At 40.7% G+C, this 576,716-nt stretch overlaps 3 protein-coding genes and 5 long non-coding RNA genes across 25 annotated transcripts in view; 2 read left to right on the top strand and 6 right to left on the bottom strand.

Moving 5' to 3' along the window:
• Positions 1 to 99,678, bottom strand: part of ZDHHC14 (zDHHC palmitoyltransferase 14) — a 107,952-nt gene extending 8,274 nt beyond the window's left edge. The window contains exons 1-8 of one of the 4 annotated variants that reach the window (XM_084513011.1): positions 98,966 to 99,678; positions 42,756 to 42,928; positions 28,116 to 28,274; positions 15,455 to 15,592; positions 11,838 to 11,886; positions 7,275 to 7,377; positions 5,511 to 5,620; positions 2,072 to 2,174 (exon numbers count right to left, since the gene is read on the bottom strand). In XM_084513011.1, the coding sequence (XP_084369137.1) occupies positions 2,072 to 2,174; positions 5,511 to 5,620; positions 7,275 to 7,377; positions 11,838 to 11,886; positions 15,455 to 15,592; positions 28,116 to 28,274; positions 42,756 to 42,928; positions 98,966 to 99,216 (1,086 nt within the window). In that variant the 5' untranslated portion in view covers positions 99,217 to 99,678. The remainder of the gene's footprint in view (positions 1 to 2,071; positions 2,175 to 5,510; positions 5,621 to 7,274; positions 7,378 to 11,837; positions 11,887 to 15,454; positions 15,593 to 28,115; positions 28,275 to 42,755; positions 42,929 to 98,965) is intronic. The other 3 variants (XM_084513009.1, XM_084513012.1, XM_084513010.1) reach the window with 3 other exon arrangements.
• Positions 99,679 to 103,225: 3,547 nt separating this feature from the next.
• On the bottom strand, positions 103,226 to 107,182 carry LOC311433363. Its single transcript, XR_014690710.1, has 3 exons — positions 106,923 to 107,182; positions 105,170 to 105,460; positions 103,226 to 104,010 (listed from the first exon to the last, which is right to left on the bottom strand). It is a non-coding gene; the product is annotated as an uncharacterized lncRNA (long non-coding RNA).
• An 11,198-nt stretch (positions 107,183 to 118,380) lies between these two features.
• TMEM242 (transmembrane protein 242) lies at positions 118,381 to 139,772 on the top strand. Of its 3 annotated transcripts, none has more exons than XM_084515798.1 (4): positions 118,381 to 118,545; positions 119,813 to 119,913; positions 124,571 to 124,708; positions 127,332 to 128,072. In XM_084515798.1, exons 1-4 carry the CDS (start codon positions 118,428 to 118,430, stop codon positions 127,473 to 127,475), a joined length of 501 nt encoding a protein of 166 aa, XP_084371924.1. In that variant the 5' UTR covers positions 118,381 to 118,427; the 3' UTR covers positions 127,476 to 128,072. The 3 variants fall into 3 exon arrangements, with proteins under 3 accessions (XP_084371924.1, XP_084371925.1, XP_084371926.1); XM_084515799.1 differs by lacking the exon at positions 127,332 to 128,072 and adding an exon at positions 138,053 to 138,614 and having other exon boundaries at positions 118,382 to 118,545; XM_084515800.1 differs by lacking the exon at positions 127,332 to 128,072 and adding an exon at positions 138,647 to 139,772 and having other exon boundaries at positions 118,387 to 118,545.
• LOC311435135 lies at positions 124,460 to 183,005 on the bottom strand. The gene is made up of 3 exons (XR_014691953.1): positions 182,819 to 183,005; positions 127,066 to 127,164; positions 124,460 to 124,899 (listed from the first exon to the last, which is right to left on the bottom strand). It is a non-coding gene; the product is annotated as an uncharacterized lncRNA (long non-coding RNA).
• LOC311435137 lies at positions 145,503 to 176,353 on the bottom strand. The gene is made up of 2 exons (XR_014691955.1): positions 176,094 to 176,353; positions 145,503 to 146,582 (listed from the first exon to the last, which is right to left on the bottom strand). It is a non-coding gene; the product is annotated as an uncharacterized lncRNA (long non-coding RNA).
• A 7,891-nt stretch (positions 183,006 to 190,896) lies between the features above and the next one.
• LOC311435286 lies at positions 190,897 to 195,356 on the top strand. 7 transcript variants are annotated; one of them, XR_014692030.1, is made up of 6 exons: positions 190,897 to 190,972; positions 191,456 to 191,600; positions 192,221 to 192,284; positions 193,300 to 193,444; positions 194,507 to 194,660; positions 195,224 to 195,356. It is a non-coding gene; the product is annotated as an uncharacterized lncRNA (long non-coding RNA). The 7 variants fall into 7 exon arrangements; XR_014692028.1 differs by lacking the exon at positions 192,221 to 192,284; XR_014692029.1 differs by lacking the exon at positions 193,300 to 193,444.
• Positions 195,357 to 196,740: 1,384 nt separating this feature from the next.
• ARID1B (AT-rich interaction domain 1B) lies at positions 196,741 to 519,238 on the bottom strand. 7 transcript variants are annotated; one of them, XM_084515775.1, is made up of 22 exons: positions 517,197 to 519,237; positions 486,735 to 486,929; positions 438,144 to 438,284; positions 418,673 to 418,783; positions 343,569 to 343,610; positions 296,223 to 296,466; positions 279,983 to 280,072; positions 263,863 to 264,042; positions 257,045 to 257,372; positions 238,872 to 239,017; positions 231,223 to 231,332; positions 230,311 to 230,469; positions 224,645 to 224,854; positions 220,900 to 221,104; positions 212,844 to 212,982; positions 211,425 to 211,597; positions 209,709 to 209,859; positions 208,590 to 208,706; positions 206,905 to 207,001; positions 202,898 to 203,687; positions 201,850 to 201,980; positions 196,741 to 199,834 (listed from the first exon to the last, which is right to left on the bottom strand). In XM_084515775.1, the coding sequence occupies exons 1-22, from the start codon at positions 519,021 to 519,023 to the stop codon at positions 198,125 to 198,127; spliced, it is 7,296 nt and encodes a 2,431-aa protein (XP_084371901.1). In that variant the 5' UTR covers positions 519,024 to 519,237; the 3' UTR covers positions 196,741 to 198,124. The 7 variants fall into 7 exon arrangements, with proteins under 7 accessions (XP_084371901.1, XP_084371906.1, XP_084371903.1 ...); XM_084515780.1 differs by lacking the exon at positions 230,311 to 230,469 and having other exon boundaries at positions 517,197 to 519,238; XM_084515777.1 differs by lacking the exon at positions 279,983 to 280,072 and having other exon boundaries at positions 517,197 to 519,238.
• A 46,846-nt stretch (positions 519,239 to 566,084) lies between these two features.
• LOC311433565 overlaps positions 566,085 to 576,716 on the bottom strand; it is a 23,022-nt gene continuing 12,390 nt past the window's right edge. Inside the window, exon 3 of the long non-coding RNA XR_014690824.1 lies at positions 566,085 to 567,245. This is a non-coding gene — a long non-coding RNA (uncharacterized lncRNA). The remainder of the gene's footprint in view (positions 567,246 to 576,716) is intronic.

The following is a 576,716-nucleotide window of genomic DNA, read 5'->3' as shown; positions in this document are numbered from 1 at the left end:
GGTAACCAAGCAGAATGGATGAAAGCTAAGCTAGCAGTAAGGTGAATTAATTTTGTTTACACACCCAAAAAAGTCCCATTATGTGGATGAGATCGAGATCTTAACTGCGGATTAGGGAAATCAGTTTTGTTGTTTGCTGCTTTATGAGACAGGAAAGAGAAGAACAAAGATAGGTACAAGGTCCACTGAGAAGAGCAAAAACATCCACCTTAGAAAAAAAAGAAAAAGGGAAATGTGAAACAAGAACAAATAAAAGGCAAAGTTATGTTCCACTGCACTGCTGCCAGCAGGAAACACATTTATAATTTCTTATGCTTCAAACAATTCAGGAAAGAATGTAAGATTTTAAATAGGGAAGAGAAAACAGTGCTAGAGATATTAAGCAGGTCTTTAACAGTTTGCAACATAACTAAAGAGAAATTTTAACACTAATATGCAGCTGCTACTAGAATCTGACTGGTCTTCCATAGAGACCAGGAATAACACCCTGGGGTGAAATGGTATCACTGTCTCAAAGAGTTCCTCCATACAAGACATGGCCTGTTACATTTCTAAAACTTCTTTTGTGAGATCATTTTCAGGAATGAAAGCCGCACATTTCAAAGCATCTCTAATAACTGTTAAAGAACCTAAACCTTTCTTGGCGTAAGTACCAATATAAGAATATAAGAAGTTAAAATCCCTGAAGAAATGCATTTGCGTATTTACAGGTACTACCCTCGAAAATCATAACAGCTGCCTGTTTGACGAAGTAATACCATAAAAGATTTCTCAGTTTCTAGAGACAAATTTAGACAATCTTCTATCTAACTGAAAAAAAGATTTGCTCATTAACATCTCATAATGATAGTATCTTCTTACAATGTGAGTTTAATTGCTATAATGTTAAGATAATTTAATGCTAAGAACTTACTGAGGGCTTATGATCATAAATAATTAGTCTTGACAAAGTCAGGAAGTTTGGGTAAACCCTGGAAGACCTCAGGCTATTTTTAAGTTTTGCTTTCTTTTCCTTCTTTTAACTTCCCCTTCTCTTTTCAGGGTTACTTTTTTGAGAAAAATTTGCACAAAGCATTACCTTGTTCTACACAAATGCATCTCACTGAAGATTCAGACTTAATGTGTCCCTAATACATTTTCTCATTAAGGAGACTAACTAATCTTCCATTTAATTCTCAAAATAATAAGCAGAAACAGGTTAGCAACTAGAGTAAAATTTTTATACCAGTTTATCAGCAACACTAAAACTATCTGTCTGGGAAGATGTTAGAAGGCTTTGTGGCCTCCTCCTTGTGGCAGAGGAAGGGGGTACATAACTCATGGCTTCTTGGACAAAATCTTAGAACCCATGATAACGTAAAGATATGTGGAAAACAATTCAGAAGTAGGCACATATGTAAGATTCTTGCCTTTGGAAAAAGATCTCTTTCAGTTATTCTCCTTGGCACTGGAAATCCTAGCCTCCATTATAATAGCCATTGCTACCAGCAAAACAAATCCAAAAACTAGCAGTAAAAACTATTGGCACGGTTTCAGAAATGTTTAAAAGTTTTGTTGTTACAACACAGTTGCCATGTTTTGTTCATTGGAAGTTCAGTGTTCTCCTGCTCTTTATTCAATACACTTCTCTTCCTTTTTGTTCATCTTTGCTTTTTAGAGCACGTTAGTCTACACACACCTGCAGCGTACAAGCGAAGGAGGAAACACAGTACGAGAAAAGTGCTGCATCAAATAACAATCAGTTGGAAAGTGATGAACCAGAGCAAGTCCATAATACTTGAATATTCCAGTTCAAAACATAGCACATGTCAACAGTACAAGTCAAAATGCCAGTATATTCAATAAATCAGCAGTGTAGAAAAACTTTTTTTAAGAATCCATGAGCATTAACTATTACACTTTGTGAAACACATTTAAAAAAGCCTTGTTTTTCTTTCTTTACTGTTAATAAACAAGTCATTCTACCCAGTGTCAGCTGTATCCAGTTAGTTATTACTTGATTAGTTCACATGAAAGTGGAGAAGGAAAACATTCACAGGGATCTTGACGAACACTATGGGATGATTCCTACCATGTTGCTCTGAGATTGTGTAGCCCCATACATAGTGATGCCATTTGATGGTCCTGCTAATTGGGGTGTATCTGGTTGTATAAATCCTCTTCTGTCAATTAAACTATGGAATAATCAAAATAAAGAAAAAAAGAATTAGAAATATTTCAGATCAATAACTCTGCAATTAAAGAAAAAAATAATAGCACACAACAAACGTTAACGCACTACCAATAACTTCCAATGTCCCTTTTAATCAACTGAAGAAGTGTAAGACTTCATTTCTACTCATCATCAAGGTAAGCACTTCCCTGCAATATTACTCTCCATATAGTTATAATGTGCTGCTACTCCTCTGGAGGTTTATCAGAGACAAAAAATTTAAAAGCTGACCAGCAGGTACTATGAAAACATGCATTTTAAACCACAGGTGTGAAAACAAATTTTAAATTACAAATCTCATTAGTGCATTTTGATTCAGAATCTATTCTAAAGTTTTTGTTTTTGTTTTAATTATTATTCTGTTCCTAAACCTCAAAATCAAAGCTCAAGTCCAAAAATACTGATTTCTTAACAGCTAATTAACCACAACATTTAGAAAGAAAGAAAGAGGAACTTTTGTTCAGACAACTTACTTGCCAGGTGCTTCATGACAGCTATCTAACACTGCTCATAGTGCTCCACTATTCTTATCAAAGTGGTGTACTCATAAGAAATTTGAAGAAAAAGAAGAGGGTTTGTGGAGAAATTAGTAGAAAGAAGTAAGAATCTACATAAGATTATAAAAAAAAAACAATGAATGGAATGACCTGATGTAGCTAAAATTCCACATACAATTTTTCCCTCAGTTTGAAAAATGTAAGAGTTACTATGGTTTTGACATTTAATAATTATATAAAAAGCTGAATGTACAGACACTAGTACTGTGTTCTACATGTGGATTAGCTCATATCACTTCTACTCAAAACAAAAACTTTTCAGAACTTTTTTTTTGTTTATGCTTCAATTCAAAGATGTTTTAATTAAATATAATTTCAATTATAGTTCCATACATTTTTAACTCATAAATGACAATGTTATTTTCCTGTGTCATGAACAGTGTTGCTTTCCATCTGGAAAACTGCAAGCTTCAGAAATCAAGAATGCTGTAAAATTTTAACACACACACACCAAGAAAAAGAAAAAAGGAATATCCCTTTTTAACCCAGGATAACAAATTTTAACTGGAGGTTTAATCCTTCCTGTTACTAAAACATAAGGTGTATTTTAAGACATTCCTGTTGTAAGAGCTAAAGTCAGCATAGAATTGGTTTTATCTGCTGATTTATGGAACCTCTAAATCCCCTCTAGGTCAAGATAGCCTCAATTTTAAATGATAAGAACAGGACGTACAGAAAAATCTAAGGCGTTTCTCCTCTCCAAAGCCAATGATGTATCCACCACTCAAAAAACAATTTAAGCTCTTGTCATGAAGCTCTGCAGAACACGTTTTTAATGTACATTCAAAACACTTAGAAATCCATCTGAAATTAAAATCTGTCTTGTGGAAAGCACTCCTTCCAAAATCAGATGCTTGAAAAAAGTGTGTTATTATATTAGATCACTAGTTAGACCTATGTTGACAGCTATGAATCAAATTAAGATTTCAAAGTTACTGTTGAGAACTTGTAAAATGCACTCTGAATTTGCTAGCATGCGTTTCTAATGAGAAACATGATATTTAAAGGAAGTGAATTTTAAATCATTATCTCAATTTGCAATCCATTTTCAAAGGCACTTGAATCTTTTGCATTTTAAGCTGCAATCACTAATAAGCTATTTTACAGTTATTTAACGAAAAAAAAAAAAAAAAAAACTTGAATATGTAGTGATTTGGCATGCACCTGAGATTAAATACTTCAGAGTGATCTCGTACACAAGTGGAAGATTAGATTCTTTGCTAGATTTCAAATCAGGAAGGAGCAAGAACCAAGAAAAAAGTAAGGCTATAACTTTTGTTTTGAAGTAAAAAAAAAATTATAGTCACAAAATATCTCCCTGCAGAAACTCTATGTTTACTTTATCATCTAAAAGAAATTATATTAGTATATGAAATTTAGGAAAAAAATGCACAACCTCTGTAAAAACATAGGAGCCAGTGCCACTCTGGTTTATTGTGTGTGGTAATTGTATCAGTCAAAGCAGTTATTTCAAGCAGTAAGAAACATTATATACTTTTAATAACTATCTCCATGTGAAGTTAAAAGGATTTCAAGTAAGGCCTTGAGTTTTTATGTCACATAATTCTATGAAAAGCAAAAAAGCAGGAATAAAGGGTTGGCTTCTTACACCATCCCCAGAGGCAGGAAGCAGAGGCAGGGTTACTCTTTACAGGGATTACTGCGTTAACACAGTACGAGGAAATCATATCTCAGGTATCTATCTCCTTAGGAAAAGATGCCAGCCTCTCCTGCTGACCTCCTGCTGCTCTGTGGAAGAATCTCTGGTATTCACAAGAGCAAAGACAGAAATCCCACTTCCAGTGAAGCACCTTTGCCTCTGCCATTTCCTCTTTCTTTCTCAATAGTACAGACTCATACCTACATTATTCCAGACAAAGCAAACCAGCTTCAACAGACGAGTACTGTCACAAAAATAATCTATAAAATGAAAGCCATTTTCTACAGAGGAACTAGGCCTCTGCTGTACACTTATTAGATGAGCTATCTAATCACTGGGCACTGAAGTAAGAAGAAAAAGTTGTGTCTTTCCTGATGCCAGTGTTTTTTTCCTCTAGTGTTAACTGTCTTATATTTAATTCAAGATGAAAAAAAACAAAAACAAAAACATAAAAACATATGCAACCTTGACTGTACAGATGTTTTGGATCTGTAAAGTGAAAAATATATGCAGCAGAAAAGAACCGGTAAGCTTTCTGTGGAATTACTTTGGTTTAAGAGAACCAAAATCATCTTGGTGTATAAATGTTAAGAGTAGTACTAATAAAAAATATTGTACATTTAAATAAAGGAGTTCTGAGTGAAAAGGCAATAAAAACAATTATCAAACTAGTTGTAGAATCAAGGTTCCAATGTATCGCTCTGTTAGATCCATGTCACATTTGTTAGATATATACAAGTCTAATTAACTTTCAATAGCCCATCATGCAACATCTAATTATTACATTTTTTTTTTTATTGCCAGCAGTTACTAACTGCAGTGGCAAAGGTTCAAAGAAGAAGTTTATTTTAATTTCAGACATCAACCTTAAATCCACATATTTTACAGGATCTGATCACTAACTTAGTCTAACCACAGTTTACTGTCTCTTTAATACTGAAGAACAGATTTACTTTACACTTCTAACCGACAGTAAAACAAAACATTATTTTAGTTGAGTAAAGTCAAGAAGTCTGAAAGAATATTTTTGTATCGATCATCATGTCTTCATTTACACTAACAATATTTTTGATACTCTTACCTTGGAGAGAGGGGCCCACAGAGTGCAGCACAGCAATTAGTAAAGATGTTGCCATAACTGTATGGATTATAGTTTTCTTTACCTCTTTTATTTGACCATGATCCTTTAATCTGAAGAGATATGAACAAGACGCATCACATGTAATACAATATGGAAAATGACAGAGGCAATTTAAGGGTTACCAAAGCAGCAGCATGCTGCTTACATCAGAGGCAGACCAGAGAAAACCCATGATTACACTTTCCTAACAGCTTTGGACTGTTATGAAAGCTGAAACCTAAAATCTTACAAGCAAGCACAGGCTTTACCTCAATAGATTTAGACAGCCCAAAATCTCAAAGGACCAATATACTCACAGCAGGAATTTCAGCATCTGAACATGTTTTGCATAATGGTCTATGCTTAATTTTACAAATATTACAGCCTGTTCTACAGAAGAGGTTTGACTGCAACATACCATTATAGCCAGCAATAGAGCACTTGTTTCCCATACCCTTGGGTAACTTCTCAAGCTGTCCAATACCACACAACATCATTTGCTCCTACAGCCCACAAATGGTTCTAAAATATTATGGAGTAATTGCAGTCATTACTGCCTTTTAGTCCATACTATGCCTTCTTTTAGACAATCTTACTTTTCTGTTTGTGAGGTGCTTGAGAGCCTGGGTAATATACCTTACTGTATTCAGCTGGAAATGTGTGCCTTAAATGAAGTTACAGAGGAGTTTACTTGAAATTCAGACATGTTACACTGCTACAGTTCCCTACTCTCTGACTTTCAACAGTCCATAAGAAATTTGAGAGCTCCTTGGTTGGATACCTGATACAGAGGTACAATTCATTCCTTGCCTGCTTGCTAAGTTTTTCCTGGTTGACTGGTATTTTTTTCAAGTTTATAATTGTAACTGTGAACTTAAAATAATAACAAAACACAGATTTGACAGTCCCAAAGATGCTACTTCTACATTCAAAAAATACCTATGAGAAAAGTACAACAAATTACACTAATCTTAAATTTACAGTAATTTGTTAGATTATTTGCTCAGTTCCAACATGCTTTCTAACATTAGCTAACTAGCTTTATTTCCTTCTTTCATCAATTTCCTATCTCACCTGTTAGTAAAGGAAAGACATATCAAGCCTCCACACATAGTTAAATATAATTTCACACTAAAACAACAGAAACCTATGTGCAAAATAGGACAACTGTAGGAATGAGAAAGTTGACCTTTGAATTAATTACATACTCCTTACTAGAGGTTTTAGATCTTAGAGTGACAAAGAATTTCAAACGAAAAATATGATTAAAGATGAAATTTTAGAAAATGTTGAATTCTCAAAATTAAAGTAAGTGATTTTTGAGTCAAATGGTATTTAGGACTCCAGGTAAAGAAAAATGCTGAAAATTTAGTAGTTTTCTACTGAACTGAAGCATATGAAATATACTCATTTCTTTATCTTCTCTTTTCTGTACTACATTTCCTATTTCAAGGTACAGGTCCTGGGGGTGTACATCATAATGGACACACTGTGTAACCACTACGTCTTCAAGCCACAACTACAGAACATAAGAGCTCTTCTCATATTTTGAATCAAGCATGACCAGGTTACTTCCTTCTTTACTAGTCAGTCATTCTCAAAACTATGCACCTATGAGTGGAGCGCTCTGAGAATTATGGAGAAAAACTGCATATGATTAAAATTAGAGATCTTCTCATCACTACAATATAGAAACATGTATGTAGAAATATACTATGAACTTACATCTTCATTTGTTGTTTGATTGGAGCTGATCAAATACGTGTGAAAACCTGAGAGGCCTACAATGGACCATACAGAGAAAAAACACACCACCGCTTCCAACACAGTAATTGAAAGTCAAGGAAATATATGCAAATGCAAAAAAAAAAAAAAAAAAAGATATTATATCCAATAACAAGCAGTTACAATCACAAAGTTCAGGGTAGTCAACTTCTAGTCCCCAGCTGTTTCGAGATCTTTAGGGCACTTCAAAGGGGTCAGCAAAAGCCAGACTCAGAAAAGCAAACCTATTGTCAGTGCTTCAGTGCACAGACCACTGTGCACCACTGACAGCAGCAAATGTTTAAGGATCTGCACACTGAAAAAGGACAAACTACTGAGTGGCTCTGATCTCAACTGCTGAAATTCAAACTTACACGTTCATTCTGTAAATGTCATCACACTTCTTTTAAGATAGGTACATATGGGTATGTATGTTCTCATAAAATACGAAGTCAGAAAACTGTGTCCCAGTTTTATTTATCTAACTGTCCTGTCTTTCTTCTGTTACTGTGATTAAGATGCAAAACATGATGCTAACACTAGCATCAAAGTGCATTAGTCCAACTAAAATACAAAATTCACTTGCTCTCTCAACCCCCCCTGGATGTATAACAACTGAATACATTCTACTCTATAACTGTGGGGGTGTCCAAATGGCCCAGCCTTGGCAAATAGCCAGGACAACTGTTAAGCTTGTGAGCATAAACAAAATCACAGAATGGTTTGGGTTGGAAGGGACCTTAAAGACCATTTAATTATAACCCCCTGCCGTGGGCAGGGATACCTCCCACCAGCCCAGGTTGCCCAAAGCCCCATCCAGCCTGGCCTTGAACACCTCCAGGCATGGGGCATCCACAGCTTCTCTGGGCAGCCTGTGCCAGGGCCTCACCACCCTCTGAGTGAAGAATTTCTTCCTTGTATCTACTCTCAACCTACCCTCCCCTTCAGTCTAAAATATCTACCCCCTGTCCTACTACTACAGGCCCTAGTAAAAAGTCTGTCATTCTTGTAGGCCCCAATTTAACTTTTGAAAGGCTGGAATAAGGTCTCTCAGAGCCCTTCCTTCTTTAGGATGAACAACTCCAACTCTCTCAGCCTTAGTTAGGTTAGGCTTAAATACTTGAGGTAGGCTTGAATACTCAGAACTGTACAGTATTTGTCCAGAACTGATAGACTGGGAACCCGACTATTGATCACTGGCTAATTATATGTCATCAGTGAATCACTAAGCTGCTTCAACCCTGGTTTGGTTTAAACTCCATGAACTGAACGTTTTTTCAATGCAAGAGTAACCTTTACCTTTCCTAATTTCTCCCAGTGGGAACAATGCAAATGAAAAGCACAGAATTACCTTCCTAAATTTAGTATAAAAGTTAAAAAGAAAAAACAAGCTATGCTATTAGATTGTCTGTTTTTCATCTTGCATCTGTTACTCCTTTTATTTGCTTTTAAACTGCTTCTGTTTTCACTCCTTATAAACTGCATAACCTGAATGCCACAAAGAAGTAACTACATTTTAATAGATTGTTATACTAAGAAAGTCAGTCAGCACCCAGTGTTGCATACTTACTACAGTTTATATAATTCCTTTAACTCTAAAGGAGTCATCATCTTAACAGTAAGATAACAAAGCAGCTTCTAAACTTCATATACTCAGGCAAAAAGAGCAAATTTCTATGGAAGGTTTTATAGACTGTTTCCTTCTTGCTTTTTTTTAATCATTATTATTTTTTATTTTTATTTAGTTTCATTTACCTACAATAGACATGAACACAGAATACATTTGCTTCTAGAATGCTATTTTCTGCAACCCTTAAATAGTGAACTTTTTTAGGGAGCATGAATCAAAAGCAGAAAAGGTTTTGGTTGCTAGAAAAATTGATAGAATAAATCAGTTAGAACAAGACAACGGGAAAAGAATAAGATAAAAATAATCTGTACACTAACTGTATGCTAACCTTTAAAGAAGCCAGTTTCCAAGACAACAGTAATTCAAAATATTCCAGAACAAGGACACAGCCTTAAAAGATACAAATAACATTCTTACCACTGAAGCTATCAACAGAAGAGAAATATGACAGATCCTCACCATTATACAGAGACACAGGCTGGAAAATACATGGATGGACATAATTGCAATAAAATATCCTAATACTAGTTAACAGTGAAGAGTCTTGTACTGAATGTCTGCTCTGACCTAATGAATTGGGAAATACATGAATTGCCTGTATAATTTTAAAGTGGTTTAGAAAACAGAAAAGAGCTGTTTGCTTTATTACCCAATCTGTTTCAACAGCAGCCAAATGACCAAAGTGCACTGCTGAGCAGCATGTTCTGACTACTCTGTCATCTCCTCCTCAAACCATGTGGAGAGTCAAACCAACACAAGCTAGCAAATTACTCTCAGTTGGCTGTGCAACTGCCATAGCTTAAAGCAAGGAGAATAGCTGAGAAAGGCTAAGGAAGCAGATTGCTGTTAGCAGGCAGTTCAGAAAGTGTAAAAAAGCCCCCCAAAATTGGACACAATACAAGTCCAACTAATTGGGCTTCGAGAGGGTAGAAATTGTAAGGACTGCTCAGTAGAATCTACACACCAAGACCAAGAGGATGAATCACTTGGTCAGAAGAGGAAGCTGAGAGGGAGAGATGCTCTCTGCAGCCTCATCAGAAGAATGAGCACACCAGTAACAACATATTTTGTGCCAGGATTACACTCCAGAGGGTCAAATTACAAAAGTTAGTCTCCTACTGACAGAGAAGGGAATTTATCAGACTTCTTTTTGGATCTCAGTTTGAGGAACTGGAAGATGCACTTAGTCACATTGTCTAAACTTTTGGGCAGACCTGTGCGGTGCCAGGAGTTGGACTTGGTGATCCTTATGGGTCCCTTCCAACTCGGGATATTCTATGATTCTATGATCGCTAGAGCAGGTGGTTTTATGTTAGCTTAGCATGACTAAGTCTGTTAAATTAAAAAGCAATACAAAAAAAACCCAACAATATTCTCAATATAAAGCATAATATGGTATCTTGCACAGGCTTTTTAGCAATACAGACATGCAATGTTCTCCGTGTCTGAATGAACTGATGCAACATTCCCAATACCATTCAGACAATTTAATTTTTTACTGCTCTGAATTGTAACCAAACTATTAAATTGTCCAACGTGTCACTATCAAACCAGGCCATTTCAACAAGATTCACTACAGAGCCTGTCAAATTGGCACATCCCAATGCAAATTATGAACAAGCAGCCTATTGTTCCTGTACAAGGGTTCTCAAATGCGTAGTCAATTACCTTTTGATTTAAGGACAATTGAAAGCTATTCTTGTTTGAACAACATCTGAAAGAATAATCTTTTGTAAGAAGTAATTGTAACAGTTTTATTTGGAAGCTACTGTTGTACTACTTAGAATGGTTTGTTTGTGGTTTGTAAAATTATTTGCACACTAAGAAAATTTAAACACTGGTTTAGCTAAAAAGGAAGTTCGCAGCTCATTGGCTCTACCTAACAAACACACATTAAAGAAAATCGTATCTATAGAATTTGTAGAATTTGACACTTGGAAAATCTACCTGGAAAGAGTGGTTCACCTTTATATACAGCTAGAAATGACTGAACAAACAGGAAGGGAGTTTCTTTCCACCTACTGTCAAAAAGAGAAAAGTTTATGATGCGCAGAGTCCAGAAGATGTTTTCTTGGCAGAAGTACAGAAAAGAATTATTTTTATAATAGCTTTGTGAGAGGTGCAAACTGCCTATTCTGACATAAACCATTCAAAACATATCCGTAAGTGTGAAGGTTACAGTCTGTACAGAAATGTAAGGAAGAAATTAAGGAGAATTTGTCAGCTTCCCATTTTTCTGTTATGTTAGCTGCTTTCAGGTAGGGTGGTCAGGAAGATCCTTTTCCATTCTCACTCAGTGGAAAATATACAAAAAGCTCCCGTGAAATGATAAATAGAACACTGGGCATTTAGAGAATAGTAGTGCCCCAGTACGCTTGTGCTTACTTCTATGTAACTTAACAGAAGTTAACACTTGAAAGTGACTTCTCTAAAAACAGTAAATCAATGTAAAAATACTTCTAGTAACTGAACTCTTCAGACACAGTTATTTCACAATCTACTTTTTCTATTCTGATAAGAATCAGCCATCTCAGATATTTTTTACTGTAAGAGCAGAAGAATCTTTTAATAATTCAAATGAAACCATAGAATGGACATAATGTGAAATATATTAATGAATTCCACCACAAATACTGGAACGTATTTCCCTCACACACGAAAACTATAGACCTTTGTTATGGGTACTGCTTACAAAAGACGATGAATAAGAAAAACCCAGACTAGTCGCTTTCCTACTTCTAACATGTGGTGAGAAATCCTGTTGTGCAAGAAGTGATGAAATCATTAATTGATAAAATCCCAAATGTACATATCCAACAGCAACAACAAAACAAAAACACATCTCAGATATTACATTACAATAAGATCTAAAAGGTGTTTCTATGAAAGGATATCTTGCAGGACTGTCCTTGAGGGCATTGAGGAACCCTGTTTGTTGAGAACCTGTAGGAACAGAACCCAAATTACCAACTCAGTAAGAAATTGGACTACAGGCTGTTTTCACCATAGTGCATACACAGTATTTGAAGAGCAACTGAATAATTGTAGTATAGAGTTTACTAATGTGAATCTGAGATTATGTTATTCAGCAGCAACAAATCAGAAAAAAAAAAACAACAACTTGTGCATGTTATCAGGTCTAACACCTGCAGAATATTTTCTCAGTAGTACCAATTTGATGCACACATACTTTCCTTTGAACAAGACTTCTGATTATCCTTGATCTTTTTAGACTTAATATTGAAACAAAAAAATGTAAGCTATTTCTTTTATTTTGGAATACCAGTTTTCAAAAGCAGCCTCTTGACTTGGAAAATTTGCACCAAAAACCCAGATTCTCAGTTTTTGCTCCTTTATTCTGGGAACAGCACAAATTCTCCAGACTATAATTCTGCTCCCACTACACCTGTGTAGAAGTTTCTTTTATTCCCTCCCCTCCTTTAGTAGCTGCTAATTGCCTCTGGAAAATAAAAGATATCTAGCAGCTGAAAAGAACTCCAGAAGAGCATGCTCCAATGATCTGGAGATGGAGAGTTCAGTTCCACAACCATGAGATATTTATCAAAAAGGGCAATTTGACTGCTGGCTGATATATATATGCAGCAAGTGAATTTGTAGAAATTGACTCAGTGTCACATAAGACACATACTTGTTGCATTTTACTATGCAATTAAAATTATACAAATGCATCAAGTTGAAAGCATTTCCCCTTAGCTAAATCCATCTGAAGGTTTGTCTGGGGAGAGAAGAATCCTGATTAATCAAGATGCCTTTCAAACAAAAGAGAAAAGTGTGTATATCCTGATATCTGACCTGTGCAGTCAATTTTACTATTTATCATTAAAAAGGGAACGTTACTTACCTTGTATTTTGAGTCTTTTCAGACTCTCATAACTTGGTCTTAGCCTCATGGCACAAGATTAGTGGAACTTTCCCCTACCTTCTTACTATTTTTAGGATCCTTAATGGCAATGGCAGCAGGTAATTGTGATCTCTATTCCCTACTGCTGGTCACACTCTTACAAGCAGTTCCCAGTGTATCAGAAGGGGAAGTTCCCTCACCCCAACATAGAGCTGAAGTACTGATACCTCAAACAAAGATGAAAAACTGAAGACATACTAGCATTGAAAATGTTTTAAGCTTGGGGAGATGGAAGAAAATCTCTTGCAAGTAAATACCTTTCAATTAGCTGACTTACAAAGTCTATTTATTATCTTTAATAACACTATGTGCAAAGATTGTTAATCCTGGAAAGGGCAAATATCCAAGGGATGTCTTGAAAATAAGGCCACAGAAAATAATAAGTTTGCTGCATCTCGTATCTCATTACCACATGGGTTTACCAAAAAAAAATATTAAAGTGGCAGCATGGAAGACTTATAAAAAAATTAAACAGATTTCAACAACTTGTCTATATCAAGAGATATTTAAAATAAAATAGGTTTCCTATGTAATCAACAAGGTCAGAGAAGGAACTTCTCTATTAGGATGAACTATAAAAGATTAAAAAAAAAAAACAACACACACACAAATGCCTTCAAGTTGCTTGGAAACATCCCTCAGTCCCTTCTCAAAAGGATATTCTCCAAAGGCATTCTGCCCAATACGTGCTGAATACTTTTTTGACACAGTCAAGAATATATTAGATAAATTTGAATGCTGAACTTGAAGCTCAGCTGTAGTAAACATCAAGAAACTACTCACAGTTTATACCTGCTCCCATTGCCTTTGAGGACCATACAGTCTTTAGAATTAGGGCCTTTTTTCTGTCTCATCCAAGGTAGATAAACCTCCATAGTACGAATGTTTTACAACTGATAGACATGTTTGCATTTAACATTTACTGTATGCTACCTCTAACAACTATACAAAGCTAAAGTTCTTCTCAGCCACAGAGGCAAAATTAATCTCTCTGATCTTTGTCTAATTCACACTTAAAATTAGATATGGATGCTGTGAAGTAAAAATCCACTAGATAAATCAACATGACATACAAAATATGAGATATTGGCATAATATTGCTAATTCTTATGCTGAAAACTGCAAAAAAAATATTGTAGTTTTTGTGAAATAAAGGTAGATTAGCTTCAAAAGTAGCTTTATATCGTCAGACCAATTGTTTTCAACTGGTGAATTTTAGCAAAGTAAGGTGATAAAAAACATGCTGATGCCTTAACTGTAAAAGGTATGCAAACACATGTATGCCCAAATAAATTTTGATTATTAACGGAAAGTGTTCTCTTTCCAGTAGTTACTTTTCCCTTTTAAGCAATAGGGTAGTTTTTTGTCTTCTCTTTAAACTAGCATTAGAAAGGCCTTATCTGGCAGTGAGAACAACTTGCTGATCCAGACTCCCCAAAATCACTGCCCCTAGCTCTAGTGCTACATTTCTGAACTGTGTGACAGCCACTTTTTGTGTACTTTTGCCCTTCTTTTGTGAGGCACAAACAAGAGTAGTAGTTGTGTTTTTCAAATATAAACTTTCATCCCTTCACAGCATAAATTATTTAGGACATTACACATAATCTGGCATATTTTTCAATATTCTCTAAATATTCAGCATTCTCTAAATATTGCCATTATCAAGTTAGCTCTATAAATGTGTTATAAACTAGAATTATTATTTGTATCAGGTTTCCATTGTAACAAAGAATAGAAAGAAATGAAAAGATCACATTTCCAAAATGACTGAAGAAATACTGTTCAAGGCAGTATCCTATATAATTAGTGAAATATTTTGATGTGTCCTAATAAAAATGGATTAAAACCCCCTACTATATACAAAAGGACTTCTTTTTATGACCATTCATAACCTGTTACCACAAATCAGATCGTCATCATACAGGAGCTAACACAATTTGTTACGTGTTAAAACAACAAAAACCAAAATAACAAAAATGAACACCCAAAAGTCTGGGAAATATCTTCTTTAAACCAAATTCAGAATACAAATAAAGATCAATCTCAAACTCATGAATATTAATCTACCTATAGCTTATCTGATTCACTCCATTATAAATTGGTCATTCTCAGAATGTCATGCAAATGAAAGTAACATGTTAAAAATAGGATAGAGAAAGATGTAAAACTGAACAGCGAACAAAAAAATATAAAATAGGTCAAAACTAGTTTCTTATAGTTTATCTTTTTGCTTGGATGACAACTGATCTATACTTAATCTTAAAAAAAAAAGTTCCTTGGGAAAATGATGCTAACTGTATACTTAGACATGCAGTATATGTGCTGCTTTTCCAATAAACTGCCTATAAAAGGACAAAAAAGATCAAAAAATTAACACTCTATTAAGGTAAAGTCAATGCTAGATCAATGACTACCATGACCAGGGTCTGCTACAGACCAGAGTGGGAGTCACTGGGGGTTGTGAAGCTTCAGAGAAAAGGCAAATAAATAAATAAATAAACAAACCCTGAATGATCAAAAGATTAACTTAAAAGTAAAAAACTCAAGTAAATGGCTACATACGTAATCTGATTTCACCAGCATACTTACGAAGGATGACGTGGGTGATAACGAATGCAAATATAAAGACTGTCAGAAAGGACAGAGATAAAATAAACATATAAAAAAATCTGTAGTTTCTTTTCCCCACACAGTTGCCTACCCAGGGACAGTGGTGATCAAACCGTTCTGAAATGAGAGGCAGAAGAAAAAAATGGAAAACAATTAATAAAATGCTGTTTACTTGGAAAAAAGCTCTCTGAATACTTTATTAAAACTCACGATTTAATTGGCATTTGCAGCTAGCCCCAGAGAAATTCTTATTTAGAAGGGAAAAAGAAAAGAAAAAGGAATATTGTAATGAAACCTTAAAGCTCTTAAATAAATTAAAGTATGAGGTGAGCTCCCATTGAACTTGCAGCATTATTATGATAAATTGTGCAGTCAGACCAAAAAGCTTATATTTATCCACTGTTACACAGAACAGTACCAACTCAATTGCATTTTTTTCAAAGCAAGGATATTTTCTTCCAGTGACTCTCCTACTCAGAATTAGTTTTCGTATTTATATCTGTCACAATGACACCTGACTTTAGTGCCCACTACCATCCCCTACCATTAATTATGGCGCATGAAATATTCACACCTCCCACTTTTATTTTTACCGTTTTACTCCAAGTATTTTCCATTCCAGACCACTTATTTTTCAACTCAGAGTTGACACTGCCTTATAGCAGTTTAGAACAGTAAAACCATTCACACAAACCATTTTTCAAGCATTAAGATTTAGGCAACCTTCTAAAATTTGCTTATACTTTTCTTTACTAAGCCAAACCCTTTCCCTTTATTTCACTGAGAGGTTAATGAGGACAGGAGTTCAGCATCGAGCGTCCCAAACACCAGTGCTGGAAAACAGCAGCGGGACCAGTGAGCCCTGCAGCTCCAGGCAGCCGGGAACCTCCTCGTCCCAAAACTCTGGGTAATGAAAATGGAGCGATTGTCAGGAAACAAAAGGGCCTTTCGTAACTGGAGAGATTACACTGCCATAATGTCAGAATTTTAAATTTCTAATCAAATCCAAGATCATAACACATGACAGATGCTCTCATGCTGACTGACTCTCACCCTCTGATCCTCATCCAAGCCCTGTTTTGTTTTCTATGACTTTTATGCTTCCATTGACGTACAATATCAAACTATTTGTAATTGCACAGGAAAGGCAAGCTATAAATTTGAAGTCCTTAAGCTCTATGTTAAAAAGGCACATCTGTTCAAACACACCAGTTTATTTTAACTATGGCTTTATGTTAAAGACCTACATGGGAGGTTTTCCTTGAAGGATGTATTTAGGATTATCTCCATTTAGAAAAAAAAAAGAAATGAAAACAACAGGCACAACAGATTTCTGAGTTCACCAGACTTTCGGGTTTTTTAATGGTTTTGTGTAACAGATGTTTGGACCACATGTTTCTGCCATAAATCTGTTTCAAATTCCAGTGGGGCTATTCAAGGTGAAGTTGCTGAACTTACTTAGTATAAGGCTTCAGAAACACTTTGATTTAGAGAGACTTATAAGAATACCAAGAATTAAATACCTCCAATATCTAAATGAGTTGGCAATTTATTCAGTGGAATACACTGGTATTTCCAAAATAAGTAGCCACTGTATTTCAATAGTGCTGATTTTTACATTTTGCTTCTGAATGAGTCCTTATTGTCTGATAAACACTTTACTTCATTTAATGGGTACCTACTATAAAACATGAGCAAGTAATACCATAAAGAAAAATACAGTTACAGAGCCTTCTATAAAGTATAATCCCAGGGTACTTTTGCACCCTAATGCTTCAGGAAAAATAAAATAAAAAAATAAATCATGACATGTCTTTGGAAAATGAATTCCATACATACACATTAATTCTCTTCTATGCTCACACAGTAGGAATCAACAAATTCTACTGACAGAAAGCTCAGTTTCTAGCTGTGAAATAATATTTAAATATATGTATATGTTTGATGAATGCAGATAAATGCACACATACAAACACACATGCAAATACACACACTCATATGCAGGTGCATACACATAAACATATACTTCTTAATAGAGACTGTATTTTAACTTACTCGCCTCTCCTCTCTATTTCTGTCTTCAGATGTTTTTGGTAGGCTGAAAGCTCTGATTGCTCAGTAAATACCTTGTTCAAATTGTGGAGCCAAGTAACTACCAAATAACTACCTAGTATATTTATAAAGCAGAAGTGGACAGAAAAGGCTAGTTGAGAAAAACATCACTATAGTGCTAAATGTGAAACAAGTCTAACAAAGCAAGAGAAGTACTAGAGGATTTATGTGAGTTCTGAATAAACCAGGCCTCATTTTTCCCAGACAGTCATAAAACACAAAGGGATGTGACATTTATGGTATAATGCCACAAAATAGTATCTTAAATAGCAAGGGATTAGAAAACAGCCAATCCTGGCAAAATGAACAGACACATACTAAGCAGAAACTCCTACCACTGTTGAGAAATATAAACTCTCTTAAGACTAGAGCTCTTTCTTCTTCCTTGCAAAAAGAACTAACTTAATAAGTATCAATGAAGAAATAAAGTATCATCAAGTTCCCTTCCAGAAGCCTGCAAACTGAACAAACAACAATTTGGAAAAGGAAGCTTTTGCCTTTGGTCTGGACAATTCTGGTAACAAAAATTAAGATTCACCTTTATAGAGAAATGAGATAAACAACAATGCTGAGAGAAGCTGTGAATTCTGGCCCTTGTGAACCAAAAATGCAGGGCAAATAGAAATACAACTGATTCATATTATGAAGAATCATGGACTGTTTGGAGGTGATGGTTGTGGTTTTGGCTTGAATTTATAGGGTATCCTGGCATAGTTGCTGTATTTATACACTTATGCCAAACTTAATGTAAAAATGTTTGCAGCAAATGAAAAAAAAAATACAATTTTTTTCATTTACAAATGAAAAAAAAATTACAAAATACTGCTAATACAAGCTCTTGTTAATAGAAAGTATATTAGAACTGTTAATGACGAAAGAAGGAAGCTATAAGGTCTGGAGTCTGTCTATCGAAGCATCTCAGGAACAAAGCAGCTTTGACAGATCATCGTCATGCACTCAATTTTAAGTGAATAAGCCAGGTATCTGCTTCAGGATGTGGTATGGTGTTACAGCCATAATAACCTAATAGAGAACTACTGAAAAAGACGTTCTTGCTTCTCCTCTTCTGGAAATCCTGTGAACTACCTCTTGTCTGTGTGTTCGTGGTTCTCCTTCCACAGACCAAGGCTGGTGTATGTTTACCCTATTGGGGGCTGGTTCACAGCATTAGACTATATTAAAACTAGCATTAATTTTCTGTCGCTTAGCTCCCCAAACCAGCTCATCACACAGTATCAAACACTGAAGCTGACACAAGTGAAGAAGAACGAAGACACTGTCAGGGAAGGGGTGACCCTTTCTGAAGCAGCTCAGTGTTAATTCAGCTCAGCTCTAACATCAACCTTACCACTGGTTAACACTTGCCAGGATTGCAGGAGAAATTCAGTTTTAATGAATTTTTCAGTGTCTGAGAACAAAAGCAGATATAAACAGAAGAGACTGAAAAAATATGTGAACAGTTTATAAGGTGTAAAAGGGAGACAGGTAAATGGAGACTAGAAGTGCTGGTGTAAAGACCACAGAAAATGAAAGACGTAAGAAACCTCATGAGATGTCAGCAAACCTCCAACAGTGACTTTATTTTACCAGTTTGTCCCAAGTGATCTAACTCGGAATTTGGCTAACGACTTAGGCTAACCAGCACCTTTGTAACTAAAGCCCAAGTGTGAGGCCTCACAGGGTCACTGAGCCAACCTAAAAGCTCAGTAGCAATGAAAGAGGTGGTCCCGTGCTGCCCTTCCCGTCACCTCATCCCACTTCCTTCTTTCATTGTCTAAGCTGCTGCTGAGTCAGCTCAGTTCACCCAACTGGCAGGAAAGAAAAAAAGGAAATTATTTTGTTGGTTGCTCAGTGAGTAAAGCTGGCTTACCAGTGGCTGTGTTACTAAGGGCTGTATGAATGGGCACAAAGGCCAGAATCACATGAGAAGGGGAAAAAAGGAGGAAGTTCAGATGATGTTGCCCTAGAAGTGGTGAGCTGCCGGTATGACCCAGTGGTCTCATTGAAACTCATCCAGTGATATATGGGATTCGGACCACGTAGAAGAACACACAACTTACATCCTGCTTTAGACATTTCTCTCGCTTTTTAACTTTTCTGAAATATTTAGATCTGATAACTTGCTTAAGAAACGTTAACTGCTGAATATCACAGATAAAACCAAAAATGAAAACATCTCCCATTTTAATAAGCAGTGGAGCACTTGGGCCTTATTGACACAGTGCATTTCCTTTAGAAGCCACATGGAAGCTTGTTCATTGATGCTCAGAAGCAAAGAGCCAAGCCTCTGCTTTTCCACAGCACAGCATGGAGACTCCTTAAGTCCTTAAATGCTCAGCTTCCACTTTTCAATCCCTGAGCTCCAGGAAACCATGTACAAAATGACTCTAAAGCTTTCTTCCTTCTTTCAAAGCACTCAATAAAAGCTTTCTAACTTACCAAGAACAAAAAAGGTGTTTTTACACAGAAATTTTACAGGCCAGCCTAGTCCTTCAGCTTACAGCTTTTGTTGTCTGGATGCATTGTGATTTCAGAAACATTTATTATTTATGAACTGCTTCCTTTTGCCTTTGCTCAACTGGATCCCTGCACACCAAAATATGTTTTCCAAAGCTTAATGTGAAGGCAGGTCTAAGGAAGACAAAAGGTCTACAGGTACAAAACCACCCAGGTCACATTAAATTGCAGATTCCAGTGAGCACAGGTCAGAATTCACTTGGCAATTCCCCCATCTCATTAAATTAAAGCATCGCATAGCAAAGACACAAACCTTAGGCATTCACTGAATGTTTACTGTGCTTTGTTTAGCACATGAAAACACGCACACTAGGATGGGGAAGGGTCAACAGCCTGCTATTCAAATTTTGTGACAGTCAAACTCACATTCCAACTCAAGTAACCAAGAGAGCTCTAATTGAAATTACTTTTGATAGTAGCAGGACAAGATAGGACCACAAGATCCTTTGTTCTGGATGCACACTGAGCAATTATACAGGGCTACCAACACATCTGCACATATTTATTATAATGACAATTACAGCTCTTTGTAGAACTGTGATGTCATAATATGACCACATCTATTTATGTTTCTTGACTTTGTATGACAAAGGCTATTTTCAGAATTTGGTTGCTCTTGAAATGCTAAGGAACACAAATTAGTTTTGTTTTTTTTTTTTTTTAATTACAAAAAGTGTTTTTCCTTCTAAGATACAGTAATCCAATCCCAGCAGCCTGAATCATGTACACATGCACAAAAACAAATACAACCATGGCATTAAAGCCTTTACAGTCAGTTTAACATAGCTAATAAAAAGTCTTGTATCCATTCTTCATAGAATGGATACAAGATACATATATTCATAAAAACTATCCTTAGATCAGCTGTTTCGTTCCATTGACTTAAAAGTCCTTACTCATAAGAAAATTATTCTTATTAAAAAGACTGATGGGACCTACCATCAACTGGTAACAGCATTTTGCATCACTTAATATGTACAACATTCACCTGTGAGACCGTCATTCTCCTAACAATGCCTTTGCTGTTACTTCAACATAAATTTCTAATCCAATTTCAACTGAAGTGAATAACAGAAGACTGATTGCAAGTTACATTCATATGCACGCTGATGTTATTTTAGAACATCTGTTAGGGACAACGCACAATAGGTCCCTTAAACCACCAAGCTTTAGTACTTTTGTATTCTGATCCCCAATCAAAACACCCCAAGAAAGCAAAATGGAACAGGGGGAACCTCCAGGCCTCAAGTTTACACTAAGGAGATACACACCAAAGGTTTACTCCAGATTACCTTCTAGACACTAGACTGATCTCTACAAAGTGAAACAGCAACGTAACATTGTGGAAAATAGGCCTCCTTAATTAATTAAATAAATTAATAATGTGCATGGATATTTATACCAAAAAGTCATTCAGAAATGCAAATGCAAGGGATACTCAGCACATTTTACAACTGTGTAAGCACTACCCCAGAAATCTAAGCTATTTGGGTGGACATTTAAGAAAATCATTTGCAATGCCAAGTTTTTCCACTCTAATCAACTTCAATAGTGGCAGACTAATGTTACTCACAAAAAGAAAATAAACATGCTTAATTTTGTTAATAAAAAATAACGATTTACTAGGAAAACATCCAAACATTGCCTTAGCATGCTCATAGTAATTAAACTATACTGTCACATAGCTCACTTCACTGTTACCTCCAATAATCAATGTTGACTAATTAACAATAAATCCTGTTGACTGCAAGCACACTAATGGTGACATTTTCAAAGTCAGCAGCAGCAGTTCAGAATAAGAATGCACAGCAAAGGACCTCGCTGCTTAACCATCTTCTCCTTGTATACATGCTTTTGTAAATATGCTAAGTTACACATAAATATAACAAATTAGGAGCCATAAAATTGCCAGACACACACAAATCATGAAGGAGGAGAGCTCAAAAAAAACCCAACTCATTCCTAAGGTAAGTGCGGTATCCATGCATCAACCTCTACAAAGTTCATGGCTTTATTCCTCTTTTATTCTACTGTAAAGCATTTTTTTTTAATTACACATTTCTACCATTGCCTTCTAATCCCTTAACCATCTTTTAACATGTTATTGCACCAATGTAAATATTGGTTATTTATTTCAGTTTTAATAATATTCTTTTGTATTTTCTCCTAGATATCTCTCTCTCTCTCTCTTTCCCCCCCCCCCCCCCCCCTCAGAAGTCTCTACTCTGACTTCTGAGATTTACAGCATCATTCACATACTCAGGGATTTTGATAATCTCTGCTCTTTTGTCCATATGCAGACTAACACCTTAGCTATAATATATTTCTCTAAAGTAACCTTAGACACCATCCCCTGGTTTTAAAGAGACTTTCTGCCCAGTGCTTTGGCCTAAACTTAAAATAAATAAAACAATCTCTTTGACACACATACCATGCTCCCTGAACTCGAAATTACATCTGGTATGTAGATGGCACACTCATAAACAAATAATATACAATGTCTGGAAATGCTGCTGTGTGCTCCATCTGGCAGCCTCTTCGGTGCCCCAAAATGGTAGCACACCTTCAACAAAAAGAGACAAACTCAATTCTCACCTGTGAAAACTGGAGAGAAAACTAAAGAGAGGGAGAAAAAGGAAAAAAGGACATAGAAGCCTTGTAGTTTTAACAGCTGAGCTAAAGAGTCACTTTTCAAGACCTGGAGCTAAGGCTTAACGGATTCAAAAAATCAGGCCCCATAATGAAGTGAAAATTACACTCTTTTTCATAGCAGTACTTCATAGCTTTATCTAAACCCAGGAAATGTAAGAAAAGAAATAGGCAAAGGTCATGAAAAGGCTTTGACAGCAAAAGGAGAGATAATAAGGGAATGAAGGAAGAGTGCTACAGAATGGAATTAAACCCAAGCAAAATGAAGCCCTGACATCAAGTGAATGTACATTGGTTATAAAGGACCAGGAAAGCTTGGGCAAATTACTCACAGACACAGCGTCAGTGTTATAAAAAACCAAAACCTTACAATGCTACCCCTCAGCCTGCTTTTGAAGAAACTAGTGTTTTCCAGGCATGGTGGTGTCTGGAATGATGTCTGGGAAGAGCTGCTCCCAGACCCCACTGGTAATTCTGTCTACGTCTTGCATCACATGTTAGATGTTATGTACATTTTAATCAATAATTCCCCATCTTAAGAAAAAAAAAATTACAACATTGATGCTTGACTATGGAAGCTATTTTTTAGAACAGTGATTTTTATCCAGAATCTGCTGTTTGGCATACTGCTCTGTACATGACACACAGTATTTTCAAAACAATACATCTATGTAATCCAGCCAGGATCAGAAACAAGATTATAGCTACAACTGCCTAGTCAAAATGCTTTAGGGAAGTGATGATTTAACCAGAAAGGGGGTGTCTATCTGCTTCTAATATAGCATGTTTTCTGGTTTTGTTTTTTACACAGAAACCATTTGCTCTTGCTTATGTAATCCACTGCTTTGTCTTCCTCAACAGCTCATTGATTCTGATCAACAAAACCACTAAAATATCCTCAATGTCCTAGACCAATCTGTACTATATTTTACTAGTTTTTAATCAAATACTCCTTTGTATGTTTAAGGACCTTAGTAATACAACTCACTTTTAGCTTTCCAAGATTGGGTTAAAAAGGATAATTTACCATTGATGTATATCCTCATATATTCAAATATGGTTTTGATTATCAAAGGACCAGCAGTTTTATTATATTTTGACCTCCAGTAAAAAAAGTTTGACTTTGTTTCTCCCTTCTCCCAAGGATCTAGCTTCTTTTTTTCCCTGGCATGCTCCCCACTGTAACATCTAGCTTCTAAGAGAAACCCAAGCTAATAAAACAATATTTCCTTTTCATCAACACCCCCAGAAAGTAGCATACATAATTTTACAGTTGGATATAAAATAATTAATACTTTTTGCTAACTGTATAATATATGGTTAAAGGAATCAAAAAAGAAAGGAAACTAAGCTCAAAGACTTAGATTTTCTAGACTCACCTTTAAGTCTTTACATAACACCCAATTTCTTCAACTGTAAGAACATAAAAACTGGAAAAAACAACCCAGATCGCTGCCAGCCTAATAAAATCTTGACACTTGTTTTCATGTTTAGGATCTTTAGAAAAGCAACCAAACTTACAAGTGAGAAGAATCCTATTTCCTACAGAAAACAGAACCATTGATAGGATTTTTGAAGAGGGATACCTCAAATCCATCAAGAACTACGGAAAACAAAGTGTTAACCCTCAAATGCTCAAGAAAGCCTATTTTGAAAATTTCTGAAAGCGTGAGAATATTCTGCAGGAAGTATCACTGCATGCTTGCCCTCTTCTCTTCTTCCCTGGGGATCCACTCTGGCCATGGCAGGAAACAGGCTGCTGCACCAACTGAAACCTTTGGTCTAGCTTAGCATGCCATTCTCATGCTCATAATGGATCTCTGAAAAATCAAATTGATTTCTTAGTAATCCTAAGGAAAACATTTCAAAGAGAGGCCATCTTCAAAACTTTGAGCTTTCAATCATTTCTGGAAAAAGTCACTTGCGTTGAAAGAAACACAGTGGAACCTGACAAGAGAAGCTATCTTTGTCCATGAATCACACACAAATATATGACATACTTTTTTTTTTTTTTTTTTTTTTAAGGAATAAATAAATAAGGACAAATTCTCTTTTAGGAATATAAATGGTGGTTCTTGTCTTCTAACATACTGGATTTTTGCCTTGGTCTAAGCCAGTTACTTTGCTCGATAGGCAAAACTGTGGCATGTGAATACAAAGAAAGCTTTAGACATCTAGTTTTTGGACTAAGTTGATTTACTGCTTGGCTAATCATCAGGCACTGGTTTTGCTTAGTCATTCCATACTATACTTGGGGAAATAGTTTGGAAACAATCAACTGCCTCTTGTTCAGCTTTTATTATAAAAATAAAATTATAGAAAATTAATAATTAATAAAATTATTAATAATTAATAAAATTATAGAAAATTATCAAAAAAGAAAGTTGCTGTTGAAATGACCATAAATATAAAGAAAAAGTAATTTCAGAAGCAAACCTAACAATTACCTTTTTAATAGCATCAGATAAAGCATCAACATTCAGTTGTCAAAACTCAGCAATAACTAGGCCAAGCTGAGAAGTTGAGATTATTCCTTTTTTTTTCTCCTTTAGCTCTTGTGCTTATACGTACATTATTTTAAATTTGCATATAATTTTTAAGCAATGTATTGTACACAGAAAGCCCTCAAGGGGCTAACTTCCAGCTGCCACTCATAAAGGAAGTTAAAAAAAAAACTAGTCAGGAATACATCCATGATGTTTGTGTGAGGGAAACTGACCAAATTTTTGAAGGCATTACATACAAATGCAACAAACTGCATTTGTATGAAAATCCGTATTTTTCTGGATACTACTATGAAAACATGGTAAAGCTAAAGGAGTTTGAAATTGCTACTGTAAGTACAATGCTAATTAGGTAGTTTTTTCAAATCCATTATTTTTGTGTAAACAAACTACATGGTTACATATAAAAATGAGTGATAAAATGAAAATCAGAACCAGTGCCAAGAAGTAATGGATAGGCTTACTGGAAAGGTAGTACTACTAATAATGGGGGAAAAACATGAATTAGTTTCTGCAGGTACTGACATGTTAAAAACACTTCTAAGGATTCCTTAAAGGAAAAAAGCATCAACAGAAAACACTGAATGAAAGAACCTTTCTGTCATACTGCATTAAATTGTCCAGTATCATAAAACACCTTTAGGGAAAGGTAGTAAGTTGTTTTTTTATAGTGTAATCAGTGCTGGTTTGAAGAAAGACTCCATTCCTTTATCACACACTCTCTGTAGTTAATTATTATGCAGCAAAAGCGTCAGGAACTAACAAGAAGGTAAAAATGAATGCGTAAGCATATTGGTAGTGGGTTGCAAACATAAGTTACTCAAGTATCCGTAGATGTATGAAGCAGGAGTATTTTTGCACTAGTTTAATTAAGGAATGAGCAAATTATAGTGACACAAGAACACTCAAACATATTGTAAGATAGGTTAAACTAAAATTAAATAAAAGCATTATCATATAGACAATGCTGACTCTTAAGAATGGAAGCAAACCTCATAACATATATTCTGAGTAACTGTACACTCTTGCATAGTTAAGTCTTTCAAAGTATGTGAGTAATCCAATTCTGTTGACATCCATTTTTCATATAAAATTGGTTACAAATACTTATAGATTTCACTTATTACATTAAATCCACGTGAACACTTGTATGACAAATGCCTTCACGTAGACAGGAAATGAGTACTATGTAATATACCCTGAAAAGTCACAGTTTATCATAATTCTCATTATAAAAGCTGATGAGAAAAAACACAGGAAATTCATTCAAATAAATGAATTATTAAAAAAAAAAAAAAAAAAAAAGCTTTAAATCAAATGTTTTTTTAAATCAAAAAAGCTTTAAATCTTGTGTAAGAACAAATTGCAATCATCTCACCTATTTTATGAGTAGAAAAATCTAATCCTGTTGGATACAGTTATCACTTATATGAGTCACTTGGCTCAGCCTCTTTTCTGATATATATATTCATACAAATTCACAGCTGTTGCTTCGATACAGATAAAATCAGAAGATAGAAACTGTCTTAAGCTGGTTTCCCCCCCTCCATCACCAATTATTTCTTAGACTACAAAATTTAATATCAAAAGGACAGATTGCACATAACCTGTAGAGAAAGTCATTGTTTGTTTATTAAGATAGCCAAAACGTTATCTTAAAATAGGTATGCATGGGAGGGTTGCTCTTATTTATGATGGATTCTCTTGATGAGGACAATAGTATTTATTTACTGCACTGGCCAACAGCTGCATTTTCATGTTGTCAGTTTTTTTGAGCAATACCACCCCACTATAATATCCAGGTTACAAATTTGATACGATACTTTCCTGAAGAGTTGTCAACTGCAATTCATAAACATTCCTCCTTGCCACGTCCAACAGCTTTTACAACACTTAGAAAACTCTAACAGCAGCAACACTTATTTACTGAGGGAACCATCTACAGATACCAACTGATGGCACAAGGCCAAAAGGCTACACATCTCGCTCTCATGTAAGCGTACTCACTCCATGAATATCATCTACATATGAAACTGTGATTCTTCCAGTGACTGCTTTATATCTAAAAATATCACTGCTGAATGCTGCAATTACATCTCTCAGCTGGAGACATCTTGCTACATTATTTTCTTGAATGCATAAGATCCAGGCTCAACGGCGTGCTAATCAGCTGCACTAAACTCTAAATGGGATCTAATTAACTAGAAAACTACTCAGATTTGATTGGTGGTTCTTCTTTTTTTTTTTTTTTTTTTTTAAGTTTGCTTTTAAATCCAAGCATATCTTAATCACCTTGCGTGCCCTCCAAAGCAACAGTCATGAAAAAGACGAGATGTTCAGAAGGAGAAAAAGCCCCTATCATTACAAAATATCCTTAGGTCCTGACATCATCTATTTAGCTTCTAAATAGCATGCTCATCCAGTAATTTCATACGGATTCTGACTTTAAAATTCCTAGTCTTAAAACATTTCAAAGGTATGAATTACCTATGGTGTGTGTTCTGGTCAGAGTGTAACCCTAGCCATTTGAACTATGCCTTGCAGAATTGGTCGTAAATTACAGGGAGAAGTATCTCCTTGTCTGCAATTTAGTTTGGGGAAGGAAACAATCCTGAGACTCATGCAAAACTCAAATCCCCCTGCACTGGAAAGTTCTCCTCCTCCTCTGCCTCCTCTCAAGCTCTTAACGTTTAACAGAGTTTGTAGGAAAAAGGCTGAACACAGCAAGTGACCTCATGAGTAATTTTGTCACTAACGCTTCTTTTGTCTCTAATATTGAAAGTATTCAAAACATATAAGCAACTAAATCGAACATATGCCATAGCTTTTTTTTTTTTTTTTTTTTTTTTTTTACTCACCTACGCAGTTATCACAAAGGCTGCAATGTGAGGCACGAGGTGGGCGGAAAATCTTGCAAGTAAAACAGTATTTTAGTTTCACTGTCTGTCCATTGATGATCACTTCTTTTGTTCTGGGAGGGGGGCGGTATCCTCCTGAACTGGAGCCATTTGCAATATCTAAACATGGAAATGCAACACATTAAGTTTTGCACACAAATTATGCTGTATACACATAATCAGTCTTGATGGCAATCTGTAGCAAGTCTCAAATTTATATGAACTCCATATTAATAGACTTAAACTACATTTTTTTTCCTTCTCATTCTCCTAAAATAAGAACTTGTACAGAAAGCAAAGAGATGATCACAAGCAGCATCCATAACCAACTAATTTGAATTAAAGAGAAAAAAAGAAACACTCAAATCCAAGTCTCAAAAGCTGAAAGCTACCTAGATCACCAAATTTCTGTCATATCCCCTAGTAGTTCATGAAGAATACATTACAGACAACTATGGCTATTGGTACAGGATGGTTGAAAACAGATGTTTTTCCAAATACTTTATTTAGTTTGACCTTGAAAGATAAGTTTGCTCCAAGGAAGATACTCATCTCTGAAAATGAGAGTGGACTGACCAGCAAGAAAGGAAAACATTTCAGATGGCAATTGCAAGAACTTCCTCTGGACAAGTTCTCTCATTAAATTCATTAATTTTGGGGGGAACTTGGTAATTAGTCTTTTCTTGACAGGTGCTGTTCTTCAAAATAAGAAAAGCTACCTTTTAAACAGGAATTTACTTTAAATAATCATAAAAAACCCTAACTTTTTAATCCTGAAAGAGGAAATAACAGAGGTTGTAGGCCCAACCTGGTACAGCATCTATGCATTTACTTAAGCATTAGCAGCACTGTCACCAGATCTAGGCATATGGTGTAAGTAAGACCAACCAATCATCATTTTAACATCTCAAACACTGGTACAATGGAGCACATCTACAGATCTTGCTTTTCTGACATTAAAAATCTACCCCCCAATTTTACTTTTATAAAATTTGAAGTTTTTTTTTTTTCTCCCTCCCCTCCTCCCCCAAAATAATTTCCAACCAGCTCATGGGGTAAAAGTGGTGGGGTTTCGGCTTTCTTTTTGATTTTAGAGCTTCAGCATTCGTTTTTCCAGTAACTAAAGGACTGATTAGGCTACTTCAAAGTTCAGTTCTGTCCTTTAAATGCTCCCAAGCTGAGCTATGTACTGTGACAAGTGAACATGTACAAACAGTACTTTTCTCTTCACACACCCGTTCTCATACAATCACAATCAAATAAGACCACAGAACCGACAAAACAATTTTTACTTTCTGACAGGAAGATCAGTAAAGCCAATAGGAAAACAAAGATAATTATTTTCCAGTACGTGACTGAAACTGCATTGCAAAGTCAGGGTCACCTGCACAGTTGCTTTAACGTGTCCCAGCCTGCTCACCCACTCACTAAGCATGCATCAGTAGGAGTATCTGTGGGATGCCACTGTGAATTTGACCACTGAAACAACTGCACTTCAGAAAACTTTCTTGGAGAAGGTGGATGGAAGGAAGCAATAGCTGCACATATGGGAACCAAGATATGAAGCATTCCTGAGGGGAAAGAAGTGGTGGGTACTGAAGAAACAGCTGCTGAGACCCTCCTGAGGTGTGAGGATCCTGTTGGATCTGCCCCACTCCCTGCTCTGTTGCTGGGATGCTGAGCCAGGCCCTATGATCTGCACGTGGAAGCAGAGGTTGCTGTGTGGCTCCCCCAGCAATCGATAATACTGATTTTGACCTCAAGGCCAGTACTACTTGCCATAGTATTTATGATTTAATAAGTATTGCACTGTAAGCTACTAGTGTGGCTGTATGTCGAAGCATATTTCTACAATAAAAGTTGTTCGATGTGCAATATGGACATTATCTTAAGTTTCCTAGTTTTTTCATGCTTCTGCTGCTTAAAAGAAACTTAGTCAAATGACTGATTTTAAAGCACTCTAAGCAGATACATGAATTTGATGAGGTCAGTAGGAGTAATTTAATTTCTTCAGGTTACATCGAGAACCATTTTTTGCGTGCGTATTGTTGCCCTTATTACACATTGGTTTGAATCAAGTAACTTTTTGTTTTTGTTTTCTTATTCAAAACTAAGCTGAAAAGACATTCTTCTGAGGGTGTAGCATAAGTGCACTTATACTGTATAAAGCTTTGCGGAGACACAGGGAAAACAGGGAAGAATTTCTTATAATTGTGGAGTTATGTTTAAAGAAAATCTTTCATATTTACAGAGAACACTTTTTCTCTGTAGAACAAGTTATATGCTTTGTGAAATGGGGAAATAACTTGTAGGAGGAGTAGTAGTCCTCATGAGACAATATCATGCTTTTTAGGGGAGAAACTGTCAAAAGTCATGGTTATGAAAATCCTCTATTGCTGATTTTAGTTGCTATCACTGTAAATGATAAATATGCTTCCATGTGCCATACCTTCAGTGATATCATCATACGGAGGCTTGTAATACCCTTAGTCTTTATATAAATCCATGGACCTTATAAAGCACAGGGTTATGTTCATTTCTGACAATAAGGGTCAAGACAGACTACTAAGATGTGAACACAAATGTAGGTCATTAGCCCTAGTTTAGTTTTCATCCAAACATGTTCATGACTACTAGTTCATTGATAAAGCAATGTTTTCCATTTGATACTTTGAGAGTCAAACTGAGGTATACAATTGCAGCTTTCAATAGTGTTTAGAAATCCTAATGCACTGAATTTTGTGAAATAACACTAACTGTTTTTTTTTTCTCTCAGAGAATGTTACTTGGAAATGACTTTCAAATCACAGTCTAGGTGAATTCGCTGTTTCCCCCTCATGAATCATTTATTCATAAAAAATCCACAGCAACTAAAAAAACAAACAAACAAACAAACAAAAAACTTTCAGAAGTTCAGAAAGTCCCCTGTATTTACTTTATTTTAAAATGTGCTCTGGCAGAATCTCAAAGGCAACTTTCCTTTCCTCTGGTGCAAAAGGGAGACTACTGGCCAGTCTGTTACACTTACAATGCTGGTTTTCTAACAGGATTTCCTTCCTAACCTGTGCCATGAAGTTCAAGTTCACAGAGACAGCCAATCCCAGCTCTCTAACTGAGGCAAATTAATCTGAAAATCCAAGTGCAAAAGCTGATGCAAATTAAATTAATGAAAACAGTCTTGCTGATTTTCCATGGAGTCAGAATTTTCCCCACGATCCTAAATTGCACAATCAAACCTGAAAGACTCAGTCATTCTGTTTATTAACTTTTTTTTTTTTTTTTTTTTCTGGAAACAACAACCGGGCAAAGTCAAATGTGTTTGGATTTAATCAGATTTATCTACCCTGCGTGTGCAAAACATGCCTTGTCCTCGTCTCACAATGATTTTCAGACTGCAATTAATCTTCAGTTGGACTGCTCATACTTGTGTTCTAACACAGGCAAATCTTTTAATATACGTGGTCCCTTTAATGTATAATGAGATTAACCTTCACAGAATCACCTTCCCCAAATAAACCTCCGTTTGACCACTGCTTTTTACATTTTTCTCTTCCAATCCACTACTGATGCAGTTAGGCAAGCTATTTTACAAGAAGGGTAAAATTCTTCCACTAATGGAATTGCCTTCCATCCTCCATGGTACTTTGCTGTGATAAATTTTATAAAACTTATCTAGCAGCATTAAATGTTGATGCACTAGATGGGGCTCCATCATTTTCATTTTAGGGAAAAAACAAACAAACAAACAAAAAAAACAACACACACACACACAAAGGACACGATCCATATCCTTGTAGGACCAAGGTACCTGAACTGCTGCAAGAAACTTGCTTCATGTATTTAATGGAGACAGCAGTCCCAAAACCTTCTAATATATAACATACTCCACGTACTTCTCTCAAACTATAAGACTAATTACTAATGTGAAGTGCTGTTTAGATGAGAGACAGAAGCCGGAATTTTGTGTACATACAGGATCCTTCCACTCAAACATTTGCTATTTTGGTCAATTTTCCTAAGATCTTAGGAACATACACTCACACTCTAAAAGGTCTCTCCACATTTTCTTGATACAAACATACCAATGCAAGGTTTACTGTTAACTGTAAAGTGACAATTTCAATCTTTTATCATTAGAAAAATTAGTACCTATGAATATTTGTAATGTTTCCTACTGAGGAAAACAGAAGGCAATGAGAAACCTTTGTGTATGACCTACAACATCTGAAGAACAACAACAAATCAAAAATCTGCAAAAATATAAAATTCCTCTAAGAAATGTCTTCTCTGTGTTGAACCATGTTGAACATTCTCTGTTGAATTTAAGCTACGTATTCAACAATTGGAGGTTCAAGAGGAAGAGTCATTTTACAAAGTGAAAAGAACTGAAATAACATTTGTCTGTTTCCAGACAGTAATCTCAGGGACAAACAATACTGGGAACCTGGCTTAGACAGCCACTAGCAGCTGCTAACTGCATTCTTCACATAATTCTTCATCTGATAGGCAACAAGAAATACTGACCAAGTACTGCTCCCAACTTTAGATAAAAGACTTACTGCCTTGACTTTGGAAAACGCTACACGTTATTTTCTGAAGAGCTGTACTGCATCACCTTCTTTAGGTCTAAAATTAGAATCATAGAATCATAGAATATCCTGAGTTGGAAGGGACCCTTAAGGATCATCAAGTCCAACTCTCGACACCGCACAGGTCTACCCAAAAGTTCAGACCATGTGCCTAAGTTCACAGTCCAATCTCTTCTTAAATTCAGACAGGCTCGGTGCAGTGACCACTTCCCTGGAGAGCCTGTTCCAGTGTGCAACCACCCTCTCTGTGAAGAACCCCCTCCTGACGTCCAGCCTAAATTTCCCCTGCCTCAGCTTAACCCCGTTCCCGCGGGTCCTGTCACTAGTGTTAATGGAGAAAAGGTCTCCTGCCTCTCGACACCCCCTTACGAGGAAGTTGTAGACTGTGATGAGGTCTCCCCTCAGCCTCCTCTTCTCCAGGCTGAACAGGCCCAGTGACCTCAGCCGTTCCTCGTACGTCTTCCCCTCAAGGCCTTTCACCATCTTCGTAGCCCTCCTCTGGACACTTTCCAACAGTTTCATGTCCTTTTTATACTGTGGTGCCCAGAACTGCACACAGTACTCGAGGTGAGGCCGCACCAGCGCAGAGTAGAGCGGGACAATCACCTCCCTTGACCTACTAGCGATGCCGTGCTTGATGCACCCCAGGACACGGTTGGCCCTCCTGGCTGCCAGGGCACACTGCTGGCTCATATTCAACTTGCTGTCTACCACGACCCCCAGATCCCTCTCTTCTAGGCTGCTCTCCAGCGTCTCATCGCCCAGTCTGTACATGCAGCCAGGGTTTCCCCGTCCCAGGTGCAGGACCCGGCAAATTATGTGAAATGTATTCTCACTCCCAGAAGTAAATGTAATCTTCAGTGATTTGCTGAGGGAAAGAAGCATTGAGTCCAAGAGCGTTCTGAAAGACTTGTTTAATGTACAGTGTAGTTTTATTAGATTTATTTTATGAATGTTGTTTAAAGCATGCAATATCAGGCATGACAGTTAAGCTGGTATCCCATCTTGGGAGAAAGGGGAAAACATAAGCAAGTTGCACTCATAAGCAGTATTTCTTTAGGCTATTGTGCAATTCTCTGAAATGCCTATGTTGTGGTGGCCACACAGATTTAATTTTACAAGGCTCTAAGGAAATCAGACTGTGCATTTCAAAACAAATGAAAGACAGGAGAGGGAACTGCGGAGAAGTCTCAAATGCAGTCTTAAGCATCAATGAAAACGAGAGAGACAAAACAAAAGGAACCCTCAGAGATGGCATGCTGATGTAGCTAACATATTGAGTTTGGGGCTTTTGGAAGGACAAGAAAGAAAGTGAGCAGAAACCAAACTGCTTCTACAGAATAAATTGCGAGGATACACATAAGTTAAAGACAGTTACCCTGAAGAAAATTCCCAAGTATTTCTCATTATATATGGGCTTTTTTAAGGAAAGAAAGGAAGGAAAAATCAAAGTGGCCATCTTTTTATTTATCTGCACCACTCATCTGATGCAAATAAATACAAATATTGTAGAAGAATTGTTAAATCTTACATGCATCAAGTGTACAAATGATTTCCCATCTGTAAAACCCATTCCGATGGGTTTGGTTATTCTTTCACACCTTCATATTTAGAAGTATATATCTTAGAAACATTTTTTTTTTCAATTTTTGAAGACCACTCCACACTAAATGAATCACAAATGACAAAAATTATGACTGCAAAGAGGTTATGAAATTCCAAGTGATAAAGATTTGTGAAATTCAGTGTTGATAATGCAATGTAATGCACACAGGACTAAACAAATCTATTTATTACGCTATAAAAATGTATCTTGGAACTACTGTGGCCATTACAAAAGAAAAGCTGCTCAATACTCAAGTGTGGTTAAAAAGCAATGAACGGTAGAAAATATGATGGGCTGGTGTTATACTAATGCACAATGCTTCTTTATACTGAAGACTTACAGAATCCTGCTTCCTGCATCTTAAGTGATATAGAAGCAATAAAAAAGAAATAAAACAGAAAAATTGGAAAAGATCAAATGTGTGGAACAGCTTTCGTACCAGAGAAGATTACACAAATAATGCATTCTCAGGCTTGAGAAGAGATGACTGATTGAAGATGTAAAATAGAAAAAGAAAAAGCACAGGAGCAACTGTTCAACGTCAGGAAAAGAATTACTTGGTGTCAAATGAAATAATCAGGCAGCACTTAAAAAGAAGCAGCAGTACTTCTTGTCTAACTTGCAAACTCAAAATCTAAATAGCATTCCAAGTTTCATCAACTTCAGAAAAAAAAAAAGACAAATTAATAAAGAACAAAACCCTATTAAAAAAATAAATATATATATACAACCCTTAACTTCAGAAGTCCCTAATCTGTAGGTTATGGGGAGCAATGAGGGTACAGCAGGGCTCCTCAATTCGTTCAGTTCACGTCACTTGTCACTATCACAGATCACACATCAGGCGAGATGGACTACTGATCTGGTCATGTAGGGCTGCTCCTGGTTTCATGTTCCCATAGATACAACAGCCCTTCTCAATACAGTATGTTATGGGATCACAGAACCCACGCTTATAAACACCGTGAAAAAAATACAATTGTTTTCTTTTCCAAGGCAACACCATAAAAGTTTTTTTCATGAAAATTATAATTAAGTAAAAATACTATGTAAACAAGTTTAGTTTCTCATTTGGAAAAAAAAAATATTAATAGGTCCTGCTGCATTTGACTAAGATTATGGCGCTTTAATAGTAAATAACTACATTATCTCCACTGATTTTGCATGATACGAATCTCATGCACCTAGTTGCTTCTGTTCTATATTATGAGAAAAATATACACTGTTTTAAGACCTATGCTTCTTTCCACTCCTAGGCCAAACAAATACAAACATATTCTTAAATATTTCCTCATAGGTCATGTTTTCTTTGTTTCTCTTTCTTGCTGTCTTCCTCTTGAGCATCTACACATCAGGTAAAAAAAATGGACAGTGAACTGAGCCTTCATTATGACTAAGTAGTGCAGAATGGTACCTCTCCTGGTTTATATATGATTATTCTTCTCATGCATCACCAAACAATTTTCCCTTTTTATCATGGAATCACAATCTGATTGTGGATAAAACTCACGTCCCCTTTTACTCTACCATTCACTAGCTAGAATCCTTTTTGTATTTGATTTGCATTTCTAATCATACATTCTTTACTTGTTCGTTACATTTGCTAAGACTATTTAGAGTATAAAAAAATCAATCAATCAATCACTTGCAAATCCCCCCAGCCCAGCATCATCTTCAGAGTCAAGCATATTCCCTTTTTCTTGAGCCCATAATCAGTCTCTGCAACATCATACTTTATCACTTACTGTTTGCCACTGAGAGTATATTTTTGGAAAGGTGCTCACTGACTTTGTTGTAACTTCATCTAGACCTTATTTCCAAAATCTGCATGGAAAAAATCCTATGCAGGACCATATCAAGAGCTCTGTTACAGTCAAAATCTAGCTTATCTGCTTCTTCTTTTCCACTAAGACAGTTACTCCCTCAACGAAGGGCATTGTTTCAGTTACAATTGACTTTTCTTGAAATACTATGCTGCTCATTTCAAGCCTTAAATGGCCACAACCCCACTGCAGCCCCAATTCTTAGAGCTTTATCATTTCAGTTTACCCTGTCTTTCCAGAGATTAAATAGTTTCCAGAAATATAATAGATACCCATATAGTACAATATCTAATAGACAGATATACATACAGCATAGTAGATAATTTATTTTGCCTTTTTTTTTTTTTTTAACCCTCTTAACTACTATTTTCCTCACTGACCTGCATTTCCTATCAGCAGGCTGTGCAGTTTCTCTCCTGAGATCAAAGCAGTGTTGAATACTTCAGATTCCCCTCTGGTAATCTCTCATTTCCAAATTATCTAGCATGCATTCAGCTTCTTTCTTCCTCTAACGGAGGCCATCCTGTCATCTTCTAATGTTCCTAGCTAGTTTTAACAAACATTTCTTTCCCTACTTTTGACTTTCTGACACTTTTACTACAGGCTCGTGCCTGTAGTAAAATTTTGACTCATCTTTGAAATTGTCTCCATTTCTGATATAAGTACTTTTTGTACTATTTTGGCCATCTTTTTATTTATCTGCATTACTCATCCAATGAAAATAAATAAAAATATTGTAGAAGATAACAGTAGTACAGCCAGAATGGCCTCTGACTACTCTTCCCAACCCATCTCTCTATATGAGCATAGCTTGCTGGTTTGCATTTAAAATAAAATATCAATATAATAGTTATGAAAATATTTTTCAATAACAGAGCTCTCTTTCACTTTGGGGATATTCTTAATTTTATGCAATTCCTTTTGCAGAAGGATTCATTAAAATTATCAAACTTATTATTCTCCATAAGATTTGCCATAAGCCCTCATGTTTGGGAACTTGAGCCCCAGACTCCACACTTGCTGTCAGTATAGTTCCTCATTTCAAGACTCTGTTGGCCCTTTTTGGAAGACCACCAGTTTTGCTGCTAAAGAAAAGACCATGTTTTTGATCAGCTCAGTGGTCTGTGCCTGTGAAGCAAGTTTTGTGCTACCATATTTTTTTTAAAGCAAATTTAAAAGCAAGTTCTGAAACACCCCCACACGGAAACATCTTGAGTCCCCTAATCAACTTTTTAATATTATCCTGGATGCTAGAAAAAAAAAATCACCAAATTTATACTTTTCATTTTGCTATCTAAATCTCTGTATCTGACAGTCACTTTCTGTGAGGCAGAAATTATTATTGTCAGCCGCTTATTTGAAATGATCTGTTTCCTGACATAGATGAATGTGTCTTTGAACACAGGGGAAATAAACAATTATCTGAACAGGAACTGCTGCCTGTATTTTGGATTAAAGCTGGGACCTTATTCTAGGAAAAAGATTCCATGAGAGAGCTTAAATGAAACTAGACAGCAACACTGATTAGGAAAAACTATCAAATGAATACTTCATTATATTTTTTTCTGTATTTTTAAACATTTAACATCAACAACAAAAGACTTGGTAAGTTTTTGTACTCTAAGGTATGGTTTTTATTGTGAAGTTTGCAGATGCTTGAGTTAGATGATTCAACTACTTCAGAAACTCAGATGAACAGCAAACACGTTAATACCGCTGTCATAGAGACTTTTAAGAAAGGAGCTGAAACATGGCACAGGCTGAAGCCTTTGAGCTTGGCACACAACTTTTTCTGTACAAATCTTGGCAGACAGGGCACAAGGAGGGTCATAATTCATATATCTGCAGCAGCAGCTTGTTACAAGCTACAGAGTTAACTTTCATATTTCTTTACTGTAGAGCACAGAAGTACTCCACCACTCCAGAGAAGCCAAGGATGCCACATTCGATGAGAAGTGGGTTCACTGGAGACTGCTGCCAGTGAGCACTTGGGGCAAGGAACCTGGCTCTGCTTCCCACTACCTCAACACAAAAGAGGAGGTGAGTCATAGAAGCAGGGCTGAGCAGAAATAGAAGAAAGAGAGTAGATCTCAGGGTGGATGTGCCTAACAGATGCAACAGGAATAAGAGGAAGAAGAGAGCTACAAAAAGGGCTCAGCACCAGAAAGCATGGGATGCTCCACAAACAGGAACCAAAACCCACTGGTAAAGCATGCCCTCAGCCTACCCTACTGTCAAGGCATAGATCGTGCCATGAAGGAATCGCTTATCAGTTATTTTAATAGCCCTGCGGACTGAAGGAAATTACAGAAAGAAATAAAAATTATTAATAAACATTGTTTATAAATCAAGTAGTCCCCAAATGATATTAAGGTAAGTGGGCTAGAGATCATCTGTCCAACCTGAATTTGAACCCATCAAGAATATCTTTTGTAAATATAATAATTAATTCCATGACATTGTTTTGGATCTCTATTTTTACTAAAGCCTGTTAGAACCAGCCACCACTGCTCTCCAACATACATGTCTAATCCAGCCCGGAAAAATTCACTCTTCGCTTTTCATTTTGACAAGCACATACATAAAACCCACAAAAACACCGTGCTGAGACGGACAAGCAAGTTGCTGCAGGTCGCAAGCTTCCCCAGTTCAGCCCCATAGTCCCTACCAGTCTGTGCAGGTGTTCTCTGCCAACACTGGGAATGAGCACAGCTCCCCCCACCCAGCAGCTGACACCTGATGGTGGATGCCAGGAGCAAAGGTCTGGAAGTAAAAGGCCCTCACAGACATACTACAGACCTTTTCCAAACAACCATGAAACACACGTATGTGTATGATGTTTTTTTTTTTTTTAGGTTCAAGCAAGTTAAAACAGTCTTTAAAAGTTTTAAACTTTTACATGTTAAATGTACTGTTGTGACTGGAGGCAGCTAGTGTGCCTTACTGTAGTGTTGCACCCATATTAAGTTCACACAGAAGCTTTTTCAATGAGTAACAGGAATCAACATTTTTATAGCGAATTTCTGAAACCGTTAAAGTTGTCAGCAGCACAGGAAACAATTTAGGATGGGAAGGTGCCAGCCCTCTAAACTAGAGGAATGCTAAGAAGCTCCTTCCCTCACTGCCCTCCAGAATAAAAGAAAGTAATAAATTAAACTTTTATAATTATCTGGGAAACAATCCCAGCCCTGTGTCTGGGGGAACTCCGTAAACAGAGACCAGTGAAAGTATGTGAATAAAGCCCAAAGGAAACAAAAGCTATCAATAGCTAGGAATGCTGTTGTAAGGAACCAAATTTAAATCAAACCCTGAAGCAATGGAGATCTCCAGGAATCTTCCGAGTTTGAATAACGCCCGGAGCACTAGCAACTAGCTGCTTTATTTGCCTGTGTGATAGAAAAGCTAGGGTTTTGTTTGCACAGTATCTGAATAAAAAATCCTGGGTGCGGTCACCGCTTTCCTTCATTTGGAGCAGAGGGACACCAACCAACTCTCCCAGCCAGCCAAAGCACTGCTTGGAACAACCTGTGGTAACTTGTTTCTGTGTCAAGGCCCTCATAACAAGAAGCACATTGTTACAGTGCTGCCTTCTGCCTTATCTCTCCAGGGTTTTACTATTCAAAGAACATGTATCTCCTCCTTTTGGATTCTTTTTTGCATCTTTATAACCAGTGGATTAAGAAAATGCATCTAAGACACTTTCTGTGCCAACTAGCAAGCATTCAAAATACCTGATCCTTCAAACGGGGACAAGAACACACCCAGTTGGTATTCATAAGCTTGTTTATATTCCTGCTGCTCTATAAAAACAGAGAATTAAATTGAACATCATAAAAACCCTAAAGTGACTATTACACCACAGCCGTTTCAAAACCATAGATTCAATTAAGTATTACATATATGAATACTGGATATAAAACCTGAAGAATTCATTTGCTGTGCTTCAACTGGGGCAATCCCTTAATAAAAGCATATTTAAAACATGAGCTCCAGAATGCCCCTGCATTTCACCAAGTAGCTGGGTATAGTAGTGAAAAATACCTGTCACAGCAAGATAGCTAAATGCTAATAGCTACACTTCAACAGCTTGCTTGCAATCTCTTTTAACAGACCACTATCATTATTACCTTTATATGTAATTACAGAAAAGGTGCATTTCCATGAGAAAGCCTGGCTGCTTTACATAAAATGAACAGGCTATACAAGTTTTTGTTCAGAACAATTTTTTTCCCTCATCTGCACCATCATTATTATTGCAGGTAGATAATCAGAGAGTAAATTTCAGTAGCACCTTCATTAATGGATTTTAATTTCATTTTCCTTAACCGTTTCAAGAAATTCAAAGAAAGACACAGAAAAGGAAAAGCACCTTAGGAAGTGACAGTGCCTAAATGGATACCACTGTTCTTCCCAGCTTTTCTTACTCTCCTCTCTATTTCTCTCAAATGAAGGTGTAAAAACCTGTTGTCTGGGAGAATTTTATGTCATTAGTTTTGAAACAGTTTAAAGAATTACAGCTATGATTTTCTATAGCTGAACTCTCAGTCATCAGTGTAGGTGGCTCAATTCAAAGCACCAAACCTGCCTTTCTCTTCTAAACTGCGGACCATTTTATTTTACACAGCACACTCTTCTCAGAAGGGTAAGCAACAGAAGGGTTATTCTTACTTTAACCAGAGTTAAGATAACTTTCCTCACCAAATACCAAATTCTTCACACACAGCTACGCTCTGACTTTTCCTTACAATGACCTCACATTAGAGTAGGCACAAATTCTTCTCCATCTGGCTAGATGTCACCTTCTTCCTGTCATGGCAACGTCAGCTGGCTCTGGGTTCTGCACAATTACTCCAAGCAATGAATAAAAACAATACAGATTGTCTTACTGAAATATGAATGCCAACAGAACACTCTGTTTTTAAAAAGCTATACTGGATCTAAAAAAATTGGTGAACTGCACATCAGACTTCGCAAACCCATAGGGGAAACATTTCTTCTCACGAAGTTCAACCCCCCAAAAGCCTCAAACCTACACATAGAATACAAGGAGCAAGTAAAAAATAGCTGCTGTACCTAGTATGTTGCAAAAGCATTGGCTTCACTTCACTGAAGTACACAAAATGCTGTTTATTATACAAACCCCTTTCTATCCTATGGCTTAGCAGACTGTAGCAGCTGAGTTCAGCACCTTCCAAATCCGGTGAAAGAAAATGATCTCACTGTAGCGACCACCAATAAATTCATCACTTTATTTTGAAATTCTACTTCTTAAAATAATCCATAGCAAAGGTAAAATTCTTAAGTGGAATGCATAGCTTCAGGATGCCTACATCATGCCTGCACTCTTATCAGCTGAGTCTAAGGAAACTAATGCCATACTGATGTGAACATTTGCTGTGTTGACATGAGTTCCCTTGTCATTCCTCACTTACCAGCATGGTTCAGTGTTGATTTTGGTGTGTACAAACCATGTTTGATTTCTGAAGAAACAAAACCAGAACTTCTGCTACACATATGCACCAGATGAGCTCTATGCCAAATCATGGTACAAGTCCAAACCAATGACTTTGCCCCTCACACATTTTCACCAGTGTGTTGTGGAGGACAATTAGTCTAGAGAATGAGACAAAACCTTGTCTGAAAGCAAACCACTCAAATTCACACACTATAGATGCAACAGACTTAGTCCACTCTTTTGCTTTTACTGCCTTCAGTTATTTGTCATGGTATACAAAGTCTAAGATTGCACTAAATACTGTATCAGGGACCCCACAGGTGGTACTCCTGTGCTTGCATACACCTGTTACCTGTCTTTTCAATTATGAGTAAGAGTTCCTCTGAAATGACTTCAGATTGTATGATTTCCAATGGCTACCATTTCAAAGGAGATATAGTAGCCATTAGTAACCTTTAGTAGTCTACTACAAAAATAAGCAAACTGTTCTATGAAGCAGCGCTGCAAACTTACCCTGTGTTTTCTTATCTAGGTAGCATATTCATGCCATTTAGTGTACCTGTAGGAATTCCACAACTAGAATTTAGTTGTCAATTCTCTTGATAAATGAGGCTGATCAAAATCTAGTTCACTGTCCTTTAATTGTGCAGGCTTTACACAGATACTGAAGTACAACCTTCCCAAGATTACATCAACTTATAACACTGTATATTAATACAGAGACTTATCTGACCCTTTCACAATATAAATAATTAAATTCTGTTAAACTCTGATGGTACATTACTTTAAAAGATGCACAACTTCACAACCTTTGCAATATCAGCTGGCTTGCCAAAAACACTTTAAAAAGTATTCACTTGTGCATTACAGGGAAACTTCCACCATACCTGCTGAAAAGTATTTACAGTAAGAACTATCACTCTCCAGGTTCAGTATTTTGTTTACTGCCTTTCTTAGTTAAGAGCTGATCAACCATCTTTCCACAGGAATCACTGCAGTGTCATCAGACATGGCAACTCCAGGATAATTACTGTGGCAAGATAGGAGTAACTCTTCCCAGGAGGAGAGCAGCACGCTACCTTCACACAGCACATACACCCTCGGGAGGAAAGCGAAGAGACAACAGACCTTCATTGTTACCTATTTGTCTCTCTAGATCTGCTGCTTCATCTGGTGTTGCGCGTGGGAGGACACCAGGATCACTGAAACTAGTACGCAGCAGGGTCCCCATCACGAAAAAGAAAAGAATCCCACCAATTGCAGGTATAGCAGGTGTAATCTTCTCTGATAAATACGGACAACTGGAAAAAGAAAAAAGATTAAACAATCAATAACAAATAATGCAACTTGTTCTCAACAACTGTTTACCATCATAAATGCATATCAAGAATTCACTTTCTCACACAGATATATTGCTTTCTTTGGAACATTTAAGAAAGCTGACATTTCTCTTTCTGTTCTTGACACTTCTGAAATTTCTCATAATCTGTTCAGTATAATACAGGTTGAAACAGCATAGCAATAATCTTCCTAATATGCAATACATGCATTTACATAAGAAAATGTTTTTATTACAGGATATTATGAGCTAATATATTTACTGCCAACTTGCATGAATTCAATATGCAAAGAGAGGGAGGGGAAGAAGGGACAGGAAGTAGACTGAAAATATTCAGCCATGAAGAGTAAAGCAGATAACATGATGAAATAATACAAACTAAAAATGTAATTAAATCTAGTTCATCAAAAAGAAGGTGTTCAAGATCTTAACACCTGTGGCACATTCCTATAACAGTCTTGTTATGTATCAATATTATAACACCAGGGTGGTGTCCCAAAGCCTGCTAATTCTCTTAATCCATTTCTTGCAGCTTAATAAGCTTGTTTACTCATTTGCAAAGTAAGGTAAATGTAATGAGAGTGCACTGCAACACACCTGGAAACAAATAATCCAGCTGGTCTAGGGCAGCATCCACAGCCCTTTACCAGCACAGGCTCTATAGTTACCAGATTTGCAATATAATTACAGGTTTTAAAATTATATAACAGTTTTATCAATTTTCCTCTGTATTTCACATGTAGTAAAAACAGAGCAGACAGCAACATCAGAATCTATGCAATGTATAAATATAAACATCTCTTTATGGTTGTGCAAAAGGAATGTGGGCATATGAAAACTTAGATATTGCACAGTACACCACCGGTTACACTGGGTCATACAATAAGCACTGTAGGATCATCTCAGAAAATGCAGAATGAACACTCTCTTCTTAGCGCCTCTATTAAGCAGAAGGGACACAACACACAGATTGCTTCATGTATTTCTGATGTCTGCATGAGGAGTCATAACATAAGCCTAAAAATGACACAAGCCTAACACCAACAAGCTCTGGGCCTGAGGGCTTTGTCTCCAGTTTCCAGGTATCAATCAAGTTTAATTATCATCGTCTTCCCTCTTTCTGTTTGCCGCCCTAAACGATGATTCAGACGTGCCAGCTTCTGCACTGCATGTTATCCTCAGTGGGATGTTAACTCTGAGCAAGTGATGACAATGTCAACTTCACTGCCCATCACTTCAGCTGATAGGAAAAGCGCTTCCTTTCCCTCCCCATCCCATCAACTACCACGTACCAAGCATTTATCTTACTGCACCATCCCATTAAATGCGCTTGGATGCTTCATAGTACATTGGGTTTAATGGATACAAGCCCAAATACATTACATGGCACATCATGTGGTCCACCCTGTGGTGGACCACCCTTTCACCCTACATGAATGTAATATTACTGGCAACAAAATATTAAACAGACAACTGGGCATTAAAATTAAGAAGAGGGACGGGGGGAATTCATAGACAGGATAGATTGTTTAGATACTTGGGAACACACTTGAAAATGCACACTTCTCAGAAATCTGTTTCCAAGAGCCAGATCCACGAAACCAGTGCTAAGGGAAGCAGCAGCAAGACAGCTGCTAGATGTAGGCCTTGTTCCCTTACCCTCAGAGAAGCCAGTCAGAATGAACAACCAAAAGGAAGCTTTCACAGCACACAAACACCCTACTGCTCATTTCGTTTCTTGCCACAAAGGATCATTGAAATCAAAACTACTGTAATACGCTCAGACAAGAGTACAAATATGCTGCAAGAACGTATTTTTAAAAGGATTAGGGGGAGCATGTACATTAATGAATGCTAAATATAGCACAGTGCTCTTATTCTTCTACTGCATTATTCATTACACATACCAAAGAAACTGCAACTGTGCTGAAGTTTGTTGACCAAACAAGAGCTGTATGTGTGTGAAAGGCACCCAGGAGGTAATCTGAGGGTAGCATGGTAGGTGCAATACGGTTTAGACACCAGTGCAAAAATAGCAGCATTGTCAACCTACACAGCTTACATCTCAACTTCTCAGCGATACGCACAGAGCAGAAACTGAAGGGCCATCTGAATAGTAAGGTGTTTTGTTTTAACAGTAACTTCATATGGAATTGGTAGAAAGAACCAATTCCTCTACTGAAATACTGTGAAAACCTTGCATTGCTGGAAAATGATGCTTTCACTACAGGAAAAAATACATGAAAACGTCTGTGCCTTGCTGAATCACAGTCCATCTCCAAAGAGAAAACATTCACAAAGCTCTGCACACTCTTCACCATATGCAACTGTAAAGTAATCTTCTCCTAAAGGTGTTTCCAGGGTATAAAACCTTGAAATTTATTAACTTCAGCTTGGAATTGTTTCTGTACTTCATGCCTGCTAAAAAGGATTGAAGATGTGATCTTTGGCAGTAATAACCAAACAATGCTCCATGAGTTCAGAAATTAATTCAAACTGAAAAAACAGCCTGTACAGAGATTCGGATAGGAAGCCCAGACAGGAGCATTCAGTCTAGTCTGACCTAAATAGCAACAGGCCCTATAATATTACATGGGCCTGCAGACAATGACATCTACCTTTTAGAAAGGCCCAATTAATTTTCCCAATTCAGGTAAATTCAAAGAAACAGAAAGAGTATACATCATTTGCTTTCTGCATTTGACAGCACCCTGTGTAGCCCTTTTTTCTGTGAATGAATATGAAGACAGATAATAAGAGATCACAGACATCTCTGGGAAGACAAGTTCATATGGACTTTCTGCCCCAGACTTTGGAGGGTGAGAAAAGTACAGCTAAGTATGTTCCCTTTGACTAAGCATTTTTTCTTTTTTTTTTTTTTTCTTTTTTTCTGGGGGGGGGGCGGGGGGGAGGCTATTAAAAAGTAAATCCATTAAAACAGCTACAAATTAAAAATTTGGATTTTAGCTCAAAACTATCAATACATCTGTAGAAATGCACTTGCATGTATAGAACTTGTATTTGCATATTCATATAACAAATGCATTTGTACTGGTACATTAAGTTCAATGTTATTTTAAGCAATTTATTTAAGCTATTTAAATTATCTATCATTCTACTTTCAGAACGGCCAAACACTATACACAAAAAAAAAGCATCATTTTGAGTATTTGCTCAAATTCCTTAATTAATTTGCTTCAGTTGAGTTTGTATCCCATTAGGGATTAGAGCTTTCCTCATATATTATTGAAAATTTCTTTCTGGATGGTGTTTTCAGATATGTTTTTTCCAAGTAAATATTAGCAGATATTTCCTGACAGCAAATTTCAGAACTTCCAAACACCGTCAGTCCCCTGCTGGCAGCACCATCGGTGACAAAGCAGCATGAAAACAAATCCCTGTCCCCCACATCAGCACAGCAAGTACAGACAAATCTTTTAACCTCATCTCTTGGTAACCACTAGACATGAACTAACATCCTCACTTTATATCTTAGACTCAGGAAAACAATTAGCCTTAATCAGTATTTGTAGTGATAGCACAGAACAAGTACAGATAGGGGCCATCCGAGAAAATACATTTTTAGGACATATTTTGTGGCCAGAGATCCCACTACAAATGCTATTGTAGAAATGACTTCCTCAGAGAACCATGCTTGGTTTGTACATAGCAACGAGTAATACATCCTAAAGTTTCAATTTATTTAATAAGGTTTTTAATTAATTAAGGCTTTGTACAGATCATCCCTGGGTTTTGCCTGGCTTCTCAGCTCCTTTTTTGAAGCATCATGTGAAAGTTTGCATGAGTGTAGGAGGGAAATAAAATCTGCTGGAAGACTAGTCTGTCACAGCTAGATAAAAATAAAAACACGCTGGCATTTAAGAGATAATTATCAAGTATCGTGCCCGCGAATGAAGGATGCAGAAGAACAACAAAAGTAATTCTTATCACCCAGCAACCCTCTTAACTGCATAAGCACGCTCCCTGTGGCTACCAAGATGAGCAGAAAAATACACGTAGTAACTGTATTGAAGTGTGCGCACACTGGGAATCCTACAATTTTTGAGCTCTTTCACTAGAAAATGGAAAAACAAAAGAAACCTGCTTCAGGCCTGTCCTGGAAAGATAAAGGCTTTTCTGAACAGTTCACTGACAGTCATTGTTATTCACTGATGGGGAGATATAATAAATGACAACTCTATCCAGTACAAATAATGGATACTTAGGCTGTCTAACTTGGAGAGAAACTCCATAGTTACAAAAAAATAATAATAATAATAATAAAAAAAAAAATATATATATATATATAGCCACTCCTACAGAATAGAAAGAGACAAGGCTCTATACCTCTGAGAAACTTGCTGACCTGAGATCTTATTTATTATTTACCAAGTTGGCAGACAAAAAACAATGAAAACATAGATTTTATGTAAAGATGTACCATCACAATTATACTAGTTTAAAAAATAGAGAGAGATCTATAAGCTTGTTTGGTGAGACCAATAATAGGGTACTATATGTCAAGCTTTTCACAGACATAAAACTCTTTGCAGCAGACATTAAAAAATATGTGCTCCACAGGAAAAGCATAATATAGTAAGTATAGTAGGACCATGTACCATCAAGCAAAAAATTACCAACTGCTCATTTTCCTCCATCAGCAATTGAATTTCTGTTTTGACAGGTATTGCCTACTTACTGTACTAATAAATATTGATGTGTGGGTGCTGTCCAATGCCAAGAAAAAAAACTTGCACTAAGTTCAGTTCCACATGTTAAAAGCTAACTTCTAAATGAGACCCTGTTGCTTTCCTTAAATTAACCCAAGGGGTTTGCTTGCCCTCCCACTCTTATTTATGGCTTCTCTCAACTTCCCCTTCCTTTCACCTCCACTGCATCACTGCTCCAAGTCACTCAGTCCAGTGCTTCTGACCTGATGTCAACATAAATCTTTGTCATGTTCTTTTGTGAGCCAAGTCAGTTTACTAAAATGTAAGAAAACTGTTCCATTTTGTTGATGTCTGTCTGACAAATCACATATGCTCTTGGAAAAGTCTCCAGAGCACCAATGTTAGCATAAGGCAGGAGAAACAGAAGTACATACCAAAACTAGGAGACAGAAGCTTGGATTGAGAAAGAAGACCTTAATTTCAGCAGCAGCCAGTAAGCTTTTCATTCTGACTGCTGCCTTTTTTGAAACATTCATCTCTTTCAATTTACAGATGGCAACAGAGTGCCTATATAGATAGATCAAAGACAAATCCAGACTCTGGACTAGAACAGCAGAAACGCCTTATAATCTAGTTTTCTAATGACAAGTTACCAGTTCAAAGACAGCAGCCAAAGACGTGCATGTAGACCACAGCACAGGGAGACAGGGAAAGATGTGAGGATGGGTGAAACACGAGGGTACAGCAAGAACCTTGAAGGCTGTCCCCCCAACAAAGGATGACAAATGGGACAGAGGGAATTATCAGAGTGAAGTAATTTCACTGTTCTAGGGTTGTAGGCTTCTGTCTTTTTAATTGTTTTCCACCAGGGTTTGGATCAGGCCCAGTGGTTTTCAGGCAGGACCACAGTGATGAAGTTGGGCCGAAATGAAGCCAGCCAGTCAGTTTGTGGGCTGAGGTCTGGATCAGGCGGCTCCATGGCCAGCCAAAGCATGGCTGTGGTTGAGCCAGACTCTGCAACAGCTCAACAGGGACTTAAGGCCCTAAGGCTGAACTTCAGTAGACCTCCTGAGCCCATGGGGGTGGAGGAGAGACCCCAGGTGACGCTAGTCAGGACCATTAGGGCCTGTTGGTGCACTCAGGGTCCTGACAGAACCCATGAACCCAGCTGTAGAGGGACACTCCCTGTGAGATGGCTGGATGATGTTACACACCTGTGCTATGAAGGCTGCATTTGTGCTGACAAACTAGCTAATAGGTGTTGGGAAGCCCATCTTTCCTCTCTCTCCTCTCTGTCCTCTCAGTTTACTCTATGCAACGAGAACAGCACATTTCTATATGAAAAATCATTTTTGTATGGACAGTGTTGTTCGTGGTCAAGACGGTAAGAAGTAAAATCAAACGCAGACATAAGAAGATTGCCAAATTAATTTACTACAGAAAATACCAAAACAATCTTAAAGACTGCCGCATCTAAAGCAGAGTTAATTTTATTGCATCTCTGCACTGTAACTTCTAAAAGTGAGGAAAAACATGAACATTTTTGTAAATTTAAGATTTATCAAAACATTTCATGGTAGCAGCTCCTCAGTCAGTATTTTTTGGGATGCTCATGTTTTCACCCTCAACCCAGAAATTCCAGAATCCTACAACTACCTCTTTGAAAGGACCTTATTTTAAAGTTAAGGTGAAAAAACTCTTCAGAAACATCTGACAAGAAAAAAAAAATACAGTTAGAAACAACATGCTGTGCATTAACCAGCTTATGGTTGATTCCTCATAAGTATGCTCTTGGTACACAGAAAATGTAATGCAATTTGAGTACAGATTAGTCTAACTAATGTTACATGAAGTGCCTAACAAGATTAGCTAGAGAAGTTCTGCATTAGTTTCCTCCATCTGCCTGATACTTTTATACAGCCTTTAAAATTCCTATCTGAATTTTTGAAAGATTAAGGAAGAGACAGACTATATTCAATGGGACTTGAAATGTGCTTAGAAATTTGATTTATTTCATTCTTCTTTGTGCTTTGAACTATTTGGAATATCACAGAATCACAGATTGGTTGAGGTTGGGAGGTACCTCTGGAGGCCATCTGGTCCAGCCCCCTGCTCAGGCAGGGCCACCTAGAGCAGGTTGCTCAGGATCACGTCCAAGCAGCTTTCGAAGATCTCCAAGGAGGGTGACTCTACAACTTCTCTGGGCAATCTATCATACCCTTCTTGACTTCAGAATGGTTAATAAAATTCAAAAACTTGTTTGATAAAATAGCACAACAAATATCACTCCTCTAATACTTGCATAATTCCAAAGCCAGGAAATTTGGTATCAGCATTCCAAACATGTAAGGACTATGGAAAAAAACAATAGCTAACAAAAGACTGAATGACAGCAGAAAAGAAAGGAATAGAGAGAATTTTATCTCCTGTAAAATCCCCAAAATATTATACCGTAATCATAAAATTGTATGTTTTATTGAATAGTTTCAGACAAAAGCATTTAGCCTTGCTTGAATGCTTTACCACTTATTCTATACTTTAAGATAACAGACGGACCTTAGTTTTTCTGTATTTGTTATAATGCTTGGGGGCAACTCCACTTAATTTTAATTCTAATTAACAATCATTTTTTAAGTGGGCATACATACAGAGTATCCGTAATTATATGGTGCATACAAGCATCCCAGACTTTACCAGCACTTAGAAGTTATTACTTTAAAAAAAGATCAATATGATGAAATTGTGCAGATTACAGAACAGCATGATCTTTAAGCCTAATAAATTAGATACTTTAGAAGTTCTCTCAAAACCAGTGAAAAATAAAGTTAGCTAAATGCTATCCTGAACTGCAAAAACTCAACAACCAGTCTTGAAAGTTCACGTGAAAACCTGACACAGTTTGGTCTTTAACACTGATGTCAAAACACCTGAGCAATTTCCTAAGGTAAAAGATCTACAGAAACCTCTCTCTCCCTTGCTCAAACCAGCAAGTGTTCAATGGAACTGTTAGCCTCACTCATTCCATTTAGTGCATTACCATTGGAAACAGATCTACACTGGCTGAATTTTGATGGAGAGGTTTAGATGAAGCTAAGCAAGCACTGTAGTTTATGACATTGTGTAAGATAAACCACAAGCTCCCTCTACAAGTAAAGGTCTTAGCAATCTATTGTAGCAGATATGCAACAATCAAAGTAATACCCTTGTGTGATCTCCCAATTTTCATTGCTACATGAATCAACTCTAATGAACCACTGTCAAACTTCAAAGCTGGGACAGAAAATGCATAACGCAAAAAGAGGCTTCTACAAAACAGATGTGGTTATTGAAGCTCCTACAAGGGCAATTAAATTTTATTTTGTTATTTAGAGAAGGAGCTTTGTTTGTACTAAACAATTTTAAGATACTGATTGCATCAGCTGTTGGACAGAAATTTCAAAGCAAGGTAGTAAGAAAACGGGAAATATCTAACTAACTACATCAAGAGCCTAAGTCTTACCAGCTTCTTTATGGAAAGCCAATGCATATATGACATATCCTTGAAAGACAAACTTAGAAAAAGCAAGTCTTCCAACCACGCAGCAAACAGAGGCTTTCTTTTTTTCAATTTCTGCTCACTGACTAATTACTTGAGAAGCTAGAAATGTATCTGTACTTTAATTCTGTTTTTGCATGCTGCTAAAGGTCTGGTTTCCATAGTAAAAAACTACCAATTAATAAATTCTATTAGGGGTACAAGATCTCAATTTGTTTTAAACAGCTCATGTAGAACACTTGTTTTTCCTGTTATGCTTCATATTACTTCCTTATTATTTCTTATTATTTCCTGTTATGTGATTTTCTAATTAAACCATCAGTTTAATCCTAAGTACTTATGAACACAAATGAAAACCGGGCCAAAACAAAGGGAAATGTCTCGTGTGTGATAACCACAAGTTCCTGAAGAACAAACTTTCAGGTGATTTTCCACTGGATTCTCTGGATATCGAAACCTATGCAAGTAAACTGCTCCCAGACAGCAGGCACTGAGCTTCCAACAAGAAACATTTTGTGTTCGCCCTGCTAAATGACCAAATGTAAAGCCTAACTCTTGCTAAAATGCAAAAAACAAACAAACAAACAAAAAACTCACACATTTGTTTCCTGCTATTTTTCAATGTCACAGCACGATGATGAAATGAGTGCCAGTCATCCAGGAAGGATGGATGAGTTGAATTGCCATTTTCAGAGGCACTCAAGCACTATGTGAGTGAGCTTAGCTATAAAATGAAATCCTAGATAAAGTCGTAAGGGCCTAAGGATACCATATCCAGTGTCCTAGAAGGATTTTATTTTCTTACTCTCGTTTTCCCCCCTGCGCTTCTGCATAATTGCCAGTCTTTTGCACAGAATACACAAAATAAAGTTTTAATACTTTTCCCCTGTATTTTAGATTAAAGATAACTACTCAGTGGAATGCACTAAACCAGAAGCCTTTGCATTTTGTTGAAAAACAGAGCTAAGCTTCACAGACACAGCACTTCCTGAGGCTCCTTTACTTATCAAAAAATAAAAGAAAGAAAGAGAGAGGACTGAAGATCCTGCCCACACTACATATCAGAAGTGTACAACACATTGTTATAAATAAAGCAACTAGGAGCATAAGACAAGGAGAAGCACAACAACAAAAAGAGTTTAAACCTTATCTTTCCCAAAAGAAGCAAGGTTAAGTAGCAGCAATTCAGTGAACTGGTCATCCTTCCAACAGTCTTAAAAGGCACGTTTACACTAACCTCACAGGCTTGGGTTTTGCTAAGTGCTGACAGAGTTGTACCTGAAATGGCATCCTCTTTTCCTGCACTGCCTCCTCACAGCATCACCAGAGCTCTCTTATCCCAGCCTAAGCACTCGCTGGACAAGCAGACTGGCATCCTACAGGCTACTTCAGATTTAAAAAAACAAAACCCAAAACCTAATTGGCACGCATCATGCCAAAGCAATGCCAGCTCTTTATATCTAAATCCATATCTAAAATGAGTCAATTTAAATATAAATAAATTGCAAGACTGGTTTGAGGCAAATCTGTTCTTTCATGGAAAAAATAATGCACCCAAAGCTTCACCGACACACAAAGTTCTACCACTACAAATATTTTGGTTAGCAAGATGTAATTTAAACAACTAGTAATAGCCTTTTATTATTTTGCATTACAACTGAGGTTTGTATGCAAGTCACATGAGTCCAGGCATTAAAACTTTAAGAAATACTATACCCTGCAAGATTGCTTCTAAATCAGAGTTAGCAATGTCATAGCATTTCATTATCTCCAGGGATGTGAGGAGAAAAGGAATATTGCTCCGAGTGCAGAAATATTTGTATCTGATTTTTTTCTTTTTTTTAAAGGATGAGATAAAATGCTCTGTAGAGACTTTTATGTTAAATATTCAGTTACCAAACCTAAATAACCATGTTCACATTTAAAATCAGTAGCTTTAGCACATCATGTTTTTCTCTGAAGTTCCAAAAATACACTAAGAACAGGTCCTTTCTTCTTGACAAAGACCACTGACTGAAATTTTTCATTCCCTATAGTATAATTCACCAAATGTTACTTCTACCACAAACCAAATCTGATTTATATAACCCATTTAAATAAGGGAAATATTTTCCAGCATATTTTCTCTTAAGCCAACTAAATCAAGAAATAAATAAAAAGGAAAAATAGACCTAAAGTTATAACAGGTTTTATTTTTAAAGTTATAAATGGAATGAAAATCGTTCATATTAATGGTTAAAAGTTGAGAGTATCACAGAAGATTCTGTAACAAGCCAAACAGCAAAAAAAAAAATAAAAAAAAAATCCACATTTAATAGAATGACTTTCATAGAAATGTCAGTCACTGAGGAACCATAGGTACTTTACAGCTAGGTGCTGCACATTAACTAAATATTTTGACTGCTAATGCATATAAAAAGACCTGAATGGAAGATGGACAATAAAGAAATGCCCAGATTTTACACTGTTTCTCAAAAACATTACACTTAAAATTCCCCCTCGGATAAGTATTTAAATTATGTCCTATGGATTTTTTGCTTTCTAGTATTTCATTAAAACTTTCCTAATTGAGTTGTTATTGCAATTTTGTTCAGTAATTACCACCAAACCCAAATTTTAATATAAATTGAACCACAGCATCACAGGTAGCAGAGAATAACAAACTGCCACCCTTCCTCAGAGGTGTAATTTACTTCTTCAATTTAATGTCTGCTTATTTTTGTCAGACTGCCAAAAAATGTGTCACAAGAAGGTGAAGCAAGCAATGAAGGTCTTTATTATACCCATTGTAACTGTAAATTTCTACCTTTTTCTTTCAGCATGTTAATTACATAACCTGTTACTGCCTATACAACACAATCCCAAGGCCCACAGAAAGACCGCTGCTTCTGCCACTATTTATACTGAAATTTTAGTAGATGATTTTGCAAGTGGAATAATGTGATCGCTACCCCTAAGGCTAGCCAGCCACGAAAAAAACAGAGCAAAGCTCAGTTACTTTATTGTTCCCAGAATAATCCCTAGGGAGTTGCAACACAAGACTTGCTCTCTGGCTCGCCACTGTCCAGTGCGCTCCGTTGTCCGCCCAGCCTCAGATGATGCTGGCAAACCAGGCAAACACCTCTGCAGCTCTTGGGCTGCACTTCGGCATATTCATGAAGACAGGAAAGCAGTTTGATAGAAATGGAGATCTTTTGACTACATAAGACTGAGTCTTCCAAGTGCTGGCTTCACGAGCCCCATCTTCTGCCAGTGGTTTGTCTTCAGCCAGGTTTGCCTTCCTTTCTCCAGCCTCTCCCAAGCTCACAGCAACAGACCCTAAACAGGAGGAAGTTCCACAGTTTGGTAATTTTCTGCAGTTGTTTTCTTCTAGCCTGTCCTCTGATTAAGTCTATTCTCCACAGAAATGTTTGCCTTTGGGGTCTGCAAAACAAAATGCTGCATTCAAAGAGACGACCTACCTCTAAGAATAAGAAATGTGCTGGTTATTTCAATAAAAATTATCCATAATCATTAACAACTAATGATTAATAATTACTTAAACACATAATTGATACCAAATTTATTATTTTGTCAATTTGTTTACTCCAACTTGAGATAGTTGGCCTAAATGAAATGGTAACGCCCTGCATGTTCTTCCTCCTTCCTCCCTGTGCCCATCCAAACGTGAGTCAAACTTCAGGTGAGGTCTGGAGCTGCCCTTCGTTTTTCAGTAGCTTTCCTGGGTTAAGGTACAATGTAATGGGGATTTACAGCATATTCTGTCTGTGCGTTCAGAAAGGAGAGACCTTGGTGCATCATGCTCCTGGTTATAGGGAGTCTCAGCATAAGAAGGAAAGCTTCACACAGACACAAGCTGACAGCGTGTATACGCTCTTCAAAGAAGAACAGATGAGATTTCACACCTGACAAGATACTTGGAGTCTATATGTCAAATACTATGAAAGGGTGGGTTTTTTTTGTTTGTTTCTAAGGAACACTTGGAACTCCAAAGAAATATTTAAATCCTAGGACAACTTCATACTTACTTCCAAATATTACTTACTACAACTTAGGAAACTTTTGTTTTGATTGTTTTCATTTATAGGAACCTGCAAAGTAGTTTTCAAGGTTATAATTTGAAAGAAAAACCTGAAGAAACATCTTAATTGAGGTCACCAATGGAAAAATAAAAGTGTTGTAAAAACATGGCGTAGGTAAAGTACAAAAAATGATAGTATTTTAGTGTGTATAAGCGTTATGCAAATGCTCACAATGAGCATGCGATAACGCAAATTGTATGAAAGATGTGTGAAAGACACATACAACAGGGCAGCAGCAGCAGAAGTAATTTCTGTTTACAAATGAAAAGACCAGGAGCACAACATTCTATTTCTTCTCAAGTATAGAAAAACCCTTTTCCAGCCAAAGCACAGGTAAGTATTCTGCTTTGCAAATGAAGTAAAGCATTCTTTATTCCAAGACTTTGCTTTGTCTGCAGAGGAAAAAAAAGAACAGAAATAGAAGAACAAGGACGAATGGACTATCATGCAAGCAACCTTAAATCAAAACACAGCTGTAAATCTAATTTTAGGTCTATTGAACTTGACATTACAAGCTTAAATAATATTATGTGCACTTATTCCTCCAAGAGCAATTATTCTGCCCTCTTATACTTGAAAACAAAACTTTCCTTTTCACATCGATTAAACAATAATGTTACCTAGTGTCTCATTATCCTGAAAAGTATCAAACCCTCAAAGGATTCACAGGTATGAAGCACACATCACATAATCCATCATATCACCGTGGACACATTCACAAATCAAAACCCAGAAGCCACACGAGGCAACTGTACTACTTATTTGATGAACTGAGTACTGAATTTGTGCTTGTTTATTTTTTTAAAGCTCTTCTTAAAGTAATAAACCAAACTATTCTCACTACTGGACCACTTCCATACTTTTCTCCTGCTTGACACTGTCAGATACCTTTCCTTTCTCTCTGTAGAAAGAAAGCTTCTTACTAGCAGACAAAAGCTTCTTTTTTAATCCTTTCAGCAAAATCTTGTTAGGACTGAAGACTACACAGCTTACAGACAGCAGACATGATCCTAAACTACACACTATAATCTACGGAGAAATTCACATTTCAAATGTATACTAATTAAAATTCTAAACATTGCATTTTGCCCTGGATTGCAAAACAACTTCGCTATCATCTCTGTCCCAAATACATACTAACCATCTATTAACTTGTTTAAAACATGCAGAAAACAGGAGATGGAGGGGGGATTGAAGTAAATATGCAAGAGCAGAGTGCAGTTTTCTATTCAGAAAAGCTAGAAATCTCAAGAGTGCCGAAGGCCAAGCTGTTGGTATAACTGCATCCATGCCCAACAAAAAAATTAATGTAACCATCTCGGAACTGAAATTAAACAGAATCACAGAACGGTTTGGGGTCATAGCCATTAATTCATATGAGGCCCATTATTGGTGTCCAGGTCCAGACAAGCACCAAGATAAGACCTCTGTGCATTTTTATTCCATCTGTTAGAACAGTGAATAGCCATTAAAATGAAATAAATATTCTGTATCTGCTAAGCTTGAGTTCCAGGCTTGTGTTTCGGGCTCATGTACTGCACGGAAGGGTAAAATGAGCTCCCTGTGAACGTCCCCAGGTCAGCACAAATCTCACCCTTTGCACTCAACGCATTATGTTGTTTCTCCACAGCAGTAATAATTATTCACAACGTCTTTATTTGGTTCAGTAACCTAGAAAATGTAAACACTTATTCTACAAGCCTGTTCTAAACCAGGATAAGGTCCCAGTTTCAAAAAGCAGCATCTAGGTACATGATTGCTACTGACTGCAATTGGACCTAGATGCCAACATAAATCTAATCCGTGAATCTGATCTAATCCATCCGCTACGAACCCCTTCTCCTCCTTTTCTGGCAATATACATACACACATCATCATACTAATTGGAATAAAATTGTGTCCGCAACTTGATGTTCCCAAACTTAGCACCTAGCTAGATATTAAGACCAACAAAATGGAATAAAATGGAATGTCCTCTGAGACTGAGGTCCATAAACTGAATGACCTGCGTTTCTGCTGCGCATAAAGAATAATCATCACAAAATTTTCACAGTAATTACAGCTACATTAAAAACTGCAATAAAACCATAAATGAAACAACCTTTAAAATAGAAGAGACAAAAATGACCCCAAAATTTATTTATTTATTTTTTAAGAAAGATGAATAAAAGCAAATACTTTTATATAGATTCTTTTATTGGTTTAAATGCTACTTCTTCACCAAAACACACTCTCTAAAGCAAAGGACTTGTGCTCTTTCCTTCATTTTCCTGTACCGTTCTTGAAAAGCTGGAGACATTGCTCTTGTTAAACTCTTCCCACCTATCGCTGAAGATAAAAGAAGTTAAACCTTAAAACTGTAAGAAAATAAAATTTGTAATTCTGAAGGATTATTTCTATTTCACTTAAGACTAAAATAAAAAATAAAAATAAAAATCTCCATGCTAAGCACATCCAACAAGTGTAAGTGAAGTGTAGACCAAGGCCCTGGAAACATGGCTGGCCAAAGGTGATGTGCTGCAGTCAAACTGGTATAAGAAAAAGCCTAGATTAGGGAAGCAAACTTTAAAAAGTATTGAAAATATATGGCTTAAACACCAGTTGTTAGTGCATTCCTGTGAATATCCTGCATTGCAATCAGCTCTATTTTGTATATGACATTATACTACTCATGCTAAAATTAGCTAAGACTATATATTCTTTCAAAAAACAAAGCAGCATTCCTTATTTTTTGATCTATTCTGCGCTCAGATGCTTGTAGCTTAGCCAACCCTCTACAGCTGCCTCGACACCATGCCAGTGAGTCCACTTCCTCAGCCGTTCTGTGCTTAGGAAAGAATCCCCGTTCTGTGCTTAGGAAAGAATCCCCGGAGACCCCAGGAGCATTGCGCAAACAATGCCGCGGCCTCTAACTGCTCCTAAATGCAATATCCATCTTTGCTTCTTTTGTCTCTCTCGAAGGGCGGAGAATGTAGGCTTTGGACTTCGTTTTTGGTTGATGAAATGATGTTTTGTTTTCTCTCAAAAGGGTGATGGATTAACCTAAGAAAGACCATTCAAGACAGGTCAGCAGCAGTTCGGTGGATAGGACAGGACCAGAAATCAAATCCTCTTCCCGGATCTGCCAGGAATCTGTTGTGTGACCTTGAGCAAAGCCAACTCACCTAATATCCCTTCATTTTTTTGGAATATACACCTATCCAGGACACAAGCAAGACAGGATTAAGTATGTGCCAAATTCCGTATGACTATAAAAATACACACGTGCACCAGTTATTTATTTTCAGTGGTTTTTTGCTTCTTTTTTTTTTTTTCTGTTTTGTTTTTGTATTTGCTGCCAATGAATCCTGATCATGGTCTTGGACTCTACTGTACAAAAACACTGTCCAAGCAACAAGCAGATCAGCTGGAATCTCTAGGCAATACTGAATTACAAATAATTGTTAACAGGATACACAGCTTGGCTTATACAATACAATAGGAACGAAAAGGGAGGAGGACTTAAAATAGAAACTCCATATGTTACTGTGCTGATTATTAGTTGTCTCAGGAAAAACCTACTGGGGTTACAAAAAAATAAGAAAATACATGGAACAAGAAGCATTTCAGCCTCTCATAAAGAGACAGGGTGTAAACCTTTATAAGTTTAAATCATATTTTCTAAAATGATACTGAATCAGACTCAGGCTTAGAACTTAACTGGTTTGCCAAAACATTCACTTAATAGGAACCTGATGTTGACAGATATGTTAGCAATAGTTTCTTTCCAAATATAGCCAGTGCATGTCTGTCAAATATTTTAGACAATAGTTCTGCGGAAATTACTTTAAAATTCTGGGGGGGGGAAGTTTCTTGAGATACTTTAATTCTCTCTTTTTTTTTTTTTTTTAATGTGAAATGAGTGATCTTGAGAAACATACATGTTCCAAGAAAGTATCTTCATAAAAAAGCCCTAAACTTTCTGGATTACAATACCTGGGCCATGAAATAATCAAATATTAAGTATTTACCACTGCGAAGAGTAGCAGTAGTCTCTACAGACCACAGTGATTTCCTCCCCCAGCATGCTGACAGAGACTAACTCTGTTGACAGTGCCAGCTTAAGCTCCTTTTCCTCTCGCCCAGCCCAGCCATTTCCACCCCTGCCTTGTGCTGACACAAATGTTTTTGCAGCTACACGGTGAATAGGAAACGGTCCCGACTGACACCCTCCCCAGGAAAAAAGGAAGAGCAGGAAGTGTGCTAGGGCAACTGGTTACATGGATGGTGAAAACTTTTTGGTTCTCATTGTTTTAGTTTTGTCTCTCAAATTTCAGATTGTTAATAAATAGTTTATCAACAGCCTTCAAAGATCTGAAATCACCTTCAGGCAAATTGTAAATATACCCATAGCAAAGAAAAACAGCAAAATGCTCATTGGCAAAATCAGATCTCTCCATCTGATTGAAACATGCCATAGGACTGAGTACAGCCTGACAGTGTACTAAGTACTGTGCAGTAACATTACAAGGTACAGCCATAATCCCTGAAGTATTCTACATACACACTGCACCTGCAAGAATCGAATAATCTAACAAAAATCTTTAAAGGGAAGCGGCAGATATTAATAAAGCCTAATCAATTATTTACCAAGCAGTACTTGCTGCGTGCCATAATTTAGATGATTAAAGAAACAACTCACATCCTTACATCCCAGTCTTTTCCACAAACTGGACTTCACTGTCTGTGGAGTGAAGAGACCAACCCCACTGCTAGGGTTCAAGAGTCCCAAGCGTTGTCCTTCAACCCTCCCCTGTGCACATCAGACTTTAGAAAGAGTGCCTTGTTCATGTTGAAATGGATCCTTCAGAAGGTAACAACAATACAGCTGCCTGGGGAAGCATCCTGATGATCAGTTCTCACAAATAAAAATGAAACTTCTTTTCATAGTTAGCCTGCAAGCCTACCTCGGCACCTGACAAATACTTCAGTGCTCCAGCTGTGCAGTCTCCAACCAGGGGACCATTCCCTCTGCTCAGCAGGGAAACAACTACAGAGATGACTACACCTCAGAGGCTCTTTAGACGTGAGGATGTCATAACTCCACAATTTTAATGATCCCAATCTGGCAGGAAAGAACAATATCCAAGTGTTATAGACCTATAATGAAGAGAGAAAAATCTTTTTTTTTTTTTTTAAGGCATTTTCAATGCGGCACTGAAAGCTTCATTTTTGTTCCTTTCAGCACTGTTTCTTTCTCCAACAAAAGCAAATTTTGAGCGACAGAAAAGTACATTTCCCTCTCTGCCCTGCAGCTCACTCCGTGAGTGTGCAATCAATGACAAAGTCTTAAATGGGAAAGAGAAAGAGAAAAAACGACATTGCAGTGAATGATGAATGCCATACAAAAATATATGTCCTTGTATAGCCTCGAGCTTCAAAACAAGGCAAGTAAGATCCCTGAACAAATGCAAACATTCAAGAGACAGACAATCCTTTGTTACCAAAATTCGCTTTTCTTTGAGTATCTCTGGCAACTACATGCATACCACCACTGCTGTTTTATTAAGTGACATGATATTAAGTTAATTAGGTCAGCACAATTGAATATGACCGGCAAGCACTGTCCTGTTATAAAGTGTACAAAAATATGCTTCATAAAAAGACCGATTCAGATTATGAATTTTATATGTTATGCAGTTATATGCTTATATGTTATCAGGTGAGCTTTGTAAATTCTTTCAACTTCTATTACAATTTTTCTGGCACCTGTTTTTTGTTTGGTCTGACAATGGAGAATGGAAACTATCAATTGCACTTTGGGCTTTAACAAAGTCTCATCTGCACTCCTCAGTTGCATCATCTTAATTAAAGGCAGGATTTAAAGCAAGTTGAAGCAGCTTTATACCCTATAGGCAAATCACCAATCCACTTCAAGCTAATTTATGTGCAATTCAGTAAACCAAAGCAAAAATGTCTACAACAGCCATTATGTAGAAGGTATGGAAACTCCCCCCTGCATGTACAGGCTGAAACTTAAATGAACTTTTCATGTAAAGTTAGCATCATGTCAGGTTTGGGGATTATATGAGCCCCAAAGGGTTTTTTTGTTTTCACACCCAAGGCAAGTCAGGAAGACAACTGAGGGCTGAGGAATTCTCCAGCTACAAGGAGAGCACAGGAAGAGGTCCTCGTATCAGTGGGAGCTGTAGTCATAGCTGCAGTTCGTGAAGAAACTGAACATGATCTTTCAGGAGAGGTTAGAGAGCAATGATGGACATTTGCACTTGAATGTAAGAACCCAGGAAGACACAATGCAAAAAGTTAGAAGTACTGGTTCAGGGTATCAAATTCACACCCTAAAGAAACTACAGAAAAAGGTACTAGGATGTCAATGTGAAAGCTGAAGGGTGTATGGTATTCAGGAAAGTCAGACACTGAAGCGACTAGCAATGTGTTTCCAACTAGAAAAAAGGGTTCCTTGCATAAAGCACAATTAGCTTTGGTCAGAATCACTTAGGGAAATGACTGTTTAAAAAGGTTACTTTCAGTACTGCTAATGGGTCACAGCAATTGGGCTGGGAGATGAATAGAGGTTAAAAGAAAAAAAATCTCATTTTCACAAATAGACCAAAAAACAACCAGTATCAACAGTAGTGTTCCTGATAGGCAAAGGCTTCTTCAATGAAAAAGCACTGCTCTAACTAAGAAGCAATGTTAATTACAATATGGTTTTAGATTGCAGGAAGGACTTTACAGAGGAACAGGTCATAGAAAATAAATTGGTATTAAAGTGACTCATTTTTTAACCACTGAAATTAAATGAACAGATAAAACCATCTGATTTGAGATTGTGCCATGCTCTACTGTGGGGCTGATAATCCAGAAAACTGAAAAAGCAGTGTATTAAAGCAGAAATTGCATAGGAAGATTTCATAACAAAACGATGAAATTAGTTATGTTATCATATGACTAGCAAGTAGCAAAAAAATGGATTTATGAAAACAATTCAGGCAAACCTATAACTCTAAATTTGCCCTAAATACCACTAAAAAGCTTTGGAATGTCTTTTGAAAGAAAGAACTGCAGAAACAGAAAGTACACAGAGATATACTACAAGGTGGCTCAATATCTGCCTTTGATGAGATTAAAAAAATACCTAGACGAAGCAGATGCAATCCCACCTACTCTATCTAAACTTAAGTAAAAAAGAGTATGATATAATCCCACCTGAAGGAGAATGATGACTGTACAACAGTGGTAAGCGGGTACAAGACTTGGTAGAGAGAGAATGATGATGGTGATACCATAAGGTGAACTACCAGGATTGAATAAGTGTACTCACAGAGCTCTTCAAGTGTCAGCAGCAGTTTTACTGACACAATAAAATTGGAGCATGCGTGCTAAATGTTTTTAGTGCACAGAACACCCCAGAGGACTGGATATTAAACACAGGGAAATTAATCACTATAGCACAAAGACTGGGGCAATTCTCACAGAGAGCAACAGAAGACATTTCTGCCGTGCTGTGGTGACTCATGTCCTAGACATGACAGGAAGAGTGATAGAGGGAACAGGGAGCCTCTGGGCCACCGACGAGGATGTGGCCATTAAGGCACCAAACGTGATGACAGACAAGAGCAAGGAAATGACACAAAAAGTTATGCACAGCAGTGGTGACACTGGACTACTGTATTTCGGTGTGTCCTGTCTGTGTTTGTTTTCAGGTGTGTGTTTGCCCATGTAACTGCTTACATTCCTGAGCACCCAGGCTGGCATAACACCACGGTCATATGCTGCTCTGGAAAGACTGCTGGTATTGTCATTCACTGCTTGAAAGAAAAGAGACTTGCTATTCGCATATTTTACATTGCTGAGAGTTCATCAAGTGCAACCACAGATACAGAGATAGAAAAGTGCAGACGGTGTATTTGAGGACACAGGAAGGAGGAATACATCCCTTATTTCAAATAACTCGAACAGCAAACACAGGGCTTTCCTTCCTTTTTCGCTGAGATACAGGCAGGCCATTCAGCAGACTCCTAACAAAAGGAACTACTCATCTTTGAGAGAACCTCTCATTTAAGCTTTACAGCATTTAGGATAAACAGACACCAACCAAACCACTGAAGTAACTTAGTTTTAATACTCCTACACAGAACACAAAGACAGGCCTATAAACCCAAAACTCTAGAAATCGAAAATGCAAGGCTACAAACCAAGAGGCTCTTGTTTTACTTCTATCCACAAGACTTCAAATATTCAGATGCTTGCTGGTGGATACAGAACAAGGACAACAGAGCTGAAATAAAGACTGCCAGATACTCAAAATGGCACTAACCACTGTGTAACACGCCCAAAATAGAAATGGGACAACCAAAGTCCCATCTCACACCACTATTCTTCCTGCATTTACTTCTCAGCTGAGGTGAACAAATGATAATTAAGTCAATGTGTAAAATCAGTTATACTCCAGTGACACACATTAACTTGGATTTCTTCACTATTAAAACTACCGAAGATACTCCTACTCTTTGTCCTATCCAGATCTACATTCACACTGTCTAAATCCAAATCGTACCCCATTTTGCAAGGACCTACACAGTATCCCAAAACTTCATGCTGCTCAGACTTGCCAAAAATCTCTATCTCACCTAAATCATAAGCGATGCTCGCATCAGGAGAATGATTCATTAAAATTAAGACACTGTCAGGAGCTTACCTATTGGAGGAATCTAGGAGAGTGAGAAATTTCTGAAGAGCATCATCCATTATTTTTACTTACACAACCACATTTTAACTATAGCTGGTTTTGCAATTTCAATTTTCCATGCATAAGTCATCAAAACATCAGTGTGAAGTACTGAGTGTGTATCTGACAGCCTGCTTCAATGACTTTGTGTCAAATTAGTACAATTTTTAAAGCAGATTACTGATCCTAGATTACTGCTACACTAAAGAACCCTAATTTATTAAAAGGACTGTTATGAAGAAAAGTTGATTTAAATAGACACAGAAATCAGCATCACCAGAAACAGCTGTTTACATCCAATTTTATGCAGAAGAAAAAATACAGGAAGATAAAAATATTTTCTCAGATTACTAAGTGATTACATATACACAATAATATGCAAGTGATGCATATACATAATATAAAACAAGCCATTGCCTACAGAAAATTATGTATTCTGTAAAGTACCCCAAAAACTGGCAATTAAAAAGTCAGTATTTCTGACTTATAGTAAATAAAGTGAGTTAGGGAAAGGTACAAGTTGATTACACTTATTCAGATTAGCATTTTGTGATAAGAGATAAAAGTATGTTATTGGCAATTGTTTGAAAACCCGCAAAAAAACTACTATTAAATAGCAGTATTTTAGATAATGATTAAGTTGTATAAAAATAGTGAAACGTTGCCTCTAAGAAATATTCAGGGATAATGGTAAAGCTGCACGTTTACATACCTTTTGCATAACCGAAGGAACTATTCTCATCTAGGGTGGCCCACAAAGATGACCAAAGGACTGCAGAACCTGCCCTGTGGGGAAAGGCTGAAGAAGTTTGGTCTTTTCACTCTGGAGAATAAAAGGCTCAGGAGGGACCTCAGCACAGTATTCCAGTACTTAAAGGATGGCTACAAAAAGGAGAGAGGCTCTCTCTTCACAAGGAGCAAGAGGTATAAGCTGCACTGGGAGAGGTTTTATTCTGATATAAGAATTTATATATTTCTTGCTGGGAAAGCAGCTCAGCAGGCTGCAAGCAATCCAGGAGACTTGTGGACTGAGTGTGTTGAGGATAGCTTCCTGACAATTGACAAATTGACAAACCAACCAGAGGAGAAGTGTCACTGGACTCGGTGCTCATGAATACAGATCAACTCATGAAAGAGGCTGAGATTGGAGGCTGCCTGGGCTACAGCAGCCATGCCCTGGTTGAGTTCATGACCTCAAGGAACATGGGCCTGGCAAAGTTCAAAGACAGGGCCCTGAACTTCTGAAAAGTGAGCTTCCAGCTGCTTTAAGAATTAGTGGATGAGATCCCTTGGGACAGTGTCCTTACAGACAGGGGAACAGATCAGAGCTGGCAGCTCTTTAAGGACACTTTTCTTAGAGTGCAAGAGCTCTCCATCTCCAGGTGTAAGAAATCAAGCAGGGAAGGAGGAAGCCACATGGCTGAGCAAGGACCTGCTGGGCAAATTGAGGTGTGAGAAGGAAACACGTGGACAATGGAAGCAGGGACACGTGGCCTGGAAAAGTACAGGGATACATACTGTCTGCATGTGTAGGGGTTCTCTGTCTTCACTGGCAGTGAAACTTCCCCTGTCTCTCAAGGCCCTGGAACTAGGCGATCTTTAAGGTCCCTCCCAGCCCAAACCTTTCTGTGATATTCTCTCACTGAGCATGAAATTCATCCCTAGCAGACAACCAACACACAACAAATAATGCATTTAAAGTCTTTTTTCAAGTACTGCATTTGCTTGATGCTCACTCCTAAGTGAAGAAATCTAGCTGTAAGAGCAGCCACCATTTTAAAGCAATAAGCCATTAAGTAAGCATTTCTCCTCGATATTTTATTTTGCTTCCTCAAAACCACTTCAAACTGTTATTTTTACTCCTGATATTGCTGGACACAGCTAAGAGCTTAGAAGAACACGTTACTTATAAATAACACTTTCACTCTCAACATATTACATCACACTAAAACCAAAACAATCAGAAAAGCTGACAACCACACACCAGATACAATCAGTGTACACCAAATACGGCACAACATAATATGCTAAACTAAATATCCAATCTCGAGGAACTTCTCATCTACAGAAGACTGGTCTTTTACTAAAGCTTCCAGACGTGACGGCCAAGGTTACAGAAGTTTCAGCTCCTGCCAAGCATCTTCACTGATCTCCATAATAGGCTGGATGCCTTGGCAAAATGGGGAATGAAAACACGCCTTTTGCACCAGGAATTATTCTGTTGTGCAAAGCATGAATTAAAATCACCTCTGAATTCTTCTGCAATAGTTGTATGTGTAGATCTCGACCCCAAGGAGTTCACTAAACTTCTTCATGCACTCATGGGTCTCATAGAAAACACGCTTTTCAGGATCATATATACATACACAGATTTACAGGAGTTGTACATTCTGTACAGAATTACTTATATGCATATATGCTTCTGTACATGCAAATGTACACACGTATGCATGTATATTCTCACAGCCTCAGGAAAGTTAAAAACTATTTCCATGGCAACTACATCTAACTATGGAATAAGCTGAAAGTTAATTCAAAGTTTTATGTCTGAAAACCAGTGAAGACAGATTACACCAGCATTTGCTACTCCAGAAGAACTAGAGAAACTAGAGGAAGACAAGGAATCAAAGTAGAGATTTGGCACCGGCAGTTCCATTGTCAAGCATATTTTATTTATTTATTTATTTTTTTACCAACAATATAAAGCTGACCTAACCCTCTACAAGAGGGAAGTTGACAAAAATGTACTAAAAATAATATTTGAGAAGTGGTTATCAAAAAACTTGCAGCTTCTGACCTTTATTAAGCTGTGTGTCTGAGCATCAGTGGGAGTCCTTACTGATTGATTGAGGGCTACGCATTCCTAAATTCATACTATGGTGCTACTAATAATAATCAGAAAGGACATTCTGAGTAAGAAAAATATATTTGTCCTGAGCATAGCAGAGCTGGAATTCTCTTCTCTTCCAGGCCATCTGATTGAGAATAGTCACTAGAAACATTTCTGAAACTGTTGGTTCACCAGAACTAACTATTCCAAAGTGCAATTGGTTTAAAAACCTCAAGTTTGCTGCACAATGGCATTGATACAAGTCAAAGGAAGTAAAATTGATAGCATGACCCCACAAGTACATAAGTCATATTCTTCTTTGGCTATAGAAAGTCCATTAAAAAAGTTGTATCTTAAAGTCTATCTTCAAAATAAGAAAATATAATTGGATTATTAAAAAGGTCAAATGTAAAAAAAAAAAATAATAAATCTGATTAGTGAACGTAAATGCCTTTTTACTTTGGAATACGAGTGATATATTCCAGAACAAATATTTTCATTTCTTTCACTATCACAGCTTTCCAAAATACCACCAGGTTGTGATTTTTGTGTGTGTGTGTGGCTAAAAATAAATGTACTGTGAATCATCAAGCCATTACACAGCACTTCCTGGGCTCTACTAATTCAGCCAAAGAATTGCCATTTTCATCCTTTCTAGAGCCACTTTCTGTAGAGTGCAGGCATTTCAAAGCATCAATTAAAGCTGCAATCTCTGTGAACTTATCCAGCATTAACATATGGCTGTAAATTTACAACTCCTGTACAAAGCAATCCTCCAGATAAGGCTTTGCTAAATTTGTGCCTATGTTTTACTACAAAGTATCCAATATCAGAAATAATGCACTGTACAGGAAGAACAAAATTGCCAGGCTGCAGTCTGTATTATGAAAACAAGGGGAAAAATGGCACAGAGCACCACATAGACGATGAAATTGGATACAGAAAAGGTTGCCAAAGCAGGCATAATATAAAACACTAATGTAATACTGTGTGTTATTAGAAACAAACAAACCCTTCACATTTTAACCCATACAGAAAGATGGAATTTTTCTTTACTGTTATCTTCATTTTCCACTTGCTTCACTGAAAGCCCTTGGGATATTTTGGTGGAACGTCCTCTTACAGGTTTTAAATTTTAAACTAAAATTTTAACTCTTAAAACCACTGCCTTTTCGTAAAGCTTTATATTTTTTGCATATACTATATAACAATTTCCAATTGTGGACAAGACAATGCTTTTAAACCCTTGTTATATGCTGGTCTTCCTCCAGTGAAAACTGTAAGGAAAGACCTTAAGATGTTCCTGAATTAACTCTGCTCTCTGCCCACCTTGTTACATCAGCCGTCAATGGGGTCTTACCCAAAAAAGCTAATTAAAAAACCTGGCAGGAAGAGACCTATACAATGCTGATCTGGAACTTGTTAAGAGGATTTATTTACAGCAGTGCTGCCTATTGGAGTTAAATCCTTCCCCAAAAGATGTATATTGACCTACAAATTATGTAGCAAAGGTTCCTTTATCTTAACACTGCAGACACATTACCCTACAGACTTGTATAAAACAGCCATAAAAAAGGAAGGGGGGGAAAAATATAGGGAAATTGAAAGCAGCTTCTTTTCTGTACATTAAATCCTGTATGCAGACTTCAGCTTGAAATCAGTTTGCTCCAATTATGCTGTATCTTTTCCTATACTAAAAGGCCACATATTTTGTTTTTAAAGAAAAAAAAATAAATTATTTCTGTTACTATTATTTTAGAAATAATATTTTTATTTTTTGCTATCACCTGCATTAACACTGATCACAAAGATTAGTTCAGCTGTTGGGGAAATGAAGAAAAGACTGAAAAAAAAAAACAGAACTAATATTGATTCCTCGTTCTAATCTCTTTGAAAGTTGGATTTTTCAAGTGAAGTTTACAAATAAATTTATGAGTAGCTTGCATCTTGATATACTTAATCCAGGGAAAACTGTTTGCCCAGAGAGGCTGTGAAGTCTCCTTCTCTGAAGATATTCAAGACCCACCTGGAAGCCATCCTGCGCAATGTGCTCTAGGTGATCCTGCTCGGCAGTGGGGTTGGACCAGATGATCTCCAGAGGTCCCTTCCAACCTCAACCATTCTGTGATTCTGTGAAAAAATCTCCGGAATCTACTCCATTTTCCTATCTTTGATCACAGAATAGTAATAGTTTAAGAGAAGAAACATGATAAAAGATAGCAGGAAAACAACTTTGACACAGACCATGTGTTCAGAAGTGAGGACAATTGGGAGCCATGAGAAAACTGAACAGAGGAAGGAAATATTTGGAGCAACAAATGCGAATTCTTTTATAACGTGTATGCCTATTGAAAGGGAAAAATATTAATAAAAAGGCTACCGAATATCTGTATTTTCTGATGTTTTAGACATGGAGAGCCTTGACAGAGAGCACAGCAGGTTACAGTAGGATGCTCTACGCGAGAGCTCCATTTTCCATCTTCCCAACTAAAAATGCTCCTGCTGGGAAAAATTTCTCACAACTTAATTAACAGCAAGTTTAATATAGAGCCTCTGAAGTACACTGGCGGTTTGCATAGAGAGTAGAATCATCAAAACAAGGAGGATATAAGCAGCAGAGGGCACGAATGCTGCTCGGCACACACAAAATACGGGTGCACTGCCAGCTGGAAGGGAGGGGATGTGACCTCACGGCTCGGCTGGGTGCAACCTCCACCGCTCAGAGCTGGCCCACCCAGCCGCAGGATGGTATCAGATGGACGACGGGTTCTTTCCTAAACATTCAAGCTACTTTCTGGATGCCGACGGAGTTATTTCTGGAATTATGAAAATTTTTACAAATCTCTTCCCATGACCTTCCTGACATTCAAACTCCGATGAATAGCTCCCACACTGGAGTGCTCATTCTGAGAAGGAAATTTCATGTTCCTTTTCCTTACTGGCAGATAAGTTATGGATTGTCCGCAGCAATGATTTACCACAATGTACAAACACAGTGGCATATCAGCCATTTGTTCTCAATTCAAAAATGCCTGGCCCTTTTTTTCTGGCATGACCCTTTTTTTTCCAACCCAACATCAGACCTTGTCAAAATAAACTCTGAAATCCTGATCTGTACCATATCTCACGAATGTCATAGGTTCTGTAGGCTATTCCTGGAGTTATACAATTGCAAATGAAAAACATTAAGTTGCAAAACCAAGCTCTCCAAAGTCAACAAATAACAAAGGCATTGCCAGAAACAACACGCAAAATGCTTGGGATCCTTAATTTGCCCTGTGTGTATACATTACAATTTAAGTTTTTAATTATACGATCACGTCCTATCTCCCCTACAAGACTGCTCCTTGATTCAGTTGAAAAATAAATAAAAACACAAACAAGAAACACCAAACAACAACAAAAATCCTCAATATTTTTACCAAGCAACTACTCAATATTTTATTTTCTTCTGGCATTCAAAACGTAGCCCAAGACCTTACACACTGAGCGCTATTCAGGTATTTCTATGAAGGTGAAATCCTCAGCTTCCTGGTGTGATATTCCACAACACTCATTGTTATAGCAACTCAACATCTTGTAAAACACTGTCCTTGAAATACATCTATGAAATCTACAGAGCATTACCCCATGATTTGAGATGGGACAATTCAAGCACAAAAAAAAACAAGGCATATTTTCCAGACCAGGAAGCCTTGCGTAGTATTTTCACTATAGAAGCATAGAAAGGTTTGGGTTGGAAGGAACCTTAAAGATAAGCTAGTCCAACCCCCTATAAAAGTTGTACTTTATGCTTAGTCAGCACAAAATCACCATTAATTCAATTGCAGCTGAGACCACACAGCATGCAAATTTATGTTCCAGGTTCTTCAGCTAAACCAAAGGAAAAATGCAAGTAGTGACCACCTACAGAAATTCTGGTTTTAAGTGATTCCTCATAAGAACACTGGAGAAGGTAGGAATGAGTCCAGCTTTCAGCACTGCACTGAGCTGTACTCTGTAATTCAATTCTAAAGTCAAGTTGATGATATGGCTGGTAGTCCCAGGCTCCTCAAATACATACTTGGACAAAAAAAAAATGTAGGTCACCACACTAAAAATAAGAGGATCACATAAGAAAGGCTGAAATTTTGTAATGGGTGGGGCAGGAACCAACACACAGAAAACTAGAGTTAGTTTTGGTTTAGAGTACCAAAACCTACACCCTGAAAGCAACCTGCACCTCAATGCAACTGTATGCCAAACAGAAAAATCCTCCATATTTGATACCATATTACTACCAAGCAGGGCACATTTCAGCAACTCAAAAATGGACTGACAGGAGCACTCTCATAACAAAGCAGCGAGGCATGCCAGCCAATGCAACGCTTTTTTCAGTACACGTCCAGTGTGGGAAATGCCAAGCACCACAGTCACACACAGCTGACATGCAACAACCTAATGCAGATTAAAAAAAAAAACAGCAAAACAAAACAAAACTTTTGGAGAACATCATGAAAAACTTAAGCTAGAGAGGTTCTAGATGCTCTTGGGACAGCACATGTTAAAATAACAATACCATTCGAAAACTATTAACACCTGATAGCTAAGGTTTGTGTTAAGCAGTAGCAGGACCGGGTAACAGAAGCTCTGTGCTGGGACTAGTTTCAAAGAGAAGGGCATTCAAGAGGAAGCTCTGAACGAATCATGTTGTTATTATTTCATTAATCTCCATAATTTTATAAAAAGCTTGTACTAGATGGAACTACAACAAAACCTTTTAACTTCAGTCAGTTTGTGACTTTTGTACTATATCTACACATCCCATGTAAATGCCAAAGGGAATAACAGAACTCCCGAGAACCAAAACACATTACATGGAATTAAAACTAAGAACATGCAGCTGTTTTTAGTCATACACATTTTTATAATAAAGACAGAGCTGTAAAAACTGTTATTAGCCCAAGAAGATCAATTTTAAATCACTGTTATAATAAAGAAATACATTTAAATCTTTTGCTTGCTTGTTTTTAAAGGAGCTCAAGTAATTATCAGAATAAAACTAGCACAAAATTAGTGTCACCTTCATCCCTTGATGTCTTTAAATGGAGGATGAACATCTTTAGCTAAGCACAAACTGCATTTTGGTCAGTTAAGTCAAAAGGCTCATTAGGACAACTGGATGAAACAAAGACGTGTAGTATGTAAAGATGTGCAGACCGGATGACTTAATATTCTCTTCTGCACATAAAACAGTATCAAGAACTGTCCCAAAGGAAACCATACAATAAACACATCATTACGATCAATTAAACCATGCTCACATTCATTAATCTAAGTGTTCCTCACTGTCCTCATTGCTCCTCTCTAGAGGTGTTATCACAAGGCAGAATAGCCAGATGAATGGCCTATATCTTCCTCCTTTATTCCTCATCTTCAATGCAATCTGCTGCATACTTGAACTTACCCCTTCTCTGTAACTTGCTTACACGCACTGCTCTTTAAAAAACAAGTGTTAATGATAAGTAAGCAGTGTTTGTTTTGTTTTGTTCTTTTCATTACTTTTCCCAATTAGACTGTTTTATGTCAACAGGCAGCAGCAGCCTTACTTGTGGACATGGCACTTAGGAACATGGTTTATTGGTAGACTTGGTAGTGTTTGGCTGATGGCTGTAATTGATGATTTAGGGGTCTTTTCAAACCTGAATGATTCTGAATCTACTGCAATACACAAACCATGTCTTCTCATCAAAACAGTATCTGTCTCTCTCAGCTCCTAACGCAAAGTCAGGTTACTCTCAGAGAACAGAGCAGCACCTGTGCTGTTAGCAAGCAAAAAAAAACTGCATTCAAAGCTAGATAATCATTTTGAAATACATTTATTCTTCGTGGTATTCTCTGTGAAACATAATATTGTATCCATGTCTCTTGCTGAAGAATCTCAAGCGATCACACTTCTAATGCAAAGTGATCGTTAGGCCTAAAAAGTATTTAAAGTACTTGTGACCAGCTTCAGAAGGGTGTTTAAGGCATCCCTGATTCCAGCACAATGCCAGGTGTCTACATATCTCTATGGATCAGAGTCTATCTGTAGACAAAGACATAAGTTTATTTTGTCGTTCTGTAGAAATAAACAACAGTAGCATGATATAGGACATTCTTTATTTCAAATAGAAATCTCATTAATACGTCACAAGCAGCAGCTTCAAAATCTGAAGTTACCAGAAGGACAGGGAATGATGCGAAAATAAAGGGTGTAAGATCCCTGTTCAGGCCAAGTGGATGATACACACTTGCTGAAAACAAACTTGCCAATTGCTCTGTCCTCTACAGAACTCAATACCATTAAATCCAGGCAGTGGAGAAAAAGTGATGAAAATCTGCATGCCACTACTCAGGTTCGTGTTAAAATTTCATTTAACTGGTAAGTTCAGAGCACTCTTGAGGTCTCCTGTTAAACCAAAAATGTGGCAGTTGGGAGATTAAATGCTTCAGTCAAACACACATCAAAGCATAAACTGCAAAGGGACGCCTGTCTCTGCACAACTCTTATAAAATAGAAAAGAAAAAAGCAGGTAACTAAATTAAAAAACAAACAAACAAACAAACAAACAAAAAAAAAACACCCTATGTCAGTCATCTACAGTAGTTTCTGTCTCAGGTCACCAATCCAATCTTTGCAACAGTCACAGAATTCCTTGGCTGGGCAGGATGTGCAATTACTGAGTTCTCATGCATACATTTTAGATTAATTTAGACCGTATACAAAGCAACATCCAAAAGCATACATAAATTTTTCTGAGAAGGAGACAGACTGACTATTACATGTGGCCTAAAGCTGAGATTTTAATCTGCCACCTCAAAGCATCTCAGTAATTATTTTGCTACTGAAACAAAATACATGATTTAGGGAACAAAGACACAAAGAAGAACCCCAAACCATTGCATTTAGTGTATCATTCTCACAAGGAAAAAAAAAAACAAAAACAACACACTATTGAAACCAGTATCAATCTTTCACATATTTCTTTGTTTATGGTGTGTGGATCTGCTACTTAGCACACATCCTCTTTCCACTCAGGCTGGCACAACAGTCATAAATGTAGGAGTAGGATATTTGGGCTTTCTGTTTTTCAAAAATCCTTTTTAAAGCTTCCAGCTAATTATCTGCCTCCATTTAAAAGGAAAATATGCAACAGCACATTAGTTTTGCAGTAAATTTTACTTGTGTATTTTCACCTCACCTGGAAACATCTGGTACAATATGTGCATCTATACAAAGTTAATTCAAAATCCTCTGGTGGCTGTTTCCACCACATAAGGAAGGCGAGGAAGAACTGAAACAAAATTATACTATTTTCATCTCAGCTTTTCTAAGGACCATGGTGTCCATGGTCCTTTCTCTCAGCTTCTTTCTATAACTTCCAAAAGACCTGGACAAACCTGCCATCTGATTTTGACAATGTATAAAGGAGTGAAGGATATCTAAAAGCTTGTTTGCTCTAATCAAAAAAAAAAAGATAGAGAAGACAAACAAATTAGCAGTCCACCAAAACAACAGCTGCTGCCTGGTTATCTTTTGTACAGGAGATACTGTGGGAACAAGGATACAAGGCCACTTGTGGAAGGTATCATATCTGAGGGTTCTCTAGAGAAACAAGGGCATGGCATTTTCATGGAGAGAAGGGTAAGCTGTTCTGAAAGGATTTGTAGATGATGAGGGGAAGAAAAAAAAAAAAAAAAAAGCACCAACACTTCACTATTTCCCCCACATGAAAATCCACTTGTCCTAGAAAAATGACTCAAAATGCTCCAAGAAATGTTTTCTCTTCCAGCCAGAAACTAACTTGGGAACTGTAGCAAAGTTAAGTCCAATTTGTTGCACTGCCTTCTTGACAGAATAACTGTTTCCCATAAACAAATGCTGGTTTTCAAAAATTTCTTTCCCCTACAACACAAGAGCACCGAAGGGTTAGAAATGTAACTTGTTCAAACAACACGTTTAGGTCTTTAATAGTCAATCCGAATTTTGCAATGCTGTTTTCTATAAGCATTGAGGAAAACACAGCCAAAGTCACAACTGTACTGTAATTCTCAATAATAATCACGTCTCCATCCATACACTTTAATACTAAAAAGCAGAAGATCTTATTAGAGGATTATTCATTTCTGGTTTCATTTCTGGTATCTGTATCATTCCTTTGGAAATTTCCTTGGGGGAAGCACGTGCCTGGTTATGGCACTGCCATCACACTGAAAACACTGCTTTCACACTTAAGCTAAAAGGCACAAATACTAATTACAAAAGCAAGTTAGGTTTGTTGGTGCAGGTCACAGTAAAGTATTATACAATCACAGACACGTCTATGTCACTAAATGTAGACATACCTATTAGACAAAGGGTACAGACTATGAAAAAATAAAAAACAGGTCCTGGTTTGTCTACATGTTTTGTTTTAATCTCAAAAGGGAGAAAGCAGGAAATGCTGTCAATTGCTATAAAAAAATCCTTCAATCTTTAAATCTCTAGCAATATCATCAAAATACATCTATGATTTTTCTCTGGCTATTGCAAGACTTTCAAGTACTGTTTGGTTTATCCTGCCATGCCCCTTTCTTGTTAACAAAACTGAAAGAAAAACGTAACTTAGAGAATAGCTTGCTATCTGAGCAATCAACACTGCTTTCACAGAAATCCTGTTAAATTGCATCTCTAGTCAGCTGTCAATAAAAACAAGACACTAAATCTTATCCCAAAGTGGTATGAATATTTAAGTCTGAGTTTAAACTACATCTTACTTCCCATTTAAGTTGCACATTTACAAAAAATGAAAGGGCACCATTGCATTTCTTTTAGTATTACCACTCTAGACATGATATTTATGAAAAAGGAAACTCCCATGTAAGCAAACATCTGTTTGTATGGTGAAACGTTTCCAGTATTTGTATTAAATGAACTCTGGAAGCTATTATAATCCACGTAGACCATTCCCTAGTAAGACTTTATCTAATCTCTTCTACAAATAACTCCATTTATATTGCTGTTAATACTCCACTTAGTGTATATATGTTACATAATTAGCATTATTCCTTCCAATAGGCCAAAGATAAAAGTTATCACCTAAGAAACAAAACTTACTAGAGTAAGTATTTATCGGAGCATATGTTTTAAGAGTAATGAAAGTCCTATTAATAGGTAATAAAAAAGTTGATTAAACATATAAAAACCTAACATGATTCTGATTATTGTGAAACTTTGGAAATAGGATGATATATTTGGCTGTCTTTCCATGAAGTTTAATTTAAGGTAACATCTTGCACTGCAAGAAGTGAGGAACCAATTTTGTTGACAAGGCTAGATTTCTGAAATAAAAGACTGTGCCAAAGCAGGCCACTCGTCTCTTACTCTCTAGAAATGACTGACACATCCCCCAAAATAAATTGGAGTAATTTCTCCTTTGGCAGGAGTTATTCACATCTCTGCTGACTATAACAAAGCAAAGTGTTTGCTTTTTCACATAAGCAACCATCCAAGAGCAGATTTTGATAATTACAGTACTCAGAAGAACCCACGGGTCAGGACTTTTCACACTTAGGCTCTCTGAAAAGCAGTGCTGAAAAGCACCGTTTATAAAAATAAATAAATAAATAAATAAATACAACTGCTCCACAAGATTGCTTTATCCACTTCATGGTCTTGCTGTCATGTCCTTCAGTTCTGACCACACAGTACAGATTAACTGTGGATGGGACTGCTCAAGAATCTGCAACCAGAGGTCAGGTTCTGCAGATGGCAGTCAAATAAAATAGCCAAAAAATGAGTTTTCTTTCACATCCAAATGTAGACTTTATATCCATACAGTCAAACTCAAAGAAGCACTATCACCTATAAACATTTTGACAAATGTATAGCATGTCTTCTGTGAAGATATTTCCTGTACACCTTCCCATGAGTTAGCAGCAGGCATTTTACACACCCTTCTTCATCTATAGATGACTAAGTCCCAGCAGGCTTCTGGCAGGCCACCAAAAGCAAACTGCTGTGCAAATAGCAGGGCAGCTAGGGGCTACGTGAACAAAGCGCTCAAGCAGTGTGCTTCTCTCTGCCTATACGCACGACCAAACCCTCCTGCTGTTACTGCCATCACACATGAGGAAATGCAAATTGGAGAGCTGCATTTGTGGCATCCGATTTACAGTGACCATCGCTCAACGCCAACAAACCAGAAATCCGTAGGAAGTAGGTTTACTGCTCCTAGTGATCAAAGGGGAAGTGGGGAAAGGAGATAAATGGTGCTTTCTCTGAGTCATGCAACGCCTGAGTTGACGGTTGGATATCCGGAAGAAAATCTCAGAGAACGAGGCTGAGACATCAGGTTAGGCGCCAGAAGTGTCTAACCAGCCATCTGCACAGGCAGATGTATCTGAATTATTGTCACCACAAGGACAGCAGTGGGCTTTGTTATTCTGCCTTTCATGACCATTTACATCTAGTTCTGACTGTAACATACCTTGGTTGTTCTGTCGAGGTTTTGAAGGGAATTGTTCGTGTACTGTTTTTTTTTTTCCCCTCTGTATTTTATCTTTGGGTTATCTCATCCACAAATAAAAATTGAAAACAGCATGGATTGTGACTTCAAAAGCTGCTGACAGGACAAGGCAAACAATGCAACTGTGAAAATTGTTCTTTTGTTTCAGTGGCCTCTTCTTGGAAGTCTTGTACAAGAGACATGCTAGAAACAGAAGAATAATTCCATGCATGCTACTTATATCCCAAATAGCTGTCATCCAAAAATGAATAAAATTAATCACAAGAAGCCAACTGGTGAGGATGTAAGACACTAGGACATGTGCAAAAGAGATTTTGGAGCTTATTTGATATGCTCCTCATTATCCACTATAAAGGAAGACCCAGATCTATATAAACAATGTCTTCGCTCAACCAGACAAGATGCAAAGTATGAGACCTCCTCAAAGACCAACCACAAAGTAATGATAGAATCATTTAGGTGGATCTAAGATCATCTGGTCCAACCTTTAACCTAGCACTGCCATGTCCATGATTACACCATGTCTCTAAGCACTACAAAGACCTCCAGGGATGGTAGAATCACAGAATCACAGAATTTCTAGGTTGGAAGAGACCTCAAGATCATCGAGTCCAACCTCTGACCTAACGCTAGCAGTCCCCACTAAACCATATCCCTAAGATGGTGACCCAACCACTTCCCTGGGCAGCCTGCTCCATTGCTTCACAGACTTTTCAGTGAAGAAGTTTTTCCTAAAATCCATCCTAAATCTCCCCTGGTGCAACTTGAGGCCATTTCCTCTTGTCTTATCACTTAGTGCTAGGGGGAAGAGCCCAATCCCCACCTCGCTACAGCCTCCTTTAAGGTAATTGTAGAGCATAACATCTCCCCTGAGCCTCCTTTTCTCCAGGCTAAACAACCCCAGCTCCCTCAGATACAGATATTCAGAGAGGACTATATCACAAATGAATATCAGAAAGGTCTTTTACATCAAAAGAAAAATCCTTGGCAACATACAAAAAGCTGTATAATGCAAAGCCATTAAAGTTAGAAAGGATCCTTGCAGGATTTCAAAAGAAGGCAAGAACAGACAGCGTGAACTTCCTCATCAAAAGGTCCGTGCAACTGCCTTGAACATGACAGCAATTGTAAACCTAACCAACAACTTGATATTTAAATATTAGTTTATAAAAAAAAATAACCACCACATTGTTGGTTTCATAACATTCTGTCCTAGACCAAAGGAGTTAATCTCTCTCTTTTTTTTGCAAAAATCTACAATATTTGAGCAAGTATTTTGCATCTTTCAATGCGAATGAAACTGGCAAATACTCGAGAGATGCTATACTTTCTCTTTTACAAGCATACAGCAATGACACAGACTTATTTTTTATTATTATTTTTTACTGTTTTAGAAAACACTTAATGACAATCAAAGGAGATTTGGAAACTAACTGTGCTGGTTTCCAAAATAGCCTAGAGCTACTCACCCTCCAGAATCAAACTACGTACGGTTGGTAAATCTCACACATAAAACCCAAGGGCTGTCAAACGAGGAAGATAAAATAATCACTCTGGTGACTACATTTCTGATCTAAAATAATGAAGACATAATTCTGTCACTATGAAATGACACAGACGATTTTCCAAAGAATTTTACTAAGCACATTATACATTCCTAGAACATGGACTAGAGTTAAAATAAGGCAGTGTGAAAACACAGCTAATAGAGCAGACTTGAAGTGTACCATAATAACTGCTCTAAATCACATGCCAGTCAGATTCATTATGGTTATTTAAATCTTGCATCAACAAAAACCAGAATATATAATGAAATAGGTTTTTATAAACTACTGCCTACTGGTTTATACTGGTTTAAAGGTGCTGAGAGATCAAGATATTTTTAATGTATACAGTTTTCATAGAATCATAAAGGTTGGAAAAGACACTAAGATCATCTGGCCAACCATCAGCTCATCTGAAGTTATATACTTCAGAATATTTCCATACAATAAAAATTACTACATAATTTTCTTTCAATTAAAATGAAGTATTTATGATAATATATTTAAATCCACTTCAGAGGTCTTTTTAAGTACGCTTAATATTCACAAACACTTAAATTTTTTGAAATCTAAATACCCTGATAGTCAGTGTTTTTTTTTAACTGTAAATTTGAAATACTGAATGCAAACACTTAATTACACAGGAAAAAAATGAGATCCCAAAGATGTACAAAACAAGAGATCCAGAGGTGGCTGCTTAAATGTCCAAATTAATTATTAGAATACAAAAATTATGTATAAGAATTACAGCCATACCACTCAATCCAAAAGTGTCTTCTTGCTCCCAAATTGCCCCAACAGCAATTTAAGAGGTTATTTCCCATAAAAACCCTGACAAGTTGTCCCCAAAATACTTCAAGAGTTTAAGAGAGAAGCAAGCTCCCTTATGCTTGCCATTGTGGATCACTCTACTGTCCTCCCAGTCAATTCGGGACTGTTCTGGCTTTTGATTGCCAGTACTTTCATCGTTCATCTTCCTCTAACTCAAAGTTGCCTTATTCAATTGAGGTTTCCATTATTCGTTCTCATTCCATTGTTAACATTAGATAGGTAAGCCTGCTTAGACATGTTAAAAAAAAAAAAAAAAACAAAACACAAACAAACAAAAAACTAAGTAATCGTTCATTTCAATTCATATGCTCAGTACTGTAAACAGTAATCAGGATGGATTCCATGACTACTTTATGTAGGTCAAAACAAGAATTCATGGTTTCACACTCTTCATTTTTAAACTCCCTCTCACAAGCACTACTGAAACTCGCTGGATAATACATATTTTACTTTTAAAAATCACATATTTAAAGCTCAGTGTACCACATGAGCCACATAACTGCTTTGCAAGTTTTTCAGGTTTCATGTCCCATCTTTTATTTCAGTTCAATATATTTAAGATGCCAGATCACACCATTTCTAATAAGGCGACTGTGGCAGAAGAATCCCTTTTCAGGCCATTAGGACAAGACGGAGTGGCCTCATGTTGCAATAGAAGGGAAGAGGTTCAGGTTGGAAATGAGGAGTCATTTCTTCTCAGAAAGAGCAGTCAGGCACTGGAACTGGTTGCCCAGGGAGGTGGTGAAGTCACCATCCCTGGAGATGTTCAGGGAAAGGTTGGACTTGGTGCTTAAGGACATGGTTTAGTGGGTGACATTGGTGGAAGGGGATGGTTGGACCAGCTGATTTTGGAGGTGTTTTCCAACCTTAATGATTCTATGATTTTAAAATGGCTGCAGGTAACAGACTTTTCCCTGCTGTGTGTCAAGAAAGCTGGTAAGCAGACAGACAGCAACTCCAGGGTTCACTAGAAACTATGCCTGAGCTATCTGAGAAATCAGGTAGGCAGGAACTAAACACTACTCTGATTACTTGGTCCAATCTACCCCTAGTGGAGCATGATTTTTCCAACTAATAAAAAAATATTTAACTGGTTGATCAATATGAAAACAGAAGAGTACGTGCTTTATAATAAAGTCAGATTTTTCTATTGTATGCAGCAGGACTGGAAAACACCATCTGGTCAGTTTGGTAACCTACTAAATTTTTCATGTCATTCTCCACTAATTACCTTTCCTAAGACACCAGTGAATATTTATAGATTGATTTATTCCCACACTAATAGTTGATGACAACTCCAAACTCTAGATTTTAGGTTCATTTTATAACTATTTTATGAGTCACCAATAGTCCTCCCCCTTCCTGGAGAAGTTAACAAGTTCTTTTTAAGGTTGCCTGTGCATGGTGACGGTTACAACATATGAAGTGTGAACCCGTGAATTGACAAATTACATTCTACTCAATACAAAGTACAGATGTTTTCCTCTCCCCACCCCTAAAACCGGTGCATTATTAATAAAGTCATGAAAAGGAACAGCTTCAGCTAATATCCTTCTGATGTTTTATGGATATATTCCTGAGTAATAGCAATGCAGTGACCTTTGGAAGCTACCCTTCTCCAGGGAAAGATCAGCTGTATGGGAACAACCTCAGATAAAGCTTCAACTAGCCTGCTTTGTGAAAACTTCTAATGGTGACAATTCCACAATCTGCCTAGGAAATTTATTTCAGTCCTTATCCATCCTTACACTTGGAAAGGGTTTTTTCCCCCTAACATCTGCTAACCTCTAACCTGAATATTTCCTGCTGCAACTCCAAGTCAGAGCTCCCTGCCACATCCCGAGCAACGTGTTGAAGTTTTTATCATCATCCTTCTGCATATCCAAAGGCAATCCCCATAACTCTCTCAGCACAGTCCTCTCTAAAAGAAAACCTCAAAAGACATGACTTTTTGAGGTACATGGGGTGTGGGAGGAGTGAAGGGGACGAGAAAGAAGAAATTCTCATGACAAAGAAGCTGCCAGTTTGTTTCTTTAGAGAACCTGGTAGGTTCTCTAATTCTAAGAAAAATAGAAGGGAAGAGGTTCAGAAAATTGCAATTAAAAAATTCAAGGCATTTCTCAGCTTAACAAACTGATTTATCATCTATTGAAGAGAAGCAGTACCCAAGGGAAGGCTTTATTACCTTCCCTTGGTTCCCTTCATTACCTTACCTTCATTACCTGGCGGCTGTACATCACCCCAAGCACAAGGACTACAAGGGATGAGACAATTCTCCTGTAAAAGCAACAGGAACAAGCACGTGTTCATGTAATTAAGTACATGCCAGTTCTAATCTACAGTAATAGTTTGCACTGATGCTAACAGCATTTAACTCTTTTTGTACACATTGTAAGCATTGCCTGTGAATTGTTTAAAATATGTTGAGATTTCAGTTCAGTAGTTTAAGAGAACTGCACTCCAGTCTGAAAAGGATAACTCGACATAAGCTGGTCTCTGCATGGGTTCCTATTGCCATATCAGTCATAGTTCAGCAACCCTGAAAGAGATGGCCACTTGTCTCCAACAGATTTCTCTTTAGACCACTTCTTTTTTATTGTTTTGGACAAAGCAGAGCACAGATAATTTGTTGAACTGCTATCCTGAATCTAACCAAGCAATGCTGCAAGGAGAAATTTACTATTTTGGGGAGTTTCATTTGACTAGGCTGGCCCAGCTAGCAGAGTACAAACTGAAAACAGAGTTTCTGAAGAACAATTTAAAGCTTGAGCATGTGAAAAGAGCCTGAAGAAACAAAAAATCGGGAAGATAACATCTTCAAACACAGTGCATTCCAAAAGATATTTTTGGCTGCAATAAACAAGACCTTGAAGTTGGCCTTCAATTTGTAGCATGAATTGTGCTACAAAACCACATTTCCAGAACGCTGCATTTCAGACACTTCTCAGGAAAGGATGCACTATGTTCTTCCCCAGCCAAAAGGAATATATATAGAGAGATATATAACTGGGGCTGCATTTCCAGTGGTCCTTTTCTTCTTTGGGAAGATTCAACCTTGTGTCAAACTCCAGTCTACAGGTGCACCTTTATTAACGTGGTGACATAGTTCTAGTCACAAACATAACATGACATCTAAAGATATGCAGGTGATTGGATGCAAGCTTTCCCAGAAGCTAGCTTCCATTTCAAATTAAGTCACAAACAGTGCTTAAATTTCATTGATATTGCACCCTAAGAACAAGACAGTCCCTTTAAAATTCTGTTTTCAAATAGAGAAAAAAGTTTGCTTCTGGGTAATATTTTTGCTTAAAGAAAAATTCCAGTGGAACCTGCCAGCACAAGCGAAGGCTGCATTCAGCTTCCTTAGGGTATGCTCCTCTTTCATTTTTTACAGCTGCTGAAACCTCCTCAGTGTCCTGAGGGTCCTTGCTTTAAGTGAGGGCAGGCAGTGGCACAATATTGGACACGAAAGGTCGGTAGTTCTGAAACACATTCACTCCCCCTGGTCAGAAAGAAGCCTGGACATCGTGACCTTCAGAGCAAGGTTCATCGTTTTTCCCAGGCTTTGTGCAAGAAAAATAAACCCCAGATGGCAGAGAGCCTTGATAACTAGCTAAGGAAGCAGCCAGTGCCAATCCTATTGCAAAAACAAAACATAACACCAAACCATAGTGCAATAATGTAATAATAACAACAAACAGCAAAGCAAAAGTCACTTTGCTACTCACTCCTGCCAGCTGCTTAGTATAAACTAGTTGTTGTACCTTTTGGTTAACACAGCTGAGGAAAATCTCACACATGCTAGGCCAGTGCTGTCACTGGAGAACAAGGCTGACCTCCTCCGCTTCCTACGCTGGCAAATGAACTTTGCTCCATTTCAGCCAACAGCGCTATCAGAAGGTGGAGTCGTCTTACAAACTGAAAACAAATTTAGGACCATTACGTATGGCAGCAGCAAGGTGCCTTCAAAAGTGTGCATCAGAATAAAACACAAGAGAGACCCCTCTGTCATCTGCCAATAAACGCCCTAGAGTTCATTATTTCATTCATAAAAATGACAACCATTTAGGCTGATTTTTTCATCCTCTGTGTCATGGCTTTGCACCTTGGTTTCAGCCACACCTTTAATAACTTTACTAACCTAATAGTGGGTTTTCCAACAGAAAATGCCAGGTAGCTTGAAATCAAACTTGCCTATTGTTCCAAACACATAACTGTACCGTGTTTGCTCTGCACTGTGCAAACTGCAAGAAATCAGCCGAATTACACAAAACATACTTATTTTGCATTTATGCTTTTATACTACCTCGAGAAGGAGCACAGTCGCATTCCAGCTTGCAAGGTGCGCAGAAGGCACACGCACTGCTCTGCCTTGGGGAGCACAAGGTCAGAAAAAGCATTCTGAATTAACAGCGAAAGACAAAGTTTTGCAGACTCCTGCCTACATATAACAAAGACGCAGAATAATCCACTGTCTCATCTGTAATGCAACCTACAAGCCTGCCCTCTAGGTCTGTCCCTCGTGAGGACATCTTTGGCCAGAGCCACAGAGCTTCACTGTCAGAAGAGATTAGCACAAGAGAAATGAGGAGCGGTAAGAAAAGTATTTCAGGACTGAAAAACACCCACAAAAGATTTTGAAACTCTACAGCACCACTGGTATTATTGTCCTTAACAGCTGCCTTTTCTGACCTACTCTTGATATATATATATATATAAATATATATAAATATATATATATGCTCACATATACATAAATAACCAAACTCCAAAACCAGTAAAACATTGAAGATATACATATCATACCGTCACTTCCAGACTTTTCAATTCTGTGCTGATGAACCAGGACTGCCTGTGCATCTCCATAAGCCATTTCAGCACTCATATCTAATACACATAACCCATAGCAAACATGACTTAGAAGCACCTGTTTAACCTTTTCTTGGCAGGATCCCCATCAAACATGCTCATCTCCCCATCCAGATGGTTAGCAGTACTGGAAAACAATCATACAAGTTCTAAATTTTTAGGCTGTGTCTATTTTAATCAACTCCTCATGTTTCAGCTTAGGAACAATGAAAACACTTCAGCCTCACTCTCAACTTCCATGTGCTAAAACAATCCTACAGGGCTTGGACTGCAAAGAAGCCTTACACACGAAAACTGCTTTCTGCACACAGAGCACACGTTTGGAGGCCAAGTACAATCTGGCATTTCTGCCTTGCAATAATTCTCTCTTTCCCTTTCCGTAACCTCATGCCTTGAGAATGTCCCCCTTTTCACAATTCAGAGATCTGATAACAGGACAAGCTTACTATTCACATTTATTACATCCTTTTATTTGGCTGGGATTTTCCCTCAAACAGTTATTGCACCATTCACTTTAATATGTAATGTATCTTCTGTATACAGCATGTATTACATGGTTTACTTTAACGCAATTTTTACAACTGGGAAGTATTTGCATTTTGCTCATTAAGAAATATCAGTAAGAACGCTTTGGGACTGTACCTGAACTGCAAGGAAAAATCTTTCACTTAATCTGATGAACTGTCAGCCTGTACTCCTTTACTGCTGAATTTTAATACTGTCCTACACTGCAACAAGAATTTACTGGGGAAGTCATATTCAGGCTTTCTTTTAGAAGCATTTTGTTTTCCCATACAATATATTTCCCATTAATACACTAGATTTTGATTTATGCCTCAGTTATATCTCATGGTAACACCTTCCCTTCTATTCACAAGTCTATTATTGCCGTGTTTATTTTTCATTTTTAGCCTCTACCAAGAGATATGTTGGTAGGACAGAATACACAAACATTAGCATTTCAGGTGCAACGTAGTTTACGTATCTTGCTGTGTAGTTTAAAACACAACATGCTGGACACATAACCAATAACTTAAAAATCCACTATGAGTATCAAAAGTTATGGCTAGCTTATTTATAGGTACTAACCAAATGTGGACATGCAACTCTCCCTGAAGTAAGTGAAATTATTTTTCAAAACCAAATACTAGAGCAGATGTGCCAGCTCCACCCCACTACTTATTTTTTTCCTTCAAACCATTCTACAGGCATTGAAAAATCTTCTGAAATTGTCAGCGTCACCCTTTTCATCTTTCGGAATATGAAGGCAAGAGGAGCTGGCTTAGAGACGCACTCATTCTGGAAGCACAGCACAGCTCTTATCTGGCAAGATCGACTTCAGTGGCAAGTTTCCATGCTCCTTAAGTCTTTGACCTTTATTTTGCAGTCAAAAAATACTTGCAATAAAGCTGAAATTAAAAGCTTATTTCAACAGTGAGTTACCTTTGCAACAGATGTTGCCTCAATCAATCTCTTTGTATAGAGCTGAGAAGTTACGAACCCTATGTTCTCCCTCCACAGACGACATTTCTTTGCTGTAACGTCTAGCACCAACAATTGCTTAAAAAAGTTTCAGAAGAGAAAATAAACATACTTTTGCCAAGAACAATCCAGTATTAGGTAATATCACACCTCCAGACTATCATTTAGCAACCTGAGCTGTTGGTTAAAGTCTTCTAGGCTGCAATAACAGAAAGGTATGCGCGTGGGGAGGGGCATGTTTATCTTCCCATCAAGCTGGATGTTGGCGCACTACAGCCTCACTTACTGGGATCCAAGCACGTCAGCTGCCTTCCTCGTATCAGGCTGCTTTGGTTTTCCTCGTTCACAGCCAAATGCCTGTTTCCCAGACTCCTCAAGTGCGAGCTGAGAAAAAAAAGCAAAATATTTTATCCCGCCCCATTTGTATACACTTTCCTCTGAAATGCCTTTCCACTCCCAGGACACACTGTCTGATGCACTCAAGTATTGGAAGAGAGCTTCCAGCAACTGGCATTAGAAACCAGCACACAGGGCAGACTGTTCTTAAAAGGGTCCGGGGTTCCTTACATCAGAGCAAAAACATCTTTTACTTTAAAGGCAAACACTCACAGCAGTGGTTGAAACTCTTCTTAGCCTCCCCAGCCCAGGCTAAAGAAAAGAGCCTTCTAAGCCTCGTGCCTTGTAAAAGAAGAGTGATTATCCTCTCAAGGTCTTATATTGAATTAGATTCATCTCTGTCAGATTTCAGTCCACAGCTTTTTGCCCGTCTCCTGCTCTATAGACGATTCCTTCTGCTCTGATTAGTTTTAGGTGTCTTATTTAACAAAACCATTTTAAAGGCCAATTCTTTTATTGCACTGTGAATAGAGACATCCACTCCAACTGTCTCTCGCATGCAGACCGTTCAATTCTCCATTAACTGCTTTACGATTCTTCCTCCATCCTCCTAAGGTTAAACTTTCAACATTAACAATACCAATCAAACCAAGAAAACAAAAAACACCCAACTACACAGCTGAATGAAACAGGCAATTTCCCTGGGTCATTTGCTGTCTTATCTGAAGCGTGGCAAAAACGGCAAGGATTATGAAAATACTCCTTTCCTGGTTCAGCTTAGCATATATTTTGAGCTAACTCAGCTGTTTTCACACAAAAGCAGGTGAAGAAGTGCTCGTGCAGCCTTTTCCATGGGCTTTCTTATTGAAGCCATGCAATACATTGGCCGCACAGTCTGGCTGCGGGGAACTGAGAGACTACACGGGCAGGGATGCTGGAAGAATTGCATCAGATATTGCCTCTGTGTTGTGTTACAGAATTGGGTATAGTGTTTTTAACAAACAAACAAAAAAAATAATAAAATACAAAGAGCAAGACATGAACAACTAAAAAGCACTTGATGTGTTATTTAAAAGATGCTACAATTCATTTTCCTTCAGAAATGGAATACAGTGAAGTAGTCAAACTTCAGTCAAACAAGCAGACAATTTTAATCTGTGTGGGCAGAAGGGGCAGATTGGCTTTCTGCAGGAAGGGAACTTCCTGAACTGGTTCACCATTGGGTGGGGTAAGAGCAGAGCCAGGCAAGAGAAGTAACATCTAAGGCCTGGAAAAGTGGAAGAGGTGGCTCCATCCTTCTCAGCAGCCCATGGCCATTAGATTGGTCTTGCTGCAACTGAATCTGCTAAACAGAGAGGTTGTTTCTATGAACTGCTCCAAAACTTTGCTTTAATTCATGAACAGTAAGAATGGGGTCCCTGTCCCCATTAGAAAATAGAAAAAAAAAAAAAAAAAAAAAAAAGGGCAGAAGGTCTACAGGTATGAAGACCACCCTGAAAAACAGTGCTTTAAGTATGTGGTACAGAGAGTTGTGGAGAGATGTGCCTTTGGCTTGCACCAGCCCCAGAGAAACTTAACAGTGCTGTCACAGCATGTAGAAGTTCAGTGTATTTCACACAAATAAAATACATTCTGCTTCCCTTATACTTTCTCTGCTTTTAATTTTATTTGTAATAGTTTTTAATACAGAACTGGACACCTTAGTAGAATTATTTACTTTTTTAAGCAAATCAATGTTTTAAAGAAGTTTGGATTAATCTGACATCCCATGTGGTACCCTGCCCCAAAGATAACAAATTCAGCCCTAGCAGCTTTTCAGACAAACCATTTCATCATTTACGTCTGAGAGCCCAGAAGCTGAATGTGCGATCGATTAAGGTGCAGGGCTCAGTCTGAAGCTAGAGATGTCCAAGAGCAGGCTGGAGAAGGATGCTGAACCTGCAGAATGTGAACAACTGTTTGCACTGGCTCAAGCACTGAGAGAAAGACCCCCTGATTTTACACAGCTGCACAATGATAGAGGCAAATGCAACATAAATCACAAATACTCATGGGAAAAAGCATGTGTTCATTCCCTTCCACATGACAAAGGGAAAAAAAAAATAAGTCTTTTGCCTTCAGCTTTACTCCCTCCCTACCCCTTCCACAACAACAGCACTATTGGGCTATTAAAAGCAAACAAGTGGCTACGGAAGTTAGATGGGAGGAAAGAAAAGTTTACAAAGTTTAAGTGAGATACAGACAAACTGATGAACACAACGTACCATTGCAACAATTGCATTCAGGGACGCTCTTCAAGAGTGAAATTGATTTTATTTAAAATTGCTGCTGCTGTTTATTTGGTAAAACACCAATACAATTCAGCATAAACCAGATGGATAGCAGAAGACAAAACTTGATGGGGTAAGTCAAAGAGGTAAGTAGGTAAGTCAAAGAAAGCAGGAAAAAAAAACACACCAGAATTCTTGGAAAATGTGCTTTGAACTGAGAAAGCTTTATTCTTTTTTTTTTTTTTTTAAAGGGGGTAGAAAGAAGAACTATGACATTTCACTTCTAAAGTCTTAAGTTTTATAGGACTGAGGCTAAAATTCAAATCCTACGACTAGATTATGCTGAACTAAGTTCTCATGAAATATGCATGTAGTAATCGGGTTCTTAGTTCTTAGGAACTAAAACAAGATTAACATTATCTCCCTACATACATCTTTTTCTGTCTTACAGGGAGAAGTTCTCAGAATTACCATGGATAATACAGAATGGCTGAGGCAGGAAGGGACCTCTGGCTATCACTTACTCCAACCCCTCCGCTGAAAGCAGGAGCAGCTAGATGAGACTGCTCAGCTCTGTAGCTGGTCACATTTCAGCATCTCCACAGCCTCTCTAGGCAACCTGTGCTCTCTGGGCAAACAAAAACAAACAAACAACAAAACACCTGTTTCTCATGTTTAAATGTTACTTCATTTTGATTTCATTGCCTCTTGTCTTGTCATTGGTCACCGCTGAGTGGTGTTACATTTTGTTTTGTTTTTGTCATTTTAACTTCCCCTCCTGCAGTCAGGTACTTACATACACTTTAATAATATCCCTCCAAGTCTTCTCTTCCCCAGGGTAATCCAGCGAGGCAAACCAGAAGTGAATATGCTTTTTACACAGCATACTCCAATCTTTATAGCATACCATACAACACGTTTTATGCATCCGTCTACTCAGAGCAATGATCCAAGTTTACTTTGTTTCCCCACCCAGTGCTTGCCCAGCCCTGGAGAGAGCTCAAATCTTGTCCAATGCTAAAAGTATCTTAAAAGTTGTATTTTGTCACCATATAGAAGCATTATGAGTGGCAGCCCTGAATAAACCATGTACACATGAAGAAAGTTTATTGCAGAATAGAAATACTGATGCAAGAGAAATCAATACCAGCTTTTACTCTTCTTCTACTTGCTTTTAGCTGTTTTGCATAGCTCCACCTGAGGAAAAAAAATAAATAATAATTCCTCCACATTCCATTACAACACTAGGAAGCCCTTTTTACCAAATAAGACAGTGGAACATCTGCATAGATAGCTATGCCATGAAAACCCACACCATGAATGCAAACAAGCACACCAATGAAATTTAAGTATGGGCTGCTCTTACACTTGTTTTTTCCCCTCAAACATAGCATTGATAACCAGTGTGGTATCTGACAAGTGTACTGGACATACACAAGCAGGACTGCTGTTCCCTGACATCCAGACATCTCAATGGGGAGGGTACACGAAATGTATTGCTATCAGTAACAAAAGTTTTGTATAGGGTCAGTCTCATTTCTATTCCTTTTTCAATGGGAAAACAAAAACTTCAGCCCCTTGCCAATGGCGTTTAACCTACATCCATAACTCCTAGTAATATACTGAGTGATTATACCACAATAATAAATTCTAGCATATCTGTTCCATACTCTTAATTTCTTAGGAACCAAGATGTATTGATAGGTATAACAAGCATATAATAAAAATATAGTGATTTCATACATTCACTCAGTACAAACAATGTAACAGTTATCTTGCATTTAAACTCTAACATGAAATTCCCAAACTGCAGATTTTGCACGTGTTAACTTCCAAGTTCAGAGTCTCAGTTTTCAGTTTAATTCTCCACGTTATACTGAATCTCCTGCAAGTGTTTTCATTAAAAGAGCAGAGCTACCGCACGTTCACCACAATAAATGCATTCTGCCAGTATTCACTGCAGTAACCACCTTCAGGGGAGGGCAGGAGTGGAAAAACAAAACAAAAACAGCTGTGATCTCATTAGCCAAGCTCATTAGGTAAGACCTCATTAGCCACCATCCCACAATAATGTGCATAAACCCTGCAGACACTAATGAAAAGGAAGCAATCACGGACCAAAAGCCAAATAATCATATAGCACTGCAGCCCACTGTCAACCAAGCAGTTAAAGTGCTGGAATGAAATTGGGCACGATGCTCAGCGAGGCACAGCTGAAATCCCACGGTCAGGCTTCTCAAGCACAGAGCATCCCTCGCCTCACGCCAACAGCACAAACAGGAGCTCTGGGTGCTTCAAAGCCTCTTCCAGGACAAGGATGTACAACTGAGTAAGCAAGAGCGTGTCTAAAACAAAGCTGAAACTCCAAAACGCTTCAGCTTTCCTTCTGATAATTTGGCCTAAGAGGTCCTTAAGTAAATTTTCAATATGAGTAACTTTTAATATGTCCACAGCATGAGAAAAACAAAAATTTATTTTTGGCTATTACACATTGACTTTATCTTGATTTTGGTCTGTTTCTTTGGTTTGTAAACTGTTTAACCGCTGTACAGTTTTTGTATTAAGTTCTAAAAAAACATACTATAATTATACAGAGTTTAATAAATTCTGCTATTCCCAGCTGACTTCAGCGAATTTTTCCCTGTTTTCACCAAAAGAAAGATGAGCAGTGGCGTCATCCACAAACCTTTGTCAGGAGCCTGGAACTTTAGTGATCATCAGCTTCACTTCACTATGAGAATCACCAGTCAGGCTAACAAAAATTTCCTAGATAGTGTTGATATAACAGTTTAAGCATTTTAAAATTATCATTATTATCATTAATGTCCCAGTATTTCAAGACAATTTTTCTTTTAAACCAGGCTATTTTGAAACAACCACACAGCTTAGGAAGTTAAAAATACTCTCACAGCTTTCTCTTCTTCTGCAGTCATCTTCAATTTCTCATTACTTCGTTCACATTTTAATGTTCAGACAAGCAGTTTAAATCTGCACTAGCACAGAGCCCCTTTCAAGCAGAAAGACAGTATAAAAGGCTTTGTTTTGATGTTGTTTTAAGTACCTAAGAAGTATAACTTATCTGTTAAAAAGGAATTTATGTTTTGAAATGTCCAGTTCAAATTTCAGCGTATCAGTTCCTACTGAATCTATAAATGAGTCTAGACATTTTTTAACAAAATATTTTTTCTGCCCAAAAAAGGAGTGAAAAGACTACTTTTGTTCAAGTCCTACAAAGACTAATAATTTATCTTTTCACTCTAAAAGGATGACAACTCCTCAGCCATCCAAAGGCCAGCTCATCGTCTGTATACTTTATATTTTGTATGAAATGCCATTTACAAAACAGTAATGCAACACAGCTATTACAAAAAATAAATCATGTAACAACACAGGTATTTTATCCACTACGAACCCAAATTTTAAAATGAGTAAAAGGAACACTTTACAGGAAGCTAAAAATGTAATATGGTCCCTGAGAAACTGACTTAAAAAAAATGGAAAAAAAATAAACAACAAATTTCCTTCAAACAAAGTATGAAAATTACTGAGGGGTGGACTTCAGGAGTCCCAGATCACGTCACACGGGAATGCTAGCCTTCTAAGAAACAGTAATAGAACTTATTTTTTTCCAGTAACGTAAATCTAACGTGATTGTCCCCATACTAGTCTGTAGAACACACTCACTACCCACTTGTTAACATAAAGGAGCAGCAGATTTGGATTTCTCTACTCAGAGAAATCCAAACCAAAACAGACACACTATACAGATTACGTGGATATAAACATCCAGCTTCTGAGTGATGAATTGAAATAGATTTTTAATCAAACAACTTCCACAAATTTATAAGTCTAATCTCACAGTTTGGAGGCTGAAGATGTACAGAAGTATTATGCATGAGCAATGGATACTTGAAGATATAAGGGTAAGAAAGCAACCAAACTTCTGAAATGACCTGTTTCTCACTCTGCAATGGATATCAAGAATCGAAGCTGAGAATTTACACCTACCTACAGCAACCACGCTGAGCGACAACAAAAGCAGCAAACTGTCCCCCGTCAGACTGCTGTGGCATTTTCACTCTTCCTTTAGGAGAAAGGGACATCAAGCAAAGAGGACCACAGACCTTCACATTTCGCTCCACAGATGCGCATGCATCAATGATCAAAAGCCATACAGTAAGTTCCTCGAGGTCCTGAGAGGACACAGTATCTGAGGAGCCAACATTACTTCCCACACACAGCTATATTCTCTATTTTCATGTCCCTCCACCCCCACAAAGAAAAGGGGGAAAAAAAAGTGGAGAAGCTGAAGCTGAAATGTAAGTAGAACACCAAGTGAGAAAGGAGTAAATTAAAAGATCAAAAATCATGTTTAAAATCATGTTTAAAAGATTATTTCTCTATGGAGCAATATAAGGCCATCAAAAAAATGTAATAATAAAAAGCTGCTTATCATTTCACCATCTTTTGGAAAAGGAGTTAAAATGTTACAAAACCATAAAATGCCTCTGCAGTTTCAGAGGAACTAGAGAATGCATGACTTCCAAAAATAGGAGAGGTTATCCTTCTGTTATGCTCATAGAATTTTACTCTGGGAAAAAAAATGAAGAATTTAATAATTATCCATTTCCAGATAAAAAGACCTAGCCTTGAAACACAGAAGTGCATGGCCTAATATCACATGCTACTGGTATATTTCCAGGTTAAAAGGATTTCATTTTGTATCATATAATTCATTCAAAGCAGGTTTAAAAGCTTAAACAAGCTTACCTGCTCAGTGAAGTGCTACATTGAAACAGGCTAAACCAAAACTGCTATCTTTTGACCAGAGAGAAACTATAGGTGAAATACTCCCACAGAACCCTGAAAAACTAAGAATATATGAAGCAAGCAAGCTTTTTGCAATTAAGGAAAGGAAAAATCAGCTGTCAAGGAAAACAGCATTAAATAGACTTTGCCCCTGAAAGATATTTGATTCTGACAGTTAATATTTTCAGGGTAAATTAAGTGCAAAGAATAAACAACACCTGGTCAGAATGCATTAGCAATTTGCCATATCATTTGGTAGATCTATATAAACTACGTACAAAAAGTAAACCCGAAGGATTAGGCTTATTGCATTCCATGTCTTTTTCACTAACGTGGCAAAACGAGAAATGGAAATATTGCTCTGTTTTCATTTTAATTACATTTTTTTGAACAACAAACACTGGGGGGAAAAAATGCCTATTCATCATTGCTTTTGCCTACGCCGTTAAGCACTACTGAGCGGCCTTCCATATAGGAAGGGATGCAGTTCTCCATTGAGCAATCACTTTAGTTTCTAGGTCGTAATTTTCACTTTAAAGGCCATCTTGACATCTTCAGCAGGAAGTGTCCTGCAAGCTTACAGTAGCCGCTAACAGCTGAAGTCAGAACTGGTAGCGCTTCCTTCTAAGCAACACGCCGTGTACTTACATCCTACAATGACCACGTCCTTCACCTACACATCATAAAAGCAGCCAAAGAAAGAAGAAGGAGGTTACTAGATGGAGCACGTGCCACCTACTTGGAATTCAGCCTCACACTGAGAATCCGCATCTTGTAAGAGCAGGAAGCACAAGCCATGAGACGAAGATGCCTGTTGATGCCACGGAGAAAACACTCAGCTTGCTGACATGGGTGTTTACACACGGAGGCTCATCACAGCGAGCAGCACCACTTCACCGCCGCGTGTGCTGGAGGAGCTCAATATTGAACCACCTACACCGCATCAGAAAGGGTGACTCACGAACGTCCTCCAGTCACACTGGTTTTCAAAGCAGGAGGGCTGGAAGAGGTTGCCAGCAGCCATAAGAGCAGATAGGAAGCAATGATTTGTACACACACATGCGCATGCACAATCTCAGTTTAAACGATTTTCCAACATCCACCTTTGGGAAAAGGGTGCAATTAGACAAATGCCCACCAAAATCACACTTTAACTAGCTCAGAAAAAACTCTCTAGTTGGTTGAATCAGTGCAAGCGTCAAATTATATCAGGAGTGATAGTGCTGTGACTCACAGTTACAGAGAAAAGAGCTGCACTGCTTCAGCCCTGCCGGCACCCAGCCATCTGCTCCAACCTTCTCCGAGTTACTGACCCTGCAACAGAGCTGACAGAAGAAAACCTGACTGTGCCCGAGCCAGTTCTGTTCCATCAGCATCCCCGCTCACATCTACCTTTCATCGGAAGCCTGAACCGAAACAGGTCCAGTGCAGACACGTTCCCTCTGTGCCTGCTCCAAGGAGGAGCTGTGCTGGCAGCCAGGGGCAGCTCACAGCAGCAGAGCTCACAGCCCATCCATCACAGCTCCGAACTAGTGAGGCTTCTGCATCCATATGAGACTTGCCATTTAACAAGATGCCTGTTTTACACATCCTCCTGCGTTAAATATGCCATCCAGCCTCCTCGTTGCTTTTCTGTAACCTACAGTAGCCCAAATGACCCTAAGCATGAAGGACTCTCCTCTCTTTCGAGGATGCATACCTAGCTGAATAAAAGAAGTAAGTATGAAGTGCCTTAATTTTGCCTGTCTTTATTGCACCAATAAAGGGCTTTACATATATGCAAATACAGTGGTTGAATGGACTAGGCACAGCAGCAATACCTGCCCTTCAGTTACTGATGCCATCTTTGCTCTGGGGAAAGGAATTTGTTTTCCAAACTTGTCATGCAGATACTTAAACATGAGCACTGAATAATTATTTTTTTAAAAAAAAACTGTGTCTCTGTGTAAGGGGGCAAGGCAAAGCAAAGTCCATCATTGAGCCAAATTTGCAAGAAAAAAAAAAAAAAAGAAAATCATTATAAGGTTAGTCAGGAACTGCATTTCCAAGACAAAGTAACATACCCAAATTTTAAAGACAGATTGAAGTAAATTGTGGTGCTTAATCCTGAGCATTTTCAAATAGACGGAATTTTTAAGAGTACCTCAAGCACAACATCTCTGCTGGGTCCCCAAAGTACTTGCAATACATCACGTTATATTTAATAGACAGGTTACAGAAATAAAACTGCTTATTTGCATTTCCTTCCTTCAGAAGCAAGGGAAGATGCAGCAATTAGATTGCAACTGCTTGGAAGCTTAAGGTGTTGTTTTGTGTTTGTTTTTTGTTGGTGGTGGTGGTTGGTTTTTAAAGCAAAATTTCTTTTACCTCTTTGCAAATGAAAAATAATAGTGAAATGACAAAAGGAAGAAGTAGTGATGCACCTGGAATACTGGGGAGAAAAACACCAACAGAGAGAAAGGAATAAAAACAGCAGAAAGCAGGAAGTGGAAAAAAAAAGTAGGCAGGAAAAAGCACAGAAGCATAAATATGAAAAAATGTGAAGATTACAAAGGCACAATTCAAAGTCAAAAGCTACGCAGGTCAAGATGTGTTTGCTTTTGGAGAGCTACAATTTGTTGATTCAGTAAAATGCATTTCTACCCTGGAGATGAGTCGAAAGCACATGAAATAGCTCTGGATGAATGGGTATCAGAGCAAAATATGAGGTACAGGAAGAGACGACGTTAGAGGAACAAAAGAAGCCAGAAGGACACAGAACAAGTGTTTGTTAGCACGACTCTCTCAGAGATCAGCTGCCAGGTTCACCTCTTTCCCAGTCCCCCTCTTCACTGCCTGCAACTGGGGAATGACTTGGGATGTCAGTACCCATTTTCCAGTTTCCAAAATCCAAGTGCACAAAGTCCTTCCTTCCAACTGTAGCAAAGAACAATTTGAAGAACACACACAGTATCTTCCTCTTCACTGAGAGCTTCACCTTACAGTTCAGACACACAAGGCATATACCCATTTAAAAATCACTTGGGCCCACGTGTACAGAAAGGACGGAAGCACTTTGCTCTCACATTCTGGAAGTGGCTGGTTGAGGAGCAGCTTCCTTACAAAATCAGTTAAATAACAGAAGTGACATTCAAACAACTGGAGACCTTCTCAGCTGATCAATAAGTAGCAACTTCAGACCACTAACAAGAGATACAATGAGAAACTGCTTCAGAATAACACTTTTTAAGCAAGGAAAGTCCCCTTTTTCCTTTATAACCTTACCAAGCATTTGTAGTTCAAACACTGCAAATATGCTGAGCACCATTCCCAGTCTCAGAGTTTGAGGGATTTGGTGGTGTTGTTTTTTTTTTTTTGTTTTATTTTGTCTTCAGAGGATGCACAGTAATTCCAGCATAAGTGCTTTTTAAACACCAAACCTACCTTATCATTATTGTACAAATTAAATACCATTGCTGCCCTCTATTTTTAATTTCCTTGAAAGAAGAGTGCGAGTGATACAAGAATGACTCAAGAGCAGTACACATGCTTTTGCTCATACAGTTACGTAAAGCCAGAGATTTCTCCTTGCTTCAGACTTCTGGTTAGAAAAAGCACCAGTTTGGTATCAAAATGCTGTACCTTGACTCCAAACATGGTCCATCACATACAGTTACACTGCAGATAAGCTCAAAGCCACAACACCAGTTGGAGCATTCGAGTCTCACAGAGCACATAACTCACAGAGGTAATGAAATCAGGTGACAGAGAGCTAGCGGCTCACCCTGCCCTAGCAGTTCTGAATCACGCAACTACAGAGAATATTTCTCTCTGAAGGATCGAATTGTTAAAACACATAAATAAGCCGTACATGGTGGTTTGGCAAATAGATTTTACAACCATGACTATAAAACATTACACTTCCAATCCTACGTTTACATTCTGGTGCTTATGGGAAGTCCAGCACTTGCCTTTGGAGGCTCTAGTGAAGGTGATGAGACCACACACAGATACAAGTGTCAGCCCACACGGAAAACCTTTCCAAAATTAGGCCTAATCATGCCAACCAGAACAGAGTAGCAGCCAGTCCTGATGCAATACTACCAGCAGACACCTTTGAAACCCGTTTAAAAACAGGAAAGTAAGTGCACGTGCAGTAAATGGATACCATCATCCACTGTGCCATTGCAATTACTCGAAGGATGCTCAAGAAGTTTCATAATGCCTGCAGGAGATGTACAATGAATCACTCCTCTAGCATCACCAGGAGCCCATTGAAGACAGTTCACCTGAGGAATTCACAGACACCTTTTCCGGTCACACGGCTTTAGACTCTGATCACCTGCTGAGCATTTCTACCTTCTTAAATGCTACCAGTATGTAACAGTTGTCTTCTACATCTAACTGGCACAAGTCAGAGTTTGCTAACGTTGCTATCTCTCTCTTTAAAGGCAACAAGCAGTAATCTATGTTCAACTGTATCTTTATTTTCCTGCCACAAACCACAAATCAAGCTAGGATAGTTTTAAAACAGGTGAAGCAGGATGATATCTTTAAAAAGAAGTCAGTAGTTCCTATAGCAAGTATTTTGCAGTCTGAGCACCGTTGTAACTCAGTGCTTTAAATAACTAAATAAAAGGTGAACTGCATTTTACATATCAAGTACCTAATTCTTTATTAGCATGCATACTTAATTTAGCTGCTCCATATAAATTTAGCTGCTGCATATAATTGCGAAAAATCAGTACGTTAGATTTGCTGGCACTGTGTCTTCACTTGATGGAGATGAAAAAGATTCCTGAAAACTCACAGCAACAGAGAAAAAGGCCCTAGGAGGATGCCAGAAACCTCCTTAAAAAATGAATCCAAAACTGTAAGGCAAACATTGCTTACAATAAGACCAACCTGACATACAACAAGTTACCATCACAAACAAAGTAATGCTGTTACCTAGTGGTGAAAAGCTAGGTACATACAAAATTGTATAGCTCTGCCTTTTCTTTATTTAACTAATCTGGAATTCTTGTCCACAAGCTATTAAATGACTTCGAGAAGGAAAAGACAGGAAAAAAAGCCTGATTTATGAACTAACAAAAAGCATTGCTTTCCTCGCACTCTGTGCGGTTCTGTGGCAAAAGGTCAGTATTTCTGCACCTGCCAGTTTTGATTCTAATCAGTTACCGACGGACAAGCAGCTACCTCATTTCCTGACCGTCCCAAACCTGTTGTTTTACGCTCCTCTTGCAGCAAGAGCTGCAAACCTGCAGTATAAAAGCCGTACCACCTCCATCCGAGTTTTCCGCGGAGCTCAGTGAGGGAAGCAGGACCGTGTGCCCCTCAGCACCTCACCAGAGCACGCTCTCAGTTACATAAACCGACGGTAGCCGATTTCAGCCAGCACCCCCTGTGACATCTGGATAAGTGTGTTTATGTTGCTTTCGGTCAGCAAGTAAATAGCTACAGGAAGAGAGCGGGGACATGACAGGCGTGAACGTCACTTACTCAAACGCAAAGAAGAGTCCGCTGGTGACCAGGATGAGCACGAGAGTCAGGTAGAAGACTCCAGTCTGCCGAGCCATCATGATCCTCCCATTGCAGAAGAACTTGTTCCTTCCAGGGAAAACCTCCCATTTCCTCCTGGGAGCTGTTTTCTTTTTCTTGTGGGGAGACTCCATGGGAGACGAGGAGCTGTGCGTGCTGATCTGGCTGTACTCGCAGTCTTTCATGGGCCCGCTGCCACCTCCAGGAGTCATCAAGAGAAAGTAAGACGTGGGGCGAGCCCCACCGGAGAGGAGCTGCGGTGTCTGCAGGGCGGGCAGAGCCGCTCCCGGCCGAGGCAGCCCCGCTAGCAGGCGGGCAGGGGGTGCGGCGGGCAGACCCCGCCGGGCTCCTCGCAGCCCGCAGCCGTCATGCTGGCAGTGCCGGGCGGCAGGCAGCCGGCCTTCCCCCGCCCGCCGCCGGGCAGCACAAGCCTGGCTCGGAAGGGCGAGAGGAAAAAAAAAATAATAATAAAACAAGGTTTATGAAGCGGTGAGGGGCTGTCCGGGCTGATCGCGGAGCCGGAGGGCTGCTCCTTCCTGCCCGCACGCTGCCTGCAGGAGCGGCTCCGCCAGCACAGCCTCCTCGGGGACCGCTCCCCGGGGAGCCCCGCGGAGCCTCAGGGCCGGGGCTGGGGCTGGGGCCGGGGCTGAGGCTGGGGCTGGGGCCGGGCCGGGGCCCGGCAGGCGGCGGCTGCCCGCCGGCTCCTCATCCCCCCGCCCCGCCGCGTCCCCGCCTCACGCCCCGCGCCCCGGGCGGCGCCGGCTGCCCGAGCCCCCGCCTCCCCCCGCGGCGCGGCTCCTCGCAGCGAGGGCGGAGCGGGCAGAGGGGCGGAGGGCGCCGCCGCCGCCGCCGGGAGAGCTGCGCCGGGACCCCGCCGGCCCCTTACCATCCTCCCCGCCCTCTACCCGGGCTCATCCCCCGCCGCCAGCCGCCTCTTCATCCCGACCGCGGAGGGGAAGCGGAGCGGCGGGCGGAGCCCCCCCCGTCCTGCTGCCCGACCGCCCGCCCGACTGCGCCGCCCTGGCCGCCCCCCCTCGCAACCGGCCGCCCCCGCGCGCGCGGTTGCCTCCCCTCGGCCCCAGCAGGGCGAGGTGTGCGGGGGGGAGCGCCGGGCCGCGCGGGACCACCCTCCCCCCGCCCGCTGGGAGTTGTAGTTTGGCTGCCCCCCTCCGCCCGGCGTCCCCCAAGGAGGGGAGGGCGGCGGCGGGGACTACAGCTCCCGGCGTGCCCCGCGAGCCCTGCGGGGGGCGGGGCGGAGCAGTGGGGGCGCTGAGGCGGCTCCGCCCGACCCCAAATCCCCCCGGGCCGGGGCAGCCCTGCCCTGCCCTGCCCTGCCCTGGGCACGGCCGCGGCAGCCCCAGCAGCCACAAGGCGTGCCCATCACGTTTCCAAATAAATTGGGCTCTGTTACAGCACAGCCCCACGTGGCTGAGGGCTGGCCCTAGGGGAGACACCGAAAAGCCAGCGGTGTGTGGGGGCAGCGGTTTCTTAATTCCACGTCTAATGTTGCAGATATTTATCCCTTTAATTCAATAAACTAATTATTTATCCGTAAAGAATGACTGATGACAAAGGAACTTTGGCATCCCCTTCTTATTTATTTATTGTATTTATTTATTTACAGTAGGTGCTGCTGCACTGTTCCTTTCCATACCCTCCTCCTCCCCCCCACTTACTGCCAGCAGTTTGCCTGCTACCTCCTAACTTACACATACCGACAACTTTCATTCTTTGACATGTTCTTTATGAATAACTGGTGAGCTTTCTTCCTGTCTTCATGAATACAGCACCAATACATGACAGAAAGAAGGCTGCTGATAGAAACGTGATTCACTGACAAGCGTTTCAGTCTTCATCAGGTTTTTATTAGCGCGTTGCTGGAGATCTGTACTCTGACAATATTAATGATTGTATGATGTGAAACGGCTCTGTTCTCTCCTGAGGTTATGAAATATTTCAGGCATTCAGAAAACAGAGCAAACAGTTTATGTAAAAATGTCATTGTTGGCTTATCTTCATTGGTAGCACTCGGCTAATTTCAGAAACACTCTTCAGAAACAAAACATTTGCAAACAATACCAGCACCTCATTCAAGCTGCTATCTACTCCATGGTATTTCACTTGGGTTTTGTTTAAGACACTGTGGTTGTAAAGCTAATTGAGAGACGTAAAAGAATCTGAGGAGTGCCCGAACAGATAATTTGAAAAGTAAAACTCAAGAGTGGAAGTCCAACTTCTACTACTTTCAATAGGCAATGTATTTTGGCTCTTAGTGCTACCCGTGGTACTTTCCACACAGAAAGCCTGTACCACTCCCTAATCAGTACCAGTCCTGCCTTGGAATTCAGAGTATGATCCTTTTGCAAATAATGTTAAGACAGCATCAACACCTTTTTAAAATTGCTTTTAATATCACTTGAAATCTCCTGTACAAAGGTATTTTATACAACTAATAGTTACCATTTGATGGTATTTTTCAAAGCATTTTTTATAGTTCATTCGTAATGTTAATGAAACTCGTTTTGAGGCACCAAATAGATTAAATCATAAACACAGTAGGTAGAACGAATAGGTTCCCTATTCATAAAGCTTTGTAGGCTCACGTGTTCTGGTATGTACTTTTCAATTTCTTATCTGTGACGGAGGTTGATCTCATGCAATGGAAGAATATGGTGCAGCAACAGATACTTAGTGAAGAGAAAAAAAACTATCTTTTTGTTGAGAAAATGACAATGAAAGAGTTGTTACCACTGAAACTTCCTCTCTCTTACCCTGTCTTCTGTGTGGAGGTGTCACAAGGGCAAGTCTTAAAACATCAGCTAATTTGCTGAGAAAAATCATCCTTATGTGTACAGTATGTTGCCATGTTTCATGACAGAATTAGCTTGACAATGGTGTAAACATAATCAGAACAGGTATTTAAATGATTAAATAATCACAAAATTAAAAATTTTAGAATTTTGAACATAAGATGTCTGTACTCCACACATCCTACATTGCCAAACCAATACTTCTAATGAAAAAAGAGGAGGAAATAGCAGGTATTGAACTGAAAGATCCAATATTCTCACAGATGGAAAGACATCAAGGCACTGCCACAGACATGGTTTCTAGGGACATTTTTCAAATCTTTCACAATTAGTTTTTGGAAATACTAAGAGTTTTCTTCTTTTTCCCCTCAACAAACATTTTTCTCATTTTTCACTGATGTTTTTCAAAAGTAACTCTCTACCACTGCTTGGCCAACAAGCCAAGCAATTTTAGCTTCTTACCAATACCAACCATTTCTTTTGTGAAAGTACTTCATTTCCTTAAAAATATTTGGGGTAAGACTGGAAATATTACTAAATTTCGTAAAAGTTGCCAAACAGCTTTGGAGGAAAAGTTATTTTGTTTTTGTTTTCCCATTACTCCTCTGAGAAGCTAAATAGATCAGTTTTCTACTTTTAATATTATCTATTTAAAAAAAAAAAAAAAAGCTTAGTTTTGTTAAAATCATTATATTTCTCTAAAAAATGTAAGCTAAATATTTTGCAAAATATAAAATAATTTTGTGTTTTTTTTTTTTTTTTTTTTTTTTTTGTCAAGAAAACTGAAAATGAAATTACGTACACAACTTCAGTACCAATAGCACTAACTTTCTTTGAAATGACAGATTTGTTTTTCAGATAGGCCACATTCCCAGAGAAAACTGTCCAACTCATGACCATTGAATTTAAAATTGTCAGTGCAGTAAGTCCTAAGAGACTAGATATTCGGCACGATGAACAGTAAAAAATAAAAATAAAAAATAAGAAGTGAGAGTGAGACACTGAACATCAGAATCACTATCTAAGGAATCAAAAAAGTAAACAGAGGTTGTTACTTCTATGACAAGATCAGCTTCAACAGGTTCAAAAAGCTTACAAGTGTCTCTTAAGTCTTGCTATTGAAAGAGCAATGTGTCAATTTCTCTTTTGAAGCACTGGAAAAAATACTTATTTATAACTTGAATGTCTGAAATGGCTTAATCATAGAGAATCTGGAATATTTCTACAGTTTTTCAACTTACAACTTTGGCTTCTTAGCATATGGCTTCACTGCTTTGGATAGAATTCAGAATCTATGGATATTTTCATTTATTCCAGCAGAAGATGATCATAATTCTCCTTAAAAATGCAATTAAAATCCAAAAGTTTTCAGAATTGGGCATGCTTCCACAATCAATAACTGCTTCCAAAGTTCAAGAGATACAGCCTCAAAATCTTACAATTCCAACTGAAAAAACAAACACAAGCGTTGTGTGTGGTCATTACCGTGGTATTTTAACCCGATTTAAGAGTCCTTCTTGCACTAATTTGAGCAAAAGAAAGACAAAAAATTTGTTCGTTTTGGGAAGTTCACATAACATGCAAGTAAAGAAAAAGAAAGGACCAAGAGAGTGAAGTTACAGGAGGAAAATCTCTTTCCACTGTTATCAGTGTTGGAGAACATAAAATGATGAGCCAGGAAAATAATTTTCCTACTTAAATCCTTAAATCTTAAATCCTGCATTAGTGTAGTGGAGTGAATTATATTTTGTTTGTAGTTTTGCTGCCATGTGAAGAGCCTTGCATTCGTCATTGCTTGAAGCAGAGCAGCTCCGTTTTATCGGTCGGTGCTATACAGAAATTTCTATACACTCCCCCAAAGGTCTGTAATAAGGATATTTTACTGATTCTCGAATAACGGGGTTTGTACAGCTCTATCCTAATCCCAGATCACCAAACCGTTACCTTTTGTACTGTAAACTTCCTCTTTAAAACCACACTTTTTTTTTTTTTTTTTTCTTTTTCACAATACGTACAGGAAATGAGCTTAGTTTTCAGAGAAGTCAGCATTTGATCATGGGTCATGCCCATCTGTATGCTCCTCACAGCACATATGCTTTCTGTTTTCTTGGTGACTCCTCCACGGACTGGAAATTCCTTGTCTTGGAGATAGGCCTCGCTTCTCCTGTGCAGCACATTCAATATTGAAACAAGTGCCTGTGGGAGGAACGGATGCAAGGAAGCTAGATTTCCTTTCCCATCACAATAACCTTGTGATGAGGAGAATAACACTCTCTGAAACTGACAGTGAAGGGTGGCAGTTGTCCTGTCCTCTTCTCTGACCCTTCCACCCACTCGTGTATTTCCACCCTCTCGCTTGCAGTCTCTCCACTGCTTATCAGGCTTTTTGCTGAACTGTCTTGGCACAGAGGTATCAGCAGAAAAAATACCCCCCCTTTTTTTTTTTTTTTTCTCTCTTTTTCAATTCCCCTTAATTTTCTGCCACCTTATCATGTTGGAACTACTCATCAGAGGACATGACAAAGCATCCAGGACTGTCACAAGGGAGGGGCAGGAGGAACACATTGCCCTGCAAAAGGGAAGTGAAAGAGGAAAGAGGAGAACAAAGGGGCAGGGAGCAGGACTGCAGCCAGCAGTTGGATAGGGCTAGGCTGCCCCTGGACTTCAGGCTTAGCCAGACCTGCTCATAGGGGCATCCCCTAGGTCCTGGCAAAAAGTGAGAGGAGACAACACACAGCTTAAAAGCAGAAAAGGAAGGGAGAGCGTGATCTTCCCCTGCTGGGTGGTGGTGAACTGTTAGATAAGCTCAGGCTTATCATTAAGACTTGTTGAGGGTGGCAATATATAGTGACCAAGTTCTCCCCACAGCATTGGCATTAATCGTCTTTCTCTCTCTCATCGATTTTTAGGAAACTTTTAAAAATTTAATTATACCTGAAACTTCTACCCTTTTTCCTATTTACTTGAGCAAGTTACAGTGTCTTTAGAGAGAGCGGGGAAGTCTCACCAATGCTTTATACCGTTGTGTGAGTCCATTGAGAAAGGAAACCAACAAAAGCCACCACCACCACCACCAGTACACACCTGCAAATGCTCCTGTAATTAATGTGGTGCTGTCCACTACAATTGTTTTAAGTAACCAAAACAATAAAAATAGTAAAAATGTTTTGGGTTGGAGTTCTTTAAATAATATCTCTTGCTTAAAATAATATCCCTTTTACAGGTGGTGTGTTTTTGTTTTTTTTTTAACTCCTGTTTCCTACCGTGGGTTATAGAAGGGACGAGACTCTTGGTAGATCAAAGCATAACCACAAAGATGCTCAAGTTTATCTCATCTATGACCTTTTCTCCCCACCTCTGTGCATGTTTCCTGGCTGCTGCTTCCTTTCTCTTCTCTGCTGCCCCAGCGAAGAGCCTCTTGCATTGCTGTGGAAAGGCAGCTCGTGTTCTGCAGTGTAGAGCAGGAAAGCACTGTCACCCAGCTCCTGCCGGAGCATGACGCTCATTTAGAGAAAAGCCTCTGTTGTAATTGCAGTCGTGGGCTGCTTCGCTGTTTTGAACTCCACACTTCAAGCAGCCATGGCTGTCAGTGGAACACATCTGTAACGCGTTGATGCGGAGTAACACAGAGTGCATAACAGTTTTCCTTGGAGGAATTAGGCCATTAGAGACTTCTGAAAATCCCAGAGGGGGGCTATCTGCATCATTGAATGCTTAACTAGGCCATCTGAAAATGGAGCTAACTGCTTTTGAAAATCTCTTTAATGCTTCATTGTCACAATTCAATGTCATTAACTGGGAAGATTCAGCATTATATCATTGCTTTTCTCTCACTCCCTTCTTTTCTTTCCCGTATTCCTTTCCCTGCCTTCAACTTGGTTTTATGTCTCTTCTACACCTGCCTTCCCCCACCACATATACTTTCCTCCAGCAAACAGCAAGGTCTTGGGTTTTGTACCCATCTCTCTTCCCCACCTTCTGCCATAAAACAATGAGCAAAAATAAAAAGGGAGAACAGGTCATTTTACACCTCAGAAAGCTATTGTTTTCAGGACAATAAGCCGTGACAGACACAGGGGTGCAGTAAGGACCAAATTAATGTTGAATTTGGAAGGCCTACCTCCTTTCCCCCACCCCCCATGGAATAAGAAACTTATACTTTATACTCTCAAATATGAATATTCAATGAGCTCTGTCAACAAAGGGCTAGACATGACTCATGAATCATACGGCTGACAACACTGCAGTAGAGAAAGGAAGTCTGACAATTAACAGAAATGTGACACAGATGATATACAAGTGTGGTCAGAGACATAAAACAAACACATTTTCCCTGTGTCTTTGTTCATTTATTTACTACATTGTTCATTCACGTATTTCTGCGAACACATAAATGGATGGGCTTCGCTCTTCTCAGAAGCTTGTGACATCAGAAATTTAGCAATTACTTATACTAGTACTGAATGCAACTTTTTCAGATGGAAATGTCCTTTTCAATTCATAGAAGTTTATTTCATACCACAATGAGTACAGTGGCTCACTTTTAAGTGTTCTCAGAAGCTTGCATTCTTCAGATATGCCCAAGTTGGCCTCATAAGACATATTTCTATTTTTTCCTGTAAGACTATTATCCATTAATTCTTTTTTCGAACTAAATGGAACGGAAAAGACATGGGATTACATATATGGTTAAGACAAAGTTTTGACCAAGATTTTGAGAATGATTTGTAAAGGCTTTAGAACATCTGCTTTTCACACCAAAATAGGAGAATGAGTTTATATTTTTTTGTGTAATTAGTTTATACTAATCTAGTAGCATTCATATAAATTAATTCTGATGAGCAAATGGCAGCCTGTAACATAATCACATCTTAAACCAATAAAACTGTAAGCATCAAATCCAAGAAATCCGTTCAGAATTCTAAAGAAAATTATTCATGCAATAAATAATATGCAAAGATTACACTTGAAAGCTTTATAATACTAACAGGAATAAAACAGAAATAAAACAAAACAAAATAAAAACAGAAACATTAGCTTCAGAAAAAAATAAAGCTGGGAGAACAATTTAAACTCAGATTTGATGTAAAGGCAATGAAGTTGCTTACCAGTAACCAGAGTCCCTCCCTCTGTGAAATCCACATATTCATTCGTAGCACAAGTGTTTGTAAGTAGAAACTGGAGAAATCTTTCTACTTTCTGTGAAGAACTTATAAAAACCTTCTGGTAATTAAAGGCAGCTAACAAGAAAGATGAGGGGGGACTCTATGATAAAGTGTAGTGATAGGCCAAGAGTAATGGTTTTAATCTAAAAGAAGGTAGATTTAGATTAGATATAGGGAACAAATTCTTCATGATGAGGGCACTAGCACAGGCTGCCCAGAGAAACTGTGAATGCCCCATCCCTGGAGGTGCTCAAGGCCAGGCTGGATGGGGCTTTGGGCAACCTGTTCTGGTGGGAGGTGTCCCTGCCCATGGCAGGGGGGTGGAACTGGGTGGGCTTTAAGATCCCTTCCAACCCAAACCATTCTGTGATTCTGTGATTCTATGACTTCAGCTAAGCAGATTACACCCAGCCCTGCCTTCCCTTCAGCTCTGGGCAAATGAAGTGGAACATCCTACATCAGTTGTCTCTCAGCCACAGAACCTCTAGTGACCATCAACATCGGGGGGGGGGGGGACGGAGGGGACGGACGACACTGCAGGAGGAGGTTGCTTGTGTGAATGTCTGAGTTTGGAGAGCTTCATTTACTAGTAAATAGGCTCCCCTTTTAACTTTGAGATAACTTTGTGACAACTTCAATAGATTGTAGAAATTTATAAACTGTGTGCATGCATAGAAGAAGGAAGTTTCCAAACACACGTAATGAGAAGTCTGAGTCCTTCAGGCAAACAATGTCAGCCCTGTGTGCCTCTGAGGTGGTAAAGCCACTGGCTGAAGCTTCAGGTGGCTGCTCAGAGCTGAGGAGTAGGGGCTGATGACATAAAGACAGGAAATATTAAGCACCTGGAGCCCGTGGGATAAGTTGCAGGTGGATTGTTAGGAATAACTTACATAAAAGAAAATCTTGGAGGTATATCATCTGTAAAAAACTGCATTTCTCCACTTTCGGAAGTAACTGCACCAGAAGGAGTTGTCTACATGAATGCTGTCAAGGAACAAATTACCAGTGGCATGAAGAGGTAGCTCATGGTGTTCATGAGAACCTGCTTTAGCCCCTGTTTTTTGTGATTCTTATCCAGGCCAACTGGTACAGACCAGCTTTTTCTCTACCTACCACAGCTTTATTATGCACCATGCAGAACACTCAGCAATTGTCTGCTCTAACCACAGTACCTAACCACAACATATTGCTCAGAATAAGCCTAACACACACTGGTAACCTTTGCATAGCACACACTGTGAGCACACCCCACCTGCTGTTGTTTTCCTTGCTGCAGGTGCCACTGTACCTTCTCCTTGTGCAACAGCTCAGGAAAACATGACAGCATTTCAGGTCTCTTCCAAGCCTGCTAGGTCCAGGTAAGTCATCCTCAGATGTCACCTCTCCACATGTTGCCAAAGCTTCTACGTTTACATGAAGTAGAATATTTATTCATTTATTTACTGTTTTGAGGACATATTTACTGTTTTGAGGACAACAACCAATGCTTCATGACTTATGAGGTTTTGCATCTTGGAGACCAACAGTCTTCACAGCACCGTGCCATATAGCTGGGCTCTATATCTGGGCTCTGTATATGAGCTGAGCAGCAGATAATCAAGAATTCTTGGCCAGAGGAAGCCACATGTAAGATTCCTGTCTGAGTTAGCACCTGCCATTCAGCGCTAGCAATCTGGGCACCCATGCATATTCAGGAGGCAGCTGCTGTAGTTCAGCTTTCGCAGATCCAAGGTGGGTCTGCTTGCAGTCAAGATCTTCAAGGCCACTGCCCAATGCCTGTATTCCCATACAACCTTCTTCAGCAACACTGAAAATGTTGTCAGCTCTTTGCCCAGTGTGGATTCCCCTGTTACAGGGAACAAAAGATGAGATTCACGCTCCCAGCAGCTGCCTCTCTATGGTGCTTATAATTGCAGTAGGAGAGAAGCTATCATTGTCATTTTCAGCTCTTCACTCTTCCAAAGTGGGTAGCTGGCACTCTCCCCCTTTGCAGAACCTGGGCTTCTGCAAAGCCAGGAAGCCTGTGTTTATTTCAGGCATTGCAGCATTTTTATCTTGGATGAAGTGCCCCTTCCCAGCCAAGCTGCACATGTGCAGTGTCGCAAGTGACCGTGACCTCAGCTCGCTGCCCACGTGGCCTGCTTTCTCTCATCAGAAGCCAGTTCCTACAGTCTGCAAGAACCCCTGTGACCTGATGTATCTCTGTATGAAAGAGGTGGTGAACTCTTAGATATGGATTATTCCCATGAGTGTATGTCTTTCAGTCCATATATATCCATCTCAGTACTGCTGCTGCCTCCAAGCAGTCCTGAGCACAAATTTCCTTCCTTCCTCTGCTCCTCCTCAGGAACACAAAAGCACCTCTTTGCACAAAAAGACCCCCACTTTCTTTTCCCACCCACTCTCAAAGTCATGAAAAGCACCACATTCTCTCCTCCACACCAACCCACCTCAAGTATACAACTCTCCATCTCCTTAACCATCATAATCTTAACTTTCCTCCTATCTCTGAGCAGGTGGCAGGTTCAGGAATGCTCTTTGCACAGGCCAGCATCAAAGCTTGTGGTCAAGGCTCTTATATGAACAAAACCCAAGTTCTCAGGCATGTGGACGGTATCCCATTGCTTTGCTGCCCACCCCGTACCCCTTCTGGACCAAAGCAGCCCATATTCCCTGCCATCCCACTCAAGGATGTCAGCCCTGGAACTGAGATCAGGGAAAGCAATGCAAAGAGCCCCTCAAGTCCTCACCTGGTACCTGCCTAGAACATGCAATTTGCAGCCTGGGGAGATGCTGTGGAAGCAGAAGCTCCTATTCCAGGTGGGAAGAGGCAACTTAGGTCCTGAAGTCCTGACCAATATCCCCAGGAGCTGTTAGCCTGAACATTTACCTGAAATGCACCAAAGATGCCTCTGTGTGCATTTGGAGTACAGTTCACACAGCACAAGGATAAAATTAAATTTTGGGAGAGGGAATCAGCATTAGACAGCTGGAAACATAGGAATGCTGCAGCAGGAATCCCAGCTGGCCAAAAAACAAGTACACAAAGAGCAGTACTGTGTTGCTTGAATAAAATCTTTGATCATGAAATCCCTTCTCTCTGTTGAGTGGCAGAGGACTGAAATGGATGTGAACAAGCACCATCTCAGATGAATAGCAGCCAAACGTATGGGCAGGGCAGAAGCATGCCTCCTATAGACACTCAAATTTCTCCCATCTGTAGTGAGAGGACGTAAGTACTGCATAGCTTGAAGACAGAAATACAGCTGGCAAGGACATAACTCTCTTGTGCTAGGTCAGGATTTGAAATGAGTTTTTATTGCAATGGTATGGTTTGAAGGAAGTTTTTAGATTTCAAGAGTTTTCAAGAGAGAAAGGAATTCACTGGAGAGTGAAATTTTGCAAAATTCAGCTTAAAGGAAACCACAGATTTTGTAATTTCTAAAAATTATTAAAAACACTTTTTTTTTTTTTTTTTTAAAGATATGCTTTATTCAATATTGAGTTAGAGAGGGAATACTAAAGTTTTTAATTGGTAAGGCTTTTAAATTTTGTATTGTAGCCCAATGGTTAACAACTTAATTTAAAAGTTACTAAAATGTATATTTTTGTAAGTATAAACCAAAGTTCCTCCCATCCCTAGCAACTCCATTTGACTGTACTGTAAGATTGTTTATATAATAAACTGATTGAAATTCATTTTTTCAGGGGAACATATGTTACACTGCTGCTTGAACATTTGAAAGCTTAGCTTGCTAGAGGAACTCTGAGAAATTGTGGCTGTGGCTGTAGCTCTTTGCTGTCCTGGAGGGCCTGCTGCACCCAGGGATGGAGGTGGAGTGCTACGTGGAGCAAAGGCAAACTAGATTATAGTGTACATCACCAGTAGACATCATCTGTGTGTCTAGGTGCTACTTTTGTGCCCCCAAAGATATCTGAGGCCAGATAAGGTAGTCATGTCCCTGTCCATCCAGAGCAGCGAATGCTACGACCCTGGAATTTATAAATTTCTGAATTAATGTTTAATTTTCTGTCACAGATAAAACTAGGAAGATTCTCTTCAGTTATTCCTTCTTCCTTGCAACTCTCCTCTACTTCATATCAGGCAGCAGTAGTCTTTCCTATCAGTTCAAGAGATCACCTGTCTTCACCTGAACAGGTTTTGTTAGGTTTTTTGTTTGTTTCCTCCCTCTTGCTGAGCAGAATGCACTTGAAATGTCAGCTGTGAATCAGAAACCCTAGGCTGGTTGGAAGTTTCTGCACCTTTCTGTTTTGTCAAATAGGTCCAGCTGACTTAGACCTTCTGGGGTTTCATATACCCTCTAACAGAGCAAAATCCCTGTGTTTGCCTGGCATGACACCAGATGTCATAAAATGTGCCTGATACACGTGGGCACATCCAGCATGTGGGCAAGTGTACGCAGCCTGCACCCTCATGCTGGGAGCTATGCCCCCAGCTGACCTCCTGACCAACGAGGCTTCTGTGGGGCAGATAAAATGGCCTGGTCAGCCACATCCTGACCCAAGGGCTTGTTGTAACAGGGCCATAGCTTAAAACAGATTTCAAAGAGATGGAAATCCCGACATTAAAAAAAAATAAATTAATCATACTTTCAGCTCTGTGAATGCAGCAAAGCGCTTCTAAAATTAAGTATTCCTGTTTCTTTCTCTAGTCACTCATTTTATCTATTTTGTAGCTGTCTTTAAGTGTTAACTTTGTGAGCAAAGCAGAGAGGCTTAGAAAAGAAGGTCTGCAGAGGGTCAAAAAATACACAGCATTTTTCTAGAGAACAAAAAGCCTTGTCCAACAAACGCAGAAGGAGATGAGATGCCAGTGGTTAGTTTTAAGCTTTATTTCTGGTCTAAAACCAAAGACCTCTTTATAGCCTAATAGAATTATAGACTCGAGTCTACCATTAATAGCATGCATGGCGCCAGAGTAATAAAAAATGGAAATTCATTGTCTAAGAATGATTTACAAAGTACAGTAATTCATGTCAGAGTTTCCACAACATTATGGTTCTCAAAAAAATCTCAGGTCCAACTAACTACCAGTGTTCAGTTAGACATTGATCCTTTAATGAATGCATGCACTTTACTGATTTTACTTTGGCAATGTTACAAGCATGGAATTGAGAGAGAGAGAGAGAGAGAGAGAGAGAAAATATGTGCCGTGAAATATTCAGCAACATTTCTGGTCTGCTTTGTACTTGGGATCTTTAAGTTATTCATTTCATCTTTCCACCCTCTGGGAGAAATCTGTACCACAGAACATGTAAACTTCTGAAAAAATACACATTTTTTAATGTTGACTTCTTCAGAAATTGTAATAAATAGACGTGAGCAAGCAAAGATCAGATTTAAGGACTGTTTTAGCAATAGGCTTTATTTAGGATGACCATGAATAAAAATAATGCATAGAGAACATTAATTAGCCCATTTTCTACCATATGTCCACAGTGTCCCTGTAGCTCACACCAAGTGAGCTTCCGCACTTCTTTTTAACCATGCACATTTAGTTGTAATGGTTCAGCTCGTCTTCAGTCATCAATAGGGAGCCTTGTTACTATGGTGACAGACAGATGGATTAATGCAATGTTTAGAGAGATACAGCAGTGCCGAATTTTGATATATACAGTAAGCGCTAATGTACTGCATACACGAGAGGGCATGCATGCAGAAAATCCCAGGGACAGTCTTCCGTATGCACGGAGAGGGCTCTGACACAAAATTCCCATTATCTTGACAGAAAGTGGCCATCTATCTCCCACTTACAACCTTCAAAAACGGCCTGTTGCAGGCAGGGACAGTTGCTTTCGAAACTTAAAATGAATGTCTACCGAGGCCTGCTGGAAAAGGCTGCTGTCAACACCTAACAAGTAAGCTGTATATATTAGGCCACGGAGCTACTGGTCATCTGAGAGTCATTATCCGTAATCCACTGCCTGAAGTGCAGGCTGACACTTTCAGCTGAGCCCGCTACATCGGCCTGTTTGCTTTACTCACTGTGGCTCTCACTGATGAGGAAGAAATGCTAGGTATACAAAAATGATGGGATTTTTCCCGAGCACAGGCAGAGTGCATGTAGAGTAATTCTTCCTAGCAACTTTCACGCTTCCTTTTCTCTCAGACCTTAATGACCGGCACCTTCAGCACCCATCTCACCCCCTTCCCTAGAGCTGCTAATGAGCTTTCCTGTTTTTAGATTATTAGCTTAATGGCTTGTGTCTTGCAAAAATCCTCAGACAGAGATGAAATTGCTATAGGAATAAGATGTGACAGTTATGCTATGAAACCCTGCCAATTATGCTATGAATTCCCCAGCTCACAGAACTATTAGTTGCATAGTTGATTTTATTCTCTGTGCAATGTTTGAACCATCCCATTATTGCAGAACATCACTGCAGAAAGCTGTGATAAGCAACTAAATTCACTGAAAAGTCAGGTATTTTTAAAAGGCAGGTTGACCTACAGGCTGAAATTCTGGCACAAACGTGGCACTTTTAGAAATATTCTAAATGGGAAATCAAAAGCGCTTTATCCAGATCACACTATTAATTTATGCTACAAGAATAATTTAATTAGAAACGTTTTTCACCCATCTACACAAAGTGATAATTATCATTCATCATGAGCCTAATATTCAGCTCTCCTCCCAGGCCTTTTTTTTTAATTGTAATATTAACTATAGCAATTAAGCTCTGTGAATGACCGCAAAAAGGGCCTTTGGATATAATCTTCGCTGAAGCTGATTAGGAGAAGTATACATTTCATATTCATGCCAATTAATTTTGTGGCTGGGTTTCTCGGCGGGTGATGTACTATATGAGTCAATTTGATATTGGCCATCGCCCAACGACAAATAAAACACCAGCCCAATCCCTTTCCCGAGTGTTTTGCAACATGTACCACCTCCGAAGGCCCCCAGACCAATGTAGCTGGCCTCATGAGGACACCCAGTGGCATGGGCTGGGCACAGCAGCTCTCCTCCTGGCCCATCCAGACATCATCCACTTCTGAAAATGGCCCTGGAGATGCTCCTGCTGCTGAGCGTTGGCCCATGACGGTAGTGTGTTCCCCCGGCACTGGAAGGCATCATAATTTGGTGAGTTAGATCTGAATCAGATGAAAATGAGCCAAGTTTGCTACCACTCTTATGCAGCCTCTCTGACTAGCTCACGCGGGGTTTTCAGGGGAATGTGCCTGGCTGTACCAAGCCACCCAGGGTGACAGGGAACCCTGGAGGTCTCCAGCCCAGCCTCCTCTCCAAGCAGGGTCAGCTGAGAGCTCAGGCCAGGTTACTCAGGGCTTTAACTTTAATCTGAGCCTGACTGCCCTTATGAGGGACAGTCATGGGGACCTGTTTGAGCGGTGGACTCAGAGGTACCCAGTGAAGCCCACAGCTGGAAACACACTCACAGGATACATAACCCTACATATTGGGCTGTCACCAAGAGGTCTCTTCTGTCCACAGACTTTTCTCCACAGAAAACCTTGATTCCAGGCTATTGCCAGGTGACAACAGCTCACCATCTAACCTTTGTTACCAGACCACCTTTGTTACTTCAGGTCAGACATATAGGCAGAGTGGCTGAGTCTGAAGTCCCAGACCATGCTTTATGGGCACCACGGCAATAATAAATTATTTTTTTGCTATTTCTTTTTTTGAAATTAATCAGACGTACATTTTTCTCTGGGCCATGTTAAAGGCTTTTCTAGCACTGCAAAATAATTATAAAAGTTGATAGATAATATTTCATTCTGTAATGAAATACATACTGAAATCCTTAAAGACATGGTATCCCACAAAAAATAATAATAATTAAAAAAAAAAAAGAGCTCATAAATATTTGCTGGGTCCCTAAAGCAATGGTAACATCACAGGAATTGATTTGTTTCTGTAGTTAAGAAGGGAATGTGGGCACAGCCAAAGAGATGAGAGCATATTTCATTTGCAGAGAAAGAGCATTCTAAACATTGAGCAGGTAATAAAACTTGTAGTTTAGTAAGGGATAAGAACAGAAAATAAGTAGAAACACTTATGTGCAAGAAGCCCCTGCGATGTCCTCAGAACCATCCTCCAGAAACCTGTATCTCCTGAAGCCCCAAATGCCAGTCATCACTCCCCAGGAGCTCCCCAAGTGTCCCCACCTCTGCAGAGCCACATGAACACAGTCCAAGACATGTGACAGCCCCAACATGTGATATCAACATCTCTGAAATGTGCAGTGTGCCTCTGATCAGCCTTAATGTCATCACATGAGTGCTAATTTGGGATTTTTAACTGGAGCTCTGGCCACACTGCCAGTGGGACTTCTGCCATTTACTGAACTGTGGCCAGGCTCTGGCCTTACAAATACAGGACACTGTGGTGTCAATGCAACAGTCAGTCTTGTCCTAGGTTAAGCCTGACCTACCGAATAACCAAAAAGTGAAATAAAAAAAAGAATCATTTTATCTTCTGCAGAAGTAAATGGTAAGGTCGAAAATCAGACTTGTGCTGAAGGAGATGACCAGATATCTGGGGATCTATCTTCCCAGCCTATTCTTTTGCCAAAGAACTACAGCAAAACTTTGTGCAAACTGATCGATTTCTTCACTTCCTCTTCTCTAAATGGAAAAATACCCCTCACATAAATCTGTGAAGCTAGCTCAATCAATATTTTTGAAGCATCTTCTGTTTCTCAGATGCAAGGCTCTTACTATAATTGTTCTTAAGTCTGACAAATGATCATTGACTTTGTCAGGATATCTGTGTCTAAATCCTATAAATCATTATTCAGTGACCAGATCTTTCCTAAAAGAGATCTGAGGACTTACTCTCAGCATGGGAATTTCAGACACCAAAGTCTTAAGAAAGGCACAACAGTAACCAGCTTATTTCTTATTACCATAAAACCAGAAACTATGGTAGAAACAAAATCATAGTTGCAGAATGCTTCCCTTTCTTGTCCAATAGACCAGAAAATTGATCTGAAATGCTTAACCAGCTTCCTCATGCCTCCTTCTGTACACAAAGCTAAGGGTGCCCTGTATTTTCAGGAATATCAAAGCTTTCATAAATACAGGAAATGACCCAACTCAGTCAAAGAGCAAGACTCAACTCACCCGAGAGCTAGCAAGCAGCTCAACTGCTGTATTTTCTCTCCTTCCAAAACCAGCATTTGGCTCCTTTTAAAATTCTTTTACATAATTAAATTCTGTTAGCGAACATGTCATTTTAACCAGTATTCAAATCAACCTCCTGTAAGCTTTGAATTGGATTTTCTATCTCCAAGCCTGATGCTGTGCTTCATCTGCCAACTTCCTCTGCAGTGGTACTGAAGGCTGCTCTGAATACATACTATAAGACAGTTGGATAGTTCAGTAAATATATTTATTTTGTCCCCATGAGCTTATAAACTAGCTCTTTTTCTTCTAAAGATCTGGATGTCAACCCTGGTCCTCAAGTGAAACCAGCCCTCAGCGTGAATTGCTGGTGTTCTCCTGTCACTGTGCACTCCTGCACAATTAGCCATCTGTCTGCTCGTAAGAAGACGTGGAGCAGGAGAAACACAGGTCAGGACTGAAATATTTTTCAGCATTACATTAAGAAGTTTGCACACAGTGTTCTTATTTCTTGGGTTAGCTGCTTATAGGCAGGAATACCACATATTCACAAGGATTATTTAAAAACAAACAAAACACAACACCAAAAAAAAAAAAAAAAGAAAGAAAAAAGAACTTAGGGAATGCCTTTATGCAAACCTGTTTCTTCTGTATATTTCTTAAATTTATTTTCTTCCTTGTGCTCTTGCTTTTTGTGTTTCCATACCTCACCCTCATAAATACTGTATGCTTTATGAACTTCCTTAAGAGAGGCACTGTGTTACCAATTTTTCATGAAAACCCAAGGGTTGATGTAAAAATCATAAACACAACTTCAGAATCATGGATGCAGATTTACACATACTTTGAAGCTGAAAATTTTGGTTGCTTCATACCGTCTGCTTTTGCCTTACCATTTATTTTTTATAATAAAAGAGGACCACAGAAGGAAGTCTACCATCCACCATTGCTTTGCTGTGAAACTTGGCATCCTGGCCATTGCAAACTTTAACAAATATTAAACATGCACACAGTGCCTGAACCTTGCAATTATCATTTACTGATGTTGTCTAAATTCAGACTTGTAGTCAAATTAAATTAGTAAAAAGTAATGCATTTTTCAATCCTACCATCACCTATATAACCTTATTTGCATATATATTTTCATGCCCTCGTTTTAGGAAGATTTTAATATTTGATACTAGAATCATAAAAATCAGTCTTTCAGAAAAATGTCTGTTTTTAGAGAAAGATAACTGAATTTCAGAAAAGACAATGGGTTAATTCTGAGTAGCTACAGTCTGTTCACTTGTGTACTGTAACAGTGACTGAGAAGGAATAAGAAGAGAAAACGCAAGGCTTCTGTGTAAATTATATTTCAAAGGAGAACAAGAAAAGATTAATATTGCAAACTAGGTGGACACAATTCTGCTGAATGTTTTTTTTTTTTTTAAAGCAAGACAATTTATTTTACAACACTAGGAATTTTAAGTTACTCAGCAAGACAGAGTGGGTTTCATGGGTTTTATGCCCTACTTTTAAGTCTTTGTGAATGATTAATAGAGACAGATCTTATCTGACTCTCTTAAAGATAGATTCCTGGCATTGTTCAAACCAAGATTAAATAACACCATTATTCCTTTTCTCATCTTTCTCCCTTGTCCTGGAGATTTGAAAGAAAGTGATGTGTTGATTGATGTGAACTCAAAGAAACTATCTTGAAAAGACAATCCAGGACTTTACCATCAAGGACAAAAAAAGAGGTTATTATCCCAACAGTTCAATGATTCTCCTTGCAGGTATCTGAGTGATCTGGGCACAATTTACACTCAAAATGTATGTATGCTGTTGTTTTAGTGTTATGCATACTAATGACATCTAAATACTTTATATGACCGTATACACTTCAGCTTTAAGATACAATACAAATATTATTTTTATTATTATATATGTATATACAGAGAGAGAGCTCGTGTTTCTCTCCCAGCTGCTCCTTCATGCCCAAACGCCGTGCAGCCGGCGCAGCACACGCCCTGCCAGGAAAGGCTCCGGGTTGGCTTTCACAAGCCCTGCGACCAGGAAGTTTCCCAAAATACTCCATTTTTCGCCTAGCAACCCAATCCCCCGCAGTGAGCCGCTCGGGTACAAACTCCAGAGGCTCACGGGGAGGTGCGCTGAGGGAAGCCGGGGAGGGAACACCCGGGGGGGGACTGCGCTCGGCCGCCTCCTTGCCAGAAAAGGCTGGTGTTCAGAGGCTGGAGGAGGAAGAGGAGGAGGAGAAGGAGGAGGAAGGGCGGCTGCCTGTCCCTGCCCTCCTCCTTCCCTTCCGGGTTAGCCACCGCCGCCGCCTCCTGCCGGGCCATGGGGGACGCCCCGCAGGGCGCCGCGGCGGCTCCGCTGGACGCAGGGCTGGGACCGGCCCTGCCCCGGGGAGCCGGGAGCACTGCGGCCGCCCAGGACGAGGTCTTCCTCATCAAAGGTGCGGGGATCGGTAGCGAGGAGGAGCCGGCCCGCGATGGCCCCGGCCCGGGCTGGCCCCGGCCGAGGATCAGAGCCCCCCGGGGCGCCCCCGCTGCCGCTCCGGCTCCGCCGGGGCTGGGGACCCGCGCCCGCTGCCCCCGGGGGCGCTGAGGGGAGGCCCCGGCCCCAGGCACGCGTGGAGGTCCGCCTCTGCTGAGGGCAGGAGCTGATAAAAACCCGTGGTTGTTTCCGAAATCAGGGAAAAAAAAATCACAACCAGGTTGCTGGTTAGTAGACCCTGAAGTGTAAAAGGCAGCGGGCGTCCCGTATGCTGACACTGCCTGAGGTACCTCACGTGCTTCAGTGACATGATTACAGCAAACTTCCTCATCAACAGTAACAGCCTAATTAATTTTTGAAAACTGGGCCCTAGCATAAGAATGTTTTGCTTCTTGCTTTCTATTCAGGCCATTTGATTTTTAAACCTGACTGCTGTTTATTTTTTTTTTACCCAGCACAGGCTGGGTGTCAGTGGTCACAAAATAAGAACATGTAGTCCCCTAAAGAGGGGATTTCAGTATGAACCAGATGCTTTTGTACAGTGCACCCAATCTGGTGCATCTTTCTCTTAAAAGCGATCTGGCTGTGGCTACACATGCCTTTCTGATGCAAGAAGCAGAGGGACCAATGGACCCATGTAACTTTGGAAACACTGAAGAACTGAAAGTGAGGGGTGCTCTGTGTCTTGGGAAAACTCATGCCTTTTTATTATTATTATTTTGAAATAGAGCATTAGAACAGAAAACGGACAAAACCAGAGAAGTGTTGCTTACAGAATGGTTTTCTGAGGTACTCACGGATTTCTCAGATGTCTCTTCGAAGTATCGAATGATGCAGCAGAAGAATTGCATACATCTTCCTCTGGAGAAGGGCAAGGCACAGTGATAGAGCAAGGTGATTTTAGTAACCTGGCTCTGGAGTGAGAGAGGCTGCTGAGGGAGCAGTGGACATTTGGAAGTACTGTGAAAAGGCATTCTGGGATGCAAAAGACTTCTGCATTCTGTGCTTCACAAATAAACACTTGCTATTCGTTGTCAAAGTGCTCTATTTCAAAAATAATTGTCCTACTTGCTGTACTGAGTTAATGTAAATAATTTGGACAACATCCTTTCCCTTCAGCACATGCTGACATTCTCATTTTTCAGTTATTTTCAAAACAGGTTTTTACTATTTTTCACCCTAGAAAACAAAATCTTAATTTTTATTTCTTAAACTTTTCTCGGCAGGTGGAATTTTTCTGGGTACTGTCGCAACAGCAGGAATGATAGCAGGTTTTGGCACCACACTTGCCATGACAAAAAAGAAGAATCCAAACTGGTTCAGTAAGGTTTGTTCCTTTTAAACTATTTTCCAGTTGTGATACACAGAAAAAAATGCAAAAAATTGCTTATAAAAATGTTGATACATGTAGAACTTGGCTGTCCAAAGTTGATGGTAAGAGCACTAGACCTTAAATTAAGTCATTAGGAGTAGTAATAGTTTAAAAAATCAATTCAGAGTTGGTGCTGCTAAATACTTTAGTGCTTGAGATTAGTTGAAATAAAACAACATTAAGCTTACACTGTTAGCTTTAATCATACTACTGCTATACAATGCAATGTAATCAATGATCTATTTTTATCCTGTGATGTGAACATCCTTCAGTCATGAGCCTCAGCGATCCAACTTATCATGCAGTCCTGTGGTGCTATCATGAATTGGGAAGAGAGGAAACTATGGAGTAACAGTGGGATGGAGAGGCAGAAAGCCTGTAAGATGTGGAATACATAATATGAAAAAAATAAAACACTGTGAGAGGTTGTTCCATGGGTTATAAGAATGTATTACAATAAAGAAGTTCTCTTTTTTAACTTCTTTTTTAAAGTCCTTTATCTTGGACACAGCATTTTTCCAGATACTGTATATTCTTGGCTGTCAGACCTGTCCTGTTAGCACTGTGATTTAATCAAGAGTGACATTACATTGACATCCTAAAATACATTTGCTGGAAGTGGCTCCATACGATACATACCATTTAAACTTTTACTGAAAACCAGTATCTGTTACTATCTGCGCAAATGAATTTTAGCAATTTGCTAGGAAAAAAATATGATTCCTGGGTTCCTTAACTTTAATACTGCAAAGTGTAGAAAGAAGGCGTTTTGTCAAGGTACTTGTAGGTGAGCAATTTCAAAAGGGAAGACTAGACTTAGAGAACGTCTGTAGAGGCTCTCTGAAGTTTTGTTACCAAAGAGGTAAAGTTTTGCGGTAGCATTCTTACTTAAATGTAGACTTACTGCAGGTAATTTCCTATTATATTTAATAACACATTATGCATAAGAATAGAAGTGTACCTATGAATACCTAAAGATGATCGCATCCTTATTAGATGCTTAATGTCTAAACAGTATTTTATTCCATTTAAGATGAGGCCATAGCTTGGCAGGTACGTCAGGCAAACATAAGCCAGCAGTGCTGTTCAAAGAAGTAACCCAACCATCCCAGAATTAATGCTGGAAAGAAATAAAAGACCCATTCTTTCAACATCTTTGCTGGTTTGCGCTACCTTTTGTGCCAGTGAAACCACAGCATACAAGTCAGAGTAGAAACAAGCAAATGTGACATGGTCTGGGACCAATTTAAATAGTTTGATGGGAGCAAAAATAGCAATTTAATAGAGGAGTTGTAGCATCACAGCATCATGATTGCTTTCATATTTTGAGAAAGCAACAGTATGAGACCCTAGTCTTGCAGAATGGCATTGATGTTACCAGCAAGAGATAAGGCTGAAATTGAACTTATTGTACCTCCTTCATGGCAGTGGACTTAACTAAGCACCATAAGAATTTGTAGAACCAGAGCCCCATATTTACTTTGAAATGAGGCTACATAATCCTGTTTTGTGAATGACTGCAGAGGCTTTCAATTAAGAATTGAAATTTCAATTGTTTGGGGATGTGTGTGTTAAAATTAAATGGTCATATGCAGCAGCTTCGCTATGAGAAGCATCCAATTTTACCAGCATTTAGTCAGGTGTTTAATTTTACAGTGGGTTAGGTCATATAAAGCAGTGAACACCCTGAACAGTCAACCAAAGCAGTTGAACTTAACATTCATTTATTTTAAGCACTGCTTCCTTTCAGATACATTCATATACACAAGAGAACGTTTACAGGATTGAGGCCTGGGTCTGGAAAAAAAAAAAAAAAGTCATTTCTTTTTCTCCCATTTCCTGCTCGTATTTCCCAGAAAAAAAAAAATACAGTGTGGAGCATATATTTTGGCATTGGTTAATAGCTGATTTTTTGAATCAAAGAGTTATCCTTTGTTTTCTCTTCATTACTGCTCCTATACCGGGGAAAAAATCTGTACATAGAATAACAGGTTTATGAATAAAAATGTTCTTTTTGTTGGTGATGCCTTTTTCTCCCGTGATATCATACTAGTTTACTCTTGTCATCTTATTTTTAGCAGTTCATTAATCAGGATTCTCGATGCTTCGAACACAGTATCTGATAATCATATGACAAATTGTGGTGTTTACAGAGATCTTTATATTTAATAACACCGAAGAATCAAGCTTTTGACCAAACACGGTTTGACTGCTGTCAGTAAAACCAAGTCAACTGTTTCTACATAGCACTTATTTTTTTCTGGGACAATCAAGCATTTAAATAGCATTCGAGTTTTTTTTGCCAGCAATTTTCACAGATAATGACTTCTATTTAAAGATTCTGTGTAGAGGTTATTTTTGTCCATTCTTTTTCCATCTTCCAAGTGGGAGAAGTTCTTCTACATGTTGTGTATGTTTAGACTCTTGAGGCAGGAAAACATCAGAAATAATCATCAGCATTTTTAGATCTACTCAACACAATCTCTACCAAAGAAGTTAAGAAAGTTCATTAGCTGTGGTAAGGAAATAATAGGACGTGGTTTAATGGTGTAACTAGAGATCTCCCAAGTTGGTGTCCATGCTCATATGTGTATGTATACACACATGCTTACAGAGCAGTGTTTCGTTACCAGCTTCCACTTTGGGGATGTCCAAATCAGAATAAATAAGGATCAAGACAGATTTTGCTCATGCCCTTTGCAAGTGTGTATTTGTCCTTGGTAACTGGCTAGAACTAAATCCAAAGGACAAGCGTTAGTACTGAGCACTATCTTAGGATCACTTCAACATTTTGATAAATACAAAGCCAAGAGGAAAAAAAAAAATTGATGCTTCTTCATTGATCAAATACCACACTGATAAGCATTGTTCATGTGCTGAACTTTATCAAAGAAGAAAGAGCAATTAAAAAAAAGTCTTAACAGAGAATGCAGAAGATTTTTTCCTACCTTTTGTGATAAACAGAGAAGTGCAGTTCTTTAAAATAATTTTCCTCTAACACGTCAGATCTTTCATAGAATGGCTCAGGTCGGAAGGGACCTTAAAGCCCACCCAGTTCCAGACACCTCCCCCCAGACCAGGCTGCCCAAAGCCCCGTCCAGCCTGGCCTTGAGCACCTCCAGGGATGGGGCAGCCACAGCCTCTCTGGGCAGCCTGTGCCAGGGCCTCACCGCCTTCACAGTGAAGGATTTCCTCCTAACATATGGTCTAAATTGCCCCTCTTTTAGTTTGAAATCTTCCCACAAGTTAATTTTTAGTCACTTGCACATTTTAGACTACAAGTGAAAGAACTCTTTACTGATTATATTTGTATGCCTGTACTCTCATTAATTTACCTCTGAGCAATATTTTTTATTTTATTTTATTTTTTTATTTAATACCCAGTACGTAAGTAGGACTATTCAGTTGTGTGAGGACCACAGATGCCAGTCTTTAGTTGTTACCTTCTTAAATCTATGTTTCTATGTGAAGAATTGAACAGTGATCCTTCTGAGGGGGAAAAAAACACAAACCCTTTTACTGACATTTACCACTAGGAGTGAGAGGATTACATCCTACTGCTGTTACAGCCTACACAGACTGAAGCTCTCCTGCAGCAGATAAGTAGAGAGAAGTGGGCAGTGTGATCCGAGAACGGCTGGCTAGCAGCAAACACGTGGTGTGAATTGATTGATGTAAGCCAGCACACGTTTGTGCACTTCATAGCTGCACTGTGCCCTGATGTGCTGCAACTGAAAAGGTTTAATCGTGGTTGGGACTCAGTTGTGGTTGAGGCTCCTTTCTTCTTGGCCTGAGATGACATCCCCAAGTGTTTTTGTTTTCAGGACACATCTCATGGAAGACTCTCAAGGAGCAGAATCATAAGAACACCCACTCTTATTTCTGAGAAAAATGGAAGTATGAACACTGAATAGCATTATCTTTGTTACCACTTAGTGAACTCCGCAGGGGATGGGGTTTAACGTTGCTGCTTATTCTTTTCAAAAAAATTCCTAAACAGTTTCTAGACCTCCTTCAGAATTCCGCCTCTCAAAAATCAGTCCTTCAGTCACAGTTATATTCTGCCTCAAACTGAAAGCTACATAGGTTCATCCAGTTTTCTCATTCGCTACTTTAGGAGTGCAGGTAAAAACATAATAGACTGAAGGCCTTGACCTGCTCATACTCCTCCTCTCCTCCCCCAGTAAAAAGTACCAAAATCAGTTTTGTAAAATGATTATGTTCTGATGTTTGTAGCATAAGGGCTTTTGATCCACTTCGGGGTTCTGATCCTGAGCCAGTTTTGTATTTTGAGTGGTGGGATACCTGCCAGATTCTTGTGCTCTTGAAACACTTCATTTCGATGTTTCTGGGTAATAAAAATTATCCCCAGGTGCTACTGGTAGCCATGAAAGCTGTTCCTGGTGAGGAAGCAGCTTATACACCTACTTTGTGTCTGTTTGGGCCTGCCAGCATCCATAACAAGAGCTTCTGTGGCCACACTACTACAGCTGGCAGGACAGGAAATATTATAGAGCACTAAGTTAAACATTTTAGTATTTTTTTTTTTGTTTGTTTGTTTTTTTAAATCAACTATCATTCAATTTGTCTTGATCACTGTTTTTGCTCCTAGGGTATTACTGCCACAGCTGCATTACCAGAGAGTGGTTCATCATTGGCCTTACGAGCCCTAGGATGGGGCTCACTCTATGCCTGGTGCGGAGTTGGATTGCTAAGTTTTGCCATCTGGAAGGCGCTGGGTGTTCACAGTGTGAGTAGCAAGCATGATCCTCTCAAATACCATATTTTTCCTTGAATCAGTCATCTTGGAGTGTCATCTCTATACTACAGCCTGGCAGTACTCCTTCATTCCCCAGATGTAGAGTGACTAACCTGAGGGCTCTGCAGTCTGGAAAGTCATTCTTGCATCTTCCCAAGTGGGATGTTGTGGGAAGAGACAACCTGGGGGGAAGAACAGTTTTGTCCTGTTTATGTTTATTTACACAGATGTTTCAGATTCTTCAGAAAAGAGTCAGTGTTCTACTGCAGAGACTAAAATAGTAGCAGTAAGCTTTCTGTATCCTTTGCTTACAGAATTGAAGGCTACCCCCAAATCCTATCTTTAGAGCTGCCTGTTTATTTGTTCAAGGTCCATTTTCTGCATCAGGACATGAGGGACATAAAAGCTGAGAGGAAGACAGCTTTCTTTCTAGTGGGTTTCTGTAAGGGGCAAAGGGGCAGAAGACATGTAACAGAGCACTATTCCACCACATGCCATGTCAAGGCAAAGAAACTCGGGAAGCATCTGTATGTCTCAAGGGGCCAAGGCTATCTTTAGCCAAGTGCTTATGTTCCAGTGTTTCACAGCGTTGAGTGTGAACACTAGAGTTCATGTAAGCATTTTGGTTTGCCCCTAGTAACGAGCCCATGACTGAAGAGTTCCCCTGCAGCTGTTTGGCAGAGCTGTCTACATCCTTTTAAGGGGTAGGAATGAATAGACTTCCTCTACTTTCTGTGACAAATTAATTCTATATTCAGCAAAGCATTTCATGCTCTCCAGACACTAAAAGAAGCAAGATATTACTTCATCCTGATGCTCATTAATAGCTTTATTCAAGTTCTCACTTCTTGTCCACTCTGCCAATGCATCCTGCGGGTTACCATTTGGGTCCCAGCATACAATCACATCTTCCCTGGTCTCCAATGTTGAATCTCACTAAGAGCCATTAAATGCAGGCAAAACACAACAAAGCATAGCAGGACACAGGATGCAGCATTTTGTTTATACTCAAGCCCTTGTCAGGCTATGGTGGAATAGCAGAAAAGGGGTAACAAGAGTGGGAATACCAATTTATGCTCTCTGCATGCTGACCTACAACAGTCCACTCAATTTACTGTCAGTATATCATCGTCCAAGAGGATTCATTCTGCTAGAGTATTTCTGGCCCTGCCAAAGGATAGCAAAATATGACTCTAGTCAGCAGTTTCCATTTACTGTTGGTCAGTAAGCTTAATTTTTATTGTCTTTGAGAAATGCTGACCTGGACCCACAGTTGCTTGCTTTTCTCGTGAGACCACTTTCCTTTAGACTGTATGACAGGAAACAATGGCATAAACTTGAGATGGCCAAGTCCCAGGACATGTCACAGTCTGACAGGGAGCTTCCTGACAGCAGCGGTTCTTGGGTATTAAGCACGCAGCACAGGGCACAGCCTTTTAGCAACTAGTTGAACGCTCCCAGTCAAAAAGTCATTCCTTATTTTATTCTGCGTTATATTAGTGTTGAAAGGAAATAGGAGTAACTCTTAAAAAGCTGCTGAAAATGCGTGTTGGTAGTGGTTTCTGTTGTAGGCTGCTCACATTTTACAACATGGCACAGTTAGAACTGCAGACACTGAAGGAAGCAGATTTCTGTCAAGACCCTTTGGCCACCCATGATTTTGAACAGCTGTGTCCCTGCTTTCTACTGACATATCTATTGCTTTCATTATAGACTTTTAAATGCCAGCTGCAGGAAAGAAACTAGTTTGATAGTACTAAAAAACAAAAATCGGCATTTGTAAATTGACTGTCATGCGTTTCTTTATCCTGTTTTACCTTATGTCTGTTAAAATCAAACATAAATGTTTAAAGTAGCTAAAGGTGCAAAATCAAAAGTGTTAAAAATGAAATACTCTGACCAAAGAGAAGAGATTCTAGAAATGTTCTTAACTGTAAAGAACAAGTCATTTTTGATTGTCGTTGACACTTTTTGTGTACTATTTTAACATAACAATCAGAGCAAATATTGACTCATAAAAGATATTTCATGGGGTAACACAATACATTTGAAAATTCTTCATTGCTGTCACATAAACAGAGATAATATACTAGTGACTGGTCAGTTACAATACTAACTTTTAAGGACCCATATTAAATGCATTCATTGTATCTAATAGTTATTAGATAATTCCCCAAATAAATCAAGTTTAATTTGTATGAACTATTTACTGGAGTTATCACTTAGCAAAATAAAGTTTCTTTATGTATTTTCAGACCTCAGAAGCCATTCCTGATTTTACACTAAGCTCCACATTTCAAATTTTAATTTCAGTTCACCACTTTGAAAAGAGGCTCTTACAGGCTTACCTGAATAAAAACATCTTATGTCTTCAGTGTAATTGAATGCTGTGAGTTCAGTTGCACAGTAATGGTTGCAGGTTCCAAAGTACCATAGACCTGTAGAAACTGAAATTATAATTTCAATTGAAGGATGATGTACATAGATTTTAAATCTGTGACTTCAAAGCAAACTTTAACCTCTGAAAGCACTGTATTATACATGACCGCAGGGAAAGCTTGATTCATTTTGATGCCAGGAACCTGTGAGATCTTAATAACTAAACTTTTGGCAGCTGGACAAAGAGAAGAAGAGCTTGCTGCCCTGCCCCTTCACCTTACTGCCTTTAACAGCAACCAGCTGCCTTTGGGACCTGCTAATTAGCGATCTGGCCCTGCTGCTATCCTCTCTCAGCTGGGCACCAACTTCATTTGTTTAAGAGCTACTGGTAATATTAGTAACAATATTATGACAGCTCATATGGTGTTTAAATATTAAGTTGTTAAGCATAATAAAGTTCTAATTGTAAACACCACAGATGTTTCATTTAGCAAAAAAGAAGCTGCGTCTGTCACACATAAAAATGCATTAGCTCCAGCGTGTTCTCAAATTCATTGTCAGCACTGTCCTTGTGAGTGTCTGGGTGGGATCTCAGTGAAAAAAGGACTGACTTTCACGTACAGTTTGGAGGGGAGTTCTGAGTCAACTAAAACTGAGCTGCTCTGTGGTTTGATGCCTAATACCATCTCAGGGAGTAAAGCACAAGAAGCCACAGTGGAAAATCAGGTGTGATGGGTTGGAGATCTCAAAGCAATAGCTCTCTGGCCATTGACACTATTGAGCAGTTTTCCCCCTGACTGATCATCCACATAAACTGCTGAAGTTCATGCACACCAGAGCTTGCTCGGACTTTCAAGGAGAAGCAGAGCTGGGCAGTGAAGTTGGAGAAGTTCAGCAAATGATGTGCTGCGTGCTTTGAATCACTTTAGCCATGCACTGGTTTGTAGTGGTGGGCCACTTAACTGGTGTCCATCACTTGTAATCAGTGTGCTTGCCATTCATCCATTTTGATCATATTTGTGCCCATAGGATAAGTGGTAAGCATCTTCCACTCACCTGGAAAGACAAAACTAAAACCAGCAATGAGGCTGGTACAATTTCTTTTTCCTTTTTTTTTTTTTTTTTAAAGAAACTAAAAAAAGTCTGTATTATAATATTATGATTCCTATCTGTCAAGTGCCTGCCTGTTATGCCCTCCTGGGCAAAGCAGGGTCCCCATAGGGGTTGGTGTGCAGGAGGGCAGTGGCTATAGGCTCCGCTGCACACAGGGGCCAGGGGACTTGGGTATATATGTGTATAGTTTGTCTCACTTGCACTGCAGCTACATCTGCTGGCGGCAGGAGAGAACATCAGCACGTTCAATGTCTAGGAATAAGCCAGTTTTATTTTTCACGCTTATTGAACGAGTGTTTTTAATTGCCTTATAATGGCCTGTTTTCTTAAACAAGTATGACTGCAGTGGCAAATGCATTTGCCCCTGGTTAGAGCCCAGAAGAGCGCTTTTCATTTTGTATCACTGCCAAAATACTGTGATTTTTAACATTCAGGGACGTGGTCCCTGTGAGCATCAATTATCAACGGGACAGGGTGATTGATAAAGATACGTATGACTGTAAGCTTTGTGACTGTTTAAATTATCTTGTCATCACTTACAAAGTCAGAGATGGAACGACAAGAACAAACCGGCACGATATTTCCTTGATAAGTTATAATTGCTGTAATTAATCTGCGTCTGTGGTTCTGGAGCAGCGTTGCGAGTACTCAGCAGTTCGTGTTGTGGAAGGAAACTGGAACTGCAGTGTCGTGAAAGTGCTTTGTCCTTACGCCTCCTGACTCAGCCTGCTTTTGCTGGAGAAGCCAGCACAGAGCAGTCACTGCTGAGATCTGTTCTGGACACTAGGATGATGCTCCAGCGTTGGTGATACTAAGTTTTTATTTAATCTTTGTGGTTTATTGGTTCTTAAAACAGTGCTGTGACGATGCCTACTTCCAGCTCTTAAGTGGCTTTATTGTTAAGGGTGGTTCCCCGTAGCTGTACAGCCTACTGATTTTATGCTAGCATGAAAACCCAGGAATGACAGCGAGCCACTGATCTTTATATCTCGGAAAGGGATATAAAAGATTTTATGCTGTCTCAGGATGGGCTGTTAATATCCCCTGACTGCAGTTATCACTGTTGAAATCTTAGAATATCCTGGTAAGTAATAAACCCTCGTAAATTCCTGGGAACTGTTATCCCTAAACTGAGAAGTGATGGGTCAGTGAGGACTTGGGCTGAAAATGGTTTAAATTTTGTTTTTCATTAACGTGAAAGAGAAATCTTCATTTTCAGGACGTAGGAGCTTATGGTTATCTATTTTTACATTGTACCCCGTGCAGAAATTATCTAGCTGTCATTAACACTTAGAATGACTTTTTTAACTCGCTTCCCACAATTTCTTAGGAAAATACTTTCAAGTAGGTCCACCTTCGACTACCTCAGGGCCTAGCAGCTCTGTATTAGTAAGTGTCATCAAACAACATCAAACAGGTCAGTGAAGCAGTTTGGGTCTGGGGACACCTACAACCATATCTAGGGGATTTTTAAAATCTGGACTGACTCTAGCCTTGTCCCATGGCATGGGTATGTCCCATGTCCCTTGGGTAGCACCGTCTCTTTCAGGGACAGACTGGTCTTAGGTCTCAGGTCGTCATGTATTATTACAGTAGGCTTGTGTAGTTACTTGTGCTGAAATAAAACCTTTCAGTATCTAAAACCATAGGGTTACCAGAGGTGAGAAGTAACTGATCAAAAAGGAAGTGGCACAGACTCTTTTATAAATCATTTTCTAATGATAAATTGTCTGAACATTGTGGTGTTTAAACAGTTCTGATCTTATCTCCATCCATGAAGGCACAGAGTGCAGCAATGCAAACCGTGTCTGTGAGTACACTGTTAAAAAACTTGGTAAAATTGGTGGTCACAGAATAGTCCTGGAAACTTGGAGGAAAAAAAAAAAACACGTCTCTGAATGAGGCCCAAAATCTATTGTTTTGTTTCTGTAATATTACTTCACATTAAACACTTTAATTAAGCTAAAGTTATAATAAAACTGTAAAATCTGAATTAAAAGTCTAATGCAGAGCAGACTTGCTCGAGCAAATACAGTTTGAGTGATTTATCTGGTCTGTCCCCTGCCTTCCCTGCTGCTTAAACATGTCTTTTTAAAGGCAGAAACGTGACATGTTAGAAGTCTGTACAAGCAGGATGCACACCATGGTGTTCCCTTGCTTTATCTGGTGAGTGAAACGGGAAGGGACTACTTTTGTAAAATAAATGATTCCTCATTTTTTGAAAAAGACCTTTTTGACTCATCCCTCTGTCCCCAAGTGCTTTTTTCTTACTCCTCAACCTCTGACTTTAGAGGGTTTACATAGTCTGATTCCCCTGTAGCTGACTGTCATGAATACATTGTTTACATTTATCCATATATTGCATTCGGTCTGCTTATTTTAGAGGGATAACTGATGGTGATAATCACATTAAGCTGAATTCCACTTTCCTTACAATATGGCCGCCGTTTATCAGCAGTACCAAATAACTTGGAAAAATGTTTCACAGTTTTCTAGAAGTTACAGTTAACTTCTGAACCTTTATTTTAAATAAGCAGGGTTTTCTTTTTAATTAAATACTTACAGCTACAGAATACTTGACAACTACTAAAACATACCTCTGAATGCCTGTTGGTATTATTATGTTTTTTACATACCAGCAATTACAAGCCTTTTTTTTTTTCTTTGAAGCAGAACAATGCTTCAGCACTTGCACACTGAGGCATTCAACAATTAACAAATGAGACAGAATGTGCTTTAAGAGCCCTTTTGCTCTCCATGCCCTCAGTAAATTAGGTTTTATTTCCTCAGAAATAAAAGCATTTGTTCTCCCATAGGAAAAAGGGTTGGGATGATTCATCTGTAGGTTTGAGAGATCGTGTCTTGTTGCTTATATATCTGTTCTATGGAAAGCTGGGAAAATACTGAGAAGAATTGCCTAGTAATTTGTGACTAATATAGTTACAAAATATTAGTTTATCATTTTTATGGTGACTCCTAATGAAATATCCTCTTTTTCATTGATCTTAACTTTTAAAATATTAACAGCCTAACACAATCGCACAGCTGTGTAGAGACATCTAAAACAATTAGAAATGATACGGAGAATATATGCCTGCCATGGTTTTCTGGTAGGGACAATTCCTAGGCGGGCTGCTTTTCTCTAGAGGAAACCTAGCCTCTAAATCACCATTTTAAGTATAACAATATTAGCATCCCCTCGGCTATTTTGGGAGATACTTGATATAATTTTGTGGGACTATATTCATAGGTACAATATAAATACAAAAGAATATTGGGTTTAAGGGTGGATGATTTTCAGAAATGAAATGAGAACATGGAGAAATTGTCTTCACGAATTACTGGGTTTAGCATCCATAAACAGTACTACTACCTACAGATCTCAACCAACTATAGACATATTGCAGAGGCTTACATTTTTATGCTATTTCATAAATAGCATATGCAGCTATATAATATAAAATATATATATATATAAAAATAAAGTATAAAATATATAAAAGAAATGTTGCCATAAAAGCATTACATCTCCTAGAATCATCATAGAGTCATTCTAGATGTTTTTTACTATTAGTTTTTAATTTTCCTTATATTTAATCCCCGCCTATTCATGACTTTTCTAGTCCTTATCGTGCTTATGTTTGATTGCACAATAAAATCTTTTCTTTCCTATTTCATGATCACGGAACTCAAAATAATTCAAATTTGCCCTTTTTTTTTGACATTGTTTTACTTCCTCAATACTTGAATTCCAGATTTTAGAAAGAAGATGGAGTACTAGTACAAGTTAGCACTTCCTCCTCCTGTTTATACACAGTTTTTCTGTACTGCTTGTATTGCCTAATTAGTTTGGGGAGGAGAAGACTTGCCTCCACACATATGTACTGCTAGCTTTTTGCAGAAGAAGTAAAAAGAAAAAAACAAGGAACCTGTGAACTTCACTGTGTACTTGGTAGAGCAGAATGCTTATTCAAGGAATAAGACCATCATTTTCTTCCTGGAAAGCCGCTACATCTGCATTATCAGTAGGGACAGCTGTAAGGAAGTATTTCAAGAACACAGGAAGGCTGTAGCAGTAGCTTTCTTGAGGAATTATTTTACTGTGTCTTGGAAGAGACTTGTGGCTGTCAGCTGCCAACAACCTGTTAGGAAGGCAGACAGAATACGGCAGCGTTCAGACTTTGGTCTGAAATTGCCTCCGTGGAGCAGCTCCAGGCCTCTGGAAGTGTGCAGGTGGATCAGCGCGCTTCTTGGCTGCATGTAATGCAAACTACATGCGTATAACTAAAGTCTGAATAAAAGTTTATCTGACTGGTGTGAATTCCTCATGCTACATCTCAGTACCATGGGGTCTTGTGCTTCATGAAGTGTGGCAGGATGGCAGTGCCTGCTCACCATATGCTTCTGTGGTCTAGGAGCCAAGCTGCTGTGCTGGACTGAAGGTACCCCGTCGTCCCCATCTTTGTGCAACATGATGGGTCGCTTGTGTGCAGTTCAGCACTGTTCCAGGCATTATTGCTTAAGAACAGGGCTTTAGTTTTGTGCTGGCTCTTTTCTCAGCCATGAATCTCACTTGTGGCTGATGCGTGCTGTGAATTCCTGGACATACAGAGGAAAAAAATTACTCAGGTTACTTTTTTCAGGAACTACCTACTTGCATGCAATTCATGTTTTTCATTTAATTCAGAAATCCAAATTACAGCACACAAGAGCGTATACAGTGGGGACGCTCATCCTGATGCTTCGGGTCCATTAACCAACATGCTTTATACATTTAGATATTTAACTATCTTAAATTTTAGATTACATTAATTTTTCAAATTGCCCCGGGTGACTAAGGAGCAATGAGTAATACGCAATAATAGACTAATCATGTGGATGTTCTTTTCAGGCACCCAGATTAGAAAGTAAGATTTTACAGAAATAAACGGCAAGTTCCTCAGTGATTTCAAAAATTTTTCACTCCATTTTTCTGCATGGCGTGAAAGCCTTTTGCAGTATAGCCCAAACTTTGTACCATTATTTTTATTTTGAAGCCTGGCACAGCATCGCTGGAATCAATGGGAATGGGCTTGAGAATGAAACACTAACATCATCCTGTTTGAGATATCATATACTACAAAAACACTAGCTCTTGGCCTTCCACTTCAGAAAAATCAACTGGGAAATGTACAGAAATTTAAAGTAGGCATATATCTCTGAAGCTAAGGAGAGCTTCTCCAGAAAATGAAGTGCTTTTTTTTTTTTTTTTTTTTTTGTTCTGAATAGTCAGAACACTGGGATTGCCTTTGCCAGTGAAGTGTAAGACCTAACAATATGGACCAGAGCACTGTTTCCTATGCTTGCCCTGCACCGAGTGCTCCGTTTTACCTTGGCAGTCGGGGAATCGCCTGCAGCTGGCAGGCTGTCGGTCCTGCACTTGGAGTGCTGTAAGGGCTTGGTGCTCACTGTTTTCTGCAAATAACTTGCTATTTCTGCATGCAGGCTTTGGTAAGTGTTTGATAACAAGGGTGACAGCAATCATTTTTAAGATTTGGAAAATGGTGGCCAGAACAATCCTCGCTGATGCCCTTAAACCCGGGGCAACCTGTCTCAGCTTCATGTCTTGCGAGGTGGAAGGTGGCTGATGAGGACATGTGGCACGGACACACCGTATCCAGCCGATACTCCAGTTCAGGGCATCTAATCCCATTTCACTTGGAAGCTAATGTAAGCAGTTCCTACTGGTACAAGTACTAAAATAGGAAGCTAATAATTCCTAGAATCTGGGTTGGCCTATTACGAATGTCAGACATTAAAGAGAACATTTCTTCATAAAACTTTCATTCTAGGATTCAAATAGACTCTTTTAGCCCCTCTTCCATTCATTTTAATATGAACGGCCACGTAAGTGCTCTCAGTAATAGTGCTCTCCCAATTTTTGTGTGACATTCTGTCAACGATGTACATTAAAAAGACATTATTAAATGGAAGATGCTTTTAGGTCCCCATATTTTTGCCACCTGAGGCAGGATCATTAGGTTAAGATAAGAAAATAACAGTGATCTGTAGCTATTACAGATTATTTAATGCAGTAAGGTAGATGATACCCTTTTAGAAAGAAGCCTGACAGTCAGAGGTGGAACAGTTACTGTAATTTATTTGGCAGGAAAAAACAGCGTCAAGCTTTGCAATATCTATGATAAAAAAAAAATAAAAATCACTGGAATGAAATTGACTTCAGAGAGTTGCCTCCAGGAAGAGCGAATGCTGGAATGTTAAATCAAGAGATGTGCTACAAATCGTTCGTGTACCACTAGGTGCAGGAGCAGGATTTGAGAGAGTGGTCTGTGGTCCTGAAGGCAGCAGAAGGAGGTGGAATACGTTCAGCTTTTAGTGCTCGGTTTACTCTGCTATTAATCAGAGACATTATTACAGTTGAACTGAGAACCCCAGGGTCCATGTGGCTGGCAATAATAAAGAGGCAGCCATTTCAGTGAATTACTTCAAAACATTCCAGTGGTTAGTGGATAGCGTATTAGCTTTGCTAATTAAATTAACACTTTTTGAATTGAGACCAGTGGCATGTGTATTTGGGAATCTGGAGAAAATACAGAAGATTTCTGGGTCGGAGAGGGGAGAGCAGATCTTCCAAATGGGATGTCTGCTGAAAAAAAAAGGCAAGGCAAGACATGGATTTGCAACTGCTGTGTTTCCTTGTCAAGAAAGTGCAGTATTCATAGGATATAAAGCTAAATTTATCATTTTCACAAGAATATGACCACAGCGTAGGAGGCTGAATGGATACCAGGAAATCCATTTCATGGCAGGATAGCTAACTCATCACTAGTGAAAAATGTTTGCCTTCACTACAAGGATCCTCTGAAGCTGTGAGTTACTCTGAAGGCCAAATGAGGTTAAGTACAGGTTGGCCAGGCAAGGCCAACATACTCAGCTCATGGTCTCTGACTGAAAGAAGTCACAGCCTAAAAGTTGGTAAGACAAGGGTTCATAAGCAGACAGACATTGTCACTGGGAGAGAAGAGGGAGGAACTCTGGGTTGCTGTTTCCCTGGTTATTTATGTGTGCATACACCGGTGCCACCCGTCAGAGAAAAGCTGGGTTTTGGTTGTCCCCATGCATTTAGGTAGTGTGGGAAGTGAGCTGTAGGGGAGCTCTGAGTGCAGGGAGGACACTGGCCAGGATTTACAAGTACATTTAGTTTGTGCAACAAGCACAAACATGGAAATGGAGGAAGAAACTGAAAAGCTGGTGATATTAGTGGAACAGAAGAGAAACCTTAGAAGTCCAAATCAAAGCCCTAATGAAGTCCTATAGTGCAGTTTCATACTGGAGGAAGAGAGAGAAATTAAAAGTCCATAAGTAGTACTACTTACATCTATTACTCAGAAACTGTTGTGGAGAGAAATAGTAGGGTGCAGGATCATTTAACTTGCATAGTAATTTAAGTAAGAGTTGTAGCTGTGACATTTGTCTTGTGAACAATCTGTCCATGGTTAAATAGACTGTGAAGACACCATGTATAGCTTAGGCCCATGCCAGTCTCCGTGGATAATGCCTTTCTTAAACAGCTGACACCCTAAACCGTAATGCTGAAGGGACAGTGCACAGTGGTGATCAGCTTGGCTTTCATTAATGTGGCTCACTGTCCAGAGTGGGAATCACAAAAGAAGAAAGTTTGTGGAATAATGTAAAACATTGTCAAACCTGTGAACTGCAATACAAAACTACTTTGTGCCAAAGAGGGTCATGGAAAAGGACACGGATGCTTGCAAGAGAGGAAGTGATCAATGAGACAGTGCCATCACCTGCAAAGTGCTTTTACAAATAAGCATTAGAATCTACGGAGATAAGGCTGAGGAAATTTTTCAAGGGGTCTTAAAACCCAAAAAAAAAAAAAAAAAAAAAAAAAAAAAAAAAAAAAAGGACATTGACATTGAACAGATCAAATTTTGTCCATGTGTTAAAGGAAAATTGCTTTTCTAGAAAATGAGTTGCTTTTACCTGCAGAACATAAATTAGCATTCTGAATGGAGAGAAAAAATCTGCATGTTTTTAAATCTGCAGTAGCTAGCAGTGTTTTAGTGCTTTCTAAATAAATACTTTTTTTTTTTTTTTTCTTCCTTCAGAATAAACCTGTAGTGTTTTATTTCCCAGAAAAGATTGCTTTGTGCATTTAAGGACTAGGCTTTGACATATTTGTAATTATGAGTTAGCTGTTAGAGTGAGGCAGCGCTGTAGTTCACTGAACGGCTTCCCTACCCATCATCCTTTTTTGGAGACCTTATGTAACTGCTTTTAGTTTTCCTTTGGTATCTTGTGTTGTCAGTGGAGTAATAGAGGTGTCCTGCAGGGCTAAAAATAAATTGAAAATCAGAGTTTAGAAGCAGCCGAAAAAAAAAAGCAACAACAAAAAAGGATGAGAAACAGATTACACCAGATCATATAAAATGACCATAAAAATGGTATAAAATGTTTATTTCCAGTTTTACCAACTGAGCTATGGCAGATCAGGTTAGGATCTGACTATTCCTATGTTATCAAACACCCAGAGAATACTTAGAGTGAGATGAGAGAGCTTGGTTCACTCTCTAGGAAGTAAAAAATATTAAGTATGTTAAATACTTGCCACATGTCAGAGATCTCAGGTAACTTACTTACAGAAGACTAGAAAAAAAGTTTGGGGCAAAACAAAGTTCCTAAAGCATTTCATACTGTAAATACTTGTATTCAATTGTCAGCAATTGTGTAATGTAATTTTGGCTGTTCTCCTACATTGTCTGTGATACTGTGTTTAGGGTCTTTGTAAAAAAAAAGCTACAAAAGCTTTTTAGGTTTAACTAAGTTGCAAAGATATTAGGTTAGTAACTATTGTGTTGAGTGCCAAGATTAAAAAAAAAAAGAAAGAAAAGAAAAAAGAAAAAGAAAAATCAACAACAAACAGCGACAAACCAAGAAATCAATCAAAACAGCTATCTGATCAAAATAAAATGTAAAGCAGAGAGCGGATTACTTTTTGCATAAGAACAAAGGATAAAACTAAAAGGATAATTTGGCTCTGAATTTTCCTCCTACTTCATATAACATGTATTTTTATTTAATTAGCAGTCCCTAGGCATTTTTACTCAAAAATGTGGAATCTAAAATGTTTTCCTCCATCATAATTAATTATTTTCTTAGCAAAGATTTTTAAAATTTCTTTGTAAACAGTTTCTTTCCTTGTATCAGCTGTAATTTGAATAATTGCATTCCAGCAAGTACCAGTTGTCTGCTAGAATTATTCATACACAGAAGGGCCTGGATAGAAAACACCCATAGCTATTTGTTAAAAAACTGATGACCCATAACACACAAAAGTTTGGTGTATAAGAGAAGATGTCTGTTTGGCTGCTTAGAATATACAGATCTCTTGGAACCCCTCCATGGGACATAGTGCTTGAGACAGCATTTTGTCTTGAAGATGTCATTGCATCTGTATTTTAATACCACACATCCTGTCTCCTGTGCTTGAATGTCATAGATTCTGTAGTTTCCTAAAAATAGTAGTTCAGATCTTCCCCTCTACATCCTGCTCTTCATGCAACAGGATTTGTACTGATTTGATTCTTCTATGTCTATCCTTAAAAATATACTACATGTAAAAATATTGGAAGAGAGGTACCTGCTAAATCTAAACAATATCTTCAAATACAAGTGATTTTTAAAGGAATTAAACCTCAGTTTTGGCTTGCCAGGAAAATCGAATCAAACATTGGTGATAGAATGGTTGCCATAAATATAGATTTGGTGATTGGTTTTAATGTCAACACCGAATATAAAACCAGCAATCTTTCTCTTCTATAGCAGACAATTTACCAACAAAGAAAGAAAAGCATGGTCCTACGTGTAGTTGTGAATCTTATTTTCCTTCCTACTAATATACAAATTTTGTTTTGTCACCATACTGTTGGATAAACCTCAGGTGAGCTTTTCTTTAAACTTCCTTAAAAATTCTTGAATAGACCTGGTGACTCTTTTATCCATAGCAAGTGTAGAATAAGGCACTGAAGTCAAAATATGGGCATGTTCTATTGAAGTAATTTTCCTATAAACAAACAAAAAAAAATTAAATTTGTGTGTATATACATATACACACACACACACACACATAATAGTTCATCTAATGGTAGTGAATCATTCAGGCAACTGGTCCAAATTAGGCACCCCAGCATAGTGCTTTAGAAGTGGGGATTGTTGTGGGTCTCTATACTTTTTTTCACTTAGTTGAACCAGCATATTCAGAGGGAATGTCTTAATTCGCTGTAATTTTTAAGGCCTTTTTGCCTCTTCTTTACCTCACACAGACCTATTTTGTGGAGTAAGCCCAGGTTTCATGGTACTACTTTATTTGCTACTTATTAACAGCTGACAGCTTTTATTTTTTTATCTCTTTTATAGATGAAAGAATTCCGAACTAAAATGCAATCAATGTTTCCAGCAATTCCTAAAACTAGTGAGGCCACTGTTGAATGGGAAGACTTACTTAAATCAAAGTGAAAGAATCGGAAGCATTTGGAGATGGCTCTTTCAGCAAGAACAAGTAGCAAAGTGTCCCATATGAAAAAAAGAGAAGAAAGCTCAGACTGAGCAAGTTACTGGCCCAGTCCACTGAACTTGGGGATGCCAGTTAACATCTAAGAGCAAGAGAATTAAAATAATTATTTATACTGTACTTCTTCAGCATGTTTGGTATAGTTGATATGGGAGGAACTGAACCGTCTGAGACAAGTTTGATTCAACTGGAAAAAAGACTGTATCTTATGAAGACTTAAAGAAGAAACTAACCTTGGTAATAAGTATGAGGACAAAACCCCAATAAACTCCTATCATATCCACCTTTTAAGAGAAATTTTAGGGAATTTCCCTAGGAAACAACGGTACTTTCAGTGCCATTTACATGTACCATTAGGAATATAAACATAAGACAGTTACAAAAGATACATTAATGAGCCTGAAGGTAAAGCACACAGTGCACTCTGCTAAAAATAGAGGAGATATTTAAAGTTGTAACAGAGAAAGTGTCTAAACCAAGCTATTTTTATATGTCTGATGGGAAAGTTTAAATACTTCCAATAGGGAAGTAATGATCTACTGAGCTCCTCCGTAGAGCAGCAGCAGAGATCTCAACAAAGTACACTCTTTTTTCTCAGTAGTAGCCTTTTTATTGGATCCTACAGTTGTGAATCTGCAAAAAGCCTCTACTATATTTGTATGGAAATGTTAAGTGTTAGGTGAAAAAAACTTTGTATTTCAGTGGTTCCTGTGGCTCTTCTATTAGGAAAAATAATGTGTCATTTTCCAAACTGCAGTAATCTCATGTATTGTGGGTGTAAACTAGGAAGAATAATGTCTCAAACATTGTATTTGCAGAACTGTAGATCTGTAAAATTGCAGAAATTAAAAAAAATATATACCATCAGTGAACAATCCTTTGTTGAATGCTCAATTATCATTTTTTTTTTATTAATTGTGCACAGTCCAATTAAGGCAGCTGTCAGATTTAATAAAGTCCTCTTCAAACCTGTCCTTTGTGATTAAATCTTTATATTCTTAGGAAAAAATGTTTTTTTTAAAAAAAGCTTTAAATGTCAGATGAATAATAGAGAAATACGGTTTTCCTACAAAACGTGACAGCACCAGAATAATATCTTCAAAGCAGCTGATGTATAATAGTTGACATCTTTTCCATGGCTCGATGTTTGTAATCCAATATGAAATAAATTGTGGTGAATACTGCCATCCTATGCATATGAACAATGGCACTGCTTTCATATTTCTATTTGCATGCAGAGGGATGCCTGCAGTGCCTATGCATACACAGATCAGTAATATTGCTGAGTTACCAAGTTTAACAAGAAGGTCTGCCATTAAAACTGATCAAGTACCGAACTGAAGTAAATAAATGCAGATCTCATGATGCCAACTAAAGGTTGGTCACCTTAAGTTTGTAAAGTGGGGTTCAGGTCACTTGGCTTTATCTGCACAAAATAACTTTTGGTAAAATCTCATCTAAATTAGTCATCCAAGTTGCCTGCACCGTCGATTTGAGAAAGACAGGACTGGTCAGGGGGCAACTCACTCTGCACTAAAGCGAACAGCTGCTCCTGGAATTTTACAAAGCATCTGAACTGTGCCAGCTGCCTCTGAAAAGAGTCACTCTGCTCTAGCTTACCTCCCATCACTTCAGTGACTACACGAGAGCACAGCTCGGGAAAAACCCTTAAGAAAAATGAGTCGTTTTCTAGCTCTAGAGTTTCCTAGTTTTCTAGCACAGAGTCCTGAGGGTTAGATGAGTGCTAGTCCTGGCACAAGAGAGCTGTCCCTTCTGGTAATGGTTAACCACTGGGTGAGTCTAACTACATTACAAAAGAATTCCCTTATGACAGATAGGGTGAATTAAATCTGGAGGTGTCCAGTTATACGTACATCAGATATACATATATCAGATGATGTCTTCCAAAGATTTGAACCTAGTGAAGTTAGCAGACAAATATTTAAAATAGAATCACACTGGTAGGCCAAGTGGAGAGTCATCTGGTAAATCTGTGTTAAGGTTGAACATAAAACGTCTCCCAAAGAGTGAGTGAGGAATTAAGATAATATTATTACAAGCTTGATTGTATGCTATGGGCTGGAAATGTTTATCTTTTTTGTTTGTTTGTTTGTTTGTTTTTCCTAGATGAAGGCTTAGATAGAAGAGTCAGAGCATAATTTAAAAGTAAATCAAGTCTCAATCTACAGGAAAAACATGGGAGGCCTTGAATTTCTTTCTTGCACTGTGCAGTTCTTTTCACTAGGTGGACATGCTGTTGGTTTGGGGATGTTGCTTATTTTCTTTTTCTGAAAATATTTGGCACAGCTACTGGAACCAAAAGAAAACCCTAGAAAATGCCATTCTCTGTACAAATTGAAGGGAAAAGTACGTAGTATACCAATAGCAGATAAATATCACAGTGTATGTAGTTATTGCAACTGAGCAAATAAAATTAAGCTAAATGCAACAACAGATAATACAAATAAAAAAGTAATTAAGTTTTCAAGATTTATATACTAGAAGTAGACACTAAAACAAAAAAGTTATTGGGTCCAGTGGCTCCTTAATTGCTTCCTCTTTTATTTTAAAAATATTTTATCTTTTACTTTCTTTCTCCATCAAGGGAGTATATGAATGAAACTTGGAAAAGGAAGTTTATTTTCATTATCAACTTTTCCTGTGCAAAGAGTTGCACTAAATAAAGGGATGTTTGCAACACTGCTATTAAAAGTGGGTAATAGAGCACAGCCACAATGAGCTTCATTGTCACTTTTCAGTGGGCTTCTGTTTCATTTACTCTGTTTTTCACCAACTTTCTGGGCACACTTAGTTATAAGAATAATGGAGGCCACATGTGTTCCTAAAATTAGCCTGCAGGCTAATCCTTAATAATCCATGAGCTCCCTCCATGCTGCTGTGTTGTTTAGAAGATGAAGGAGATGTGGGAACAGGGTGATGAAGAGAACGGTATGGAAAATGGCTGTGCAAGAAACCCCGATGTGCAGGCTCCACTGCCCTTCATGTGGTTCTGAAGAAAGCCTCTGCAACACCTCCAGCCCCAAGGTCAGTAACAGTGTCTTTGCTGTAAAAGGTGGCAAATGAAAACAAACTGGAACTACTGCTTGTTTAATTTGCTCCACTGCCCACTCTGGCAAAAACGTCTCAGGGGCTTTTGCTGTGATTTTTGTCACCTACAGCATCTGCTGACTTAAACCAGACTCCTCAGAGCTCATCGTTTTCGAAAATTCAGGTCACCTAACATACACACAGGAGGAGTAGCCTTCGATATTTAGGCTGTCATTCAAAAATCTCCAGAGAGCTAAGTGCCTGAAACTCAATTAAGGCTGAAGAGCTGAATCAACACTGCCAGAGTTTGGGCTGGCGGTTGCAAAATTCCTGGATGTTTTAAGCCTGATAGGCCAGAAAACAATCCCATCTGGGCCAATGGTCTATTTCAGCAATCAGGATTAAGCTGACAAGTTTTCTGTGATTTGTCTATTTCTTTAATAGCAAGAACATATTGTTAAATTAGCTAATGGGAAGAAAAATGTTTACCAGTTAATGCGATGCTTTATGTGGAGCACCATCTGTGTATTGTCTGCTGAACGTCCCTGGATGCAGAAGAGAGGAAATCGTACAGAATTTCAACCTTGTCTTCTCTACTGTCATTATCTTGGGCAAGTATGGTAAACAATCATATTTATCTTCTGGAGCATATAGAGTTTTAATCAACCTATTAGCCAGGATGACATTTTTCACAGACGTTGGAAGGTACAAAAAAGACATTATCTCCCCATATGCAATCCAATTCATGGCACTGAGCACTAGAAAACTAGACCAGAATGAACGAGACAAGTTGTTTTTCCCTTCACATCTAAATAAAGCTATTTGAAGGGACTTTAGTCAAGCAAACTTGGGGACTCACCATAAAATTCTGGAAGGAAACAGAAAAATCAGCTTTTGTAGACTGCAAAACAGAAAGTGTAAGAGAAAGTTTTAATCCTTCATGTCCAAAAATCACCCTTTTCTGTTTGGTTGGACACATTTCTCTGGGGGAGGTTTTGCTATTATTTGAGACTCATGAAAACTGGTTCAGTTATTCATCAGTCTGACAACTGGGAATTGTACTTTCCTTCCAGTCTGATGTGTTTTATTCTGATCATCAGCAAAGCAGGGAGGAGACATTTTACAATCAACAATTTGGATATGGGAACAATTCTTCTCCTCTGCTGCTAGCCCTGTATTATAAAGTAATGAGAGTGAGAAGGCAGTACTGGCTGTAGAGGGTTGTGACAAAACACACGTTTACTTTTTGACTAAGCAGTGATTGCCTAGCAGTGCCTTGTACCACTGCTACAAATGCGCCAAAGTAAAACCATAGAAACATAGTAAAAACATAGAAACACGACAATTTTGTGACCAAGGTATTCACTTAGGATACTAAAAGGTAAAGCTCAAGAATAATTAACAGAAAGAGGGACAGCTTTCAGAGTGGAGATGGGGGTCTCCTGCTTGGGATACACCCCAGGACAGCCTCCTGGGACATGGAGACCTGTTTCAAATTTTATGCTTTCTGCTTTGCTCTTAGTTTGTGCTTTTTCCTTACAAAGAAATAAATAATAGAGCAAATAGACTGGGAACATTTGTTTTCATGGTTGGGTGGATTCTTCTAGTATGGAAACATTTCCTATATTCTCCCTGAAAAGAAACGTCTTCAGCTGAAGACTGAACTTTTAAAATCCTGTACCACTGGACTAGATTTACATTCTTCTCTTCTGTAAGGCCTCTGGAGTTCTTGCAAGCACTAGCAACTGATTAAGCCCAGTTCCTGTTTACTGTGCTTCCCCTTGGCTGTTGGACTAGGACTTTATATTGATAAAGTGTAGCAGACAGTTTATTGTTCTCTATTCTGCTTGGCTACACAGCTTATTTATTATTTGTTATGACTTATCTCAAGAATAATGTGTAGATGATATACAGAAAGTCTGGGGTTCACCTGTATATCTGGGTCTGGCTCATTGCTTTCACACTAAGTTGCTCTACAGAGACAAGCATAGATCCATAATAGTTCTGTTTACTTCTCCTTCCCCTTTAATTTAGATTTGCTTATTTAATTATTTATTTTGCTTTAGAAAGAATGGAGTAAAAAAAAAAAAAAAAAAAAGACAAGTGATATTAGATGTGTGGATTTTTGGATGCTCACAGTGAGAGCTTTAGTGATGATGGATAACCAGCCAATATTGACCCACAATTTTTGCAGCACTTTAAAGAAGAAAGATTTTCAGATTGGGCACACAGGGTCACTTGTCCTTTTTTTTTTTTTAAATTATTATTTAATTTTGGCTTATTACATTACGTAATACATCTATGTTTATGTTCTGCGTGACCATAGCATGAATCTAACATAAAGAGCTATTTTTGTGGGTCACAGGTTTATTTAAATGCCATTTATGAGATCACACTATGAAGGAAAAAATTAAAAATAAAAATGCAGTGATCCTGTTGAAAAATGAAAGTTCACATATCAGGGATGACTTACTTTATGCCAAGCACTAGGTCTGATACCAAAGGACAAGGTAGTCAAAGCCCATGTTACATGCAGCTGATTCTTTCCAAGGAATGCACTGGATTTATTCTCCTAATTCCTGCAGACATCTACAGAAACACAATGAAATTCTCAATATTTGAACATTTGATTTAAGTGCAATGTAAACTGTACTTCAGACAAACGTACCAGAAACTGTATAATTAAATACATATGCTTTTTAGGCCAATTGCTAGTGTATACTCACAAATGATAATAATTTTGCTAGCAGACTGACAAGTCACAATAGAAACACTTATGTTTTGAGTTAAGTTAAGCTGATTTTCCCTCTGTGTTGTTAAGCAGCATTCCTCCTCTCCAAAACTTTCTTCTCTGGGCCCTCAAAAAAAGAGTAAAAGTTTTCTCTGCACCAGCTTTTGTCTGCAAATAGAAGGATGTTGCAGAAAAGGTTTTGCGTCCTGGTCAGAAGCATGTGGCACTTGGCTGGCCCAACCTCAAGCCAGCTGCAACATGGTGGGTTGTTAGGGTTTTCTTTTGGTTTTTGAGTTTCTTTAAAGCTGAAACTTTGAAGCTCAAAATCCTCAGAAGGAACAGAAAGAGAAAGCTCATGCAAACAAATACCACTGATCTTTACACAGCTTTGATCTCTTATATATCTATAGTGCCTTTCATCATGAAGGAGCCCAATAAGATTTATAAACTGCCTTCAAAGAGAAATCTCTTATCCTCTATATCACAACGTGCACACCACTGAAAACCAGTCTTCAGAGTAGATGATGACCCATAGCATAATGTATATTAACAAGCAGGAGAATAATTAACCGATACCGAAGAATACATTATTTGGTGGGATCTGCAATACCAGAGAAAATAGTAAAGGCCTTACTTTTTAATGCACACTTACCTAAACTGAAAAGAGAGGCATCTCTGAGGGACTCATAGGAACCACACGGGCCCAATGTCAGCACTGTCACCTCAGTCCCCAATGTTACCTCAGTTTGAATTAGCCATTATGTTTGGTTAGTTTGAGACTGCATCCTGGCAGGGCTTTGCCCTGTGAAAGTTTCTAAGGAGAAAAGGCACAGACAGGACCCTGGCAGTTTCTATACACATGTACATATGCAGGGGCGCACACACATGCACAGCGTGACACCTGAAGCCTCAGTACATGCACGTGTGACTGGGAAGGCTGCTCCTGTGCTCATCCCAGGCCTCAGGTCTCCTCAGCTTTCCACACTACAAGCGCCCCAACGCCCCTCTACCCTTCAAGACCCTGCAGGGCAGACAGCACATGTGGAGATGTGGTGGTGAGCAGAGAGGATCTGACCATGAGGGACAGAACAGCCCTTTGGGAACCATTTTGGGTTCCTGGGTGCGATAACTCTAACCCTGGGATGGCTCAGCAGGTGTTTCACGCTCTGAGCTACGTTGATCTATCATCAGAACAGGAGCTTCTGCATTGCTTCTAAACATCCGCTGGCATCCCACAAGACTTCGGCACAGAACATTTTATGAGCACATTTCTCTTCTCTCTCCACATCTCTCTTGGCCTCAGGGAGCCCAGCTCAAACAGCTCCTCTCCCTCCTTTCCATTAGCCAGAATCCTTGATTAACTGAGCCTCCAACTGCCTGAAAATTGCAGGCTCCCTTGAAGACTTTCAGGTAATTGCAGTCTCTACTGCATTTCAAAGCTAAAGCTTAGGTTACTCAGCCATCTCCATAATGTCTGATCAATGAAGTGATCAATTAGGAATGGGAAAATGAGCTATAGTACAGCAAGAGGAATGGCTAATGACCTAACATGGAGAAGTCTTTTAATCTCTGGCGTCCATGACTGCATGCCAGCCTGCTCCTTCACAGAGCCAGAAGGGTCATGGAAAATTGAAAATTGTCATTTAAAAAAAAAAAAAAAAAAGAGAACAAATGGGCAAAGGATAAAAAAACAATTAAAACTAGAAGTGTGTTATAAGGACCTAGAGAGGGCTCAGGAAAAATTCCAAATGTTTGTTTAACTGATACATGAGATTGTTTGCCCTAGTAACTGTGTCTCTGTTTGATATGTATGAGGCTTTGAATATTTTATAACAGTGATGGCTGTGTTCACTTAAAGGCAGCTGCTTAAAAAATTTAGAATTCCAGAAAACACTTTGTCTTTCAACTCAGCATTATGTAATGTTTCAGGCTTGATACCCATTTTCTTTGAAGGCTTTTCCTACTGATAGCATCAGAAGTGTCATCCAGGAAAGATGTTTCATCTAAAAAAAAAAAAAAAAGCAAAAAAACTGTTGTTGGGTCTTTTTGGTTTTGTTTTGTTTTCTTTTTTATTCTGCTGACAGATAATGAGTGTTAATGCTTCATCTGAAACAAAAAATGATAGCTGAATTGGAAGAGTGCTAGAGAGGAGGGCACTGGGGAACACATTTGTGAGCCATCACACAAATTCTCAGAGAAGCCCAGGCAGAAATTCAGAACATCACATCTTAATAGAACATAATGTACTCCAGAAAGAGTAGAGATAATGTATCCTAATGTATTCAATATTTGCCTTTGATGTAAGCTTAAGCATTATTCCATATGTTTTACTCCATCACTAAATTAATTTTGGTTGGAAACCATCGCACATTAATTATCAAATATGACTAAGCTCCAGCTCACTTGTTTTCCTAGGTTATTTGATGTCTGCTGTGAGACGATTACATTGCAGAATTTTGTTTATAATAGCTGTGGCTAACATATTAACAGTGACTCTGCCAGATTTGCTGGCTATCAGGCACACACATAGCTCAGCTGTTTGGGAGGAGAGGCTATAGGAAGGGAAAGACCTGAGCCTCTTCAGAAATTTTGCACATGTTTAGGATCTTCTCTAAAATAAAACAGAATAACTAAGAATCTATTTTCTTTACAGGGAATGAGACAACCTGTTTGGACCAAACATTTCACTTAATGAATGACAATTACTGCAAGCAAACACTTGCTTGGGTAAAGAAGGCAGAAATTAATTTAAAAAAATATTCTCTGTATTACAGACCACTTCCCGACCTAATGCCGTACTTTGTTTTGAACAGCTTTTATGTGAATTTTCAAGAACATTTTAAATAATAGATGTGCCATAATTACAGCCTGTGTTTCTTATGAGAGGGGGTTTTACTATTCAGATCTTGTCATTTTAAGATCAAAAGATTTCTATTTCAGAACTGTCTTCCTTGCTGAGCTCTAGACAGACAGAATACTTCGTGAGTTGCCACATCCTTAGCTGTTTTAAGCTCTGTTACCATTAAACTAAATACACGTTCCTGAAAATCCCTTATTACACAAGCAGCTTTTTTGCCCTGTTGCCCACAATATTTAATAGAGAAGCCCATATTCCCTCCTAAAAAAATCTAGGGATTGTCTTGTGAGAGGGATACTAGAGGGTTTTCATCTAAAGCCAACTATTGAAAACAACTGATCTAACTGTAGAACTTCAATTTTTATCTGTTTACTTAATCATGTGTATATCCTTTTTTTAAAATTTATTTTCATTTTATTTTTTTTATTATTTTTTTGGCAATGTTTCATGATGTCTTTTTGATCACCAGAGATCCCTGAATTACATGACAGCAATACTTCATTATAGTCTAAGAAACTACGAGGCAAAATATATAAATCAGATTTTCTAAAGATTTTTATTGTTGTTAACCAAGAGAAAGTTTCATCAAGAGAAAGTAGCGGTTCTGCCAAATGACCAAAAATAAATGTTCATAAATCTAGATCCTGTTGTATGAACAACAGCTCATCCAATCTGCCTCGTTAGTCAGCTGTGCAGAACTTACACCTGCTCACACGTAGGGGAGGCAGTGTTCAGGCTGTGAGGAGGTAGTGTCATAGCTAGCACGCGGCTGTTCAAATTCAAGGCCAAAATACAAAAGCAGACTGAGTGCAATCACAGCAATAATCACACAAACTGTTTGCAAAAGCTTCAGCCCAAAATTTTCAAGGGCAAAATCTCTCCAGAGTGTTGATTTTTTCCTATTATGTGTCACTTTAAATGTTGTTAAGAAAACAGACTGCTTCCAAGTGTGGGCTCTGACAAATGAGATGTTTTGGATCAGAATGGAGCTGTATTAGTTCTACTCATGACCTGTCTCTGTTGATGTGCCAGCCTTGATCCATTTGCTTAATCCTCATTAAAATTCCTGCTAGCTTCACTTAAGGTTTTAATGGAACATTCATTTAAGGGGATGTTGCTGCAGGGAAAAGTAGCCCCTATGCCTTCTCTTCCTGAAGCCACATATTGCTGCACTTTGCCATCCCCTCCTCTGAGCTAGCAGCATCAGTTGTGCAGCTGAGTAACAGAACAAATCAGAGGAGATTCAAGCTGAAAGGCAATGTCTCCCCACAGGTTTATTTCCCAGCTGCTCTGCTTTCCTGACTGAGTACATCCCAGCTCCTCAGCTTGTGCTGGCACAGTGCACGAGGTAGGGAAGGGATAGGGACTACTTTTGAGCAGGACTGAAATGCCAGGCAAACCATGGTCTTAGTGAAGACAGATCTGGAGCCTTTGCCTGTAAAAATCATGACCCTAAAGAACAGGAAATCCCATTGCAATTCTGCATGGTTACATAAACTAAATTCTGCAGGCTTTAATCACTACGCACCAAAACTTTTTTGAAAGGCAAAGCTCAATCCACTGAAACATAAAGCTTTAGATGGGTGAATGACAAGAAAGGGAGAAGGATGTGACAATGGCAGAGGTACAAGGATTAATTTTTTGAAAATCATTTTGAAAAATATACCTGACCAAAGTATTATGTTATGAGCATCAGAATCTAATCTTGTAAGACAATGTTTGGAATTAACTTTTACTTCTTATTTTTATTTTTATCATCCTGCTGGCAATCTGTTAGCATTATTCCACTTTACATTTAAAAAAGCCTTCTCATCCATAGCAGATGTTCAGTTTTTCTCCATGTATGTTCTGTAATTCCTCTTAACTCTACTAATAGGCATTATATTCTCAGAATTACAAGTTTTCTTATAATACCTCCATCGTGTCTGTAGTATCCTCTTAAAATCTGCTGAAAGCTTCTACTGCCATTTTCCCTATTTTGAAAAAACAGCATTCAAATATCCTCACTTTTGCAGTATGGGCAGTGGCTGTAATTCCTGGAGTCTCTACTCATTCTGAAATATAAAGTTGAAAGCCTTAACTGGCTTTAATAACTCCAAGTTGTCACAAAAGAAATGGGTTGGCTGTTCACATGGTAAAGAAAAATCTGAGCATGAAATACATATCTGATACTACTTACACTTGCCCTGAAATAGTTTTTTTTTTTTTTTCTATTTTGCATCATATGATAGAAGTCAATATGTGTGATTAATGGCATAAAAAGTAAGGGAAGTATCACAGAATGCCATTTTGTGTCCTGCCAGCCAAATGAACCCATTGGATGCATGCCTCCCATACGATAGGTAGTGGTACGAAAGGTCATATAGTGCAGCAAAACTGCTCCTTAAGTTTTAATTTTTCTAAAACTGGCATTGCCTTTAATATATTTGCTAGCATTTTCTATTCTCCACCTCTACATTCTATTCTTTTTAATAAAATAGTTAGACAGGTAGGCTTTGCACCAATGGCTGTTGGCAAAAACAAGGGTAGAAAGAGCAGAGAAAAGAAGAAATGGATGTTTGCAGTGGGTGAAGAACTTGGATTGACTGAAGGCCCCAATAAGACCAAAATCTTTGTAAAGGACACTATCTCTTCCTGAAGACACACAAACTAAAGTAAAAGATGTCCAGAGTTTGCTGTTTTACACAACACTGCCTGGTCAGAGGCAACACCACAGTTACACAAGTAAGAGTCAGCCAGTTATTAGTTGGTATTGCAGATTTCTGAAAACTGCTGCCTCCTTGGAGGGAATTTTCCAGTGGATACATTTGAAGCCACCCCCAGAGGCCACCCCTGAATCACTGCTGCCTAACAATTAAGGTTTCTTCAACACTACTTGCTCTCAGTCATCTGCATATCCTAGCTTCCATACCTTCGCAGATTTGTCCTTCTACATTCTCAAATAGACTTTGTTCTGATTTCTTAACAGCTAAAACAGCACAGCTGAAACCACGGCTAGCATGATACAAGCTGCCTCTGCCCCCCTGCTTGCTGGAGGAGTCCAGCCGCCCCACTTATTTCTGCATCTGCTCTTATCCCCACTGCCACTCCCAGCAGGGGCACGAGGGAGGTCTGCAACCTGTGCAGAGCCTGGCTGAATGCTGCAAGGGAAGTGATGAGGAGAGCAATTTTAACCATGAATATCCTAATGAAGCTCCTGTGTTGACCTTACACACTTCTGATTAAGCAAATATGCAAATGCAGAGCAGTTCAGAGCTGGATTAACATTCAAAGATTTTTAAAAAGCTACTGTGGCTACATGCAGAGTGACCTTTAGGCCTGCTCAAGTCAGTTAGAATGCAGATGGGGAAAAAGAAAGACATTATAAAGACAGGCTCCATCTCTCTCTCTCTCTCTCTCTTTTTTTTTTTTTTTTCCTTTGAATCTTACAGCCACCATAAAATGGGCCACTGGAGGAACTAAGTATCCAGATCAAGGTTTTACAACTGATGTAGTTTCAGGGCAAGAGATTATTCTGCATCATACCTGGGGATGTCTCTGCCAGTACCTTCCAAAACCAAAAAGTTAACAGAGAGTTTGATCATATCTTGTGGGTTTTGTGCTTTAAAAGATGAAATAGGATAGCTGGTAGGTAAGGATCCAGAGATGGCTTCCCACAGTGCAACTAAGACTCAGAGGGGATCAGGAAATCCAGGGTAAGTAGCATGCTCACCTCATGGTCATAGGAAGGCCATTCCAGGCAACTCTGAGGAATCTACCCTCTTCTACCAGCTGGTGTTCAGAAAGTGAGTATTAGGAGCAAACCCTCTTCTCTTTAGTTAGAGAAAACATCTGTGATGAGGAGATACTCCGTTTGTGCTGTCAGGTGCTATGGTGTTTATATACAGTGGTCTGAGCTGTGGCGTCAAGGCGGGATACCAAGATCCACAGATGCCAGAAGGCAGTTCAAGTCTCATTCTGATAAAAGAAGAGGCTAGACATGGAAAACTACAGGAAGGGAAAGGTTAACAAACACTGTGCCAAGATTTTATGTTAGAACCATCTTTCTCTCAGCAAGTTTTCATTGCCATTCATAGTCAACTGCTCTCACTACAAACACACACCATATTTCTAGGAACATGGCAGTGGAAGAGACCTCATGGGTTCCCAAGACCCTGTGGCTGCAAAAGCCACATTATATTCCCCATTTCCTAAATCAGAGATTTTTGTTGGTGCTGTTCTCACTATTCCCACTGAAAAGCTCTTCTAACAGGGTTCCCTGATAACTGGGATCTCTCTTTTAATTTCCAGCTTCATTGCATTCATAGCTACCTTATCCCATTTGTTCTGAAACCTGACTTTGTCTAATTATTTCCTAAGGCCCATTTTTGTATCAATGTATTGAACTTTCACTAAAAATATTACTTCAGAAGACACCTTAACAATGAAAAATAGTGAAGCAGAATGATACTATAAACCAGGCGATATCCTGTATTTGTATAAACTGTCCTGACTTTAATATTAATGTATATTTTGCCTAGGAATTTAAAAAAAACTTTTCATTCATTTTCAGGCTAGACATGAAAACAAATAACTGTGATAAAAGGCTATGAATATATCCATAGAAAACACATGTGGAACTACACTTTTAGATAACATTTCTGCCATTTTTTCTCAGAAAACATGAAGAGAAGGAGAAGAGAAGGAGAAGAGAAAATTTCCTGTTCTAATTTCCCCTAATATTTTATTAAAAACACTTCTACACTCTTGATCCTATTATAATCATGTGTCTTAATGTAGTATTGTCCATTACTTTTTATTTTTTGCATCATTCATCAAGATGTTACTAAGTTTTGAAGGTCTCGTGGAATATATTTATTTACCTGGTGCATACTTGGGGTTTCAGAACATCTTTACATAGTTGGCAACAAAGTTTTATAATACAGTGCTTTATTTTCTTGCTTTGGAGATAAATAATAAGGATCAAAATTTACGACGGCTCAAAATACTATGTAATGTTCTCAGTAATTTGTTCAAGCTACAGCTAAAAGGCCTAATACCCATTTTTTGTATCTTTGAAGCAATCACACAAGCTTTTTGAATCTACTGACTCTTTGCATGTGCTAGTAATTTTGGAAAGGTTTAGTAGTTATTTTCCAATACTTTGATAAATCAAAGGAAAATAAAAACTTTGACAATGATAACAAGAGCATTTAAAAGCAATAACATGATGCTGTAAGGGGAGCATGCTTCCCTTCTGCTCAGGGAAGTAAAAATAATTCATTTTTTCTGCTAATGATAGAACATTTTTTTTCCTGTGGTTTAATCCCCATCAAGATTTATCTAAAAACTCAAGGAATAAAAATCTGCCACATTTTATTCATTTTATAATGACAGACTTCACATAGGCTCTAAGGCAAATTCTAAAATAGCTCAGACTAATACAATACCAGGCCTGAGTTCTGCAAGAAAGCTGACTGGTCTGTGTTTATAGCAAACCTGAAGATGAATTTTCATTTGAAAATGTGAAACTGAATTTTGTACCTTTACAGGTAGTGGGTCTTCATACTATAAGTATCCTGCTTTATTTCTGCCCAATATGAGAAATTTATATTGCAACAGTGGGATAAATATGGCTGATTGTGCTATGAAGTCTGCTTATGAAGTCTGTAAACCAGAATTAAATACTCCTTATGAAGTCTGGAAACCAGAGTTAAATACTCCTTTTTGAAAACAGTCTATGCTTTAAGAAAAAGAAGAAAACAAAACCAAAAAACCCACCAACAATGGGGCTTTATGAGACATAATTGGGATCAACAGAAATTACTGTAATTCTGAGATATGTTCTATAGTTTTTTAAACCATCCTTTAGTGTTCTGTACCAAAGGCATAATTATACATTAAATTATAGCAGATGGCACCAGAAACCTGTAGAAGCATCATTTGTTAATATATTCTGCTGGGCTTATCCATCAAGGTAGTGAAAGTTGGCATAAATTACACTTTCTTTTGGCTCTTTGGCATGTTGATTGCATTGTGTTACATTCTCTCTGGATTGTACTCTATTCTTACTCTGTAAACTATGACTAAAAAGTCATCTTGCTTAAACCTAATTCAGAAACAGTGAAATCTTTGCATGTCAGAGCCAGAAGCCCCAACGGCTGGTAAGAATCTTAAACGTGTCCACTCAGCTCCTCTTCCTTCTGAACTAGGCAGCCACCCCAAAAAGGGTAGGCTGCCAAGAAGGCAGACTGGGGAGAGTCTGAAGGGAAAGAATGAAAACTAGAAGTGGAATCAGATCCAAGTGGATCCTTTCCATGCAAGTAAACACCAGATGCATGAAAGTCAGCATTTGGATCGGCTCGTTCTGGTGGCGTGGGGCTGAGATGGAGATAAGACGGGCTATGTGCAGTGCCACCACCACGTAGCAGTCCTTCTCCCTGTCCCCTGCCTGGGCACAACATAGACTTGCTTCTCGGGAGGAAAAAAGAGGCAGCCATGTTACCTGCCAGTTACGAGATCAAATTTAGAGCGAGACTTTGAAAACGGTCCTGTACTCTTTGTTTGCTCAGCACCTCTGTGCAATAGCCTCCAGTGTTTGCAGCCACATAACCGAGCTTCCCGCTACAAAGCCCCTCAACAGTGCAGGGAAACAGCAATGCACTTAACTGCAGAAACCTGGGCGAGAGGTAACCTTGTCATGTTTTGTTTGCAGAGCCTTGCAAAGAAGCCAGAGATACCTCTTAGAAGCTGTGTCTTTCGCAGGGGCGGCAGTTAAGGCATCACTGCAGCTGGCATTCAGAGTAAGGGAAGTTGGGGAGCAGGACGGTAAATCCTTACCATTGTTACCTACAGTTAGTCTGGGAGAAGTTGCTCAGACGGGTATTAAGAAAACTAAGCTGTAATGTACCTGTTCTCCAGCAGAGGGTAGCATTCGTATATGGAAAAATGCACCTCCAAAAAGTGCTTTCTGCCGCATATTTTAGAAAAGCTGGGAATCTCAGCCTTTTCCCTTCTAATTAGTTCATAGGTAGATGAACTAATCATCCAATCATCCAATCCTGAACACTTAATAAAATATGGAAAAGTATTATATTAAAAAAGTTAAGTCAAGATTTAAGATTACACATTTAAATGAAAATTATCAGCAATGAAATAATTAAGATTCCAGAAGCAAAGTTGCCTTGAACTCTATATCTAGCTTTCTGCATATTTTAGAATGCAGACAGTATTAGAACATTGATTATCGTGATGATTAAATATAGACCATTTAGGAGCATCTAAATCAATCAATCCCAATCAGAGATGGGGACCTCAATGCAGAAGGTGTTGAACACACACTTGTGTATGTATATCTGTGTGTATAGCAGATCAATGAGACAATGTGTGTTCCAGCAGACACATACCTGAGCAGCTTTATTAAGTCCTCTAGGCCCCTGATTTTTTAAAAAGTAGTGGGAAAATAATCAATTCATACAAAGCAGCTAAATTAATATGATTCTCTGAGCCTTCTCTTTTCTTTTCTTTCTTTTTTTTTTTTTTTTTTTACCCCGCGTTTCATCTCTGCAGTTTCATTCTTTCAGTAATGTAATCTGGCTGCATTAATATATGGCAGAATTTAGCCGGTGTATAGGCACTGAGCCACACCAGAGCTACTCTGCTTATCTGTGCCCCTTCTCCCTTCTAGCTTCTAGCTGTCACTTAGTCTGAATTTATGCCTTTACAACGTGATAGTGCTTAACTTTACAAACAGGGTGGTGCCACCCACTATAAAGATGCTGGAAGACAGGCAGGTGGTTTGGATGTTCCAGTCACAATACACAGATGATTAATCTACAAGGCTGCCATCCTCTCCAAGATGAGAGCTGATTAGGAGATCAAGAAAGATTTCGGGAAGGGTTGCAACATAAAGGGAAGTTAAAGGGACAATTGCTGTTGCTTGAAGCAAAAGCCATGTTTTAAGAGGCTGAATTAACCTCTGGACTTCTGGAGTGCACCCATAGCTGTGTGAGATTTTTCACTCTGTCACACCTGCTTTCCATAGATGTAATTCTTGGTAATGGGTAGAAGCTGACTGACTGAGCAGAGAACAAACTTGCGAATTTTATGTATGGTTTTGTGACACTGACTATCAAATTTACCGATCTTGTGGTTTTTGCCATACTGCAAAATCATGATAAAACATGAATCACAGTGCAACCTGTGGAGATGAGAATATAGCATAAAATGGATTTCTGCTGTGTCTTTTTGATAAAAAAAGATATCGATGTGAAAAAAACTCAAAAATTCAATTGGCTGTGTATGCAACACTTCAGTGTTCAGAATAATAAAGGTCTACACACTTCTAATATATCTGAGAAAAGAAAAAGATCTGTTGAAAAACTAGGGTTTAATATCCAGGTCAGTGATATTTTATTCCAAAATCTGCAGCACTAACTTCATCCATGTGACAAAAATTCTCTTGATTTCAATGTGAACAATCCTGTAGAAGGGTTTGCAAAACCAGGGCCTGAGGATGAATAGAAAAGGGAAATTAGAAGTTAATTGAAAGGAAAACAGATGTTGAAGAAAGATGGGCAACAAAAACATACAGAAAGAGAGAGAGAATAAACAAAATAACTGGAAAAAAAGGAGGGGGAAAAAAAGAAGGATGACATGGAAAAAAAGAAAACAATTTGATGCAATATATATTGTGGAATTTAGACATGTTTCATAAATACATTATCTAGATAGCTCAGAAAACCACATACATGTCATTGCATTCTTTTCTGCTGAAAATGTCTGTTTTAAATGTATGGTATTTGTAATCTAATGATCACAGTAGTTTAAAATCCCCCCAATGTGATAAAGTAAAATGCTGCTTATTTGCTTCTTTTATACTCTAGCACTTCTTCCTTTTAGTTATTACTTTTCCTTCCCCAAGAACTCCAATTAAAGAACAGAAAATCTGATATACTCAAATGTTAGCTTTTTCAAACCTGCAGGTGCACCTGTGCCCCCAAAAGCTCATCTGATTTTTCCAGTTCCAACTGGTCCAATGAAAGATAACAGCTCTGCCTGGAAATTTTGTCCTGCATACAGCGAAATATCAGTGTGATGTGCTGTGACCTTCCTTTTTTCCTCCTGATGCATTCAAAGTTTCTTACACATTCCACAGGCCTTGCAGGTGCCTTAATGACTCTATCCCACAGTGACACCTGGCTTCCCCCAAACCTACTTTCAGCCTGTTCTTTATCCTTTTTTTTTTTTTTTTTTTTAGATACTCTGGGGCTCCCCACCCCAGCTACCTTCCAGTGCACAGAGTACAAATGACCTCTCTCAACTTGTGCTCCTCCTGTTCCCCAAATCCCTTGCCTGTTCTGTCACCTCCTTTGACGTATCACACTTGGAATACAAGCTCTCAGAGACTCATTGTGTATTCTTTCTCACTCGCTTGTACAGCACTGAATAAAGTGGTACCTGGATCCTTAGTCAAGGTTCCTGTGTATTATTATGATCATACAAATAGGCTACTGGGAAAATGTAGAAAGTTCTTCTTTCAGAGACTGCAATTAGTTAAGGATGAATATGTTCATCCTTATAAGTGGTACATTCATTCACATAAGTGCTGGAGTCATATCAATTAGGCTAATTCACTTGAGTAAAGTTATACTTAAGTATTTGTAGGACTGAAGCTACACTTCCATTGAGAACTCTACCTTTGACAATTATCACAAACACCTACATGTTGCTACAGGGGAAAACTCAAATTAAATTGCAATCTGTTATAGATAATAGAGATGAGAATGCTCCCAGTCCACAATTCTGAGACATCCAAGGAAAAAGCATCTGCAAGAAAAATATTCAATTACCACCCTTTCCTCACAAAGGAATACAAGGCTCAAGAAACCCAACAACTTAAAGAACAAAAACAATGTTGGAATTGTTCTCTGAAAGAGACTGGCCACACAACCCACCTGCAAAAAACTCCACAAAGACATTTGATAAGCTTGCCATGCAGAAGGCTTATCCTTTTTTTTTTTTTTTTTTGAGGTAGAGGATGATTTTAGCCTTGAATCACATACTCCTTTAAGAGGCAGAAATAATGAAGTGAAAAACAAAATTAAGAAGCTTCAGTATGCATGCAGGAAAATCTACTTCACTAGAGAAGGAGAGAAAAAGAAATGAACTCTTCTGCTAAACTCATTTGTCATTCCTTGCAGAATACCTTGCAGAGGCAAGGCATACAGGATCTTGTGCTGTCCATGGAGGCTCCGAACACAGCGAAGGACATGGCTTTATTGATATCTTGTTTTTACTTTCACCTCTGCAATGGCACAGATTGTATCAGAAAGTTTTAAAAGCAAAATAGAGGTTAGATCCATTTTCGATACTCTAAATTAAAAGAATAAATGAATCACCCAACTGTAGTTAATGGGCAATTAACATAATTCTGGTCCGGTGTAGCTGAAAGATAATGAAAAAGCTGATTGCAAATGAACCAGCAGTAATGTGGGAGGTCATAATAGTCCCATAACTCTGAATGAGAAACCAATTTCTCCTCTAACACTAGATGCTTTGATTGGTGAAGGGCTTTATCATACTATGAAATTTGCCCATGATAGTGTGAGATATATAAAAAAAAAAAAAAAAAAAAAGCTTCTGCTGTGCAAGGAGTGGATGGCTTACAGAGCAGGTAATCTGAGCAACTACATGAGCCTGTACTAGCTATCATAAACTAGAGGGTAATTAGGAGTGCAATGGTGAATAGAGAGGAGAGAAGCATATATCTGAGTAATGAGTTCACAACTGTACTACAACAGGGCAACACACCACCAGGGGAAATGCAGCAGGGTGTCAGACTCTGCTCCAGCCTGGAGACTGGATGTGCTGATGCCCTCTAACTTGGCCCACCTCCTGGAGACTGCCTAATCTCTTTGTGCTCAATTTGTTCTTAGTTAAGGAAGGAGTAATGGGGTGGGATGAATTCCACCCACAATGCTTTTCTCTTCTCTCCACTTACCATCTATGTCCTGATCCTATTAAAACTTAAGATCTTGTTCAGCAAACTGTCATCAGATAAAGTAAATTACATTTAATGCTAGTGGTAATGCTCTGAAAATCAAGAGAACAATTGTGTCTAGGGCAAGGACCGCCTCTTTCCCTAGAATTTTAAGTAAATCTATATTTAGCCCCTTTGTGGCTTTTGAGGGGGAAAAAAGGTAATCATGTTAGAACACTGTAATGGTAAATGAATCTATGTCCTAGAAGCAGATGGCACATTAATAGGGTGAAGACACAGAGAAAAAGAGAGCTAACCCTCAAAACTGTCTTTGTTTTTGTTGTTTTTCATCATTGTTCCTATGTCTTTTTTACCAGTCTGAATAAAATAACAGTAGATTTAATACAGAGGACTTAATCCTAATGCCAGACTTTATATCATGGCAAATCAATAGGTTATTGCTGCATTATGTTATGTGTAAAATAGATAAGGTAAATAGATAAATTGACAGCACTTAACACTCAGAAATATTTAGCATAGCAGAGTGCACAGGTTGCAAATGACTGTTCTAGGTAGATTTTTATGTCACCTTTTGCACCACTGTCCTAATGCTAAACTAAGGTGGTAACAGAAGTCACTCAGTCATTTGAGATGACTTAATCTTCCTGGCATGCAGGGATACATGCAACTCTGACAAGGAATCACCAATGCATATGCTGCCAGTCAGAGTCAGTAGGTACCTCTAGTTCATTCACTCAGATTGGTATAACCACCTTTGTGGGGCCTGTAACATAATAAATAGAATTGGGTTCATCATGGAAAAAGCATATATACCAACTAACATATTACTATCTCTCCTGCCCAACCATCTATATAACACCTCTCAGGAAAAAAAAAAAAAAATCAGTATTAGTTTAAGTAAGGGCAGGTAATAACTTTAATTCACTCGGGAAAATCAACATTGCTTTTATAACGGAGTGTCTTATCTTCCAAGCTTACTGGAGTTCTCTACAGAGATTGATGCATATATGGATGGTGTTTATTCAGCCGACATAATCTATGTAGATCTCCAAAGGACTTCTACAGGATCCTTCACAAAAGTTTTTTAAGAAAGCTAGGCAGTGGTGGAACAAAGGGAAAGATGTCTGTATGGATAACAAACTAGTTAAAGGATAGGGCATAGAGAGGAAAACTGAAGAGGTGTTTTTTCAACAGGGTGCATTCCACCCTTGGAGTTGCAATGGGGTCTGATCTGGCACCTGAGACAGTCAAGGCTTCACAAATCATTGGGGAAAGTGGGTGAGAAGTGAGTTCAGGAAGTCTGATGGTGATACAGAGTTACTCGAGGTAGCAAGGACAAGCAGTGGCCAAGAGAAAAAAAAAAAAAAAAACACCTTATGAGGTTGAGTGGCTGAGCAACTAAATGGCAAATGAAATTCAATGCAGATAAATGGAAAGCAATGCATGTTGGAAAAACAGTTCTAACTCCACATATTAATATGATGGAGTTGATCATTACCAATTAGGAGATAGATCTGGTCTTATGATAGATAGTCTTATGAAAATGTCAACCCGATGCTCAATAGCAGTCAAGAAGGAAAGTCAAATGTTAAGAAATTATTAGGAAATAAATGGAGAACAAAACAGAGAACATCACTGTGCTGCTATGGAAAAGAATCACTCAAGCCCAGGTTGAATACTTTGTGCTGAATACCATCCTGTCTCTTTTCAAAGGGATACAGGTAAAAGGGGACATTTCAGAGGAAAGCAACAAAGATGGCAGGAAACTGTAGAGCAGCCTTCATGTTATGAAAAGTTACTCAGCAACTACAACAGGGGATGCTAGCACATTTAATTCTGGAAAAAGTATGACCTGTAAGAACATGACAGAAGCCTGAGAAATGATGAATAGAATGGAGAAGATGGATCTTGATCCTTCCCATAAGAGAACTGGGGAACATAGAATTAAGATAGTAGGAACTGTATTCAGAACAAACATAAGTACTTCTTTGTGCAGTAAGTGGTTAATTCACTGCTTGCTGATGCTGTAGATGCATGAAATAAATGGGGATACTATACAAGTAGGAGAGTTACTGAAAATACAGAGACCACGTCAATTCAGGATGTCCCTTGAGGTGGGCATTGCTGGAGGCTGGGAGAGCAGAAAGAGGAAACGTCACGCAGAGACAGGTGATGGGCTAGAAGTGCCTTTGGTCTTACTAGTAAGAGCGCTCAGTATGATCTTACCTTCTAACAGATAGCCCCATCTGGGATATTAAAAATCTGGTTGACTGACTAAAATGAGAGAGGAAAAATAACACACGTGACATGATTCAGAGAAGTGGTAGGCTTCTCAAACTTTATGTCAATACTGATTAAGGATAACTAGTAGCTACAGAAGTAAGCCCTTTAAGAAAATTATATAGCTTCACATATTTCTTAACTCATATCAATCAATCTCATCGTTTTCTTACTACATTAACAGGACACTTCTTCTAACAGAGAGAGATACTTTTCCTCCTCCTGCTTTCCAATGAATTATGACAGAGATCACCTCATCTGGTGATCTGGGACAATTTGCCAGGCTCTCCCATAATCTTCCAGTGTATTCTCTATCTTGAAGAAATATTTATACTTTGTTCACTATAATGAAATCTGAATGATTTCAGATAATGAAGCCAACTGGGAAAGAAGAAAATGATCTATATTTGAACGAAGACTTGGGGGGGATGACACTATATAAAAGAGACTTGAATGTTATAAAGATGACATCACCAGATGGAGCTGTTACTTACAGTCCTCTAAATTCTCTTTCTTTGAATGCAGGGACCTTCTTGATTTTAAGACCTATATACTGCTTAATTTTATGGAATAATTTCTGTACACCGGACTGTGGGAAGCAGCAGGGCAGTTCACTCCCTGTCCCAGTCAGCGTCTCTGCCAGAGCCGTTACTCTGGAAACTCTTTGGTGCTTCTCAATGAAGAAATTGCCTGAACCCTGACTACTCTTTACACAAAGAAAATACTACAGGTGTAGTGTAAATAAAGTATCCTACACAAGTACAACAACCAGTGTCTTCCACACTGATTTCACCCTATAATGGCAAGCTCACCTGCAAGGCTCTATATCCATCGCTGCTTTGGCAGCAAGACAAGCAGCTACAGCAGACCCATACACAACCTTATCGATTCTATCTCTCCTCCTGGTCTTTCCAGAACACTGCTTGAGATGGGAGCCTCTCTCCCATTTTTCTTGCTATAGATCTGCTTATTCTTTCTGTTATCAGTGCTCCCAATATGCATTATCTCTGTGCATTATCGGTTACAACAAAGCCAAAAGAAGAAAAGCTCTCACTGTAAAATATTAAACTTAAAAAACTGGCTTATCTGATCAAAAGCTTTGGCTCTTTCCCAGGGAAAGAGCAGCCTTTGGTTTATTGCCCAGAGAGAAGCCTATTCTTATTAATCAAGGCACCTCAGCGCATTATTCAATGAACAGCCATGCTTAGTGAAACCGGCCTGGTTGCTGCCTCTGTGGCACTTGCTGTATTTAGAGAAGAGACTGTAGAGACTGTATTTAGAGAAGGTATCACAACCTTGGCAAAAACAATCTCCTCTTCGTTAAATTCTTGCCTGTACCAGAAGCCATCACAAGGCTTTAAATTCTATTTTGGAATTCTATTTTTAGAGTTCAAGTGGGATTTATATGGTGCTTCGACCTGACACAAGCTTTCTGCACAAGGCTGAATTTAGCCTTGTATGTCCTCACAGCTGAAATTGCTGACTATAAGAAATTGAGGAGGGCTTGTTCTACATGTGTCTAATAGGCTACTGTGTATCTTAAATGTAGGACTTCCATGATGACTAAAATTTCACCAAATGCTTGTAGCACGATAAAAAAGACAAATGATGTTTGCAAGTTCAGCTCTCATTGTCAGCAGCATCTGTGCTTCTTTAGTGACTGCTGCAGAAAAATACCAAAACCTTATTTTAAGAGTAAATGAAAGAAGATTCCCAGATTATTTACAACTAAGAAAACTGTCCCCTTTTCAGCCTAGTGTATGATCATGCTGCCGTCAGCCCTGGCTCCCTTCCCTTGCATAAATTTTGAACAGTTGGCCAACTTAGAAGGGCACGGGGGAGAAGTCTCATGGATATTAAGCTTCTTTGAGTTTCACTAGGTAGGGGAGAGAGATTACTAATATCCCACTGACAGAAACATGTTTAAGCCATATCAGATACTAGGGAAGGCAAACAGGAGCATAGCAAGACATAAATATAGAAAATCAGATGACGTTGATTTTGTCGCTCAAGGATAGTATGGACAGAACAGACAAATGGGAGATCAAGATCTATTTGCTCACAAAGTTGTTAGTTTTTTGTGCTGTAATATTTGTGGTTCCAGGTGCAGATGCAAACTGGGCAGCTGTGGATGTAAACCCTTAATATAAAAATATGGATTAAAGAATCAGTCTTGAATGTCTTGCCTAAGTTCAACCAATGACGGGAACAATTACAAACGCTGCTTCAAACTGCCTGGTCTAGATAAATTTCTGTTCCAAGCCTGAGCTGAGGTAATGAAAAATATTCCCAGGATGGTCTCAATTTCATAACTACACATTAGGCATAAACAAGAAAAAAACAAAACACCGCACACACACAAAACAAAACATGAAATGAAGCCAAACCATTCACAGCAGTAGAATAAAGCAATGAAGAATGACAAAACCAATGAAGAAATCCACAATGTGTTTGCCTGCGCCTCACAGTAATTAATGCTTTTTGAGATATTAGATAAACTTTTCTTTGTTGTAATAGAAACAGATTTCCCAGATCTCCTATTTCAGCTCTCAAGCTCCACCTTTTCCCAGCTTTGTCTGAAATTAGCCACATTTTCTACCACTTTAATAAACGTGGAATACAATTTGGAAATTATCTGTTTGCATCAGCACTGGCAATGAACAATAGCTCAAATTTTGAGAGTCAAGGCTTCAATAATAAGGCCTGATTTCCTTAGCAATCAGATGCATACACATGCATACACACACACGCACGCACGCACACCACATGTCTTTGTGAATAGGGCCCAAAACAGCTGCAACCTTCCAGAAATTAATTGGATTCTGGATCATTTGCATTTTTATATAGTATACCAACAAAAGATGGAGATAGCAAGTTTATTAATGTGAAAAAAGAGAGAGAGACAGAGAGGGAGGGAAAGTGAGCATTTTGGTTGAACCGCTAATCCAAATTTTAATACACGCAGTTCCCATTCACCTTACAATGCTGCAGCAGATCCTCTAAGGTGGAAATTGATATGCAGGTCTAAACTGCAGGCAGCTGTTAAGGACTCCTACTGATGCCTAGGGCCTTTACAGTTCCTCATCTGGGTAGGCATTATGATTTGATAATGGCCATTTTCAGACAACACCCAAGGCAATTCCAGGATTTGCTGTCACAATAGACACACTGAAAATAAAGTCAGTGTAAATAGATTAAGAAATTGACAGAATAACAAGGCAGAAAGAATTAGAATGAATACACAAATGGCAGATGACAACTCAATGCATTGTGCTGCAGAGATGGGATAAGGAAAGTGGAGCTGGAGGATTTATCTGCTGACTGTATGCCTTCAACCTGCTTCCTGACTGTGTGGATGTTTATTTCAGTGAGAAATGAAATCTTTATTAGGAGATTTCTTATCTCTCTTGCTGCCCATTGAAAAACTTCCTTTCTGCTCAACTGAAAGCTCCTGATCTGTAGGGTGCCCAAGAAAGGTAAATATTTTTCAGGTACACAGCTAGTGATGAGGGGGCAAAATTGACACCCCCACTCCACTTGGGAACAGGAATAAGTACTGAGGACTCAGTGGCCCTCAACTCCTATGGGTGTTGAGGTGAACATCAGGTGACCAGGGCTTTATATTACATGATTCATTTACAATTTTTTTTGCAAACCTTTATCAGAGTTTTTTTTTTTTTTTTTTTTTTTTTTTTTTTTTTGTTTTTGTTTTTTTTTTGTTTTTTTGTTTTTTTTTTTTTTGGGGGGGAGGTGGGGAGGTGTAGTGCATGAACTTACCTGTGGAATCCCTTATTTAATGTCTTTTCTTCTGCTATAAATAGATGGAGTTTCATTGATTCATTTTTAATGTGATTGAGATTTAATCTCTGCCGAACAGATGGAGAAAAAAACACCTCCTAGCTCTGCTCAACCCAGCCTAAACAACCAAATCATACGTGAGTAAACCAGGTACCAGACTAATTTGTGAAATACTGAATATGACTTCATGTGCAGAATAACTGTGACTATCAAATCGTTTATTGGATGCTCTGTGCATGGTAGACCCAGAACACATTGAAAGATGGACTATTGGTTGAGGACAGTAGGTTGTTGGGTAAGGAAGGGAGAAGAACTGCTACAAGGATGAAAATGAAACTCAGTGCTGTGTTAGTGCTCAGCTGGGTAAGGATCCAGGGAACTTCAATTCTATGTCAGTGCAGTAAGTGCTTCCCAGGACTGTAAGACACGGAGCACAACTTTTCTCTTGGCTCATGGAAAATAAACTGGATGGGAGCACACAGTAAGCCAGAGCATATAGCAGTGAAATGTCCATCTACTTCGACTATGGCAGAGCTTTGATTGGTACCAAAGGAGACACTGAGGTAAAGGGCACTGCTGGGAGGAAGAAATACAGAATAACCTCTTCCCCCGTGGAGCTACGAAAGCAGCAAGTTGCATCCTTGAGTAACCTGCCCAGCTCTACTGTTTCCTTCAAGCCCTTCCCTATTTACCTGTTTTTCTAAAATCACTGAGAAGCCTTAAAAAGCCTCTGGCACTTGAACAAGGCAAATTCTGAGCCCTCAGTGCAGGGTATTCACCCAACACATCTTGGGTAATCTGGCAGGAGCTTAGGCTCATCTTGAATAAAATACTTAGTTTTGCTTGACTTCATGGGTATTAAGCCAGTACTTAATTAAAAAGACAGTGTTGTATTGAATAAGGAACAAGATTGTATGTGTGGTTTACATAAATAATAATTAAATCTTTTGTGATTTTATACATACTTATTATCTTACGTGAATCTCATGTATGTAACTTTTCCATCAAATTCTGTAACATAATGAAACAACCTTTCATTTCCCTACCTTTTTCTTCCTTTCCTTCCTCCACATTTCTTTTCCCCAGTAAGGAGCATCCTACATTTTCTGTGGTTTGACCACTTCTGTATAAAGTTTGACCACTTCTTCTATATAAACTTTGACTGCAGCCCCCACTTATATCACAGATCCTTCCTTTTCTTTTTCATTTTCTCTTTGTTTTCTTCCCTCAGGTGTTGTTTTTCATCCTCCCTTTTGGTTGTTCTTAACCACTCCCGTTTCGCCCCACTACCCTTTTTCTCTATTTCTCTCCTCTTATTCTGCTTAAATTACAACCACTCTTTATTCAGTTTTTATACTGAGCATCTATGGACCGTGGTCTTCCCCATTAATTTGTGTACCCAAATCCTACAAGGTTAGAAAAAGAGAAGGTGATTTTAGCTTTGGCCAGAGAAATGAGAAATCAGGCATCAAGAAGGAAGTGAAAGGGATGACCTGCCACAGAGCCTTCCAGCATGGGGAAGAACGAAGTAGTAACAGTTAAGAAAGGAAGAGGAAGGAAGAGAAGATTTCCATGAAGAATGTGGGAAAAGAACAGAAAACAAGGCAGTGGGGACGAAATACAGTGATACTATTTTTCTTCCCAGGTTCAGTGTTCCTTCATTTTTGAAGGACCTGAAGCTGCAAGGAGTGCAGAACTCCATTTTGCTGTAAATCAATCCTGTTAAATGAAATACCTTCATTATAGCTAGCATGCCAACATTTAGAAATGAATCAGAACCATGGCCAACATCTTTCTGGCTGAATAAACAGATATAGCGAGACACATTACTGAATGATAAAGTATCTCAGCACACACCAAGCCCTTATTTATCTATTTTTGTTACCCTTAGCAGAAAGCCTGCCAAGGTATTCTGATAGGACCAAAAATCCAGGAAAGCAATACTTTTATAACTAGGCAAATCTTTTCCATGGCACAAATCACTGTATTTGTACTGCCTAGGGACTTGCTAATTTTCTGCTTTTGAGACAGACAAGAAATGCAAGAAGTGTAAGCTTGACATCCTGGCCCCAGTGAAGCCAAAAGCAGTACCTCCATTTAACTTCTATGGGGCTAAGAACAGCTAATTTCTAACTGAAAGGGAGCTGACTGAGTGCAGTCTCTGTGATCTAATTTAGATGGATTCAAACAGCACCAGAGGAAAAATGGCAGAAAGCTGATTAATATTAGGGCAGGAATGATGCAGAAACTACAGGTAGGGCAAGAAAGGTCCCGAGATGAGAGAGTGGGGGAGAAGGGATGCAGATAGGAGTGGAAAAGGAGCAGAAGAGGATCAAACATGTCAGGAGCTGCAGATGAGGAGAAAAAAAAAGGGCATAGTTAATGAAGACTCAGAGCCACTATATGCAAAGTAAAGATGGTTGCCATCAGGTAGGCTGAACTGAGGGCCCTGACAGGAAAGGGTGAGACCTTTGTGTCTATGGAAAGAGAGAGGTATTCTGTGTTTGTGCTTGGAACCTGACACAATATCATCATAGCTCTGCATCTGCTCACTTCGTAACTATAAAATCCATTGTGTTTGTTCATTTTTGCTTGTTTGTTTTTCGAAAAGTATGAAACTTAGTTAAATTTTAAATATTCAACATTTATAGCACTCATCTTCTGTATGTCAATGGCGCCACAGTTGAAGTCTCTCTGGAGACTGCCTCCTCTGGGATGAGGAGGCAATAGCAGGGGCAGCTCTGCTCACATGAGCAGCTGTATTTCACCTGTTAAAATCTTGCAATGCTTCTCCAAGCAGAAACACAAATATTAACCTGCTGCTTCACTAGGCAATATAAATTTATTAAATTATTTTATTTTCCATATTGAGAAAGCACTAATAAAGCACTGATTTCTCTCCCTGAGAGGTAGCAAGAGAGAAAAGTTGTTAAATCATCAGAAACAAACCCTGGTAACAGAGAACTGCATTTGATATTCATTTTCTATTGTCCAGTCAGAACTATTTTATATTCCCAATGGACAGGTCACCTGCTAATCCTTCTGGGAGTATACTTCATTATTCCTAATGTCTTAACTTTACGGTAAGGTAATACTTCTTTCTCCTGAGCATCTACATCCTTTAAACATTTGCAGCTTGTTACAGTTCATCCCAGTTACCCTTTCACAAAGTTGCGTGGACATGGCTGTGTTAATTTTTCCAGGCTGGTTCATCTTCCTGTTGTCCTTCTCAAGATTTCCCTTAGTTTACCAGTTGTGCTCCACCAACATGCTAAATCAAACACATGCCCAGTACTCTAGCCAGGCTACAACAAAACTGCACACAGAGGGCTATTAAGACAGTGCTCAGTGATGCACAGCTTTTGCACATGCAGCCTGAAATTATGCCACGCTTCATTGCAACTGTGTTATGCTACATATGCATGCTTAATTTTCTGTTCACTATTACCTCTTAACAATATGGAAGACAGTGGTATAAGGCTATTCAGCTGATTTACACCCTTTCTGAGCAAGGCTTGAATGCTGATAATGATGTCATTAAAAAAAATCTGAAATCTGAATTGAGCTACTGGGGACTTCACCCAGAAATTCTTTTTTTCCTTTTTTTTTTTTTTTTTTTTTTTTTTTTTAAGGGCTGTTATATTATGAGAGGTCTGAAGTTTAGCAAAATATTTACCTTTTGGAGCTAACAGTTTCACTTAATGGAAATCAGGTTTTTGCTTTGCACATTTCAAAGAAAGCCTGCTTAGATCTTAAGCTACCTGAACAAAAGAAACAGTTTTTTTTTTTTTTTTTTTTTTTTTACTAATTAGTAAACAATTCTAATGCTCCAGTGGACATGGCTAATTCAAGAAGGACTTGAAATTAAAGACTAAAATTGGGATTGTACATAGGCTTGGTAAAGAGTTTATACAGTGCACTCTTGGGACATTATCAACGGTGCATTGTTGCATACAAAAGTGAAAATTCTGACAGTAAATACATACCTAGGATCTTTCAAAATGCTACTTATCAGAAGAAAATACTCCTTAAATAAATAAGCATAGATTATTTCAAATAGAGTACTGTGCTACCAGCCACAGCTTTTTATACCATTCTTCCTTCAGATGCACAGAGGAGGATCTGGCTGGAACAATCTGCAGATGATGGAACATCCACACAGTGTGGACTGCTTCATTACTATTTGTATATCATTTTAGAGAAAAGATGAGAAGGGGCTAAGAAGGAATATTTCTTCCTTCAGTACCTTTGCACTACTCCTCTGCAAAGGGGGGAATGCTTTAGCAGCATGGATGATTGCCTTAAGAAGATGCAAGAGCAGCAGATGTACCGATACTACCACTGAATTAGCTTCCTTCAACAGCATGGACAACAGCAGCTATCCATGTTTGCCTGGGACCCTTGGTATACAGCCAGATGGATAGCTCATGCAGAAGTCTAACTCACATTGCACTGCATTTCACTGCTGTTATTAAAGTTATGGTTGCTCAGGAAGCAATTAGTCCTTGTTATAGTATAGACACTGAGACTATGCAGAAAGCAAAACACAGTCCTTGATCAGTCAACCCTTCCTTGATCCTTGTCACAGCCTCTCCTACATTGACTTTCTGCTCCAAACACTAGTGGTTGCAGTCCAGGAACAATGCCTTCTGGCTGCATGTTCTCTTCCTTTCAGATAAAGGAGATATGATCTGCTCAAGACACTCTGTAGATGAGAAACTTACAGTGCAATGTCAGCTAGTTCTTTAGTGTTTCTGAATTATTTTCAGATAAGAGATGCCATAGAATTCAGATTATTATTAGTTCCTTAATCTGGCTTGAAGCTGGTAAAGCTAACAGTTTCACAGGCCAAGCCATCTTCCCCATAGATTTAGAAGACAGGTTTGTGCATAATCTAGGCTTAAACCAAGTTTGCCTCTGCCACTACAGGCAGCCCAGCCCATATTTAAATCAAAACTGCATGGAATAGTACGTTTTATGCCAAAGTAATAAAAACTGTAATGAGACACACACAAACACATATCCCTATCACAACATATCTACACTGTGTCCTAGGCATACTTTTAATCTACGTCTAACTTTTTAGTAGTGACGAAGCACCTTTCAGTCATTACTAGAGCCATTAATTTAAGTATCAGCGTTGTCTGGATGTACTGTTCTCCTACAGTGCCTAGGATGTCCATGCAGCCATTGATTTAAGAGACAATATCACTTGCTTCCAAGTTTATGAGGCAATAAACAGCTCCCGCATATTGATGAATGTGGAGGTGTTTGCTCAGCACATTTGCAGGGGACGTTTATTACCCAAGTGCTGTGCTTTAAAAGCAAATGAAATTGCAACTATTCTCACTTTCTTCTGTTGGGGGGAAGGGAGAAAAATACTGTTGTTTTTAATTTGTTCCTCCACTTTCCCTCCTCCTGTGACTCATTAAAATGACTGACACAGCCATGGACATTTCCTTCATCTGTGCAGTTGACGACTACAGGCATTTTTACTTTGGTGGCTTTGCATGAAACTGCTTTAGAAGAGGGTGCAATTGTCAGAATACCAAAGAGACGTGACTAAGATGATCCCTTAGTGCTTTATTACCCTATTATTCCTTTCCAAGGGATTAAATTAGTTCATCAGCATAACCACACAGAGTTGTTAACCCTACAATAATTCTCAGTGTTCTGTCCACATAATATAAGCATGAAATAATTTTAATCTACATAAAAGGGATCATGCGAATGTCAATGATTAAAAGATGAGTCTTTGGATTGTACACCTGGCAAAACACTTCTTGGAATCTGAACTCCTTTTAAGTGTATGGTATTGGGAAGGAAGAGAGGGTGGAGGGAAAAGATGAGATTGATTGCAAAGCTGCATGCCAACTGAGTTGTTATGAGGATGCCAAACAGAGAAAGCAATCCGTGAAAAATGTATTAAATTATCAAAAACACAAAACTGATTTATAGCTGCTGTAATTTCTCCCTTGCTCTTTGTTCCTATAAAAAGGATGTTAGGGAAAATATTTTCTTACAAGAAAATGTTTCTAGCTGTTATTAAAATATATACCGATATTTAAAGTTATTTTCTTTAACTAGGTTAGGAATTAAAAAGAAAGATAATTGAATGATAAGTATGAATACAAAATCTAAGGAACCAAACAAATATTTTCCAAAATCCTTGAGTAAAATTGACCATGGAATCTTCTGGCTTGTATGAGAAGTCTTTAATCTAAATAGCAGCAGATCTGTTGTTTTAAGAAAAGGATCTTTGAAACTTCTAGCAGAGCAGACAATTCATTTTTTATCCTTCCAATATGAGATTAAAGAAAAAAATATCAACTTCAAATATTTCATAATGCACATTACCTTTCTTCACCATTTTTCTCATTGTGTTCTTTTCTAATTTAAGACTTAGATATGCAAATCTATATTCATTTAGATATACCTTTTAATCTGGGTAGTAGTCCCATTAAAATCAACGGGACACATGCTTAGGACAAGCCAGCCATTAGCACTGCTATGCCAGTAGGCTGTCAGAGGTCATTCTTTTCCTTGGTGTTTGAAAAATGCCTTCAACACATCAGGAGGTGTAAAAATTGTAACATTAAGAATTAATACTTATATTTAAAAGAAGAAAAACCTTTGTTGGTCTTACTTAACTAGCCCTCATTTACACTGTTAAAGTTTCTGCCACTCCTGCTTTAATCCATATACTTGGTCTTTTCCATTATGGTCCTTTTCTCTCTAATGCATTTTCTCCTGCTTTTGGTTGTCCTGATTTTTTATTTTTTCTTTAATTTTACCCTGAATTTTATCTTCCGTTCTCATTTGACAAAGTAAATTTGTTAAGGAGAAGAAAAGGAAACTTCAAGTTACGCTGATATCTGTTCGGTTACTGTGATCTTTTGCAAACATATTTCAATTTACTCAGCTTGTACTGTCTTCTGCTTTCCCATGGCTGTGTGTTAAAGGGTAGTCCCTACAAAGGAGATGGGGAATGGGGAGTCTGTTTCATTTGCAAATCAACTGACAAGATTTAGTTTACATTATTAGCTTGGTAATGTTAGCTTATCATACATTATGAATTATGGAAATTAGAAGGAACAAGTCTTCTAACAGGTTTTGACAACATCACTGATTGCTGCCTGGGGTGTTTATGGGCATAGGATAGGGGTGGTCATTGAAAATTGGTTATTTAGATTCTGCTTTAACATACCTGAACTGGCTGGAAAACATGTATTACAGAAAGTCAAGAAACTGAAAGTGATGTTTTTCCATGCCTATTGGAATTACTTAAACAAGTCATGACAATAATGGTACCTGTGGCCCAGTTTGGAAATTGGAGTGAAAATGAGTGTCATCATAAATGGTTTAAGCTAGCTCTAATTACCTCAAGTGTGAAACAAAACACATGAAAAAAGTTTTATCTATCTCTCTATATATAAAATATATATAAATATATAATATATAATATGTAATATATATATATATATATATATATAAGATATATATAAATAAAACTGTATCCTGTTCTATAACAATTGGATGACCTCTGAGAACTGATAAAGGAAGAAGGTACAGTTACTTTCTTTCTGAAAGATGTTTTAAAGATGACCACTGCTTCCTATTTCTCTTTCTGGCCACCCTATTGATCATTTCTTCTCAATGGAATGGGAGCAAAGCAACATTCTCTTCAGGAAGGATAACAATGGCTTTTGAAACTGTGTGCTGGATAGAAACATCAAGAAGGAGCAAATGATGACAGCAACTAGCGTTTGCTAGAAAGTACTGTTATCAACATCCCATGCAGAAGAAAGGGCGATGGAAGTATTTTTGGAAAGGTCATTCTGAGTGTTTTGGCTGGTATCTCTGTCCCAGTGAAAAAAATAGGAACAGCAGAGATTTTGAGTGAGGATCAGGTCTTTTGTGGATATTCTGTGCCAGCCTCTGCTAGAGGAAACAAGAATTGTATACCTTTTCCTTCCATCTCTTCTCTGCAAAGGGTCTCAAATACAAGCAATGCACTGTACGCAGTAAGCTTCAATTTCAGGGAAAGTTTGAAAAGCCTGTAATATTCTGTGTGAAGGTTATTAGGTGTTCCCCAAAAATCTCATGTTGAGTGACTAATTGCTGGCAGCAGACACATTTCTAATGAATTTTAACACAAATTATTTCAATACACTCTTTCTTTGTCTGAAATTTTATATGTAATCTCTTGTATTTGTATGTGCAGTTTGGCCTAAGGGGCGAGCTAGTGCTGGCAGCTAAACTAACTCAAGAAACCCTTTTTATAAAAGGGAGAAAGGAGTGATACAATCAGGTATGTTTTCTAATGCTTAGATATTAAAAACACATTCTTTGGAGATAGACTCCAAACACAGAACAAACATAGGTGATATACAGACTCAAAATTGCCAAGTCTGTCTTCCCAGCCTGTTCTATGCCCCAAAAAGTCTTCTCCACTCTTCTGTTCCCCACTGAGGCCAAGCAAGCACCTGGTATCTCTACCTGTAGTTGGAGAATTCCTCATGGCACGCAACCTAAGTTTGAATGATGCCCTAACATGAAGCCTTTTGCTAGTGAAGGGAACTCGTGCTCTTCCAGCTATTTCATTTGTATAAAGGGCCTTGATAAAGCCTTCCTTTTAGCCAGAATTAGGGGTGTTCAGCACACCTTTATCTACAGCTGTCGTGGCCTAGAGATCACAGGCTTGCTTAACAGCAGCCAGCTTGCTTGACAGCAGTCACTGACACTTTCCAGCACAGCAATATTGTATCCAGCCACAATATCATATATGATTTCATTTCAAAGCCCTTTTGTTCCTGCAGGGGTCCCATCAAGCAAAGCATACACCAAAAGTATAAATTCATAGAAAACACTGGCTCCCTGCATGAATGAGAGATATGTGTTAAAGCAGAAAAATAAAAAGGAATTATATCTGTCATGCTGCTTATGTGTGATTTTCATATTTATTAGCATAATCAGATTTATGATTATTCTTATGTATCTCTTCAGAAGCACGGCTGACAATTATTTAATTTTTTAATAGTAAAAAGAGGAGATCTCTCAAGCAGCAGGTGAAGAGGCCAAGAGCCTAGCTTTGTGACAGAGCAGTACTTCAAAACCATGTCTGCTGTGCAAGAATGACACTTTGGATGAGCCAGGACACATGAGAAGTGTGTACATACTGTAGTACTCTAGAGGCTCTGAAAGGAGAGAAGTCCCTTCCTTACTAACTTGGGAAGCTTTGCCTGCTGGATTTATTCACTCTGCCCCACACCCTCACCCCAGACATCAACCCCCCCACACTTTCCTCCTGAAAACAGCTGCACTTTTGATGTGTTTTTAATACCATTTGTTATTTCCTGGGCAAAGCTGAACTGTAGCTCACCCTCCAAAAAAAGCAGACGTAGACCTATAAAAACTATCTTGCTATAAAGGACTCTATAAAACAGTATGTTTTAATTGCTTCCTGGTTTCAGCAAACTGTTTTATACTGAAAGTTAACATTAGGTTGACACTTAACTTCTTTGGGCTTTTTATTATTTTAAAACATAAATTATCAGAAGCTATTTATTTTAGCATTTGTTTTCATGAATGGAGGTAGCATTTGTGTGACTGATTAAGCATTTCAAAAAGCAGTACAACCTACCCCAGTTTTTAATTAGTTGCACAAATTATCACCAAGCACCGTAAATTTAATGTCATCTCTTTTACGCTAACAAAATAAATACTGAGCAGGTAATAACACATTTGTATGGATCGACCGAGTATCCTGTGGGTAGGTTACTATTACTCTCATTTTGGAAGCAGGGAGATGTGATTGAAGGAGATGCCCAGGGTGATGCACCCAGCTGATGGCTTGAGCTCTGAATCAGCGAGACTGACAACTTGGGAAATGGAGATATTTGGCTTTGTGCAGCGACGACCAGAGCTTTCCTCCCCCCTCTTCATACAGAACCATTGCAGAATCACAAATATGATCAGCTCAGAAATTACTGCCTGTTTCTTGTATTTTTTCCAAGAAGCAGTCTGTTTGTTTTGAATGTCTAACAATGTTTTGGTGCTCAGCCAGGTAAGTCTTACCCTTAATAACCTATCTTCTCACAGATTTTGAGCCTGTAATATGGCTACTAAAAATGTATTTAAATGGTTTATTAACTGAGAGACTCTTCTGAAACCTGCGCTACAACAAATTGGTATCATTCTGCAGAGAAAGATATACAGTAGTTTCTGCACAGAGGGCTGAGGCACTGTTTATCTCTCAAATGGGATATCGGCTCATGAGGTTAAAATCAACCAAGTGAATTTTTACATTATAGATTCTTGAAAGAATCAGATGAAAACTGATGACACCCAAGTGGACTGGAAGCATGCATTCTGCTTAGTCAGTCATAGCCTGCTCCCATATCATGTGGAAAAGAAAACCACAGCTGATCCGTAAGCACAAGAGGGTTGGCAGATAGTTTGATACGTCTAGGTTTTGGAAAGAATTGCTTCACGTTTTTGCTGGTGGAAGATCGGAAAGTACAAAGGAAAACAGTATGTTACTTAAAGGTAAGTCAGCACCCTATGAAAAACAGCAAAAAACCTGCCTGATGTGAAGACCTAACCCTTTTCCTGGAGCAGTCAAAACTTTACAGCAGAAGCAACACCGAAACTGCATCGCTAATGATCTTTTCCTATAACAAGCACTCTTCCAGGCCATGCGTTTTGACAGATGAGCGCCGACAGCCCTAGCTGCAGCAGCTTAGGATGTTTTCCCCAGTGCTTGTCTGGATGCAGCTCTCTGCTGCTCCATGTCAGCCCAGCTCAGCACCACGTACGGAGCTCATACTAGAACAGCAGGACGTGAACCAAGCTGGTTGAGACGTGGGCACACGCTGCCTGCAGAGCCCACAGCCTGTGGTGGAGGCCTAGGCCCTGCGCCCTCCCAGCCCCAGCCTGCCTGAGCCTGCCTGCTGAATTCACCCGGGCGCGCAGCAATTCGGAGGCTTAACTGCAGCCCCTGTAGGCAAGAGCTTTCAGCTGCCAAATATTATGCAGGCTCCCCGATGGGCTCGGCAGCCTATGTCAAACCCTGCGAGGCTGTAGTTACCATCACGCTGCAATCACGTAGCTGAACTGCAGGCTACAATTGCACCTTAAGAGGAGCAGCGCTGAGAGAACATAACAGATCTGTCTAGCATACAGTGCTGTCTCTTAACGGCAGGTGCCTAGGGCAGAATATAACAACGCAGGTTGTTATATAAAGCCAGAGGTAGCATCGCAAACTCCTCTTGTAGGAATCTGGCTAATTGCTTTTTGAACTCAAATAAACTTCAGACTTCTACATGAGTCCAAGGAGGCCAGAACTGTAACATTGTTTTTTAACAGAAGTATCTCATTTTGTTGCTTTCAGTAACCCATTTGCTAGTGCCAAGAGCAGCACCTGCCCCTCAGACTGGAAAACATGAGGGCTCCCAGTCCACCTCCCCACATCTCAGGCAGGTTCACAGGTCTGGATCGGCACCAGTTTCAGGCACTGCTCCCTTAGCTGAACCAACCCAGTCCAGCAATTTCTCCCATGGTAGCCATTCCCCACCTTTCCTCACTCCCATCACCTACCTTGCTAGGTGGGTAGCGCTCCCTCACCTTCATGCCACAGGGACCAGGGTGACCGTGATACCCACATGCAGCTTCTGCCCCTCCATGTCCCCTAGCCACACTCTGGGCACAGGAATCTTTCCACCTCCAGCAGAGGGGTGAAGGCTCCTTGCGGGGATGGGGACTCAGTAAATGAACCCTTCGAGTTAAATTGTGAGTCTGTGCTATGTTAGACATACTAACAGTCTGAGAAAAAGAAGAAGGAAAAACTAAGAAGTGACTACAAGCACACACTCTGCTCACCAGATGCTTGGCCCACTGGGTTAAATTCACTAAATTAACAAGATTATTTCCACCTGAACAAACTATTCATTCCTATTATTGCTAGTTAAAAGGAAAGGCTGCAGGATGTGTGCTTGTCACAGAAAGCAGTTGACCCACTTAGCTCTCAAGTTAAGAAATAAATACTGTACGTGTCTTTCCTAGGCTGTGGATCCAAAGGAAAAGGAGAAAGCCAAGGTATAAAGCTGAAACAAATGTCACCAGGCTGTGCAGCTCAGAGCATTAGGAGCAAACAGTGCGTGAAAGCATGATTGTTTTACATCTTCAACCAGATGTAAATTTGTCACTGTTGGGTCAGGGTTACATCTTCAGTTTCTGTGTTGTGTAATTACAGTGTTTAAATGCAGAACAATCTAATGTGCTGATAGCTCACTCATTTGTGTGGCACCATTTAAAACAGTGCATAATACAACTTTGAAAAGTTTGTGAGAGAATTTACTGTTATATAGATACCATCTGTCCAAAGTCCATGAGTTAAAATGTACTGGCCTCATATGTCACATGGTCTTAGTAAAATGTGGTTTATTTTTTCCTCTCCCGCATCTGAAGTTAGAGAGAATCCTGAAATCTCTGTTTTGCCAATACACATGTAAAGTGAATCAACCACCAAAGAGACAAACAAAAAAGACCAACAAGAAACAGCAAAATAGCAAACAAAGATCCAACAACTCAGAAACATTGGGTTGGGTTCCAAGAAACTATGAGATGGTATTACAAATTATTAGGTTAAACAATAAAGATAATTTGGAGTCTTCCAAATAAGGATAATAAGGAGTCTGTCAGTAAAGTAGGGATTCTATTTTAATGTTTATTTTTTCAGCAATAGTGAGTTGAAAAAGTTAACTTTTCAAAAGAAAGCTTACTGCCTGATTCCAGAAACTACAGCCTTAAGAAAAACAAAAACAACAACAACAAAAAAAGCGCTGTAAAAGTAGTGAAGTTCTAGGGGATGACACTGTGACACCAGCCAAGGTCCAAGTCATGTGGTGTTTCACTTGGCTTAGCATTTCCAGCTGATGCAGTAAAAACTGTAAGATCCAGCTATTAGTAAACTAGTGAAGCAAAGATGGATGTTAGTGTCAGCCATTAGATCAGGTAACAGGTACTCTGGATTTTAATTTCACTTTCAGTATATTTCATGTTTCTTCTTTTCTCTCTCCCCTCCTGAATAAGCTTTTTGAGACTGGCAGTACGTATTCTGGGAATGACTGTGCCTTTGTGTTTATAGCCTCAAGAGGAAAACTGTAGCTGTGGGGAGTTTGTATCTAGTGAATTCTCTTTTCAGAAAATGAAATGGGAATCTGCAAACTTTGAATGGAGTGCTGGAAAAAAATAATAATGCAAAAACCAAAACAATGCTGTTACTAAGCATGAAAAAGCCCATAAGAGAAAGGCACTGCAGGGAATTTTTAGCCCTCAAAGAATTGTAGCCAGACACACTTACAGTTAATATAGTCAAGCTAAACACTTCTACAAAGCATTATTTTAACAGTGTAACAGTGTCCGTAGTAATTCTTCATCATAAATCAGCCATGTCATTTTACTAACCTATTTCAGTGGTGTTTTCTTGGCCATCAGAGGTCAAATCATTTACCAATTTTGTAATATTACTAAATTAATAAAGATGCATAATCTAGAAAGTCGTGAATAATAAAAATAATCTAATCTTTTCTGTGTAAACAGAGTATATCTACTTTAAAATAAGAGGAACTTTTCATTACCTACAAATTTGTAAAGCTCTCTCCTCCAAGGTGTCAGAAACCAGAAAAAGCAAGGATCTTGCACTCTGTAGGATTTATGTATGGAAAAGACATATGGTTTGCATAATTATTCCCACCACCACCCTGACCCAATGCTATGGAGAAATATAAAGTAAGCAATATCACCCCTCAGCTTTCTACAAGCTTCTCCAAACTTTAAAAATTATAATTACAAATGTCTATCAAATAATTATACTATAAGAAATATTAAATGTGGTCTTAATTTTTATTTTTGTCCCTAGAAAACATATTTTTTACATTGGAACTGAGGGCAAACATCTAACATATAAAATATTTCAGAGTTTTTTAATTATGAAAGGAGAAATGTAATTAGTCATAATTATTCTAGGGATCAGTCTTTCTCAATTAAACCCGCAATTTATATATTTCCTGGAGGAGATACTGAAATGTCTCAGATCTCAGTAGATTAAATTCTGTATGTAAAAAAAAGCTCTATAAAAGGTTGTCACAGAGCAAAGCACGGGCTCTGTTTAAACTATTCCTGAAGATAGTAATGCTCAAATGTTGCAGCTTGGAGTAGAATAAACTTTCTGAAGATGATGTGCCCTGTTCTACTGCAGGCTCTGCCAGTGGTAAACGGGACTTGAAGAGAGAGGGCAAAGGGAATGCGTTTTGACTCTGGACCATCTTTATCTCTTGATCTCTGTGCTGGCAGGCACTCGCCTCTATATGTAGTTAGCTTCCTGGACTACTGATAGCATATGTTGCAAGAACTCAATTTTTAAATATTGCCAGCAGTTCTGAGAGTAAAGACTCTCTTTTACTGTGGGAAAAGCAACTCTATAGAGAATGAAAGAATAAACTAAAACACGATGATTGTAGACACAGAATAGTTAAACCCTTCACAGCTTTGATAAATATGGAGGAGGTGTCTTTTATTCTATCCCACCCATAAGATTTGTCGATATAGAGAATCACAGCTAGACTCAGGAACATTTTCTAGAAATGTGTTTTACCCAGAACCGTATTTAATCATTCTGTTCACAGAGGGGGACACTTTTCAGCGGCATACAGATCGAACTACTTTTCTGTTGCTTCTCTTAGATCAGCATCCTGAAGCATTGACTTGTGATGCACATGGAGTAAGAAAGCAACAATGACCCCACACTACATATGAGATATTTAATAATATGTAGTTATTAAAACATGTTTGAACATCTAGTATGATCAAAGACAACAATAAATGGACTCTGACTTGGTGTACTTCACTTTACACTGTCTATGGATGCTTCTGTAAGTACTTTAAATTTGCCTTGATTTGCTTTCAGAAGGTTTTACAATGTATTTTTGTAGGATTTCATCATTGCTAGGCCAAACTCTGATTAAGCATCCAAGGCACATAACCAAAATGAGATCTGTTTGCAGAAAAACACTTGTTTTTGTGAGATGCAGTTAGAAAGTGAAGAATGGAAATATCTAGATGGAAATCAGTTTATCATACTGTCACACATGTAACTCCCAGGTTATCTGTAAAACCCCCAAACACCGGTTAGTATCTGTGTAGGTAATATGTCTGTGTGTAAACAGTACAAGGGGAAGTTTATCCCAGAGGGAGACTTCTTAAATAGCTTTTCCATTTTTAATCCCCTGTAACATTTTCTTCCTTTGCCAATAGTTCCTTGTTTTTACCTCTGATTTTGAACACATTATTTGGAAGTGCAGATTATCCAATAATATGAGCTACCAGAAGATATATTTATATATTTATTCATTTATTTAAAGGAATGGGTTTTTTAAAGTACCAGTTATCTGAAGCACGGGATGTGGAAGGAAATGTGGGTAATTCTCTCAATCTCTGTATCAGTGTGCTTGAAATTTAGGAATCCAGTACTCAGCTCTCTTGGTCAGGTTGTAATTTCAGATACTGCTGGGCAGCTATCTGAATCTCTCTGCATGTTTACGTGGCCTATCCCCACATGCTGACAGGTTCACACCTGTAAATCTGATTAGCAGACAATGTTTGACTTGATTAGTCAAGTGCAAAGCTCAATGCAGTCAGACATTTGAAATTCAAGATTTCCTGGAGCTGTGTTAATAGATTTGAGACCTGAGCAGTGTGCAAATGAAACGACAGGAGCCACACATTCTTCAGACAGTATTTCAGTTCTTCATGTTCAGGGAGTACTGAATCAGGGACTGTTTGGAAGTGACATGTCCCTCCCTCACTTGTTCCTCTTGCCTTGGGACAGTGGTTTGCAATCAGAGCTTTTCTGCACCTTCTTTGAACAGAAAGTAGTGAATTTTTGTAATGCTAACCAGCAAATTCCCATTTCCTATTGACTACTGCCTGTGCGTTTGATATCTCTGAAGGTCTAAAGGCTGCTTTCAGATTATTCCTTCACATGAGAAAAAGCACTATATTCTCCATCCAACCTTTCATAAGGCTTATCTATCTGCAGTCTCTAAGCTCAGCCTCTTGTTTTCTTATTGCTTTTCCATTCCTGTGACTCCCATTTCTCCTCAAATTGATGTCAATGCAAAACCTTCTTTCTTTTCTAACACTCTGTCTCAGTGGAGCATTTGTGATACCACACATTATGAATGCTCTGTGAAATCAGTTTCAGAGTAATGATATGCTATGTATGCTTAGAAACGCACTTATGTTTCCAAATGTCTCCTTGCATATTATTAAGGTTAGTGAACCAAGAAGATGAGTACTTCTGTCACCATAAGGATGATACACATAAGAAGATATACATGACTATAGATACAGACCAGTTATAGTCTGGGAGAAAGCCAGGGAAGGATTGTCATTTATTATTTAAACCTACCCAAGCTGCACATTGTATTTTACTGTACAGTATCAAGACATTGATCCTTGCCCCTTTGTCCTACAGAACCTGTAACATGAGGGAAATTAACACTGCACTGAAATAATTGCTCTATTACAAGCCCTTAATACTGACACAGTTTGCAGGAAGTAAAGGAAGATTTATTTCCATGCACTACACTCTGTAACACACCACAGTGAGCAGTCTCAGGAATAAGCTATGTTCTCTGGTACCATATGTGAAATGTGGTACATCCATGTCTAGATACAGTTATCTGCATGCAGACTCTCAGAATATTGTCCTAAATTAGGCCAAAAATATCTTCCGGGAGTAACAGGACATTATGACAGGACAAAGTAATGGTGGAAGGAAGAAATCAATAAATACAAAGAAAGGCTGAAAATGGCTTTGGGGTGAGAAGAGTTATTCCCACAGGAAGACAATTTGCATTGATTTAATTTCTGACATGCTTTGTTTTCAAGATTTGTAATGATCTATACTATTACTATTTGTTCTAAAGCATTGTCAGAAGGCCTGAACAAAGACATGAGTAAGCAAGAATGGGAAAGACAAATTCTACTGTCTGCATGCCATCTGTGAGGGGCAGAAATCACCTATAGGCATGAAAACACGAACTAGATAAACAGGGTAAGCGGAAGGCTGGAGCAGAACAGAGTTCAGAGAGCAGCAGCTGAGAGGAGAACAGGGGGACTGAGCAGGAAAATCAGACACAGAGCTTTAATAATCATTGACCTTGCACTAAACAGCACAGGAAAAAGGCAGCACTCCAAAGATTTAATACAGGGCAAAACCAACAGGGCTAGCATGCACACTATATTCTCCTATCCATTTCTCCCCAGCCATATTAGCGTCCCATCTCTGGTATCTTAAATTTACTCTTCCCTTCCCCCAGACAGCAGTCCTCTCTTTCTCTCTCTCTCTCCCCCTCCTGAATCCCATCTCTGTGAAACCCACAGGGTAGCATCTATAACCAAACCAACATTTTCTTAACATGAGAAGACTATTTACCAATGAAAAATTGTAAATTTTGAGAAGACATCTAAAAAAAAATAAATAAAAAACCCCACAACCCTAAAATTACAAGACTGTATTTTTTAAACAGAGAAAATCCTTGGAATAGCTGGCTTTCATTTGGCGCTTGTGTGAATGCACAAATGAATATCAAAAGACTTCCCTGCATCATTTGCTTTATCACAGAGCAGCCACTGGGAAACTTAGCACAGATTTCAGTGGATTGCATTAAGACCAATGCACACTCCACTACCATCATTTTGCATAACACAAGGCTATTTCAGCATTTATTTTCAGAACAAAGTACTCCTTGCGTACGAACACTTTCACAATGAAGCCCATATTTTTATGACAGCAATCTCAGGGACTCACTTCCCTCTGCTACTCACTTTCACCTACCCTGCTTCCTTTCTCACATCTCCCAACACACACGAGAAGGCACTGTGGTCTGTAAGGGTGATGCACCCGGTGCCCCCAGTCACAGAACAGGGTAGGAAGTGGTGCACTGCTGCGGGAGAGCATGTGCTTGCACAGTACCACAGTCTCTCTCTCCTCTTCTGTTACCCCATGCATTGGGTGAATCTGCTCAGTGGATCAAAGTATCGATCACCAGAGGAAGCACCAGTGCTCTACTGTACTCCACAAATGCACACGATGTGGTGGTATATGGAAGAAAAGAATGTCCTCTGTTCTCAGATCAAGATGCCAATGCACATTTCCCACCTCCACTGACCCAGCGCCCCCTTCATGATTCATCATTCTTCCTCCAAAAGTGACACACAAACTTCTCTCACCCAGGCCTCCTTCTCCTCTGAGTTACCTGGACCCTCGTGTCCTCTGCAGGGAAATCCTGCCTCCCCTCCTGAAGAAGTATGCCTGCAGGTTGCACAGTAAGCTCAGACACACACACAAAACCTAGCCCCGGGAAGGCACGAGGCATCACTGAAGCAGGTCACCTTCCCAGCCGGGAAGAATTGCTACCATTCTGCTGCTGCAGTAGTTTGCATGAGAGCTCAGATCACCTGATCCAGGCAAAATCAGCCAGGCTAGTGTAAACAGCTGAAATATGCAGTGAGAATTTTCCTGTCTCATTTTATTCGAAGCAGATGAGGGAGAGCTCGCACAGCAGGGCAGCGGTGATGGCACAGCACAGGAAAGGGGCAGCAACAGGCAGTCGATGGGTAGAGATGGCTTCAATCAGAGCTGTCTGCAACACCAACATCTGCGGTTCGGTCATTTGTCAGAACAGCCAGTGTTTGTCAACACGGTCAACAAGGGCATTTGTCAAAGCACAACTCTGCCGAGTTCCCAGAGGTCTCGTTCTTTTACATGAACTTCCGTAACACACGTGGGGGAATAAAAATGACGTTCTTGTCATTGCGAGAATAAATTCATTAAAGGTTAGAGCAAAATCCAAAACAATTACAAGGAAGCATTTACCTCTCCACAGATAGCATCTCTCTGTTATATTTGCCAGCAATTTGGAAAACTAATTAAAATAATGGATTATTGTACTCAATGTTTTAAACTAATCAGTAATGTTAACACGCTATGCATTTTCTCTTTCCTATAAACACTATTTTTAAAAGCCTTCCTAAATTGACACTTTTAAATAAAAATAATTTTCTTGCTCTTTTTAATTATTTCTAATCCAGCATATAATAAAGCTTAGCTTGCTGGTACTTGCATGAGTACTAGAAAGCACAGGTCATTGGGCCTGGGTAGCTGAGGGTGTTTAATAGCCCAGAGTATCTTTTTCCAAGGAGAAATGTCAGACTCTGATCTCATGATATTGATGTACAAATGCAGGTTCATCGACCGGTACAGAATCCCATTAACTCAAATGGGGCTTTACGCAGGCATCTGCCCTACTAGCAAGAATCGAGAACTTTATGATTGGAACCCAGCTCCTGAACAACAGGAGTTCGCATCTCATAACCTCCTTCCTCCGCCGTGCCCCTTTCCCATGTTGTCATACTGCTGATGGATTCAGGAGATTCAGGGGAAAAAAAGATGCAGGAATTTACTTTTAGTCCGCAGACCGACTCTTCTCTGACATTACTTGAAGTGTGCTTTTTGGGTAACCCAATAACACCTATGAAGTGACTCGGTCTCTGGATAAATATTGGCACTAGATCCCTAGGAAGGAAAGTGTTTTTTTTTTTTTTTTTGTTTTTAAATAAAGTTTTTTTAGATACCAAATAGGAAATGTTTTCAAGTGGTTGACCTTCCAATAGGGCCAAACACCCTTCAGGTGTCCCCAGGTGAGCTTTTCAGAGGAGAAGCCCACTAACCTTATGGTCAGCCTTGAACACCTCCCCTCAGGGTGGTTTTCACAAAGAATACATCCATGTGCACTCTGCTCAAAACATCTGTCTCTTATTCTTGCTCGAGAACTAAACTTAAGTAAGGGAAAGAGATACTCAGCTGAGCTATAAATTATGAATAGCTCTTCAGTGAATTGAACTTTGAAGCTTAAATAACAGAGCAGTGAAAGTCTGGAAAAGTAAAAGATGTACAATTTTAATTTAGTGCTACCCCAAAAACTCAGTTAAAACATTTAAACATCTTTATTTACTTTAGCTAGAATCTTCAATAGACCAAAAGTGTCTCTCGGGAATCAGCAAAGTGTTCTGCAAGATCTGAAGAAGAACTGGGGGGAGAAGGCAATGGGGGGGGTCTATTCACACTTCAAAGAGTTTCCTTCAATGACACTATTTCAGAATAAGACTTACAAAATATTTATTATTTATACATTTAGTTATTTAAACAAATATCATGTATTACTTAGCTGAGAACAAAGAGAGTTTGAAACTTTATTTTTATGCTGTAAAGAAATTAAAAGCCTGTTGGACTTAAGTATCCTTTGACATTCTTTTCTCCTTTTAAAGAGATTTTTTTCAAACTAAAGACAAAAAAAGAATGTCAAGTTCTCACCTCTCTGTTGAGGTTCAAAGATTTTTTTCTCCTTCATTTTGGTAGTATTTTGTGTGGTAAGTATCTTATCAAATGAAGGTTGTGCTTGTTTGAATTTCAATGAAAATAAGTTACTGAATTTCAATGAAAATAAGTTACAAGTAAGAAGCCAGAAGTAAGAAATCCATGTTGAGAGTGCTAATTTTTACACTTTAGATAGTTACCCTAAAGTCTGCTAAAAGAACAGAAACATAAAGTGGAAAAAAAAAAAAAAAAAAAAAAAAAAAAAGCAACAACAACAACAAAACAAGAAAAAAAAAAATGATATAACTTTGCTGTTTCACTATGTCACATCATTTAAAAGCTTCAGAAAATAGGAAATGCTTTCTAAAGCCAGGGTATCTAAAGGTGTCCCGTGGCCACAGCTATTATCTGTGGGCAGAAAGATGGCACAAAAGTGCCAGGAAATATTTTTTTAAGTTTCTGCATATTAATCAAATTTGGTAAATTTTTTAAGCATATACTGAACTTCAAAAATATGCCTGAATTTATCTTACAGGTATATGACTTCAGTATGTTCTTGATGCTGTCCTGAGTTGGCTCCTGAGTCTGCAACAACCTATTACAGTCGTACTTTTTTGGTCTTCCTTACTTCAGGCCCCTTTCTGTATCTCCAAATCATTTCTATGTATTTGAAAACACTGATTGTGGGAGAATTGACTTTAATCCCTTCACTTGCCTGGTATGGCAAATATTCCCACAACACATGATAATATAAGTGGGACCTTAGTCTGGCTTTTTGTCATTTTGCTAAGTAACTGTCTCTTGTAAGGTGGCAGTGAATGGCATCACTTAGAAGAGCTTTCTAGGATAGGACCAGCATCTGTGAAAGGCTTGGGCTGGTCAGCACGTTAAGGAAAATCAGCCAGTACCTTTTCTTTATGATGAACACAGCAAAACAGCCCCAAAGGTGCTAAGTTTCATTTTGACTGGGACAGGGTAACCAACCTTTCAGAAGAAAACTACCTGCCAGATGTGACAGGTGTAAAAACCAGTGCCAGTACGCACCCCCCCTGTGCCCACTGGGTCCTGCAGGCACCCAGAGGTGAACGAGCCAGCGGGCGGCTGCCTTCCCGCAGCTCCCAGCCCAGCGCCGGAGGTGGGTGTGCAGCAATTTCTGTGCAAACGCCGGCTGTGAAGGTGAGTTCCCATGGCCTACCTGAAATGGCAGTGGGAAACCAGAAGCGCTGTAATGGCGTGTTGCATATTTCAGTGTAACTTCAGTGGAATCAGAGGCTATTGATTAACTTTATGGCTACATGTCAGCTAGACTAAAAATTTATGGCAGGCCAGACCCGAGTTTATGTGCCACTGAGACAGAGTGCGTCTGCCAGCAGGGAACTGTAAAGCTCTGAATTCCCCAGCGCTGTAACCAGGTGAAGCAAAGGCACTGCTGGTTACCTGCTGCTATGCTAACGTGGCTTGTACAGCTCATACAGCTGACAAGGAACTCCTAGAAAAATGGTAATGCCTTGGCAGTAGTGTGCTCAGCTCCATCCAGACTATCGTAATGTTCACTTGCCTTTTCTTTGCTTGAAATAACATTTATCACTGCTTAGGGAGTACTGATAGCAGAGATTTTAGTAAGCTTCTCCATCACATTCCCCTTTACTTCCTTCTGTTACTCCTTTCCCTGATGAGATGGTCAACACTTTTTTTTTTTTTTTTTTTTTTTTGGATTAAAGTTTGTGTTTTCTCAATCAGGGATTGCACTTTCAGCACAATCAACAAGTTTTGTAGAATTATAGTAATAATTTTCTGCTTTCTATTATATTTTTATTAGGGGAAAAATTCAGAACAAACCAACTGAATTTAATGTTTTGTTTTGATCACGTTTAATACGTTTGGATCTTCTTGGTGGACATAATAACTTACATTATTATTTTGATTAACTTCCCATCTTTCTCTATAACATTAAATATCAGTGTTGCAGTTGCATTATAGACACATTACCTATTACTATTCAGTGCTGAAGCAACACATTTTTTATTTATCGGTGCTTCAAAATTACAAAAAGCCTTGCAACCTGTGTCTTAACAAAACAGTTTCCTTCCTTTATTCAGGACTTGCTTCAAAACTGGAGAACACTCTCTGGAATATAAGAAATAAAGTTAGAATCATATAGGCTTTCCTTCTAGTTATAAAAACCTCAGTTACTGAAATCTCTGCACTGAAAACTGTGTTGCTATTTCCACTTACTGTTGTTCTGAGAAGTTTGATTGATTCAGCCTTCTCTTACTTCATGACAAATTAACAAAACACAGAAGGGTTCTCTTAACATGATGGATGCATTATCTGATTCAAAGTCCAAAGAACCCACAACTTCCAGGGTGAGTGTCATGCAAGGATGGTTTCAGTTAACACATCTATTTTAACAATGGAAGAGCATTGTAAGGGCAAACCCAGGCAGAGTGATTAGCAGTGGGCAAGCCACGCACCAGCTTGTGCCCTGAGGTCCTTTAAACTCTTGTCAACTTTCCTTCAGGCTAGGAAGAGAAGAGCTAGGGAGAGGCTCAGAGTGCTGCAAACCTTTTTATGCCTCACAAAGAGTATTATAAGGAATGGCAGTCTATACAGAGCCCTGTGGTTGAAACGGTGCATATAAGCAGAGCTTCCACGGGGGGTGTAAAGACTGATCCATACCATTTCATACTCCCTCAGATTATGTTGTGGAGGAAGATGTTTGGATAGAAAGCAGTCAGTATATGCTTTTTCATCTAGACTTAGATCTCAGAGTCTATACAGAGACCTTTGCTATTTCAGGCAGGTTGTATTTATTTACTTAGCAAATTCCCATCACTTTATTTGTTGTATGTTGCTGCAACTACATCGTGTTTCTAGTAAAAAAGTATCCTGCTCTGCAGCCACACAGTACCTTGAGACATAGAAATGTCAAAATACTACACCACTTCATTTGTTACTATACCGTTAAAGGCAGAATGAGTCACTGTTAATTTGATTATTTTCAAAACAGTACTGAAATTCCCCCAAATGTTAAAAAATTGGAAGATACAGTAATATCGTGTATTTTTAACTTTGACTTGTCTGCAGCTGATGATGCTTATACTAACTTTAGTAAATACCACTGCCTAACAGCTCATTAGAAAATGAAAGTTTGTCTTCAGGTGATTGTTCTGCTTGCATTCGTCATAATTTACTATAGCAAAATCACTGTTTGATCTCGAGTGATGTACAATAAATGTTACCACTTGGTTTTTCCTTGTCACCCAGAGTTTCAGAACAACAGGAGATATTTCTGTCAACTTTTGATTCTATGAAAATGAAGGGGTGTGTCTATAATACATCACCATGCCGATGAAAGTCTTAAAATGTTATGTATTATCAGATACTTACACAGAGGAGGTGAGGACTGCAGTTTTTAATATATTAAGTATGATAAAATGATTCTTTCAGTGAATGACTACTACTCATACTTCTTTCATTATGAGTTTTTTTTTTTTTTTTTTTTTTTTTTTAATTAGAACAAGCTGAACTTGAACAAGCTTAAGTTTAATGTAGTTTGTTAATTGCTGGGTTACTGATGAAAAAAGCTTTGGTCGTAAACAGAGTTCTTACATAAACACATTCTCATGAAAGGAAAAAATAATAATTCACAGCTATACATAAGCGTTTCCACCCGCCTCCCCATTTTGAGTTGCATCGAACAAACATTGCCCTCAACTTGATCCTTTTCTGAAGAAAATAAAACGGAATAACATTGACTTGCCAGGAAATCACCAACATTATTCAGCTGATGAAATTTGATTAGAGAGCTGTATCAGGGCTGTGCAACACCTGCAGACTGTGCTGTGCTGAGCCCCTTGGGCCGGCACCCCCTGCCTGACGGCCCCCGGAGGCTCTGGTGGCTGCTTGTGCCTCAGAGGCAGCAGCAGCAGCGGCAATATTTTCCCTATGTAAATAGAGTTGGACAGCTTGCCGAAACCTGCTAAATATTGATTCTGCTAAGACTTTGAATTAAAGTTAATTTAAATAGTACATGTAAAGAGTTTTATGAATTGATTTCAAATAACAAAGATGTATTGAAAAAGCATTAAGCCCGAGTACCATTTTAAACAATGAATTTAAGCGTATGGTAATTGAATTACGGGTTTGAGCGCAGCTGAAACACAGGCTTGAGGGGGAAAGGCAGGCTGTGCTGGGTGAAACAAAGGCTCCCCAAAAAGAAAACTGTCCTGGGTGTCAGGCGGGTGCCCCTGCTCCCTGAGGGTCCCCGGGTAGGCAGTGTGTGGGACCACCATATGGTTAGCCCCACATGAAGGCTGCTGTGGAGGCCAGCAGAAGGTTCTGGAAGGTGGGCTGAAGGTATGGGGCAGGACATGAGGAGCACAAAAGGGCTGCTCCACTCCGGTGGGGAGCAGGCCTCGCGTGTGCGGCCAAGGGGAGCCATCTTGCTGGGCATCCTTGTCATCACCCATGTCACTGATATGGGGAGAAAAGCCAACAAATAATTAAAAATTGAAAGTAGGGAACAACCCTCCCTCCAAGGATCCCTGCTACTTCCAGCCCTGAGGCACAGAGTGCTGCTGCCGGAGAGAAAATGTGGAGTTTATACAAATAAGGGGGTTACCACCTTCCTTCCGTGCCTGCTCCATGGTGGCCCTGCTGTCCAAAAGCGCAGCCATGTCCTTCTGGGTGCTGTGCCACCTGTGTGGCTGCTCCCCTGCCCAGGAAGGAAAGGCAATGAGAAGCCTTCCTCCTGTTCTTGCAGTAGGCACTGCACTTTCACAAATGGCAGGCCCAGACGTTGACAACCAACCAAACAGCACAGACTAGACTGCCAGCATTAGAAGAAGCTCATGGGAGTTGTGCAATCTCCTTAGATCATGATTTATCACTGTATTTTGTGGCACCTTTTCAGCATGAGTCTATCATGCTAGCATCACCTCGTCTACTTGTACCTGGGGCAAGAAGCTGTGCTGCACTTTGTGCAGTCAGGATGAAGGTGCAGTGCCGCTCAGCTCTCTCTTATGCTAGGTATTGGGATGCTCTGGGGGGTAAATCAAATCAACCAGCTCCTGGAGAGTTTGCAGCCAGCAGCAAATCACCATAGTTCATAGTACGATGGGTGAATAATTCTCTGAGTGTACAGTCATAGCAGCTGTCAAAATGTCCTGGGTAAAAAACAAAAACAAAAACAAAAACAAGCAAACCCAACACCTGAACACATCAACCATTTAACCCGTTTTGCCTCAACTACGTTAGAAGCAGTACCACTAGCAGTAGTGCTGTCATGTTTGCAGGGGATAATAACTTCTAGGAGGAACAGGCTGGGGATGATAACCTCCTCAGGCAAGGCCACAGTCAGGAGAGCAGACCTGACTGCAGCTGAAGATAAAATGAGCTGATGAAAGAAGATTCCTGCTATTTCCCAGTTCAAGTGAATAAATTCTAATATTGACTTCCATTAGGCTATATAACTTCCAGAGTACAAAGGCAGGGAAACTGATATGCCAGGAGATTTATTTCAGGACTAATGCCAGCACATACCACAGTAGTTGGCTTTATAAAAAGACACTTTCTGTCTGCAGACTAACATAAGCAGACACAGGTAAACATGCCCAGTGTGAGCACCTGTGTGAGCTACCTGCTAACTCTGTTTGCAGTTATGGCAATGAATCGCAACCCTCCCCAGTGGAGTCCAGCAGGCTGCATGGGTGGGGACCCAGTGTGAGCACACAGACAGGCTCACTACACGTGCACGATCCCAGCTCTGCTGGTGGTGCAGACCAGCACAACTCCACAGGCTCCTCCAGGAGGTCACTGCCCCAGCCTAGCTGGGGATTCTGGCCCTCATGGACTGGAAAGCTCAATCTGACTTCAGCTCTTCAGGTAGTGAGTACATGCAGCTGTGGCTTCCTTGAAGTCAAAATAATGATACCAGCTGCATTTATGCATTATTACCATTCTTCTTACTGGCAGAAATGGGCACAGTGCCTCAGAGCATGTTTGGACTTAACCATCTTCTGTATAAATGAAGGTATTTAATGAAATTGGTCTTTATGTACACAATACTTATTGGCATATTTTCCTCTTTATGCCCTACATAAAAAATATATCTCAACCGATGGTCTGCTAGTCAATGTCTTGGTTCTGGGGTTTTCCTTTCCTAGACAAGGTATGGATGTTGTGGAAGGCAGGAATATGCCAGGCTGATAAATACGTGTCAGCCACTTGGGGCACAGAATAAGCTGTGGCTGAGCTGACATGGAGGCCATAATATTATTTTCACAGGGTACACTGGTCATGCATCTAAGTGCTTTTAAACTGGCAGTTTTATTGATATTCAAAGAAAACTATTTACCCCAAAGACCCTATATAACAGAAAAGCCGAGGAGGTTATAGTTGCTGACTGGAAAGGCTGGGTATTCATGCTTACCAAAAGTAACATGCCCATCTTTTGAAGAGGTGTAGAAATGTAAGATGTATGATGAAGCTTTTTTTCTTTACCTCTCCTTGACAGATCTCAACCACCTCCACACTGTTAAGGCTGGCAAATGATTGTAGTCACTTTTTCCTGCAGGATAAGAACCTTCAGGGGATGCTGCTGTCTCAAGAACTGGTTATAAAATCCAGCACAATGAATAAACCTCTCTATATACCAAAAGGTATCGATAACAGACAAAATCCAGGCAATTCGGTAACTTAAAAATCAGGATTCTGTATTTGTTACTGATGCTTAGGGGAAGGGAAGAAAGCAACATGAGTGGCTTAGGGAATAAATGTTAGGGAAAATGAAAAAAAAAAAAAATAAAAAAAAAAGAATGAAAGAGAAGCACTTTTTTTTTTTTTTTCTCCTGCCCTGTTCTATTAGGAGCTATGACAGTGAAACATGCATGGCTATAGAAAATGGGTGGAAATATGGGGAATAGAATGTTGTAAGTGGTTACAGGATATTGATAACAAATAACATGTTAGTAAAAGTCTCTGTCTTTCCTAACAATATATAGAATATATAGAGCTAGTTCTGCTGATGAAGCCTTGTTGTACGTGTTATTTCTCACTTGCTGTGTCTCATTGCTACAGTGCTTCATCTTTCACATAAAAAGAAAAACCAAGAATAATCTTTTATAAGAAGTCCATTGTAATCTTTAGTAGTAGTGGTACAACTAATAGGATATTGTTTCTTTGTGAGTTCTCTTAGATTTAGTAGTTAACTTTGCAGTTTTGTATTATAATGACAGTAAAACATGTACTAGATTTATTTATTTTTCTTTGTTCTTCTCAGTTGCAGCTGTATATATAGAGCTGAGAAACAAATTGCTACATGTAGAGTGGAACTGCATCGTGGAGTAAGCTTTTCCTAGCATGTGTCTAACAGTTTTCGTGTTAGATAATGATGTATCTTTCTGCTGGCATGATTATATATAAACTTGCCTTTTAAACATACTCCATAGTGGAGCAGAAGTCAGAATGTTTGTCCTTCAGGAGTCTCTTTGCAAACCTGAATAAACATTACAGAGATGCCTGAGCCATTTGGGATTTGCTCTGCTAGCTAGGCAATTCCACCCCATCACCCTTTTAATGTAAATAACTATCCTTAATTAATGGAAATGCAATATATACTAAATGTAATGACAGACTGAGTAAATTAACAAATGCAGGGCAAGATGTTGTAACTCTGCTGAAGGCATTGGATGAGGATCTTGTCCATTCATCTCGTAAGTTTAGGCCAGTTAAAAACAATGTGAAGTAAAAAGCATTTTTAGACTGTACAACCATGCTGAAATGAAATACGTTTTAGATTTCTGTTAGAATAAATAACTGGAAGCACAAACCAAGTCATTTAGGCATGTAGCTAGTTAGATCTCGTAAGCAGTCCAAAATATGTGTACCCACAGTTGCTGACGGTTACAGAAAGGAAGGCCAGGATTTGAAAACCCTTTTCTGATGATGCACAAATAAACAAATGAGCATGAATTTAACAACAAAGTCAATATTAATCCTTCCCCATTCCTGCTGTCCTGGAGATTTGAAAGGTAAACATAATTAAGGAAAAATTAAATTTACCAGCCTGCATGTGGCAGCTCATCTTTTCGTTTTCCTTCCCTTCCTCTTCTCCCCCCACCTCTTAAAATCTTTTTACTTCCTTCATCTTTATACCAACCACCAATGAAATGCCAAATTATCTTGGCTTGGTTTAATTACATGTTTCTTTGGAACGACCCAAATGTGAAAACAGTGATGCAGCAGGGACACAGGATGCTTTTCTTTTAGCTTGGTCTTCATATTCTGCCTCCCTTTCTCCAAGTGGCCACGTCTTTCTCCTTGCTCCTTCCTCAGTACTTCTCTCGCTCTTTTCTTCAGATTCAACCATCCCTATAAATATCTTTGTGATGGATAGAGGGAAAGGAATTGGACATGAGAGATGTAAGATTTCATCAGAAAAAGGAAGTGGGAGAGCCCCCAGGAACTTCACAAATTATCCTGAAGAAAATTAAACTTGCCAATGGTATGGGACCATATTCTAGCTTTTTGTAATTGCACTCTGTACGTGGTTCCTGTATTTTTAGTTTACTGTTGCTTTTGTTTCCATTTTATCCCATCTGTCTCCACCTGCATTTACTTGTTCGTGACTTGGAACATAAACTTCTTGCAGCAGGGACTACTTCGTGGTTTTGTGTGTGGTTTCCACATATACGGTGTTACCACGTTGATGGTGACAGAAATAGCAGTCATCATCCCTCTCTGAAGAATTTGTTTCAAAACCTGAGACTATTCTCCTGCTTAATATAAAGAAAAAACTGAATTTTGTGATCGTAACAATGTTATTGCAGCGTTGGGGCAATAGGTGTGTATTACTTCTTAGGATACAGCAATAGCGAGGTAATGAAGCAGCACACAGCTTCTTGAACGGGTGACCTAGCGTGTGCCACCTCACTTCGCTTGCCAAGTTCCAGTTCAGTTCTGTGTTACCTTGGTCATCTGCACTGTGGATGTTTACAGCCCTTCCTCTTTTCCAGGGGGGAAGGAGGAAGCAGTGAGGGATTTCTTCTCTGCCCCTGAGTAACACTGAACAGCAGCTTCTGAACGAAGCAGCAGCGTGAAGCAGTGACAAAGGGTTAAAGCAAAGGCTGAAATGAACTCCTGCACCTCTCCCTGCAACACCTGGACCTGTATTGGATGGAAGTGTTTTCGTCAAAATTGTCAGCTTCACTCGATTCCCTGTCACTAAGCAGTATTTTCATATTATTATAAAGTAAGAGGTCTGTTCTAAATATCACTGTGAAAATGTTCTGAGTGAGTCCTTCATGTGAAAGACAAACATATGCATTTGCTACAGTATTTCTCTGTGTAATTAAATCTTCTGGAGGTGTCCAGGGCAAAAAGATAACGGACCCACAGAAGTGATGTATGGCACAGAAGTCACCAATTGTGGTGTAAAATACCTGAACAAGATGGAAGAGAAAGTGCAAAGGCTTTTAAATGTGGGTGAATTTTTCTTCCACATCCTTCCTTTTGGATAGTTGAAAATGGTGTTTCTGAGCAGCTTTTTTTTTTTTTTTTTTTTTAGGACATTGTAGGAAATCGTAAAATCATTTAGATTGGAAAAGACCTTCAAGATCATCAAGCCCATCCATCAAGCTGACCTACGCTAATAAGAAACAAAAACATATTTTGCTGCCAAAAGGGATAGTCATCTTTTAGCTCCTGATGTGATTCTAAAGGTCAGTGAGATTCAGGGACTCCATGTATCTCAGTGCTGCTATTTTAATCTATAAGCAATTAGTTGCTCGGTCCTGCCAAACAATGGGTAGCTTATTGATACAGTCAAATACTTGTGGGTTTGATTATTGCCTAAGATACTAATTGGTTGCTTTCCCCAAAGCAACTTGTCATGGCTTTAGAACGTCAAATATCACACCCTCTTGTTAGCACTAGTCTGAACTTTGCTACACAGCACCTGTGATCACATCAGCACAAAAATGTAAAAAATTTTAACTGTAAAATTAAATATCTCTTGTAGGAAAGATACAAACAGCGGCTCAAACTTGTTCAGGATTCAGTCAGAACATGCTAAGTTCACAAGTCTCACGAGTAGTTCTCCAAAGGCTTAAGGAAACATTAGGAAGAGATGTGAAATCATAAATTGACAACAGAGAGGAGTTCTTACATTTTGCCTTTCTTCTGATAAATGTGTTGTAATATTAACCAGTGATTTAAATAATTTACTGTTACTACCGTAAATCACATTCAGGCAGCACCTGTATTATTAACCTTTCCTTTCCAGCCTTCCAGTTCCCCAGGCAGTTCTACTCCTTGGTCCACCTGGAAGCGTGGCAGCAATGCTCCATACAGATGGACATCATGTAGCTGGCTGGCTAGATGGATTTTTTTCCCCCCATCACATTGTTTAACCAGGCTCAGAGCAGTCCTGAATGACATTAAAGCTCTGGCTCTGACAGCTCACAAGTGTTTTGCCACAGGTGTGGTTTTTCCCCCAGAGATCTCTGGGTCTGAATGCTGAAGAGAAAAGAGCATAGGCTCAAGATGTCCTTGACAAGAAAGGGGTGAGTATTGCTCTGCAGAGGGTTTGTTTAACAGCTTGCTTGTATCCACAGGGTAATATCAAGCTGTAAAATGTTAGTAAGAAATGGGTTTAGTAGGGGATACTACTTCTACACTGCCTAGTATTAAGCTGTAAAAATCACCCCAGAAATATGCCTCCTTCTGTGATGAAGAGTTACAGGTGGGTTATAATTCACCACCTATTTCTGAATGCTTTGTTACGCAAGAGAAAGAAAGACCGCTGCAGCAGGCGATGTGGGAGTGGAGAGATCACTGAATAAGAAAAGCTAGAAGGAGAAATTACTTTTCGTGACTCTAGGGAGTCACGTTTCAAACTCGGCTTATAATTGTATATACTTTACCTGTCTCTGAAATTCTTTTACATATATTAATGTTATAGCGATCCGTATGAGCACGATGGGCAGTATGCCAAAGGGGGATGTAATTTTCAACTACCTCCGCACTGTGATTGGAGAGGGGAGGAGGATGTCCACTAACAGTGTAATTATGTGGCAATTCCGGAGAAATTGATTATTATTAGCTTTTTATGATCACACTAACAAAGTCAATGATCCAAGATGAAACAGCAAAAATTAGTGCTTGAACAATATTCAGCAACAAGATATCACCAGGTGAGAGTGGAAACCAGATAGTTCCTGAAACTGAAATGGCCATCTCCCACCAACTGCAGCCATGGATGTGCTCTGTTAAAGCCTGATCCACTTTACCAGGGAAATCCCAGGATGAGAGGCCATGTAAGTATGCAATGACACATACAGTATCGAGAAGTGGGGGGGTGTTTATTCTAAATACCCACATCACTGGGGTATTTGCACCTTTAACCAACAGAGAGAATTACAGGTAGTGAATACAGATCATTTTCTTCAAGTTGGTTATTGCTTTAACAAAATCTTCTGTCACTTTTTCTAACATCCATCTTCAGCCCCTCCCAAACGCAGCACTGAGACTGGATACCTGCACGGTCAGGACTATTTGCCCCTTTGAGGCTCTGTGGTTTTATAAATAATAATTAGAAACACTTCTCTGTGATTTGAGAAGGTTTTTCTAAAACGAGAGCAAGTTGCTAGAATACTTGAACAGCAGAGTAATATTTCCGAAGGTCATAATAATAAAGGAGGGGAAAGAGAATAATCATTATTGCTCTTTCTTGCAATTAGTCTGCTTTCCGATATCCCACATTGCAACTAGAACATTATTCAAGAACACCCATCACAGTGCTTAACAAGATTTAATGTACATTTATTCTTAACATGTGGAACATATAAAGATTTTATACTGAATAAATGAAATTCATTAAGCCAGAGGAAAAGGAGGAATTTACATCAAGTTTTTTTCTTTTTTAACTACATTATCTTGAAATACAAATGCAGATTCTTGTCACTGAAAAATCTTTGAAGTTGTGTTTCTTCCTTTTTTTTTCCTGTATATATTTTTTTTGTCTGTAGACTGGTAACCATTTTCTTAAATCAATCCATACGTAACCATTTCCACACCTTGATTTATAAAGCAAATTGTGATCGGCTGCTCTCCCGAAATAGAGCATGACTTTATACATACAGAAACTTGTACATTACCCTCAGTTGTTGGTTTTCTGTGTTGGGTTTTTTCTTTTTTCTTTTTTTTTTCTTTTATTATTTTTTGGAGATATGGCCCAAATGAAAGAAAAAATAATTCTACTATCACTTTGTAGATACCACATCATGAAAAAGAAACTAAAAACTTTGTACTAAAAAAAAAAAATGAGGGTATGTTTAATGTACAACTTCTATATACATCACGGCCCTTAGGCAATAAAAAAATATTTTAAAAAATGATTAAAGGAATCGTGAAGAACTGTCATTGTGGAAGGTCAAAAAAAAAAAAAAACAGATGTAGACAAGACAGTTCTGGTGAGGAAGCAATTGATGTTTATCATCAGGTTTTGTTTAAAAATCTTTTAACTTGAATTTTTTGTTTTGTTTTGCTCCTAGCCTAATGTAACCATTTCTCCTGAGGAGAAACCCATATCGTTTTGTATTTTGACTACTGACTGACACCCTCCTTGATCCCCTACACCTACATCACTAGAATCTTCTATTGCACAGAGCTTTGGGTGATGGTATACAAGTTTTTTTTTTTTATTTTTTCCTTATTTGAAAAAATAAAACACACAGGAACTTGGTATGTTGGTTATTTTTCACCTTTTCGTTTCAAAGTGGTGAGATTTTTTTCCATCATACAATGGTTTGCCATAACATTTTTTTTAAAAAGTCACTAGTTCGCTTCCCAAAAAATATGCAATACAAACATGGAAAAGAACATTGAAAAGGATAATCTATGGAAAAAAAAAAAAAGTGTGACCTTTGAATGTACTAGACAGCAACTTTGGTTAAAAAAAATAAAATAAAAAGATGTACTTATACACATAGACAGCAAATATTAATTTCATAACTGTTCAAATTAATAATTTCTTTAATTCCCAATTGGTAAATAGTGAATGGGGCAGAGGAGCAAAGATTCTTTTTTTTTCCTTCTTCCTACATTGGATAAACAAGAACAGAAAACAGCCAGTTATATGTGACCCTCTAATCTCCACTCACACATGCTTGGCTTCTCACTTATGTCATAACTGCCCGATCTGAAAAAGTACATCACAGATGACAGATGCAACCAGAGAGTTCAGGACAGCAGATATTGAGATATCCAGCAAACGACCCTCGTGCAAAAGGAACTCTGAGCGGTTCTCGTCCACTCTAGCCATGGCCAGCAAGGCCTTGGCTGCCCTGCACATCATGTCTACGCTAGGCGGCTCCAGAGGCGGAGGCTGCATGTGCATGAGGTTATGCTGGCTCTGCTGGTACTGGGCCATGGTGACCCCATCCTCCAGGAAGCTTATCAAGTTTCCGATGCTTCCCTTCTGCACAGCTATTGCCCTTGCTGCTAATGTGTCCCCCTGGGCAAGGTTCGATAAGAGCGCCATGGACATTTCTCGGCAGACCGGGTTTTTGCGATCCCCAACGTACCTAACTAAAGTAGCGTAGAGTTTCTCCTGACGACTGAATGGGGGGGTGGCCAAGATAAGGTCCACATTATTGTCCTGGATACTGAGCTTACACAGGGTCTCCAGCACAAGTCTCTGAGGCGAAAGAACTGAGTTGGGCCCCACGGTTGGAAAAGGATCCTGTGCCTCCGCAGACGGGCACACCATCCAGTGCAGCAAGCCATCCAAAATTGGCAAACAGATGCTTTCTGTGTAAGCAGACAAGTCTAGCTGCCCAGAAATGTTGGCTAATGTGACCAATGTATTATCCCTCAAGACCTCGAGGCAGTCCCACCACCACTCATCCTTGCTGCAGGCCACCCCTTTGTCCTCCTCTTCCTCCTTCTCGTAAGTCTGCGGCGCTCGCTTTCTTTCTGGATGCTCATGGTGAAGAAGGATCAACTTTCCCAGGATCAGCACCAAGCCTGGATGTTTGGACATTTCGGTGTCATTGCCAGGCACAAAAGACAAGCTACGGACGATATTTGACACACAGATGCAGCGTTTGGCCAAGGAGTCTTGCCAGTGAGTTATGGTGCATAGAGGAGTCTCATCCCGGCTCCTTGGCTCATCCTCTAGCAGTTTAATATTCCGGTGGCTTTTGGCTTGATGGATCCCAAAGGGAAATTTACTGCTCTCTGTTTGGGAACCAGAGTTTGAGTCTTCAGGCAATGCTCCTGGCCGGGCTGAGAGGACATCGTCAATGGTTGCTGTTATACTTTTTTCTTGCTGTTCCTCAGATTCGCCTTTCCCCTCGAGGTCCTTCTTTTTGCTTGGAGAGTTCAAGGGAGGAGGGGCTTTCCTGCGTGGAGGAATCTCCATCTTGCTTTCAAAGTGAGTCTGGATATGCTCAGTTGTGTCACCACCACCAAGCTGCCAGTGGAGAAGTCCACTATCAAATTCCTGAACGCGTCCAAGTTTGTCAGATCGGTCAACCACAAATAGATTATTTTTCTTTACAATCTTTATTGGCAGCTTGTCAAATTTACTGGCTTGTTTTGGCCTCTCACTTGGATCAGCAATGGCACCAGGAGTGGAAAAAACAATGCTTTTTTCTTCTTCTACCTTTTCATCATCCCCCTCCTCCTCCTCTTCATCAAAATAGTCAATACATTCGTCGTTCTCCTCTTTTCCAGTATCCTCTGCCATGGACTGGCTATCATCTTTCTTGGCTGCTTTGTGATCAAGTGCTTTGTGACCTGGATCTCCCACTTCATATTCCATAAGGATTCCAAAAATGTCAATCAGGCATTTTCTAAAATATTCTACTAAAAGCTCTAGAAATCCAGACAACTAAGGGGAGAAGAAAGGAAGAAAGAAAGAAACAAAAAACAGATAAACATTTTTGTCTGCATGGGATTTTACTAGGAACACCAAAGCATACATCTGTGAATATTTCCCTCCTCCTGCTGTGGACTCGTGGCTAAGCCCTGTATGGCAGAAGTTATTAAAGGAAATTCTTTTAGTTTCTGTCCCATCAGTATATAATGTCAGACTATCATGGCTCCAATTGCTTAAACTATAACAGCTATGAGACGTACAATACTTCTATTCATGTGCCTCCTTTAAGCTGCAGTAGACACCTAGCCTCGCTGTTCTGTCCCCTGGGAAGTGCCTAGTATTCTTTATTGTCTGTTCAGAGCACTGAAGTTTCACACTTGCCTTGCTTTTCTGAATTGTACTTTTATTCGAATCCCGAAGTTGATGATTCTTCTCCTTTGCCTCAGTCTCTACAACCAACTGTTCTGTAGGAATCTGCAGTTCGGGTTCAAGGAACTAACATCCTAGATTAATATCCCACCTCTACTAGAATGGTTCTCTTTTTGCCTGGCAGTATTTTAAAATTGTTATTGGAGCCTGGTGCTGGAAGTCATCCTTCAGAAACAGTTTTCATTTAGCTTTAATCCTCTTAATTAACTTGTAATCATTTTCTCATGGAAAGGCAGTAGTTGGACTTGGTGCTAATTATCCTCAGTGGCTTTATTATTAAAAATTCTTTACTGTTATGATATATTCAGCCTGATTGTCTGCCTTTTAATGGTTGTTTTAATTGTAGACTAATAGGTGTTCAACAAAATGTATCCCTTTGTCCATTCCGAATTCTCTAGCCACTGCCAAATCCCCCAAAGAATTAAGAACAAACAAATCCTTATGAACTGCAGGAATTATCAGTCATCATAAGGAGTCCTGACTGCCATTGGAAATTGTGTTCAAGGCAAAAGTAACCCCCCAAAAATCTAAAATAATCTGGTATTCTGTGTAATTTGCACAAGGTGCATTGATGCAATCTCTAATAGAGAGAATTCAGGTGAGATTCGCCTCGCTTAACCCCAAACACCTGCAACAGTTACACACCTAACCTAATTGTCTAGATTCCTTTTATAGTCCATGATCTTTTAGAGGCCATTTCTAGGGTATGATTCATCTGACCTATTTTAGATCTCTACTTTAGGATGAGATGAATCATGCTATAGATATCCCTTGTTCTAAAGTTAGGTGGGATGAAATGTACCATCTATGTCTGTGTTTAAAAAAAAAAAGGTCATTATATTTAAAAAATGATGAGTTACACTATTAGTAACCAAGGAATGAATGGAGCAGGGAAACTGAATATTTCATTTGCACAAATTTTAAATTATGTGCATTATCAGCATACCCTCTATTACTGCCACCTAACAGGCCAATGGGTAGAGCAGGGCTGAAAAATTCTAGGAGGTAGTGAGGCAAAAGCATACGCTGTTAAATGGCACGTTACTTGTGTCCTGTGGACAAACAGTGGGTTTTAGCCTTTAAATCATCTTATAAATCTGAAATTTCTGTACAAACCTAATTTACTGGAAGAAGAAGTGAAACAAAAAATAGGTGATTCAGAAAATCTTACAGCTTAGTATGGGACTACTGAGTCAGACAAATAGTGACTGAAAGGCAGTCTCAAGTAGATTTAACATTGTTCTGCAATGCCTTTTCTTGGAAACAGCACAAGATTACTACCATATTGCTGTTTTCTGGGATTGTCCTTGAGCTACAACAAATGTGAATTTACACATCAGTCTTCTGCCAGTGATAAAACTCTTACATTCCTATGTGTCCCTTTCTAGAGATATCCTCCCTTTTGAACTTATTTCCCCTATTCTAGCCTCAAGCATGTTTTGTTGCTCACTGTTACCAATAATCACAAATGGAACTTTTGCAATATTCAGTTTTATGTTGATTATGATCAATTTTAAGAGACTTCAGCATTTTTATATGTATTGTATTGGCGCTTGTTTTCCTTGGAAGGCTGAGAGGTATATTGCTTTCCCACCTACCTGAGAGAGGTTGAAAGTAGCGACAGTGCTGTCATCATACAGAAGAATATTAATAGTGTCTAGCGCCCAGGTACTTTCAGCCAAAAGACCAGATTTAAGAGACATCATCACTCTCCAGGCCTCAGGAGTTACTGGAGAAAGAAAGGATAAAAGCAAAACAGTATTAGTGCATACTTGCAGTCTGTTAATGAGTTTTGAAAGAACAAGCTGTGACATTCTGAGGGTGAAAAATACAAATGAAACAGTTACCGAAACATTGCTTGTTTAAAACCCTGGTTTCACCACTTAGCTTCATTCTGTTTTTCTGTAACTGCTGCTTAGACTTAATTCTGGAGAATGTCTTAACAGGGCCATTCTTCCTACTTTGCTGAAGATGAAGTCATCTTACAAACTTTTGAGAAGTTGTCCAAAGCAAACAATCCATAAATACAAGTAGAATACTCTGTCAGGAGTATGGGAATTTCAAGTATGAGAACTTGAATGTGTGAAACGTAACAGGAATTCAAGATAAGTAGATACTTGGGAAAGAATATGGGGAGAAAAAAAAAAAAAAAGACAAATAATATGGAATGAATAAATGGGCCACTCAAGGAAGGCAGACACTGTAAGTACACAGCGGAACAGCATTAGCTCTGTTGTGAGCGTCCACGGGACAAGAATGTAGAAATGTTGCACTGGTGATTTAACAAACACTCTGATGGAACTGTCAACACATAACCTTTGGAAGTCTGAGAGAAGCTTCATTTTTAATGCAAATGTGCATTTTTTGACACCCCTGCTCTCCATATTAAAAACTGATTTAATTCCAGGTCAGATTTGCTGGGCTGAGTTTTAGGTATCATCCTCATGATGCATATGTTATTACATTTTTATTTAACATTATCACATAATAGTTATCAACGTTAACTATTTGTCAAAATAGGTTTAAAACAATAACAAACAAATAAAAAATGAATAAAATAAATAAAAACAGATAAAAAATAAAATAAAAATCAAAGTCCCTTTTTCACAACCTGTTTCGGTATTTGGCTTTTGTTTTGATGCTTACCAATATCTTTTGAGGTAATCTTTCGTCTTGGTTTTAAGACTGGTTGCGATGCTTCTACAGAGCCTGGGGGGAAGGTGATTTCTCGCCTAATCGGTGGTGGTTGGGGTGGAGGTCCTGTGACCTGTGACACCGGAACTGTGGGTATAACCTTTTGCATCTTCATGGAGGGTAGGAAGGGAGACTTGCTTGGAGACATACGGTTTTCCAAAGAGCGCTGGAAGGATGCTGGACTTGGAGCTCTAGAGATGTGATTTGGCATAGAGGGTGGCGTCTGGTAGGATGACTGAGGAGGTCTAGTGATAGGCTGCATGGAGGCTGAGGATGACATATAAGAAGGCTGACGTTGGTTGACATGAGAAGGCCACTGACTCTCGTGGTTTATCCTCTGGTCAGGTACCATCATATCATCAGTGCGATTCATCCCTGGATACGGCGGGGCCTGTGCAGGGCCTCCTGGACCTTGCCTGTTCTGGTAAGGGTAAGGCATATCGTTTCGTGTTGGCCACATGTTCTGCTGAGGACCTTCACTGGAGGATGACGACTGCATGGGGCCACCAATCATCTGGGGAGGTATTCCGTGCTGCTGCATTTGCCCTGGGCCCTGCATCCTCTCCCTGTTATACGGATACGGATACTGTCCCTGCATGGGCCTCCTGTCAGGCCCAGTGTAAGCATTGCTGTACTGGTTGTACATCTCCTGTTGCTGGTTGCCGTACTGCATGTTATACATATCCCCTTCATGGCGCTTGGCTGGGGGCCCATACATGCCATCCATGTGTCGCTTGTAGTTCTGGAAAAAAGAAAAAAAAGGGAAGAAGATTTGTCACTTTTGCTCCATACACAATCAAATAGATCGTCTGGAAGCTCATTTAAAAAGCTGAAGGCTCCTCATTCTGGAAGGATCATGCTGCTTCCAGTCAGGCACACACTGCTAGTTAGGCTTGATCGAGGGCTTTCTTTTTAAGCCTCTGTTGTGCTGCGTTTGTAACTTAATATTGACAGGAAACTTATCCTTGGGCTGAATTTTCTTATGCTTGCTCTTGTTTTCCCCCTTTCCCCTTCCTTTCCTATCTGTCAGATAAAATTCCATTGACCATTTAAGACACGCATAGAAAGGCAGCAGTCCTCACCAACTAAGATATTTTCACTCTTTTTTTATGCTTAGTCCTCTAAGAAGACAAATTTTAAAACAAAACCACTCAATGACTTAATCTCTTCAAGGGACAAGCACTGAATGAACTCTTAAAATAACAGGATATGCCACAAGCATGTAAGGTTGAAACACCAGATTATGACAGAGCATAAGCTACACACAATATCTATACTATTAGGAGAAAAACTCTCCTTCATTTGTTACTCTGCATAATTCCTGGAAACACGGTCCTGCTTGGGCAACCAGCCCTCCTTCCCTAATCATCCTAAGCACGTTTAATTTCATGTGAGATTATTTTAAAAGCCGGTCACATCCCAACATTCTACTCGAGTTTATGCAGGTTCTTACACTGCTGATCAGTGATGAATGAAGCAATGTAACTAACAGCTGCCACCCATGGTTTATTCCGTCTTTGTTTCTCACCCTCTCAACTGGGGAATGTTGTGTGAGGTAAGCTGTTACACTGTGGGGGGAGACGAGCTGGTTTTAAATCATACGAGTTTGTTTGGATTTAAGACAGCAGGACAAAAATAAAGATGTTGCAATTTGAGGGGAAAGTGGTAAAGTTTGCAGGGGTCCTTGAATCCTTTGGGAATTTGTTGCACAGTTCAAACCACTCCGAATGCAGCATTTGTATTAAAGGGGCAATTTTTGAATATATGATCTATGGTAAATTCAAAGTTATGGCTCCCCTGGTATCTATATCTACATATAGATAAAATTCAGTATGTATTCAATATGGGTCAGTTAAAACAGCCCTGGGATTCATAAACTCATCTTCCAACTTTGGTGCACATAAAAATGCAACTGCTGCATTGCTCAAAAGTATTTTTTATTTCTTTTTAACTTGCTGTAGAGCTGTCTGGCTGTTTGAGAATAACCTTTTCAGCCTTACATAAGCTACTTGCTGTGGCAAATTCCACGCTTTGGGCCAATTCATACATTGAGAACTGACTTGGTAGTTGCCACATCTAAGAAGGTGTTTGTTTTACCTGAGTGATTCAGAATGCTTAAAGCAGACACTTGGGAATGAAGCACGTGCCTTTATAAAAGCTGTTCCATGCTCTTGTCTATGTAGTGGCAACTACAGTGGCAAGTACATCCTGCTTTATGCCTAAAGGTAAGCAGTGCGGAGGGCAGTGGTGCACCTGATTCCCCCTCCTGTGTAAAGGTTCAGTGGGTTGACCGAGGCTACACAATGTGCCTCTCTCCACTGGGAAAGTGGAATTGTGAGATCTTGCAACAGACAAAAAGACACCAACACCGGTCACCTGCTGTGTAATAACTCTCAGGCTACAAGCATTCATACAGGAATTGAAAAAAGTGGCTCAAAGTGCTTCATTAGCCCCAGGGGTTCATGCTCCAAGCACCTCCTTCCCAGTCATTCCCTAGCCTTCAGGCTGCAGATAAGGCTTTGAAAGGGCCATTTTTCACATTCCTCTTGAACGCTACAGAGTGAAACTTAGGACATAGAGTAAGGAAGGGGCAACCTGATTCCCAGCTAAGTGGAAAGGGGGAATCCTCCGGGAGTGGGAGCCCCCTCTGGGAGGGGCCAAGGCCAGGATTCTCGCCCTTCATTCTTCAATGCTTTTTTGCATTCACGCTTGAATGAATGCATTTTGCATTCAAGAGGCATTATACAAAGCACATGAACAGCACTAGGGACAGGACCAAATATATATATACACACACACACAAATTTAAGCTGCCTTCTTGCTTAAATGAACATGTAGTTAATATATAACCTACATACGTTAGCATGGAATATCTCAAACTGTTCTGTTATGCATCTTTGCAATTTCCCCATTAAATCATCTCAGCTGCTAGTATATGCTCATTGAAAAGAACAGCACATTACTTTTTTGATGATGCTATTTTAGAGACGTTTGAACCAAAGAGATAGGTAAGAAATTGAACATTTTAAGCCTTTTTAGTACAATGTAACCTAAAAGCTCTTTTTTCTCTTTCCTAAATTTCCTAGTAAAACTCTACCCCAAGCTGAAAAGGACTATTTGGAACTGTCTGAAAACAAGTTTACATTCTGACATTGTATTATACGGAAATGCTTTCTACTTTGGAAGCTAATTTTGATTACTGTATAACTGGAACTCGTAACATGCAAGATGAAACTCTGACCTTGTTGAAGTCAGTGTAGTTTTGCTATTGACTTACAAGAAGGGATTTCACCCACAAGGTAGTAATGATGCATCTTACAAAAACCTTAAATTTGTGTATCATTTGCATTTTCGAAGACTTTACACTGAGAGACTGAAATGTACAAAACGTTTAAGTTATTTTTAACACTAATAACACCTCTCATGTATTGGTAACATATTACTTGAGAGAACACACAGGGAATATACCATCTGATATATATTAAAGATAGGTAATGCACATGACCACAACATTCAAAATAATTGCGAGTACTGCATGATTTACTCTGTTCCGGTTTTCTGTTGGGTTCACTTGGCTGCATGACATAATTTGAGGCCCTTCAACCTGCCAGTCAAGCAGCTTTCCTATTTGTTTCTGAAAGTGAGGCAGCATCACTTTACTAGCCTATGAGTTATACTTTCCCAGTCTGCTGGTTATTAACTTGGGACATTCACTTGATACACATCCAAAGCCACAGAACATCTGTTAAAATTTATGCTCTTTCAGTGTTATGAACATATTCTCCTATAGCTGCATATACACTGCTTGTCCATATGGGCTGTGATTCTGACCAGAACTACAGTGCTCCTTTGTGCCAAAAGACATACATTCTATAAACAATGTTTTGAGTGTATACAGAACTTTGGGGTGACATTTATTAAACAAATATTATGAATATAACTGTTTCCCCTTTTCCTACCTGCTGCTGTGGATACATTCCAGGTTGATGTCCTCCATATGGTGGCTGTCCTGAGGGAGGTCCTTGTCCTGGATACTGCTGCCCGTACGGTTCATGCCTAAAATGAAGCATTCAAATCAACACTTAGAGCTGATGGAATTTCCAAGCCACCAGGAAAAGGAAATTGCTCTGATGATCTTGCACGTTGAAGATATTTGGAAACACAGTGAAGGTACAGTGTGGTATGGTCCCGAGCCTAGTGCAGTAAGCTCTGCTGGAGCTGGCAGTCAAAGGAAGGAGGTAAAGCAGATAGAAGGAAGGAGAAGCAATGAAGATGCAGCAGAGAGATTTAGGGGTAGCTGTCAGGAATGGAAACAGAGTATGGTCAGCAAAGAGGTAAGACAGGTAGCTACAGTGACGCTGGGAACCAGTTGTAGCAGGACAAGTACTTGATGTATAGCTCAGATGTTGCGAGTCAAGATGCTTGTGTTTAAAGAGTAGATCTCCATGAAGACTATTTCCTGGATTAAAAATGTTATCAACTTAGAGGTATGCAAGTTTGGTATATAATCAATACCTAACTGCTGATTTAAAGTGAAATTCTGTGATTCTAAATTTAGTTGGACCACAGTGACAGAAAGTTAGTATAAATATCATTATATTACAATATGTAACATTTAAACATGTTATCACTGAGTGAAAACAGTACTTTTATGATTTTGCTAAAATTCATTTAATTTTTAATTAAAGCTACATAAATGAAGCATACACACAGGAGGCAGAATTGAGCTGCACTTGGAAACTTACCTGTGGCCCCTTATGACCTCTGAGGGGCACTGCAGTGCAACTGCAGCATTTTTAGCATCTCTGAATGAAATTTAATTTGCTGAAATGAAGTGCTTGGAAAGTATTTAGACTGAAAAATTAACACTGTATTGCAGACCAGTATGTCAGTAATTCCACTCTGTACATTACCAGTAAGAACATAGCTACCATTTGAGTATAATTATGGAAGTAATATATCACAGAGAGTCAGAGAAATAAAGGAAATAAAGAAGACTGGGGAACTTGATGCATTAAAAGATCTCATGGGACATGGCTTTTCCAAAAACACAGAAAATTTACAGTTTTTGTGCGTTGACCAGAGTGAAAGCAATAGCTGCTTAGTATTTCCTAAAATTATCATGTGGATGGAGAGAAAATACCTAATGACAGTTAAAAGAACAATATACCTGATAGGAACTGTCTACACTTGTCAAAGATTTTATGTGCTACACGATAAAAATGTGCAAAGGTACACGTACATTATATACATAAGGAAACATTTTCTAAATGTTAGTTTTGTTAGCCACAGAATAACCACAATCCAAATGAAGCTGTGGAAGCTTCAGAATTGGTGTCATTTGATGCTGCACTGGAGAACTTGGGGCTATAATAAATGTTCAGTTCAGTGTTGGCAGGGAGATACATAAGACAGTATGTATACTCCTTTTCTAACGTCTATGATGCTATAGCTACACAAAGCCAACTGATTCTCCCAAGCCTCTGTACCCCCAAGAAGCTGAACCAAAGGTAAAAGCCTAAATAAGAATAGAGAAAGCATAAGCAACACCAAGAGGCCGCATATTCTATGTGCTCCCACAGAGGCTGCTAGCACTCATTAGCTGGTTATTGCAGATATTACAAACAGAGAAATCAGTGTTCACCTTTGCTGGCCAGGGTAACGATTAGGAGAGTACATGCTTGGGTCACTGTTTGAAGGCACCATGTTGCTTTGACCAGGTGGTCCCATACTGCCTTCAGGACCCAGCCCATGATCCGACCTAAAAAATGACAAAGGAAACCTCATTCTGTAAAAAGCACTTATTCTCCAAAATTGCCAAGAAAACAAAACACACCCCTTAAAGAAAACATTTGCTTGACTTATCACCTTCCGCTGGAAACTTTAATCTCACTGACTCCCCAGCAATATGACCTGTTGAACATGACAGTTGTGTTTGCCTACACACCCACTACATCAAACTATGGGTGAAAACTCTACTCCGCTGTTACACTTAAAAGTCCAACACTGCATCACTTTGGCTACCACCAGGAAACAAAAAAGGAAGCTAAAGTACACAATCCAATGAGAATAAAAGTGGGAATATAGCCAGAGCTGCAAAACCTACTGGAATGCTTGATAAAATACAAACAGTCTCAAACCTCTCTGCTTGCTATGTAACAATGCTCATTCATCAGTGATTTCACTGTTTTTTTCTTTATTATTATTTTTTCCAAAGGCTTTCCCAGCATAAACAAAAGAGAACCAAATTTATTCTTGCTTACTTCACTGAAAGGCAAACTTACTAGGGTCCTGATGGACACGCTGAAAGACTAGTGCCTCTACAGCTCAGACAACAGACTCCAGAATTTCCAAAGACAATCCACTAACAGACCACAAACCAAACACAGTTAGGCTGTTTGTTTTGTTTTTCAAAAAAAGCCCACCAACAACTGTTTAGGTGAAAACATGGCAAGAAGACTAGCTCAAGTGCTACTTTACATCATCACAGCCCAGCCCAGCCGCCAGCTGAAGGCAGCTGCCAAACACACCATTTGCTGATCTGCTGCAGCTTGAGTGACTTCTGAAGTGTAACAATTCCTCTTTATTAGTTCCTGTGAACAGCTAGACACTGTCACTACCAATGGTTTAACTCCCAGTGATTTAGCAAGATGCTGTAGGAAATACAGGCCGATATGTTCTCTGCAAGGTGAGATGGGAAAATGAGAAGGGGAGATGATTGTTTTCATTAATGGGCTTTCCTTTCTCCTAAAGATTAACTCACCTCCTGTCATAGCCACTTCCATAAGAGAACTGCTGTCGCTGGCTCATGCTCATGTTGGACATCGCTCCAGATGGACTCTGGTTATACATATCCTGTATTCCACTGTTGGGCATTTGTCCAGGGGTCATGAAAGGCTCATTGCTTCCAGGCACTGAAACAGTAAAGGAAATTAAATATATTATTCTGGGTGTTTGAAGATATCTTTTTATTAAATGATATATTTTAAAATAATGTTCAGATCCCTAACACTGCCAAGGAGAATTAGCTGGTGTCTGACAAGCTCTCCAGGGCCTGATGAAAACACATGAAGCAGCACCACTACCAAGATGATGGTTATAATATTATATAGGAGCTGCAAACAAAGAAAGTAATCTCATCATATCGAGCTGAACTCAACAGGCACCAAGGCAGCTTCTTCCCTGTGGTCTTTATAGCTGAAGATGAACTTGCTCTTACTCTTTTCACCCCAAACAATGCTAAATATGACCGCAAACATGAACCCTACAAACAGATGAAAGCAAGTCTCATAGTTTGAATTATAAAGCTGTAGGGATTAGGTTCTGCTTTTTCTCATAAAGCACTTATATACCTACATATATCAGAACTTGCTTACTGAAGGAATAAGCCCACTTAATCTCAGATGGATATAACAACTAAAATGAATCTAAGACAGAGAGGACCTTCCCCTTACTCTAACCATCTTGTGCTAGTCTCCACAGTCTAGGAGAAAGGATTTAAAGGAAAGGTTTGAAAAATCACATCAGGCTAACTATCTCTTTTAACATATCTCCTCGACTCATCACATATCAGGCAGTTGGGCTCAATCCTTGTATGTCCCTTTCAACCCTTCCATTCCATTCCATTCCATTCCATTCCATTCCATTCCATTCCATTCCATTCCGTAAAATTCTTCCCTTGATTTATGGGCCTCTTCTTCCTATGTCTCTCCTTTGCTCTCTTTGTGATTCCACTTCTTAATTTCATCTCCTCCATCTACTTTTCTCTTTGAAGCCATTGTGAGCCCTACTTGTGTTCTTTCCTCCCACTTTCCTATATACAAGGTATGCAAGACTGATTCATTTTAAGCACATTTTATAGAATCCACAAATACACCTGTAGGTTAAGTGCCCAAAAGGATAAGAGTCAGGTTTGACATTAATTTTAATTTTTGCTTTCTAAAAAATGAACAACCTTTGAGCATGTTTATCACTTTTTTTCAAGGGTTGTCTAAGGGAGAAAAAAACTAGCTTTCCTATTCTGAAAAATATGTAAACAGACAGACAACATAAGGAGACTTGCTCAGTTCCACACAGTGAATTTCCAGTTCAGCCCTACTACAACCAGGCCTGTTGCTTCTGAGTTTCATATTCTAACAATGAAGTCCAGGATCTGATTTGCAGAGTAGCTAACCACCTTCAAGAAGCATACTGCACTGCATAAAATCTTACCCTAGGAATTTATGCCATCGTTCCTGAAATGTGTTCCTAGAAACAGTTTCAGGAAACAGTTAAGTTCCTCTAAAATACACAATATGACTCTGAGAGGGGGAAATATGATCAGAGCAGAATGAAACACAATTGCACTGCATCTCTCTTTTTGCTATAAGCATGCCATTTTGCCAGTGTTAGAATCAGCAAAGTGTGCAGCTCATTCTGATGACTAGAATACCCTGATTAAATCGATGTAAGAACACTTAAACTCCCACAAAGAAAATACCTTTTCTCATTCCACCGAAAGGATCTTTATTCGGCTCATATGGCATCCTTCCCATCATATCTGGCATGTTTATTCCCTGCTGGTATGGTGCATTTGGCGTCATGGAGTTTCGCTTCGGGAATGCTGAATCACTTACATCAGAAAAGGGATCGTGCACACTAACTGCGCTGTTTCTAGAAGAGGAGAAAAAAGAGGCATTAACATCACCATAGATTTGTAAGAACTGTGAAAACAGACTGGACTATAATATGCCTAGTCCATGATGCTGTCTTCAGCAGTGCAGCACATACCTGAGGAAGATGCAAACAACTTTCACCATCATTAAAAAATCTACCCATTTTTTTCCCCACGCTTATCTGACTACTTACATTAAAGACCAGTGTTTTTCATCTAATTCAACTGCGCATGTTCCTATTAGTCATGTAGAAGTCTAAACTTTTCTGAAATTTCACTAAGCTGTTGTCCTCACAAGCACAGGTTAATTATATGCTGTGTAAAAATAGTATTACTGTTGATCAGTTTCAAATTTACCAATTGAAAGGTAATGACTGTAAGGTTACCAATTTACCATTCCCTTGCTCTCCTACTAAAGACTAAACAGCTACATTTGATTTACCTCCCAAATACCATTTCCTGTTATATGCAGAGGCACTAACTTTTATGGCTGCAGCCAGCTTTATTCTGAAGCCCTTACAAATTTGGCTTGGAAAATGGATTTTCACTATTAACTAGCAGATTTATTCTTAATGCAAAAGAAAATGTTTTTCACAGTGGAAGAAAACTCAGCCTGAATTACAGATGATTAAGAAATTTCTGGTTATCCTTTCCGAGCTATTGGAGATGAAGAAAAAAGAATCTATGTATGTTAAGTTCTGAATGATTCTGTAAATAGTTCAAAGCTCAGGTTCCTGCTGAAGTCAACGAGAACTTTTTTTTGCTGGACGTCCGTGGGCTAAGGATTCTTTATGAATGGAGAGAAGACTTCAGATCAAGCTGGCCTGAACGGCTTATAGGATAGACAACTGAAAGGGATCTCTCTGTCCATCCAGCTGAATACTCTGCTACCTCACTGTTATTGTAATACTTATTTGAAAATTGGACCTGTATACCCAAGAAGCAAGGCTGTAGTTCTGAGCTGGTGCTGCTGGGTTCCACATTCCTCCCCACTCTTAACATATTCACATTCTCTCCTTTGCACTGGTGCTTGCTTGATTTTTCTCTGATGTTTAGAAAGCTAATGCAGCTCCTACTCCTTCCTCCCTTTCCCAATCTCCTCTCCAAAGAGAGATGATTTTCTGCCACTTCTAAGGCTGGACTGGTTCAACACAGAATCAAATGAGTTCCTGAGCAGATGGGAAAAGGCTTAAGCTGTTGTAGAACTACAGCGTAAGAGAAAATGAAGCAAAGCTCTTCTCATACCTGCCACCCTGCATAGGTGTCATCTGTCCATGAGGTGTTGATGCTGGTGTTGGGGGCTTCAAATCGCCTGGCACTTCTGTCATGGAATTACTACCAGTAGACTGTGGAGTCTGTGGACCTTGTAAGGAACCAGAATTAGCTGGGAGATGAAAGAAAAAAGGAAATATTAAAAGGTAGAAGCCAAATTACTGTGGAAATAATAATCATCAGTGAGAGAAACTGGTTCTTTCCCCCATGAGCCTGCTTATACCATGCATCTCAATACTTTATAACTTCCACAGATCCTCTGAGATCAAGATGTGCTGTGCAATAATAGCCATCATCTTTCCTAGAACCATGAATTAAATCTGATGCCTGAAGCAACATGAATAGAAATCATCTAGATGAAGGATCATTTAAAACAGAGGTCAGAGATACAGACTTAATTGTCTATAGTTTACAACAGAGTAAATGAAAGGTTGTTCTTTGGCACAGCTTCTTTATATAATCACTACCACAACACAGACATTCATAAGGCAAATTTCAGCCAGAAGCTTCTCCTACAAATTTAAACTGCTGTATTAATATAAGAACATAATTTCATTTACTACTAGAAGGCAGACATTTCTGAGGTGAAACATGGCAAATGGTTGGTGGCATGCTGCAACTCTGTGTCAGTTTTGAGACAGCATGGCAAAAGATTGTGTTCCAGAAATGCAAAAGACAATCTGGGATAAGCAGAAAGCAACCACTGGAAGTAGAATACGAACAGGAGCTGTGGCACACATTCCTATTAAAATTGTAAAAGTAGCAAAATACAACTTAACAAAATGTAGCTAGGGGCACCTCAGAGCATGTGTAACAAGACCAGGTCAGTTCTGCAAAGCCACCTATTTCACCTGCGAAAACTTTTAGGTTGAGGTCTCAGAGAGTAGTAGTGTACCTGCACTACTGTCCTCCTCAACCATGGTGAATACCTATAATCCTGATGTGACAACGAGTGGAGAAATCATGGACTGTTCTATTCCAACAGCAAAAAGAGCATTAAATGAATACATCACATAAGCTAATGGTAAAACACGTTCAGACCAGTCTTTTAAAGTACACACTTGAAATTACTCTTTTTGTATGAATACTGAGCGGATTATCCCCCCCACTCCAAATATTTGATGTGGTATTTTTCTGATTTAGAAGGCAGTAGAAGGGTATCATTAACAGTGTCTAAACCTTGGATCAGACTGGCCTTGTCTGCTTGTTTGGTGCTCGTAGCAGGAATTCGTCCCGAGAAGTTGTAGGGTCAAGTCTATGGATGCAATTTTCAAACAGAAAAAATCACAGACCTAATAGACTTAGAAAGACATGGCTTTGACTTGAGAGGTCTTTTTTTTTCTTTTCTTTTTTCTTTTCTTATGAACTGTCACGTAAGCATTTTATAGTGCCTGACTATCTACGTTCAACAGCCAATTAACAAAACTTTATAAATTACTGTTAGAGGAAAAATTGCAAGAAGCAGTATGGGCTTTTCTTCTGCATGTGAAAGAGAGAGTAGTTTATAATTGACTCAGACTCCTAGAACACTCATCATCTTGACAGGCAGAGCTTGTTTTTAACTGAAGAACACCCTTTTTATGTGTTTCATTTATATCTGTAACACATGTTCCACTATCTGGAAATCAGTCTCAGTAGCAAGTGCATATGTAAAATGCACATTTTGTAGACCATGTTGTTCCTGTCCTCAACTTTCTAAGGCATGTTTGGATTGCGCTCACATAGAAATGACGTTCAAAAAAAGTTCAAGAAAAGCTCTCTGATTGCATTAGTACAGTAACAACAACATTTGCGACAATTCAGGCTACAGTTGACTGAAGGCTTTAGTGCTATAATGAAACAAATCCATGAAATAATAAAGCAGATCTTCATGTTCACATAAAATGAACCCTTTGTATATATGACCCCCTGAGCAACACAGGACCATTCTCTTGTCCTTTTGTATTTCAAGGCCTATTCTGCTTTAAACATAGTTCTAGATTACTTCTAAAAAGCTCGAAGGCATTTCTGAGTTGTCACACACCATCTTGTCATATTAGAGCTATGTAAGCAAATATCTTAGTTTATCCATACACGTACTGTAAAACATGATATTGCTTCACCCTGCACATTTCTCTTATGAGTGGCTCTTATGCAGCAATTAAGTTCTTCCTTATTCTACCTGAGCAAAAACCGAATTCATATCTAAAGTAAACCGAAATAAAACAAGCAAAATATTCTTTCATTATTTATGGGCTGCTAGAATACATTGTATCTTTATTAGGAATAATGTGGTTTTTAGAAACCTCTTCAAGGAAAGATTTAAAAACAGAAGGATGTCCAACAGAGAACCTGCAAGTTAAATTTCTGTCTGCTGGGTGGTAGTTATAGTTATTGGCCCTGACCCTGACCCCCTGCTCAACAACTGTTTATAAATATCTGAAAAATGGAAGGTAAATACTATTACAAGAAGTGCCAAGTTTCTGGTATTGCTTTGTGAACGTGCTTTGCCCTAGGTCCCTGCTGGGTAAGGCACACTTACCCCAGACTAGGGCCTGCAATGGTTTCAACCTCTGGATCAGGTCATCAGCTAACAAGACGAGCCCAGGAGTGGGTATGACCTACATTCTTTAAGTAATGTAACTCTTTCTTGTAGGATGTGATTTTCAGTTTCTTAAACATTTACCATGCTTCAGACAATCACAAGGAAGTTATCCAGATGGATCTTCCCCTCAAGCTATTTTTTTTGCTTGCTCCTGTAGAAATTTCATGTGCAATACTGGGCATATGAGTGAAATTATTTTTTTTTCACAAGAGGTTCTTAGATGTGTGGTCCTTTCCTCAGAGAGTCTCTTTAGAGATGTTGATTTGTGGCTAGGCAGAACACAATAAAGCAACAGGTGAGATCATGTAAAGGGTGATACATGGCAAAACTTAGAAAACTGGCACCCAGAATGAGCTGATATTCATGATGTAAATTTTTTTGGTGGCTCAGCTCTTCATCTGTAGAACAGGAATCATACTCCTTTTCCTCTCAGACGGATATTGCAAAGGTTGATCGATGCTTTTAAAGCCCTCAAATACAATTAAAATGAGGACCAAAAGAAAAAAAAACAAACAAACAAGGAGTAAAGTTATAATTCTCTGTTTGAGGCTGTCTGAAAACTGTGGTACAGTTATTGAAAGGTGAGGGTAACACAAAATACTGAATAACTTCTCATTTGTTGAACATTTGTTTATTTTGTGCACTGAATGACACAGACATTTCACAGAAAAAATATCAGTGTGACCGCATGATTAAGAGTGTATTGAACTGTAGATGCACAAGGAAACATAATTAAGGTTACAAAGACTATATCTCACTTTTGGCATTTCTTAACTTTTGAGCACTAGGCTTTGCAACAAAAAGATATGCTTTGACCAGTTTTTGGATATAGTATGTGCACACACTAAATGCAGATTACTTATGTTCCCTCACACATACTAATACATTTCACACACATTGCTATTAGCAATGTTTTCTAGTTTTCAAGGATATGGAAACAACCCTCTTCTTTGTAAGAAAGCGACATATTCCTTTCTTCATGTTTTACCTTAGATTTTACATTTGTTAATCTGTTCTCTGAAGTCCTTATTCTTGCAGGTATTTTATTATGCTAGCCGTTTCGTTTTGATCGTGGACATCCTGAAACAGAAGCCCTATCTTTTAAAGTGCTTTCTAAGCTTCAGTACTAAGCAAAGAATGAATAAGGAAGACAAACACTAATGTTCTTTTAGAATAGGTAATCTCTGTGTACATGACTGCAGCTGACTTGTGGACGTCCAGGAAAAAAACCTATGTATACATAGCTAATGAATTCTTCATCTCACGTCCATGTCTAAGTGATGCTTCTCTCTCAAGTGTCATAGCAGATCTGTAAGAGTATGCTTTTAGGAATTTAAAATCCATCCAAAAGGAAATAAAAGGAGCATTTCTGTTAGTGAGAAGTAAAGTCCTACAAACTCTTCCCGCAGTTCACTCAGCGGCAGCACGGAATTGCAGGACTGCCACAGCTTTTTCCTTGCAAAGCCCGAATGGCAGCACAGGCTGCTTTAAGGAAAGACCCTTGATTTACCAGAAAGACGCAGTTAAAAAAATAAATATATAAAAAAGATTTCTCTTGCCAGCAATTTTTTCCCTCCAGGAAAAAAAAAAAAAAGAATTCAACCTCTTGAAACGCCATTAATAGGAGGCCTGACGCGCTCTCTAGGATATCCCTACCTTTTGCCAGAAGCTACAAATGTATACTCTAAAGTAAACAATGGGAAGGTTACTGAAGGTTAAGCACATTCGCATACTTCAGAGCGAGCAGCCAGCCGCCACGCTGGGAAGATAATTCACACAGCACGAGCCCCGTGCCCCAGTTTGGCCGGGCTGGGGGCCGCTGGCTGCGGCTGGGCCCCCCCGGCGGGGCGTGGGGGCACCTCTGCCTGCCCCCACGTCCTCTGACCCCTCGCCCATCCGTCTTCCATGGGGATTCCTCGGCTGGCCTGGTGGCACGCTGCGTGGCATCACCTGCCCGCTAATAACAGCAGGGCGGTCGGCCACCCGCCGCCGAAGAGGGATGGGTTTGGTTCTGGGGCCACTCACTGAAGGGCTGTGTCGCGCCGTGTCCCCCCCGCTGTCCCTCTCCCCAGGGCCTGCTTCTCCGCTGCCAGGGAATCTTTCAGTTCAGGACTTGCCACTGGATTTGTCCATTTGGGTCAAAACTATCAAATGCTCATGATGGGAAGCGCATTTTGTCTTTGTACCCACTTCTGGAAAGTACTGGAGCCCCAGAAGGATGCTTACGAAGGCCTACAGTGCCTTTCTCTCCAAAGGAATGCCTTCACAGCAAAATAACACCCAACAGTTGGCATGGACCTTGGCACAGACACAACAGCCAGGACACAGGGCCAGCAGGGGTCCTCTAATAGCTAGTCTGGCATTAGGCATCTGCTGGTGGTGTCCACCACGGTGGTACTACCTCACCCCGACAGACCCAAAGTGTGATATCAAGGTCTCAGCCTACCACAAGCACGTCTCCAGCTTGCACAGCCTCGGAGCAGTGCAAGACACACTGCAACACCTTCAGGCCCCCACCTCTGCCTGGCGGTTTTCTGAAAGGACAGAAGAGGCTCCAACAGTACTATAGAGCCAGGACGTTTATTACAATAGGCAGCTAATCCTATCACTACTGCCTTGGCTACAGTGCCAACGCTGGCTACTCTGACTCCCTTTTTCAACTTCATATAATTGCTGACACTACCCTGAATTGCACTGTACACAGCACTAAACTATTCTCTCCTTTACATATCATTTACCTTATTAGAGTTAATGATGTAAAAACCAAAAGTGATGGGAATTCCCAAATACAAGCAAATGGACTAACACACGAACCCACACTGCTGCATCGCAGTCCCCCAGATTTGCCTTGCACATCACAACCTTTTCCCGACCAGGTTCTTCTGCTGGGCTCTGCTTCCTATGGTTTTTGCACTGTTTCTCATGGACAAAGTACAACACCCCCTCTCTGAGACAAATCCCCCTGCTTTTTTATCAAATTACCCAAGCACTAATGCTGCCAACTACTTCTATGCAAATGGTGTCTGCTTCAAAGTGGTTCTGCCTGCACTGAGCTAACTGCACAACAGAGGCTAATGGTTAAAAGGAGGACCTTACGAGGCTGCTGTTCCATGTTGTACCGGGCTCCTGCTCCCTCTGAATGCCAAAGAGTAACAGATTATCTAAAGTACATCCACAACTCTACTTCTTTTGTGCAGTTAAAATGTTAATGTTGGTATAAACCAAAGAAAAAGGAGTGAGAAAAAAAAAGCTGACTATTAAAAAGAACAGGCTTGCACTCTGCAGCATCTATACCTCAGCGGGATTTCATGTACTAAAGCTGATACACACTGGGAAAGCCTTTCTGCGTACAGAAGTGCAGTCCATTCAGTGACACGAGTTCTTTTCTAGCCAACAAAACAAACCTTGAGATCTTTGCTTGCTTCCCCCTCTTCCAGTCTCTATGTCCTGCTGTGTTTTTATCTTAGAAAAATAGTTTCAGTTCTCCTCATAGGCAGCTTCCTTGAATGTTATGATAAATTTAAACTCGGACTTTATCATTTTAATCTGTGGCATCGTGACACAAAAGGACGCTGTAAAAATGGTACGTCTGGTGTTTCTGTTCCTTTGTTTCCAGTCTACGTATTTAAATAAGGATTCTTCATCTCAAAGTTCAACCGATTCACAGGATTTGTCCCCGAACAAACTGCTGAGCGCAGTGTTGGAGGCGGACGGGCAAGGGAGGAGAGAGCAAAGCACAATACCCTTTCATTTTTAGTACTGCTTCTTAGTTTTAGAAAGAGATTAATTTCCTCCTGACACTCCTTAGCAAGTCTAAACAGTTTCACTCCCCTTACCAGCCTTCTTGGGAATGAGAGGCAAATGCAACATCTTATAATTTTTGCAGTGGGGCACACTCTGGACTTGCTATGCTCATTTCAGACTGATAAACATTTGGACTATAGGCTTTACCTCTTGTACTACGTGTTTTTCTTCACATTCTGAAATTACCTTGCAAAGTCATCTAGTTATCTTCTATATTAAATTATCAACACTGAGGTACCTGATAACTGTAGGTATTAATGAGGAAGTGGAACTATTTAAAGTATTACACAAGGAGATGTATCTAGGAGTGTTTAACACTAAACATTGCCCCAAATCCTTAAACCAAATACATCATGCTGAAAAAGATTTAAGCTTTATTTCCTTATCTTCTTCTGTAGTGACAAAGCGTTATCATATGAAATGATCTTGTAAAGGCCAGAACTGTGTTATATGATGATAAAGGCTTTTGCAAATTTTGTGGTATCCATGGTAGGAGTTTTCCAACTGGGGAGATACAGCCAGCAAAATACCTCAAGAGCTTGCTGGGTCCCCCACTCTCCACCTCCCATTTTCAGCCAGTGAACCGAAATAACAGAAATTAAGTCATTAAATACTTTTCCAATATTGCCTTCTAACATACGGAACTGCTATCAACATTCCAGAATTATGTTCTCTTGGCAATAACAGAAGGCGGTCTACCTAGCAGTAAATGTGAAAGCTGGTATTAGCAAAATTATTTTGTTGCTCAGAAAAGTCTAATAACCAGCAAATCACAGGAAAATTTTTCAGAAGTCAACTTAATAGACTAATACTTACAACACCTTTTCCTATATGCTTAAAATGTCACTGCTAAAGAATTTTCCTGTGTTGAATATCAATCATGACTATCAAATCTTGCAAGTCTCAAGTTAAATTAATTTAGAAAGAAACCACACTGTACACGCAAAAAGAATGGCCCAAATCAATCAATTCACGTTCTGATTTTTCAGAGAAGATAAAAATGGTGATGCTAACAACTTATCTGACATGCAGGATTAACAACAACAGAATAGAGAGCGTGCCTCCAGACTACAATGTCTGGCCGTGGGGATACACCATACTCTCAGCTCCCTCCATCTGCCACACATTCAAGGCGAGCCACATCAGAGCAACCATCTGAGATCCACTCATTAGCCCAGCATCTGCCATCCTGCCTCCAACTGAAGTTTTACCGAGCAACAGCCACGCTGAAAATGCAGCTTCAGAGCCACAGCAATGAAGGTGCAGGCAGGAGGGCCTCATCTTTAGATAAATGGAAACTCCTCCTGGGGCTGGCTGCCTCGTGTGTTACAGCACGAGCACGTCCCCGCAGAATGCTATCGTTTTTACTGGAACAGCTTAACTCTTTGAATCTTAGAGATATGATGGTACATGCACCTTGAGCAAAGACTAGATACATAACCGTGGATGGCTCCTCAGAGTTAAATCTGACTCAACTCAGGAGCCGGTTCAAGTTGGAAAACAAGATGCCAACAACATATTTATCCTCGCAGTTTGTCTAATATTAGCAAGACATGCTTCTAAATATAAAAACTGCAACCTAGTGAATATCTTGCGCATTTAAAAATGGTTGTGTAAGAGGCTGCAGTTTTTCCTACTTACCAGGAGATGGCGGCTGAATCTTAGGTTGTTTCTTGGTATCTCCAGTGCTGAAGACTTCTGGAGGGGGCTCCTCCCCTCGCTCGATCTTGCACTCGAAGGCAAACAGGTACTGAATGTATTGTTTTTTCAGGGAGCTGGCTGCACTGCTCGAAGTGCCAACGTTCAATGTTGTTGCCAGCTCACGCCACTTCTTGTTTTTATTAACCTAGCACAAGAAATGGCAGAATCATTGGTTTGCAGCAGACTGGTTTGTTTAAAAGTCAGGAGACAAAAGAAAAAAAAAAAAAGTACTTAATGTCTTGGTTTACTTTTTTTTTTTTTTATTTTTATTATTATTTTCCTCTTCTAACTAATGCTCATTACTCCCACACGAAGTAATGCATAGACAGCATTTACAGTTATAAAACCATTAAGGAACCTGCTGATAGCTACATAAAAAGCTTTGCTTGTTGAGAGTCTTCTGCATGGTGCATCTTTTAAATGCCTTGCACTCTTCCAGGGCCTGTGCTCTTCAGTTAGCAATTTATCTCCCAGCAAATGCACGCTCACTCTTGCTCTGACACCCACCCACACCCACCCCATTCTAATTAAAAAGCAGCTTCTAAAAACTAATTTAAAAAGCAATAACAGCGCTATTCTGCAATTTAAGTGTTTGAGCACCGATATGAAAAATATTTTTTCTCTCCAAACTAGCCACCAGCTGTCAGACAGTTTAGCCTGTAATTCCTGGCTCGAGTCCTTTCACTTTAGGGCATCTTGCAGGGACAGATCAATGATCCTTTAGCTAGATGAGAGGCAGAGTGAAGTGAGGCCCCTTCATTAATTAAGGCAGACTTCAAACACGCAGGACTAGCCCGGCAGTACCCTGTATTACATTGCTGACTGCACAGCTCCACTACGAGCCTTGTTTGCAGTGCAATGCTGAGAATATCCAAAGAATCTGTTCCTGAGTTCTTCAAACACAGCTGATCTGCAGTAACAGCTCAGTTCATTTGTCATCCTGGATGATGCCACTGGCTCACTCAGCTGTACCAGTCGTAGCAGACTATTTTGCTGTAACACCTGATGCCCCAAAGTTCATTCAGCCAGTTGTGCAATTGCTAGGTATGATCCTAGGAGGGGAGACAGCACTGAAATAAAAGAGCTATGAACATCTGAGCATCTGGGCTGATGCTGGGGCAGAATCCTGATTCTTGCATGCCATGATACCTTGTACTTGCCCTGAGGCCTTGTACTTGCCCTGAGGCCTGAGATTTTCTGATTCCAGCTTTACTTTTCTAGTTACAATGGTTATCATTAGCCATACTGTTCTCGTGCCTTTATGCCAGCAGAAGAAATGTTTCTTACATTTCTCTCTGTGTTTAATAACATCATAATTGCTGCCAGTCAGCGAAGATATTTTGGGGATAGCATTAATAGTAGGCAGGTTGGCATGGCTGTATGAAGTGTTTTTATTTCTCTGGTAGATCCTGCAAGAACTCAGGAGTTAAAGGAGAAGAGATTTTCATAAACTGCCCCTGCTGAGGCTTGAAATCCAGTTACACAGCCCTTTGTGCCTACTGACTTACAGCTAAGTTGTATGTAATGAACACATTGTATAATGCAAACAGGAACATTCATGCCTAAATGCCCACTGTACTGGCATTTAAAAGAAGACTGCCAGCAGCTGGTCTGTTCATGTTGGGACCCCATCAGCTGCACGTATTCAGAGAACATGTACTGCTGCTGCTCAGCTACGTTCCCTGTCACTTTCTGGGCAGAATCAGGAGATGCAGAGCGTAGCAGCTGGAGCAACAACTTTTTAGAAGAACATCACTCGGATGCATTTAAATAAATCTCATCAAGCAAAGCACTTTGCCTCTCAGTAGGCCCGAACAGATAAACACGGTGATCATTCATGTGGGCATACCAGCAAAAACAGAAGCCTTTACTTTCAATGTCAATTCTTATCAGTACTGAAGCACACAAATTTGTAACTCAAGATCCTTCAAAAATCAGGCTAAGTGAACAGCATCTATTCTTTGGCAATGCATAATGTCTATCATTGCAAATTAACACTGAGTGTCTCAAAATAAAATACATTTCCATGTGATAAGCAAACATTAACAATTCTCCAGAACATCCCATGTGTCCCCCTTGCTTTATTTTTGATACCGAGTCAGGCTACGGGCGCAATCTCGCTGTATGAGGCAGAGCAGCTGCATGATACGATTTACCTGTAATAAAGTTTCTGAGCTAAAAGTAATCAAATCTTTATGATGCTGGGGGGCATGAGCTGATCACTAAAAATGTCAGGATACCATCTCTTACCCATATATAGCATTTAACAACTGGCAAGGTGAACTATATTAGGTTTCTCTGCCTTCCTCTAGTAACAGCAATAGCTAGCATTTCTGGACTTGAAGGGCCAATGATCTAATTCAGTAGTCAGGTCCTGTGTTGTGAAGTGTACCATTAAACACGGCAGTAAAAATGGTACTAATTGATGTTGGAAGTTTCTTTCCTGAACTAACCAGATAAATCATTAAGATGTACTCTCTTTCTGATGATCTAATTTGATTTCCATATTTTTGACTTAATATTTTATAATTAGTGTAAAATTATATATACATATATATACCATTAAATACTACACAGATATTTATCTATACACCTGTCTTTAAGACCTAGTCTTGCAAAGCACTGAACATCCACAGACATTTTTAAATCCACAGAAATTACGGGTCTCAGCATTTCACAGTAGCTTCTAGCATCTAGCCAGACTGATCCTGTAGATGCAAAGGATGTTTAGTAAGCATCAGGAAAGGGCAGATAATATCAAATACAAAAGCTAAGTCTGCAAATGCTGACCATTTACTCCTGCTTTCCCTTTTGATGGTGCTAGTCAAAAAACATTTAGTTTTGCTCTGTGGTGGTCAATTATACAGAACCTTACGTAAGTTATTTCCACATATCCTTTTGCCAGAGTTCCAGTTAACCGGTGAGAACACAAACGAAAGTTTCTCCCATCTGTGGCACACCAAATAAGCTCAGCAGGAAGAACAAGGCCAGAGAAATTCGTATATTCTGTATTACAACATTGCACTTTTTTGTTTTCAGCTCTTCTATTTTCCTTTTCCTTTCTCTCAATTAAGTATATCACCTTTTCTTTGTAATGATTACGCTTGTAAGGCAAATCTAAATATCCTGAAAGTGCTTTCCAAACACGAGGAGAGCACAGTCTCTGCTTAAGACACAATTGTACTGTGTAGAGACAATTGGAGATGAAAGATTTGAGAAGAAGAACGATTTTCAAGAATCTCTCTGCCACTTTTCTGGAGAAATGAACTGATTTGTCCCAGAGGCAGCATACCTATCTGGGAAGGATGGATTTCAAAATCTCCTTTTTCTTTCAGCTGAATTCCTTTCAGCTCTATCATCTGTTTTTTTACATGTGACTTTGATGCAATGGCCTTTTTCTCTTCTGTTTTCTTAGCAGCACTACTGGATTCCCCTGAACAGGTACCCTGAACAGGCAACAGCTTCATCTGTCTACAGAGCTGGTCAATTTTGATTCAAACAGTAGGCTTTTAGAACAATTATGCAGCCAAAGATGAGCTCCAGACAAATAGAAAAGCGTTAATATGTTGAAACTCTACTTCAACTCTATTGTCAGGGCTGAGAATGAAGTTGTGTAACTAGCAGGAAATATTCTGGAAAATTATGTATTGCCTCTTCAGAAGGTTGACTTTTAAGCACTTCTCACCTGTGCTAAACCTCCAATCTCTTTGACACAGACATACAGCCTGAACAGGTCCAAGGGCTTCTTGCCCACAGCTGGCAGACTGGCCACAGGTGTGCCCCTCTCCTCCATGAATGTGAGGTACCGGTCTACCCACATCTTGCGCTCTGGTTCGTTTCCTAGTTCATAGACTTTTGTGATCTTCTCTCCAGTTGTGGTAGAGGAACTTGATTTCTGAATTGCAAAAAGAAAAAAAAAAGTTGGGGGAAGGGTGGGAGGGGGAGGGAAAAGAAAGTAAGAAACTCACAACATTGAAAAAGAGAAGATGTCAAACAAACTAAAGCTATCACACAACAGTCAGGAATGAAGGCTACTAGTTCAGGCACAAACAGTACATTCTGTCCATATACTGAAAATTCAGCTTTTTAATTAAAAGGGCCCAAACTCCCCATTTTCATGTTTCTTTCACTGATCTGAACTTTGGATCCCAGAAGGCAAGTTTCTGATGTTGTCTCATTTCATTTTAATAACAGGTAGTTCTCACATAGTCCTTCACGTCCACTTATCTTAAAGTGCTTTGCAAGCAGTGATTTGGGCAAAATAAAACAAACTTGTCCCACTCAACTCATCTTAATCCTAAAAACGAATGAAATGAACACTCTGCCTTTCTACCCAAAGAGTGGCTAGAAAACCTAAAAGTCTTCCACCAGAACAGGAAATGCAGAAGAATATCCTAAAGCATGAATTATGGCAATCTAGTACACTAGGGATTGTACTTGATTTAGAGTCATAAATGGCAATGCTTTACTGTCTGTTCATACCACTGCTGGTCAACAGAAAGAAGATAAATGCCTACAGTACAAGGAGATTGGTGGCAAAACTCGTTGTGAATTGTGAATTAGCTGCCTGAGCCAGTAATGCTCATGAGTGGCTACTACTCTCCACTCTTGAATGAGGACAGAAGATGGTCATTTCATATGACCTGCCTAGAGAAGAAGAGTGTGTATATGACCTGGGGAAAAGCAGGATTCAGAGCAATCAGAGATGAGCCACAGGAAAACTGAAAGAGGTGGAAAGAGCAGAATACTTTCATATGTGGCAGAAGTGCAGGAGTGAAGCCCTTCTGCTGCTGCTGTTCTGGCTTTACAGCTAACAAAAGCTCATGCTATCCTGATGTCCTTTTCTTCTCAATCTAGAGATGGCAGAAAGCACTGAGGCTGCCACAGGGGCTGGAACACAGATCTTCTCACCATATCTTCTTTTTCCATCTGCGAGCTGGGCTTTGTGCCACACGTGGATGGACCAGGCACTGAGGTGCCTCTGGTCAGACGATGGAGAGGGGCTGTTGGTACTGCAGGAAGACCCTCCTGCTCGCACAGGGTGAAGAGATCTGCTCAGCACTGCGAGATGGAGTGGCTCAGAATTAAACACAAGAGAGAAAGATTGATACGAAGCTTTGGGAAAGGAGCCAAACACATGAAGGGAAACATACGCTTTCTATCTATGTAGCAAAATCCTAATCTTGGTTGTTGATTGCAGTAGACACTTCAAAATCATCTAGTCAATCACTCTTTCCCTTCTTTGCCTTCCCTTACTTTGAACAGGAGACAGTAGTACTCTGAAGTAATCAGTACCTTATTTCTAGTCGAACACTTCTCAACAAGACCCTGGACGTACCTCACGGGTGCTACAGAGCCACCCACTTGTCCTCGTCCCCACACAGCACTGGTGAGGGCTGGCGCTCCACACCATGAAAGATGTGGTGTGGCAGCATCCAACTGCCAAGGACTCTAAAAGCACTGCCACCATTCATCTTGCACATTAGCCTGGAAAATATGACAGGCTCTGTATCTCTCTCCAGCTGAAACTTGGCAATACTGGAGGGGAGCCAGGAGAAAGGGAACACGAAGCCAGGAGGGGGTGACCCAGCAGTTCCATAAGCCATTGCTGTTCTTTCCAGTGAATGGATATTCCTTTTAATTAAATAAATAGCCTCCTGTAAGGTTTTCTGCCTCCTTTGCAGTAGTCCTTCCTACAGAGAGACACTACTACCTTCTTCACTTAGAAATAAGACACACTCCTGAATCAGATTCAGTTGTGTTACAGATCCTGTGATGCCAGCGTCGAGGCTGAACTCTAAGAGGCTGGCAGGAAAGTTTTCTGACATGAGTCCTGCAGATTTTGATTATGCAATGGAAACACAAACTGACTCTGTAATGGCAAACACTTTACTCAAAGCATCACTTGCCATGTATTTGGGTGTTTCAGTAAATCAGTATAACTCTTTTCAACAAATATACTTTGTCAAGGATTTATTTGGTGGTGGGTGGGAAGTGGGCAGTAGGCAAGTCCTATTGCTACTAATTTGATTTCGTAATGAAAACACGATCACAGACTTGAACAGCAGAATAAACTAATGCTACTCCTCTACCAACTGCAGCAATAACAAAGTTACTCTACTGTTCATCAGCACTAGCATTAATTTTAATCTTACACCTAAGATGCTAGAGAACTCCTATACAAGTCAAGGTGGGAAATTCCAGCTTTTACCCAGCAAATTTTGTATGGCCTTTTATTTTAACATACAAGGCAACAAAGAAGTTTCTATTTCACTTTTACGGTAGTTCACTATTAAGAATGTTCAGGTTTCCCAGTTTTACATTTTATTTTTCTATGCACTAAGATTCTCTCTTTCAAATCAGATTCAGAGCAGAATGGAGACCAGTTAAGAATTTTTCATTCTGTGTTCTTCCACTGTATGTCTCAAATAATGTTGCTTTTCAGCAATGTGGCAGCAGGCTCTAAAATGACAGTATAATCTGAAAACTTTTCACAGCTTACAGAAGGTAAGAAGTGTTTCTTACTGTGTGAGCTTTCAGGTTGTCAGGCTTTGTAAAATGGGTGCAATTTTCTTCTAAAATGAAATGTTAACTTTAGAAGAATGCACTGGAGGGAAAAATGCTATTCCTCAAGAGTAAAGATCTTTTTCTCTTCTCTATTTTTTATAAATGTAAACATATAAAAATGACAGATGTGTGCAAGCTAGTCTACACACAAACAAACTCTGGATCCACATGGGCACATTCAGCTGGAAGACTAAATTTGCCTATAGGTCAATGTTAACCCCTGGAAAATAGGGAGTTATTACAAGATGATACCATTAACTGATTGTTAGCTCAAGTGAGGGCATAGCAGGCAATGCTGGAAGAACACAGATCATGAACATTTATTTTGTAAAGTTTGTTGATTATTTGGGTGATAAAAGAATGCTGGTGCAATCCCGTAGCACACACCTTCACTGACTTGGTGGTATCCTGTTCTGCCCTCATTTCCCAGTCATTCTACAGATATGGCTGGCTATGTTTAAATGGGTGATTAAAACCACCCCCAACAAAGAATGTGGATACCAAAGCCAATTCCTCTATTAAATTTCCCTCAGCTCATACTTTATTTTCAATACCTATCCCCTACTGAAGTTGTATATCTCTAATACAGACCCTTGCATGCTGAGGCTACATAATCCTTGTGTTGGAGTGACCCTGCATAGTGCAGACCCACTTTCAAATTATCTGCTAAAGGATTTGAAGATTCTCAGACTGTCAGGGATGAACGCTACATGTAAAATTAGCAGAGCAGAAATGTCCTTTTACCTATACACCTCAAGAGCCCACACAACATAACACAAAACAGTTCCTTCTTTACATTTTGTTATGGCTCAGTTCCATTAAGAACTGCTGAAAGAGAGGATCCGCTTGGTAGGATCACAGGGACGTTGTGAGTCCATTCACCTTTGCTTTTATCCTCTGCTGGAATGGAGAAGTTGTAGCCCAAGAAGCAGCTCTGGGATTTAACGAACAAATTTGGCCTGTTTTCAAGTGTAACAAAACGCCTGCAATCAATCTTCCAGTCTATGTCAGGCTGCTGTTGGAAGTCGATGAAGTTATCCAATACACTGGCCTTCATAGGTAAGAAGAGATCAGCTAATTTACAGCACTCGTTTTTCCATCATTCCAAAGCACTGTATTTATCCCTACCAAGAACCTAGCTGAAGCTAAAGATGTAGCAGCACTTGAAGGGAAGGGCATTCAGAAGAGAGGCTTTTACATTGAAACCGCAAAATTTCTCCGTTCACTTTTCCCAGCACTGTACTCTGCCATATTTGTGAGGGAAGAAAACTCTGCATATCTTCACAATGGCTCTAGGATACGTTGTGCAGTTTTTACAGTGAGCTCAGGAATGCATTGCAGAAGGACTTGATGGGTCAGACAGCCTATGCAATAGCTCTCTTGCTTTCCTCCAGAAAACCTACCTAAAAACGCCATTACAAAGAAAACGAATCCCGTTTTTGGTACTACCCTCTTAGAAACACTGTTAAGAATGAGACTTTGTGGGAACAAGTAACACCAGCTGCCTTCTGAGACCCAAAGTTGCTGCCAAATAAACATCAAAACATCGAGGTGGTACATTTCATGCCACGCTGCCCCTCTGCTCAGGGCATTCACATCTGGCTTTTGGATGGGTAGATCTTTGTTACTCCAATTGGCCTTCCTCCGTTTTTAAGACATATTCTGTAACATATCACTTTGAGAAAACTGAATTGTTATCAAAGAATTGTTGCTATTTTAAGTGAACATCAACATTGGAAAAAAAAACACACTTTATATTTCTCAAAAAATATTGCAGTATTTTTCTACAGAGAAACTATTATCATTATTATTTTTAGCAGAAAGAAAATAATAGAACAACATACATTTTCCTATTAAAAAACGCCAAAAGCAAAAATGGCCAAGTAGACATTTGCTTCCCATAGGCCATATAGTCTTATGTCAACATTCTCTTTTCTATATATGTCTATATATGCACATAGATTGCTCTATGTGCATATATATATATATGACATTTATTTTTTTAGTTCCATGCATATCTCTCAGGTTTTTCTTGTACGAGAATGACTAAACATTATTCACCTAAAAATAGTTTTCTAAGAACATACACACACCAGTTTTATTCTACCCACAATCTGGGTTATTTCTAAATAATTGAAAGAAGCAAATCAGAAACAATTTTGTTTTAGATCATATCCTGAGAACCTAATACATGTATTTCCACATACACAATTCAAAATATAAAATGTTTTGAAAATATACATGGCAGCTTTTTTGTGGTGCAAAGTCTACAATTCAAACTTTCACGTATCTTTTTTTTCCCCCCATTTCCTCCCTTCCCTCCTCCCGGCCCCAAATAACACTAGCAAAGACAAATGCAGCAACCAGAGTGAAGACAGTTGTGTGAAGGAGTTTGGGCCCAGGAACAGAAATGGATTTGTCCTTAACAACACAGTCCGCATGCTTGGAAGCTGATGCATTAACAGGATGTTTTCTTCACAACAACTGCTGTATTACCAGACAGCACACTTGCATGATGCACGCAATTTTACTCTTTCTTATTTCAAAGTACTGTTGGGACAAATTTTGCCCTTGGATAAGCATGCTCGGGCCCCACTGAAGCCAGGCAGTGGAACTTACAGTCATGTGTCCGAGAGCAGAATTTGTACCCAGTGTTATAAAGAAAGAAAACTGTTTAGTGGATAAATAATGAAGAAAAGGAATTTATAAAACAAACAAGCAAGCATTAAAATATAATTAATTACAAAAAAATAAACAAAAACCAAAAAAACCAGAGCCACTTACAGGGCTTGATGGAGTCTTTGGCCAGCCTGGGCTGCTAATGCTATCACTTTCATCTCCATGAAATGAGGAGATGCTAGCAGAGCTTGGGGACATTGGGGAAGGGACTGGCAGGTTGCCTGGGGTTGGGGGCTGAGAAATACCCTGAGAGCTGTAGCTATCCTGTGGTAGAGGAATAAAAAAAAAATAATATGACAAAGGCAGGGCAAACTTTATTAAAAACAAAAAAAAATACATCCAGTTTAACAGACTGACCAATTTTTTATATATAAAATATATATAAACAGAGAGACACATACAGAAAACACACACATATATAAATATATTTATATATATATATAAAGTATTAAAGCAACATTCTTAATTAGTATAATTTGGAAAGTTTGCTGGATGCTTGGCTAAAGTCACTAAGCCACCATGCTTATTTCAAGCTCACATGGAATGCTAAGCATGGGTTTCCCCTTATGAAAGAAAGAAAAAAACCACAAGCTGTTCACCTTATTTTATCAAATAAGGCAGGAAAGCAAAATATTAAAGTATGTTGCTGCTGCTGAGGCGGCCAAAACAGGAAGCTATAACTGAAGGCAGAGAAAAATGGCTGCAAGGATTAAAACCAGGCAAGACCCTTCTTCCCCACCCACCTGGCACAGCCGAATCCCCACGCAACTTTTGGCTTGGGATGCTTTGCCCCCGCAAGTTAAAATGCCGTAAGAACTAGTAACTTTCAGATCCACACAATGAAGTGAAAAAAAAAAAAAGAAATAATAAAAAAAAAAGAAACAAACAAAGAGATTGCACGTGAATGGAAAGGCATGCAGGAGAGAACAGAAGTGGGTAGGCCAAAACCAGAAGATGGAGACAACACAGCAGACTCCTGCGGGCTGAACCAACACCACGTGCGGAGGTGGTAAATACCTTTGACTTGCTCTCGGGTTGAGGGGCTCCTTCTTCTTTGCCATCTGCTTTGAGAGGAAGGGGTAGTTTGGACTCACCGGGTGTCATCATATCTGCAAGACCCATAGGTGCTAATCGAAAACAGGAGAAACAGTTAAGCATGACTGTGCTTGGCTCGGTAGGAAAAAAACGCTTCCTGCTGCCAGCCTGTGGCCACACGTGAAGCAGAGGTTATCCCACCTCCGTCCTCTTATCCTAGCATCCGGAAACCTGCACACCTCTTCAGTGGGAGTGAGGAAATAAAAGGAAAGCGAGGAAATAAAAGAAAAAAGAACAAAGGGAGAATGCAAGCACCACACAACAACGATAAAAAACACTTTACGGAGGAAAATTTGTTTCTCATGGCGCTGCTGGTCTGCAGCTACCCAAGGACATTTTACCAGTACAGTTTACCAGACCAGCAGACTACCTCAGTTACTCCTGCACTTTCCCTTTAGCAATAGACTAACGGAGACGAAAATGACGTAGATTTTACTTTCAATTTTGAATCCGAGAAAAAGGCTGGACTTCCCAATTGCGCTTCTGCATTAAGACTGGCGTCCAGCAGGTAATTGCTGCCCCGACTATCTTCAGGACGAGTTGCTCAGCCTTGTGAGCTTTAACTACAGAATTACAAGCTGCAAACTCTGCTCTGAGAAACAGCAGTCAACTTTCCCCCTCCTGCCAAAATGAGGTGGGACTATAATGAACGCACAAATGTCTTTCCCTGATAATGGCACGCAGTTGCTTCCCAGGGGTGTGAGGAGTTTAAGTTTTTTTTTATATATATATTTGAAGATGCGAGTGCTAAGTATAGTATTATTGCTGCAGAGCTGCTGGGTTCCTGGATTTCTAGAAAGATGGAAGAAGAAACATTCAGATAAATACAGAGAAAATACTGGGCAGAGCAGATGCTAGGAGGTGCCATGACACTGAATCAATGCAAATAACCAAAGAACAACAGCAAGACACCAGGCGATTCTTTTCCTGCAGAAAACCATGTGCACAGCATTTATGAAAGGCTGGATTATCTTCCCTCCCTCTCCCTCTTTTTTTCTCCCCCTCATGTCCTGCTTTCAAAGAAGGATCTGAGATAAGAAAAACATAGGCTAGGATAACCTATAAAGAAAGGAAAAAGGAAAAAATACATATCCCAAGCTCACAAATTTTAAGAATCAGCAAAGCATCGTTGCTTAAAAAAAATAAAAAAGGGGAAAAAAATAAGAATGTGATCATTACCAGACCTAGTGTGCCTCTGCAAAATGACAATGCTGGCTCACACTAGGCAGCAGGCACACTGCGTAGCAAGCCAAAGAGAGGAGGGGGAAAAGAAGCTTTAAAAATGCTTCACAGATTGCCCACTACAAAATGATTATTGCACATATTCATGTATTACTATGTTTTAGAAAATAATTAGTTTTAATTACAGCAGTGAGAGCATGAGCAGGACTCTGGCGAATACGCTGGCAAGCTTTGCAGTGCTAATTTGCTAATATCTTTAGCATCACTGCAGGTTGAGACTATGGGTCTGCCAAAAAAACCTACCCAGCCATGTGCCATGTGAGTTTACAACTGTATGCTCAATATTCAGCTTTGAACTGCTGGTGTTTTTCATGGGCACATTTTCTTGTTTTTTCAAAGCACATTTGTAGCCCAATCAAGCCCTTAAAGTCATCACAACACATAAATCATAATTGAGCTTAAAAAAAAAAATTTACTTGCAATACTTAAGACTTCAAGAATTGAACAAAAAGCCTTTTTCAAGTGATGCAGCTGCAGAGAAAATCTATTGGGATCAGCTAAAAATGCTGTTATTTTTATGTATGTGTGTGAAACCTCAACAAAACAGCCAAGCAATATTATACTGGGAAGCCAGCATCCACTACGCATGTGATTTGTATGCATTTTGCCCTTACACTGTTTGGAGAGTTGGGGCAGCTTGTGACCATTATGGAGTGAAGAATGGCAGCCTAACACATTTTAGTTTTGAATTCTTCAGTTTTAAAAAAAGTTACTTTTCTTTCAGAGATTTTTTTTTAAATGTACATAGCAAAATGGTCAAATGTATGCCACAGTCTGGTTTCAAACTGGGATGCAAAACTGTTATACAAAATCCATTTTAACACATATCATGCTGTGAAAGTGCTAAAAAGACATCTTAGTTTTAGTTAAAAGCAAGCCAAAAATGACCCTTCTCCTCTCAAGCTATTTTGGAGAGGTCAAACAAAGTAAAGTTAACGACACTTCTTCACCAGCGTTCTGCATGGCTAAATCCTCTGTTGATCTCTCACTGTTATCTAGGTTGGCACATTGTATTTCTATTGTGAAAGAATAGCATAATTCTGCCCATTCCTGGTAGTCCTGTTTCCATCAGAGCTCCTTTATAAAATCTCTTCCAGCGAGGTTTCAATTAACATCTCATGTAAAGGGCAAGGGACTCTGGTCTGCAATGAACCACATATTCTGACTATATTATTCAGGTTTGGGAATGTAAAAACACCAGTTCATTTTGTGTACTGCGTATTTCTTGTTTTGTGGTATTTGCATATATAATTTTGTCTCTATCAGGAGTTGGAGACTATTATGAAGAAATTAATATGGCTTCACAAATCTGTTCCACTTTCTGTTCTAAATTATTTTCTTCATCTACATCACTTTCTATTCTAAAGAGGAGAACTGCACGGGTTTTACTAGCAAACTGTAAGGTCTCCCTATAGCTTTTACCTAACATGTTTCCACAGCTACTTTTCCATCCACTGTTGAAATGCTGTTTCATAACTTCTTGCAAACGTATTCTCCAGTGATTTGCAAACAGACACTCCTTCACTTTTTAGCAAAGCAGTACAGCAAGAACATTGTTTTGACCCTTTCTGAGCAGTGAAATACTGTTATTGTCACAAAAGTGCTAAATTAAGACATGCTCTCTTTCTACATAGGTACTAATAATTCTGTGTGTGAAGTACAGACCGAAAGATAAAACATTCTAGAGAAGAGGATAACAGGGAAATTTTGACTTAAAAAGTGCTGTAGCATACTGTGAATAGGTCTCAAATACTAGCCTCTGGCTTATTAGAAGAATTTAAGAGCTAGAATGGTTTCAAAAAGCAAGTATGGGTCAAGGTCCTGAATTAACTATTCCACGCTGAATTTAATGTACTCAAAGGCATATATTGACAAGAGTGAAACTGCAGCAAAGTATTCTTTTTTGCTAAAGGCTGCACTATCAGTCCCAGAAGATGATGAAATACTGTAAGAGCAGCAATACACAAACATTGTTTTTCTCTTTATTGCTAGTGCAGTAACAAATCACGCTCTACAAAACAGAATATTACATCCTTTGTAAGACATTTCTCCCTCCCTCCTGCCCCTAGCACTCTCCCTCCAAAAAAAAAAAACAACAAAAAAAAAGAAACAAAGAAAAAGCAGAGAATTTATGACTCATATGGAGCTGGCAAAAGAATCCCCACTGCTTTTATACCCCAAAAAAACAACACAACAGAGCAGGGACAACAGCAGAACAGCATTGCCTAACATCCTGCCATAACTGACCATTGCCCTGTGGGTAGAAGTACAGCCGAGGATGCTAGGGCTCCTTGTTGTGAAATGGGTGTGCAGGCAGCCAAGGATGTCAGCGCCACCCCTCCTTTCTGCCTACCAACCCTCTGGACTGTGGGATGACAAGTGCATGAGTTTTGGGATGTGGGTACGTGTACTGTAAGAGCTGGCTTGGCTTACAGTTACACGGTGACCACCAAATTATGGTCATTGCCTGTATGGGCTACAGGTGATGCGATATTTAACCTGCTACCAACTACTGGTGTCCTCTGAAAACTGTGTTTAAATGTACATTATAGAATAGCTCACATGGAGGTACGTGTCAGGGAAAAAAAAAGGAAAATAAATGGAGTTCTTCATTCTTCTGAAAAATGAAAACCAACCAAGCCGCAAAACAGAGAAAAACAATTTAGATTTCTAAAAAATGCTTCACATTTATAAATATAATTGCTGTTTCTATCAGGGGTTCAGCCAAATAAACACAAAGTCAAAAATACATTTTATATAAAAATGTAAACGTTGTATCTGTTTTTAAGAGTGTCCTTTTAATTCCTTTACTTTTTTTAGAGCTTCACGTTGTAAGTATTCCAATGTTCAAAATTTACTGGGAATAACAAAACCCAGAAAAATGAAAGGTTTGGGCAGAACAGAGGTATGGCCAGTATGAATGCTCCAAAAGAGGTTTTGGATGCCACTCTGTGCGAGTACAATATTGAAATCTATGAGATACAAACTCCATATTACTTCTTTTTAAAGCTAATTTTCGCAAGAATTACCAAGGTTAGCAGCGTGAACTTGTTATTTCATTGATGTTGGTTTTGCAAGTTTCCTTTTATTATATTTTTATTATATTTTTAAAGCCCAAATTTAAAAAAACGGAGGGGAAAAATATATAAATTATGTATGAGAATGTGAACCCCTGTATAACAAGAGGACAGTGGAGTTTATACCATTTCTCTGTATGGCAGCTTGTTCCATAATTGTGGGAGGATTCTGGCACTTGTTCTTGAAGCTTTTGGTATTGTTATGGATGGGATACTCTATCAGAAGGATCCGTCTGCTTTAATCTCATAATTTCTGTGTTCCTAAACTGCTCTACATCATCTAAAGCTGGTGATGTGTTCTTTGATCCACAGTCACTGCTGAAATACCAGGATGTTAAACTGCACCACGCTATTCCTTTTGATAATGATATTAATTAAATAATAATAATAATAATAAAATAAGGTCAACTGGTAATGAGGAGTTATAAATACTAATAAAAACAGGTGGCAAAAAGTGTTATACTCAGCTGTACTGAAGCTCTACAACCACGTAAATTCCAAACAGCATCTGCAATCTTCCTGTGTTTTACAGAGCAAAACCTAAAACTGACTGCATTTGATTACAACAAATAAACCAAAACCTACCTTCCATCCCCAAAACAGGCAACGTAATTGCACTCTCAAACCCCAGAAAACCAAGAAATGAACTTCTCCGTGTTGCTTACCTTATTTTTTCACTGGCCTGTTACTGAAACAACAGTTGTTCATGCTCAGTGCATGTCAGAAAGGTAACCCTCTCACTTGACTCCACCAGCAGCTACTGAGTTGCTTTTTTTGGCCCTACACACTGACTGAACCCTGTTTTTCCTGGCTGTTGTAGCTTTAAACTAGTGGGAAAAAGAGCCAGATAGCGGCGTTGGTCTTTGTGTCACAGATAATGCTGCTTTCGGCCTGTAAGCAGGCACCATCTGCATGTTCTCCATCTCATCAAATGCAGTGCATGGGCAAGAGCGGAGCCTGCAGTGCTCCCCTGGCTCAAGACAATATCATTTTAAGTCCTGTATTGACACTTGTCTTAAGCTCAGCCCTTCATTTCTTTGACCCAAGCAGAATGACGTGTCAGCATATGGGCAATGGCAGCGTTCCCACTGCATGTGCCCCCAGCAGTGTATCCACGCCTCATTTTCTCTTTTTTCCCCTCTGCACCGCCACGCTCCGTGCTGTTGGAGGCCAGCCGTGTAAAGCAATAGAGTGCAATCTAGATGCGTGTCTGCTCACACACAGAGGAGAGGAGGTGCACTGAACTCCTCCGGTTCATCTCATACTTACTTTCTATTGGGTAATCTTTGAATTAATAAAACTGGAACAAAAGAAAACCTCACAAATGCACTGGCAGAAAAAAAAAACCCTGATAAATGTTTAAATTATTAAAAATCCAATATTTCAGAATGCATAACACAATAAAAAGAGTATGACTACCCCATACAAAAGACTGCTAGGATAAATGGCCTTGCATTGAACAGATTTCCACTGTATGAAATAACGAATGGCTGAATTATCTGAACAAAAAAACCTCTGTGAATCTTCCTTTAAACTGGTTATTCCTTAGGAATACATAAATCTTCTTAGGCAAGGCACTCTGCCATCTGTTTGCTGTTGGTTATTTTTGCAGCTCTGGGGGCCAAAGGAAAAGGGGGAAAAATTACTTCTGCTAATAGCAAAACAGAATTTATAGCACAGTTTCAATGCTCAGAAGTAATTTTATTTCAGCAAGCCAGACAAAACACATAACTACACAAACAAAACATAATATTACCTGGGACAGCTCTGGTGGGGGAAAAGCAAGCTATTATCTAATGGTCTTTTCAATAGCTTTTCCCTCTTCATCCAGACAGTACAAGTGTGCTGTCTGGACTAACCAATGGCTTTCAAGCAAGACTGAAAAAAGCCCTTTTGGTCTTTTTTTTTTTTTCTTTTTTTAAGATTAAAAAAAAAAAAAAAAGCTTGCTGATTAACAGCTTCTATTCAGTTTCTTTTGCTAACAAAGATGTAACATCATATTCTCGAAAAAGTAAGACACCCTCAAGTATCTTGGGAGCTCCTAAACACAGGAAAGAAGCCCTCTGGACATACTAGACACTACAATTTCACATGGGCCATTTTCTGCCTAAGAAACAGAGGCATATGAAATTGAGAGGAAGGAAAGGCAGGGAAGGAGGCAAAGGATGAAGGAATGGAACAGGCTACATGGTGCAGAGAGGAAGATACTGAAACACAGGCTCTTGGTAATACGCAACTTAAGCAACAAGGTATCTGTAAAGAAATAAACTAAGTAGAAGCACATACAACTAAGAAATCAAATCACCTTAGCATAGCTCTTCAGCTTTCAAAAATACTTTAAAAAACTAATTTTCAAAAAAGGCTAATGTAATCAGTAAAGCATGCACCGAAACTCCACGACTGGAAGATCCACCTTAGGGTTACTGAAACTCCATCCGAACCCTCCCTCATCAAAGAATTGGTCTTTACTGAAGTATGATCTCAATAGGAGATAATTGTTAGGACGTGAAGCTGAATAAGGACAATGAAGCGTATTTGCACAGCAGTATATTCACCTGTCTTCGAAGATGCACACAAATCTGTAAATAATTCTGAATTCACAAGTCACAATATGAAAGATAAATCCAACATCTACGTTAAATATGCTTTGTTTGCAGAAGGAAACTATGATTAAATTTCATATACTGATATTTAAATAAGTAAGTGAAGAAATTCTATAGATGGTTATATGAATTTTGGAAACAGAAAATAAGGCCTATATTTTCAGAACAGAGTAATTATTTTAAGTGCCCAACTTACAGCATCTTCAAGTCAGAGCAGGTGCACATCTCTGTTTTTAAAAAACAGCACCACATTAAATAACTCAAATTGCAATCTTAGGAAGCAAGACACTGAAAAGCAACAGCAGCCTCTTCAGAGATGAGGCTTTTCTCCTTCCTCCTCTTGCAGACACACACACACAAATATACATAATACTTGCTAGTCAACACCTACGTCAAACTGGGTCCGAGTGTTGCTATAACTTTCAAAACATTGTACTCATCTACATGCTGTGCGAAAGGACTTCATGAAAAATGCATGAGTTACTGTACAAAAAAACGCAAATACCTTAGCCTAGTTTCCAATCACTCCAAACTACCCCGGTAGGGGCGAATCGAATGAAGAAGGCTATCCTCTGCCATCAGCTCAGGGCTGGTACCTTTAAACAAGTTTTTGGAGGAAGGCCACTCCTGAAACGCTACCCACCATTACCTGTGGAACTGTTCACCATGTTAGGTGCCATGCTGTATGGAGGAGCCTGCGGGTTCATCAAGCCAGAGCTGTTGTTCATCGGCTGCGTGTAGGGGGAGCTGGATCCCATAATACCGCTTTGATTCATGGCAGGAAAATTGCCTTGCCTACGAGAAGAAAAAGCACACACACACAGTCTCATTACGTACCTCATCGCTGAAGATACTGTGGTTTGTCACAGAATACATCTCCTATTGTTTGCAAATAGCTAAGGAGAAGGCACGCAATTAGTTCATTTTACCTACATGGGGAGCTATTAGTCTTGAATTAGTCACTGTGTATCTGAGACAGAATTGGACTGAACATAAATTTCAAGAAATGTATATGGTGTTTTTATATGTCACAACCTATCAGCACAAAAATACAGCTCATATTATTTACCCTAGACAGCAACGTGATCAGGAGTCAAAATTAGAACCTAGGTTTGGTATATAAAAATTTCAGAGTGAATGAAAGTTTTGACCATTTAACAGAAATCCTTGCCTGCCATGGCTCAAAATGCAATGAAATGACCAGAAGAAAAATGGGTGCCATAGAATCTCTTTCAGATCTCTTTATCTGATGTTATCAAACACACCTTGTTTCCTGTAAACACTGCCAGTCTCAGGGTTCAAGAGAGAAAACCAACTGCATATGAAAAGTTATCTTGAGTGTAACTTCATGACCAGAAGTGGCATTCACAAAAGTCCCAATGAAATCATACAAATGTAAATTCCTGCTTCTCTTCTTCAAAACAGAGTTTTTTCTTAATAACACAACAGATGTTCCTGTTTCCGGTACTGATTTAGGGCCCAAAGTCATAGTCATTTAGCAAATGCCATTAAAATGACCACAGACCTGACTGCAGCACTGAATAAAATACCCATCTTGTCTGTGCTGTTCAGGTTCAACCTTCCAAAAAACTATGTACGTACAATGCACTGTTGAAGGAAGAAACCTTTCAAAACCAAAAAGTTAATCATGTATCTGTATGATGCTATCATAACAGAGCTTTAAGTTTGTCTGAAAAATGGAAGAAATTCTCCACATCTTCACATGTGAAGATTTCAGATGAAATATTTCTGAGGACTAAACCTTAGATACTTTTTAGAACTTCGGTAGCTAAGTACACCTGAAAATGATTTCGCAAACTGTTTAGAGAAACTGAGGTGCAAGAAAGAAAATAATCAAACCCAAGTAAGCAGAGTAATCCAATGCAATGCTTCACTCAACCTCAAAAATAGCCTTTTGCTCTTTTCATTCACAATACAATTACCTACCTTTTCTTGGTACCATTAAAGATGATATAGTTTTATGATACCTATATGAGTATATAGTTATATGTATATATTTGTATGCATAAATAAAAAGACATGCACAAATATACTTACTTTTATATTCATAGCCTATATAGGAAAATACAAAATTCAGACCTCTTTCTTCAATGTACCCCTGTGAATTTATGGTGTTTTTCAAAGAAGTAAGATTAAAAAGGAAGCAACCCCACCCCCCTTCCCCTTCCATAGCTTTGGTACCTGTCTGCTTTTTTCACCCCCCAAAGAAAACCAGAACAATTTAATGTTATTAAATAATAGGCAGTGAAAGTTGTTGTAGGAAGACACAGTTTTGGTATAAATTCTGCTGTTCATTATTGTACAGTATTCAAACAAAATGGACAATCCCCCCCAAACCAACAACCCTGAATTACTTCAATGGCTTCTCGTCTTCCCCAAACTCAAGGCAGGTTCTTAACACAATTGGTAGAAATGGATTTTTTTTTTTCTTTAGGAGGTAGAGAAGGAAGACCATTAAAGCACTATTTGGCCTAATTTTTCTTGGCACATTGTGAATTTCTTCAAAGGAAAAGAGAATGTGTTATCTAAATAAAGCATCTTTTTCCAAGTCAGTTTTGTCCTTTGCTCTCTGAAGACAAACTTTTCTTCACTCTTGCAAAGAGGCAAAGGATTTCTTTTGATATGAAGGAGACAACTGCCATACAATGTCATTTCCCTGATGAAGCTTGTAATGTGTAGTGGAGGGAAAAGATTTAAAATGCACAGTGGTGCAATGCTCCAAGGGAAAATTACAAAGGGAAAAGAGAAGAGGAGGACCATTTGGCAACAACTTTAAAAGATTTCAGTCATACAAGCAAGCTTTTCTTATGTAAATATTGTATCTTCCTATACCCCTCCCCCTTTTCTAGCTGAAAATTGTATTTCAACCAATGCAGTGAACTGAAAAGTTCTTTCCATGCTGGATAAGTGAGCTCCTTCCCATTACTGGGAAAAGATATAAGCACAGATGAAGAAAGTGTGCAAGTGCATTTTTATGTTTTAAAAAAGAAATAATAGATTTTGAAAGGTTCTTTTGTGGAGTGAGGATGGGATTCTGGAAAAGACAGAAGTCTCTCCAGGTATCTGTCTCTCCAGTGTCCTTCATTTGCTTTAAAAATACACAGGAGACTTGTACCTTGCAGGTAAGCTGAAATTGGTCTCGACCTACTAATATTTCAACGCTATTACTTCCTATAGCATGTATATCTTCTAAGCTGTGGGGCTGTTCATTGTCTCAAATTGAGGTACAACCTATTTCATGTTACCCACTATGGACATCAATCTCAATTGTAGCTCATGAAAGCACACTGCTGTACAACAGCTCTAAATCAAGAAGTAGGAAACTATTTCCAGTTTAGACAGAGTGGAAATTAAATAAAAGGAATATACTTGCTTTGGTCAGGACAGCAAGAAAACAACCAAAGTCTAAAAAAAATTGCTTCCGTACCCTGAAAGACCTGAATGGCAGAGCCTAATTCTGAAATTTCATCTGGCAAGGCAATGACTTTCCCTTTCATCCTCCCATGTAATGCCACACTTAGAAGGCAGACGGCTCTCAATCTCTAGAAAGGGCCCCCAGCAAGAGAAAAGACTCAGCACCATCCCTTGCCCAACTTCATTCTTCCCCCATTCCTTATCACAGCACTGACAAGGGCATGCATGAGCTAATTCAGCAACTTCGAAAGGCGACAACCTGTAAAAGTAAATATTAAATTATTCTGAGATCGGGTACAGTGTGCAGTACAGAGTTCCTCCACATATTATTCTGCTCTATGATGGCCTGGAATGGAAAGTTTCTTTAGAGAGAAATAATCAGGTATTACTTCAGCCTTTAATTCTCACTCCACAGTGGGCCTCCTTTGAGTAAAGACTGCCAACTGTGACAAACTGTGCTGCATCAGTGCTATAATATGAAGTGGAGTCCATTAAGAACTGAGCTGAGATCACCAAACTCATTTTGATTAACCTCCAGGTCACTAAACACTTATAAATATGTTACACAGCAGCTGCTAAACATATTTATATATGCTTAAGGTCACAGCATCATCTGTTGGTTGTTGGAGTTAAGTCAAAAATCTTATGTTTCCTTCTGTGCTGCTTTTAGTAAAGGAATATCCAACACACTATTTAAGAAGTAGTTATCTCAAAGTATACTACCAGACCCTCTCCTACACATCTCAATTCCCTCCCCCATTTTTCTGGAAGGCTAAACAAAAATGAAGTCTATTAAAAACTGTTTGCTGTACACGTAGTGACATCTAATGGCAAAAATTCAACTGACTGGCTATGAATTCTATAGCTGAACAAACCCCATTAAATATAGGACTTCACAGTATTTACCACATAAACGCCAATGGTTGGGTTGCTTAGGAATAACACAAGTGATAATTAGGAATAATAGGAAGAAATTAAGAAACAGTTATGTGAGCATAATAAAAAATGTCTTCATGGTGAGATGTGGCTATCCTCCAAGGGAGTGAACTAAACCCCAGTACTTGACCCTTTTGCACACAGAGAACACAACACATTAGAAGATGTAATGGTCAGAGAAATCCTGCATTATGTATGTGCTAGATGACCTGTCAGGTATTTTCCAGCTCTAACTTCTCTAATACTGTGATCCCAGATCACTTATTTTTCCCCATTTAGATGAAAAAGCAGCTGGCTAATACAAATTTAGGATTATGCTATCAGTTTAAACACCATACTTAAGCCTACACATTTCTTCTTTCTGCTCTACTGTTACAAGATGTCCATGTGTTCTGCAAATAGATGAGATTAAAAATGGGAAGGGGGTAGGATCTGCTTGCTACTCTGTTGTGAATTTACTAATTTACAGCACTTGCATAACATCAGAGCCAGTTGATACGCTCGAAGAAAGGGCTGCCACCCTGGGGGACCTAGAGAGGCTGGAGGAATGGGCTGACGGGAACCTTATGAAATTCAACGATGACAGGTACACCTCACAAGGAAGAGCCCCCTGCAGCGATGCTGGCCGGGGCTTGACGGGGGTGAGCAGCTTTGCTGAAAAGGCCCTGGGGGTGCTGGCAGACAGAGAGCTGAGCATGAGCCAGCAGTGTGCCCTGGCAGCAAAGAGGGCCAGCAACATCCTGGGCTGTGTGACCAGGAGCACAGCCAGAGGTGAAGAGAACTGATCTTCTTCCTTTATGCAGCACTCACTAGGCTGCATCTAGAGTATATCACCTCCCCAGTAAAGGAGAGAATGATAAACTGGAGTAACTTTCACAGAGGGCCCTTAAGAGAAAACCCTTTTCCCAGTGAAAAGTCTGGCATTGGATCAGGTGGCCTAGAGAAGTCATGCAGACTCTGTCCTTGGAGGTTTTCAAGACCTGAGTGGATAAAGCCCTGAGCTCTCAGGTGAGCCTGCAGTGAGGAAGAGGTTGGACCAGACACTTCCTGAGGTCCCTTCCAGCCTGAATGACCCTGTGGCCCTTCACTGTCATCTTCATTGTGCTGCTGATGGTCTGGTATACTATCAGGTCCAACATAAAAATGGTCAAATTCAAAACATTCCCTTTTAAGAAGGTCGTGTTCTGCTTTTTTGTTTTCCTTCATTTGCAATCTACCCGAAGCTTAATCTGCACTTAATCTATTTTCTCTGCAAAACAAGTAGCACCAGATCTAATTGTGACTTCTGAGCTAATGCAGAAGTCCACGTATTTGTAAAGAGGGGATGACATGCAAGATCTGGTCATCGTTAAAAAGCACAACAAAGAAATTGTAAGAAAGAAAGAAGAGCACTGACAGTACAAAGAAGCACACATTTCAACAGGCAACTGACTACAAAATGGAGCCCGGAGGTAGGTCCAGCTTAGCTATGGACCTCCCTTTCTCAGAAGGACAAGAAATGAAAACTCAACTTTCTGTATGGAAACACATCCAAGATACAGACGTGGGGCCTCTCAGCCAGGTCTGTTCAAGGGATGGGAGGGATTCACAGGGGAGCCTCAAAAGCAGGGCGCTGTGAGAGAGGGGCCTTCCCTCAGCTCCACTGCTTGGGCGCGCTGCCAAGGGCCGGCCGCAAGGCCCCAGGCTGGCAGCATGGGACAGAGAGGTGACAAGGCAGGAGTGGTGCTGGAGGCGTGTGGGGCCCACAGTTGTCTCCGTGGCCATGTGGGGTGGGAAGGGAGCGGCTGTGGTCTCTGCGAGGCTGGCGGTGCTCCCGGGGCGGGGAGTGGCTGGTGTGAACTCGCCATCCTTGTCCCAGCCTCCGTGATGGGTCGGCAGGGGACACCACCAGGGAGACCTGCAGGAATGAGCTCTGGTCGGGAAGATCCGCCACCAAGTCACACGTGTCCCGGCAGCCACAAGCTTGCACCTAGGATTATTTGGACGCCTCTGCATTGTGCTGCCTGATGCTTTCCACAGTACTGTGTAAGGCAGCGATTTCCCTCAGCTATCCAGCCTTAGGCACTGGACCTGAAAAATTACCCTCTTACCGTGACCTGGCCACCTGAGCAATCGGTTGCTGAGGGGAAAAAAAAAAAAAAAAAAAAAGAAAAAAGGAAAAAAAAAGGCCCACAAGATCATGGGAGTTTGCCATTCTCGCTCCAGATCTTTAACCTACATTGGTTTTGCAACGAATGCACTGTAGTATCTCCGGGGAGTAATTTGTGTAAACATTTTAAAAGGAACATTTTTTTTTTAATGCTGACACACTGCTAAGGTGGCTACTTGATTACAAACTGTGAAAATGACTGCGTTAGGCTGCGCTCACAAATCACAGTGTACTGACCAAATTGCCCTGTGCTTATCTGTGCCAGGTCTGCAGCACGACAATATTTCCTCTCTCTTTTAAATGTCAAAGTATGATTTGGGGGGTTGTTATTTAAACACACTGACCTGCACAATAACTAGAAGTACTTTATTTAAATCTGTCTTGAGCTGGGACTAGCCTTAAGCGCTTATAATCTGTCATACTTTGACACCAAATGGATTATTATAATGAGAGTAATTCGGGAGTGAGACCTGCAAATGCTTTCTCCCTGGAGAATTGACACGTAAACATGTGCATGCAGATACATATGCTCTTTTGTTATGGATTTTCCTTCTTGCTGTATTATGAGCTTCCTTGGAGAAGTGAAACCATTTCTGTCATCGGGGGATAGGGGAGAACTGGAGGAGGGAGAAGAGAGCAAGGGAATATAAAAAGCAATGTTGCTTGCTTTGCTCTGCCTGGAAGTTCATCAGTGAGTCATCACTGTTACCAAAGGCCAACACACACGAAATCTGAATACTGTCTTGAAAAGCTATAAAAAGGCATTAAAGGCAATTCCCATGTAAATAAAACAAACACATTCAAAATACCACATATGAAAGCTAAGTATCTTCCTCTCTCGTTAGCTGCTACTATAAATGTACTAACCTGGATTTCCATTTCCTCCCTTTGTTCAGCAGGGAAGCTCACCACTTGCAATAACAAAGTTTTAGAAAAGCAGCCATGAAAGCTGGTGATGTGACAGGTGTTAGCTCTGCCATGAGGCTTTTGATGAAATCCATTTTTCAGGTTAGAAGGAGAAAGAGAATTTTATACTTATGTGTGTGCATGCGTGAAAAGGGAGGCCAAGGCTCTGAAATGCACATGACACTGACAAAACACCATGAAACAAAAATGAAAAATCATACAGATTTGTACTCTGTGTGTGTGTGTGTCTGTCTGCTGACACCTGGTACACAGAACGAACACCAGACTGTTTTGTACAATGACAAGACCTAAAAGGCAATGCTAAAAATGGGGAATAATTTTCTAGCATCATAATTATATGATAGTGCACATCACCTTGTAATCCACTGCATGCAATCTGACCAAGTAAACTGCCTTTTCTTGGTCTGACTGATCTAAAGATTATTGCATAGCATACATTTTTGGAAGAATAGCAGAAATAGCTTTTCTAAATATACTCCTTTTCTTCTTATTATGCAAATATTTTTGCCTTTAGCATCATCATCATTATTTATATTTCACTAAGAAACAGCCAAGGAGGAAAAAAGAACTAAAAAATTAGTTGCTCCTATCAGACTGATTTGATGCTTAGTCCCCTCAGAAAAGCAGCCACAAAACTGTATGTTTGTTTATGTGCTATTATCATCACATTAACCATTTTTGCAGTGAAAACATCTGCCTGACAGGCTACCTTTCTTGACACTTACTTAAAGCCCAATAAAACATAAGAGTGTCACACCGCATCAAACACTGGAAGAGCAACAGAAGAGGCATATGTAATTCATGAATATTGATGCTAATAACAATACAGCTACACAACATTTGTACTGCTGAATGCAAGTTAAAATCAGAATAAATGTCTCTATCCCATTTTACAGATAACGAAAACTGAGGAAGAAATCCAAGATTAGTAAGAGTCTAAAATACAGCCAGAAGAATACGAAAGTAGTTGAATACAATGAGGAAAACAGCACAAGCCCACAGAAACAAATCCTTAACTTCATTTGATCCTACTGATATAAGGGTGTGTGACTGAAAGACGTGATGGATATTTAGTGAAATACAGTAGTATTTTTTTTTTTATAGAGCTCCTTCTGTGTTAATTAGTCTTTTTGGTCTGAATTTCACAGTGACTGCAGCATTTGGTCGCCAGTCTTCAAACCCCCAGGGATTCCCTGAAATGCCTTTATTAAACAGCATTCTTACAATTGCAGCAAGACCTCCACACTTGAGTTTATTTGTATAAGAACAAAGTCCTCTGTAGTCATTGCAGCCTCTGCTAGATAAATGCAATATAATGCTGTGTGACAGAAAACACAGGACTACTGAAAAGCAGGCCAAGTCCAATGGCTTGTAATCCCATCGAAGCTCTGCTCTTAGTGACCCCTGCCTACCTGCCTGACAATGTGGATTTAAACTGCAGCTCTCAAGGCAGCTGCTTGCACCTGTCCCCTTCAGATAGAATGTCTCTGCACTAAAAGGAGATGCATTTCTGAGCCCAAGTGTGTGATGGGTGAAAGAGGGATGCTGTACAGCAAGCAGAAGCATGCAGAAACTGTGTTTCTAGAAAAAAAAAGAAAAAAGAGTAAAAAAAAAAAAAAAAAAAAAAAAGGCCTTCTATGCATGATGCAGCCAAGCTGAATCAGAATGGCATGAAGGGTGATTTAGCCCGGTGTGACTTGATATCAAAGTGAGGAATGACTCATATGACTCTCTCACTATGTACCTTCTATTTTTGTGCATGTTTATAAATAGCTTTATTAAGAAGTCGGAAGGCCCTATGAACTCTCTCCCAGAATGATGACTTGAAAGTGGGTAAGAGTCTGTTCCCAGTACACTCATAGCTAGGAGGTCACCAAAGCGTGGTGCTAAAAAGCTACAGGAAGCTAAGGACACACTGTGTATTTCATCGATTCAGGCTCCTCTGGTGTGGCACCACCTCCGAGAGGCTTGACTCCTGTGCTCCCTGCTCTTTCATCTTGGGATGTGATTCTCTTGCTGCCTCTCACCTCATCCTTGCAACGCTCAGTCATATTCTCGTACTGCTTTTGAGCACCACTCAGCTCCACTGAGCTCACTGTTCTGGCAACCAGCTGAAAATCTAATAAAATCCTGATCATTTCATGCCAGCTCCTCAATGTATCTTTTCATAGTAAATGTCATCTGGCTGACAGCACGCTGAACACAACTGTGCATGTGCAGCAGCATGGAGAGGAAGTTCTCCAAAGGGATTTCCCAGCAGACACATTTTCACTTACCTATCTTTGCCCAATAGCCTGGAGCTATTACATGTTTATCAATATTATTACTACCACTACTACCATCAGTCTCAGCATTTTGGCACTCCAGACAGTTTCACAACAGCAGTGTGGTGCATATGTCAACATAGTTTCAGCTGGCTCTTTTCTTCATCTTTGGCTCAGAAGATGCCTGAAACCTACTGTGACAACTGCAACAGGTATTTAATGTGTTAGTGAAAATGGTGGCTCTCATAAAAAAAAAAAAAGAAACAAGAAATAAAATAATAATAAAAAAAACACTACCTTACTGCTGTTAACTGTTTAATATGATTCTTACAAAGTTACTTGTATGGCAAATTTGAACAGATGCTCCCCAGCCGAGCTCTATTACTGAAGTGAAGGGCTCTTCCCATTCATATTTCCCAAGGTAGCATTGCTAAAAATTATTTAATGTTCTTTCAATGATCACCATTGTAAAACAGCGTAAAACCTTAAAACCACTGTAAAACCTGAAACCCGCCTACCATTTTTTATGTCTCTCACTGTCTGTTGCAAAAACCCTAGACTGTTCAGTCACAGCCTTGTACTTGCAGAATATATGTGCCAAATCACACATGGCAGTCATGGCATTAGCTTTCTTCATGAGTCCCATTAAACAGATGGCTATTCTCCTGTTTTCTTCTGACTAGTTCTGTGATTTTAACTAGTAGACAAAAAGACAAACAAAGTGAAAATCTGGTTTCCTCACCTGAAGCATTTCTTGCCAACCAAAGAATGAGCATTCGACCTAAAGTTCTCCTGTATTTTTTACTTTTATATAAAAAATAATTAATGAAGTACTCCATTCTTAATACCCTGAAGATCATGTTTTGAAGTACAGAATTTCTAAGTAACGTCTGATTCAGAGGCAAAATGTTAATAAACTAGAGCCCTACACTGCTATTTTGTTTCAAAACAGTACTTCTATAGAGGACAACAGCTCTCCTAAATAACCAAATCAAGCCAAAAATAATCCTGACATGATAATAATCAAATTAGAATCGTCTCTGAGACGACTGAAAATTCTCATTCGTGATTCTGAAAATCACCCTTCCTTCCCAACATACTCCCACTTTCACAATTTACAAATTGTTACTTTCCAAAGGAGGGAAGGAGTAGGACTCTTGAGGTCTGTGGTTAATCTCTAATGGCATGAACAGCATACAGCAGTCTACTTGATTGATGAGTAACCAAAATAGAAAAAAACGTCTCCCCAAATCACTGGTTGCCTGCATGAGCTCTGCAGTATGGTGACATTCAGGGCTCCAAAATGATGGATTTACCTTTTAGTGAAACAAAATTCCAGATAAAAACATATTTCTCTCAGTCTCCCACAAGAAATGGCTTTGGTTGGCTCAGCACGTAAAGTTTCTTCCCATCCTTACACAATTTTATCAGCGATTTTGAGCCGATCTACAAAATGCATCTTCATTTAAAAAAAAATAATCAGAAAAGAGTTTTTCCAGCTTCCCCTTTGCTATAGTAAATGCATACAAGCTAAGTCATGCTTCACCCCTCCTAATACGTTGCAGAAACAATCCAAGTATGGTTCTGCTTCAAAAAGCAAAACATGAGGAAAGGAAGTGCCCTTTCAAAAAAACAAAGAATAAAAACCCCATAGCTTGATCTAAACGACTGTTTCTTGTGAAGACAGAAGAAGCATGGGCCTAGAAATTACAGTTACAGGAATCATTAATATTTGGACTTCAAATCACACACAAAGTTGACACAGAGAGAAAATATCCCACCCCTTGCTGCAGCCACCCCCAGGTGGAGCAAGCGCAGGAGGTGCTCTCAGCTCACAGCAACACCATACAGTCACTTCGGGCAAGAGGCAACAGTGCTTCATCCAATTAAACTATACAGGGACCCTTTTTATTTCATTTTATTTTATTTTGGAAGCCAAAATGCAGTTTCACTGACTGGAATTTATTGCTTGGATATTCAAAGAATACCAGATAGCAAGGGAGGGCTTATTTCAATGAAATCTGTCAGGATCCCTAAAGAGATCTTTGGAGGGGTGGGATGGGGGGCAAACAACCCGACACCTTGAGGCTTGGGAACTGGGAATGGGCTGAATTTGAACAGGAGTGATTCCTTCCCGGTAACTGCATGTGAATGCTAACTAAAAGACTGGGCAGAAAGAGCCTTTCTGCCAGGGGCTTATTTCAAAGACAACAGATAACGCACCCCAGTGCTGGCTCCAATTATGGCTTCCAGTCCTATCTTGGCCTCGTTTACTTTGGGGATTTCACAGTGGGCAGCCTTTCATCTAGAAGAAGCCTGGTTTGAATAAGCAAAGAAACTTGAATGAGTACTTAACCTTCCTGCACTCCAGCGCACTTCCCAGCAGAGAACAGCACCTCCAAGCTTAAAAGGAAAAGGGAAAACAATGGAAAATACATGCTCTCTCCAGGGATTAAAGACATGAAGTTTTATTGTAGCACTTCAAGTCTTCCTGCTACATAACTACAGCTTTTTAAAATCACAATTAGAATTTTAAACTCAAAGTTTCAAGATCAAGAAGGCTAGACTGGAAAATACTGCATAGAAATTGACAGGATCTAGGATGTTAAACACCTGAAAGAGTTCTGTTTTTTATTTATATTATTCTTTTTTAAAAATTTATTTGCAATTTTCGCCTTGATCTTTTTCCTTTTGACATTTTAATGCACCGTGTCCATTACTATATTTCCTCACCAGTACCTTCTAGTCCATCAGCAGTGCTGCATTACCCTGCCGTTGGAGAAAATAATATGGAAAAAGTGCTTTGCTGGCACCAGCGACATGGAGTATGAATTATACATACATAGCAGCAGAGAAACGCTGATGGAAGGTTAGGCTGTGGATGTGTGCGAGCGTGCGTGTGCATATATACACACACAGGCTGTAAAGAAGACATATAGAATACATGTTTTTATCTTATTTACACTAATTTTAACTGTCTCTGTACAACAGAAACCCTCTAATATCATTGCAGCTTTTTGAGATCAGTTTGAGGACTGAATACAAACTTACCTATATTATTTTCAGCTCACCACGATGAGGCTGTAGTATGTACTCTCACTGTCCTGAACAAGTACTGAGAGCCAGTCATGGGCTCCTGGCATGGCTATGGGCTTAATTATCCATTAACTATGGACAAAACAGTATGCCTTTTCATTAGAAAGGAAAAACATCTGATAAACTTAAGATGATAAAACAAATATTTTAAAGATTTCATTTTATAAAGGGATGGATGTAAAACCTATTCATATACAACTGCACACATTCCTCATGGGTAAGACCAAAAGCAACTATATATTTTTTCCTCAGGTTGTGGGATCTCTGCATGTGGGGTTCTCCCAAAAGTTTCGAGGCTATTGGCCTTGGAGTCCTTTTTATACTGAAGCTGAAGGAGCTTGTCAAAGACCTACACAAAGGGTAAGGAGCCTTAAGATGATGGCAGTGGGCAGGTTGCTGCACTAGATTATTCTACCAATCTCTTTGCTTCCCCCCTCGCCAAGTAAATAAGCAGCAAGAACTAAAATCCATAGGCAATCTGTCCTTCCAGTGTCCTTACACAAAATGCAGAGAGTAATCCTAGAAAGACTGCCACTAGATTGCCACTCTTGTCAAGCGTCCCCCAGGACTTTACTTATGTCTTTACTTCTCTCTTAATACACCTAATACCAAATTCTAGCACAGTATAGAAAGTTTTGGGTTCTGTGACTGAAGGGCAGATTGATCAGCTAGTATGATCCTGCAGCCCTTGTTTTCCCTGAATTTGGGGGAACAACTCACGTCAGAGCCAGCCCCGTGGCTCCAAGAAGCCTTACTTAGTGGTACTAGACTCTAAGGGCTTCAGTGCTCCTGAGGACTTGTCAGGTCAAGCTGCCAGTGAACTAAAAATCTGGAAGTTAAAAAATCTACTTCTCTGCAGCTGGACGGGAACTTCAGAGTTTTTATGTTTTAGAATCACAGGAAGCACACACATATATGTATCATCTATGATTACTCACCTTTTGTAATGCACTTTGCTCAAATTATGGTGAACCAACTGCTGAGCAGTTTAGACAGAACCACATTTTAAAGTGCCTAAAAATATGTCAAAGCAATGCAACACCATAGATTACTACAGAGACCGAACACCATCTCTCAGGTGGCATAGGGAACAGTGAACAATAATGTTAATATCCATCTTAGAGTTAGCAACCCGATCACCAGGATTTAAAATGGCCAGAGGTTGCAAATAGCTAAGCTGGATCCCAATTCCTCTCTTTAATAAACTACTATGTCTAAATTGTCTTCTCTAAAATCAATGAAATTGAATTCTAAATTCATTCAATCTATATTTAAAAAAATTGCTTTAATTTACAAAATTGGAACATGCAATCCCAAGAAGCATATTAAAATAGAATTCACTGAGTTCAGAAACACTGCATTCAAAGATAGGATTGCTCCTCTTGTAGGCACATCAAAACTCATTTTAAAGTAATTAGTTCAGGTATTGATAACTGTAGTTGCACCAGCAAAAGGCTCACTTACCCATCCAGTTGGATGTGTACTTTACTGCCAGCTAGTACAGAATTAAGTCTTCCTAAGGCCACGCTGCTTACAGTGTTATTAGATGGCTATTTCACAACCATTTCTTTTTCATTTCCATTATACCACAGTCACATCTTCAACTGCTAAGACATACTCCGAATGACACTCCCTGCTGGCAGAGACGTACTGAACATGATGTTGACAAGCATGTAGCTCCAGAAACGTCTATTGACTTCACTTGTCAAACTAACAATCAATTCTCTTAACGTCTGTACTGCGCATTTACTGTTGTAGTAAACATAAAAGCTCACAGTGAACACACAGTTCCCAGAAGTTTCAAGATGGGCATCCACAGACTGAGGAACTCATAACTGGCTAGAGTTTAGAGAAGATACTGGCTAAATTTGCTGCCCTTCACATCCCCACTAGCAGAGAAAATGCTATCTTGTTTGTTTAAAATGCTTGATTTTACTGAAGGATCACTGCGTTGCAAGTCTGTACACACATAAATACTTATATATCACTATAAATATATCTATCGTTGCACAAACTATAGTGTGCTAAAAGATTTAATGTTTTGAAACCATCTTGTCTTTAGAGGTCTCCACTGAGTTGTGACCTCCAACAACAGAACCAGCCCCTGGTGTCCTGGGCAGCACTAACAGAAGTTAACAAAAGTATTTGCTTGGAGTTCAGTGGATGTATTAGGCCCTCAAAGTACAGTCTCTATCAGTCAACAGGTGTGTTGCAACCAAGACACAAAAAGGAAAACACAATTTTGCAGTTCCTTCACACTGTCTTCCTGAAAGTAAGTAGAATTACAATACAGAGTATTAGAGAGATATTTTGCATTGCCTGTTGCAAACTGTTACCCAGACCATGCTTAAACATCCTTGGCAGTGTGAAACTACAGATATTGCTGGTCCAACAAAGAGATCTCTGAAAGACTTCTCTTTCTTTTAGCCTGACGTGAGATCTCATGTGGGAAATGCTGGCCTGGGTGCACAGGAGGCTAGTACATTGTAAAATTTTAGGTTGCAGGAAAGGTGTTCTGTGGCTGAAGGAAGCAATCCAAACTTAACATAGAGCTGATCTCCTGGTGAGGTCAAAGGCTAACTCACATGGTGTAAACCTACCATCTTCCACATCCACTGCTTCTATTTTCATATTTTTATCTTTCCTAAATCAGAGTAGTGGTCTGTGCTGATGATGATGCCTAGGTATAACCAGCTGACACTCAGATCTTGATCATCCAGCCCTTGTTAACTAACATTGATTTTCTGCCCCAGTGGAAGTGATTTCATTCTGATGCATGCCATTTAAATTCATTTTACACAGCTGCTTAATGTGGCTTGGCAAAGCAGAGGCAAACCAGCTTTCTATGTCTAAATGAGACTCCTGAGTTGGTAAAGGACAAATCCTGTGGATTAGCAGCTGAAGATAAATTTCTCTCCCCTATTGATACTTGGCTACTGATTCAACAAGTTGACCTTGAAGGGGATCACCACCAACTTGTACAGAAATACTGCTGTGTAACCATGACTCTGACACAACCATTTCATTTTCCCCTTAATTCCACATAGAGGGGTGTATTTTGTGGTAATGAAAACCCAACAGTTTGTGAACTCTACAGCTGAATCTTATCAACTCAAGACATACAAAGAAAAAGGCTGGATATTATTCAAGCATTTTGGCATATAACAGTAGATGTCTTTTCAATTAGAGAAAATAGCATGGTGCAAGTTTTCTCCCATTTCATTGATTTTTGCCTTTTAAACAGAAGAACCAGAAGACTTCTGTTTTCATTTTTTGTTTTGCTTTTTTACTTTTTCATGTGCACTTACATATATGAATGATGTTATTAATGAAAAGAGAAAAAAAAAAAAAACAACAACAACAAAAAAAAACCAACACAACACAAACAAAAGCAGCTATAGAAAACTGGTGATTAAAACTTGTTAATAACCATGAAGGCAGCAGTAATCTGGGTATTACAGATTTCCTACGGAGGTAATAAATGAAGTAATCTGATGGCAGGGAAGTCCATGAAACTTGAATCTCGAGTGAAATTAGACAAGGTTGTGAGCAAGCAACAGGATAGAAATCCGTGCAGATACATTCTCCCTGTGCTTTAACTTATAACATGGTTACAAAATCATAGTTGGAAGAACTTTACTGAAAAAACAGTAGCTACATTTCAGGGCATGTTTTGGTCCGAATACCTAAGGCTCTTAAAAATCCTTCCAGCTACTGGCTGAAATTTTTCAAAGATGTTCACACTCAATTACAGTGCAATAAAACTTCAAAGAAATTTCAAAACTTCAAAATCCCATTAAGAAATCCTGTCATCACTTCTGCAGTAGATCATGTCAGAAAGGTATCACACTTTGGGGGAGTGGCCCACTGCTGAGACCATAATGACAAAAACATTAACAAGTCAGGAGAATGATGTTTGCACAGCCCTGCTGCGAGGCAAAAACATGGGGTGTCCGCCAGCCCTAGCCTGGCTGGGATAAGCAGGCGACCTAATGTATGGTGGCCTAAAGCAGAACAAAAGAACAGCCTCTTTGGATTTGCTCGGTATCACAAATACGAATCACTGACAAGTACTTTCTTTCCATGTACAAGAGAAGGAGGACTTGCAGGAATTGCCAGAAGCCATTGTGCTTTCTCCCCTTCAGATGGCTTGAGATTGAGGGGAAAACAGTGTGCTTGCAGCCTTGTGGCATCTGAGGGGGGTGACAGGTTTTGCTCAATTTGCAGTTTATAAATGGCCCCATATATAGCCAGTATTTGCAATAGGTATTTGATGACTGCATTTCCTCTACAGGTGCTGGATCACTGGAATGAGCATTCTGTGATGAAAAGGCTCCGAAATGGTGTATTTTTGCCCAGGCAAAGCTAGAATCCAAAAGCAGTTCTACAAAACTGACGGGAGGAAGGTGTGAGAGATAGGAGTGGCGATGGGTTAATCTAGTTTTTGATCAAACACAACACACTATGCCCGAAGTGTAAGCTGAATCACAACCAAATACCTTGTACTTATTACAAATCAAGTCTTGCTGCAAACACCAACAAATATGTCCTTTTCCTTTCATTATGTGATTATAAAGAAAGTGTCCCTGCAGCTGCAGCGATGGCCCGTTTATTCCTTCTTGCCTGACCTATCAGCTTACAGCCTAACCAGCCAGCCAGAAGCAGACTCCTGTAAATCTGACCAGACAGGCCCGTTAAAACTCCCACCACAAGCAAGAGACTGCTGGTTCACAAATATCTGCAGAAGCATGGTCTATTTTAAAGGAGCGTGGTTCTGTCTCTCAGAAGAAGAACATGAAGTACACTAAATTTACTGTTATTGTTTCAGAAGTTTGCTGTTGCTTATCGCTAGAAGCCACCTGCCTTCCAAACTCACAAAGCAAGAAAGCAACAGATAGGGGGGACACATTAACTTGCTATTTTTGTTTCTACATTGTGCCTTGGAATCACAGCAACTCTGGTGTCCAGAAACACTGGTCTTGAATAATAAATACCTGTATGTGTGTATGTGCACATGTGTATGCATATGCATAAATGAATGCAAGATGCTTGATATGCACACGCATAAACTCGCTTACCAGAACAGTGCAACCAGCTTTGTGTAATTCTCAAATGTAATGGAACATCTTTTAACAGAAAAAAAAAAAAAAAAAAAAGATAATAAATACAGCAGGAATTATTTCAGTCCAGGGAAATGTGGAAATTACTTCATCCGAAAATTTCCCAGAAAATATGATTTCACTGTAAGTACTCAGTCATCTTAATAACCATGGACAGAAAAATGCCTTTGCCAAAATCCACGCACAAATGGCAGTGTGCAGTTATGCTGCTCAAAGGGGAGACAAGAAGCCAGACAGTGGCTCCAGCCTCCAAAATCCTGAATTTGCAGGTTCTCTCATACAGATGCATAGGTGGCAGTTATCAACTCCAGATAACTACATATTGATTTTATGCCTCCTTCTGCCTTTCCCCTCCAGCTGCTCCCCTCAGCATGCCTGCCTAGGAACAGGAACATCCCATAGAAGAGAACTGTCATCGTGGCTGCCACTCACACGTGGGCAGTAAGCACAAGACTTGATGGGCAGCTTCATAAGCTTCCTTACTCCCTGGCAAGGGCAAGCTGCCAGGGACGTGCTGGCCCTCTCTCTACCAAAGATCAAATACACATATCCAGCTCATGGGTTTCAAGTTGTACAGGGCTTGTTTTCAGCTCCTAATGTCACCACAGCCCTGTGGGTTTTCCTAAAGCCTACGGTGCCAAGAACCAAAATGGAAGTGGCTCTCATCTTCATCATCACAGCTGCTTTTTGAGAGTGTAACTCAAATATCCAACAGCATGCTTTCCCCTTGCATTTAAAGAAAATATTCTTCCCACGCACCATCTCCTCTCAGAGACAGGGGCACAGACAGAACATGTATAAATGCGTATGTGTGCACCTCTACAGCATTGTTGCTTCAGAAATGATAAAGAAAAGCACTGCCACTTGTTTCAACTCCTTTCACCTGGTTGCATACCTGCTCTGAGCGGAGTTCGCAGCAGCCTGCATCACTGCAGCAGCCGCCTCCTGTGCCTTACGGTTCACAGATGGCATGGGTGGGCCCATCCCGGGGCCTCCCTGCTGAGACATGCCAGGAGAATTGGGGGTCATACTGCTCATGTTTCCAGGAAATGGTCTGCTCTGCATCCCAGCTGATGGCATCCGTCCCAGGGGCATGGTACTACAAGGCTGGCTTGGCCCCTGTCCATGCATCTGACTGTTGGCATTTATACCCATGCCGGGTCCTGGGCCACTGTAGCTTGTGTTGGGCACGCCAGTGTATGTTGGTGGTCTGGAGTAGTTTCCTAAACAAAATGATAAAAAGAACAGAGAATAACATTAAGCTTTTGAGCAAATATTTCTGTTTAGGACATCAGCAGCCGCAGAAGTGACACATATGAACTGAAGGGAACCACGCAGGACCCAAGTCAGAGCGACTTTGTCACCGTGAGGACAGGCACACAACGAACAAGCTGCCCAAAGATGCTGTTCTGATTCCCCCGAGACCCATCTGGATAAAGTCCTGAGTAACCTGCTCTGATCTTACATCTGACTCTGATTAGAATACAAGGTTGGCCTAGAAAATCTCCTGAGCACCTTTCCAACCTGAATTATCCTATGAACATCATTTCCACGTACCCTTCAACATTTTCTGCCTAATAAACATCATGGGATAACAGCAAATACAGAAAACCGTGGCCTCCAGAGGGTTAACAACACAGCACACAGTACAAAAACGCCTTGTGCAGTCGAGATACACAGCATGTAAGAAACCCATTACAAAAGCTCAAGAGAGAGACTTACTTTTGTAATTTTATGTCCTCGTTCTTCATCTTCCTGCAATTTCTGCAACAGGCTATTCTCACTGGATCCTTGCTCCTAACCATTCTGTCCATTTGTGTCGGAGATGCTCCGGACTGACCTATTGCCAGGCCCTCAGGAACATTCCCGCTCCCTCCCACCCTTACCCTGGTGAAAAGCTTGGCTCTGCCAGCAAAGAGCGTCTTAGCTCACAGTGCAGCTCTTCTGGGGAAACTAGTATTACAGGAGTAATCACCAATACTACAAAGATGCTAATATAAAGGGGTGCCTTATGAGGGATGGCATGAAAACCTGGCTGACCCCAGTCTCCATTGTCACAGGAACAAACTACCCCACTTTCAGCAGCTTAAACTGAGTACGTGATTACCTGAGTACTGACTTTCCTATCATATTGAGAGCTAAAAAAAGAGTAAGTATGGCATTCAGTGTTTTAGAAACAAATCCAAACAGCATGAGAAAAGAAAAAAAAATGGTAAAGATACGACAGAAAAGTATTTTAAGAGACAGATCGCATTACACTACTTCAGTCATCAGATTTGACTCGTCTTTATTTCCATCTCGTCCAGATTAGTGGAAATGTGACCCATTCCCTCCCTGCGGGATGCCTCCGAGCAGAGTTTCCTGACTACCCTTAGATATTCCCACGCTCGTTTGAGGGCGGCAGCCAGTGGACTCTTCCTGAGCGTGGAAATCAGCTACATCTTTCCTCAGGCCTCAGCTACCAGGCAGAGGAGTCAGCGGCATGCAACTCCTGTTTATATTTAAAATAAATATATTCATTCAGCATTTGAATGCGCACATAATTAATTCATATGCTCCTGCTGCTGTGCTTTGGCTAATCCTCCCCTCCTCCCCACCCAGCAACTGACTCACTCTGGTACAAGTTCTCTTCAGCAAAAACATGTGTGACCTACGCTTTCCAAGGAAATGGAACAATGCTTCACTTCAGCTTTAGAAACCAAATTTGTCCATGCATTTTTTTTTTTTGCAGAAAGGTCCACGATATGTGGTTTAACAGAGATGAAAGGCTCCAGATTCAGCTGTGCGCTGACTTCAGACCGCCCTGCCTTTTCTTCTCCTCCTCTAGGCTCAGCTGCTGCCAGCTGACCGTTTGCTGTGCAGCGAGCCATCGCTCCTAACCAGAGTTTTGTTTGCTGAGACCTGCCCAAGCCACCCCTCTGATCCAACATATGTGCCTGTATGTGCCCACAAACCGAAGGGCTCGTTAGTTTCTTACTGCTCTGCTTAGTGTTAAACCTGTAACACAGAACTCGGATGCTGCTCTGCTTTCCCAGTTGCTTTCTGCAAGAAAAATACAACGCAGTAAGATGGAGTATATGTACGCTCGAGGATTACATGCACCCAGTTAACACATTTTATGTACGTGCTATTAGAAACACTGCTTCCAAAAGTGAAGCAAATGCACTCCCTGCACTAGCAGACCTGATATCCATAATCACTGGGAGCTACTGTCAGTCCAATTTACATAAAGCCAATTTGTTTTGTCAGTTCAGCTCTACAAAGTACAGTTCAGCAGCACACTTGGAGGAGCAAACACCAGTGCTAAATACTATTGCTGTTTTGATGCTATTTTGAATTGGGACATAAAATCTCTTCTTTCATGTTTTGGCTTCTCCAGCATAAGCACAACAGAGAAAAAAAAGCAGTGGAATCTTCTCCACAAAAATATGTGGCTCGGTTAAAATAGCTCCTAATCATTCCTCTCCAGGGATACGCGTCCAAGAGCACAGGGAAGTGGTATCTTCTCAGTAAGGAAAACAAGTTTCAATGTTTTTTTCCATGTTTTTTTTTCCTAAGCATTTCCTCAATACCTCAAGTACTCGCTATTCTTATACCTTTCCCAGACCACAAAAAAAAAAGGCAAAATAAAAGCCAAACAAAACACAAGAGGAACTGCCAGGAATGAGGAGCGCAATCTTATTTCCATGTTTCTCTAATAGATTAGTAATTTGTTGGCAGTGGCTTTGACAGAAAACAGATGGATGCAGCATTAAACACAATGAATGCAGCAGATGCTAGGCCAGCCCACATCAGCTGGACGTGTCAGGCAGCCAAGTCCAAGAGCCCACACTTTTCAAGTGGGTACAAGCCTGGCAACAGCGGCTGTACAATACCACTGAACAACTCCTCCCCTCCATATCAAAGGGATTTTTGATTCCAGCTCCCCCAGCCAGAGCAGAATTGTGCCCACAGACACGGTGTCTCAAATGAATCAGAAAAAAACAACATGGTAACTGGAATCAGGAGGAAAAAAAAGCAGCATAGTGAAGATAAAACATGAAAAAGCCTACTAACAACCTGCCAAAGACAGATGTTCATGCTTACTGCTGAAACTTCAGTCCACTTTGTCCAGGTTTGCTGAACAAAGTGCTCTGATACCTTGCCATTTCTAGGGCAGCCAAAGAGAGGGCAATGTGAGAACTGCCTGCTAGCTTTGCTCTCTGCTTTAGGGACAGAGGTCACATTCATGGTATTAAAAATAGTATCTAAAAGACATTTTAGAATTGTTTATATGTTCACTTAACCACCAAGTTTTCCCCATACAGATACAGACAATTAAAATATATTGTGCTGAATTTCTTGTAAAGTATTTCACCTAGGGGGCTTCAGTATGTGTGGCTGGTTTTTAAGTCTTAACTCCACAGCCTGTAGCATGTGTGGGACTGAACTCGGAGGCCCAGACTCTCAAGATAGTTAGGGCAGCTCATCCTTAAGATGCTACCACTTTGAAAACCTAGGCTCTTGAAATCAGGGGGAGCAAGATACCAGAGTGCTTCTGTGAAATGAGTTCAACATTAAAGTTACAGTCCAACATTAAAGGTTACAAAGCACAAATACGCATTCATATTACTTTACCACAAACAAAAGGGCGTTTAACTTACCGTGAAGTTTAGGGGTTTGGGTTCAAATACATTCACTAGTGGTTCTTCTCTTTGTTATACCCAAACAGAACAGTGTTACTGCTGAATTCAGCAGGAAAAGGTAGGGAGATGGGATGCATTTCCGACAGCTTTTACTGATCTGCAGTAAGTTTTTTCTCTGCCCTAGTCTTAAAAGATCCAACTGACTGTAGTATCTGACTGCTCTCCGGAGTGCATTTAAAGGACATTTTGCTGTGACAGCAGTTTGATACTCGGGTCATAGTCCAGAGCTTCATTAGCTCACAAGCTAGATGTTGCCCAAATACAAAACAGAAAGGCTGTTTCTTTCAGCTCCGATTCTCACTTTGCTTCTTTTTATTCTTGGGGACAGAAAACTGCTGGGAGTTTACCAAAAATTAAACTACTGTTCTGTACTCTATCCTCCTGTTTTATATCACAGACATACAGAAGTGTGCAGCCAAAGCCATTTTTTATTTTTGTGGGAAATGCTTTCACAGCATTGGGCTAGGTCCCCGGTCCAGAACTGCTTCCTGGGCAAATATGTTTTACTCTTCTTACAGATATAAATGTCATGTAAACACACAAAGAACAAATAAATCAACTATATGCATCTGATGGATCATTCTGCTCTTGTGAACTGTGGGTTAATTCTTCCAACTCAACCTTACTGGTGTAGTCTTCACTACAACGAGCAATTCCATTGCAGAGAAAGACAGCAGACTTAAGTGTTACTTTCCAGGACTGAACACAGCAAAATACAACATTTACATGTAGACTATGTTTAAACTCAACATTTAAGCTTAATGTCACAAAATGCTTTGACACATATATAAAAATATAAGTAGTCCTGTCCAACTCAGCTAATGCTTAACAATAATTTGGAGGAAGGTCTATGTGAGCAAAATGAGAAAAGCAAACAAAATCCTTGAGAATGATTGTAGTTTAATAATTTAAGAAGTAGTTTGCAACCCAGGTGATTTTTAATATATTTGTTATTTTGGCAATAAAAAGTAAATGGGGATACAGTATTATAAATTCATCAACACTGGCATATAATTGTGCTTTGTAAGAGGGTATGTTAGAGATGCAATTACAGATTGCTTTCATTAAAAATGAAAAATGCTATTAAAATCTTAAATCCAGGTAAGTACATGACTGAAATATCACCATATTCATCCCAGTATTTTATTAATGGTCACATTAGCCCAGTGAAAACGCAGTATTCTTCTGCTCTATTTGTTACCTGTAGAGCTTAAAGCCTGCAGGGCCCTAATTTTATGATGACCAGTGCATGGGATCACCAGTACTCTTCGAGAGCTGGCAGAAGAACATGCTTTTCATCCATCACACTATTCACCAGACCCCTCTGAAACGGCCTGTTAATGACAATGATGCTCATTTTCTTCCTGCCCCTCAAGTTCACTTTTTAATAGCCGTTTCTTCCTGACCGCGACCCATAAAATCATTACATAGGCACTTTCATCTACAGCGAGAGGAAAAGAACTGCTGAACTCAAGCAAAAAAGAAAGTAGTATTCGGCGTGTTACTTAAATGCATTGATTTAGTACAAAAACCTTTCCACTCAATCAGTGTGGATGGCTAATGTTTTACTGCACTTGACACCCACTATTCCCATGGTTCGGAATCTCAGCAGCAGCCGTACAGCTGGAAGTCAGGATAGCACATCATAAATCCACTGGATTTTTACCAGTTAAGCTAGTTGCTCTCTGTGCAGATAAAAATAAGCACTTGGACAGCATTTTATGGCCACAAAACGCTTTCCAAATAAAAGGAAAGCACCAGTCAACTGGAGTTGGGTAATTAATCTTCACACATGGCTATAAGGCATTGCTAGCCCCATTTTACAGTTAAGGAAAGCAAAGCAGAGAAATGAATCTACTTGCCTAAGTTGAACGATGGAGTAAAAGGCAGAGCCAAAATTAGAAAGTAGGAGAGTTTGGCTTGTAGCCCTGTGCTCAGAAGACTAAAACAAATGCAATCCAGAGATGAAAAAGAAAGGAACATTGCATAGGGCAGCAAGACGCCCTTCAAACAACAGAACTAGTTCTCAGAAACCCTGGAGACTGAAATAGCCATCCTTGCTAGCACGGGCAAGCCACTGGGCCCTTATGGAATTTCCCATTTCTGGTTCCAATACTTTTTGAGGATTTTCAGTAAGAAAGAAATAGTAGGAATTGCTGAAATACGAGAGGTTCTTGATGTACCTTTAAAGAAAATACTTCCCCTTATATATTCTGCAGCTTGACTTGAAGTTCGTTAAACCTCTAAACAGATGCATACTTTATAGAGGTTATCCATTAAAGGCAAAACAACAGACAAGTTCAAGGTTGCATGCATTGAATGTCCAGGGGCAGAAATTGTTTCTTCTGTTTTTGTTTTAGTCCTTCAACAGTTTTGTCAAACAAGCAAAATAAAAGGAACTGTCTCTCTCAGTCTGAAGGGTTAGTTAAAATTCACAAACCGTATGCATTAGAGCTCAATATTATATTCCCACAGTAGCCACTGTATTATTATGCTCGTTAGAAGACTTTAACCCTCGCAGTCGCTGCACTATCTCAGATTGGCCTTGGGATTCCATCTAAGAAAAGAAGTCCTATTTTGGGATTGGCGTTCGGACCCTTATTCCATGTGTGGTCAATTAGACATCGCAGACATGACATGCTAGGCCTCCTAAACAATGGCCCTGGCAATGCAACAGATTCATCACTTCCTTGATCAGTTTATCGTAACTATTTTTATACAAAGGTGCTAATAACAGAAACAGCTTCTTCCACAAGGTGTAGCACCATCTCTGAATGTTCTGAATGACTTTTTTAATGTTTTTTTTGGTTGTTGTTTGTTTGTTTGTTTTTTGTTTGTTTGTTTGTTTGTTTTAAAGGACAGGGCATGGGGGTGTTGGGTGTATGTGGATTTTATTTATTTATTTATATTTTTAATAAGTCACATACCTACCTGTCTTCTTATATACATGATACATTTCTCATTATTTTTTTTACAAACACATACATGTATATGAAATTATGATACATATTAACAGCAAGGATTTTACCTTGTGGTCCATACTGGCTCATCTGAGGCCCATAAGTACCACTTGAATTACTCTGCTGAAAGCTACCAATTCCAGGATGCACTTGGCCTCCAGGTGAGGGGTGTGGTGACATGGAAGGTCCAGTTTGTTGAGGTCCATACTGTGACATTTGGGGGTTCCTCTGTATGCCTGCCATAAAACCTAAATGGAAAAAAGCACCAAAGTAAAATTTAATATTAAAGTGACTGTTCTTTATTTAAGAAATCCTTGACATTCCAGAGACAAACAAAAACCAAACAAAACTTCTTAGTTATTTTCAGACCAAAGATATCCAGAAAACCAGTAGTGTTCATACAACAGAAATAAATGCACCTCAAAATCAGCAAAGCTCTCTTAGTAACCACAACTTGTATACAAGCTTCACAAGCTTTTAGTTGTAAAAGAAAGATAGGGGAGTCCTGCTTAGTTACAAATGGCTGCTGATTTTAAAACTAGAATGACCTCTAGAAGAAAACAAAAAAGGCAAATGTCTGCATTAATAAATAGTAGTGAATTTGTCTGATGACTGTTGATAGTAATATCATAGCTTCCAAAAATATAGTTTGCTACTAAAATGCATACCTTGAGCCTACAAAAGTCCACTGTATTTTTTTCTATTGCCCACACATTCTCAGAAGCTAAAATTTCCCTTTATGTGAAAACCAGCCAAACCAGCCAGAAAAAAGGTCATTTTGACATGTATTTGTGCCCTAGGACCTTCCTCCAGTCTGTCACCAGCATGTCTGTACTGCATTCTCTCTTCTTTCTCCTTTCATAAATGTATTAATGAATCCCAATTTAATTTAAGGTTCAAAAGCTGCAGCAAAGACCTAGTAAAATGCTATAAAATCTGGAAACTTCATATAAAGGAACAGAACCAACCCTATTAAATGAGAGGCAGAAGAAGGTTTTTCTGTTTATTCTTTTTAGTTTTCGTAAAATGGGAGAAATCCTGCAATCCTGCCCATGAACCATCTATGAAGGGATGTTGGTTTTGTAGTATTTCACCCTGTTAAGTTTTAGTGTTGCTTTCAATGTTGAAGAGGACGTACTGAGGAGACAGTAAGTTATTTTCCTGTTTCTTGAGGAAATCCACTTTCTTTCCTGTTCTGTTCGCATATTAAATTTCATCTTCGTATTTCTGTGGGGCAAAACAGGGGTATGCAGAGGCACGGCATTTGCTCTGCTGCACCCGGCTCCACGCAAGGCCTCCTGACGGCTCGCCCTTGCCCAGGGGAGCGTGAGGTACCACACGTTGCTGGGAGGTAAGAAAACGTGCACGAGCAAATCTGCGTTTGGCCTGCCTTGAAGCTTGTCCAGGCACCCCTGCTTTGCCACAGCAGAGGGATGAAACAGTGTTTGTGGATGCCTGTTTCCTCTTCCCTCCAGTGCTTTAAGTGGAGCGTGTGTGCGGAGGGATGAAGCTGAAAGCCGAGGGAGACACCTGGCCTGTCAGCACTGGTTGGGCCTCTCCTCCCATCGGGTAACAACAAAACCCCCGACAGTCAGCGGACAACTGGAGGCTGCTGATAGGAATGGTTAGAAAAAGCAGAATAAAAAATCTTATTTTTTGAACTACTTGCATTAGTGTGATCAAACTAGCAGCTGAAAACACAAAGGTACTACAGCTGCTGTGACTGGCGAGCTGCCTCCGCCACCCATGGGCCTGCAGGCAGCTCAAAGACCTCCCTTGAGGAGAAGACCACAGCTCTGGTGAGCACGTCCCAAATGGGAAGGGTTAAGTTTCTTGTCCTAGCACTGCTGCCACTGATGTGACACCAGGTGAAAGACCTGCCTTGCTTTCTCCATGTTGCTAGCCTGTTTGCAAGCCAGTGACAAAGCGCTTTACACAACAGGACAGGATCTTGAGGTTGTACAAATGAAAAAAGTGGTGTGTACTTCACCAGGAATTAGGAGCTGAGTTTAAACAAAATATATAGTATATAGTTTTTGAGCCCTCCACAACCTTTCCTTCCATTAACATGTTTCTCCAGCCACCAAAACTCCATCAGAGACAGTAAGCTCAATGCCACAAGTTGTAAGGAAAGAAATGAGCACGAGGATGGCCTTGCTACAACTGGTACACACTTCTTTTGTACTATGAACAATTCAACTCATAACACGCTTAAACTCTAACAACCGTAACTTTGGGTAGAATATACACAGTTTTCCTGACCTCAGGAAACTGTGAAGTCAGAGCTCGGCACCTGCTCTGGAGGAAGCCCAGCTGTGCTCACTGGGAGAGGGCAAGCCAAGTAACTGAAGGAGAAATGGAGGCTTGGAAACTAGCAAATATTGGCATTCACACTTCTCTACACTTCTGTAAAGAAAAACTCATATCAACTTCTCCATTTAGCTTGATTTTGAAACAGACCCTTCTTTTCTCTAAAATAGTTCTACTTTCACACAAATCTTATTATAAAGCCTATGTCTGCTTCTGACAGTACTGTAACTAATTTAAAAACCTAATACAATCGTATGTCTGTAGGAAATAAATGCTCACATTCCAGACACACACACACCATATATATATTACACTCACGGGATCCATTTAAATGAAAAATTTTGTACTGGTCACACTAAGTTTTTTATTATAAAGATAGTAAACTCAGTCCTGTATCTAGTAAGAAGTGAGTGTTTTCTGTTCACCATGGGCCTTTTAATCTATGAGAGAGAACTCTGCAAGCATTGTGTTAGTGATAGAAGGTTTTCAGCCCAGTTATCACAAGCCATACTTTTCTTAACACTGCAAGGATGGATGACACATTGACAAGCTATAGCTTGCATGGGTTGTAATGATTTCCAGGTGATGCTGAGGAACTGCTAGTCTTTGAGTCTAGTGGAGAACATGGACATCAGTTTTAGCCAGCTCTGCTGTTGTCAGAACAGCTCCTGAAGGGACTGGAGTAATAAATGGAATAAATGTTTCCACCCCAATGACCTCTTCTTCAGGAAAATTCTTCTCATCTGTTTCCGATGCTGTGGAGTGCACTGCCAGGCTATGTGTACAGTCATAAATAAAACACATCAGGTGCACTCCCTGGCCTAGAGAGCGGTGTGGGACACTTGTGTCCATTTGGCTAAACCCCTCCACTCAGTCCTGGCAGTACTGTCCATGTGCCTCTTGTACGCAGTCCTTGTTCTGCTTCATCTCTGCCCTGGGCTGTGGCTCAGGAAGCACACACAGGCATGGGCCAAAAGCATGCCATGCCAGTAATTACACAGCAGAGATAACTGTGTGATACTACCCAGGCCCATGCTCTGACTACAGTTTATACAGATGCTGCAGCAGAGGTGGAGCAGGTAAGCTCTGGGGCTTGGATTAAAACAAACAGAACAGGCTCCTTAACTGCATTTGACATGAAGCACCAGTGTCATCATCCCAGAGGGTGTGAGACTGTGCTCAAATGAGGTTGGCTTTGCCATCTTCTCTTGAGCATGGACAGGTGGAGAATTAACAAAAAAGGAAGCCTGAAATGCAGGAAGAATATCTGTGCCATATTACTGTCTGTACGTTATGTTGAAACACGGCCTTAAAATAGGATCTGCTCCAACCTCTTCCCAGAGAGCAGAGGAGTTATTTCAGTTACAGATATGACATGGAGAAGAAGGTAGACCAGGTCCATAATGTGATCTGAATTCCCTTAGAACAGAGATGACTCTATCCTCATCTATCTCAGTGAGGGCACAGTAAATCTTCAGAGATCAGTGCATGTGTCTGAAGCGCTTCAAGTACGTGCAGAAAGCTCAGATGTCTGAGAGAGAAAAAGGGTTCCTGGTCAAGACGTTAACATGCTTGCATCAGAAAGAGAAAACAACATCAATTCTAGAAATCTGATCAGAAATGAAAGGGAGCAGCTGGCATACATTCATTTTTCTTTATTTACACACATTTTCCCTAGTGTTCAACTTCATTTTATAACCGATACAAACAGAAATAAATTTTCTTTCCAGAAAATTAGATCTAAGATAAAGTTTGCTTTTGTAAAGAAAGGAAGTAGGATTACATTAGAAATGCACTGGAGTAAAGGCGGTGGAATGATTAAACAGCCAGACTGCATCTCACATGTCAACCTCTATGACAACAGGGTGTTTTTTTCTTGTCATTGTTTTTTAAAGAAATTGATAGGAAACAGCCAGGAGTTAGGGCTTTAAAAATTGCAACAGAAACATGCTCATCAGTGAGCAAACCTACTCCCTTCCCCTAATGTTAGTGATAAAAGAGGTACAGATGATGCTTTGCTTGCCATCACAACAAGAGATTACTTACCAAGAAAACACTTGAGTGGAATTCAGCAAACTAAGCTATTTCAGGAGTAGCTGAATATATTGAGCCTTCCAGAAGTACTCTCATATTCTAGCTATTTTTATACTATATTCATACACCTAAAGAAAGATCTTTTTATTAGAACCCAATTGAAGTTGTAAAGCCATCTTTGCTTATTTTTTTCTCAGTTACAAATGAAACAGTAGCATTCTATTAACAATTAGCTCACTATTATTAATGATAATGCGTTTGTAAGTTCTGATAGAACATACATACAATGTTTCAAAACAGTCACATAGCAGCATATTTATCTTCTTCCTTTTTGGCAAAACGCAGAGATATAATACACAATAGATAAAGCTTATGATATTTGTGAGCGAAGTGTTTCTTCTCCTTTGAGGAGGAAAAAGACAAAAATGAACTTCCCAATGTCCTATGTATTACTAAACACCTTTTAGCACACATCATATAGCTAATATCATATACGGTGCCTTTGTAAAACATCTGAAATCTTTTTCCCTTATGCACAGATATACATAAAAGAGATTAAAAACAGTGAGTTACTAGACTTTCAAGAAATTATGCACTAAGGCTCTCTTAATTACATTTGTACAATGACCAATACAAAATCATCTGCTGAATACGATCTCTTTAGCATTAACCATGAAAAAACTCTATAGAATGTGCTGGGTGTTGATGTAAAGTCCGAAATGGATTCTTCTGATCTTTTAAAGTCTTGGCTTGAATATGAAAAAGCCCTTCCAGGAAAGCAAGAGCTAAAATGCAAAGGAAGCGACTGCAAAGTAACAAGTTATTGTACATCTGCTGATAGACAGTAACTCTCTACTGGCACACACTTAACCCACAGTCAATGAGAGGTCTTTTGATTTAGCCAGGAGTAGTTCATTGATTTTCATGAATGACTTAAAACTGAAAACACACACAACACTTATTCATTTTAAGCTCAGAAAAACTTTGGAGTTTACAGCAACAGCAGATCATCATTAAATTACAAATCTGATAAATAAAAAATGAGGTAAGATACAACTTGCCATGGTACTTTGCAAAAAAGGTACTTACATGAGAAAAAAAAATACTTCAGGCTATTGCTTATTGCTCTTTTTAGCAAGGTATGGCTAGTGGAAGAGCATGGGACCAAAACAACCCAGGAACAATTCTGACCTGGGCAAAGGAAAGTTCCTCTTTTCTGAGGGCAGATGCTAAGGAAGGGGCTAGGCCCACTTACTGCTCTGGAAATCATGGAGTGAGGAAAGCAGAAACATGTTGGATACATTTTCTAAACATCAAATAATTACAGAAAAATAACATGAAATTCTCTACTTAGCAGTCAGCTCAGAAGAATTAAATGTGAAAAGAGAGTTGGTTTTCGCTACCGATAAAGGAAAAACTTGCAGGAGGTGTAGGGGGGAAATCACACAAACTACCAATGCTTAGTATGTTAGCATGGCACTGACCGGTACCCCTGAGAAAAAAGAGCAAATGTTTGCACACTCGTGACACAGTTCCTGGCAGAGATTCCTTCCTCAGACAGCCATCTGGGCTGTATTCACTGTCCCAGGATTTCCAGAACACAAGAGAATTGAGATGGATCTAGAGCAGCAAACTGCAAATGCAGCTTGTCCTTAGGTAAACAACACTGGGTGAGAAGTAGCAGGATAGAGCTGAACAAACAAAGAAGAATTTTCTGTGCAATTAATGTAATAAAATTTGGCATGCTGTTACCGTGGAAGGACGCTCAGGAATATCACAGCTAGTCTGCAGCTCTCCCTAGCTTGCCCATCTCAGATGGCAAGTCTCAGGTGGCACCTCAGCTGAGGAGGTCTTTGGACTGGGTTTTTGCCCTGCCCACAGTCATCACCTCAGAGCACCCTGAGGAAACACCCGGCAGAACAAGATCAAACACTAACAGAGTTTCTGTAATTGAAAGAGTTTGTTACTGTTGCAGGAACTGGAGATACCAGGACCTTAACTGTGAAGCCAGGTTGTCTGCACAGACTGGTGATGGTACCACAGTGGCCTTCTAACAGTGTGGTCAACACCGGAGTGGCTCATTAAAAAGGAATACTTATGAGGGATACTTAGATATTGGGGGAAAAAAATCTAACCTGTCAGAAATTTTATATAAGACTAAACAAAGAACAGTGATGAAGAATCTGAGGAAGGTTTGACCCATCTACCAGAATGCAGCCCAAGTCAACCCAGTGAAGCCATGTAGGTGGCATAAGAGAACTGGCCTCCAGAGTCACAGGATTTCTTCACGTTAAAGATGATGTACTTTTCTCAGCTCCTATTCTCACTTTCTTGATGATAGCCTTATGAAAATATGTCCAGCTGGACTGGTGACAGTATATACAAAACCTGTGTTTGTCATGCATGTAACATACAGCTTAGTGATATACACAACAGGGTGATGGCTTGGTGAGCCCGAATAGATCAGTTTCTGGAGCGTAAACCTCATTTAGATGATGTAAATATTAATTCTCAATATTTCTGTCCAGTTAATAGGATGGTTAAAAAAAAAATCCAATAAAACACCTTCACAAACAGATGGCAAACAAGATTCTGATCCATATTTAGCACAGCTAAGTTACAGCACTGCGCCAATAAAATATCTTTGGATGGCTCTGGTATGAGCCTGTTAGATGCGTCCTAAGCAGCAACAGTGACATGGGTAATGCACAGGTAGTGACTGCACTAGAGCTCTGCTAATATCCCTGCCACCAAGTGAACATTTCTGCTGAGAAGGAACCTGTACAACTGAAGGGTAGCAGCATTAAAGAATGCACTCAGACCACTGACACTGGAGAAATTAAGAGGCTGATTCTTTAGTCTTTAAAGAAGGCTAATGATCTTCTTGATATATACATTTTTTACTTTTATAAAAGCTACAAAAAAATCATATTCCTCACTTCTTTTTCCAATCACAGTCTATTAAAAAAAAGAAAAAAAAAAGTTTTGCTTTGTTGTTTTCCCATTAACTGCAAAAAAAAAAAAAATAATAATTTCTACATTGGGCAATTTCTTCACGAACCATAAAGCCTTTCCTTCTTCTCCAAGTGCTCAGGATGCTACCAAAAACACGCAAAGCTCTCTGGGCCAGAGCATTCTCTGGGCCAGAATAACAGCAACAGGATTTCTCTTTTGTACCTGGACGATCTATTTTCACATTGGCATCAGTCTGCAGAATGATTGCCACATTTCTTCACACCCATTTGATGACATTTCTTTGCGTACATAAAATAGCAATTTTGGAAAACATCACTTTAGCAAAATTGGTGCTTCCTGCAAAGAGCACTGAGGTATTTCTTCCTTTTCACAAAAGGATCAATGTTCTATTTAAGAAAAAGCACTGGACTGGTTCTATTTATTTTTAAAGTATTTTCTTATTATGCTTCATTATGTATCTTACAGACTCTTCACTGTGTATTTGTCTGACTGCTTCTCTTCACAATGTGAATAGCTTTGGGGAAGATGGAAACTAATGACCTAGCTAAGGTTTTAACCCAGACCCCCTGGTGTTTTACCAGCTGTGCTATTAGGTTAACTGGCTGAATCTCCCCTGCTTCCCTCTCTCTGATATTACAAAACCCTGTCTATGTATAGCACGCAATAATGTTTAAAATTTTCCCACCCCTAAACCTCCCTCAGCTACTGCCTAGCCTTGAAATTCATATAATCTATCACTGATAAATTAGAATCTGGGGAAGGATCAGACAGATTACCCATATGGTAGCTAGAGAAGAAATATCTAACCTTTCCTAATGCAAACCTTGCCTAATGCTCTCTGATGTAAATTTTAAGTTCAGAGAAGGAAAGACATTTGCGGAGATGTTGATAAACAGAGAGACCAAAACCTCATTGCTCATCCAGTGTCTTACACATAATTTGTTACTGTAACGTGCCCTTATGCAAGATGCTTTTACTATGGTGCTTGGAAAATCAGGGTAATGGTGAATTGCAGTACAAAAGCAACCCCCCCACACACCTCCCCAGCTGAAGCAAATCCTCGATTTCACTGGGTAGCTTGGGCTGCTGGAATTAATCTGAGCAGCAACGTGAAAAACCTGAGGAGCCTGCCTGCTTTATACAATCAACATTTGTCTAAGTTTCCCTAATAACATGCATACTTATGAAAATCACGGAGGAGAGCAAAGAAGGAACAGCATTTTTCAATGTGTAATGTGCAAGGCCTGCAGGCTTAATGGTCTAAATTTCAGGTTTGAAAAATTTAACCTCCCCAGAGACTCCTGTTCAAAGGTTCCATGGCTCAACTCAGATCTTCCTTTTCATGAAGTAAATATATTGAATACCGTGAGATATATATGGATTTTGTGGACACGACTAAAATACATACAGCGTCTCATTTCTGTCTTGCATGCACGTAAAATAAATCATAATATTTTTCAAAAATACAAAATCAGCATGTTGTCCTCAGTCCCAAATGTCTTCGTCTTGATCTTATTTTACCATGAGTTATGATTCGACTGATTCTTCCATTCCTTGATTTGCAGCTGTTCCCTGACGAGTGTTTATTCTGCAGCCTTTTGGGATCCTTTGGGATGAAAAGAACTATCTAGTGTTAGCTATTAATACACACATTATTATATAGATTTCAGCTCACTGCCCTACATATGAACTTAAAAAGACATAAAGGACCTTAGATCAGAAGTTCTTTATTTTTAGAGGAGCTTCATAAAAAGGTTAACCCAGGTGCTGAGGGAGCAGGGCGTCCTTGAAGCAATGATGCTGTTACGCAGGCAGAGCACAGGTGGCTGGGAGTTTTATAGGCTGCGATGGGAGGCTGTCCCAAGGAAAGGGACGGTGCTCACAGCTCTGCAGCGAGCCTGGTGGCAGGAACATTGGGTGACACTTTGTCAGCTTCTTCATCGGTGGCGGCTTGCGGCTTACTTCACTCCCTGAGCCCAGGGGCAGGGAATCTGAAGTCTGCCTAATGAAGTCAGTGGAAACTTTTCTATTGAGAAGCCTCTGCGCTGGCAACTATATAAACTCTCTCAGAATAATTCAATTCTACTCCCTAATCTCAAAAAGAGAATCCCCAATTTAGTTTAAAAAATGAAATAAAGATTCATCCCCAAGTATAACAAGATTTAACATCAGCAAGAAGAAAGCAATGACCAGCTGCTAGTATACAGAATTTGCTTGGGAGGCCTGACTCCAGGTTTTGAATGTACAGATATTATTATCTACTTCAAATCCTACTTCTGCAGGTTTGCTTTCTCCCAGAGTGCCTTATCACATGCAAATCATACCCTGTCCTCTTGCAGATAGCCAGGGCTGCTGCATAGTTAGTGTACACCACAACTAATCAGATCAACCTAAAGCTGGCTCTGGCTGGTGTATGTCTGAAATCCAAGTACAGCCTGCAACCAACATCCTGAAATGGTGGCTGATTCCTTTAAGAATTAACCTGGTTTGGCACAGTAGTATCACCCCAAATACTTTCAAAATACTTTCAAAGCCAGAAAAGCAAGTCTTCCTTCAACGCATGACAGACGAACAGGCACAAAACTCTTCTCTCCCACAGCTCTGTGTGAGAACCAGCAACCTGAGACCCCAAAGATCTTGATTCTTCATTGTAAGGCACATGCATTGCACACCAAAGGCTTACACTGGTGTGTGATGCAGTACACTACAACAGGTACAAAAATGGGGCTTTTGGATGCTACTGCAATAAAAACAGCAAAGAAGTGTGTTTACATTAAAAAAACAGCAAACAAAAGCCCTGCTCCTCAGACCAACACATTTCAAATGAAAGGAAGATTAAATTACTTTTTTATATCTAAGTTAAAGCATCAGGACTTTTTCAATCAATTTAAAAAAAAAAAAGTAAAAAAAAAAAAAAAAAAAAAAAAAAGATGGACTGATGCTTTTGAAGACTTGATAAATTTAGTGCTCACTGAACCGAGAAACTAACGTAACTTTTTGAGTCACTGAAGAAGTTCAGTGCATGGCCCTGCCTTCACATCCAGATCAACTCCGTATGTTCCTGCGCATCCTTCAGAAGAAGTGGAGATGGGAGTGCTGATATGGTCTGTCACATCACTTGCGATGGAAGAGATGTTTTACACGGCTAACCTTGTAATGGAATAATTCCCTCAAAAGACATGTGACATCTTCAACTACAGCCTACTTTTTCTCCTTACACGAAGCACTTCGCTGGCTGTTGAGGGCACAATTCATCTAACCCCAGCTTTCTGGGAATGAAGATTTTTCTCCCAGCCTGGCACGGTGTTCCTGTATACCAGCTGGAGCTTAGCTCCTCTGTACTGACCCACTTGGAGAACACTATGTGCAGAAGAGGCACTCAAACATACCTGTGGCTTTGCACTCAGTGCATGTCTCAAGCATCTTTCTTTAAGAGCCTGAAACACTTCAGTCTACATCAAGTAAACTTATTACCAAGTCTGATTTAACCTTAAGTGGTGTCATCGTTAACATGGCAAGCAGAAGAATTTTAATGACAAGAATCATTTTATTCTCTAGCTCCTCAGTGCTCTGAATAGATCCCAAATCCCCAAATGAGAGCAAAAAATGTATTCGCAGGGAAAAAGTCTTTTTAAGATCTAAAAGCAAACTATAGTATCTTTTTTGTTGCAATAAGAATTCTTTGATCTATTTTCTTCCTTCTAGTTTCCTTTTTTTTTTTTTTTTTAAGAAGAAAATAGATTTCAGGGAAAAGAATCTCTACCATCAAATGTCAGTATTAAACCATAAATCTGATCAGAAATTGTAGGGGCAAAATACCAGATTGGTATTCTGTGTCTTCAATGCAGGAAAAAACATTTATATTTTGTTAGATATATGACAGTGGAATTTATGTGATGGCCGTGTACAAATAAGCATGCCCACAAACCAGTTCAAGGGGATAAAAATACCTGCGTGAAATCCAATGGGCAAATTAGGAAATTGTAGTTACAGAAATTCAGTTGCTACTTAGTGTTTATAGGGAAGCACAAAGAGAACATCAAAATGCCTGATCACATCCCATCTGTTACTACCTCTTGCTGGATAACATCTTGGCTGCCAAAAAAGCTATTTAAATTTACTATATTGCAGCTACTGATAAATATCACTTCTGTGAAGGTATAATACTAAATAAGGTCTAGATCTGAGGATAAAGCTTACAAGCACTTGTGTCAAAAAGATCCCAATTTTGCTTAGTGTAACACCTGTACTCCTACAAGCCTGTTCTTACTCCTTGTCCCTGTTTGTGATATGTTTTTCATAGAGCATGTAACTGTACAACAATCCTTAGATCGTGTCAACAGCAGAAAGAAATAAACAGCCAGAATGGAAAGGATGACAAAAAGAAGAAAAGAAAAAAAAAAAAAAGAAAAAAAAAAAGGAAAAGAAAAAATAGAAAAAAAAGAAAAGGTACTGGGAGAAGGTGATGGAGAAGAGCAAGGCTACTCAACAATTTTGGAGGTGCTTACTCCGGGCACTTTCTGCACAGATCTGACAGGCACAGAATGGTGCCATGAAACTGCCTCCAGCTACAGAATACATTTTCCAGCACATCACAGCAGCTGCAACGGCATCAATTCTGCTTGCAATCCATGTCCAAACAGAAAAGTTCTCAGTGGTCCTATTTCAGCATATCTCAAGGACTAATTAAATCCTCATTACTATCTTCTAATTATTCCAGTGCTCTGGGATTTCACTGAGCAAGTCCCCAATGGTGCATTAGATGAAAAGGGTTAAATAACCTGTGTTGATTTTGAGGCTCCAGATCTATTTCAGACCTTTAGCATATCATCAGCATTATCATGAATATTTAACTACATACCGCTGTGAAAATTATAAGGGGAAAACAATTAAAGATTTTTTAAAAATTAATTCTGACCCATATACATTTGCACTAATAAATAAGGCTTCTTTAAGTATCCCCATTATGAGGGTGCTTGCTGGAGTAATAATGCAAAGTCATTAACTGTTTCCATTAAATTCAATGGTTTTCAGGAGCTCCCAATTCACTATTTTAATATGAGATTGAAACTGGACGTGTGGATACACAACTTGAAAAGCATGAAAAATATTACTTAAAATTGGTATGTTTTCTATGCTTTTTCAAAATTAGGTAAGGAACCATTCATTTCTCCCAGAGTGAAAGTGTTTCAGCATTACTGTGACACGTTTTCTCCTATTAGTGTTTACTTATGTGAATATCCATATACCATCTCCTAATGGACATCTCCCTTAGCTTGCAAAACTAAGAGTGGGAGTATAAACTAAAGGTCAGGATAGCAGACTTCCTTTTCACACTTCAGGAAACTAGTTCAGGGGGTTAATTCGGATATGCTGGCTTCTGTTTCATCCATACAGACACCTTCTGGCCCACAGAGTAGTTTTAGCTATTGAGCACATCCTCAAAGAGCAGCTTCCAAAACTGCAGCGGATCAGGCAGGTTGGTACAGTTGAGAATAGGGAACATAAGTCCCTGTACTTCAAGTATTCGCCAGATGGGTACAACGCGTATCGCTGCTTCTCTGCCTCTAGGGGCTGATGTAACTAAAGTTTGTAAATACAAAAAACAAAAAAAATCTACTTCTGGTCACAATAAAGAAAAAGCTGGAGTAGCTATATGAGAAACAAAGAGCAAAACATGGATCCCTCCCAGCAGTAAGTTTCAATGACTAGCTTCAACGAGCACGACTACATTTTCACGTGTTATTCCCTAGTAATGGTAACTGCTGGGATTCAGCAGCAGATAAACGCATGTGTAGGTAGGTGAGCCAGCATCGTTCCTCCTGCTTCTCCAAGAGCCTTCTGACCCCAACCCTGCACAGCCTGCTCTTTCTGTCTCCACAGCTCTCTGACTCCAACAGTTACCTACGTGATATGGGTCTAACTTCAAGCTCCACTACTGTGAAAGTCTTGTGAGTTGAGACATAGGTTATACACATATAAAATTACAAGGAATTTCTTATTGTAGATGATGCATGTTGGTAGAACTGAAATAGTTTCATTGACTGGGCATTGAACATCAGTAACTGGTGACCGCTTCTGGGATGAGAAGTAGGCTACCTACAACAGCATGTTCACTGGATCCGAATGTACCAGTTTGACATGAATAAAATTCAAATTATTTTTAAAACGTACGCACTTTGATGCAATCATTACAAAAAGTATGTAATAAGCTATATAAAAGTAAGCTAAGAGCACAGAAAATCCAGTCTCCCAAGAAATTCCTATTACTGTACATACGTACACACCTTGCCACCTTTACTCCTCTCACACACAGAATGTACATGTAAAAATTCGCTCATTGCTTCATACTGCACTGTATGACAGGGATGTATAGCCTCAGGCAGGCAAACATAAGAAATCCCAGCTGGGTGCTGAGTAACCGTGGATAACGTAGGATAAAATATAATCAAACACTTCAATAATAAAGATGTGTAAACTTAGTGGTTCAAGGTAGTAGTTTAGCATCCAGAAGTGCTACAGTTCATACTCCACCTGATAATCAAATTTCACAATATCTGATAGATAACATTTTTTTTTTCCAAACATTGAGAGCAAAGGATTCTCTTCAGGAAACTGTTAGCAACCTGTTGTTCATTCAATTATCTCTCTAAATAAGGAAAGAAATGTTACACAAAGTACTAAAACAAATAACTTTACCTTATCCTATGAAGGGTCTCTAGGCTTTTTTTTTTTTTTTTTTGTAGAAAGTGCATCAGTAAGCCATGAGTTTAAATTACTGTAACAGATGCCTATGGATCAGGTGTCCTTAGCAGCAACGATTTTCTGCTCAGGTTTTTATCAGTAAATGACAAGCACCTTCCCTTTGAGTCCCCATTACTCCCCCTCCTTCCTGTCTTCAAGTTCAGTGGAAACCAGTTCAAGCAAGCAAAGGAATCAACTAATGTAACAGCCTTTTTAAAAGGTGAAGTTTTCCATTTCAAAGGAGCCTCTAATCAATGACAGGGCGCAAAAGGGAATGCACACATGTTTATGCACGTATCGCGCAGACTTTAGAGAAGCTTTGGGGAACATGTTCTGCAAAATCAATATAACCTAGCTAGTTACAAATTTCATATCTTCTGCATGAAACAAATGAACTTCCTGTACAAGATGGGTCACAAGGATCACGCATATTACACCAGATTCTACATGTGAAATGTGAAAAAATTATGTGTTAACATTCCCAAACACATTTCCTCTAAGAACATACCCACAATTATCCCCCCCATAGATGAAGAACAACACTACATCAACCTATAAATTTTATTTTCCTTGCTGTTATATACTTGTTTGACTTCCCAGTTTTAGTAGCTGTCTTCTAACTTTTACTTCTGCATGCCCCTCTGTCTCCCCTGACCACATACTGACACCCAGTTTTGTTCTGTAAGAACAGTCAAAGGGTTCAACCAAACCGTACAGCTTGGTCAGATCCGCCTAACTCATCCCCCAAGGCCAGGTGAGGAACACACACTAACACTTATTGCTGAGCAGCACCACATTTAGTGCCAACACCCAATCATGCCAAGAAATGCACACATCTTTCTGAGATGCTTGGGTCTTCAAAGCCTCAACCTGATCCACTCCCACTGTCTTGTGACATTCTGTCCTACAAAACATAACACTTCTGTACCGGGTAATGAGGCCACTCTTCTTCACCAAGCACGTACATTACTCTAAAACAGATTTTAGGTCCCTGCACTAACTATGTATAAAGAATGACCTGCAAAGGAAATAAAATAAATGAATCAAACGTGGAATTTTCTATTTAATGTTCTCATTAATCAGCATTCCTGGAGGAGGTGACATCCAACACAGAAAAATAGCAAAAATTAGGACTCTTTCCTCCTCTTTGTGAATCCTCTTAGTTTCTCCTGGATGCTGTCCCAGAAATTTGTCATTCTGTGAGTTCAACTTGTTTCACTGTGAGAAAACTTCTAGTATTTATGGTATCCCCATATGGTGCTACTTGGAATATTTCTGGTAGCAAGACATTTTAGGAGGGGCATTTCATAAATAACTCCATGTTTATCACAGTTATCATGTGTCTGTTTTGCAAGCTTGTTGCTGGCACATGTTAACCACTGCATGGACAGGATGCCCAGTTTACAGCAGTTGATCATATGGCCCTGTGAGAAGCCTGTAACAATTCTTTTTTTTTTGTGAGCTAGGGAGGAAGGAGGCAAAAGGAAAAAGGGCTTAACATTTACAAACAGTAACATTAAGAAAAAATATTTCTCCGTTTATTTTGGTGAGCGCTTGCTAGGAAGCAGTGTTTTAGAACAGTGCTGCTGCCTGCAAGGTTTTTCCTTGTAGAATTTCCAAATCTTTGAACTATTTGACCTAAATAGTTGATTTCCCTTTATATTTAAAGATATTTTTATTTCTAGAACTGGCTAGAGCACTAGCTATCATGTCCGTGCAAAGACATCAGAGACGAGAATTCTAAGAACAGTATCAAAACTACAGTGCTTGTAGCTACTAAAATTTCTATAGTACTTTCTATAGATCTCAATTCCAAGACAGACAACAAAAAGTTGAATTTTCTAGGACATAAATCAATCATTTACAGAAAACTGCTTTTATACTCCGGGTATTCACTGTATTTTAAAAAGACCTTGTTTCCAGTTATGTTTTGGTAAAACCTGCTATTCAATTGCTCTTTCCCCAGAGAAGGAAACCCCCAGAGGCTTTTAAAATAAGGATTGTCATTATTTTCTCTGGGAAAAGGAAAAAAAATACCAGGAAATCTCATATTACTAATATGCATCTTAAAATGAAGACTGAACTTGGCACCAACTATAAAAAAGACCCAAACACCTAACAAACCTCGGTCCTGTGGCATTGGTGACTGGCTCAAAGCAGGGTGGGAGCTGGATTCTGACTGGCTGCCAGGAGGCTGTGGTGGCATCTGACTGCCTGTAACACACAGAGAAGAAAGGGAAAATAGACTTGCTTTTAACATTGCAATGCACAAAACCAAGCCTTGCTGCATTTTTAAACCACTTAACATCAAAGAAAGTACCAGCTGTATAAGTTAAAAACAGAGCTCAACAGGTTCAGCTTTTTTCTTTTTTTTTTTTTTTTTTTTTTCTTTTCTTCGTTTTTTTTTTTTTTTTGCTTTGGAAACCCACGGAGGAAAGATGCATAAACATATTTAGCAACAGGCATGGTGGAATGTACAATTTTGTATTGAGCGAGTTCCCAACCTCACCGACATGATCCAATTTATAGCTGCAAATCTCCTGACACATATTTCTGTTAGAGAGTTTAACAAAATCCAAGTCTGCTGAACAATAGGGCTCATCCTGCCGAGCTTAAACTGGCCTCCAGCCAGGCAGACATGGCCCACTGCCAGCAATATTACCAATGAAAAATTCAGTCAATACAAAAATGACTAACAACAATAAAAAGTATTTCAATGAATCAGTGGTTTTAATGTTATTTGAATGTCCACACAGAACATGGGAATAAAGAGTAATACGTAGGTGCACATGGTAAACGTGAAGCATGTTTGAAAGGGAGCAGACAGCAAAGGGGTATCTTATTATTCAAACAAGGCAAAGGGAAGATATTTGCTTACCGAAATATCCATCCAGAACAGACAGGCTCATTTCTATGGCCTCGTTCAAAGACACCCCCAGTTTACCCACAGCTGTCTACCCACCCAAAGAGGAAGAATGGCTCACACAATGCTGCCTGTGAGGCTTAGGACACTAAATCTTCCCTTTCAATAGTGCTACGCGGTGTTTAAAGCAGGTGCTCATTGAAGTCCTTTCTCTGGGCCACAATTCAACGCCGTGTCCAGCACGGGGCCCTCGCCACCCCCATTGCACTGCTACAGCTTGGCAGCGGCTTTGTACCCAACAGGAGGAGGAAGACCAAGAGCTGGGCATCTCCCGGCCTCCTGGTCACTGCTGGTTTGAGATGCCTCTGCTCTCGACAGCCAAAGCAGCTTGAAGACCACCTCAGGTTAGGCAGCAAGTATATATTTTAAGCACTTAGCCACTGCAGTGACGAGCATGGTATAAATAGCAGCAGACAGATTTATATCCCTCATCCTCAGAAACTGCTCAGATTGTTTTCCGTTTAAAAGAAATGGAAAGAATAAAAACACATGAAATAGATTTGTGCCTGCTGAGAATCATTTCCTCGTGCTTAGCAGCCACCCTTTTTTAATGGCTGAGGCGAGGATCCTGTGGCTATTTCTGGAGCTGGGAGCAGAGCTGAAGGAGAGCCAGCAGGGGTTGCTCTTTCTTTAGAGCTACGAAGTGCCCAAAGCTGGAAATAAAACCGAGGAAAGGGGATGTGCCTGCCCTGCCCTTCCCTGCCCTGCTGCTTCCCGGCCTCAGAGCCACCAGCTATGGCGGGCCTGCGTACTGGAGCCAAAGCAATGAGAGGACTGCGATGAACAAAAGGAAAATCCATAAAATGTAGGGTGTGACCACCTGCTAACTACTCCGCTGAGGTGCCTCTACGCTAGAAAACATGACGGGCAACACGAGCATGAGCGGCTGTGACAACAGCCTCAGAGACGCAGATGCTGGGCTGGAGGCCCAACGATGCCACGCGGTGCCTGCAGCTCCGGGATCCACGGCCTGGCTGGGTGCCCCAGGGCGTGTGACCATAACCCACCGGCTTGTTTCGATGCCGATCATGGGCGGGCTGTGGCAACAGTACGTGCCTGCACTGTACCAAACACCTTCTGCTTGACAGAAAGGATTGGGTGGCTCGAACTGTAAACAAGCAGTAGCGCCATGCTAACGCGGCGAGCTGCCACTGCCACCGCGCGTGCCTGAGGCACCGCGATCAGACAGCACTTCCAGTAAATCTTGACTGTGGCTTTTTTTTTTTCCTGAAAACCATGTAAGATTTTTCAAAATGCTTAATAGTAGAGGCAGAGGTACTCCTGATTGCACCCCGCAGCTCCCAGTGGAACCCCCACCAGGTGGAGGCCTGGCAAACTTTAAGAGACATTAATATTGCATGGACGATCTGTACTAGGCAACATATTTTGACTACATTTATAGCAGGTCTTTAACTTTTTGCATTGATAATAAGTTCAATTATCTGGCAGGAGCCTTATCCTGCACATGCAGATGTGCAAGCGCAGACAGGGAAGTCAAGCTCTAGAACTGAGCATATACGGCATGTTACAAAGAAATCATTTTCATCTGCATCCTTTGGGAATCCAACCTCAGGAGCTTTGCAAATTCACTGAAATTGTTTGTAACCTCTGTAAACATTAATGCTATTTTAGTTCACTTTTTAAAGTTTGCATTCTGTTTTTTGTTGTTGTTCTTTGTTTGTTTGTTTGTGCTTGGTATTGAAAGAAACTGGAAACCAAAGATGTTGTTTCACACAAGAAAACAATGTCATAAACAAGTCAACCAACTCTACACATATTCAAACAAGGAATGAATTTGCAACAGAAGTGGCCATTATGTTAATTATCAGTGGGTACTACAAATTATCCAGGTGCTGGACATGTGGAATACTGCACAAAAATATTTTCAGTTGGCCTGTCATTTTACCCTTAGAAGTGATCCGAAAGGTAAAAGGAAGTTAAGCACCCAAATACCTTTGAAGGCTTGAACTGAACTCTTAATTTGGATATCTAACTCCTATTGATTGGGAGTGGATGACGGGACTTTTAAAATCCTTTGAAGATCCTGTCTGCCATGCTTTCAAAGTTCCTTTGTCAAGAAAAGAAATGACCTTAAGGATTTTTTTATTTCTTTCCTTTAAATGATATTAATCCTCCTCCCTTTTAGCCTACTGGTACTTGTAGCTGGTATTCTTGGAAGCTGCTTTAAATTATACACAAACAGACTTTTGTGTTTTATTACGGAAAAAAAACTTCTACAAAAGAAAACAATCTATTTTCTTTTTAAACATCATTTCTACGGCTATGTAAGAGGAAAAAAAAAACAAAACACAAGTTTTTTCACTGACAGACTATTGCCTCTTTTGACCTAATGGTACGCAGATGGAAGTTTAAACAGGAATGCCCTTTTCCCATGCTTTGTATAGTACTGTTATCACACTGCTGAGATACTCTACCTGCCAAAACTTCTGCAAAGTAAACACTACTGATGTTTCACAATATTTTTCTTATGCAAAATCACAGCAAATACAATAATGCCTGTTAAAAGGATATATCTTTTTTCTTTTTTGTTTTAATAAAGTAAACTCAGTTGAAGAGGTGAGAGAATTTGAACTACTTAATGACATAGTTATAAGCTGGTTTTCTATTTCAAAAATTATTTTAGAAATGCTTTTAAACATTTTGCATGAAGCTTTGTAAATCTGTGCCTGAAATAGAAGAGACTGCATTGTACCTTTGGAAAAGGTGGTCTGAGAAAAGCACTAAATGGTGATTGCATTATAGCGGTAGCCATGAAATTTGCAGTTAAAGTGTAAAAAGCAAATTCCTTAGAGCCAACATAGCAAAAAAGAGCAGACCTTTGATATCCTGCTGGGGAGGGGTCCTTATGATGAATTACTGCCCAAATCAGTAACGTTTTGAAACATGCTGAGGGCTCTCTGTTCCCATCAATGTAATGACACTGGAGGATGCTTGGTAGCAGTGCTCGGTACCGCTCTGGACAATACCTCACAGAATTGCGCCTGAACAATTGAATCAAGAAAGCACTTCAGTGATAACAGGTTCCCCCTGGGAAATTACTGGTTAAAGAGGGAAGGAGGGATATCAGTACAAGAATTTTAAGATGCGTGAGGAACTGGGAAATGGGGACCAGGGGGACTGATCACAGGAACAGACTGAGTTGAAAGGGGAACATCAGGCTGTAGGAAAGTCAGAAGTTAAAGATCTTGTGGGTTGTATTTGGGCCAATTCTCAATCTAATTTAGGAATTAAATGCTAGGACTCTATTAAAGACATTGGTTAACTACTAAGTAGGGAAGCATAGTCGATAACATAGATGATCAAAATACTATCTAGGAAACTGGACCACCCTTTGTATTGGAGTAACGAAAATGCAAAGATAAATTCTTACAGACCAGAAAGAGGCCTTTTCTAACTGAAAAGCTATAGGATTATCTATTATAAATGGGAGAAGGCAAGGAGGGAAAATCCGACTATATTTTTTGATAATTACAACTAACCATTTGCTGTCACCCTGAATCAAAAAATATATATATATATTATTAGGATGAATTAGGAGAATTATTTCCAGTGGAGGTAAGGAAACATAATGCCATTGCTGATGTGCCATTGCTGAGCCCTCATGCACACAAAATTAAAAAAAGCCTAATGCTAACTGGAACGGGAACTGAGAATGGCTATGAGCATGACATGACAGGAGGCTGAAGGAGGGCGTATTAGTGAGCATGGCAAAAAGTAAAGCTGTTATTTTGTGCCGTCTTTTTAAAAATGTATTTGCAGCTAAATATCAGGGAGGGAAAAGAGCACAATGTTTAGGATGATAATCAAACCATTACTGGAATTTGAAACAACTTCCTTTTAGGAATAATGAGGTCCAGGAAACCTAGTGAGTATTAAGATGAAACCTGATAAAATAATGGGATTATATCACAGTCAATGTGACTGTAAAGGCTCGCGGACCGGAAGGGACACTCGGTCTCAGATCCCTACATCAGAAATGAAAGATCATAAATAGGCTTCTGTATGGGACTGCTTTAAATGGGCTTTTCAGGAAATTGGAAGTGAGGTGCAAATGACCTCAAAGGAAAGAAGTTTTTCTATGGGCAGCATAAAGGGAGACCGATCATGTGGTTTGTGTTATCTCTTTCATCTTACAGAGCCTATGACCTCTAAAGAAGAAAGATTATTTTCTTCCTTAATTTATGCATTGTAACCAAGCTTCCTGTTGTATCATCAGTATTTTTAAAGTGACGTACCCATCTGAACAAAACCCAAGTGTTGCCTGCATTTCCTCAAATTAAGAAGCACGAAATATTAAAGCCTTCCTTGTATCCACATGGTAACAGATACTTTAAAAGGTCAGCAGCGTGAAGACCCTTGCAGATTTGCAGACCATATCTTGGCTACCCACACCGCCAGGGTTATGCTGCACCACCTGGGAGGGAAATGCAGGCACCTGTGCTCAAACCAAGCCTTCTGGCTCCTCTCAGCACTGTGCTGCAGCTAACAACAGCACTGGCAATCCACTGCTGCCTTCTCATGCAGCTAATTTCCACCTCTGCGACCCGGGAGCTCCGGAGGAGCCTGGAGCCCTCCAGCCTTGGGGTGGTTTTGGCTGCTGGCTGTGCGGCTGCCTGAAGGTGAGACCGCAAGCAGCCAATTTATTCCACTGCAGCAACGCAAAGTGGCTGCAAGTGTGGAGATTGTCAACTTCAGCCACATTTAGGGATGTTCCACATTGCAAAGTTATCAAAAATATTGTTGGCTCGGCCCTGATTTTCCACATTGCCTCTTAAAACAAATGCATCATTCTCCAAAGTCACTGGATTCACAAACATACATGAGTATCGCTCACAAGCCAATTAAAATCATCAAAAGGTAAAAATATTCTCAAAGTACGTAATTCTAACTGCTAATCCTCGGAAGTTACACTCCATGTTCTTCTTCATATTTGTATTACATTCAGTGTGTCAAGGACTGGGTTCTGATCACAGATAACACAGAGGTCACCGTAACTTAAGGGCTAAATTACTCTAAAATCTGCATTCAAAAATATGCAACAGTGAGTTACGGTGTCCCACTGAACCTTAGCTCTGACTCTTCTCCACACATATGCAACAGCATAAACATCTTTATTTCATGACCAGGAGCTACTTGTTTGACATGATATAACATTCAATTCTAAAACAAAGATGACACTGACAGGACAAGGTAGCTATTCAGGATCTTGTTTCATCCTCATTATTCAGCGTGTGGTCCCAGGGTATTACTTATGGAACACCATCCAAATGTCACCCTTGCTACAGAATTATTCATTGCATTATAGACCATTTTCTTGTTAAAAAAAAAAAAATAAAAGGGGGAGAGAATTCTGTGGCTGAAGCTGGTATCCGCCAAATTGGCTGTCCATGTTTTATTCCCAGGTTGTATAACCCCTGAGTAAGGTATGAAGACTGTTAAGAAATACTCAGGAGTATAAAGTGAAATAATTGCTAGTACCACCTAAACCGACAATGGGCTGAGTGTCAAGTTGCAGGAAAGCAAATATTGCCCCGCAGGCAAAAGCTTTCTTTGCTTGGGAGGGAAAGGGAGCAGCAGAGCCGCAGCAGGAGGCCCCGTTTCATCTACACCCCATCCAGCAGCCACCTCGGCGTTTGGACCGAAGTGAAGCACCGCGGCAGCACCACCGATTTTTTTTATTTTTTTTTCCCTGAGATTTTGGCGAGAAGCCCGAAGTCAGCTGTCAATAGAAAATTTCAAAAGGCTGCGACTCATCCAGATCCGAATGGATTTTCAGCAGGCCACAGAGAGCACCTGTCTGCTTGACAACTATTGTTCCTCTCCAGCAAATTTCGAAATCCTGCTGCAGACCAGGAAAGCACCTAGAGCCCCTCAAAATTAAGGGCACGCCATTTATTTATTTATATAAGCGAAGGCGTAAGTCAGCCTAAACCTAGGGATCACTGCTTCCCTATCCTCAGTAACACCCCTCCTAGCCCTGTAATTTCACTTTACAGTTATGAGAAGTTTCATTTCGGGGGATCAAATTCTTTCGACTCCCACCTCCGCCTAACTCCGCGCTCATTTAATGCATTATTTCCAGGAAGCTCGGGAGAGTTCACAGCACACGGTATTTCTGCTGGAGGCCAATCCAGACTCGCGCAGCCCAGGATAGCAACCAGTTAAATCTTCTCTAATCCCTGCATTCAGAAATGGTGGCTCACGGAGGCTGGAACGCAGGAACTGAATAGAAGCGGCAAGCTCGTATTTCTCTCACCAGGCCAAATTAATAAAAACAAAACCTGATTTCTCCTCCTCATTTTCCTATTCTTCCTCCTCCCCAATATTTTTCCTCTTTCAAACACTTTTTTTTTGTTTGAGAAGCTTAATGTTTGGCTGCCTTCTGAAGAAACGGGCACAGTGACAGATGAAAGACTGTATTCAGCGTATAATTCAGAATAGGAAAAAATCGACCGCTGTGCATTTAAGATTCTAACAACCTTGCAATTTTGTATAGCCGTTTTCCCCAACCCGTTCTTTTGAAGAAATCTGCTTTTATTCTGTTAATAACTAACCACAGTTGCAGCAGCATGGATCCGATTAGCAGTTCTTACGGTACAAAGGAGAAGGGGGGGAGGGCTGTGAACAGGGTTGCCAATTTGTCCACCTGGGTCCCCAGGAGAAAGATTAGATGAGGCGCTTGCTCCTTTTTTCCCCACTCGCTCACTGCTCCGCACTAGACAGACCTCTTCAAAGCTCAGCCACTGACTTCATTTTTTTTTTTTTCTTTTTCCTAAAGTCTCATTTAACCGCCCCGCCACATGTTTTGCACTCTGTGCCACCGCGTCCCTCCAAAGCAACGCTGCAAATTGGGATGCGAGGGGGCTGGAGAGGCTGCAGCAGCAGCTCGCCCCCCCCCCCGCCCCCCCCAGCGCATTCTCTCACACCTCCACAGTGCCTTTGAATTGCTTTTAGATTTTCCAAGCTGTATTTTCTGAAATCGGTGTAAAACAGCGAGAGAAGCGTCTGTGTGCGTTAGTGACTGATCCAAGCCCTGGAACCGCACCGTATTTCTTACCCTGTCCCTTTAAGCCTTTCATAAAAACGATAGCTTTGCTCGCGTTTAGACTGAAAGGCTGCATGGATTTAGTCATTCGTAATTACTTGGGACGTGACATTACATGTTTGTTAATGCAAAAAGCATATGCTTCAGCTGGAGAAAAAACATTCTCAACTTCTTTATAAAATGTCAATTACCCAGAATATAAAACTGCTATTGATGCAAGTGCTAAATAACTAGAAGCTCTTAACAAAGGAGAGGGCAGTATTTCCTCACTGTATCTTGCTCATTTCTTCCTTCCAGAAACGAAACCTACCCTGTCACACACCTGAAACTTAAAGCACAGAATTTCCATTTAGGAAGTAAATCCAAGTTCCAAAGAAAGAATTTTTCATTATCCCTGCCCATCATCCTCTAAGCTTCGTTTATTACTACAAGGAAAGTTTTTCTCTAAACTGTTCCTCGTTGTGTCTACCCGCTTGAAGAGCCTGGGAAGCACAAGAAACTTCCAGTATCTGCCACCTAACAGAAACCTTCAGCCCTGATTTTATTATCGCCAAATTTTATCAAAACCATATATCAGCTTTCATTCGTAATATTTCCGGTGTAAAATCATGCAAGATGCCAAAGAGATGGTAAACATGAAATAAAATTGCATTTCTTAATCCGTATTCCTTTTTTCTTTGATCCGTCTCCATGCAGGAATTGTTCCGAATCAATATTAATCATCAGGTGGCGTTAGCTCTGGTGGAGTTTCACTCCTCCCTGCTTCTCAGCCTCTCAAGTTCAGGCAGGTAGGTGGAAAGTGGAGCAGAGCTGATATGTGGCAACGAACTATTTTGCCTGTCCTGCCTGCTACTTCTTGTACTACTCCAGCGCCTGTGATTAACAGGCATTTAAGTAGTAAAATGCGTGCGCTCTCATTAATCCTATCCTCAAAAGGAACAAACCCTCCTAAGACGACCTGTAGCTTCTCTTATTGCATGAGAATGCACGTTGCACAGCCAGCGCAGTTCTCAGGGAAGAGGGGGAAATGGCGAGTTGCATGCAAAAAGGCAGAAAGCACCTGGAGGCAACCCAGCCTCCAACAAACATTTGGTGGGTCTGATCTTCCTGAAGACAAGATCTATCATGCCATATTCCATCTTGCCCAACAGCGATAAGCTCCCCAGCCCGCTGCAGCAGCAGAGCGGTTGGTTCCCCACGCATTTTTCACCAGCTGGGAACTTTCCTCCGGGTCGCTCCCTCCCTCCGCAAGGTCGCTCGCCCCGCCTGCCGCCTGCCGCCACCGCTCCCGTGTCACTTGCTGCTTGGAAGGGGGAGGATCAACGTTAGCAACCCCTGCTTATATCATTTATAAACATGCAGATGTGGATTATTAAAGATTAATGCATTTTGGGATTGGTGTCGGCATTCCGTTTGTCTCACGCCGAAACCAATTCTGTTCTTCATTAGTCAACGACAACCCGCATCACCCTGTTGTGGAAGAAAAATCAAAGGTGCAAGCGTGAATTGAGAATAAGTGATGAAACTGATTACTAAGAAACTTAACGGCTGTAATCAATCAACACATCACAATAATTTGAGTCCACTGTTATCTGGGGATGGGGAGCAAACAGCAAGGCTCGCTGTCAGAGCCAGTTGCTCTCTCCTGTTTACTTTCCGAAAACCCACTTGGCAATTCCAACTCCGTATCTACCTACGGAGCAAAGCTGTCAAAGAGCCGTCCGAAGCCTTCAACAGTTCAACCCGCATAAGCTCGGTCCCTAAGGAGGAGAGAGAACACCTTGCTTTTCATTATTTTGTTTTATAAAAATTATCTGCAGGTAGTAGAAATGTTCTCTTTTTGAGGCTAAATGCCTGTTTTCTAGCTGAGCTAGAATTAATTCAAGCCACCTTTGCAATTATTCAGGTTCCTTCTTCGAAGGAGGGATGTAACACGTAGCTGTCTAGTCAGTTCTGACACTAACCATGAAGTACGAAGGACGCTTTAAATATCTCTAATGGCAGTGATACACAGCCCACATTAACCCTGAAAAACTAACAGCCCACCCCACCACAGGAACAAGCCACTTAGTCCATTTACGCTGGTTTTATCTGTGTAGAACAGCCATCTTTCAACATCAACAAAAAACTTCCAATGGGAACCTGAGAGACTTCCCATTCACCGATCAATCACTGCTTAATATTGCAAAGGAGGAGGGAGTGAAAGACAACCTTTTAATTAATGATAACACACAAATTAATGCTCTATTTGCAACACAGAAAAGAAATAAAGAGGTAAAGAGGATCGATGTTTGTGTAGGCAAATAAGAATGACAGGAAAAAAATAATCAAACTTTCAAAACCAAATATACACTATCTTAAATTTCTGGAAAAAAACACACATAAGTGGGCTTCACAAAAAAGAAATAAATGAATGGGTCAGTGATTACATGTAAACAGCAATAGCTCAGTGACAGCCTTAAAGTATACAAACATATCTGTCAAATCTTGGCGGCTCTGGTGAGTCTATTTGAATTTTGCCATGTGAACCAGAGCGCATGCATAATTATGCAAAGATTTTAATTGGATTTCGACAGTCGCCTTGCTCCAGGTGGATTCGTAGCAGCGCAGGGCCAGCGGTGAGTCACGGAGCTTCAAGAAGCGGCCTGCTGCACGCACGCTGCCAGGGCACGCTCATCAGCTGCTGCCCCAGATGTTTTGCAATGGCCAGGATGGCGAAAACAGGCCTGGCAGGAGGCCGGGGAGACAAATAATGAACGGGACAAAGCATGGCCAGGGGGAGGTGCGTGGAGTTGTCTGTCTGGGGCAGGTTGACGTGGAGGGTTTGCAGGGTGCTGGATGAGCCCCTGTGCTGTGCTCGGTGGCCCCTGCGGGATGGTGAGCCACGGGGCAATAGCAGGCACCAGCAGTCTCATCTCACACAGCAACTAAAAGCCAGAACTGCACTGTCTGGCTGTGAAATGTAAATGGTGACAAAGCAGATATTAAGCAAGTGAAAACATTACAAACTGAGAAATGAAAGCTACTGCTGAAAACCACCACCCAGGGCATGCTGGGTTTGGTGATATTTTTGGTTTGTTTGTTTGTTTTTTTTCTATCCAAAGCTTAACTCAGCAATGATGAAAAACAGCAGGTTGATGGCTCTGGAATATGAAACCCTCTATTGTAAGGAAAATACAACAGGAGGAACTCGAACAGCATGTCTCTGTCGCATTTCCTTTCCTGCACCTGTTCTGGGAAGACCACCTCTGCAGAGAAGGACACCTCCCTGATCTCTCTGACCAGCTTGCAAGGAAGAGAGCAGCTTTGCCACTGCCTTCTGTAGCTCCTCAAGAAAATAGACTGAGACTATTTGCTTATTTCATGATGCCCTGAACCAACAGGTTGTTAATCAGTCGTGACCCAGGCTGAATTCTAATAGGTAACACAGGTTAGATGCTCCGTATCCTAGAATCGATGCCTCCAGACAGAGTGCTTAAAGCTTACGTGTTTTTCTTCCTCTTAAAATAAAGAAAAACTCTATGTGTTGTTCAAACCTTTCAAAAGAAAGCGTTTTAAATGATTGTTATGTGAAACATCCATGTATTTCATTCATAAGCATTCTAGATTTGCAAAACTGCTGAATAGATGTTTTGTGCACTAGTAGTGATTAAGAACATGGCTACGTCAATGGCATTTTGTGTCCTGTTTTTTTTTCTGGTCTCGATGCCAATGAACAGCATGCATCTTCCTTGCAACAAGCTGTTGCAAGGTTTTTGCCTCCGGAGAAGCCAAGGGGGAAATATTGATAGATGTATTAAAATAATCTTTCTAGACAGGGGGACCACGGCCATTTTACAAGGATATAACCCTCACTTGTGTTTTGCAGCTCTGTTAAGGTATCTGTAATACTTCAACAAAGAGAACAGCATTGCAAATTCACTTTCATATGGTAGTCTTCTCTCCCTCAGTGTTTGAGAAGGGTCCATGCTGAATAATGCACCCGTAGCTGTGGTCAATGGAGCAAGCATGTGGAACAGCTCTATGCCAAGCAAAAGATTTTTTCAAATTCTTGTTTAAAGCAAGATCAGTCTAATCGGCTTGTCTTGCTGCAGCCATTTCTGGAAACATGACAATTATAAGGCTTCTCCTTTGATACAGCATGAAATAAAGCATTGTTCCTATTCCGATTTTTGCTTTAAAATGTCCTTTAAGACTATGACAGATGAACCATTACTCATTTTTTATTCTCTCTCTCACTACTTGCTTCATCAGCCTATCCACCGCACATTGACTAACATGCACACTGAGGCAAGAAGTCCTGGTACAGCCCCCTCTGGGCACCCCATTCCCCTTTTGCTCCTTTTTTTTGCCTGGAGTGCTACCGTAATTCTGTCCACGACGGGAAGGGAAGCAGAGAGCAGAGCTGGTCGCTGAACGGCACACATCCACTGCCTCATGCAAGTGTCCGAACTAGGAACCTGCGGGACTGTTAATCAGAGGAGGGTGCTCACCACTGGTCAGCATAAATCAAGGTGACTGACAGAAGCATTCCTAAGTGAGAGCAGCCACACATGGATTTCTTCCCGAAAACTGTAACTCCAGCTGCATTCAGCCTCCTTTGTGCAAGAGGACATCAATATAATTGTAATAATAAGAAGTACCGTGCAGTTGACGCTTAGCAGAGTGAAAATAACCTTGTTTGTTCAGAAAGTAAATGTAATAAAAGTGCAAGGCAAAATACTGATCTATGTGAAAATACTTTTATATATTTCTAAAGACAGCATTTGCTATTTATTAGTAGTGTAGCATATTCTGATTTTCAATATAAATAAAAATTGCTGCAGAGGTTTAAAAATAATCTAATCTCTTAACTCATACAAAATCTGCTCATCCATCATGGGTTAAGGGATCCCTGGCCTATCAGCAATCTTCCGCACAACTCTCAATATTAAAAATTTTTGCTGCTTGCACCACAAGGGAGAAAGAGCTGACAAAAGCCTTTGGCCGGTGAGATCAAAACTGGGGATGCTTGAGGGGGAGAAAGTGTAGTTTAGCTTATTTACATTTTTGCTTTCTTAGTAAACCGGAATGGTTGGAGCAGGAGGCATAAAAAAAAAAAAAAAAAAAAAAAAGTGAAATTAACATCTACTAAATCTTCTGGCAACAGCAGTGCATTTTGATGATGTGCTGTGTCAGCTTCCACTAATGGTTTAGGGTTGAATCAGGCACAGTTCAAGACCTAGAGCAGTGCAGGGCATCGCATCTCATTTTTTGGAAGAACATGTACCCTAATTACAAAGATGGCTACAAAATAAAGAGACCGGGGATTCTGGCAAAGCAGAATAATGATCCACTTAACAGGGAATCAGAATACCATTTTACATCTTTAAAAATCATAAAAGAGTAAGATTTCAGTTCTGTAACAAAAATGTGTCTGAAAGAGAATTTTGAGAGAAAATGGTTAACAATTCTCTTTCCAAACTAAACACGGCAAAGTTGCTTTTTCTGCTCTTAGGGGTTAATCTCCCCGATCTATTCCAGTAACGTGCACGGAAACAAAGGCTGTATATGTGTGCCACTTACCACACGAAATATCTGTCCAGTATTTCAAAGAGTACAGGAAGGAAATGCCCACTGAGCTAGGGATGTGCCAAAGCCCGTGTTGCCTGTGCCAGTCCCTTCCCATGAAATTCACAATGTGTGATAGAAAGCAATACGGGAAGGCAGATTTGCGGTGGGGTGGGGAAGCGGCTTAAACAGGCAGTGGAACCGAGTCAGCCATTTGGGAGGTTTATTAAGGGGCTGCCTGTTTGTCTGCCCTTTTGATGTTAAATTAGTCGTCAGTTTTGTTGCAGCGAAGGAGGCATCGGGAAAAGGATGCTTCTCTTCCAGCAAACCCTGGGAAAGCAACACCTTTATTTTAACGGCCTTCCCACCAAGAACCCCCTGCAACATTTTGGCTTTCCCCAGCCATAGCTATCAGCAACACAACAGCTGCTCATTTTACAATGACTTGCTGGAGAGAGAATGATTGAAAGAGCCAATCTATGTCACATGGAGAAGCTGTGGCACAACATCGCAGGAGGTAATAGGAGAGGAATGAGGTCAGAACAAACAAGGGTAGGGTGAGAAGGCAGAGGAAAATAGCAGCGAACAAAATTATTGAAGGAGAGATGCTAGACTACACAATGTATGTTTAAAAACAGCTACAACAGCCCCAGAAATGCAAACAAGCTCCGGATTAGTTTTTTCCAGTGCCTCATGAATATGGCAGATGGGAAAAGCCACAAAACCCCAGTAACGAAGCGCAATGGTGGGAATGCAGTTAGGTGAACGGGGAGAGGGATGAGCACGGCGTCGCTCACATGGCTTGGAAACCTGAGCACCCAGCAGCGTCCCACTAGTCACGGGGTTTTAAATAGCAGCTTTACTCATTTCATTCTGTAGCTTGAGAGAAGCAGCAGCAGCAGCAGAGCTAATGCAGCTGCCTGGTTTTCTTCTGAAGACAGCGATGCATTAGCTCTCACCTGAGAGCTCACCTTTAGCAAAACAGCTACAGAGAGCGGGAATTGGCCCGAGCTGGCGAACCAGCAGCAGGCGATTTTGATTTAGTGCCATTCATAAAAACGCTTCCTGAGGAAGAGGTGCTTTGTGTTACTGTAACAGACTAGAAAATTGGCATTCAAAATGGTGACACGGTCTGTATGAAGAGCTAATACTTTTCATTAGGCCAGTCACAAAAACAAGCTTTTGGGCTCAGCTGAAGCGAAGTGACTCTAACCCTGACCTTTCAGCCCAAAGCCCTTCTATTTTTACCCCAAAGGAATTAACTGGTTTGATAAAAGTTATTACTTTTCCCTACAAACTGTCCTGCTTACATCCTTATCTGTCATGGTTACAATAAAGCTATTTTCAACTTCACAACACTCTCCCTGTATTCAGCAACCAGGCTGCTAAAATATCCATCAATTTATTTGCCTGAATCTGACTGTTCAGAGATATGCAAAATTTAATCAAGCCGAGATTTTCCCAAGAAATCAGAACATCAGTCTGCAAACAGAAGCCAAGACTTCCTGTAAAGCCAACAAATCTGGGTCCTGACTGTAAAGCGCAAGGATTAGTTCAGGCTGCGGGAACTATTACCTTTCCTCCTAGGTGGACTATTTGACTTCACTCAACAACAGGGACAGGCTTTGATGCCACACAGTGGGAGCTGTGCCGCGAATACAGGGTCACCACCCTTCCTGTAATGCACAGGGCTCCTGTCCCATCGCTCTTCCTGCTGTTCCTGCCCCACCTGAGCACATCCTGCCAGCCCAAGTGGCTGGAGAGGAAAGAAATGACTGCAGGGCATGTGTGCAGCATCAGGGCTTGACACACTCATTTAGGATGCAACCTTCATGCGCATGCTGAGCTTACTCCCCTTTGCTTATCTAGCTTGACCTCTGTTTATACTTAGGCACGGACATTTCACTCACATACCTTTGTACTGAATACCAAAACACACACTGCTCACTACATCTTAACTTGCATCTGGTCTACAGCACATCTAATGAATAGACATTACTATTTTTGTTTTTTAACTGAGCTCCATCGCTTATTTTTTGTGTTTTTTCAGCTACTGATATCACCCCAGGGTAGTGCTAGCACTGTTCTATTCTTAGCATTCAAAATATCAGAAAACAATAAAAAAATGAGCATCAGAAAGGGAACAAACTCATCTTAAATACCAAACATGCCATTTTTTTCTTCTGGGTACCTTAAAAAATTTTCACAAATTTCTGAACGTACATTAATGATCTTGTGTCAACTCTACGTGGCACAAAAGAGCAAGTGGCAAACACGCCACCATCATTTACATTACTTTTAGTGGAGCTGAATTCCTAGTAAAATGTTGACCTTTGCAAATATAAATTAATATCTCATAAGAAATATTGTATTCAAATTTTACCCCAAATAACATTTTCTTAACACAGGGTTGGAAAACCTCTGCCTCATACTAAGGGGTCTTAAGCCACCATACAACTCCAAGAGCTGAAGACAACAAAAATACACAGTAAAAATAAAAATGGGACCCTGCAAGTAACAGAGGAATGTGACAGATGGATGATAAATGAACCAAACACAAAAATTAGGATCAATTATTTGGACTGGCCCATGAATAAGACATTTAACAAATACACATGTGGAGTCACGTTCAGAATTTTGAGAGCTCTGAGGGCTTGGTAGCGGAAATTATCCCTGCTTTATTTATGCATTCTTTTTTTTCAGAAAAAGACCCTGAAAACGCAAGATTTTCCTAAACTGATGAATTATCAATCTAAACGTATTTTTTCTTTAACATATATAATTATAAACCTTTGTATTGATTTTATTTGTTGGAACAAGCTTACCTGGAATACTTGCTGGAGAAATGGGACCAGACCTCGACTGGTTGCTTCCAACAGGAGAGCCTACAGGGGAAGGCGATGGGCCCCCAGGGATGCCAGAGAGATGTGGAGAAGCATGAGGGGAGAATGGAGACTGTGCGGGGTTGCTCTGCTCCCCTTGGCTGCTTGTAGAGCCTGATGCGCTAACAGCTGAGCTCAGCGTTGCTTCAGTTCCAGTCGGCAAGTCATCAATGGATCCAGACAGATCCTGAGGAAAAAGGAGAAAGAACCTAAGTAAAAACTAATACACGAGCCTCAGGACACGAGAACTGGCATGGTGACGAGGTCCATTTGTTTACTTATTACAGCAGATAACTAAGAGGTTTTCTTTAATGCTGGTTCATGTAGTTAAATGATGGTAGAAAATGAGGATAGTACATACAATTCTCGGTTTAATCTCTAATTCTTTTGAGAAAAAGAACAAGCAAGGGTAACAAATGAATTGGAACCAAATTCATTCAACATTGAATTTAACCTTTTCCATCTGGATTAAGCTTTCAAAATTAATCCCACAAATTCTGCCTGAGCATACTAAAGCTAATGAAAATGATACATCAGTTTCACTTTCACACAGTATTTCATTTTGGGGTTTGCTCCCGTTAGAATCACAGCTTATTCACTTCCCTCTTTAAACCATCACTAGAATGACAGAAGAAGGGTATAAAATGTGCAGCCTTCCTAATACTCGTGTTCAGTTCCTTTGCCTTGCAGACGAGAGACAAAAACAAGGCCCAGCCCTGTGCAGCAACACAGGACCCACTGGCCACCTAGGAGTAAGGAAGGCTGCTTCTCTACTTCCACCATATCTACTTCCATCAGTTTGACTAGCATCCAAGCTCACAGTTTCTCTACAATTTTATTTGAGTGCACTGCGAAACAGCTGTTTCGTTTCAGTTCATAACTGTTGCATTTTCAATGTTTTCAATGAGAAATTTCCTCCAGTGGTCAAAGCACATCTCAATTCTAACTACAAGTTGCTGGGCACATTCCCTAAAGCTATAGTTAACACTGTTCTTTGGATCTGTGGGAGTAATTTGCTTTTAAATCATTGTAAAATCAGATAAGAAGAAACAAGAATGTTGTGACAAAGCAAGTATGTGCCCCTTAACTCTCAGGAAAAATGTTAATTCCTGAGCATGACAAAAAGATCTCAAGCAAACAAAAAAGCACAAAGATAGCTGCGCCTCCATCAGCTGTTGGTGAGGCACAAGTTAGGGAGCACACTGCTATTTCTATTAGTGAATTAAGGCAGAGAGCTATTTCACAGATAAAACAAATCATGAAATGACCTTTGGGGCTTCAAGTAATTGAGATGACACAGAGCATGTTGCTTTTGTTGATAGTTATTTCATTTGTCTGACTCATGCAAGTTGTTCCACTGGAGACAAAGGGACCAGAGACTTGAGGAGTGAAAAGACAGCTGGGCTTTGCCTGGGCAAGGAGCTCAAGAAGCAACAACTTAGTGCTATCTCACCTTTATCACAAAAATAAAGTTATTTTTTGGAGTTACGCAACCTGGACAAGATTCGAAGTGGTGTATTCAGAATGAGTGCTGCCTGATCCCCGTTAGAAGGGGCTCCCAGTTAGTCTCCCCTAATAGACAGTCAGTCTTCCAAGGCATGGACATAGTAGGATTAGCAGTTTAAACACCAGGAGCATTCATAAAAACCCACCTAGAATGCTATGTGCTATTCCCCCTTTGCATAAAGGTGTACTTAAATACAGCTGGCCCAACTTAGCTCTATCCAGGACACCTCACAGACTGTATTTCCAAATGTGAATTAGACACAATACTTCAGGCACAGCTCTCACCACAGCTTCATTTTGCTTTTTCCAACAAGCACAAAATTGTATTTGTATTTCATTAGGCATATGAAAAACAAAGATTGAAGTTTTCGAAGTTAATTTACGTGTGAACTCTGCATTCACTTGAGAATAGAGTTCCAAGTCCCTACAAATGGAAATTTAATTGTGATGCTGGCAATAAACCATTTTCATTGTCTCTTTTCTGAAACTATTAACTTTAGGAAATGTAAACACTGCCGTTTGATGCTGCATACAGTAACGCCAGGGATTTTCACAGGAGAAGGTACCTGACAAACAGGTAAGCAATTACTGCTTCTCCATACATCACACGGCATTCTTATAAATGGAATCAAATCGCTGCTGTCGTAACGTGTAACAAACGCTGCAGGAAGTGCTGATGAAACAAATGCTGCTGAAAAGCATGTAATGAAACCCCGAAAGCCGAATGCCGCAGAAGAGAGCATATTCAAAATGAACACAAATTCTGCGTAAAAAAATAGACGGGCACCCAACTGATATAAGGTAGTGAAAGCGCATGGTTTTATGTTTGGAATAACAAAGTTTTTAAATGGTGTTTGGATTAAAGTGTTCACTTGCTGCAGTAAGCCACAGGGTACTTGAAAAAACAGCAAACCAAAATAAGGGAAACCCATGAAGCAGTTAGTAGTGTCCATGAGGAAATCATCTCTGCAGAGATTGAGGCAAACCTTGCCCGTTCAGCCCAGCACCTCCCTGGCTTGCTGCGTGTGGCTGTGGGAGCACGCAAGGCCAGGACGAAGCTCATTTCTCCACAGGCCGCATCATGGCTCCTCGTTCCGCTAATCTCCCGTGGGGGTGGCGTGACTGACAAGTCCCAGGCATTTCCTCAAGTCCATGCCTTCAAGGGATTTCCTCACGAACCTGATGCAACTCATTCATAAAAGCAGAAAAGAAGGGAAGAGGAAAGCTTCTGTGATGCCAGCCAACCTGAAGAGCCACCCTGCGCCACCCTGCCCCCAGAAATGGTGGGCGCAGCAGCCAGGCAGGCCCTAGTCACGGCGCGCCTCACAGCAGCACGAGCAGCAGGATTTCTTTTCGAGGCCAGGAAACACACAGGGACACGTCCAATTCATCGAACTCATCTGCCGAGGGTGTTATCATGGCAACAGGATCAACCAGATCAATCGCAAACGCTGATAATAAGGCTGTTCCCAGGGGCATGAAGGGCTCTTGTCTATCCGGATGCCTGCGCGACGCTCCACAACCTCTACTTTGTGTTACAGGGGGCTAAAATGAGAATCATCTGCCCCTCTGCGCAGTTTGTGAACCATTATTGTGTGTTTTTTCCTAACCTGTGCTTCATGGCCTTACCTAGTCTTTTAAGGCAGAAAGCATGAGTAGGTGAGCAACCGGGAAACTTCCAGTACACAAAGGCTTTAGAAACACCTCTGTTATCCACAAAAGCTAATTGGGAAATTAAAGAGCAGCAGAAGAAAGACTTTATGTGAAGCACCTGGACCGAAAGAGCACAAGTTGGCTTTCTGTTCTCCTATTATCAGTATTTTAATGCCTGCTTTTCCCTCAGTGTAGCAGAACAGTAATGAAGTCCTGCCACTTCCACATCACAAACATTTATTTGTAGAGAAGATATTGTACATGTACACATCATATATGTAAATTATATGGATTTACTTGCATTTACTTAGCATATCCATACGTAAAGCTATTAAAAAGCCTGCTAATAAGAGAAATTCACAGTGGTTTAAGCATACAGCCTAGTTAACAAAGAAGCTCTGTAACTAATACTCCTCTAGAGGACAATTTAGTCAGCAGGGCACCAACTCTATTCTTCTTTTATAAGTACTATCAGATCTATGATGCCTGTAAAGAACAGAGAGACCTTACTTACTGCATCTCATTCAAACCAAGGCACCTTCAAGCTACAGTGCTTCCATTTATCTTGTTGGAAAGTTGGCAGGTTAGGTAATTGCAGGGATTCTTTTAAGGGGCTGAAGTCCCCATACCCTAAGGCATGTCTTAAATTCTGCCTCTTTTCAGAGGTTTTATCTGGTAAGCACTCATTTCTTTGAGTAAAACGTAGCAGGTCTAGAATTACCAGAAAACTCTTGTTATACAGTTCTTGTACAATATATACCTGGTTCTTGTACAATAATTTTACTGCTCTTGCCTATGGTATTGGTATGGCTGTATTTTCAAATGTGATACCAAATCTAAGGAAAAAGAGAGGGAAGACAATTTTTTTTTTTCTCCATCACATATCCATATCAAAATTCTGTATTCTCTGTCATCTTTACATTCTGTATTATTCAGGACAGCTTTCCAAGTTCATTTCGAGATTACACCTTGATTATAAACTGAAATGTCCCTATGCAGGAGTTCTCTCTTTCAGTTAAGTGTTTTATCTCTATCTTCACTTCTAGCCTCACCTTCCACCCATGCACAACCTTTATCCTTGTCCCTGTGACAAGTACAAGAGCTAAAATGAACAGGATCACATTGTGCTCAGGATTATAATGTTATGCCTTCCTGGTGGTATGATCTTATCAGGCTGACAAGAGAGCCACTCTTGGAATAGCACACCAATTTACAATTGCAGCACAGCCAGCAAGGGGTAGAAGGAAGTAAACTGCACAGAGGCACGAAACCCACAGCTACCTGCAAACAGAGCACATGAAAAAACACACAGACATTCATATATAATAATATAATACAATGTAATATAATATAATCTTATCCAAGGAGTATTCCTCGATCCAATAAATAGCAAGGAGGAGACTTCAGTAACTTGCTAACACCACCACGATTTTACACACGGAGTGTGACAGGATTAGAGCACTCACTACGGAGCAAAAATTTACACTGCAAACACTTCATGCAGTTGCTGGTTTTGCTCAGGAGTGTCCCAGCAGCCATAAAACATAAACAAGATTTTACTGGAGGAATCCCTTGCTAAATACCCACAGCTGAAAAACGATGAGTGCTTCCTCTGAAGTCAGTAAAACTGAAAAGTGCCCAACAGGTCTAGCAGATAGCCAGAGCCTTGCTAAATGATGTCCCACACTGCTAAATGACTGCTTAAATTCACTGACAGATTTCTGGGGTTTGGGGGTCTCTCAATGGGTTTCTGCATAGCGTATACAGCCCCGGGGTTATTTAAACTTAAAGCTGCCTGCCTGCATGGCCCGAGCCACCCTTACTCCACCCAGGCCTTTCTGTGGTGTTTTTGTTAGGACGGGGGACAATACTGCTTAAAAGGCAGAGTAACGCACGAAATATTCATCGCCTCAACGCGAGTCACCGCTTTAGCAGTGAAATTATATATACACACAAACATATTTTACATATAAGTATGTAAATATACATTCACGCAGACATCCACTTGGCTATTGTTTTGGAACCACGGGGGATTATGAACAATATGCTCTGTAATTGAGATTAACTTTGAACAAATCATTTGGCTGACACACACACACATACGCGCACAAAGAAAAAACCCACAATAGCTCTGTTTAAATTTCAAGATATTTGTAAGACCTCTTTTCATCACAAAGAAGCCTATAATAGCACGTTTCAAGAAGACTTCCAAAGGCCCTGCTGGTCACATTGTCTAGACAGCAAGCGAGCTAACAGCCTCCTGCTTCCTGCGCAACTGGGAAAACACACAGGCACCGAGCCATGGGGACGAGGAAAACCCCAAAAACCCCTTAGTGGTCAGAGCCTCCCACCCCCTCAACAGGTGTCCTCCCGCCAGGCCAGATGCATTGTGAATATGCTAAACATATTTAATGCACATCCTTAAAAAATCTTGTTTAATGGGACACGCGTTGGAACAAACCCAAACTTTGACAATATTTGGGCAGAGGTACTTTTTAGCTAGCCATGGTGCTTGGCAGACCTACTTCATCCCACTTACTGTACTTCAGTGTTGTTAAATAAATTTTAACTTTAACCCGTCTATAGTAAACTACTTGTGCAATAGTCTAGATGAAGAAAATTCTAAGTATATGGTAAAAACACTAGCCTCTTGCAGTAATTTTAGTCCCAAATTCCTTAAAACAGCTGGTATGTTGTAAGGGCTCCTATCAGCATCAAATACCTTCTCTGAGAAGTTACACAGGGAAGTCCCCCAGGATGCAAAACCTTCCACCAAGCCCTGTACTCACTTAAGCAACTGAGAAAGAGTATAAGCAAATAATGCAGTGCCAGTGCTCAGCCTTCTTTCTTTTCAAGCTGTGGGATTCTGGAATCACACCAGTGTTACAGAAATTATCTACAGAAAGACAACCTGGGAAAGCAGATTCAAGTCACAGCTTACTACCTAATCACTAAGCAAATGACTGTTTTGGACAGTTCTTGCTTTTAATTTGGATATGAAATTAATTCCCAGTCTTAAAAAAGTCCCTCTGGTTAAAGCAGCACGGAAAATATTTGTTTCTAAGAAAAGTGAGTCCTAATAAGTAAATACTTGCAGAGAGCGAGGAAAGAACAAAGGAGGGCTGATACTTTTTTTATTATTTTTTATTTTTTTAACTCAAGCTGATATGAATTTCTGTGCTGACTTTAACTGACCTGGGTTTTCTCTGAACATTCACTGAATGGGAAGTTTCATCTGGCAAATGTAAGTAGACTCAGTGCAAAGTCAGAAACTAAGAGCTATACCACTATTTATTTTATTTAAGGTATCCCCTGGTCCAGAGCACACATGATGAGGCAGTGTGCAGCCTCAATGGTTGAGACCTGGGGAGAGCTGACGGCAGGACCTGGCCCTGTTTTGCTCACTCACACACCACAAAGACCTCACGGGCTGCTTGCACAGGGCCACCTCACCTGCTGCCTTTCTACACGGGAGACAGAGAAGCCATTCAGGAGGCAGCAGCCGACTATTTCTTCCCGAGCACAGATAAGTTTGGGCACCCGAGCTGTTAGGACTACGCGGGAGGAGAGGCTGTGGCTGCAGGCATTCCTCCCTGCATGTGTGCCCACAGGCCTGGCTGCCACCCAAACTGAGAGCACAATCTTCTTCTCCTTGATATGGCATCTCACAGTGGCAAGCGATTTCCAATCCATTTTAAAAAGACAGAATTGTTTCTTGCTACATTTGCTTGACAAGCAAGGGATCTCTGTTAGCACGACAACTTTAATTCAAATGTAAAATCCAAACCAAACAACTGTTGACCTGATACAGATGTCCAAGAAGAAAAGTAGGGTCTGACCATGGCAAATTCACTCCAGTGCTCGTATCTGGATGGTTTTGGACCACACTGCACAAACTGCTAGACCCTATAATTTCAAAAAGTACATTAATTTTTTAGGAATTAATCCTAGCATAAACCTGTGTCTATCCAGGGCAAAGCTTCTTTTTGTGCATTTTAAACTACTGTATGTATTTTTAACTATTTTGAACTATATTGGGAGTTTCTCTCCATTTCTTTGGATGACATATGATTGGTTTATACCCTTGAGGTTCCTGCAAATCCAAACCCATACGAATTGATCAGCTACCACGTTACAGCAATCTAACCAGCTTGTGATATGCCCATGACACGAGACTAGAAGAGGTTGTGAAGACAGATACGGTCACACTCCTGTGCTTGCACTGCTCCACGCTGCGATCTGACTTGCTCGTCCAGACGAGAGCTTTACAGCAGAAACAACTTAGGGCAATTAGAAATTCAGAACCGACATGGTAGCCTCGAGAATGACACAAAAGCACGGCCAGCTACACACCTTGCTGGCAGTGCTGCGTGCCCGGCATTATGTGGTCCGCAGTTCCCTGGCAGTTAATGGGATGGGGGCTCCTGAGGTCTCCAGCTGCATCACAAAAGCTCCTCATGCCATAAAAAAGTTGATACTTTACAAACATCGACTCCCATGTATGAAACAATAAATAGTAATGACCCATGTGCTATCAAAGCAAATTGACAAAGCCTAGCAAGGACTGTAAACAGGTAAGATGCAGAGCTTGTCTGACAACAATACTTTTTTATATCGGAAGTAAACAGTAAATCTCCAGAACAGGAAAACAATAACACGGCATCTCTCAGGATACAAACCTCACTGTTTATCTCTGAAGCAGAATGCTTAGCACGTAGAATTTCTGGGAATAAAATTTAAAAACAAACAGCCAGGAACCCTTAGGAGCCATTTGTTTCCTCGGTATTATAGCAAAGAAAAATTCTCAGCCAACAACTCTCGTAGCTACAGCAAATAAATTATCAACATTTAAAACACCCAAATCAATGAAAACAACAAACTGCCGCCAAGTCTAGGAAAGAAAAGTTGAATTTGCGTAACAGCGACCTAATAAAATCTGCTCGCGCTCATACTACCACTCATTCAGCTTCCTCAGTGTCAATATTAAACATACACAAACACAAAATCCCTGCCATTACAGCTAAGTTTTTTCATTTGAAGAACAACGAGGTAAGATGTAACTTCCTTCCTTTGCACCTCATTGGGTTACATCCATTTTCTAGACCATGTCCTACTTCCCCATGGGAAAGACAGGCTCAATTGGTAGGATAAAACAGAAAATAAGCAGACTGAAGGTGAATAGGCATTAATCTAGAACCTTTCAAGCTCTTTGGTGCTTATTTTGGAGATCACCATCCTCCTTCAGTAGGCTTAAAATCTGCATGGCCACTGGACAGCCGCACTGCTGGTCAGTCCAACCTGCTTCTGCTTCTGTCCTGACCCTACACTGAACCAAGCATCACAAAGCCACAAGGAAAACACCGCATGCCTCTTCCTCCCCCTCCCGTTACTTGCTCTGCTTTCACAATTGGCTTTGAGAGCAATCTGAACAAGCAGGCAAGAGGAGGAATACTGAGTCACAAGACAGGCGAGTATCAATTTGGACAAAAGGGTATGAGACAGAACAGAACAAGACATTACCAAAAGAATATATGGGTCAGTAGGTCTGAAAAAGACCTAAAATTTCGGCAGGAGCAGCAGCGACATGAATGAGGAATTATTACTTACTCCCTTTATTCCTTTTACTTTGGCTCCCATGCTCGTGGAAGCTTGCAGCACAGGCAGTCAGAAATAGACCATCTGTCTCGAGACTATGTATTCAAAAACCCGAGACTTTGCAGGTGCAGCTCAAACAAGAAGCAAATATCACTTCAGGATACCACGGCATGAAATGTGATAAAATTCACAGTATGTCTATACTGCAGCATGCCTACACTTGATTGCAGCGCCGAGACTCTCAACAGGTCTGCGAAGGGCAGCTCTGGTAGGAGAAGCTCTTTCATTATGGCCACACAGCCTCGCACAGCTCGATGTACCCTATGTCTACTACTACTGTTTACTCCTGCATCACAACACACCCGTCTTGCAATTATAAGTTAATGTCTTTCCATACCTGCTTCTCAGATTACCCCATACTGCATTCAGGAGGCATCAGCCAGGCTGTTAAAATAAGTTTGGACCTACGATATAATTTGATTTGGAGATCTGGAGTTGAGAAACCAGAAGAAGTGTTGGTCCAACAATCAATCGCCCGCTGATCACTGAAGACAGACCTTTCCACCCCACGGTAAAGTAGGCACGTTGATAACAAGTGAGCTGCTCTGATAGCCTGAAGCTGTATGTGGACCACAATAAAGAGCAGAATAACTGATGAACCTGTACACCCAAGGTTTAAAAGCTCTTGATCTACAGCACTTGCCTTTTTTTGGCATATTAATACCCTTTGTAGGACTCATGGTTTGATAAAGGAGGTGTCCCAGCAGGTGAGCGTGAGAATGAAGATTTACAAAACACAGTTTTCCATTAGCTCGGGGACTGTGCATGCATCATAGTGTGCCTCTCTTCTCTCTCCCCCACAAATCTGTGTAACCAAATACCGCAATTACACAAGATGGTAAATAAGCCAGAGACACATCTTGAACTTCAAAAACACAAGTGCTCCGCTAACTTTTCACCTCTTCCTCTTTAATCACATGCTGAAAGCAGGTAAAAACGCATACACTAAGAACAGTGGTAGATGTTAGAAATGCCTTTTTTTTTTTTTAAGAGACTGAATAAAGAGACTTGCCTCAGAGAACAGCATTAATTAACAAAGTCTCATTTAACAAAACTGGAACTAACTGGATATGCTGTGCTATACTGGTGGGGCAGGCAGAAATTAGTGTCACAATGTTCTCCACAATAAATTCAGCTGAATTTGCCTCTCCAGACTCATTCTCTTGGCATCATGCAGGACTCTCTCACGCTTCTCCCTCCTGGGCTTCCTTTCGTTTTTCTGAAGCTAACACGACTCCAGGGGTGCCCAGTTCAACGACCAGCAGAGCACAAACAAACGGGGCTGATCGCTTCACGCACACCCACGTGTACACAAACTGCTTGCTCCTTTCTGAGGTTTATGGGCCATAACAGCAAAATCAAATGATTATGCTTCAAGAGCTGTTCGCTCACCCCTCCTACCTTTTCATTTCCAAGTAACCTGGGAAAAGGATGGCAGATGAAATTCGAGGCAGTAATAAGGCAGAAGAAACTTTCAGCTCTTTTCTCACACGCACTAGCTAGAACCAGATTCCCTAATCACCCCAAATTCTGTAGGCCACATCTCCTCACCATAATTCAGTCCTGGCTGGGCACACTATTGTGCAAAATAATTGAGCTGCAAGGGAACATGATATTTTGAGATGATACGGCTTTAACAGACTTGGGTAGAACTCACATTTCAGAAACCTCTGTATAAATTTCAAAAGGCTTTTGAAATCTTAGAAAGGTGTCTCGGCCTCAGATTTCTTTTGAAATAGTATCTTGATTACACTAGTAGGAAGGATAACTTGTAGTGCTTCCTCCAATTAAGCTTTAAGAAAAAAATCTCAAAGGCCAATACCCTCCCCTGCCTCCTGTTAAGCATGCTGTCCTAGACGTGGTTCACAAATGTTGTTTTCTGGGTGGGAAGGGTTATCTCGAGGCTAAGGCAACAACATGGTTGTCCTAATCACTGAATGCATTACGCCAATCTTTATCCAGCAGGTTTGCAATTTTAGGCACACTTCTGAACTCCAACACGTGAGGACAAACAGGAAAAGTCGCTACATAAGTCTTAAACCATATCGACTATGAAATCTATGGGGAAAAAATGCCAATTACTGTTGTTCTTTAATTACTAGATTTTAGAAAGAGAAGACTTCAATGGTGGATTGTGAAAGCCAGCTTTCTGTGAGTTTCTGAGTACCTCAGCATGCTTGAAAGCTGCATTTTTTTTTCTTGTCTTAGAAAATACAAGGAGTCCCAAGATCTGCTAGACAAAGCTTTCAATGAGACTGTTCCTCCAAAACTTTTCTTGCCTTGAGGAAGGAGGCTGGTATTACATTGAACTACAAATCAATGCAATTCTAATAAACACACTGTGAAAAAACTCCAAGAAAGCCGAGCGAGGATGTGCAATGTACAGCATCAGCCAAAATGTGGCTGCTGCTCCCTGGACGACGATGAGTGGTCTACTTGGCAGTGCCATATTGAACAGGAGATCCCCACCTCCCCCACTGTGCGTTACCCTGCCCTGGACCTGAGGTGCCAGTTGTCCTTTCCCAACACCTGCCAGGCCTTGGACCTGCTGCAGTTCCCTCCAGCAAGTACCACTGTGGTACCACAAAGCCCACAAAGACCTTGTGGATTTTGCACTTGGAAGTCACTGGTATGAAAGATTTGTAACCAGAGTTAACAGAAAACTCTCCCCACCGAAGTCCACTCTACCCATACTGAATTTCGAGGGTGTTCATGCAGAGTGAGAAAAAACATGCCAGGTAATGTGACAGAGAAAAGGTAGAAATAAAGGGCTATATTGGAAATAAAGGTGGAACCTCCTTTGAAAGAGGGCCTGCAAGGCCCTTGTAAGGCGGTGCTCATTTCCCTTCCTCTCCTGCTGCTGGAAACCCCCATGCCACACACAGCAGATGCTGAACCACCGTCCACATCCGCATCCCAGTCATTGCATGATGAAGCCAAGACAGATTTTAGCCCTGCAAGAACTTCAGGTGCTTCCCCACCTCCTGCTGATGCTCTAACTTTCCAACCTGTGTTCGAGCACTGCAACGGAGCTCAGGGAGCAGGGTTGAGAGGTCTGCGGAGGCACGCGTGTGACAGAAAGATGGGCAAAGAGCCAACTGCATCACATCACAGTTTGTAAGAGATACAGCCTGAGAAGGATATGGGTCTTAGCCTGATCAAAGTTTTGCTCTGTGGCTTCTAAAGTCGTTGCTGCTTAGCTGCAGTGCTGCCTGAGCACTCATTCTAGCCGCCTGTTCGTGCTCTTCCATGCCAAGAAGATTATGGATGGGGCATCATTTCTATACTGCTGTCTTTCTGTAAAAGACAAACCAAAACACTACCTTTCTCACAACTTTTCTTACAAAGATCTAACTGATGAACTATCAAAGAAAAGCTCATTTCATCCTCTGAGTTATTCAGTAGAAAGACCACCAAAAAAGGGGGGAAAAAGCAAATCAGTAGGTTGGGTTGTCACAAAGTCCCAAAACAAGTCTGAAGGGTGATTGGCAGAATAAACGAATGTACCAAAGGAACAAACAGTCTTACGAATTAAGTAAAGAAATAAATAAAGAGAAAAAAAAAAAAAAACATGTAAAAATTTCAACAATCACGCCAATCTGTTAGGAGCTGTACCACTGCCAGTTAGTGGGCCTCAGGGCTCCGTAGGATTTCTCAGCACAGTGCCAAACTCCAGCAATATTGTTATGGTTAGAAAGGAATTTCTCACAAGAGCTAACAAAGGCAGAAGGTCATAAATAAACACAGCAGGATTGCCTTGTCAGTTCTCATTATTAGCGCTGCAGGCACTTGCTTTTCTATGGGCTGCTCACAGGTTCATTTAAGTGTAAGAGCTCCTCCTCAGAATTTCACATACTCATAAATAACGAAAACATTTCTTAACTCACGGAAGAATAGCACATCTAAGTTATTTTTTTATTTTATTTTATTACTGTTTTTCAAACACACAGAAGCACATGTGCACGAGCTTCCTATAGCTCTGCTGTCCGTACATCCACAGGCATGCTTCCCAAACTGACTGGAAGCTTAGGCGCAGTTAACCCAGCACTGCAGCATCCTTTTACGCTGGCCTTCATTACACCGCCCAGGCATCCGCCTGACTCCAGCCATAATGAACAAGAAGAACTTTCTTACTGTAATAATGGTCACCAGCATTACGTCTGGGCAGGAAATGAGGCTGAGCTCCTAAACCGATCCTGACGTGCATTACAAAACGAGGAAAGCACAGCTGTGTGATCATTATTGCAATTATAAAATGACATTTAGAGTTAACTTCTTTTTGTTTCTGAATTTTAAAGCGGAGAGGGGACAGTACCAGTGATTCTAGGGGTACAAACAAGCAAAAAACAGAAGGGAAAAGTTCTCAATATTTCAAGTGCCAGTCCTTTATCTCCTGTCAAAAGTTAACAAACAGGCAAGTGAAAGCATCTTACCTCTTCCATACGCATGTGTACCTATCTATACATATACATACACATATATATATGTGAACAAAAAGTGAGATTTGTGTAAAACTAGAAATAATTTAAATAAATTTACACTACAATGTAGTGCATACTGATTCCAAGATGCATATGTAGGGCTTTTCAGAATATTACATTAAACTTAAGTACCAGCAATGCTATCTCCAGAATATTTTTATTTTCTATTTATTATGCTGGAATATACCTGTGAAGACTTGAAGAAAGCCCAAAGGTTCACAACCTTGGAAACAGTGCCGTTATGTTAAACACAAGTAAATGAGCAGGCCTCATGCACAGCCCGTCTGCTCCAGAGCAGGTGACACGGGATGCCTGACCACAGGCAGACCACCGCTCCATCACGGTCACTTTCAGTACCTGAGAGGTGTGTGTGGGGGGACATAATTACCCACCTGCCAGGAAAACCCAAACACTGCTCCCTTTTGAGAACTGTACTCAACACCAAAGTACACTTCAGCTTCCTTGCGTGGACATAATGAAATGGCCATATCTACTTTTCCGGCGGGTAAAACCTGACCAACGTGACTATCACTGCGATCTGCGCGGTTTCAAATCCCCACCTTTTAAAACAGATTGCATGACTGAATGACTGGCGAAAGCCCTGACGCCTTGTATGCTTTCTGCGAGGAGCTCAGGAAAATCATTTTCCTCCCAGCCTGCTTCCTGGCCCACCGTCTCCTATCAAAGGCAGCCGGGTTGTTAGTACTGACGCGCTACAGCGGAAAAGCCGTGTTCAAAGAGCTGCTCCCCTCAGCTGCGCGGCCCGTTCATTACACGCCATTCATCACCATAAACATCAAAAGCTGGAGCAGCTCCTGCGAATGGAAGTTCTCCACATTTCCTTTTACAGACCGCAGGTCGGCTCTCCTCCTCCTCCTCCTCTTCCTCCTCGGTGCTCAGAGCGGTTCCGTGCCCTCCCAGCCGGCCGCTCCTGCCTGCGCTGCCCGCCCCGACACGGCCGAGCAGGGCCCTCCCGCACGCTGCTGTGCGAGGAGCTATTTTCCAAATTGCTTACCCTTTTAAGCTGGCTTCCACCAGACACAATACCGGAGGTGTTACAAAAGCAGATTTCTTTCTGCACACCGGCAATTGTGTACTTCTCAGCTCCAGCCTGCTGGAGAGGAGAGAGCCGCTGGAAGTGAAAGAAGCTGGAATAAAAGATAATTGATTCCAGCTGGTTACTTTCTCGGCCTCCCTCTATCACCAGACAAGGTGCAGCCACAGCACAGGATGCGCTGTAATCCCTTCTGCAAGCACGGAAACCGAGACCCGTTTGTGTTTCCAGCGCCTTCTCTTCAGGGCCGCCCAGAGGTCCCTGGCTCTGCAGCACCTCATGTTGGGCCCTCGGCTGCGACACGCAGCTCCCTGCAGGCAGCACTCACGGGGCCGGGACATGACATGGGCACACAAAGGCACAGGACATGGGCACACAAAGGCGTGGGACATGGATGTGCCATCTGGATGTGTTGAGCATGGCAAGGAGCAGCACGGTGATGCCTCCCAGCCTGGCAGATCTCAAGCTCACGTGTTTCGGAGAGAGGGATACCCTAACCACAATAGCACTTACACGTTTCTTTCCTTGATTTTTTTTTTCATTAATATTTTAAAATCATTTACATTTGATCAAGACACTCTGATCAAGACATGTTTATTTCTCTGCAAACGCTCCTCTGCCACCGATTTTGACAGAAGAGCTAGGTTTTGGCCCACCGACTCAAACATGCACTTGGGTTAATGTTTCGTCCCTCATGAATTATTCCAGAAGGGAAGCACCCCGTATGCAAGTCAGAACGCGGCTCCAGGCTACCAAGTCCGGAGCAGAAGAGGAGAATCTCTCTGCTGGGTAATTGCAGGCACACGTGGACGAGCTTCTAATCAGCAGAGGGAAATTTCCCCTCTGCAGTTGCTATTGAAGGCAGGAACCCAGCCTGGGCTCTGAATCATCTTCCACAGCAGCTCGTGGCTGTGGAGGGAGCGCTTTGAAGTTGCACTGAAAAGAACTTCACGTTTTGCAGATTAATCTATCCCTCCCTTCCCCCCCTTCTTTTTGTACAATTTGTTTTACACTTCAGTATTTGTGGTCGTATTTCAGTAGTACAACACTCACAGCTTTTTGACATTTTTGGTATTTTAAGCTTATATTATATTTAAGTTCACCATGCTCAGAATTTGAGGATAGAAAAAAAAATGTTTCAAGGGCTACAGATTTCTAAACTGAGTCATTAAATGCTTTCTCATGTTAAGCATTATATTTCATTACCATAAACACGCTATTGTGGAGTTTTTTCTCTAGAATCAGGAAATAATTATTTTGTACATTCTGGAAAAGGTCACCGTACATTCCTGTTGAGTTTAAGAGCGTGAAAAAATTATGCAAAAGAAAGTTGAGAAAGTGAAAAAAAGAGCAGCGGTGTATTTCCTGAAAAAAATATGGAGGTATTTCTGGTTACAAAATATCATTTGTTATATTTCTATCAAAGAAAACTGCAAGGACAAACTAAAAAGGTGAACCGACTACTCTTAAAAAATTATGACTCTGCCGAAAGATCACAAATGTCAAGTTAGTGTCAGAGTGTTGGCTCCACTGACTTCTCACGATTTTAATTTTACTTTTTAAATGGAGAAAAGAGGAGAGAAAGGGAGAAGTCATCATCAGACTAAGTCCATCCTGCCTAGCCTTAATTTTTTAAGCTAAAAAAAGCCCAAACTCTGTCCATGATCTGTATTGGTTTGTACCTGACCACTTCAGCCGTCCCTGACACTTGACCTGCTTCTGAAAAGCAAGAAGTCCAATTTAAGCCGACGGTCCTGCGGGGAGGTAATGGTTTGACCCTTGGTCCCTCCACCACAACCGTTCCAATTCTCTAATGATTTCCCTGCAGGGTTCATTTACCAGTTCTGGGTCAAAGACCAGCGCATCCATGAAGACAAGGGGCAGCACAAGCACTGCATGATGGATTTGAAAATAAGTGCATCGTAAAGGAAACCTCCATCAATTAGGGATGGCCTTTGAATTCAAAACAAAAGGAAGCAAAGAGCAAATCATAATGTCTACTCTGTTCACTTCAACAGCACACAGATACATACATTAGAGATTTATTTTAGCCTAGGTGCAGACCCAGCAATCATCCTAGGACAAACAGTGCCCGTTCATCCTCAGATGAGGCAGCCTTTCTATCCTTAGTAGCGGGGAAGTTGAAAGGATTCACTGCTTGATTCCAAACAAGCTTCTGTTGTATCTGAGCACTTCACTATCACACACCTGGTGACTCTAGACAGAAACATCAAGACTTGCAGTAACTATGAAGTAAAAGATCATCCAGATGTCATTCTGCTTTTGATTTTTTATCTTCTGTCTTATTTTACCTTTACAGGAAAGAGCAAAATTATCAGTTACGAGTACTGCTTCTCCAACCATCCGTTTCCAGGCACAGATTAAAAGTAGATGCATTATTTATTTATTTATTTATTTACTTGTCCAGTGGTCCTCCACATTGAAATTTATTATGTGCTTTTTTAGAAAGACAGGTATGAGGAAGTAGAGTTAGCAGTACAAAAGGAGATGCAGTAAGGGCACAGAAATATGAACCCTGAAAGATGTGCTTGTTCCTAATGAAAGATGGAGGGGAAAAGAGGGGAAAAATTACGTCCCTTCTTACCAGCAAACATGCAAATTAAAATAAATACGAGAATACTAAAAATAACTCTCTTAAGAAGGTTTCCACTATTCAAAAGCGATCAGGCAAGGCCATGGTAACAGCTCAGCTGATGCCCGTCTTCAGAAGCTCTGGCCATGCAGAGCTAATAAATGCAGATTACTTGTAACAACAAGGGAGGGAAGCTATATGCACACATGCATATTTTGGTGATACAGACTTAGACTGGGAATAGAGAGAAAATGATCATGACAACAATGCAATATCCCCACTTTTTAAAGCATCTTCTATTTGCACAATCCAAATTTAAAAGCTATGTAAAAACCCCCAGTACTGAGCCTGCCCGTCAGGCTTGCTGACCTTGAATCTCCTGAAATACCTCCCTAAGCATTTAGCATTCTCACTCCTATTATGGCAAAACTGAGGACTGGGCAACAAACCCTGGAATCTAATTGAGTGAGTTTTGTATATGTGACCAGGCTGGCTGAGAACAAATTCTTGCTGCCAACCACTCCATATGTGACAGGAAAACTTCTGCTAATAAAAGCCATATTGATGTACTTGTTAACGATTTGAACACCACAGTAATTGAATTTAAACCAGGTAACTATGCACCAGGGTTATATTTTGCTCTACCAGCCTACCTCCTCCATCTCCTCTGCCCCTGCGCTGCTTAAAAGCAGCTGGAATAGTTTTACACCACCACCCTTCCCATCACAACCCTGTTGCCATTACAGGAGCTCAGGGAGCCTGGCATTTGAGCAGTTCATTTGAAGTGCTCTTAACTGCTTTTCTGAAAGAACAAAGCAGTTTTATAACTCTTCTCTATAAAAACAGAAGGCACTTATCTGATGGCTTCTCTTATTTTCAGTCCACCAATAAGTGACACCGGTATGCTAGAAGTGGCTACCGCCATGGAGACAAAGTCTGTCCATCCCTCATTGGGATCAATCACATCAATGTTTCTGTGATGGTTTTTTATTTGTTTTTCATTTTGTTGTTAAATTAAAAAGGATCAATGTAAAAAAAAAGCACCCCCACAAACCACTCAAGCCCCAGTACAAAAAGTACTTTAACGCAAAAGGTTCTTGATTTCCTCATCAGCACCATTATTTGAAAGCTGAATTATTAAATGGACACCATTAGAGAAAGACAAGTTTTCAGTAATCTTTTTTAAAGTAGTAATCCTTCCCCCCCCTGCCCTATTTTTCATCAATTAAATTTAATTTTCCTGTGAGTCAACACAAGGGAATTGTCAATAAAAGCCTGATGGAGCAAACCTTTCCAGAGGCCCTTAAGCCAAGCGGCTTCAGCTTACAATCAGGATACAACCTGTATTCAGAGAAACCCTTACTACACCTCCACCTCTGCTCAGAAGTGTGGTTTTGCAACCTATCTTTTGGGCTGGTAACACTTTGCTCATGCGATTGTATGCAAAGAATGGCACACTACAAGCTATATTGGAAATAAATGACCAGTTTGTTTGTTTTAACTGGGACTGAATTACTCTGTGTACACCTCGTTTATCTCATGCAGACCACAATTCACGATAGCCATTTATTCAAACAAATTCTGCACCTGATGAACTCCACATTGGTGAGCTCCTACAGCAAAGAACCTGAAGGCCTTTCCCTCATACAAGTTCCCCTTCGTCCCTCAGTTCAGGTGGGAACAGAATAACAGATAGTTTTCTTTTACTCCACACCAGGCCTGAGGCCATACAGGAATCATACATGTTACAACGGGCTTGTACAACATTTGGGCATCTTCTCTGTGGATTGATAGCTTGTCTGCAGAGAGGTGAACTTATCACGGTCCTGCTTAGCGTAGACATCCGGACAAGCAGTTGGCAGCAAGGTTTCTTCTGCACTAATTACATTCTTTTCCAAAAGTTCACCCTGCCTGGGTGTCCAGGTAATTGCAATTAAGGCAGGAATCTGGTAATTAGAAATTCAAGCGCCCTGCCAAGAACAATACACTTCCTCTTAACGTGCTGCCCAAAGAACTAATTCACTTGGAAAGGACAGAAGCTGATGTGAAGTGGCAGAATAGATGTTGATTAAGCAACAACCACAGAAATAAATTCCCTTCCCCCTAAAATCAAATTCATTACATCTCATTTAGACTCCTAGAAAGTGTTTTATTGCCTTTGAAACATTTAAAATAAATGAGAACTCAGAATTTCAGACCTCCGAACAGAAGCATTTTCTGCTCACCAGCTCCAGAGACTGTCTGGTGAGAACTGCAGGAACATTTTTTTCCAAGCCGCACATCCAGCTGGTTTGTACTTCCCTTCAATCTCCCACCAAAATGCTAACTTTGTATCATGACTCAGCACCTACTTCTCACAGACATTATTCACTACATACCAAATCACTCAGTAACCACCCGAGCATGTTCAACACAGAACAACATTTCATTAAAAACGAAAGTATAAAGCAAAGCCACCCAATATACCACTTCCACTGGATACTAGCTATCTTACACTGTATACTAGTTTCCTCTTTCTGGAAACAAGAAGGCTTTTTCCACTGGAGATAAGGAAACTGTTCAATTTTCACCTGCATACTTTGCACTGTATTACATTAACTAACAAAAGTGTAAATTCTAGTATAGATGTTATACTAACATCTGGTAACTTTCATCAGTAGTGTCTAGAGGCAAACATCAGCTTCCAGCCTCCAGCAGAATTCAGGTTCACTTAAAATAATTTCTCATGTGAAGGAGCAGTTCCAGCACTCACACACTGAGCAGTCCCACCCACCTTCTTTTTGAAGCATTTGGTTCTGGTCACTGTCAGTCACAGAACAGATTAAATAGTCTCTCATGATAGGTCCAGCAGGATTATTATTATTATTTTTAAGGTGTTGAAATGTGACTGACCAGCAAGTCAATCACCAGGCACAGATATAGCTGATCTGGCCAGTATACTGAGGTGACTACAGAAGGTTCACAAAGCTACACGTTCAACAGACCTTTACTTCTTACTTATGAATGGCTTCAAAAACCAGACATTTTCCCTTCTTCTTCCTCCTCTGTTTAATTTTAACCAAGAAAGCAGGTACAGCTTACATCTAGCTGTTTCTAGCCTATTCTTCCCACCTCTCTCCTGTTCATTCTGCAAAGCAAACCCTGATGAATCAACTCAGCCATTGCTCCTCTCTGGCTTTTCTGAGGAAGAGAACATGCTCAGAGGGTGCTTATGATCTTGGGATCCGCTTACACAGAAGAATAAAATCAAGCGGCAAAAGTAATTAAAAATACCTTAACAACATAATTGGTCCAAAATAAAATGGATTTTGAATATTCTGGCACTTAAATTGTTGAAAGCATTATTTAAACAGAAATAATGACAGCAGGTAGATAACTGCATTGTTTTTTAATCTGTCAGCTAAACGAGGAATATTGTTCTTAAAGTCTAGACTTCCACATCACATGCTTTAAAATCCATAGATTTACAACATACCACTAAACCTTTATCTACCGAAATTACTTTCATTATAGTTTTAATTTAAGTCACGTGGCAAACAAGGTTAAAACTGTCTGACGGGATCAACAGATAAAGAACTGCATAGGAGTAGAGTCCAGAATGCCATACTCACATTTTTCTACAGAGAATCAATGTAAGAGGTTTCCGTCCAAACCTAAGCCCTGGAATCACGAGCCTGGCTGTAGACACAGCACTGCCTATTCATTTTAATATAGCTAAATAATTTCAAATTTAAATAAGGAAGGATCTGGGCCAATGCTGTTTAGAATTATTTAAAAATATGGGGAGGGGGAAGAATTTTTACTCTCTCTTGAAAGAAAAACCTACATGAAGTCCATGTCTGTGCTAGATGACTCAAGGAAAGTGCTCTCCCTAGTCCCGCTCTTAGTGGTTCCATAATAACTTCTTCTGGATGACACTGCTACCTCTTCTAATTAGCTACCTAGGCATAATCAAAGGAGCTTCTGCTTCCTCATCCTGCGTTTCACCCACTAGAGGCTTCAATAAGCTCTCACAACTGGGATTGATCTAGGGATCAAAAAACTAACACAAGCATAACTCACATAATTCAGAATGCACTTCACAAATGGAGACTACAGCCGTGCCATAAAATGTATATAGAGCCCTGATGGAAAACTATGAAAAAGAAAGGATGCTTTGAAATTCTCAAGATTTGTTGTTGGTTTGCTTTCATAAAGCATTATAAGATCAGTTCCGTCGCCTCCCCCTTTCTCCAACGTTTTTAAGTCTAAGAAATTACTCAGTTCTCTCATGACCTCTGTTTCTTATTGCCTTAGTGGGTTTCGAAGATTCTTTAGATCATACCCAGACATAACTACTAAAGGAACAAGCTGAGATCATCAAAACCTTATGACTGAAACACTGAAAACAAAATAAAATGTACAGTTTTCACCGCCCACCCCAGAAGTACATCAAGTGCACAGTAAGAAAAGCCTACGGTAAGAAATTACCTCTCACGCGCTGCAGCAAAGCCTTGGGAGCTAATAATACAAGAAATAAAACTGCTGTTTTGATTGATAGATCTGTTAAAGTTTCTTATCGCTGATTTCCAATGTCAGTCAAATATGTTTCATCTTTTATCAGTAACAAAATAAAGTTATTTTTGCCTTGGAATCTGAATTATAGATACTTAAATGTAGAGAAATAACACTAAGCCAAGCAACAATTGAGGACTAATATCTTCCAATTGACCTAACAATATATTTAAAAAAAAAAACACAAAGATCAACTATTATGAGCGAACATTGTGTTCTTTCCTATGATTAATTTCAGCTGATCATAAGCAAGGTGTTTAGTTCAGGTATTGTGTTCTTTGTTTTATGTTAATCTTCCCATCTGTTCTTATCACAGAATCACAGAATCACAGAATTTTCTAGGTTGGAAGAGACCTCAAGGTCATCGAGTCCAACCTCCAACCTAACGCTAACAGCCCTCCACTAAACCATATCCCTAAGCTGTACATCTAAGCGTCTTTTGAAGACTTCCAGGGATGGTGACTCCACCACTTCCCTGGGCAGCCTGTTCCAATGCCTCACAACCCTTTCTGTAAAGAAGTTCTTCCTAACATCTAACCTAAAACTCCCCTGGCTCAACTTAAGCCCATTCCCCCTCGTCCTGTCACCAGGCACGTGGGAGAACAGGCCAACCCCCACCTCGCTACAGCCTCCTTTAAGGTATCTGTAAAGAGCAATAAGGTCACCCCTGAGCCTCCTCTTCTCCAGGCTGAACAAGCCCAGCTCCCTCAGCCGCTCCTCGTAGGACTTGTTCTCCAGGCCCCTCACCAGCTTCGTCGCCCTTCTCTGCACCCGCTCAAGCACCTCGATGTCCTTCTTGTAGCGAGGGGCCCAAAACTGAACACAGTACTCGAGGTGCGGCCTCACCAGAGCTGAGTACAGGGGGACGATCACCTCCCTAGCCCTGCTGGTCACGCTGTTCCTGATACAAGCCAGGATGCCGTTGGCCTTCTTGGCCACCTGAGCACACTGCTGGCTCATATTCAGCCGACTGTCCACCATCACTCCCAGGTCCTTCTCTGCCTGGCAGCTTTCCAACCATTCCTCTCCCAGCCTGTAGCTCTGCTTGGGGTTATTGCGCCCCAGGTGCAGGACCCGGCACTTGGCCTTGTTAAACTTCATGCAGTTGACCTCAGCCCATCGGTCCAGCCTATCCAGATCCTCCTGCAGAGCTTTCCTACCCTCAAGCAGATCGACACACGCACCTAACTTGGTGTCATCTGCAAACTTACTGAGGGTGCACTCAATGCCCTCGTCCAGATCATCGATGAAGATATTAAAGAGGACCGGCCCCAGCACCGAGCCCTGGGGGACGCCACTAGTGACTGGCCTCCAACTGGACTTGGCTCCATTCACCACGACTCTTTGGGCCCGGCTATCCAGCCAGTTTCTAACCCAACGAAGCGTGTGCCAGTCCAAGCCTAGGGCAGCCAGTTTCTTGAGGAGAATGCTGGTAGGAGAATTATGGTAGGAGAATTATGGTAGGTATCTCATAGAGCACAGACAAAAAAATAAATAAATTCTCTGATAGACAGGCATTTGCATCACGCTGTAACACAGAAATTAATGTATTCAGTGTTCATGTAACTTTATGCAACCATATATGCATACAAATATACATACAATATATATAACGGAGACAAATGTTTTAATTGGCAAAGCTGGGTACTGAAAAATGCGTCACTTGCAGCTTCACTGTTGTATGGTAAGTGATTTTTATTTTCTTGGGTAAGTTAAAATTTATTGTTCAATAAGAATGAAAATCCTTTAAACTGCATGCTGATTTCATAGTTACAACACGCTGAAAGTCATCTGATGCTTTGCACATGGCATAGTGCAGTGCGTGAAAATAATGCTTTCCAGGGAATTTGGACTAGAAAAGACTAGAAAAAAGAAGTTAGTATTATCCTGCTTGTGTGAATACACGCACTTACACGGAAGGACATGAACAGCTCACTGGGCACACGCAGTTGGACAGGATCACTTCACTGCCTGTGCGATGCACAAGCGAGCAGGACGGGGCCCCAGTCCCCTCCCCACTGCAGGGGGTCATTGCAACCTGGGCTGCTACGGAAACTGCAAAAACCCACAAACCACAAAAACAGCAGATGGATTTCGACCCCCCCAAAGGTGTTATCTGCCATGTTAGAAAATGCCAGATGCTACGTAGGCACCACGTTCAGACAGCTCTCCTGCTTCTGCAGATACTCCCTGGTCCCCGAGGTGCGGCATCACGCTCCTGCTCCCTTCTCTGCCAGCTCCCTCTCCTCCTCTGTGTGCTGTCAGACCAGCACCACAGCTTACACCGGGGCAGTTTCGGACCACACGGACTCTGGAGCATGAAGATGTGGCGGCTGTAGCGAGCCACATGTGGCTGACGGACGGCAGCAGGCCCAGCGCTGTCCGTGAGGCCTGGCGGTGTGACCGCGGGGCCTGCATCCCTCGGGGCAAAGTCACTCCCTCCCTTCCACGTCCTGTTACCAACCAAGTCACGTAGAATAAACTTCCTCCTATAACATCTTTAAAAATGGCTAATAAGGGATTTTTAAAAGTCAGATTTTTCTATATAACACTCCATAAAACAATAACGTTAGAGCATTTTACTACTTCTTTCTTCAAAGATGCACGGCTTTCCTGAGAGCTGCATCCATTCAGCTGGTGGAAAGGAGCCAAGGCGCAACCAGAAGCACTCGCATTTTGAAATCCAAGTGGTCATTTTACAAAAATTATATTAAGCAGCACATAGCAATATAAATCGCTCCATAAAAGCGGCATACTGCCTTATAAACTGCTCTTTTAAAACCAACTTAACAAAAAAAAAAAAAAATTAAGTTAACAATGGGCTGCACAGCTGTAAAATAAGTTGCCAATCCCTGACTAAGATGATGAAAAGCAGCCATAAAGAAATTTTGGTGAACTGCAGCAAGTATGAGAAGACAAGGTGACAATTATATTTGGGGAAGTGATCGGGCCCCGTAGACCCCACTTCAGCAGTGGAGTAGTGCATCTGTCTAAAGCTGGCATCCAGCTCAATGGGCATGATATTCTAGTCAAATCCATCATCATTCAATAATAATGGCTTGAGAGCCATTATTTTCTGAAAAAATGTACTACAATGGACAAGCAGCAGCCTCACAGCAGTTAGACTGGCTCAGGGAGAAGTCAGCCACACAGGAGATCATTTCCTCCATTTTATAAAGGTTCAGTCCCAATACACACAGATGCCTTATTTTTCTAGAACATTAGTACTGAATTGCAATGGTGTAATGGTGGGGTAATAGTCTCCATCAATCTGCTTTTTTAAAAAATTAATATTAATTTTTAAAAAATGAAGTACTGCAAGTCTCCGTGTTTCTACAAAGCCTGAATTCATGCATCCATTTCCATGGAACTTAGGAGGTTATTCTTTCAACTGCATTTTGGGATGCTCACGACAAACTCTCTGCTAAGAGGATGTACACACAAAACTGCAAATCGAAGGGCCTTCTCAAAAAAATATCCCACGCACGTTCATGGAACAGACTCCAAATGTTTTTCTAAACCACGGGCAAAGGCCCATGTCCTGACACTGTAACTGGAAAGAATGCCACAAGGGGTAAATTACTACGGTTGCCTTCATTGTTTTTCACAAGGTAATTTTTTTAGAAGAAGATGCTGTTTCTAATGACCTTCCCACCCAAAAGGGTAAGAGCTTTGTCACTTGTGAGTTATTTGTATACTCTTGCTAATTGTATTGCTACACTCCTCCAATCATTATGAATATTCATTTTATCTCACTCCTCTCTGTGTGCACTTATTAACTGTATAACACATATACCCAAGAGATTTTATATGTGTATATATGTATATATGTGAGTGATGTTATTTATGTAAATCTATATCTGACCTATGCACACAAAAAACACAATATTCAGCAGTGGTACTGCAGTCCTCAGGAATAAGGAACTGCCAGAGAAATTGAAACAGTTCCAAATTACCAAATATCACCTCAAATAAAAACAGCTCCTTTAACAACAATTATTTTTTAAATTTTTTTTGGCAAGGATATGAACTCACTGAGCATTTCTTATCATTACTGCTATTATTATTTACTGAACACTAAACTGTGTTTTGTCTTATATATTTAAATTAAGAGAGTAAGCTGCCTGAAAGATCTCGTCTTGTTGTGTTTCCTTCTATCTGCTGCTACAGTTTTAAAGCACATTTTCCTTTATTTCACTTTTCCACAAGCCATAAAAAAACTCATTTCTAATTCATCCGTTCGTTCAGCTTAACCTCTCTTCTCAGCAATTAAAGCACTCTGCGCATCCCTCATCTATCACACAGCCAGCTAAATAATGCATTGCGTCCTCCGCTCATCTTTTATCATCCCAAATGACAGGTATTAGCATATCTCCCCAGTCAATTACAGTGCAGCGGAATAATCACAGCATAATTGGGCGAAAGCCACTCTAATCACCAACCCTGCAAACTCGCAGAATAAAAACTGAGTGGCAGTTCAGACAGGCCTTGCTCTTGTCCATGACTCTAGCCAACAAGCTTGGCAGGTCTCCATTTCCTTCTGCCTTTTAAAACTTATTCTTCAGGGCTAAACTTCGCAGCACATACACACACAACTAATTTTGTTTCCTTCAAGGAGGACCGTGCAGGTTGATAAAAATTACCAAAAAGCTATTTGCTAACAAACGGAAGCTTGTAACATAGCATGCCTATTTTCTGCCCTTCAGATCATCCAGCCGGGCTCCGCTCCACAGACTAGCTTTGACAGATGGGTTTGTTGCTTGAGGTGGAAACTTTTACATTTCATGTTAGAGCAAGCAGAATTTCTTTTCCTTCAAGTATAAAGGTTTTAGTAGATCTAACACGGTTAGGTACTGTTTTAGATGGTACTGCTTACTGCAGATATTACCTTCTGTTTTTCAATGCTAGCAAGATGCCCACAAAGCCTCATTTTTAGTTGCTGTGTTTTTAAAACATCTGAATTAAAATCCTATATATATATATATATATATATATGAATATATATGTATATATATATATGTATGTATACATATATATATATTTATACATATGAACATAAAACAAATGCTTAATTTGTTAAACAAATAAACACAGGTAAATTGACATCAAACTGCTGTCTCCCGTGGTCAATCTGAGCAAATGGGAGCATCAACAAAAACCCTCCACAGTAACAGACCCCTGGATGTGTGCTCTTCCAGCAGCTCTCAAACTGGTGCCTCAGCGTCCAGCTGAGGTGGATCCCTGCTCCAACACCTCCCTGCTCCAGGTCTCGAGAGCCATACGCCAATGCGACCACTCGTGGACATTGGGGTGGGACCACCCATGGCCTGGGATCTGCTCACCCTACAGGGCAAGGGTGTGCCAGCCCCACACAGCTTGGGATCTTCTGAACAGAAGGAAGTTTAGGGCATGCAAAGTACCTGGGGAAACCAGGACGTGTGTTTAAAAGAAAGTTGTTGACAATACTACCTCAGCACAGCTGAAATTTTCAAATGTATTGCAAATGTGGGGAAAGCTGTCTGAAATCCAATGGACGAATTCTCTTCTTCGACATCTAAGGGAGATTTATGATCCATGTGCTGTTGTCATTGGTGGTAGCACATTTTGGTTGTGTGTATTTAGGTGACTTTTCTGTCATTTACCACTTCAGCCCCAAAGACAGAATGAAAAGCTACCGAAGAAAGCGGGCAATTAGACTTCTAGCCAGACCATCAGTGCGGTGCCTTCCTGCTGCTTGTACAGGATTATGCATGGCCACTATAAGGTCAAATTGCACTAAATGAGGAAAAGACTTTCTGGAAGCAAGGTTTAGGCAAGTTATGTACCTGTTTCAGTATAAACAGAGGGGGTTGCTTTTACCTCCTTCTGCTAAATGGTTGAGATCTTACTCATTATTTTAGCTAGAACGCAACATCCTAATTCAAACATAGCTTTTAATGTTTCATTTTCTTCCTAACCTCCTCCTGTCCCCCATAACTGCTTTCCCTAAATCACTTTCAAATCCCTACCTTATCTAATTGTAATTTCTTTGTAGTCAACAGAATTACAGCAGATACATTTAATCAGTGGTGATCTTCCCATTCCTGCTTCCCAAAATGGAGCTGAACAAGACAAGGACTTCTTTAAAAAAAAAAACACAAACTCATCTTGTACAGTGTCTCATCATACAGCTCTGTGTGCCAGCACTGCCAAGCAATGAAACTAGGCAAACAATTTGGTATTAAACTACTGTTGCAAAGCCAGGGAGAGAAGAACAGAAGCTCGTGTATTTACAGAACAAAGACTCTCCTTACCCCACGTCTCCCACAAAGCCTAACCTCCTGAACTACACCTGCTTGCCACGCTCAGGCTGCTGCAGCTACAGCACGCAGCGAGAAGGGGGAAGAGAGGCTCGCAGCTGTTTGACACTTTGGAAATGCTGGTGGAGGATTCTTGGACTCCTTCCCCTCGACGGAGATGAGTGCCCACAAAGATGAGGCAATTATTCAGCTTTCAGTGCTGCTTCTTTCTTTTGTGCCACTGAGGAGCCTCCCAGGGCCAAAGCCTGTCTCTTCTGCTAAGTGCTGAAGAGCAAAAGGCATACAAGCTGTACCATTCCAACTCCTTTCATCTCAAGTCTTTTCTCATTCTCATTTTTGCTTAAAAAATAAGCACAGGGTGGCTATACAAATACAATTTTCACTGTTTTTGAAGTCCCGGTGTTACCGTTGCGTCTCCTTCCAAGTCTGCTTACTTCATACAAATAGATAGATGATCCTTTCCAGACTCCAACTTATTACCTCTTATAATGTCAGGCACTGTGCTCTCAACAGATTCACTGAAAATGATGTGAGCTGGGAAGAAGCCAATCAACAGGGGGAAAGAAAAAAAAAAAAAGCCATTAAAAATTGGCTTTAACTCTTGGCTTTGAACTGATAGAAAGATTAAAAAAAAAAAAAGAATTTTTTTTTCTTCTTCTGTGATTGTTGATTTCACTCCTCCTCTTCTGTATAAAACCCAGAGAGCTGAATGAAGGCTGGTCAACTAGGTCATAACAGGTTATGTTGGAAAAAAAACACCCCTAAGTTAGATGCTGTTACAGGAACCTTTATAAAGCCCTACATACGCTGCTTTTCTTTCTGCACTGTATTTACTGCTCATAAAAAGTGTTCAGTAGCTATTGAGAAGAGGTCTCTTCATTTCTGCAATGTAAGAAAAGAGTGGCCTCACCCAACGAGCTTCCCCAACACTGCCCCTCACAACTCCCTGTGCTAAAGAGAGGCATCTTCTGTTTTGTTCTCCCCTTTTATCTTCCTGTTACCCTGAAGATCACTATCTAGTTTTAGGAAATTAATAACTTCACTGTGAAGGAACAGACTAAGACCAAACACAATTTTGCAGATGTCAGAAGAATTTTTAAATGGATAATTCTGGAAAAAATACAAAAAGCGAGGGATTTGGCAGCCTACAACAGAAAGCTTTCCCAGGAACTGATGAAGTATTTGGAGGTGCAAGCAGCCCTGTTAGTGTGCTTCACTTACACAGATGACAGCAGATCCAGCTGGGGCAATTCGGGGCTGTTCCACGTCTACCTCACCACTTCGCTGCTTTTACAGAGAATTCATTGTAAGAAAATGTAAACATGCCCCCAAAATGCCTGAACCCAAACTGAACCCATGTTTTAAGCTGTGATCTGTGACTGCCTGGACTACTGCAGTGTATTTCCATCTGTCGTAAGATTGGCAGCTTCTGCCAGTCAGCAGCCAGGGGTAGTAACACCCTGCGCTTGTGTCATAACATTTGTCAAAACACCTCCTGGTAGGCACCTAATCTGAAGAGCTGCAGAGATCCTCAAAACCCCAGAGCGTTCTACAACGCTGTGTTACGCCCTGGCTGATCCCAGCTGACCAGAAGAAGCAAACCAAAAGGAGGCTCATCACAGGGTGGTGTCATCAAAATGTTAGTCTAAGCTCCGTGTGTCACCTCCTTAATGGCGTTTCCAGGCACAGATCGTATTTCGTATTTTTGAGAAATGGATAATCCACCTCGTAACGACATCCAAAACCATGGGCAGGGAAAGGCTCTGGAATATGAAAGATTCTGGAAACAGTAGCTGTTAGGACAAGATGAACCTCAGATGGACAGAGAACATGCCATACAAATCCCTCCAGCAACATCTAGAATGAAAACCTGCTTAAAAAGAAATTTCCAAATCTACGTTATTTGGAACAACCAACAACCGAACTTCAGAAACATTTCCTTTCATCCAAGACCGTGATCCTGCAAGCAACGAATGGATCACGTTCCACCAAGACTTCCTAGAGACGCAGTATTTTAATGCCTTCAGGCTGCCTGCACATTTCTATCCAGCAAGGGAATTTCTGTGTTGAGGTTTCAAGAGTGCAAATGTGACATGCTGCAGCTGCCTTGCACATTATGAGATATGTTCTTGTACTTCTGGACAATGCTTGTCTGCCAAACTATAAAAACAGAGAGACATAAGCTATACAGCACTGTAGTCAGAGAAGCAAGCTTGGGAGAAAAAATAGGAGTGAAATAGAGTGTATCACCCAACTCAGCTCTACAGCAATGCAGGGAATTCTGTAATTAGTCTTTGCTTCTCTGAACACCATTCTCCTGGTAGTAGACATCACTGTGGTGTTTGAGTGCAAAAGACTGGTCTGCAGAAAAGGCACACTAGATAAATCCACAGGCTGATGGGAAGATGTGTTCTTAGGTGGAAGGTTTTAGTGGAGAACCATAACCTGTGACTCCAACTAGAATTTAAGGACTGCTGATGTGTGTGGATTTGCAAAGGTGCTGGGAGCAGAGCAATTCTCTCCTGGGAGCAAATTCTTTGTATCCTCTCTATGGTTGGTCCTGGAGGAACAGAAGAAATACAGTCCCTTCCTCCTCAACTGCACTGGCTTCTGTTTAGCAAGGGAGGCAGCAGTATCCCTTTATCACTGAACTTTTATGATCATCGTAGTTCTATAATTTATGTGAAAGTCAGGTTCGCATTTGTTTTGTAGACCTGAGAAATGTTAAAATACCACAATTTTTATTAAAATACTTTTCTTCCTTTTATTCCAACAGATCTTACAACCCTAGTGCTTATTTATCTTTTCCAAGAATGCTCTAATAGTGTAATAATTATGACCTATGTTCAATTGACTTGACGACTAATGAGCCTTCTGTAACCCAAGCAAAAATCCCATAAGCTTTGATAAATTGCGTAGATGTAACGTCGAAGCAACGCTCAGCCACTACTTCTCCAGAGTGGAACAGAACTGGTGAGACAATGCTGGGAGCACAAATTCATTCGCTAGGATTTTGTTTTCCACTGTGAATTTAACACATGCTCCTGCTCCTTGTTTCATAGGAGGAGATGGGGAAAATATGCATTCATGTTCCAGCCCCCAGATATGAGAGGAAGGTTGGAAACAACAGGGACCTCTTGCAATTTAGAAGATTTCTCTGCTAGCTGTCTTCTACTGTTACCAGAAAAGATGCCTCATTCTTTCCATGGCTCTTTCACCACAGCCACACCTATGACATGGGGACACAAATGCCTCAAAGGTAACAGCATTTGCCATCAAAGGGAAAATATGGTTGTTTTGAGGTCTCTTTGCAGACCATTCTACATGTAGCTCTTGTCATCCCCTATCTGTGCATGAATGAAAGGGCAAAGCAGGCACGTTGTTCTTTCATTTAGTATACATATGCTATCAAGGAAATGATCTAATCTTTGGTTATCTAGGACTTTCAGAATCCATATTATTAAATAACCTACATCTTCTTAAAGAAAGGTTAGCAAAATTTCTGTTTTCTTTTATAAACAACGTTAAAGAAATTAGGAAAATCAATAAAGTAACTGAATTCAAGGAATAGTCACAACAAATACTTTCTCTGGATGGAATCATTAAAAACTGTTTGTGGCCTCCTCTCTGGAAAACATTCCAAAACCCAGAGAATGTCAGGATAACATTTTGGAATCAGACACCTACTCATCACATGAGATACTTTACAATTTCCTTGCAAACTAGTTCAAGACATTAACAAGCGTTTTTTTTTAGTGAAGATGATATACAGCTACAGAACAAAAAATGCTAACGTAGGTCCCTTTTAAAACCGCTTCTCCTGTAAAATATTGCTTGCTTTCTGGTTTGCAACATCATATTTATTTAAGAATATAAACCATTTGTAATCCCTTTAATAGCAATTCCTTGATGGTGATGTGCTAGAGAAATATAAATAATAATTAGAAAGTAAAGCATTTTTGAATCCCAGAAATCCTATGTGCAGATTTTGAATATACTTCAAATGTCAAACTAACCTTCAAACTGCACTTTAAAAAAAAAAAAAAAAAAAAGAGCTGTCTTTCTGTTGTTGCACAGTGACTCAAAACCAAGAACTTTTCTTTGCTCCAACAATGGCACGTGCCAGCTTTGGGACTGAGACAAGCACCAGTAGGTACAAAATGGACCTAAGGCATAGAAGTCTTTGGTTTTGTTACTTCAGCTTGCACACAGAGAGCTCAACAGATAGGCTGGCAGAACTTTGTATACATAAGCCTTTTGCAATATCTTCTCAATGAAAGCATGAAAATTGAGAGTATATGCATAAAGAAGTCATAAAATTGACAGAAAACCAGCTTAGCTTCTCCACGTACATTTCATTGCACAAACTTTAGTGTACAGTTGGGAAGCTGTGACTTTGAAATGCTAACAGACAAACTATTTCTAGTTATATGGGGGTACTTGGTCTAGGTATTTTGGGGATATTTTTCATAAAAAAAAATAAAAAAAGGAAAAAACAATTATAGAAACAACCCTTAAAATTATTTTTATTAATAAAATGACAAGGGGTCAAAAACAATTACAGAAGGCAACCTGCTCTTAAGTTGATTAGCCCAGATGTCAAAATAGTCACATTTTGCTTTTACTGGATGTTTTTCCAGCAAAGCAAATCCACCCTCTTTTAGACCAAGTATCACATACAAGCGTATATATGCAAATATGTACACTTCAATCTACTGACTGGTGTTTGATCAATTTAAATAGATGAGTGGCTCACTTAAACTCTCTGCACTTTGAGGTTACATGTCCCATTATGTACTGAGCTTGTTGGCATTTGGAATATTACATTTAGAAAAAAAAAAAAAAAACAAAAAACATATTATTTCACATCTCCTTCAAGTTACTAAAATATTTAGGCGTAAGATATTCCCCATCTAGATATGGGCATAAATCAAAGAATATGACAAGAAACTTGCTTCCAACACCAGCCCTTCTCTGCTCCTTTCATCTCCGCACCAAAACACGGAAAGGAGATGAGCCTTAAGGGCAGCAAGCCCTGGGTGAGACAGTCCAAGTCTGCTGAAGTATGCAAGGAGATGCACTCAGATGACCACACGTATTTCAGTGTAGCAAAAACCATCTTTCACTTCTAAATTAGAACACGCTGAACTCAAATAACTTTGCAGAGCAAAATTGGAAGTGCAAGACTAAAATAAGAAGAGACAATTTTAACCAGAAGAAAGATCTGGAAATCTGTACTGATCTCAGAGGCTTTTTTTTTTTATTATTCTCTTAACCTTAAATATGTGCCAATAGGAAAAAACTGAACGCTAACCTTTCTTCTCTCGTAAGTATAGCAATTATCTGGGCCTCACCAAAAGCCCTTTTCAAATTTCGCATGCCACGGCCCCCAGATCTGGAGAGACTTCTGGCTCCCCATAGCTTTCTATATTTGAAAAGTTCCTCTAACTGAGGGGATTAGGGCCTCATATTTAGGGTCACATATTTAGAGCCAATCAGGAGCACACTGCTTTGAGGCTCTGTTTGAAAAGAAGAAACTGAAGGGCCAAAGCAGGGACAACACGAGCTAGGTACACTAGCTGGTCATCAGACAAAAATCATCGAAGCCTACAAAACCGAGTGAAACGGCAGCAAGCTAAGGATGTAAGAAAGTCAGAAAAATCCCCCTCTGCTTGCATACACCAAATGTCCGTGACAAGGCCTCCTTGGCAGGGCCCGGGGACCTCACCCTCACCCAGCTGCTGACCCTGCCCCACGCGTGGTGCAACACCGTGAGATCACTGTACACATCGCCGCAGAGGAGCTGTGGCTGTAGTTGCAGCAGGAAAAAAAAAAAAAAAAAAAAAAAAAGAAAGAAAAGAAAAGGAACCAGATGACAACACACAAACGGTTGTTCTTAATTACTCGTAATTATATCGCAAGGTCATCTAATACTCTAGGAATAGCTGCAGAAGGAATGCATTACACCCTTCTGAAGCAACCCTCTGCTGGACTGAAGATTTTGTTGTGCGTGTTCAACTCCCCGCTCACAATCCCACAGAAATCAGGCCTGTGGTGTAGGACAGCCATTTTACCACAACTCCGGTAAGGACGGGCCCTGCAGATGGAGAAGCTGCCATGGCAGGGCCTGTGGCCACCTCGCCTCAGGCACGAGGCAAGCACGGCTACCTTCTGCTGGGGGTCCCACCAAGCTTGGGGGCCATCTTCGGCTACCATGAGCTGTCACAGAAAAGGGTGACCAGAGCCAGCGCCAGCAGTACAGCAGTGCCTTCAAATGGCGCCGACTGCCACTAAAGCTAGAGGGCGAGTTGTTCACAGATCGTGTAGCCCTGCACATCCAGAGGGGCCTGAAACACCAATGGGACCGGTGCCATGCCATGTACACGTGTGCCTAGCGATAATGCCACTCACACCACTTTGTAACCCTCTGCTTCAGCACCAAAACCATGAAAACCACGAACCCAAGCCTGCCAAGGCCCGGCGGTGCTGGAGCACCGAGCGACCGCTTCACGCCCAGGCTGTGCTGTGGCCTCCCTTATGCTGCTCTGAAAATCCTTACGGGAGGACTCGGTGCTCAGCTACGGCAAGAACTGGCTCAGAAAATACTGCGGGATCGGCAATTATCCCTGCCTTCAATCCATTCAAAGAGCCTGCCAAAAAAGAGAAACTAAAGAACTAAATATAAATCCTCAGGAAATAAAAGTATACATAGATACATGTATATAAATACACAGCTCTGAGCATATACGTTCACATATATTTGCGTAAAAATACCATTTTGAGTACTTTAATAGAAACAAGCACAAATTGATTTAAATTAATCTCTGAACATACTGGAGAGCCAGCACAGTAATTAACTGTGTTATTTATTAATTATTATAACCATACCAACTGTCCTTTCTCTTCATCTCTCCAATAAAAACAATTCATTCCTAATCCATTCCAGTCACAGCAACCCTTATGAAACGTTACATAAGGTAATAAAATAGCTCCAGTTTTAGGGCCGCAGTATCCATTTCTAGCCTTCAATCACTTGTGTCAGATTATAATCTCCAGTGAAGAGGTCTGCGGTATTTGAACAATCCAATACCTCCACTGGCACATGCAAGCAGGCTAAAAGATTGTTTTTTCAAATTACACAGCAATATACTCTGACTAGGAGATTGGTCACGGAACAAGCTAAATCTGCATGAAGGAGAAAGACTGAAAGAGCTGGGGGGGCGCAGGGAGGGAGGATGCAGTAAGCAGTATCAGGAAAATGAAAACAGAATTGAAAAAGGGAGAAGGACCACAGGAATGTACCTTAGTTGAAAAGGTTTCTAGCAATATCTGCCGGCAGTTTCTTTTAATCTGTGCAACTAGATGTTATTCTACAGCAATCAACAGTTTGAGTGGGCATAAAATAGAGAATTTCTAATAGTTTAGATCATCACAGGATATAAAACACAACTGAAATGCATTTCCATGTGCTAAATTCAGCAATGATTACTGCCATCCAATTGCTTGTATAGCATACTCTGACTATTATGGTGGCAGGCATGGGGAATACGGAGCAAAAAGGAAGGTAGAAATATGTTGATTCAGATTACCACTTACTGAATTTGCTTTTGCTTTGCTAGTATATTGTTAAATCTTTTTTTGTGCTTCACAGAAAGATACACATTTTTAAGATGGCTGGTCATAGCAAGCTCTTTATTTTGTTTTTGTTTTTAAATGGCCATAATTTGCACACCCTGACACCTGCTGATTTCATGCCCTGCCTTTTCCCGTCAAAGCCCATTCTCAGCTCTCCACACGAGGAAATCTCATTTATCAAAATTCTGTTAGTGTAAGGGGAAGGGCTATGCTGAGCTGAGCCATGGCCTTCATTAAACATGCAGAACATAAACTGCTGACACTAAGCACAGTCAACTTGCAGCGCAGCAGAAGAGGGGAAAAAAAAAGAAGAAAAAAGAAGAGCAATGAGACAGAAGCAATGGTATGATGGTGAGATGGGAATAAAAGCCAGTTTTGCAAAGCATTTAAGTCGCACTGAAGTCATTGAGATTTAATCACAGACCTGAAGTTAAGCATGCGCTTAACTTTGCCAAACAGAAATAGATCACTAAATTATGAATGGATCATTCTATTTCTATTTCAAGGAACACGGACACTTTGTTCTCCAGACCATTCCCTAAGGGAATGAAAAAGGTGAGGGGGAAAAGGGTAACAAGAAGGAGAAAACAGTCCCCTCTTCAACTCAAAATACTGGTCTGGATAGAGGAACCGTACGTTCTGCTTAATATGATGAGACAAAAAAGGTTGGTATCCATCATTTCGGTTCATTTGGAGAGAAAAAAAGCGATCACCATTATGTTCACTGATTTCAACAGGGTAGCAAAAACAGTTGCTCTGAACAGGAAGGAAGAAAAATTTGTAAATTTGGAAGAGGAAAGCATGAAAACAGAAATGCATTAAGAATCGACATTAGGGTTGAGGGGGAACAAAGTGGCTTTTGAAATTTTCAATTCAGCTACTGTTCTTGATTTTTTTTCCCCTTTAATTCTCAAAGATAGCTGTGTAATGCTGCCTACAATAGAAGCTTGAATTTAATAGGCACGAAGCAGAAGGTGTGTAGCATTTTCCTCTGATCACAAGGAACAAGCACTTAGCTGTAAGAGAGATCCACAATGAGTCACTGCAGGGAGGAATCAAATGCATCACAGGTACATGTAAGCCTTTTTTATTATTATTGTTCCAACTGAAAACACATTATAACTTACAGACCTAGGGAAAAAAAAAACACACACTTTAAACCTCCTAGTCCTATAAAAATACGTAATATCCCAATCATATATACTGGCATTCATACAGCTTCAGTGGAGGCTGAGGGAGGTGCAAGGGGGAGTGGGGAAAGAAGGTCAACCCTTTCTCTGTAAGCTTTTTTTTTTTTTTTTTTCTATTTATCAATAAGCTAAGATAATCATTTGAAGTTGAAGCTGTCTAAATACCAAAAGGAATGATTTTCCATCAAGTTTCAAAGAGCAGCTAAAAGCTATTTTAATATCCATTATCTGAAAAAATAATATCATATTAACATTTTCTGAGACTCTGACATCTCTTCAAATAGTTCTTCAAAGTTAATCTGAAATTAAAAGTACCATAAAATTAATGGCCAGATTCTGCTACCCTCTCCTGTATCATCACATTCCAGAAAGACAGAATTTCAGCATTTAGCTCCCATCAACCAACTCTTAACATAATACGAATTTTTCTTACATCTTTCGGGGCTCTGTGTACGTGTAGTTTAGACAGAACAGAAAGTAGACACACTTGTGGCTATGGGGCATGCACATTAATCATTCCCCAGAAGTAATTTCTGTAGATTTTTTTTTTAAACACACATTGCATACACTTAACAGAAATCAATAGCTGCTTTCATAGTAAAAAGATCTCATAGTGGTGTTTTTCATAACATCACCTACAAACCAGAATGGAATGGCCCATTTCTTAAACCTTGTCGTTGGATTTGGAACCAGTGCCATATTTTCAGCTGTTTTACCTTTATTCTGGTGAACGAGACGCTGCAGCCTGCCATATAAAGCTGCACGCCACATGGCACCATTCAACAGCATATCTAGGTCAGCTTGCATTTTTAATGTGCTCCATTAGCTTTCCCCTTGCTCACTGTATCAAGTTTAAACTTCTTCTCACTTTCAAACCTTTGCATAACTAAGCCTGGCAGCACACAGGATCCTAAGAGTATCGTGACTGTCTGCAACATTTCTTCCACCAAAGACATCCATTCTAATGCTACTTAATTTCCTGGATTTCAAGCCATTTCCAAGCACAGCATCTCCAGATTTCTCCTTCAAGACTCTCTTCCACAACATTACTGGTAAAAAAAAAAAAAAAAAAAAAAAAAAAAAAAAAGATTTTACTTAAAAAAATAAAAAAGCTTTAGCTACCATAATTCCTTCCTCAGCAGTACTTGGGGCAGCTTAACAACTGTGACCTTGGCAGCTTTCTGCACACACTACAGCTAAAAAACTAAGAGTTAATAACCATATAAACACCCATAGCTACATTACTGTAAAGCTTTTGCATGCAATCTTATGTGCTATAATGATATTTAGTCACTTAGCTGCTACAAAAGCCAGTTCCACACGATTCACTTCATTGCTTGCCTTCATAAACAGCAGTTAGACATTTCTCAAAATACCTTTATTAATTTTTAAATTAGTACACATCCCGACTCTGTTCTCACAAGTGTTTCCAAGGCGTGCATCCCTCCACCGGAGCACAGCCCTTGCACAAGGATTAGCGTTGTAAAACCACTCTAGATATAGGTTACATTTACGGGGTAATCAGTTCATCTGCTCTGACACGAGGAATAATACTGAGAGAAGTTTCACAGAAGGCTGGGGAAGATTCAAATGGATCTTGATAAAGAGGTGGGGGGGAATCAGCTGGTGGAATGAAAACAGAGTCACATTAAATTGAACGGCAGGGATGATGCTCATTGTGCTCCAGATTAAAATGTTAAGGCAAGTTTTACTACAGAGACTATAAATCTGTCTGCTTTCTGTTTCAGGTGGTATCAAGGATTCTGTAGTAGAATTGCAAAACACACAGAAGGATTATTACACCAGAACTATAGCACAACTGTTTACACGCATGTAATAAGCAATTAAAAGTATTGCAATAGTATGGAAATTACGCCTGAGCCATGTGTAATTTTGATCCTCCTATGTAACGAAAATACATTATTAAGATCCAATATAATTCGCCGCTCACCAAGAAAACCAAAGAAATGACCTTGAAAAACGAGATCTTCCAGTGTCATTCGAACCCAACACAATTATTCATCAAGATCCCTAATTCACTAAAAAACCACGTCTCACACAAAGAATTCCTTAAAAAACAAAGCCAAACCAAAACCAAACAAAAAAAAATACAACACAATGGAATAATTGAAGCTTCGAAGTTATTAAATGTTTTTTTTTGCGAAAGAAATGTATGTTCAGCTGAAACTCAAGCTGATGCAGTATTGTCACTGTTTCTCCCTCTGTGAAACCCATGGCACGTCACCAGTACTTTTTCACGCACAGCACGGTTCTGAAGCATGATACACACCTGACCTCATCCCTGAAAAAAAGGGAAACCGAATCCGAAATCACATCTGTCTACCCAACAACTTTCTCACGTTCCTCTCTGCAATTTCTGCTCCGCAAACCTAGTATTAGTTTTAACAAGCTGACTATGCAATCAGCGTAAGCAGCCGCATCGCACATCATCTGAATCCTTCTGTACGTGAATCCCCGTTTCGTGCTGTTGGAGAGAAATACCGCCCCAAAAAACAAACGAATGAACAGCAGGGAAATTAAGAAAGTTGTGGTTTCTTTGTTGTCGTGGGTTTCAGTCGCAAGACCAACAGGAGCAGGCTTCCTGCACCAAGGTGGGGTTCCTGGCTCCGGGCAGCAGTTCTGGTCGCACCAGTTATGCAGTCAGGGAGAAATTTGCAGAAGAAAAAAAGAAATCTGGTCTAACCTGCTCTCCTAATCAAGAAAGAGCAGCCAGGTATTTGCAAGCGCTCTGTCCTGCCCTCCTCCCACCCCCAAACAAAGAGACCACCTGCCTAAACATTTATTTAAAATGTGCAGGTATTTACAAGCAAGCGCTGCGTTCCAGTTGTCAGATGAGCTCTCGGTGAATCTGATATTCCCTCCAAGTCCAAAACAGCCGTATAAATCACGCGGGCCACACAGGACTGCAAAGGGCCCGCGCTATCGCACCAGCAGCATCCTGGTTACAGTTTAACAGCCTGCAGTTCAGCTGCACGCTGCCAGGAACACAAAGCTGAGCTAAATGCTGGCAAACCAGGGGGGGAACGTGGGGCTGCAAGGTCTCAGCACCCCACCAATTAAGAGTGTGGAGTAACAGAGGAAAGACTGAGAAAATAAATCTCCCTCCCCCCCTTTTTTTTTGTTGTTGGTGGTGGTAATTCTCATTGCTGCACTGTAGGGACTGATGCGAAATGGTGGGTTCAGCCAGACCCTCAAGCTGACGGGTGTTCCCATCAGGAGAAGAGCACCAGATGCTTTTGGGGTGTTTCTACAGATCCTAGCAAAGGGCTAACCCCCCGTGCACATCGCAAGGCAGCTCCTCGAGCCAGGACCGAAGCAGGCGGCCGCTGCCACGAGCGCTGGCTGGTCAGGGGCTGCAGCAGCACATATGAACAAAGCGTCAGCTTGAGTCAGCGCAGAAACACAGCAGAAATACTGAGGGAAGGGGGATGCACGTCACCAGAAAGGCATAAAGAGTTGCAGACGTCGCTTCAGGAAAAACTGGGCGATGTCCCGAGTCGCACACACGCGTGTTTAGGAAAGCTGCGTGCCAGTCGCTGATCCCTCGGACTCTCCAAAGGGCAGCGGCAGCTCTCAGCTTCCACCACAAAGCCACGCATGGTCCCAGCCACATCTTGGTGATACAGACTCCGCAGCATTGCTGGTGATGGCTGCTCACCATGTTCCTGTTCTTAAAGTAGAGATGATACGGGAAGAAAGCCAGCAGTTCATTTATTTATTTATTTTTTTAGCGCTAGTTCCCAGCTGATGGCAAACCACGCGACAGCATGGTTTGAGGACTCGGAGGCAGGGGTGATGCTCAGCAGCTCTGCTCACACCAGCCCTCCGCAGTGCACTCAGAGGAGCTTTTGGAAAGCAGAGCACTTCCACAGCCCCATGCCAGCTGCCCAAGCCTAACCCTGAGGCCGCCAGTATTTATTCTGCAAGCATCAGTAGCTGCTTCACACGGAAAAGGAGCATTGGGCAAGTATTTATCAGTATTTTGGGTCACCGGAGAGGCGTCTAGCAGAAGAAACAAGGGAATAAATATATCTAGGAAAAAGCTCAGCATGCTGTCCCCTCATAGGGACACTGCCACAGGAGGCAGTTCCCCCCTAAAGCCTTGCCTCGACTTCCCTGAGACTGCAGTGCAGGAGTGCGTGCGCAGGCAGCATCGCTGACTGGGACAGAGCGCAGGGAGCAAAGGGGCAGCTGCTGCCGTGCCATTTATCCAGCACGCCTGGACACTGCCACATTTGGGGGTTCCCAGCTAATGTGGCTTTCTTTCCTCTCCTGTGCATCATTTCATCCTCTCTTCCCCATGTACGGTTTTTTTTGCAGTTGTCCACATCCACCACCACCACGTGATGAGCCAATAAAACCTCTCTTTTTTCCATATCCTCCCATAAAACTTTAAAATCCTGAAAAAAAAATACCAGAGAGATCTCCTGAGGCTGAAATTCCCAAACATTATAACTACTGATTCTGCAGGTGAAGCTTCCAGACCACGATCGCCATCACTCAGCCCTGAGATTTCTTGGGTTGCCCCGAATACCCTGGCAGTGAGATGCATAGGTCCAGGCAGGAACATGCTGAAATTGCTGCTACTCGCTTAGCCATAACCACTGCAAACCGCTTTGGCTCCTCTGTAAGGGGCCCCTGAGCCCCGCTGAGAGCCCTAAAAGAGCACCGTATTCCCTGCTATGGTGCCCTTCTCTCCCCTTAAAAACCAGCTGGCACAAAGGGCATTCAGGAGGCTTCAGCAAGCCTAAAACACAGCTTTAAAATGGCTCAGAGGAAGAAGGCTGGGAAATCCTTTTAGTCATCTCCGAACACCTCCGATAACACAACTCCACAAAGAGAACAGCAGCGACAGAGCTGGTGAAACATGTAATCCTAATTTTGCTCTGAGCAGCGAAACAGAAGTTACTGGAGGCTAGTATGAATATCTACTCTTTCTGAGCTGAAACAAATCCAAAAACTTATTTACAAGCCCCCGGATTCCTACCTAAGTCAACAGTGCACAGGCAGATGTAAATGAGGGCTCATTTCTCTGTATTTTCCTATATACTAAACACACACATAGACACTCCAAGTGTCAACATATCAAGACAGAGATAATTCAGACACTTGAAAACATCCTCTTCTGAAAAGGATTAATTGGCTTTAAAACAATTTAATTTGGCTTTGAAGATGCAACTTGCAGAAGCAGCCACCAGATGGCAGAAGCAGAGGCTGCTCGGAGACTTCAACAAAAGAAAGCTGTCTTAAACAAGGCAAGCATTAAAAGAAAACAATTTTTATGCCTACTTTTTCTTCTTCTTGAATAACTTCTTTCCTCCTTCCTTCCAGGAATTAAGTGCTATTTTGTGCCAATCGATCTAGTTCAAATCTCCAAAAAATAAAGATGGAAAAATTAACAAACACCAAAATCTCTCGAGAACACATTTTCTCAATTTTCTCAAATGGCATCGCTACTCCATCTCGCAGCTCAAGGCTTCCGTGTTATGGATACCGCTACAACAACAGTTTCCTTCTAGATTTGCACCGTCATAACTCACGGTCAGCCACTAAATGTATTCTCTTTGGTGTCCTACGCTTCAAAGCAGGAAGCTGACACGTAGCTACACCGCACAGCAGCTGAATTTCCCCTCGGGATTTGAACTTCTGGTAGCTGGGGCTGTGAGAATAAGCAGGCTACAGGAGATGCAGTGTGGTGCGCTGAGTGTTGCAATACAGCACCGTTTGCAAGGTGGAGGAAAGAGAAAAATACAAATAAAAGCTTAGTGAACTCGAGTACAAGTAGCATGGTTGGGAGCCAAAAAGAGGTTTCAGTCCTGAGCACATGTGATTCTTAAAATTGTATATCCTGTGTCGGAGAGGGAGCACTGGAAAAATGCATCCCAGCCGCAGGTATTTGAAAAGACTTAGGAGCTGCCTCCCTCAACAACTTCCAGAGTTATTAAATTAGGGAGGCGAGGTCACCGCTTTCTGCTGCGTCACGGAACCAAAACGCGGCCACGTCCACGAGCAGCGCCCACAGCCCCGCAGCATGGACACCGCCACGTCGGGAATGCCACCCTCACTGCGTCTCTCTAGCAGAACGGTGGCTCCATGGCACGGATTTCCCTGTCGAAGAGAAATCTTTCCTCCTGGACTTGTCTTCTCCGAAGCAACCGTAAAACCCCTCCGCCAGCGAGCGCGTCCATCGGGAGCGAGGTCGGGGCTCCTGGAGCCCAGCAGCGCGGCCCCAGCAGCGCCCAGGTGAAGCTGGCTCCGACGTGAAGACGGCGCCAGACGCAGTGCTGCAGATAATTGTGCCTCCGCACGGCAGCAACACCCCCCTTGCAACACAGGCAAGGCTTTCTCGCCTGCCCCTGCTTTTAAATGACACCTGCGAATCGCTAATCCAGTCGCCGCTGATTTCCATATGTCAAATTACAATCCCAACTTGTGCGCAGCAACATAATAGTAATGATTAAGCCAATTACATCACAACACAGCTTAAAAGCACACACAATGGACGGATTAGAGCCGGCGACCAAACACGAGCGCCCTGTTCTGGCTGGAGCTCCCCTGCTGCGGGAGCATCGGCGGCTCCCGTCCCCTCGCCCCGAGCCTCCTGACAGGTCTGCCACCAGCACGGTGCCCTGCAGCAGTGTCACGCCACGCCACAGGCTCTGCCAAAAGGGCTGCAGCACCCAAGGGTGGCTGGCACCTCTGCCGAGAGGCCGGCATGCATGGGAGAGGCGGCATCGCCCTCCCGGGCTGGGCCAGGCCGCTGCTACCCAGACAGATTTGGGTCAGGTCAGCGCTGGCAGCAAAAGTTGTGGGGAAAGGGAGGGGAAGAGAATAGGAAACTAAGCACCGACTGGAAAACAGCCTGGCATCTCCTTCCCCAGGTAGGGAAGGAGACATCGATTTTAGCCCACCTGGAGTACGTACCGCCAGCTTTCCACACTGCCACGCCAACCAATGCCAACGTGGGACTCCTACAACAAGGTGTGGATTAAATCTTTACATCACGACCAACCTCTCAGACTCTGGTTTTCCATTCTAACTGAGGGATTAAAATGCCGTGATGAGAACTGAGCACCTAAATCTCAGGATTTAAGAAATTCAGACATGGGTATTTTCATTCGTCCATTGCCTTGGTGTTTGTGTTGGTGTTGTTCACAATGGTTAAACCTTTTACCTCTTATTTCTGCTCTGTGCACCTTATTCTTTTTTCCCTTTCTTTTTCACATCTTTGTATCCCTCCTAATTTTCTCTGCCATCTGGGAGCACTGGTCCCATCTGCTAAAATCTGTCCTCCTATTCCAGCTAAAACCAACACAAAATAAATCGGAACTGTTAGCATTTTACATGTCATCATTAGGCTCTAATAAGATTAACGGGACTGAAAGGGCTTCCAACTTTTAAATACATCCCTGCGTGCTGACTGCAGACCCAGGCAGACACCGCTCCATCCGGTCACTCTTATTCTACCTGAGTTTCTCGGCAGCCCCGGGTTCAAAGAAAATTCCTGTATGTGCAAGCTGGCACTGGGCAGAAGCTGAATGAACCGTGCCCACCTGTTAGGTCTGTCCCACATCACCTACCACCTGCTGGGTGGTCATTTCCCCAGGTCTCTCCATTAACAGCCACACACATCACAGCCACTCTAAATACTGAAGCTGAAAGATCAGTCAAAAGCTGGATTAATTTTTTTTCCCTTTAAGGAACAACCATGCATACAAACGCACACACAAACACGTGTATAAATAAAACTGAACACCACATGTTCCATCTTCCAAAATGCTATTACGGCACGCTAACAGCTTACCCCTTCTGCAAAATTAGCTGCAAAGAAAGCTGAATGCTTTTGCTTCCTGCCATTCAACCGAAGGAGAGGTTTGGACAGTAACACTGTCGAATTTGTGAGTCTTCATACTCAAACGACACCTTTTATTTAAACTGCTTACACTTAAAAAAAGTTGGTATTAAAAACATCATTTTTTTCTAACAAATTCCATCTATTTCATCTTTGTTTTGGGAAGACCACTTTCTGATTAAAACAGTGAGGCGGAGGGACCATTTTGAAGGACTTATTACCAGTGGTCTGCGATTTGCACCTGTTCTGTGCTTGCAGAGCAAAAACAAGCTCTGGCACTTCAAGGTACCTCTCCTCTGGGTTTGTTGACAGTGTGAAACAATGGCTTTTGTTTTAATTTTCTTTGCTAAAATTAAAAAAAAAAATCTTTTGCCTGATCAAAATGCATATCCTACATCAAAGACCCTCTGCAGCTGATTTCTACACGTGCTTATCCTCCTCATCAAAGACTCCAAAGACTGCATCATCCAGATCCTCACTTCCCAGATGATAACTATGGTGAGACTGAACAATGTTGTGCTGTCTCATTCAGCGTGTTTTCCTGGGAAACGGCCCCACTCGCTGCCAGCATGCATATTTACCATGAAATGAAAAACAAGGAGAATTTAAGACTAACAGATAACATTGTAAGTTCTTTCTGCAGTTTAGAATTATTATTTTTTTAAACAGTATTTGGTATCTACAGGAAACACAGCCTGTCAACAACCCTAAAACTAAGCGATAAGCATTTAAGGGTTGGTGGAATGGATATAGTCAAAAACAGAGTCACCCTCTGCCACACATTATGCTTCTCCTTACGCATACGGAAGGGATTTAAAATGCTAGAAGCTGAAGCACGTGCTGTGCCCCAAAACATCAAGATAGCTCCCCAGTAATCTGCATTAGACCTGGAGGGAAATTCAGGCTAAAAACGTGTACTGAGGAAAGCATTACAATTGTGTGAACTACAACCTTACATCCTCCTCAACTATGTTACATGGTAGTCGCCATATAAACTGATTTTCTGAGTTATAAACTAAAAAACACTACTTTTATTTTTTTAAAATATGCTTTAAAAATGTGCTTAGATGTACTTCCCATGACTGCACCAACTGATTAGCTAACAAAACAGAGATGCCAACATTTGTGTGTCATTGCAACAGACAGTAGAGGAAGTGTTTCTCAAGGAAGAGGAGGAAAGAAAGTGCTTTCACAGGATGCCTACGTAGGCAGCCAAGATAGATTCCAAGATTAACAAATTTGGAATGATACATTTACCCTTTTTCTCAATTGACAAAAAGTACATGACATGTCTAGTTTACTACATAATGTAAGGCTACTTCTTTGAGAGAGCAACAAGACCCTCTTGGTTCTGAAGCTGAATCTTACAATTTGCTTGGGACTCTGGAAGATAAAGTTAAGAGCTGGCAAAGGTACCGATTTGATTTTGTTAAATTAAAGCTTAGCAACAGAAAATTCCTGAAACTTTAGGTAATAAAAAGGAGCTTCAAATGGTGTCCATCAACATGACTACTAAACTGAAAAACACCTTGCAAGTTTAGCCACAAGAAAAATAGCAAGAAGCCTCTTCCACGGTGTTTTAGTTGTGCGAGTGACTGGCTACAATAATCTGCAGTAATATTTCTGTTTACCTACCTATAGTCTGAAGGATTATGGAGATGAGTTCACAAGAGCTGACCCTCCAGGTTTATTAAATATTCAATGAATATTCTGTATGAATGCTGGGTATTAAGTAAAAAAAACAACATGGAAGATACTGCAGACTACCATATGTTAAATACTTCAAATAATAATGGGGTAGCTCTGTTCATTTTTTAATAATTTAAATCACTTTATCATGTATCAACATAAAAATGTACAATACAGACACAACTGCAAATTCTGGCATCATGAATATTTAGATGCTTTTAAAGCTTTTTTTCTGTGGGTTAATTTTGTTTACTGAATTCTGTATAAACTTGGAAAACTTATTTCATCTTTTGATTTTATTTTTTTTTTACCTCGGTAGTAATAGACTATTATTTTCTCACCTGCAGTAGTATCACAGCAAGGGGGCCTTCAGCAGCAGGAAACTCTTCATTGTCATGATTTAGCCTACTGTTTCTACAATCTCCTCCTTCCCCTCCCCTCCCCACTCTCTTCCGAGCTAAATAGATGTAGCCTACACACAATCTGCCTTTTCCTAAAATCATCTGCTATTAGTGCTTAATTAAAACTGTGGTTGTCACCGTAAAGCTCGATGGCCAAAGAAACTCAGGCAATAACTAGGATACTGCCACCCATTCCGCAGAGCAGGTCTAAATGGTCTCTCCACCACGCATACTGTATGCCATACATTGATCTACAGTTGAACACAGGGTGATGCAGCTGCTCAACGTAATACTTCCTATTTGCGATGCACTGTGAAAAAGGATAGTGAACAAAGTGGCTTACTCAACAGACTGTTACAAAGCACGAAACAACTGGGATTTCTGAGCTGCAAATCTATGAAACAAGAACAAACCCAGCACGGAGGCAGCTCCAATCTTAAAAGTTACTACAAAAGTGAAGTTCTGTACTTCCACATGGGCTTCCCCACGTTAAGATTTGCTCAAATGTTCTACACAGAATAACAGGACCCAGCCAGCCTGTGTGCCCTCTGCAGAACACCACACGTTTGGGGAGGTTTCTGAATTGGTGGATGTAACTAACAGGGATCCTCAATTCTCAGGCTGAAAATTGTTGTCTTCTGTACCATCACATCCAACAATTTAAACGGAAGGGACCTATAGAACAAAACTGCATCAAACTACACACCTTGTGTCCAAATGTAGCATCCTCGGAGGCCAAGACTTCAACCTGAAATTATAAGGAGAAAGATCATTTGAAATGTAGCCACTACCGACCACCTCTCCTGAGCACAGCGCCACAGCCCAGGCAAAGCAGGCTTCTCCAAATGAAGACACGAGCCTGGACCGACCCTCGGAAAGCCTGCATACGGTAGCACATGGTGAACTGACAGCTGACAACAGGAATCTTCACAAGAGGAAACTCAGAAACTCACAACACAGACCACGTTTCTCAGCCTAAAGGCTGTAAAAAGCATCTACCTGTTGGTGCCCCAAAATGTGCTGCACTGCAGCTGCAACACTGATCTCCATGGGGAGTTTTGGCTACACCAAAAAGCTGCCCGAGCACAAGCAGAATCTCCTGCTGTGGTGTCTCCCCCTCAGACAAAATGCTGGCAGCACCTGAGCTCTTCCCCTCATGTTATCATCTGGCGAGGCTGGGTGCTGCAGCAACGTCTGAACAGCTCGGCTGCCCAGGCCTCACTCACAGGCCCCTGTCCTGCCTGGAGCTAAGCAAATCCTTTAAAATCTGTGGAGTTCAGAGCAGAAAGGCTGCCCAGGCAGAGGCCAAGGCCTCAAGATGCAGTGCAGACCAGAAAGACTGAGGAAAACAAGGTGTTAAGTGGCCTGGTGGTGCCCCACATCCAGCGCCTTGCTGCTCGCTGCGTACCCCACCGCTCCAGGAGCTGCTCCGTATTAATCCAGGACAACAGGCACAGAAAGGCAGGCACGCCGGCTTTTTCATTAGACTCCTTAAAAATACTTCACACATCAGCACCTTTCACCTGAGAATCTCAGCGCTTTTATGAATTCTAATTAATTAAGCTTCTCAATACACCGGTGAGGTAGGAAATGTCATAATCCCAATATACAGCAAGAAGAGTGAGGCAGAAAGAGGTTAAATAATTTCTTAGCAGTCATGTGCCAAACAAGGGACGCGCTCAGGAAAAGAATCCCAGATTTCTACTCCCAGGCTCATAGTTTAACAACTAGGAAATTCTCTATTTCTCTGATTTACATCCTATTTAAAATGCCTACTGCTGCATTATAATTTATACAACTAGTATAACTATAACTAATGTATCTAATCTCCAGTTCCAGTTTAACTTAAGAAGAGTGAAGGATTTAAAGCAAATCAAGAGGGAAAAAATGAATGTCAAGTTTCAGCCTGAAGCACATTATAATGCCAGAGTTATAAACCCCTGAACAAGAGGGTTTATAATGGAAAGGCTGATAAACTAACAATGATGGCAGCACTTAAATATATTTATGTCATGATCTAGCAACATATGGTATCCCTTCATCTCTAAATTAAAAAAGGGAGGAGGAGATGAAGCATTTATAGGAAGGAAGAATAAAAGGAGAAAATGAACCTGAAGTTACCCAATTGTGACCTGTCCGGCTGATTAGGAATGGCAGTAAGAGGCTACAAAAGAGGATCTCATTCAATAGGAGGTAGAAAAAAACCATCCAAGTAAATAAAATCAATCTGAAATGATACGTATTAGCTACTTATATTAAGCTTCTAATCCTTTAGGCACTTTATAAATATTAAACAATCAGTCCTGGTGAGACTGATAAATATCCATAATATATTTTACAGATGAAGAAACAGACAGAGGGTTAAGTGACTTGCCCAAGGCCAAAAAGAGAATAATCAGACGCTGGATTGGAAATAGCAGTATGACTACTTGTCAGAATACAGTGCCCTATTCGGACCCTCAAGTAATTCCAGGATCAGAGGCAGCCCAGCTAGGGTTAATGCGGTACCCATCCAAACTGAGAGTTCATTTTCACCAGGCTGTTCGTTCTGGTAAAACATCTCGCTACCATAACCACACAGACCCCAAAACGTGAACCCGTGCCACCGGCTCCCTCTCGGACGCCCTCCTGTGCCCAGCAGTGCTGATGGCCACAACATGGATGGCACAAAAACCCCGCAAAGATCAGACAGATCTTTGCTGGGGCTCCAGGCCTTATTTCTTCTCTGGGGAGGCCACCTCGCCACGAGGGGACCGTCGCTCTGTGGGAAGCTGGCACTGCCAAAAACGGGCCGTGATAATTGAGTACCCATTCGCTTGGATGTCTGTGGCTGCCCTCGGTTTGAAACACACACATGAAGGTGACGTGACAAGCACCACATCTGCAAGACTCAGGTCTCCTTTTCACCAAGAAACTGAGAGGAGGAACAAACTGGGACATCAAACAGCAAACCAGAAGCTGAAGGTGGTGTAACATACATCACCATGATCTCTTTCACAGGCAGAAATATTTTCTTTTTTTGCTTAGAAATGTAAACGCTCACAGGGACAACAACATGGTTCAGAGTGCAGCTATCGGTGTGGACGGTAATCCTAATTTAAAAACTGTTATTGAACAGGTCTGGTAATGCCATTTCTGCTTTTCCAAGACTGATCACACCACTGCCGTGATAAAACACTCGTCTCTCGTTGAGGATGATGCAATAAAACACCCTCTGTATTCTTAGTTGCTGCTGTGTTTACTCGTGTATTAGTCCCTTCAGTTCGGTTTTCACCTCTGTGTAAAAAGCAGCAGCGACCAGTAAGAGACAAGTAACTGCTGACACTGTACGATACACAGAGTAAAGTACTGACACAAGCTGTGGGACAGTGTGATACTTTTCTCATGCTGACTTCCAAAAAAAAAAACCCAAAACACCACAAAACGCATTACAACCTGGCCTGAGAGGACCCCCCTCTAGTGGGAATGAGAGTGTACTTCAGTCGACACCCACATTACCCAAGAATAGAAAATCCCGTGTCCTTAAGAGTCAGGCAAGCACCATCTTTCTTTTAATCATCTCCAAAATATATCACTTTCACTCCAATAAACAAAAAATGAACTACAGATTCATTACTGCTTCAAGATAATCAGGCATTAATTAAGAACTTCTCATTATAGACTTATTTGTGGCAGTTAAACATTTCCTATTTTAGTTGCCGCACTGTACACATGTAAATACATTATCCTGGGCAGGGGTTGTTTTCCTTTCACAGCAAAACATCCCCTGCATCGTTAGAGAAGTGGGCTGGGTGATTAACGAGGCTCCGGCACCAGACCCAGGCTCTGCCCTGGCCCTGTGCTGAGGCCCCACCTTTGGGTCTGCTTTGGGCCAGCTCGTCACCGCACTGGGATACAGCCGAATGGGCCTGCTTGCCCCATGTCTCGTTTGGATATAATCTGACTTGTCATCACTATTCACTCGTGTTTTCTCTAACGAATCCAGCGGCCTTTTTGCTGCTGATTAAGGAAACGCAGCCCCAGTGCAGCAGGCTGCAGCTCTGGGCCAGGAGGCTGTTGCAGGTGGTAAGAGGTGGGGTGAGCTCCTCCACCTCCTAATGCAAGGGCTCGTTGTGTCATCTTAGAGGTCTCTCATGAATAACATGTGGAGCACCCCGAAACAAGTTGGGTAGTAGCCCCGAGTCTCTTTTTATCAGAATAAAGGACACTTAGTACTTTTGTTTTGCTCTTATAAAGTAGTCCGGCAGCCCCCAGGAACAGTATCGCATCACCACCAGAAGGCTTACAGTAAATCATGCACTGAGCAATTTTTACCTCCCTATCTCAGAGAAAAGGATTTGTGACAGATCAAAACGTTGAAGGGCAGTGCTAAACAATACCTTTTTGAAACAGTTTTACAGCCTTGCGATGAGATGACACAAGGAGTTATAATACTGTGGTCATCTCCAAAGCCACACTCGGCAGTGATTCGGTCCTCAATTCAGTCCAGCTCCTTCTTGGCTCATCAAGACTTTGTTTGAGATGGGATTAGCTGAAACTGAGCAAGAGCCACAGGAAGTGGAATACCATTAACAAAAAGAAAATTACAGCTGTGCTTAATACTCAGACTGTTATCCAAACAAGGGAATATGAAGTGGCAAGTACTCAAGGACAAAATAACTAACTCATAGGAGACATGGGTCACAGAACCCCTCTCTACCTTCTTCTTCCTTTTTTTTTTTTCTCCTCGTGGAATCTGGAAATAAGCACTAATAATCATTTCAGGTGGATGCGGATTGCCATATAATATCCTGTTACCATTAATGCTGAAAAGGATCATTGATCTGCATTTAACTACCCAGGCAAAAGCTCCCAGCGCAAGGCAGGCTTAGCACTGCCCTCAGCCTTGGGGCTGAGCCCTTCACTTAACAGAGCCACTGTGACCGGTGGTCCACGGGGCTGGAGCTACAGCAAGAAAGGCAGCAGAGGCTGGTGCAGCTCCGATCCCGACAAAATATTCTGCGCAGGCACTTGCCGTTTCTGTGGGTCACACCTGAGAATTTGCCCAGCTGGCTGCCAATTTCACAGGCTTTCTATTGTCATTTGTTTGACACTATTATTCTAGAAAAATTATAGCACATGGCCTCTCTGATACCTAGAGGGTTTTTGCCAACTGCCTGCTTGCTAAAAAGGCATGCCTCTGGCACTTCTAAGATAGGTTCAAAACAAAATAAACGTGTATGTTAATGCTCACATTTTGTAATACTTTTGTATCCACCGTATCACAAAGATCAAGCAGATCAGAAAGGACTCTCTTCCCCATGATAACAAAATCATAAAAGAACAAGGAAATACAGGGGTTGCCGCCTGAATTGCTGTCAAATCACCTCCTCGCCGCCGGGTCGCGATAAGACAAGCCTTATCACGCTGCCCAATTCACAATCAAATTACCTGCTCCTGTCCCCAGTCTGCCCTTTCCCTTCACAGGGCTTCTGGGCAGGTGGGTGGGTGGGGGAAACGCCGTGGTCTCGGTGACTTACAAATGGGACTCCTCAGTCTGGGCACGGCGAGATGCAAATGCACCTCCAGCCACCGTGCCCGCACACCGGCCTTGCCGGGCTGCCTGCTGGAACCAGCCTGGACACCCGGGTGCATGCAAGGTGCTGCAGCGCGTGGTGCAGCTACAACCCCACAATCCTTCTCTACTTCAGACTGTCAGCTTTTAAGGTCTGTCCCCCACAACTCTGAACTCACCTTTTTTAAACAGGAGGGACAATAAATTTATCCTGCTTTCACTTTTCAGCGCCCTTAGTAAGTTTATTTCAAAGATAAATATTGCTATAGTCATTCATATCTTCATGAAACCCAGCCTACCTAGCTGTAATATTTGCATTCTTTGCCTCCCTTTTAAAGTAATTTAGGATTCAACAACTGTAGACCATGGTTGCCCTTCTCCTTGGAGCAGGGACAAACTTAAATGACCCACACTAGTTTTTGGCAATTCTTCAAGGACTTGCAGAGCTTGTACACTGCTTTTAGCGTATGCAGGACTACGTAGGAATAAACTTTGGTAACTGAGACAACCTTTCCTTCCCTTTTTTCTCTGCTAACTGCCACCAGTTTATTTTTAATGGCTATCATGCATGTTCTTCCAGTCAGGTTCCAAGCCTGCAGCAAGGGAAAAGCGGGCATGCTCCCCAGGCAATCCTTGAAACAAACATACCAAGACACTTTGTTACCACCTTGAATCTATGCCTGAATTAAAGGTGAGGCAGTTGCACAGTATCAGCCTCATGAATTAAGGAGAAATCAGCTGAGGTTTCCTCACTTTTCATACAGAGTCCGTGGAAACTACTTAGTCAAGGCCTTTTGGATATGTAAGTGCCAGCCCCTTGCAGTGTGACCCCTGTAACAACAGGACAATGTGACCCAGTTCAAGACACTCTTTAAATCTAGCACCCACTTTTTCTTAAACTTTCCCTTTCTTTTGCCAGCTCTTTGTGATGTCAGTTATTTATCTTCTACTTCACCAGGGTTAGAAATAACAAAGATCAGTGCTCAAATTTCTGAAGCCGCAACTTTTAGCTCCCAAAATACACTTTAAGCAACAAAAAGATCTCTTTTTAAATGGTAGAACAACTGTGTGCTATTTTGCGTTAAAAGGGTTTGAAAGGATTTTCAGAAACTATGCTGCATTTCACACTTGCTTATTAATTCTCCTCATTCTCCTTATTAGCATGTACAGACAACACAGCAGCTCAAGGACAGCTCGCTGAAGCAGCTCTGTGCTTGGTCAGCCAGCCTTAGAGATAAAGCACAATGATGCCTCATGTTCTTCAAAGCTGTACAGCGGAGCAGATCTGTCCTGCTCGTATTTTTAAAATTCTTAAATGCCAATGTTTTTGTGGAAGCTGATTTACAAAAAGTAATAATAATAATAATAATAAAAAATCATTCACATCTTCACCATTGTGCCTAATACACTTTCTTGGACATGATATTGACTAACCTGCTGTTTTAGTCTCCCATTGCAAATATTTTGCAAAATCCTGGGAATGAGGCCAATCCCTGAGAAGCAAAAGAAATAGACTCTAGATATTAGCTAACTAAAAGCAATAACCATCAGCCTTGTGGGATACAACACTCACTACAGAATTACATATGTATTAGAAGCAACTGGGGAGAACAAAAAGTTGTGGATTAGATGGCGATGGGGCAATCCCTGTGACCTCAAACAGAAAGAAAGAGACAGACAGAGTTAGACCAGCACCAAGAAGCAGCCATTGCAAACTGGGGATAAATGGACATTTGAGATTGTGTGTGTGCTGATCGGCGCACGCTCACGAGTCGCTGCAGCAGGGCCTACCAGAACTACCTGCAAGCATGCTCTGAGACAACTTATTCCTCCTCAGCTACCACAGACATCTCTGATCAGCAGCAAATTCACAGCAGCAGCATGTCCATCTGCTCTTGTCATGACAAGGTGAAGCAGGTAAGGAACATACAGGCAGACATATGTATACCCATGCATGGACGCTGCTGTGAACACATTCACAGTTCAAACCTTCTGTATATTTTCTGTCAAGCACTGTTTTTCATACATATGCAAAACTATGTAACATACAATTAGTTCTTTCACACTAGAGCGCTGCATAAAACAGAGTAACTGCACCGAAAATTAGCTTTTGATATTTATTTGTTTGACAATGTAGAGATCAAAATGATTGTTGTACTGAGACTGAAATCTAGGAGCAGTCACTATTTAATTTCCCTTAAGAAAAGAGTGGTAGATACTATTAAATACAAAATTCAAACCTTTCATCCGCAAGCATTCTAATATATGGGAAATCCTGAAAAACTGTCATTATGCTATGTGACATGAGCGGTAACAATTACTGCAAGCGTTAAGCCTTTTATTTAGGTATTGTGTCTGCATCTTTTCGAACCCGTTTGCATTTCTCACTCTTTTGTTGAATACCATTGCTCCCTTTTGATTCCGCAGCTCCAGAAGGGTGAGCCATACAATCTCACGCGCCAAAGTCCACTGCAAAAGGTCTCTGCAAGCAGCCTCCGCCACGCACGATCACACTGTCAGCCTGCAGAGCGATGCTGATAAGGAAAACGCCAAAAGGGGTTAAAACTTCGCTGCCCTCGCCCCACAGGGCTGGAGGTTCCCACTCCAGGGCTCTGGCAACCCAAGGGGCCAGCTGCCCTCACAGCCTTTTTCAGGCTTACTTCACATAAATAGGGGGTGCCATCCACCAGCAACTAGGGGGTGGTAACGAACAGCTGCAGTGCCATCATGGCTTTTATTTCAGAAATTCCAGAAAGCTCCCCAAAGGCTTATTTGCTTATTTTGCTTTGTAGGGCTGTGAGAGCTGCTCCCCCTCGTCCCTTCTTCCTGCCTCTCTGTATAATGCCTACAGGTGCCAGCTGGGAAGATGAAGACACGTACCGTCCTAGGCAAAACCGCGTGTCTTAACAACCTCGCCTGAGCGAAGTCAAACAATTTGCAGCAAAAATTGGAGATAAGTGACCAAGGACAGAATCTTTACAGAAACAAAGCTTGAAGTTTCAACTCTACACCATTCTGTCAGCAGCTTTCTTATTTAATTGAGCCGGTATACACCCGACATCAAAGATACTAAGCTATTTTGTGCTGAAAATATTGGAAGCATGTTAAGAAGAGGTGGCAAACAGAAAGGATCTGTCAAAGGTAACAGATGTATCAAGGGCACCAAGCACTGTGAAGAAGGCGTTAATTATCTATGCTGAAAAAGAAAAGGTGTTTGAAAAACAGAAACTGTTTTCAAAAGATTCAACATATTCCTATTGTGCTCAGGAGAAAAAGCTTCCCGGCACCTTAGACAACATTATTTTGGGTATGTGGGTTAAAAAGATTTTTTAGGCGAGGAGGCACACAATGTGGAGAGAGAGCGCTCTGTTTCAGAAACATGGTTTCAACTTCAAAACCTTTGCTGTGTCTCACAACCCATTCCAACTGTAAATTGAATTCTTTATTCCGACTTTTAATGGAATGGGTAACTTACACAACCTAGCTGAATCTCTGAAAGAACGGGAAAAGAAGAACACCTTTCTGAGCGCCTTTTTGTAATTTAGCACAGTCTCCACAGTACTTTCAACTCCTGCCCTACAAGGACTGCTTCATCTGAAAGGAAAAAAAAAAAAAAAAAAAGGGGTTTTTTTTTGAGAATAAAACAGGAATATGCAAAAAAAGTCACGCTGAGGCAAAACTTGTCACCAGAGGACCTACCCTACATAGCGCTGACGTTCTTATTAATTTTTTTTCTAGATCGTGGATGGTTCTGTTCACTCACAACCTAATTCTGAGTCAGGAGGAGAAACTGATTCCTTATTATACCTCCGTGCCCCCTCCCTCCACCTCCCCTCGTAGGAGCAGTGAATCGCACCTTTCTGAAGCACGATTTTGAGAAAACCGGTTAACACAAAAATGACCCTTTCCTTTTTCATTTGGAAAAAATAAAATAAAATCAGAACGGATAGGAAGGGAGACGAGTAATAATTAAGAGCAAGGGAAGCCTCCACCTATGTCACGGGGGAAATGGCCGAGGCGATGGCCAGCAGGGATGTACCAGGCCCTGGGAACCCGATCCCTACCTCCCCAGCCAGCCAGCCAGCTCCTCCTGCGGCCCGCTTCCCTCCCGCATCGCTCTCAGGCCATATATAGCGGGTGGCTAACACCGACAGCGGCTGGGAAACCCATTTGGGCATCGTCTGGGCATCGTCAGCCCGAGAGCACAGGTTTGGAAGGGCTGGTTTCCACAACAGAGCGTCAACACACCTGCCAAGGAGTCACACGGGAGGAATCCCCTGGGCACTGTTCTGTATTTCATACCATGACTTGAAAGGGTAGGTCTGTGGAACAGGACTCAGAAGAACTGAATTATTTTTGCCGACGATCCGAGCTTTTTCTCTTGGCTTATTTTCAGCTGCATCCTCCTCACCTCCCCACAAGGTGCGCAGATTAGGAAATACTCTGACTGGATTAACCGCTTTAAAAATTATTCAGATGTCACAGCTGGCCAGTTTTTGACCCTTCTGATAGCAGGATTTAAGAGTTTACTGGGAAAGAACAAGTGCTCCTGTCAGTGCCATAACTCCTCCACACTGCTCTAGTTCACAACAGCAAAACACTTCCTCAGAACTGAAGCAAAAAAAGCTCTCAGCTCCAGGCCAGCTCTACACTGAAGATTTCAATAGGGCAAAAAAATAAAAAAGAAAAAATATTCCAAGGAGTCACTTCAGTCCTCAGTAGGGCCCGGAATAATACAAGTCCAGATAAGCTGGCAAACGGTGTTATTTTCCCGTTTTGCCCGAGTTCCCCATCTGTTGTGGCAGAGGAAAATGAGCGCAGTGCTGAGAACACGTCCTCCAAAAACACACGTTCCACACTTCACACACACAAAGCCTGAATTTGCATACATGAATCAAACAATTAGGTTCCCCGAATGCCTGAACTACTTACACAAATTGGGACTTTCACTCAGTCGAGCGAGCGAGCGCACAACGTACAATTTCGCAGGCCACTTCAGCATTTCACATTTCTGATATCCCCACAACGCAAACCAAAAAAATCGAGTCCAAATTCTTCTCGAAGTTACTCCCAGCAAATAGCAGCTCGCTTATAAAAGCCTGATTAATTGCAGAATCTTGGCTTCAGAATTCAATTACATGTTAAAATATTAAAAATTCTAGAGTCCATAAACAATGACTATAAAACTGTTTATAGCATTTTTAATATTTTATTTGCATACTGCAATACGAACTATAAATGTTCTTTTTCCTGCCCCCCACCCCCTTTTCCCTCGGATTAGTTTGCTGCAGTTTCTTCCTGCAAACAGAACGAGCGTGACACTCGGGGACGGAGGAGATGAGAGAGGATGTGGCAGGCTATTGACACTCCACCTCCTCGCAAACTCTGCTCCTTCACTCTGCTCTGTGCCTCTTCGTGAGTTTTATTCTGGGTCTACAAGGGTGCTTCTGGATAATTACAGGATACAAGCTGGCATTTTTTTACAGCCTGTCTCGATTTCAAAGTAGCCTCCCTATTCATGCTTGTATTATTTATCGAAGGTAAAACAGCAAAACAAATCAATTGCTAACAGCCTCGTGCAGTTTTCTGAACTTAGCATTTCTGCAGGGAGGTGTGCATATACCGCGATGCTCTGTGCAGCTCTACATGTTCAGACACGAGAACCTTGTACAAATCCTAAACTTGAACAAGCTTTTTCTTAAAGGCTTTACACACGCGCATCGCACAGGTTAGTCTGAAAGACGAAGATACAGGAAGCACCTGAGCAACAAATCTTCCTGTAACTTCTCCCGAAGTGCTAAACCCCAGCACTCACCCTGTTTTCCAATTACGGTATCTGCACCAATTATAACAGTAAGTTGGCAGCCCCAGAGAGTGATTTTTACACTCATTTTAAGCTCGTTTTGCTCAGAATGTAAAGAAAAACTTGAACTGCAATCTCGGAGGTGAAAGGCTAGAGTTTTAATTTCTGAACCGCGCAGCCCTGGCAGGTCTTTTCCACACTTGTGCTCTGCGGAGTCCATTTTGTTTCTGTATGTATTTCTGCTCAGGTTCCCCTTCCCCCTCCGAACAAAGAAGGTATCACCGCATTTATAAGAAAGCCACTCATTGACAGTTTTTGCTGCAGCTCATTTGTTACGTCCCGCTAAGAGTTTACAAACAGCTGTCCCATGCATCTCCACTGGACACAATTTTAGTCTAGACAGGGGAAATCCAAGCTACTGCTGCCCAAACAACGTAAACACAGGAAGATTTTCAATCAATCATTGCATTAATAGGAACACATCTCATAATATAAGGGGAGGGCGTTTTGGAAGAAAGCCTATTTCAGAGCCTGAAACAGTGTAATTGCATGGCATTGTTCTTGTGCTAGGCAGGGCTATGGAACGGCGCTCTCGCAAACCAGATTTTGGTGCAGTGGTAGATTTCGATAAAATGAGCCTTGTTTCTCCAACACAAGTGGCTTTCAAGACCACTGACAACTTTGAATTAAATGGTAAACAGACTAAATAAGACACGCACAGCACAGGCATTCATCTCCGCTTTGATACAATCAGGTCAGTGCCCACACAAATATATTTATTGCGTGACCATTATTTCTGTTTTTCTTCAAGTTGCTTTACCTGGGAAATGATGTTAAACACCACAGCTACTAATGTACTAATGATTTTTCCTGTTCTCCTCTGTGGCAGCCTGTTGTCTATGCCCAAACATACCAACATCTAGAAAAACTGCTAGTGCAGATACTTCTGTGTTGTTATGTTTTTCGAGAAAAACAACGAGGCCCTTCTTACATCTGGGGCATCCATATACCTACTCTTCATAAAAACAAAATCAAATAAAAATGAATAACCTTAATTACAAAACTTTTTTTTTTTTTTTTTCCCCAGGGGGTGTAAGGGAAAGCAGCTATTATTCTGTCCTTATTTTATTTTTTTTTCAGTCCCTTCATCAAGAAGCTTGGTTTACACTCATGATCTCGGATCAACTTTTACCAGTGGGTGTCAGTGTAACAGTATAATGATATAATGGGGGGAGGACACGTAGAAAAAGCATGAAGAAACACTGATTAAGTTTTTTTTTTAAATGTTACATCGATATAAAAAACAACCAGAGAACACATCTCCTTCCAGAGACTTTCTGCTTCACTAGCGATGTATTCCGCAGAGATCCTCGAACTTCACACACGTTTGTGCTAGCATGCCCAATGTGATCGACTTTGGCTTTTGTTTTCTGGACCTCTGCATGTTGTGTGTGCGTACACACACGCATACAGACACGCGGCGACTGCGAGGTTTCCGTCGTTTCGACAAAGCCAGCCTGTCTCTTTAATTCAGATTTCGCAGCCAACAGTTAAGAGGCTCTGCGGACCCCAACTTATTAACCTGTGCCAATTTAACTAGTATTACTCAAGAGGTTCAGAAGCCTAAAAATAGGTGTTAATCTGCGCAGACTGACAGCAACTAATCAGTACCTGCCCTGTCACAAGTTCCGTCCCTCCTACTCATTGCACGGAGGGGGAGGACAGCACACAGGGAGGTAAAAAAAAAAAAAAAAAAAAAAAAAAAAAAGGAGAGACCCTGGTGTTTCCTTTTAATTCGTGTGCAGCTTTTCGTGAGGGGAAAAAAATAAAAAAATCACGAGATGTTTATGTGGTGGGGCTCAATGTGAAAACTTGTTTCCGTACCAGCGAGCAATGGCTTCCTGCAAGCAAGAGCTGCGTGCATGTCTACCAAGCCTCTCCGTTCAAAGCGACGAGGCCCTGTATTTTCACTCGGGGCGAAAACAAGCGAGCAGGGCTCACACCCACCCTAGCGCCGGGTCTCATTAGCTGTGTAACGGTGTGATGTGAAGTTTTAGGGGCCCGAGTTTTGCTCTGCCGAGTGCTGTTGGCCTGGCTCTCCCCACAAAGCTGTGCACAGTCACGAAGGGCCAGCGGGGCGCACACCCCATGGTGGCTTTGCTCTGGTGGGGCTGGGGTTACGGCTGTTGGGAAGGGCCCCAACCAGCCACAATCGTCCCCTACAGACGTACTTTTAGGAGAAAAGTGGGTTTAAAATTAATAAAAGTAGTCAGCCGGGCTGGCTGATGGCTGAAAGGAGGGATGAGGAGCGCTCGACTCAGCTGGGTGTTTCGTGCGTAACTCGTGCTATCCGGGATGTGCCGGGTTTCGTTGAAGGAATATTTTCGCAGGAAGTACCAAAATAATGTAAAACAATGCTGTGAGGCCATTGTGAGGAGAGGGAAGTAAACAACAGCGGGTTAACGAACCGGGGGGGAGGGGGGGGGGGGCGGGGGGAGGAGGGGCGCTTTGCGAGCTTCGCTTGTGCGTTACTGAAAAGACAGAGAAGAAAAAAAAAAAAAGAAAAAAAGAGAAAAAAAAAAAAAAAAAAAAAAAGGAAAAAAAAGAAAAAAAAAGAGGCGCGGGAGGGAGCACCCGCAGCGGGCTCTCCCGCCGAGGGCTGCCGCCCGCCCGCCAAATGGCCGCGCGCTGCCGGCGCCCCAACGGCCGCCCTGCGCCCGCGCCCGCAGCTGCGCCCGCGCCCCGCCGCGCGCCAATGGCGGCCCGCGCGCCCCTCCCCCGCCGCGGCGCGGCCAGACCTGTTTTTGTCTGCGGCGGCGGCGGCGCTCGGGGCCGCGCCGCTTCCTCCCTCCCTCCCGCCCTCCTCCTCCTCCTCCTCCTCCTCCTTCCCTCGCCCTCCCCGGCCCGCTTGTTCCGTCCCTTCCCAGCCGCGGCCCGTCCGGGCCCGAAGTTGTGCTCGGAAAGGGGGCGAGGGAAGGGAAGGGAAAGGAAAGGGCGGCTCCATCCGCGCTCAGCCCGAACTCCCCCCCTGCCAACACCCCCAGCTCTCGGGGGCCGCACGAAACATAAAAAAAAAAAAATAATAAATAAAAAAAAAGGGGGCGAGGGGGAGCGTAGCGCGCCTCAAGTTTCCCAGGGAGCCGTGAGGGGCTGCGCCCCCCGCCCCGCGGCGCTGAGGCGGGCGTACAAAGGCACATCTGTGCGTGCCGGAGGGCCGGCCTGACGTGTTTTCTGCTCGCAGCAGCTGCGGTTTCTGAGGAAACAAGGCTGATTTTCTAGTCAGGCGGGGAGATTTTTTTATTTTTTTTCTCTCTCTCTCCCCCTTTCCAAGCGCCTACGTGCGGGGGAGGGGAGCCGAGGAGAGGCCGCGCCGCAGCGGAGCCGCGGCGGGGGAGGGGCGGCGGCGCGGGGGCTGCCGGGAACGCGCCCGCCGTGAGGCGATCGCTGCCCGCCCGGCCGGACGGGGGGGGGGGGGGGGGGGATTTTTGGGGTGTTTTTTTTTTCTTTAAAATCAACCTTTGTGGCCGCGGGGGCTCAAAAATCCCTCTGGGGCCTGCCAGCTCGAAGCAAAATAATCCCAACTCCTCTAAACTACGCGTTAAAAGGGGGGGGAGCGAGATTAAAACGCACGTGGGAAGGGCGCTGCTAAGTCGGGAGAAATAAAAAGTGTTGAGCTGCAAAGGGTGCGAGATGAACGCCCGTGCGCTTTGTGCTGGTGCTGAGCGTGTCAGGCCAAACTTACGCCTCGTGTAGCTGTTTATTTTTCAAGTGTCCAAACATCTTCCTGCGCGCACACCGTAACAAATTAATTTCACTGATGTTTAGCACTCGAGATCGCGCTAGACAAGCAAGGAATTGATTCCCAGATATAAAAGCTAATGCTACAAATTTTCAGACTCGATTGCCCACAAGTAGATACCTATGTTCGTATTTAGTCACTGAAATAATTGGCCTAATTTTCAGAAATGATAAGCGCTCGCCTTTTCAATTAATTTCACTTCTCTGAAAATCAGGCCACTATGTATCTAAATATGACCTAAGTTTGAAGATCTTGTCTCTCTGAAACTGAAAAAAAAAAAAAAAAAAAGGGAACAAAACTATTACTACATCCAAATACCAGCATAATTATTTAACATTAAACGTGGAGTGAGTAGAAAGGGAAAGAATATATATGTATGGGGTGACGGTACCTAATGCCACGGAAGCCACATGACAATTACATTAAAAATACTCAGAGCTCTGTGTGAATCTCTTCCTGAGATTGGTTCCAGTTATTGCTGTGGAAAAGGTTAATATAAACAACTCCCACCAGAACCGCCCGAAAACAAAGCCCACATTTACAAATTGTCAGGACTGACCCAAAACCTTTGGCCATATTAATCACACTTAGTGCACATTTTCCCACAAAGGAATTAAAGGGAAGAAAAAAACAACACCTCTGCTTTATTTAAAGAGGAGAAAAGGCAAACTGGTTAAGGACTGCCATGTGTGCATTATGTATATATATATACCTGACTGGATCTAACGCGATTGTTATCCTGACTGTGCACGGGCTGTTTTTCCCACCATGTGAAATGAACTTTTCTGTAAGTTTGGGCAGGGCACAGGCACGGCTCTGAAGACCAGTATTAGAAATAGCGGAAAAAAAGATTCTTGAGAAATGCCAAAAATAATCATGTTTCTTGCCTTCTGCCAGAACTGGAGTCAATTTTACCAAGCGGAAGCACTCAAAAATCCCGAGTTTGGGCTCAAAACAAGGAAAAAGCTTTACAAAACATGAAGCTTTTTGGAAAGAGCTTCAGATTCTTTTTTATACAGTTCATGAACCTGTAATAGGTACTTGGATCATTATTTTCACATCCCTCCCCCTCCATTTTACAAGACCTAAAAAATGGCCCCCTACAAGCACTGGAATGCCGAGGCTGAAGGTTTTTCTGCTTTTGTTTTTCAGCTGTCAACGACACAAAACTCCAGCCCTGTTCTGTCCTCACTCCTCGGCCCCGAAATGAACATTCTCCAGCAGCAGCCCAAGGGTCACTGGCTGTGATCCTTAGGCACTACCTTTGGCTTCACCTAGGCCCTCTGCGCAGGGAAAGGTGAACTGCAGTGACTTAAGCAGCACTGGAGCTCCTTGCTGCTGGGCCTCGTGGGCACACAGCCTGCAGGGGATGGTTTAAGAGGTTTCCTCCAGGACTCCTGTCCCAGCCCGACTGCACTGGGGGAAGGTGGCCAGCAAGGGCAATCTGCGTGCCCCATGCAGGATGGCCAATGTCCAGCACAATTCCTAGCCACCGCCATGTAGTTTTTAATGGATCTAACAGAGCTGAAATCCTCAGAGGAACCTAAGGGTTACCTTGACCTGCTAAATTGTTTGAAAAACCCAAATTATCTCATCCTCATCGTATTACCTCATGGCAGTTAACTTGCTAAGAATGCTGCTCTCTGATAGCCAGCCCTTAAAGGCACACTGTACAGCCTCACCCACCGTGCTTGCTTTCCCCCAGCAGCTCTGAGGGGCCCTGCAGGAGCGATGAGCTGACACTTTACGGGCCTCTGCTGGCTCTCTGCGACCATCTCAGCTAATGGGTAGTGGTGAGGCCTAGGGGAAAAAAAGCTTTGGGAACTGAGAGGCATTTAGTACTCTGACGTTGGGGAAAAATACAAATGTCCACCATCTTTCCAGAAAAGAACACACCTGCGTTTTATCAGCGCTTTAACATGCATGATTATAAATTCAGATGCAGGGACTTGCAAGCAGCAGATGTGACTTTAAGACAGAAGAAGATACTGATTTGTTTCAGTACAAGAGTGAAAAAAGCAACAACTGAAAAATCATGCAGCTACAGCCCACAGAAAGCAAATGGACTGTTTATGCTAGAAATGCCAGATACCTATTACATAGACTATATTGGCTTACACCATTTTCAAATGAAAACACTAATTCTTTGTATGTACGACTATCTGTAACTGCCAACAAGACCATTACAAGACACAAAGCATTAAAAAACAACAACAAATGCTGTTCCTTTCAGTGCATGTTAAACAAAGTGACCCCACTTCTTGAAATCAGCTTTTGAAAATTCTAGAAGAGCTTAAAAATACCCCCTTGCTGGTAACTAGATCTCCATTTCCAAATCCTCCAAAATTCAATAGCAACATTGAACATGCAGAATCGCAAAGCTCTGAAAAAAATGCTTTTAAATAAAAGTTCTGAGAAAGACAGTATTGCCTCATAGGAATTATTCACATCTCTATCCATGCTGTGGAAGTAGCACTTGAAAGGGGAAATAAAGTATATACGCATAAATATTTGACAGACTGGTCCAATCCTCTTAAAACTTATGGAAATAGAGAACATGTGAAAGGAGCCAATGCAGACGAATGGCCGCATGATTAGATGAGTGCTGCCGTCCATCCCCTTCCTCTTCCCACTAAATGAAATTGTCATTAGCAGAGTGTCAGTCCCAATATCATCAACTTAATAAAGCAAGATTGAAACAGAAGACAAAGCCAGTTAATACAGTCCTCCAAGTGCAACCCGAATCAGAAGAAAACCCTTTGAAAGGCACCGTGTTTCTTCTCGTGGAGAAACAAGTAACAGACTGGGCAAAAATTCTTGAAGAAAAAAAGCCAAGATCCTTGTTTTACCATACATAACACTGAAAACCTAAATCCCTAAAGGTGCAGCTAAAAAAGAAACATGAGAACAATACAGAAATGCATTATTTATCATTCACTTTAAGCAACTCAAAGCTCTTCAGTGCTGAAAGATCAGCAGAAAAGCAGCAGATCGGTTAGGTGGATACAACCTGAGACCAACTGTGAGAAGATTGCCACTGCTCCTGGATATCTCCATCTGATTTGAACAAGTATCATCGCCAGTGCTTACATGGGGGAGGAAAACACCCCCAAAACACAAATAAACAACTTACTTGCTGATCCTGCCAAGCTGCTGGATGTAAGAGAAGTCCTCATATGGACTACACAGTCTCAATAGCAGTTTGTTTATTTATTTATTTTTCCTGAAAAGAACCCTATTGTAGTAGATCTGGGCAAAAATGGGAATTTGTGGTCATTGGAGGAAGCTGAGTCTCCTTTAGGGTTTGGAAAACCATGGCTGTCTTAATACTGTACCAAAACCAGGCACCCCAATGGATATGAAGAAGGCCAAAGCAGCTACAGCTTAGTGATCCAACCACCTACTGAAGTTTTCATCTTCCACCATGCATCCAGAGAGTTACACACAGAACTCAACATGCTCCACAGCACAATGGGACCAATTTCTGAAAGAAGAGACTTGAAACAGAGCTAATTTATTCCATCAGAATGAAATATCCTTCATTAGGTTCCCCACAACCTTTCATAAACATGGCTTTTATTTGGAAATGTTCAAGCATAAAATTCTTCAATAATTGTTTTTAACTGTGTATTTTACAGTTACAGGTAACTGTTCTTGTATAAATACTGTCTATGTGTACATTCCCATTGTGAGTGAAACCATATGCAAGCACCGAAAGCCTGAGCATTTTATTATCTCAGCAGTATCTGCCGAGGAGGAAGACAAACATGACCCCCTCCACGTGCCCTGCATACTGCTACGAAATCAACGCTGTGCGCTCCTCACTTTCAGTTCCTAACCCATTTTTTTTTAATTTTTTCCCCTAAGGGACTCCAAGGAGAGGGTAACAGGATGGTTTGTGCCAGTACATGAGAGGAACACAGCTTAGAGGCAGATCGGCTATGAGTAAATAACTCTTCCATCTCCTCCCAATAGCTCTTCGGGTAAGCTCCAAGTTGCACTTCCCACCAAATACCATTTACCTAAAGGAAGGTTCAGGAGTCCATGGGAGATGGAAGCTCTGCTCTCCCAAATCTAGCATCGATCACTCAGGCTCCAACAATGCTTGGTAAACGTAAGAAAAAAACTCCAGGTAATCTCTAAAACTCGAGAGAAAAGATCTGCTGCTCCTCAGCCAGAGAAAAGAGAGCAGATCCGTCAGAGTCAGAGCTCTCCGGAGGGTGGGATGAGTTAGCACCAGGAAAATCACTACTTGGGAGTTCCAGGCAAGGAGGGAGAGCGAGCACAACCTGAGCGAACCAAACAGAGGCCCTCCCCTCCTCAGCTCCAGCAAGCAATCCCAAGCACTGGGCAGAGCAACCTAAAGCAGGGGTCACGTTTGTTTTGTTCCTCAGCAGATACTGCTGAGGAAGTATTTTTTTTCTGGCTTTCTTTGCATGCATATGGGTTCACTCACAATTCCAGCCACCCACTAAGCTGAGAAGTGTGGTTTATTTGGCTATATGCATCCATTTAAGATATCTCTCCTATCTTCAGTCATTTTTAATTCATGACTTTCTGAACCAGAGGTCACACCTTTGTACTAAGTAATGCTTGATGGAGTTTTCTTCTACTAATTTATCCAATTTTATTTCGAACCCATATACTTTTTGTGGCATCTGCAACACCCTGCACCAAAGCATCTGCGCCCTGCACCAACAGCATCTACAGCTTAATTTGATGTTATATGTAAGGCTCTCTGTTTATTTGCAGTGTGCTACCTTGCTTTGGAAGAGACAGAAGCATCTGGAATATCCAGGTGTTTTTTGAAATGGCACCTCAAGAGGGGACTTCTGCACATGCACATTTGGTCCCAGAACAGAAGAACATGAACCCTAAACCACCCAAATACATACTCTTCCCTCGGAAACAGTCCCTGCAAGCCAAGCACCCATGTACAGATACAACGCACACACACAGGTAACTTTTATGAGCAGGGGACCTGTTCCTGTGAAGACTCCAGGTGGGAATCAGAGGACGCCAGGTGCAACACAGTTCCTATTCTTGGAACATATATTCCTGGAATATAGTTTGAAGATACATTTTTTTCGGGCAAACTGAAGCCATTAACATCATCTTAAAAGAAAAAATGCATAGGTTTATCAGTCCTATCCATAGAGATAAGGCTGTACTGGAAAATAAGCCATTATAAAGTTAACAGATCATTTTTTCTTTCATCTTCAACCCCTCCCTCTTCCCAGTTTCACTTTTATCGAGAGTAGCTACAATAACTTTTTAATTTGATAGCTCATAAGAAGAAGGAATAAAAGAAAACTCGCTCTGTCTCTCTCTTACGTTTCTTGTCTTCATGGAGGCCTGCTGAATATGAAGACAACGAGTCTAGCCTAACCCCATGTTAAAGGGGTAAAGTAGCTGTTGGATTACACGGCCAGCCTTCTTGGGGTAACGATGGAGACAAACTCTTCAAAACAAGAGTAAAATACAAGACAAATTTTACTACTGAAACGGTGTTACTTCAGATCCAACTATGACAGCTCAGAGCTATCAGGCAGATGTCTTCTCACTTCCACAGCATTAGCATCTGTGTATCTCTATATATATGCATATAAAAATAATTTCTTAGTGCAATTCTTTAACAGAAGCTACCGTTCAAAGCAGTGCGTGAGCTGGAGGTTATTTTAGGCAGAGGAGGAGGATGACTGCAAAGGTGAGGCAGACTTGCATTACATTTGGCTTTGGATCGTACAGACTATCTGTCGGTGGAAAATCCTCTCTGTTCTACAGGGCACACAATTCACTTGGCTTCACAAAAGGCAGCTGACACTAACGTCACAAATACAAGTCTTTCCGAGTTTCAGTTATGGGAATTAACTCCATTTGGCCTGATTAGATTTTGCTCTCTAGCCTTGTTGCACCCGTGTTTCCATGCAAATTCTGCAATCAGTCAAAACACAAATAGTAGAGAGCATTACATTCTTGGTAAAATAGCTTTATGAATACACACCCACCCCCTAGATGTGGTTCTCCTCCGCAGACCTCAGCTAACACAACGCACAAACCTTTACCGAACTCTAACTTTTGTTCTCTCTCAGCAGTAAGTGTGTAAGGCCACGCTGCCGTACTGAAAACCCATCCAGACCTTTATGTCACAAAGGCAAAAATCTGAAAACCACAAGCGAGCAAAATGAGATCCACAGTTGTGCTGCACAGATAGCATCATCTTTGGTAACGAGCTGCAGCCTGCAAAGCGTGCATGTCTCAGCACACAGTGCTCCACGCTGCACCCCCACAGGCTGAAAAATTAGGATGGCTGCAGTAAATCTGCTGCATTTTACAAAAATCAGCATGTAAACACTATTCTTTCTGTAGAGTTTGTGTGTTATGGTCTTAAAGCAAACCTGTGTAAAAAGAGTTGTTTGCATAATGATAATTAAAAAAAAAGTGTTTCCAACTAACTGGAGAGGCCCCAAACCATACAATCCAGTCGTCTTCCGGTCACAAATACAGGAAAACTGATTTTCACAATTATTCACAAAAGCTGTTATGTTTAAGATATCTGGTATTTTCAGAGTGAGATGCAAAACATTCATGTTAGTAAATCTTTTAATACCCGTGCTGCTATTATGCTATGCTATGTGTTAAGGTAATGGAATACAGCTTTGCGAGACGCGATGATACTGAATTTTCCATCTCCTCCAGTTCCCTGCATGTACACACATGCACACACAAGCGCTCTCTGGATGGACGGTACCTGCATAGTTCGAGCATTTCACTACATGAAGTCTGAAGAAACTTCTCTTTATCTCCACCCCCAGTTTACACAAGCATCTTAGAAGAGCAAAAGGAGGAGGGAAGGCTCTGCTAATGATCCACAGTTTCCTTCAAGTCATCAACATCTCAATTTTCATTTCACACACATTCTCCAGCTGGTGCACTTAAGTGACCAGTACACAGCACCTAGTAAGACAGCCCATTAATGAGAGGAGGAAAATAAAGAGAGAAAAGGTTAAGGAAAATGCAGCTCACTCATATTCACTTTTCAACTGCGTTTGGTAGAAGATATATTCCCATACGCCGGAATACATTAAAAGTTAGATACTTAATCCCACACAGAAGAGCACAAAATATTTGTGTTTTCATGCAAAATGACAGGCTGTTGGATAGCCGCTTGTCTTTGGAATTAATAGTTTACAGCTCACGGTGTCTGGGCTGTGAACACATGCAATTAATAAATGCGAATCTGCTGGCAGTAACTCTCTTCTGCATTTTGTAAGTACTCTTCCCGAAGTCCCAAAGAACAATGTTTTCCCTACAAGTTTAGCACACTGAGACCCTCTGTGCCTGAAAAGCTCCCCCTTTTTGTTCTGCAGTCATAACGAAATCAATTCTTTGGGGCTGAATGGTGCAAGTATTCACCTTGACACTGTGGGGCCGTGACTGTAAGGCACACTGTGCGCGGGGCTGAGCGCCCCACACCGTGTGTCCAATTCAGTCCGTCCTACACGAAGGATCTGACGCGAGCTAGGCTCTTGCTATGTCATGGCTTTTAGACCTTCCATGTTTCAAAATCAAAGGGGAAAAAAAAAATGCCTGCTTGTTCTCTGGTGGGCTCTGGTAACTTTTTAAAAAAAAAAAAAAAAAAAGCCTCTCTACCTTAAAAATTAAAAATAAGTCATCTCATATTGGCATCTCCCACACCACAGCTCCCAAAGAAGTCAACTCAAGAGTTGTGTTGCATCAGCGAATAGGCAAGAAAATGAAAGAAGAATAGGAAGACAGGCTTGTAAGACACATATTGCAAGTCAAAAGCTAGCTCGTAAGTGGCATGTTAGCCTTGGGGCCTTCTTCAGGCTGTGGAAAAAATAGAGAGCAATTAACAGATAACCATGCTGAATGCTTTGTTTGGGCTTTGGATTTGTTGTTTATTTTTAAATACCCAAGAACGGAGATTATTCATAATTTACAGATTTCCTAAAAAGCCAAAGCAGCCAAATAATATTCTTATTTGTACTTGTTAGCAGCGGCAGCAATAACAAAATACTAGAAAAGAAGAGACAGTGGGGAAAGGAATATGATGTTTCTTTTCTTCCCCAGCATTTGGAAAATGGCCTATAGGGAAACACCACTGATTATTTTTCATAGAAAAAACAACAGAAACCGTGCTTAGTCCCCCACCACTGAGGATTAGCTGCTCAGAGAAAAGATTTTTCATTTTCACACATGCACACGCTTATACACACGCTTGGTTTAGATAAATTTGCACAAGCTGCTTTAACTAAACTGACGGGAAGCTTGGCTGCATCTGAAATACATGGTTATTCTCATGGACAAGAGGGTGGGTACTGCACGCATGTTGTTCAGAATTAGACAGCAATTTAGGACTTCAAATTGATCTGGGAAGAGCAACCATGTTTTTATTCAGTCACTTACTAGGAAACAACCAACGCGGTGACTATGGTAATAGGCCGGGATGCAGGCATGTGTGCAGGTGGAAGAAGAAACAGGACACACTGATTCCATGCGTCACTTTCCCTTTTTAGATTTTAATAAGCAAAAACAACTTCCATTTGGGCATGGGTAGATCCAGTTAGCTCTCTGTTTCGGTGACTGTGGAATCAGAGCTCAGGAGGTCTCTTCACTCACTGTCACTCACTATACTTAGTAATAAAAAAAATAAATGTTAAAACACAATTAACTTTCTGCAATCATATATTTGAAAAGAAAAAAAAAAATAATTTCCAGCTCAGCAAGTACCTTTTGTACTGCTTGCCAGATTTACGCCTAGTTCAAAAAAAAAATAGTAATGATGGGGTAGAGCCCACCCATCCTCCGCTGGCAGAAGCCGTCCAGTGGCATCAAGTTTTGGGAGAGAAAGGAGTAATAATATACTTGGAGCTTCAAGTACAAGGGTGATGCTTTAAGACACTCCTAAACTGCCTTTCTAAAGAGACTTCTACAGACTCATGGCAAGTCACATATGCTCTGTATTGAATGTAACAAAAGCTTTAAATCTTTTGAGATACTCAAGCGCTGTACTATGTGACAGTGCAATCTTCTGCAAGAATACTGGATCTTCATGCTACTGCATGCCTTTTGAACTCATGCTAGCCCTCCTGACCATCCGTATATAGAATTTGCTTAATTTCTATAAATATTCTTGCTTGTGTAAGGTATTCTGTAGGAAGATTAAGAGCTTCCTTCAATATACGTACTTCATCTGTCTTGCCACTCTGCAGATGCGTCCAACTGTACTTCAGCACACAATTTCTGAGTATCTTACAGCTAGCAGCGTTCTGACACTTGGTGTTCTCCAGTCAAAAACCAAAACAAAACCAACACCAACACCCAAACAAAACCCCAGACAACCACAGAACAAAGCAAACACAAACCAGAGCCTCGTGGCACTTCACAGAGCGGTCTGAAAGCCGTGAAGTTCACGCAGAGCCCACCATCATTCATGACGTAACATGACAGGATTTTCAGAACAGCTCCTGCTTCCAACTATACCATTTTATTATTAATACTTCAGAATTACAGGAAGGTCAAAGCCTAGGCCCACACGAAGCCCTTGTGGCAGTTTCTCCAGAAGGAGCAAGGCAGACGCTGCGGATGTCAATGACAGGCAAGGCTGTGGGAGTAAACCGGTTGCTGCCCCTAGAAGCTGCCAATGCTGCAGAGCAGGAAACCATCCCCTGTAAAAACAGGGAACCCAACTTCACCCAAAAGTACACAGCTCAGCCTCTCCTCCTCCTCAGGACTGCCAGGCCCCTCCTGGCCATGCCATGCCGTAGGCCCCATCCTGGGGCCCAAGGAAAGCCGTGCTGCTCCCTGACCCTGCGCCGGGCACCGACCGAGCGCTGCTCCAGAGAGGAGAGTGTCACCTCCTGAACCACGGGCACCGCTTGCCCGAGCAGTTTTTCTTCCGTGTGTCACATCTAATCAGCATGGCACAACTCTCACAGCTGCTAGGAAGGCTGATAACATTTTCTTTCAAGGAACTAAAATTTTATTTTATTCAGGCAAGACACTAGCATTGCTGGAAAGAAAGGCTTTTACCAAGATTTGGAAGAGCATTAGCAAAATGTTGGAGGGCCATATGGCCTTCAGTATTTTCCAGCCAAGCTGAAGACCATTGAGGGGCCTGACATTTCGAGGGGGTTTCCTCACAATAATGCGAAGATCCCTCCAGCACAGAGCTGTTGAACGCAGAGATGGGTGACACACTCCATGGAGCATCCCCACTGCTCACCAGATCACCTTTTTATTTTTAACGTAATACCTAGGATTTTTTTTAGAGCTAATTTGCTATTTCAAACAACTTAACATGAATGTTCTTTTAGTATTAGCAATAAAGCTGCACAGCCTCCATGCAGCGTGGAACACCGAATCCATGCGGCTAAAAAACTGGTTATGCAAGCAAGGCATATGCTTGAGGGGATGGAGAAAAATTGGCAAGATGCAGCTTGCCAAGGCATGCCACACATTAGCTCTACTTTAAAACTGTTAGCAAATTTCAGCATTTGCAGTTCGTTTTCCTCCACAGATACACAGAATGGGATGCATCTTCTTTCAGGAACCATCCTGAGATGCTCGCCCCTCCCTTTTTCTCCCCTATTTTGATCACATCTTCTCTTTGAAATTAAGAGCCACCTTTCTCAGATGATGTTATCTGCAAGCTTAAATAACACTATGTCCTTTATTATTTAAAATTAAGTATTAAACAGAAGCAAACATTTTTTGTAAGCAATCACTGTGCATTTGTACAGCTTAACTGCATTGTTCTCGGAAATGGCTTAAAACATTGTACAAACAAAAAGAGACTGTATACTGACATTTTATTTTAAAGAATCTCTTTATCACGAATTGCTTTTTCTGAACCTGTATTCTAAATTGTTTCTAATTGTAATGCTGGCGAGTGGGGGGTGGGGGTGTGCACGTGGAATCAGAGTACCAGAAATCTTAAGGAATCAATATCACCTACTGTGCATCCTACGTAAATCTCTTATAATGACCAGCTAAGCAAATTACGCTGTCTATAACATGACAAGAAATTAAAATGTTTTTTAAAAAAAGAGTTTAATATTTTCAAATGGTGCAAAAAGTATGTTAGGCACTGACCCAACCTATGAATGTTCATCACTGTATGGTGAAGTATAAAATCTGGTATGGAAACAGAAGCTAGAGAAAACACATGAAAGCACAGAAAGGCAGCAAAGGGGGGCAGCTGTCTGAAAAGCACACAAGTGAAAGATAAAGCATCAGATTAGATCAGCGAATATGAATGTTAACATTCCAGTCTGTCTTACAACAATAACGTTTCCAGAAACTTAAAAAAAATCTAGATTATTATATTATATAGAGTATTAATATATTCTTGTTGAAAGTTAAAACAAATGTAAAATAATGTGTTGTTAAAAATCCTGTTCGCTATATCCAGATTATTTTCCTCCTCCCCAAGGTTACAATTAGCTTTCTGCTAACCTCCATCAATGCAGTTAACATAATTACTGAGCAGCATTATATTTAAGCTTCTGCTTTCAAAGTGACCATATATATTTAGAGCATTGCACCTGGAACCCTGCAAGCACAACAGGAAAAACAAAACAAGCCCCCTAGTATTTTAGATTAAAACATTGCATCCAACCAAATTTCTGTCTCCCCACGTTGTTTCTGTGTTCTTTCATTTTAAAAACTTCTTCTTGTTTTTGAAGCGGTAACTTAATTTCATTACTAGTGATGATTTAGATCGCCTTTCTCCTCCCACTCTTCCATTTTCATTCTTTTGAACGTACACACACCCGTTGCTGTGAAGCAGAGATTTTACCCCAAACTTTCTAGAGATCCAGTCCCAGCACAACTCTGTAAGGTACACTCCATAAAGCAAAGGGAAGCATAGGATACCTTCTATATGACCCCATTATTTTCTCCCCCAATATTTGTTCACAGGAGATAAAAATGACCCCGTTTAACATTTTGGGGGTTACAAAGCTATTACCCTTGCTAAACTCTCAGTAAACATGTAATTTACCAGGCAGCATTAGACAGAGTTCAAGCTCTTGCTTGGCGTGCATTTAGTATCCCAAGCCCATGACATTTCAATGCAAAGCAGGCTTCCTGGGAAGTAAACTAATGCTAATCAATAGATCTGACTCAGTGAAAAGCCTTGGACTGATAAAAGAAGGCATCAAACATGAAGACAGATCATTACCTCCTATAGCAGCTGTCTATCATTTACAGCAAGGTGCAAAACTGTTTCTTAAAACACCACTTTAGCTCGGTTCAAACTGAAACACCATTTCAAAAGCAAGCTCTGTGGGTTCAGTGCCACTATTTTACTAAAATTGGTCAGATCCCATTTTGCAATTGCCAGAAACCATTGTTATTAACACTGCTCAAAATACTTCCACAAAGGCTGTTTTAAGTCTCCACAGAGAGACATTTGGATATCCCCTTTAAAGTCAGGTACTTTAAAGGTAAATATATATATATATATATATATATATATATAAAAATCTGTAAAAAGGCAGAGAGTTTTTTGCTATATAAAAGGCCGTAGTCAAAGCTGATCAAGTTTTCTCCCTTTGCTCTATATAACAGGTGTTAACAGAGGCAGCAGTTAACCCTTGAGCCCAAACTCATTCCTGATAGAAGTATTTGCTTCAATGGCCTTTCAGGAGCACAGATTATCTTGGCTCCCACTGTGACTAACAGCCTATCAGTGGAATATTTCAGATATTTAAAATCTGTATTAAGCAGTGAAAAGAGCTATATTAACATTCGGAAGCAAGGAAAAAGAGCCTGTATGAAACCCTACCTTTTTTACAAAAGGCTTCTTTATGTGCCAAAGTCATAGTAAAAGCTGGAAGAGCGCGGTATTAAAGTAAGGTTCATAACTAGCTTGGAAAACAGTACCAATAAGTCTATAATGACATTTAACACAGCCTTCCCACCTGCAGGAAGGCTTTCGGTAACCACGTTCATTGCAACTCAAGCCTTTACATCAGTTAAAAGGCAATTTCAGAGAAACAGCCAGCCCAAACCAAAGTTCTGGGACATAAAAACGATCTGTAGCTCTCATAAGGGAAAATTTCACATATAGTTGCTTGAGATTGCAGTCAGCTTATTTCTCTGAATTCTTCCCTCTACAAAACCATGCAAATCTCAAGCTGTATCATGACCGATTAGAACGTCAACACCAGAGACCACGGACGTTCAACACATACTTCATGAAGTACAGGCTGCGTTCTTCCAGATGCTCATACAGCGAAGGTACTCAGCGTTTTTCCAAGGTCAGGTATTTTTATCACCCCCACAGAAAACCCTGGGTGTCAGAACATCACGCCAGGTCACTAAAACTAGGTCACCAGGCACAGCCCATGGCTGCTGGCATGGGAGAAGGGGATGCTGAAAGGCCCTTGGAGGAACTTAGCAGCACGCCTAGGCTGAGCAGGCGTCCGTACGAGCTCAAATCTTCCAGGTGTGGGTAACGTGGGCAAATTTGTGGCAAGGGTAAGTGATCTACCCTGCACACCGACCACAGGCACAGTTGTTTTTTTATGCTTTTGCTAAAAAACAATGGGGCTGCAAGATCTGTTTTAAAGAGGAGTTGCATTTGTGGTGTGTTGTTTTTTTTTTTTCAATTAACTCTAAACACATTTTTCTTAAAACTCCTTTAAAAAAAAAAAAAAGCTGTTTTTTTTTTTGTGAAATTTTCAACATTTAAAAAAATGATATGTAAGCAACTTAAAAACAGGCTCTTACAATAGGAAATGTCAGACACGCTGAATATTAGGTGCTATCACGCCTGCCCATAATAATTTCCAAATTAAATTTAGATTCTGCGGTATATCTTCACCTAAACAGATTTCCATAACCACCAACCAGTAACTCTTCTTTTAATTTAGGAGTGCTGTGTTAGATGAGTTTGTTCCCAGACTCAGACTGTGAGGCTAGCATCCCAAGAGACACTCCCACCTCTTCCTGGGGATAAACAAACCAGCCCTGGGAACATGAAACAAACAGCAAGAAACAGTATTTAGCTTCTATAAATTTTAATAAACTAAAACACAGGATTGAAATCTTGGTGTATTTTCTTATTTACTATTACCCTGAAGTGAAAATATAGAGGAGAGGATAGAGTATATTTTTGCATATACTTGAAATACAGGAATGTACCATTTTTGCCATTCAATACACTTCCTATCTACCCACCTTTTTTGGTTTGCTTTGCTTTTTAAACAGCCTGGCACTAGGCAGAAGTCTGCCTTTTTTTTTTTTTTTTCCTTTAAACTACACGAGGAAAGTATCTACATCTGCCTCAAAATCCTAAAAGATATTTTTCATGGTCATTCTTCAGTTTGCAAATTGGGCCATTAAGAGTAAGTTGTGTCACTGCCACTGCCATTTTGATCACCACATGCAAGGAGTTAGTGCTGCTTTGTGAAACTTGTTCTGGATTCAGTCCTCAGAGCTGCACAACTCTTTCATTCCCTCCCTTCCCCCGTTTTTCTAATATGGTAAACATTAATCTCTGTGCTTTGGAGCACTACAGCTAAGTAAGCAACTTCTGACATTCTCGGATACTTAAATTTACAAAAGATACTGGCAATTAGAAGGGACACCTCAGCTCAGTTTATCATTGCAGCATTAATACTTGTTTCCAGTTTACCGCTGTGCTAAACGTGCATGTGAGGTATGCATTGCTGGGTGGGGGAGGCCAACGGGGAACAGAAACATACATTAAATAAGTACACTGGAGAGAGTGGAAGACAATAAGGAGATTATGAAGAAATTCAATATATGTTGCTGGAAATGGCTCGGTGCTAGCTTTTGAAACCCAGGAATTGCTCCGTTCCGTCACATAAATGGGAAATGAGGGGGCTGCTGACAATAATCACTTCTCTGACCTCCACCTTCCTGGGTTAAGCAGTCAAAAAGGAGAATTGTGTAAATAGCGTTAGTAAGAACGTAACAAAGCTGAAGATCCCAAGCTACTTCAAAGTGCACTGGGTCTCAAGTGACCCACGGTAGGATTTCCCCCCTCCTCAAACGGGCTATCTCCTCCCATCTTCTGCGGGCTTAAAAACCCGGAGAGGAGCAAGGCGCCATCGCAGCCTCGGTAGCTGTGCTGTTTTCCTCGCTCCATTCCCCCAGCTCTCACTCCTCATTCACTCCATGTGGCGGAAGAACGAGCCTCATCATCTCTTTGAACTTCTCTCCACTATTTTCAAAAGAGATAGGGGCAGCGGAAAAAAAGAAAAGAGGGAGGGAGGAAAAGAGAGAAAGAACAAGACAGAAAGGACACATCAAGGTGAGTTAGATTTCCACATCATTTCTCCTGCAAGAAAGCACACGCTTTAATCTACCCCGAGCCAGACACGGGCATTGTTAGGGTTGCATTTTGTCTACAAAGCCAAAGAAGCAGCGAGCTGAGCTGAGCGGGGGTTAGGCTGCTGTGTCAGGCTGGTTTGGCCAGTTCCACAGGTCGGCTGGAAAAGGAAGTGTGCCATTTTCATTTAGGAGAACACAAGCACGGCTCAGGAGCATGGCCAGGCATGTTCGAGCAGATGGGACGGCGTGCTTCTGAGCGGGAGGCAGCCTGGTGTTACAGCCAACCACACGTTTTAACGACCGGTGACAGATCTGCCCGAACGCAAAACTTGAGCACAGCGAAACTTCGCTGAAGGTAGTGGGAAACAACCAAGAGAGAGATTTCCAGAGGAAAAGAAAGGTCGTGTGTCACAGCTCCCCAGTCCTTGGAGGTGCACACAGCTCAGGGCATGCTGCTGGAGCAGGTACAGACACACGCCGGCACCCAGGGAGGGGTGCAGATAGGGCAGAGTGTGCCCAAGTCATTCAAAACCACCCTGTGGAGAAACTTGGGAAGGGGCACAGGAACCCCCTGCCCAGCCAGAACACGGCCTGGCAGGGTCAGCAGCAAGGGCTGGGGTTTCTTACCCCTCCCTGGAAAGGGTAAGTGCAAAGGGAAGGTCACCTCCACGGCAGGGTGAAAGGAGAAACAAATTCTTGTGGTTTGAAAGGTAGGCCGAAGGGGGCAGAGAGAAAGAAGCAGATGGGGGCGGTTCTATCTATCACCACATGAACAAAATCATTTTAAAAATAGGCTAGAAATGCCAGTTCATTTCACATGATCCTGCCACCAAGGACAGGAGTAAGAAATTCCACTCCCTCAGCCCCACGTGCTGGCAGCCATAGGCGCCCTGTGGTTACAGATGCCGTGTCTGTCACAACAGGCCTCAGCCAGGCCGAGCTGAAGGGTTTCCAGTCGCGGGGCCGTCCAGTCCTGACACACAGACTGCCTTACTGAGGGACGGACCAGCCGACCATAAGCTGAGACGTCTCCACATTCCTTGCAAACCAGGAAACTGTGCAAACCCGGGATTTTAGGCTTCACGTCCAGTTATGAAGCTACATGTTTTAGAAGGACTGATCCGAACTGTATCGACTGGAAAGAAGTCAGGACGCCAAGACAAACAAAACACGGTCTAAAAGCTACCCTGTTGCACAAAGACCTTTGAGCTACTGAATCCACTCTCTCCACAATGATCTTTAAAGCCTGGACGGAAGTCAGCTGTTGGCTGTTAGCATTCATCTTTATGCTTTCAACTGCTCAGACATAAAATGCTATTACAGAAAGGCTGGAAGATGCCTTCATCAAGCAGTTGCTCAGATAAAATGAAACGGGTAGTGAATTCCTGAGGTAAGAACAGCTTTGTTAGGCTGCTCTCTGTAGTAGACAAGGAGACAATTTGGAATTAAAAACTGTCTTGCTCACCGTAAAACAAAGACAGCATCTGTGGGATGTTCTCATAGCTGTATAAAACCAGAAACCTCAAAGATCAAAAGACACAAACCAGCCTTTTACCTCAAAAGCCAAGAATCAGAGCAGCCAGGGTCACTATCCTGAACCTGAACTTCTGAATTACAGTGCTTAGTTTTTCTAAATACAGAACAAATTTCAATCTTCTATTTCTCTTCAGGTCCACGAAATACCTGGTTTACCTATTTCATATGTGTATGAAAATTACCCGGAGGGCAACCTAGCACTGGCAAAGTATTTACTATTTGTGTGAAGGAACTCTAATGAAATACCCAAACAGGGGTTAAAGGAGTCCAGGGGAGACAAAATGTACAGACTAACTTCTGATAATGGTGTCCCAGACTGTAAGTCTGACATTGTATGTGGTCCTCTGCAAACATAACAACAGGCAAAAGCTTGGTCTCCAGCAATAAAATTGCTGTGCTCTTACTACACAGTATCACTGCAGGGGAAGAGAAAAGATTACATATAAAAATATATTTCTTCACATTTAATCCACATGACTTCCCGAGGTATAATAAATTTTAACAGTTTGGAATTCAGATGCTATAAATAACAACATAATAACCAAGGACAGCAAAAAGGATGTCAGAAGTTGACCAGCTCTGAAATACTGCATGTTGTGTTATGAATGGTTTCCAAAACTATTACTGTACAGAGAGCTACTCCTAATCTGCAGAAAAATTAGACTGCTATTTTTTATGTACATCATTAGTCACAAATGAAGCATACCTGTTTAAAAAAGTTACAGTAAAATAAACCATCTACATTAAAATTACTCCTGGCAAATGCATCAGAAGATAAATACAAAGGCAAGAGGCAAGATAGTTAAGTAAGAGAAAGGACGATCTGGCACAAGCCGAGATGGAAATAAACTCCCAGTAAGATTTGCACTTAAGCTGGAAGTGAGCAAAAAGTTCCTAAGTAATGGAGCAACCTCCGAGCCAGGGCAGCGAATGCAAGGAGCTCCATGTTCGGAGCGAGGCAAGGCAACGTGCAGCGCTCAGAGCCATGTGAACGCAGCCTGCGCCGTCCTACACGAGCACAGCGTGCGAGTTCCCCATCTGTCCCATGTGGAGAGGGAGCGTGTCTGACCTTGCAGAAATGTATTTTCAGTTTCAGAGTGAACGTGCAAGCATTAGCAAGTTAACTGCTTTTCCTTCCTTCCTTTCTCCTCTTCTCTCTTCTTTTTCCCTTCTTACTGGGGGTGGGAGAGGTGTTGGAAGGTTAAGAAGGGAGAGAGAAAAGCATGGGGAAAGACAAACTACGAAAATACTTTAGGCAAACCTGACATAACCTGAATTACATGCATTATTTCATACGGTCGCCCATGCTTCTACACACCAAAAAAAACCCTATATATATATATATGTGTATATATATATATATATATATATATATATAATGTAAAAATGATACATACAACTTCATTCTGTTTGTCCTTCCTCAAAGGCACACTGCAGACACAAATAGATCCTGCTAAAAAGTCCTGAATGGTGAAAAGATCCATGCTTCAGCCTCAGGCTAAGAACGTATCTGTTCCTACTGTATCGCTTTCCTGTTAAATATCAATAAACAACAGAAGTCCTCAGTGACTTCTCTGCAAGACTTGCTGTTTCTGCTTCTGTTCATCCATTTATGTTCTCTATTATATTTCAGGTTAAGCATATTTTGTTAATTATGCAGCAGCATAGGATACATCTTCCTTTCACACGTTTTTAATTAAAAAACAAACAAACACAGCAATAGGTAGGTTTTTCTAGTCATTTAAGCCTTTAAGCTCAGGTCAAAGCCTGCCCAGCAAATTATGCAATTACATTTTATTTCCCTGCACATACTTCTTCATGGCAAAAGAAAAGCTGATGATAAAACTTTTTCATATACTGCTGAGGGAGAAGCAACTACAAGGCCAAAAAAGATTGCCGTGGTGGCACAGAAGTGCCCTAAACAGGAATGCTCATCTGCAGCTCATTCCAGAGTTTGGCTGTAAAAGCCGTCTGCGCAAACACGGGGGCCGTTGGGGTATCAAAACACGACCATAAAATATGTGACTCCTGCCTTGGTACAGACGACGAGCGCGCTGCCGTCTCCTTATTAAAACCTGCCTTCGTTATGCCGCACGTGAGGGGAATGCTGGCGCTCGGACACTGCTGCCGTGGCGTGAGGTGGGCTGCTCGTGGTGAGGCACACCGCAGGTCAGTAAAGACACCGGAGAGCAAGCACCAGCAGCCGTGCAACTGGGAGAGATTTCGCAGATATATCTGCGAGGCCGGAGACCGCGAAGAAGAATTATCCAATATCAGGAAGAAATTGTACGGGAGTCCTCACAAGAGACGGGCAATTCATTCTCCCAAAACATGGGGAACAAATAAAATTACCTGGCAACTTCATCAACTGATACCTCACCTCCCATCAGGTTCATCAGCGAGCCCGTTTTCACAATGGCTTCCCATGTCCCCACCTCCATTTTCACCCTCCGTTTTATTTCCCAGACAAACTCCCGCTGCTCTATGTCAGCTCCAGCTCCTCTTCCCCAGGTCTCCTCCCGAAGGCCCGGCCATTCCCACCTTCCCTCATGGCAGGGCTGCGGGCAAGCTCCCTCCTGGACCCTTCTCAGGGCTGCCCAGGCCTCCTCCGGGTGCCCATCCCTTCTCCACGCCGATCCCGCCTCCGGAAACGTCTCTGGCACGCTCCTGGGAGGGCTGCTTCCAATTTTCTGTCTTCTCTTGGAAGGAGATCTATGAGCCTTGGACACGGTGTTTTACACACCCAAACCTGACGTCCTGGGGAGGGCAGCAGCACTGAGTCAGGAAGACCACAGAAGTGCAGAGAAAGTAGCCGGTATTTTTAGAGAAACACATAACTGTCAAGCTGTATTTGTATAAATCTTGCACTTTTCATAACAGACTCTCCACAGAACACCACATTTCACAGAGCACTTGAAATGTAATCCTTGGCATTGATATGTGAGGAAGAAACACTGTCGGAGCTGCTGTTCTCACTCCAGCCCCACCTTGAAGACAGAAGACAACGACACGACAGGAATATGCATGTGCACGATGTGAAGGACTGGGCAGGAGGATCTCGTGCCCCTATATGAAGAGATGCACCCACCGCAAGCCATCAAACCACTAAAAGGGAGCAGGGTACCATGTACTTTGAGGATGCTGCTTTCAGTTGTTTTCTTTATTATTTAAGTAACGTCTTTCAACATTTGCAAAGCATATTAATTGTATTTAAGTGCTACATTTAAATTTCAGCACTTCTTAATTATTTGATTAATCTGACAAAAAATCTGTTATTTCCAAATCTTACCATGCCTTCCTCTTGCATCCATTTACATTAATAAAACAACAATGCTGTTTTCAACTCATCATTCCTGATATTGGAATGTTTAACTAACACTAAAAATACTTCCACTGACGAACTACAAGAGCTTATATCTCAATATGAACTATGGCATTGCTTCAATAGTGCTATAATAGAGTTAACATAATGAAAACCTAGTAAAAAGACTATAAATTCACCATATGAGCCCATATGGATGTGAAAAAGGAAATCAAATGAGTTCTCCAAGCTAAAATTAGATTCAAAACAGAACAGCATCCCACAGAAATAGCACAGACCTAAAAAGTCTATATAAATTCACTATGCCAAATCCAATTTTATCTAACATTCAGTTTCATCTATCCATGTTTCCACAGTGTACTTAAGGTATTGAGAGTTTAACTGTTCATAAAAGTCTTGCCTTCAGTGTAGCTACTTCAGGTAGATTTCCACATTTCAAACAAACCAGAGCCGGGCTCATTGTAGTGCTATAAAAAATGGAGTTCAGTGAATGTGATTTCATAACCGAGCTTCTGCTCTTGGATTTTGCATTGCTTGTTCCGTTTATGTTTTCTGTGCAATTGAGTCTTCCTTTCTGATGATTTCAACACAATGATTAATTTAAAATATACTTTCTGAAGAGTGGTCTCATCACAGAAAGGAGAACAAAATCCATTTATTCTCTGTCATTGTATATATATTCATCTAAATATGCTTTTAAAGCAATTCATCTGTGAAGATGAGCCACCTCTCAGTTCAAATAAAGACAGTTTTGAACATGATATTGCTTTTCTTGTAGCCCCTGCAACTTTCTGCCACAAAACTTTGGTGTAAAAAGCCTGTGACACAGCTCTGAGCAGATTTTGTTTGGTTTTGTTTATGCTGCATCTTCCACGTCAGTTTAAATTGCTGTGTCCTGCATCTTCAAATGTGTCATATACACTGAAGGTCACGTCAACCATCAACTAGGAATCAAATCAAGCAGCAGCAGTGTCCAGTGTGCTTCTGGACTACCCCAAAGGTGTTTGTTGTAACCTATCCCAATCATCAGACCGAGATTCTGTTAAACTCACGGGCACTTTCTGTGGAGGATAAAACCTATTTCTTTTCAGCTGTTTAATTACCTTGAAACTTCCAACTTCTGGGATTTAGTTTTTCATTCTTATTTATTTTTGAGAACTCAGATACACAGCAAACCTACACACCTACTGATGCAGCTGTAAGAGATGCAGTAACTGAGGACATGATTCTTCTCCTGGCTGGAGAAGCACGACAGAAGACAAGTCTGTCAGTCACACTGTTCCTACAGCTTTCACGTTTATTGCTTAAATGCATGGCAATCCCATGTTTCACAAGTATATCAAAATGTTCATGTCCTCTTTAATACAACAAGCAACAACTACGTCTAATGGACAACTGAAGATTTACTTTCCTCACCTACAAGGACTTAGCTTCTTAGCTCATTTGACAGCTTTTCAGCTCTTACACTGCTCTGCCAGGTGCATGCTCCCCTCATCTTTCCATTCATTTTCTCTCTCTGAGCTTTTTTATCTTCTGCCACATCTTCCTGATATCAGCAATCTTCCTCTCAGACTTTCCAGACTCAACAACAGATTTTATGCATAGAAAACTAAATTTCTAGGGCAGGAATCATATCACTACTTTTGTTAAACTATGGAGCCTTGATAGGGAAGGGATATGCAGCCAAGTGCGTGGTTTAAAACAAGCACCGCATTCATAGATTATTTGTAACAGCAGAAGTATGCCTACACCAAAAAGCAGTAGGGAAGACCACATATAGCCTTGGTTTTCCATGGCCATCAGTGCCACCTGGATGTCCCACCAGCTAACCCTGCATGATGCCGTATGCACAAAGTCGCACGATACAGAGCAAGACATCTCCAGGGTCCGCAATTCTGAGCAATACAATACAAATTTTCTCCTCCCTGCAGCCAGTGCTTCTGCTGTGATAACACAGTTGTCGCAGATGACACAACATGTCAATTACAATGAGAGATGCTGGCTTTGTGTCAGCATGATGCCGCGGGGCCAGGCCCTTGGTTATGGGTGCCCCGTCACCAGGCTCGCTTACAGGCCCGATGGGGACACCGCAGGCCGGTGGCTGCTCCCCATGGTCCACAGCCCCAAGGAGGGACAGGGCACCTCAGGCCCACTGCTGGGATGAACGGATGAGAGGAGCACCATTGCCATCATGACCAGAGCACGGCCCTGACAGGCGGGCACCCACTGGCAATGCCCCGCGCCGGCCTGCTGTGCTGGGAGAGACCGTGAACTGCAGAGATCACCTCAGAGCACAAAGTGTTGTTGGTCTCTCCTCTCCTGTCTATACATATAAAAGCCGTGGATGTTGAAAAAATGGAGTAGCCCAGCTCTACCCAGCAGAAGATGGCATTTGCTCTGTCAGACGCCACTCGTGAGACCTACAAGCCATGCAATACACGCTTACCCAGAATTATTTGGTATTTTACCTGAGACAAAGTGTTGCAACAAGACCGAAAACACTGACCATTTTTATTGCTGTGATTTGTATTCACGAAACTTCAAAATCCTTTAAAATCACAGAAATATAAAATTGCCTAAAAAAGGAAAATACCTATTTACTGACAGGAAATAACTTTCTTAGTGGCTGTGCCACACTGAAGTACATGCTACATTTCTGCGGAGCAGTACCAAAAAGACAAATCATATCTCCTTGAGAAACTCTCTTACCACACTGGCATATAGCCACCTAAAAGCCCAGTGGAGTCAATGTCAACCTTTGCATTATTTCAAGGGATGCTGTACCAGATGCTAGACATCAAAACGGAGTTTCTCTCATATTACATCTCACAAACCTACAGGTCCTTTCTGTTTTCCATGAGCACAAATGTGAACAATATTTAAAAGAAATGCTACAGTTTGCCAGCCTGGTATGTAAAATTCACATTTTTAACCCCACCGCCCCCTTCACTTTGTGAACAAGGGTGACAAAAAGGCATTTTCCAGCCTAACTAAAGCTCCTTCACTGTTGAAGAAAAAAATCTTGCAACTCAAAAAAGCAGCCTACCTCTGAGTAAACAATCTATATACGATTTTATTTACACAAGTTACATTTGTGCACTGTGGGAATATCAACTTCAGTTTGAATTTCCATAGATAAATTTTTATTAGAATTCAAAATCAACCTTATAACAACCAAAAAATCTCTATACCAGCATTCTTTATTTCTGCCCTCAAAGATCCCCCAAATCTAGTTCCAAGTCACTCAATGCGACTTTGGACTAATTTCACAACCTCCTTAACTTGAAACAATTTATTGTATAGAAAAAGTCAAAATATAACATGAGCAGAAATAGAATGCTACTCGGAAGTACTGCAACAGAACTCGTCTGAACTTTCACTGAGTCAAGGTCTAGAATAGTTTATAAGTTTATCCAGCTCAAATCAATACTTTACTTACATCTAAACAGTGATTTTTGTAGTCTAATGTAAGTACATGTTGAGGACAATTTTCTCATGATGCAGTTTTACAAAAATTAAGTAACTCTTCAATATATTGAAAACAAGACCATGAATTTACTAAGGCAGCGTCCAGCTCCCCAGAGCAAAACTAACCAGTACCAACTTCTAAAGACAAATCTACATTGCTTCAGGAAATTACATAAAAATTTATACAAAAAAACTTACCAAGTATCTCCTAAAAAATAAAACCTATTTCACATTATGAACAAAATCAAGGTAAAGGAATAAGTAATTTATTGTAATTTCAAGTCTCAGGCCAGAAAGAGCCAAATTCTTTATGGTATGTTCATAATCAAAAGCAACACTTAAAGAAAGATTTTAATAGATCTGTAACATGCCCATGCAACATGCGTATTTATTTAAATTGTGCGCTATTGTGCTTAAATATCGCAAAGTTCGAATCAGCATTTGAATCTTTCCTGTGCTGATGAAAGCCAGTCCGGGCACAAACACATACACACAGACATGTAAAGCATATGTAAACAACATCTGAAAATACTGTACTTGTACAAAGTCTTTCAAAAGTTGTTTTCAACAGAATAAAGCATTCATCCCATAAAAACCCAAACCTAAAGTTTGAACTGTGGTATTCTCCCCAAACTTTGCATTACCTCATTGCTTTGAACATGGATACTTTATATCAGAAAACACAAATATGGGGTTCTCTCAAGGCACTTTTGTTCTTTGTTATTCACTGAGGGAATTTGTTTTAAAGACTTAATTACTTGAAAAAAATTCTAAGGAGTCAAACACTTGACCAGATAAAGAAGGTAAACAGTGATTAGGATTCCACAGTTACACTTGTGGGACTTCATCTGTTAAACCTGAACCCCATGTTTTATAAACAGTTATAATGTGTGCCATTTATAAACGCAGTTTCTGACATGTGACTGAGCTCAATGCCTAAATGATTTCTGAAGAAATCTGTCATCTGTAAATCTCAGCCATTCTCTTTTTTACTATTATTATTTATTTCTAGATCATAGAGAAATTTTTGAATACTGCTAAGCAAATAACCTCAAATGGAAGAATTTTTGGGGAGTGTTTTTTTGTTGATGTTTTGGGGGACGAGAGATTGTGAGTGCTGGAGACTGCTGTACGTCCACATTACATGCCATGCAATGTTTGTTTGTAGTACACTGACCTAGTTAAGTGTGACGGCAACCCTATGAAACTCAGCCAACAAATTCAGCAGAGGAGGAACGCACAGCTTTCATGAGGAAAGCACGGAGCAACAACAAAAAGTAGCTCTCAGCCACTGACACATCAAACATCCAGAATTGACCAACACAGTTGCATCACTTACAGTGCTCAAAGTCCAGATGCGCTCTAATTCTTACTTGTTACAGAGGCCTTAATTAGTGCTGACAGACAATAGCTCACAGTGAAGGCTGCAGATAGCTGGTTGAGTCTACTTCAAAGGCAAACCCACAGAAAAAAACGCAAAAACCACAGAAGTCAGTTTTGGCAAATACTGGGGCAGCTATCCAAACAGAGCAAAGCAGGTGCAAGTAAGACAACCAGTTTAAAGACTGAGCTCAATCCATTTTTGGAGAGGCCTATGTCATCTAGCTGCCTACAGTGGTCCTTTGTTTCCATCACTCTTCTGCTACAACAGCTAGTTCAACGTGTCCAAACACGATGCCCTCATGCCTGAGTGTCTAAATGGATCAAAATGGGCTTTTTGTGTCATTTTAAGTAATAGACTAAGCTTGTGGAAGATCAGAAGGAGAAAAGGAAGAGAAATGACAGATAATGAAATTTCTTTAGGCAGCACTAAAGCTGCTCTGTTGTGCAGCAACTTCATCAGATGTTCCACCACAACCGAACCCCTCCAAGAAACGCGCGGTGTCAGCACATTGATGCTCTCTCTCATGCTGTAAGCACCGTGGCTTACAACTACAGCTATATACGAGAATCTACACATATCATCAGCAAAAATAAAACCCCAAAAAACAGAGGTGAAGAATATCTGATACAAAGACAATACGAAAATGCAAGCATATCATCAGATATTCAACCACAATTGCAATGGATCAGCTCGACCAACAGAAAAGACGATGACTGGGCAAGTACAGGAGAAATGAGGCTGAGTTTTGTTCCCAGAAAATTTGGAACAATACTGAACAGTGCTGAGGAGCACTGTCCTGAGGTACCAGAATGTTGTTGCTGTATCGAGGCAGTTAACATAACGTGAAGAAGCTTTATGTGTACATATTTCCTTCATAACAAACACCTTCCCAGCTACTTTAAATAATGTGGCAACCCTAAAGCTTGCTAAAACCAGAAAAAGCAAGCATATAGGTTGCTTTACAGAAAAAATAAAATACAAACTCATGTCGGGGGTGAACTTTTTGCCAACAGTATTCTAATGCATCCAAAGCAGCTGCCACTGACATCAACATCTGATTGACATTAATGCAGAATAGGTGCTATGCTGTATTTGGTGCAGAAAGCTCTTCTCTCTTTGCCTACTGAACAGACAATTAGAAGCCACCTAATGAGGTTCCAGTGTCCAGTCCAGGAAAGAGAAGCATGGGCACACAAGTGTCTATGTGACAAAAGCCTTTCACTCTTGTCTCACACCGGTGCAATGCACCAAGGGTGACCACCACAAGTTTGTGCCCTTGCTTGCCTCATGGTAAGTTGGTGTGTCCGTACGTAGGAGCAGGGAGCACATGTGCTGAAAAGGCCACACTGCCATGCCACAAGCGTCCTCAGCTGCTGCACGCTGCTCACTGCATTGATTAATTATACCAACAACAGAATTGTGGTCAAAAAATCTGTTTTAAGGTTTGTTTATTCAAAAGAAGGTATCAATGCAGAGAACAGATGGGGAGAAAAGAGAAAAAAATAGAAGAGGCATGAGATAAGCCAAAAGTAACACCAGCAATTACTTAATAAAAATGGAGTCAAATATGATGAGAAAAAAAAATAGAAAAAGCAAGGTGCACCAAAAAAAAAGTATGGTTTTGGTTTGCAATGCAGATGTTTAGGATTTACAATCAATATGGTTCACTTTTTCATGCTATAAAATGCATATACAATTATGCCCAAGATGTGTGTAAATGTTTAAATATTAAAACAAAACAGATATTCTGGATGTTTGATGTTTGTTTTTGGGGAGGAAAAAAAAATCTATTTTACAAGGATCTAAGCACTAAAGTGAAATTAACATAAAACAAACAAACCAGCGTAATAAAATAAAAAGCTCAAACCCAAAAGTTAACCAAGGTCGTTAATGTCAGTTAAGTGGCAAAGATCCATGTTAGCCAATGTTTAAATATCAATTAAATGGGAGAAGACTGCCTTGCAATTACACTTCAAAGATTTATTTCTGCTTCTTCTAGGGTTTATATTGTCCTCACATCCATAAGCATGGTTCCTTACATTCCTGAAGTTTAAATTTCCTTATATTAATTGTCACAACTCAAATTTCAGATTTCTTCCTTCTTGGTGCCATTTATTTCTCTAAATAGTTAGAAAAAACACTAGCAGTGATCTGCCAGTGCTACCTCTTCCTATGGTAAATCTGTAACTAGTTAAGTCTTATGCTGAACAGGAGACAAAGCTCTTGCCGACCTCTTCAGTCTAAAAATACCCCACAGATTAAAATCTTGAAAAACAAAAGATACATCAACACAAATTCACAATGTTTTGCTGACAACAAAAAGGGTCACTGCATGCGTGGAAATGGAAGTCAGAAGAAAAATATAATTAATAATAAGAATTTTTTGGTGCCCTACCTCTCAGTGATACTGCCTGAATGGAATTTACATATAGCTATAGTCTAAAAATATGGGGACTAAGAATTGCAAGGCTGCATGGACTACATTCAACACTTAGAAACCTTTTTAGTTGCACAGGAAAACCAACTGCCAACCACCCTTTGACAGCATTGTTCCTTCTCCTGTCTTGAAAAATTAAAATTTAAAGAGAACAAGTAAAATGTACCGAACTACAGGAAATGAAATTCAAATGTTGGCCACTGTACGATGCCCACAAAATATTCACATGGCAAAATGTCAGATTGAACAAGTGCTCAGAGAATATACAAACAGATGATAAACCAATGGAAACAGCAGTTTCTGGTGTGTGTGTGTGTTTTTTTTTTTTTCCTTTTTTCCTTTTTTATTTTTTTTTTCTCTAGTTTTCATGCAAACCCTGCTTTTCTTTTTCCAGCTTTCCGAAGGGAAGCGAAGTAGGTCCAGCTACTCTAGGTAAATTGGCCTTACGGGCCCCATACACATCGGATGGTGTCAGAGCTCTCCTCTAGGAAGAGGACACAGCACAGGACTGCCTTCAGTGAAATGAAAGTGACTACAATGCTTTTCTTTCAAGAAGTCAATACAGAAAAAAGGACTTTACTAGCAGTCCTGGCCTTTCACCTTTCTGTATCCATAAACAAGCTCAACAGCCAAGTCGCTTACACTGCCAATGGAAACATGGATCGTGCTTAAGACTTCCCCTTCCCCTTTTCCTGTTGGTCCTTAGGGTAGGAGGTTTAGTTTTTTTCTTGGCTCTTCCAAACATTATCATCTGAACAAGTACGTTTTAAAAGAGATGATTACCTAATTTGATTTTATTGATTCCTTTCCTGGAACAGGAAGGTTCAAATTTGTCCAATACAGTCAGAGAAGCAACCCAATTTAGCAAAGTTGTTCTTCAGCTCCTGCTTGGTTTACTTTCATAGACACCACTACCCTGCTGAGCAAGGCAGGATGTTTATGCAATCTTTATTTCAAGGTGAGGAAGATTATTTGAGCAGCTCCGAGCTTGCAAATGTCAAGGCAGGGATTCCCGATGCACTTAGGAGACACTACATAACACTTCAGCTCACATCAGCTCTTCAGTCCCTCAAACTGAAATCTGTGGTCAGCTAAATGTAAACCATACGCACTGGAAACATCTTTCAAGATGCAATTTCTCCCAGAGTACTGGCTAGAAGACCGTTTTACATGAAAGCATATTCCTCGCTCCAGAACTGCATGTTGCAAGGAATGCAGTTCCTGAAGTCAGTAGAAACTATTTCAGGTTCCTCTCAGTAACACTGTGACAAAGGCACCGAGTCTTCACATGAAACACCAACTCAAAGTTCATCAGTAAGTGACCAAAAAAGCATGCCTTGAATTAGCGAACAGTGTAATGCTTGTCCAAAAGGCAAATAGTAATCGTGGTAATAGATGAGTTCTCTACTAACAGGAAACAAAAGAAACTCCTTGTGAATTCACCACCAAAACCAGGCTCCTAACTCTCTCAACCTCCAAAGTAACCAGCTCAACATCCAGTCCCCTCAGTAACATATACTAGAAATCATCTGTTGGAGGTCTAAGAATTGCCCAGCACTTGTGTAAAGATCAGCACTTTAAAGATAAGGACCACATATGTAGGGTAGAGTAGAAATAGAGTAGACCCACCTACCACCCATCAGAAGACATGAGAAGATGTGCAGACAGATGTGCATTTCCTGGAGCGATCCCTGCAGACAGACACTAGCCTAGCGTTATTGCTTACGCCAGACACTTCAGAAATGAGTTTCTTCAAGCTTTGAAGAAAAAGACCAGCTTTGCAAGATTCTGGGAACACTACTACCAGCCTAAGAAGAGGACAAAGAATAAGTATCCACAGTACAGACATTCTAAAAACCTTCTTCCAGATCCCACTAATAAGGAGAGAGAAGACAAATGCAGAAGAACATAGAGCTTGAACAGGCCACAGGCCTTTCCACAAAGAAACAACAGTGTTTCTCTCTGGCATGGACTACTGATCTTGGCAAGGGCCTGCTCCTGCGGGGGCTCTCCATGGGCCGCAGCCTCCTCCAGGCCACATCCACCTGCTCCACCGGGGGCTCCTCCACCCCTGGGGGGGCTGCAGCGTGGAGATCTGCTCCATGTGGGACCCATGGGCTGCAGGGGGACAGCCTGCTCCACCAGGGGCCTCTCCCTGCACAGGCTGCAGGGGAACTGCTGCTGCCTGCCTGGAGCACCTCCTGCTCTCCTGCTGCACTTACCTGGGGGCTGCAGGGCTGCTGCTCACTCCTCTCTCCCTGCTGCTGTACCGAATTCCTCTACCTCATTCTTTAATTTATAGACAGCCTTGCTCCTCAACCCTCCACCATTAATCTAAAATTGAAATAAAAGGCCAGGACAGTCTAGGGATGTTCTCGGTTTCCAGCGAGACAGAAAATGAAATCAAATTAAAGAAAAAAAAAGAAAAAGAAAAAGAAAGACCAATAGCATTTATTTATTTTTTAGAACAGTAACTTCCTGTTGTGTCTTTTTATACAAATTATTTCCCTTTCACGGATTTGGTCAGTGATACCCGAATGGTTGCAGTGCCCAGCTTTTTGAGTGCAACCTGAAAAACTAGGTTAGCCCAGAAAGTGAATTCCATCTGTCCTGGTTGTCATCAGTAAAAGATACCCATTCACTTCCTTTCAAGCATATGATCTAGTACTCACTCTAAAATAGGATTTTAAAGACTCCTCTTATCGGCTTTTAGCCTTACTTCAGTAAGCAGAAAATACACTATTTCAAGTTAGTGCTATACTGAAATTAGAGAACTGAGAATTTATTTCCTCAGAAGAAGAAGAGGTACAGGTGATACAGGAGGTCAATCCACCAAACTGATGTGGAGAGAATCCGAATACTTTGCAGTCACAATACCACGTACCATGAGCACTTGCAAGAACCACATAGCGTGCAACTTTGGGAGGGGAAAAAGGGCACCACATGATTATTATAGCCTGGTTTTGATACTTAATAGATATAAAAGATTCTGCCCATGAAAATTAACAGCACTGCTTTGAACAGATTCCTTTAAAAATCTATTTTTCACTACAATTATTTCAGAAATTTGCTCATTTCACTGGAAACAGTGTATGAAATTTGAAAAAAAATTATCTTCATGAATAGTTAAAACAAAGTTTGCTGAGATGTACTTTTTTTTTTTTTTCCCCTCTCCACTAGATATATTTATCCACAAAGTTTCCAGGATGCTTGAGTTACTTAAACAAACCTACCAAAATGACAGTGGTTCAGCTTGCACTAGAACTGCGTTATTCCCTTCAATACCTACAGTGTACTTTCAGCACAAATCTTTGGAAACTGAAATATCTTCGGTCTCAGTTAATGGTCAGGACTTGACAAGACCAGTAGTCCATGCCACAAAGCAAATGCAAGAAGTGTTAAAAAAATCCAAGCTAATATAAATGGCACACGATATTTTGTCTCTCAATAGATTCAGATGATGTAAACTCTGCAACACTTCCACGCTGCTTGCACATCCAGACAAGTTCTTAGAAACCTAAAGCAGTATAGACAGCGCTCTACTGTTTTTACACTTTCCAAGATTTGGGGAGGAGTCAACATTGCTATCTGTGCAACTGAAACCAAGGATTTCACTTGTCAGTGTGCCCGGTTATAAAAATCGAGACTGGGTGAGCAGGAAATTAAAATGCATGCAAGTAAAACAAAGCGGCGTTATCAGTTCTTCAATAAACTGCTCGCCAGAGCCAAGATTAGCTGGAAGATGCGGTTGTGCCTGTGACAGGAGGAAGCAGGGCACAGTCCATCTCACAGCCTTATGAGGGTTTATCACAGGGGTAGTTCTGCAGGGTGGCTTAGGCCCCAGTGCAGAAGAGCAGGCTTCCCACACCCCCAGCCCACAGACTGCGGAAAATATGCCAGGGAAAGGGTACCCAGAGTAGATGGAGGATCTCAACCCAAAGCAGCACCACCAAATACCTCACGTTTCAGCAGCCCTCCTGGAGCAGCTTCATTGCCTTCGTCAGGTCTGAGGTCTCAGCCCTGCACAGCACGCCCTAATCCCTGCCGCAGTCCTCCACCGAGCTGACTGCCACCAGCTGAAGCGCAGTTTCCCCTAGACAACGAGCACTAAGCACCTCGTTGCCTTGCCCAAATTATAATTGCATAGTTAGAAGGTCCGACAATTATTTTAAAACAAATGGGGAGCAACAGTGTTTGAGTACTGCGAGACTGCAGGGCAACTACCATTAATGCGCTTCAGCTAATGAATTTATCAAGCAACATTACTGGTTTGACTCAGATTTTATGGCAATTACAGTCTGTATTATAGAATTGTCAAATCAACAAAACAGCTATTTTATCCCCCAAACATTCTCCGTTTTGGAACACGTCTTTTAGTGCTCGTTATTTACTTCTTGTCTCTTTAAAAGCACAGAACGTGTAAATTCACTTTCTGCTATTCTACTCATTTAATGTAGACTGAAACTCAACCGTAATTCTTCACAGCTGTAGGTTCCCCAGAAAACCTTGAGTATGACAAAATAAAGTCCAATTCCTAGCTACTATAAACTGACTTTTGCTCATGTGAACTAAACAACTACTGACATATGAGTTAATATGAGCATACCAAACTTTATTTAGGAAAGAGAAATGGGCTATTATAATTGTATTTGATTCCCATTCACTTACCAGATCCACTCCAGAAAATGAAATAAACCATGCCAAAAGACATTAATTCTCTTCAATATATCAAAAGTACTTTACAGAAGCAGTGTAAAGAGAAATAGCTATTGTTCTTATTTTATTTCCAATCCCCTTATGCTCCTTACTGTTATGAGGATCAAATTCAAATACACCAAGTAGCTATTCTGAATGTTTGCAGCCCTAGTGAAACAGAATATGAGCACACAGCAGCTACATCCTAACTTGCCTGCCTGCCATCCACCCGTCATTTGGATGGGTAATTTCTCCCCTCGGGACCATATGCAGTGCTTAAAGCTGAGTCAGTTTGCCGTATGGCATTATACTATAAAAGCAACGAGACTTTACTGGAATCTGACCTAGGAGGGTAAAGGCTTCTACATAGTTGGCTCAGTAGTCGCTAGACATGTTAAAGAAACAAACAAAAAAAAAAAGATTTTAAATGTAATCCACTTTTTTTTTTTTTAACATGGCATTTTTCCTACTGTATACAGGCTTTACACCGTTAGAAAGCAGAGTTCTGAGTGTTACTCTTATTATTTACACCCATTTGCACACCAGAAATGAAAAAAATATAAAATGCATGAATAATTACATTACTTTAAATTACAGATCTACAACCGCATTATAAATCCACTAAATACTACATCTACTGAATTATATATATATATATATATATATAGCCTTATAATTTGCACTTTACATCTCTGTCTTCCCTCTCTTTTCAAACATTTTATAAGAATAATTTGGAAAAAAATGGACATCAAAGGCTTCTAATAAGTGGTGGTGGATGCAGGCGAGGAGCATATTGGATATGTTTATTAATATTCTCCCAACTTATTTTTGTTTTACTGCAGCTACCTATTTCAACTTTCTACTGAGTAGTGGAAAAGTAATTATTTCAGACTGCTGTAGACAGAATCACTGCTTCGTTACCTGTGTCTTTCTCAAGCGCGATACAATAAAAGCAAGCCAAGAAAGAAAAATAATGCATGAGCAGGAGGTTCCTTTTCATGCCTACTCTTGATTTGTTTTCCATCACAAATGCTGCTAACATTGTTTAAGATCAACAGAAACAAAAATATTAGGAACAACCCTAAAGCCTTTACAGATGCTGGCGTTTCTGATGACATGCATTTCCCTGCCTGCCTAAGCAGCACACTATTAGTTTACCATCACTTCAGACATCACAGGCAGCAATCGCTCGCTAAGATGATTACGGTAAAAGGCCATACATCATTATCAAATCTTTCTGGCCCCTTCTTTTATGAAAGTTTTACTAGGTACACGAGAAAAGGAAGAGAGCAGCATTATAATGTGCGTGTTAATGCAGACCTCTGCGACGTCTCCACAGTTCAGACAACTGGAGCTCGGGAGGGGTCCAGCCAAAATGGAACATGTGCGCGGAGTGCAACCCACTGGCCTTGACCACGGGTATTAAAATATTCATATCTCCTTTCAATGTCACTTGCATGCAAACAGCTTTTCCTCCTCCTTTGAAGCATTAACCTCTGCTCTCCCAGGTGATGCCAACTGGTCGCAGCATTAGCGCTGCCTCCCCGTACAAAACCACCGCTGAGCTAGAGAGGCAAGCACCTGTCAGGCACTCGCTCCTGCCTCCTCGGGACTCGGATATCTATTAATTACAGCCTCCCCGCTCCACCAGGAGATGGGCCAAAAGGGTGTCTGTGTGTGTGCAAGCGAGCGTAAAGGTCTGCCCAGGAACAAAAGGGAGGCTGCGTTTCGGCCCCCAGCCCCAGCCCTCCTGCTCGCCAGCCTGCCACGTACGCTGATGATAAAGGCTCCTTGCGAGAGAAACTTCATTCTTTTCACCCATTGTTTTATTTTAAAACGCACGGCTCTGTAATGCCTCCTTTGTGACACACTAAGGAAAATGAATAATAAGCTGAGGATTCATATGGCTTTATTATTACAGGGCTTTATAAGATAAAACACCCAGAAGAGTTAAAACAAAACAAGAAACCTCCTACTGTAGTCAATCAAGTGTTTTGATTATGGAGTTATCCAGATTATGTATTTATCTTTTTTAGCATACAACAGACAGAACTATATTCACAGGAGTTTAAAGTCCTGAAAGATGTTTACTCATAAAATCAAACTGGGGGAGGGGGGGCAAACACACGGCTAAACCAGCAAATGATCAAACCAACGTGCCACCCCCAGCCAGGTATTATCACCCCTAAATGAACAGCAGCATTTTGTAAGCTGGATGCCCATCGGGAAATCAAATCTACATTAGCCTGGAAAAATACGGTTGAAAAATATTTACTAAGAAAATTCTGGCCAAAGCTTGACTTCAGTTATGAGGCAGCAACTCAGTGAAGGCAACCAGGGGAAGGACATGTCCTGTCCTGTGCTTTCACCACCACAAGAAGGGCCACCAGGAGCATCCCTTCAGCATTTTGCTTTTTCCTGAGCATAATTGTCACCGTGATGGATGCATCAGGAGCACGCATAACCCAATCTGCCCATGGGGAGTGCGGTGCTCTCCCAAGCCACGCAGCAGGCCAATTGCTAAGCTGGAAGCAGCACTCATGTTGGTCGGACCATTAGCCAGAGCTCTCCTACTATAAAAGCCTGCAAATAAATGTAGACTAAAATAAACAGCAAGTCAGATGTTTTATCTGGGGATGTTACCTCATTAAAGGCTATATATGCCAACTCCAATTCAATTTGAAGTAACCTTACGAGGGAAGACATCTCCCCCCCCCCCCCCCCCCCAAACAGAATTAGATCCACTTGATCATTTTAATTATACCACATTGCTCTTTTCAAAAGAGTACTGTGAGCCTTTATAGGTTGCTGTGTTCCCCTTTGAAATTAACAAATTAGGCTTGGTAATTAGAGAGTCAAAATGGTGTGGTACATTGTTTGGGAGTCACAAGGGATTTAATACTGTTTCGTTTTAAGCAGTTTTCGATGTTTAAAGGTAAAATACTATCACTAATCACGTATGTTCCCATTTTCCACCTACACTGATGAATATCTGCACAGTGCACCGAGATAAATTTCTTAGCATCTTAATTAAGAACATTTTGAGACAGATTCCTCCAAGTTCTGTTCATTCGAAATGATGCTGTAAATATCTTTTAAATGTTATTTACCAGAAGAAAAAACTTCCAGGGTATAATACTAACTACTAATTTATCCCAGGAACGAGAAATTACTATTTTTCTCCTTAATAGGCCTGCTGTCAAATTGTGAGATGTCACTGAAGTCTGATACATCAATTCAGGAATATGGCTGAGTCACCCTTCCTTCTGAGAACAGGGCTGTGCATTTGCTCATTGTCAAACAAACTCGAGTCATTTACATTACAGTAGGCATCGCTTAAGATTATGCTGCAAGCCCTAAATGGATGATGATTTGCCCCACTGCCTCTGCAGAAGGACTGCCAGGATACTGACTGATGTCCAGTTTCGCTGGACAATACCTGCAGCAGATCTGAGTGAAGCGTGCCAAAATAAATCCAGGGGAGAACACAGGCCTGAGAGGCCGTAAGAGCACATTTATAGCATCGTTCCTTTCATCTCAGGCTCTCAAGCCTTGCTACATACACAACAACTCATGGGTAAGCTAATTACTTTCACATGATACACAGCAAAAAACCTCAGTGATCTTGGTCACCAAAGAGGACACAAAGAATTGCAGTGGAAAAACCAGAAAATGGAATTAAAGAAACCCAGATGCCTCCCTCCATTGTCCTACCTTAGCAAATACGGTACAGCATGTTTTGGCTCTATATAAGTTTTCACAGCAAATCTAGAACAAAAACACGATGCTGACATTTTATTCTATTTTTCAGTACATTTGTTTTTCAGCAAAGGCACCACGTTTCTTACGGCACACGGAATAAAGACAGCACAGCAGTATTTCTCATAATATTTGCAAAACCCGAAGCAGAAGGTTTTTTTTAATTCTATCCAAAGTTTTAAAGCACGTACTATACAGACTTTCTCCCCCTGAAGTACCGTTGTAAGCTGGCATTGTGTAACAGTAGGTGAAAGAGTCAGAAAGGAGGAGGGAACTTGGTACCAAATATAGGATCAAAGAATATAAAACAGAGGAGACAATAAAAAGAAAGCAAGCAAGAAAAAGAGGTATTAAAAAGGTATGATGAATGGCACATACATCCTTGTGATAATTCCTTCCCTGCTTTATTGCTCGGTAATGATCACACAATACTATACTTCATTGATCACTGCTTGAAATCTAAGCTTCATTTCCTTCACATACGTTAAACACCTTTGACTGGAATTCACTTCATGTAACTTTTCAGTACTTTCTTTTTCGTGTAAAGGGAGACTGAATATAAATACTGAATGAAGGAAGAAAAAAAAAATCATTCAACATTATTGTTCTCGAACATCTATAGTGTTAGGAGATTTCTTTGAGGTTCAAAAGTGTCTGTGGCAAAGCAGGGCACCACATCAAGGCGCTCCGTATATTAAGCGCACGCCTTGGGCTAGCGATTGAAAATCCACTTTGACCACGAGCTGCAAAGCCTTCATGCAGATTTCCCCGTGGCCAAATCATTCAGTGCCTGGACAGGAAAGACCAAACCTCTGGTACGGCCCAGGAACAGTTAGCTACGCCTCGGGGGCAAGCCAAGGCGTGGGCTCGCACTGCCGGCTGCTCCGCGTGGCCTCGTCTCAGCGGGCCCATCGAGGGACATGTGAGCGCGGCGCACGTACCGGGCAGGGGCGCACGCAGAATATTACCTGGTGCTTCGCGCTGCACGCACGTTTTCAGATGCCAAATGGACAAATAAGGATGCCGGCGGCCCCGTTGCACGGCTAAACTCCAGCTGGAACGACGTAATTTATGAGCGGCTCCTCGCTGCATACGCTTCCCTTTTAATCAGCTGCTAATGGTCACCGTGGCGCTCCCCTCGGACAGCCGCATCTCCGGCTCGCCGCGCAGCGCAGTGACTCCCAGCGCACGAAGGCACATAATGGATCAGCCGGCCACTGGCAGCTAATATTCTTTTGACAGTTTAATCATTTATTATGATGAATTCTCTCCCACAAAAACATCGGGGGGAAAAATATATTAATTAAAGGAAAAAAAATACCTATCTTGCTCATACTGCATTTTCAGCAGTCTGATTTAGTCAATGAAACAAAGCATAATGACCTGTGATTTTACAATTAATAGATATGAAAGAACAGACAGCACTTAATCTGAGGTCCCTAAAAATCTTTTTTTTTTTTTTTTTTTTTTTTTTTTCTGGACAAAGCACACACTGGGTAGCGAGGCAGTGTAAGGCTTTCAGAGACACCACCATGAGGGCACCTTGCCAAAGGAGCAAAATCATGAGCCGGGAAGGGTTGGTTAGGGGTGTGTGATGACGGCATCTGACGGGATGCAGAATGTGTCTGGATGCAATCCCACCTCTGCCTCTGACTTCCTCCCCGACCTCGGGCAAATCAATCAATCTTTCCGTGCCACAGATACTCAGCAGGGATAGCAATAATATTACTTCCTACCTCCCAGGACTGTTGTGAGGAGAAATTCACTAGTGCTTTCAGGTCAGCTCCCTCCCTCTTAGGTCACATGCATTAACATCTACTTTGTTTACAGCATCGGAGCACTCACAACAACAGCCCAACACCATCCAATTCCTAGCAGCAAGGCAGCTATTTTACAGGTTGTTTTATGCACTAAAGAACTTGAAATTCTAAAGAAACCTGAATTATTAGTGTGACAACATACAGGAATGGTACGTTACGTACTTGTGGCTTATGTCTACTAACCACAGAGTACACAGTTGAAAGATCCAGTATGCCTTTATCAGATAGATATGTACTTGGCTGGAAGAGTATTCGTGTCTGAGACATCTAGAAGGTATTTATTTCACGCACAGAAAATGTTTAATAATATAGACAACCACAGTTTCAAAAATAACTGATCAAAAAGAATCCATTTTTTCAAAGGTTTCTGTATTAACTGAGAACTGAACGTTAAAAAAAAAAAAAAAAAAAAAAAAAAGACTGCTTTTTAATGTGATCCCACAGTCAACTTCGACTACGTGGACAAAAGACAGAAGGAAGTGCCTCGCACGTGCAGGAACACAGGACAAGAGCGATGGTGTCATGAGGAGCTTGCGGGTCCTGGACTGGACTGAAGAAAATAACACAGGCCATCGTGGCAAATAAGCTACGTGTGAAAGGAAAAGAGGAAGAACTCTAGGGAATATGGGACAGACAACCCTGACATAACTGCCGTGAAACAGACCATCCAAGACTTGAATGTGCTGAAATTCCAAACAATTGCTCCATATAGACCAGAATGTGGCTAGAAAATCCACTGAAATAGTCCTTCCAGAAAGAGCATCAATAGCTTTGAGGACTTCAGTCTTCACTCAGACCGCGGGTTTTAGTATGCATGGGTGCAGATGCAACACATTGCACTACTCTCAATTCCAGACTTGTCTCTTATATAAATGATAAAATGAGACTGATATATTCTGTTATGAAGGAAAAATGAGAAATACTGTATTTTGTATGCTTCAAAGTACACAATGAAATACGTTCTCAGGTATGAGAACAAAATAGCTAGACGAAAAGAGTAAGTTCTGTCTAGTCAAAACAACACTTGATATTTTTATAAATATTTCTTTTATTGCATACTTCAAAGAAAATTGCATTTTAATTTTGAACAACAGGCTGGACAGGTGAGTACCAAAAAATTCTTGAACAAAAGAACAGAAAAAGCAGCGAGGGTGCCTTAAGGTCAGCTTTGCATTTCTCCTATTTTCAAAGCCAGTTTGGCCCATTAGTATAATTCCAAACCTCCAAGCTGATTTAATTTTCATCTATCTGCTAAAGCACTCAAGAGATCTAGAAAGGAGCCACTAGACAATACAGCAGTGCTGCAGAAACTCCCCCAACTCTGGGTCTAAAGGATGTGTAGTACAGCAAGCACATCACCACTTTACTATCCAAAATACACCCTAAGCCAGGGCAATTCTCAAATACCTATATACAGATCAGTATAGATGTGTATATTAACCATACAGAGTCCCCCTTGCACAACTCTTCCAGCAAGAAGAAGCTGTACTGAGGATAATCAGCCTCTTGTCTTTTTATGATAACTTTAATCATCCAGGAACAAAAAGTAATGAGTACTACAGCTGTGCTGTACCACTAAACAGCATTTTCTAGTAGAGGCAGAGGTCTCCAACAGTTGTGTTTTCATTTTAGATTACGTTCAAAATATCTTAAATCAGTCATGTAAGCTGCACTCAGCACCAATGACATTAGAATTTTTTAAGAATTTGTGATTATGAGTCGTAAAACTTCTGGGCTCTTCCTATCTGTTAGCCACTCGTCAGGACATATTCAAGAATATTTTCTTGCCCATCCACGGCTGAAAACAAGAATAAGAGATGAGGGGAAATAAAAGGAATTTAAAGCTGCTGAAAACTAATGTCTACCACATGAGGCACAAAATAAGCATGTCGTTGTGTATTTGATGAAAAAATAACTGTTATGAAATATTCATTTGAAAAGTGATTAAGCTTTGCAATTGAAAAGCTAACCCTTCACAACACGAAATAATCATGCAGCTTGGGAACGAACACATCCTGTGTCCTCTGGTGCTCATTATAATTTATGCAACATCTCTACCCCAATACTTCGGTTGCTTAGATATTTTCCTCCCGTTTCTAACATTCAGATGAAAAGATTCACTAGAATTGTTTCTTAGAAGCATTCCTTAAACCCAAAGAACCAGATTTACCATCCTCTTACACTTCTGGACGTGCCACAGAAACATGTGCTCTGAATAGTCTGCACGGAAGAGCAACAGCGTCTCCAGAAACCAGCTCAGGGGCTCCTTGGGCCCCGCTCCGAATCCCACCTACTCACCTGCAGAGGGGAACAGCTTCATTCACCCGAGCTATTTACACAAACCCACCAGCAGAAGGTCCAATGTCTCTGCTCAGGGTTACAAGTGACATTTCTGGGTGGAATGGGCAGCCCATTCCCTAAATTGCAAGCGATTAATCCAACGAGCAATAAAGTGCTTTACAGTCCCACTTATTTTAACTAAATATCTTCAGGGATATTTAACTTTCCATGCAAAAGCTGTACTGTGTACACCGTACACACGCAGACGCATTATTTATTTATAAACCCCAGTCACAGAAATCACGAGTTCTAAATTTTCCTTACAATGAATTTCATAATTAGCCCTTCCGCAGTCAAGGCACATACAGAGATCAGGGATTATTCATTAGAGGAAGGAATTAGCAGGATTTTAGGCTTCAATGGCCTGTACAGACTATTAGCTCGCATTTGGCTATTAGGCGGGTAAGCAGAGTGGTCTCTAAAGCATCAGCAACAGCTAATAATAAATTCTCCCAATGAGGCTCAGCACCTGCCGTCCCCAGCCCGATGTGCAGGGGGACAGCCACCTCAGTGGCCGGGTCCACCGCAGTGCTGAACCCCTGCCCCCAGCAGCACTGCCCAGGCCTGGGTGAAGGATGGGGGCTGCTTCCTCTGGCAGAAGGGCTCGGGAAGGCAGGGAAGGGAAGGTGCGGGCAGCAGGGCTGGCTGAGCCCGAGCTCTCAGCTGGCCTGTGACCCTCAGCACCAAGGTCTGCAGCTCAGAGGTGAGAGGAGCGCTGCGACCAGCTAATGAAGGCTCCAACACCCCACGTCCTGCACACACATTGCATTTATTGGTTCTGAACGCCACCAACACCCTCCACCTTCTGATAATGCCGCCCCATGCTTCCCTTTTAGCAAGCTAATTCATGGCTTTGAGCACACGGGAAAAATGAGAGGAGTCTAAAGAAGGTCTCTGCCTTTTTATTTTATTGAAGCTAGCTCACCGTTGTACTTGAAGATGAAGGACAGAATAATGCTTCTACCAAAAATACAGCACAGAACCACCTTGTTCAGCTACAGCCGGCACTAGAAACCAAGGGATTTTGATTTAACTCTCCTCTCATACAAACAACTAACTCTCCTTTGCATTTCCAAGGCAAGCAGAAACAACCGCATTAAATACAGCTTCTAAGAAGGGGAAGTGCTGACAGATAAGCAGCATGAACCCAATCAGGAAAACATCTCGCAGCTCAGTACAACATTTCGTCCTCACCTGGATCCGTAAAATATTTCAACCAGAATAAAAAGCTCCATCAAAAGAGCCACCCTAATTCACTGCTCCTGCGATTTTGTATCGGCGTAAGTTCAGTGACTTCAAAGTAATTACACAGATGTAAAACAAGGATGATCACTGCGATAAATCAGTCCCACTGCACATTCAGAGGAACTCTTCCATGCCTCAAAACATGTACAAATAAAAATATTAAGATGAACCATTATAGGAAGACACATGCTATTGCATGTAATTGTAAATACAGATACTACTAGATCCCTGCATCCAGTGATGAAATGGAGCTACGCTTTGTTCCTGGCCATTTATTACTAGATTGTTTGAACATGATTATTACAGTACACACCTGTTTTGGAAAGGAAAAAAAACACCGATCTTTTAATTTAGGGAAGACAGATTTAGTACACAAAATAATACAGTAAACGAAGAAGCAGAAGTTCAACAGATCCAGGCTGTCCACATTAATTTGTTAGAGCCATAAATTGATTTCCCAGCTCACATGAAAGGATTCTGAGGATGCTGAAAAGAAAGCTTTTCTGGATACTGATCAAACAGAATACCTTACATGAGAAAAAAAAAAAAAAAAAGTAATTACACACAAAATTATTTGAGCAACATTTCTGGAAAAGAGAGAAAACTTAGAGGAGAACCTATAAGACACAGGGACATAGGAAGAACTGGTGGTCTCGTTACTCAATTAGTAGGACAGTGAAATGGCCTCTGTTCCACCTCCTCCTTTAAAAACAAACTTGTGATTTTTAGTTAGCCATGATTTTTAGTCCTAGACACTACTTATCCCAGACCAATGTTAGTACGAGTGAACTAAGCTTGGTTTTTCCTTCCTCTCTCCTGCCTTTTTACTTCAAAACCGTGAACAAAGGGACCGCTCACGAGAACGAGGGGCTCACCGCGCAATTTTGAGAGGCGCAGAGTTGTACTGTGCAAACCTCTCCACTGCTCGTCAGTGCAGTTCAATCCATGACCTAAAACTCCTCTGCTAATTTCAACCCCAGACCGTACCTGCAAAATGAGTACTAATTTTCTGAGTTTTTTATTTTTTTTGACAGGGACAAAAGGATTCCAGGAGACAGCAAGGAGCTCACTTCCACTCGAGAACTGATCATCAGCCTGTTTGAACCCGGCTCTTTAAAAGGTAACATTTTCTCATTATATGAAAGTCTCTGCACATCCCTTTTCAGATCACAACCAAATCATTAGAGCCTGCCACAAAGCCTATTAAAGCCAATGGAAGTCACTCAAAGACTTCAAAGGCCGCTGGCTCTGGACGCGAGGTGAAGCGCTGAGCAGCAGCGCAGAGGGAAGGCCGTGCCGGCACCAGCGCCCTGCTTGGGGCTGGCCCTGGCACCGAGCACCCACAGCCCACTGGGTGGGCTCCTGGGGCACATTTTCGCAGTTTCATTTCATCCAGAAGGAATCCAGCTCACTCTGTGCCTGCGGGGTGATGTGAATTGAAGCACGGTCGCGGGGCACAACAGGGAGAACCTCCTCAAAGGCCTGCTCTGACAGGAGCGAAACGTTCGTCCTGTCCCACCCCGACACCAGAGGGACCAAACGGCTCCAGCTGCTGCTGACAGGGCAAGGCCACGTTTCTGGGAAGGAACGTCCTAAAGGAACTGAGTGGATCTCCCCCAAAACTGTGAGCAAGGCAGCTCTTGCTAGCTTCACAGGTCAAGCACAGCCAGCACCCCAGTAAGAAGCGATGTGCGGCAGCCAGCACAACTGCCCTGGTCGGTGCTGACAGCTCGATACCAGACAGCTGTACCCACAGCTACTCCTGAGGTTTCATAGGTAGGAAAGAAAACATCAAATACTACTGTCCAAAAAAAAATCCTAAATCTCTGACTGAACTTAAGTGAAATTACTGCCTATGGGAGGCCAGGTCCAGCTAACGTAAGTTCCTACAGCCTGCTAACCCAAGACCAATGGCATCACTCTTCCTTCCTTCTCAGGCTTGTAACCAATATTCTGTCTTTTTCTGATGGTTGACTAATAATCATGACAGTTTTCAACACTTCCTATTTAACTTTGATGTCTTGATCAGAAATTTAAATTATATTTCATTTCTAATACCCATAGTTTTTCAAAAATATACTGTATAAAATTAGTAGTTTAGAAGTGAAGAAAACCTAAGCAAAGGATCCAGCATTGTCTTTCAACAAACCAACTCCAAAATTGCTTTGGTTTTCCAAAAAAACACTATTTCAAAAGTACAAGTGAGTTCTTTTCAATGTGTCAACAGATAAACGTGAAAATCTTAACATGCTTCATAGAGATTTGATTTTAGAGTGCAAATAAGAAAATCTTGAAAAGTCTACCGCTGTAAGGAATTACAAATACACATATTCCGCTGACCTGCCCTTCTCCAAGTTTAAACCATGAAGTTTACTAAAAGTAAATCTGTGATGAAACAGAGCATTGACAGATGTTCAACACCTGCTTAAACAAATGAACCCTAGAGTAACTGTTAATCATTTTCATAAAACATCTATTTTGTTCTGTACTCTGGGCAATTTCATCCTAATTTGGGGTTACAGCTCCTTTTCTGAGGTATTAAAGCTAACCTAACATGAAAAAAAGACAAATTAGCGTTGTCTTTTCATTTGGTAAATGAATGAAATTAAAATACAATTTCATTATGGCAGTGCTACAGCAAACAAATGCACAGAAAACACCAAAGCCAAAACAAACTACACACTTAACCCACTTCTAAAAGGACACATCAAGCCAAAAATGACACTGTTATATCACTATTATTAGCTTTAGAAATGAAGCATTTAGGAGTAATTTCAGTTTTTAGCCTGTTACCCTAAATGATGGCATATGTGAAAAGAGCATATACAGAAATGTAGTTTGGAAAAGATGAAGAGATTATTTTAGAAGCAAATCACTCCATAAATAAAGCACAAAGGGAACACAGCATCATTCAGGAATGGACATCTGTCACCCAAGCAGATACCACATCACACATTCACAGCTTAATTTTGCAAGTGGAAAAACAACACTTAAAACAACACAAAACCTTACATGCATTACATTTATTTTTAAATTTCTGGTTACCATAAATACCTAGACACCATCAGAGAGTATAAACATTATACGCAGAGGAAACGGCAAGGAATAAAATGAACAAAGAAGAGAAGAAAAGAAAAAGACACGTGCAGTTGGAAAAATGTAGCCCTATCCTGAGTAGTAGCATCGCTGCTTTTCTTTTAGTGGGGGAGGGAATGAAGAGGGAAGAGAAGTCACATTCAATGTCATCTTGACAGCGACCTCTTATTCAAAAACTATTATTTTTCCATCTTGAATAAGAGAGAACCAAGTGCTCTTCATAATCACATAAATGACCTACCACTCTCTAAGTGCTCTCTCTTAGATCAACAAAGAGCTATCGGAAGCAGAAAGTATTACACACTACTCCCCTGTCGTCTCAATCCAAGATGTAGGCACAGTTCAACCTTACCCATAAGAGAAACCTTGAAAGGCCAAAAGCTTTAGGAAATACACTTATCAGGCTATCCTTCCTCCTCGCAGCAATCCTTTCAGAATTTTCCAGCGTTAAAATGATAAAGACAGAAGAGAAAAAAGTAAGAAAGTTAAAAGAGAGAGAAGGAGAGGAGAAGCATGATGGGAGTTAACTTTTATTTTTCTAGGGGAAAGAAATCAATAGCTTTAAACCGGCGTTTAACAAGGGTGGGAGGAAAAGTTTCCGTTGTCCTTAGGGGTAGAGACTGTTTGCTAACGCTGCATTTCAGAAGACCCTTGCAATTAACTAACTTAACCCAGCAGCTCTTACTGCCAGGCACTCTGCACCACTATGTAAACTTGCAAACTCTCCCTGCCCTCTCACAGGAGAGATTGCAAGAGCCCGTCCTGATAAGGTCAATGGCAAGTCTAAGGATCCTTAACCCAAAAGAAGAGCTGTTGGGGGGAGGGGAGAGGTGTCGGGATTTTCTTTTTTTTTTTTTTCCAGGAAAGAATGAGGCAAGGGAAATCCTATTCACTTAATTGTTTGCAGTTCTTTCCCATAAAAGCTAAACAGGGAAAGTACGAAAAAAAAAAAAAAAAAAAAAGGAAGAAAATTCTATCAAATGAAAGAGAAAGCAAAAAAAAAAAAAAAAAAAAAAAAACCAACAGTTTTTCAGACTACTGTGTTACTGAACACACATATATCTCCCAGAAAGGCTTTGCTGTTATGTTGAAATCCAACTGCAAATCAAATTGGTTCAATAAAAAAGAAGGATCTGGTACACTGAATGACTCAGCAAGTCAGAGCTCGGGCTAGCTCCCAGGATGGAAGTGCGGGATGACCCGCGCCCCCAGCGTCCTGCCCGCTCTGAGTGCTGCTCTGCTTTGCTACTGCAGCCGTTCCAGAACAACCCACAACCTGGAAGAACAAAAGGACAATCATGGAATGCAGGGAAAAAAATAAATTACTTTTTCCCTTGGAACCTCAAAAGCTAAGTCATCGGTAATGAAAGCTCACCTTTACCAGCCAGGTCGGTCTGAAATACTGAGTGCAAGAACTTCCACTCATCCAGCCGAATCACTCCCAAACAGTCCAAAACAAACTGTTCCCAGTAGATGGGTTTGCTGGAAATTCAAATCCTCTCAAACAAAATGGGTAAACCGCAGCTGAAAAAGGGTGTTTGTTGAAATGTTCAGTGTTCACAGGGCTGCAATGCACTTCTTGTAATAAAAAAGAGCTGGGGAATATACAAGGACTGTGGCAGACACTAGGATGGCTCAGAACTCCTTCAGGAACTAAATCCATAAATTCACCTCTACCACTACCACAAAGCAAAAAGATCAAATGTACATTATCAGTAGGAGGAACCAACAGGCCATAATGCTTTCTTCTGTTTCTACCAGGAGAGAGCATAACGAGCCACAAAGGAAGAGCAAACATGAGAAAACCCTAGGAGAATCCTTGGATCTGACCTTCTCTCCATATTCTCCCTCCGTCATCTCTTCTTCTCTCTTTTTTTTTTTTTTTTTTTTTTTTAAGCTTCTATAAAATCCTTGCTGTACTGCTGACTGCAGAGCACTTACTGAAGAATGCATAATTACATCTCTTTAACCCCTTACTGTCACAATGTATACAGTGTGTTTGGACCTATTTTTCAAACACACACCCCAAAAAAATGAAGAGAATTTGCACAGCTTAACAGCCCCCCTTCGCCCCCCCCCCAAAAAAAAAAAAAATGGTGATACTGCCAAAGATTCTAACCCTTAAACGTTTGACTCTGCATTATTCCACTCCCAGGTGCTCTCTCATGTATTCTTTCCTGCCACGCGTTGCTTCAGTCTGCTCACACACAGCAGAGTCAGTTAAAAGCATGGCCATCACCAAGAAAGGAACATTTCAGGCCCAGCAGCTTGTTTCACTTACTCACTTGCTTTTCTCCACGTGAAGCTTGCAACAGGCCCTTTTCACTTCCAGCATTTCAATCCCTACTCTGGAAGAGCTTGAGAACCTACTCATATGGTGGAGGTAACAAGAACTTCCTGTGGATTTCTCTCCTCATCCAATGCCTGAGTAATAAGCAATTCTTCAAACTGATAAGTAACTTTTAATTTTTATGGTATTGGTGTGAAATCACAGGCTATAGCACTTGCATTTTCCAAAATTCCAGAACTAGCATACTCTGAAACGACATTTTCTCATGTAAGCATTTTTGCAGACAGTATTTGCTGCAGTGTTTCAATGGACAGGAGACATGAACTAACAAGCATACGTGACCACAGTGGCAGTCAGCTGGAAACGATGGGAAAACACATCCTGGCCTAAAAGACCTAAATGAAAATTTTTCCACACACTGTAAGCTACTGAGAAATTTTTTTTTTTTCCTGGCCATTTTGTCTGTATTTCCAGCTAGTTAGAGGAATTGCTGGAGGCTAAGGAGTCTGGATACAGACACTACTTACACGTGTAATACTGGTTTCTAAAGGAATTTTTCTTCATTTATGAACTGTTTGCAAATACACTGTTTTCAGCAGGACTTCCGCCTGTGCTGAAGAATGTGATTATAGCTCAGCCAGAAGGCTGCAAGTGTTAACAATGGGAACCGTGCTCGCTGATCACTACAGGTACAGCAGGCACAGATGGAAACGGTAGGTTTACAGACCCTGTCCAAAGAACGAGGCTCAAAACATCTGTTAATGCAGAGGAGCAGGGTGACAACTGGACAGAATGAACATAAGAATTAATTGGCCTAATCCAAAACTTATGGAAATCAGTGAAAGACTGATTTCAGCAAAGTTTCAACTGGGCCCTCAAGGCATAAGTAGATAGAGGAAAGCAAAGGGGAGTTTACACCAGTTTGGGACTACTGCAGTTGCTGTTAATTGACTGATTTGGAAACAATCCTCTGCACAGAAAAGATGCTACTAGTTTTTAGGCACAGATCTGGATTTTGCTTCCATGTGGTATTTCTCTTTTTAATAGACTCTCCAGTCTGTTCTTTTGATTCCAAATCACTGGTGTAAAAGACTACTATCAGCTACAAATAACCAGTATACTGTTCTCAACTTGTATCTTCTATACACTCTTCTGTATTGTGCATTATTATAAATAAAACCGAACTGCTTTTTGTTAAAACATTTTATGTAAATTTTTATGGTTCTGTGAAGCCAGCAAGGATATGAAAACTTGCATCAATGAATGGCTTAGACAAAAGATTTAAGAAAATGGAGAAGCTGAAAATACTAGGAACTCTGGAAAAATCTGAGGAAGGCATAATTTTAAGTTGTTCTGAATTCTGCAAATACAGCACTAAGAAGAACATTGAGTACCTAAATAATTAAAGTTTATCCTCTTTATTGAAACAGTCCATGTTTGAGAATTTGCGCAAGTTTTAATGTTTAATTAAGGGATTTAAACATTGTTTTAAGTGAAAACTCCATGCAACCTTAACTATAGGCCCACTAGGTCACCTCCATAATATATTCATGTTGGGAGATCCAGGACCTAGCTTTTATAGAAGTCAGTTACTACAAACACACAGTTCAAATATCAGTCACAAGCATGTGAAAAATCAATTTACAAGGAGATGAAAAAATAAATGTTCTAGGAGATAGGATATGCTAATGAAAATTAGTGTAGGATGTTTGCTTTTTGTCCACGTCCAGGTTTTGGTTTCACATGCAGCGACTGCTGAGACATGTTTGTTTAGTGATTAAAAAAGAAGAAAGATTAAGCAGCAACTTTGAAAAGCTCTGTGCAGATAAAGATATGCCTGTTTTATAAGCAATTAGTAATTTCTTATTAATGGAATGTAAACTGTTTTCTCTAATTTTTCCAAAATTTGCACATTCAAGGGGAATGCAACTCAAAGGATGAAATTCATATCCATAACGCCAGGAGATGAGAGTAAACCTCCAGTCCAGCCTATTTAATATATTCAGCTGTACAGTACAATATCCACGCAGAGTAGATTAAACATTCTTTAAAAAGTATACACTAAAAAAAAAAACTTTTAAAAACACATTATTGCCATGTTCTACAACACTACAAAACACTGACTCCAGGTTAGGCTGTGACACAGCCCATAGCTGCTGTAGGCCAAGAGTAGAGTTGGCTTTGTGCTGGCCTCGGGTGGCCAAGGAGCTAGGGTGACTCTCCATCGTCCATCTATCCCAGAGCCTCCCTGAGGTAGGGAATGGATTTACTTGAGTTGTTCCAACCAGCACTGAGGGTGCGTGTTGGCTTCACACAAAAGAGCTACATGAAAAAACAAATGCAGTGCTTTGAGACACCAAGCGTTGAAGATGGAAGTATTGTTCATATCAACATCACTACACGTTGTTGAAAAAATAAGAAAAGAGACAAAAATTGAGGAACATCTGTTTTTTTCCTGAGATGCATTTTGAAGTATCTGGGGAAGCAGGATCTGGGCTAGATTCAGACAGACAAAGCAAGGTCCTCTAGGTGCCGGTAAGTACCTCCTTGTAATAACAAATACACAATCCCATACCCAGAACCTAAAAATGAGGGCGCTAGGGGGAATTATGAATGCTAGGCTTGCTTGTTAGCCTCCAAGTTTTTGTACAGGGACTGCGTCTGCAGGGACAACTGAATCCCTGTATCCACAGCATTTGACAGCCCTTGGATATATGCCTCCTACTAGAGACTAAAATGAAAGCTATATTTTAGAGCTCTGGAAAAGCAAAACAAAGCCTGCAGCTTGTGTTTGTAATATTTCTACCTATCTAAATGCACGTCGCCAGCTCTGTGTTAAAGAGGAAGGTGATGGGGGTAAACAGCACATCCCCGGAATTGTTCTGGGGTTTTTGGTCCCAGTTTTTCAGCCAGCCACGAGGTGTTTCTCTTCTGAAGGCTGCTAACAAAACTCTGCATATGCAGAGAAGGGGGTAACGCCATGGAGAGGGGATGAAACGGGCACAGCCATTACAGCGCCCAGCCAAAATACTTGCTTGGTTTGAACCCCTCGCAGCTGCAGCGAGGCTCACGCGTGCTGACTTCAGTGAAACGCCAGAAGCTGAGCAATCTGTGCTGCTTTCCAGAACGCTTCAAAAAAAAAATAGTTTAAAAAATCCTTTTCCAGTTTTTAACGTTTTAAATGGGAGCAGTAGGAAGCATTTGAGGCCTCCCTGCGAGTTTGTGAAGATGAAGGAGAGAAGGGGTTAAGTCCCGGCGAACAGAGGAGCAACCGAGCAAATCTGACTACGTGTTTGAAAAAAAGCCCATAAAACGTTACAAGCAAAACAGGAAAGCGGCTGTTAATAATGCATAAACCGAAGGAGGGGAGAGAAGAACAACAAAAAAAAAGCGAAAAGCCTCCGCATTTAACAGCGCGAGGCTGGGAGAGCGAACTGCGCCCTATCCCCTCAGCCCCTCAGCCGCCGGGCCGGGCCGGGCCGGGCGCGGGGTGCCGGAGGCCATTGCCCGCCCGGTCGCCCTGGCAACGCCGCCGGAGCGCCCGGCTTCAAAGGCGGCGCCGCCATGTCCGCCGGCACGGGGGCAGCCCCGGGGGAAGAGGGGGGACCGGGCCGCCGGGCTCCGGGTTGAGAGTGTAGTGGGGACGCAGCGTGGGGAGAGGGCTGCCGCTCCGGTTCGTGCTGAATTCAAAGAGCCGGGCGACGCGCAAGATGGATTCGGTGGAGGAAAACCCTCGCAGGGAAGGAGAAGGCTTTCAGATGTGCAGATCCGAGCAAAAATGGCCCCAAAATGTTCTCATCCGGCCTGCTTCGCCCAGGCCTCTCAGGGGAGCACGGCTCTGCTTCCCACCCCGCAGCGTTCAAAGCCCCCTAGGTCCCGGGTGCCACAGCAGGAAGGACACTGCTGGCTCCTTTTCACCACAGGAGCAGCCACGCACAGCCCTTCGTGGCACCGAACCGTGCTCTCCCCATCCACGATGCAACGAGGGGCAGCGGTTAGGTCTGGTCACCCACCTGGTGAGGCTGGGATGGGTGCCTGAACCCAGCCAGCAAACCCAGACAGAGCTGGTGGGACACATTAAGCAGCCCGATCTGCCCTTGGCTAATCACGAATGCACAAGCTTTGGGGGCTACAAAATCCGGCTTCTGACAAAACTGAGCCCATGGCATCTATTTTAGAGCATGCAGGAATCTGGAGCCTGTGATAAATTCAAACGCACAGAGCTTATGCACAATGTCTTAGTTTAAACAAGGACTGCTTTTCTAGCAAAGTTAAAGACTAAATATAAGAGAAGGGTTGTTTTTTTTTTATAACTGAATAATTTTTTAAAAACCTTCACATAGCTGTTCATGTTTTGTTTCCAAATTACATTTTTCATGGATGTGGGTGGTGAGGAAAAAAAGAGTGTCAGCCTATAGGTGCTTTAATTACATTTCAAACCTGTAGTGTCACTGCACACCGTAAGTGACAGAAGATAGCTCTCACCCTGAGCGGCTAGCTGACTACAGCCCTCTGACCACATCTCCATGGAAATGGAGGTCAAGCAATCAACATTATTATACAGGAGGGGAAAGTTCATTTTTCTGGCAAAAATAAGGTAAAGGTTCCACAGGATTTACTTCAATCTGACCTGTACTGCTGTGAAAACAGGCATTAAAAAGCAGGCACTAGAAACCACTACTCGCTTTTTTTTTTTTTTTTTTTTTGGACAGGTTCTTCTGTAATCTAACCAGCAAAAGACTAAAGAGCTGATGTGTTTGTAAGTATATGTAAGAAGTGCCTTTCATGGGATCTGGTATGTGACCTCTGTCTCTTTGCAGCTGAGCAAGGCTGCTCCATGGGCAGCCTAAACAGGCCCTCGCACCCCATGCTGCAGTCCGACCGCCAAAGAGCCCTCTGGCCAGAGGCAGATGAAGTCTTCCAGAGCCAAAAAAAAAAATATCTGTACTTTGTCATACCTCAGAATAGGAACAAAAAGGCTGTTACTGTGATTTCCAACAGGACAAGATGTCTAATGAGCCACACCGGAAGAATCGGCAGTCATTTAAAAACACCAGTATGGTGTATATACAGTCTTCCTAAGCCTTCTGTAAAGGCACAAGCAAAACAAAGGAAAAGAGTGAAGATGGAGGGAAAATGGACTAAGAGAGAATCCAAATGAAGCCACAACTATGAGATTTTACTTATTAAAAAAAAAAAACAAAACAAAACAGATCCTACAATTTTATAGCCCTGTTTCAATAAATCCTGAAGAACTGTGCTGAAAATTGCACTGAAGAACTTTTTTTCCTACTTTCATGTAGGCATCTAATGATACAATAAACAAAGAGGATGGGGAAAAATTAGGCTTTTATAAAGTTTTCATTAAGCACTATTATTAAAATCTTGACATGGTCTGTAAATTAAACAAGGGAAAGAGAATCTGGAGTTTTTCTTCCATTTCCATTGCAGTATGGTAAGGCTTTCAGTTCACTATAAAAGTCTAAAATGGAGGGATAACACTTGGCATTGCTATAACCCATAACGTAAAAGTTCACTAGGGCTAAGGTGTGCACTTAATCCATACACCACTTTATATACCTATATAATCTGTCAAAGTTATTTTGATTTTACAAGTGAGTCTAAAAATCTCAGATCGCTTTCAGTTCCTTTATTCCCATACTTGTGGAAAATAAGTACTGGCTACTCTCAAGTTTGCAGTTTAATAAAAAAACAGGAATGCTTCAAACCTCTTTCATTACCTTTTATACAAAAGCTGTTCATCATTTACAGTAATATAGATGTACACACGAGCATACGTCTTACGATGCTATGACATGAAATAAGCTTTGTTCTCTTAACTAGGTCCACTGCTGTGTATTCAGCAAACCTTTCTAAAGCTTACAGATGCATAATGTATTATTACATGCAAACATATGAATACATAATCTCATGTATGCTTATCTTTATATTACTTCCCAAACGTTAGCTTCAATAATATAGTGGAAGACACACTGTTAAGAGAATTTTCCTTTTGAGAAGTGAAAAAAAACATGTTCCGTTATAAATTCATGCCACTTAACTAAGATGTGAAATAAATGATCCAGAATGACATATTTTTCTATACTAATGCAATTATTCAAATGTGCATCAAAATTCAGGTCCTCATTCTAATTTAGCACAATAAGTCTCATTTCATAGGTTGAGATGATTAAAAGGGTCATCTGCAATTGTTTGCATGGAAGGAAAGAGATCAAAAGCCTAAACACTGCGAGCTGAAAGTACCCTTCTCCTGATGTTACCAGCTTCTCCATCTTGATTTCAACACGTTACGGATGTTTCACCCCCTGAAATGACATTGCCAATTCAAAGGGGACCCTCAGTCCTGTGGGACTGGAGCTGTGTTTGGAATTACGGGGAAATGGCACCTACTAATCTGTATGGCATTAACGAAAATTGATGCAGTAAGTTGCAGAGCATCACAGTGCACACAGCATAGACTACAAAAGCCATCGTGAATAGTCTTCTTTACGGGATGACTTCATAGTGAATCTAACGCAGCTCCAGCAAAGGAAGGAAAATTGAAGAGAATTAAGCGTTACAGAAGACGTTAGATTTCCAGAAAGCACATTTGAGAAAAATTTTAAAAACACTTTCAAACTTCAGAAAAATAAAGCAAAACATGTGAACGGTCTCACATTACAGGGCCGACTTCACTGGGATTGCAGCATAGTACTACAAAACAAGTAGCACATGACAAACACCTAGCATTTGCACTGTGGCTGTACCCAAATCCCTAGCAATTGTGGATACACCATCAACAGTAGAAAAGCACTGTGAAACCGTAACACTATGAGCGTGAATGCACCAACACCTGCTTGCACAGAAGCGAGCCTCAGATCAAAGCCTAGTCATGTTTTTTTTTTTGGTTTTGTTTTTAAAAGGAGAGTTGCAACAATAGCACCAGAAGCCAGCTCATTCCAAGTAAGCAGGGACGGATGGCAGAAGAAAAAGAAAAGGCATCTACTGTTAGGCTTCAGATGTTGCTGGCCGGAATGAGGCACTGTGTTTAGTCAAGGTTATGAAGCTGAGGTCACCTCTCCGGACAGCTGGTGAGCTCAAGTAAAGGAGTCATTCTAGAAGGAAGAAAATATCCTATCTTACAGGAGTACTTGTGGTAAAAATAAAGGGAAAAAAAGGCGCAATTACGGTGTCTCAGGTACTTCCTGAAATGGTATTCCAGTAATACTCTTTTGTCTTACTTTCTGTTTGGCAATCCCAAAGTTCACACAGGCATAAACAAAAAATATGGGCCAGTGAATATATTAAGCTTTGGAATTTATAGCATGCTATCAACTCAAAATTTACAAATAGCCGAACAGATGAGGCACGCACGCCTTTATACGATTGTGTGTACACACAGTGTGCAAAATATTTCAAAAAAACAAAACCAAATCCAAATATCAACCAATCACACCCCAGGAAATCCAAAGCCCCGGCCATTTTCCAATGAGATTCCCAAATCCACAACCTGAAGGGATCGACTTGGAAACTGAGGCAGGCCAAAAGGACAGCTGGTGCAGCAGGCGGGTACCTCTGGGCCGTGCATGCAGAGCCGCCTGTGCTGCAGCAGCTCCGGGCCCTGCACGTGTCAGTAAGGCGGGGGGCTGCAGCTCACCCCCATGTTGTGCCAGTTGCCCTGCTCTGTGGGTGGCAGCCTCTGGGGAGGGAACAGCTGGATGGGAAAAAGGCTTCAACCACCCAGACTCGATCTGGTTTCTTTAATTCTTGAGTCAAAATCAATACTGCCTTGGTATTTGGAGGCAAAAAGCACATCGAGGCAATTCCTAATGGCTTCAAAAAAACACTGCAGGAAAAAGCTACTAATACTTTAATATTCCACCTAGGACAATATTGGCCTATTTAAATACAAGTTTTTGCAACATTATCCACTACTGGGATCTATAATCCCTTATCAGGTTTCCCAAGTAAGTTTCACGTAGAGGTCAGACTAAGCATTTCTTTTTGCATTTCTAAATTTTCTTAGATCCTAAATGAGTGATCTTGTTGTTACAGGGATAATGTAACCATTATAAATGCAGAATGTTTTGAGAACTGAAAACTTGATGGAATAACCAAGCTTTTTTTTTTTTTTTTTTTACAGTACTTAATGAAATTAGTTTTCATACTTCAATAGCAGCCATAGCACTGTTTTTAATATAAATCTGATCATCCTATCAAGCAAAACCAAGCAATCCCGTAAAGCACAAAACACAAATGATTAACAACAGGACTGTCTCTTCACATTAAAAAGCTTAATTTTTATAGCAAGACTACTAAATTCAATAATCAACTATTTTAATTTCAGTGTTCCACTTTACCACTACACACACAGAACAAGCTCAGGACTGCTCTGCACTACCTTGATAGTACTTTTGCCCAAAAATAGGACTTAAAAATGAATATCTAGGCTGACTCTATGACGGAATCAGTTTGATCACCTATATGAAATGCTGGCCCCCACAAAGTCAAATGTAAAAACGCATGAGCATTGTGTAGGCCAAGATTTTCAATGTCACAAACACACAAAGCTAAGCTCATCCCTCCTATAATATCATGGGGGATATTATTTCAGTGAAGCTGCCCTGAGTTCGGCCCACTGTTCACACCTACTCCAGGGCATACACAGGAGGTCATGTCCAGAACCTGTATGAACGCCAGCACCAATGTTTTGCACCTCAGAAACACTCAAATGCATACACTTTGTATTTCTATACATACGGATTGCATGAGGCTTATTCTAGCAACAGGTTTGTTACATGGAACGGCAAGAAAAGAGAAACAAGCTAGATCAAGCGCGCTTGATCTGGAATTAAAATGACTTGGAGAAAATAGCAACTTTTTCCAACTCCACGCATAACAGCTAAGAAAAGCATTTGAGAAAGCTTAGTCACTTCTTTGCAACTTGAGGCTTTTTTCCTTTTATTCCAGGCTTAAACAAAGTTCAGTGGGGCATCAAACTGCCTCAGTTTTAAATTACAGTCTGTACTTTAAAATAGAATGCATGCACCACATGTTCCTGAAGCTAGAGGGTGGGAGTGTTATTCACTGAAAATTGAAGGCTTGTTGAGTCAATAATCTTCTTTCACAGAGTAACAATTTTCAGCTAAAATTTCTTGACCCAAACAAAGGAAAACAAGATCATTCAGTTATTTTACAACACTGCAGAAAAAGAAAGGAAAGCGGGAAAGAGGCACACCAGTCTTATCCTACTTGGTGCAAAAACAATGGAGAATTTAATTCACAAGTATTACATGTGTTTCCTTCTTGTTCATGGTTTAACATACTCCCAGTTATTTTCAGATGGAGACACAAATAGCACAGAGCTACAGGACACAACTGCTACCACAGCTCTATCAACTGCACACTGCTTTTACCTCCCGTGAGTTACCAGGGATCCGTTTACAGATTTTCCCCCTCTTTTTTTCTTAAACCAGAAACAACATCCTGGATTTTAAAATATCACTTTTATTTTAATCCAGTTTTCTACTTCTGCTTACCTTGACATGGTCTGCAAAGTAAGACTGCTGCTGTACCATCTCTCTTTTTATGATCATTTTTCCTTACCAGAGGGGCTACAGTGGTAATTAATGTTTACATCATGGTAGTGCCCACGCCCTCAGCCATGATCAGGGCTTACTGAACTAAGCCCTGTATAAATGTCACCAGAGTCCTTCATCCCAGCAGTTTAACCTCTGAGAAAAGAAGAGGCATCTCCTACTAACTCTTAACTACAGTTACTCAAACTATACTGGAAACTGTTTTCAACTCTTCTTGATGGAGACAATTTTCCAATCTACTCCATATTCTGGACATCAGACAGGGAGTGTGGATTCCCAAACCTTTCCGTGCATTTCCACGTATATGAACAGCATGCTCGCTGTTGCTTTGTGTCACATACAGGTTGCTCCACCTCCATGAAAAGACCCAGTGAAAATGTGATATCAGAATTAATGTGTGAGCACTGACGTCCAAGTGACCTGTCAAAGCAGCAGTTCCCCCCACTCCAGATCCAGCCTTCCACCTCCAACACGGCATGACCTCCAGTAGGGACGATACAACACCCAAGCTAGCTTACAAGGCCGAGGCTGTGATTTCACTACAGCTTACTCTGATCGAGCCGTCCTCTGCCTGTTCAGAGCCCGGTGACTGCTGTGGGGCAGGACTAAGAGCATTGTTTTGCCACCACGTCTCAGCTGATGGGATGACAGCATCTCAAACCCCTCCAGGAAGACCATGCAGTCCTCTAGGACGTGGCTAAAACCAAAGCTGTGGCAGTCCCACTCTCCCCTTTCCCTCTGTACCTATACATTCCCATCTCCCCCACCGTGATACCACGGATGCTCACACAATTACAGTGATTCAGTCAAAAACTAACCCAGAAATAAGAAGGGTGATTATTTCTGAGCTAGGCAGTGAGGGTGGAGGAGGTGGTAGGGCACACGGCAGGGCTGCAACCGCCCGGACTTACCACAGCTCAAGAACCTCACCCACAGGTTGCAACAAGAAGAAATCGGCAGAAACCCTCGTTTCAAAAGTCTGGCAACCTTGGGTAGGCCGTCTGACCTCACGCCTCCAACAACCACGCTTGGTGCTGAGCAAAAAAGGACCTTAATAAAGCAAAGTAATGGCAAAAAAAAAAAAAAACCAATGTCTATCTGAAACTGCTTTCATACTGATGCCAATAAAAAATTAAATTCACCCATGTTTTCCGCCCTTCGTTCTATCAATACAATCCAACAAGAACATTTACAAAATTACTCATTAAAGGCAAAACAAAGTATTAGTCTTCACAGACACACACAGCCTATACTGACATAAGCTCCTTTACTGCAACAACAAATTTGCAGATATATCATTTGGAAGGTTTTTCCCGTAAGTCTGTTCTATCTTTGTCACAATAGCAGAAATGTGTATTTGGCTATTATCCCTTAAATCTCAGCAAATATATTCGGTAGTAGCTGTTCTCCAGACAATTGCATTCAGGCTTCTCCCCTTTATTCCTCCACTCTAAGAGGGAACAGTTTCTGTTTATTACTTCCTTTCCTTCACAGAGTACCTAACTCCCATGTTTTCTCAAAAGCCTGAGATTTCCTTCTAATTGTGACCCCAACAAAAGTGCTCGGAGCACTATTCTGTGCAACTTTTCATTTGGGCTCTCAGTGACTCCACATGGTTAAAGACCTCCAGGTCAAACCTTTCAGATATCAGAGCATTTAGGAGAAGGAAAGCAAGCATTGTATAGAATCTGACAGGCCATTAGAAGTAGCTAATAAAGCCATATTTTGTTTGTAGCCATTTGCTACCAACCCACATTACAAATTTGTCTGCTTTGAACTTTATGGGAACATTCATGCCAGGACTTTTATATACAACGTGTGAAGGAAACGGAACAACTATTGAGCTGTTTAGCTGTGCTTACTGTGACACAAACCTGCTGAAAAAAAAAAAAGCTCTCCAAAAGGATGACGCAAGTCAGCATTCAGTGCTGCAGAAAGTGGCCAGCTCCTCTTCAAATTCATCAAAGGGAAACTCTTTTTTCAAAGCCACATCAGAGAACACCATTCAGCATTTAGTGTTACATCTCTTTTGTTGTTTTTAGACATTCGCATAAGCTCACTATGTAGCTGCTGTGACTTTACACAATGCCCTTAAGAAATAAAAAGATAACGGGCAAATTGTATAAATATCAGAATACCGTGAAACAAAACATAACCAAATTTTATTAAAAGCTTAACACCACTATTACTTCAAGCTTCAATATACAAAGACGGCTTACTGACTACCCTCAAGAACAGCATTATCTCGAAAACAAGTTTAAGAAGCCACATTTAGCATCCCAAACTGACACTAGAGCTAGGAATGCTAAGTGAGGAATAGCGATCAGAGGTTTTCATAAGCAGCTGAAAACTGAACACAGATCTCTTGCTCAAGGGGAGAAAAAACTATTTATATGGTCAAGCTATCCTCACCCCCCAACAGAGCTATACATGTATTAAAGTCTTCATCATGCTCACCATACTATGAACGTATGGGCTATTCCTAATTTCTAAGGCATTTTTCCTTGGAAGTATGAGGAAGCTTGCTAACATTACGAAAAAACAATGTCACCGTATGTGAAGGGTTACAGCTGTATTAAGATATGGAACAAAAACAAAACACAAAATGGTAATACCTCTCATCCCTGTCCAAACAGCAAGGTTTTTCAGTATGTAAGTGATCTATGGATTAAAGCTTTTCAGTAGTGAAGTGTGTGAATAACAGCATTTAGGACAAACCTACAGTGTAAGCTACATGGCCCAAACAGTTAATATTCACTGTTAATACCACGCCAGCTTACTCATACCTAGAATAATAATGAGCTACTAAATATACCAAACACTTAGGGACACAGATAATACCCAACAGTCTGCTTAGATATCATGATGATGGAGGTAGAACAGAGTATGGATTAAAAGTAGGACAATTGTTTAAGAAAAAAACACAGGCAAATTAGAACATTAACTGATAAATAACTATCTCTATCCATCCTTATAAACACTGTTTATTAAAAGCTGAGGTAAAAAGTTCTTTTAAATATTTCTGCTTTTTGAAGTAGTTAGTTGTTGCCAGAACAGTTCCATGTCCAATAACTACTATTTTAAAAGTAATTGCTACTGTTCACTTTTGAGACCTGTTCAGAGAAATTAGTCTACTTAAAAAAGGCTTCCCTGAAAAACTGTCAAAATTAATACTAGTTCAAAGCAAATGGATAGCTCTTCTCACACCAGTTGTCATAGCTTCTCCTGAAGCATACATGTTTTAACATCATGTAAAGACAGAATTTGTGGCATATGTACTCTCCTAGGTGCCAAAGAGATAAACATCTTCATGGCATTTTAAAGTTATTACCCTATTTTTAAGGGTTGACAATAGTGCCATGTGTCAGAGGTAAAAATTACAACAGTCTACCAGATTTCACACATACATTCAGTGTCTCAATAAGGTGAACTCTTCAGAGGAATCCCAGTGCTAACTGGAAATGAATACACACTCAGTGAACCGGGGGAAGCATCCTATAGGTTTGCCATACCTATAAGCCAGGGGTCATGTAATTTATGAACAGTTTTCATCTTTCAAGCTGACCGTATTCTGGCTGGTTAAAATTCATGCTGTTTTGCTACCAAAAAACAAGGAAATCCCTAAAACAACAGTAGCATACAGAGACAAGTCCAAAGAGTACTTTGTCCATTACAGTGAAATTAGACCTTTAACAATGCAAGTAGCTGCAGTGTCTTTGCAAATGGTATTAACGTGTGCTGTTTCCCCCACAGCAGAATGCACAGAGCTCAGAAAACTAAGAAAGGCTAGTCCAAAATAATCTTCTAGCCAAACAATCAACCTAGCCAAAGTATCATTACCATTCCCTCTTCTGCACTTCTGACTGTAGTAATAGACCGTAGCAGAATTAACATGTCAAACTCGTTATTTATGCTCAGGGTTTGGAACAAACATCTCATGGTGGCAGTGTTCTAAATCAAAATACACTGAAATCCTTAGAAAAGGGCACAGAAAAAAGCCTCTTTCTCACCAGATTGTTTTGTGCAAGTACAGAATTCTTAAAGACAAAAAGAAATATCAGTCCATTTCCTCTATGCAAATACATGTGCACAAACATAAAATGTGGATGCACGGGGATATTTTGGACCAATAAAACCCTAAGCTAAGTCCACTCATACACAGGCTATTTATTCTCTGCCCCACCTTTTTTTTTTTTTTTTTTTTTTTATTAAAATAATCATTCAGATCAACTTGCTCTTTTCAGTATTTCTCATCCGCTATGTACAATGAGGTCCTACATAAAGTGCTTTCATTTTAAAATATTGTATGGTAACAGAAACATTAGTTTCTTACTGGTAAGCTCGATGGTCTTTCTTGCTGGATTAGATTCAAGTCTTCATGGTTAGGCTTTCCTGGGGCCATAGGAGGTTGAGATCTGGTTCCATAGCCTTCCTGAGACATGTCCTGAAAAAAAGAGTTGCAGAGTTATTAACCTGATTCAGTAATTACAATTAAATGCACATCACAGAAGGGTGAAAATACAACAGCTGAGTGCTGAATTTTTATTTTTTACTGGTTACATCTTTTTGACAAAGTGCCAAGCCCACACAGGTACCACTAGGGCTGGCACGGTTCGCGAAGAAATCTCCACAGCAGGCAGATGTGCCAAGGGGTGGTAGGGAATCAGACCAGTGCAACATGGAGCAACACACACAGACAAGCCTGCCAAATTAATGGCCCGCTTCTATCCTAAAAGAGCAGCAAGCACTACATGGTCAAAATGTTCATCCTACTCTTCGATGTATTATCGAGCCTCCTGATGAAATACTAAGCCAGGTGGAAGGACTGGACTTGAAAATAAGACTGTAACCATGCTGTGTAACCAGATGCCTGTAGCAACCCTGGATTTACCATCACTACTACTGACTTTCAGAAGCTGCCTGTCAGAGGGCGGCAGAGACGACAGTCACATTACATCCGAGTGCTTCAGAGGCAAGTGTATTTGATCAAAAGCAGCTCCACAGCTCGCACCACCAACTTGGGGATTTTCCTCCCGGTGCAAGCCCAAGCAGTGTTAGGTAATGGCTGGCACACAACGCACCGCCAAGGGGCTGAGGGGGCCAACAAACAACCCTCTCCCACCCCACAAACTTACTTGACGTGCAAGGTACTTGCCCATTGCAAAGCCTTAGGTTCAGGCTCTGCTGTAGCTGCTGTGCTTCACATTAGCTGCTCCTGCACTTAGCTGCTCACTACACTTTTTCAAGGAAAACAGAATGCAAAGCCTACTTCAGCATGGGTAACTGGCATGGAAAGTTGAAGAACCAGTTCCCAATTGTTAGAAAAAGATATCACTCCTTACAGTTTTTTTCTTTATTGTTTTTAAATCATTCGATCCTCCTCTCCCCCTCCCTGTACACGGGAAGTGTAGTTTGCTCAGGCCTTCCTCTCACGGCCTCAGCTTCAGTCAGCGCCTGCAAGCGGCCAGGCAGGGGGCACGGGGAGGGACATGGAAGTGTCCCTGCCACCCCCATCCGTACCCTGAAGGCTACATTGCTGCTGCTGCTGGCAGAGGGCTGCTCTACAGTCCAGTATCCCTATCAGTGCAAGTTACTGCTCCTACACAGGCTGCACAGGCCAGCCGGCCTGCAGAGCCGGAAAGCTTTCTGCCTCATTTTGAGCCCTGCTCCTGACAGGGAGAAACTTGTTAACTGTTTCCATCCAGCTCCTTCCATTGCTTTGGACTCTCCTGAGTTACTTCAGGGGGTGCCGAAAACTCAGCAAGGCTCAGAACAAAACGCAGCGGAGCTGAGAGGATGTAAACCCAAGGAGGAACGATCTGGTCCGCGAGCCTGTGCCAAGCAAAATCAAGCAGCACTTAAAAGGCCAGCACTTCAATGTGGTTACCAGCAGAGGGTAACAATTAGGCTTAGGGGTGACAAAGGCTGCTGGCTGAATGATGATTATCCCCGGTGACCCCCCGCGCGCCCCCCGCCCAGATCTCCACTTGTCACACAGCGCTCCTGCTGCGCGCACCAGCAGGTTCCTGTGGATTAGCAGCGAGGTTTAAAACCAACAAACGGCACAAGGCCGCCATTCAGCAGCCTTCACCCTGCCACAAAGGAGGAGAAAGGTGCAGGACAGCTTCACAATGGGCAAACAAATGAGCAAACCTCTGCTTTCCCCTTTATTTCACAACACACGCGCACTCGCGCACACGCACACGCCGGTTGTCCCTGCACAGACATCTGTAACAAACCCTGCTGCCACCTGAGGTCCGCGCTTCCAGCTCACCCTCCTGCTCGCTCCCCTAGATCTTTGCAAACAAAGTACAAAAAAAGAAACACTTGTTAAATCACCAACAGAAACAAAAGAGGAAAAAAAAAAAAAAAAGAAATACCAGGAGTGGTGAAAAAAGGATAAAGGGAATATTACACTTAGGAGACATTCTAGAAATACAATTATTCCAAGGCTTAGGACTTTTTTTTTTTTTCTTCTGGGAAGCAAAACATGTTTTGTACTTTGAGAAGTCAAGAGCTATTATTCCTCACTAAGTACCAAGCATGGGTTTTCCCACATTTCCAGTATTTTACTTGAAACCTCGCTTCCTACTGAAGCTTCCAGGGGAGAGCAGGGGGAGAGCAGAGAGAGCCTGTTTTTTCACAAGAAATACTGCATGGTGAACGGAATTTACTTTTACCTGGGTATTTGAAGACTATCCGTGGAGCACCTTTCCACATGCTGAGTGCACATAAAAGAAGCTGGACATGGCAGCCTTTGTCTTTTTAAATGTGTAAGGCTCACAGTGCCTCCCTTTACTACTATTGAAAAATCAAATCTATTTGCTCAATTCTCCATTAGGTTTGGAAACAAATACTGCAGACATCCGTGTTTGTTATGATGGGGACACCCATGCACTCCAAGTAGGACTGAAATCACATCCTATTTCCCTATATTCACTGTAATGCCACTGGATACTTTGATGACTGGAAACTTGGAAAGTAGCTCTTGAAAAGTGAGAAATCGCTCTGCTCCCTATGTTTCAGACACAGGAATCTCCCAGAAGAAATGTGCAAGGGGCTATGTGAATAATTTTGTGTGTTTATACATATGCACTGTCCAATAAAAACATTTCATTTGTATAATAAACATAATGACGATTAAATAATAGCATGTTACACTAAGAGGTTGGCTTCAAAACCAAAACAGTGCTTAATATCATTCTCCCTGAAAAAGAGGAGAGAGAAAATCCCTACCATCTTTCTTCATTTTTTCAATGTTTGAAAATTTTGTTAACATTCAGCATATTACAGACTAGATAAAAAGATTTTGAGAGATAAATAAGACATAAGGACAGAGGTATTAGGGTAAATTGTCCGTCACCGAAGAAATGCACGGAATTGGCAATACTCGCTTTCAGTTCTGAAAGGTCATTTTTCTTTCTAGCATCTAGGAAAGGATTTGAAGAGGAAACATAAGGGGAAGGGAAGCATGTTCCCACATGTGCTGCAGCCATGGCTGAGAAGTCCCTCACTGGTACTGAGGCTCAATCTTCCCCCAGGATCCCTGCGGTTTTGTTTTTCTTTTCCTTTGACTCCTAATATTTTATCCGTCAATGATAGCAGATTTCAAGGCAAAGCTTCTGATTTTTTCTAATGAATCACAGAAAAACCTTCCTCCCATAGAAGACGAGTGTGCATGTGACAGAGAAATCCAGACTTTCATAAACAGAAGGCTACAAGTTTCCACTCAGAACTTCCCAACTTGGCACAAATCCAATCATATCATAGCTGTTACAGCACAAACTGTCAACAAAGTTGTAAAATAACTAAAAGCAGGGTTTCCCCCATCAGATTTTAGAAAAGACACTGGGAGAAATAATCAGCAAGTCATAAACATGTACTCCAAAATAGCTGAAGCCTGTTTTCGAAAAATATTTCTACTCTGAAACAGGTACACCAGAAAAGAAAAACATGAACGTGCCTATGTGCATGATGCCTAAAACCTACAAAGTGGGTAAGCTGTTCAGAAATCAGTCCAGGTACAATTACAAATGACAAATTTGGACAATAATAATCAATTGCTCATCGTCCATAGAGCCAGTTATTCACCTCCTGCTTATGTGCATGTTTACCTTGGGTGGCAAACTGGGGTACACGGAGCTTGTGATTTGGGAAGTCTTAGGAGTATGGAAAAAAATGGAAGGGTGTTTTCTTAGCTGTTGTTCTCTAACACTGTATTCATTTTACTACTTTTTTGAGTCTCTAATTCTGATGTGAGGTGTCACTAAAAGGTTTTGAGGAAAAAAATGGGTCAATGTATTGGCCTGCAGAGAAGTCAAAAGCTCCTTGCTCCTGCCTCTCCCATTCCTGGCATTGGGTACCACCACCACCACCATCACCTTCCTGCGTTGGGCTCTTACAGGACCACTTTGTGAAACGATGCAGCTTAAAGCTTGCAAGAAGACTAACCCCCTGCCTCCCAGCTTTGCTTTCTGAGCAGGAATGGCCCCTGGAAGGGTTGGGGGAGAGAAGAGATGAAGGAAACAGCTGTGAGCCTGGCTCCACCAACCATTAAATTGTAGCCCAGGTCAACAGCACGGCAACCCTTCTGGAGCAGGCCACAGATAGGCAACCTTTTCCTTCGTAACATGCAATGCTAATAATATAATCAGTGTAATGCTTTCATTCCCTACCTGGACCTAGTTTAAAACAAGCAATTCTGTTCACATTTTTGTTTTCTCTGCAAAACTGGATGAATATAGTGCTGATGATGCTCAAAACCATGTAGACGGAACGCACGCTTGTTTTAAGTTCTGCTAAAGAAATTAGGATCTAATTATGGAGCGGTTTAAATTATTCTTAATGGAAAATGAAAGCATAGGGAAATCATTAATGTTTTGGGGAAACCACATTTAAAGAACGGCTGGGTGAGAAATATCATTCAGGCTTCATCCACTTCCACTGCAGTAAATTTCAGAGGGATAACACGACCACCCAGGAAGATAAGTACCACGATGGTTAAGTAGAAGCAAAATAATTTATGGAAAATAATATACTACTTTTCAATTTGAAGAACTCATTAAAAACTATTTTAGCTTGTGTCCTTGATTCATTTGGTTGATCCACAGAAGACTTCAAGTGTGAGAGCACTGAATTCTACAGCAATGTGACAACAGCAAAATTGAAAGCAAATGTTAATTTTTTCCCCCACATCACTTGAGAATGGAGGTCAGGACCCAGTATAAAAGCCAAAAGAAGCATACAGCCCTGCTATACAAAATTGTTTTACTCATCTCTGAAGAGATACTATGGAAGAGGAAAGAGGCAAGTCCTATCTCACTGGCTATAGAAAGACATTCCTTCTTATCACTTACCAAAGTAATTGTTTGTGCTGTGTAGGTAAATACCCACCAAAACATTTCTCCTCCTTTATACCTTCTGATGCAAAAAGCTACAGTAAAAAAAATATTCCTTACCTAAATGGTGGCATGTCCCCACACAGCCAACTTCTAGCCCAGCCGTGATCCCTGAAACATTACCTCCTAAGTCGTACACTCTGACAGCACAAAGCAACAAAGCACAGCCAACCTGCCAGAGCTATATTGCAGGTAAGGCTGTACTCAGAAAAAGGTGTTATCCCCAAGGGCACAAGCAACACCGAGGCTCACACAACCTGGCAACAGAATGCAAACCTGTGGGGAATGGTCCACTAAGGACAAAAGAGCAGAGGGGTCTGCCTGAATCTCAGGCAGATGGCCTGCAGAGGTCCCACGGGGTGTTGATGCTGGGTCAGGAAGAAATGCATATATATGGCTTGAACTTTGACCTTTATGAATCAGAAAGAGGGGGAAAAAAGAACAAAAAACAAATAAAGCTTTAAAGAAAAGGAAACTTGTATCTTGCAGCTGTGCAAGATACTGCACAAGCACTGTGCACAAGCCAGCGAGCAAGTCTCTTAAGAGCAGAGACAGAACAGGTGATGGCAGGAAAAAAGGATTTGGTAGGTCCCATGCCAACAAAACCACTTTAGGTTGATTACCAGTGCAGTCCAGTAATCCCCTTCAGCGTGATAGCCTATGTTTAGGTGATGAAGTAAATAAACCCTTCTCATAATCAGAATATGTAGATCTCTTCAAGCCAGCCCGCTACCACCACCTGAACGGAGACAAAGACAGCAGCTGTCCTGAGGTACAGCAGGCGCCTGGAGAAATTTGGAAGAGATGCAGTTTCGATGTCTCGGGCGTAGAGCAGTCACCATCAGTAGGACATCTGATCTTCAATGTAATTAATGCTGCCCCTTCCAAGATATCTGCAGTTTCAGTCAACACTTGTGTTTACTAGATTTCTTCTTTTTTTTTTTAAGCTAATTCACTTACGTCTACAACAATGGGAACACCATTTTGTGCCTTCATGATCCCCCCTTATCACAAATTGATAAGTGAGTTAAGTCTCAAGACACAGGAGGGAGAAAAAAAATGTACTTGTAGCAGCCAGTAGTTGGTGCAAATTATAATTATCTCAGCCTCGATCACGTATTTACTTACACACGTCCATAAGCCATCTAAGCACTCAGGAAGTTATTAGAAACTCAGACTACCTAACTATGGAAAGTTTTCCCCAGCAGAATACACTGAAAGCACATTAAATGCAGATAGGGTCAAAAAAACGACTCCCACATCTGAGGAAGAACATTATTTGTTTGGACAGGGTAGCTTCCAGTCACGTATCAGGTAATCTGAAACAGCTAACAAGAAAGATGGGTCCCTCTTCCTAAACACTCTAGTCCATTTTTACATATGTCTTGCCTGTATGGCCTCCAGGAGCCACGTTAAGCTAATGATGCAGGAAGAGCTCAAAGATGAAATCCTTCTCTGAAGCCCTTATCTTGCTATTCTCCTTCCCCCACTATTGCGTTCCACGGATCACAGAGCATATCAGTAGTGGATTTAATCAGAGACAAGGCATTTCTTCTAGTTTTATTCTCTCGTAACATTCCACGTGGAAAAAAAAAAGTGCAAGTTTGGTGTTTGTATTAAAATGTGACTGTTTAACATTTCACAGCCTGATAAATGGCTGTCAATTCTTAATTTACAGGCAAAAAAAAAAGGTACAGCTTCTTTGTTCTGCAGACATAATGTTCAAGTATGAATGAGGAGATGAGAGAAAACCTGAAGATGCAATCTGAGTACTATAAATATAACTTGGAAGTAAGAGGTAAAGCAAGCCTTTTATTTCCATGAATTTCCCCATGTTTAGAGAGCTTTTTGGACTTTTCCTAAAAAACCCTACGAGGCTGGGCAGCCCAACCACGCTTTCATTTTCTACACCCAGTATTTCCTTTCCCTGCCCATCCTTTAACTGACAGAGCTATATTTAAAAGAAAAACAAACAAAGAAAAAGAGCGTTGGCAGTTGGTTGTTGTTTTTTTTTTTTTAACCATCCTATTCTTTCTATTCACTTGGGACAAGCTACCCCATGAAGGCGATGACTTACAGATTTCGTGCCATCCGGTGTCCTGCCTATAACTCCTTGCTAGGGCCCGGGGAGGGACGCGCTCTTCGGCAGGCCCGAGACGCCAAGCGGGGCCGAGACCCCCGGAGGGAGCTGGAAGCCGCAGGAGGCCGGAGAGGGGCAGGATTTGCAGCCTGCCCTTTCCTCAGAGCCGGGGGGCTGCGTGCCCCAGAGGGCAGGATTCGGCCCCGGACGCCCGCCGCGGCGGAGGCAGCTCTGGGAGCATACGGCTGGCTGGCAGAAAGGAGGTCAGGGACTGCCCGCAGCTTACAGTGGGGCTGGGGCCCTGCCGCCAGCTTAGGGAATAAAGAGAAAAGCTGCGCCCAGAGCAGCTGCTACCTCCGGGCCAATCCAGCGAGGTACCTGAGGAGGCGGCTTCCGCACTTGAGGCTGGGAAATATTTTTGCAGTGTTTTCTTTGGGGCACAGCAGCGCGGCCCAGGACTTCACCCGAAGGCTCGGGAAAACCTGTGACTCTGTAAGGAAGGGCTGCAAGCAACATGAAACATTGCTGCGGTCATGTAAAAACTGAGTGGTGAGAGGGCTTTGTTTGCTTTTGTTTATTTTCTTGCTTTTATTTCATTTTTTTTCCCCTAAATGTAAAGCTCATTATGTGATACACAACACCTATGTGACATCTGTTATGTCATTCCCTAATACTCCGCCACAGAGTCTCGTAAAAGAAATGACCGACATGAGGCTTACCCACTACTCATCTATGGGACAATCACAAGCGAAATTCAGACGCACAAAAGCCTGCATGAACATTGGTGAAGAGGGTTTTTTCAGCTGGACTCTGCCATCTGGGTTAACTTAAATTTTTGGAACGGGAGAGGGGCAGCGTGGTACTTGTGGGGCTACTGGAGGTAGAGCATTAGCTGCATTCCTCTCCTCTCTTCCTCCACAGTCCTTGAAGAGAGTGCCTGCAAAACAACTTTTAAACCCAGCCACCACGTGGAAAAGTGTCTTAGTCCAAGGAGTGGAAAGAGAACAGTAATTTACAGAGGACAATAATTTACAGACGTAAGCACCTAGCTGCAGGAGCAATCCAACAGGCTGCACAATACATACAAGTTTAAACCAACAGAGGCGAACTATTGCTTTCATCTCTGAGGTAGAAAAGTCTTCACCACCATCGCCACAACCACAATTTTTTCAAGAGAAAGTATTCCCAACTGGGCTGGTGTTGGGAGTGGCAGGGGGTGGGGGTGTGGAGAACAAGTGATGAAAATTTAAACCTCATCTGTGGCCAGACCACTGACTATTCTCTAACACGTCCCTGAAAACAAGCTAACAAACAAATTAGTGATATTCACTAAAAGTTGGTAAAGGACTGCTAGGTAACAAAGGAGGAGAAAACCTTTTTTTTTTTCTTTTTTCTTCACAAGAAGCAAGACCTTTGTGAATTCTGTAGGCAGACACCCAAAACCATAAATCCTTATACCTGTGTTTCATTTTTTACCTAAAAACATGCATGTGGAACAGGGGTTGTAGATGGGAACTTGGCAATTGGGAAGAAGTCATAGGAAGAGGTGGAGAGAGAGGCTGTATCCTCCCATAGCTTGATTTACTGAGGGACAGCTCACAAAGACCAGCGGTTTTTCTTCTCTCCCCACCAAGCAGTTTTGTCAACACGTGTAGGTAACTTGGTTTTGAAACACTATCTTATTCACCTTGATTTGCTGTTTTATTCTTTGGTGGTCACACCTGATTGCAACAACTAACAAACCCTCTAAGGTTTCAGCTGCACATTCCAAATCCCGCTACGGTAGGACAGAAATGCAGTAAAAGGGAAGCACACAGGATAATGAATATATATAAAATATATGCTGACCTACATTCAGATAATACATTGTCTTCACAACAAAATCCCAGTTCTGGATGCAGAAAATAAAACTAAATATACGTACAGCAAACATCTTTGATTACTAAAGAAAATATGAGCAGCAAAAAAAAAGTGGTAAATTTTATGCCAGGAAACATTAACAAACTTATTTTCCCCACCTCTGAGGAAAATAACATGTGTTAATTTAAAGGCCATAAGAGAATATTGCTGCAGCGCAACTGGCCATAAGGTGTAATTTACAAGACCACTAAAATTTGGGATATATACTGCTCACATAGAAAAAACACATCCAGATCTATTAATATTTTTTAGACTTTACAATGTTATCACTTAATTCACTGTACTGTCCCATTCACACTTGAAATTTTTTTTTAGACCGGGATTTGTGTATTTATTTCTAGAACATTTGTATGGACACATTTGTCTAAAAACAGCCACCAGATTAATGGATCATAAAGTAAATGACTATTATTATGTGATCAGGTATCTTTTGAAAAAACTTACTATTCTGTTTAACTTACCGCTACATTTCAAAAGGTATAGATAAAATTATTTCTGGGATATTAATTTTGGTCTCCATAATAGTAAAATAAAATCATCATTGGGTAATAAGGAGAGTGGTAAGAGAAACAACACTAGTTATGATTACTAATCTCCTAAAACAAAATAGTTTTTATCAGCCTGCATTCCAAGAGTTTTACTATCAAGTTAATTAATAGACTCCTACACTAATATCTAAATGCCAAGCAATTAATGGCACTGAACTATAAATGGCTTTGTCTTTGCTCTTGTAGGGTTATTTTATAAAGCAAATGCAATTCTATCACTTCAGTGATTTAATGCAGGCTTTGTGAGGTTAATATTCCCAAGCAGTTGCAGAATAAAGAACTGCTTTAATTAACCTTCTGTGATTTAAATACTGAAAGAAATCAGAATTTAGAAACTTTAAATAATAATGCCACTGTAACAACAATACTACTATTCTGTGGATCAAAGCCAAACCGCTAACTGATTTGAGAACTCTGAAAAACACATTGAAACATGTGCATTTTGCTGTATTTGTAACCTTGAAAAAGACTTCTCTTTAGACATAACACTCTACATCCATGATAGATTCTCATGGTTATTATAGTTAAGGTCAAAAATGTTTCCTTTCAGGATTATTTACTTATAAACACCAAGTTTTTTAGTTTATAAAAAAAAATATTTAAGTACAGCATCCCCATCTTTTGCACCTCAATGATTAGCAGAGATTTTTCCTACTGTCTGCTAAGCCTGCAAACTGGATGCGTGTAAACAACTGGCTGCTTACCAAAAAGGAGCAAACAGGAGTTCAGACTTCCCCTTTTCCCCCAGACTAGATTTTCTCTCTTCCAGTTTAGCAAAGAAGAGTGTTTCTTTGTAACACTGAGGGCTAACTTCATTTTGGTACATGGAAGAAAAAGAAAAAAAGCTCACCAGGACTAGGGCCTTTCTTCCTTGCTCATTTTACAAGCCCAAGAGCTGTGATACATGCTTACCAGGTTCAGAACAATACAAAAATAGGGAATTAGAATTAAAAGCCGGCAGGGTCCAGGCTGCCATGAACACTGCCAAGCAGGTGTGCGATGTGCTCTGGCTGAGCTCCTCCGAGCAGTCTGCTCGCCCTCACCAAGCCCCACTGGCAGCAGATGCTTAGAGAGGTGGACTAACTGCTTTGGTGGGAGAAGAAAGCAGACCTTTACATCCCTCCCCCAAACTGCAGGTGGAAAAGCACACTTTCAGCAGAAAACCACTAGGTGAACACGGTAAAGGAATTAAGTGAATGGAAAAATGTCTCCGAACTCCAACTGGGGAACTTTAAACTGCGGTGACAGAATTGTTAGCGTAGAAGTGAACAAACACATACTTTCATCACATGTGATTCACTGGCTTTTAGAAGATTATCAGAGGTATAAACAACTTCGGTACACTTTATACACAAGCAGTAGCACCACTCGACAAGACAAAATACTTCTCATTTCCCAGGAATGAGAACAAATCCAGGTTTACTACAGAGGCAGAAGCATACAAAGGGCTGTTACACACTCTCACATTCAGGGTTTCAAACCCAATAGACCAGAGTTAATTTTTTATCTTGCTTTACCTAACCACCATGTCTGCAAACAATCACTTTAAACCAAGAGGGCCGAGAAAATCTTCCCGAAATCTGAATGCATGTTTTTGGGTTTGGTCAATATGCCTTCAGTAAAAGTAAGCCCACACCAGTGCTAGTGCTGCTTCATGGTGTGCCCCCATTTTGTGTTTGTGCTCGGGTGTGAGTTCATGGGAAACGGCCCTTGCTTCTTCTGCCTGCACCTAATCCTCCCAGCCCCTTGGCTTTGGAAGATGGCTCGCCAAGTCTGGTGAGCTAGCATCTATTATAAATAGACATAAACCTCTGAGGATAAAAGAGAAGAGCTTGACATTTCCTGGAATGATACAAACAACGCTGAACAAACAGAGCATTCCCCAAATGGACCATAAGCAGCTATTCCCATTACTGGGAGAAGATGCAGCACAACAGGAGTTGTGGCTTCACTGAACTCCGGAGCTGATCAAGAAACCTCAGCCACAGAGATAAACACTCACATGCTTAGCACTTTTTCAGGATTATGGCAGCATCATGCTTATGAAATCAGACTTCCTAAAAGCAGAAACCTGACTAACTGGCAAAGAGTCCAATCAGTTAAGCATTCATTGAACCTACAGAGGTTCAAACCTCATTTGCCCCTCCTGAAAATGTTACACACTTAAAGGTTAAAAAACCCCTATAAGTTAATTTTATTCACAAGTATGGTTCCTAAATATTTCCCCAGTTGTTTTGTGGTTTTGTTTTGTTTTTAAATCACTGCTCTGTTTACCATGGTACGGTGACAACTTTCTTTCAGGGGTGCTGGCCACTGGTGGCATGTCTAGAAGCCAAGATTTAAGTCATGGTGTGTGAGTTTGGGAGCCAATTGCTGAAAGCCTGCTCTCCTGCTCCTTCATCCCCACAAACCTCTCCAAGCTTTATTACAGATGCAAAAAGTCAAGATTGCACCCTGGCTTTTGATATCTGATATCTCTGAAGTAGGCTGACAACAAAGTGCTCAATGTACCAAAACGGATGCCTTTATAAAGAGAGGTTATATTGTTGTTCTTCCTTGACTCTCAACTCAGGTCCCACAGAAAGGAGGCTGGAAAAGCCGGCAGAAGAACACAGCTGTGTGTGAGAATTTTCACCCGGCTACTTTCTTATCATAGATTTCCCTGCTCACTACATAGAGGCAGCTCTGCTTTGTAAAAGCCAACCAACAGGTACACATCAGAAGCACGAGTTCTTAATGCTATGGATTTGGGATTGAATGGCTGAAAGGAATCACTTCTTCCTTATTCCTCTTTACATTGGAAATAAAATAATTACCTCTGAAATGAAAATAAGCCCAGCATTTCAAAAAAAAAATATATATATAAAAAAAAAAAAACAACACACAAACCAAAAAAAAACCATCTCTGCTGTGGAGACAATGGAAGCCATGAAGGATTTACGGTGCACACGCAGTGGTGTCAGTCACTGTTGATGGAGACAAGCACCAATCTCTTCTGAACATTAAACTTGCTTATGAGCTCTCATATAACTGTAATAGCCAACTTTCACAAAGAATGCTTTCCTATATGGCTGGCAGCAAATGTCAGATTAACATGCAGGCGTGTTCCTTCCCAGATTTCCTGTGGTTCATAACACAACAAATATTAAGTGCAACCACTTGTCAGTGGTGGATGACTGCAAACACAAGAGTTAAAAGGAGAGAAGGACAAACAATCCTTATTGTAACTTTAAGCCTTGGGCAGCTACATGTTACTTGCAAGGCCCCATATATTCTGAAAGAAGTTTGAATTGAATTCTGCAGGAGTTAAGACTGAACTACAGTACTGTTGACGGCTAATTCTGTGCCAGTTTCTAATAAGAGAGTGGGGATTTTATTAAAAAGAATAATTGAGTTGAGGTATAAAGCTTTAATTTGGACTCACTGAGGATTATCTGTTACTTACTAATGAATTTGATATTTGCATGCAACACAACTATTCCTAACTTAAAACAACAGCATTTTTATGCTGTGTTACACCCCAAAACAGCTTGACAATGTTAATTAACATGCTGCTTATTACACTGTTAAAGGAACTTTAGCAGCTCACATGAAATCACAAAACAAAACTTCATCCTCCTGGTACCAAAATCACTTCAGCAATTTGATGCATTTTGCCACAATACAGTTTGTTCTGTTTTCATGACAGTCATACAGCTTGGACATGAAAAGCAATTAATTAGTTTCACATTTTGTTCACATTTTCAAAGACTGTTTCAAGTGGGGTAACGTTGTATCTGTCCTACCTTGCACTGACTCAGCGCTAGAAACAGATGTCCACATGGGAACATGCCCACAACACTCAGGCTGCCGACTGCGACTGGCTCAATCCGTCGCCGCCACTTCAGAAACAAACCTGAGATTTCTGGCTTTCTGTGACCCCCTGCACAGAACCTTCCAGTTATTGCTGCGAAACAAACACCTTGTGAAAAATAACAGGAGACCTGAGCAATGCATGGACCCTCTTTCCTGCTACAACCTTGAGGGCAGCACCCCATTGCCGATCCTCCTCAAGTTGCTGGGGCACAGCGATGTGGTGCCCTGCAGACCTCAACAGAAGGCAGTCCCTGTCCCGTTGTCTTGTGCTGCTGATGGCCCACAGGACTCTGGAAATGCCTGCTGACCCCACCAGCATGAGCTTTCTTCTGGAGAGCCACGGCAGCACCTCCCATGTGCAGCACACGATGCATTCCCCAGACCCTGCTCGGCGGGCACTGAGTGACCACAGGTGGGGAAGATGGTGCTCCCCAACACCATTACCCAGCCCCAGGGCTTTGGCCAGCTTTTAAATCATTTTAATAAAACCCGATAGTGAGGGCACCTTGTCTGTGTGCTTGTTTATGAAACATCTTATCCTTTTAAAGAAAACCAGACTAAAGACTGAGCCTGAATGACCTGTTTCTTTAAGGCTTTTTTTTTTTTTTTTTTTTTTAATAAAAAAGTCATGGTAACCACAAAGGAATGGTTTAAAAATACATCCACACAGCCTCTTCATGCACACTTAGCCAGGAAGAGCAGTGCCCCAGAAAAGCGCGCACACCTGCCGCACCTCAAGGATCTGCCAGGCTCTCCTCTGCTTTTAATCTCGTGCCTGCCTGAGAGCACAGGGATCAGCGTAATCCTGCTCTATCCTGCAAGTTTGCGAGCAGAAAGCTTCCAGGAATACTTCAAGCTCAAGATGACTTCAGGGTAACAGTAACAGGTGTAGAATAAAATCACCATTTTTGTTTAAACTAGAGTGAGACCATAATTATTTTTCAGATCTACTTTATCTGTCAAAAGAGTGATGTGGTCCCAGCTCGTAAAATTACACATTAAATCTCAAAGGCACGATCCTCTCTTGATATGTACGAACACATGCTACATAAAACAAGAAAATATATAAACATGGCTGTTTAAAAGCCATTTGGAAAGCATAATAACCCAAAATATACATCACACTATCTTAACAAAATAATGTTTAATGATGACAGTTTAAGTTTGCAATTACATGACATTCTTGAGCAAAATATCACTTCTAGTTATGGCAAAAGATTTAAAACTGCAAAAACAACTGAAGCATTTATTCATTTATATGCCATTTCAAGATGAAAAACCCTGCCAAGGGCAACACTCTAGTAGTATAACACATATCTTTGTCTTTTTTCTTTTAAGGAGCAGTAAAGGTAAAAGAAAAAAAAATTAAAACAAGGAGATATCTACATCTACTGGCAATATCTAATGATCAATGAATCCACTGCTACTGCAATAAATTTGCTTAAAACAAAGCTCTTCCTTTAATGGTTTTCATTTTTATTTTATTTTTTTTTTAACACAGCAGGCTCCTGATTCAAAGAGGGGATGACTGATGCTGGCTTACAATATGGCTCTGTAGTAAACTATGCCAGTATTACTATCAAATCACCCCTCACAAAACTCCCTTCCTACCCACCAAGCAATCAATTTAACAAAGATCTAAACAGCTTACAGTTTAAACATTCAAATAAATTCCGCTTTCCTTCTCCTCCTCTATGCTTATTTGAAGAATGGGAAATCACAAGTCACTGGAACAGACCCAGACATCATTTTATCCATTTACTTTTATTGACAAGATTGCATATTGAATTCAAGTGAGTCAAGGAAAAGGAGCAATGGTTTCACACGTCCATGATACGTGAGAAATGAAGACGAGCACCAATTCCAAGGCACAATGCTAGGAGTTACACCTGACTGCAGAAACTCACTCGCGTTCTAACAGAGCAAAAATAAAACATTATCTGTATGAAATCTCGTATCGAGTTTTGTTCACATAATAAAATACTCGATAAATCACACTGCAGGACTTTATATAAAAGGAAACTATTGGCACAACAAAGCCCATCATCTACCCAAAATAAATCCTACTTTCAGTTTGATAAACTCCAAAACAAATACACTGGAAAAAGTAGGGAAAAGAAGGTATTTACTCAGCAGACCCCTTTCTCCAATCTGGCATCTCTTTTTTATCTGGAAGTAAAACCCATTCTATTACACTCACTTCACAAACAATGCAATCATGTAGATGGATTATTTACCCTAAAAACAACAGGAAACTTCACCTCACAGCTGCTCCCGTTACAAGCAAGTTCAGCTTCCAGTCCATCAGGCACAGAATAGGATCCATGGATGCCCACATAAACCACATCAGAAAAACTGATCAAATTGCATCGGACAAACTTACTTATATTTGGGAATCCTTTAATATCAACTAAGACTTTAGAAAATACAATTCTGAAACTTTAAAAATCAGCTCAGTCAATCTATGTCAATGTATATAAGAACCCTTGAGGAATATGTCCAACTTAATTTTTAATTTTTTATTTTTTTACAGCAAAAGACAATGAGAAAGATTTTCTCTTCCTTATTTTTTACTCCTCCCTCAGTACCTTCAGCAGCAGATTAATCTTTTGTTTCTCCCTGACAACAACGTGCACTGAAAAAAAAATCTTGTTTACCTATTACTAATTGGGAGAGTTTGTGCCACCCAAACCTCAATCATTCACAGTAATTGCATTTTCTATTCAAAATTAATACTTTTCTCTTTTTTTAATTCAAACTGATTTCCCTTGTCTAGAGGGCAGGTAACTACAGTCAGCATTTTCCAACACTGGGAAAGAAAAAAACATCTCTTGTTAAAGCTAATGAGCATTTGGCCATCGTTCAAGGTATAGGATCATGAATCAAGCAAACATTCATGTTCTTGAAATGCAGTTTTCTGTTGTTTCAGTGCAATAAAAGGAATATCCTAATTTGAGAATCAACCGAATGAACGCCTTCCATGTTACTAGCCCACACACCAATAACAGGTTGTTCCCATCTCTGAAGTCTCAGACCACTGTTTGCTACTCTGAGCATTGCTGTCTTTCCTATTTATACCTCCCTTACTGACCTGACTTCACCTGTTGCCACATTTACTATTTAGTCTGTAAACATTTGGGGGGCAGAGACAACCTATTTGTTATGTACTTGTAGACCACTCAGAGTAATAATGCACTGATCCATGGCTGGGGCTCCCATGAGATAATTCAATATTATTAGAGTGATCTTCTCTTGGTTCACAATCCATCCATGCTCTCCAGGAAAAATACTTTTAAGTCTACAGCTTTCATATGATTCAGGCTAGCCAGCATGCAGCAAAAACATCTTCAGAGGCCAGCTTCTCTTCTTGAGGCTAATATGCCGAAACTATTGACTTCCACATTCCTCAAAGTTGTGACAATTCAATAGTACGACACAGTAATACAAATTTTGAGTGCAAAACCCAACAAAATCAATATAAAAAAGACAATGAAATGGTTAATGGAATACAGAAGACATGGATGAAGTTCATTTTCAGGATGAAAAGAGCAAAACTAAGGATGGCAGAACCAGTCGCTATAATTAAGATTGTCCCACATTTTCTAATTGACTGAATCAAATAAACAGGAAATAGTATTTTAATAGAGCGGGGGAGAAAAAATACACTAACTAGTTAAATAGGTATTATATGACCTCATAGCTTATTTTTATGTTATATTTAAAATATGTAAAGCTAATATTAAATCGGAGTCCCTTAGGTTTTGGAGAGACCTTCAGAGAGAGGTCAGGTAGTCAAGCCTCTGGTTCCAAGCTAGTCTAACGAGCAAGCACAAGAACTAGTCTAGCTAGCAAGAACAAGGTGCTTGGGGATCTTGTGCAGTCAAATTTTGAGCATCTCCAAGGATAGAGATTCCAGTCTCTTTGGCTCAATATTTTAATTGTATTGTTTTTTTTTTTATTTTACAGAGTTAAAATCTCCCGTTCCTCAGCCTGTGTCCATTGCATCTTGTCCTTCCACTGTGCAGCTCTGAGATGAACTTGGCTGTGCTTTCCAGTATATCCTCCCATTAGGAAGTTGTAAACAGCAGTAAGATCTTCCCTGAGCTTTCTCAGGATCCTCAAAGTACAGTTTGTCTACAGCAAGGCTGCTATCTTCTACCTGTGTATCTCCCTTTCTTCCTCTTTATCTCAGTTCTCTGAAGGCCATAACATATGGGAGGCTTTACTCTCACTTTGCCTTTACCCTCTTTCTAGGATACCCTTCACTTCACTGCACAAGCCTTCACTTTACTGCCTATAATAGCAAAAAAATCATATAATTGGAATGCTTATTGGCTCAGCTCTGGAAAACAATGGGGCCCTTCCCAAACATGGGGCAGCTTCTAGATCCTTCTCACAGAAACCACCCCTATGGCCCCCTGCTACCAAAACCTTGCCACGTAAACCCACTACAACATATAAATCAGTATCTTGCTATTTTGTAAGTTCTGTATAGTCAGCAAGTTTTGTATGCTTTTAAACTAAAATACTCAATCCATTCAACTGACAATATTTAAAATATGATATTTAAAATATGATGAGGTGTCCAAGGCAGCAAAAAACATATCAGTTTCACAAACTGTGATGTGTAAACAGTGATTCTTCTCACTCACTGGCTGTATTACTAGGACTTTATCAGCTAAGACTTTACCAAGACACTCATGAACAGTATTTTCAAGTTATAAAGAATTTAAGTATTCAATGCTGAAGTAAAAAGGAATAAAATTAAATTTAAAGACAACTGCAATATTTAAAGTGAGTTACGTATAATCCAAAAGATGGAAAGGTATGACATTTAAAGGATATCACAGACACAATTAAGAATTCTATTTCATAAACGATCCAGCATTTTAATGAAAAAAAGTTAATTCTCAATGGAATTTTAAAATGTAGATGAAGAAAAATTAACATGTAATTACACAGTGAAATTATCATAGCTTTATTTTAAAATCAAAGGAGGGGAACTTCCTGTATCATTCCTACCTCATGGCATCTTTTGTTAAGTTTATTTTGTACACTATTTTTATTTCAAGCTGAGATTTCTTCTTTGCACCAGCATTATCACAAAATGTTAATCAGCCATGCCTGACAGAATTCCCCAGTGATCCGCAGCAAGTGCTGATGCTTTCACTAATACCCAGTCTTGAGCAACTTACTTTTGTTAGATTTCCCAGGATGGTGAGCATGCTTTAGCTTCATCCTTCCATTTCCAGATCAGCTCTCCATGATTAACAGAGCTGAGGCTGCAGACAGACCTTAGCCTACACGTTACAGTTGTATCAGCCATGGACATCCATTTTGTTCGGTATCTACAATCTGAGTGTTTCTCAGGCTCCAGGAAGCAGACCCATATACTACCAGTTCTGATCTTAGTTAAAAATAGAATCATTTAAAATGAATTTTAACAGCTAACACAGAAAGCATAATTCAAGAATGGCAGTGGTACTGAATTATGCAGATTTACTACCTGGATGGGCAAACTGAAAACATTCAAATTAATAGCTGTGATATCAATTATAAAAATAGTTCCTAAGCAGCTCCCCTGGCAAAGCAGCTGCAAAATGCCTTGAACTCATCTATCCTCAAAAATGAAACAACACAAAGAACAAAACAGTGACCATATTAGAGCTCTCAGCATCTGCCTTGTGAGGGGAAAACGTGAAAAACAAGGAAAACCTTCAGCCTCCACTGACATCTGATCAAGCAACTTGGTTGTTTTTAAATGCAGAATGAATAGTTGCTGGGGTATAAATGCTGGCCTTATTAAAGAAAAAACTGATACAGAATAAATCCTGAAAGTGTGCGTGCATGTATTAGTATGTATATGCCCAAAGACCTCTCAGAAGGATGTTGTCTGGCTCCGCATGAGTTTGATTTTGTTTATACCAGTGTTATCTGGAAAAGAGGTCAGGCGGGTTTTGTTTGCCTTGCAGAAAGCATTTTGCACTCCGGGATGGCGCTTACCTGCTGGGCCTGGTACCTCTGCTGGGCCTGCGACAGATACTGCGCCTGGGGCGGCAGGTGCTGCGGCTGCTGGTTGTAGTACGGTTGCTGGCCCTGCTGGCAGTAGCCGCTCACGCCTTGCTGACCATACTGGGGCGGTATCTGTTGGAAGAGCCAAGCAGAGCAAATACATGAGTCGAGATATAGGAGACATGAAGCCGAGCTCAGTTACAGCTGTACTTTAACCAGGCTAGGTGTGATATCCTCAGCTGCAGCCCTGACCCACCCATCCCTGCTCTTGTACCTCAGAGTTAATGCAAGCCCTTAGATCCTCTCGCCTGAGCAAGAGGAGCAAGCCGGAGTGCTCTCTATACAGGTTCCCTTTTCAGGAAGGATTTCTAAGGAAAATGGTAACCTTCTGAACATCACCATCCCAAAATGTCCAGTCTTAAAATACAGAGGCAGTCATTTTAAAGTTTGCACTCCATAGGCACACCGCTGAGCCAAATCTACAGAGGAATCATTTTGGTACATTGACCCAAAAGCAGAGCTGGATAGCACAACTCTAAAATAGACATTGACGGAAATGCCATTTTTCTGGAGCAATAAAATACTGGCTTTTGGTGATTATTTTTTTTTTGCACAAAACCCTCACATTTTTAGCTTTTGTGCATACATGTGTTTAATTTTGTATGTGTGTGTGTGTGTGTAAAGGTTAAAGTTTGGTAGGTTTTTGTCTTTCCTCTCTCTTTCAATCTCTTTCTCCTGCCCCCACAAAGGTAAATCCTTTTAAGAAAAAAAAAAAAAAAAAAAAAAAAAAGAGCATAACGCAAATGAAAGTAATAATAAAACAAACTGTTAAAAACTCCTGTTAACAGACAAATCAGCACATGTATCATACACTAAGAAATCTTCCCTGCACACTGAGAATTTAAATTATAACCACGATCAAGCTCATTACAATTTATCAGATGAAGTTTTCTGTTACAGTTTAGGCATTAAGCCTTGTATCAATAGACATTGACATTTTCATGAGATATTTAAAAACAACAACAGACTTTCAGTAAGCTCCTGAAATTGTATTATCTGCCCCTATTCTAGATACTTGTTTTCTCCCCCAACACTGGTATTTATAGCATTTCAGGTGAACGACATTCAATGTAGGATTTCCCCCCCATGGGCAATAGATCTCCCATTGGTCCTGCACATCTCTGCCCTAAGCAAGCGTCTTGGATATCTGAGTGCATCTGAGAGGCTTTGATCTCGAACTTGTTCTCACCAAGACTCTGATACTCTGATAAATCTGTTTACTCAACATACAAACACATACCTGTTTTACCTAAAGTTAGCTTATGGTATTCACTCAACAATACAGTAATATTTACAAGGCAATAATCACAATATAAAGTTAAATTTCAACATATGTTTAGGTGTTTGGGGTTTTTCTTTTTTTGTTGCTGTTGTTTTGTTTTTAAACCATCACACCTTGATCTGTTACTACTACTTCTGCCAGGAGCTGGTAGTCCTAGTTCTTGCGAACTCCTCACGTCAACACTTCCTCTCCTTGCTTGCACATCAGTTTCTCAATTTCCTCCATCCCTGGCATTTTTGTATGACCACACGTACTGTTTTTGACAAACACCCTCTTCCTCTGCTGATGTATAAATGAGCCAGTCAGAATGCAAACTGAAAAGAGTTTCACCAAGCAAACAGGCAGCTGGAGTCTGGGACCTGACAGAGGACCATAAGGTGATTTCCTTGTCAGCTGCAAAGGCCACAGAGCCTGGACTGGTTCCTAGGAAATGCTGAGGAGAAACCTATGCTGCAGTCCATCTGGGCCCCAGTAGCATTGGGAAGAAAAGGAAAGAGATGCTGACAGCTAAATATGGGCTACTGGGAAGAGGGTGAAATAATCTCGATGCCTGGTTGACATGATGATGGCAAAGCAAGAAGTCAAGAAAGCAGAAGGAACTGGAGCACTTCTGGAATAAAGATACTTGTATAGGAGTACAGAGCTCACCTCAATGTAGGATTCAGACTGCTGATACCTAAGAATCAAGAAAGTAGACTTCTAAGCTGAAGAGAAGGGTTTAGAAACACACGGTTCAAAAGCCTGACACTGGTATTGCAAATGACAACATGGAGGTACTGGGTTATCAAGTAAAGCTGGTCAGAAGAATCAAAGAATGAAGACAGGCACACAGACAGACAGATTGCAGACTAAACAGGGTAACAAGTAGTAAACCCAACATTGCCTTCTACACAAGAGTGAGAGTAGAAGAGAAACTGGATGACTGGGGCATCAAGCCACAAACAGAAGCAATAACCGTAGTCCCATGAGAAAGCTGGTTAATGGAGGCGATTCGCAGGACACTATTCTGCATCATGCCAGGACACAAATACATAGGGAAGACAGCTGATGAGATCGTAGTAGTATATATTACAGAGTTTAGAGATAAATTAAAACAGAACTCCCCCTCACAGAGCAGTAGAATTCCAAAAACCTGGAGTTTGTTCCAAAAACCAAGAGTGAGTGCTGGGGCCACCAGGGTTGGCCAGACTGTGGTGACACTGACAGCAGCACACCGCAAGAGATCAGCGAAGGCAGGGCATCAAGTGGCAGTGGGAGACTGCAACTGCTTGCATGTAGACTGAGCAAGTGGAACCCAACTCAGGAAGCTCCAACAGCCAGCTGGGATAAATAAAACCTGAGTGGCAGCATCAAAGCTGGTTAACAACCACCACGTGGAAAGCGCAGAACTGATATTCGCCACCTGTTAAGAAAGACTTGAGAAGAGCAAAGGGACATCAGCGTGGCTCATAGCAGGTTTCCAGAAGCAAAAAGGCATCCTTCAATAAGCCAACACACCAAGTCCAAATGCAGAAAACAAAAAAGAATGTAAACTCTGGCACTTCACATGTAATAAGGCAGGCCAGAAGGAACTGGAGAAACAGCTAGGAAAGCGAATCAAGTGAGTAATGAATCATTTCTTCAAACACATCAGGAGCAGGAGGTCTGCCAGAAAGTCTGAAGTGCCAAGTAATGATCAAGGTATCAAAGGAGATTCAGAGAAAATGAGGACATCACAGAGAAGCTTAATGATTTTTTTTTTTTCTTCACTAGTGTGCACTGTGGAAAAATCTTGGGAGGTTCCCATGCTGGAGTCCTTTTTTGTGAGGGACTCAAAGAATGTGCCTGAATATGATGGAGCTATTCATGGAACAAACTGACAAATGAACAGTATGAAATGCTCATGACGATACATCCCAGAGGTCTAAATGAATTCAAGAATGAAATAGCTGAATTATGAATGATGGTATGTAACCTCTAACTCAGAGCTGCATTGGTATGCGAGAACTCAAATATTTTATTTATTTTTTTTTTTAAAGAGAGATTTGAGGAATTTAAGACTGTAAAGGATTGATGGCTGTACAGGATAAATGAGTACAAGCAAGAATGAAGATGAGAATTACGAAACATCAACATAGCTTTTGCAAGGGAAAAATCCCTCCTGACTTCTTCAATTTATTAGGAAGGGTCAAACACAAAGGTTCCGAGAAATGCTACAGGAATCAAAGGTATAGCACAGTGTCCATGCAAGGAGCAGAGCAAGCTAGAGCCCTTCAAGTCTGAAAAAGACACTGAGAAATGAGAATATGATAGAAAGCTAACAACCACCCTGCCCAACACAACAAGCAGAAGGCATTAAATGAAGCTGGTAGAAGTAAACCTCACAGGCAGGGTCTCCAGTCAGAGGTAGCAGGCGTCTGAAACTCCTTGCCAGAGAGTGTTTTGAAAACTGAAAGTTCACGTGGGCTCAAGCAGAGACCGGACAATTTCAGAGAAGATACATCCTCTGAGGGTTACCAAATATACAGAGCCACATCTGGCTCAGAAAGTCTCTGAGCTGAAAACAGCTGGAGGCTTGAAGAGCACTGGGGGAAGTATCACATGCTTGCTTTGCTCTGACTCTTCTCTAGGCATCCAATTAGAGCTGCTGCTGGAGGTGGGATGTGGGGCTACATGAAACCTTCATCTGACCCAGCGTGGCCATCCCTGTGTTCTGATTGTCTCTTTGCAATACTTCTTTGTCTCCCTTGAGAAGGCAAGGGAGCTTTGGCCTGCAAGATACCTCGGTACCAAATTAAGTAACCCGAAGAGGCAATAACACCTTTATTGCCAGAAGCTGGGAGATTGCTCCAAGCCCTTAAAAGCTATCCCTGCTTCCAGACAGTGGTGTGAAAGAGGGTACTGGGCTCTTCTGACCTTATGTATCAGTTATTTACATCAAAATTTTCCTCCATGTTCTCCCAGCCCAAGCTGTTTCAAGGGGAATAAAAGAAAAAAGCACAAACAAGACCTCCTCACGTGCCCCCCCCCCCCCAAAAAAAAAAAAAAAAATAATCCTGACAGTACATGTACTTTTAGATGTCGTACATACAGTGCAGCGACCCATCACAGCTGCCTTAGTAGAAGGCTCAGTATAATTTCTGTGGCTATTTAAATAAATAACAAACAACAACATGCAAATTAATCCTCCTGCTTTACTGATGTGGATCACAAGATACCGCTTATGGACAAATGTTTATTAAACAGCATATAAAAAAAGCTTAATTAAAATCTCCCCAGAACAAAACAAATCTGAAGCCAATTACTTACAATGCCTGGAGTGAATGACCCAAGCATCATCTCTCTTCTTAAGGCAATTGTTCCCTCCCTTTCTCCCTTCCACCCACGCTCCTTGTGGCCTACACAACACAGGTGACCAGCCTTTGGGAAACTTCAGCATGCCTGTGGTAACACATACGTTCTTGGGACATTACAGCAAGAACAGATCCCAGTTTCAATCTATTTCTAGGCAAGCACAGAAACTGTAATAATTGCTTCGCCTCCTATCTGACTTGCACAGTACCAGCAGCATTATTTGGGGAGAAGTATGACTGACCATCAGTGATTAAGCCACTCTGACTGCAAAGAAAGAAAAGGAGGAGAATAAAAGAGGAACAAAATTGGCAGCCAGAATGAAGAGGTGGGAGAAATCCAATTAAACCCATAACTTAGCCCATTATCTTTAATTCTTGCTTGAACAAGGGGTCTTGTGGCAGACATTCTTTGTCCAGGTAATACCTTGATAGTAATGGAAGTTTTAAGCAATTTTTTGCATGCATAATCCATAACTGATGTCAAAGGTGAAGGATGATTAGACAGCATTACAGTCATTATAATAATTTAAAAAAATTAAAATGTACCTGTGCTATCACACTAATTCTGTTGCACTAATAATAACAGCAATACACAGCTACTACACTCTTTAATCATCCTAATGGGTAGATCCAGTCAATAATGGAAGAAACTTTACATGTCCCCTAACACAAAAAGCTCTGCCAAGACACCTGGGGACCTACCTGAACATCTCAGTCACCAAGAGATGCTCACAGCAAGGAAAGGGTCCTGGCAACACTGGCTGGCCATTGCTTCTGCATGCAGTCTATTCGGTGCCCAAAAATGTGGACAGACCCTGCATAACTTCACTAGCAGGCAACAGCACAGTTCAGAAGTTTGAACCATACTGTCATAATATAAAAATCCCCAAAAGCGGTGTGTTTGGCCTGATTAGCATTAAGCCACATTTCCAGAAAGATAACTCCAATGGCAGGGCTGACAGTCAGAGGGAAGGGTGACACTACTTGATGCAATGACCTACTTTGCTGAGAAACAGGGAAATAGATCCAAACATTGTGAAATAAGTACTGTTTTCAGAAAAGTAATCATCAGTAACATTCCACTTTCCTAGCAACTATAACACTGTAATTACGTAGAAATTAAAATACAAAATGTATAGCGATTGGAATTCCCCGCAGGGAAAAAAACACCTGGTAATTCACTCGAGGAGTTAAAACAGTACATTCTTGCAGTCAGCAAATGCTACATCCAAATTTAATCCTAGTTATTTTAATTTTACAGGGGTGACTTCAGTATTAACTGTAAAGAAAGTTGTCACTCAGTTCCCATCAAACCTTCAGAAAATCACCAGTTTTATGTGAAATATTTACTCCTTCAATCTTACACTTCCAAAGCCAGATTTCCACCAAAACAAAAGTATTTTCCCCACACATTCAAATCATGCATTTCTCCATACATTTGATTAGAAAATTTTATGGGCAAGTTATCACTCTCTTTCACTTAAAAAAAAAAAATTCAGCTTGTATCTAGAACCTTCAAGTTCAGGTAAGCACGTGTCTTCAGCAGTATGTTTAACTGCAGTACAGTAAGAGAAAGCGTAGCATGCTTGCAGCACAAGAAAATCCTTCAGCATACATTCAGTGGCAATAGAGACTGTTATAGTGATTTCAGAAAGGGGACCATGGTATAATAACTACGTCGAACCCCAGTGTGCTTGCGCACATATAGTCCTAACGAAGGCTACAAATCCTTCTCACAATGGCAAAAAAAATCTGAAAGGAAATCGAGTAAAAGCTCTGTGTTAATGCCAAGACTATTAATCAGAAGTAAATCAGAAATCCCAGTGCTAAGGCATCTTATTCATACATTCTATAAATTCTATTACTACTTATCGCTTACATCTTTGACCTTTTGAGAATACACTGGTCACAACGTTCTCTTATGTTACTGTCTTTCCTAGACTGCTTGCCTTTACAGTGAAGTGTGAACTTCAAAATCTTATTAAGAGCCTTTAAAATATTAACATTGGGCTTAATGTTGGCCTACCCTGACCCAGGGCCACAAAGCAAAGGGGTAGGAGGCATGTTTCTATGCCGCAGCACAACAGTCCTGATTCCAGAATGTGCACGGGAGCAGATTTTGCAGAGTCATTAAATGTACGTCTATGTTGAAGACTGCAGTGCAGCACACCGATCTGCAAACTAGCTCAGCTACTGGAAGAAGCCTACACCAAAAGCCATGCTAGGCTAATTTGCCTTGCTCTGTAGAAGGGTGAACTAGGTCACGCGTAGATCCACGCTCTTGTAGACAGGATGCTTCTTGTACACAAGCCAGTTCATTTAAAAAGGTAGCTCAAGTATCTTCACAATACGCTGCAGTCTGCAATGCAGTCATCGCCTGTACTACTGTAATGTGCAGGACAGAAAGGACAGGACTTCAAACACGTGTCTACAGACCCCTTTTCCTCAAAGGGTGCGCAACGGCATGATTACACTACCTGTCAGAGCAATGTATATGGCATCAAATACGTACCTGTCACGAGGTGCTCTCTATATACTGCCTTTTACTGTAGCTTAAATCAAAGCAACACGAGCTAACCCATTATTAGTACAGGCAATTTTCCTCTCTTTCAAAAAAAGAGAAACTATAAAAAAATAGAATGTAAAAAACTACTAAGATTACATGATTAAAAAACTCTCCAGTCAGAAAATATAGATGTTAAGGTTCCAAAAGTAACATTAACTGAGCCATGTTGCACATATATAGCACCTTCTATTTCTGATTTATGTTGTCAAAGGCATTTCATAAAATATAGAGGATGTGAAATGTGGCTCAGTTAATGTGGCTGCTAGAATCTTATCATTTATGTTTTCTGACTTCTTAGCTATGCAGCCTTCACATCTTATTAACATAGTTTTTTGCATAGACTGTAGTATGGAATAGTACTTATGTTTTATGTATTGACATATTTTTGATGTACTGAGATTTTGAATAAGTTTGCTATTCTTCATGATAAGAGCCAAATAAATAAAGACTACCACCACAAAATAGTCAATCATTTATAAGGAAAAGCAATATCTCTCCTTCCAAAAAAGAACACTTTGATTCCCTTGTCAGAAATTGATGAAAACTACCTCTGCTGTAAATGCTAAATCTATGCCAATATCACAACCACCTCCTACTCCCACCTTCCCCTAAAAGCAGCAAACAAACAAAAATAAAAAAAAAATTGCATGTTTTAGATGAGCTAAAATTAGTTTCAAGGGAGAGGTAAACAGCTGAGTCTAAAACAATAGGAAGAAATTTTTCCCACACAAGAGCCTGATATTGCTGATTTGTACATTGCATTACAGTTTGTACTAACGCAACATTCGGTCCTTTTTGTAAAGGATGGGATGAAAATAAGATAATTTCTAATAACAGAATTCCATACTGTCATATTCATCCCCTCAGACCAATACTATGAAGAATATTGAAACTTTGCAGTTTTTTTTCAGAAGAGCTATTTTGATATATTGTATTAAAAATAGAGAGAAATCATAGTGCCTATATATACACACACACTTAAATGAGTCACATATCTATTCTTATCCTCTGCCTTCCTCTTTTTCCTTTTTTTTTTAAACAATCAAAACAATTAAAAGGGATCATGTTATCTGCTTAAGTACTTGATTTTCATTTTTCCAACCAATATAAAAAAAGCACATCACAACTGCCACAAACAATGCCAGCTCTTCCTGATTCCTATGGTGTCCCCAATGGTTGGTGCTTCATTAAAAAGCATACAAGATGTCTCACCACTCACAGCATTAATAACATGAAACCTACCTATGAAACAACAGCCATTAACCAAAGAAAAATGCAAAAGATTGCATTTAACCTGACTTTTAATCATTTAAAAATAATTTATTACAGAGAACTTATTGTGCATCTACAAATAGACTATACAACAATCTTAGGTCCCCAAATCTTTTATCTACCATTTATTCTCCAGGAAACAGAGTGGCAACAGTTCTGACCTCTATTTCTCATATGATGGTTAAAGAAATTGGTTAAAAAATACACACGCAAACATTTTTCTTCAGACAAGCTTTGCGGTGCCATTCAAACCTTCTAAAGCAAGGAACACAAATGAGAGGTATGGGTTGAGTCTGAATAGCAGGTAATCTAACTGCATGAGTAATGCTCCATTTTTATGTATTTATACACAGAAAGACTCGCAACGCTTTAGTACCGGAGACTCAAAAATCCCTTTCACTCTACATTTCTTCTGGCATACGATCTTGGTAGCTGGAAGAAATGCAAAGATTATTATTTAATTGCAGTAGCGGGAAAAGGAAAAATGCACACACACCCTGTTTACCATTGCTTACCCAGTATCTTGCACATCCTTGAGTTTTCTTCCTTTCTTCCAGTCTCTTTCAAGAGGGAAGGTGACTGCTTTCTAATTCATTCATACGCTTTTCTGAAGATATCAATCTTGATGAATACTGTCCTTACTATATCTAAGTTCAATGGCTTTCAGAGCTAAATCACCTGGGATCATTTACAGAGCCCTTCACTATACCTCTTAAAAACAGCAAGAGAATAATATAAAATATTTTCTACAGGGAATGGTGCTGTGTAATCCTTAGCAGCCCACACCCTTCTTCTCTTTCTACCCAAACTTCCTGAGTTTCACTAGACTATGGAGTTCCAGAGACCTTCACAATGCATGCACTCTCTTCTCTCTCTTATGGCTGTTTATCTTCTACTTTCTTATTTATTGCTCTTTCCACACCCCCACCCCACCACTGTCCACTTGATTACACCTGCGGTGATGGATGTGTTTGCTTATGTGTTCTAGCGCCCCACTTTTGATGTTACAGAACGGCAGGTGCCACTCTTCCACCCTCCTGGGGCTCCAAGGCCCTTGAGAAATATGGTGAACACAAAGGAAAAAAAATGACAGACCCTTTGTGGGAAATTAGCATGCTGGGGTGCTTCTCTCAAGTGCCTGCACACGAAAGCATACAGCATGTGGAATAAACACGATGAGTAGGAGATCTGGGTGCAGCTGCAGAGCCACGATCCTGTTGGGATCATGGAGACACGGGGGTATGGCTCCTGCAGCTGGAGTGCTGCAAGGGAGGGATACAAGCTTTTAAGGAACAACAGGCTCAGAAGATGAGGAAAAGGAGTGGTCCTCTATATGGAAGAACAGCTAGAATGTATTGAGCTCTACCTGGGGACAGATCACAAGGAGTAAAGACTGATGATCAGACCAGTATGGGCAACAAGGGGTGGACATCTGCTGTAGGCCACCTGGCCAGGAAGACACACAGCTAGAAGCAGACCCATGTTCAGAAGCCCCAGTCCTCATGGAGAGCTTCAAAAACCCCAGCATCTGCTGGAGGGACAGCACAGCAGGGCATAAGCAATCCATGCAGTTCCTGTACAGCATCAATGGCAACGTCCAGACAACAAGGAGAGGTGCTTGGCTAGACCTCGTCCTCACAAACAAGGAGGGGCTTGTTGGTGACGTGAAGGTTGAAGGCTGCCTTACAATGGCCATGAGACAGTGGAGTTTAGGATCCTGAGAAGATGGAGGAGTGCTAAAAAAAGTAAGATCACAGTCCTGGACTTCAGGAGAGCTGACTTTGTTCTCTGAAGAAACTGCTTGAAGGAGTCCCATTTGACTGTGGAGGTGAAGAGGGGCCCAAGAAACACGGTTGACAGGCTGACAAAGTTCAACAAGGAAGTGTAAAACCCCACACCTGGGGAGGAATAGCCTCAGGCATCACTAAATGCTGGAGGCCAGTCAGGTGGAAAGCAGCTTTGCAGAAAAGGATCTGGGGCTCCTGGTGGACAACAAGTTGAATATGAGCCACTTATGTGCCCCTGGGGCAAGAACTGTGAGTGCACTCCCAGGCTGCATTAGAAGGAGTGTTGCCCGCAGGTCAGGGAAGGTCATCCATCTGCTCATCAGTGGGGAGGCCCAACCACTTTTGGGCTCCTCAGTACAAAAGAGAGCTACCACAGAGGCCTGCAAAAATATTTAAGGCCTGCAAAAATATTTAAGGGACTGGAGCATCTCTCCTGTGAGGAAAAGCTGAGAAATCTGGGACTGTTCAGCCTGGAGAAGGCTCTGGGGAATCTCAATGTATATAAAAACCTGAAGGTAAGGTGCAAAGAAGTCAGAGCCAGGCTTGTTTCAGTGATGCCCAGTGCCAGGACAAGAGGAAGTGGGCACAAATAAATACAGAAGGTTCTGTCTGAACATTAGGAAACATCTTTTTATTGTACTAGAGCAGGCTGCCCAAAAAGGTTGCAAGTCACCATCCTCAGAGATACTCAAAAGCCACCGGGACACAGTCCTGAGCAGCCTGCTCTGAGCGGCCCTGCAGGGCAGTTTGACCAGAGATCCCCTCCAGTCCCAACTGTTCCGAGATTCTGTGATTTAATAATGTCAAGCTGCTCTAAACATACTTCAATTTAGAGTCTGCGCAAAGTTAACAGGCAAGGGACACATCCAGCTTCTGTTGATCTCTGACAAGATCTCCACGTTCGGGTTAGCTCTGCCTCCTGGCCAGGCTCTGAACCAGCACAGCAGTAGGTTGGTGTTATGCAAGCAAATCATTGCCAGTTCTAGCCCTTCATTTTTCTAAGGGATATCACACTTCTAATCACAAAAAACTTGCTATGTACATGCACTAGGAGAGCAGATTTACAGCTCTTTGTGTTCTCATTATGGATCTCAAACCCCAAATAGTGTCCACAGCACAAAAGGTCAACGCAAAAGGAACAGGCATAACCTCTCACAGCTATCATCTAGTTTCAGCAATTTCTGTGACAAATTTAGTCATTTGTACAGTCCAAACTCTGCTAGTTTCCTCTGCTAAAGCAAGATCAAAATCATACTTTTTATCTAAACACTAAAAATTCCCCACAGCAAGGAATTCTGAGGCAAACAGACTGATCGGGTGAACCAACTGGAAAAGAGAATTTGATTACGTCTCCACCAGCCCAGCATAACTCTGTGCTGGATGATAATACATTAACTGCCTGAGATCCGGATCCCATTCCATGGTACAGTCCTTCAACACTAACATTCCTACCAAAAAACAAAAAACAAAGCAGCCCCTATCCCAAACTATCTTTAAAAAAACATCAGCAATTAAAAAAAAAAGAAAATATGTAAGTTTTCTCTGTGCTGGTTTTTCTCTCCCTTTCTCTACTTGGAACAGGAAAAAAATGTCAGCCTCTTAAATAAGATCACTTACATAATCGGCCAAAACACTACATATTACAACTATAATACAGTTCTGACTTCAAATGTTGCTGCAAGTATTTTTAAGAAAATTTTCAAACCCCTCCCTATACTCACAGAGTTTAGATATTTGAAATATTCCACTTCTCTTATTTAATTTGACCTATTACGTAGCACTGGAAAACATCAAAAGATCCCTGACAGAAACATCAAAGACATCAATCTTATGAAATCGTAGTTGAAACCATATAGCACATAATAATTCCTTAAATAATTACATTTTTATTATACTCAGGCTAAGATGATTATTGTAAATTATTCCTCATATTGGTTACCACAAGTAAGTCTTAGAAAGATCTGCTAAATATAAGTATCTGAATACTGATAATGCAATTCATGTAACATCATCCTCAAAATAGAACAGAAAAACAAGCAAGCCACTTTATAGTTGTAACATCACTCACTAAAAATGACCTGTCCTGATTAATTTAAAATAGCCCACTTAAAAACTATGTAGAATCAAAGACCAAGTTCATTCAGTCAGTCTGCCACCCCAATAATTTTTTGTTGTTGTTGTTGTTAAGTTAACCCCAACTCAAATATTGTGTTTCATCAACCTTTGTAATACTATTCTTTCGAGACATTTGAGCATTTTCACTGTATCTATGCATGCTCCTTCCCTTTCTTGGAAGCTTAAAACCCCAACAAGTCTGGTCATTTCAGGCTACTATCTGAATATACTTTTTTATTTTTTTTAAGCATTCACAAAACAAATTCTTACACTCAGTAAAATGCTTCCTTCTCATTTATGTCCAGACTGAAGTCATATCTATCTGTACGCGAAATTAACACACAAGTGTATAATTGTAGTTTTATGCTCAAGTGCCCCAATTATGCACTTTAAAACACTTAAAAGGATCTATCAGGAGCATTCAATACTTCCAAACTGTAAAGTCTGTAAGAGTGTCTTCTGTCAAAACAGCTGCATTAAGGGGAAATCTTTCAGTTAAAAACAAAGAAACCAAATCAACTTTGGCTTTTTACTCAAAGACACACAGATTGTAAGGAATGGTGGGAGCTGTCTGGTTCAGTGTATTTCACCAGAAGTAACAGTCAAGCAGGAAGCAGAGTAGTTCATCTTACTTTCGTATAATAAAGGTGTCCCAGGTAGCCTTTGTCTTATACTGCTAAATACAAAAGGCACCCAGACTTAAGCTTGTTCAGAAAGGTGATTGAAGATGTCAGTGCTATACAAGTAAGGACCCCACACCTTCCTCATTTCACTTCCAAAATAATCCTAACTCCTCCCCCACCCCACAGTCTCTGAATATTCAGTCCTCTGCATTCTCACTTCTCATTACAGATTACTGCTACGAAACTCCCTTTACCAAAAAAGCTGTATGAGGAGACTGTCAATATTTTTTTTGTTGTTACATAAATGTATTTCTACATGTGTGGCAAAGGGAAATCTATGTTAACTCATCTGAATTTGCACTGAAATGCACTGCAAGTGCTCACATGATGTGCTACAATTTTTCTCCCAGTTTAGTCATAAAAATGTAGTTTCTTTCGTTGTTCAGTTTATTAGAACCATTCTATTTTTTTTTGTTGTTTTGTTTTGTTTTTTTGCTTTTAAGCAAATTCACATGGAGATAGAGGAAGATGAGGACAACAACATCACTTAGTTGTTTCCTATGACAAACACATTATCAAGATCTTAGTAAGAAAGAGGTGGGAAAATTAGAAACGGGAAAAATCGTAAGCATAACAATCTAGACAATTCATTGCATTAAAGAGCAGCATACGAAGAAAAGTGCTTCAGGCTGATTCAAGGACGAATATGGAGTTACGCCATGCAGCAAACGCTTTCCTCAATGAAAGCAAGAAAACCTACATGGTAACCTACAGTGAAAAAATGCAATGCTGTGTGCAAATCATTTGAGAGGGGCACGTAGTCATTTCTTGTCGACTACCAAGGAGCTGAGGAGAGCCTATTCAGAGGTGGGTCCTCCAAAAGACAGCAAGCATCAGTGAAAATAGCAGTTGCTGTTGCAGTACTTCAGAGGGCCGGCAGAGCGCTAAGCTCTTCCAGTGGTGTTGGAAAAAGCTCATGTTCTCAGGAGGGAGCCATTCTAAGCTATAGCCCAGGAAACAGGTAGGTGTGAAATGCCCCCGAGCTCCTCACCTGCCCCCAGAGTGGGTTCCTGCCCTGGGAATGCTCAGTGCCCACCTCTGCGCCCTGGGTCTGAGGAATGAAGGTGTCTGCTGACAGCAGGTGCCACAAAAAACAGGACTCTCTTCTAGGAAGACAGCAGGATACATGTAGTGGGTGCTGCTCCCCTTTTGTACAAGGCTTCAGAGGCTAAAGCACAGAGACACCTGGTCTACAGCACCATGCCAATCTTACTGTGGCTCCAGAGGCCCTGCTGTCTCCTCTCCTAGCCTGTCAGCTCCCCATGGCTGGTCCCAAAAATTGTCTGATCCTCTACCAAGCCTTTCTACCACACTGAAATAGCGGAAAGTTAATGAACAGCCTCCTGCTGGCTTCGTGCACAGAAACAACTCAACATAGCCAGATGAGCCCAGAGGCAACAAAAGGGAAGTGGCACTGCAGCTACCAGTTGGGTTGGCTTTGGCAGCTACTTAACTGCAGGGTCCTTGGTTTTGGTTTTCCTGGACTCTCCTCATCCCGTGAATTCAAATCCACCATTTCCACTTTGCTAAAAAGCACAGCATACACAAGCTAACAGCTCCCAGCTCCCCAGAGGAGTGATACAGGTGTCACAAAGAACACTGCAAGCCCAAAGCAAAACTACAAGAGAAGCCTTTCTCCTTGGCTTTCAGGGAGGACATGGGCTTTTCGGGCCTCCTCAGCTCAGACACTGACATCCAGCCATAAAACATAACCCATTTTATGCAGCAAAGCAGTCACTGCAGCTCTCACCAAGGATGGCACCCAAGGGGAGGGACACACACACACACACACCTCTTTCCTCTCATGCCTTGCAGGAAGCAGAAACAATTAAAGCATTCCCGGGACATATTTATGAGGAAAATAAAGTTGATTTTTTTAATTTTTATTTTTAATGCAAGAGGCCAATATCTGTTTTGATTAGGTTTTGAATATTATTAGGTCAGTGATCACTGTGGGATGTTGGTAGTTCGATGCTTCAATCTCCCATTTGGTTTGGCGAGTCTTTCTCTTACTGGCAACAACACTGTTCAGGAATGAGCTTCTACATTTAAATTAAGCTCCTGATTTTGCCATTGCATACCTATTTAAAATATTTCAAAAAACAGGCCAATGTTTCTCAGCAGGCCAATGTTTCTCAGCAGCTGTATATACCCTTCAGAGCAGAGAATTCACATGTCCCAAACCGTAAGAAGCAAGCTGCATTTTAATTTTAAAAGCAGGTATTTTTACTACTTAGCTGTCTCTGAAGTACGAAAATCTTTTTTTTTTTTTTTTTTTTTTTTGGAGAGAGAGAGAGAATAAAACTGGGGGCAAAAGCTGAGGAAGAAGCACTGTCTGTTTTGGAGGGAGTACTTACCCATCTGCCCTTCTGGCCAGAGGTTTAATAGATTTCTATTTTTATAAAGGACATAAGGGGAGGGGGTGGCTCCATCAGTTTCCTACAGAAACCCAGCTGCCAAACTGGATGTGCCAAAGGGGAATTTTAGGGAATTTTAAAGAGATAACCTCTGCTGAGACTGCAATGTCAGCTTTGTAACCTCATGACTGGAACATGTGCAGTGAATGCTGGATTGAAAAAGCTGTGCTATGGGAGTTAGAAGAAAGAAAAGGAGAGAACACGGGATCATTACTTTGTGATGAGAAGGGGACTGGAGCTCAAAAACACTGTTAGTTCGCTATGAAAAAATACATCTATAGAGTAAGCTCACTTTGATTTGGGTATTTATTGATAATCTATGCTCCCTTCCATCCTCTCAGACCTAATACAGTCCGTGCTGATACCATCGTTTCATTTAACAGTTCAGCTGCAGTGCATTTTAAACAACACATGGAGCCAAACTGACCTCTGGTTTAAACATTCAGCACAGAAACTGGGGGAGGGAGGAGAGGATCAAGCAGGGAAGAGGAAAGGAATAGGAGCACTGGCAATTAAAAACAAAAACAAGTAAATCTGTGCTTTTTCACAGTCTAGCTCTTTAGCTTCTACTCAGCTTTCCTTTCATGTCAATAGGTAAAAACAAACTAAATCCCCTCAGTTTAATGTTATCAAGTCTTTCAAAAGCTGCAATTTTAGAGAGAACAGATAAAAATAAAAATAAAATATGGCATGTGCTACTATTTACTCACCAAGATCATGATGTTTGAAGAGATTTAGTAAGCTAAAGAATGTGTAAAATATTTGTGACTCAATAATAGCTGAACAACCACACAAATACCTTCAAAGGTCCATACAAATACTATTATAAATGAATAGCATTAACAATCTTAAATGGGTATTAAAAAGGTGAAACTGGAGATTTCCACTTACATGAGATCAATATATTTTTATACCACATTACAGTAAGGGAAGTCTCTATTGGATAAAACCCCACTACAGAGCATTTTTAATGTCAACCTCTTTTTTGTTTTCCATCTCCTCACATATAGTAGCATGCTTGCAAAAAGTACCCCTTTTACTACATTTAAAATAGATGGGAAAAGATGATGTCATCACATTTCACCTAGAAGGGAAGCAGCAATAAATACACTTTTGCAGTGAAAGCAGGAATGCTTTATGATAAAATATAACAGCTCTTTAAAAAGAAAGATTTCAAAGTAACAGGAAAGTTGGAAAGGTAAAATAAATTAATAGTCTATGTTGTTAAAAGCAATCTACAAATCTTTATAATCCAATTCTCTCAACAGCTCCGATATGTGGTGAACATCATTAAATTATCAATCTAAGAAAAGAAGCTGTCTTTAGACTTAAAAGATAGATGCTCTGGTTAGCCTGGAAATTTGGAATTGTTGAGAAACTATTTCTTAATGTCTTGGGATGGGTTTTTCTGTTTGTTTTGTTTTGTTTTTAAGGAAGCTGTCAACAGAAGACTCTTAAAAATAATCCAATTTTGTAACTTTACAATATCAGGGGTGTGCTGCTAGAGATGCCCTCTTAAATGAAATGCTAGCAAGTTTCCACAGTGTTTCTTCTTCTTCCTGGGAAGCATTTCATTGTGGACCTGGCTCACTTGTGAAGAGACAAGCTGATTTAGTGCAGCGTACCTAGATGTCTGTTCAGAAGGAATACAATCAACTAATTAGCACTCAATGCAACCATTCTGTGTATCAGAGGAAAAAAAAAAAAGCTAAATAAGCACCGATTTAAAAGCATTGCTTCTTCTACTTTGTTGCTTGTAACTGATCTGAAAATAATCTCGTTTCATCTTCAAGTCAAAAAGAAAACAACTTGTTACACTGTGAGTGGCTCTTCCACTGGCTTTCTGTAAGAAAAGCTTTGCAAAGTCAGAAGATTTTTGCTCTATCAAAAAAAAAAAAAAAAAGTATTTCTATGATGTATTGTAAATCTTTACCTCCCTCAATTGGGAGGTAGGTTTTTATGCCTTTGAAAATTTATTATGTCTGCTTGACTGTGCTTTCCTAAAGATCCCCTTCAGCTTCTGTTCCAGCTAGCAAGTGAAAACTCTCTCAAGTGCAGTAATATAAAAGGAGTAGGAAAGAAATTCAGTACATCAACAGGGCAGGCACACAATGTAGTGCAGTGCTTTGCAGAACCCTACAAAGCATATTACAGCTGGATTCATGAAATACATGAATTCAAAGTACTTGCTATATAGGTCTTATAATTTATTAAAGTTTGTATTAGAAATAAAACCATAAAGCAAGTCCCAGTTGAAATGCATAGGTTTCCAAAGAAGCCCTACAAACTCAGCACAACCTACAACCTTTTCTATACATCTTTGCCACCCACAACCTTATTTATTTCCATGACATGTTGTTCAAGTTCAAGTTCTACAAACTGCTATGCATTTTTTAATTTTAATCATACAAGTGGTGCTGCTGAGCTCAACGGTACCCATAACACCAGCATAACACAAATGTATGAACTGAGGATTTATGCTGCAATATCCTTGGGGCAAAGAATATGGATTTGTCTACATTTCACAAAGAAGCACACAATTCTGGCAGCAAACAGTAAATAAACAAAGATTTCAGTTTAAAAATTTTCATAGATCAGCAACATGAAAGATAAAGCCACTGTTACTCTACCACCAGCAAAGCCAAATAGTACAGCAGAAAGCCCAGAAAAAGCTCTGTAGTGAATGAGATTAAAGGATCTCCACAATCCTTTCCTATGATGATGATGATGAAGTCAGGAATGGTACTATACAAGCTACAATGCAATAAATTTGCAATTATTTGGAAGACAAAGCAGAAACCTTTTTTTTTTTTTTTTGCACATCACCCCCCCGCCCTCCGTAGCCATTCCCAAGTGTTTTTTTCCTACTTTTGTCAAAAGCAAGGTAATTCCAATAAAATAAAAGCAGACTATACTACCACCATTAAGAAAAAGTTTCCACTACACTAAGTGGTCCCTCCTTACATTTTTCCTACACTTAGGTTTATTCATTTAATAAAAGCAGGGGGACAAATTAGAGGTATTGCTGGGGAAAAAAAAAAAAAAAAAAAAAAAACAAACAAACAAAAAAAATACTTAGTCTGTCAATTAATTTTTCTCTGGTATTTCAGCATATATATTGCAGTAAATATTCCACACTACTTCTAGCTTTGAACAGTAAGTTCATCCCTCATGTGCAGAAAGTGCAGGAAATTCTGTCTTGATAATTTTAATTACTGGGAATATTATCATGGATTTCTAAACTGAACCAATGACGAGGTACCCAAAGCATGCAAGATACAGAGAAACAACAGCCAAAGCTACTTCAGCAAAATTATGCCTTGGTATTACATTTAGATTGCAGCTTTGTTTGCCTACCAAATATTAGTAAGCATATTATCAACTTTTAGAAGATGAATTGATTATTAACATGGCATTTCGACCACAAGCAAAAAAGTAAGGCTACACTACATTAGAAATTTGATACAAGTTTGACAGTGGTGATTTTGAGAAACAGCTTTTCAAGTTCATACTAATGAGATTTTTCTTCGTGAGCTGAAAATAGTTTTATTCCCTTATGTCAAATAACATTTATGTTTGAGTTATGTATCTGTAACGTGTGCCATACCACAAGAAGGAAGACACGAAGCAAAACCATGACCTCACAGACATGTCTTTATCATCACACAGCACGGCCTTATAAATAATGCCGAAGTAAACAGAATCGGTCTTTAACATTTCTCATACTGACTGTTAAATAGATCGACAGAACTGAGCAGCATTAAAATGCTGCCTATGACAAAAATATCCCTGCTTTTATTTTAAAATATATAAACAAAATTGTTATTTTTGTAACCATCAAAGCATTCAGGCAGCTGACTTTTGATTTCATCTGTAAGGAGCACATGTCTATAAATAAAGGAAAAAAAGAAGGGAGGAGGCAGAGGGGAAAACACAAGCAAGCTTCCACACTATTGACAAGGCTTATAATCCAGAAAAAAACGCCACGTGAGCCAAAGCATGGCAATACAGTGTTTAGGCACATCTAGGGGGAAAAAAAAAAAAAAACACAACACGCTTGTAAATTCCCCTGGTCCAATGAACAGAGACACAGTTTTCATAATTTTATCACTGTACGCCATGGCTGACTGGCTGTCAGGCCAATGGCAGCGCACAGGTTCCCATTTGAATGACATATGGGTTCGCCCAACCAGAGAGATGTTGGAGCATTAAATACCACGAACAGACGGGACAGGAATGCAAAAAGCCAAATTAGTGCTCGCGCAGTGGCACCGAGCCGGGCCCAGCGCTAGGCCCAGCGCCTCCGCAGGCTGCCCCTGGGCAGCGGCCTCACACCTCGTAAAACTGAGAGACACGCGGGAAAAGCAGACTTCAAAGGCAGACGGGAAAAATAGGAAAACGTGTGTTTTGAAATACTGGAGGATTTAGGTTTAGGTATGAGGGGGGAGAGAGAAGCGAGTAGGAGTTACCCTTCCCCACAGTAATGCTGAAAAGCACCATGGAAAAGCACCATTTTTACCTTTGTGGAAAGCTATTCTTTAGTCAGAAGTATTTAACATGTTATATAAACACGTTATACAGTGAAATGTAAAACACAGGGGAATTTTCATCACATTTATTGCATTTGTTAGCCAAAACGTAATAGTCTTGTAATCACCACTGCCACTGCAGTAAAACACCTCAGCAATATTAACAAAGTGCTTTCAGCCACGCTTGTTGAAGGGGAATAAAATTACAGGGAGCAACTCGGACATAACACCCAGCAAGAACAAGAAGAAAACCCCGGAGAGCCCCAGGGGAGGGCACGGCAGGCGGCCACGTGGCAGCGGGATGGGAGGACAGCCACAAGGGAAAGCTGGCTTTGTCCTCCCGGCCTCCACCAGCGAGCGCACATGGAGCAGCTCGCCACCATCACTGCACCCAGAGGGGTCTGCAGAAGCAAAAGCAGGACTGGAGGTGCCCCCAGCCATGCTGCACACCCTGGTCCTCCTGCCCCCAGGCTGCTCACAGCACAGGCTCACCGCTGGGCTCGGTAAGGCAGGGCATACCCACGGCCAACAGCGCCCTGACAGCAGGGGAACTTCTCCTCTGTCTCTCCCTGTGCTGTGTTTTCACCCTGCAGGTCTCTCTAGACACAGTCTCTCCTTAGGTTTGCTTTATAATACACGGATTCTCTTTTATTTGTACTGTATTTTCCTTTTCTTGTTTGTTTTACCCTTTCAGTACTATTTCCATTATTATCGTGTCTACAAAAAAAAGCAAAAAAAAAAGGCTTCGAAGACTTCCCGAGGATCTGTGACAATCTGCAACAGCGAACTACAGAAGGAGGGAGTACTATCATTTGGCAGCCATTCAAAATAGCTGTTCAGGTCAAGGGTCCTGATCAGCCGCTGCATCTCAGAAGTCAGTGACAATCTCTTCCCAACTAGAAAATAGCTACACAATGAGAGCAGCAATCCATGATATTATTATATATTTTTTTAATAAAGATAAATAAATCTTTAATAAATCACACACAGTTTACATTTTAAATAACCACATTTGCACTTTACTAGCTAAACATTGGTTTCATTTTTCTTATATATAAATATTAAGCAGTTTTTAGGACAATGAAGAATTGTTACAAAACAGCAAAAACAAACATTTTTTCCTTAATAATTCCAGCACAATACCACAGTCTCCCACCCTTAATTTCTTTTCAGCATCTCCACATACTTCAGATGCTAGACCCCAGTAAACTGTACCACAGGCTAAGTTCTGCCCCAAGGTATATCCCAGCAGTGTCTCTTCACTTTCAAATTTGTTTTGCCTGAGAACTTCATATTCCAGCAGGACTTCCAGTTCAACAAGCACAATTACTACCCTCCCACCTTCTTTCTGTGGTTAATTACTAAGAAACTATTTCAAGGCTATGGACACCGAGATGCTAGAAGAAAGTCCCTCTGACTCAGAAAAAGAACCGAACAAATCCATTTAAATGTTCCCCTAATTGTTTTTCATATAAGCAGGCAGTATGTCATCTGGAAGGATAAGGCTAAGAGTGAATGAATCAAAGACAAAGAAATGTATTCTTTAGTTATTTTAACATCTAAGAGTAGGAAATTATTTTAAAGCTACAGATAGACATACAGAACACTGCTGGCACAACACAAGAAAAGTGGCTATCAAGTAGAATTGTCAGCGATGCCCTCCTTAAAATACTGTCTTAGAGAACTACTCTTGTACCCTCTAGGCTAATCCATTCCCATGCTCTGTGTTGGAAGATGATGCTCATATTAGCAGATCCATCACAGCCTGCCCTCCCTCAGACAAGGAAGGGAATGCAGCACAGCTAATGGAGAGAAACCCTCCCAGCCATAGGCAGAGCAGCTCTCCTCTCGCCATTATCTCTCCCTACTCCACCATGTTAAAGAAAGTTGGCAAACTGAGATAGGACTCCTAATTCAAAAATGCAGGAGCTTTCAAAAAAGGCTTAGGATATGTTAAGGGTAAGGCTGAAATTAATAGCGGCTTCAGAGCTCTGCAAAGTGCAAGACAGGATGAGGGGAAAAAAACGTCTATGACACATTGAAGTAAAAAACCTGCCAACACCACCCTTCTCTTAGAAGCTTAACTTACATGGATACATGTCTGACATGCCGATGTGAAAACTCCATGGGTTGATTTATTTTTTAATCATAATCATTATTATTTTTAAGTGCAGCACTAAAACATGGCAGAAACTATTAATAGTGGTTTTGGAAGATTTCAAAGATGCTTAGACAAAAAATTGTTTTCTGACAGAACTACACTAACTATGTTTTTATAGCAGCTTTCAGGTATCCAGTGTAGTGCATTGCTGTGCACCAGGTAAAATTCTGATATATTCAAAACGAATAAGCACTTAATACAGATAAAATTAATGTGGATTTAACAACATGGACTTGTGCAGCACAAAACTAAGCTTCTTGAGTTACATGTATACATCTCTAATAGTTTAATGGAGTCTCAGGCAGACACACAACAAACCCAGAGTGGGACATGACTTTCCTTGATGTTACCGTAATTTTAACATAAAGTGCTGTCCCCATCTACACAGCCCCACAACGTTCACGGACCCTTTCTAGCTCCATTTCTCCAGAACACAAGCAATTGGACATCAATACAAGGAACTGAAGGAATCATTCTCACAAAGTTAGTGAATACTGAGCCATGCTTATACCAAAGTATCTGTCATCCTTACTTCCCAAAATTACTCTGAAACCAAAGGTAAGCCCTGAATGACACTGGTGCACATGTTTTCAGGCCAGAAATAATGCAGCCCGATGTCCTGTGTTTGGGCTGCACAGCTGGTAGGTTTTTCATAGAAGAGATTTCAGCTGAATCGTGAGCACTGAGCAGAACAAAGCCTCGAAAGCTATTGTTTCTCCCACCACAAGGCCACAAAACCCCAACTTGAATATCATCTGAGCTCCCAAACAAATGGGTATTAAATAAGTATGGCTCTTCTAACCCTAACCAGCTCACACACAGAAGGGCTGCAAGCTTTAAGGACAATATCCAGCTGCTCGTCCCCACCTACTCCCCGCTCAATTTGGGTAATGGATTGGACTGGTACAAGCTCCACCACAGTGAGCAGCCCCAAAAGCAAACGGCTGTCCTCACCCTAAAGCTAACCAAACAGTGAAGCACAGAAGTCCCAACTGCCCTCTGTCTTCAGTGTTTTTTCCACTGATGACCAAACTGCAGTTAACGAGAGGACAGAAAGGCAATGGCTGCAAAGGGGTGGGCATATGGAGACACATTGACAAGGCAACAGTACGTGCATCTCAAAAATGTTTTTTCATTTATAGTAAATTGTAAGATTAGGCTGTAAAACTGTCTCTAGATTAAGGGTATGGTTGGAAGACTAAGCAAGTCTTAGGCATTTACCCACATCAAGGAAGGTTTCAGGTATTAGGATGCAAATCTGCACTCCAAATAGAGGCTAGGCAAGGAGTTAATGGTAGTTTGATACATGTGATTAAAAAAACAAACAAGCAAAACAAACAAAGCACATGGATAGATGGCAGCCACTGCCTATTACTGCAAGGTTTGGATTGGATTACTTTAATTAATGTTCTGTGTAAACTCTTACTTCAATAGTTTCAAATTACCATTAAGAACTACTAGCAACATCCTCAAATTAAACATTTCTCCCTACCCAAAAGACCCAATTTTAGAAGCTGCCTCTTCAACTAATTGTTTATTATACTGCTTATGGTACCACAGAAACCTTTACATCCTTTTAAATTTGTGGTGAGAACCTTTGATGGTTCTTTAAGAAAGGTCCTTTAAAGGAGAAACAAAAACACAGCGCTTGTTGAACAGATACTCACAAAATGAATGTCTCTTTGCATATGCCCAAAGAAGAGTGGAAAAAATGTGAATATACGACCTAACCTTACAGAAAAATTGGAGGACTCCTACTATTTGATGAAATCTTCAGACTGACTTAATCCTGCATCTTTCTCTTTGTTTCTGAATACACTTAGGAACAGAGAAATAAGGAAGACCTTGTCTTGAAGATGCAATTTTTTGCAGATTGATGTATCCTTTTTTAAAGAGATATAATTTTACAATCCCTCACAGGTGAGATAGTGGGTTTAATATCTAAAGGAAAGTACATATTTGTCTTTATGTCAATCTACATGAAAGAAAAATCACTGGGAAAGTAACAATGAAATACATGCACTGCAAGGATCCATCTACATTCCTATTTTGTGGCTCAGATTTGACATATTTGCTGTACTCAGAAATGCAGTATTTCTGCATGCACACATAAATCTTGACAAAAAGATCTTATTTCAGTCATGCTGATCCTATTTTTAAATTTATTTAATACTCAGCTATAAAGGTAGAATACTATTTTATAATTGAAAAGAACATCACAGTCGAGAAATATTCCTGATTGAAAATACTATCTACATGGATAAAAGAAAAATCCTCCTGCCTTTCTTTTAAAAATCAATAGAGTAAGACAGACGTGCAGAATTTGGAGAAACTAATAAACGAACTGCAACATGAACAGTGTTACCAGTTCAACACACACTCATTTTAAATCCCAGTCACAGTTTTCCCCACAGTATTATGAATTTAATAAGAAATCACACTGTGTATGCCTATGAGATGTTCTAATTAAGAATTTTTAGATGTTTAAAGATATCCACAAATTCCATTAAACAATAAAATAGTACAGGCCTGCAGTTTAAAAAGAAGAGCAGTAAAAACTCTAGTAGGCAAAACTGAAATCTCTTTGAAGAAATGTTTTAAATCTGTTCTCTTGTGATACAGGATCTCTCCTTTAGCTTATTGCTTAACTGAGAAATTCCACATTAACGTATTGGTTATGGTATACCCAAAACAACAGCACTGTAGAGCTATATGCTACCTCTCCTCTAAGAAACAGTGTAGAACAAAAAACGAACTAAAAAAAATCTGTACACCAATTATGATAAAAATTGACTATTAACACAGCTACAATACTGCAGACAACATTTTTAACAACATTTGCTTTCTCCATCTGTCTTTTTTGAAGACTTTCTTCAGCAGTGAGTCAGGTTTTGGACAACATTTGATGTGGTGCCATTTAAAAAGAAAGAGAAATGAGGAGTAGGAAGAGATTTTATGAAGTCAGTTCTGCCATGATCCAAGGCAGATATGGAATATGACAACAAATTCATGTCAAATAACAGACTGCCTGATGTTTAGATTCTTAAGATCTATTTGGGAAATGCGACGAGAAAAAAATGAAGTTTTCCAAACAGTCTTGAGGAACTTATAATATGTTACACGCACTAGGATATTAAGAAAATTAACAGATAATTAACAGATAAATTAATTTAATGAATTTGCCTATTTCTGTTACACACAGTAGACCAAACACAGCTAAAAAACCTGGCTAGTTAGACTGACTTTTGCAATTTTTCCTTTCAACACAGAATAGCCACTACACGCTTACAAAGCAGCAAAGAGGGCCAGCTGCTAGGATTTTCACTCTTTTGTTATTTTTTCCTCTATGACCAGAGCTGCACAGATTCTTCTCCTTGTCAGAATTAAGTAGAAAGAAATATTTCAAATAGCCAGATGGAGCAGACAAAAATTTTTTCTGCGGATCTCCTGTACAAAGACCAGGTTTGCAAGCTGAGTCCCACTTCAGTAATGATATGTAAGAGTGTACAGATAACACATTTTCCTTACAAAAATAATTTTAAAACCAACAAAACAATTTACTAGCTTGACTACTAGCAACGCCTACCTAAACAATGGTTTTCTAACAGCCTGCCAAAACATGCCAAATTATAGCCAAAACTTCTTGCGCAGTGACCTCATTACTTCTCACAAATGGGACTGTCAAAGAAAAGTCCTATGCTAATGTATTTTACAATAGTTATCAGTCAGTTGTCGCCCTTCTGAATACATCTGGTTTGAGAATAGTCAGACAAAGCATCTTTACAAAAGACTGCTCTATAAAAACAGGAAAAAATAATGGAAACATCAATTTCTTTTAAACATTTATTGGGTCCAGAATGGAATTTCTGGACAGAAGAGCACACAGCATCACCACATAGTTTTGGCAGACCCAGACACAGCCTTACGCAAGGACATGAACTTTAACTAGCGAATTACTGCTTATTTTCAAATTGTTCCAACTGTGGCAATGCAGCAAAGCAAGCTGATCTGACTGCCAGGTGCCACAGATTCACTTTCCTCCCCATCTCTCTGCACTGCCCCTGGCACTGGCCTGAGCTGAGCAAGCCATTTCAGCACACAAAACCAGAAGAAAACTGAACCTCCTCCCTTCCTTCTCCACAAAAAAAAAAAGGAAGGCCTCCTGCCAGTTCAGCAAAGCGCTTCTGAACTTCACTCCAATCAGGCACTGTACCTCTATGCATCATCCGCAGGGAAGGCAGGAGATCCAAACTGAATCAAAGTGCGTAGCACAGAACAGAAAACTGTCCAGAATTAAGGAAGCTGTCTCCCACACCACCCTGGTCCTGACTCAGATTTGTAACACCAGCAAAATGCCACGCAGCAGTGATGTGACTGGTGCACACTGTGTTTTGCATCACGCAAAGCATAAGAAAATCTCAGAAAAAAAATTACCCCATCATATATACACACACATCTATACCTAAACACAGACATCCTCATATTATTTTGTTCTTAATTAGTCCTTCAGACTAATTATTAATTAGTCCTTTGTTATTAATTAGTCCTTCAGCTGAAAAATCTTCATTAAATCGTAACAAATTTTTAAATATACTGATGAAGCTAGCATTATCATTTCAATAGGGACAGCATATTAAATCTTCTGTTCAAATTTGTGTCAGAGCTATGAAACCCACTGCTTACTTCAAGTGTTTTAGAATAAATTCTCCCTATACCAAATTACATTTTGCCTGTTTATCTTCTCCTGATTTAGTTTGCTAAATATTTTTCCCCCCATTTACTTTCTTCCAAATACACTGCAGTGTGCCTAGCACACAGTAGTTTTTGATGCACTTACGTAGTCAATGCACATATATAATCCAAAGTTATAAAGCGCCTTAAGGGATGTGAAAGGTGTTAAGAAAAATAAATAAGGCAGTAAGAGCTTTTGGTTCAGCCAACCAGCCTAGAGTTACATTTTTCTAAGTACTTGCATTTATTCTTAGCCACTTTTAAGTATGTGTTAAAAGCACAGAAACAATAAAGAATTTGTGGTTTTTCTGTAAGCCATGAAAATCTCTGCAGCTCCCCGGTGAAAACGCAAAGGGATGGAACAAGCCCCACGGTCACCTCCCAACTGCTCCCAGGACCCGGGTGTTCAGCCAGCTTCAGCTGCTCAGCAACAGCTTATTCCAGCAGCTAGACCAAAACCAACAGTTAACAAAACCCAAAAACTTCATAACAAAAGCCTGCTGAAACCACTGGCAGAGAAAAGCCAGAAACCATCTGAAACTTAGAGAGACGACATAAATTATTCTTTGAAACCCTTTTATTGGGATGTTGCCAACACCCTTCAGAAATAAAAGGCTGACGTCTGATTTATCCAATTTGAGCCTTGCGTGTCTAGATGGTTACAAAACTAAACAACAACATGCTTAACATTTTCCCCTTAAGTTTTGTATTTCAAGAACTGCTTTCAGAAAGATGCAACTGTTGTAGGTGAAACATCTCCAAAACAATTCAAAGCACTGGCAGAAAACAAGGAGGGATGAAGGAGGAAGACAAGCTTGGATGTTTAATATATTGCCATTACTAAGGATATCAAGGTAAAAACTGAAGGGATGAATTGAAGGTATGCTCAGCGCTCAAAGCACATTTCTGAAATACAAGATAACAATTTGTCAGAGAACATCTTCTCTTTATCTCCCTCAGAGGGCTGCAAGATTATTAATCTTCAGAGCACAAAACACTGAAAAACTACAGCTCCCGATGTACCCTGCAGCCCATTCAATTACCACAAGTACATGAGTCCTTGCTAAGGGGAGGAGGATTAGATTTAAGGAAACAAACCTAGCTCTGCCGTGCAGTTCCCAGCTCCTAGTGTTTAGACACTTATTTTTACAATGCTCTATTCCTTTTGCAGAAGAAGAGAATTCATCAGCCAATAGAGGCTGAATTTTTTTTTGTTTTCCTGGGAAAGAACAATGTCAAGGTGATACTGCAAATACACAACCGCTTTGGGCACAGATTTTGGCAATGCCTTGGACACATCTGAGTGTGGCATTGACACAGTAGCCTTAGGACAGGGGTATGGCAACAGGTGGTCACTATCACCCAACAGAAGACAGCTGACCAAAGGGAGAACCCACTCAAGCTGAAGTGATAGATCTGTGTCTGAGACAGCATAAAGCTTCCTGACACTGCTCAGAAACTAGGATCTAACCAGGATCCAACCGTGTTTACCCCTTCTACATCTACAACAGCACCCACAATGCAGGATTCAGACACAGCTAAGTGACTAGGAAAGACAGGGAAAATCCCTCATGTACCGCTTTAGAAGGAAGAAAGCATGCCCACGCCACGTGCTCGGGCTGACGATACAGCCCGAGATGTTGCTCATCTTCCCAGACCTGAGGTCACAGCTACCCAACCGGCTTGGATACACCTCTTGTTAATTACAGACAGCCAGGAGAGAAAGAACTTCAGCTGAAGCATCTGGGGCACGTGTGTTTTTTTTTCCCCAGAGGTAAAATGTGAACAAAGGGTGGTGACGGGGAAATGCCCACCCACTGTGCTGGTGCTTCCCCGCCCCAGGACACACCATCTCTGTCCTACTGCCTGGCTTCCCCATCCCACCCCCAGCTCAGGCCAGCCATGAGGTGCCCAAAGGGCAGAGTGGAGGACACCCATCCCATGTCCATGCAGGAGGCTATGGTGGCACAGCCCTGCCACCAAAGCCCTGTCACAGCCTGCAGCAGTGCTTGAGAGGGCACGCGGAGTCTCCAGTTTAACAGCAGGTCCCTCATAGGTACAGGCCTCGGGAGCGCATCCACCATCGCATCAAACTAATTACACATCTTGCATCCACTACTTCAGGGTAAGGAAAAACAACAACACTCCAAACAAAGGACCACCTCAACCCTGTTTGGAAGAGAGGAGGAGATGGCCTGGGAAGCCCCCGAGTGAGCAGGCAGCAGAGCTGCCTGGTGCTACAGGGAGAGGGCAGGCCCCAGTCTGTGCTAGCAGAGCCCCAGCAGGCCCAAGCAAGTTGGATGTGAAGCATCTCGAAAACAGTGCGCCAAAACATGTTAAAAATACCCTTCCCTCTGCCCACAATTCGGTGCTCACAGATCTGCTGCCTTCAGTTTCCCAGGTCTGTAGACATGGGATGGTTACACCTACAGTACGGTATTGCAGAGCTGTAACTGCAGGGTGTGGGGTAAGATGACAACGGATGATGTGCACAGCCTTACACTCCATACTGTAAACTCATTAATTTACTTTACCTTTTTTTTTTTTTTTTTCTTATTGGCACAAGCCCCACTTTCTAATGGTGCTCTTTTCCCGACTATGAGAAGCTTTTGGGCAGTTTATGCTAACTGCTCTCCATCGTGTTTCATTTCCCAACACCATCTTCTGGCAGATGAATTATTCCAATTCAACCCAAAGCGGCTGTCAACGTGAATACTGATGATCTGTTCATTTTTATAATAATCTCATGTTGGCAGTGATTTCCACCTCCCCTCCTATTTGAACTCAGAAGACTAACAAAACTCAAAAGCGAAAAACACATTAGCAGGTTCACCTTAGCATTACGGAAAATGTATTCGGCATGCGTCACTTAACTGAACTGCTGTATTTTACTATAGGAACAAGAACTATGGGGGTGGAGGGACCCCAGTGCAACCTAGAATGTCTTAGTTGTATATAAACATTTTGCACCATAAGCATGCACCCTTTGTTCTTCTATTCTGCTGAGTTTGAGCATGCAACCAAAAGCAGAGCCCTTCTGGAGGGGCAGAGCTCAGACCCACTGGCATCTACCACACATCAGACTTCCATCCACACTGGAAAATGCATCAAATAAACAGTGAAGACTGGGGGGAGGCAAGGGAGGGTTAAAAAGAAAATAAGGAATCCCTGGAAATGGTCCTGCTCTGCAATTATGTAACTAGATATCAAAGGTGCGAAAGCTAGAGTGAAAATATTTGATGTGACAGCTCTTCACCTCAGTTGTAGCGTGCCCTATCTAAATAGCAGGAGAGCAGATGGTAATTTTCAAGCACATTTAGACTGGAATACAAACGATACTTAAAAATAAATACATAAATAAACAAATAACAGCACACATGGAATAAATAAAGCAAAGCGCGTGTAGGGGGAGAAAATGTCTTACTAGGCTAACTGAAGTAGCTGGGAAAAAAACACACACACTAATTTACAGTCACACAAGCCCCTCTTTGGATCTGACATTTACAATTTATTTCTAAGCTAAACTACCAAATTGTGTAACAATGCAAAGATGCATGCACTTGTCCTGGCTAAAGCTTCTCTGAAGTTCATTGGTATTAAATCTGCAGCCTGGTAAGCTGTGAAAACTCTGTCCTTTCAAATGAAGCAGCTTTTGAATACTTGTTTTGAAAATTTAAAGTGAATAAGCAGACTGCATAAAATTTGTTCAAACACCCACCACTACCTAGAGATTTATGCAATGTCAGATGCACCCTCAAACCCAAACGATTTTAAAGATAAGAAGCAATAAATCATTTTAACACTAATAATGACCGGTTTCAAAATGCTGCTTGCTCCGCAGATAATGCTGAATCGTTTTCCAACTGTCCAATCAAATAAATCAATATCTGGGGTCATGGAAGAGGTGGATTTGCGAGCTATACATGGGTCTGTATTTAATTGTGACAGCAAATCCCAGATTTAAAGCATCACCCAGCCTGACACAGAGCCAAGAACAGCCAGTGCCATTACTAGGAGCAGCGCCTGCCACTGCCCAGAATCCACGCTGTGGGGAGGTTTCTGGATGGGGAAATATACACACCACCGTATGTAGAGTAACTGCGTGTGCACATATATATATGGTTTGTGTATATACACCTATGTCAAAGACAAACTTCAGCAAAACCATGACCAGATGAAAAGATAAACACATGGTGAATCGTTCTTAGGGATCTACCAACCACTAATATTGCCCAAAGGGGATGCCCACTTGCACAGTTCTCCTTATCTACACTGCATGCCAAGACAGTTTTCTTCTGGTCATCTTTTCAGGATTCCTGCCTATTCCAGAAGGAGTCTAACCAACTTACCATTGAAAATTAAATGGAAACTGCTAAAATTTTATGCTTAAACCCCTGTGTTGTGTTTTTTTTTTAAAAATGCCAGTTTGATCACTTATACTACTGAAGTAAATAAAATGTGTAAATCTTTTTACACATACTGCTCCAACAAGTTACATGCACGTACGTGCCCACGCCAATGTATGTATCATCCAGGGTTACAGTAACATCCTACATCAGTAAGTGTGAAAAAAAACATACCACTAATTATGTCTAAGTAAAACAGCAGGCATTCCTACCTCAATAATTATTGCATTAGTTATTCTAACACCTTGATGCTTCATCCAGAGCAACAGTACCCAAAATTAACAGCTTCCCTGGCCTGCATAGGAAGGAATATCTCACTCAGGGCCTTGTCAATTCATGTCACAGTTACAGTAACATTCCTCTCCTGTGCAATCACACCAGTTTTGTTACCCTGCTGTCCTCTACTCCTACAGACATTTACTTGACTCTGCATTAACCATATCATCCATTGTGTGTGTCGTTGCTGGCTTCTGCTTCCTCTGCTCATCTAGAACCCTAGCACCAGACAAGGCAGTTTCTCATGATGGGAACAAGGCGTATTTTTACCTGTCACATCATCTGAGACTGAAAAGATTTAAAAAGCAAGACTGCATTAACAGGAAAAAAAGATGAAATTAAGTGTTGTGATAAAAGCAATTAATTGTTGCATCTACAGCACAAGTGTTTCCACCTGATGTATAAAAGTGCATTTGTTCAAAGCATGGTAGAATTTTAGCAACCTTAAAAATTGTATTTCACTTCTGTATTTCGCAAGAACACGATTTCTGCTCAATAAACATTATTTGGATAAAATGTTACTGAATATGCAGCACCAGGTAGCTATTTTATCATTTATTTGCAGGTATTATGCATTTTATAATAAATTAGCATAACAGTTCAGCAGCAGAGTCAAAATTTGTACCCAAGCATCCTAATTACCAGGATTCTTTCTATATTCCAACTCTAATATGTTATCTCATTTGCTCATTAGTATGTGGTATACATGCATCACTAAAAGCACGCAAATGAAATTATCATAAATATATAACTACAGTTACATTTTTATTAGGTTTACAGAAATTTGAAAGAAAACTGAACTATTAAAGACTAAACTTACATATAAAATTGTAATAAATTGTGTATTAAGCTTAATTTATTCTTAAAATACCAAAAAAGTTCTAAAATGAAGAATTATATTTAATATAAAAACAGTAATAACTGTCTATTCATTGCCTACCAGAAGTAGAGGTTATTATCTGAAATAATAACTTGAGTATATTGTAACATGGCTCCCAGGCATTAAAAAAATAAAGACATTTATTAGCTATTAATAGAGCCAGACTAAATTGATATGATTAAATCATAGTTTAATCTACTGTTTAGTTTTATGAATTTGTTTAACTTGCTTCCTTTTGGTCAATTTTGGAAAGCAAACTGTTAAACAATATAAAGACACTTACTTATACCCAACGCATGCAAAAATAGACAAGAACAGACAGGAATACTTAGTATGCGTATGCCTGCATGCATTCTTGCATGGAATTTAGAACTTTTACTTGTTATTCTTATTTCTCTTCTAGTTTAAGAAGCAGAGAGAATCAAGCTGCCATATCGAAGTTTTTTGTTTTTTTTTCTAGGTGATGCAGATATTATCTTGTTCATGATTTCAAGCGAGCCAAAAAAAATGGCATTTCTGCACCTTCCGAATTCTCGTAATTTACCTGTTGTATCGTAAAAGCAGCAAAAGTGTATTCAATCTCCAGGATTTTCATACCTTCTACATGCATGTTAAAATGAAATATTTGCCTGATGACAAACTTCTCAGGTGCAGAGAACCAGTCTCCACAAAAAAAACACTCACATTTTCTTTGTAAAATAAAGAACCACTTCATTTTTAGTAATTAAAGTTCCTGGTTTCTGAAGGCATAACAATGTGTTATAGGTTTAATAAACTGACCACACTGCTGGAACATGAGATTCACCAGAGAGAAAAACAAACACTGACTGCAATAAAGCAGAAGGAAAGTGATTTCAAATTTACATCACTTAATACTTAAAAAGACCAAGTTAATTTTTTCAGATCTTTCGGGTTTATTTTGATTGTTCGAAGATATCCTGCATGAAGGAGATGGCAAGCCTGACACTGCGCCTGCATCTGGCCACCGTACTCCAGTCAATGTGCTTTCTTTATCTGTGAAAGTACAGACCACAGTTGGACTGAGCAATTCTTCCTAAAAATGTCTGTTCCACACATCGCGATATACAAAGATTCACACCAAGAGATGGGAATAATCTCCGTCTCAACCTAAAAGGGCACTCGGTTCTTGGGAACTCTGATGATGGACAACATTCCCCAGCTTGCTGTAGCCATTGTAGCTCTCTGTCTGAGCTCCATCTCCAGCAGCCATTCTAAAGGACCCCAAACTAGATTCAGCTTTCCAGTATCACTTTCTTTTACTCAGCCAAATATCATATTAATGCTTTTAAACTGCAGGACTGCACAAGGAACTTGCATTCAACTGATTATCTACCATGACCTTCAAAGCTTTCTCTGTCCCTGCTTTCCAGAAGAAAGCGATATCCTGTAAGCGAGACCTGCCTTTCAGTTCCTACATCACAGTGGACTGATTCAAATCAAGGTACTGAATATTAGTCCAGTCTTATCATCATTTAAATTGGCAAGCAGAAAATCTGGCATGAGTAATATATTCTAATCTTGCTTTGCATTAATTATTTTTTGGTTATTCTTTTAAGAAACATTTAGTCGCACTGATTGGTAAATATTGAATTTTGTTTTATTATTAGCTATAGCTCTTACACTATGCTTGGCAAGTCCTTTTGCTAACCAGAAAAACACATTTAAGTGTCCACACACACTTATTTAAGCAATTATGCACTTGGACAAATATTTATTCAGATCTTAAATTTAACATGCTTATTACATTAGAAAAATGGTAAACAGAACATTTCTTTCTTAGCAGACCATTTTTTAAGTTTACAATTAGCACTCATTTATAGTTGAAGGAATTTGACTCCTTTTAAAAACGGGTCTTCATTAGTTAAAGAAACCACTCTAAAATAAACTTGATCCACATTCAAAATATCTTTGTTAAACAAAACAAGAAATAGCTTCAAGAGCTGACAGTATTTTTTCCTACTAGTTCTACAGTTCTGACAAATGCTGGAGACAGAAACAGCGGGAGAGAATTAAGTTTTCCCTCAATTATGCATTTTGTAAAATACCTTTAAGCAATTTCCAAGTATCGCCTATAGAAACTGAACAAAAAAATTCTCTCAAATGATTTAGCTTACGTCCATTCCATCTCTGTGTAGCTGTCTCTCTGAAAGTAACAGACACATGTTTTTAAGTGTACGCAGTACAATTGCAAATCTCTATGCATCCACAGTCATTATTATGCTTTCCTTATTTGAGCTCAACCCTTTCTCTATACAACGCAGTTAAACTGTGGTCCTTAATTTCTTTTATTTATTTTTTTTTTAAAGAAAAAAGTAATTTAGCCATGTAACAAGTTCATCTGCCTTCGAATTCCTCAGTGTCAAACAAAGCATTTCAAGATAAATTGTCACCTGTATTTACACACACACGCTTTTCAAAAAAAAAAAAAAAAAAAGAATCTCAAAGCTTTTGCTTCTTTTTGTGCTCTGCTCCCCAGCACAGGTACCATTCTTAAGGAACTGGTTATCCCACTTCTACTTCATTTCAGAGGTATCTAGCAGATAGTAGATAGCACCCTGATCTCAAGCCTTCTCTGCCAGGACAGTAGTTCAGAAACATTTAAAATCATTTGCTTTTGAGCACTGCGTGATTCAGAAATACGTAATACTGCTCTTGATATAGGGTACCACTTTCCCTCCCCTTCTACCCATTCAATTCTCTCTAAATAGGTTATAACCGTTTATGTTACCATTCCAGTCCCAGGAACCTTCCCACTAGATTTCAGGTAATACCAAGTAGATGAAATTTATAATCGCAAATGAGAAATTTCTCTTCATCTTGTTTATTACCCTTGCTGCCAACATTAGGAGTATAGGCAATTAAATAGTTGTGATCACTTTTGTTCACAAGGCCATGAGGTAGATTTCCATGTGTGCTTACCTGTAGCTTTAGTTTTACCCTCCACCCTTACTGCTCTAGCTTGGAGTCCTTCCACCTGCCCTGGCCTCAGCAAATAGGTTCATCTATGGGAAGCAGCCCAGCCCAGCACACTCCCTTCTCTTCACAGATGATAGCTAGCTTCTCCAAAACCCCCAAACTTTCTACACTTTATGGTCTACCATATCAGCAGGTCAATTCCAGAAACTTTCACCTTTGCTTCTGCTTTGCTTAATGGAAAGGAAGTTGTTTCAGACACATCAACTGGATAAAGAGACTTTCTACAGGCTGTGGCCTCCTGGCAACAGGCATCATAACCTACCTTACTAACGTGAATTCTTCCAAAAAGAAGTCAAAAGACAGTCAGAAGTAGCTTCTGGTGGTAGGGGGTTGTTGCCTAGGTTTCATGTACCTAATGGGAAAAGTACATTTTCTTCTATCTTGTGTGAAGTTCTGAGACTTGGAAACGTCCCTTGGACATCATCATCTGGGAATCTCACCAACTCTGAAGTGTGACCCATACCTTCCTCTCCTTGGGCCAGAAAAAGCCTGTCTCAGTTTATTTTCCAGCCAGTGGAGCCATTTAAGCAGTTCAGCTCCAACAAAGCTCTCCTATCCTACAACACGGATTTCATCTACTTAATTCTTTTACCTTAGAATTTCTCTGATGCATTCCCTCACTTTTCTGTACCAGACAAAGGAAGTCCTTGCCTCAATATTCCACACAGTCTCAGATTTAGGACTCTAAATCAGCGTTAAAGTGAGGTGTTCAAAGGTTTCCAGTCCAGATGAAGACACTGAACTGCAGCATCAAGACAGTCATATACCATCACCAGCTTCATTCAGAAGGATCATCAACTTTTTGTTTGCTTGCTTCAAGATTTACGTTTGCACTCTTATTTTCACATGGTAGTCCTTTTTCTGAACAGTTATGAAAACGTGGCTCCATCAAAGTGACCACCATTTTATCTCTGCATCCAGATACACTTTTTGTAGCATGGGTTTAGATTTTTCCTCAGCCTACTGTCACTGCATTAGCATGATGCCCCACATGTGGAAGGGAGACACGTATCCCCTTGAGGCAGACCAGCTGATAACCACCGGGGTATTTTCACTAAGTTACTCTGAGAACAGCTTGCCAGAGGAAGTGGGGGCAGCAGAAGCCTCTCCCTGGCTACCTGTGAATGCAGAAAGCCTCCTGCACATCTAGATGTATCGCAGCCATGAGGGCAAAATTGACAAGGACTGCACAACCTCAGGCAAATTTCACTCAAGGTCTTGGAAACCGATGGGTGAGTGGTGGCATTCCCAAACACAAATGGGTTGTCCCCCCCCCAGTGACACCGGTTCCTCACACAGAGGGGACAGCAAACAGAAGCCTGACCACGTGTCCACAACAACTGTGCAGAATAATGCTGCAGGCTCCTATGATTCATTTATTTTTTTCTTCATGAGCAAGTATAGTGTAACTAACGATATTAACATTGCAATAAGGGCAAAGAAGTACACTCATGCCTCAGCTGATAAATATATTTGCAAGGCTAATTTCACCTGCAGCCACACAGCGAAAGTTGCCCAAAACAAGGAAACTTAAAAAAAAAAAAAAAAAAAAAGAGGAAATCCATCAAGATAATGGCACAAAAATACAGTTGTACCTTGCTTACTCCCATAAGCAGTTACCCTGACTTCAACTGTAGGAAAAATTATGGGACAAGAGTGAATTCACGTCCTTGCAAGGGTCTCCGTCACCCAATTCATTCTGCCTTTTTCAGCACAACTGGGATTTTCACAGAATATCACATTCCAGGGTCTGAATATCTCAATTTGCAAAACAAGACGCTAACAGCATAAAGAACTCCACAAGTGAGCAAAAACGAGACTACGCTTTGAATAAAGCCACTGTTCAAATACCAGCTACAATCTATCACCGAGTGTATGAAAATAACAAAGAAAGGTATCTCAAAGGAAAAATATTCAATCTTAGCACTCTTGCTGCATCCTTTAGGTGAGTCATTCACAATATTTGTTTTCAACTGCAATTTGACATACTCCACACCACGTGCATTACTAGATGAACACTACTCCTGAAAGCAACATAGGGAGAGTAAACAGTGCATTTCAAAAACAAAGACAGCATGCAATAGAAACGTGCAGATTTACATTAGATTCGCCACAAAAATATCTCCAGGCTAATCACAAACTGTTACAGCATCCTCAGAATTTCCCACTGCTATTGTCTTCCCTTAACGGGAGGAGGGAAAAAAAGAAGAAAGCAGCGATTCAAAATGGAAGTTCAGTAATTATTTACAGCCCAATATGTAAACGGCAAAGTGACTGGCAAAGTTCTTAGCACATCAGCTCGGATGCATGTAAGCAAGACATTCCTTCCCCGCAGTAGGCGGCCCCATGTCAGGTAACTATGTGCTAGAACTTGTCCTGAGCTACCTGTTCAAAGGGAACTGCGCAAGAGCATTTCAAGCTCTGACAGATACCACTTTGTGCAAAAACATCCACGGGAGTATTACAAAAAGAGACAGCACTGATGTTTCAGCAACCCCCATGTCAAGAAAGGTGCTCTCCTGCGTTTTTATTGACATGCACGGAGCGGGTGATCACTCCTTACAAAATCAGCGATAGAGCTGCTGATACTGCTTACCTACTGGTGGTCTTCTCCTTTCCATTTTTACCAAACTCTGCCATTTAAGACCTAGCAGCCCGCTTTTCAGAGGCTGTTTGGCATTTTCAGAAATATCTAGCGAAATTTTGCATCTGAGACAATAAAAAGTACATAAGAAAACCACAATGCAATGAATTTATAGCATTTTATTACTACAGGACTAAGAAGTGCCAATTTTTTTGCCCCTTCTTTCAGCAAATATATATAAGAATCTTGAGGACACTTAAATTTATCACATGCAAGGATTCGGGGCACAGTCACTTCTAACCTAGGGATGCAAGTTGAATACTTAAGTATTTCTTATATGTAGACACAATCTCTTCAAGTAAAAACTTGTTTTCTGCACTAAGTAAAACACTACATGCAGTGTGCATCTTTCCACATTCTTATAAACAGGCTTACAACAAGGTTCCTTAATAACTAATTTTTATCCTTTGGGCTATTTTTTTAAAACCAGTTTTACAGAATGCAGAAGTTTGAATTGCTTTAGATTTGTCTGCAAGAACTCCAGTAAAAACAGAGCAACTCATATGTACACGGGGCTGTGATATTTACTCAGGTTTTTATTTTGCCATACAGGATCATAATGCATGCCAAGAATAAGAACATATTTTTAGTTACTTATATATGTGAAGGACAAAAATGAGATGACAAGAAAGAACAAAGAAAAACCAACACAAGTATATATAATCTTTCCCTGGATATTCTTCAATTACTTTTTATGGTTATATTCCTCTTGTAACCCCTGAGTTATAGGCCTAAAGCAATGTTAGAAAACATTCTTTTTCCTGTAATGTAAAAAAAAAAAAATCAAAAAAGAAAGGCCAAGTATCCTCACAGTCTTGGCATTTTCTGAATCTACTCTTCAACATTTACTCAGGTCATAAACCTTAATCTTCAATTTGAGAAGGATACATGGGATTTTTTTTTCACAGCATCACCTTGGACAGCTGAAAACCCACCTGCCTGCTCTCTAACATCAGATATGACTTTATCCTTGGTGAGCACAAAGCCTGAAGTATCACTTTCTGCAGAACTTAAGGCTGAAGTTAAAATAATAGCTTCCTTCCTAGGACAACTTTCCAAACATAAAACGACCATAAATCTATTAAGTACACACTTCCCAACTCTGTAGAGGGATATCTTGGCCTCTGATACTCTTCAGTTTTGCCAACCAGCAATAAAATGAAACCAATGAAAAAAACAGAAACCAGTCAGTTTGTGTCTGTCCTTTTAAATACTCTCCAGTAAGTTGGAAGAGTTCGAAAGATACCAAATTTCATGTTGACAGATGAGAAAGCTAGGAACAAGAACAGAGACACGCAGTGGCACTCCTCAAAAGGGGGAACAGGAGCTCCAAGGCAGCAGAGGTGCTTTCTGAGGAACCTCGCTTGCTTTCTCTATGCACAGATTCAATGTGTTTTTGGCATCAATCCTCACCTACTTATTTTTACTGAAGACCACATGCACAGAGCGAAACAGCTCAGGCACAGAGGTGACCCAGTGCAAAGAACGAGGCAGTTTTGCTAACCTGTCCTTTGCCAATCGGGCCTGTAAAACACACGTGTACATAGAGTCAAGATAAGTAATGTCACTTCTATAATTAAAACAACATCTTCCCTGAGTGGCCATATAAACCTTGTTTATTTTGATTGGATTCTTGTCTCAAAAGACATGCTATATTACAGTTTGCCAAGAAATAAGCAGAAATCTCTCCATCACTGCTTTGTGAAACATACTAATAACAAGAGCAATTTGTCCCTTTGACACATACAACAAAGCCAAATTCAGTCACTTTCCCAAAGGCATATTTCAATATAAGATTCAAATAAGATTTTTAATATTGTCCAGTCACTACATTACCTGTTCTGTGTTTGTTCTTAGCACACGAATGCAAAAAGCATTAAGTGACAACATTCAGAAGAGGAAGAAAAGGATGGAGCACACAAAGAAACAAAACAGACACTGATTTCCTCCACACTCCTCTTCCCTGCCCCCAAAATGCTTTATAAGATGCAGAGATCAAACACTTACCAGCTAGAATGCGAGCATTTAACACATTTGTTCTATTCCAGGCAAAGCAATGAATAAAATGCATAAGTACTAGAGAGGCACCCAAAAATGGGGTCACACAAGGTGACATATAAATAAAAGCCTACAAAAATTGAATGAGCTGTACACTGAAATTATTCCTTAAGTTCTCAAACCTTTTTTTCATTGTTCTTGAAAAACAATAAATGACCAGAAGATTAAAGTATTTACATTAGGATCTTTATATGCCTCCAGTTAATATAGTCATAAGGAACAACACAATTGTTTTCAGAAAAAGTGACCTAAAGAAAATGTGGTTTAAAACATTTAAAATTGTTTTCTTTATAAAAGATTTTATAATTCATTTATCCCCACAAAAAAGCTTAATGTTTTAGGTGATAAAACACACTGCACTGAAGCATGTCACTGAGCATGCTTTGATTACACTGCATGGAATCCATGTCATTTAAGACTGACTTTAAAGAAAAAGGCATGGAAAATGCTTTCCGTTTCTTGCAACTTTTAAAATACTACTGTGAAACTACTTTTTACATAACTTAGGCTGAAGCTAAATCTAACATTAAAAAAAAAAAAAAAAAGCTGCTGGTAACAATGAGAGCCTGGTTGTGAGTTCCTGAAATACCTGATATTTCTGAGAGGTTTATCCTACCAAGAAGAAAGCTACCTGACTGTCCCAAAGTCACTAAAGTGAAGGATACTGACCTGTTTCAGTCTGAAATTGTTTAACTGACTTAAAGGGGCGACTCTGCCTATGTTGCTATCAGCTGAAGATAATTCACCCAACAACCCCAAACACATAGAGTGAAATCATGGGCTCTGAAGTCACAGCAGATTTCCCATCAACTTCAGGGAGGTTTCACTTTCTTATCTTTTGCTCTATTTTCAGCTGTGGGAAACACACTCCCTGTTTTTTTTTTTTTTAAAAAAAGCAAATTCTATTGCCTCCCTTGCATTCTCTAAGCAAGTTCAAATTTATGGGCAATTGATAGTATCTTCTGAGAAACTTAGAAGAAGATTAAAAAAAAAAAAAATACTGAACAGCCCCCCAGGGACATTACGGAAAGTATGGTTACAAAAATCTTAACGTGTTCATAATGGGTCTGGATGTAATTTTGGTAGTTTGGAGTGCCAGTTATTCTTTGATGAATATTATTAACAGAAAACTACTATAAATATAATATTAAGAGTAACAATTCATTATTCCTTACCTACACTTTAAAACCTTCCTGGCACAGTCACTGCATGGCAGCTGTTGAATAGAGCAATGAAGCAGAGTTTTCTTAAAGCATGATGCTTATTTAACTTCAAATGTAAATAAACTCCCGTCCTGTGCTTCCATGTAAAATGAGCTGTTCACAAGTAAATGATTTTTTATCTTCCCAGCAAAGCAGCAAATGACCCTCTGTTCTCCACTTCTGATCACCAAAATCTATTTCCTACCTAACTCCAATTTGGGCTGACAGCTAATTTTTCTCCTAAACAAAGTTCTCAATATCGGAATAACTGCTGCTTCCTTAACAGCCACCGTTTTCAAAGCACCAACCCCTGGGCTTTGCATATGTGGTTATAGCTATTAAGTATTCAACACAAAGTACAATCATTTAGCAGTAACAAAAATAATTTTTTATTTGGCATAGTATGTTGATGGTTCTTATACACTTGCTATACAAATGTAGGCTGCTGCTTACTCCAGGACAGATATAAAAATTAGCATTTACTGAACATCAGTAAGTGAACAGATAAAAACATCAACCCTGTCTCATTTCCAAGCAGCCTATCACCAGTTGAAGAATCAGTTCTTTTTCCTTTTCATCCTACTTTTTTTTTAAGCACCGTTTCAAAGAAATGATAGAAGCTACTGAAATGTTTCTATTTACCATAATAATGCAATTCCACTACTTTAGGGATTTTCCTTCGGTAAACAATCTCAGATGACCAGCATTAAGATGAAGAGCTAAGCTACCATAAAGACCTGAAACTTATGTCAAATTTGATTCTGTGATTATCTGTAATCTGTGCTCACCTCTCTCTATAGAGTGAATTACACTCAATGAAAGGGATAATTCTAACGGAGACAATACAACATAAAGCCTTATCCTGCCATGAACTAAAGTAGCAGCCTTTTTTTCAATTTAGTCAATGAGGCTTAGTATACCGAAAAGAAAGAACCATACTAAACATTTTCCTACAGTCTGCACAAGCACACTATTTAGCATTTTGTGAAATCTGAAATTTAAAAAACCCATTTCTTTACATGACAAAGAGCACCAACTTTTCTTTGCAATTATTAACACTTGACCATCAAAAGATCCATTCTTAAAGATGACCTTACAAGAAAGACAAATAGCTGTGACTTCTTGTCCCCTTTTTCTGATTCATAAAAGGAAGGACTCAAACTTTACGCTCTCCAGGAAGTATTTCTTCTATTTATTTCAACTACAGCTTTTTTGCTGGCAGTTTGCAGCGGTTTGACAGAACAGCAGACACGCCATTCAAATCAAGTATTCTGAGAAATTATTTTCATTCAATATATTATGTTTTTAATGGAGGAGAAAATTGAGAAAAACTCATCTTTAAGATTTTCAACCTCTGCTTACCACTAAAGAAGGCCCATGAGCTAATCAGAGCTCCAACTAAGTGTCCAGGAAAAATGCAAAACAAAATAAACAAAAAACCACACCCAAGGCAAATCAAGCAAAAATCCTGGGGAAAATTTTTTTTTTGAAGCATGCAATGATCAAAGCTTCACAATTTCTTTTTATGTGCATGTATGAAATGCATCTATCGGTCTTTACAAAAAGGCAACACGTCTCAATGCTTTGTCCTCCGCCAGTTCTTTTTGAGAATCAATCATATTGATTCATTCTCTGCCCTTGCAAAATAAATAGGCTAAGAAATGAAAACTCTGCTTATTTCGTATATCTACTCCCTTAACCAATAACAACATCATCTGTGCTAAAAGCTGCTCGGGAGCACAAAAAACTGCAATCTATTCAATATTCTCTAGCTGGTGAAGGCAATTGCACACACACAAGACAACAAACATACCACTTGACTAGCACTCACCGTATACATGCGCTACATTTCAGTTAATAGTTCACAGCAAAAAACTTTACAGTCAGCCTCAATTTCTTTGCATATTTCAACCTTCCAGAATTAAAATTATTTCAGAAATAACGCATACAAGCAGACACCCAATAGTAAACACATTTGCGCTTGCTAGCTTTAAAACTACCTGCCAAGCCAACAGCCAATTGATTTCCTTGGCGTAAATTCGACATTTCCAATCTGGGACATTACCCAATATGAGGACTGTAAACCCTTTCCTAAATGAGGTAATCACTTTGGTGCTTCTATAGTTCTGGTTGACTTGCAGTTTCCACTACAATAAATCCTTGCTGCACATTCCCAGAGGTTTTGTAACTTCTCTGCACCTTTAAAAAAAAGTTACTCCTAGCTGAAATCTGTCACATAAGACCTCAAAAACAAACAAACAAACAAACAAACAAAAAAAAAAAAAAAAAAAACAAGCAAATTTTCCTTACTTAATCCTCAAAAAATCTGTACAAAAAAAAAAAAAAAAAGAGAAAAAATATTTCTCTGAATATTTACAGTTCCACTTTTAAAACTGGGGACATTGACAAGGTTCATTTCTGCGTTCTGCAAATCGAGAATACAAGAAACGTGAAAGGGACAAGTGACTAGTACAGTTGTATTCTACAATATTTATCTAGTGAAAAAGAAAGAACAGACAGGCTCAAATCTCATAACTGAATTAGTGCTAGCAGGCTCAAGGCTCTGAGATGAGTGCATGATGAGTACTGAAGTGAAAAAGTACTGAAATACTGCACTTTAAACAGCTATTAGAAATGGCTATTGTACACATCCATGCAACTCTCCTTCATAAAGGAATTTACCATGCGTAATAGCAACATGTTCCTATTTACACAATGAGTTGTTGTTCCAGTCCATCAAGTACACAAGAATTTTTAATGCATCCTAAAAAAATCAATTAGGCAATGATCATCTGATTAAACAGCCACATCATACCATTCAATTCTTTCAAACATACTCGTAAATCCAGGCCTTCAGATTTTGCTACAAACTTCCAAAACCTACACAAACAGCATATTACAAGGAGCTGATTTTTAAGCTTAATGAAATTCAGCACAAACTAAAGTATTACATGCTATTAACCTGGAAACGCAACATCAGACATGGACAGAAAAACCTTCTTTTAGTAGGTACTCTCAGTTTTAATGTAAATGTTTTTACAAAGTATCAGAACACTTCCCACAGCACAGAGCACAGAAAACACCTTGAAAGGGCATCGGAATCAAAATTGGAAAACTGATTAGGGCGTCACAACCAACTTGGTGAAGGTCCAAAAGGTGGGGAGGGGGAATAAGTAGCTAAACAAAAAGAATGTTTTTTTTTTTTTTTTTTTTAAATCAGATCTTAAATATTCAGCCTACAGTGAAATACATTGCAAAACTATGCCTGAAGTATGAAGTTGCTAAGTATCCCTGCTTATTAGTCTTCTTAATTTTGACATCACTCTTTGCAATTCCAAGATGTATCTGAAGAAAGTCTGAGAAAGCTGGGGCTATCAGCCTGAAGAAGAGAAGGCTCTGGAGTGACCTTATAGCATATTTTCAATACTTAAAGGGATCTTATAAAAAAGGTGAAGAGCAACTTTTTGCTTGGGCATACAATGACGGGACAAGGGAGAATGGCTCCAAACTAAAATGAGGGGATTTAGATTAGAGGTTAGGAGGAAATTCTTCACTGTGAAGGTGGCGAGGCCCTGGCACAGGCTGCCCAGAGAGGCTGTGGATGCCCCATCCCTGGAGGTGCTCAAGGCCAGGCTGGATGGGGATTTGGGCAACCTGGTCTGGTGGGAGGTGTCCCTGCCCATGGCAGGGGGTCGGAACTGGGTGGGCTGTAAGGTGCCTTCCAACCCAAACCCTTCTGTGGTTCTGTGATCTGAGAGCTCAGAAAGTGGAAGTTAAACCTGAAAGTATGTGGTTGTTTTCTGTTTTCAAATACATACGGTTATCTCCCTGATGCCCTGGGAAAGGAGTGCTAGTAATCCCCAAATTGCATTCCTCCTATGCAAACCAGAAGGGAGAGTACATGAAGTAGCAGTATTAAGACTCACATGCAAGACCAGCATTGTAAAACCCTGGGATGCAAACACTGGCCTTGCTGCAACTTGTGTTTCAATCATGTTGAAAACTCACAACCTAGACACAGGTGAACTTGCTGCTGGGTTTGCCTTGCCTCCTTTCCATCTCCTCCCACTGAATGGAGGGAAAACAAAGAAAACCTAAGCTTCCTAACAACATTAAGAAACCATCTTTGTTAAGTAATTCATCAACCACATCTATTGCCTACCGCCAAAAGAGAGATGAACTATCAAGTCTGCAATCCTACAAATAAAGCATATGATGCTTCTAGTAATAGTTTCCTCTCTTATATTTCCCTTTTTATGCAGGTACACTTTACAAATTCATTTGATCTTTAATATCCTAACCCATGAAGACAATTTTACTGAATCAGTCCATAATTCTTTTTGTATTTACTTGACCCATACTGAATTAACTGGACATGCCCTTAATATCAGACAAAATGCTGTAGCCATTTCACAGAACATATCCAACCCGTACTTTCTGGATTTCCTTCAACGTCCTGACATTTCAACACAGAATTCTAAGGAAGTTTGGGGTTTTATTTCAAATTTTTTTTGCCAAGCATGCCTACAACAAACAGAAGTCTGAAGACGTCGTCTGCTACATTATGTAGGGACCACTTTTTCAACAGGTTAGCAAACTATGCTCAACACCCATGCTGCAGATAGGCAGAATGACAACATTTCATCTTTTCCACTCTTCAAACTTTCTGATGTCAGAGGACTCCCTCCCCACATGTCTCTCCTCCACCTCTGGCTTGCAGGCTGTAATGAAAGGCTTCCAATAGGAATACACTATTCCCTGCTGCAGCATGACCCCACCAGCTACCTACATCTAGGCAGTTACCTTCATTTTCATTAATTTCAGGTCGATCATTAGGGTGATGTTTTTCCATCTGTTCCTGCACTTGCAGCATCCTATAGCAGAGCCTGCAAGTTGAAATCTGTCAAGTCCCATAGCTCCCACCTCAAGCCACAGCTCTGACTGACAAAGATCTAGACTTAACATTTCAAGGTCTTCTTCAAGATTCAAATATCTTTACAGCCTAACAAAAAGCCTGCTCGTTCCATCCACGGAAACGGAACTGACACCCTCAGCTATCTCTGGGAAACAGCGAGCTATAACTTAAAATAAGAACAACCTCCCTCAGAAATGCTTCCCTCCCTTCCTACAGTGTGGCTTTCCACCCTCATAACCCACCTACCCGATGCCCTTTTTGCACCATACTTAAAAACAAAGAAGGTGTATGCTAAAGGCCCAGGATGATTTAACCGATCAAGCTTTCGGAAGTGTCTTGTGGTTTTCATTAATTCAATGTGACACTGTGAAGGACTCCCATTTTCAGAAAGTGCTGAGATTCATCTTCTGAAACTTTTGGCAAGATTATTTTTTTATATATATTATATCTAGAAGTAGGCACATGCTATGCAGCCAATTTTAACAAGCAAAGCTAGGCTCTCCTTATTTAATATTCATGTCACAGGAGTAAAAATCCAGCCAGGAATCAAACTGTGGCATCCTGTGCCAAAGACAACTTACCACTCAGCTGGTAAGTTGGCAATTCAATTTACAAACCTGCATTCCTGCATTTTAATCCTTTGTAGAAAGGTGGTAATATACAAGCAATATGAAAAGAACTGGATTCAGATCATTAGAGGTTCACAAACCAAACACGCGAAGCTTTGGAGGCTGTCCAAAACAAAACCATGCCTAGGTGGTGATGTCCGTTCAATAAAAATTCAATGTCATAATTATCCTCTCGCTTTTTCCCCCCGAAGAGCATTAGTGCTCAGAACCGTGCTGCTGCTCGGCCAATTACATTAATGCCGTTAGAAGACAGATAGGGCCCGCAGCCAATCGCTGTGCCAGGTCACTGCCTGCTGACGGGTAATTTACAATTAGCAAGCAATTAGCAAATGAAGTGAAAATTCAACACTCATCTCCACATAACGCAGAATAACTCATTTTTAAATTAAAAATATGTTTTAATAACTTTAGTTTGGCTACTGCCTCCTTTTACCAGTTTCTCCTCCTTTATGACTGACAAAACGCCGCGCTGTCTGAAGTGAGAACCACGTCTATTGTTTGATATTTCTAAATGAAATAACCTCTTCCTTACAGCTAGATACCTATTTAACAACAGAAAAGAACAAAAATGAGAACTGTTGATAAAGGTAACATTCACTCAACTAGCGTATTTGAAAATTTCTAGCTCACTGAGCATCTGATGAACACCCTGTACCAGCAGACAGAATTAACAGAAATAACTGGAACTAGCCAAGCACCTGTCTGGGAGTCCGTAATCTTCTTTTCTTCTCTACATTTAACAGTAAATGACGTAAAAAGAAACTGATCTGCAACTAGTCAGTTGCACAAAACAAAATGCTGCTTCCCATTAATCATCAACTTATTAGCTTGGTATGCTCACAACATAGTAAAGAGCTCAGAGCTCCTTTTACCTACACTCGCAATCCTAAAAATAAATAAATAAATAAAAAAAATCTAAGAAAAATTTGCCAACATAACTTCTAGATAAATTTGTTTCAGTCCCACTCTAGAAAAATACTGTATCTTCCTTAATATGCATGGTATGGGTACGGTAATTAACCTTCTCTTAAAAGTGCAGGCAAAAATGCACAAGAGCATCATCAACAGTGAAATCCAAGCAGATTAAAGGAGATTCTTGCATGTTCCTTGATACCAAAAAATTAGCCTAACTTTTGAAGGAGTTATTGAGGCGAAAAAATTAACAAAAGTTACAGAAAACTCTTACAAAAGGAGGATGGGGGAGAAAAAAAAAGAGAACAGCTGATAGAAATACCTAACACATTTGCATGTACTGGACAACACTAGTGTTGCTGTGCTGATACCAGCTCTAGGTTTTCATCTTTTAGATAAATAAGTCGTGAGCCAGAAAGAAAGAATTTAAAAAAAAATAAATTAAGGAAATATACAAGGCTAAGTGATGTCAACCGAGAAAGAAAACTGATTATGTTTGACCTATTTTCCTCTCCAAGAAGACACCAGCAACAAACTAACCTCTTTTCTGACTGTACACAGTTTCAGAAAACATTTACGCTGTCAACATGAGGTATTTCCTTTTGAAACAGTCACCCTCCTTCTGGAAGAGACGAACTTATCTCTGAATTCTTCCCTTGCACCCACTGCACTACCACAACGTCAGAGAGAAGGGAAACCCACACGAGAGAGCGAAACCCTCCACAAACCTGCTGCTGCGGATACTGCATTCCTCCCATGGCGGCCGGGGCTCGTCCCTGCATTCCCACGGGGTAGCGCTGGGGGCCGGGGGGGCCGTAGGACTGCCCAGGGTAGGGGCTGCTCTGCTGCGTCTGAGAGTGAGGGTTATTGCCCATGCCGTACAACTGAGGTCTCTTCATCACCATTGGATCCATTGGACTGCCCTGTTAGTGAACACAAGCAAAGAATGGGTTTCGAGATACTGGAAGAAATGGGTCAGCACAGCCACGCTCACCACAGACAGGTCATACAGGCATTTGCTCAATACTTTATCCCTTTCTCCCAAAAAGATGAAAAATCAACATGGCATGCGAACAGGCAAAGTACCACAATTAGTTGGGTGGGTTTCTGAATGGTGAGTTTGGGATTTACATTCAAATATAAATAAATAAAATGAACTTTGCCCTCAAGTTTAGACATTGTCTCTCACCTACAAAGACAGGTATGATAATTACCCAATAAATCCCAGCTTAAGAAATAATTAAGTATGCTGTTGTAAACTGATTAGCAACATTGACTTCAACATGTAAACATACATCAAATCATGTCTATCAAGAGAGATACATGTAATGGGAAACCATTCAACCTTGAGAAAATGTCTATTTTCTTTCCTTGAAAAAAAGGGACAAGTGTAAAGAAAAGGAAGTTTCCAAAAAAGTGCAATGCTTCACAGCCTTCACGTCACTATCATATGCATTAGCAAGGTTCCAGATGATAAGGCAAGTCATAACCCAAAATTTACATAGACATTTATTTGCCTCTTTAACAGACCTCAGAAAATCCAAACTGAAATCAGTGATGGAGGGGGATGGGAAGCAAGGGGTGGAAGTTTTATTTTTAGACTTCTTGGCAGGACTTACCAACACCATAACAGCTTCAGGACGGGTGTCAACCATTGTATGGCATTACTCTCACATTTGATTACTGAGGACTAACTGAACCAGAAAAAAATACACTTTTGTCAAGTGCAGCGGCACTGCATTGTTAATATGACACCCATTTTTTAATTCCTGAGTGCCAAACAGTTGTATTCAACCAAGAAAACTGTTTTTTTTTTTTCCTTTTTTTTTTTTTTTTTTCTTTTTAAAAGCCTACCACAGTTTCATCTTAATGAGATTTCCCCCCTTCCCTCCCCAGAAAGAGGTGTATTAATTCATCCAACCAGTCTGCCTTCCCTCCGGTAGCAGGATTCCTTCCTATGGCGTATTTTGTACATTTTTTCCAACAGTGCACTGCTGACCAGCTTTATTTTAAAGACTTCCAATGTAATGTGACTTCTGCAAGGCCTTTTCGGCTGCTATGTTCTGATGTAATAGTTACTATGACAATAAATTACTTTCTCACTCCCATCCCTGTTTCTTTTCATTATTGCTGTTTGTACTACTGAAACACTATGTTTCCCCCCTTCCCCCAATAACACAGACAGGTATTTCCCCTGTAAACTAGCCACTGCTTAACAGTTATATGTTGTTCTTACTACTTATTCCTTGCAAGGGAGTAACTCAAACCTTCTCCCCGTTTTCTCCAGCTTTCCCTACCTCTACCAACACCTGTTTGCTAGGAATGTGACCCAAACCAAATATAGTATATCCATCTCAAACGTTGCCATAATACACCTGCAAAACGTGGAAATTATAACCTCATTCTCACATGACACCTCTATTCACTTCAGAAGTGGATTGCACCCACCCTTTTTATTTTTCCACCATAGAGAATTGCACATTCACTTCTAATTTGGGGTGAGTATTAGTCAGCAATTATCCACTTTATTATTTGCCTTTTTTTTGTGGCCAGATCAGAACTTTGTATTTTTCACCACTAAATGTCTCCGGGTAACATATTATTTATATTTCATACTTTTCAAATTCCATGGTTCCCCAAACACTGTAGGCCGCCTGATCTCTACCAACACATTTTTTTTATTATTTTATTTTTATTAGGCCATTGTGCATCTCAAACTTTTAAATAAGAGCAGACAGACGTAAAAGTTTAGCGGATGAACTGGAGATACCTTCTGACATGTTCCCAAGGGACAACTTAAATTACCCTTCTCTAGACCAAGATAGTTTCTCTGTGTTTATTTCAGTGTTTCCATGTTCATTTTGGGTACCACCTGTTGTATGCCTCTCCTCAAATATAAGTCCTTGTTTAAAGCAAGTTTTGGGTTTCCTTCATGAGATTCTTATGAAGCCTAACTCCCCTGCTGATTGCCCCCATCTTCTGTTTCAGTGTATTGTTTCCAGGTCTCAATTCCTATAAGAAATTAAGTCAAATTTAATTTTAATTAATTTTGAATGTAATATTTTCCACTCCCCCTCCAATACTTAAGTAGTACCATAAACAATACAGATAATTACAGCTAAAATAGTCCAACACTTTATTTCCATTATGAAGACTATTTTCAGGTGGGTATAGACTTTGCCAAACTTCAAGTATTTAGGCTGAAATTTTCCAGGCCATATGTATGCCTGAGGCTGAAATTCTCTGGAAAATTCAGCTGAAACAGTTCAGCTATGTCTTAGAATGAGGTCACAGAAGAATACATTGCTTATGTTCTTACATAAAATACTCAAAAATACCTCTTGAATACCATGGTTTGGGGTAGACAATTTTAATTTGCTGGGGTGACAATGGATTTTAAGGAAATATAAAACATGTATCCCTATGAACCCCTGATTTTCACCTGATTCTTAGGAGAGGAGGAAGAAAACAGAGAGCGTGAGGTGCACACAACAAAGCAAGACCAGATCAAAAGAGCTGCAATGTATAAGAAGGTGGCCTGAAATTTGCCAAAGAAAGGACAATGGGTTTAAAAAAGCAGAGGAGAGAGAACTGGGACAGGAAGAGCAGAAGGAAAAAGAAAACAAGGTCAGGAGGTTAAATGGATACAGGCTGAAGAGTCTCTGTCCAGTGGACAAGTGACCTCCAAGTGGTAGAGGTCCCTTGTTTGTTCATTAGTTGGTTTGGAAGGTAAGCCTCCCTGACATTTCGTTCTTCCCTGCTTTCTTCTCCCTAACCTGGTGCCTCTTCAGCTCCTGCTTCTCCTTGTGCTCTCCAGGAGAGCTGCCCCTCTGGCCCTTGTGTGATGTGAAGGCTCAGAAAGGAGGAGGCCTGAAGAGCCCGAGCTGCTGCTGGACCTCCAGGCACTGGGGGCTGTAGGTGACCCACACAGCGCTGAAACCAAAGCGGCTGTGGACGCTGCATATGGCCAGCAAGGGACACGGGCAAGGGGGGACCTGGGCACACTGAGAACTTACTGTGTACACTGCAAGCAATGCACCACGATCAAAGACTGAAGATACTGAAGATGAAAGCAGTAGATAGGACCGGACAAATGGCTGGGACACGCCAGAGAGACCCACTCGTGCTTGTCAGTGTTGATTGCCCTCTCCATTCTCCAAAACCTCAGGGATACAATAAGCAGCAGTAAAGTCCCCTGACCATGCTTAGGACTGGAGAAATAAGACTGTAGCATTAAGTAATATGACCTGAAGCCACATCAGAGAAGGATGGCCCATCTTAGCCCTGCTGCTTTCTTCTCCTGAGGAGCACGAGGAGGCAGATGGTCCTGATTGAGACACTAAGCTGAACTCGGCACTGCACCCACCTGAAGCACACTCACATAGACAGAGAGGCCAGGAACACTTTATTGTCAATACCACAAGAAAAAACAAAACCTGGGATGAAAACTAAGAATAAGTGAAGTCTCAGCAATCTTCTAGCATCAAAGAGCTCCTACACAAAACCCAGCGAGGATGCACATCTCATCCCACGCACTGGTCGGTCCCTATGGAGGGTGGCAACCTACCACTGCTACCACTGACTCCATCCAAATGAACTCATGACTGTCTGTGTGCTGCAGGTACAGGTGAGGACACCTACCAGTGGCTGTCAACATATTTCTGCATGGCCTAACAAAGCAAAGTAACCCACAAGACCACCTCCCTCTCCAGCTTTAAGAAACATTATCGTTGCAGAGTTGTGTACTGAGTTAGGAACTATTGGGAACAAGTTTTCCCTCAGTATTTCTCCTGTTTCCTTCACGGACGATGGTCACTGCTCTAGGGACGGGTCAGCAGCAGCGCAGGGACGGGGGCTGCTGCATGCTACAGGACCAAATGCAATATTTATTATACAAGTGAGAAGATGGGTAGCAAACAAAGCAGGACGCAGTGGGATGAGGAAAGCTGATTAGGGTGGTCGTAAGCTGCTCAGCCAAAAGTGGATACTACCCCTCCATCTGCCACAGTTTTTACCTAATGTTGAATAAATTATTAAAACAATAAATTTTCAAAATGTAACAGTTTAATGCATCCCTCATTTCCTCACTTGGAGTCATGCAATTTAATTTGCAGAAATGCTTCATACAACTGCAGCAGCTTTTGAATTTGATGAGATGTGCTTTCGAAGAGCTGTATGTTGCAGAAAATTTGACCTACAGCTATCATAAACAGGCTACTCAAACTTCCTTTAGTAGTGCCTCAGTTTCCCAACTGTAAAAATGAAAAAGAAAATCATTACTTCTTCACTAGAGAGGTGATTTTAGAATTTAATACGACTGTGATCAATACCATAGAAAACTCTTAAAAAAAGAAAAGAAATTGTCTTCAGAACAGCGCATGATAAGAAAGACCTGGAGCCATACACTTAACAGCAGAAAACAGCTGCTCCCTGAGTACTGGGTGTCCTGTACAGTGGAGGTGAAAGTTATAATTAAACTTTTTCTAACTTTAACGCATGCCCAATTTTCAGCTTTAGCACTCTTTAAAAGTTTTATTTTTATAGAAAGTTTCATCCACAATGTTCTGAAAAGCTAAGAAGTGTGTTATCATCCTATCTGAAGGTTCCTTTAACATTTAAAAGTTCAAATAACTTTTTTCTAACATTAGTTCCAACAATGTTCAAAGACAAGTTTCGGGTGGCAGGGTCAGTATGACAAGTATCAACCTCTGCATGTTGTAGGGATCAACAACCAACCCCTCCACACCCGCTCTAACACTTTGCAAAGGTGAAGGTGTTGGTATAACTGCACTGTATTTTTCTAAATCCCAATGGACATGTATTATCATAGATGGATGCTGTGTGCATTCTCACATCTTCCATGCCTTTACTTCATTCTATCACATGCTATATTAGAAAGTTTTAATTACTTTTTGGTTTTATTTTAGTGTCATTGCAGTTATCAGTATCCATTCATTACCCTTCCCTTCCTTTACAGGAATACGCACATTTTTGCCAATTTAGTTTGCATATCCTAGTTTTTACTGCCATATTCTGCCAGGCAAGACTGAGTGGATTCTGCATTTTACTTCTGCCTCTGCTCCTCCTTTTCAACTTGCTGCATTTCATTTAAACTTTGCATAGATCTGCAGTTCCTCAAAATACCTCAGTCTTGTTCTTTGCTTCAGTCTGCAATAATATTATAATTTATAACCCCTTTATTATAGTGCCTATCTTATGTCAGTATCAGATTCATTTGCACATGTACCAGGCTTTGTAAGAACAGAGCATTTCATAAGAGTCCTCGCCTATTATGTGCCTTGTGAGCACATTAAAGCACCCAATGGAAGGTTTGCTAATGATTTCAATAGGGCCAAGATTTCACTCCCAGTCTTTACACTGACAGTCCCACCATTAAGGTAAGATGCAGAAAAGTCTACCCTGCCTACAGATAGTAACCGGCAAACTTTTTCTATTACCTGCTCCTCTTTTCGATGTTTTGCGTAAAAGAAGGCATGAATTCAGCATCACCACTATAAGTGGTGGAAAATATTTACACCCACTTGTAAACTCAGTAACACTACTGCTTCACTACTGCTTCTACTAGCCAAAGGAACCAAACAAATCACCTTCCCCCCAGAGTATCTGGAGACTCAATTTTGCCTCTTCTAAAAGAATAGAAAAAAAATACTACTTTCTCTTGCTATTTAACCAGTGCTTTCCCTAATATCTCACCTCCTCTCAGATCTCAGGCAAGGTGCACACTAGGATAACTTTAGCAGCTGTCTGACCAAGATACATTGGCTCTTCCTTTTACATTATGTATTATACATACTAAGTTATATTACACTTCTAACATATATTACACTTCTAACACCGAAATCTTTATCTGAAAATTTCAAAGGTATTTACAAATATGAACAATCCTGGTCACAGTCCCAAAACAAAACTTGCTGTTTAACAACACCACAAAGAACCCCACCACTGATGTCCTGGGGCAGGAAAGAATGGGAGACACTTTACAAAGGTCACAGTGGGACTCAGGCATGATGATAGCACCCTGACACGAGGAAGACGGAGCAACTCACTGCAAGACAAGAGTGCTCACATGAGATACAACGACTCTTCAGAGAGAAAGTGTGCTTTTCTGTTTGTTCAAAAAAATTGAAAGAAGCATTGGCTTGGCTGACAACAGCAAATGCACCAATTTAAAGTGACTATAAGCCACAGTGCATCCCAACAACTAATGCTACATCATTTGCGCCTGTAACAAAACAACATGAACTCAACACTCTCAAATAGGCTTGCCCTCAAACTCCTAGAGCTGCTGAATACAATAACTCTTTGTTTATTCATTGATCTGCAGCCAAAGCTGCTGTCTCTGATTTAAAAAAGGAGCCTCTGATTAATACCAAAGCCTTGAAACCTCATAATAAAGACAGCTGACAATCAGCTACCGACATTCCAAGAAAGATGGGCATGGAGCTCTCAGCTCTAGGTCAGGCACCAAGTTACAAATTTATCGCTGGAGATAATCACAAGTATTCACTCTAATACAATGACACAGCTGGCATGAGGACGCAACTGGGGAAAAGATAATCCATTCCTAGATAATGCCATCATTTGTATGAACATGTACAAGGACTCCTCAGCCAACGGTTTTACACGACAAAAGCGTATCAAAACACAACCCTTGTTACGTGTTTTAAATATCCATTTAAGAAAGATGCAACTATAAAATGTATGAATACACAACACTAAAATCTGCCTTATATTAGTATTAAAATCTGAGAGGTGACTGGCAAACAAACTTCCCGTATTTTCAAATAGGAAGTCTACTATCTGGGCTTTAATAAAACTTAAAGCAAAATAAGTCAGTTGCACAAACGCGAGGAACAATCAAGAACAAAGAGCCAAGTTCAACATAAGCCTATGATGAAGGAAAATCCAGTGAATGAAGAGGCATATATTGGAAGAGATTTAACAAAAGTTTTAATTTTCCTCGTCTTAAAGGCTCTGCATACTGTATGATTTCAGCTGCGGGAAGACATCAGAAAGATAATTTTCCACTCAAAACAGAAAGTACATAATTAAAAAGGGGAAGAGGAGAAAAGCAAAGCTGTGCCCCACCAAGAATCAAGTACTTCTCCACTAGAACTTCTACAATGAGTAATACACGCAAGTGTCTCTGCGGGGTGGGGGAGAAGGACATAGGTATACTTGTTTTCCAGTTTTCCTCTTGGTCCCCCTTAACACAACCTAAAAACTGGAAGATCAATGAAACAACCATCCTCTAGTTATTATTTTGTAGACAGATAAACCTAAAATAACTACAGAAAGAGCAAATCACAACAAACACAGCAAAGAAGAGGAATCTGTTTTTAATGAACTACACACAAGTAATCTCTTCATGTTGCCACTATGAGTGCAAGCAAAGGTTAAGACAACATCGGAAAGTAATTATACACATTTATCACACCTGAAGGCCAAAACAATCCCACGTCTCTGACAAGTTCACATGGCAATACGGCTCAGGAGTGCTGCCCTTCGAGTCGCTTTTATTACCTGTATGTCAGTAGTTGGCAGTGACAATACTCCCATTGCTCTGAAGCCAGCTCAAGACACGTCATCCTTCCCCATCATGCCTGAAGCCTCAACCTTCTTACCTTCTGTAACCTACTTTCCTAATCCCAAACTTCTTCCAGAACGACCTGACATTCTCTTCCCTTCTTCCCCACGCACACACCAGCTGGGATGCTCCTAGAAGGAGACCTCTTTCCTTCAGCCACATAAATGCTCTTGCTTCCTGCTGCAGAAGTGCTCTCAGGCAAGTTAACAGTAATTTCTAGTGCAGCAGGATCTACGGTCTTTACAAGCATCTTCCAGGTAATGTCCACAGCCATCTGACATCTCATTGCTTCCAGCTGCTTGTATCCCCCCTTTTGCCAGATCATGGCCATGCTTTAGATACTTCCACTCACAGTCCAGCATCTGCACCGCAAACTGTCAGCACAGGGTGGTTTTCGCCAACACAACAGCTTTGGCACGTGCCCATGCCTCAACTTCACGTGCCAGTGCTCCAACTTCTCATTCTGCCATTTCTGATACCTAAATCACAACCCTCGGCAGGAGAGCGAGGCGTACAGCTAGGGAAAAAACAGTACCTTGAAGTTCTCAGGCTAGATTCATCAGAGGATGTGTCACAGCCCTCAGGCTTTCTCAGTAGCCAATACTGCAGCTCAACAAGGAAGAGAAGAATCCATTCATAAACCCAGAAAACTGTAAGTTAAAAAAAGCAGAACCCCACCCAGAACACCAGTTACTTCTATTTTGTCTGGCAAAGAGGTTCTCAGCTTCCTAGACAAGTAAACACCTTCACTCACTGTGCATGGCTGCCATCTGGAACTCAAAAAAAATTCCCTTACCTACTTTGTACAGCTCTTACACAAACATGGGGTTAGATGGACAGAAAAGGATGTACTAAAAATAGTGCCTGTCAGGGAAGGAGCAGAGAGCAGCCTCGAATGGAAGGAGGGGAGTGCTGCAGGAAGGCTCCCTGCAGAGCCGTCCTGGAGTGGGAGGGGAAAGCACAACGTCCTGGAAGCCAGTGAGCGACAGCAGGAGGAAAAATATTCCACATCAGCTCCAGATTTTAAGGAAAAAAAAAACTCCTCCTAAGCCTAATAAATATTCAACTGGATTTGAATACGCTTTCTCAGTTACTTGGCTTTATCAGCAGAATTAAAATTAAAGGTTAGATGTATTTAATAGCCAGGGAAAGCCCTAGCTGAGAAAGTGACACTAGCAACACTGGGGAAAACAGCGTGCCCACAAAAATGTATAGCCCATCACAACTAGGTCACAAGCCAGAACCATACACCACGCTCAGCTGCAGTTTTTTTCCCCACTCCAAATGTTATATATAGTTCTGTATTAACACACACACACACAAAAAAAGGTATGCTGGTCATATATCCTCAGCATTTATGGCAAATTATTAATCAAGTCCCACCTGAAACAATTTGTTAAATTGATTTTAATCACTGGGCCTCTCATGTGAAGCTTTGTATAATCAGCATTTCATTTACAAAATTAATTGCCTGATTGATTCTCAAGAGGCAGTAGCTGTCATTACACTGCTGTCATAACTTTTGAGTAGGGGTGTCACAACACTGAATCCTGACAGTATGAAGAGCGCTGCTATTTAAAAATTGAGGGCGGGGAGGCAGGGGGGAAACAAATACAGCGATTTCACAGATTTGCTCTTTAGCCCGATAGAATGCTCAAACCATTTGGTATCAGTTTCAGCCAGCCTCCCCGTTTTCCATTCATTGAATAACGCAGTGCTCAGCTATTCAGTCACTTTTCTTAGAAGCAGGTCCATTTAATTCAATTTTATCATAGTTGAGGTTGCATAAAACGAGTTTGTTGTTGACTACACAAAAGATTTAATCACAGGCCACTCTTAAGGTTGTTTGCAGAGCAGAGTTTGACTTCCAAACGCGTGGCACTTTTTCCACATCCACAACCTTCTGCAAAGTTATTTCCAACCAGATCTCTTTTTGTTTTCCATCAGACCAAAGGAAAACCACAACTTTTCTTATCTAGGACCTCCTTTAAAGCTTTTGTTTGTTTGTTTTTCCCCTCCCGCAGCATTTTGAAGCCACGTAGGAGCCTCGAAGCAGAGCTCCTCCACCCGCTGCAGCTCTCTCTGCGCCCCAGAGCTGCGGCATTCTTGGAAAAGCCCGCAGCTCCGCACAGCACAGCCCGGCGGGCAGCGGCCGGGGCACTGAGTCATAAGACAGGGCTGCTATTCCTGGCTCAGCAGCTGACCTGCTATGCAAACACGAGCGCAGCACTTCACCTTTCGGTGACTGGGTTTTCGCTCTCATAACAACAAGTATTATATGCACTCTGGGCAAGGAAGGAGATGGGAAGACTTTGGGACGACTTCGCCAGTTATCATCCTCAAGAATCAGGATTAGGAGTCAGAAATGGTAGGTTACAGGAGAGAAAAAACTCCAGAAGTTTTTAAAGGAAGAAATCACAAATGCTCTAACAACGTACTCCAGATTTTCAGAAAGCTACCTTCACAAGGTAAACTTATTTAGAAAAATAAAACAACCTAAGCTTCAGCAAGACCTCTTGAAACACTATTAGTGCCTTCAAAACACAGACCTATTTCTGAGACAACTCCAGAAATAAGCCCCTCAGCTTCTCAAATTCAGCTTTATGCACTGGATTGCATCAAGTGCTCCTGAATAAAGCAAATTCAAAGTGTCTAGGTCGCTCTCTGAGACTACAGCATTATAAAAAAAGCAAACAGCAACTCTAAGTGATTTATACCTATTGGTGGCATTTGTAATGGACCTCGTCGGATGCAATTCTGGGATCAGCCAGAGCCCAGCTCACACAGGAATCTAGGGGGCATTCCAGAAAACACAGCTCCCCACCCCCAGGCTCCTGCTGTCCCCCTGACACTGCTCCCTGCCAAGTGCCCTGTCATTCCCTGCGTGCACACAGCACAGGTTGCTTTGGTACGAGCAGACTGACGCAATTTCCATCTCTTTTTGCAGGTCTCTGAGTTCACAATGATTAAAATCAGAAGGAAAAAAAAAAAAAAAAAAACACACATGCAAAATAGATAGGCTACTGGGATAGAAAGGCATAGCGGGATAACTGAATGGCCAACTCCACCAGGCAAACAAAGCAGTAAGTTGTTTTCCTTGCTCCTAGCAGTAATGTGAGATTGCAGCTAAGGGAAGTTCACAAAGTTCTGCCCCCACTGAGAAATGGTTGCCAGAGAGCTATATTCCTCTGACACACCAGGAGGAGAAGATCAGACAGAGGAGAAAAATCAGTTACCCTACTCACACTGTGATAGACTGAGATGTTAAAAAGACATGTAGAGCACTGACTTGCTGTATTCATCAGTTTCTAGCCTCTTAGCAGGTAGCTTACTCATTAAACTAGCTTTTTCTCTCTTTAGTCTGAACTCCCCCCCCTCCATTATGGAAGAAATGGTTTTAATTAAGTAAGAAAACAGGGGAAAGCCCCTAGCCAGAGCCAATACACACAAAATTCCTAAAGGATATATTTAGGATCAGGATAATTGGAAGGCAAATTCAGATCTACAACAGAAGCCCTGTCACTTCTCCAACTGCCAAGAAACTGTTCCTCTTGTAACATATTTTCTATGTTAAAACTGTTTCCTGTAGAGACTGAAAAAACTTGGTTGTAAATAGCACAAAATATTAATAGTTACCTGGAAACTAACTGGCTCTTTTTTTTTTTTTTTTGGTTTTAAAAACTTTCATGCCACAGTAGTTTTGTATCACGTTGGTTGGACGTCATGAAAAACCCGCTGCCCCAGCTTGAAGCATACCAACAGCTCGGTCCAAGGGTCAAACAGACGGAGGTAACGAGTCTGGGGCTAGACACCCTGATTGTAGAGCTGGAGCAACACATTTCCATGGAGCCTGTGACTATCCTGCAGTTATAAGTGACCTTCCTCATCAACACAGAGGCTCTCAGGAGCACAAAACTAACTTTCTGCAATGGAACAAAACAAAAAAAATGTACCAGCAGCAGGTGATTTAAAGCACTAGCAATAGCTTTTTTCAGTAGCTTACAAAAAATTAAAATCAATCACCAGAACAAACTACAGTTATGACTGGAATTTTTCATTATTGATCAAAAATATTTAAGTTAGGAAATAAATCAGAGGAAACAGTAGGCTGAAGGTCAAAGCTTCTGTACTACTTGAGAGAACAATGTGATTGGAAAGCATGAATTCACACACATGCCTACATTCGCCCCAGCTCCTTCGTATAATGTAACTGATTCCCAAGTATCATTTTACAATTCTGATTAGGTCTTACAAAAATCTTGTTTATTAAATTGCTTTCTTTAGGCATGCATAGCTGCTAATTTGTTTCCAACTAAATCATGTATCATCTGAAAAAGATTACATTGCAACAGTGGAACAACACTCCTGGGATTATGCTTCATCTGGATTTCAGAATTAAAAGGACAAATATTACAGGAGTTGTAAATTTCCCTTTGAAGGTAGTGGCAGGAACAGCCTGCAACTGGGTAATTCTGAACAGAGCCATGAGTGCACTTCGCATGTAGCAGCCCTTCCGAGAGACACACATAGCAAGTCAACAACTCCACACATTAAGGGGCCTATTCACAGACAAACTTTGATTTCTTCAAGAAAAAAAGCTCTTTAGATCAACACATGTATTTGTATAAACATACTTTGTAAGCAAAATAAATAATGGGAGCAAAAATATTAAAAGCTTTGCTGATTTAAAAAAAGATTATCAGCTCCAATACTCAATGGTTTTAAACAAACTTATAAATATAGAGGTTTGGGAAGGACTCCCAGAGAGCTGTCCAGAATAGACCTCTAAAAATTTATTTGCATTTTAATACAGAGTTCCCTATGGCTTATTCAGGAAAAAAATCTGACCTGGATTTGAAACAGATGAAACTCTGGTTTAACCCTAGTGACTTCACCTGCTTCTCACTTGGAACAGGCAAAAGCTACCAGGTCCTCATTCCTCTTCTCACCGTCTCCAAAAGGGACAAATTCCTCCACAGCCAGAAGCAGCCTACAAGAGCATCTAGAGCACCTCAGCACAAAGAAACACGTGCACGTAACATCCGTGTATGATAAGTGCAGAAACACCTCTGCAGTTAAGTTATCCTGGATGTTTATAATTAAGAGTTTGTTTTTAGCATAGCTACTACCAAGAGCCTTCAGTTTACAAAGATATGTTCACTATATAAGCATAATTTTCTTTTAATATCGCATCATTTAAAATTAATAAACAGCATGCAAGACATGTCTGGTTTGAGAATTGTAAAAGCAGGAAAGCTGACCCAGATCTTCGGTATTTCTCATCCAAGACACCAGTTAACAGGAAACCTGAAATACCATAACCATCGGATTTCCTCCCCTCTCGCAATGGAAATCATTACTTTCAGACTGCCTGCCTGAGAACTCTTGGCTTCTTTCCACTTCTGAGCCCATCTCTTATTTCCCAGTCCTTAGGAGAGCCCACGTTAGCCATCATGTGAAAACACCAGCACACATTTCCTAAAAGCACATCAGAGAAACTCCATTACTTGCCAGAGAGGATACCCAGGGCCTAGGAATCCCCCTTGGCCACAGCCCAAAATGCAGCATTCCCAGCTTCCTAAAAGTCACCAAATCCAGAGCAGAATTCGAAGTCAACAATCAAATTAAATGGGAGGAAAGAGAAGGAAGTGACAGCCTTCAAAATCACTGAGGCAGTCCAGGTACGGGGAATCTTTCCTGTATGCCTGAGTAAGCTGTTTCTGTGGGAAACAGCAATTTGAGCGTATTTACATCTCATCTTTCTTCCTTCTCCAAGGCTGCAACTTACAGCAGCCTCCTCCTGCCGCTGATGAGGGCTGGAGACAGTTCATTCTGTCAGAATCACTTGGCCTAGCCAGAAGAGGTCATTTAGCAGCAAAGACAGATGTTTCTCAGCTGATACAACGAAAAGGCAGAACAGAGCAAACAAGCCCAAAGACTCATTTTAGCAACGGGGTATCTGCAATTCCAATTTTAGGTATTGTTCAAATTAGAAGGATGCTATTCATCCAACACTCATTTGCAAACTTCATTTCAGAATTAAAGAGATGCAGATACCATGTGTAAGGCTCTGAAATGTGGCTTTAAGAAAATATTTTGTTTCTTTGAAGAATAAATAGAACACAGATTATTCACTTCATATCTAACCTTTATAGGTAAACCCAGCTCTTCTGCCAACTACTATGATTCCTTGGGTACGTTCTTCCCCTTCTCCCTTTACACCCTACGTTTTTTGCTCAGTTCTTTCATACAGGAAAAGAAACTAAATAAAAAAAGGAAAACCAAAACTGATCACACACTAGAAATACTGTCAAATATGAAAAGGAAATGCTACGCATTCTTAAACTAAATCTCCCCAATGCCCAAGAAGATGAGATGCTGGTTACAAAATCAACACAGAAAAAGAACAATTTCAGGAATAAATATACCTGAAAGCAGACTACCAGTTAATTCTAGAAATGGGTATTATACTCAACACCGCACAAACATAATTAGACTATTTTGACAGAAGGCATTAAGTTTCCAAAAACCAGAAACAACCCAGATACTTAAAGTAATCCTATATGAACCATCACATGCTCTCACTATCTTTCAAAAAAAATTGTTTTTTTTTTTTCTTTTTTTTTTTTTGGGGGGGGAGGGGGATGACAACATATGTATAAATAACCTTCTGCATTCCTTTTTGCTCAATGTTTTACTACTACAGTAAAACAGGATACAGCAACATCCATCATGAATGCTTTATGCCCAACTTATCCTGCCTCAGAGCAGAGGGATGGATTAAATGACCTCTTGATGTCACTTCCAGCCTTGTTCTTCTATGTTTTGGGTATTATTACATCATCTTTTTTTATTTTAAGGTTTCTCCTGTTTCTGCAATTTGCTTTTCATTTGAAGTCATAATCCTCAACTTCAGGCATAATGAAACAACATGGAAATTAAAATGCTACAGACGTACTAAGAGTATTGATAAAAAAGCAGAACAGTTTAATAAGAAGTAAAAAAGGTAAGAAAAACTGTTACTAAGGAATTGATGTTGACGTTTGCAGAAACTGCTGAAAAGAGAAGCATTTAGGAATTTGGTTTTGGGGAGGTGTGAAGGTGAGGATGAGCACACAGTGTTCCAGGCACCAGAAGAGATAGGGGTGGGAGAGAACCAGAGTAGGTGGCCAGCGTCAAGGTGCTGATCACATCGACACCCAGCTCGAGCTACTTACTTTGGACCACACCAGGCCAGAGAGATCACCCACACCAAACATCTTCTGGACATCGCCAGCCTTCCCCTGACTGTACCACGCACCAGAAGAGACCTGCACCTACACCTTGCCTTCTCCCTGCATCGTTTGAGCTGCTTCTTGCACTACTGGTGCCTAGCAAGTCAATTATGGCCTGCCTTGTGGGTAAGTCATTAGATTTCAGTAATTCTCCAAACAATTCACATTTTGGGAAGTTTTGTTTTTTTTTCAACTTCATCAAGGAAGCCTCTTTCTGTGATCCTCAGAGACGCGTGCAATTAGAGACAGCACAACAAAACTCAAGGAATAATGAGAACCAGGAGACAAAGAGTGTCCAGCCAGAGTTTATTATACAGCCACAGACTACTCCACCTGTTGCATTGTACACTGAGTACTTGCAAAACCAGAGAGAGGGGAAAGAAACATGCAGGTACATCCAAGCAGCTAGGAGCATGAATTTTGATCTCTTTTTATATCTTATTGTTATCTGCAACCTAGGAACATGTTAATTGGCCTAAGTAATTGGTTTAAATACCCAAGCCCCATTATAAAAATGTACTATGAAAATACTTAGACACTTATCACAACCAAGAAATTTTTAACTAAAGTTCAAAGCTGAAAAGACACTAGGGACTTGTCTACACCGAAGGAAAAAAATGCATAATTATACCAATATAACTAACTCAGTGTGGAAACTTGCTCCGGTGTAAGAGTACCCTTTTCCACTTAAGCCTACGTGCTTTGGAAGCAGAATAAGATAGGCCACGAAAACTCTTATTCTGGTCTAAGAGTGTCTCCATAGGGAGTTATGTTGGTATAATTATAGCATATAATTATAGCACATCGTTGTACTGGTAAATTTCCTCCTGTAGACAAGCACTAGGTGCCCAGTCCACATACATTTCCTAGCAAAACAAATGGTTATCAAATTCCAATGGAGGCACATGAAACACTTTGCTTTTATTTTTGTCTGATGAACCTTCTTCATTTTAAAGTGATGAATTGCTTCAATTAATCTTCCTTGCAAATGCTTTTCTCTCTATCCTACATGGTAATAGATTATTCTTCCGGCGGAAGCATCATAAACCAACACTACGAGAATGGCTGTGATAGCTCCCACGCTGATTTGGGCTCCCAGAATATAAAGCAAGTGGCGAGCAACCAGGTTCAAGGAAAGAATAAGGTGCTGTTTACACATTTGCCTGTTAGACTCTCGCCTTTTACAGTATATTGCAGCTACTTTAAAACAGTCAGTGCTTCAATAATTTAGTTTCTATCCTTCTGACAATTTCATTCTCACCTCATTTGCTGCAGAAGTTAAAACATTTCAGCCAACCTTGAGGAAGCCGTGCTTCCTCCTTCCACCCTCACACACACTGGGGGGAAAAAAAAAAAAAAAAGTACATCTAAAAACCATGCCACTAGTTGGACTTCAAACTCTAAAACTACAAAAGGCTCCTCAGACTCTTTTGAAAACATACAACTTTTCAGAGGGTATTGAGCTCAAAAACCTAAGCTTAACCCGAATAAATTGACACTGTTTATCAGAAAGATCCCTTAAAACGGGAGCAAACAGAAATACCCATTACACCAGCCTCCAGAAAGTAGGAAGAAGAGAAACCTTGCCACAGAGATGTCAGTGAAATTATTAATGGCATAATACTTCAGTTTGGGCATTTTAAACACTCAGCTAAGAAAGGTTAAGTGACCCTAGAGATAATTAAGGATTATGGTAACCATTTTGTAAGAAGTACAGGTAAATCCCTTTTTACAAAAACTGTTTTTAACTTTTTTTTTTAAAAATGCATTAAAAATGATAGAGCTTTTGGCAGAATAGTCATCCCCATGTTTTCTTTTGTACTTCTTAAGAAAGTTATCCCTCTGAATTACACCAGGTTCCTTAGTTTTGGGTCTGGATCATACCCCCAGTAGGCTGGGTCTGGATCACATCCCCAGTAATTTATTCCCACATGGATAGGCTCCCTCGGTGGCACCTCTCCACTTAGCAGGTGGGCTCCCTCCCTCCTTGCACCAAGCACAGCCCCTGTGATCCAACAAGGGCCTCACCGCATGCACATTTTTGTCATCCCACAGAGCCAGGACCACTGATGGGAGGGCTGGAGAGCAGTAGGAGCATCCCTGTGGGCAGCAATGGCAAGGACGGGTCCATTTAGCTTGAGCACCAGCAACATGAGCAGTTTTCCAATGGATTGTGGAGCAATACCTGTGGGACAAAACCACTGCCCTGTTTCCAAATCAAAAGCTTGCATCTATGCACAGAGATCTCAAACCTAGATGTTTAGGTCAAGCATTATGAAAATTCATCCCAGTATTTTCAGATGTGCCAGAATGCTTTGTGCCTACAAATATTCTTGAAAAGAAACACTGACAGTTCTTGCATGGAAAAAATTAATGTATAACAAAAGCAACAGCAGGAAAAGCTCTGAACAGGCATACAAAAAAAGAACATTAATGCATCTTAAGCTTAACAAGAAATAGCTATTAAAGCCATTAGTTCTAATGTTTCACCAAGGTAATGAGAAAGGTTAGTCCACATCTCCAAACAAATGTGGATTCATTTACCTCTATGATTTGAAAACATTACAAACAGTGGAAGGAATTACCTTCACCTCCCCTTTGGCATCAATGCCTGAACTTATCAGCTTAGACTTTCTTTACAGTGAGTGAGAAAATGTGGAGCTTTAGGAGCGTGACTCATTAGACCTGTATTGCGTGCCTGCTTTGGGTCGAGATGATTCACACCAAGAAATGTCTATCTCTTTACACCAAAGACAAGCCCACACAATAAGATCAGGTATAAATGCCTGCAATAAATCTGGCCAGATAAGTCCCACCCTTGAAAGTTAGGGTTTTTTTTGTTGGTGTTTTGTTTTTTAAAGATACTGAATGCCTATTCTGTAATTACCATCTTTGGGAGGAAGAAAGAAAGTCTCTTATCACTCTGTGCCTCAGTTTCTTTTTAAGAGAAATAACTATGATTCCCTGCGCCAGAAAAGCATGGAGAAATTAAAACATCCATTTTTATTTACAGAGTACCTTTATGCTCAAGATGCAGTCTCATGAGGAGTGTAAGCTGGCTCAGGTCTGTAGTACCATCCAGAGAGGATGTCCTGCCCTGACCCCCACCCTGGGGGAAGCTTGCCCTGGCCTTGCAAGACTACATTGCAAGTCAGATCAGCTCAATGACCAGGCTGAAAGATAATCATTCATGGGTTTTGTTCTGTGGGATTTGTCTTCAGACAAGTCATTGAGCTGATGCAGCTCACCTTAAGACACAAAGGAAGCAGCAGGGAGCTGATAAAAGGATGGGACCAGTCTTTTTGGCAGAGGTCAAGCCTTGGATCACCTTCAGATGACCATGAACCTCACTACAAGGTGCAAGATCTTTTAGCAACACAGTTCTATGACAGAGTGCCCAACCAGCGTAACAAGCAGCTACACAGAAATACAAACAAACAGGGAAAACAAAGCAGGCTTTTGAGTTGACTTCAGTTTTCCCCAAAGAAATTCTGGCTTGATGGCTACACAAAAGGCACACACCTGTTTAGTTCAATACATATTGTCCTGTATGTTTACATGTTTCAACCCTTCTCCCGCTAATTTTCTCTTAATTTCAGCTCCTGATCCTCAGAAGTCAAAAAGAATAAGCTGCCTTTCAGACAAATATCCACAGGATACCAGAGGAATAGGCAGAACATGTCACTGAATGGTCTGTATCAGATATAAATTGGGGAAAAAAATCCTGTCTCCTTCCACTTAAGAAACCCCAAGATAAGCACCTAAGATAACCCCATTTCTAAAAAGAAGACTACATTTCTCCTTATTCCTAGCACTCTGGCTGAAGCAACTTGCTAGAATAAGTCAAATCTATGTGCTCAAGGACTTAAAGAAGGTAAAAAAAAAAAAAGAGATCAGAGAGATCAGAAATCATAATTGACTCTTCTGTTATGATACCATGACCAGCTGTAGCCCTTAACAAGAAGCATCTACTTTCTTTCTCCATCTCCTCAAGCAAAGACATCAACCCAAAGAAAAGAAAAAATGTTGAATTGGAGCAGAGAGAAGGAACAAACAGCATGAGTCAGACCCTTGCTTTTTGAAAGCTAAAAGCCCAGTAACTATCACAGGCAAGCCTGAGATTTCTCTAAGGAACAAGAATTTTTGCAAAGACACATCTCAGTCCTTTTAGAAGGAGAGCAAAATTTAGAAGTCACCAGGCAAGGATAAATGGGCCTTGGTTCTTATTTGAATTGCTAAGGTGTTTTCCTAGAAGAAAGACAGCACCTTAACTAACTTGTAAACAGGCTTAATTCACCATCTTAAACAAACATCCCCAAAGAAAATACAATGTGGTGTAACAACAACCAAACATCCCTGGCAGTGTCCTTCCCTCCTCACCCCAATCTTCTGAAAAGAATTAAAAGGAAAAGAAATTCTGAAATGAAGTTATTAGGTACTATAAAATTGCACATCACATTCATTACTTACTATAAACAGTTAGATGCAAAATGTTTTTCCCCTCCCCTCAGCTCCCATCTTTTCTACACTTACCACACGTGGTACAACACCACACTCCAATTTTCAAGCTGACATGCTCAGATATCTTTTGGGCAAACAGATTTTTAACTACAACTGCCACACCAGGGGAAAAAGAAAGACTGTCCACGTCACATTTACATTTTGTCTTTTCTCTCCTTTGTTTGTTTCCCTCTCTTCTCTCTGTCCACTATTACATAAGAGCATCGGCTTTAGAGGAACCTGAAGAAAATGGCACCATCACCCACAGGTGCTACTTTTATGACTCCTTCTAATCCTATTAGGATTTGGGGTTTTGTTTTTTCAAACCCAACTTAACCTCTTGCCAGGAGAGCTGCCCACGCAGGAGGCTGTCTGGTGAGCTCGCTCACCCCGCTGTCATTCATTCCCTAGCAGTTTTCATGCACAGATTCCTTGGAGGATAGAGAGGAGCAAAGGCAAGTCGGAGGCAGCGATGGGTACCGGGGTCACTCAAAAGCTATCCTCTCCTTGGATATGTGGTCACACTGCTCGCTTTCACACAACTCTAAAATGGCAGAGGATAATATGGATGGCTTTTCCATCACTCCAATGAGTTGGAAAGTGAGAAAGATGAATTTGGAGATACCATGAAATTTTAAAGAGGGAAATCATAGCAAAGGAACAAAAAAAGATCACAGTGTTTGGATAAAAGGAAGTAGCAGAGCTCTGCTAAGGAAAGGAACGAGACAGAAGCAAGTACTCGACAAACACATTTCACTCTCCCTGCAGGCGAATTAAGCAGAGGAAAAGGCTTGAGCAACCACATCCCATAACAGAACTGAAATGGGAGTGTTAGCATCTTCAGAAAAAGGAGAGGACATCCACTGCCGTGACACTGCCCCCACCCTCGTGGAGTGACAGGGCACTCAGGCCCCCTCTGACCTCCCTCCCAACAGGGAAGCTTCCCAGGGAAGGGAGCTAGGAAGAATTACGAGGAGGATTGGGGGCAATGCAAAGCCTTCTGGGGGCAGGCAGCCCCAGCAACATCCATACACAAAACTCTTGACAGCTCAGACTGTTGCAGCACTCAGGTCCCGCACTAATAATAATCTTTATTTATTTTTTAGAATATTGGCATGCATACACACACTGAGAACATCACGAAAGTGGCTCTCCAGCACAGGGCAGCTCACTCCAGATGCTGCCTCACCAGCCCCTCCTCTTTAAAGGAAGAGCTCAATTAAGTTGGGAATTTCTCTTCTGAATGATTTTAAGTGTTTTCTTTTTCTTTGTGGTTGGATCTCAGTTAGTGTAATTGCTATTTATATCAAAACATTAAAAGGCCTGGTTATGGGGTTTATTAGAAAAGCAAAATGTGTTTTTAATACTTAAAAGAACCACAACAAAATGCTCTGTAGTACTATTCCCCCTGTATTTGCATACCGCATGCTCGACAACAACAACAAAAAAAAAAAAACCACTCCGTGGAAAGCTAAAAACTCCCCAAATACCACCAAAAAGGTCGGTCTTGGAGGCCGTGAGGAGGAAAACCCCTCTGTGAGGGGCTGGGCCGGGGGCTGCCCCGGGGGTGGGAGGGGATGCAAACCCGGCCGGGCCGGGAGCTGGGGGGAAAGGGGAGGTCCCGGGGCGAAGCTGCCCGGCTGGGGAGGAAGGGGAGGAAGAGGAGGAGGAGGATTTGGGGGCAGGGAGGAGGGAGGCGCGCACGCACGGGGCCGTCCCGGCGTCCTGGCGCGCCGCCCGGCCAGCGAGGTTGTTGAAAAGCAATAGATAGCTGCTGGCAGCGGCCAGGGGGAAAATATTGTGCTCATGTGACGCCGCAGCAGCTAACTGCTTCGCTGCCTGCCTGCCTGCAGGAAACGTCCACGGGCACTGCCCGCACCGCGCCGGGAACCGGCCCCCCTGAGGGGCACCCTCGGTTTGGGGACCTGGGGATTTCAAAGGGGCTCAGGGACGGTGGGACGCAAAGGATTCAGTCACAGAAGCGCGATTATTTTCCATAAATCATGCCTGAAAGCCAGCCATCGATACCAGTGTTTCGTATCAGCAGCAAATATCCAAAATATTCACGGCACAAATTGCTACGCGCACGCACAACACAACTCCTTACATTCTGCCCAAATCAAAGGCTGCAAATAAACCAGCAGAGTCCTTTGATGCTGTCAAAACAAACCTCCTTATCTTTATTTTTAACTTTAAAAGAATTAAATTTAAGAACTACAAATCCTGTCCTTTTGCTTTCAGAAGTAATTTCCAGCACTGATGTTTCAGCAGCCTGCTTACAAACAACGAAGTCTGACAATCCACCCAAATAATATGATCAGTGCTGGGAACACCTCAGCTCAGATACCATCCAAATCAAAAATAAATAAATAAATAAAAAGGAGAAAGAGAGAGAGAAAGGAAGGTACAATACAGGCTGGATACCTTCACACAGCAAGTACTTAGGCTGCCTAATTGTCCTCCGTGGCACCGTATATTGAAACGGCACCCCGATCCCAAACAATTAAAAAAGGCAAATACTATCCTGATCTCTGCAGAGGGAAACTGAGGTATCCTCGAGCCAAGCAGCTATCTTTAGATCACGCAGTCAGCGGGCAGCTATGCAGAAATCCCGCACCAAACCTCTACTTAATACCATTTTTCTGAAGTCACGTAATTTACTTGCCACGGCTGAATTCACTGCTTGTGCAAAAGAGGCACTACTCCATTTCAATCAATCTGTGAATTTAAGCATGTCCGCATGGGGAATGGTACACATGACTACAACGGTGTTTTAAAACAGGGTTTCCTTTTGGGATTTTCTAAATCAATTCTCCTTCTTTACTCAAGAAGGAAAAAAAAAATCAGCTTAATTTTCAGGATTTTCTGGGAAAGCACAGTCCCCGGTACAGCTGGCTACAGTAAGAAAGCCCTCCACATCTTGCACATCACAGGTTACTTCACACTTTGAAGATGTGACCAAAGCCACACCGTGGAAGGAGCCTACCTGGTGCCAATGTCAGGCACCCACCTGCACCACAGCAGCCACAGCTCAGACCCCTGAGAGGCTGCGGTGTTGCCAGAGCAGTGGCTACCACCCCAATGGAAAGCTAAGCAGAAAGGGTTTTGCCACAGCAGCTGTTAGTTGGAGAAGCAATTCGCTGCCCCAACCTAACTGCACAGCCTCAACAGCAAACCTGGCCACATGGTCTTCAAAGGGCAAGCAACTCGATACAAGAGCTTCAACAAATTTAAACTATTTTGTAGCTAATACAGGTAAAAAAACAACTGTGGTTCAACAATAACCTGCTACAGAATTATTTTTCAGCAAGCAGACACCTAAAATAAATTCCAAGGAAAGCTCTCAAGGAAAAAGTGTAACAGTTTAAAGTAACAGCTTACAAGCTCCTACTAGTAGCTTTTACATGAGAATTTTCCTAAACTTTTTGTTTGTTTGTTTTCTGAGCAAACATGCTAAAGGAAAGAAGTAATAACCAAGTAATAACCACATACACCTAATTTATTTATTTGTAAATAGCAGACAAAAATAGCAGAAAACTCCTTCTCCCTCACCAGCAGCTCCAGTAGCCAGAAAAAGGCCAATGGGGATGGCAGGGGGAGGCCAAACCAGGGCCTCACAGGCCCCTACAGCCCCACAGGCAAGAGGGGGAGAGGGCCTGCAGCTCCCAGAAGCATCTCCACAAACACCCACCAGCTCAGGAGCCTAAACCTAGTACCCCTGTGAGCCTAACCAGGCTGCAAAGGAGGGCAGAGCCAGGGCAGCAGTGAACTCTTACAGGCAGAACACCGTTGGGCAATTTGGCAAGCCCAGGTGCAAAAGATTAACTAATAGTAGTTGAAATTGAAGAAAGGAAAGGAATAAATAGATTACACACCTCTAAACACACTCAGTCCTTCTGACAGATTTACCAGGCTCGCCATGACTCAAACGCAAGCAGCAATATGAAAGCAGATCAAACGCTGATAGCTCTGTACCGAAAGCAATTCCTCGCGCACACTGCAGAACCACCAAACTCTGCTGTGCACCCACAGATGAGCTGCTGCCCATTCAGAAATTCGGCAGCCTCACGACTCGGCTTGGTGGTTAGCAGAGAATTAACATTCCCACCGCACTTGGAGTATAAATGCGCTATATATCAGCACTCTTTCAAACCGTGCATGCTGGCAACTTTTACACAGATTCCACATCGGTTTTAATAAACATATAAATGAAACATTTTGATAATAGCATCAGGACAATGATCTTACATTAGACAATTTTCTAAATAGTTGCAGGTGCCTTCAGAGGAAGCTATATAGGGAATACAGGGCTTGCTAAAAGGTACTTTATACTCGCTGTAAGAACAATTCCCATCTGAAAAGCAATCTTTAAGCAAGACACAGTAACTGTGATTTGTACACAAAAAATCCCTGTCTCTTCTCAAAGTTGAGAATCAGAGGGGTGTAAGACTGATGCTTGCTGTTATCCCCTACAAGAAAGCATTGAAACTGAAACCAGACTCCTCCAGGCTTTTTCCAGAGACACCACTAGCAGGATTTCTCTTTAAAAAGAGAAAGGTACACAGCCTGGGACAGAAGGACACCTTGACTCAGCTTCTAAGGAACCTGCTTTGGCAGGGGGGTTGGACCCGATGATCTTTCGAGGTCCCTTCCGACCCCTTTAATTCTGTGATTCTCCTCATTTTCCCAGCTGGAATATAGGCGGCGCCTATGATAAAGTGCAGCTCTAAACTGAAAAGTCACGTGTAATTTTCTTGCGCTTTGTGTTCATTACGCCTCGCTGTGTTCTGGATCAAATTTGTCCACTTTAAAAAATGAAGACGATTTGTCTGCCAGAGAAAACGACGGGACTTGGTGGCAAGGGAAATCTGCGCATGCCCTCGCACCCCCCAGCATCTACTGGCGCTCCTTACACTGCACCCATCAGGAAACACGCTCCGCAGCACCAGCTGAGCTCCTGGACACTTGTTCAGCCCAGTTCTCCTCAGAGCTTTATTTCTGCGAGAAACCCAGTGGCTTTACATAGATGGCACTGAGTACATGATCAGGAAACGGCACAAGGAGTACTTGAATTTCAGGTGACGGTGCCTTTGGTTTAAGCGGTGCCTACGCTGCGCTGCCACAGCAGACAAATCCCTCGTTTCATTCAGCCACTCGCCTTTTCAGCTGCCTGAACAGAGAAAGTAAATGGATGCCCGTAACACTCACATTCTCCCAGAGCACAATGCAATCACAGTAAGACTGGATTTATTCAAAAGCTAATGTTTATGGCACCGAGGCCGTATTTATTCCCGAGAGAAGCGCGTTTCCAGTTGTGCCAAGGCATGCCCGCCTGCAGGTACGCCTTACGTGGCTGTGTCCCCACCCTGCACAACAGAGGGAAGCGTGGCGGGCTGCAATGCCAGGAACGCGGGCGGGATTCCGTGCGGCTCCAACGCTGCTGAGAGACAGCAAAGTTAGCTCAAAGTAGGCCTGGGAGCATCACTCATCCGCCGTCCCCAAAATGCGCTGTTCGCAAATTACAAAGGTGTCTTGGGATAATTTGATACCTAAGGATTCCTCGACGGCAGCGGAATACCATCCTGGGTGGATGTGGCCTTTCCAGAGGTAATGTGTCCTGGTGGTCACTAAATGCCACAGTCCCAGAACTGGAAGAAAAACAAAAGTAATCCTCTGGCCCACCTGCACCTCAACCGCTGCAGCACTGTGCCAGCACATGAGCATTTGCATGTAATAAAACAGAGTGTGAACGTGTAGGACAGGGTAACAGGAATGTATCAGAGAAATTCAGAAGGTAGCCTTACGATCAGAACACCAAAACGCACACCCGATGTACAGAAACCCTTCAGTTTTACCAAAATATAATATTTACATTTAATAACAGGCAAGGCTTCTCTAAAATCAATTTTACTCCAATACGATTGGCTCCATAAGATTTTCACGTTTTAAATTTATTTGCTTTCCTCTGCAATACAGGAACAATGCTGCGTGATACCACTTTTCTATTACCAGTTTTCAAAACAAATTCGAAAACCACTAAGGTATACTTTTAATTTAAGTTTAATTAAAGTCCTCATTCAATCCTACCAAAACATGTATTTAGCACTATGCAAATAGCCCCAAAATTGAAAGAAAAAGTTTTTTTTTTTTTCCCAAGTACCTTAATAATCACAATTTTAAAATACATTCCAGCAAGCTAGCCTACCACAGACACACGCTACTGAAATTCTGAAGCCTTGAGCGTGCATGCACAGCAAGTGAGGCAACCCTGCTTTACATATCCACAGAGAATCTTCAAAGCCTCCTGATAAATGGCACATTTTGAAAAAGTAATGAAATGTAACTCGCTAGGACACAGGTACAATCTTAAGGACGTAATGATAAATAAACTACTGCCGTCCTCATGCTAGCAATGGGAATCTCAAAATACCGATGATAAAATATTTGAGACACAAATGTGAGAAAGGAACAGATCTGTAGCTTGTTTTCATGGCATGAATTTCACCTGGTTTTAAGGTAGGGTTACTATTGCAGAAGGAAACAGCATCACCCAGCAGACCGTGCTCAGTAATTTCAAAAATTTCACGTCACACACGTGACTAGGAAATTTAGTGACAGATTAATGCATTAGTGCTTCCTCCCCCCAGATTTGGATCAGAATGCCTGGAAGACGCTAATCAACTACTCGGTGGTGGAATTGTAACACGGTGGAGGTGGGAACACAGAGGACGGGTCTGCATCTCTCCTCCTTCGCTGTACCTTGCAGACAGGGTCCTGCTGTTCAACGCGTCGGCACATAAGCGATGCTACAGAAACCAATAACTGAACACCAAACCACAAAGTGTCAAATACACAGTCATAATATATATATAGATGCTACTAACTGAGAATACTGCTATTTGCAGCTTCTGAATAGAAGCTGTGTGAATAGTAGGCTGTTTATTCGAAAATGCACAGGGAAAAATGTATTTTATTCTCCCACTGAGACATCAAGAATCTATTTGCCACACTAACAGCTGTTTAATGGCCTTCAGACACAGGTCAGGACTCCGCAGCCCTGACTTAGCCAGAACTCCTGGAAAAGGCAACCTATTCGGCACAGAAAGCTGCAGAATGGGGCACACTCCGAGTTTCTCTGTTGCAAAACAGACGGCTGATCCACACGCACACAGACTGAGAGCAGCTCGACGGATTTTTTCTAACACGAGGTCAGCACCCTGTGCTACGTGGGTGCTCCTGGAAAGACCCAAGTTCTCTCTCTTTGTGTGTAAGGTGTTCGTAAACCTTACGCACGTGCACGAAGGAGAAAGCGGTACGTACAGCACACAGACAGGCCACCTAACGTGTTAAGCTGCTGCAGTGCAAATCGGAGCTGTGGAATAAAAGGAGCCTCAGGACGTTCAGTATTTGTACACTGCCAAGGAATTCGTCGATAATCAAAATAACTGAGTGACAAGGTACTGCACTAGCATCACAAAACTCCTCCACAATCGCATCAACGTATCAGCATGAGCAAGATCCATCTGCTTTGAAAACGTGCGTTTCTTCGGAAACAAGAGGCCTCTTTTTCAAGCTTACAGATCTCATCTCGCTGCTGGGTAAGGACATTAAATGAAACCGAAGCAAAATTTCCTTAAATAATTTAAAAGGCTGGACAAACACAGAATTCAGCGCAGAGTGGGACGCCGCCGCAGTCCTGAACATTACAAAAATTGCCCACGCTGAGGCAAGAATTTCCTGAGCAAGTATCTCGGATGCTGTAGCCTACTGACAGTCCCCCTGTTTTTTTTTTTTTTTTCTGTTCGCAGCACAATAGTTTCTATAGGCGTGGGGCCAATCATCATCTGCTTTGCAAAGACACATGACAAGTGAGTGTATTCTAATGTGTGTATACACATACACACAGCATACGCACAGGTGATTATCAAGAAAAAAAAAAAGGAGAGAAGCCTTACGTTCGAATGCTGGACTGCATATTCCCTTTCACTCTTTCAAAAAGCAATCAATTTCTCTATTTACTGATACAACATACCTGGAGGTGGCTACTTGGGAATTAAAAACAAAAGACAATGTACAGAAATAACTGTGTTCTGTAAGCTAACAGCAAGTATTTATTTTTTATTTTATACAACCCATTTTCTACATTAAAAATATTAATTAAAATCTAAGAAAATCTTATCTTATCCACTTACTACTCGGATGGAAAAATCTTATTATAAAGAGCTCTGCTGAGTTGCCTTTATTACTATTATTTTGAGGAAAAAAATAAAAATAAAAATGTCAAAGAATAGTGCCCTTGCAAGACCGTTCTTTCTAAGCTGCATCCTATTTCTTACAGTACCAAAAAAAAAAACACCACACACACAAAAAAACAACAACAAAGAAACCTGTGAGAGAGGACATAAACCCATAAACACAAGAAAGCATTTCTAAGGGTCATACTGAGGACATAATGAATTTACTCTCACGCCAATAAAAATAAAATACTTTTAACAATTTCTGCCGTGAGAAATAGCACTCTGAAGCAGCATGTGCCATCTCTATCGGACCACGGTTTTCCCAGCTTTCAAAGGCACGAATTGTGAACTACCTGTGTTTAAAAGCAAGCGATTAATGCAGAATTTTTTGGATTAATTATGAAAGGGTATGCATGCAAAGCCTTATTAGCTGATGGCTTCCAGTGACCTCATTTATTATTGCAAATTTTAAAAAGGTAAAAATTAACGTTCACAGAAAAAAATCTTACTTCCCTGGAAGAAATACTACGGAAGTGGAATAAAATCTAAAAACACGACAGGGGTGCTCCGTTGGAAGTAGGCAAACACACACAGCCAGCCTGCCCAAGGTTTCTGTGATTATTTTTTAGGATTGATACACCAGTTGTGATATCATCCAACGCTTTCTCCAGGTTTTGCTCACTGAAGAACACACTTTACAGAAAGATCCAGCTGTCTGAGGACCCCAAAAGCGTCCACCTGCGTTTGCTCCTGCTACTCCTCACTGCTAAAAGCTACTGGAAGATTTAAGAGAAGGATCTCGTTGAGGGGAAAAGCGAGCCGTGAAATTCTCGTGCCCTACTCCCCTTCACACGACTCTCTCTCCTAGCGAGAACTCAAGCGTCATCTCACGCCTGTGCGTGGAAACAAGGAGAGCAGCAGCTCCGGGTGCTCCTTGCAGCGTGGTGCCCGCGGCTCCGTCCCGGTGCCCCCTGACTCTCTGGGTTCTCCACGGGGCTGGCGGAGACGCAGTGCCTGTCAGGACGACTCCTCGCTGCCTTCCCCGCGCTGTGCTCTCCCTCCGGGGCCGCAGCTGCGTGCTGAGGAGGTGGCGTTCGGCGAGGCACCGAGTTGGCGTTAGGGTTCACGCTACTGCTGCGGGTTCATACCCAGCCTAGCCCCTCATGTGGCATCCACGCTACGGATCGGGGCTGGGAGGGCATGGCTGGAGCTTTGGGGCTGCCTCACGGGAGGGCACGGGGTGTGAGGGGAAGGCCGGCAGGGCCTATCCATGTGCCCGTCCCGTCCCGCCAGCGGGTTTGGGCTTGGGTTTGGGATTGGGATCGGGTTTGGGTTTGGGTGCTGCTCTTGACATCGGCGGCGCCGAGTGCCCACTGGCGAGCGGGGAGCCAATCAGGCGGCGGGCTGGGTGTCAGCGCCGAGGCAGCTGCCTGGGGACGGTTGCGGGCCGTTTACCTCCACAATTCAAACTCGCGGCCCCGCTCGGCTCCCCGCGACCCCCGCACCGACCCGACCCCTCCTTTTGGGCTCTCCCATTTCTCCTCAGGGCAGGAGCACCCCCTGCCTGCAGCCTGGGTCTGCCCGCGCCCCGCTCCGGCCGCTCAGGGCTCGGGGAGGGCTGCCGAGGGGTTTTGGGGAGAAAAAGGAGGTTTTCGGGGCAGCCGAGCGCGGCGGCGGCGGGGCGCCACACGAGCGCGGTGACTCAGGCGCGCACACAGAGAGAGAGAGAGAGAGAGGGGAGGGGTGTGGGATGGGGGGGTTGGGAAAAAGAAAAAAAAAAAAAAAGAAAAAAAAAAAAAGAAATTAATTAAAATATATGTATATATACATTTATATATATATATATAAAAGGGGGGAAATCCGGCCGCTTTCAGTGGGGTGTGCAACGCGGCCAAGTCCGCCGGGGACGAAACTAATTGTGCTGGGGGAGCGCGCAACTCGTTCCGTGCAAAAAAAAATAAAAAAATAAAATAATAAAATAAATAAATAAATAAATAACAAAATAAATAAATAAATAAATGGACGGAGGGGGGGGTGTAAATAAATATATATATATAAATAAATAAACGAAAAATGCCAGGCTGCACAGAGAGGGGGAAAAAAAAAAAGGAGGAAAACAACAACAGAAAAAAAAAAAAAAGAAGAAAAAAATGAAAAAATAAAATTAAAATAAAAAAAAAAGCAAGCCCTGTTGTCAGATGATGAAGTATCATCCTGCGGGAGCTCCGGCAGAAACCGTGGGAGCCTGGTCCCGAGCCGTCTCCCCGGCGGCCCCGTGGCAGTGCGGGCGCGGGGGGCAGCAGCGCCGAGCCGGGCCCGCCAGCAGCAGCAGGGCTCCGGCGGGGCGGCGCGCTGGGCAGGCTGCGGGCGGCAGGCTCGGCCCCGCAGGAGCGTGTGTGTGTGTGGGGGGGGGGGGGGGGGCTGGGGGGTTGGGGGGAATCAAAGAAAAAGAAAAAAAGAAGGAAAAAATAAAGAAAGAGGGAAAAGGGAGGCGGGGGAGGGGGGCAGAAAAGTGAGGGATAAAGAAACTGCGAGCTCGGCGCGGCGGATGGCGCGCGGGGGGCTGGTTACCTGCGTCCTGCTGATGGTCTGCCCGGTGCTGCCGGGGCTCATGGCCGGGTGATTTCTTTGTTGCGCCGCTGCCCAGGCCGGGTTGGCCGCCCCGTACTGGGCGCCCATGTCCTTGCCCATGCCCATGCCCGCCGCTGCCTGCTGGCTGCCCGGGGCGGCCGCCGCTGCCTGGGGCTGGGGCTGCGGCGGCGGCGGGGCGCTGGGGCTGCTGTAGTCGGGGTAGCTGCCGCCGTAGCTCCGCATCATGGGGCTGGGGGACGTGAGCAGCTGGTTCAAGGTAGGGGTGGCCCCGGACGGGTGCTGGTTCTGCCCGGAGAACCGCGCGAAGCCGCCGGCCGCCGCCGCCGCGCCGGCAGCAGCCTTGCCGAGGCCGGCCCCGCCGCCGGGGCCCATCATCATGCCGCCGCCCGGCTGCCGCGGGGAGCTCAGCACCCCGTAGCCGGCCGCCGAGCCCCCGTAGCCTCCGCCGCCGCCGCCGCCACCTCCTCCTCCTCCTCCTCCGCCGCCTCCTCCGCCGCCTGCCCCGGCGGCCGCCGCCGCCGCCGCCGCCACGGCTCCCGCGCCGCCGCCGCCCGCGCCGCCGCCGCCGCCGGGGCCGCCGGGGCCGCGGGCGTAGGCCGGGTAGTGGTTGTACTGGCTGTTGGGGTACCCCTCGTGCGAGTTCTGCAGGGGGTCCATGCTGTTGGGGGCCGCCGCGGGGTGCATTATCCCCATCCCGGGGCTTTGTTGTCCGCCATGTTGATCAAAGCAAGGCCCGGCGCGGCTCGCCGTAGCGCTGCTGGCAGGGGCAGGGGCAGCGTTGCCATAATAGCTATTGAACTCCGAGACACCCACCGCGGAGGGGCCGCCGCCGCCTCCCCCGCTGCCGCCGCCGCCGCCGCCGCCGCCGCCGAGGCCGCCGCCGCTCCCGGCGCTCGGGGGCGGCTGCTGGGGCTGCTGCTGTCCGCCCAGGGGTCCCAAGCCGGGGTGGTCGTAGCGGCCGCCGATGGGCTCGCCCATTTTGCCGGGCATCTCCTCCTCGTCGGCGCCTTTATTCAGCAGTTGCTGCGGCTGCTGCGGGGGCTCGGCCTGAGCGCCCAAAACACTGTCTTTTCCTCCATGTTGCTGCTGCTCCATGTCTGCACTGGGCTGAGCAGCGCCGCCACCGCCACCGCCGTTGTTGTTGCTGCCGCCGCCGCCGCCGCCGCCGAGGCTGCTGTTGTTATTCTGCACGGGATGGTGCTGAGGCGGCGGCTGCTGCGGCGGCGGCGGCGGCGGGAATTGATTTAGCTGCTGCTGCTGCTGCTGCTGCTGCTGCTGCTGCTGCTGCTGCGGGCGGTGGTGGTGGTGGTGGTGGTGGTGCGGGTGGTGGGCACGGTGGTGGTGGTGGGCATGGTGCTGCGGGTGCTGGGCACGGTGCTGGTGGTGCTGGTGGTGGTGGTGGTGCTGGGGCGGCGCGGCGGGGTGATCGCCTCCGACGCTCTTCAGCTTGTGGTTGGGGAGCAGCCCCGTCTCCATGGCCGGGCCCGGGTTGGAGGAGGAGGAGGAGGAGGAGGAAGGCGCCGAGCAGCGCGGAGGCAGCGCCGAGCAGCTTCCCCCGTCCTTCACGGCCGGCTCCGAGGCGGAGGCGGCGGTGCCGCTGCCGTTCCCGGCGGCGGGAGCGGCGTTATTGGCCATGGCCGGCGGCTCGCCCGGCCGCTGCCGGGGCTGCCCCGCACGGCTCACGCCGCCGGCGGCCCCCGCGGGGCTGCTGCCGGCGCCCCCCGGCCCCCGCTCGGGCCGCGGCGTCAGGCCGGGTGCCCTGCCCTTGGCGGCGCCCGCCGGGGCCGCTGCCACTTGCGCGGCCATGCTCAGCGCCACATCGCGGGGCTGGGGGCCCGGCACGGCGGCGGAGGGGAGTGAAGGGGGGAAGAAGGGGGGGGGGGGGGATAAAAAGTTAAAAAATCGAAAAGACGGAAAATTTTAAACAAAAAAATAACAAAAAACGGGCCCCCGCCCGCCGAACGAAGGGCTCGGAGCGGGGCCTGGCAGCGCCACGCGCCCCTTCCCGCTCCGCCACTTCGCCTTCAAAGTTTTTTTTTTTTTTTTTTTTTTTTTTTTTTTTTGTGCGTGTGTGCGCGAGTTCGGGCTCAAACGAAACTTTTTTTTTTTTTCTTCTCTCTTTTTTTTTTTTTTTTTTTTTTTCCTCCTTTCCTCCCCAGCCCGGATATGGGTAGGCGCACGCCCGGCCGCGCCGCGCCGGCCCAGCATGGCACGGGCGGGCGAGCCCCGGCAGCCATCGCCCCCTCCGCGCCCCGCGCACCCGCAAAACGCGGACTGGAGCCCGCGCCGCGAGGATCCGCGCCCCGCCGCCGCCACCCCCGGGGACACCGCGGGGGGACACACGGGGACGGGGGGGACACAGCGGGAGCGGGCGGCCCCGAGGGGCAGCCTCGGGGAGGCGCCGCTCTGCTCCCCACACCCAGCGTGTCGCTTTTTCCCCCGGCAGGGAAACGCTCCCCATTTCACCCAAAAACGCACTTTTTTCCTTTTTTTTTTTTTTTCCCCTTATTTTTAATTTTTTTTCACCACTTTGAGCGCAGACGGTTCTGAAATTTAACCCAAATTCCGCACCCTCGCGGTTGTGTCCACATGGTCCAGCTGCCTCCCCAGCCTAATGGTCACTGGCGCTAATTGCACAGGGCCCTTCCCAATATGTTCCCCACACCCCAACGGGAGCCAGGCGTCCGCAGCCCGCTAATTGTGTCCCGAAACAATGTAATTTGCTTTGCAGGACACTCATGAGAGGGCAGCGATACACACACACACACACAAAATCAAAATACGTCATCCAAATAACTTTCGCTCCAAATGGAAAGCTGTTGCTGATGACCTACATTTTTGAGCCATCTTTCAGGTTGGCTTTTTTTTTTTTTTTTTTTTTTTAATAGCTATCTTACTACAAATGATACCCCGGTATAAAGTAATAGTCACACACTACATTAAACTAATGAAAGCATCGGGGAGATCAAATACTCTGCTATGAGCGTAGATAGCAAACCGGGATATTAGCAAACGTTTTCAGTACAGCGAGGGGCTGAGATGCGCTGTTTCAGATGAATATTTCTGTGCACAATGCCAAAGGTAACCAATTTTCAAATTTCAAAATGGCTAAATAGGAGGCTCGGTAATAATGGTAGGGAAAAATGCAGCATCTCGAGAGCGATGCCGTCATGAGCGGGTAGGCTTCATTGTACCCACTGTGGAAACATAAAAGAGCAGAAGCTTCGTGCTCTAATGTTGAATTACCCACAAAGATTATTGGTAAATGTATGACCAGTGTGATTCCAATGTCTTTTAATTGTAGTTCTGTCTGAACAGTCGGAAGTATTCAGATTTCCATAATGGAGCCAGTTTTGAAAAGTCTCAGCGTTCACCAAGTCCGTCGTGGTAACACTTCTGTTACAGTTGTGTTTGTCTTCTTTCGGTTCTCTCTGCAAGTGCAGAAATGTTATCTGGCTACTGGAAAAACACAGAAGGGGGGAAAAAAATGGTGAGTAATTCTAGTGGGGGGAATCAGGTGCATACCCAAGGGTCATTACAGCCTGTAACAACAACAAATTGCAGTTCTATGCAAACTGCTGGAAAGGGGTATATCATCTTTGTAGGAGAGAGAATAACAGAACTGTAAGATGAATTCATGCCAAATCATTCATCAGCTTTTGCCAAGAGAATACTACATCTTTGTTAGTGAGCCTTTTTGACATTTTCTCCTGGATTTTCTTCTTTTCGATATTCAAATGCGCGCTAATTATACACATTAAACCACCTAAGTTGATTTTTTGAAGTCTTTCATATGCAAATATAAATATAGATGTCTACTTGTGTGTATTTATTTACACGTGTACTCGCAAATAAAATAAAAAAATCAATTACACGTTTGTACCTTAAGACATTTATATTCGAGCAAAAATATAAGCATTTAAAACCCGGCAACGTGTACCGATAGCGCCCCAGCTGAGGTTCGCAATACTTCCTGACATACTCCACAACTCCTCTGACCAAGAAAATAACCCACAAAGTTTAATACAGATTTATTTGTGAATGTTCTCCCCAGGGAAAAAAAAAAAGAAAATAAGGAAAAAAAAAAAAAAAAGATGGCACTTTAAGCCAAAGAGTTTATACCACTCCTATTCCTTCCATTTGTTTCAGCAACTCGGCTACAAGATTGGAAGTAAGAGGCTATAAAATAGAGGCCCTCAGCACAATGAAATCAGTCTGCTATAAAAGGCAACACATGCCAGTTTTTCCTCCCCAATGGCAGATGCCACACCCTAAAGCAGACAGAAGGCACTGCAGTCTGTGCAAGGGAAGCACAACACAAAGCAACGATGGTTCAATTTTGTAGATCACAAATAATGTTGAAATTCCTTTTGCCATCTTTGCTCAGATGATGACTGGTAGTGTTTGTTAAATTCAAATTCTCCTTTCCAAAAGCTCTCGTTGTATGCATGAATTATGAATTTATTATAATATGATGTAAAAAAGCTCTAATTGCCATGCATTTTATCTGCTGCAAAATGATTGCATTGATATTTGATATCACAAGTGCGCAGTTTCAACTTTAGTTCCATTTCCATTGTTTCTTCGATTTAATTATTTTCTATAAACCAACGTTGGCCATGCATCGTTTCTTCTCTTGATATTTTTTTTTCCCCCAATAAACTGTAAACTCCTGTGTTCCAGGACTCCTTTCCAGGATAAAGAGTACAATTTTCTGAACTTAGTGTTGGCAGTTCGTGTGCTATATTGACCGTGCCATCCACACAGACCCCTAGGCCCCTATGAGAGTGAGCCGTGTTGCACAGCAGTGTGGCAGCTGTCTTTCTGGTGGGTCAGAGCAGTCGCTTTGAAATCGTACAAAGAGTAACACCAAAGAGAGATACAGAAAACAAAACGATGTTTTAAGAGCTCCAAAGCATTATCTTAGAGATGCTGGAAGAAACAGCATCATCGGGCTCCTTAATTTTTATTTTTATTTTACTTATTTATGTATTTTCAGGTGAAAACACAGCCAGGTTCAGGAGCCTGTTGCATCTGACCCGGGTGTCCACAAGTGTCCGAGAAATCCCTTTATCCAAAAACCCTTTTTTGTTTGGTTCTTGTGCTTTATGTTGAAATCCACTGTGCGGTTAGATGAAACAGTTGTCAAATTCACCGTAATTCTCAATTTCCTTCCTTTAGATTGGCATTAGATTTAATGAGAAAAAAAGAGAGAAGTATGTGGGCTTTTATTAAATTATCACTTCTTTTACTAGTTAAACACCCAATCCAAATCGTTCCAAAGTCGATGCAAATCTTTTAATTGATTTCAATAAGGCATAAATCAGATCGCAGAAAAGTAAGCAGCCAGTGCAGAGCTTTAGCTTTATGCTTTAGCTCCGTATTTGGAGCAGTAGTAATGGTGTTTTTCCGTTTAAGAGAACCCTTGTGTGGTCAATATATAAATACAACAGAATAGTATTTTCTTTATTATGTAATATTTACTTTTTAGTCACAAATGCAATATGTAAACTACTGCAGTTGATACCCGGCTGTGAAGCAAGAATCTTTCAGGTGTAAAGGCAAGTGTAATAGTTTCATTTCATCTGGTCACAACGGACTTTGAAAAAAAAACGCAGTTTATGCCAACAGATTGTGGCCTAAAATGTGTAGAGAGTGACACATTTTACCATTTAATTACAAGCCATTCTTTAGCAGCCGCTAATCCTGGGCAATTTAATCAATTTCTTCTGGCAACGCGTAAACAAAAGGACTTCAAAACCTCACTGTCTCCATCTCAGGAATGTCATACATGATTTTATTAGGGAAATGCAACATTAGCCATTTTCCTCCTCGCTGGATTTGGACCACTTGAATAGGACGTTTAAATGCCGCGATTTTACAAATGCGCATCATCCATTGAAGTCAATAAGATCACTCACTTCCTTAAAGTTAAGCCCTGATTAAGTGCTTCTGTGGACCGAGGCCTCTAGGAAAAACAGCTCCGGAGTCTGTACTTCGGCGAGATAGCAGCCCGAGCACTTTGCTAAATCAAAACAAAATCTCCCACTTGGCAGTGACAGTGGGTGGTGTTGATTTCTGGGTTTGCCCACCGGCGAAATCTGAGCCTTCAAACCAAATTTCACTAATGTCTGTGGATCCTATGTCATTGTCTGGGAACAGCATCGTATTTGGGGGAAACCAAGGAAAAGGCCAGCCTTCCTTTACATGAGTAATTTATGATCCTGTTCATTTACAAATTGGAAAACTTAAACGAGATTCAGTACAACAGTAATCACAGAGTTCTCTGCCAATGTTTCTTCCCCTCTTTCCTGTCTGTTACACGTCTCTTCTTTGCTGAGCAAGAGACGGAGCTAACCCATTGGGAAACCAAAAGAAATGTTTGCAGTTAGCTACTTATTGGTCAGAGATCCTTTCTGTCGTCAGCTGTGGCAGGCAGGCTGGAGTGATGCACAGAAGAAACAGTCAGGCTGACAATACAGTTTTCAAACTCGTAACATGAACAAGATCAGTACCTTAGCTGCAAACAACCTGGGTCTTCCAAGAATAATAATAATAATAAAAAAAAAAAAAAATCCAATATATTTTTTTTCCTAAACTTCTTCAACAGTATGTTTATATTTTTAGATGCACAACACAACTATTATCTATAGTCTGCAATATTAAGTGCTGTTTCTAGGAACAGATTACAGTCGCTTCCAAGTCTTCACTGAGAAAAACAATTTGTATATTTGTATGTACAGGCAAAAATGCATGGATTTTAATAGGAGATATCACTTTTTTTTTTTTTTTCCCTTTGCAAACTGAATTTCTGTCCCTATGATTATAATTTGTATGTGATTCTGAATATTTGCAACGGAGTCAAAATTATGATTTCGCCTGATGTACTCCATTTCTGACCCATTTCTGTAGTATTTCACCATTCACAATCTCTAATATAGCAGCTCTAAGTCCTTCAGATGGAGCCCCACCTTCCACCTTTGCAGTAATGGTTAGTAATTCCCTCCTTCCCATACCTTATCTTCACTCCCCACCCTTTGCATGTACATGCACATTCACTCTCTGGGTAACCCCAAACTCCTGCAGGCCACTTTTCAGTTGTCTCAGCCTCCCAAAGTATGGTCATGCTGTATCATTCCTGACTCACTCATATGCTGCTTTGTCTCCAAACCTCCGGGTCCTACCCTCCAAGTTCCCCCTAATGCCAATTTTCTGTAGCCCCTCTGTGTAGGGGACATGAAGTGGATGCTTTCAGTGACAAGAGGGAGGAACTGCAAAAGCTGGAAGAGGATGATGGAGGAGCGAGCAGGGAGAGGCCAGATGAAGTTTTCAAGACTTCTCCATCCCAGCCATCCCTGTGCTCTCCCAAGCAGGCAACCTCACAGCTTGGAGCCGTTGCTTTGACACATTTATCCTTTAAGCACTCCTACAAACTGAAAAGTCCAGTCGCTCCCACTTCACCCTTACAGAAAGGAGGCACAAGGGAGGAAGGCTGAGGTGCGTGAACATTTCTTTTAGCTACAGCACCCACTCCAGCAGCTCTGGTGACTGCCGTAACCACCTGGCACGGACTTTCGGGGTGCTGGTGCAGCAGTCAGTGCAGCTGCACGGTGTGCCAGGAACTCAAGGGAGGGGGGAGGAGAGGAGGAGAAAATTTATTTTTACCCAGATCCTTGCACTGACTCACCCAACGGCCCGACCAGTAGCATTGGCATAACAGGAAGGGTGAAGAGAAGGGGCCGAGCGTTACCCACGGGGCGTTCCCTGCTGCTTGCTGTTTGACCGATGGCGGGGTCTGAGGCAGGGGGAGATGAACAGGACCTGTTCATCTATCTGAACATCATCTAAAATGACTATCCTAACTTTTTGCCAGCATAACCCTTACCAGATACTAATGCTCCTCGTATCTGCTGGTGCAGTTGCCGGTATGTGTGTTCCCCGACCCATTTCAGATCAAATAAGCCAGGTTACCGGGCTTACTCCGCGTTAGCTCAGACCCATTTGCCTAAATAAGATTAGGATAAAGTGAGCCAACAGATCTGAGGAAAGAGCTGACTCCAGCAGAGGGACAAAAAATAGCTGGTAGGTGGCCGGTGCCTCTTCAATAAGCACAACATCTGTGAGGGCTTGCATCCCTTTAGGCCCTAAGTGTTGGCCATGGTGATGTAGAGCATGGTACACAGAAGTAAGTCACATCTGCTGGGCCATTCTCCTCACTCGTACAGTGGCTCAGTGGAGCCTCTAAGCTGCAGAAGGGAGCTCGCTGTTCTTGCCTAAGTGTGCAAGGTGGGAGCTGCTCCTTGTGCCGGAGGCAGCTGAAATGCCTGCCATCTCCAAATTCATGGGGAGAGGTTAATCTGGTCAAAGATGCTCCACACGCCAGCTGGAAAAGGGATGTCCATGGCTTTGTTGGCAGGGGCTGTCGCAGGAGAAAGCCGTGCTCCTGTGGGGCTGCTGGTTATGCACGCGCTCCCCACGGACGCGCTGAGCTCGCTCCTGCCCCCAGCAAACAGGACGCTGCCACCAACTGCTGCTCGGGTGCTTCGCTTTCACATCCCCTCTGCCACGGCGCCGCTGGCTGTCAAAGCCACAGTCTCATCCTTGCTATGAGGGCAAACTATTTCTCAAGAAAAGCATCCCCCATGGCTGGCTCCCTGCTTCAGCTGAGCTAAGAGCCAAGCTGTGCTAAGAGAAGATTTTTTTACATCATGGGTGCAAACTCCTTCAAGATACACGTCTCTAAAAAATCCCAGTATGTTACTCGTTTAAGGCCTGACCCTAAAAATGCCCACTAGTTCTCGTAGTCCTTCCCCCTGTTAAGCCATGACATTTAGTGACAGAACTTGAGCAGCTATCCTGTGGCGAGGATTGGTCTGCTTAAAACATCTGTTTCTTCTCGTTTAAATTTAAAAAGGAATGTTATTAAAATTAGAATGACCATTTTATTAATCCAAAATATCATCTAGTTATTCAACAAAGACTTAACAATGTGAGTCATCTGCATTAACAAATCCAGATGCTATATTCGGAGGCAGCAAAGACTCGGGGACTGACAATAGGCTTGCTTTGTACACTAATTAATTTTTTGCTATTTGTTTTTCATTCCAAACAGACCATCCCTAATATTTTATCTCTCTCGGTGGATTTTTAGGAACATTATAAGTGAATGGCATAATATGAGCTTCTCTCTCATTTTAAAAAGTAATGGACAAATATTATTAAGATTTTTCTCATCTTGATTTTGTCTTTTCAGTGGCCTTCATAAAAAAAAGAAATGTGTGCATATCTTCTTGCCATGTTACAGCTGTTTTCTTCTCATCCAGAGGATTGGACAAACGTGGTTTTCATTTAAGCACATTTAAATTTAAATTGCCACACCATTCTGTGCTGGGCGTAAACTTACTGTGCATATGTCCAAGAAGAAAGGAGCCTAATTTGGGAACCGCTATCCATGGTGATTCTCACGAGCTAGAAATCAGGGACTGCGCTCGTTCTGGGAAAGGCCACATAATGTAAAATCATCAAAATCTTCTCCTTTTTGCTTTCCAGTGAAGGGCTGTTCCCACTGAATGGGGATTTTCAAAGCACCTCCTGACAGTAGAATTAGAGTTCAGCAGAAGGAAAGTGATACCAGTACTAAACATTTTCTGATTTAATTTTAATACGTATCATTTTTATACATGGATCTTATTTGCACAGCTCCATGGAGCCGTGTATTTGAAAAGCACTGCTGATTAATTAGGTTGGATCAGTATGAATGAATTAGGTGATCTCTATTTTATGTCTGTTTTGAAGTTCACCATTGTGAACATCACCCTATTCAGTGCTTCATCCTGCTCTAAAGACTTACTACTAACTTCACTCGGGCAGGAAAGGGGATCATTCAAAGCACTGTGCAAGCCTCTCAAGTATGGTGGATTCTGTTACAAATGTATAAATCCAGTTTATTACTCAGCTGAGGGGGACTGATTTTCTAGATAGATTTTGGAAACAGAGGAATCGTGAGTTGGCTGGTGTGAAAAATTGCAGTTCTTATGGACCAGATGTGAATCCAAGATCTCTGTTCCTAGGGTGATGTCTGTACCAGTTTAAAAGTAACCTGCCTCTCTTTCTCAATCTCTCTCTCCTTCTTTCTCAAAAGTATTTTGTCTATTTTGCTCCTATAATTTTGAAAGACTGCAAAAACAACTGGTTTCAGTGTTTTGGCATGTTTATCTCAACCTTTCATTAAGGACAATTCATGTTTCACTCAGAAATACAGCTAAGGTGGAACATGCTAGACTTCTCTTTTTGTTTCTTTACTTCCAGTTCAGGAGTTCTTTTATTCAGTCTGATGTTAAATCTACTTGTATTAGAGAATCCTTTTTATCTGAGCAAATCTTATTCCTTAGCAATGAATCTCAGAACATTGTGGGGTGATTGTATAAAGCCATTGCTTTTTCTTTATTGCCCACTAAAGAAACATTTATGATTAAATGGGAAAGGGAACTATCTCATTCTCCTGAGCTGGAGATATTGGACTCAATAATGTCCTTTGTACGTGTATGTTCTATTTCAGCTAACCTGTTAGAATTGCAATATAAAATTGTAAATCAATGGCATCAAACACCTGTGAAGATGAGTAAGATTGCAAGCTATTTCTCAGATAGATTTGGAGAAACAGCTCCCAGACAAGAACTCTTTTACATGTTCTACAGGGTCTGTCCTAAATTATCACAATAAAGTCACTTTTTATACATGATATTGAGAAAATTACCAGCTGTCTGATGTCAAGCATTCAGGAACAGTATACAGAGGGACACTTGGACTTTGAGGTATGTGACAGACAACTGGATGTTCATAAAAATCGAGTTACAGGCCATTCAGCTGGTTATTTGCAGAGCTAAAAAATTCAGTCTCTTCTCTAATAATGAAAGTAGATCCTGAGGAATTTGTTCAAATCTGTTCTGTTTAGCTACAACTGAAGAAAATGCATGCTTCTCTACACAAGGTGTTCCTTTATTGATTACATCGGTGAAGGTAGGAATAGTTAAACTGCTACTCATAAACACTGCAGGATAGAAAGAATGAACGTAAAGGAGGAATTCTGTTTGTTTTCCCTGCCTTTCTGTCATCACAATGGTATCTCTTTTAAGCTTGTCATCTTCTGCTTGGCTGATTCTCTTGTAAATGCTTTAATAATGTGAATTTAATATGAACTGTACCTTTGTACCTACAAATATACATCATTCAAAACTCTTACTCTCTGTATTTTGGAATAAACTCACTAAGATTTATATCTGTGAAATATCCCCAGACCTAACAAATACAGAGTTCTAATTGCCCAGGCGTGCTTATTACCTTTGCAAAGCATAGCGATCAGTGCAGCATACACACTTGGCCACCAGAAGATACAGAAATACACACCACCCAGCTGACAGTATTGCAACCCTGCACACAGAGCTGACAGTACCCACTGAGAATGATTCTGTCACAAGGGTGTCCTCCCAGTCCAGGCAGAGGACACCCAAAAGACGGGTGGGATAGGTATTAGTGCTTCAGCCTCCTGTTTTATGCTGCTCTAAAAGGGGTCTGCTGCTGGAAAAGGAATTACAGTGTTACCTAGAAGACTGCAGCTAGAGTGTAAGAATGATCAAGGAGAGGAGGAACTCCAAGGAGAGGCACCCGCACAGAAGAGGGCATCACAGGGGTCAAAATGTCTTATTATAGCCCTGGAGTCAGTAATGTGAGGCAAAAGTTAATAAGCTAGTAACGAAAATGATGATTTCTTCGCTTGGTATCTTTGACTTAAAAATGGTTTCTAGAAGATGCTTGCTCATCTACAAATCATTAGGGTTAATTACATAAAATTACTTGACTTGTGTCATACCTCCGTTTGTATGACCTAAAGGTATCTTCTGACCTTAAATTTTATGAATCTACATTAAGTAGCTGTAAGGAAGGAATGGCAGAATAGGATGTTGTTTCACTGATTTGAATTACAACATGCATTTGCATCTCTATTTGCATTTACTGTCTTGTGAGTAACTGTACCAAATGCAGTCATGGGATGGAGTTGTCACTGTGAGCCGAGAAGAGGTGAACGCGGGTTCTGAGAGACCAAGGCTGTGTTTACAGGACTGACATCTTCTAGTGTAGCTGTAAAGAAATGCCAGCCCTGACAGGCGTAGCTGTGTCAACAGAATTCACTGGTATAGGCACAGTTGTACCAGTAAAACTGTATTTTTACCAATACTTTATTTTTGCCAGCAGTGGGAGATTGTTTTAGCAGAAAATATTGCTTGCTAATATAGACATATCCACACTAACCTGCCTAGGATTTTAGTATTCACAGCAAAGCACTCCCCTCAATGATTCCCAAACTAATCAATTTTGGTGGTGTTGTCAGAGATAGGGTGTGCAACTGGCCCTGACCACTGTCAGCTTTGTGGTATCGTACATGACAGCATTCAATACATGAGAGTGTGGAGAGAGTTTAAGGAGAAGTCCAGGCTCAATCTGTTTGCCAAATAGTTTTGTAAGGGAGCAGTGTGAAAAGATCTGACTGAATAAAGTCAGGAGGAACAATAAGTAACAAAACAAAACAAAACAAAACAAAAAAGTTCTTCTAAAACAGATTCTGTCATTTGGAGCAAAGGTTTAGCAATACTGGCAAAAAAAATGACACTGGAATAAATTGCATAGTCTCCGTGGTTTTAGTAATCACAGCTATATATATGTGGAAAATCTCTTGTGGTGTAAACTTGCTCTCAGTAGAGATCCTAGGGGGAAGTGTGAAGGGTGAAACCAGCTAGCATACGGCTCAGGAGCAGGGGGTGAGGAGGGGACGTAACCACTTTGGCCTCTAAGTGTAGGCCAGATGCGTCGCACCCGATCAGACTGTGTGACCCACTTGCAAGCCCTGCCTTTGTGGAGCGCGAGTGCTGCTCTTCACTCAGCCATGCCCACGGGCTCCACTTCCAGACAGCTCCCACAATGTCGGTGTGCAGCTCTGGTACTAGCCCAGCAAATGCAGAGTATGGAGCTGGTGCTCAAATGCACAGCTCTTGATTTTCACAGTTTATGTCTAGGCAGTACATACATGTATTTTGGAAGGGCATGATCACTAGTCAACCTTCACTCTTCCTTAACAACATTGTATAATGTTCTGTGTTCCTAGTTTTTTTTTTTTTCATGATTATTTTATTATTATTACTATTATTTTTTTTTTTGTCCCCAGTAAACTTCTTTAAGCCTTCCAGTACTCTGACACAGCTTTTCTCCTTCACTACTTCTACAGGTTTTGTGATGATTCCCCTTGCCAAAATGGTGGCTGGCTGCATACTGGAGCTTTCACTCACCCCTGAGGAATTTGGTTCTCCTTCCTCAGCATTTCTCATAAAGGAACAGGACTCAAAGGCTGAACCTCGGGGGATCCAGTAACAATTCAGAAGTGATGATGGAACAGTCGGGAATGTGTTTGCAGGGCTGGAGATGCGTCTTCAAGCTACAGAGTGTGTGTGGGGAGCTAGGTGCGATGGCCTGGGGAAAACAAAGTGCCCTTGCTGCTCTGACTACTTCTTGCACCTGCCTCTCTGAACCTTTCATGCCTCATGCGGCTCAGCCACCATGGGGCCTCAGTTCTCCCTGTTGCCAGCATCGCAGCTCAGACTCTTCACCCACTGCCCTCTATCATCCCCATAGCTCCCTGATGGGACAGAGCGGGAGCCACCTTTCCGTGGGGATAGCAAGCCCTCAGCTACTATGACCAAAGCAGGGCAGGACGTGCACCAGCAGCCCACCCAGCACCAGGGGTGGCCCAGCACAAACCCCATGATGGCTCAAGCAGGGCTAAAGCAGGGGGGTGAAGAGGGAGATGCCCGGCAGGGCTGTGCCAGCTGACACCTTGGGCAAGCCGCTTCTGGCTCAGACTGCCGGCACCATGCAGCCTCTTGCAGGGACATTCAGGCTGGGAAGAGGCTTTAGAGGCAAGAAGCTTTGTCGGAGATGGAAGCGTTGCTCGACTAGAGCTGTGTTAGCTTTCACTGGAATATGAGAGCGTGATTAATAAAACAAGCCACAGTGGCTGAAACAGTGAATTAAAGTATCACTTATACTCATGTGTTGTAAATTTGCTCCACACACACACACACACACAAAAATATGTCATTTTAACATAAAGATTTTGTGAGTGTGAACAACATAAGATCCCAGACTGCCATAATGCACTTAATATGTGTGGCAGTATTTGTACAGAATCCGAGGTTAAGTGGGCAAATAGGCTTGTATCTTTAAATTAATTCAATCCAGCGCAACACAACTGCCCTGAATCTGGTGCTATTTATAATGCGCCCAGAACACTTCATACAAACAATAAATTAGCCGAAACAGCCGCCGTGCCAGCTACGCGAGCCGGCAGGGCACCCGGGCGCGGCGCGGCAGCGCTCCGCCGAGCGCCATCTTGCGGCCGCCGGCCCGGTGGCGCTCCGTGCCCCGCCGCGGAGCCTGCCGGGAGCGGCAGCCATGTCGCGCACCGCAGGGTGCGGGCAGGGTTAGGGGGTGCCTCACGCTGCCCGTCCTGCCTGTGCCTGCCTGGCTTTCTCTGCCCCATAACCCTGGATGTCCAGCTTTAATCAGACTGGAGCAGAGAGAAAACGCTTCACAGGCGTTACATGTTATACTTATTTTTATATTTTGACGGTATGGGGCTGTATCATCATCTGCTGCCAGGCAGCCTGGTGCCACCATGCAAGGGATGTGCAGTGACTTGTGCCACTTGCTCATCTGCTAACCCTGGTCTCCGTTTTTATTTTTATTTTTAAATTTATTTCAACATCTTACCCCTGGCCAGTACACATACCTCATGTTCTAAGAAGTAAACGTTTTTGAAACAGGGACGCCATTTAAATTCCACATCATGGGACTGAGCAAACCTATTGTCAGTAGCGAAGCGCGTGTAGGAATAGGAGTTATAAATCAGCCAGTTGCTTTGAAGGACTATAAATGGAAAAAAGAGCAAGAGACTTAAATTTTTTATACAGAGTACAAAGAGCGCAGAAGTGAAAATTTCAAAGGGTTACAAACGCCAATGGAAAATCAATAGAGATATTAAACAAAGAGTGTTGGTTTTATCACACCTTGAATGCTAAAATTGTAAATATACAGCAAGACCCTTACTAATCAATAATAAGCATTCTACAAATATTGTGAGGCCCTATGGAAATGCAACCATTTTCTCCCTAGGTCTTAAAGGGCTGTGGTGTCTTTCTGCTCCATTCTCTGTTTGGTGTGGATTATTTCCTGATGCTGGTTTTGGGAGCAGGCAAGGATGAAGTTGTGATACCACTGCTCGACAGAGCAGCTGTGTCCCATTGCTGCCACTGTTGTATGATTTTAGTTGTAAAGTTACAGTGACAGTCTTGACAGGTGATGCTTTCATAGCAACTCATCATTCTGCAGTCGTGCGAGAAATTAAATATCTTAAGTTCTATTTAAGAAAAAAAAAAAGGTTTTCAGTTCGTAGTGACAAAGTAGAAATGCTACTGAAGTATACTCCTCAATGGCTGGAGTGCCAGAAGACACTGATAGTTAGTTTGTTTCTCAGTTCTGTATTGGTCTGAGGAAGTGGTGTGACTCCCAATTCTGTTATTTCTTGGGTTGGCAGTACTACCTGTCACTGGATTGTGTCCCAGTTTCCTAGCTCTGTGTGGACAAGATAAGAATGTAGTATGAGTGACAAAGCACCACTTCTTCCAGTGGCAAAAGGCCCCATGCCAGCTGATCAGTAGTATCTTCCCTCACAGGACATAGCCCCTCCAGTATCCAGGCTTTTGCAGCCAGAAGCTGCTGCCTATCATGGACGCCTCTCTCAAACCACCGTGGCTCACACCGCTGTCCTCACTTTGTGACTCTCATGAACTGCCCATTTGCTGTTTCCTCCCTCCTGTAGGTTGCTGACCCTGTAGTAACTGATCTGCTGATGTGTTTCTTCTCATCTGCATGGGACCTGTCAGCTACAATCTAATTGAGAGGACAAAGCGGGAGTACTGTTTTTGCATGATCCGCTGTGTGTACATCTACATGTATCAATGAACCAAGATTTCTGAGTATCCCACCCTCCAATACAAAAGAAATACTTTGTTTAATGACTTAGAAAGAAAGAACAGCGCTTTCTCTCTTGGGTTTTATAGTATGTACTCAAAATGGGGGTCAGAGAGAAAATCAATGATCAGAAACACTATATGTTGATTTACAGATAGATTAGGGATATAAATGTTACAACCGATATAGATGGTTATGCATTGTATATGCTGTCTCTAGTGCTCTCATCTTATCCATAAGCCTAAATCACATCAGAGATTCCTGAGCATTCAAAAATAGGAAATGTTACATAACTGATAAAGAACAGAAAGATTCTGAAGAATACATCTGCCTTCTTGGGCGTGTATCAACACATGATCGTAGAGAATGGAAAAACAAGTTCATGGAGTTCAAGTTCTTCTCCTTTGTAAAAACAAGAGCAACCTGAAAGACAGTGTAAGTTTTAAAATTCAAATGGCTCAAGTGCCTTTCTCTAGGAGTTGGACGAAAGAACATCTTATCCATACTGCTACCACTTACATGCATTTAAAAATAGACAACACAAAGAGTCTTTGTATTCCTGATGTGTCTTGCACAGTGAATACAACTTTGATCGTTTATGCAGTGTCCAAAACAATAAGAGTTCCCATACCTTCTGCTCTAACAAAAGAATTTGTCTGAACTGAGTGTACTTGAAAAGGAGATGGGCAAAAGCACAACTGAAACCAAGCCATATTGTTCCCCCTACTCTAATTCAGCTGAAAGAATGTCAATTCACAGATGAAATCTTGAGAGAATCAAAAAAGGATCCTTCAGTAAGACTGGATTTTTCACAGATACAGTATATGAGGAGGAATATTTTCCTCAACATTTTCTCTGCACAGTATCTTTTTATGTGGCTATCATGTAGATAACAGCAGGGAATTCCACTTAAGTAGATCCTTAATGGATTTAACTAATGGTTTCTTTGTGATGCTCTCAGACAGTTCTCCTGTAATGTGGATCCTCTAAATATTTAAATCCACCATTGAAGCATTTAATAGGAAGAAAGTCTCCTACCACTAGAATAAAGAAGAGGCTTTCAGCTGGAAACAATACCAAAACAAAATCTGATTTGTACAACTGCATCAAGAATCTAAGCCCACTTGCTCTCGGAGGCAGCTGATATAACAAGGACCTGGGGTGACAGGTAAACAAAAAACAGTCATTTGTATATTGAGACAATCCACGTCCTTTCCTGTTTCTCTAAATCCTCCATATTTTTGAGGGCTATTTGTGGTGATTAATGGTTTGAGTGAGCAATAAAGCTGGTAAATTAATATTGCTACTTACTGTTGGTACAGGGTAAGTGCCTAACCTGGGGGCTCGTGGAATCTTGAAAATAATGGATGGGTTAATCTGGGATGCTTCTCCTTGTTTCAGATCTTTCTTCTGACACTGTCTCGGAGTAATTTTTCTCACTGTTGTATCCATTATCCTCTTATTTTATTCTTTTTACAAGTGGAGCCTGATGTTTCTTCAGTTCCATAAAATATTTGAGCTGGAAGGAAAAACCTTTTAGAAATCTACTTCATGCATTGTCAAGACCCATTTTTTTCTCTCCTGTCTCTTGCTTGGGAGGAACAGTCACTTCAGAAACTAACAGTGCTCTTTAAGCCGTCTGCTTAGACCTGGATTTCACCATGTGTCCTCTGCACAAAGAACAAAATCTGCTGTTTTCAATCTAGATTATTTCTGAAAATGAGAAATAATGGAAAAATAAAGGCTCCCTCTAGCTTGCACCCAACTGAACATAAATATAGAACAGCAACTTCCCCACCGCTGCTTTTGTGGTATATGAGATATATCCCCTACCTTTTGAAGGTATAGGAGTCCTCAAAAAGAATAACCATCACTCTCAGCTAAATACATCTGTGTATTCTTCTCCACACAGTTTGGGCAGGAAAGTTATTCCTGCAGATGACATTAATAACTTTCTAGATTTTTTCTGCAATCACTTCACAGTCCATAGTGTTTAAATCCATCTGTAGCTTGTTCCATGTCAGATCCATAAATACAGACATTTTTAAAATTTTACTGTTTGTGATGCTTCTGTAATACAATCAATTTCTGCATTTGAGTCACTTGGTATTACTACACATACAAGCATGTAAAAGCATTTTGAATTTCTTCATGCACAGCTGCCGTATAAGTAACACACAATGTAAGCAGCAAAGTTTCTCACTTGCTATGGAAACTGGCCACCCAGAAAGGGTACCCTGGACCAGCATCTAAAATGGCACCCTCTGTGGCTGTAAAGGGGTGGTTCTCTAATAAAACGAGCGTGCACTTAGATTTTCTTTCTTGTTGGATCTCAGTGCTGTTAGGGATCATGCAGAACTATCAGCATGTTCCTCTCACGCTTGCACTTTATGTTGCATGGATACACTCAAAGGCTCAAATTAAAGGCTTTCTTGCTAGCCTGCCCACTGCCAGAAACGAAGTGCCTGTTTTTAAACCGAGTGCCTGGTTCTTTGTCATTTGGTATCTCCTTTAGCTATATGAATCCCACAGAATTAATGGAACATGGCTATCAAATATTAGCGTCTATGTGAATCAGTGCAGATGCTGAACAGATAGCAGCAGGAGCAGAATATGACTACCCCAAGTTAAAATGGGGTGATATTTATTTCAGATGAAGGAAAGCAGTAATGAGTGAGTGCATAGGAACTGCTGTTACACAGAGCAACTCAAAATTTTTATCTAGGTGCCTGTGCATATTATTTGCATAGTGGTTAAAAAGCAGAGAATGTAAGTATTAAATGCCCAATGAAGGCCACTTAAACACATAACTCCCACTTGTACCTTTGAAAACATCCCATTCTTAGATTTTTTTTTTTTTTAAATATACTTTACTTTGAAGATGTTGCCTGTTTTATCCATGAGAGCAAAGAAGGGTATAGTACTAGTTTGAGTTGGTATCAGAGTAGATACTTCCAAAATAGTTTGTTTGCTTTTTTTTTTTTTTTTTTTTTTTTTTAAATTGAGTCCCATCTGTGAATTGCTGCTTTGTGCTGACTCACAATTTATGCAGCTTTTGCCCAAATCTATCAGACAAAGCTCTTTAAATGGCTTAAAAGTAGGTTACAAGTGTTACAGGCATTCAGTCAAATTAGTCACTTAGTCAAATCATCCTTTCAACTGTTGCTTTCAGCAAATGGTTAAAACAGCATTTGGGGAAGGACCAGGTGTATGATCTAATGCCTGAAAGCAGCTCATGCTCAGTGACATAATCCCAAGAATAAATGTATTGTAAGTGTATGGCCAAACACAAGAGGATATCTGTCATCAAGTAGCTGGAGGTGCCACATGGTTTTTGTATCACTGCGCTTCAGCTGGAGCCACTGAGACTTGAGCAGCACTTTCAGCTCCTTCTGAGAAAAATACCACCTACTGCTTCAGCACTTCCTGGACTTGGGGCAGATACTTTTAAGAAATCCTTTGCTACTACTTTTAAGGAATCCTTTACTAGCAGAAGTAACGTCTTGCCAGACATCTTTTTGTCTAGATGGAAGAGCCTCAGGATTCACAGAATTTTAAATATGCAATTCTGATGGAATACACTTAGTGGGTTGTGAGACAATGCATCTCCACATTGCGGCAGTGAAGCCTAACAGACAGAGCAGGGCACTGGGTGTCCTGCTTACAAAGATCAAAGTCTGGGTCCACCACTGGCTTATTTGACACCAGGGTAATCACAGAATCATAGAATCAGTTTGGTTGGAAAAGACCTCTTAAGATCAAGTCCAACCATGACTTCCATCCAATCACTTGGCATCTTTGTGCTCTGTTTCTACAAGTACATCAAGATAACATACCACATGGGAATTTGGAAGAAAGAAGCTTGGAGACATAGGAACACAAATAGGTCACAAAGGAACCATATTACTATTATTACAATTAGTATTACAGTTGTAGTTGCCCTCTCAGAACTCATAATCAATAGCACATTCCTCATATAAAGATTATTGAAGATTTCTCCAAAAGTATTTCTCGGTCCAGTCCTCATTCTTCATCCCTATTTCCGTCCTCTTTGTGAATTTTTACAGCTCTGTCATTACTGTTTTAACAAGTAACTTTTGGACTCCTTGCCCTTGTCTTTCTGCATGTTCTTGCTAATCAGAGCTGGCGCTAGGGTGCCTCGCTTATTGATATTTTTCTCTTCCTGGAGAATCTATGTCTTCATTTAGAATTTAAAACCTAACAATTACATGGAGTGCTAAATCACTTCTGGAAACTGGGCCTAAAATAAATGGTTATACTCTATGAAAAGCTGCACTAACCTTTTGACCCTGCTGCTGCCTCTTTTCAGAGACGTGGTAGGAACAGCTGTGTATACAACTTGAACATGCTTCCTATCTGCAGACTCTTTACTGGGACGCATCCTATTAACTGAGAGCTCATTGCCACTCTATGACTGTTCAAATCCATCCTCTCCTGTCTACCCTGCAACTAACTGCTCATCTTTCCTCCCTGAGGTTCCTGCCTCTCTGTCTGCACCATTGCCATTGCAACCCGCAGGTGCTCCCTCCCCCTTCTCCTACACATCACTCCCCAGGCACTCTGCTCTAAGACTTTTGCCGGGCCCCCGCTGTCTATAACTTCCCCTGTTCAGTTAATTGCTGTTAGCCAACTCATTTTCCAAATAGTTTTTAGAATTTCCAGGCAATTACACTGTTGTATTAAAACTGGGGAATGAAACCTCAGAGAAAGATGAACTGAAGCTTAAGTCAGCATGGAGTGTGCCTTTCTGAGGGTGGAGGGGGATTTATGGGCTTCATGCTCACAAGTACTAGGCAATGACACTTCAGGAAAACTCAAACGTCCTTAATTTTTCATTATGAGAAAAAAAAGAAAGGAAATAAACCTTAATATTTTGAAAATAAGAATGCAGAATAGAACCTGCTGGGACCCCTGCCCGGGGGGGTGGCAGACAGTCTCACAGGCTGTTTTGTCATCCAGGAGTGAAAAATGCTCTTTGAGTAGAGCTCTCTATGTCTTAGACAGGTAGGCAGAAAAGAGATCTGCAATGAGTCTCCTTTCACACTGGTTTTACTTGATGCAAAGCTCATATCCTGGTGCACTTCCATGTGCATGTCCCTTGAAGTCAGCACAATCAGTGCCATGGGAGGAGCAGCAGCAGGCCCTGCAGGCATGGTTACAAGGCAAGGAAGGGGTCTCCCAGGGGCCTGCTGAATTTGTCAGGACAGTGTAATGGTAGATCTGAAAAGGGATATTAAATGTGAAATAGGGGGTGGGATGTTTAAACTCATTAGTTATTGTTAAAAATAACTTTTACTCTGCAAATGTAAACAGTACTGAGTATTCTGTGCTAAAATGAGGTAGAGCAAGAGACCTTCACAACCCAGTTGTTACACGTGGCCATCTGAAGTCATTGTTTTTTAAGTTGTAGCTTTCAAAGTCTTCATAAAACACTTTGTAATCATATGTTCATCTAAGCTGATTTCACACAGTCCAGTCCAGTTGCCATGTGTAATCATTTAGAGATTATGTTGCGTGCCTTTCCAACATGCAAATGGGCAATTGAGCAATGGCAGATACTTCATTGATTTCTCTTTCTGTGGAATACAAGCATTAAGTCAGTAATCAATTTATTACCAAATGTCACTCGGAACGAGCAGCTTTCTTCCTGACAGTAATCTCGTTGGTTGTGAAAAGGTATGATCGGGTGACAATGAGACCTCAGCAACACTACAGTAAATCACACTCAATAAGAATAAAGTTTCCAGAGTAAAAATAATTCAATTTTCTATTCAAAAAGTCCTTGGCAATTGGCAACCAGTGGAACAATGGCAACACTGCAGACACTGCTGGAGAAGTGAGGCATTGTTGTCTGAAACACAGAAAGTTAGTGGGAAGCTCAGTTTAACTGTGCTTTCTACGTATACTCATTTTTCACTGCTAGCTCTGACAATCTTTTCTGGGATGTGTGTGTCCCATTTTAAAGCTTCTTTCTCTTCATTGCTCTAAATCTGTTGGGTAAAACTTAACCCTTTGTGTCTGTTGAGGCAGCTACATCCAACTTGCCTACATGACACCTATGTACTTTTTTAATGTACTTTAGCAATTAGGCACAGAGATGCTTCCTCCCCACCCTCCCCTACATTTATATCTTCCCGTTAGTGCTGAATTTGGCTGTTGTATTTACAGCTCTGTATTTCTGTTGCATCTATTGGAAAGAAAAAGAGGTCTCATGGCAGGAAGATCTGCGGCTAGTCTAGAGCTTTCAGTAGGGAGTTAGTTCCACATCCAGCTTTCAGCTTCCTTTGCTGACACCTCTCATGCTTGTTGCAGACAGTTGTGTCAGAGAGATGCCTTGAGAGGTCATGGTAGTGTTGGCTGAAGAGGATCCTAACTCTCTCAGACCTGTCCCACAAAGAGCTTCAAAAATTGATGAGAATCTTAAAAATCATTAAACGATGGCTAAAGAGGATGCATGATCTGCAGACCGTGGTATAAGAAGTCCTGAATTTTGCATGACTGAAGCTTTTAATGTCTCCATCCCTGATGCATATGATCCTTGGAAGGCACAAATGCATGGCTGTACTGTATCCAAGACACGATGTCGTTATGACCAATACTCAATGCTTCTTAACTGGGTTTGATCAAGTCAGGCTGTCAGTGCAGTTCTTTGTCCAATTGGCTTCAGCCTTCGCATGTTGATTTGGAATAAATTAGTTTGTCACAAGTGCTGGTGGACTCCATGATAATTGCCATCCTCCTGGCACATTGGCCTCCGCCTGAGTGTGCAGATGGACTGAAATGATAATTCAAAGTATTGAGAACTTCCATATTTATATTGGTTATGGTAATCACGGCCATTTAAGCATTATTTCTGACATGTTAAGTCTCTCAGTTGTTAAGTATTACTTCTTGTGGTAACTCCACTGAAGAACCGAGATCAAATTATGAAGACCTGCTCTGCCTACTGTGTGTGGCCTAGATTGTGTCATGGGTAGGCATGAATGGCTATTTAGGATACTGGAGAGGCAGGACTGTACTGTATTTTCCTCCACTTGCTCCCAGCTGCCAGGAAAGAAAAATGTCCTTGATGTATCAGTTCTTTAAATCAACCGTCACACTCAGGACAAGTACCTTCTCAAACCCCAGCCACCTCTATGAAATGGAATGTGCGATATTATTCTAAAATGAAGGAAAAATATTTTCCTTTGCATTTCTGCAGAGTTAAAATGGCTGAAGAAATGTTCCTGAGATTTAAAAGAAGTTACCTTTGGCCGGAAGGTGTGAATGGAGAACTTTAACCCCAAGGTGATATTTTCAGCAAGATCTTATTAAATAGAGAGCTGTCACCAAATTTTTTTTCTCGTCCTGTCTGTTACCAATGGATACTAGGCTTTCCTTTCATCCTTTGTATGATACCTCCCATAATTGCCTCTGAGTCCATCATTAAAATCCTGATTGCAAATTAATACAAGTTATTATTTATTGTTATTATTAGAGGAGGGCAGGGCTGCCTTCATCTGTCTGGAGGGTCTGCCATTATATCTGCTCTGCGTATTGCTACAGTGGAATTGAATACGCTTCAGCCTCATGCAGATGCACTGTGTCAGAAAACATCTGCTAGCTGCTGATTTTATGCATATTACAGAGACTTTATGTACTGTTAAATGGACCACTTTTTCATTGCAAACCATAATTTTCCATGTGGCATTATTTGATCTGTCCTCACTCCAACATTTGGTTTGATCAAGTCATTTCTTCCTACCCAATGTGTGTGTTGTAACTTCCTCCATGGCTCTGTATGTGTGCGTGTCCTGTCTGTGAATGGAAATTACTGCAGTCCTCCTGTCATAATAATATGGTGGTAGGGCAAAGCTTGTCATTTTAATCAATATATTTTATTCCCATTAGCTTCTTTCAGCACTGAGCTTTAGTCTAGGCAACTTGGATCTGATAATGCCAACTGCTACCCAGCTACACAGCAACATACCACCATCAAATGCTCTTTTCCAGAAGTGCCAGGGGTACTGACCAGGTCACCAAGTTTAGAGGTTTAATGCAGCTGGTGAGGAAAATTTATGTGCTCCACAGAAAGCTTCCCAGAATGGAGGAGCCAGCCTGTCCCTTTGGGGACAGGGCTGTCCGAGCCCTACTATTACCACCATGGGTGTTGAGCCGCTGGGCCACAGCAGCAGAGGGTGCAGGAGGCAGAAGCTGGGAAGGGCTCAGAAGAGGCCAGTTCCTTCTGGGGCTGGGGCTATACATTGTTTTGCTTTGGTTTTATGTGCCATTTAATTTTAAGTCACCTACCCTCCACTGAGAATAATGCACGTTGTAATGCAGCCATTCGGCATGGGACTTGGAATGAAATGACGACTCTTTCCCTGCCCTTTCCTAGGAGTTCTCCAAACAACAAATCTCTACTCAGCAGAGGACCTGTTTAATCACAATTCGGGATTAGCAAATCTCTAATTACAACAGAGAAGATAGTACTTCTTTGGTAACCTTTGGTCCAGGCAATAATCGTTCTCCTTTGCCCCTGAATTTCTTGTGGTGACATTTCTAGAGGCTACAAAGACAAGGATGTAAAGTTTCAGTAACACCTACTTTTTATATATGTAATTAGCAGGAGGAGGGTCACATACTGCTAGGGAAATCGTTTTGCCAGATAAAACATCACACAGTCCTTCATAGCATGCAGAGAACTCCATTGCTACATAAGAAAAAACAAGCAACCAATAAAAAACTACATAGATTTTGCATATTTAATGATGTTGACAAATTAGAATAAATATGAAATAATAATAAACAATAAGAAAGCACATTTATATAGCTCTTCTCATATTCAAAGTGCTTTATAAATACTAGTTTGTTGACTAATCCTTGCAACATCTTTAAGAGGTAGACAATTATTATCCAAATGTTAGAGGTATGTAGCTGTGCACAATGCAATCATTTCCACTAACTTTTTAATGATGCCTTAAGGTCTGATACATGACCTATGTGTTATGTATATCCATATCCTTGCAGACCTGTCTGGAGTATCATACATTAATAAATGAGCATAAAGTCAGTAATTACTTATATAGAACCAGAGTAAATATATCACTTACTTGTATATAATTCTCTTAAAATCTATTTTCTCAGTCAGGGAACCCAGCAGTGACGGTGGTGGGGATGTTAGAGTGTGAAGTCCTAATCTTATTCATACGTGCCTGTTCGTGTGGGTTTGTGCATGATTTTGTACAAGTTAAAAAAGCTGGTTCCTATCCCAGATACTTTGCAGTACAAGTGTATGATAAGAGACAACAGATGGATACTACACTGAGACAGGGACATCACGAGGTTACAGTGAGAGGATTACAATTACGATAAGAAGTGGTGGTCATAGCGCACCAGCTGTTTAGTCATTCTCGTATAATTTTTTAGTCATCACAGTAGTGAGAGCAAGAGAATGATTTGAAGGATGCCAATGAGGTGAAGAGGCAGACATTTCGTAAGGTCTTCTTCACATGTGGGTGGGAAGTGGGAAAATACCTTCATAACAAAATGGGATGAGAAGCATTTCACCTTTGGTAAAAATGAGGTGAGAGCTAAGGCTTCTAATTTATGGTATGAAATCATGGTGGATGAGACAGGGATAAACCCTGAAGAGAAAAACTGAAGTGAATTTGGGTTTGAAGTGTAAACCATAGGCATGCACTGACACTGACGTGAGGTGCCAGGACTGAAATGTCAAGACAGAAGACAACAGGTGTGTTTTGATAAAGCTATTTGGTTCAGGCTATTGCAGTTCTTAAGTTGTAGGAGCATCTGTTTTTCTTTTTTTTTTTTTTCTTTTTTTTTTTTTTTGACAAAAATCTCATGATTCTTAGTTATCTTGCAGGATGTTGTGAGGAGGTGGACTCTAACCTGGACTTTCTGTGGCCTCCATGGCACAAACCCCAGTTCTGTGCTTTGTTTTAGCAAGAGAGCAGCTTGCACTCTTGCCTGGTACTGAGCTAAAACCTTCACCCTGTTCGCATATGTGCCTTAAGACCCAGTTGCAACACAGAGTGAAGATTTACATACCACATTCATCTCTGATCAATGTGGTCTCCATTCTTCACTGCTCATGGTACAGCCCTCTCCAGCCCGAGGCTATGGATGCTTTGCCATGATGCCATTCTCGTCCTTTCAGACATGGTAGTTGTGCATAGCCACACTGCATACCAAGGTGTAATGTAAACATCCATGAGCCCATTTTAAATGGGAAGCAGCCTCGCTGTGGTAGCACAGAGGTCTGTGTAGATTAATCTGTCCTTTGAAAAAGGCAGTAACCCTAATTCCTGTGTTATTTCCACTGTAAGCATTTGGGCTTTGATCAAGTGATTCATGTGCTTGATGGGAGTCTTTCCATTGACTGCAGTGGGCTTTGGATTGGAACCATAATCCGGATGTCTCACATGCATATACATCCTTAATTAAAATTTTCTAAATTGCTGTTACATAATGAGGATCCCAAACCTCCTGTGAAGTGTTTCCAGTTAAGCCTTTAAAAAAAAATGCACTCAGTATCTTACCATCACAGTTAACATCAACTACAGCAATTTTCTAAACTCTGTATTAACAAGATGGGTGAATTATTGGTACATCAAGAACGCTAAGTGAATGTCCTGACTTCTGCATGGTTGCAATTTATAAACAAAGCTGCTTTACTGTAATTTTGCTACCTTACACACATTCATATATATATACACTCTGAAAGTTATGATCAGCTTTAAAAATAGGCTGGGAATGAAAATAATGCATCAGCCTTATATATAGCAAGTGCTTCTGCTGTAATTATATTAATTCATTTTGACAGGCATATTTTAACAAATTTATTACAGTTTGCTACACCTTTTTACCAAGGAGAGGTGCATCCTGTGACAGCTGTCCATCATTAGCCCCAGAATCTTTTTGCACTGACCTATACGAAAAAGCTGAAGGAGACCTCAATCAACCCCCCTCTGTTATGCAGGAAAAGCAGTCATTCACAATTTTAACTCATTTTATTTTTTCAGCAGGAAATACCACTCTGGTCTCATAGAAAGTGCTTTGACTTGGATTTATATGACCTGCTTTCTATTCCTGGCTCTGTCTCTGGGTGACCTTATGAAAGTCATTTTTATCTACTATTGTTTTTAAATGGGCTGAAAGATGTTTCCCAGCAGAATGGGCCAAACATAAGCACTATTTTTTTTCCATTATCCCACCTCAAAAACATGCTCCTGAAGAAGCTACACACCTCTACATCTGCCAGTCAAGTGCTTGCCTCAGGTAAGCTGCTTGCTCTCTCTCCCACCTGCTCTCTCTCTTTTTTGTTCTTTATAGCACGAGCTAGTCACAGCAGAGTGCCTAAATCTTGTTCTTAAAATATGTGTAACTTGAAAATCCTAATTATGTACACATATTTGTGCTGTGGTAGGCTGAGGTGATTTCTGAAAGCAAATACAACATGGACCAAAGCGAGCTTCCCAAAATATTTCTGGGCTTACTGTGCTGCTACACCCAGGACATGATACATATTTTTTGGAAAACTGCCTTCCCCTTTAGCAGTATAACTGTCAGACAACAGTTCATACACAGCAACACAAAGTCATAACTTGGGAGATAATCTTTTATATGCTCCTAACAATATGCTCTGAAATCCTACATTTAAAGGGATTTAAAAACACACAATACCCTAAGACATCAAATAAGCAGTGAAAGTAACATGCAGAGCCAGACACAAAACCAGAATGAAAAAGATTTTTTATTATTCTCCCCTGTATTACCATAAATGACATGCTATATTTAATTTTACAGTGCCCCTGGACAAATCATCAAATACTTTAATAACTACACAAACATTAATATTTAAATACAAGAGATCCCCTCAGTTACTGAATAATCATAACTCTGGATTGATAGGGTACTAAATGGAAAAATCTTGTTTAGACAGTTGTAAGAGGGGGGAGGGTGTTTAATGAAACAAGTTTGATGGTCTTGTCACCATAAAACTGATAGATATTTGGCACAATTTATATCTTTGCTGAAAAGAAGTTTGAGAAATGGAACAATTGTGCTGAAGATTAATTTTCCCTTCTTCTGCTGTGAGAGCATAGTCCTTTAGGTCATTAGCAGGAATGTGTGACACAGATTGCACTTTACCCATGCAAGTCCTGTGCTGACTCTTGGAAAATGCACGTTAAATAGCTGTGACTTCTACAGTTGTGGGATGCGCTGCCCAACTATCGTTATAGCTAGCTAGACTCATTTTGGGAGAGTGATGAATGTGGATTGTAGAAGAGGCAGCACACTGACTTCTGACAGTCAGTATTTGTTAGACCTGCCCACTGACCTAAGAGATGTATGTATATATTTTTTTTTAATCCAGTCTTTTTACTATCACTTCAGTCACTCTCCAGTTTTACCTAATAATGAAATCTCAACTATTAAAGCATGCTAAGAATAGCAAATTTTAAGACATTCCCCATCCCACCAGCAAAACAAAAACAAAAACAAAACAAAGCAAAAAATAAAACCCAAGGGCTTATAAATCAAAGTAATTCACATGAACATCTGAACCAAACGTCTGAAACTTTATTAGACTTCTGTCTCTAAATGTGGGACTGTGTTCGTGAATGTGTTTTATGTGTCATGAGGCACATCTGCTCCTAAACTAATTATAACATTTGGTCATTACTGGACAAAGGCTAGTCACTTGTTTGTATCACATTGTGCTTGAACGCCACAGCACTTGTGGCTAAATGAAATGTTATGGGTTGGATAGCAGGCTGTACTCACTGTTTCAGCAGAGCCCGTCTCTGCAACTCACCTGAATACTTCCTTTTCCATTTTGGGGCACTTGTTCAGATACCACACTTTTCAGAACTGGATTCCCCTCTTCTCCTCTGCATTTGAGCTCCACTGAGATAATATAGCTCTGGCTATGTTATGTTTCTTGGACTCTTCTCAACTGGGCAATACCCCTTTGAGGAAAGTGCTGGGGAAGACATTCCAGCTTTCAGGGAACAGGGAGAGGGAAGGGGAACCAGCACAGAAACATAAGGCCTCCGAGTAACAGGTTGTGGCCTGTGGGCCGATAGATCCTGGAAGCAGTACTGTTAAAATGTTCTTCCAGACGTGGAGAGCTGACAAACAATGATGAAGGCTGCACCAAAGCAACTTACAGTGAACTAATTAAATAGCTTGCTCTGTATAATAAAGGCAGCCTGGAAGAATACAGAGCTGTCTCTGAATTACCTACCCAGTGCCTTGCTTCTCTTTTATGCTAAGTATCTACTGTGGTAGGAAAGGTGAACAGAAGGAAATGAGAGTCAAAACTAAAATACCAGGACTGATGGCAGTTTCTGTGCTAGGAAAAAAGTGTGTTGTCTCCACATCCTAGTGGTAAACAAAATACTATAGAAACTCCAACACTACAGACCTGGAATTAGTGCTAAAGCAGAGCAAAGAAGGTTAAAACAGTGTAAGAAGTTAGCATAAACACTGCTGCGTAGAGCTGAGCAAATCTTTAAATAAGTAATTAATTCTTTGTCTTGGTTTTATATGCTTAATCATAATTTACCATTAATTCTTGTAACTGCATTTATTTTTTCCCCTTTCTCTTGTTACAGACCAAGAATAGGTTGGAACTGAGTTCTTAGCTATAAGAAAAGGGCCAGTGATTATTGGCTGAGACTTACTCTGGGCCAGGGCTGCCTCCACCTCTGCTGCTACAGTAGTAATGCGTTCTCCCTCGAGAGGACAGATTTAGCCACTGAGTGCAACCTCTTTTTCAGGAGAAGCAAATGTAAAGAGACAGCAGTTTCTAGCAATAAAATAAAAATAAATAATAAAAAAGAACAACATAAAACATTTCTCTCCCACTCAGTTCTTTCAGCTTTTCTTGAAATGCACAACCTATGCCCATTTATGAGATTTTGAGCTGTTCATGATTACCTGTAGTGCTTGGGAGAAAAGCTGATTTTGCACTTACATGTGAACAGGAGAAAAAGATGTTTTTGCCTTTTTACCTTACTCCAAAAATCTACCAGAAGCATGCCTAGAAATTAGAACGATGGTCTTGTATTTAAATCTCATTTGAACACATTGAAACATTGATGAAGAATGAAATTCTACAAAACTGTATTTTTCCATGATAAAATTGTGAATGCAGTGTACTAGAATGGGTAAATGAACTCCACAAATTGCAGTGTGTTCTCTCCCTTCCCCTGTGTGTGCATAGCTGTTTATATTTTTGTACCAACAGATAGCAAAAGAATATTGCTGAAAGAGGATCTTAGCGATGCCTTTCAATTTATTGGTAAAGTTTTTTGAGATGCACAAACATTTCTCTTGTGGCAAAGCATCTTTCCAAGAAATCTTCAAAGCCAAACTGAAGGTTTGAGTGGTTTTTCTGTATCACTGAACTGTGCTAATTGTTTCCTATTCCTTGACATAAACAGAGATAACTATTTTGTGAAACAGGGGTTAGACATAGTCCCAAGGTTTATTGGAAGCATGAATGAATCTTGTGTGGACTAGAAATCATAAATAAAAATGCTGGAGAGAAGTCTTCTGTTCACCAGTAACACAGCTCACAATTGAGGCACTATCTTTCCTGAGCCTTCTGTGAAATAAAAGGTACAGATGGTTGTTTATATACATAACATCAGTGATGCCCAAAGCAAAGACTTCACAAATATTTTACAGAGCTGTTATCTCCAAATAGGATTTCAGGAGGATACAGAAAGGCACAAATTCACCTTAGAGTTATGAAAGATAGTCATTGCACCGTTTTGACCACCCTCTTGCTGGTTTGTTGCCATAACCTCTCAGAAAGCACGGATTATTTTTCTAGAGCAGGTTTTGTTTACCCCCTGCCCACCTTTTATTTTTCTAGAGCAGGCTGGATTTTACTTAGGATATCACTTTACCCTGAGGAAGATAAATTTAACTATGCAAATAAAACAAATTGTTGGCAAACATCTTGCACAAACTGCATGAGTGGTCAAAGAGTTTGGAAGAAAAGTAACTGTGGAGAGCAAACCTAGATGACGTGTGCAGTGGTTGAGCTGTTTCTCTATAACAATACTGCCGTTCCATACTAAGATTTCCATCATCGTATCTGACTTCTGCAGATACCTTCAGAATGAATACCTACTTGAGCAATGGCAAGATATGGCACCAAAGGAACCATGAGTAAATTTTTCCAACCAAGTGTTAGTCAATTAGAAACTCACATTCACCTTCTAGGACTTAACTGCATGATCAATAAGAGCCTGCTTGCAATAGCAGGTATCTGAGACTACATTGAGTTACCCACATGCAAAATGATGATATTAAAAATTTTACGCTGTTCTTACTGTTTCTTAAGCTGCCTAAGGAGTTTTGATTCCTTAAAATCAGGGATTTCATTCCAATTAAAACACGAGAGAATTAGAGTTCTGCATCTTTTAAAGTGGTCGACCTGGAAGTGCAAAAGTTTAAAGACCCCCAGACTGGTGATAACTGGGGAAAGAAACCAACCCACGGGAATACGTAACAGAGCTCCCCCTAATGGTGGCTGCCTTCTATCCTATTTTTTTTTTTTTCCAAATGTTGCATGTTCCCTACAATTTTCAAAGTCCAGTGCCAGCTTGGAGCATTTTCTACATTGTCCTATCAGATTTACGGGGTAGATCAGGTCATAGGACCCAACTATTGCAAATCCTCACAGCAGTTTCAACTGGCTACAGGATTCTTTCTTTCTTTCCTAAATTTTAGTGTAACACCACTGTAAAGCTGAAGGAGACAGTGCAGAGCCAGCTGTGCCTCACTGGTGGGTGACAAGATTCCTGTAAATACCTTGTAAAGTCATTTGAGAGCCTTTGGGATAGAAGGCGTTATAAAAATGAGAAATTACCTTTACCTTAAAAAATAATAATTAAAAAAAAAAAAATGGAAAAGGGTTGGAATGACATGTTTGTCTTCTGTTAATGAAAAACCTGTTTGGTTTCCCTCATACTAGAGAACCTGCTGAAGAACAGTGAGGTGTGTGAAAATGTGCCCTCCCCCCCTTGTAACACTGCCAAGGTCAGCAAGACCTCTGGTGACCTACCGTGGAAGTGTTGATTACTTAGGTTAATATATGCTTGGGGGCTGTTTTAAACCCTATTTTTAAAAATAAACCTTATTTTTTCCAAAATACTGGAAAAGGAGAGCATCTGTAATTTGCTTCTTTATGGGCCAATATCATCTCTTGCTCTTTTTTTTTTTTTTTTTCTTCTTTTAAATTTCCTCCTCCCCTTCTGTGAACAAGTTTTTCCAAAGACTTCACCAGGCTCAGGAAGGGGAAACACCTTTCGATTTAAATGAAGTGGCTGTGTTACAACATTCTATAAAACTACAGAAGGTGAGAAGTCTGAGAGGTGTATAGCTGTAAGTGAAACTAGAAAGCACATCTACTGGGCATGCCCTGAGGATAGGCTGCAGTAGGGTGAGATTTCATATTGTACCTGAGCTGATCTACAGCTTGCAGCTGCCAAGGGGGAAAATCCTGCTCCTTCCCTCTTTCCTCATGCTCCAGCTCTGTCCTCTCTTTGTGGCCCCTGCTGCACCCATCTATCCTCTCAGCAAGTCATTCAGCTCGTAAAAGTGGAAGAAAAAAAAATGTAAAAAAAATGTAAAGGGAAAAAAGAAAGAAAGAAAGAAAGAAGGAAGGAAGGAAGGAAGGAAGGAAGGAAGGAAGGAAGGAAGGAAGGAAGGAAGGAAGGAAGGAAGGAAGGAAGGAAGGAAGGAAGGAAGGAAGGAGGGAAGGAAGGAAGGAAGGAAGGAAGGAAGGAAGGAAGGAAGGAAGGAAGGAAGGAAGGAAGGAAGGAAGGAAGGAAGGAAGGAAGGAAGGAAGGAAGGAGGGAAGGAAGGAAGGAAGGAAGGAAGGAAGGAAGGAAGGAAGGAAGGAAGGAAGGAAGGAAGGAATGACCGGCAGTGCTAGTGGAGAGAAGATGCAACCCTATGCCAGAAAGGGTGATGAGGAACTGGGAGATAGAGCTATGACTTTTAGCAGCAGAAGCACTGCCAGGATTATATTGCTAGTTTAACCAAAAGCAGCGGACTTCTTGGCAGAGCCAGGTGCACACTACAACTGTATCTTGACTCCGTATCAGGATAAGAGCCAGGCGCTTCCTCTTCCTGTCACTTTGATGGCTGTGTTTTCAGGGAAGACACGCGTGAATGCATGGACTAGCGGAGAGAGGTGGTGTACTGCAGCTAGGTCTCTGGTCTTGACGTTAGAAGAGACAGGACTTTGAGGCGTGTCATGTGAAGCACTCTCCTCTCAGTTCAGGCAGAGCCGAAACGTCTCAGCTTTCACCAGGGCAACCAGCACTACAAAGGGTGCCACGCAGTATGAGTAAGAGCCCTTTCCCTAAATGAATTCATTTAAGAAATAATTAATATTCAAATTAAAATTTCTCCGAACTTTCATCTCTGCCGACAAAGTAAGTTGTCATGGTGAGGTATTACTGTGAGTAATTCCAAATGGATACCAGTAGGTAATGAGATCATCACAGCTTCACATCTCCATGCTCCAGGTGATGTAATTCTATCCAGTAGCTTGGATTCTTGACAATTGCCTTCTTTCATTTCTTGCTGGAAGAGGCTTAAAAGCACTGGTAGGTTCCTGACTGTAATCTCTATCACTTGGGAGTTTATATTTTCAGTGCACAACACCACTGTGTGCTTACAGCAGAGAATCCCAGATCTATACCTTCCTTGATAGATGCTGATGTTTTCAAAATCTTCAAGTAAAATCCAGACCTGGTTTGCCTTAAGCAGACTCTATTGGTTTTGGTTGAGATGTGTCTTTTCACGTTAATGCAGAATGAGGACTCCTTTGCTGTGTAACTGCACTTCAGCACCCCATGTCAGGTAGGATGCACGTGAGTAAATCCCAGAGCTGCACAGCCTGCAAGGTTCTTTTCAGGAGAAACGAAAGTGTATTTATTTAGGAACAGAGAAATAATCTCTGGATTTAAGTGCCGGTTGAACTGCTATTCGTGCTGTCAGTTTCAACAGGTAGCTCTCCTTCCAACATGACAAGAAGTCAGTCTCTGTCATCACCCCTGTCACAACAAATGCCACCAAGCTGTAAGAGTCCGCCATCCCCATGCTCCCAGCAATACAACTGTATCCGATACTTTTGATTCCTGACAATTTTCTTCTTGCATCTCTTGCTGGAAAGGGCTGAAAATTAATGTGTTTTGCTGGTGGATGTGATTACCTTGATCCTTCTGAAGGCCATGGTGACTTTCATCTGTTTTAGTAGCTGCTGTAAACATGCAGGCAAAGCAACGGTACGCTATGAATATGGAAAGGAATCAAATCATCTGGTTTTGATGAAGGTGTGTAAAGCTCTAAAGCACACTTAAAGAACATGAACCAAAAGTTTATTGAAAATATAAAGCAGCTTGTCCTCCGCAAATTTATGATTTACATCAGATTTAAATGCACCATAATACACTTGGGTCAGCTTGTGTGCGTTGGCTTTGAAAGCCTGGAATAATATGTAAGGTGCAGAAAAAACGTGCGTTTGCAGCAAATCTGCTCTGATGGAACAGCAGCAATAATGAGACCTCAGATCTTTGAGCTCCTGGTGACATGAGAAGGGTCCCAGGGGCTTAGAGATCAGCAGACAGATGGCCCATTTTCCAAGACAGGTAATATGGATGCCTCTGAAAATCTGGCTGAGGAGGCTGACGTTTGTTGCAGGGGGGGAATTGTCCTCCAGCTGCATATCTCCTGTGGCTGCTGAGAAACCATATTCATTGCTGTGTTCACTTAGAGGGGGCTGTAGCCCATAGAGCAAACCCGTCCTGTGAACGTCTCTGGGATGGAGCACTGTCCTGCACCCCAAAACAAATATAAAGGGAACTTTTCTATGGATGTGAGTACGAGAATCACCACGCTGGATCAGATGTCCCTGCTCCAACGACCTGCCTCAGACAATGGCTGTTACCCGATAGCTCTAAGGAAGGTGTCAAAGCTAAAGGAGCTCGCTTTCATAGTTAAGGCTGGATTAAAACCAGAAGCAAGGATTAATTCGTTGTCAAGCTGTTATTATCTCCAACTATGATAATTCGGGATAGTTTAGTCTCAGTGCTAAACTTGATAAACTCTTGGCATCAGGGACGTCCAGGAGTGAAAGACTTCCACTAGCTAATTACCAGTTACCTGACATGATTTCCTCATGAGCTTTCAATTTCTCACCTCTGAACTTCATTGCATGTCATTTTGTTCTTGCGTCATGATATAGGGAGAACAGAAATTCCTGACCTACTTTTTCTGTTCTGTTCATCATTTTGTACCATGCAATCCTCTCCCCTTATTTGTCTAATTACTTAATTAAGAACTCCTCCATCTACTCAGTTTCTCATCAGCTATTTTACTTAAAACCACAGCGTTTATTTTTCTGGTGACTAAACTGTTGTGTGCTACAGACAGGAGTAGGAGAAACTGAGGTGCCTACAGGCCTTTATGTGGGCAGGGAACAGATTCTATGACATAAATTTTTTTGTCTTGTTTGCTCTTCTAATAATATGTTGAATGGAAGTCCTCGCTGATCCCAGGTCTACAAGATGCCCAGGTCCTGTTTTGCCCTGGCACCTCGCATGAAACCACAAAGTCTGCAAGTGTATCCTGACATAGGAAAGACGAAGAAGGGAAAGATTTGGTGCCTTCTTGTGTGAGTTCGTACAGAAGCACCATATGCAACCTAGCCCTGCCAAAATAATGAAGAGACATTGACTATCTAATACAAAATAAGATCCCTCAAAATGCTTTTTTTTTTTTTTTTTTTTTCCTAAAGCAGAGAAAAGAGCACATTTGGAAGAAAAGGTTTTAGTTTAAGCCAAAATGTCTTTCCTGTCTCTGAAACACTTATCTAATAGGAATGAAGTCATGATACTAAACCTTTGTCTGTTCAAGATAAAAATCACAAAATACATGGCTAGAACGCCAGTTTTTGGATGGTTCATTCAGCAGAGCTTGGATATGCTCAGTTATGTGATGACGAAGCAGGAGCACTGTGTGCTGAAGATTCAGGGCAGCGTAAAAGAGAACAGAATTAGGCCCTCATGAAATCTTAATGCCTCACGAAGCTTTCCAGCTCACATGCATACCCCGGTGAGACAGGGAAAAGCCTAGTTCAAAAAATGTTTAGCAGTGAGAGAATATGGTTCAGTTCTGCTCTGATCTACTGAAAGATGAACCAAGCTCCTCAGAAGTCTCATAGGACTTTTACCTCAGTTGTTACAGACAGGTATGTAAATGAACAAAAGCTGGACAGGAGAAAGGAAAAGAAAGGTCTGGAATTAATTAAATGCCTTTTCTCAGAATAGCCCCATAAAACTTGTCTGATTAAAGTCCCTACAAGCAAGGAAGAAAAAAGCCTGTCTATTAAACAACTGAAAATAAACAAAAGGTGTTTTAAAGATGGCACCTCATAAGCACAAGAATTTCCATGAGCTTTTGGCTTAGTTGGCGGACAGCCTTTTTTGAATGGCAAATGCTTGAAGGCTCAGTTTTAGGACAGGTTGTTAGTTGCCCAAATTGACTGAGTGCTCCCAGAGGTTGTCTGAGTGTGTGGTTAAGGGCTTGCTGCTCAGACAGGCTATATGGAAACACTCAAAGGACCCTGTGTGCTCTGCCAGATCCTTCTGATTTATTTATATGAATAAGCCACCAGGTCCAGACTATGCTGTTCAGACACTACTCATTTGTAGGTCATTTTGAACATTACTTTTTCCTTACCACCACCAAACAAATTAATATTAGCATAGATATGCGAGACCGATGCTTTTGTTAAAAGCTGTGCTCTCAGCGTTAAGAGGGCTTTGGGACGTAACCTTAGAAAATCGGGAACGAGACCTGGAGGCTTTTTAGGAAGGGACAAGCATGAGTCTACATGGTATTACTGGCCGGGAAATGCAGTACTGACTGCATGGATACAGTAAGATCCAATCTCATGCTTAAGCTGGTGGACACGATGGGGAGGGATTACACCACCAACTCGCTGTGTAATTACCACACTGACTGGTGGAACACAGATGAGTTGGGCCTGGGCCAGTGGCTGCTCCAGAAACTGCCTACTGATGTGCAGAAAGGATGGGGCATGTTCGACAATCAGTTTTTAGTGCTTTGAAGTTAACCATTACTTGTAGTCACACTGCATATGTTTGTCAGCAGTGGACAGGTAATGAAATACAAGTGTGTCAGGTTTCTCTGTCTCCCATATGCATTATCTTCCCTTTGGCAATAGTGGGAGTGAATCAAAAGTAGTCATGAAATGAACTTATTTCCTCTATAGTCTTGAATTCAGCTTCCTAAATTAGTTTAATATCCAAGTTGCCTTGCCTTCACTGTTATTTAACTTAATGCATCTAACTGGCTTGTTTACCAAGATGGGAACACAGCTTCTTGTTTCTTGACTGTGATGTGCATCCATACTAGATTTTTTTTTTTTTAACCTCAATTTGGTTTAATCCTGGCTACCATTTTAAAATTTATTTTCCAGTGACAAAAAGGAACCAACCACACGCACCATCCCAAGTACAACTATCAAGAGCTGGCAGCCAACTGACAAGACATATGAAAGCTCTTATGCAGGCAAGTCCTGAGTTAGCCCATAATTTTTGTTGTTGGCAATAGCAGATATCGACTGTCAGCCACAACAGCTCCCAGCTGGCTTTGAGACCTGTCCTCCACAGCCATTTCCCCTTTGAAATAATGGCCATATAGGAATATAGGAATACCTGAGAGGACTGGATGAGTCTGAGTGGAACGGTTCATTCCCTTTTTCTGAGCTAGGTGAGGATGGTGCTTGGTCAGGTAGGTTTTGGAGAGCTCCAGGTCAGCAAATTGTCATCAGCTGTGTCTTGTAGCAGACCCAGGAACCAAGATTTAAACACGGCAAGTAAGGTGACAGATGTCTCAGGAGACAAACAGTCACTTCTCTGTAAGCGGCATAGTATCCAAGAAGGGTGACCTAGGAGGAGTTTTGTCTTGCTACCAAATGCATTAAGTGAAGCACAGTTAGGGTGAGAAGCAGAACAGCACATGATGGTGAGAAGTGTCACCTCCAGATGAGTGTGCTAGTGGCAGGGAGATAATCAGAGAGAAGTGGTCAGAGTGGAGGCTGCTCTCAAAGCAGGAATGACCCATCTCCTTGTGTCCAGCTCTCCATTCTCAGTGGTGGTACTCACAGGAGGAGCTGGAAGTGGCTGCTTTAAACCAGCCAGTGAATGCTAGACCATGTCTTTGCTGTTCTAGGACATGAGTTATCTTCTGGGTAGCTCCATGCCACAGGTCACTTCCCAATTGTCAGTGTCCTCCAGCAGCTCCCATTGCACAGGCACCTCTGTGAAATTGCTCCAGTAAGGGATGGGGCACAAGAACTGAAGATTGTATTTTGGGGGCTGTCTGCAACATTCGATTTTCTTCTGCTTCTTTCTGCCTCTCTGCCCTGTTATCCCTGGATCCCGCCTCTACCTTTTTCTCGGTCCTGTCCCTGTACCAGCTGCTTTGGCCAAAACGCTGTGATTGTCACTGGAAACCCTCTCCTTATATGCTGAACATCTCTGCATGAGCAGACCTCATTATCATGTGGCAAGAGGTCATTTACATATGCAAATCAGGTTAATGAGAGCAGAACTGTAAAAGGCTTCATTCCAGAGGCATTTGCATATCTAGCTTTAGAAATATTTGAGTGCTCTGCCCCTAGCTGTGCAACCAGGACACAGAAGCCCTGGCAGTATGTCTTCAGTGGTGATTATGTTTGCAGACAGCTGCCATCCCGGTTTGCAACAGCTACTATCTGAGGTATTGGCTCGTTTGAACACAGAGGGTAGTTGTGTAATATCCACTTCTGCACCAGACTACTAAGAGGCAGTTAAGCCTTGGCCCTTATTGGGACAACATGTGGGCTTCTGACAGGTAGATATATGCAATTTAGCATGAAGAATACAATTTCCTATGGTGCTGTCACTAATGTACGCCTGGTGTATGATGAACGAGGAAAACAATGCAGGTACCAGGCACAGCTCTCTAGGAAGGATATATTCTGTGTGACATGGCTCCACACAAAATACCACATTTATTCGCTAATGATCTGGGCCCCTAGCCCCCCAAGTACAAGGAGGACTCTCTTGATGTTTGCAAATCAGCCATGATAAGGCCCCAATTCCCCCTTCTGACCTTCTCCACAGTCTACATAGCCTGCTGTCTCTCTCTCAGCAGTGTCCTTGACAAGTGTGTTGGGTACATCGTGAACATCTAGTGGCTAAGCGTGTCTGCACAGAGTTCCTCAGAAGAAGCGTCTTTTACTGATTCCTTTCTTTCAGATGTTTTGTTTTCAGGAAAAAAATATGAGTACTCTTTCACTACAAAGCTTTCTCAGGTATTGCTGTCTGCCAGGGACTCCTATGTCTGGTTCCAGAGAGAAAAGAAAATTACCTCATAATTTCTGAGAAAAGTTAACTGATTTTCCCTTTGCTCCTGCCCAGTCCTCCTGACTATGCCGAGCACATTTCTGGCACGTCCCAAGAGCTAATTTCAGAAAAGAAACTCCTTCTTGGAGGAGGTGGTTCTCTGCCGTGACACGCATTGCTACAACCTTCTACACGGCTGCTGGGCAATGCCAGGCGGGCAGCCTTGGAGTACATGGTACAACCTTTATGACTTGTGAACAGAGGGATGCTGTTGCAAGTTCTCCAGAGCACATGGCTGCTGTCCCTGTGCCCTTGATTAGCAGGCAGAGCTCTGTGCATCTCACAGCCAAGAAACACGCAGTGATTCCATGTGCTCGGTGCGCAGCTCTGGTGATGACCCTGTGTGTACCAGGCTGGAATGAGATGAGGCCTTTGCCAACCCCAAAGCACAGGACTTAAAGCAAACTGCCCCTTTCGTCTCCTCTTTTTATCTCTACCTCCACTTATTCTTGGGGAGCACTGTCCCAGTCCCACATCCACACACAGGTAATGGAGAACTCATCGTCATTCAAGTAACCCTGTCTGCCAGTTTAATACTATGTCCAGCCTCATATGCTACTCTTTGTGGATTTTCTCTCATTTGGCCCTGCATTTCTAACTCTAATGCATCAGTGTTGGTCAAACTTCACTGCAGTAATTCCTTGGAGTCATTCCTATATTGCAATACTTTGCCTGTAGCTATTCTCAGCAGCTCTAGTATGACTGACGAGATGAAATATCTGTGCCTATAGGAGCAAAAATTGCACTTACACTTTTTTTCTGTATTTCCTGGGACTGAGTTTGTTCCTCCTCTAAGCTGATGGCTATCACAGAAGACTGCTTCTGTCCATACACAGCATGGAGTACAGAGACACCTTGGCATTCGTGTACTTTGTGACACATCAGTGGACGGCTATCATCATCTAATACAGCATACTTTTTGCATGGAGTCAGCCTGCGGACTGAAGATGAGATCCTCACAAAAACACAGATTTACCGGTGTGCCTGAAAGCCTGGATACTCCTTAATGCCTGTGCCATGCACCCTATCTGCTCGCGTGTCAGAGTTATAGCCATGCAGCTGAGCAACCCATCTTATTGATAGCACAGCTGGATGTGGTCATGACTTCATCACTGCCGGCTCACAGCTACGAGAATTCCCTCCCGTTTAAGAGCACTCAGAGCTGAGCAGTCAGTGTCCCTGCTGTGCCCCCAAATTGTCACCTTTGCAGGCTGATCTCTCAGAAAAGCATTTCATCATTTCAGGGTGGAACTGTCCTCCTCCATTCAACAAACTCTGTCACACGGCTGCGCTAAGAGAGAAGAGCAAAATTCAAATTGTGAAAATATACACCCGGGGGGCTAACGAAAGTTGATTTATTTTTTTTTTTTTCATGTTTGAATTCTACTCTTCACCTATGAAAATTCAAATCTAAGCCAGCTCCAACTTAGTGTCTTTGTTGTTTCTGGAGGTGTGTCTTTGTCTTGGTGTATATCCCCCTTCCATTATGTTCACATTTAAAGCTCCTTTCACAGAATACAATTTACCTCCTCGTGTAGCGTGAGATTAGAAGCCGAAGACTCTGTTTAGTAAATGACGGTTTAGGAGGTGTTCTGTTTTACATAAGCAATAGCCGAAAAGCAGCCAAACCAGAAGGGCAATGAAACTTAATCATTTCTAGGAAAGGGGAGCAGCCCTTTCATTATCATTCACTTGTTGGAAATATAATATGGATTTTTAAATGTGTTAATAACAAACAGTTTTTCACTCGCCTGCATTTCAGGTTGATAACATATCTTCTATATTTTGCTTAAAATGCAGCCCTTCCCATCTTAAGAGCACTGAACTGATTTTTATTGCCAATTTTGAAAAGTGTTAACAGGAGTAAATCACCCCTCACATTGCTGCTGTTGTTCCCTTGCCCTGAGCCAAATTCACTGCTAAGCACCTCTGACCACACAGCTCATATAAATGTTCATAATAGAGGAAGCTCTCACATCTGCTTATTCTCACACAATTAGAAAAATACACCTTATAGAAAGCTATGTCATATATTTGGGTTAGAGCTTGCTTTTTCACCCCATCAGCTCAATATTCAGCAGAAAAAAGTCAGATATGCAGATGCCAAAAAAGTACGTAACATTTAAAAAAAAAAAAAAAAGTAAAAAAAAAAAGTAAAGAGGGAAGCTAAAGCCATTTGATGGTGTCAATTTTCATTGTGTACTACACTGTGGGAGAGCTTTTGAACTCTGGTATGGAGGAGCATTATTAGAAACCAATTCTCCTCAGTGACCTCTGGAGGCCTAGTCCTATACAAGAGCAAGCTAGGTGCCAAAATGAAAGGGGGAAACTCATTATGGGGAGGTGTATTTCTGAGGTAGGAGCCAAACACCGGGAATTGCAGCAAGTGTGATTGCTACAGATAAGCCTAAAATATTGCTGCAAGAAATGAAAGTAATTTCTTATTTTTTTCCATCCTGTGTATTAATTTCCCCTATTCTATTTTATACTTGTTACATCTGCTTTGTTTTTGTTCTTGCCTCTCCTATGATATGCTGTTCACCTTTTTTTTTTTTCTTAATCTTTTGCTCCTGATGTCCCCTGTTTCTCCTTCTTTATTCTCATCTCACTATAGTCTTTCTCTGTGTCCTGTTTAACTCTTTTCCTTAGTTCATCTCCCTCTTTTCCTTGCTCCCTCTGACTCAGTGTGGCACAAGTTCATATAAAAGCTTAGCAATGTAACTATGAACTTCAGAGAAAAAAGTGAAACAGCAAATGACTGTATTACATAAACTGGAATTAGGAAGCGCTGTTAAATAACTCTGGCTCAAGAGAAGTGCCATCGCTAACGTATCTGGAGAGTTGCGAGTTTCATCCCATTTCCAGTGCTGCACTTCTCTCCGTCTTTGCTGATAGTCTGACAGAGCTAAAGCAACCTGGCTGAAAATGAAATGATTTCAACAACTGTGAAATATTGCATCACAATGGCCAACATAAAGCCATCATCCTCTGTGTTTACATTGGTACTGATGCTTAACAGCATGCTGTTAACTCAGCATAAAGCTAGGCTTTCCAAAAAACAAATCAGGTACAAGGTCAGCTCTTCTACAGCCAATCATGCTCTGTCCCTATAAAAAATTATTATATCAGTCTAAGCTGGCATGTAAGTTGATGTTCACCCCGCAGAGCTTAAATTTTAATTTTGACCCACAGACTTATTCATCTCTTACTGCAGAGAATCATCTGCACGAACAATACATCCACATCCACAATATCCCGAGAATCAAGGGATGCTACGGTGTTACACATACAACCAAATCCAGTTCCTTCTCAATTAATCCACTGCAACATCTGCATGGAAGATTTAAATAAGGAGCATCATATTATGCTGTGTGGTTGATAAAGTATAAATATAAGCATGGAGAAGGTTTACAATTTGGCCTGCTACCTCAGCATCCATCCCTCTGAATGGAAGTTATTTATATGCCCGCTGAATTATGGCTTGTATTCAAATATTGGCAACGCTGCATTGTACAAAAAAATGTAACATCCGCGGTATGCTGTGGTTGGATACAGCTCCTGAGGATATCTTGAAAGGGTAATCTCTCCTTCAGGAGCATGTCTGTCAGTCCAAGACTTATGGGTGGATCCTTATCGTCTTAGACTAAAAGGTGCTACTGAAAAATGTACTGGCATGGTAGATACGCTCTTCCTCAAATAAATGTACAGTGGAAAGGACACCTTTCATGGTCTTAGCTAAACAGGAGACCTACTAATTAGAAGGAATTCTGACTTTTATAAAATTAAAGGAGGTTTGGCTTTTTTTCCCATTGGGGAAAAAAAAAAAAAGACCTGATGAGGATAATAAAATGCATCGTGCTGACAAACGAGCTGAATCTGGACACGGTAAAAAAAAAACCCTAAGCTCCTTTGCCATTTAAAATAGCACCCAGTATAATTAGATACCCCACATGCAGTTGGCATGAGCACACAGAACAATTGTCCTCCCAGTTAATTCGACAGCAACAGCATTAGATTCTCCAGCTGGAATGACATCTCCTGCTCTCGAGCAAAGAGGCGATCTAGCAGGTCTGAGTGAGAGAAAAAGAAATGGAAGGGCTGTAAACAAATGGGATGCAAGTTGAAAGGGTTCCTGCTACATTTAACTCAAAATTTAGGCTGTCAAGTAACTTGTTACTGACCGAACTGTGACAGAACTGTTTCCATTATGGAATATTTCAGAGGAAACAATTTTGGTTAAAATACAGATAAACCCCAGTAGTACCTGTGGAACAAAACTGTGGCATGGTGCCGCTGCACGAGCCAGCTGTAATGCGCATTAGTGAAAAGAGAAACCATCTACTGTCTGCCCATCGCCCACATCAAAAGAAACTGAGAATAGAAATACAGGTTAAGAGCTCAAATTTGGGAACTGAGTATTTACACAAGCATTGTAAAACACACACTGCTGTTGAATCCAGTACTATCTGAGGCTAGAGATTGACTGCAGATATCAATACCCAAATCCAGTGCCACTTCAGGCAATAAGAGCTGCTCTTTTCACTTGATAGTATAGGCTATATGGCTCTGTAAGAAGTTTGTTTTCCTTCTCTGTCTCTTCTAGAAAATCACTTTTGGCTCATGATGTGTTAGTCCCAACCTTCTGTGTGTGTTATTTCAAACTCTTGACATTTCTCTTATGAATGTATGATGTAATAAACCTTATTAAAGCATACAAAGACAACTTCAAGTCACACCTGAACATTTTCAAAATTCAAGAGCTCCCTGAATTTGGTAGTTTGGCTTGGTACAGCAGGTCAGCCAACCAAAATGTTTGCTTTTAAACTCCCTAGGTTCACAGGTGTCCAAGTATGGGGCCTCAGAGGAATCACGTATCTTCAGGGAACAGGCAGCAGAAAGGCCAACAAGTATTTTTTTCTGTGCTGCTTCAACAGTACGTGAGAACAACTGAGATTTTTGCTTTATAAGTATTTTGGCTGATTTAATAGGACAGGCCCTTTCTTAAGCAGAAGCTAAATGAACCCTCTCCACCTTTTCCTTTTGTTCAGCTCTTAAATTAACTTCCCAGCAATTAGACGTAGCCTTCCGCTTGTTTAAAGCGCAGCTGTTTTTGCGCACGGTAAGGGCATATTTTACTGAAGAAGAGCAACTTACGTATTTTGCAAACTGCTTATTCCTGGGGTAGACGTAGTCTCTGAGAGGCAGGGCTGCCATGGAAAATTGGAAGACTCACAAGGACTGTAGGCTGCATCTTTGGAAAGTGTTGCTATGGCAGCGATGGAGCGAACCTACCCTTTCCTCTGGTGCTGCCATAACGCTTGGAGCCTGCGACGAGGTGGGTGCTGCAACCAGCCAAACAAGGGGGCACAAGGGAGTTGGGGAATGGGAACCTAAATGCACAGAGACCCAGGCAGTCGGTGGAAGGGTTCCCCGAACTGTGAGGGTGGCACTGCAGGCCCTTGACAGAGGATGGGCATTCCTCTCCAAATGTACGGCCACCCATCTTCCAAAGGTGAAGAGCACGCGTATGAGTGCGTGTAGTCAGGGATTGTCAGCCTGGCTGTGGCAAGGTGAGGAGTCAGAGCCATTAAGGGGCAGGCAAACATTCTCATGGTATAAAACAGTAAGGGAAAAATTGCTTATCAAGTATGGAAAAACGTAACAGGCCATCTGCTGATGGTGGACAGCTAAGATATGACAAGGTTAACCTGTGTAAACAAACATCTCTTCCACTTGTGGCTGCTGCAGAGAAATGTCTGAGGGGCTGAAAAACTCCTGAAGCTCTCTCCCGCAGCAAACTGTGAAAAGCTACTGCAAGCTACAAACAGCCAGAGAAAATGGCATCTCTCCTAGTACAACAACAGCCTTCTCCCAGCCTTCTACTGAGATACCAACCTGTAAAAAACGTAGACTTAAAGAAATGCAACCACTTGGACAGGATCCTATACCCAGCTACCTGAACTACACTCCCCCAAAGCAATGAAAGAATAGAAACACACCTTGATTTTGCAGAGAAAAACACCGTGACTCTGAATGTGTCACATTTGTAAGTAATAAGCAATAATGCTTATTTGTCTCACCTTAAAATATACTGGAGACATCCACGGAGACAAACAAGGCCTTGTGTGCGCTGCACAAGCCTATTTATCCCTGCCTCACATTAACTAGCGCCAGGTCATAAAGAATCAGGGACACAAGCATCAGGAGAGCTAAAATAAAGCAATACCACTGATGGATGTAGTAATACGTTTATGGCTTTTTTTTTGTCGTTGTTCTTTCCCTTTGGTTCTGGAGCCACTACAGCACACACTGTAAGTTTGTGCTGCGACCAAGAGGCCCAGAAACAGACTTTTTTTCCTCAGATGAAAGCCAAAAGGTTGAGGTGTGGAGTTTATACTGGGTAACATCACCAGCATGAAGGAGCCCCGGGACCCACAACGTGTCCCATGGAGAGCCCACCTGTGGGAGAGGTGAGGGCTGCACACCCACCTCACTCATGGCTTCACCTTGCTCCAAATGGCCCCATGGCGGAGGAACCCCAAGCGAGATCTGCTTGTAATTAACAGATCGCAATTAATTCGTGTAGGGAACAGGGGGAGGCTGCAGAGGAGGGCTCTGGGAAGGGCAGCACCCCCTTATGCTGCACCGAGACCCCCGGGCAGCCTTTTGGGCACCTCCTCCCGGTCACCTCACACCGGGACCCCCTTCCCCGAGCCGCCTGGGCGCCTCCCCACGACCCCAACCCTAAACCCCCGCCCCCCCACCCCCCCCGGCCGCCCCGCTCCGTGCGCTCCGGGCCGGCTCCAGGCCGGGTTTTGCGCGCAGCCGCTCGGCCGGCGGAGCCCCGCGCGCTCCCGCTCCCTCCCCGCCGCAGGCCGCGCGCGGGCGGGGGCCCAACGGTCGCCGCCCCGCCCCCCTCCCCTCACGCCCCCCCCCCCCCTCTCATCTCCCTGAGGGGGCCCGGGAGGGGGGGGGGGGGCCGGGGGCTCTTTTTTGGGGCCGCCCTCGGTCCGCAGTTGTCAGAAAAACCACCCTGACGTCATCCCCGGGTTAAAAAGAGCTGGCTTTTGTTCTCTTCCCCCTCCCACCACTGCTCTACCCCCCTCTTCCCCGAGGATCCAGAACGTCGGCAAAAAATAAAAACGCGCTCCCCCGCCATAATGGCGGTGCACGGGGGGGGGGGGGGGGGGTGCAGTGGTGAGGGTCCTGCTGCGGTGTGAGGAGCGCACCCAGCCCTCGGAGCTGCGGGAGCGGGGCGGCCTCCCCTCGGTGGAGATGGGGGGGTAAAAGCGTTTTAACTGCAATCCCCGGAGGGCCGCAGGGTCCGGGGAGGGAATATTCATTAAAAGGTGTCGATTAAAAACGCTGTGTGCGTGGGTCGGTTCTTTTATTTTTCTTTTCCACGTCCACAGTTTGCTTAAACACAAGTAAACAGCCCGAGCGAGCAGAAGGGCAGCGTTCCCAGCCGCCCCCGGTGCGTCAGGAGTTTGTGCAGCGCTTCGAGTGGCAGCCAGCGCGCGCCTTGGAGGCAGCGTGCCCCGAGGGGTCACTGCTCGCACTGCTCACACTGCTCACACTGCTCACACTGCTCACACTGCTCACACTGCTCACACTGCTCACACTGCTCACACTGCTCACACTGCTCACACTGCTCACTGGGACACCCTTAAATCAGCCCCAAACACCCAGCTCCAGCTTTTTCTACCCCCCCCACTTCTTCCCCTTTTCCTCCCTGCTGCCGAGCCGCAGGGATTCGCGGTTCCCGACACGCCAGGCCAAGCCCTCTGTTTCGTTGCAGTCACCGTTTTTTTTTGTGGCGAAACTTTCCGAGCACGTTTTCACTCTTTAGGAAATACCGGGCTGGAGGGTTCCACATACGTTGCCTGACTCCGTGTGAAAATAAAAAGGAGTTACAATTGTGTTGAAGAATATTTTTTGTTGTTGTTCAGAAGGAGGTGAGTCAACTTCCTAGACAAAGACTCGAATCGCCCGCCCGGCGCGTTAACAAGGAGAACTGGCCTCTCTGCCAGGCTTGTGCTCATGCACACGCACACGCCGGGAGGAGAAGTGCTGGCAGGAGGAGTGGATGCTGCCCGCCGCCATGGCAAGGGGGCATTGTCAGTGCGCCGTGCTCACGCTTTTATCCAGATGGGAAACGCTTCAAGTTTCATCTTTGGTTACCACTTCTTCTGTGTCACCTTCTTGCATGGCTCTCCTTCTCCAGTGTAAATCAGAATTGTTGCTGTTAGCTGTTCTACATCAGTCCCTACCAGTCCTGCATCAGGGCAGGAACCATGGTTAACACCCAGCTTTTAAAAGGGGAGACAGATTGGGCAGAAAAATACAGCACAGATGAGTTGTTTAAGCCCACAGAAGTCTCCTGACTATATCCTGGGTAGATGTAGGCCGTGTTGTCTCACCATGTGTTCAAACATCCCTAGGTGAATTGCAGAAGCAATGAAGGTTTCCGTCATGAATAAGAAATGGAAAGCACTTTTTTTATCTTTGTAGTTACCCAGTGCTTTTTTTTTTTAATTTTTTATTTTTATTTAAATAAAAATAAAGTGTTTATTTAAACAGAAATATTTAAATAGAAATATTTGGGGGCACATCTTTGGGTGTTCCGAAGGGCAAATACTTCTCACAATTAATTTATCCCACTGTGGTCTGGTCACTGTAAGACTGTTTTTTTTGTTTGTTTGTTTGTTTGTTTTTTGTTTTGTTTTTTTATAGAGAATGATGCTGAACTGTAGGTACTCGTCTAGGTTTGGCACTGACAGCTGACAGATACTTGGGTGTTGCCAATGAAATTTTATAATGTCCTTTCTTTTGCATCCATCAGGAGACACCAAAAAGGTTGACCAACTCTGCTTTAGTGGCTGTTTTTTTTTTGTTGTTTTTGTTGTCTGGATTTTTATTTATGTGTTCAGTCCTATTTTAGTTAATCTTTATTTTGGTGGTGCTTAGAGAAAACTATTGGAAAGGCAGTATTAGATAACATGACAAGTTGAGGATGACTATTTCATAATAGCATAAGGCTTTTTTTCTAGTATTAGTTGTAATTCATTTATTTTAAAATGATGATGACAACAATAATAAATTCTCTTGTCTCTGCAAGACAAACTGCAATAGAATATGGGATATAGTGAGCTGCCATTGTCACTTATTATCCTGCAAACACATGGAAGACAATGGAAGGTCAAGTATCTAAATTAACTCTTCTAGGTCTGTGCTCGTGGAAGGTACCAGATTAATAGCCGAGGAGAACGAAGGACTCCTTTTATTCTCAGAACAGGTACAATCACGGGATCTTTCCCACACCTTACCTTGCTCTTCACTGCCTCAAACCATTTTTGGGATAGACCACAATTACACCTGGAACCTGCATAGACTTGCATGCTTAAATTTATTTGTAGAGCTAAGTCATTAGTACTAAGAGGCTGAGGAGTCCTAAGACGCTGCGGAGGCTGAGCTATCTGCTGAGAATGCTAAGAAAGTTGTGAATTATTCAATTTTTATGCGGATACTTGTGAAATACTGCTGGAACATTTCATATAAGCCAACAAACAGTCAGCAGATTACCTGCTTCCATTCTGGCCTAGATTTGATCTATGAATGAATGGCTCTCAAGCCCTTAAAAATGCCCTGGGCAATCCTGTGCTATTATCTCCACCATTGTTTTTCCATCCAGATACCACAGGGATGAGCACAATCAGTGGAGAAAATGAAAATCAAATTGCCTACCAAGAGCTGACCATATGGGGCAGCTGGTTGCTACCTCCCAGCCCCCTGCCTGATGTCTCTTCCCTCCCTCTGACGACGTGATACTGAGTGGTAGTCAGCCTCGTCTCCCTTTCCAAATCTGTTTTTATGCTGCAGCCAAGCACATTTCCTCAGGTTTTACATTTTCTGAGGACGTATCCTCCGTTCCCTTCGGTTTCCTTGGGCCTCCGCAGGCTGCATCTCTTTGTTTGGCTCCCCCCCCCGCCCCCCTTTTCTGCTCCCTTGAATATGAACAGCGGGCCTAGAAATAAGGAGAGGAGGCCAAGAGGAAAATGTGTCTCGCTGAGACTTGCCAGATATCCAAGTTGCATGCGGCGAGACAGAGTTTCAGCTCATGTGTCTGGCTTGGACGGCAGCGTAGGCCATTAAACATCCTGTTGCCTGCCTCGCACCAGGCAGGCGGTGCTGGAGGGGCTGGAGTTACTGCTGCGTTGAGCCGGGGTAGAGCTGGTGGGCTGGTTTTGCCATCCCTGCACAGGGATGCATTTTATGTTACACGTTCAGAGTGAGGGCACTGGGAGGAGAGGAGAAGTCTCCAGTCAAAGCTGTCACCTCTCAGGCAGAGGCACGCAGTGCAGGCTTCCTGCTGCCAGCCTATCCCATTGGAGTTTTTGGCCCTTGGTTTCATGGGGTTCTGCAACAGTGATGTGTGGTAAGCTGTTATTATTATTTACTTGTTGCTTCATGGCAGTTCACACGGCCCAGTAAAAACTGGAGCCTGCTGTGCTTGGCACTGTGTAAGCTGTGGTACTACGTCCTGCCACCTGAGGAATGTACAATCTAAATAGACAAGACAAGCAAGGACATGAGACGGAGGCATACTGAACAACAACAACAACAAACAACAAACCAAAACAAATAAACAACAACAAAAACAAAACACTAAAAATGAACAAAAATCACAAACCAAACCAAACCAAAACAAAAACACCCCAAAACAAACTCAAACAAAAAAGCTATATGTTGACTTACAGACTGAGTTCTTTGACAGTTCCAGAAAGGAGTATGGTGTAAATTGCCTTTTGCAGTTAGATAAAAACACCTTCCTCTCCAAGGCAAATTAACAGAAATTAACAGAAAAAATTCCGAGGTGTGTCTGCCACAGTACCTTAACATGCTTAGCTTTGCTTCATTGTTCTCAGTCATTGTTCTCAGATCGTGTAGCACACAGATTGTGTAAGACCTCTGACTATTTTGGGACACCTAGGTGAGCACATAGCTTGCAGTGGGGTGAAGGAGGAACTCTGCAGTGCCTTCAGCTGTGAGTGCTTTGCTTCTATTGGTGTGTGCCCTGACTTCTAGTAATCTCTGAGAGCCTGAGGACATACATACATTCATTTGTCTGACAGTTTTGAAAATGCCAATGTTCTAAAGGTTAATTATATATATATATATTTACATATTTGTTTGGTCTGTAATTTATTTTGTACAATGTAACTATTTCTACAGCACTCCCCATACAAACAACTCCTCATTCTACTGACTTTATTGATATGAGGTAGCTATCAGCATGTGCTTCCATGCAAAAAAAAAAAAAGAAAAAAAAGAAAAAAAAAGTAAAACCACTATTACACTAATAGCTTTCTGTCACACAGTGACAGAGAGTTATTGTGATGGTTGGGCACCTCTCTATCTAAAATACCAAGGCTCCTAGCTTCTCCTGCGCACTAGTGGGGAAGCCACGGAGAGACAGAAGAGCAATTCCAGATTCTGTGCTGCAAGTGCTTTCCTTTCCCAGAGGCTGGCTACATCCATGCGTGTAGAGCTTTTGATTAGATCTGCTGTTTTGCCTATGGCAATTCTCACTGCAAACATCCTTTGTCTATACATCATTTGAGCATCTATACATGATAAGATTGCCACCTTTTATTACAGTAAAAAAACAGCAGCTTTCTTCTCAATAAGCTTTCCTCCTTCCTCAGCTCTTCAACCACCCCCAGGGGAAGTGAGAAGGACAGGAAAACTTTGAAAAACCTTTAACTTCTTTGTTCTCCTTGGAAGAATATGGGAACAGTTTTTGTAAAGACTAAGGTAGACATTCATAAAAGGGGGCTTAGCTGGGTGGCATAAAAATGGAAAACTCGGTAAAGTATGCACACAGCAATACACACAGAGCACCATATTGGCAAAGTCACATTTTTCTATAAAAATAAAACTGTATCTGCATGTTTCTTAGTTTACATTACCAGCTTCGACCTTTTTTTTTCTCCCTGTTACTTTTAACACTAAGGTCTTGGCATATTATGATGCACTGCAGCATTAAAGGCTTCCTTTTTCACTCTGAATAAACCTCTACTGTAACTAGACAAGTTCCAGTATATTACATGTGAATGAATAAAAATGTTAAAGCGTGAACAATGTAAAAAAGGAGAGGTTGTAGGCATAAATAAGCAAATAAATAATGTAGTCACATTTTCCTTAAGATAAACAAAGTAACTTTACACTAAAGAACCATGTCAGTAAAGAACCACGTCCACTAAAAAGAAGTATTTTTGTATCATGCATCTGGTTGTGTCTGAATACTTTAAGTAGTCAATGCATGCTGTCAGTTAGCTTCTACTATACAATAAAACTTTGGACTAGGACTGAAGCATGTGATATGGATTTTATTGGAAAACACCACTGTGTTTACAAACCCAGTAACAGAGTAAATCCAGTCATAGGGCTGTGTATTGGCACAGCCACAGAATCAGAGAATTCAAGCATGGAAATGACCCCTGTAGGTCAGGGAGCTCAACTTCCTGCAAATTCAGGATTGTCTGCCACAGTTTGCCTTTGGATGCTTTATCCTTTCAAGTTTTAGATGTTGTATTTGATGGGACTTGTTATGTTTCCATTTGAAAAATGTCTTCTAGATGGAATCTCATGGCTTCTGGGAAGCTACCTGATACTTTGTCCAAATTTTGTTTTTCCTTAGTTTCTTCCCATTACATTTAGCTGTACCAATGCGCATGTTATCAATGAAAAAATTCCCCTCCATTCTCTCTGTTCATCTTTCATGTATTTCTAGACAGTTGTCATTTTGTCCTTGTCACCTAGATTAATAAATCAGTCCCCTGTCCTTCCCTAATCAGTTTTGTTGCTCTTCTCTGAAGTCCTTTCCAGCATGCTGGCATCCTTGTGTTGTGCAGGGGTTATAAGTGGATGCAATATTCAACAGAGGTCTTCCCAAATTCGTAGACAATCATTTTCCTGTTCTGATGTTACTCCCTGCATAATGCAGGCCAAAATTGCATCGGTCTTTTAAAACAATACATCTCTTTGTGAACTCATATTCAATTTGTTGTTCATTATCACCCTTAGATATCTTTCTCCCCAGATGCTTTCCAGGTTTTGCCTTCCCATGGACATCCAGGTTTCTGATTATTTTTCCTCAGTGTATTAGTCTATGTTTTTCCAAGTTGAATCTCATTTTATTGCCTGCCCACATATCTAATCTTGTTAGTTTCCATTTATATTATTGCTATCCTCTCTTGATGTTTGCAAGCCTCCTGGTTTATTGTCATTTGTGAATTTCATTAATGTGCTATTTACCTCCTTTTCCACATCATTAATTGAGATATTTAATAAGAGCAGACCAAACCCATGCCCCTACAGCAACCCAGCTCAATATATCACCTCCCATCATTACCTGCTGCTTACAGTCATTCAGCTACTTTTTCCGTCCAGGTCACAGGACTCAGCTTCAAATCAATTTTAGTTAGATTTTTTTTGTAAGAGACTCATTAGAGTGTTTAAGATGTTTTGTAGGACTTAGCTCCATGACCTTTCCTCCTTTTCCTTCACAGCACAGATGTGATGGATGCTCCTTCCCACTGCAATAGCAATAATGAATTAAACAACTGTATGGGGAGAGAAATGGCTGCTTCTGGCCAAAAACACTGGAATGCAAAATGGCCCCTAGTCCTCATATTTATTATTATTTTTATTTATTTATGTGCTTCAAAGTTGTCATACTTTCCCTTCCCTTTGTGTCCTGATCAGTGAAGCTTTGTTGCTTCTCTCAAGCTCACGTTTGCAAACACCATTCTTTATTTCCCATACTTCCTTTGGTTGTTTGTTAAGCACTTTGTTTCATGATGATGTGCTCCTCTTTTCTCTGCAGACCTCAGCTAACTTTGAACATTAGAGACTGGCCATGCCTTTCCTTGTTTCTAACAAGAGGATTGTGTAGATAAACTGTGAATGTGAATCAGTTCATTTTTCTTTTCTGTATTTTTATGATTAAAAACCACACAGGACAGAGTGTTCTTGAAGCTACCTATAAAGTCACTTTCTCTTCCCCTCTCCTTGAGGGGACTGAAAGCCTCCTGGAGTGGGGAGGGAGACTCCTTCAGTATAAGAGAGGAAGCCTCCAAGACCAACTCGGAGGTGCTTTCTTTGTCCACTGTAGGGTCTCCTGTGGCAGCTATGTTCCCAGGTGCTGCTCTGTATTTTACTGGAGCAGCTGGCCAAAAGTACTGTTGCTCACAGTATTTTGAAAAAGCAGCTTTTTGCTGTTATTTAAGGGCTGGTGTCAAAGCTGTGCAGTAGTAAGAATGTTCTTAGAGCTACATGGCTTAGTGATGCCATTGTGAATTTAGCACATAGTGATTGCCTGCAAAAAACATTTAATGGTTAGACAGGTTTGGGCAGCAAAGGTTGTGGAGGAAATTGGAAGAGGCAGGAAGGAGGAGAAACACTGTGAAAAATGTTTTCCTTCTTGTTCCTTTTCCTGGATCTACCTGTAGCCTTTTTTTTTTTTGGTCTGTCGAATGATGGAGAAAGAAATGCTGCAGAGAAAAATGCCACCCTAGGGGACAACTCACCCTAAAAACCTCAGCACTTCCTGAGATTTCTCCTGATTCCTTTCACTATCAACCCAGATTTCTCAGTGCTGCTAGTTTTCCTTCCTTTTCTGACCTTAGCCACTCTTTCCCCTCCTTTTGCTTTTAATTACCATGGCTCTACTGTATCTTTATAGCTGAAGAAACCCTTCTGTGCAACTGGCTTTTGATGAAGGTAGGCTGTGATTACAGAATTACATATCGAATTAATAAGAAGATTAAGTGTGAGTGCACATTTAGGGGCTTATTTCTTGCTAGGAAAAAAGATGTTGTATTTGGTACAGATATTCTGGGGATAGCAGTGGTGTTAGGCATGCGGAAACATCTTTGAGAAACTAATTTCTTGGTCTGGAAGAGGGAAAATTCAGGTAGTCCTTTCTACTTTGAAGACGTTGAATTTTCTGAAATCAATCTCTGTCTGTTTCATTAAAGGAAGAGGAGAATCTGTAGCTGACCTTTTTATCTTCTGATATAAAAAGATCAGTAATGACACTGGACAGATACAGTTTTGAGGGAAGGAAGCTATGAAGCCTGGTAATGCATTTATGGTGATGACTACTGATTTCTGTTCTTGCCTGCGTGTAAGATCCTGGTGCGATCTTAAAGAATGTACTTGTCACAATTTTCTCATCTGGAAACTAAAATAATCATACTATCTACTTGTCTCTCTAGGACTCTGAGAGTCTTAGATCTAGTCAGGTTTTCTGACATGAAACTATGGAAATAAATAATTTTGCCATTATTATTATTGAATGCCTTTGTGCATTGTTTATCTTTCATAATTCTGCCTGTGGCATCTGATTTAACAGCTGCTGAGTGTCCATGGCTTGTGTTGAGTTCATCTGGAGCTGAGGGGCTCAGCACTGATCTGATTCACGCCAAGACAGTGGAAAAGGCATCCAAAATGTTTTTTCTGCCATGCTGCTCCATAGGCATTCACTGTGCAACCCAGCCTTTTTTTTTCCATCTTTGCAAAAGATAATAGCTGTAATAACTGTTAACAGAAATGTGGAGTATGGTCCTTTAAATATTTGTTATAAAATGCTTTTCTTTTTCTTTCTTTGTCTTTTTTTTTTCATTAAACTGGAAGCCTGTCTTATGGGTGAGATGTGCAGTAATGTTAGAGGCCAGTGGGAGGACAGGGTGAGGAAGGAAGGGTTGAAAGTGATAGCTTGGTCAGTGAGGGCTAAATCTCTACTAATCTTCAAAGCAAGATACAAGTCAGGATTTTTCTTCTGTTTCTCTCCAAACTAAGGCCATTGTGTTTCCATCCTTGGCTGTGTCAGCAGTGATAGCCCTTTTTTCCAGCATTGATTGTTGACTTCCCCTGACACCATATCACAACCCATTAGTGCTGAAAACTGACAAGCCCAGCTGCAACAGCAAAATGGCAAGTTTAAAAGAAAATATACAAGGGATAGGCACAGAACGCTATTAGTATAAAAAAGTAGTTGTTTTTTGTCTTACCTCTGTAAAGGTCAAGAATGCAAACATTTATTATTTTTTTTTTCTCCTGCTAACAACAACTTATGTGTTTTTTGAACTAACAATGACATTCTCTTTTTTTATTTTTTTATCTGTTAGGCTGTATCATGGGTTTTACAAAAGCAACCATGCTGAGGTATAGCAAAAGAGAATCCTTCCTTTATAGAACTCGTAAGAAACATTTTGCCTATGTATGCATATGTTTTTTTTTTTTTTTTTTTTTTTTTTTTTTTTTTTTAAGGCAAAGACATTTCAGATAAATTAATGGCTTAGCAGATCCCAGGTTCTGGGGTCACTACTTCAAGCTTTGGTGTTTTTTTCTAGAGTGGTATTTCTCCCTCTCTCCCTCTCCCTCTGGAGTTATGTGGTAGGTGTCAGCACTCGGGAAGGTACACTAACAGTAATGGCAAATGTTCCTTCTGATTGTACAGGTGATTGCCCAGGGGAAGAAGGCAACAGACTCCATATTTCCAGCGCTGTGTACTTACAGAGATATAGGACTTGAGCAAGGGCAGGCAACTTGTCAAAGCCTTAGTGCCAAGCTTCTTATTTGATACCACTCCAAGGGCTGCACGCATGTTTTGCTCAAGCAAAACCCAAGGGACGCTACAACCCAACAAGTACAGCCCAACAGCTATTTTGACACCACAGTTTGTTGTGAGTGGTTATGTAGAAGCAACAACGATGGGAAACTGGTGAAGTACATTATGAAAAAAAAAAAAAAAGACTGAAAATCAAATTAAGTAAAAAAGAATCCACAACATATTTGGAACCCAGTAGAGGACAGTGGGGATACAAAAAACAAACAAACAAACAAACAAACAAAAAGTTAACAAAAGTAACCATTTTGGTTCTGAACAGGTGGGATTATTTAGATTTATTTTTGCAAATTGATAGCTATGGACACAGAGGGCATTCACCTCAAGTTATCTATTCAGGCAACTCTTTCATCACAAACATAAATAAGTTCTTTCAAACTTGTATCTATGATCATTTGTGTGGTTGTACCTGGTACATCTCCCATTTTGCCAGGATGTTTCAGAGGAATGGTTTCTGCCACAGAGTGCTTGAAACTAAAATCTACTCATCAGATCAAGAAAATTATTCTCTCATCCCGATTTTATGGGTGGGAAGCTGGGATTTATTGACCAAGTGACTTATCCAAGATCAGACTGTGCACTTGTCTTGGAGAATGATTGCCGTGTGTGAAAGTACGAATTCACAAAGCCCAGCCTTCTCTGTGATGAGTATTTGGGTGATTATCTAAGAATCTATTAAAATACTTTTGTTTTAAGTAACTCAGAGTGAAGTGTGTGAACAGAGAGTGACCACACTGGGAAATACAAGGGCAGAGGAGCTAGAACTGAGTCAGTTGACGTCCTGTTTTCCCATGTGACATCTTTCTCATTTATACAGGTCCTGGGTTTATGACTGAGAATGAACTGAGCGCCACCCTCTTTTACTCATTGCTACAGAACTAAACTGCCTCTGAGGCTTCTTTGCTTTTCCTCTTTTCCACTTACTTGACGGAGCCAAGAACTTTCTGAAGTGCTCAGGCACATCTTTGACATTTCTTTTTAATGCATTGGGATTCAGGCCTAGTTTGTCTTGACATAGTAGCTACAGCTTTAATTGTGGGTCACATTCCAGAGGAATTCTTCCCTAAATTTGTTTTTATGGGTTGTGTAAGATATGAAATGCAATATAGAATGGGCTTATAATACATATGAAGCTATAGTCCTGAAAAAGCTTTTTCGTGACAATACTAGGTCCAGCCATTTATGGGCAGTTTTCAGCCAAAATGTTCAGAAACTAAAGTATCTGGAAATCTGACTTACTACATATTTACTCCAGTTTTACACTGGCATGACAGCACTGAAACTTAGCAAATAGTGATGAATCGGCTGCAAACCTCCTTGGAGTAGTTCCCTCTCACAAAGGGGAAAAAATAGGGTAATGAGATTTCAAATAGTCAAAAAAGAGGAAAACATGTAAAGGCATAATTATACTGAGCCTAGCTTAGTGATTGCTTGTTTAATCTAGCTGGCTAGTCCAGTTGTCCAGGTCTGAATATAGGACTGAGTATAGGCTGCTGGTTTTTCCTATATGAAGAGCCAGGTTTAGTGCATGGCTTTGGACACACATGCACTGATTTCTGAGATTTTCTGTTAGTATTCAGTCATCATTTGTCAACTTTATAAAGCAAGCATGGTTTTAGCAGCAAGAAAGCATGCAAGAAAGGCTCTCCATGATCAGGCTTAGTCAGTAAAGCATTTGTTTGTCTTCTTCAAGGTTCAGTACTTTCACTGAACTTGGTCATGTCTCAGTGAGCCAGTCCAACAGCAACCTTTCATGAGATTTCATCTGTCTGGTTAACCATTAGCGTAAATTGTGGTAAAGCTACCACAGTTAGCTTTAATAAAAATAAAGCCAGACGAAGCCAGACAGAATGCAGAATAAATTAATGTTCGCTTGGGAACCAATGGCTATAGAAGAATGTATATCCATATTGTAGATGATAGATGATGATGGGTTGGTTTTGACTGTAATCGAGGATGTCATCGAGGGCTCGATCAGTGGTTATGGTGGGATTCGTGCATATATAGGTGAACAGGCAGGTAGATGCAGGTGGAGTTTGCCTTGTTTGGTTCTGGCTCCTTCTTCTGGGCATCGACTTCAAAAGCCTGACATACTGTTTGCCAGCTGTCTGTACTCCTGAGCAGTCTCAGCCAGCCATATTCCACTTTACCAGGTATCTAAAATCTCAGTTATCTGAGCTGCTCTGCTCTATGCTCTCCTTTTGTGTCTTCTGAGATAGCACCGGAGAGAGTAACAGCTCTAAGTAACAAAGTGCTCCACTGTGCTTCAGATATTGAAAGGAAACTGGATATCATGGAAGTTGTTGCTGGAAGGGAACCGTTTCTCACTTTACTCAGCCCTCTCAGTGCTAGAATAGTTACAAAATGAGGAAACAAAATACCTATGTCTGAGAAAAGCTTCTGGAACTTCACTGCACTTATTTTTTTAGACAATACAGAGGGCTTCCACTTTAAAGAGCACTTTAAAACTGACTCTGTGTGTGCTTCAGCAAGAATTTTCAGAATTTTCTTAGACAGCAGACACACTGGATATAAGGTAAAGCAAGATGATGTGGTCATTTATTTCTTTCAGACTCAACTCTTCCCAACCCCCTACCCCCAAAATGAAGAGTGTGTGTCCCTCATCTACTAAATATGTTCTTTTTTTTTTCTTTTTTTTTCTTTTTTTTTTTTCAGTACTGTGTGGGTAGATGGTCCATATGCGACACATTTTGTGATATCCTCTGTGTTTATGGACATCCAGCAGTTAACTTGCTGAATTTCTTGGTGGATAGGTATTGTCTCTCTAAAAGACCTGGACTCTGATTTAGGCACTGAATTAAATGAGGATTTTTTTCAAATGAGCTCAGCATATTGAGCTTTATTGGAAACCTGACTCTTATTGTGCTGTCTGAGATTTGAGCTCTTCTGAGTATCTGTCTCGAGAGTAACCCAAAGGCCACTACAACTTGGATTCTTACCTTCTTTCATGGCTTTCAAGAATTTTGTTATCAAAATTCTCCCTCAGAAATGCCTTCATCCCTGCTTAGGAGTCAATTTCTTCCTCCTAAAATCAGTGGCATAGAAATGCATAATACAGGTTATAGATGAAGATATTTTGTCTGTGAAGGAGAAAGGCAGCTTACAGGTGTGATGGGGAAGGAAACTGAGACTATCCGGAGGTCTTTAAAAAGTTAAGTTACGTACTCCCTGCCT

The sequence above is a fragment of the Aythya ferina genome (genome assembly GCF_964211825.1).
Source record: "Aythya ferina genome assembly, chromosome: 3".
NCBI classification, from domain to species: domain Eukaryota; kingdom Metazoa; phylum Chordata; class Aves; order Anseriformes; family Anatidae; genus Aythya; species Aythya ferina.
Note: the sequence above shows the minus strand (reverse complement) of the source record. Positions and strands in the feature narration are given on the sequence as shown.

Coding starts and splice junctions, on each gene's coding strand:
- TMEM242 (XM_084515798.1), top strand. CDS start 118,428: ATGGGGGACGCCCCGCAGGGCGCCGCGGCGGCTCCGCTGGACGCAGGG. Junction 118,546..119,812: donor CGAGGTCTTCCTCATCAAAG/GTGCGGGGATCG, acceptor TTTTCTCGGCAG/GTGGAATTTTTCTGGGTACT. Junction 124,709..127,331: donor AGGCGCTGGGTGTTCACAGT/GTGAGTAGCAAG, acceptor AACTTTTGGCAG/CTGGACAAAGAGAAGAAGAG.
- ARID1B (XM_084515775.1), bottom strand. CDS start 519,023: ATGGCCGCGCAAGTGGCAGCGGCCCCGGCGGGCGCCGCCAAGGGCAGG. Junction 231,333..238,871: donor CATGGTGAACAGTTCCACAG/GTAATGGTGGGT, acceptor GTTTTCGATTAG/CACCTATGGGTCTTGCAGAT. Junction 208,707..209,708: donor GGAAGTGGCTATGACAGGAG/GTGAGTTAATCT, acceptor GTCATTTTTTAG/GTCGGATCATGGGCTGGGTC.